This window comes from Ranitomeya imitator, chromosome 7, assembly GCF_032444005.1.
Source record: "Ranitomeya imitator isolate aRanImi1 chromosome 7, aRanImi1.pri, whole genome shotgun sequence".
Lineage (NCBI taxonomy): Eukaryota > Metazoa > Chordata > Amphibia > Anura > Dendrobatidae > Ranitomeya > Ranitomeya imitator.
The window spans coordinates 5,250,367-5,790,891 of NC_091288.1; the positions used below are offsets into that span (position 1 = coordinate 5,250,367).

General features: G+C 50.4%; 2 protein-coding genes and 1 long non-coding RNA gene across 10 annotated transcripts; all 3 read right to left on the reverse strand.

Moving 5' to 3' along the window:
* Window positions 1–723: 723 nt before the first annotated feature.
* Window positions 724–8,510, reverse strand: UMPS (uridine monophosphate synthetase). The gene is made up of 6 exons (XM_069732595.1): window positions 8,295–8,510; window positions 3,991–4,144; window positions 3,256–3,903; window positions 3,005–3,180; window positions 2,186–2,300; window positions 724–1,990 (listed from the first exon to the last, which is right to left on the reverse strand). The coding sequence occupies exons 1-6, from the start codon at window positions 8,493–8,495 to the stop codon at window positions 1,785–1,787; spliced, it is 1,500 nt and encodes a 499-aa protein (XP_069588696.1). The 5' UTR covers window positions 8,496–8,510; the 3' UTR covers window positions 724–1,784.
* A 4,634-nt stretch (window positions 8,511–13,144) lies between these two features.
* On the reverse strand, window positions 13,145–437,358 carry KALRN (kalirin RhoGEF kinase). Of its 8 annotated transcripts, XM_069732606.1 has the most exons (60): window positions 437,117–437,358; window positions 349,820–349,894; window positions 340,226–340,340; window positions 338,962–339,154; window positions 338,074–338,586; window positions 305,014–305,136; window positions 291,984–292,175; window positions 290,364–290,495; window positions 289,971–290,201; window positions 285,644–285,766; window positions 283,160–283,351; window positions 268,975–269,144; window positions 266,962–267,136; window positions 260,745–260,940; window positions 260,353–260,519; window positions 246,453–246,572; window positions 244,200–244,418; window positions 243,964–244,116; window positions 243,480–243,594; window positions 242,104–242,219; window positions 240,942–241,064; window positions 240,324–240,506; window positions 239,406–239,524; window positions 236,384–236,450; window positions 232,830–232,939; window positions 223,856–223,925; window positions 222,840–222,929; window positions 222,668–222,760; window positions 222,076–222,187; window positions 221,791–221,981; window positions 214,675–214,776; window positions 213,840–213,982; window positions 213,224–213,326; window positions 190,985–191,231; window positions 156,091–156,359; window positions 151,385–151,486; window positions 135,623–135,715; window positions 134,355–134,491; window positions 128,904–128,970; window positions 128,695–128,798; window positions 124,219–124,288; window positions 117,787–117,873; window positions 116,925–117,017; window positions 116,801–116,851; window positions 116,403–116,480; window positions 113,426–113,611; window positions 111,445–111,616; window positions 108,127–108,365; window positions 106,468–106,715; window positions 102,096–102,195; window positions 90,795–90,854; window positions 43,738–43,765; window positions 42,041–42,206; window positions 41,077–41,198; window positions 35,013–35,144; window positions 34,247–34,411; window positions 33,487–33,565; window positions 33,155–33,355; window positions 15,322–15,460; window positions 13,145–13,690 (listed from the first exon to the last, which is right to left on the reverse strand). In XM_069732606.1, the coding sequence occupies exons 1-60, from the start codon at window positions 437,190–437,192 to the stop codon at window positions 13,145–13,147; spliced, it is 8,883 nt and encodes a 2,960-aa protein (XP_069588707.1). In that variant the 5' UTR covers window positions 437,193–437,358. The 8 variants fall into 8 exon arrangements, with proteins under 8 accessions (XP_069588707.1, XP_069588708.1, XP_069588709.1 ...); XM_069732607.1 differs by lacking the exon at window positions 135,623–135,715 and having other exon boundaries at window positions 437,117–437,357; XM_069732608.1 differs by lacking the exons at window positions 213,224–213,326; window positions 213,840–213,982; window positions 214,675–214,776; ... (28 more) ...; window positions 349,820–349,894; window positions 437,117–437,358 and adding an exon at window positions 200,406–200,589.
* A 10,974-nt stretch (window positions 437,359–448,332) lies between these two features.
* LOC138644336 (uncharacterized) lies at window positions 448,333–455,194 on the reverse strand. The gene is made up of 2 exons (XR_011314605.1): window positions 453,965–455,194; window positions 448,333–453,934 (listed from the first exon to the last, which is right to left on the reverse strand). It is a non-coding gene; the product is annotated as an uncharacterized lncRNA (long non-coding RNA).
* Window positions 455,195–540,525: the final 85,331 nt, after the last annotated feature.

The following is a 540,525-nucleotide window of genomic DNA, read 5'->3' on the forward strand; positions in this document are numbered from 1 at the left end:
CTAGTTTAGCCCACCACTCACAGGACATTTCTAGATTCGCCCCTTTGATGGTTTTTGGGCCCTGCTCGGTGGTAGTTTTTTTTTTTTTTTTACACCTTCTCAGTAGGTTATTTTTGTATTTCCATCCTGGGGTGAAGCTTTAATCCTTTCCTGGATTTGTTGGGATTTTAGTACCAGATATTGTGTTACAATCATTGTAATAATAAATTAATAATGAAGCGACAGCAGAGGCTGTGACACCGGTGCGGGGGAGGGGGCATGACACCGCGGTGCGGGCGGGCTGTGACACCGGTGCTGGGGGGGGGGGGGGGCGGGGGCCGTGACACCGGTGCTGGGGGGGAGGGGATTGTCACCAGCTGAAATCCTTACTGCAGCTCCTGTGGCGGAGAGATGGCGGCTGCAGTTACTGTCAGGCGCTGGCACCATAAGAACAGCCTGGACTGTGCACCCGGCCGCTCTGCAGTTCTGGGGAGGAGTTTGTGAGTGTGGCCCACGCCCGGTCCGGAGTCGGCACTGACATTACATCACTCGCTGCGTCCGCTGCTCCCACCCAACACCCGCTCAGTGCGTCTACCCCACTGTGTATTTAAAGGGCTAGTGCCACCCAGCGCTCTTACTGCACAATCTCTGCTGAGACCTCGTCCTGCTCATGGATACAACTGATACATTGCACCAAACTCCACATCGGTCAGCAGTGGTAGAAATCCTCACACAGACACAATCACGGAGACGATCAGCCTCATTTATTCTCATCTCCAGCAATAGAAGTTGAACGGCGGCAGGAGACGCAACATCAGACATAAAGCCGGCGATGGCCGCAGTCTAGTGATGGGCGAGCAGGACGACGTCCGCTGCTCAGGTGTAAGCGAGGAGAGTCGTACCCAGATATTATGGTCGCGCTCAGATATTATGGTCGTGCCACTGCAGCATTTCCTTCTGTCAGACGTAACAAGAAGGACATGACCATAATATCCGAGCGCGACCAGACACTGACACCCGAGTGTCAGACGTTATCCAGCACACTCGGCCATCACTCCTGCAGTCCCATGTAAACGCAGCTGCCGCACTCTTCGTATTGCAGATTGTTCTGAACTCCACAGCTCTGCTTTCTTTCAGGGAATAAAAACATTCTAGTTTAAAGGGACTCTGTCACCTGAATTTGGCGGGACTGGTTTTGGGTCATATGGGCGGAGTTTTTGGGTGTTTGATTCACCCTTTCCTTACCCGCTGGCTGCATGCTGGCTGCAATATTGGATTGAAGTTCATTCTCTGTCCTCCATAGTACACGCCTGCGCAAAGCAATCTTGCCTTGTACAGGCGTGTACTATGGAGGACAGAGAATGAACTTCAATCCAATATTGCAGCCAGCATGCAGCCAGAGGGTAAGGAAAGGGTGAATCAAACACCCGAAAACTCCGCCCATATGACCCAAAACCAGTCCCGCCAAATTCAGGTGACAGGTTCCCTTTAAATCCAGACACAGAAAATCTGTCCTAAGCGAGCGCTTCTGCCGCTGAGGGTTTGTTACAATGTGTCATGTCCCCGTCCAGGAAGCTGAACATCTGGATTGACACACTGCAACAAAGTTCCAGCCGAGGAGCAGAGTTCTGCAGCGTCGCTCAGTTTTTGGCTGTAAATGATTAGTCTCGTTTTCAAGATCTCGGCTTGTTGTCAGTGAATGCAGACTCCATTACACGGCGGATTGAGGAATAACAGACGGGAAGGCGCCATCACGTATGGAGGCCGGCGGCTCTGACCGGACGGAGGTTGTAGAGGTGACGACGTCATCCAGAGTCCGGCGTCTCCAGCAGGACTGGTTCCTCTCCGCGGCTCCTGGTGATGTAAGCCTCCCAGCCGGCCCGCCGGTAATTCTCCGCAGCCGCTGCACGCCTGCTGGACGCCAAGATCCCGCGGCCCACGATGATGATGTCCGAGCCCCTGTTCACAATGACCTCGTGGGGGGTCCGGTACTGCTGCCCCAGAGAATCTCCTGTGAGGAGCAAAGCCAAGTCATGAGCGAGCGACCTGTGGGGATGGGGGGCACTATCCTCCCCCAGCGACATAAGTTTAGTGACGGACCCCATTATAGACAGCATATCTGATGGACTAGGGGGGTCCCGGCTGCCCCATGCTGAGCATCACCCTCACTGAACATCGCCATCTTAAACCCCATAATATCACCTACCTCCCGGCTGCATCTGGACCCCCGGAGTGAGGTGGAGAAAGTGCGGCCGCTCACTCACTTTACCCCCAGAGATAAAACCGAACACAAACGTGGGGCACTGCTCCGCCATCTTCACCTGCAGGGATAAGTCAGAGAAAAGTCATATAGCCGACGATAAGAGCCAGACCCTCATCACAACCCCACCGGCACAAGAACATACAGGCGCCAGAACCTCGTCACAACCCTGACAGGTGCCAGACCGACATCAGACCCTCATCCCAAACCCACCACGCACAGGCGCTAGACCCCCACTAGCACCAGACCCTCATCCCAAACCCACCAGAACACGCACAGGCGCTAGACCCCCACTAGCATCAGACCCTCATCCCAAACCCACCAGAACACGCACAGGCGCTAGACCCCCACTAGCATCAGACCCTCATCCCAAACCCACCAGAACACGCACAGGCGCTAGACCCCCACTAGCACCAGACCCTCGTCAGAACACCACCGGCATCAGAACCTCATCACAATTCCACTAGCACAAGAACGCACACAGGCGCCACAACCCTGACACGTGCTAGACCGACATCAAACCCCCACTGTCACCAGACCCTCATCAGAACCCCACCGGAAAAAAAACGCACAGGCGTCAGAACCTCGTGACAACCCCACTAGCACAAGAACACAGGCACCAGACCCTCCCCACAGGCGCAGGACCCTCATCAGTCCCCAGTCTCGTACAGCACCACAGCCGTCACTCCTATCACCTGGTCAGTGTCTGAGCTGCCATCGGACTGACCACTAGACCCCGACCGCCCACCGCTGCCTGCCACTTACAGCCGCCTTGGTGTATTCTCCGGTGGCCAGTGACCCCTGGGAGCTCATCTCGGCAATCACGAGGCAGCCTCTCCCCAGCGCTTCCCCCACCTCCTGCAGGCCCTGTATCACCCCCGGACCGGGCACCGCCTGGACATTCACCACATCGGCCCAAGACGAGATTCTGAAAATGCCACCTGGGGGAAAAAGCAAAAGTCAAATCACAGTGCCCCCCGGAGGCGAGAGGCTGCAGGGAGAAGAACAGACGCTACCTCCATACTGATGTTTCACCGTGTTCCCAATATCTGCAAATTTACGATCTTCGAAGATCAGGAAGTCGTGCTGATCAGCGATCGCCCGCAGGCGGGAGGAGACGTCGGGGGTGAAGTCGCTCAGAATGTCAACGTGGGTCTTCAGCATACAGATGGAGGAACCCAGCTCCGCGGCCACCTGGAGAAGCTCGGCAGAGTCCATCACGTCGGCCGACACACACAGGTTACTCTGCTTCTTCTCCATGAGGTGCAGCAGCCGCGAGGCCACGGGATGAGTGTCCGGGAGGGCGGCGCGGGAGGAGTAGCTGAGGACGACGCTCGGGGCCCGCACCGGAGCCGTCACCTTATTCTCAGCAATGAATCTCTGGACGTTTTCCACCATCTCTGCGTCCACCATGCCCAGCCGCTGCAGGATGGCCATGAGCTGGGGCAGGGAGCAGACGGAGTGCAGCCTGATGCCGCTCGCCGCCAGCTTGTCCCGCCCACCCTGATCGCGGTCCACCAGCACAATGGCGTCTGTCACCAGCAGCCCCTCGCTCCTCAGCACCTCCGCAGTCTCCAGGACGCTGGAGCCGCTCGTCACCACATCCTCGATGATCAGGCAGGTCTCCCCGGGGGTGATGGCGCCCTCCACCAGGCGCTTGGTACCTGCAAGAGAGGGATGAAATGTCTGCTCACCCTGCATCATGTGACGCAAGCAGAGCCGCGAGGTCACGTGATATAGCAAAATCTCACCGTAATCTTTGGCCTCCTTCCTGCGGATCAGCATCGGTATCAGGTGTGAGGTGCAAATCACGGTGGCGAGAGGGAGCGCGGTGTACGGCACACCACAGACCGAGTCATACCGCACAGCGGCATCCTGCGCCGTCTGATATAGGCGATCAGCGACCTGTGGAAAGTGGCACGTGAGAGGGCGGCACGTCAGAGGGCGGCAAAGCCGAGAGGGGGCGGCAAAGCCGAGAGGGGGCGGCAAAGCCGAGAGGGGGCGGCAAAGCCGAGAGGGGGCGGCAAAGCCGAGAGGGGGCGGCAAAGCCGAGAGGGGGCGGCAAAGCCGAGAGGGGGCGGCAAAGCCGAGAGGGGGCGGCAAAGCCGAGAGGGGGCGGCAAAGCCGAGAGGGGGCGGCGAAGCCGAGAGGGGGCGGCACGTCAGGGGGCGGCGAAGCCGAGAGGGGGCGGCACGTCAGGGGGCGGCGAAGCCGAGAGGGGGCGGCACGTCAGGGGGCGGCGAAGCCGAGAGGGGGCGGCACGTCAGAGGGCGGCGAAGCCGAGAGGGGGCGGCACGTCAGAGGGCGGCGAAGCCGAGAGGGGGCGGCACGTCAGAGGGCGGCGAAGCCGAGAGGGGGCGGCACGTCAGAGGGCGGCGAAGCCGAGAGGGGGCGGCACGTCAGAGGGCGGCGAAGCCGAGAGGGGGCGGCACGTCAGAGGGCGGCGAAGCCGAGAGGGGGCGGCACGTCAGAGGGCGGCGAAGCCGAGAGGGGGCGGCACGTCAGAGGGCGGCGAAGCCGAGAGGGGGCGGCACGTCAGAGGGCGGCGAAGCCGAGAGGGGGCGGCACGTCAGAGGGCGGCGAAGCCGAGAGGGGGCGGCACGTCAGAGGGCGGCGAAGCCGAGAGGGGGCGGCACGTCAGAGGGCGGCGAAGCCGAGAGGGGGCGGCACGTCAGAGGGCGGCGAAGCCGAGAGGGGGCGGCACGTCAGAGGGCGGCGAAGCCGAGAGGGGGCGGCACGTCAGAGGGCGGCGAAGCCGAGAGGGGGCGGCACGTCAGAGGGCGGCGAAGCCGAGAGGGGGCGGCACGTCAGAGGGCGGCGAAGCCGAGAGGGGGCGGCACGTCAGAGGGCGGCGAAGCCGAGAGGGGGCGGCACGTCAGAGGGCGGCGAAGCCGAGAGGGGGCGGCACGTCAGAGGGCGGCGAAGCCGAGAGGGGGCGGCACGTCAGAGGGCGGCGAAGCGGACAGGGGGCGGCACGTCAGAGGGCGGCGAAGCCGAGAGGGGGCGGCACGTCAGAGGGCGGCGAAGCGGACAGAGGGCGGCACGTCAGAGGGCGGCACGTCAGAGGGCGGCACGTCAGAGGGCGGCACGTCAGAGGGCGGCACGTCAGAGGGCGGCACGTCAGAGGGCGGCACGTCAGAGGGCGGCACGTCAGAGGGCGGCACGTCAGAGGGCGGCACGTCAGAGGGCGGCACGTCAGAGGGCGGCACGTCAGAGGGCGGCACGTCAGAGGGCGGCACGTCAGAGGGCGGCACGTCAGAGGGCGGCACGTCAGAGGGCGGCACGTCAGAGGGCGGCACGTCAGAGGGCGGCACGTCAGAGGGCGGCACGTCAGAGGGCGGCACGTCAGAGGGCGGCACGTCAGAGGGCGGCACGTCAGAGGGCGGCACGTCAGAGGGCGGCACGTCAGAGGGCGGCACGTCAGAGGGCGGCACGTCAGAGGGCGGCACGTCAGAGGGCGGCACGTCAGAGGGCGGCACGTCAGAGGGCGGCACGTCAGAGGGCGGCGAAGCGGACAGGGGGCGGCACGTCAGAGGGCGGCGAAGCGGACAGGGGGCGGCACGTCAGAGGGCGGCGAAGCGGACAGGGGGCGGCACGTCAGAGGGCGGCGAAGCGGACAGGGGGCGGCACGTCAGAGGGCGGCGAAGCGGACAGGGGGCGGCACGTCAGAGGGCGGCGAAGCGGACAGGGGGCGGCACGTCAGAGGGCGGCGAAGCGGACAGGGGGCGGCACGTCAGAGGGCGGCGAAGCGGACAGGGGGCGGCACGTCAGAGGGCGGCGAAGCGGACAGGGGGCGGCACGTCAGAGGGCGGCGAAGCCGAGAGGGGGCGGCACGTCAGAGGGCGGCGAAGCCGAGAGGGGGCGGCACGTCAGAGGGCGGCGAAGCCGAGAGGGGGCGGCACGTCAGAGGGCGGCGAAGCCGAGAGGGGGCGGCACGTCAGAGGGCGGCGAAGCCGAGAGGGGGCGGCACGTCAGAGGGCGGCGAAGCCGAGAGGGGGCGGCACGTCAGAGGGCGGCGAAGCCGAGAGGGGGCGGCACGTCAGAGGGCGGCGAAGCCGAGAGGGGGCGGCACGTCAGAGGGCGGCGAAGCCGAGAGGGGGCGGCACGTCAGAGGGCGGCGAAGCCGAGAGGGGGCGGCACGTCAGAGGGCGGCGAAGCCGAGAGGGGGCGGCACGTCAGAGGGCGGCGAAGCCGAGAGGGGGCGGCACGTCAGAGGGCGGCGAAGCCGAGAGGGGGCGGCACGTCAGAGGGCGGCGAAGCCGAGAGGGGGCGGCACGTCAGAGGGCGGCGAAGCCGAGAGGGGGCGGCACGTCAGAGGGCGGCGAAGCCGAGAGGGGGCGGCACGTCAGAGGGCGGCGAAGCGGACAGGGGGCGGCACGTCAGAGGGCGGCGAAGCGGACAGGGGGCGGCACGTCAGAGGGCGGCGAAGCGGACAGGGGGCGGCACGTCAGAGGGCGGCGAAGCGGACAGGGGGCGGCACGTCAGAGGGCTGCGAAGCGGACAGGGGGCGGCACGTCAAAGGGCGGCGAAGCGGACAGGGGGCGGCACGTCAGAGGGCGGCGAAGCGGACAGGGGGCGGCACGTCAGAGGGCGGCACGTCAGAGGGCGGCACGTCAGAGGGCGGCACGTCAGAGGGCGGCACGTCAGAGGGCGGCACGTCAGAGGGCGGCGAAGCGGACAGGGGGCGGCACGTCAGAGGGCGGCGAAGCGGACAGGGGGCGGCACGTCAGAGGGCGGCGAAGCGGACAGGGGGCGGCACGTCAGAGGGCGGCGAAGCGGACAGGGGGCGGCACGTCAGAGGGCGGCGAAGCGGACAGGGGGCGGCACGTCAGAGGGCGGCGAAGCGGACAGGGGGCGGCACGTCAGAGGGCGGCGAAGCGGACAGGGGGCGGCACGTCAGAGGGCGGCGAAGCGGACAGGGGGCGGCACGTCAGAGGGCGGCGAAGCGGACAGCACGTCAGAGGGCGGCGAAGCGGACAGCACGTCAGAGGGCGGCGAAGCGGACAGCACGTCAGAGGGCGGCGAAGCGGACAGCACGTCAGAGGGCGGCGAAGCGGACAGCACGTCAGAGGGCGGCGAAGCGGACAGCACGTCAGAGGGCGGCGAAGCGGACAGCACGTCAGAGGGCGGCGAAGCCGAGAGGGGGCGGCACGTCAAAGGGCGGCGAAGCGGACAGGGGGCGGCACGTCAGAGGGCGGCGAAGCGGACAGGGGGCGGCACGTCAGAGGGCGGCACGTCAGAGGGCGGCACGTCAGAGGGCGGCACGTCAGAGGGCGGCACGTCAGAGGGCGGCACGTCAGAGGGCGGCGAAGCGGACAGGGGGCGGCACGTCAGAGGGCGGCGAAGCGGACAGGGGGCGGCACGTCAGAGGGCGGCGAAGCGGACAGGGGGCGGCACGTCAGAGGGCGGCGAAGCGGACAGGGGGCGGCACGTCAGAGGGCGGCGAAGCGGACAGGGGGCGGCACGTCAGAGGGCGGCGAAGCGGACAGGGGGCGGCACGTCAGAGGGCGGCGAAGCGGACAGGGGGCGGCACGTCAGAGGGCGGCGAAGCGGACAGGGGGCGGCACGTCAGAGGGCGGCGAAGCGGACAGCACGTCAGAGGGCGGCGAAGCGGACAGCACGTCAGAGGGCGGCGAAGCGGACAGCACGTCAGAGGGCGGCGAAGCGGACAGCACGTCAAAGGGCGGCGAGGCGGACAGGGGGCGGCACGTCAGAGGGCGGCGAGGCGGACAGGGGGCGGCACGTCAGAGGGCGGCGAAGCGGACAGGGGGCGGCACGTCAGAGGGCGGCGAAGCGGACAGCACGTCAAAGGGCGGCGAGGCGGACAGGGGGCGGCACGTCAGAGGGCGGCGAGGCGGACAGGGGGCGGCACGTCAGAGGGCGGCGAGGCGGAGGGGGGGACACGGGGGGGGGGGGACGCGGGAGGAGGGGACGCGGGGGAGGGGGGGGGTGTTGCGCGGTAATTGCAGGGACACAAACGAGGAGACCTCTTTGTATGATGGGGGCTCCGCACTCCGCTACAGACCATTCTGCCGCCTCCATTCACTGACCGCACCTGGTTGAGCAGCGACGGGTGGGACACGATCACCCTCAGGTCAAAGTACACGGGGGACAGGACCCCACTCTTCAGGGTAAAGTGACCGAACTTCAGCGCCTGGACCCGGTGCAGCTCCGCAGCCAACAGCTCCATCTCACCACGTGTGCGGAACTTCCGGCCTCTGGCGCCAAAACACCAGAGGGCGACAAAGAACAACATCCGGCGACAAATCAGACTTTATTATTATATAATGGAGACAAACGTCAACAGCGCCACCTAAAGGTCAGAATAGTGACTGCAGCTGTGGAGGTGACTGGAGGATAAGACACGATGTAACAGCAGAATAGTGACTGCAGCTCTGGAGGTGATTGGAGGATAAGACAGGGCATAACAGCAGAATAGTGACTGCAGCTCTGGAGGTGACTGGATAGGAGAGGACAATGTTTGGAGTTGGTGTCACGATTCACACCGTGACCGTCACGGATCGGGGTGACTTTAGGCCAACAGACGGCTATCACATGTGCAGGGGGGCTTATCTTAGTTATCCCTCCACTCCACAAGGTGATGAAAACACACACAAGGCTATTGACCTCTTAGTTTACAGCAGGGGCTTATTCTAGGTATCCCACTGCTCTGCAATATAACACGAACTGCAGGGATTTATGTATATCCCGCTTACAGTTCCACTTAGAACTTGCAGCTCTCTGGCGCCCCCCTTACTCTCAGGTCAGATTAGGTACTGCACCCTGGGTAATTAGTCACCAGAAAGGCTGCCTGCTATGTACTGGCTATTGGGCACGCTGCAGCGAAGCGGTAAATTACTCCCACTCAGGCAGGAACAATAATTAGCAACGCCGCAGTCGCTACAACGACTCCCAACTACCCAGTACAACCGTATGCTGCCACCAGCTTCGATTAAACGGGTCCGAAGCTAACCCAAAACAGTAGCGTAATTCCCTTCAGAAGACTTAGGGTACGTTTTAGAACAGGAAGAACGAATCTAGTATTAAATAATATACCCCATCAGAGGTTTCAGGCAGTGTTTATAAAGTTATATAAAGATGTTACAATATGAGGCAATTAGTAACATAGTAACATAGTTAGTAAGGCCGAAAAAAGACATTTGTCCATCCAGTTCAGCCTATATTCCATCATAATAAATACCCAGATCTACGTCCTTCTACAGAACCTAATAATTGTATGATACAATATTGTTCTGCTCCAGGAAGACATCCAGGCCTCTCTTGAACCCCTCGACTTTGAAAATTGAAAATATGTACAAGATAATTATAAAATAACAGGGGTTAAATGAGAAATAACACTTACATGTGTTCAGAGCATTGCAGGCAACTAGGCTAGTTCCATATGTCCCAGTGCATTAGGACTCTGGTTAAGAACAGCTCTTCAAGTCAGACTCACATAGGCTCCAGCAGACAGACAGACAGCAGGCTGGGGTGCCTGGCAGATTTATAGCTCAGCCTGATGACATCATAAAAAGGGCTGGTTTTTCCAGACCCTCCTATCTCTTCAGTTTAACTAAATTTAACCTAAATTTGTCTAATGCCTGTAACTCCGCTACAGAACATGTCAGTCATAACAAACCCAGCATTCATCCCGTATTAACATTGGCATTCTAATGAGATCAAATATGTCCTATTTGTGATGCATCATTACAGAGAAATCCCTACTTTTTTACCTGATGGAGTTAGAAGCTCATGTTTAGAGTGGCGGATAGATCTGCCGATGGACTTTAACAATATGTATTCCTTATTTTCCTAGCCCAAGTCATTGGCCCGATATCATACAATAATGGAACAAAGGACTTCTTGCATTTACAGAAGGGAATCAGACCGGTTTTAGCTAGTACAACTTTCCACTGCAGCCATGCCAGTCGTAAATACCTTTCTTCAATAAAACTACCCCACATGCATTGACAAGACAAGCTCTTGCCTGAGTGAAAGGGAGGGTGGGGGGGGGTGGGGGGTTAGCCCACAGCCTGGGCTAACAAGAGAAACTAAACTTATATGATATTTCATACAATATCGTGACAGTTGGTTTTATAACATTCACTATTTTTCAGCGGTTGGTCGGTAACTTTAACGCTTCTTGATGGGATTTCGGTCAGATCTTCGTTCTCGGCTCCTTCGGCTTCCGGTCTTGGGCCGCGGGTGAGTTTCGCTGTTTCTTTGCGCAGTAACCAGTCTGCGCTCCGCGTCCCGTATTCTGCTCTGCGATTATTTTCCCGCGTCCTGTAATGTGGTCGTGCAGTTTGTGGCGCAGTGTGTGAGTGATGGCGCGACCTGTACAGCCAATATGGCGGCTAAGTGACGGATAAACTCTTTATTTCACACTGTACAAAGTAAATATTAACAGCAAGATACGGTGCCTTAGAACATCCCGCACGTGTCCGCCCTCCCAGCACCTCGGGGGTTACTAGTCTGTAATCATTTAGTATTCTGCTGTAAAGCAAAGCATTCTGGGAAGGGAATGGCGCCAATTGCAGCTTCGAATGACTCATGTAGTTTAATAAAATTGGCTTCTAAGTGAAATTGGCTTTACAGAGAGGTGATCACCTGCAAGACACCCCCCCAGGAGCACAGGACACGCCCCTCAGGAGCACAAGGCACACCCCCTGCCCACAAGCACGGACCCCTCCGACGGTGTGTACAGGCCCTTCCCAGCACTGTCTGTTTTTACATTGTGGCAGCTCCATGATAGAGGTGTCAATGTCCGCCTCTGCCAGACGCAGGTGACGGTGTGCGCCTCTGATAGACGAGGGCCTCAGTGTGCACCTCTACCTCCCGCAGGCCTCGGTGTGTGACTCTGCCAGACGTAGGTGACTGTGTGCGCCTATGATAGACGAGGGCCTCCGTGTGCGCCTCTGCCCGCCGCAGGCCTCGGTGTGTGACTCTGCCAGATGCAGGTGACGGTGTGCGCCTCTGATAGATGAGGGCCTCGGTGTGCGCCTCTGATAGACGAGGGCCTCGGTGTGTGACTCTGCCAGACGCAGGAGACGTTGTGCGCCTCTGATAGACGAGGGCATCGGTGTGCGCCTCTGATAGACGAGGGCCTTGGTGTGCGCCTCTGATAAACGAGGGCCTCGGTGTGCGCCTCTGATAGACGAGGGCCTCGGTGTGCGCCTCTGATAGACGAGGGCCTCGATGTGCGCCTCTGATAGACGAGGGCCTCGATGTGCGCCTCTGCCCGATGCAGGTGACTGTGTGGACCTGATAGACGAGGGCCTCGGTGTACGCCTGTGTGTGACTCTGCCAGATGCAGGTGACGGTGTGCGCCTCTGATAGATGAGGGCCTCGGTGTGCGCCTCTGATAGACGAGGGCCTCGGTGTGCGCCTCTGATAGACGAAGGCCTCGGTGTGCGCCTCTGCCCGACGCAGGAGACGGTGTGCGCCTCTGATAGATGAGGGCATCGGTGTGCGCCTCTGATAGACGAGGGCCTTGGTGTGCGCCTCTGATAAACGAGGGCCTCGGTGTGCGCCTCTGCCCGATGCAGGTGACTGTGTGGACCTCTGATAGACGAGGGCCTCGGTGTACGCCTCTGATAGACGAGGGCCTCGATGTGCGCCTCTGCCCGATGCAGGTGACTGTGTGGACCTCTGATAGACGAGGGCCTCGGTGGTGTACGCCTCTGATAGACGAGGGCCTCGGTGTGTGCCTCTGATAGACGAGGGCCTCGGTGGTGTGCGCCTCTGATAGACGAGGGCCTCGGTGTGTGCCTCTGATAGACGAGGGCCTCGGTGGTGTGCGCCTCTGATAGACGAGGGCCTCGGTGTGTGCCTCTGATAGACGAGGGCCTCGGTGGTGTGCGCCTCTGATAGACGAGGGCCTCGGTGTACGCCTCTGATAGACGAGGGCCACGGTGTGCGCCTCTGCCCGTCGCAGGCCTCGGTGTGTGACATTAGGGGTGTGCTTATTGCAGTGTTACCGTCTTGTGACGACTGTTGGCCTCAGGTATTCATCTTGTGTAATGGACGCCGGTGCCACCTGCAGCAGCCAATCCATGTGCAGCGTTTATTTCGTACATCGATCTTGTCATTTGAAAGCTGCGCTGAGATTGGTTGCTGAATGTCACAGGCGGTCACTGCACCATTATAGAAGCACCATGGCTGCAACGCAGCAGACGAAACATCACAGTGAGACAGAGGACCGAAACCCGTATCCATAGCAACCACCCAGCGTCCTGCTGAGAGTAATCATGGAATGATGGAGTGTTGTGGGTGAGCAGCGCGCGCGCCCTCCATCGCTCCCTGATGAGAGTCCTGACGAGAGCACCACCATCATCATCATTGGAGGATACGACCATCCCTCTATTTTGACAGCGTTGTTGCAGATAACATTAACCCTTCACTATTTCCCATTCAGATCAGAGATTGGGCAGACGACCTTCAGTGATGGCGTCTCCCCCTGTTGCAGTGGGATCTAAGGCTCCTCCGGTCGTGGTCTGATTCACACTGGGCCCTTAACCCCAGACTCACAAAGTTACCTAGAAATAAATATGTCTGCAGATAAGACGGCGCAGTGATAGCACAGTGAAGCCTTCGATCTCAGTTATGGACGGGGGATATTTACGGACATTATATACAGTGGCAATTGGGACCCAGTGTCTGAGGACCACCCGGGATCCAGTGTCCGAGGACCACCCAGGATCCAGTGTCCGAGGACCACCCACGTCACATGACCATAGCAGCACAAAGGGTTAAACTCCTCATCAGACAGCACCAGCCCAGTCCTAATCATAGAGAGTAATTCCCCCGGCCCCCAGCGGCGAGGGCACGGCCCCCATCCCTGGAGTTTACTGAGGCAGCGCAGCCTCCATCAGTTAACGGGCAGTGAATGCGGAGCTACGTCCATCATGTGACAGTCGTGCTGCGGCTGATGATGAAGCTCTTGGTATTGGGCAGCGGACGGGCGTCGTTCTGATGTTTGCGTCTTTCTATGAAGGTCGCCAGGCGGGTTGTGTCCAGGGAAACCTTGGAATAATTACTATAATAGGGCTGAAGCCACGGATGGAGGAGACACGTGGCCACCGTGGGCCTCCAGCGCGCATCCTCCTGCAGCGTTGCCCTGACAAAGTCCTGAGCCGCCTGACTGACGCAAGCGAAATACTCCAGCGGGAAGGAGTAATCCACGCGGCAGATGTTCACACACGTTTCCTCACTGCTCTCGTCCAGGAACGGGGAGACACCGCTCAGAGCCACGTATGACAGCACCCCCAGACTCCAGATGTCCGTGGCCAGCGACACTGGCGTCCCTTTAATGATCTCTGGTGCCGCAAATTCAGGATTCCCCAGCAGCTGGTGGATGTAATAATGTCCAGTGATTGGCATTGCGTCCTCCAGATCAATGATCTTCACCCGCGGCAACGGAATCCGGAGGTCGATCATCAGATTCTCCGGCTGTGGATAAACAATCAATATAATAAATCATCTAGAATTGGGAGAGAGAGAGGGTGGAGAGGAATATGGGGGGAGGGGAAACTGGTAGAAGCTTAGGAGCAAAGAGACGGGATGGTGGGGGTGAGGAACTCAGGAGCGGGGAAGATGGGGTGGTGGGGATGAACAGCTCAGGAGTAGGAAGGCAGGGGTGAGGAGCTCAGGAGTTAAGAAGACGGGGGTGGGGCTGAGGAGCACAGGAGCTGGCAGATGGGGTGGTGGGGGTGAGGAGCTCAGGAGCAGGCAGATGGGGTAGTGGGATTAGGAGCTCAGGAGTTGGGAAGACGGAATGGTTAGGGTTTAGAGCTCAGGAGCGGGAAGACGGGGTAGTGGGGCTGAAGAGGTCAGGAGCGAGCAGATGGGGTGGTGGGAGTGAGGAGCTCATGAGTTGGGAAGACGGGGTATTGAGGGTGAGGAGCGGGAAGATGGGGTGGTGGGGGTGAGGAGCTCAGGAGCAGGCAGATGGGGTGGTGGGGGTGAGGAGCTCAGAAGCGGGAAGACGGGGTGGTGGGGGTGAGGAGCTCAGGAGCAGGCAGATGGGGTGGTGGGGGTGAGGAGCTCAGGAGCGGGCAGATCGGGTGGTGGGGGTGAGGAGCTCAGGAGTTGGGAAGACGGGGTGAGGAATTCAGGAGCAGAGAGAGGGTGCTGGGGTGAAGAGCTCAGGAGCGGGCATATGGGGTGGTGGGAGTGAGGAGCTTAGGAGTTGGGAAGATGGGGTGGTGGGAGTGAGGAATTCAGGAGCGGGAAGACGGGGTGGTGGGGGTGAGGAGCTCAGGAGCAGGCAGATGGGGTGGTGGGAGTGAGGAGCTCATGAGTTGGGAAGACGGGGTATTGAGGGTGAGGAGCGGGCAGATGGGGTGGTGGGGGTGAGGAACTCAGGAGCGGGCAGATGGGGTGGTGGGGGTGAGGAGCTCAGGAGCAGGCAGATGGGGTGGTGGGGGTGAGGAGCTCAGGAGCGGGCAGATCGGGTGGTGGGGGTGAGGAGCTCAGGAGTTGGGAAGACGGGGTGAGGAATTCAGGAGCAGAGAGACAGGGTGCTGGGGTGAAGAGCTCAGGAGCGGGCATATGGGGTGGTGGGAGTGAGGAGCTTAGGAGTTGGGAAGATGGGGTGGTGGGAGTGAGGAATTCAGGAGCGGAGAGACAGTGGTGGGGGTAAGGAGCTCAAGAGCAGGCAGATGAGGTGGTGGTGAGGAGCTCAGGAGCGAGCAGATGGGGTGGTGGAGGTGAGGAGCTCAGGAGTTGGGAAGACGGGGTATTGAGGGGGAGGAGCTCAGGAGCGGGATGATGGGGTGGAGAGGGTGAAGACGGGGTGGTGGGGGTGAGGAATTCAGGAGCAGAGAGACGGGGTGGTGGGGGTAAGGAGCTCCGGAGCGGGCACATGGGGTGGTGGTAGTGAGGAGCTCAGGAGTTGGGAAGATGGGGTGGTGGGAGTGAGGAATTCAGGAGCAGAGAGACGGAGTGGTGGGTGTGAGGAGCTCAGGAGCGGGCAGATGGGGTGGTGGGTGTGAGGAGCTTAGGCAGATAGAGCAGGGGATTCTCCGCTCCAGTGGGATGATGGCTCAGGGGTGCGGGGTGACCTGGCCCTAATTTCTCACCTTCAGATCTAAATGGGCGACACGGCAGCTGTGCAGATACTGGAGGGCACTCATGATGTCCCGGATATAAAAAGCCACCTTCTCCTCCATTAACTCGTCATGGTTCATGAGGTAATCCAGCAGCCTCCCGTCTTCCATCCTGAAGGAGGCAAAAGTCGTAAAGACAAAGCTTCCCTGATCCCCCGAAACCCCACTGCCCCTCCACAAGAGCAAAATGATGAAGCAGCGCAGCCAAAGAAGACACAGAAAAAAAAACACAACCCTACAAAAGTAGTCTGAAGGATATAGCTCAGCTCCCTGTTTATTGACATCTTAATCAATGCCACTTCCCCATGCTTTACACTGCAGCTCTGTTTTATTAGAGCACAGGAAGATTAATGTCACTAGCTAAAATTCATGGTCTGTTGAAGTTGAGGTGTAAAAGCCTCTTGTCTCTTCATACACTTGAACTGCTGCCCTGCTTGACAAATCTGTCTGCATTCACCACTAGGGGGGCTCCCTGTATACAGAGATACATGATAAGATCCTGTCTGCAGTCACCACTAGGGGGAGCTCCCTGTATACAGAGATACATGATAAGATCCTGTCTGCAGTCACCACTAGGGGGAGCTCCCTGTATAGAGAGATACATGATAAGATCCTGTCTGCAGCCTCCACTAGGGGGAGCTCCCTGTATACAGAGATACATGATAAGATCCTGTCTGCAGCCTCCACTAGGGGGAGCTCCCTGTATACAGAGATACATGATAAGATCCTGTCTGCAGTCACCACTAGGGGGAGCTCCCTGTATACAGAGATACATGATAAGATCCTGTCTGCAGCCACCACTAGGGGGAGCTCCCTGTATACAGAGATGCATGATAAGATCCTGTCTGCAGCCACCACTAGGGGGAGCTCCTGTTGAGGGAGGATCTGGAGTGACCTGAACACGCCCTTGTTTCCCATTAAGAAAAAGACCCCACCCGGCCAACACCCTGGTACAAGATCTACGGGCAGTTAATGCAGCTACTGTTCTGGAAACTCCGGTGGTGCCTAATACTCTTTTGTCCCAGATACCTCAGGATGCTGCTTGGTTCACAGTCATCGACCTCGCCAATGCCTTCTTCAGCATTCCATTACACCCAGATTGCCAGTTTCTGTTTGCATTCACTTATCAGGGACGACAATTGACCTGGACAGTTATGCCACAAGGGGCCCAAAATAGTCCCAATCAGTTTGCAAAAAATATGGGCGAGTGTCTTTTACCCTGGCAGTTAGATCACCCCTATGTCACGCTGCTTCAGTATGTGGCTGATCTTTTGTTGTGTGCACGGACAGAGCGGGAAGCCATTGCTGCCACTGTTAGCCTCCTCAAGTATCTGGCAGATCTGAACTGTCGGGTTTCGGCCTCGAAACTTCAGTTCTGCTTTGGTCAAGTGACATTTTTGGGTCACTGTCTCCTTCAGGGTGCCAGACACCTCACAAAAGAAAGAATCATAGCCGTCAGCTCCCTTCCTTTTCCGAAAGATGAGCCTGAACTCCAGCGTTTTCTTGGACTATGTACTTATTGTCGTCAGTGGATACCGGACGCATCCCGCATAATGCAACCTCTCTACAATGCCCTGAAAGACGGTATAATGAACTATAAGGAAAGATCACCGGTTTGTATGGAAAGCCTTTATCGTGCCTTCTCTGAATTAAAGCGGCTTATTGTCTCCGCCCCTGCCTTGAGCATCCCGGACTATACTCGACCATTCCATTTGTATGTGTCTGAGAATGAAGGACACGCAGCAGGGGTCCTCACACAGTCGCATACCTCCCAACTTTTGAGGAAGGGAAAGAGGGACAAAGTAGGCGGCACACGAAGCGGCAAATTTTAAGCCACACCTCTGACCACACCCATTTCACAACTAGTCAGGCCCCAACCACACCCATTTAGCACTTCTGATCTCAATGTTTCGTAAACAATAATTATATAAAAAAAAACAAAATGGCCACACAGTGCTCCATACTGTATAATAGCCACACATGATGCGCCATACTGTATAATGGCCCCACATGATGCTCCATACTGTATAATAGCCCCAAATCGTCGTTCCCATCACTCAACTGAAACTGCCCTAACTAAAGTCACCAATGACCTACTAACTGCCAGGAGCAAGCGACACTACTCTGTCCTCCTTCTCCTGGACCTGTCTTCTGCCTTTGACACTGTAGACCACTCCCTTTTGCTACAAATCCTCTCATCCCTTGGCATCACAGACTTGGCCCTTTCCTGGATCTCGTCATATCTGACAGACCGAACATTCAGTGTCTCCCTCCACCACACTACCTCCTCACTTCGCCCCTTGTCAGTCGGTGTTCCTCAAGGCTCTGTTCTAGGACCCCTACTCTTCTCCATCTACACTTTTGGCCTGGGACAGCTCATAGAATCCCACGGTTTGCAGTACCATCTCTACGCTGATGACACGCAGATCTACCTCTCCGGACCTGACCTCTCCTCCTTGCTTACCAAAATCCCGCACTGTCTGTCTGCCATTTCAGCCTTCTTTTCTGCTCGCTTTCTACAACTGAACATGGACAAAACAGAATTCATCATCTTTCCCCCATCTCACTCTACCCCTCCACCAGACCTATCCATCAATGTCTGCTCACTATCCCCAGTCCCACATGCCCGGTGCCTCGGGGTGATCCTCGACTCTGCCCTCTCTTTTAGGCCACATATCCAAGCCCTTGCCTCCTCCTGTCGTCTCAAACTCAAAAATATTTCCCGGATCCGTGCTTTCCTTGACCGCAACACTGCAAAAACGCTAGTGCATGCCCTTATCATCTCCCGCCTCGACTACTGCAATCTCCTACTCTCTGGACTCCCCTCTAGCACTCTGGCACCACTCCAATCCATCCTACACTGTGCTGCCCGACTAATCCACCTGTCCCCCCGCTATTCCCCAGCCTCTCCCCTGTGTCAAGCCCTTCACTGGCTTCCTATCGCCCAGAGACTCCAGTTCAAAACCCTCACACTGACATACAAAGCCATCCACAACCTGTCTCCTCCATACATCTGTGACATGGTCTCTCGGTACCTACCTACACGCAACCTCCAATCCTCCCAAGACCTCCTTCTCTACTCCCCTCTCATCTCTTCTTCCCATAACCGCATCCAAGAATTCTCCCGTGCTTCCCCCATACTCTGGAACTCTCTACCCCAACACATCAGACTTGCGCCTACCATAGAAACCTTCAAAAAGAACCTGTAGACACATCTCTTCCGACAAGCCTACAGCATGCAGTGATCCTCAACCTACTGAACAGCCGCACAGCCAGCTCTTCCCTCTCCTAGTGTATCCTCACCCACCCCCTGCAGACTGTGAGCCCTCGCGGGCAGGGTCCTCCCTCCTTATGTACTCGTGTGCCTTGTTATCTGCTCATGTTTAATGTATTTGTCTATATTTGCCCCGTATTCACATGTAAAGCGCCATGGAATAAATGGCGCTATAAAAATGTATAATAATAATAACAAATGATGCTGCATACAGTGTACTGGCCCAACGTGATGCTCCATACTGTATAATGGCCCCACAGGATGCTCCATACTGTATAATGGCCCCAAATGATGCTGCATACAGTGTACTGGCCCCACATGATGCCCCATACTGTATAATGGCCACACATGACGCTCCATACTGTATAATGGCCCCAAATGATGCTGCATACAGTGTACTGGCCCCACGTGATGCTCCATACTGTATAATAGCCACACATGACACTACATACTGTATAATGGCCCCAAATGATGCTGCATACAGTGTACTGGCCCCACGTGATGCTCCATACTGTATAATGGCCACACATGACACTCCATACTGTATAATGGCTCCAAATGATGCTGCGTACAGTGTACTGGCCCCACGTGATGCTCCATACAGTATAATGGGCCCACATGATGTTGCATACTGTATAATGGCCACACATGATGCTCCATACTGTATAATGGCCCCAAACGATGATGCGTAGTGTACTGGCCCCACGTGATGCTCCATACAGTATAATGGGCTCACATGATGCTGCATACTGTATAATGGCCACACATGATGCTCCATACTGTATAATGGCCACAAATGATGCTGCGTACAGTGTACTGGCCCCACGTGATGCTCCATACTGTATAATGGCCGCACATGATGCTCCATATTGTATAATGTTCACACATGATGCTCCATACTGTATAATGGCCACATTGTGCTCCATACTGTATAATAGCCCCACATGATGCTTTGTACTGTATAATGGCCACACATGATGCTGCACATACTGTATAATGGCCACACAGTGCTCCATACTGTATAATGGCCACATATTATGCTCCTTACTGTATAATGGGCCCACATGATGCTCCATACTGTATAATGGCACTATAATGTATGCACTCCACCAAAAGTTATAAGTCAAACAAGCTTTATTGGTAACATATAAAAACAATTAAAACCATACATACAAAACTCCCTCCATATACGTGTGCCCAACACTGCCCAATACTTCCATATAGTAGTGGAGAACATGCATCAAATATGGCTCTCCCTCCATTGCCCTTCACTTGCTGGCTGCCCAGTTCTTGCTATATCGTCTCTATATTCTGTGAGCCTTCTGTCTGGATCACCTTCTAGCTGCCGCAGCATGTTCCCCTCTTATGCTCAGGACTGGTGACAGCCGTGCTCCTTCTTCCTATTTGGGGTAATTATTTGGCCGTATTTGCTTGTGCCCTACTTATTACATACCAGGAGGACTATTTGCTGTGGGTAAGCTGCAGCCTGACAGGGTTTTGCTATCGACAGGGCGGCTTTTGCCAGTAATTATTTATATGTGTATACTATTTGATCATCTGCCATATTTGATGCATGTTCTCCACTACTATATGGAAGTATTGTGTATTGGGCAGTGTTGGGCACACGTATATGGAGGGAGTTTTGTATGTATGGTTTTAATTGTTTTTATATGTTACCAATAAAGCTTGTTTGACTTATTATAACTTTTGGTGGTGTGCATACATTATAGTGGCTTTCCTTTTCTTGTTTATTATCTGCTCTGCGTATTAGCCATTGTTTTGCACCCCCAATATATATATTTGATATCATTGTAGTGCGCCAACTAATTTTTCTATGATGCATACTGAATAATGGCCACATTATGCTCCATACTGTATAATGGCCCCACATGATGCTGCGTACAGTACAACGGCCACACATGGTTACCCCCACGCCCATGATTGCCTTCTCCATCACTACACACACCTTTCACTGCGCCCCCTCGCAGCAGCCGAGAGCTTCTACTTTCACGGCGCTAAATGATGTCATCCAGCTGCGCCGCTGACTGCTCACGTCGCTGCAGCTGTGATATGCCACTGATAAAGACCTCCCGTGTCTCCTGTGCCAGTCAGTGTCAGAGCGAGGAGCAATATCTGCTCCAATCCGACTCAGCCAGTGTCTGCTCCGTGCACCTCGTACACACACGACTCCGCTCCATGCACCTCGTACACACACTACTCCGCTCCATACACCTCGTACACACGCGGCTGCGCTCCATACACCTCGTACACACACGGCTCCGCTCGGTACACCTCATACACACACGACTCCGCTCCATACACCTCGTACACACGCGGCTGCGCTCCATACACCTCGTACACACGCGGCTGCGCTCCATACACCTCGTACACACACGGCTCCGCTCGGTACACCTCATACACACACGACTCCGCTCCATACACCTCGTACACACGCGGCTGCGCTCCATACACCTCGTACACACACGACTCCGCTCGGTACACCTCATACACACACGACTCCGCTCCATGCACCTCGTACACACACGACTCCGCTCCATACACCTCGTACACACGCGGCTGCGCTCCATACACCTCGTACACACGCGGCTGCGCTCCATACACCTCGTACACACACGGCTCCGCTCGGTACACCTCATACACACACGACTCCGCTCCATACACCTCGTACACACGCGGCTGCGCTCCATACACCTCGTACACACACGGCTCCGCTCGGTACACCTCGTACACACACGACTCCGCTCCATACACCTCGTACACACGCGGCTGCGCTCCATACACCTCGTACACACACGGCTCCGCTCGGTACACCTCATACACACACGGCACCACTCCGTACACCCGGCTCCACTCCATACACATTGCACACGCTGCTCCACTCCCTATACCTTGCACACACACGGCTCCTCTCCATACATCTCGTACACACACACGACGCCGCTCCGTACACCTTGTACACACACGGCTCCGCTCCATACACCTTTAACATGCTGCTCCGCTCCGTACACCTTGTACACATGCGGCTGCGCTCCGTACACCTCTTACACGACTCTGCTCCGTACACCTTTCACACGCTGCTCCGCTCCGTACACCTCGTACACACGTGGCTCCGCTCCGTACACACACGACTCTGCTCCATACACCTTTAACATGCTGCTCCGCTCCGTACACCTTGTACACATGCGGCTGCGCTCCGTACACCTCTTACACGACTCTGCTCCGTACACCTTTCACACGCTGCTCCGCTCCGTACACCTCGTACACACGTGGCTCCGCTCCGTACACACACGACTCTGCTCCATACACCTTTAACATGCTGCTCCGCTCCGTACACCTTGTACACATGCGGCTGCGCTCCGTACACCTCTTACACGACTCTGCTCCGTACACCTTTCACACGCTGCTCCGCTCCGTACACCTCGTACACACGTGGCTCCGCTCCGTACACACACGACTCTGCTCCATACACCTTTAACATGCTGCTCCGCTCCGTACACCTTGTACACATGCGGCTGCGCTCCGTACACCTCTTACACGACTCTGCTCCGTACACCTTTCACACGCTGCTCCGCTCCGTACACCTCGTACACACGTGGCTCCGCTCCGTACACACACGACTCTGCTCCATACACCTTTAACATGCTGCTCCGCTCCGTATACCTTGTACACATGCGGCTGTGCTCCATACACCTTTCACACGCTGCTCCAATCCATACACCTCGTACACACATGGCTCTGCTACATCCACACTGTAAACACCTCCTGACCTCACACATACACTTACCCTCGTCCGGCGCCATGGCAACCAGCAGAGCCCTGTACACGGAGGTCCTCCCGATCATGTGACCCCCTGACTCCTCCCGATCACGTGACCCACTGACTCCTCCCATCCTGTGACCGCATCACAGGTTCTGTGCGCACAAAGCAGCCGATATGTGTTGTGCTGCTCTGCGGGTTCAGGGACTGAGGGAGCGGACCGGGAGTATCACACACCTCCCAACCAGTGTGGGAGAACTAATGTCCCGCCCGGGATCACGGGGCTGACTGTCAAAATCAGGACAGTCCCGCTGGATCTGGGACGGTTGGGAGGTATGCAGTCGCATGGCAATAGGCAACGGCCAGTGGGCTACTATTTGGCCCACCTCGACCCCGTGGCCCGAGCATCACCAAGTTGCATGAGGGCAGTTCCCACCACTCACTCGTTGCTTGACAAGACTGCAGACATAATTCTTGGCCATGAGACGCACATTTTTGCCCCGCATGATATTGCGGCAATACTGACTCTCCAACAGCCAAGACATCTGACTGTACAATGACTTTTGCGGCTGCAGTGTTCACTCCTTCTGCCTGACTACGTACAATCAACCCTGCTACTTTACTGCCGGTCCCCAAGAAGGATGGCAGTGATGAGGATTACCTCCAACATGACTGTTCCCAACTCCTGACTGAAGAGACAGCTACTCCATCAAATGTCAGCGAAAATCCACTTACAAATCCTGATCTGGTGTTATACACGGATGGTTCAAGGTATGCTGATGAGTTTGGCAGATTCCACACCGGATACGCTGTTACTACGGAAGACACTGTAGTGCACGCAGCTGCGCTCCCGCCCTCACAGTCAGGACAAGAAGCAGAACTTCAGGCTCTGTCTACTGCATGTGCTCTGGGGTGTAACAACTCTGCTGGCATCACAGCATGGCCTCACATCTCTCACACAATCTTACCCACTGCTCCAGGCCATGATGTGGTTTCTCTTTAATGCCAGCTCCATGTTCTGTGTCTCTGCTCTCTGCATGCCTCATGGCTATGTGTATAGGGGGCCGGCGCCTGAACTCTCTGGTTCTTATAGGAATCAGGTGCATCTGTCTAATCAGTTCCTGACCAATTACCAAGAGGCCTCCTGTATATAGTGCAGCTCCACCCTGTGCTCTGGGCCTGTGCAATGTGTTAGCTCAGTTTGTTTCTTGTTTCTGAGTTTGCCAGGTCGTGCTCTGAGTTACTCCCTCTCTGGAGGCATTTCTCTGTGCTATTGCCTTGATCTTGTAGTCTGCCCTCCAGGAGGCAGAATATCCTGGTCCCTGTGTCTTTGTCCCTGTGTCTTGTTCCATTGCCTTGTCTGTACTTTGTCTTTTCTCGGTCTCCTTGTCTGTGGCTTCCTTCCCTGCTTTGTCTTTCCTTGTGTTTTCAGTCTGCTTACACTCCGCACTCTTGCGGCTCTGCACTCAGATCTTGCTTCGCACTCTCTGGCTTTGCTCTGTGGCTCCGCTCTTTGCGGTTCTATCTGGTTCCGCCTCCTGTGTTTCTGCACTTGGCTCCGTCTCCAGCGTCTCCGCTCTTGGCGTTACCTCCAGCGTCTCCGCTTTTGGTTCCGCCTCCAGCGTCTCCGCTCTTGGCTCCGCCTCCAGCGTCTCCGCTCTTGGCTCCGCCTCCAGCATATCCGCTCTTGGCTCCGCCTCCAGCGTCTCCGCACTTGGCTCCGCCTCCAGCGTCTCCGCACTTGGCTCCGCCTTCAGCATCTCCGCTCTTGGCTCCGCCTCTTGCGGCTCCGCCCTTTGCTCTGTCTTCTCCTTCTCTTCTCTTAGTTCCACCTTCTACTCGTACTCAGCCTCCTGCATTTCTGTTCTTGGTTCTAGCTCTTGTGCTTTCGCTCTGCATCAGCTCTTGCGGTCTTTCTCTACTTTAAGTCCTCCTGTCTGAACAGGTTCCAACCTGTTTCACATACCTGCCTGCAGACCGGTCCCTACCGGTTTTTCCTATGTTCCAGCCGTACCCGCCTGCCTACCAGAGAGCCAACCGTGTCCGCCTGCCCGCCAGTGTCTCTGTTGTACCCGTCTGCCTGCCTGTGTCCCAGCCGTGCCCGCCTGTCAGCCAGAGTGCCAGCCGTGCCCGCTCCGTTCCTTAGTGGGATCAGCAGCCACAGCCAGACATCACCCTGGAGTGGCACCTGGTAGCTTCCTATTGTACAAGTCTGACCTCACCATCAGAGGCTCCAGCGAACACCTAGGAAACTACTTAGTTACGCCCCTTTCAGGGAAGTTTGGTCTGTGGTCCAGTGGGGCCACACCCCCGTATGCCCGCGCCAACCAGTCTGGGTGCGTGCGTGACATCTGGCCAAGGACCGGCGGGCTAATATATACACGGACTCACAGTATGCATTTGGTATTGCTCATGATTTCGGAGCCCTATGGGCTAATCGAGGATTTGTTACCACCGCCAGGACTCCAGTGGAGAATGCTGAAGCTGTTAAAACCCTCATGGACTCAATCAAATTACCTACCCAGGTGGTCATTATCAAAGTTAAGGAGCACGGTCCTAGGAACAGTCCACAGACTGTTGGTAACGCCTTTGCGGATATGCAAGCAAAAGTCACTGCTCTCCTACCCGTTGAACAGACCATACCAGCTATGGTGACCACAGGCTCTCAGTGTAAACAGTTACAAGAAACACTGACTCTACAGGAACCTGATGATTCACGACAGACTGAGGTCTTCTGTCGGACCCGGCGAGACCGCTTAATGACGATGCAGAGAATGTCTCCAAAGGAAGAAGTGAAGCAGTGGAAGGCTGATGGAGCACGTATGGACATGGTCGCTGGAAAAAGGACCAACTTGTGTCTTCCTAAGCGGATGTACCCTGCTATTACCACGTGGGCACATGGGCCCACACATTGAGGAAAAAACCAGGCCCAAAAAATCTACCGGGCTCCGGGTATTTCTACAGTCCTGACAGCACTCAACCGTGCATGTAACATCTGTCAGACCTGCAATCCCGGTCAACTTCAACGTGTACCCCCGAAGCACCTTGCTAAGCCCGACTATCCTCTCCAAAGGCTCCAGGTGGACCATATCACGATGCCGAAGTCTGGAAGGTATGAATATTGTCTGGTGGTTGTCAACTTGTTCTCCAGTTGGCCGGAAGCATTCCTCGTTACCAACATGACTGCAAAAACCACAGTGAAGAAACTGGTGATGGAAGTCATATGCAGAAATGGTGTTACAGAAGTCGTTGAAAGTGACCAAGGCACGGCCTTTTCTTCTCATGTGTATCAGGAGGTTCTGGCAATGCTTGTATCCACTGTAGCCCTCCATATTTCGTACTATCCACAATCTAGTGGGAAAGTTGAGAGGCTGAACGGCACGCTGAAGGGACAATGGACCAAAATGATGCAGGAGACTACGGCTCCATGGCCAGAGGTCCCACCCATTGTACTGTACCACATTTGTACTACCCCTAAGGCAAAACATGGCCTGTCCCCATATGAGATATTGTTTGGTTCTAGGTTCTTAGTTGCAAATTTCCAGCCTCTGTAGTTATCAGAGGAAACTGACTGTACTTTTCAATATGTTATTCAACTTAGTAAAAATCTTGCTAACACCCATGCTTTAGTTTCTTCTTCCCTTCCAGATTCAGCAGAAACCGACACTTGTCACAACTTGAAGCCTGGTGACTTTGTGGTCGTGAAAAGGCATGTCAGAAAACACGGACTAGAACCCTTGTATGACGGTCCCTATCAGATCCTCCTCTTTTTTTATTCAAATAAATTTTTATTAAGAATAACAAGGCAATTAACATGTTACATTTACATTTTCAATATAGAGTATTTCCCCCCCCTCCCCCTTCAAACAGCCCCCTTCGATCCCAAAGCCCCCCACCCCCACCCCACAAAGCAGCTCATCTTGTTAATTACTACCATCATTAAAACAATAGAGTATCTAATCCCTCAACCATTCGTATAAGCCACACTTCACATTACTATCCCATAGCAATCCATGGAGACCACATTTTATTGAACGTTTCAGTTTTCCCTTTCTTCTTATAAATCCCTTTTTCTAGTGTCAGGCCCTGTTTCACATACTGGAGGAACTCTCCTCTTGACGGCGGCTCTTCCCTAATCCAGTTTCTAGCTATCACCTTCCTAGCCATATACAACAATCTGGCTATAGCTATCTTTAGGTGTTTATCCACTCCAATCTCATCCACGCATCCCAACAAACAGACAACTGGATCCCTTGGCACCGTGCATCCATACGCACCTTCCATACGACTCAAAACTACCACCCAGAAGGCAGCCAACCTCGGACATGTCCACATCATATGGAAAATGTCTGCATCCGTAGACTTACACCTCGGACATTCAGAGTCATTACGCAATCCTGCCTTATATAACACCATCGGAGACCTATAAACTCTGTGTACCACATAAAGCTGTGACAATCTATACGGTTCACTCAGCGACAGTCTTGGGATCCATTCCAACACCGACTCCCAAGTCTCGTTATCTATTGGGCCCAAATCCCTTTCCCATTTAGCTCTTGCCATTATTGGAAACCCCAATAGAAAAGTGTGCAACAGATCCCTGTACAGAGTGGATATGACTCCTCCAGTCGTCCCATCATTACACACATACTCCACTACTATATCCCTTTGAATCCTAATACCTCCGTTCCTACTCTGAGCTCCAAAGGCATGCCTCATCCGCAAATATTGATACTCCCCTGCAGACCCAAGACCAAATTCCGCCTGCAATTGGGAAAATGATTTCAGTTCACCTTGTTCAATTATTTGATACACATACTGAATCCCTTTGCCCAACCACTCTATCAGTACCCCCAATGCCTCAAATTCTTTCAGATTGTTATTATGCCATAGCGGCGAGTATCTAGTCAAGTCCGTGATCCCACGTATGTGCCTCAATCTACTCCACAGCTTGCGCATCAACAGCAAAGTCGGATATAGCTTCCCCAAACTCTCCAAGGATCCATCCTCCAAACATTGTACCACTGGCCTTCTTTTTGTCACCACTTCCATCAGCCGCTGTACCGCCCCAGATGACCCTTCATGCGCCCAGCCCCTTAAATGCTGACTCTGGGCTGCAAGAAAGTACAACTCAGGGTTAGGCAATGCCAGACCCCCATCATCCTTGGGTCGCTGAAGTGTCTCCAGTTTGATACGCGGATGCTGCCTCCCCCAAATCAGATTCCTAAACAGAGAGTTGATCTGTCTAAATTTCCCACGTGGTATCCAAACCGGCGCATTGTGAACAATATACAATATTTTCGGCATCAGAATCATTTTGATAAGATTCACCCTGCCTACCACAGACAAATGTAGCTTAAGCCATGCATCCGCTTTTGCCTTGAGGGCACCCAAGATTGGAGTCAGATTCTCATGTATATAGTCAGTGACCGGCATAGATACCCATATTCCCAGGTACTTAAATTTACTCGTCACCTCCAGTCGCCCGTCCTCCAATGGCTCCCCATCCACATCGTCCACCTTAAACAAGATAGACTTACTCCAATTTATCCTAAGTCCCGACACTGATCCGAATCGTTCAATAATCCCAATGGCTCCCTCCAAGGATGCAACCGGGTCAGCCAGAAACAACAAAATATCATCCGCATACAACGCCACCCTTTCTTCAATCACCCCATATTTAAACCCCGTCATCTCATCAGACTGTCGAAGCGTAGCGGCCAGTGGTTCCACCGCCAGAGCAAACAAAAGGGGTGAAAGCGGACACCCCTGTCTCGTCCCTCTAGCCAATTGTATGGTCCGTGACAACTCCCCGTTTACCCTAACCCTGGCCATCGGCATCGAGTACATTAATTGAATCCATGATATGAACTGCGGTCCAAACCCCATTCTTCGCAACACCTGCCAGAGATACCCCCACTCCACACTATCGAACGCCTTGTGAGCGTCTAAAGATGCAATAACTCTCTGGCCACAGTTATCGGCTTTGAGTTGCAAGTTCATATACAGCCTTCGTAGATTAATCGCAGTTGACCTATCAGGCATAAAGCCAGACTGGTCTGAGTGTATCAGGCCAGAAATAACACTTGTCAACCTCATCGCCAACACCTTAGCCAGGAGTTTAACGTCGATAGTAAGCAAAGAAATTGGCCGATATGAATCCGGCTGTGTCGGGTCTTTCCCCTCCTTTGGAATCACCACTATTGTGGCCTCCCGCATAGATGCCGGTAGCCTTCCACCATTCGTAGCCTCTTCCAAGACCGCCTTCAATTTAGGGATCAACACTTCCCCCAAGCTTTTATAAATTTCGGCAGGAAATCCGTCTACGCCAGGCGCCTTCCCATTAGCCATCGACTGCAATGCCCGTCCCAGTTCCTCCTCCGTAATGGGAGCCTCCAAATCCTCCCTAGCTGTGTCACTCAGCCTCGGGAGCTCCAACTCCTCAAGGAACGCCACCATGTCCTCCATTGACCCATCTACCCGAGAGGAGTATAAGTCTGCGTAAAAATCTGCAAAAGTCTCCAAAATCTCTGAAGTCTCAGAAACAGCAACACCACTCCCAGTCACCAAAGAGTGAACAAAGGAAGTATTTCTCTGGGCAGATGCCACCAGCGACAGCAAATGACCCACTGATTCACCCTCCTGGTAATAGGCCAAATTCATGAATTCCCTTTTCCTTTCAGCCTTACTCAGCAAGACCGCCTCTAGCTGGCTTTGAGCTGCCTTTAACCTCCTCCCAGCCTCCAAAGTACCCATTATTACCATCTCATCTTCAGCCACCCTCAGCCCATCTATCGCCAGCCTCTCTGCATCTCTCGATTTCCGCTTACACCTGCTAATATCCCTAAACAACAGCCCTCTCAAGTACGCTTTCATGGTTTCCCACACAGTAAGCACATCTACGCTACCCTCATTTATCTCAAAAAATTCCACCAATTCCTTCTTAATCTTCTCCAAGTCTATACTGTGTAGCCAATTAGGGTGAATTTTCCACTCCCTTCTGCTCCCGTTCCGTGTCCCCACTGATCGAAATTCCACTTCAACTGGACTATGGTCTGAGAGAGCCCTAGGTAAATATCTCACGTCCCTTACCATCGTATCTAGTAATCGGTTACCCAGTGCCAGATCAATCCTAGACAAAGTACCATGAGCTGGCGAGTAGCATGAATACGCCCTTTCCCCGATATGCCTAACTCTCCATAAATCAACCATGCCCACTTCCCCGACATAAGTCCCAAACGTAGTGATATGTCCCGCCGTCCTACTCTGGGGGTTTTTGTTCTTATCCCAAAAGTCATCACATATATTATTAAGGTCGCCGATAATTAGTAATGGTAACGGTCCCCAGCGCTCTACCCTCTCCAGCACCTCTCTTATCTTCTTGCTTGAGTATGGGGGCGGAATATACATTGCCACTATACACATCAACACTCCATTTATTTTACATTTCACCACCACATACTGACCATCCACATCCTCTTTTACCATTACCTCCTCATACTGCACCCCCGCAGGTATTAACACAGACACACCCCTAGAATACGTCGAGAAAGTAGAGTGATACGCCCTCTGTATCCAGCGCCTATTCAATACATTCACCCTCTTCCGCACTAAATGTGTCTCCAGCAGACATATCATTGAGACCTTCTGTTCTCGGACATACTGCAGACTTGCCGCTCGCCGTGTTTTATCCGCCAGACCTCTCACATTCCAACTCAATATTTTAATACAATCTCCCATCATGTGGCTCATCATTTCTTAAAGTATCCAATTTCCCAAGTATGAGCTGCCCCAACCCTCCCACCCCCCTGCCCCCTCCCAACTTGCCCCCCTAACCCCCCCAATATAACGCATTCTTCCTCTCATCAAGAGTGGGGCCCCACTGCCCACTGCGAACACTCTCCCTCACTTAACCCTCTCCATTCGCGTCCCGCTGCCATAGCAATCACAATTTCCCCCCCAACTTTTACTTTATTGTATCTTAACATTTCAACTTATATTAACATATAGAAAAAGTACCAAACCAGTTCACAGTACCCAGCATAACCCTCCTCCCCCGTACTTAGTAGTTGGTACTGTCCCCTCCGGCCATTCCTTCAATATGGCCCAGCAAAACCCCCAACAGTTGCTCAACTCTTTAACCATTGCTAACGAGCGCAGAACTCTCCTCCATCGACAGAGAAAACAAATCCCAACTGGATCTTGCCGAAATGTCAGTCGCCCATTCCCTTAAGTTTTTTTCTCATGAGTATAAAGCCACTGGGTAGCGTCCTCCGGTGTCAGGAAGAAATGTGTCTTATTAAAAGCCACCAGTCTCAGCTTGGCGGGAAACATCACTGAGTACTGCACTCCCAGCTCCCTCAGTCGCCGCTTGACTCCAGTAAACTTCATCCGCTGTTTCTGAACCGCAGCGGAATAATCCGGATAAATGGCGATTTTCTGACCTCCAGCCGTCAGATCCTCCATCTCTCTAGCCTTTCTAAGGATAATGTCTCTGTCCCGGTAGTTCAGTATTTTAGCAAGCATGGTACGGGGATTTGCTCCTGGGGCAGGGGGCTGCGGCGGGACCCTATGAGCCCGTTCAACAGCAAAGATTTTTGTCAACACTGTGCTCCCAATGTTCTCCAGCAGCCAGTTCTCCACAAACTCAGTGGGATTTCTCCCCTCAGTCTTTTCAGGCAGCCCCACTATACGTATATTATTTCTTCTGGATCTATTTTCCAGATCCTCATTTTTGGCAGCGAGCTCGGCTATTGCTTGGGCGAACTTCTTTTCAGCTTTTTGTAGCTTAACTATGTGATCTTCTGCCGTGCTCACCCTCCCCTCCACCACTCCTATACGTTTGTCCATTTTCTACAGAGCCGCATTAATCTGTGCCGTGTCCCCTTTAACTTCCTGCATCTGCTGGGCCAAGGAGTTCAGGGATTGCTGACATGAAGAGATCAGTGTGATAACATCTCTAAGAGTCGGCTCCTCTCCCTGTGATATGGCTTCAGGTCCCCCACTAGCCCCAGCCATGCTGCCTCTCTCCTTCCCCCTCTGTACCTCATGCTGCTCGGCTGTGCTTGCTTCCTCCTCCTCCTGGTCAGCTCCAGCTCCAGATCCTGGTTCTGCCTCCTCAGCAGCCTCCACTCTGGCATACTGCTGCAGCTTTGCGGCCACCTCCATGCGTCGCTGACATGCGGCGTTCTCCTTCTCGGCGTCCTCCCTAGCATCGGCACCATCTTGGCCGGCTCCTGCATCGCTGGTGCCAGCGTCTTTCTGCCGCCTCCTGGTCATCGCTGCCGACTCCGGACCCGCCGCTCCGCACCGCTGCACTCTCCGGACCTTCAGCCAGCCGGATTTAGGTGAGGTTACCCGAAAATCGGGGTTAAAGCAGGATTTTTGTCCTTCTGGCAGCAGGAGCACTCTTCCCTGCTTCCACTCACATGGCCAGCTAGGACACGCCCCCATCAGATCCTCCTTATTACTCCTATGTCAGTAAAGCTGGAAGGAAGGCCGACATGGATCCACGCATCGCACTGCAAGCTGGTCAAACAGACTAGTGGCAGATAAAGGGGCATAATGTTTAATACTACTGCTGTTGTCCAAAACCAACTTTTCATAGTCACTAATCAACACACTGTACTACTGGATTACTTAACAGCAGCACAGGGTGGTATGTGTCAAGTTATTGGACCCGCTTGCTGTCATTATATAGATCCCAATAGCACTATGAAGTTAAAGTTAGAAGACATTCAAAGACTCAGAGATCAATATGATAAAGACAATGACCGTAATAAGGACAGTTGGTGGGCAGACACCTTCTCCTTTCTTAATCCAGCCAATTGGTTCAAAGGAATTGGGGGCTGGATAGCTGGAATCTTGCAAAGTGTTTTACACATCGCTGCCTTTATCCTTGTCATGTATGTAATACTAAAACTTGTTTTTTGGTGTATTTCTGTATGTATTAGGAAATTCTGCACTAAGACAGCTAATTATGATAACAAAAGCGTTGCCACCCCTGCTCTTCTCTACACCAATTTCACAGAGTTACCTGATGAAGATGTTGAAGCCAAGCGCATGGCTACCTTCAGAAGACCTCCTCCGCCGTCATCAATAATTGTTATCCGTAAATTTAGCATACAGGGGGGACGGGTGCGCCACAACAGCCATGGCTTGTAACATGGCACCAGTCTTGTAAAGACCGTACCCCTCGAGCTTATAGCTCGGGATAGTACCTCTGATGCTGCATATTAGTTAACAAAATTTATCTAGGGGGGAATGTGAAGGGTTAAACATTAACATTAGAAAAAATAAAGCAGGCTTAATTTTGTGCTTTTTGACTCCATCTTGCTGTTTTGAGATACATTCTGTTACTAGGTAAAAGTTCATAGCTTGAGACCTTGATTGTTCTAGTTTGTACAAGAGCATGAGACTGAAGGTGTATTGTTTTACGAGACCTTGACGTACAGGCTGTTCCTGCATTCTTATAGGTCAAGTGTTGCAAGTGTGATTTTATACTATTGGTTGAAGTGTAACTTGCTAAGATTATGAAAAGTGCGACACAATAAACGGGGCTTAGAGATCTGCTCGATCCTCCCAAACAGAGACACACGTCTCCGTCTGGTCATTTTCAGTTTCCGGTAATGCTCTGTGGATCAATTTGAAAATCACTGCGTCAACCGTGAAGGGTCACTCCAGATCCTCCCTCAACACTCCCTATATACAGAGCTAGAAGCACCATAACCCCTTTCAGCCTACGTAATAACGCACAGGTCCAGGACGAGGATGTAGGCGCCGGGGGATTCGTAGGTGTCGTGCACAGTGATATACTGTGGGTGCTGTAGGTGTTGGAGCAGGGCTGCCTCATGCGCCGCTTGTTCTCGTTTCTTCATTTTTTTGTTGACAAATTTCACAGCAAATTCCTTCCGAGAATTTTTCTGGATACATCTCTTTACCACAGAAAATCTTCCTCTGGATGGAGGCAAAAGAGGAAGATTATACAGGGAGTAGCCGCGTCTCTTTGTGACTGAGGAGAAGGAGCAGTGACATAGAGATTGGTGACAATGTGGTGGTCGGACACACAGGGGGCTTTACAGGTTTACCGTCCTATCTCCTGCTGCTCAAGGTACACTTGCTCGAAGTTCTCCTTCCAGTATATGGCAGATCCATCCGCGTTGGCATCTGTAAAGTAAAGTGTAAGCTCTAAGGAGAGTCATAGTGGTGAGCTCTGTGGAGGGTTCTACATTGGGGGAGATCTGAGGAGGGTCTAATATTGAGGGGTGAGTTCTGAGAAGGGTCATACATTGGTGGTGAGATCTGAGGAGGGCCCTACACTGGGCATGAGATCTAAGGAGGGTCCTATATTGAGGGGTGAGTTTTGAGAAGGGTAATACTTTGGATGGTGAGCTCTGAGGACGGTCATCCATTGGGGTGAGTTCTGAGGAGGGTCCTACATTGGCGGTGATATCTGAGGAGTGTCCTACACTGGGGATGAGATCTGAGGCGGGTCCTACATTGGGGTGAGTTCTGAGGATGGTCCTACATTAGGGGATGTGTTCTTTGGGGGGTGGCAGATTTGCAGGGATGGACATATCCTTTGATGCTGTGCAGTGGGTTTGGGGGGCTCACTGCCATCTTAAAGGCTGCTTCCTACTGTTATTTTGCATATGAGGACAATTTTAATATACATGACAGATCACGTTTTGGGGTTCGTTAAAGGGAGATAACTAGGTTGTTAATGAGGAGCTGTGGGATAAGAGGGGTCCTTAGACAATAGACGGTCCCTGAGCAAGAACTGCACAATGTCCACTCCTGGGGTTTTGTGTATCTTATTGGACCTGGATGATTGGGGTCACATCTCACCGATCTCAGGCAGCCGGAGGGGTTCGGAGGGGTCGCTGGGGAGGCTGAGGCCCCAGGGGTTGCTGGCGCTGACTTTGAACTGGTAAGTGCCCCCCGGTCTCAGGTCTTCCAGCACCAGGTAAGTGTCCAGGGTGCAGGCGACAGATTGCTGCCAAACTGAGGAACCTGTGGTGAGACAGCAGCTGATCATGACATCCACGATGGGAGAGAATGGAGTTCCTCTTACTACAGCCCCATCTCAGGACAGGAAGGCTTGCTGCCTGTCTTCACCCCCTTTGGCCTTATAGGGAGTACACCCCTCAGCCCACTTTCCTTCCCTGAACCTTTTGCTCACATTATAGGGCCATGACGAGCGAGTGCACTGTAGGACGTCAGATCTGTCCACCTCCCCCAATTGTAAGGCAACGTTCACATTAGCGTTTCCCGACGCTGCGTCGGGAAACGCTGCGGCAACGCATGCGTCATGCGCCCCTATATTTAACATGGGGGGCGCATGGACATGCGTTGTGCTGCGTTGTGCGACGCATGCGTTTTTTTTGCCGCAAGCGTCGGGCGCGGAAAATGCAACAAGTTGCATTTTTCTTGCGTCCAAACTTCGGCAAAAAAGGACGCATGCGTCGCAAAACGCAGCGTTTTTGCGTGCGTTTTGGTGCGTTTTTATTTGCGTTGTGCGTTGCGTCGCCGACGCAGCGGCGCACAACGCAAATCTGAACGTAGCCTAAGCGAGTACAATGTGCCCCTAATCCGCGGGCTCCGGCCCACTCACCTTCATCCTTATATTCCACTGTGTACCCCGATATGGTGCAGTATCCCGTGCTCGAGGGCGGCAGCCAGCGGAGGATGACGGAGGTGCTGCTTCGTTCCTGAGCGATGGGCTGGCTGGGAGCCCCGGGGACACCTGCAGGACACAAAACCAAGCAGGTGAACCCCAAATCCACGTGGACTGATGGCTCTGACATGTATGTATTGAGGTTCGGGGTTTGAGGGCCTCCATCTGTCCAATTTAATCTGAGCTGTTTATAAGGGACTATGGGGTCAGAGCCATTCCGTGCCCCTGGTGCTGACTTGTTTGGCACAGTACTGATATACAGTGGCTATAAAAAGTCTACACACCTCTGTGAAATCTAAGATTTTTGTCATGTAAATAGTCCTACAGGAAAAAATAATTTCAGAAATTTTCCTTAAAATGTCACCAATAATCTGTGCAAATTCAGTGAGGAACAAACGGAAATCAGTTAGAGTGTAAAAATAAAAATTAAGTGAAACAATTGCAATTGCATAAATCTGCACACCCTTCCAGTAATACTTTGTTGCAGTCCCTGTGAATTTCTGGCAGCAGTCTTTTTGGGTCGCGATCTATCAGTGCGGCACATCTAGGATTGATGATCTTTCCTGGCTCCTCCCTGCAGCAGCTCCACATCAGTCAGATTGCGGGGACATCTCCTGTGTACGGCGTCCTCTTCAGGTCACCACAGATTGCGGGGACATCTCCTGTGTACAGCGTCCTCTTCAGACACCACAGATTGCTGGGGCATCTCCTGTGTACAGCGCCCTCTTCAGGTCAACACAGATTGCGGGGACATCTCCTGTATACAGCCTCCTCTTCAGGTCACCACAGATTGCGGGGACATCTCCTGTGTACAGCGTCCTCTTCAGGTCACCACAGATTGCGGGGACATCTCCTGTGTACTGCGCCCTCTTCAGGTCACCACAGATTGCGGGGACATCTCCTGTGTACAGCGTCCTCTTCAGACACCACAGATTGCTGGGGCATCTCCTGTGTACAGCGCCCTCTTCAGGTCACCACAGATTGCGGGGACATCTCCTGTGTACAGCGCCCTCTTCAGGACACCACAGATTGCGGGGTCATCTCCTGTGTACAGCGCCCTCTTCAGGTCACCACAGATTGCGGGGACATCTCCTGTGTACAGCGCCCTCTTCAGGTCACCACAGATTGCGGGGGCATCTCCTGTGTACAGCGCCCTCTTCAGGTCACCACAGATTGCGGGGGCATCTCCTGTGTACAGCGCCCTCTTCAGGTCACCACAGATTGCGGGGACATCTCCTGTGTACAGCGTCCTCTTCAGGACACCACAGATTGCGGGGTCATCTCCTGTGTACAGCGTCCTCTTCAGGTCACCACAGATTGCGGGGACATCTCCTGTGTACAGCGCCCTCTTCAGGACACCACAGATTGCGGGGACATCTCCTGTGTACAGCGCCCTCTTCAGGACACCACAGATTGCGGGGACATCTCCTGTGTACAGGGTCCTCTTCAGGTCACCACAGATTGCGGGGGCATCTCCTGTGTACAGCGTCCTCTTCAGGTCACCACAGATTGCGGGACATCTCCTGTGTACAGCCTCCTCTTCAGGTCACCACAGATTGCGGGGACATCTCCTGTGTACAGCACCCTCTTCAGGTCACCACAGATTGCGGGGACATCTCCTGTGTACAGCGTCCTCTTCAGGTCACCACAGATTGCGGGGACATCTCCTGTGTACAGCGCCCTCTTCAGGTCACCACAGATTGCGGGGACATCTCCTGTGTACAGCGTCCTCTTCAGACACCACAGATTGCGGGGTCATCTCCTGTGTACAGCGTCCTCTTCAGGTCACCACAGATTGCGGGGACATCTCCTGTGTACAGCGCCCTCTTCAGGACACCACAGATTGCGGGGACATCTCCTGTGTACAGCGCCCTCTTCAGGACACCACAGATTGCGGGGACATCTCCTGTGTACAGGGTCCTCTTCAGGTCACCACAGATTGCGGGGGCATCTCCTGTGTACAGCGTCCTCTTCAGGTCACCACAGATTGCGGGACATCTCCTGTGTACAGCGTCCTCTTCAGGACACCACAGATTGCGGGGTCATCTCCTGTGTACAGCGTCCTCTTCAGGTCACCACAGATTGCGGGGACATCTCCTGTGTACAGCGCCCTCTTCAGGACACCACAGATTGCGGGGACATCTCCTGTGTACAGGGTCCTCTTCAGGTCACCACAGATTGCGGGGGCATCTCCTGTGTACAGCGTCCTCTTCAGGTCACCACAGATTGCGGGGGCATCTCCAGTGTACAGAGTCCTCTTCAGGTCACCACAGATTGCGGGACATCTCCTGTGTGCAGCGTCCTCTTCAGGTCACCACAGATTGCAAAGACATCTCCTGTGTACAGCGTCCTCTTCAGACATCACAGATTGCGGGGACATCTCCTGTGTACAGCGCCCTCTTCAGGTCACCACAGATTGCGGGGACATCTCCTGTGTACAGCGTCGTCTTCAGGTCACCACAGATTGCGGGGACATCTCCTGTGTACAGCGTCCTCTTCAGGTCACCACAGATTGCGGGGACATCTCCTGTGTACAGCGCCCTCTTCAGGTCACCACAGATTGCGGGGACATCTCCTGTGTACAGCGTCCTCTTCAGACACCACAGATTGCGGGGACATCTCCTGTGTACAGCGCCCTGTTCAGACACCACAGATTGCGGGGACATCTCCTGTGTACAGCGTCCTCTTCAGGTCACCACAGATTGCGGGACATCTCCTGTGTACAGCACCCTCTTCAGGTCACCACAGATTGCGGGGACATCTCCTGTGTACAGTGCCCTCTTCAGGTCACCACAGATTGCGGGGACATCTCCTGTGTACAGCGTCCTCTTCAGGTCAGCACAGATTGCGGGGACATCTCCTGTGTACAGCGTCCTCTTCAGGTCAGCACAGATTGCGGGGACATCTCCTGTGTACAGCGTCCTCTTCAGGTCAGCACAGATTGCGGGGACATCCCTGTGTACAGCACCCTCTTCAGGTCACCACAGATTGTCCCTTGGGTTTAGGTCTGGGATCAGCCATTCCCCAATCTCCATCTTCTGGAGAAGCTGTTCTTTCGGTGATTTGGACGTCTGTTAGGGTTGTTGTCGCTGAAAGGTGAAATTCCTCCTCATCTTCAGCTTTTTAGCAGCGGCCCAAAGGTTCTGATGTAAAATTGTCTCATATTTGGAACTGTCCATAGTCCCCCTCCCGCTTGACAAAATCTCAGCCCCAGAGGACAATGCTGTCTCCACCATGCCTCACTAAGGATAATGATCATCTGGTGATGACCGATGTAGGCTTTCTGCCTTGTGCAATTATGGCTACAATTCTCCCTCTCGGTCTCATCAGACTGTACACACGTGGTCAAAATTGTTGGCGCCCCTCATTTAATGACAGAAAACCCCACAATGGTCACAGAAATAACTTGAATCTGACAAAAGTAATAATAAATAAAAGATCTATGAAAATTAACAGATGAAAGTCAGACATTGCTTTTCAGCCATGCTTCCACAGAATTAAAAAAATAAATAAAACTCATGAAATCGGCCTGAACAGAAATGATGGCATTCTTACCTTAATATTTTGTTGCACAACATTTTGAGGCAATCACTGCAATCAGACGATTCCTGTACCTGTCAATGAGACTTCTGCACCTCTCGACAGGTATTTTGGCCGACTCCTCAAGAGCAAACTGCTCCAGGTGTCTCGTGTTTGAAGGTTGCCTTCTCCAGATAGCAGGTTTCGGCTCTTTCCAAAGATGCTCAATAGGATTTCGGTCAGGGCTCCTAGATGCCACTTCAGAATAGTCCAATGGTTCCTCTTAGCCATTCATGGGTGTTTTTAGCTTTGTGTTTTGGGTCATTATCCTGTTACAAGACCCATGACTTGTGCCTGAGACCAAGCTTTCTGACACTGGGCAGCACATTTCTCTCTAGAATCCCTTGATAGTCTTGAGATTTCATTGTACCCTGCACAGATTCTAGACACCCTGTGCTAGATGCAGCAAAGCAGCCCAGAACATAACAGAGCCTCCTCCATGTTTTTCAGTAGGGACAGTGTTCTTTTCTTGATAGGCTTCATTTTTCCATCTGTGAACATAGAGCTCATGTGCCTTGCCAAAAAGTTCCATTTTTGTCTCATTTGTCCATAGGATATTCTCCCAGAAGCTTTGTGGCTTGTCAACATGTAGTTTGGCAAATACCAGTCTGGCTTTTTTATGATTTTTTTCAACAGTGGTGTCCTCCTTGGTCGTCTCCCATGAAGTCCACTTTGGCTCAGACAACGACGGATAGTGCAATCTGACATTGATGTTGCTTTAGCTTGAAGTTCACCTTTCATCTGTTTAGAAGTTTTTCTGGCTCTTTTGTTACCATTCGTATTATCCGTCTCTTTGATTTGTCATCAATGTTCCTCCTGTGGCCACGTCCAGGGAGGTCGGCTACAGTCCATGGATCTTACATTTCTGAATAATATGTGCAGCTGTAGTCACAGGAACATCAAGCTGTTTGGAGATGTCTTATAACGTTTACCTTTAACATGTTTGTCTATAATTTTCCTTCTAATCTCCTGAGACAACTCTTTCCTTCGGCTTCCTCTGGTCCATGTTGAGTGTGATACTCACCATGTCACCACACAGCACCATGAGGATCTGTAGCCCTATATACAGGCCACTCACTGATTCCAGGATTGTAGACCCCTGTGATAATAGTTAGTGGACACACCGTGATTTAACATGTCCCTTTTGTCACATTATTTTCAGGGGTATCATCATTTCTGTCCAGGACTATTTCATGAGTTTTATTTTTTTGATTCTGTGCAAGCATGGTGGAAAAGCAATGTCTGACTTTTATTCATTATTACTTTTGGCAGATTCAAGTTATTTCTGTGACCATTGTGGGATTTTCTGTAATTGAACGAGGAGGACCAACAATTTTGACCACGTGTGTACATGTTTCCTGCTTCTGGCTGACTTGATGGAGGGTTTGGTAACACATTGCTGAACTGGATGTTTTTCTCTGTAAGAAAAGGCTTCTGTCCTCCCCACCCTCTGAAGCCAGAGTCCAGACATATGACGAATATGCGACATTGTTGTCACATGGAGGACACAGTCAGGACTGGCCAGAAATTCCTGCAGCTCCTTTAATGTTGCGGTCGGCCTCTTGGAGCCTTCAGGGACAATTTTCTTCCTGTCTTTTAATCAATGTTAGTGGGACGTCCAGTTCTCGGTGAGGTCATCATTGTTCCAGATTTCAGCCCCTTCTTACTGACGTCTTCACAGTGTCCATGATGGATCTGATGCCTGGAAAATGGTTCTGAACCATCTCCAGACTGACAACTTTCCACAGTGAGATCCTTTGCTGTGTTGTCAGCTGTTTACGGACCAGAAAATGTTAAGAAAATCCTCCCAGAGCAGCAACACTTTCTCTGGGACTAATCAGAATTGCTGTAAGTGACGGCGGCCGAGCGCTGACTACTATGTAATATGAGGGGAAATGTGATCGGCTGATTCTGAGCAAAACCACAGTCCTGATTATAGGAGGCTGTGCACACTTATGCAATCACATTATTTTACATTTTATTTCCCCCCTTACAATGATTTTACTTTGTTTCTCAATGGATTTGTACAGATTATAGGCAACATTTAAAGGGGAAAATGGTTCTTCCATGTAGGATTCTTTACGTGACAACTGACATTTTATCTGGGCGTGTAGACTTTTTTTTTTATATCCACTGAAGAATAACGACACTTTAGAACTTCCATTTTTCCCCTTCTCATGGTAACAAAGATAATTGATATGTTAGATGTATGGAAAAAGTCAGGACAGGACATAAGTGTCGAGTTTGCCGATTAATGTTATGTCAATGATCCCACAGCAAGAAGAAATAACCCCAAATATATTCAGGATCCACTGAATGAAACGCGGAACTAGCAACGACCAAACTGCGCACATTGCGGGGTCCATGCAGTGATGTCACTGAGCCCCCGCTGCCTCTTCTCTGGCCCCCGGCTCCTCTGTACCTTGCACTTTGATGGTGGCAGACGTGGAGGCAGAGCCGTGCTCATTAGTGGCCACGCAGGTGTAGATGCCACTGTCCTGGGGCATCAGGTTACAGATCCGCAGTCTGATGTCTCCAGACTCACTGCAAGAACAAGAAAAGATGGTCAGAAGTACGCAGGACACCTGCAGAGCCAGTGCAGGGGACCAAACCGAATAATAATGGAGATGACAAATCAGAAATGACAGCGATTGCTATGCTGTTCTGTGGAAACTGTCTTGCTGAGTTGTCTGTGCCTTGATTGACAGCTCAGCTGTCCAATCTGAGACTGGGAGGTGCGGGACTTTCTCCAGGTGTTCTGGTGATTGCCCGGCTGCTTAGCTGAGCTGTCTGCCTCTGATCCCTGCCAGACGTAGTCTGTGCGTCTTGGTGAGTGGTAGCCTGAGTCTGTTGCTCCGAGTCCTGATCTTCCACTGCCTGACCCTTTGGACCGTGTTCTGACCGTTGTCTTGTTATTGACCCTGGACTGTGACCTGACTTACACCTTCGCCTTTTCCCTTGGCGATCTATGTACTCTCTTGGTATTGACCACGGAATATCTGACTCTTCTGCCTGTCCGTGAGTAGTGACTAGCGTCATAGACAGAAGCGCAGACAAGCGGTGGCCAATAACCTGGTAAACACAGGCCGAAAACCTGTCCTGACCCAGTGCTGCTCACAGTGCCGAGCTTGTCACACTGTATCAGTGCAGGTAAGAGGAACAGCCCCCCGACTGGACAGAGATGTATGCTGCTGTGGTCTGCACTGATACATTGTAACGAGCCCTCAGTATTAGATTTCTACAGATATCCAACCTAACCTATTACCCTTCACTGACAGCAAGCAGAGATATTAAAATGTTACATTCCTGAAACACTTAGATTTTATATTACATAGGACTGCAGCCATGTGTTGCTGATCAGTCCGAAGATATGAGGACGCACTCACCTGGACGTCATGGTGTAGGCGCTGCAGTCTCCATCCAGGACGCTCTGGTCTGGACCTCTCCATGTGATATTCGGCTTTGGTCGTCCGCACACTTTACAGCGCAGGGTCACAGTGTCCCCCACCACACAGATAATGTCAGCCAGGTTTAGGAGGAACTCCGGAGCCACTGTCCCAATCAAACATAGGCACAAAGGTGATCGAGAATCCAGGTGTCACCTACAGCAGCCAATCACACTGCAGCATTCAACTCACCAGGAAATAAATACAGCAAGCCGATTGGATGATGCAAAAAGCTCCCAGAGTCAAACAATATATACCAGGAGCTGGATCAAGAGTATCTTTAACCCTCCAAAATGTCTCAGAACAGATACAGACTTTGGGTGCAGTCTCTGGTATCACCCCTACATCCATTCTCGAGTTCAAAATGTTCCTACTAATATCCCTCTTTTATCAGCAGGTCATTTTTAGGTCCGAATTCTGTATCTTGTTTACAGAGCTTCAAACCTTCTGCATAGTGTTTAATAGAAAAAGGTTACCTATTTCCACCACTAGGGGGAGCTCCCTATATACAGATACATGATAAGATCCTGTCTGCAGCCACCACTAGGGGGAGCTCCCTGTATACAGAGATACATGATAAGATCCTGTCTGCAGTCACCACTAGGGGGAGCTCCCTGTATACAAAGATACATGATAAGATCTTGTCTGCAGCCACCACTAGGGGGAGCTCCCTGTATACAGAGATACATGATAAGATCCTGTCTGCAGCCTCCACTAGGGGGAGCTCCCTGTATACAGAGATACATGATAAGATCTTGTCTGCAGCCACCACTAGGGGGAGCTCCCTGTATACAGAGATACATGATAAGATCCTGTCTGCAGCCTCCACTAGGGGGAGCTCCCTGTATACAGAGATACATGATAAGATCCTGTCTGCAGACACCACTAGGGGAGCTCCCTGTATACAGAGATACATGATAAGATCCTGTCTGCAGTCACCACTAGGGGAGCTCCCTGTATACAGAGATACATGATAAGATCCTGTCTGCAGACACCACAAAGGGAGCTCCCTGTATACAGAGATACATGATAAGATCCTGTCTGCAGCCTCCACTAGGGGGAGCTCCCTGTATACAGAGATACGTGATAAGATCCTGTCTGCAGCCACCACTAGGGGAAGCTCCCTGTATACAGAGATACGTGATAAGATCCTGTCTGCAGCCACCACTAGGGGGAGCTCCCTGTATACAGAGATACATGATAAGATCCTGTCTGCAGCCACCACTAGGGGAAGCTCCCTGTATACAGAGATACGTGATAAGATCCTGTCTGCAGCCACCACTAGGGGGAGCTCCCTGTATACAGAGATACATGATAAGATCCTGTCTGCAGCCACCACTAGGGGAAGCTCCCTGTATACAGAGATATATGATAAGATCCTGTCTGCAGTCACCACTAGGGGGAGCTCCCTGTATACAGAGATACATGATAAGATCTTGTCTGCAGCCACCACTAGGGGGAGCTCCCTGTATACAGAGATAATGTATAAAACTGCAGCCACTTTAAGGGGGAGCTCTGTGTTGAGGGCTCTGTGCCACTGAGTGACCTAGTGGTTGATCATTCCCTGAGATTTATGTAATATGTGCCAGGGGGAGTCAGATGGACAAAGCAGTTAAATCTTCATTGTTGTCACTCACCTTCCTGTATGAAGTTTGGATTCATGATCTGAAAAAAAAAGGGAATTTCACTTGATAATGATGAGCTAACTGCCCCTCCGAGTGTCTGTGCCAACAACAACCATAGGACACTAACCATTTGACATGAGCCCTACATACAGTCTTGCTCCTCGTTATTGGCCCCTACATACAGTCCTGCTCCTCGGTATTGGCCTCCACATACAGTCCTGCTCATCGTTATTGGCCCCCACATACAGTCCTGCTCCTCGGTATTGGCCCCCACATACAGTCCTGCTCCTCGGTATTGGCCCCCACATACAGTCCTGCTCATCGTTATTGGCCCCCACATACAGTCCTGCTCCTCGGTATTGGCCCCCACATATAGTCCTGCTCATCGTTATTGGCCCCCACATACAGTCCTGCTCCTCGGTATTGGCCTCCACATACAGTCCTGCTCATCGTTATTGGCCCCCACATACAGTCCTGCTCATCGTTATTGGCCCCCACATACAGTCCTGCTCCTCGTTATTTGCCCCCACATACAGTCCTGCTCCTCGTTATTGGCCCTCTCATAGTCCTGCTCATCATTATTGGCCCCCACATACAGTCCTGCTCATCGTTATTGGCCCCCACATACAGTCCTGCTCCTCGTTATTGGCCCCCACATACAGTCCTGCTCCTCGTTATTGGCCCTCTCATAGTCCTACTCATCATTATTGGCCCCCACATACAATCCTGCTCGTTATTGGCCCCCACATACAGTCCTGCTCATCGTTATTGGCCCCCACATACAGTCCTGCTCATCGTTATTGGCCCCCACATACAGTCCTGCTCATCGTTATTGGCCCCCACATGCAGTCTTGCTCATTATTGGCCCCCACATACAGTCCAGCTCATTGTTACTGGCCCCCACATACAGTCCTGCTCCTCGTTATTGGCCCCCACATACATTCCTGCTCGTTATTGGCCCCCACATACAGTCCTGCTCATCGTTACTGGCCCCTACATACAGTCCTGCTCATCGTTATTGGCCCCCTTATACAGTCCAGCTCCTCATTATTGACCCCCACATACAGTCCTGCTCCTCGTTATTGGCCCCCACATACATTCCTGCTCGTTATTGGCCCCCACATACAGTCCTGCTCATCGTTATTGGCCCCCACATACAGTCCTGCTCATCGTTATTGGCCCCCACATGCAGTCCTGCTCATTATTGGCCCCCACATACAGTCCAGCTCATTGTTATTGGCCCCCACATACAGTCCTGCTCCTCGTTATTGGCCCCCACATACATTCCTGCTCGTTATTGGCCCCCACATACAGTCCTGCTCATCGTTACTGGCCCCTACATACAGTCCTGCTCATCGTTATTGGCCCCCTTATACAGTCCAGCTCCTCATTATTGACCCCCACATACAGTCCTGCTCCTCGTTATTGGCCCCCACATACAGTCCTGCTCCTCGTTATTGGCCCCCACATACAGTCCTGCTCCTCGTTATTGGCCCCCACATACAGTCCTGCTCCTCGTTATTGGCCCCCACATACAGTCCTGCTCCTTGTTATTGGCCCCCACATACAGTCCTGCTCATCGTTATTGACCCCCACATACAGTCCTGCTCCTCGTTATTGGCCCCCACATACAGTTCTGCTCATCGTTATTGGCCCCCATGAAGTGTAAGTACATAATGTGGATTATCTAGAGAATTTGTTGATTGATTGTTTTTTAACCATAAACTTTTTATTAATTTTAAATAAAATCACATTTAACAACCATTTAGCTTCCAGTCATTGTACAATGTTACGTAAATTTCCTCAATCATTTATCAGCTAAATATAGTATTTTAACATGACCGAATATTATGGGAAAAAGAAGGTGTAGTGAAATATGTATAGGTATGATTGTGTGACTTGCAGTGGTTTAGCATCTGCCCTGAAGGCTGCAGGTCTCACCAAGGTGTTAATATGTATTATCCTGAGAAAGCAGACTTCTGCCTCCAATCTCGCCAGGGTGCGTAGCTAAGGACCAGGAAGGAGAGGAAGTGCTTCACACCTTCGGTTCTTTTGAAGAGAGATGTCAATTACAGCCTAACACTATCTATCTGTGAGAAACTTTAACACAGGGAATCCCAGAAGAAAATAATATATTCATTGGTGGAGTGGCCATGGTCGAATCAGAGAAAAGCAATTAGAATATCAACATGAGGGGCTGATCTAGAAATCTGACCTCCGTGGGGACTATAAATTAGACCTACACCCAAAGGGGGGTGTTAACAGATTGAGGGGCAGCTTAGCTGATGTGATCCAGTCCGTATTCAGCCCCCCTTCAGGGATCAGATGCAGACTACAAATTAGCTATTTCTATAAGTTTTCTCCAGTTTATTTTATACTGTTTTGCATATCTGTATGTCTTTTTATTACCATATTTTTATACCTTTTTTTCTTTACTGTAAGCACTGTACCTTTTTTAAAGCATAAAACTACAAGTTGAACCTTGTATGTTCTAAAGAATCCATAACCTTTAACTGTTTGATCCTTATGAGTGGTAGACCGTAATAGCAATACTTCCGGGACTCATCGCCCGTATATTCGGTGAGTGGTGGCAGCGTGTATGAGCGGGTGTGTGGCCTGGGTCGGTGTGTGGTTTATGCTCCCATTACAGCATAGGACAGAGGTTGAATGCTGGACTGAGAAGGGAGATAGATTAACCCTTGCAGGCACAACCCCAAGTCGCGTGCTTAGAGCGGGTATGTGACAAATTAGTGGCAGCACAGAGGGATCCGTGACAGAAGGGAAAAGGGAAGGGGTGATGACAACAGATTACTATACCCGTATTTTACCATGAATAGCTCTATTACATCTCTATGACCACAGTGTGTAGTGTGAATGATGGCCAGCTGTCCCATCTCCTGATATTATTGGAGGATGAAACCATTATCTTCTCTGATAGACAGCTGTCATTCACCAAAGCCACGATCTGAGTCAATGATGAACACTTGGGGTTTTTCCAATATCTTGCGATTTTAATTCTAGTAGCTATGAGGATGAGCGCAATCACCGTCCTGAACTCGCAAGGAATCAAATCCCAGGTCAATGGCCAGAAGCGCCTGCTCCCTCCCAATTTTCATTGGGATGCCAGTATTTTGAGACACTAAATGATAGATTGCCCCCAGAGCCGCTCCACCTTATGGCAATCCCACCAGACATGTAACACATCTGCGATGGCGTCTCTGCACCTCCAGCACACATCTGGGGAGCTTCGGAAGGTCTTAGACAATCTGGTGTGAATACCACCTGTACAGCAGCTTTCTCGCGTTCTCCAGGTTATTGGTGCACAGAGTGTGTACCTATCATTGAGAATGACGTCCACCACTGCCCCGGGGTGTTGTCCAATTGATCCCGAGTACGCTGATGCCCCATATGTGGGGTAAACCACTGTTTGGGCGCACAGCAGAGCTCAGAAGGGAGAGAGCACAATTTGACTTTTTGAGCGCAAAATTGGCTGTCATGTTTGGAGACCCCCTGATGTACCTAAACAGTGGAAACCCCCCAATACTAACTCCAACCCTAACCCCAACACACCCCTAACCCTAATCCCAACCCGATCCATAATCCTAATCACAACCCTAACGATAATCACAACCCTAACCCCAAAACAGTCCTAATCTCAACCCTAGCCATAACCCTAATCAAAACCCTAAATCCAACACACCCCTAATCCTAATCTCAACCCTAACCTCAAACCTAACTCTAATTCCAATACACCCCTAACCCTAATCCCAACCCTAACCTTAACCATAATCCCAAACGTAACTCTAATGCCAACCCTAACTCTAATACCAACCCTAATCCCAACTCTAACCCTAACTTTAGCCGCAACCATAGCCCTAACTTTAGCCCCAACCCTAGCCCTAACTTTAGCACCAACCCTAACCCTAGCCCTAACCCTAACTTTAGCCCCAACCCTAACCCTAACTTTAGCGCCAACCCTAACCCTAACTTTAGCCCCAACCCTAACCCTAGCCCTAACTTTAGCCCCAACCCTAACCCTAGCCCTAACTTTAGCCCCAACCTTAACCCTAGCCCTAACTTTACCCCCAACCCTAACCTTACCCCTAACTTTAGCCCCAACCCTAAGGCTACTTTCACACTTGCGTCGTGTGGCATCCGTCGCAATTCGTCGTTTTGGACAAAAAACGGATCCTGCAAATATGCCTGCAGGACGCCTTTTTTGCCCATAGACTTGTATTGTTGACAGATGGCCACACGTCGCATCCGTCGTGCACTGGATCCGTTGTGTTTTGGCAGACCGTCATCACAAAAAAAACCTTCAATGTAACCTTTTTTTTGTATGTCGTGTCCGCCATTTCCAACCGTGCATGCGTGGCCGTAACTCTGCCCCTCCTCCCCAGCACATAGACTGGGCAGCGGATGCATTGAAAAACTGCATCCGCTGCCCACGTTGTGCACAATTTTCACAACGTGCGTTGGTACGTCGGGCCGACGTATTGCGACTGCCCCGTACTGACGCAAGTGTGAAAGAAGCCTAACCCTAGCCCTAAATTCAGCCCCAACCCTAACCCTAAATTTAGCCCCAACCCTAACCCTCATTTTAGCCCCAACTCCTCTAGCTGCTGGCCGCACTGCGCATGCGCCCATTTTCTTTCCCGATAAAGAAGCCGGCGGGCAGAAGGGGGTGCAGGAGGATCCAGGGACACCGGTAAGTATAACAGGGTCCCCGAATCCCCCTATTTCTCTGTCCTCTGATGTGCGATCACATCAGAGGACAGAGAATGACAGATCGCTTTTTTTTGCGACCGACGGTAAACAGTTAATCACCGGCGATCGCAAAACAGGGGTCGGTAAAAACCGACCCCGATCATGTTCTTTGGGGTCTCGGCTACACCTGGCAGCCAAGACCCCAAAGATCTTCCGGGTGCCATTATTTTGCCGGAAAAAGATGGCGGCACCCATCGGGAGCCACGATGAGCACTGGGGGAGACAGGTGAGTATCGGGGGGCTATCGGGGACCCAATTTCTCTGTCCTCTGATGTGCGATCGCATCGGAGGACAGAGAAATTAAATGGGAAATCGTGTTTTTTTTGTGACCTTCGGTAAACGGTTAATTACCGGCGATCGCAACCCGGGGGTAGGTAAAAAAACACCGAATCATGTTCGATGGGGTCTCTGCTACCCCCGGCAACCAAGACCCCAGAGAAAATCCGACTCTGGGGGGCGCTATTCACTTTTTCCACAGCGCCATTAATTAACAGCGCTGTGGTTTAAGTACCCTTAACTGCCGCCGTTAAAAGGCGTATCGGCGGTCGTTAAGGGGTTAAATAAGTGATATACACAACTATGCTTGATGCAATAAAGCAATCGTAATAATACCGTCTTGCCTATTTTATGCACTCTCCACATCGTGCATATAGTCACAGATACACGTGAAATCCACTTTTCTCATACATGTATATATCATGCTGCTGGAAAAATTGTGTCCATACTACTAATTGTGACTATTGTTTTTTTGCGGGACCTTGAAATATTAGTCCGTCAACTTGCCACAAATAAGACCCTTTACTACATACAACAAATAGCAGAGTCACAATGTCAGCAGTAACAAACCCTGGGTGGTGTCGCTTATTGATGCATCACATCCTTTTATCATTGCATCCTCTTGAGCCTGACTCTCCCACCTCTCCCCTAACCTCAGAGGGGGCTGCTACATCATATTATTATTATTAATTTATATAGCACCATTGATTCCATGGTGCTGTACATGATGATATGTAATTAATCGGCAAACTAAATAAACCAGAAAGATCTAATCCACATCAGTTACGGTCAGAAGAGCGACCTTTATAGGGGGTATATATATATATATATATATATATATATATGCAACTGGTGCCATCATCCTATATTTATGGTGGGAACTGGGGCCATTGCACTACATATACTATATATGCGGGGCAGTGGGATACCTTCATACTATATATATCATCATACATCATATGGGGGCTGTGGGGCCACCATATTCCATATAGGGGGCTGTAGGGACATGACACTATATATAGAGGGGATACAGGATCATCATACTATATATACAAATTGTCTCTTCAGAGAGGAAGAGGACTAGAACTCTAGAGCCACCTATTGGAAGTAGCCATCCTAACAGTCAATGTCGACCCTTTAACGAGCCTTGTCACATGACTTCGGATAATAGCCAAACCAGAATCTCAATTTGCAGACACTGTGTCTCGGGGTCCTGCCCCTCGTCAGTGCAACGTGGAGATCTGGTTTGGCTGATTGAGAGGCGTCCAAGAAGTATTGTTTCTCCTTGCGGAGAGTGACATGTTAAGCGTGCCGAGGTGAGGAGACTTAAAGCCGCAATGTTCCTCTGGAAAATATGCAAATGATACTTCATAGATCCCCGTCAGACACCTCTCAATCAGCCAAACCAGATCTCCACGTTGCACTGACGAGGGGCAGGACCCCGAAACACAGTGTCTGCAAATTGAGATTCTGGATTGGCTATTATCCTAAGTCATGTGACAAGGCTCGTTAAAGGGTCACATTGACTGTTAGGATCGCTACTTCCAATAGGTGGCACTAGAGTTCTAGTCCTCTCTGAACAGATGATTTGCATATTTCCCAGAGGAGCATTGCGGCTTTAAGTCTCCTCACCTCGAATGCTTATCATGTCACTCTCCACAAGGAGAAACGAACCTTCTTGGATCCCATACTATATATAGGAAGCTGTGAGGTGCATATTATCGCAATTAGAGAGCTGTAGGGGACCATCATACTATATATAGGGTGATTTGGAGACATACTATTTGTGGGGAGCTATAGTATATATAGAAAACTGTAAAGCCACATACTATATATAGGATGCAGTGCGGACATCACATTGTATATAGGGGGCTATGTAGCCATTTTACTAAATATAGGGATTTTTGGGGTCCTCAATGTATAATAAAGGGGTATGGGGGGGCTGTAGGACCATCATTCTGTATATACAGAGCTGTGTGGGTGCTCAGAGAACATTATTTGTTATGAATGGGGACATTATTAGTTTTGATAGGGGGGGGGACAGTGTTACTTTAAGTGAGCACTCAAGGGTATTTGTTGCTGCAAGGGGGCAATTGGGATATTTTATCCTTCAAAGGACCATACTGTACATGTCGTTGCACAGTAGGGGCATTACTACTTTCCGTGGGATACTTTAATTTTGGGGGGGGGGGAGTAATCCTAGTAATGACAGAATTGATTAAATATTGGGGTCAGTGGTCCACACTGCAGGTGCACACAGAGTGGGGAGTTTTTGTAGATTGGGAATAGATGGGGACGGTGCTAAAAATGTGAGAAGTCAAATGTACCTTTGTTGTAATCTGTGCAGATGAGTCCTGGCTGGAGAAGTTGTCGTGTCGTTCTGGGCCAGATAGAAATGTGAACGATCCGAATCAGAAAGAACGTCATGTGTAAGTTACTATATATAACTGTACTGTAATCACTTGTTCTGCAGAACTGGTATCTACCAATATACGGTTACCGTTAGGCTGTAATATTGCTCTTTTTAGGTAGCCTTTATTTTTTAATTTAGTTGCAGCTAAATGTAATTCAGTCATAGTAAAGGGTGTATGGTGGCATCATTGGTCTTTGCATAGAATGTAGTTTCATGTAGAGGTAATGGTGATATTATAATATTATGCATTCGCTGTGTAGTGGTGACAGTAGTAGGCACTGTGTAGCCGTATTGTATGTATGTTTGTAAGCAAGCTCCGTTATGGCACCATATCTAAGAAGTAAACTTGGTTCTAGTACTGTATCAATGTAGTAATCTAGATTATTGTACCGTATGTATGCCGTAATCTGGGTTCTGCTCCAGTTTCTATGTAGCAGGCTTGGTTCCATGTAGTAGACTTATTAAGCTCGGTTCTGCTCCCATATCTCTGGAGTAAGCTCTGTTCTGCTCCCATATCTCTGTAGTAAGCTCTGTTCTGCTCCCATATCTCTGAAGTAAGCTTGGTTCTGCTCCCTTATCTCTGTAGTAAGCTTGGTTCTGCTCCCATATCTCTGGAGTAAGCTCTGTTCTGCTCCCATATCTCTGTAGTAAGCTCTGTTCTGCTCCCATATCTCTGTAGTAAGCTTGGTTCTGCTCCCATATCTCTGCAGTAAGCTCTGTTCTGCTCCCATATCTCTGTAGTAAGGTTGGTTCTGCTCCCATATCTCTGTAGTAAGCTCGGTTCTGCTCCCATATCTCTGCAGTAAGCTCGGTTCTGCTCCCATATCTCTGCAGTAAGCTCCGTTCTGCTCCCACATCTCTGTAGCAAGCTCCATTCTGCACCCATTTCCCTGGACTAATCTTGATTCTTCTCCCATATCTCTGCAGTAAGCTCGGTTCTGCTCCAATATCTCTGTAGTAAGCTCTGTTCTGCTCTCATATCTCCGTAGTAAGCTCTGTTCTGCTCTCATATCTCTGGAGTAAGCTTGGTTCTGCTCCCATATCTCCAGAGTAAGCTCCGTTCTGCTCCCATATCTCTGGAGTAAGCTTGATTCCGCTCCCATATCTCTGAAGTAAGCTTGGTTCTGCTCCCATATCTCTGTAGTAAGCTCGGTTCTGCTCCCATATCTCTGTAGTAAGCTTGGTTCTGCTCCCATATCTCTGCAGTAAGCTCTGTTCTGCTCCCATATCTCTGTAGTAAGGTTGGTTCTGCTCCCATATCTCTGTAGTAAGATCTGTTCTGCTCCCATATCTCTGTAGTAAGCTCGGTTCTGCTCCAATATCCCTGCAGTAAGCTCGGTTCTGCTCCCATATCTCTGCAGTAAGCTCCGTTCTGCTCCCACATCTCTGTAGCAAGCTCCATTCTGTACCCATTTCCCTGGACTAATCTTGATTCTTCTCCCATATCTCTGCAGTAAGCTCGGTTCTGCTCCAATATCTCTGTAGTAAGCTCTGTTCTGCTCTCATATCTCCGTAGTAAGCTCTGTTCTGCTCTCATATCTCTGGAGTAAGCTTGGTTCTGCTCCCATATCTCCAGAGTAAGCTCCGTTCTGCTCCCATATCTCTGGAGTAAGCTTGATTCCGCTCCCATATCTCTGAAGTAAGCTTGGTTCTGCTCCCATATCTCTGTAGTAAGCTCGGTTCTGCTCCCATATCTCTGTAGTAAGCTTGGTTCTGCTCCCATATCTCTGCAGTAAGCTCTGTTCTGCTCCCATATCTCTGTAGTAAGGTTGGTTCTGCTCCCATATCTCTGTAGTAAGATCTGTTCTGCTCCCATATCTCTGTAGTAAGCTCGGTTCTGCTCCAATATCCCTGCAGTAAGCTCGGTTCTGCTCCCATATCTCTGCAGTAAGCTCCGTTCTGCTCCCACATCTCTGTAGCAAGCTCCATTCTGTACCCATTTCCCTGGACTAATCTTGATTCTTCTCCCATATCTCTGCAGTAAGCTCGGTTCTGCTCCAATATCTCTGTAGTAAGCTCTGTTCTGCTCTCATATCTCCGTAGTAAGCTCGGTTCTGCTCCCATATCTCTGGAGTAAGCTTGATTATGCTCCCATATCTCCAGAGTAAGCTCAGTTCTGCTCCCATATCTCTGGAGTAAGCTTGATTCCGCTCCCATATCTCTGTAGTAAGCTCTGTTCTGCTCTCATATCTCCGTAGTAAGCTCGGTTCTGCTCCCATATCTCTGGAGTAAGCTTGATTATGCTCCCATATCTCCAGAGTAAGCTCAGTTCTGCTCCCATATCTCTGGAGTAAGCTCGGTTCTGCTCCCATATCTCCAGAGTAAGCTAGGTTCTGCTCCCAAATCTATGTAGTAGGCTCTGTTCTGTTCCCATATCTCTGTAGTAAGCTCTGTTCTGCTCCCATATCTCTGGAGTAAGCTCGGTTCTGCTCCCATATCTCCAGAGTAAGCTTGATTCCGCTCCCATATCTCTGAAGTAAGCTTGGTTCTGCTTCCATATCTATGCAGCAAGCTCCGTTCTGTTCCCATATCTATGAACCAGCCTGTTTTTAAAGCCTGTTATCTCTGCTACTTTTATGCAGTGGCCAGAGATTATTAGGGAAAAGGAGGGCCACCGCAACTCAAGGGCCACTGCCTTGTGATTGCCCCCCAGGCTGAAAAATGCCAGCCAGCCCCTGATTACAGAATGCTGTAGATAAGCCCCTAATGGCAGTGGCCGCAGGTTATAGGCGAAAAAGTAGGTGACAGATTCCCTTTAACAAATCCCATTTGCTCTTTACGTACTAAGGCCGGGATTATTTCTGAGATCCTATTCGCTAGGATATTGGAATAAATTTTAAGGTTTATGTTTAATAATGAAAATCGGCCTAAAATTGACAGTTCGATCAGGGATTTTCCCTGGTTTGGGGATGGGTATAATTGTTACCTGTATCATCTCTTTTGGAAATTTCCCGGTTTGCATAAAATTTAGGAATATTGAGGTCATATGAGGGATTAGTATGTTTTGAAATGTTTTGAAGTATTCGCTCGTTAGTCCGTCAGGGCCAGGGGGATTGTTGTTTTTCATTTCTCTAATTGTTTGTTGTATTTCTGTTTGGGATATTGGTTGGTTTAATACCGTATATACTGGAGTATAAGCCGAGATTTTCAGCCCATTTTTTGGGGCTGAAAGTCCCCCTCCCGGCTTATACTTGAGTCATTCCCGGGGGTCGGCAGGTGAGGGGGGGCGGGGGCTGTGTAATTATACTTACCTACTCCTGGCGCGGTCCCTGGACGTCCCTGCTTCTCCCGGCGCTGCAGATTCTTCCTGTACTGAGCGGTCACAGTTACCGCTCATTACAGAAATGAATATGTGGCTCCACCTCCCATAGAGGTGAAGCCGCATATTCATTACTGTAATGAGCGGTAACTGTGACCGCTCAATACAGGAAGAAGATGTAGCGCCGGGAGAAGCAGGGACGTCCAGGGACCGCGCCAGGAGTAGGTAAGTATGCGGGGAGCGCAGTGCTGTGCGATATTTACCTCTCCTCGTTCCGGTGCGGCTCAGTCTTCAGCGTCCTCAGGCAGTGACGCTCAGGTCTGAGGGCGCGGTGATGTGGTCAGTGCGCGCCCTCTGCTGAACGACAGTGCTGAAGACGGAGCCGCACGAGGAGCAGGTAAATATTGAAAGTGCCGGAGTCCTGAGCGAAGAGAAGTGAGTATGTGATTTTTTTTTATTTTTATCGCAGCAAAAGCATATGGGGCAAGTGGCTGTACGGAGCATCTTATGGGGCAATAACGATTGTGCAGCATTATAAGGGGCAAGTGACTGTATGGAGCATCTCATGGGGCCATAACACTTGTGCAGCACTATAAGGGGCAAGTGACTGTACGGAGCATCTTATGGGGCCATAACACTTGTGCAGCACTATATGGGGCAAGTGGCTGTACGGAGCATCTTATGGGGCCATAACACTTGTGCAGCACTATATGGGGCAAGTGGCTGTACGGAGCATCTTATGGGGCCATAACACTTGTGCAGCACTATATGGGGCAAGTGGCTGTACGAAGCATCTTATGGGGCCATAACATATGTGCAGCACTATAATGGGGCAAGTGACTGTACGGAGCATCTTATGGGGCCATAACACTTGTGCAGCACTATAATGGGGCAAGTGACTGTACGGAGCATCTTATGGGGCCATAACGTTTGTGCAGCACTATAAGGGGCAAGTGACTGTACGGAGCATCTTATGGGGCCATAACGTTTGTGCAGCACTATATGGGGCAAGTGACTGTACGGAGCATCTCATGGGGCCATAACACTTGTGCAGCACTATAAGAGGCAGTGTCTGTATGGAGCATCTTATGGGGCCATAACACTTGTGCAGCACTATAAGAGGCAGTGTCTGTATGGAGCATCTTATGGGGCCATAACACTTGTGCAGCACTATAAGAGGCAGTGTCTGTATGGAGCATCTTATGGGGCCATAACACTTGTGCAGCACTATAAGAGGCAGTGTCTGTATGGAGCATCTTATGGGGCCATAACACTTGTGCAGCACTATAAGAGGCAGTGTCTGTATGGAGCATCTTATGGGGCCATAACACTTGTGCAGCACTATATGGGGCAAGTGACTGTATGGAGCATCTTATTGGGCCATAACGTTTGTGCAGCACTATAAGAGGCAGTGTCTGTATGGAGCATCTTATGGGGCCATAACACTTGTGCAGCACTATAAGAGGCAGTGTCTGTATGGAGCATCTTATGGGGCCATAACACTTGTGCAGCACTATAAGGGGCAAGTGACTGTACGGAGCATCTTATGGGGCCATAACACTTGTGCAGCACTATATGGGGCAAGTGACTGTACGGAGCATCTTATGGGGCCATAACACTTGTGCAGCACTATATGGGGCAAGTGACTGTATGGATCATCTTATGGGGCCATAACACTTGTGCAGCACTATAATGGGGCAAGTGGCCGTATGGATCATCTCATGGGGCCATAACGCTTGTGCAGCACTATATGGGGCAAGTGACTGTACGGAGCATCTTATGGGGCCATAACACTTGTGCAGCACTATATGGGGCAAGTGACTGTACGGAGCATCTTATGGGGCCATAACGCTTGTGCAGCACTATATGGGGCAAGTGACTGTATGGATCATCTTATGGGGCCATAACACTTGTGCAGCACTATAATGGGGCAAGTGACTGTATGGATCATCTTATGGGGCCATAACGCTTGTGCAGCACTATATGGGGCAAGTGACTGTACGGAGCATCTTATGGGGCCATAACACTTGTGCAGCACTATATGGGGCAAGTGACTGTACGGAGCATCTTATGGGGCCATAACACTTGTGCAGCACTATATGGGGCAAGTGACTGTACGGAGCATCTTATGGGGCCATAACACTTGTGCAGCACTATATGGGGCAAGTGACTGTATGGATCATCTTATGGGGCCATAACGCTTGTGCAGCACTATATATGGCAAATATCTCTATGGAGCATCTTATGGGGCCCTTATTACCCTTTATGCAGGATTATATGGGGCATATTTTAATATGGAGCATCTTATGGGGCCCATCAAACTTTATGGAGCATTATATGGGGCTCCTGATTCAATATGGATATTCAAAAACACGTAACCTACCGATGTCTCAATTAATTTTACGTTTATTGGTATCTATTTTTACTTTTGAAATTTACCGGTAGCTGCTCCATTTTCCACCCTAGGCTTATACTCGAGTCATTAAGTTTTCCCAGTTTTTTGAGGCAAAATTAGGGGGGTCGGCTTATACTCGGGTATATACGGGTATATGTACTGTGTCTTCAGGGAAGTTTTACGCTCTCTAAGAACTGATTTATTAGTTGGGGGTGGGCTGTGGTATTGCGGTATATTCCTGTAGATTATAGATAGAGGGAGGAATTATTGGCGATTTCCTTAGGGTTATATATTATGTTTTTTTGGTCGTCTTGTATCTGGGATAATCTTTGTTTGGTCATTTTGGCTTTACTTTTCCTTAAATTATGCTGGTATTTGTGTTGGGAGTAATTGGTAATAATAATAATAATTTTATTTATATAGCGCCAACATATTACGCAGCGCTTTACAAATGTAGAGATTTGTACAGACAATAGACATTACAGCATAACAATAATCACAGAGATCAAAATAGATTCAAGAGGAGTGAGGGCCCTGCTGCTCGCAAGCTACAATCTATGAGGAAAAAGGGGAGACACGAGAGGTGGATGGTAACAAATGCTTTCATTATTCGGATCAGCCATAGTGTAAGGCTCGGGTGTTCATGTAAAGCTGCATGAGCCAGTTATCAGCCTAAGTATGTAACAGTACACACACAGAGGGCTATTAACTGCATAAAGTGTATGAGAACATGATGTGAGGAACCTGGTTGTGGTTTAAGTTTTTTGAATGTGCCACATAGGGATAGCTAGGTTAATGCATTGAGGCGGTAGGCCAGTCTGAACAAATGTGTTTTTAGGGCACGCTTAAAACTGTTGGGATTGGGGATTAATTGTATTAACCTGGGTAGTGCATTCCAAAGAATTGGCGCAGCATGTGAGAAGTCTTGGAGACGGGAATGGGAGGTTCTGATTATTGAGGATGCTAACCTGAGGTCATTAGCGGAGCGGAGATCACGGGTAGGGTGGTAGACTGAGACCAGGGAGGAGATGTAGGGTGGTGCTGAGCCATGGAGGGCACGGGTAGGGTGGTAGACTGAGACCAGAGAGGAGATGTAGGGTGGTGCTGAGCCATGGAGTGCTTTGTGGGTGAGTGTAATAGTTTGTACTGTATTCTGGAGTGGATGGGTAACCAGTGTAATGACTGGCACAGGGTAGAGGCATCGGGGTAACGGTTGGTGAGGAATATGATACTGGCTGCAGCATTCAGGACAGATTGGAGTGGGGAGAGTTTGGTAAGAGGGAGGCCGGTTAGTAGAGATATACAATAGTCCAGACGAGAATGAATACGTGAAACAGTAAGAGGTACTGCAGAGTCGAAAGTAAGAAAAGGGCGAATTCTGGAAATGTTTTTGAGGTGCAGATAACAAGAGCGAGACAGTGATCGGAAGTGGGGGGTGAATGAAAGCTCGGATTCAAGTATGACCCCAAGACAGTGGGCATGTTTGCTTGGGAGTAATGGTGGAACCGCACACGGAGATGGCAATGTCAGGCAAAGGTAGGTTAGTAGAGGGAGAGAACACGAGGAGTTCAGTTTTTCACAGGTTCAGTTTCCGATAGAGGGAGGACATGATGTTAGAGACAGCGGTAAGACAATCACGTGTTTACTAAAAAGGTCGGCGTGACAACAGGAGAAGAGGTGTATAATTGGGTGTCGTCAGCATAAAGATGGTACTGGAACCCAAATCTACTGTTGATTGTCCAATAGGGGCAATATACAACGAGAAGAGTAGGGGGCCTAGGACTGATCCTTGAGGAACCCCAACAGTAAGGGGAAGGTGAGAGGAGGAGGAACCAGCAAAAGATACAGTGAAGGATCGGTCAGAGAGATAGGAGGAGAACCAGGAGAGAACGGTGTCCTTGAGGCTGATGGAGCGGAGCATAGCGCGGAGGAGCTGGTGATCCACAGTGTTGCGGAGAGATCCAAGAGAATTAGCATGGAGTAGTGACCATTAGATTTAGCTGTTAGTAGGTCATTAGAGACTTTAGTGAGGGCAGTTTCAGTAGAGTGTAAAGAGCGGAAACCAGATTGTAGAGGGTCGAGAAGAGAGTTATCTGAGAGATAGCGGGTAAGACGGGAGTGGACCAGGCGTTCGAGGAGTTTAGAGATGAAGGGAAGATTAGAGACAGGTCTATAATTAGCGGCACAGTTTTGGTCGAGGGATAGTTTTTTAAGTAATGGATGTATAATGGCATGCTTAAATGAGGAGGGAAAGATACCGGAAGTGAGGGAAAGGTTGAATATTTTTGTTAGGTGAGAGGTGACAGCCTGGGAAAGGGACTGGAGATGTGACGGAATGGGGTCACTGGTGCAAGTGGTCGGGCGAGAAGATGCAAGGAGCCCGATTCCTTCTTCTTCTGTATCTGGTTCAAAGTCAGAGAGTGAGCGAGATGCAGTGGGGGAGGGAGGACAGTGCATGGTATGAAGGGATTGGGAAATAATTTCCTGTCGGATGTGGTCAATTTTTTCCTTGAAGTAATTGTCCAGATCGTCAGCATGGAGATCCGTGGTTGGGGCCTGCACTCTTAGGTTGAGTAGGGTCTGGAAAGTGTCAAAGAGACATAGTAACATAGTTAGTAAGGCCGAAAAAAGACATTTGTCCATCCAGTTCAGCCTATATTCCATCATAATAAATCCCCAGATCTACGTCCTTCTACAGAACCTAATAATTGTATGATACAATATTGTTCTGCTCCAGGAAGACATCCAGGCCTCTCTTGAACCCCTCGACTGAGTTCGCCATCACCACCTCCTCAGGCAAGCAATTCCAGATTCTCACTGCCCTAACAGTAAAGAATCCTCTTCTATGTTGGTGGAAAAACCTTCTCTCCTCCAGACGCAAAGAATGCCCCCTTGTGCCCGTCACCTTCCTTGGTATAAACAGATCCTCAGCGAGATATTTGTATTGTCCCCTTATATACTTATACATGGTTATTAGATCGCCCCTCAGTCGTCTTTTTTCTAGACTAAATAATCCTAATTTCGCTAATCTATCTGGGTATTGTAGTTCTCCCATCCCCTTTATTAATTTTGTTGCCCTCCTTTGTACTCTCTCTAGTTCCATTATATCCTTCCTGAGCACCGGTGCCCAAAACTGGACACAGTACTCCATGTGCGGTCTAACTAGGGATTTGTACAGAGGCAGTATAATGCTCTCATCATGTGTATCCAGACCTCTTTTAATGCACCCCATGATCCTGTTTGCCTTGGCAGCTGCTGCCTGGCACTGGCTGCTCCAGGTAAGTTTATCATTAACTAGGATCCCCAAGTCCTTCTCTCTGTCAGATTTACCCAGTGGTTTCCCGTTCAGTGTGTAATGGTGATATTGATTCCTTCTTCCCATGTGTATAACCTTACATTTATCATTGTTAAACCTCATCTGCCACCTTTCAGCCCAAGTTTCCAACTTATCCAGATCCATCTGTAGCAGAATACTATCTTCTCTTGTATTAACTGCTTTACATAGTTTTGTATCATCTGCAAATATCGATATTTTACTGTGTAAACCTTCTACCAGATCATTAATGAATATGTTGAAGAGAACAGGTCCCAATACTGACCCCTGCGGTACCCCATTGGTCACAGCGACCCAGTTAGAGACTATACCATTTATAACCACCCTCTGCTTTCTATCACTAAGCCAGTTACTAACCCATTTACACACATTTTCCCCCAGACCAAGCATTCTCATTTTGTGTACCAACCTCTTGTGCGGCACGGTATCAAACGCTTTGGAAAAATCGAGATATACCACGTCCAATGACTCACCGTGGTCCAGCCTATAGCTTACCTCTTCATAAAAACTGATTAGATTGGTTTGACAGGAGCGATTTCTCATAAACCCATGCTGATATGGAGTTAAACAGTTATTCTCATTGAGATAATCCAGAATAACATCCCTCAGAAACCCTTCAAATATTTTACCAACAATAGAGGTTAGACTTACTGACCTATAATTTCCAGGTTCACTGTTAGAGCCCTTTTTGAATATTGGCACCACATTTGCTATGCGCCAATCCTGCGGAACAGACCCTGTCGCTATAGAGTCCCTAAAAATAAGAAATAATGGTTTATCTATTACATTACTTAGTTTAGGGTTATTGGACAGTGAGGTCGCTGCAGCTTTACTGATGGCTACTTTGAAGTGGTAAAAATAAAGCCGGGCGATAACATCTCTGCGTGCAGAGGCACTTTGGGTTGGGGAATTCTGTGCGCTCTGTTTATTATGGGGTCTCGCTGTTCCGCCTCGGGGGCCAATGCAGTAAAAAAATCTGTTAGGAACTCCTTCAATGCGTTCGCAGCAACACTGTCTGGTATCGCCCTGAAGTGCAGATTGTTGCGTCTGGAGTGGTCCTCCAGCTTCAGTTTTAGGGCGGTGGTCTCCTCATCTGCCTCATTATGAGCGTCCACTAAGTGGTTGTGGGCTGTGGTGAATTCCTCCAGCTTCTCAATGTGGCTGTTCTGTCCCGTGTGCACAATGTCTTTCTGCAGTGAAAGCTGAGGTGATATCACGGTGTATGGCGGCTTTACATCACCCAGCAGGGACGTTAGTGTGGCCTCTGTGATGGGGGCAGAGCTGTGTCAGGTGTATATACTTGTAGTGAAGGCTGAGGTGATATCACTGTGTATGGCGGCTTTACATCACCCAGCAGGGACGTTAGTGTGGCCTCTGTGATGGGGGCAGAGCTGTGTCAGGTGTATATACTTGTAGTGAAGGCTGAGGTGATATCACTGTATATGGCGGCTTTACATCACCCAGCAGGGACGTTAGTGTGGCCTCTGTGATGGGGCAGAGCTGTGTCAGGTGTATATACTTGTAGTGAAGGCTGAGGTGATATCACTGTGTATGGCGGCTTTACATCACCCAGCAGGGACGTTAGTGTGGCGTCTGTGATGGGGCAGAGCTGTGTCAGGTGTATATACTTGTAGTGAAGGCTGAGGTGATATCACTGTATATGGCGGCTTTACATCACCCAGCAGGGACGTTAGTGTGGCCTCTGTGATGGGGGCAGAGCTGTGTCAGGTGTATATACTTGTAGTGAAGGCTGAGGTGATATCACTGTATATGGCGGCTTTACATCACCCAGCAGGGACGTTAGTGTGGCCTCTGTGATGGGGCAGAGCTGTGTCCTGTGTCAGGTGTATATACTTGTAGTGAAGGCTGAGGTGATATCACTGTATATGGCGGCTTTACATCACCCAGCAGGGGCTTTAGTGTGGTCTCTGTGATGGGGCAGAGCTGTGTCCTGTGTATATACTTGTAGTGAAGGCTGAGGTGATATCACTGTATATGGCGGCTTTACATCACCCAGCAGGGACGTTAGTGTGGCCTCTGTGATGGGGCAGAGCTGTGTCAGGTGTATATACTTGTAGTGAAGGCTGAGGTGATATCACGGTGTATGGTGGCTTTACATCACCCAGCAGGGGCTTTAGTGTGGCCTCTGTGATGGGGCAGAGCTGTGTCAGGTGTATATACTTGTAGTGAAGGCTGAGGTGATATCACGGTGTATGGCGGCTTTACATCACCCAGCAGGGACGTTAGTGTGGCCTCTGTGATGGGGCAGAGCTGTGTCAGGTGTATATACTTGTAGTGAAGGCTGAGGTGATATCACGGTGTATGGCGGCTTTACATCACCCAGCAGGGACGTTAGTGTGGCCTCTGTGATGGGGCAGAGCTGTGTCAGGTGTATATACTTGTAGTGAAGGCTGAGGAGATATCACTGTGTATGGCGGCTTTACATCACCCAGCAGGGACGTTAGTGTGGCCTCTGTGATGGAGGCAGAGCTGTGTCCTGTGTATATACTTGTAGTGAAGGCTGAGGTGATATCACTGTATATGGCGGCTTTACATCACCCAGCAGGGACGTTAGTGTGGCCTCTGTGATGGGGGCAGAGCTGTGTCCTGTGTATATACTTGTAGTGAAGGCTGAGGAGATATCACTGTGTATGGCGGCTTTACATCACCCAGCAGGGACGTTAGTGTGGCCTCTGTGATGGAGGCAGAGCTGTGTCCTGTGTATATACTTGTAGTGAAGGCTGAGGTGATATCACGGTGTATGGCGGCTTTACATCACCCAGCAGGGACGTTAGTGTGGCCTCTGTGATGGGGCAGAGCTGTGTCAGGTGTATATACTTGTAGTGAAGGCTGAGGTGATATCACTGTGTATGGCGGCTTTACATCACCCAGCAGGGACGTTAGTGTGGCCTCTGTGATGGGGGCAGAGCTGTGTCCTGTGTATATACTTGTAGTGAAGGCTGAGGAGATATCACTGTGTATGGCGGCTTTACATCACCCAGCAGGGATGTTAGTGTGGCCTCTGTGATGGAGGCAGAGCTGTGTCCTGTGTATATACTTGTAGTGAAAGCTGAGGTGATATCACTGTGTATGGCGGCTTTACATCACCCAGCAGGGACGTTAGTGTGGCCTCTGTGATGAGGCAGAGCTGTGTCCTGTGTATATACTTGTAGTGAAAGCTGAGGTGATATCACTGTGTATGGCGGCTTTACATCACCCAGCAGGGACGTTAGTGTGGTCTCTGTGATGGAGGCAGAGCTGTGTCAGGTGTATATACTTGTAGTGAAGGCTGAGGTGATATCACGGTATATGGCGGCTTTACATCACCCAGCAGGGACGTTAGTGTGGCCTCTGTGATGGGGCAGAGCTGTGTCCTGTGTATATACTTGTAGTGAAGGCTGAGGAGATATCACTGTGTATGGCGGCTTTACATCACCCAGCAGGGACGTTAGTGTGGCCTCTGTGATGGGGCAGAGCTGTGTCCTGTGTATATACTTGTAGTGAAAGCTGAGGTGATATCACTGTGTATGGCGGCTTTACATCACCCAGCAGGGACGTTAGTGTGGCCTCTGTGATGGAGGCAGAGCTGTGTCCTGTGTATATACTTGTAGTGAAGGCTGAGGAGATATCACTGTGTATGGCGGCTTTACATCACCCAGCAGGGACGTTAGTGTGGTCTCTGTGATGGGGCAGAGCTGTGTCCTGTGTATATACTTGTAGTGAAGGCTGAGGTGATATCACTGTATATGGCGGCTTTACATCACCCAGCAGGGACGTTAGTGTGGTCTCTGTGATGGGGCAGAGCTGTGTCCTGTGTATATACTTGTAGTGAAGGCTGAGGTGATATCACTGTGTATGGCGGCTTTACATCACCCAGCAGGGACGTTAGTGTGGTCTCTGTGATGGGGCAGAGCTGTGTCCTGTGTATATACTTGTAGTGAAGGCTGAGGTGATATCACTGTGTATGGCGGCTTTACATCACCCAGCAGGGACGTTAGTGTGGTCTCTGTGATGGGGCAGAGCTGTGTCAGGTGTATATACTTGTAGTGAAGGCTGAGGAGATATCACTGTGTATGGCGGCTTTACATCACCCAGCAGGGACGTTAGTGTGGCCTCTGTGATGGGGCAGAGCTGTGTCCTGTGTATATACTTGTAGTGAAGGCTGAGGTGATATCACTGTATATGGCGGCTTTACATCACCCAGCAGGGACGTTAGTGTGGCCTCTGTGATGGGGGCAGAGCTGTGTCCTGTGTATATACTTGTAGTGAAGGCTGAGGAGATATCACGGTGTATGGCGGCTTTACATTACCCAGCAGGGACGTTAGTGTGGCCTCTGTGATGGGGCAGAGCGGTGTCAGGTGTATATACTTGTAGTGAAAGCTGAGGTGATATCACTGTGTATGGCGGCTTTACATCACCCAGCAGGGACTTTAGTGTGGCGTCTGTGATGGGGCAGAGCTGTGTCAGGTGTATATACTTGTAGTGAAGGCTGAGGTGATATCACTGTGTATGGCGGCTTTACATCACCCAGCAGGGACGTTAGTGTGGCCTCTGTGATGGGGGCAGAGCTGTGTCCTGTGTATATACTTGTAGTGAAGGCTGAGGTGATATCACTGTGTATGGCGGCTTTACATCACCCAGCAGGGACGTTAGTGTGGTCTCTGTGATGGAGGCAGAGCTGTGTCCTGTGTATATACTTGTAGTGAAAGCTGAGGTGATATCACGGTGTATGGCGGCTTTACATCACCCAGCAGGGGCGTTAGTGTGGCCTCTGTGATGGGGGCAGAGCTGTGTCCTGTGTATATACTTGTAGTGAAGGCTGAGGTGATATCACGGTGTATGGCGGCTTTACATCACCCAGCAGGGGCTTTAGTGTGGCGTCTGTGATGGGGGCAGAGCTGTGTTCTGTGTATATACTTGTAGTGAAGGCTGAGGTGATATCACTGTATATGGCGGCTTTACATCACCCAGCAGGGGCTTTAGTGTGGTCTCTGTGATGGGGCAGAGCGGTGTCAGGTGTATATACTTGTAGTGAAAGCTGAGGTGATATCACTGTGTATGGCGGCTTTACATCACCCAGCAGGGACGTTAGTGTGGCCTCTGTGATGGGGCAGAGCTGTGTCCTGTGTCAGGTGTATATACTTGTAGTGAAGGCTGAGGAGATATCACTGTGTATGGCGGCTTTACATAACCCAGCAGGGACTTTAGTGTGGCCTCTGTGATGGGGCAGAGCTGTGTCCTGTGTATATACTTGTAGTGAAAGCTGAGGTGATATCACTGTGTATGGCGGCTTTACATCACCCAGGAGGGACGTTAGTGTGGCCTCTGTGATGGGGCAGAGCTGTGTCCTGTGTATATACTTGTAGTGAAGGCTGAGGTGATATCACGGTGTATGGCGGCTTTACATTACCCAGCAGGGACGTTAGTGTGGTCTCTGTGATGGGGGCAGAGCTGTGTCCTGTGTATATACTTGTAGTGAAAGCTGAGGTGATATCACTGTGTATGGCGGCTTTACATCACCCAGCAGGGACGTTAGTGTGGCGTCTGTGATGGGGCAGAGCTGTGTCCTGTGTATATACTTGTAGTGAAGGCTGAGGTGATATCACTGTATATGGCGGCTTTACATCACCCAGCAGGGACGTTAGTGTGGCCTCTGTGATGGGGCAGAGCTGTGTCAGGTGTATATACTTGTAGTGAAGGCTGAGGTGATATCACTGTGTATGGCGGCTTTACATCACCCAGCAGGGGCTTTAGTGTGGCCTCTGTGATGGGGCAGAGCTGTGTCCTGTTTATATACTTGTAGTGAAGGCTGAGGTGATATCACGGTGTATGGCGGCTTTACATTACCCAGCAGGGACGTTAGTGTGGTCTCTGTGATGGGGCAGAGCTGTGTCCTGTGTATATACTTGTAGTGAAGGCTGAGGTGATATCACTGTATATGGCGGCTTTACATCACCCAGCAGGGACGTTAGTGTGGCCTCTGTGATGGGGCAGAGCTGTGTCAGGTGTATATACTTGTAGTGAAGGCTGAGGAGATATCACGGTATATGGCGGCTTTACATCACCCAGCAGGGACGTTAGTGTGGCCTCTGTGATGGGGCAGAGCTGTGTCAGGTGTATATACTTGTAGTGAAGGCTGAGGAGATATCACTGTATATGGCGGCTTTACATCACCCAGCAGGGACGTTAGTGTGGTCTCTGTGATGGGGCAGAGCTGTGTCCTGTGTATATACTTGTAGTGAAGGCTGAGGTGATATCACTGTATATGGCGGCTTTACATCACCCAGCAGGGGCTTTAGTGTGGCCTCTGTGATGGGGGCAGAGCTGTGTCCTGTGTATATACTTGTAGTGAAGGCTGAGGTGATATCACTGTATATGGCGGCTTTACATCACCCAGCAGGGACGTTAGTGTGGTCTCTGTGATGGGGCAGAGCTGTGTCCTGTGTATATACTTGTAGTGAAGGCTGAGGTGATATCACTGTATATGGCGGCTTTACATCACCCAGCAGGGGCTTTAGTGTGGCCTCTGTGATGGGGGCAGAGCTGTGTCCTGTGTATATACTTGTAGTGAAGGCTGAGGTGATATCACTGTATATGGCGGCTTTACATCACCCAGCAGGGACGTTAGTGTGGTCTCTGTGATGGGGCAGAGCTGTGTCCTGTGTATATACTTGTAGTGAAGGCTGAGGTGATATCACTGTATATGGCGGCTTTACATCACCCAGCAGGGACTTTAGTGTGGCGTCTGTGATGGGGCAGAGCTGTGTCCTGTGTATATACTTGTAGTGAAAGCTGAGGTGATATCACTGTGTATGGCGGCTTTACATCACCCAGCAGGGACGTTAGTGTGGCCTCTGTGATGGGGGCAGAGCTGTGTTCTGTGTATATACTTGTAGTGAAGGCTGAGGTGATATCACTGTATATGGCGGCTTTACATCACCCAGCAGGGTCTTTAGTGTGGCCTCTGTGATGGGGGCAGAGCTGTGTCCTGTGTATATACTTGTAGTGAAAGCTGAGGTGATATCACGGTGTATGGCGGCTTTACATTACCCAGCAGGGACGTTAGTGTGGCCTCTGTGATGGGGCAGAGCTGTGACCTGTGTATATACTTGTAGTGAAGGCTGAGGTGATATCACTGTATATGGCGGCTTTACATCACCCAGCAGGGACGTTAGTGTGGCCTCTGTGATGGGGCAGAGCTGTGTCAGGTGTATATACTTGTAGTGAAGGCTGAGGTGATATCACGGTATATGGCGGCTTTACATCACCCAGCAGGGACGTTAGTGTGGCCTCTGTGATGGGGCAGAGCTGTGTCCTGTGTATATACTTGTAGTGAAGGCTGAGGTGATATCACTGTATATGGCGGTTTTACATCACCCAGCAGGGACGTTAGTGTGGCCTCTGTGATGGGGCAGAGCTGTGTCAGGTGTATATACTTGTAGTGAAGGCTGAGGTGATATCACTGTATATGGCGGTTTTACATCACCCAGCAGGGACGTTAGTGTGGCCTCTGTGATGGGGCAGAGCTGTGTCCTGTGTCAGGTGTATATACTTGTAGTGAAGGCTGAGGAGATATCACGGTGTATGGCGGCTTTACATCACCCAGCAGGGACGTTAGTGTGGCCTCTGTGATGGGGCAGAGCTGTGTCAGGTGTATATACTTGTAGTGAAGGCTGAGGAGATATCACTGTATATGGCGGCTTTACATCACCCAGCAGGGACGTTAGTGTGGCCTCTGATGGGGCAGAGCTGTGTCCTGTGTATATACTTGTAGTGAAGGCTGAGGTGATATCACTGTATATGGCGGCTTTACATCTACCAGCAGGGACGTTAGTGTGGCCTCTGTGATGGGGCAGAGCTGTGTCCTGTGTATATACTTGTAGTGAAGGCTGAGGTGATATCACGGTGTATGGCGGCTTTACATTACCCAGCAGGGACGTTAGTGTGGTCTCTGTGATGGGGGCAGAGCTGTGTCCTGTGTATATACTTGTAGTGAAGGCTGAGGTGATATCACTGTATATGGCGGCTTTACATCACCCAGCAGGGACGTTAGTGTGGCCTCTGTGATGGGGCAGAGCTGTGTCCTGTGTATATACTTGTAGTGAAGGCTGAGGTGATATCACGGTGTATGGCGGCTTTACATCACCCAGCAGGGACGTTAGTGTGGCCTCTGTGATGGGGCAGAGCGGTGTCAGGTGTATATACTTGTAGTGAAGGCTGAGGTGATATCACTGTATATGGCGGCTTTACATCACCCAGCAGGGACGTTAGTGTGGCCTCTGTGATGGGGCAGAGCTGTGTCAGGTGTATATACTTGTAGTGAAGGCTGAGGTGATATCACGGTATATGGCGGCTTTACATCACCCAGCAGGGACGTTAGTGTGGCCTCTGTGATGGGGGCAGAGCTGTGTCAGGTGTATATACTTGTAGTGAAGGCTGAGGTGATATCACTATATATGGCGGCTTTACATTACCCAGCAGGGACGTTAGTGTGGCCTCTGTGATGGGGCAGAGCTGTGTCCTGTGTATATACTTGTAGTGAAGGCTGAGGTGATATCACTGTGTATGGCGGCTTTACATCACCCAGCAGGGACGTTAGTGTGGCCTCTGTGATGGGGCAGAGCTGTGTCCTGTGTCAGGTGTATATACTTGTAGTGAAGGCTGAGGAGATATCACGGTGTATGGCGGCTTTACATCACCCAGCAGGGACGTTAGTGTGGCCTCTGTGATGGGGCAGAGCTGTGTCAGGTGTATATACTTGTAGTGAAGGCTGAGGAGATATCACTGTATATGGCGGCTTTACATCACCCAGCAGGGACGTTAGTGTGGCCTCTGTGATGGGGCAGAGCTGTGTCCTGTGTCAGGTGTATATACTTGTAGTGAAGGCTGAGGAGATATCACGGTGTATGGCGGCTTTACATCACCCAGCAGGGACGTTAGTGTGGCCTCTGTGATGGGGCAGAGCTGTGTCAGGTGTATATACTTGTAGTGAAGGCTGAGGTGATATCACTGTATATGGCGGCTTTACATCACCCAGCAGGGACGTTAGTGTGGCCTCTGTGATGGGGCAGAGCTGTGTCCTGTGTATATACTTGTAGTGAAGGCTGAGGTGATATCACTGTATATGGCGGCTTTACATCTACCAGCAGGGACGTTAGTGTGGCCTCTGTGATGGGGCAGAGCTGTGTCCTGTGTATATACTTGTAGTGAAGGCTGAGGTGATATCACGGTGTATGGCGGCTTTACATTACCCAGCAGGGACGTTAGTGTGGTCTCTGTGATGGGGGCAGAGCTGTGTCCTGTGTATATACTTGTAGTGAAGGCTGAGGTGATATCACTGTATATGGCGGCTTTACATCACCCAGCAGGGACGTTAGTGTGGCCTCTGTGATGGGGCAGAGCTGTGTCCTGTGTATATACTTGTAGTGAAGGCTGAGGTGATATCACGGTGTATGGCGGCTTTACATCACCCAGCAGGGACGTTAGTGTGGCCTCTGTGATGGGGCAGAGCGGTGTCAGGTGTATATACTTGTAGTGAAGGCTGAGGTGATATCACTGTATATGGCGGCTTTACATCACCCAGCAGGGACGTTAGTGTGGCCTCTGTGATGGGGCAGAGCTGTGTCAGGTGTATATACTTGTAGTGACGGCTGAGGTGATATCACGGTATATGGCGGCTTTACATCACCCAGCAGGGACGTTAGTGTGGCCTCTGTGATGGGGGCAGAGCTGTGTCAGGTGTATATACTTGTAGTGAAGGCTGAGGTGATATCACTATATATGGCGGCTTTACATTACCCAGCAGGGACGTTAGTGTGGCCTCTGTGATGGGGCAGAGCTGTGTCAGGTGTATATACTTGTAGTGAAGGCTGAGGTGATATCACTGTGTATGGCGGCTTTACATCACCCAGCAGGGACGTTAGTGTGGCCTCTGTGATGGGGCAGAGCTGTGTCCTGTGTATATACTTGTAGTGAAGGCTGAGGAGATATCACGGTGTATGGCGGCTTTACATCACTCAGCAGGGACGTTAGTGTGGCCTCTGTGATGGGGGCAGAGCTGTGTCCTGTGTATATACTTGTAGTGAAGGCTGAGGTGATATCACTGTGTATGGCGGCTTTACATCACCCAGCAGGGACGTTAGTGTGGCCTCTGTGATGGGGCAGAGCTGTGTCCTGTGTATATACTTGTAGTGAAGGCTGAGGAGATATCACTGTGTATGGCGGCTTTACATCACCCAGCAGGGACGTTAGTGTGGCCTCTGTGATGGGGGCAGAGCTGTGTCCTGTGTATATACTTGTAGTGAAGGCTGAGGAGATATCACGGTGTATGGCGGCTTTACATCACCCAGCAGGGACGTTAGTGTGGCGTCTGTGATGGGGGCAGAGCTGTGTCCTGTGTATATACTTGTAGTGAAGGCTGAGGAGATATCACTGTATATGGCGGCTTTACATCTACCAGCAGGGACGTTAGTGTGGCCTCTTTGATGGGGCAGAGCTGTGTCCTGTGTATATACTTGTAGTGAAGGCTGAGGTGATATCACTGTGTATGGCGGCTTTACATTGCCCAGCAGGGACGTTAGTGTGGCCTCTGTGATGGGGGCAGAGCTGTGTCCTGTGTATATACTTGTAGTGAAGGCTGAGGTGATATCACTGTGTATGGCGGCTTTACATCACCCAGCAGGGACGTTAGTGTGGCCTCTGTGATGGGGCAGAGCTGTGTCCTGTGTATATACTTGTAGTGAAGGCTGAGGAGATATCACGGTGTATGGCGGCTTTACATTACCCAGCAGGGACGTTAGTGTGGTCTCTGTGATGGGGCAGAGCTGTGTCAGGTGTATATACTTGTAGTGAAGGCTGAGGTGATATCACTGTGTATGGCGGCTTTACATCACCCAGCAGGGGCTTTAGTGTGGCCTCTGTGATGGGGGCAGAGCTGTGTCAGGTGTATATACTTGTAGTGAAGGCTGAGGAGATATCACTGTGTATGGCGGCTTTACATCACCCAGCAGGGACGTTAGTGTGGCCTCTGTGATGGGGGCAGAGCTGTGTCAGGTGTATATACTTGTAGTGAAGGCTGAGGTGATATCACTGTGTATGGCGGCTTTACATCTACCAGCAGGGACGTTAGTGTGGCCTCTGTGATGGGGCAGAGCTGTGTCAGGTGTATATACTTGTAGTGAAGGCTGAGGTGATATCACGGTGTATGGCGGCTTTACATCACCCAGCAGGGACGTTAGTGTGGCCTCTGTGATGGGGCAGAGCTGTGTCCTGTGTATATACTTGTAGTGAAGGCTGAGGTGATATCACGGTGTATGGCGGCTTTACATCTACCAGCAGGGACGTTAGTGTGGCCTCTGTGATGGGGCAGAGCTGTGTCCTGTGTATATACTTGTAGTGAAGGCTGAGGAGATATCACTGTGTATGGCGGCTTTACATCACCCAGCAGGGGCTTTAGTGTGGCCTCTGTGATGGGGCAGAGCTGTGTCCTGTGTATATACTTGTAGTGAAGGCTGAGGTGATATCACGGTGTATGGCGGCTTTACATCACCCAGCAGGGACGTTAGTGTGGTCTCTGTGATGGGGCAGAGCTGTGTCAGGTGTATATACTTGTAGTGAAGGCTGAGGTGATATCACTGTATATGGCGGCTTTACATCACCCAGCAGGGACGTTCGTGTGGCCTCTGTGATGGGGCAGAGCTGTGTCCTGTGTATATACTTGTAGTGAAGGCTGAGGTGATATCACTGTGTATGGCGGCTTTACATCACCCAGCAGGGGCTTTAGTGTGGCCTCTGTGATGGGGCAGAGCTGTGTCAGGTGTATATACTTGTAGTGAAGGCTGAGGTGATATCACTGTGTATGGCGGCTTTACATCACCCAGCAGGGACGTTAGTGTGGCCTCTGTGATGGGGCAGAGCTGTGTCCTGTGTATATACTTGTAGTGAAGGCTGAGGAGATATCACGGTGTATGGTGGCTTTACATCACCCAGCAGGGACGTTAGTGTGGCCTCTGTGATGGGGCAGAGCTGTGTCAGGTGTATATACTTGTAGTGAAGGCTGAGGTGATATCACGGTGTATGGCGGCTTTACATCACCCAGCAGGGACGTTAGTGTGGTCTCTGTGATGGGGCAGAGCTGTGTCAGGTGTATATACTTGTAGTGAAGGCTGAGGTGATATCACTGTATATGGCGGCTTTACATCACCCAGCAGGGACGTTCGTGTGGCCTCTGTGATGGGGCAGAGCTGTGTCCTGTGTATATACTTGTAGTGAAGGCTGAGGTGATATCACTGTGTATGGCGGCTTTACATCACCCAGCAGGGGCTTTAGTGTGGCCTCTGTGATGGGGCAGAGCTGTGTCAGGTGTATATACTTGTAGTGAAGGCTGAGGTGATATCACTGTGTATGGCGGCTTTACATCACCCAGCAGGGACGTTAGTGTGGCCTCTGTGATGGGGCAGAGCTGTGTCCTGTGTATATACTTGTAGTGAAGGCTGAGGAGATATCACGGTGTATGGTGGCTTTACATCACCCAGCAGGGACGTTAGTGTGGCCTCTGTGATGGGGCAGAGCTGTGTCCTGTGTATATACTTGTAGTGAAGGCTGAGGTGATATCACGGTGTATGGCGGCTTTACATCACCCAGCAGGGACGTTAGTGTGGTCTCTGTGATGGGGCAGAGCTGTGTCAGGTGTATATACTTGTAGTGAAGGCTGAGGTGATATCACTGTATATGGCGGCTTTACATCACCCAGCAGGGACGTTCGTGTGGCCTCTGTGATGGGGCAGAGCTGTGTCCTGTGTATATACTTGTAGTGAAGGCTGAGGTGATATCACTGTGTATGGCGGCTTTACATCACCCAGCAGGGGCTTTAGTGTGGCCTCTGTGATGGGGCAGAGCTGTGTCAGGTGTATATACTTGTAGTGAAGGCTGAGGTGATATCACTGTGTATGGCGGCTTTACATCACCCAGCAGGGACGTTAGTGTGGCCTCTGTGATGGGGCAGAGCTGTGTCCTGTGTATATACTTGTAGTGAAGGCTGAGGAGATATCACGGTGTATGGTGGCTTTACATCACCCAGCAGGGACGTTAGTGTGGCCTCTGTGATGGGGCAGAGCTGTGTCAGGTGTATATACTTGTAGTGAAGGCTGAGGTGATATCACGGTGTATGGCGGCTTTACATCGCCCAGCAGGGACCATGATGGGGGTGGAGGGGAGCCCTGTGTCAGATGCATAGACTTGCGGTTTGGTGCCTGATTTCTCCAGGCTCCTTGGTGAAGATCTGCCCAGCTCCTTCTGTGCCTGCTCCATTACGCTGAGGTCGGTGAGGTGCGACCCTGGGTCAGGAGATCAGACCACCCCCCCCCCCCCCCCTACCGGCCGTATGGTGAGTGCCATCTTGGATTTTTCCGGGCGCCAGCATAAAGACCGGCATCCTGCCCGACACTGCTCCTTGTGACGTGCCCCATCGGTGCCCGGACCCTGCCTGAGGCCGTGGTGAGTGATAGTGCGGGTTTCCCCCACCGTTGTCTGCAGATTTGAGCCACAGAAGGTCAGCAGGACACGGAGCTGACGCTTCCCGAGTCCGCTCAGCTCCTCATCCGGACACACCCCAGAAAATGTGTGATAAATACCAAAGAACAAATGAGAAACAATAAAACAAGAAACAATGGGAGGGAAAAATAGAAAACCCTAAATCTGCGGTGACACTGATATTGGCCTCTTTACGTTACATTATTATGGAAATACATTGTGACTGGCCTGTGGTAAATCACAAATGAAAATCACCTGTGAATAATGGGCGGTGCCCATGTGACATTAATTGGCCAATGAATGATGACTTCAGTGTTTTAAAAAGTCACATGGTCGGCTGTCAGGAATCCCACCGTGCTGCCACAAATGTCACAGATCGGGGGTGACCTACGGCTATCACATGTGCAGGGGGGCTTATCTTCGTTATCCCTCCACTGCTACAATGTGGTGAAAACAAAAACAAGGCTATCGACGTATTAATTTACCGTAGGGGCTTATTTTAGTTATCCCACTGCTGCTACAATATCACGAACTGCAGGGAGTTATGTATATCCCACTTTCCAGTTCCGCTTCGGAACTTGCAGCTCTCCGGCGCCCCCCTTACCCTCAGGTCAGTCAGGGAACTACACCTGGGATAATTAGTCGCTGGACGGGCCGCTTCACTGTGGACTGGCTAGCAGGCACGCTGCAGGGAGGGAATTATAAATGCTCAGGCCGCAGCCAGACAGTAGCTTATAAAACCCTGCTCCGTCGCTGCCAGCAGTCTTCACCTAGCCCAGAACACACTTCGCTGCCACCAGCTCAGATTTCTTCACAGAGGGGTTCAGAGCCAACCCAATTTAGTAGTGTAATTAACTTTAGAAGACTTAGGGTACGTTTTAGAGCAAGGGAACGAAACTAGTAAATATTATAACTTTTACTCCATAAAAAGATTAGGCAGTGTTTATAAAGAGTATATCAAGATTTTACAATATGAGACAATTTAAAGTATGTACAGCAATTATAAAAAAAACATGGATTAACCCCTTCAAGACCCAGCCTATTTTGACCTTAAAGACCTTGCCGTTTTTTGCAATTCTGACCAGTGTCCCTTTATGAGGTAATAACTCAGGAACGCTTCAACGGATCCTAGCGGTTCTGAGATTGTTTTTTCGTGACATATTGGGCTTCATGTTAGTGGTAAATTTAGGTCAATAAATTCTGCATTTATTTGTGATAAACACGGAAATTTGGCGAAAATTTTGAAAATTTCGCAATTTTCACATTTTGAATTTTTATTCTGTTAAACCAGAGAGATATGTGACACAAAATAGTTAATAAATAACATTTCCCACATGTTTACTTTACATCAGCACAATTTTGGAAACAAAATTTTTTTTTGTTAGGAAGTTATAAGGGTTAAAATTCGACCAGCGATTTGTCATTTTTACAACGAAATTTACAAAACCATTTTTTTTAGGGACCACCTCACATTTGAAGTCAGTTTGAGGGGTCTATATGGCTGAAAATACCCAAAAGTGACACCATTCTAAAAACTGCACCCCTCAAGGTACTCAAAACCACATTCAAGAAGTTTATTAACCCTTCAGGTGCTTCACAGCAGCAGAAGCAACATGGAAGGAAAAAATGAACATTTAACTTTTTAGTCACAAAAATTATCTTTTAGCAACAATTTTTTTATTTTCCCAATGGTAAAAGGAGAAACTGAACCACGAAAGTTGTTGTCCAATTTGTCCTGAGTACGCTGATACCTCATATGTGGGGGTAAACCACTGTTTTGGCGCACGGCAGGGCTTGGAAGGGAAGGAGCGCCATTTGACTTTTTGAATCAAAAATTGGCTCCACTCTTTAGCGGACACCATGTCACGTTTGGAGAGCCCCCGTGTGCCTAAAAATTGGAGCTCCCCCACAAGTGACCCCATTTTGGAAACTAGACGCCCCAAGGAACTTATCTAGATGCATAGTGAGCACTTTGAACCCCCAGGTGCTTCACAAATTGATCCGTAAAAATGAAAAAGTACTTTTTTTTCACAAAAAAATTCTTTTAGCCTCAATTTTTTCATTTTCACATGGGCAACAGGATAAAATGGATCCTATAATGTGTTGGGCAATTTCTCCTGAGTACACCAATACCTCACATGTGGAGGTAAACCACTGTTTGGGCACATGGTAAGGCTCGGAAGGGAAGGAGCGCCATTTGACTTTTTGAATGAAAAATTATTTCCATCGTTAGCGGACACCATGTCGCGTTTGGATAGCTCCTGTGTGCCTAAACATTGGCGCTCCCCCACAAGTGACCCCATTTTGGAAACTAGACCCCCCAAGGAACTAATTTAGGTGCCTAGTGAGCACTTTAAACCCTCAGGTGCTTCACAAATTGATCTGTAAAAATGAAAAAGTAATTTTTTTTCACAAAAAAATTCTTTTCGCCTCAATTTTTTCATTTTCACATGGGCAGTAGGATAAAATGGATCATAAAATTTGTTGGGCAATTTCTCCCGAGTACGCCGATACCTCATATGTGGGGGTAAACCACTGTTTGGGCACTCGGCAGGGCTCGGAAGAGAAGGCGCGCCATTTGACTTTTTGAATGGAAAATTAGCTCCAATTGTTAGCGGACACCATGTCGCGTTTGGAGAGCCCCTGTGTGCCTAAACATTGGAGCTCCCGCACAAGTGACCCCATTTTGGAAACTAGACCCCCCAAGGAACTTATCTAGATGCATATTGAGCACTTTAAACCCCCAGGTGCTTCACAGAAGTTTATAACGCAGAGCCATGAAAATAAAAAATAATTTTTCTTTCCTCAAAAATGATTTTTTAGCCTGGAATTTCCTATTTTGCCAAGGATAATAGGAGAAATTGGACCCCAAATATTGTTGTCCAGTTTGTCCTGAGTACGCTGATACCCCATATGTGGGGGTAAACCACTGTTTGGGCGCACGGCAGGGCTCGGAAGGGATGGCACGCCATTTGGCTTTTTAAATGGAAAATTAGCTCCAATCATTAGCGGACACCATGTCACGTTTGGAGAGCCCCTGTGTGCCTAAACATTGGAGATCCCCAGAAATGACACCATTTTAGAAACTAGACCCCCAAAGGAACTAATCTAGATGTGTGGTGAGGACTTTGAACCCCCAAGTGCTTCACAGAAGTTTATAACGCAGAGCCATGAAAATAAAAAAAAAAATTATTTTCTCAAAAATGATCTTTTAGCCTGCAATTTTTTATTTTCCCAAGGGTAACAGGAGAAATTTGACCCCAAAAGTTGTTGTCCAGTTTCTCCTGAGTACGCTGATACCCCATATGTGGGGGTAAATCACTGTTTGGGCACATGCCGGGGCTCGGAAGTGAAGTAGTGACGTTTTGAAATGCAGACTTTGATGGAATGCTCTGTGGGCGTCACGTTGCGTTTGCAGAGCCCCTGATGTGGCTTAACAGTAGAAACCCCCCACAAGTGACCCCATTTTGGAAACTAGACCCCCAAAGGAACTTATCTAGATGTGTGGTGAGCACTTTGAACCCCCAAGTGCTTCATAGAAGTTTATAATGCAGAGCCGTGAAAATAATAAATACGTTTTCTTTCCTCAAAAATAATTATTTAGCCCAGAATTTTTTAATTTTCCCAAGGGTAACAGGAGAAATTTGACCCCAATATTTGTTGTCCAGTTTCTCCTGAGTACGGTGATACCCCATATGTGGGGGTAAACTACTGTTTGGGCACATGCCGGGGCTTGGAATTGAAGTAGTGACGTTTTGAAATGCAGACTTTGATGGAATGCTCTGCGGGCGTCACGTTGCGTTTGCAGAGCCCCTGATGTGCCTAAACAGTAGAAACCCCCCACAAGTGACCCCATTTTGGAAACTAGACCCTGAAAGGAACTTATCTAGATGTGTGGTGAGCACTTTGAACCCCCAAGTGCTTCATAGAAGTTTATAATGCAGAGCCGTGAAAATAATAAATACGTTTTCTTTCCTCAAAAATAATTATTTAGCCCAGAATTTTTTATTTTCCCAAGGGTTACAGGAGAAATTGGACCCCAAAAGTTGTTGTCCAGTTTCTCCTGAGTACGCTGATACCCCATATGTGGGGGTAAACCACTGTTTGGGCACACGTCGGGGCTCAGAAGGGAAGTAGTGACTTTTGAAATGCAGACTTTGATGGAATGGTCTGCGGGTGTCACGTTGCGTTTGCAGAGCCCCTGGTGTGCCTAAACAGTAGAAACCCCCCACAAGTGACCCCATTTTAGAAACTAGACCCCCCAAGGAACTTATCTAGATATGTGGTGAGCACTTTGAACCCCCAAGTGCTTCACAGACGTTTACAACGCAGAGCCGTGAAAATAAAAAATCATTTTTCTTTCCTCAAAAATTATGTTTTAGCAAGCATTTTTTTAGATTCACAAGGGTAACAGGAGAAATTGGACCCCAGTAATTGTTGCGCAGTTTGTCCTGAGTATGCTGGTACCCCATATGTGGGGGTAAACCACTGTTTGGGCACACGTCAGGGCTCGGAAGTGAGGGAGCACCATTTGACTTTTTGAATACGAGATTGGCTGGAATCAATGGTGGCGCCATGTTGCGTTTGGAGACCCCTGATGTGCCTAAACAGTGGTAACCCCTCAATTCTAACTCCAACACTAACCCCAACACACCCCTAACCTTAATCCCAACTGTAGCCATAATCCTAATCACAACCCTAACCCCAACACACCCCTAACCACAACACTAACCCCAACACACCCCTAACCCTAACCACAACCCTAATTCCAACCCTAAGGCTATGTGCCCACGTTGCGGATTCGTGTGAGATATTTCCGCACCATTTTTGAAAAATCCGCGGGTAAAAGGCACTGTGTTTTACCTGCGGATTTTCCGCGGATTTCCAGTGTTTTTTGTGCGGATTTCACCTGCGGATTCCTATTGAGGAACAGGTGTAAAACGCTGCGGAATCCGCACAAAGAATTGACATTCTGCGGAAAATACAACGCAGCGTTCCCGCGCGGTATTTTCCGCACCATGGGCACAGCGGATTTGGTTTTTCATATGTTTACATGGTACTGTACACCTGATGGAACACTGCTGCGAATCCGCAGCCAAATCCGCACCGTGTGCACATAGCCTAATTCTAAAGGTATGTGCACACGCTGCGGATCCGCAGCAGTTTCCCATGAGTGTACAGTTCAATGTAAACCTATGGGAAACAAAAATCGCTGTGCCCATGCTGCGGAAAAACTGCACGGAAACGCAGCGGTTTACATTCCGCAGCATGTCACTTCTTTGTGCGGATTCCGCAGCGGTTTTACAACTGCTCCAATAGAAAATCGCAATTGTAAAACCGCAGTGAAATGCGCAGAAAAAAACGCGGTAAATCCGCCATAAATCCGGAGCGGTTTAGCACTGCGGATTTATCAAATCCGCAGCGGAAAAATCCGCAGAGGACCAGAATACGTGTGCACATTCCTAACCCTAACCCTAGCCCTAACCCTACCCCTAACCCTAACCCTAGCCCTACCCCTACCCCTACCCCTAACCCTAACCTAACATTAGTGGGAAAAAAAAAATTTCTTTATTTTTTTATTGTCCCTACCTATGGGGGTGACAAAGAGGGGGGGGGGGGGGGGGGGGTCATTTATTATTTTTTTTATTTTGATCACTGAGATAGATTATATCTCAGTGATCAAAATGCACTTTGGAACGAATCTGCCGGCCGGCAGATTCGGCGGGCGCACTGCGCATGCGCCCACCATTTTGGAAGATGGCGGCGCCCGGGAGAAGACGGACGGGACCACGGCTGGATCGGTAAGTATGATAGGGTGGGGGGGGACCACGGGGGGGGGGGGGGATCGGAGCACGGGGGGGGGGAATCGGAGCGCGGGAGGGGTGGAACGGAGCCTGGGGGCGTGGAACGGAGCACGGGGGGGCTGGAATGGAGCACGGGGGGGTGGAACGGAGCACGGGGGGGGTGGATCGGAGTGCAGGGGGGGTGATTGGAGCACGGGGGGGTGATTGGAGCACGGGGGGAGCGGACACGAGCACGGGGGGGAGCGGAGCACTGGACGGAGGGGAGCCGGAGCAGTGTACCGGCCAGATCGGGGGGGTGGGGGGGCGATCGGAGGGGTGGGGTGGGGGCACATTAGTATTTCCAGCCATGGCCGATGATATTTCAGCATCGGCCATGGCTGGATTGTAATATTTCACCCGTTATAATGGGTGAAATATTACAAATCGCTCTGATTGGCAGTTTCACTTTCAACAGCCAATCAGAGCGATCGTAGCCACGAGGGGGTGAAGCCACCCCCCCTGGGCTAAACAACCACTCCCCCTGTCCCTGCAGATCGGGTGAAATGGGAGTTAACCCTTTCACCCGGTCTGCAGGGACGCGATCTTTCCATGACGCCGCATAGGCGTCATGGGTCGGATTGGCACCGACTTTCATGACGCCTACGTGGCGTCAAAGGTCGGGAAGGTGTTAAAGAAAGATAAAACTCACATTTGCTTAGATCATTTCAGCTAACCATGCTGGTAGAAGGAGCCAAATATCCAGTGCATCAGGAGGTCTTTCTGTAGGGAAATCCCAGGCAAGAATGAAGGCTGGGTTGAGTGCAGCGACTTATACCTGCAGGCTTGTGACACCACTAAAGGGGCTGGTTTACCTGCACCCTCCCCTCTCCTCAAAGTTACAGATTTTACCAGCAATACTTATAATTCTCATAGCTTGGCTCGCAAATCTAGCAGAGTCACAACACATGCAGCGCCCACTGCCCCTCTTAGCTGCTCAACCCTGCTCCTCCAAAACCAGCTTCTCCACCATGACAGAAGATCAGCTCTCCACCCTCCTGTCAAGATCACACCTCACCACCTGCACGCTTGACCCGCTCCCATCCCACCTCATCCCTAACCTTTCCACGGTCTTCATCCCAACCCTAACGCACCTCTTCAACCTCTCACTCACAACAGGTGTCTTTCCCTCATCCTTCAAGCATGCCAAGATCACACCCATCCTCAAAAAGCCCTCCCTCGACCCATCCTCTGTGTCTAGCTATCGCCCAATATCTCTTCTCCCTTATGCCTCCAAATTGCTGGAGCAACACGTCCATCTTGAACTGTCCTCCCACTTCTCCTCCTGCTCCCTCTTTGATCGGTTACAATCAGGCTTCCGTTCCCATCACTCAACTGAAACTGCCCTAACTAAAGTCACCAATGACCTACTAACTGCCAGGAGCAAGCGACACTACTCTGTCCTCCTTCTCCTGGACTTGTCTTCTGCCTTTGACACTGTAGACCACTCCCTTTTGCTACAAATCCTCTCATCCCTTGGCATCACAGACTTGGCCCTTTCCTGGATCTCGTCATATCTGACAGACCGAACATTCAGTGTCTCCCTCCCCCACACCACCTCCTCACTTCGCCCCTTGTCAGTCGGTGTTCCTCAAGGCTCTGTTCTAGGACCCCTACTCTTCTCCATCTACACTTTCGGCCTGGGACAGCTCATAGAATCCCACGGTATGCAGTACCATTTCTACGCTGACGACACGCAGATCTACCTCTCCGGACCTGACCTCTCCTCCTTGCTTACCAAAATCCCGCACTGTCTGTCTGCCATTTCAGCCTTCTTTTCTGCTCGCTTTCTACAACTGAACATGGACAAAACAGAATTCATCATCTTTCCCCCATCTCACTCTACCCCTCCACCAGACCTATCCATCAATGTCAATGGCTGCTCACTATCCCCAGTCCCACACGCCCGGTGCCTCGGGGTGATCCTCGACTCTGCCCTCTCTTTCAAGCCACATATCCAAGCCCTTGCCTCCTCCTGTCGTCTCAAACTCAAAAATATTTCCCGGATCCGTGCTTTCCTTGACCGCAACACTGCAAAAACGCTAGTGCATGCCCTTATCATCTCCCGCCTCGACTACTGCAACCTCCTACTCTCTGGACTCCCCTCTAGCACTCTGGCACCACTCCAATCCATCCTACACTCTGCTGCCCGACTAATCCACCTGTCCCCCCGCTATTCCCCAGCCTCTCCCCTGTGTCAAGCCCTTCACTGGCTTCCTATCGCCCAGAGACTCCAGTTCAAAACCCTCACACTGACATACAAAGCCATCCACAACCTGTCTCCTCCATACATCTGTGACATGGTCTCCCGGTACCTACCTACACGCGACCTCCGATCCTCTCAAGACCTCCTTCTCTACTCCCCTCTCATCTCTTCTTCCCATAACCGCATCCAAGACTTCTCCCGTGCTTCCCCCATACTCTGGAACTCTCTACCCCAACACATCAGACTTGCGCCTACCATAGAAACCTTCAAAAAGAACCTGAAGACTCATCTCTTCCGACAAGCCTACAGCCTGCAGTGATCCTCAACCTACTGAACAGCCGTACAGCCAGCTCTTCCCTCTCCTAGTGTATCCTCACCCACCCCCTGCAGACTGTGAGCCCTCGCGGGCAGGGTCCTCCCTCCTTATGTACTCGTGTGCCTTGTTATCTGCTCATGTTTAATGTATTTGTCTATATTTGCCCCGTATTCACATGTAAAGCGCCATGGAATAAATGGCGCTATAAAAATGTATAATAATAATAATAATAATAATCATTCATTTTATAATGAAATTAGCTATTCACAGAGTCTAGACTCTGGCTAGCTATTCAACACGGTTCAGGAGAAATCCGCACTTTGTACTCGTTGTGTTTAGCTGCTAGTGCTTATAGTGGTCAACAGATCTACCGATGGCAATTCGCAATTTGTACTCCTTATTTTTCTAGCCCAAATCGATGGCCCAATATCTCCCTATAATAGAATAAAGAACCTCATGTCTTTTGAGAGAGACTATGCCAGTTTTAGCTGGTACTAGATGGGAAGAGGGAGAAATGAGCAATGTAGGGAGATCGGCTTGCAGCTAGAAGCCATAAACATTCTTGAGGTGGGAGAGAATGAGAGGTTAAGGATTCACACACACATACAGCAGAAGCAAAGAGAGAAGGATGGGGGGGGGGGGTCAGAGCCCACAGCATGTGTGATAGGGGGAAAATGAAAAATCCTACTCCATTTTATACATTATCGTGACATAGGCCCTGTTCCTTTATCACAATGGTAAAGACAAAGCAGCTGTCTGTGGACATCAGCACTGCTATTATTAGGAAGCACAAGACATCCAAAGGATATAAGGCCATCTCCAAAGACATTGATATCCAAATTTCAACAGTGCGCAATGTTATTAAGAAGTTTACGAAGCATGGAACAGTAAAGAATCTCCTTGGATGTTGGGGAAAGAGACAAATTGACAAAAGATGTATTCGAAGGTTGGTGCGAATGGTGGAAAAAACACCACGTTAAACATCCAAAGACCCGAAGGCAAATCTGGAACAGTCTGGGGTCATGGTTTCAACAAGTACCATACGGCAAACACTAAACCAAGCAGGGCTTTGTGAGCGAAGGCCAAGGAAGAAACCATTGCTGAAGAAAAGACATAAAAAGGAACGCTTGATCTTTGCCAAAGAGAACCTTGAGAAACCACAATCCTTTAAAGTAAATGTTCTGTGGACAGATGAAACAAAAATAGAGCTTTTTGAGAATGCAAAGCAAGAGTTTGTTTACAGACGGAGCAATGAAGATTACAAGGAAAAGAATCCCCTACCAACAGTTAAGCATGGTGGAGTATCCAAAATGCTGTGGTGTTGCTCCGCTCAGTCTGGTAATGCTATGCACTGAACTAAGTTACAATAGTGATATTGCAACCACCAGGGGCAGCACAGACACGTAGCATAGTCAGGATATAGCAAGAGGTCGGTTAAAGGGAACCTATCACCCCCCCAGGCGTTTGTAACTAAAAGAGCCATCTTATGCAACACTAATGCTGCATTCTGACAAGGTGGCTCTTTTAGTTATTGTTCGTTGCACTGCAGAATTAATCGCTTTTGAATTTGGTCCCTCATACCTTCAAATCGTCCCGGGGGCAGGTCTTTCCGCGCGGTATCTTGGACCGTGTGTGCACGCAGGCGCAGTAAACAAGACATCAAGTGATGTCAGTTGTCGGGCAGCGCGAACTGCGCATGCCCAAGGCAGAATATGACCGCGCAGGCGCCTAGACAACTGAATAACGCCGAGGAGGTGGCGCCCTTCTCGCAGAGTGATGGCTGTGTTGTGTCTGGATGAGGGGGGAAAGACCTGCCCCCCCCAACGATTTGAAGGTATGAGGGACCAAATTCAAAAGCGATTATTTCTGCAGTGCAACTAAAAATAACAAAAAGAGCCACCTTGTTAGACAGAATGCAGCATTAGTGCTGCACAAGATGGCTCTATTAGTTACAAACGCCTGGGGGGGGGGTGACGGGTTCCCTTTAACGGAGCAACAGTAGTAACTTGATGGTAAGCGGGAATCGTAATTAGAATATAGCCAGAAGTCGGTACATGGAGCAGTAGTAGGATCTTGAGGATAAGAAGGAATCATAGTCTGCATATAGCCAGAGGTCGGGACACGGAGCAGCAGTGTAGTTGGGAGGATAAGCAGGAATTGTAGTCAGTATATATCCCGAGGTCGGTACAGGGAGCAGCAGTATAGTGTGGAGGCTAAGCAGGTAACATAGTCAGGATATAACAGGTAACGTTGTTAGGATATAGCCAGAGTTCGGTACAAGGAGCAACAGTGCAGTTGGGAGGATAAGCAGGTAACGTAGTCAGGATATAGCCAGAGGTCATTACACAGAGCAGTAGTGTAGTTGGGCAGAAAAGCAGGTAATGCAGACAGGATATAGTCAGAGGTCGGTACATGGAGCAGCAGTATAGTTGGGAGGATAAGCCGGAATCATAGTCAGGATATACCCAGAGGTCAGTACACTGAGCAGCCGTGTAGTTGGGAGGATAAGCCAGAATCGTGGTCAGGATATAGCCAGAGGTCGATACACAGAGCTGCAGTATAGTTGGGAGGATAAGCAGTAATCCGTAGTCAGGATTTACCCAGAGAACGGTACACAGAGCAGCAGAATAGTTGGGAGAAGAAGGTATCGTAGTCAGGATATAGCCAGAGGTCGGTACACGGAGCTGCAGTGTAGTTGGTAGAAGGTATCGTAGTCAGGATAAAGCCAGAGGTCGGTACACGGAGCAGCAGTGTAGTTGGGAGAAGAAGGTATCATAGTCAGGATATAGCCAGAGGTCGGTACACAGAGCAGCAGTATAGTTGGGAGAAGAAGGTATCGTAGTCAGGATAAAGCCAGAGGTCGGTACACAGAGCAGCAGTATAGTTGGGAGAAGAAGGTATCGTAGTCAGGATAAAGCCAGAGGTCGGTACACAGAGCAGCAGTATAGTTGGGAGAAGGTATCGTAGTCAGGATAAAGCCAGAGGTCGGTACACAGAGCAGCAGTGTAGTTGGGAGAAGGTATCGTAGTCAGGATATAGCCAGAGGTCGGTACACAGAGCAGCAGTGTAGTTGGGAGAAGGTATCGTAGTCAGGATAAAGCCAGAGGTCGGTACACAGAGCAGCAGTGTAGTTGGGAGAAGGTATCGTAGTCAGGATATAGCCAGAGGTCGGTACACAGAGCAGCAGTGTAGTTGGGAGAAGGTATCGTAGTCAGGATATAGCCAGAGGTCGATACACAGAGCAGCAGTGTAGTTGGGAGAAGAAGGTATCGTAGTCAGGATATAGCCAGAGGTCGGTACACAGAGCAGCAGTATAGTTGGGAGAAGGTATCGTAGTCAGGATATAGCCAGAGGTCGGTACACAGAGCAGCAGTGTAGTTGGGAGAAGGTATCGGAGTCAGGATATAGCCAGAGGTCGGTACACAGCGCAGCAGTATAGTTGGGAGAAGAAGGTATCGTAGTCAGGATAAAGCCAGAGGTCGGTACACAGAGCAGCAGTATAGCTGGGAGAAGGTATCGTAGTCAGGATAAAGCCAGAGGTCGGTACACAGAGCAGCAGTGTAGTTGGGAGAAGGTATCGTAGTCAGGATAAAGCCAGAGGTCGGTACACAGAGCAGCAGTATAGTTGGGAGGATAAGCCAGAATCGTGGTCAGGATATAGCCAGAGGTCGGTACACGGAGCTGCAGTATAGTTGGGAGGATAAGCAGTAATCCGTAGTCAGTATTTACCCAGAGAACGGTACACAGAGCAGCAGTATAGTTGGGAGAAGGTATCGTAGTCAGGATATAGCCAGAGGTCAGCACACAGAGCAGCAGTAGGATCTTGAGGATAAGCATCAGCTGGGAAGAAGCTAGACTAAAGGTAGTCACACTCAGCGACGCTGCAGCGATATAGACAACGAGCCGATCGCTGTTTAGGTCGCTGTAGAGACGTCAAACACAGCAACACCAGAACGATGCAGGAGCGATCCAGTGACGTTAACGGCGACTCACTTATCGTTCTCGCTGGTTGTTAGCTCCAGGTAAAAACATTGCTGGCATCGTTGCTTTTGCTGTCAAACATGACGATACACGCCGACCTGACGACAAAATAAAGTTCTGGACTTCTAGATCTGACCAGCGATGGCACAGCGGGATCCAGATCGCTGCTGCGTGTCAAACACAACGAGATCGCTATCCAGGACGCTGCAACGTCACAGATTGTTGTCGTTCTCGTTGTAAAGTTGCTGAGTGTGAAGGTACCTTTAAGGCTGGAGCACAATAATCTCGCAATGAAGGAAGTGCAGAGCCAGGTTTCAGTAGGGTGATCAATCAGGAGATCACAGGTTGAGCCAATCGGGAACTTGGGGTGGAGACATCGGGCATGACACAGGTACTAGTATCTGATTTAGCAAGGAACTGTCCAGCGAGTTTAATAGCTCAGAAGGAAGACCTGCCACCTGGTGCACAGGAGGCCTTTACCGTATCACAGGAATCATGAAATCAGAGAATTACCAAGAGATTTAAGAGTGAAATGTGCTACCCAGTATTAGGCCAGCGTCACACACAGCGTAAAACAATACGGTCCGTATATTACGGCCGTAATACGCTGAAAAGTCCCCAAAATAGTGGTCCGTAGCTCCTCCGTAGGCAGGGTGTGTCAAGAGTATTTTGCGCATGGCATCCTCCGTATGGCATCCGTACTGCGTGGTTTTCTCGCAGGCTTGCAAATCTGACATACGGCAATACAAGGGATCCATGTGTTAAAAAAAATATATATATCTATATAATATATATATATATATATAATATATATATATATATATATATATATATATATATATATATATATAATGTCATTAGACACATATATGTATATATATTTTAACTTCAAACAGCGCTAGATAGGTTTAAAGCCGGTAATTCAATTACCGGCTTTTTCTTTCTCCTTCCTAAACCCGACATGATTTGAGACATGGTTTACATACAGTAAACCATGTCTTCTCTCCATTTTTTTTGCATATTCCACACTACTGTTAGTAGTGTGTATATGCAAAATTTGGCCGTTCTATCTACTAAATTAAAGGGTTAAATGGCAGAAAAAATTGGCGTGGGCTCCCGCACAATTTTCTCTGCCAGAGTAGTAAAGCCAGTGACTGAGGGCAGATATTAATAGCCTGGAGAGGGTCCATGGTTATTGCCCCCCCCCCCCCGGCTAAAAGCATCTGCCCCCAGCCACCCCAGAAAAGGCACATCTGGAAGATGCGCCTATTCTGGCACTTGGCCACTCTCTTCCCATTCCCGTGTAGCGGTGGGATATGGGGTAATGAAGGGTTAATGCCACCTTGCTATTGTAAGGTGACATTAAGCCAAATTAATAATGGAGAGGCGTCAATTATGACACCTATCCATTATTAATCCAATAGTAGTAAAGGGTTAAAAAAAAACACAAACACATTATTAAAAATTATTTTAATGAAATAAAAACAAAGGTTGTTGTAATATTTTATTGAACGCCCAATCCAATGACTGAAGACCCTCGTTCTGTAACCAAAAAAACATAATAAACCAACAATATCCTTACCTTCCCCAGATCTGTAAAGTCCAACGATGTAAATCCATCTGAAGGGGTTAAAATATTTTGCAGCCACGAGCTTTGCTAGAAAGCTCCCAGGCTCGAGTTCATATGAGGACAACCAGCAGAGGGCGCCTCTTATGATCTCGAGCCTGGGAGCTTTCTAGGAAAGTTCCCACGATCTATGAACAACCAGCAGAGGGCGCCTCACCGCAAATGAAGGTAAATATAGGTCATTGACCTACTTTACCTTCATTCCCCGGGGTTTTGCAGGCAGGAGCAGCGCTGCATTAGCAGAACTCCTTGCTGCAAAATATTTTAACCCCTTCAGATGGATTTACATGGTTGGACTTTACAGATCTGCGGAAGGTAAGGATATTGTTGTTTTTTTTTTTTTTTGGTACAGAACGAGGGTCTTCAGTGATTGGAATGGGCGTTCAATAAAATATTACAACAACCTTTGTTTTTATTTCATTAAAATAATTTTCAATAATATGTGTGTGTATTTTTTAACCCTTTACTACTATTGGATTAATAATGGATAGGTGTCATAATTGACGCCTCTCCATTATTAATTTGGCTTAATGTCACCTTACAATAGCAAGGTGGCATTAACCCTTCATTACCCCATATCCCACCGCTACATGGGAATGAGAAGGGAGTGGCCAAGTGCCAGAATAGGCGCATCTTCCAGATGCCTTTTCTGGGGTGGCTGGGGGCAGATGTTTTTAGCCGGGGGGGGGGGGGGGCAATAACCGTGGACCCTCTCCAGGCTATTAATATCTGCCCTCAGTCACTGGCTTTACTACTCTGGCGGAGAAAATTGTGCGGGAGCCCACACCAATTTTTTCCGCCATTTAACCCTTTAATTTAGTAGATAGAACGGCCAAATTTTGCATATACACACTACTAACATTATTAGTGTGGATTATGCAAAAAAAAAGGGGGAGAAGACATGGTTTACTGTATGTAATCATGTCTCATATCATGTCGAGTTTAGGAAGGAGAAAGCAAAAGCCGGTAATTGAATTACCGGCTTTAAAGCTATCTCGCGCTGGATGAAATATTAATATATATACATGTGTGTGTTTCACTGACATATATATATATATATATACATATATATACCTATTCTATGTGTACACATTTATTCTACCTATTCTACTGGAAGCTGTCAGTGTGATTTTACTGTACACCGTAATGAATTACCGGCTTTTCTCGCTAACACCGCTGCGTATTTCTCGCAAGTCACACTGCTTGTCCGTGTGTAATCCGTATTTTTCAGGCTGCCATAGACTTTCATTGGCGTATTTCTTGCGCAGTACGGTGACAAACGCGGCATGCTGCGATTTTCTACGGCCGTAAAAAGCCGTATAATACGGATCCGTAAAATACGGCAGATAGGAGCAGGGGCATAGAGAATAATTGGGACGTATGTTTTGCGAGTTTTACGGACGTAGTTTCTGCGCTCTTACGTCTGTAAAACTCGCAAGTGTGACGCCGGCCTTAGAAAACTTGGTTTGTGTTGAAGATCATGGGTCTTCCATCAAGACAATGATCCAAAAATACACAATAATGGTTGAAAAAGAAAAAATGGACGGTTTTAAAATGTCCAGCAATGAGTTCTGACCTGGTGAGAACTCACTGAGTGCTGGTGAGCTGAAATCTGCCATTGGGAAAAAGAAGCCTGCAAACATGCAAGAGCCTGAACAAAATACCAGCCGAGAAGTGCAAGAACCTTCTAGAAGGCTACAAGAAACGTCTGGAGGCCGTCATGAATACCAAACGGTGTGCAGCCAAGAATTAATTAGGGGTCTTTATTGATGAACATGCTGTTTATTCTGTTTCTTTGAAATTACAACATGTAAGTCAATGTGAATATTTTTCTGCCCAATGATGTCAGAAGTATTCTAGGAGTGATACCTTTATTGGCGAACCAGAAAATAAAATTTGTTATTGTACATCAACATGTAAGTCAAAAACACTCCGGACCACTAATTACAAAATCCTGAGAATAGAACTTTGGTACATTTCCATTTATTTGTGAACATATTGTACAGTCTATGAAAAAAATGAATGGGTGCCAATAAAGATGAGCGGGACTGTACGGAGTGTCAGCAGCATTTCACCCCCACACTATCTGCACAGGTAGCTCTTTTAAAATCAATTCCAGCAATCCCTTTACATGGCCGGTTTGAGAAATCAGTCTGAATTGATATACAAATGAGGCTAAAGGGCTTTTGGCATATGAAAGCTCTTCCCATGCCTTCCCTCTCCTCAGCTGGCCTCCATGCCCAGCTTTGCTTTTCTCTAGGCTTGAGCCTCCGTGCTGTGAAGGAACTGTCAGTCAAGCTCAAGAAGGCAGCTCTTGGCAGAGATTAGATCTGGAGTGACAGAGGTTTGGGAGGGGCTTCCAGAAACAAATGATTTATGCCTCAATTGCATAAAGATTCAATTGACACGTTCTCAGTAATGGAGGATCTGAACAGCGATGTAAAGGTATGCCTTGGCTTCTCTGTGAAAGAGCTACATGTGCGTATAGTTTGGGGAGTGAAAGTTAGTTACGATTCCCTTTAACATACCTGTTACAAAATGGAGGATATCCAATGTAGAATGGTAGAAAAACCAGTGGAATAATAACTAGAGATCAGGGGAGGACTCCTGCAGAGGCAACAGCTTCTCAGCCAGAGGCCGATACAAGGGAGATTCTGGGATAGTTTTGTATACGTTCTTTATTTCTGAGCTTATCAGATTCCTGTGGTTCCTCTCTGCTACAATAACCTGAGCTCACAGAATGGAAACCATGGACCTGACAAGTTTATACCTAGTATGGAGTCTCCCCCAGATTGGACGGCCCCATCATAGGTTCCTCTACAGGGCTTCTCCCTTGCTGACACTGTATTGGGCTTGGTCATTAGAGGACCCCCAATGTCCTACAATGGACAACCCCAATTCAGCGGCCAGGTTATAACCCACATGATCTTTGGCTCATTTCATCTGCGGATGTTTGAAGCTAGAAATATAGCATTAACCAGTTCTGTGAAGCTCGTGGGTCCACGATAACCTCTCCTACCCCTGATGTGGAGTCTCCTGGTTTCCCTGCGCTAACGGTCACTCAGCGTCTTCCACATCCGCACCAATAATCCACATTATGGTGAATGTCGTCCAGTTTCCCTACCTCCATACTAGCGCTGGGGTCAAAGTCATCGCACTCAGACTCTTCGGAGCTGTTGTGATCCTGTTCAGCCGGTAGAGGTGAGAAAAAGAGAATAATGAATGTAAATACAAACATTTTCTATTAGAGGAAGATGTGTGAATGTGTCGTTCTCGCATCAGAGTGGCTGGAGGAAGTCGCAGCCACCAACAAACATTGACACTTAAACCAAAAAAAGAGGTAGAAAAGACGCAATAGCACTCACCGATCTGTAGCAGTTCAAACGTCCTTTATTAGAACATACAGCAAGAAATCTTCACGGCTTAAGGGAGGGAGTGAGAACAGGAGTGCGACAGGCAAGACGACGTTCTCACTCCCTCCCTTAAGCCGTGAAGATTTCTTGCTGTATGTTCTAATAAAGGACGTTTGAACTGCTACAGATCGGTGAGTGCTATTGCGTCTTTTCTACCTCTTTTTTTGGTTTACATGGACACTTCGTTTCACGCAAGCACCTCCTTTCACCTGATCGGACTACCTATTGTTCTGAAACTTGCCACATCGAGCAGATAATCTCTTGAGAGTTGAGCTGTGCCGCTTACTTTTTTTCTTTTTTGGTTTAAACATTGACACTTAGTTACCAGTGATGAGCGGATATACTCCTTGCTCGGGTTTTCCTAAACACGCTCGGGTGGTCTCCGAGTATTTGTGACTGCTCAGACATTACGTTTTCATCACCTCAGCTGAATGATTTGTAGCTACAAGACAGCTTGAACACATGTGGGGATTCCCTAGCAACCAGGCAACCCCCACATGTACTTATGCTGGCTAGTAGCTGTAAATCATTCAGCTGCCGCGATGAAAACTAAATCTCCGAACACTAACAAATACTCGGAGGACACCCGAGCGTGCTCAGGAAAACCCGAGCAACGAGTACACTCGCTTATCACTGTAAGTTACCAGATTGCTGTTCATATTGCCCAAAATAACAAGCAATCTGATTAGCTGCACCAATGTCACCACTAGCACCTTATATATAGACCCAAAACCTGCAAAAAAAATAAGATAGAAACTTAGTAACATAGTAACATAGTTAGTAAGGCCGAAAAAAGACATTTGTCCATCCAGTTCAGCCTATATTCCATCATAATAAATCCCCAGATCTACGTCCTTCTACAGAACCTAATAATTGTGGTCGGACCTCCAATAATATGATCGCTATCCCGTGCTTGGACCTCCCTATGTCTGACCACTTCCCCCTGTGGTCGGACCTTCCATAATGTGACTGCTCCCTTCTGTGGTTGGACCTCCAATAAAGTGTTGGCTCCCTCCTGTGGTGAGACCTACCATAGTGTGACCGCTCTCTCCTGTGGTCGGACCCCTCATAGTGTGACCGCACCCTCCTGTGACTGCTCCTTCCTGTGGTAGGACATCCCATAGTGTGACAGCTCCCTCCTGTGGTTGGACCTCCAATAAAGTGACTGCTACCCCTTCCCTTGGTTGAACATCCCATAATGTGAAAGCTTTTCCATGTGGTCAGACCTCCCATAGTTTGATCATTACCTTCTGTGGTTGGACCTCCAATAAAGTGTTGGCTCCCTCCTGTGCTCGGACCTCCCTATGTCTGACCTCCCAATGTCTGACCACTTCCCCCTGTGGTTGGACCTCCAAAAAAGTGTTGGCTCCCTCCTGTGCTCGGACCTCCCTATGTCTGACCACTTTCCCCTGTGGTCGGACCTCCCAATGTCTGACCACTTCCTCCTGTGGTCAGACCTCCAATAAAGTGTTGGCTCCCTCCTGTGCTCGGACCTCCCTATGTCTGACCGCTACCCCGTGCTTGGACCTCCCAATATCTGACCACTTACCCCTGTGGTCGGACCTCCAAAAAAAGTGTTGGCTCCCTCCTGTGGTGAGACCTACCATAGTGTGACCACTCTCTCCTGTGGTTGGACCTCTCATACCATGACCGCACCCTCCTCTGACTGCTCCCTCCTGTGATAGGACATCCCATAGTGTGATGGCTCCCTCCTGTGGTTGGATCTCCAATAATGTGACTGCTACCCCTTCCTGTGGTTTGACCTCCCATAATGTGAAAGATTTTCCATGTGGTCTGACCTCCCATAGTGTGACCACTTCCCCCTGTGGTCGAACCTCCAATAAAAGTGTTGGCTCCCTCCTGTGCTAGGACCTCCCTATGTCTGACCACTTTCTCCTGTGGTCGGACCTCCCAATGTCTGACCACTTCCCCCTGTGGTTGGACCTCCAATAAAGTGTTGGCTCCCTCCTGTGGTGAGACCTACCATAGGGTGACCGCTCTCTCCTGTGGTTGGATCTCTCATAGCGTGACCGCACCCTCCTGTGGCTGCTCCCTCTTGTGGTAGGACATCCCATAGTGTGATGGCTCCCTCCTGTGGTTGGATATCCAATAATGTGACTGCTACCCCTCCCCATGGTTGGACCTCCAACCATGCAAGCAGCTTGAATGGTAAACAGATCATTCATTCTCTGAGCTGAACTATCCTGCATGTCTATTGCTCCAGTCCCTGACAGCAAGCAGCTTGAATGGTAAACAGATCATTCATTCTCTGAGCTGAACTATCCTGCATGTCTATTGCTCCAGTCCCTGACAGCAAGCAGCTTGAATGGTATCTGAGTCATTCCATCTTCGGCATTGAATCCTGCATATATCTATATATGTTAGTCATCCTATTATGCATTTTTTGTGTTTATAGATATTTAATCTGACTTTGCATGTCCTTACTCAGCGAGATCACATAACTGTTTCAAAGTGGTCTATGATCCATGTAGACCTGGACATTTGTTTATCTGATCACTACATTTATTGTGTCCTGTTGTCTCAACTGAGTTTGATTGATTGCTAACGAGCTTTAACACAAAAAAAAAAAAAAAAATAGGAAGATCTAAGGGCTAGCCTTCTATAAATGTAGACTTAGCTTGGGGAAGCATTCATGCAGGGGTGCATTCGTGCACTTGTATTCGTGTATTTTTATTCAAAGTACTTTTTTTTCTAAGTACTCGGCAGTTATAACATGGCAGTTAGACAGTGCAGGAGACAGGTAAGACAATCTAAATCTATTCCCTATTCACTTGAAACAACACAAATACTCACCATATTTATTTGCATATTCTATATCCTGGCTGCTGCATTCACTCACATTCACCGCCCTTGCATTAACTCTCTACACTCCATCCATATCGGCCCCTCTGTCCTTGCCTCTCCTATGTATAGCACTCATGCTCTGTTCACATTGCTTAGCAGCGCAGATCCATTCAGTCCCACCATCCAACACAAGAGACGCTCTCACAAATCACTTAACCATCTGCTCACTCTTTCGATCCTCCTCCTCCTAGTTGCTGGAGACATCTCTCCAAACCCCGGCCCCCCATGTTATAGCCAGTCAAACCTCCCAATTGCTACACCCAGAAACCCCTCTAACCTTATTAATATTCCCTGCATGCCTTCTGTCTCTTTGAATTGTGCCCTTTGGAATTCTCGCTCTGTGTGTAATAAACTCTCCTTCATCCATGACTTCTTCCTTTCTAATTCTCTTAATCTCCTGGCTCTTACTGAAACCTGGATCCAGCAGTCAGACACCACCGCTGCTGCTGCTCTTTCATATGGTGCACTACACTTTTCTCATACCCCAAGATCGGACAACAGAGCAGGTGGAGGCGTTGGTCTGCTCCTTTCACCAAAATGTACTTTCCAAGTTATCCCCCAAGTACCCTCACTTGTCTTCCCTTCCTTTGAGGTCCATGTGGTCAGACTCTACGTCCCCTTCTCCATGCGAGTGGTGGTGGTGTATCGTCCTCCCGGCCCCTCTCATCAGTTCCTGGATCACTTTGCCACCTGGCTTCCACACTTTCTTTCCTGTGACACCCCCACCCTTATCATGGGTGATTTCAACATCCCTATTGCCTCTCCCCTCTCCCCATCTGCTTCTCACCTTTTGGCTCTAACCTCCTCTTTCGGCCTCTCGCAGCATACTAACTCGCCAACACATGAAGATGGAAACTCCCTTGACTTGGTCTTCTCCCGGCTTTGCTCAGTGGATGATTTCACAAACTCCCCTCTCCCACTCTCTGACCACCACCTTCTTTCATTCTCTATCAAGAACTGCCATCCCGCTCAGGTCACCCCCACTTTCCACACTTATAGAAACATACAGGCCATTAACACCCAGGAACTTATGAAGAACTTGCAGTCCTCATTGGCCCCAATCTCCTCCATCTCATGTCCTGATTCTGCTCTGAAGCATTACAATGAAACCCTGCAAAGTGCCCTGGATGAAGCTGCTCCTCCTATACATAAAACAACTCGGCACAGACGGCAACAACCGTGGCACACGCTGCAAACACGTTTCCTGCAGCGGTGCTCCAGGTGCGCAGAACGTCTGTGGAGAAAATCTAATCTACCCGAAGATTTCATCCATTATAAGTTCATGCTAAAGACATACAATTCTGCCCTTCACCTCTCCAAACAAACCTACTTCAACACCCTCATCACCTCCCTGTCCAATAACCCTAAACGTCTCTTTGACACGTTCCAGTCCCTACTCAACCCAAGAGCGCAGGCCCCAACCACGGATCTCCGTGCTGACAATCTGGCCAATTACTTCAAAGAAAAAATTGACCATATTCGACAGGAAATCATCTCCCAATCTCTTCATACCATGCACTGTCCTCCCTCCCCCACTGCATCTAGTTCACTCTCTGACTTTGAACCAGTTACAGAAGAAGAAGTAAGCAGGCTCCTTGCATCTTCTCGCCCGACCACTTGCACCAGTGACCCCATTCCGTCACATTTCCTCCAGTCCCTTTCCCCGGCTGTCACCTCTCACCTAACAAAAATATTCAACCTTTCCCTCACTTCCGGTATTTTTCCCTCCTCATTTAAGCATGCCATCATACATCCATTACTTAAAAAACCATCCCTCGACCAAAACTGTGCCGCTAATTATAGACCTGTCTCTAATCTTCCCTTCATCTCTAAACTCCTCGAACGCCTGGTCCACTCCCGTCTTACCCGCTATCTCTCAGATAACTCTCTTCTCGACCCTCTTCAATCTGGTTTCCGCTCTTTACACTCTACTGAAACTGCCCTCACTAAAGTCTCTAATGACCTACTAACAGCTAAATCTAATGGTCACTACTCCATGCTAATTCTCTTGGATCTCTCTGCAGCATTTGATACTGTGGATCATCAGCTCCTCCTCACTATGCTCCGCTCCATCGGCCTCAAGGACACCGTTCTCTCCTGGTTCTCCTCCTATCTCTCTGACCGATCCTTCACTGTATGTTTCGCTGGTTCCTCCTCCTCTCACCTTCCCCTTACTGTTGGGGTTCCTCAAGGATCAGTCCTAGGCCCCCTCCTCTTCTCTTTGTATACTGCCCCTATTGGACAAACAATCAGTAGATTTGGCTTCCAGTACCATCTCTATGCTGACGACACCCAACTATACACTTCTTCTCCTGATCTCACGCCTGCCTTATTAGAAAACACCAGTGATTGTCTTACCGCTGTCTCTAGCATCATGTCCTCCCTCTATCTGAAACTAAACCTGTCAAAAACTGAACTCCTCGTGTTTTCTCCCTCTACTAACCTACCTTTGCCTGACATTGCCATCTCCGTTTGCGGTTCCACCATTACTCCAAAGCAACATGCCCGCTGCCTTGGGGTCATCCTTGATTCTGACCTTTCATTCACCCCCCACATCCGATCACTGGCTCGCTCTTCTTACCTGCATCTCAAAAACATTTCTAGAATTCGCCCTTTTCTTACTTTCGACTCTGCAAAAACTCTTACTGTTTCACTTATTCATTCTCGTCTGGACTATTGTAACTCTCTACTAATCGGCCTCCCTCTTACCAAACTCTCCCCGCTCCAATCTGTCCTGAATGCTGCTGCCAGGATCATATTCCTCACCAACCGTTACACCGATGCCTCTACCTTGTGCCAGTCATTACACTGGTTACCCATCCACTCAAGAATCCAGTACAAAACTACTACCCTCATCCACAAAGCACTCCATGGCTCAGCACCACCCTACATCTCCTCTCTGGTCTCAGTCTACCACCCTACCCGTGCCCTCCGCTCCACTGATGACCTCAGGTTAGCATCCTCAATAATCAGAACCTCCCACTCCCGTCTCCAAGACTTTACACGTGCTGCGCCGATTCTTTGGAATGCACTACCTAGGATAATACGATTAATCCCCAATCCCCACAGTTTTAAGCGTGCCCTAAAAACTCATTTGTTCAGACTGGCCTACCGCCTCAATGCATTAACCTAACGATCCCTGTGTGGCCTATATTAAAAAAAAAAAAAAAATTAATTAACTGGTTCTTGCAGCTTTACATGAACACCCAAGCCTTACACTATGGCTGGTCCGAATAACTATAGCAATTGTTACCATCCACCTCTCGTGTCTCCCCTTTTCCTCATAGTTTGTAAGCTTACGAGCAGGGCCCTCACTCCTCTTGGTATCTGTTTTGAACTGTATTTCTGTTATGCTGTAATGTCTATTGTATGTACAAGTCCCCTCTATAATTTGTAAAGCGCTGCGGAATATGTTGGCGCTATATAAATAAAAATTATTATTATTATTATAATGTGACTGCTAGCCCTCCCCGTGGTTGGACCTCCAATAATGTGACTGCTACCCCTCCCTGTGGTTGGACCTTCCATAACGTGAAAGCTTTTCCATGTGGTTGGACCTCCCATAGTGTGACCATTCCCTTCTGTGGTCAGACCTCCCATAGTGTAACTGTGCTTCTTCTGGGGTTGAGTCTCCCATAGTGTAACTGCTAACCCCTGTGGCCGGACCTCACATAAAGTTCCTCCTGTGGGCAGATCTTCCATAGCATGACCGCACCATCCTGTGGCCAGACCTCTCCATAACAAGACCATTCCCTCCTGTGGTCAGCCCTCCCATAGTGTGACCGCTCCCTCCTGTAGTTGGACCTCCCATAGTGTGCCATGGTCGGACCTCCCATAATGTGATGACTCCTTTTTGTGGATGGACCTTGCATAGTGTGACTACTCCCACTTTGGTCAGACCTCTCATAGCGTGACCGCACCCTACTGTGACGGCTCCCTTCTGTGGTTGGACCTCCCATAATCTGTTGGCCCCCTTCTGGGGTCATACCTCCCATAATATGACAGCTCCCTTTGTGGTCGGACCTTTCCAAAGTGCGGCCAATACCTCCTGTGATCAGACCTCCCATAGTGTGACGGCTCCCTCCAGTAGTTGGACCTCCCATAATGTGAAGGCTTCTTCTAGTGGTCAGACCTCCCATAGCATGACCGCTCCCTCCAGTGGTCAGCCCTACCATAATGTGTCGGCTCCCTTTTGTGGTGGGACTTCTTATAGAGTGATCGCTCCCCCTGTGGTCGGACCTTCCGTAATGTGATGGCTTCCTTCTCTGGTCAGACCTCCCATAATGTGTTGCCTCCCTTCTGTGGTCGGACCTCCAATAATGTGATGGCTTCCTCCTGTTACCAGACCTCCCATAATGTGTCGCCTCCCTTCTGTAGTCAGACCTCCCATATTGTGATGGCTATCTTTTGTGGTAGGACCTCGCATTGCGTGACCACTCCTCCGGTGGTTGGAACTCTCATAGTCTGTACGCTACCTCCCCCTGTGGTTGCACCTCCAGTAGAGTGACTGCTCCCATTTGTGATCAGACCTCCCATATGTAACGGCTCCCATTTGTCGCTAGACGTCTTTCGTCGTGACTGCTCCCACTTGTGGTTGGACCACCCATAATGTGACGGCTCCCTCCTGTACTTAGATCTCCCATAGCGTGATCACTCCCTCCTGTGGTCGGACTTCCCACAGCATAACAGATCCCTCCTGTGGTCAGACCTCCCATAGCGTGACTGCTCTCTCCTGTGGTCGGACCTCCCATAGAGTGACTGATTTCATTTGTGGTTGGCCCTCTCATAATCTGCCAGCTCCCTCCTGCAGTTGGACCTCCTATAGTGTGACCGATCTCATTTGTGGTCGGACCTCCCATAATGTGATGGCTCACTCCTGTGGTTGAAGTTCCCATAGTGTGACCGCTTCCATTTGTGGTTGGACCTCTCGTAATGTGACTGCTCCCTCATGCAGTTGGACCTCCCATAGTGTGACAGCTCTCACTTGTGCTCGGACCTCCCACAACATGAGGGTTCCCTCCTGTGGATGGAGTTCCCAGAGTGTGACAGCTCCAACTTGTGGCTGGATGTCCTTTAGCGTGACCGCTCCATTCTGTGGTTGGACCTTCTATAGCGTGACAGAGACCTACCGTGGAGCATAAAGTCAGAGGCTGCTGAGAGGACAGAGGTCTCTGCCGCTGTGCCCATCATGAAATCATTGACAGGGTAGTGAGAGAACAAAATGGCCGGGGGTTATTAGCTAAGGATGACACTAGTTTTTGGGGTACACATAGGACGTTAATACATTTGAGTGGGAACAAGAGCCACGATTATTGTATGGTACTACAAAGTCCACTTTTAGCACAGGCACAAAATGTGGCATTACTTTTATTTGGTGGATATATATATATGTATATATATACACACACACATATATATATGTATACACATATATACACACATATATATATTGCACTAACACACATACACATACATATATATACACACACATAAACATACATTTACACACACACACACTCCAGAGCTGCACTCAATATCCTGCTCTGCTGGTGCAGTCACTGTGTACATACATTACATTACTGATCCTGAGTTACATCCTGTATTATACTCCAGAGCTGCACTCACTATTCTGCTGGTGCAGTCACTGTGTACATACATTACATTACTGATCCTGAGTTACATCCTGTATTATACTCCAGAGCTGCACTCACTATTCTGCTGGTGCAGTCACTGTGTACATACATTACATTACTGATCCTGAGTTACCTCCTGTATTATACTGCAGAGCTGCACTCACTATTCTGCTGGTGCAGTCACTGTGTACATACATTACTGATCCTGAGTTACCTCCTGTATTATACTCCAGAGCTGCACTCACTATTCTGCTGGTGCAGTCACTGTGTACATACATTACTGATCTTGAGTTACATCCTGTATTAAACTCCAGAGCTATACTCACTATTCTGCTGGTGCAGTCACTGTGTACATACATTACATTACTGATCGTGAGTTACATCCTGTATTATACCCCAGAGCTGCACTCACTATTCTGCTGGTGCAGTCACTGTGTACATACATTACATTACTGATCCTGAGTTACATCCTGTATTATACCCCAGAGCTGCACTCACTATTCTGCTGGTGCAGTCACTGTGTACATACATTACATTACTGATCCTGAGTTACCTCCTGTATTACACTCCAGAGGTGCACTCACTATTCTGCTGGTGCAGTCACTGTGTACATACATTACATTACTGATCCTGAGTTACCTCCTGTATTATACTGCAGAGCTGCACTCACTATTCTGCTGGTGCAGTCACTGTGTACATACATTACATTACTGATCCGGAGTTACCTCCTGTATTATACCCCAGAGCTGCACTCACTATTCTGCTGGTGCAGTCACTGTGCACATACATTACATTACTGATCCTGAGATACATCCTGTATTATACTCCAGAGCTGCACTCACTATTCTGCTGGTGCAGTCACTGTGTACATACATTACATTACTGATCCTGAGTTACATTCTGTATTATACCTCAGAGCTGCACTCACTATTCTGCTGGTGCAGTCACTGTGTACATACATTACTGATCCTGAGTTTCCTCCTGTATTACACTCCAGAGCTGCACTCACTATTCTGCTGGTGCAGCCACTGTATACATACATTACTGATCCTGAGATACATCCTGTATTATACTCCAGAGCTGCACTCACTATTCTGCTGGTGCAGTCACTGTGTACACACATTACATTACTGATCCTGAGTTACATCCTGTATTATACTCCAGAGCTGCACTCACTATTCTGCTGGTGCAGTCACTGTGCACATACATTACATTACTGATCCTGAGATACATCCTGTATTATACTCCAGAGCTGCACTCACTATTCTGCTGGTGCAGTCACTGTGTACATACATTACATTACTGATCCTGAGTTACATCCTGTATTATACTCCAGAGCTGCACTCACTATTCTGCTGGTGCAGTCACTGTGTACATACATTACATTACTGATCCTGAGTTACCTCCTGAATTATACCCCAGAGCTGCACTCACTATTCTGCTGGTGCAGTCACTGTGTACATACATTACATTACTGATCCTGAGTTACATCCTGTATTATACCCCAGAGCTGCACTCACTATTCTGCTGGTGCAGTCACTGTGTACATACATTACATTACTGATCCTGAGATACATCCTGTGTTACACACCAGCAGAATAGTGAGTGCAGCTCTGGAGGAGAATATATGAGATGTGCAGTTAGTGATGTAATGTATATATCCAGGGACTCGGCCATTTATTCCCTATAGGACATGCACTTTTGGTGCAGACCCTTTACATTTACGTTGGGGGGCACCGATTTTGGACATGCATGGTCCATGGATGCAGCCGGGGAGATGACGAGAATAAGGACAGGACACAATGGGTGCGGGGTGACAGAAGCCAGAACATGTAGGGGCAGCGTCCATGCATCCGGTCCACTCACACTGAAGCACATGCCGGGCGACTGACAGATTTCTGGGAAATGGTAACAATGGACACAACGTTTACTGGAGACGACGTAACGACCACCTGGACACGGGGGGGAGGACAGGACACATGTGACAATGTAACGTCAGGAAGGTCAGTTGTCCACGGGGGCCGGATCCGCTCACATGGTCACCTCGTCATCATTAACCCCTCACATGCCAGGGGCAGCACATCTTAGTCTGTTAGAATCTTATTTATCTCCGAGTTCACGTTTCCGCCGCCGACCGGTGGTACATCGCAGCTCTACTCTCCCCATCATTACGATGGACACCATGACTGTGTCAGACCCGGCTCGCAGCCTCCTTCTGGTTTTCTGTTGCTATGACGATTCAGTAAACCAGAGATGACAGCGGAGACGTGAACTCAGCCCAAGTGTCCGCGGGACATCTGTTAACCCCCCGATGCCCGGAGGCCTCACACCCTCTGCATGCAGTGACCGCTCGTGTCATATGCAGGGTAAATAATAGAACCGCACCGAGTGCCATGTACATGAGCGCCATGCAAAATCCTGCAGAAATTAAAAACAGAAATGGCATAAAACCTGCGTCCTGCAGGAGGAGCGGGATGTGGTGACGGGACCTGCGGGGTCCAGCTCCTTACTCACTTTCACCTTGCTGCCCAGACCCTCCATGGTTTTACACTGGCCGTTTGCCTCCTTGCCGTCCCGTTTTCTCATGCGGAGCGTGTGCCAAGAACATGACTTCCTGTTGTACCAAAAAACGCACCAATCAAATGGCAGAACTGAAATGAGCGCGAAGGCAGGGCGCCGTCCACACAGGGCAGGATCCTGAGGAGAAGCTCAGAGAACAGATCAAGCACTCGTCACGCAGGTTAGATGGTGGCGCTCTGGACCGACGCCGAGCGGACCTGGTATATAGATACATACTTACACACACCAGCAGATACAAAATATCAGCGCCCAGCAGCCAATCACACAGCAGCACCCAGTGGTGCCCAGCACAAGTGTCTGGCTGCCGCTGTCAGTCCTGTCCGTTATATCAAGCTACTGAATTGGGGGGCACCAGTCAGCTCCAGAGCACATTCACACCAATCGTACTGTGTCATGTGAACATTGTCCAAAGGGTGAAGTTCGGACAACACCCCAATGACCGGAGAATGTGAAATCACCGGACACAATATCACATGTAATAACATCAGGGCCTGGAATTAGAATAATATGGCAGCGGTCACCTGACCGGGGAGTAAAGGAAGGCTACCTACCCGCCGGACTCCAGTCTCATCCCATAAGTCTCCTGCTTTATCTGGACTGATCACATAGACCCATGTGATGGAAGCTCATCCTGCAGCGGGTTTCCTGTGACCAGCACCTCACCACATCCTGGTCATGGTGGGCATCTACTATGTCACCTGATGTCTTCTAAAATCTCAGAATATCCATTGAGCCCTGCTACTTAGTCACTTCATAATGTCTTCTAGGAACTACATTTTCTAGAACAATCTTACATCAATCTGTCCTAGCACCTCCTCATTTCACCACATGTCTCCTAGGATGTCATTATCTTATGGCTAGAACCTCCTCAGCTAACATCAATTACTTCATCATTGAGGCACCATCTTCTACAGCCTTCATGATCTCAGCCAAAGTCTACATTGCGGCTCCCAATAGGTCATCTCCCAGCCTAAGCTGCCCCCACATCCTAGACCCTCCTTATGCATCTCCATATGTCCTAGATCCTGACCACGTATCATCATATATCCTAGACCCTAACCATGTATCTCCATATGTCCTAGATCCTCATCATGTATCTCCATACATCCTAGAGCCTGACCATGTATCTCCATATGTCGTAGATCCTGACCATGTATCTCCATATATCCTAGATCCTGACCATGTATCTCCATATATCCTAGATCCTGACCATGTATCTCCATATATCCTAGATCCTGACCATGTATCTCCATATGTCCTAGATCCTCATCATGTATCTCCATATATACTAGATCCTGACCATGTATCTCCATATGTCCTAGATCCTGGCCATGTTTCTCCATATGCCCTAGATCCTGACCATGTATCTCCATATGTCCTAGATCCTCATCATGTATCTCCATACATCCTAGAGCCTGACCATGTATCTCCATATGTCATAGATCCTGACCATGTATCTCCATATGTCCTAGATCCTGGCTATGGCTATGTATCTCCATACATCCTAGATCCTGACCATGTATCTCCATATGTCGTAGATCCTGACCATGTATCTACACATGTCGTAGATCCTGACCATGTATCTCCATATATCCTAGATCCTGACCATGTATCTCCATATGTCCTAGATCCTCATCATGTATCTCCATACATCCTAGAGCCTGACCATGTATCTCCATATGTCCTAGATCCTGACCATGTATCTCCATATGTCCTAGATCCTGACCATGTATCTCCATATGTCCTAGATCCTGACCATGTATCTCCATATGTCCTAGATCCTTGCCAGGTTTCTCCATATATCCTAGATCCTGACCATGTATCTCCATATATCCTAGATCCTGACTATGTATCTCCATATGTCCTAGATCCTCATCATGTATCTCCATACATCCTAGAGCCTGACCATGTATCTCCATATGTCCTAGATCCTGATTATGTATCTCCATATGTCCTAGATCCTGACCATGTATCTCCATATGTCCTAGATCCTGACCATGTATCTCCATATGTCCTAGATCCTTGCCAGGTTTCTCCATATGCCCTAGATCCTGACCATGTATCTCCATATGTCCTAGATCCTGACCATGTATCTCCATATGTCCTAGATCCTGACCATGTATCTCCATATGTCGTAGATCCTGACCATGTATCTCCATATGTCGTAGATCCTGACCATGTATCTCCATATGTCGTAGATCCTGACCATGTATCTCCATATATCCTAGATCCTGACCATGTATCTCCATATGTCGTAGATCCTGACCATGTATCTCCATATGACGTAGATCCTGACCATGTATCTCCATATATCCTAGATCCTGACCATGTATCTCCATATGTCCTAGATCCTCATCATGTATCTCCATACATCCTAGAGCCTGACCATGTATCTCCATATGTCCTAGATCCTGACCATGTATCTCCATATGTCCTAGATCCTTGCCAGGTTTCTCCATATGCCCTAGATCCTGACCATGTATCTCCATATGTCGTAGATCCTGACCATGTATCTCCATATATCCTAGATCCTGACCATGTATCTCCATATGTCCTAGATCCTGACCATGTATCTCCATATGTCCTAGATCCTGACCATATATCTCCATATGTCCTAGATCCTTGCCATGTTTCTCCATATGCCCTAGATCCTCACCATGTATCTCCATTTCCGAGAGCCTCATCATGCATCTCTTAGATCCTGACCATGTATATCTCCATATTTCCTAGATCCTCACCCTCTTGCCTTTCACTGATTAGCCCTACATCTCAGCCTCACCATCTTGCTCTTCTAGGTCGGCTCTACAATGTGCCTCATCCCCCCCACCGCCTTCCTTTCTAGAGGCTCCACGTTCTGGATATCAGCCACGTGATGTTCAGCAGCGTGGACAGATCTGGATGCGGAGTCTTGGTGCAAACACCACGAATGGCGCATCATGAGCCGATCAGAGACTTGAATGTTATATCTTCACAGTAAATCACAACTGTGCAAGCAGAGGATCGGTGGTGACAAGAGGAGGTGACGCTTCCCTGTTATCATGTCCGGCACACGTAGCATTAACACTTCATGCACAGATATAATGTCAGAATCCCCCCGCTGTACATGGCGCCCTGCATCACCTAGGACAGGGATTGGCAAACTTCAACTCCCAACATAATGCAAATCATTAACAAGCTGTTGCTATTAGGAAATGCCGGTGGGGGGGTTTCAATAGTTTTAACACAGAAAAAATGTCAAAGGATGTAGACCCCTAATCTAGGATTTCCAGAGTTAAAGGGGTCCTCCAGGATGATGCAAGGAAGGCAAGATTATCAGAGAGGACGGGCTATGTTTTATAAGAAGGCATCGTCACATGTTGATCCTGGAGGGGGGGTTGCAGGGGTTCTGTTACACCCCTGCACTAAATTGGGGGGGGGGAGGTGTACTTTACATAATCCTGGATGAGCCCTTTAAGAGCACAATACAATATGTAGTGTATTTGGGGCCCTGGTCCAGATAGAGTATCAGGAGCTTCAGGTTTCCTTTTGCTGCAGAATTCTTGCATGTTAATAAATTGACATTATAATTGCCGAAAATTCACAAATTCCAAAGAAATAAAATTAAAAAAAAAAAAATACGAAAATAAATAAAAATCCCCAAAAGATAAAACGCTGTTGCCTGGTGACACATGTTGATCCTGGTGAAAATTTATTTTACATATTTAAAATAGTACATTTAAAATTATTAGTTACAATACAGGTACAATGATGACCATTGTGACTAGCATCATATTGCACGATCTGACGGCATCGATAGGACTGAGGTTTATTTTTTTCTCTCTTTTTTTCGCTTTTTTTTTTTTCTTTAAATAGTGCAAAATACTTTATACAGGAATGTACTGGGGGGCGCGGCGCAAAACAAGATATCTTACAGGTTTACCGTGAACATATATTAAAATAATCAGAAAATAAAGTCCAAAGAAAAAGCGAAGATAACGACAGCTGTACATAGAAATTGCCACAGACAACAGAATAAATCTCCTCGTCGAGGAGCCTGGCTCAGTCCCACACAGTCCTATCAGCACTTTACAGTATGGCAACATGGCACGTAGTCCGCTCCGGGCCGTCTGCACCGGCGTCATCTATACAGAACTCGTCTTTACCGTTTCTGTACAATTATTAACAAAAAAAATAAAAAGAAATAAAAATAAGGAGCGACCCGCGTGGCGCCGGCCGCAGGCTCCGCATTCATCTCTTCTTCCAAACGCTGTGAAATAAACCAGCAGAATTTCCCCATAATCCACACACGGCGCCGGGCAGCACTTACTTGATGCTTCTGTCGTTACTGTCAGCAGAAGGTTTAGTCATTTGTCCCAGAATTGAACCAGGGATCCAGCCTTCGGCCGCCGGCGACTGCTCGTTGGACGGCCGGTAGACCAGGAACATGTTCTGCTGGTTGACGGCCAGGACTTGGACAACCTCCCCTTGGTAGACACAAATCTCGTTCTCCTTCAGTGCATAGTAGTCTTGGATAACAGCCATGGAGGTGGTCCCGTTACACCCGGCCAGCTCGTTCTGCGGGGGGTGGAGCAGGAGGGAAGGGTTAATCAGGAGCGCTCAGGGGGGAAACGCTCACCATCCCCCCAAAGATACTTTATATCACAGATATGAGGGTCTCATCATGTACAGCGCCCGGCCTGGGGTGAGCAGCGGCGCCCGGGACTGGTGGCCGCTTATCTCCAGTAGTCACATGAAACACATGCCGCCGCACAGACGGGCTCATTACCTGGCTGGAGTCGTACTTCTCTGCCGCCTGGTACAGGTCGTACCCCGGGCTGCCGTTTATATACTTTATATCACAGATATGAGGGTCTCATCATGTACAGCGCCCGGGACTGGGGTGAGCAGCGGCGCCCGGGACTGGTGGCCGCTTATCTCCAGTAGTCACATAAAACACATGCCGCTGCACAGACGGGCTCATTACCTGGCTAGAGTCGTACTTCTCTGCCGCCTGGTACAGGTCGTACCCCGGGCTGCCGTTTATATACTTTATATCACAGATATGAGGGTCTCATCATGTACAGCGGCGCCCGGGACTGGGGTGAGCAGCGGCGCCCGGGACTGGTGGCCGCTTATCTCCAGTAGTCACATAAAACACATGACGCTGCACAGACGGGCTCATTACCTGGCTGGAGTCGTACTTCTCTGCCGCCTGGTACAGGTCGTACCCCGGGCTGCCGTTTATATACTTTATATCACAGATATGAGGGTCTCATCATGTACAGCGGCGCCCGGGACTGGGGTGAGCAGCGGCGCCCGGGACTGGTGGCCGCTTATCTCCAGTAGTCACATAAAACACATGCCGCCGCACAGACGGGCTCATTACCTGGCTGGAGTCGTACTTCTCTGCCGCCTGGTACAGGTCGTACCCCGGGCTGCCGTTTATATACTTTATATCACAGATATGAGGGTCTCATCATGTACAGCGCCCGGGACTGGGGTGAGCAGCGGCGCCCGGGACTGGTGGCCGCTTATCTCCAGTAGTCACATAAAACACATGCCGCTGCACAGACGGGCTCATTACCTGGCTAGAGTCGTACTTCTCTGCCGCCTGGTACAGGTCGTACCCCGGGCTGCCGTTTATATACTTTATATCACAGATATGAGGGTCTCATCATGTACAGCGGCGCCCGGGACTGGGGTGAGCAGCGGCGCCCGGGACTGGTGGCCGCTTATCTCCAGTAGTCACATAAAACACATGACGCTGCACAGACGGGCTCATTACCTGGCTGGAGTCGTACTTCTCTGCCGCCTGGTACAGGTCGTACCCCGGGCTGCCGTTTATATACTTTATATCACAGATATGAGGGTCTCATCATGTACAGCAGCGCCCGGGACTGGGGTGAGCAGCGGCGCCCGGGACTGGTGGCCGCTTATCTCCAGTAGTCACATAAAACACATGCCGCCGCACAGACGGGCTCATTACCTGGCTGGAGTCGTACTTCTCTGCCGCCTGGTACAGGTCGTACCCCGGGCTGCCGTTGGAGGTAGGTATTTTCCTTTGCGGCAATGACTGATTCCGGGTGGGGAGGTTGACGCATTTTTCGGAGCCCATGGGTGTGGTGGACAGGGGTCTGCTGCTGGGGGTGGGCGCCCGGCTCATCTGCGGCTTATTCATGGCGGCGTTACTCTCCTTGCGCTGGTACTCTATCGGTGATTGCAGCGCTGCACGCGGTAGAGAAGAGCAGTGTCACGGCACATCCAAATGCAGACATTTCACTTTAACTTAAAGGGGTTTTCTAGTTAAAGGCTATGTGCACATGTCAGGATTTCTTGCAGAAATTTCCTGACAAAAACCGGACATTTCTGCCAGAAATCCGCATGCGTTTTTTTATCTCCGCTCTGCAGCACAAATCCACGCCCTGCCCTGCTGATCTGTTACAATGTATCACCTCAGGATTACACGCTGACACAAGTGTAACGACCTCTCAGCTGTGTGACAGTACTGGATCAGGAGGAGTTCGGGTCTGGTATCGGCCGGTCACTGACTAGAAACACACAATACTTTACTTTAAGGCTGAGACTTGGCCCCGACCTAAAGGCCTGTCACACAGCTGAGGGGATGTTACATTGTATGAGGATCAGACACGGCTCTCTGTTGATAGCTCTTACCTACACTGATACATTGTAACAACACCTAAGCTGTGAGAGCAGGGCTTTTTTTTTTTCCAACACTGACAGCAAGCAGAGATGTATTTTAACGCTATGGCTGCACATTAAAGCTCTGGGCCCAATGGGCGGCACAGATATGCAGGTCAGAGTATTAATAGGGTGAGGATGCAGCGAGTGAGCGGGCGGTACACAGCGGGCGCTACACGGCGGGCACAGTCACACACACTAATACGTCAGTATGAAGAGAACGACTTACTGGGAGGAGGGGACGGGCGCAGCCATGAAGGAAGAGAAGCGCAAGAGTTAACAGGACGGAGACAAGACAGAGGAGAAGCAGCAAATCACAGAATACAGATTAACCCTTCACAACAAATATGGCGGCCGCACAGGACGGCGGCCCGCACTGCAGCACGTGGCCGCCTGGTGGCAGCGTTCCCAGAGTAGGATTGAACCTTGTATAACGAGACCCGGGTGTGGTTCCGATCGGCCGATCCACATTGCAGCCCAAATTACTCCATATATCGGGTGTAAGCATTGGAGCGAGGAGCTATGATAGATCCCAGCAGCAGTATCCCCAATCCCAGAAATAGTCCCCACAAGAATCCAAGGAGATCCACTGACCGCACAGAACCTCAGCAGGACCAGGAGCGTCGAGATCCAATACCGCCCCGTCAGCGGGTTGTAAGGGGTTAAAGGGAACCAGTCACATCGGATAACACTATTAACCTGCAGATACGTTATTAAAGGTTCACAGAAAAGTGTCCGGCAGCGGTACAGGGTGGGTGGTACAGGGTGGGCGGCACAGGGTGGGCGGTGCAGAGTGTGCGGTGCAGAGTGGGTGGCACAGGGTTGGCGGCACAGGGTGGGCGGTGCAGAGTGTGCGGTGCAGAGTGGGTGGCACAGGGTGGGCGGCACAGGGTGGGCGACGCAGAGTGGGTGGCACAGGGTGGGTGGTACAGGGTGGGCGGTGCAGAGTGGGCCGTACAGGGTGGGCGGTGCAGAGTGGGCCGTACAGGGTGGGCGGTGCAGAGTGGGCCGTACAGCGTGGACCGTACAGGGTGGGCGGCACAGGGTGCGCGGTGCAGAGTGGGCCGTACAGGGAGTGCTGTACAGCGTGGGTGGTACAGAATGGGCAGTACAAGATGAAGATATGTTGTTAAAAATTTAAAAAAAAGTGTTCGGCGGCCATACAAGGTGGACAGTACATGATGGGCTGTACAGGGTGGGCCGTACATAGTGGGCCCTGCACAGTGGTCCGCTCCAGGGAGAAAGTGAACTTTATTCCTTCCAGGAGCTGTCAGCTGTCATTCGATACAGTGTCCTGAGCAGGGTCTGAGGCCGCTGCTTTCACTGTACGGAGAGGGGACTGAGGCCGTTGCTCACTGATTAATGAGCGGTGACTGTAGCAGTGTCGGCACTGTGTAATGAGCGGTGACTGTAGCAGTGTCGGCACTGTGTAATGAGCGGTGACTGTAGCAGTGTCGGCACTGTGTAATGAGCGGTGACTGTAGCAGTGTCCACACTGTGTAATGAGCGGTGACTGTAGCAGTGTCGGCACTGTGTAATGAGCGGTGACTGTAGCAGTGTCGGCACTGTGTAATGAGCGGTGACTTTAGCAGTGTCCGCACTGTGTAATGAGCGGTGACTGTAGCAGTGTCGGCACTGTGTAATGAGCGGTGACTGTAGCAGTGTCGGCACTGTGTAATGAGCGGTGACTGTAGCAGTGTCGGCACTGTGTAATGAGCGGTGACTGTAGCAGTGTCCGCACCGTGTAATGAGCGGTGACTGTAGCAGTGTCGGCACTGTGTAATGAGCGGTGACTGTAGCAGTGTCCGCACTGTGTAATGAGCGGTGACTGTAGCAGCGTTGGCACTGTGTAATGAGCGGTGACTGTAGCAGCGTCCGCACTGTGTAATGAGCGGTGACTGTAGCAGTGTCGGCACTGTGTAATGAGCGGTGACTGTAGGAGTGTCCGCACTGTGTAATGAGCGGTGACTGTAGCAGCGTCGGCAGTGTGTAATGAGCGGTGACTGTAGCAATGTCCGCACTGTGTAATGAGCGGTGACTGTAGCAGTGTCGGCACTGTGTAATGAGCGGTGACTGTAGCAGTGTCCGCACTGTGTAATGAGCGGTGACTGTAGCAGTGCCCGCACTGTGTAATGAGTGGTGACTGTAGCAGTGTCGGCACTGTGTAATGTGCGGTGACTGTAGTAGCGTCGGCACTGTGTAACGAGCGGTGACTGTAGCAGTGCTGGTACCGTGTAATGAGCGGTGACTGTAGCAGTGTCCGCACTGTGTAATGAGCGGTGACTGTAGCAGTGTCCGCACTCTGTAATGAGCGGTGACTGTAGCAGTGTCCGCACTCTGTAATTAACCCCATATCTACAGGATAATAATATTACCCAAAGTGACCCCATCCCTTCACTGTCATTTGTAAAAAAACAAAACCAAAAAACATGAAACCCCCCCCAAAAAACGAACCACCATCCCATAATTCATCATGCAGACCACCCAAGAATGAGTGAATATATGTATATATAAATATATATATATATATATATATATATATATATATATATATATATATATATTCCACGTTGCAGTCCCCCCCACTACCATGCATCCCACTCACCATTGAGGAAGTCTCGCTGGGTTTCCAACACCTGGCTGATGTCCTGCACCCAGGCCTGCTTGATTTCAGAGTTGGCCGCCTGGAGAATGACCCTCTCAGAGGTGTCTCTACTCATCAAAGCAAACTTACAGGGATCGTTGTCAACATTTTCTTCCAAGACAAGATAATTTATCTGTGAAAGGAGAAATAATATGACCCCCAAAGCTATGAGATCAGGAGAAGAGATGCAGAGTGTAAAACGAGTTGCAAAATGTGAGAGAAAAGGTGCGGAGATTGAAATCCTAATAAGTTGTACAGAGAATGAGAACAGGAGAGGAGGTGCGGAGATTGGATTTGCAGAGAGCGAAATCTGATGACGAGAAGGTGCAGAGAGCAAGAGCAGACGAGGAGGTGCAGAGAGCAAGAGCGAGCGAGGAGGTGCAGAGAGCGAGAGCGGGCGAGGAGGTGCAGAGAGCAAGAGCAGACGAGGAGGTGCAGAGAGCAAGAGCGAGCGAGGAGGTGCAGAGAGCAAGAGCGAGGAGGTGCAGAGAGCAAGAGCGGGCGAGGAGGTGCAGAGAGAAAGAGCGGGCGAGGAGGTGCAGAGAGCGAGAGCGGGCGAGGAGGTGCAAAGAGCGAGAGCACACGAGGAGGTGCAGAGAGCGAGAGCGAAGGGGGAGGAGAGCGACAATGGAGGTGCGGAGAGGAGATTGAGGTTGGAGGTTCAGAGAGTGAGAGCAGAGATGTGGCGAGTGGGGAGAGGAGAAGAGGAGACAGAGAATAAGAGAGTGTGCAGAGAACGAGAATGGGAGAGGAGGTGCGGAGAAGAGGTGCGGAGAACCTAAGAAGGTCTGCGGAGAGTGAGTTAGGGAGTGGAGGTGCAGAGAGCAAGAGAGGAAGTGCATAGAGCGATAGCGGGAGAAGAGGAGCGAAGGTGCGGAGAGCGAGAGCGAAGGTGCAGAGAGCGAGAGCGAAGGTGCAGAGAGCGAGAGCGAAGGTGCAGAGAGCGAGAGCGAAGGTGCAGAGAGCGAGAGCGAAGGTGCAGAGAGCGAGAGCGAAGGTGCAGAGAGCGAGAGCGAAGGTGCAGAGAGCGAGAGCGAAGGTGCAGAGAGCGAGAGCGAAGGTGCAGAGAGCGAGAGCGAAGGTGCAGAGAGCGAGAGTGCAGAGAGCGAGAGCGAAGGTGCAGAGAGCGAGAGCGAAGGTGCAGAGAGCGAGAGCGAAGGTGCAGAGAGCGAGAGCGAAGGTGCAGAGAGCGAGAGCGAAGGTGCAGAGAGCGAGAGCGAAGGTGCAGAGAGCGAGAGCGAAGGTGCAGAGAGCGAGAGCGAAGGTGCAGAGAGCGAGAGCGAAGGTGCAGAGAGCGAGAGAGAAGGTGCAGAGAGCGAGAGCGAAGGTGCAGAGAGCGAGAGCGAAGGTGCAGAGAGCGAGAGCGAAGGTGCAGAGAGCGAGAGCGAAGGTGCAGAGAGCGAGAGCGAAGGTGCAGAGCGAGAGCGAAGGTGCAGAGCGAGAGCGAAGGTGCAGAGAGCGAGAGCGAAAATTCAGAGAGCGAGAGCGAAGGTGCAGAGAGCGAGAGCGAAGGTGCAGAGAGCGAGAGCGAAGGTGCAGAGAGCGAGAGCGAAGGTGCAGAGAGCGAGAGCGAAGGTGCAGAGAGCGAGAGCGAAGGTGCAGAGCGAGAGCGAAGGTGCAGAGAGCGAGAGCGAAGGTGCAGAGAGCGAGAGCGAAGGTGCAGAGAGCGAGAGCGAAGGTGCAGAGAGCGAGAGCGAAGGTGCAGAGAGCGAGAGCGAAGGTGCAGAGAGCGAGAGCGAAGGTGCAGAGAGCGAGAGCGAAGGTGCAGAGAGCGAGAGCGAAGGTGCAGAGAGCGAGAGCGAAGGTGCAGAGAGCGAGAGCGATGGTGCGGGGAGCGAGAGCGAAGATGCGGGGAGCGAGAGTGTGGAGAGCATGGAGTGTGAGAGCAGGAGACGAGGTGTAGGGAGTGAAATCTGATGGGAGTAGGAGCCAAATCTCTCACCTTGATACCTCTTTTAAACATGTATCCCGGGGTGGAGGACCCTTTCCGAAGGAGTTCGCTAAAGATGACGATTTGCTCAAACAGGAAAACTCTTCTCTCCTTGGGTCGAGACTGTAGACCAGATTCCTGCTCAATGACGAAGAACGTATCCTGCTGGAGGAGTTTACCCTGGGCTGTCAGCTTACCCTGGAGGAGAGGGTGGCACAGTTATGCCATGATAAGTATACGTACAGTTGTATGAAAAAGTGTTTTCCCCTTTCGGATTTCCTATTATTTTGAATGTTTGTCACACTTAAATTTTTCATTTTTTTTTTTTTTTTTAAAATAAATAAAGGTCTTTATTATTAAAGGGAAAAAGAAATCCAAACCTACAGCGCCCTGTGTGAAAACGTGATTGCCCCCCTTTAAAACATAAATTAACTGTTGTTTATCATATATTTGTAAAGCTGAGTTCACATTCCCTAGCCACCCAGGCCTGAATACTGCCACACTTCTTCTCAATCAAGAAATCACTGAAATAGGACCTGACTGACAAAAAAGAAGAAGTAGTACAAGTAGCTCCTCAAAAACTAAAATTGTCGAGATTCAAAGAAATTCGAGAAGAAAGTAATTGAGATTTATCAATGAAAAAATTGGCAGATTTTGGGCCAAGATCCTGATTTGAAAGAGATGGTAGAAATAGGTCCCCTGTCTGCTTGTCGCCGAAGTAAAAATATTAGGGACTGTTTGGTACGAAACCGGTTTGTGTCTAATCAGGTGAGTTGGTTGAGAGCGGGTGTCCCAAAAGGCAATTTTAAGTGTGGCCATTGTAATTGTTGTATGTATCATCTGACAGGCAGCACGGTAAAAGTTGGCTCAATTTTCCATGTGGTACGTGATTTTATTTCCTGCAGGACAACACATGTTGTATATCTGATCTTTTGCCCATGTGGGTTTTTCTACACTGGCAAAACGATCCGTCCGTTGTTCGTACGAGTAAGGGAACATTATAATTCTGTACGCACAGGGAAGGGGGTTCCCCGGGTGATTAATCATGTAAGGCAACACCATGATGGTAATACCCAAGTATTACGTTTTGCTGGTTTAGAGAAAGTCTCCTTACCGCAACAAGGAGGACACTTGCATCGCCTGTTGTTGAGAAATGAAGCAAGGTGGATTCTGCGCGCAGGCGCATTAGCATGTCCGTCTTCCTGTAAAAGGTCACATTAATAATTTTTGTTATCTAAAGTATTTGCTCAGGTTTTTGTGATATGTAATTGTTTTTAATCTTTTTATCTATTGTGTGTTATTTCACTTGTATTCCGATGAGCGGTTACGTATCCGCTATGACGTTCTAAGAAGTGGGAGGTTCCAGAAGATCGCACAGGTAAAAAGGCCCACCCCACTTCCTTCCGTCATCAGGACCTGTTGAAGTGCTTTGTGCACGAAACGGCCGTCGTCCGTGTGTGTTCACATCCCTCCCTGCTGTATCACGTTATGTCCGAATAAAAGTTTGACAGTCCAACACCGGTGAGTGCGCTCCACTTTTTTGCTTTTTTGAACATTCAAAGAACTGCAGGCCTCACTTGGCTCAGCTAAGGTCGGCCATCACAACTCCACCGTAAGAAAGAGACTGGGCAAAAATGGTCTGCATGGCAGAGTCCCTAGACGAAAACCACTGCTGAGCAATAAGAACATAAAGGCTTGTCTCAGTTTTGCCAGAAAACATCTTGATGATGCCAAGACTTTTGGGAGAATACTGTGTGGACTGACGAGACAAAAGTTTAACATTTTGAAAGGTGTGTGTCCCAAAATATCTGGCTTAGAAGTAGCTCAGCATTTAGAAAAGGAACATCCTACCAACAGTAAAATATGGTGGTGGTAGTGTGATGGTCTGGGGCTGTTTAGCTCCTTCAGGACCTGGAAAACTTGGTGTGGTAAATGTAACCATGAATTCTGCTGTCAACCAGAAAATCCTGAAGGAGAATGTCCGGCCGTCTGTTCATGACCTGAAGCTGAAGCACACTTGGATTATGCAGCAGAACAATGATCCAAAACACACCAGCAAGTCCACCTCCGAATGGCTTAAAAAATAAGAAATTGAGACTTTGGAGTGGCCTAGTCAAATTCCCGTCCTTAATCTGATTGAGATGCTGAAATAACCTTAGAAAGGCGGTTCATGCTCGGAAACCTTCAATGTGGCTGAATTAGAACAATTCTGCAAAGATGAGTGACCCAAATTCCTCCAGAGAGTTGGAAAAGACTCATTGCCAGTAATCACAAACGCTTGACTGCAGTTGTTGTTGCTAAGGGCGGTCCAACCAGTTATTAGGTTTAGGGGCAATCAGTGTTCACGCAGGGCCCTGTAGGTTTGGACTTCTTTTTCCCGTCATAATAAAGACCTTAATTTATAAACTGCATTGTGTGATTTCTTGTGTTATCATTGTATAATATTTACATTTGTTTGGTGATCGGAAACATTTAAGTGTGAAAAACATGCAAAAGAATAGGAAATCAGGAAGGGGCAAACACTTTCACACAATTGTACATAACAAAACTGATTTACAGGTCGGTATTATACAAGACCCTGTGCACCTCCACTGCTGTAGATTTCCCCTCTAAGAGCAGGGGGGCCCCGACATAATTAACGCTCTCTTTTTTGTTAACATTTTGGGAAATCACAGAAGTTCACATTTTACATAATTTGACGCTGCTGTGAGCGACGCTTCAGGCACACGGATCATAAGAGGCTAATAGGATGGAATAACATTACACAATGTGAGCACACCCAGCCTGACTAACCATGTGCAGAGCGGCTGCTTCCCGAACAAACCCGTCCTGCTGGTTCTAAGCCTGATCTCACAAGGCTGCTACTGGCCCCAAAACAGCAGGGACCCCTCAGTGGCAGAAACGACCTCACAGCCGAGACTAGGTGATCCAGAAAGGCCATAAAGGGGGTGCTAATACTTATACAAACTAGCAGAGTTTTACTTTTCACCTCGAATCCCTGAAGCCTCCCCAGGTTCATCATGTCGTTGCAGCGTTTCGGTACAAGGCACATTAACTCCACGGCTTTCTGCGCAGGAGGAGATAAAATGGAGAGTGTTACGTCCCCTTCCCTCCGTCTTCACTGTAGTACTCTAATTCATGTAAAGCACAGAGAATGATGAGAGTTGTAGACTGTTCCCAGGGAATGGGATTCCGGGAGGAGAAAGTGCATTGGGGGTCCCTTAAGGATCAAGGACCTTCCGCCAAGACCCCAAAAATCACTCATGTCTAAGGCTGACATCACAGCAGCTGACGACTCGTCATGTCCCGCGGGATGCAGCGGAGTAACACTCCCAGTTTCCAGAGCCCCGGACATCATACTCCTCTTCCTCCAAAGACGAGACCCACCTCAGTCTCCGTGCACTCCAGGCCGGCCTTCTGGCTGTATTTCAGAAAGTCCTGAAAAGAGAAGGCGGTTGTGAGTGTGGCCTCCGGTCAGCGGTGATCACTCTGCGGCACGGGCCGCTCTCACCTTCAGAAGCAGCTGGTACTTGGTGATGCGCTGGATCGGTTTAATCAGGAAGTCGCTGATGTTAAATCGCTGGTTAATTTCCTGCTTCACTTCCTGTAAAGAGAGAAATCGGACACAATAGTCATCCACGTACTGGACACGGATCCTGCGGACAGACTCCCGTCCTGCGCACCAGATGTACGAGATCAGGAGGCGCCCGCGCAGAACATTTACCCACAAGTCTCCAGATTCAGAGGAGCAGCCAGGACTCCGCTCAGGTGACTCCGCTCTTTAGGACCCAGTGGTGGTGACAGCTTGTGAAAATGCAGAATATGAGGGACTGTAATGATACATTGTATCCGGACCTTGTACCAGAGTGTGTAAGGTTGGGTGCCCAGGATCCGGAACTAGCAGAGCTTTGGATGCAGCGTACGGTCGCTACATGCAAAGCGCTGCCGTCTACTGAACGCAGGTGAATCCTCTGATCACTGAATCGTGCGGATTCACGGCGCCCAATACACTTTATTGATGTAATTTCTGTTGCGGAGACTAGCGCCTCTGTGAGAGAAATCAACATACTGCAGTCTGGACGGACGCGCCACATGTCCGTCTCTGCGGGTGAGCCACAGGCGTCTGTGGACACATGGTGGACATGGGATTTCTTGAAATGCCACCAATATGCTGTAACATCTGAACGCAGTGTAAAAACCCACAGCAACTCTGGATCATGGGCACGTACACTTATACTTCACAGCTTCACTCCCAATTCTGCAGATTCAGACAGAAAACGTCGCAGCGGGCTACATCTGTATATTATACGAGACGGGGATCAGTGGTGAATCCGCCTCTGGAGAATGTCTTCAGTAATGATCGAGGGTCTTACCTCAAAGAAGGCGTCGTACTCCGCAACCACATATTCCGAGCGTGGTTTATTCTGGCAGTAGACCACATACATGTGCAGCTTCCGCTCCTGGATACAGAGAAACAGTGACTATTACACACACAGAACTGATGGCGTCAGGCTGATGCCTATGGCGGGGTCCGACCACAGTGTGACACCCCGCTCCTAACTGCTGCCGCTCACTGACCCGGCCACCCTGTGGTGGAACCAGTGACCAGGCCACATTTATCACATCTCACACGTACTTGTCCAGTAAGCTGCACACACACACTGCACTAATTGTATTTGTCACAGACGTCTATATATCTACCTATTCTATGTGTATTTAGTGTGTGTACTCCACCTCTTCTGTCCTGTCGGCTCCTGCAGTGATTTTACAGAACACAGGAGATGAATTGCCGGCTTTTCTTCTATCTATCTATGTAATATATCTATTCTATCCTAACCTGTCAGTGTGAATATACTGTAAGCGGCAAATTAATGATGCGGGATTTCTACGTCGATGCTGTGCCGGTCTCTGATTGGTCGAGGCCGCGACTAATCAGAGAGCCGGGATTTCCAGGACAGACAGACGGAAAAACCCTTAGGCAATTATATATATATATGTCTGTCCTGGAAATCCCGGCTCTCTGATTAGTCGAGGCCTGGCGGCCTCGACCAATCAGCAACGGGCACAGCGACGATGATGTCATAAAGGACGTAGACATCCCACGTCTCTGGCGGCCTCGACCAATCAGTGACGGGCACAGCGATGATGATGTCAAAAAGGACGTAGAAATCCCACGTTTCTGATTCAGTGACGGGCACAGTATCGACGTAGATGTCATAACGGTTGCCATGGCGACGATGATGTCATAAAGGTTGCCTCGACCAATCAGCGACGGGCACAATCTGCCACGAATTCTGGAATCATCATTGTCCATATACTACGGGGACATGCATATTCTAGAATACCCGATGCGTTAGAATCGGGCCACAATCTAGTATGTATATATATATATATATATATATATATATATATGCATGTATATGTATGTATGTATGTATGTATGTATGTGTGTGTATATATATATATATATATATATATATATATATATATATATATATATATATATATATATATATATATATATATATATATATACACACACATATACATAGTACAGACCAAAAGTTTGGACACCTTCTCATTTAAAGATTTTTCTATATTTTCATACTTTAATAGCAAAAAGTTCAATGCTTACAATAAGGAAAAGGTATAAGAAGACATACAACTTATGCAAAACAGTGTCAAAATAAACAGGAGAAAACTTACAGAAATTATCTAACTGGTAGTTGCTTTCTGCTTCCTGAGGGAAGGAATAATGTAGATTGGATCACATCAGCTTCTCAGGCTGCCCCACCATGTGAACACAATTCTCTGTCTGCAGCCTAAATTTATAACTTTGGTCTGAGGTCAGGTTTCTAGACCGGCCTCCCAGGTTAATATCATAATTGCGGTCTGTTTGTTTGGGCACGGCAGCTCTACTAATGAATATATTATTTTCTCTTGTGACCAGATTCCCAGGAATACATCACCTCAGGCCGCAATTTAGCATCTCCCCTCCAAGACCTTAGAGGTGCCAAATGTTGCTTTTCTTCTCGGCCCTAGCTAGACCCCTTGGTGGGATATGGAGACAGAATTTCTACTAGTCCCAAGGAAGTACCTATTAACACCTAGGTGCGACTTGCCTTCAGGACAGATGTTACATTATCACTAGTCACACATATAACCCTAGACATATGTCCCTACACACACACACATATATATATATATATATACACTAGATGGTGGCCCGATTCTAACGCATCGAGTATTCTAGAATATGCATGTCCACGTAGTATATTGCCCAGCCACGTAGTATATTGCCCAGTCTAGTAGTATATTGCCCAGCCACGTAGTATATTGCCCAGCCACGTAGTATATTGCCCAGCCACGTAGTATATTGCCCAGCCACATAGTATATTGCCCAGCCACATAGTATATTGCCCAGTCACGTAGTATATTGCCCAGCACAGAGCCACGTAGTATATTGCCCAGTCTCGTAGTATATTGCCCAGCCACGTAGTATATTGCCCAGTCTCGTAGTATATTGCCCAGCCACGTAGTATATTGCCCAGCCACGTAGTATATTGCCCAGTCACGTAGTATATTGCCCAGTCACGTAGTACAGGTCCTTCTCAAAAAATTAGCATATAGTGTTAAATTTCATTATTTACCATAATGTAATGATTACAATTAAACTTTCATATATTATAGATTCATTATCCACCAACTGAAATTTGTCAGGTCTTTTATTGTTTTAATACTGATGATTTTGGCATACAACTCCTGATAACCCAAAAAACCTGTCTCAATAAATTAGCATATTTCACCCATCCAATCAAATAAAAGTGTTTTTTAATAACAAACAAAAAGACCATCAAATAATAATGTTCAGTTATGCACTCAATACTTGGTGGGGAATCCTTTGGCAGAAATGACTGCTTCAATGCGGCGTGGCATGGAGGCAATCAGCCTGTGACACTGCTGAGATGTTATGGAGGCCCAGGATGCTTCAATAGCGGCCTTAAGCTCATCCAGAGTGTTGGGTCTTGCGTCTCTCAACTTTCTCTTCACAATATCCCACAGATTCTCTATGGGGTTCAGGTCAGGAGAGTTGGCAGGCCAATTGAGCACAGTAATACCATGGTCAGTAAACCATTTACCAGTGGTTTTGGCACTGTGAGCAGGTGCCAGGTCGTGCTGAAAAATGAAATCTTCATCTCCATAAAGCATTTCAGCCGATGGAAGCATGAAGTGCTCCAAAATCTCCTGATAGCTAGCTGCATTGACCCTGCCCTTGATGAAACACAGTGGACCAACACCAGCAGCTGACATGGCACCCCACACCATCACTGACTGTGGGTACGTGACACTGGACTTCAGGCATTTTGGCATTTCCTTCTCCCCAGTCTTCCTCCAGACTCTGGCACCTTGATTTCCGAATGACATGCAAAATTTGCTTTCATCAGAAAAAAGTACTTGGGACCACTTAGCAACAGTCCAGTGCTGCTTCTCTGTAGCCCAGGTCAGGCGCCTCTGCCGCTGTTTATGGTTCAAAAGTGGCTTTACCTGGGGAATGCGGCACCTGTAGCCCATTTCCTGCACACGCCTGTGCACGGTGGCTCTGGATGTTTCCACACCAGACTCAGTCCACTGCTTCCTCAGGTTCCCCAAGGTCTGGAATCGGTCCTTCTCCACAATCTTCCTCAGGGTCCGGTCTCCTCTTCTCGTTGTACAGCGTTTTCTGCCACATTGTTTCCTTCCAACAGACTTACCATTGAGGTGCCTTGATACAGCACTCTGGGAACAGCCTATTTGTTGAGAAATTTCTTTCTGGGTCTTACCCTCTTGCTTGAGGGTGTCAATGATGGCCTTCTTGACATCTGTCAGGTCGCTAGTCTTACCCATGATGGGGGTTTTGAGTAATGAACCAGGCAGGGAGTTTATAAAAGCCTCAGGTATCTTTTGCATGTGTTTAGAGTTAATTAGTTGATTCAGAAGATTAGGGTAATAGGTCGTTTAGAGAACCTTTTCTTGATATGCTAATTTATTGAGACAGGTTTTTTGGGTTATCAGGAGTTGTATGCCAAAATCATCAGTATTAAAACAATAAAAGACCTGACAAATTTCAGTTGGTGGATAATGAATCTATAATATATGAAAGTTTAATTGTAATCATTACATTATGGTAAATAATGAAATTTAACACTATATGCTAATTTTTTGAGAAGGACCTGTATATTGCCCAGCACAGAGCCACGTAGTATATAGCAGAGCCACGTAGTATATTGCCCAGCACAGAGGCACGTAGTATATAGCAGAGCCACGTAGTATATTGCCCAGCACAGAGGCACGTAGTATATAGCAGAGCCACGTAGTATATTGCCCAGCACAGAGGCACGTAGTATATAGCAGAGCCACGTAGTATATTGCCCAGCACAGAGGCACGTAGTATATAGCAGAGCCACGTAGTATATTGCCCAGCACAGAGGCACGTAGTATAGAGACTTAAAAAAAAAAAAAAACATATACTCACCTATAGCCCGTTGTAGTCCTGCTATACTTACCATCCGCCGCCTTTCTCGCTCCTCTCCACGGACCCGGGTTCGCTCCATTGCAAGCGGCAGCTTGCGGTCCCGTAGCAGGGCTGGTGTGAGCAGGACCTATGATGACTTCGCGGTCACATGACCGACCGTGACGTCACGGTAGGCTCTTGTCCCACAACAGCCCTGGGACGGGAGCGGAACCTGCCGCTTGCAATGGAGCGGTCCCGGGAGCGTGGAGAGGAGCGAGAAAGGCGGCGGAGGGCGAGTATAGCAGGTTTTTTTTTAAATAATTTTTAACATGACATATTTTTACTATTGATGCCGCATAGGCAGCATCAATAGTAAAAGGTTGGGGACACAGGGTTAATAGCGGCGGTAACGGAGTGCTCTACACCGCGGGCCGCTACCGCTGGAGTATGGAGCGTGCAGGGAGCGGAGCGCCGGGGACACAGACTGCGGGGAGCGGAGCGCCGGGGACACAGACTGCGGGGAGCGGGGACACAGACTACGGGGAGCGGAGCGGAGCGGCGGGGACACAGACTACGGGGAGCGGAGCGCCAGGGACACAGTGCGGGGAGCGGAGCGGCAGGGACACAGACTGCGGGGAGCGGAGCGGCGGGGACACAGACTACGGGGAGCGGAGCGCCGGGGACACAGACTGCGGGGAGCCGGGGACACAGTGCGGGGAGCGGCAGGGACACAGACTACGGGGAGCGGAGCGCCGGGGACACAGTGCGGGGAGCGGAGCGCCGGGGACACAGACTACGGGGAGCGGAGCGGCGGGGACACAGACTACGGGGAGCGGAGCGGCGGGGATACAGACTATGGGGAGCGGAGCGCCAGGGACACAGTGCGGGGATCGGAGCGGCAGGGACACAGACTGCGGGGAGCGGAGCGGCGGGGACACAGACTACGGGGAGCGGAGCAGCGGGGACACAGACTACGGGGAGCGGAGCGCCGGGGACACAGACTACGGGGAGCGGAGCGCCGGGGACACAGACTACGGGGAGCGGAGCAGCGGGGACACAGACTACGGGGAGCGGAGCGGCGGGGATACAGACTATGGGGAGCGGAGCGCCAGGGACACAGTGCGGGGATCGGAGCGGCAGGGACACAGACTGCGGGGAGCGGAGCGGCGGGGACACAGACTACGGGGAGCGGAGCGCCGGGGACACAGTGCGGGGAGCGGAGCGCCGGGGACACAGACTACGGGGAGCGGAGCGGCGGGGACACAGACTACGGGGAGCGGAGCGGCGGGGATACAGACTATGGGGAGCGGAGCGCCAGGGACACAGTGCGGGGATCGGAGCGGCAGGGACACAGACTGCGGGGAGCGGAGCGGCGGGGACACAGACTACGGGGAGCGGAGCGCCGGGGACACAGACTACGGGGAGCGGAGCGCCGGGGACACAGACTACGGGGAGCGGAGCGCCGGGGACAGTGAGTGCGGGGAGCAGGCGCCGGCCACTGACTGCGGGGAGTATGGAGCGGCCATTTTCTTCCGGACTGTGCCCGTCGCTGATTGGTCGTGGCTGTTTTGCGGCGACCAATCAGCGCCTTGGATTTCCATGATAGACAGAGGCCAGGACCAATGAATATCCGTGACAGAAGGACAGACAGACGGAAGTGACCCTTAGACAATTATGTATATAGATACGATATATATATATATATATATATATATATATATATATACACATACACACACACACACATACATACACACACGTGTGTCGCTGACATCTATATATCTATGTATTCTATGTGTATATATCTATTCTATCCTAAACTGTCATTCTACGATTTTACTGCACGCGGTACATGAATTTCCGGCTTTTCCAAGGAGATCGGTGTGTAAAAGTTGGACAGCACTCGCATGGTCCGAGTGCTGTGCAATTTTATTCTCGCACCCATTGACTTCTATTGCGGGATGCTATCCAATTTCCGATTACAATCACAGCATGCTGAGACTTTTTCCAATCATGATCCGATCCAAGCTGGGAAAAAAACGCAGATGAATACACGATCATAGAATTATATTGGCCCGAATGCAATCTGATTTCCAATTGGTTTGCATTCGTCCGATTTCCTTGCAAGTGGGAATGAGCCCTTACAGAGAGACTTATGACACTCTTATACTGTGCCCAATGACAGAATATCCCTCCTGGTCTCCAATCTCACCACAAGCCGACAGTAGACAGTCGAAGCCCTGGTCGCTTCTGAATCTCATTACTCGTGGATGACACGGACAGAACAGAACATTCAGGGGAAGAATCCACTCACGTGCTTGATGAAAAGCTGGGCCAGCCGCTCCGGCTCCGGGAGACATTTCTGCAGCTCCCCAAGGAAAAAGCTGAGAAAGAAAAAAACCCTAACATTTAGAGACACGCCTGTGGGGTTCAGGGGGTTAAAATATTAGGTATTCAGAGATCATAAAGAGTTAGAGACCGGAGCGCCCCTCTGGAGTCTCCATACAGGGCTGTGCAAAAGTAACAGGCAGGTGAGGAAAAATGCTGCAGGGAAGAAAGTGATCAAACCTGGAAGGGTTAATAGATTAGCTGTCAATTAGCAAAATGCAAAGTGACTGAAGAAAAGAGAAATGTAATTCCCTCAGTGTATGGTGACCACCCATCGAGTCCGTCATAAGTATCTGGTGACCGCCCATCATCTGCATTACTTGTGTCTTATTGTGCTCAGGCTTGCCATGGTGTGTGACCTGTAACATGAAACTCTTCCGTCCCCATCCTTTGCTTCCGTTCCCGCCTCTATTCCCGTCCCTCACCTCCATCCCTCCGCCTCCATCCCTGTCCCTTGCCTCCATCCCCATCTCTCGCATCCTTCCCTGTGCTTTGACTCCTTGTCCATCCCTCGACTCTTTCCCCAACCCTTTCCTTAGTCACCTCGCCTCCATTCCTCCCTTTCTTTTGCCTCTTTCCCAAACCCTCGAGTCAGTCCCTTGACTCCATCCCTCGCTCCCGTTTCTATCATTTGCCCCTTTCCCCATCCATTGACTCCGTTCCTCGCCTCCATCCCCATCTCATGCCTCATCCCCACCTCTCAAATCCTTCCCCGTGGGTCGACTCCTTGCCCATCCCTCACTTCCTTCCCCATCCCTTTCCTTAGTTAGCCGACTCCATCCCTCGCCTCTGTCCCTGTTCTTCATCCTCATTCCTCGCTTCTATCCTGATCCCTTGCTCCTGTTCCTATCCCTCGACTACGTCCCTCGCCTCCATCCCCATCCCTCGCATCCTTCCCGTGCTTCGACTCCTTGCCCGTCCCTTGACTCAATCCCCAGCCTTTCCCCGTCCTTCGCCTCCATCCCTTGACTCCTTCACTATCCCTTTCCTTAGTCACCTGCCTCCATCCTTTGTCCCTCGCCTCCTTACCTGTCCCTCAACTCCTCCCCATCCCTCCATCCTTCACCCCGTCCTGATCCCTTGCTCCCGTTCCTATCCCTCATCTCCGTCCCTCGCCCCCTTCCCCATCTCTCGCATCCTTCCCTGTCCCTCACCTCCTTCCCCATCCCTTTCCTTAGTCATGCACCTCCATCCTCCGCCCCTAGCCTCCTTCTGTCCCTCGCCCCCGTCTTCTTCTCTGTCCCTTGCCCCCGTCCCTCACCCCCATCCCTCGACTTCTTCTCCGTCCCTCGCCCCGTCCCTCGACTTCTTCTCCGTCCTTCGCCTCCATCCCTCGACTTCTTCTCCGTCCTTCACCTCCATCCCTCGACTTCTTCTCTGTCCTTCACCTCCATCCCTCGACTTCTCAGTTCTTTGCCCTGTCCCTCGACTTCTTCTCTGTCCCTCGCCTCCGTCCCTCAACTTCTTCTACGTCCCTTGGCCCCATCCCTCGACTTAATCTCCGTCCCCGTCCCTCGACGACTTCTCCGTCCTTCGCCTCCATCCCTCGCCTCCTTCCCCATCCCTTTCCATATAGTCACCCACCTCCGTCCTCCATCCCTCGACTTCGTCTATTGACTCCTTACCTGTCCCTTTCCTTAGTCACCTGCCTCCGTCCACGTCTTCTGTCCCTCGCCTGCGTCCCATCAATTTCCTTAATCACCCGCCTCCGTCTCCATCCCTCGCCTCCTTCCCTATCCTTTTCCTTAGTCACCCGCCAACGGCCTCCATCCCCTTCCCTCGCCTCCATCTCTCGACTCCTTCCCCGTCCCTTTCCTTAGTTACCCACCTCCGTCCCTCGACTTCTTCTCCATCCCTCAACTCCATCCCCGGGCCCTGTTCCTCGCCTTTCCCCCATCCCTCACCCACGACTTCGTCCCTCGATTCTGTCCCTGTCCTTAGTCACCCACCTGCGTCCCTCGACTTCTTCTCCGTCCTTTGCCTCCATCCCTATTCTTTTCCGTCCCTCACCTCCATCTCTTGACTCCTTCCATGTCCTTTTCTTCAGTCACACATTTCTGGCCTTGTCCCTCGACTCAGTCCCCATCCTTTTCCGTAGTCACCCGCCTCCGTCCTCCATACCCATCTCTTGACTTCTTTTCCGTCCCTCGCATTCATCTCTCAACTCCTTCCTTGTCCCTTTCCTTAGACACCCGCCTCCTTCCTCGACTTCTTCTCCGTTCCCATTCCTTTCCTTAATCACCCACCTCTGTCCTCCTTCCCCGTCCCTCGACTTCTTCATCCCTTGACTCCATCCCCGGGCCCTGTTCCTCGTCCGTCCCCATCCCTCACCCACGACTCTGTCCCTTTCCTTAGCCACCCGCCTCCGTCTTTTGACTTCTTCTCCGTCCCTCGACGACTTCTCCATCCTTCCCCTCCTTCTCCGTCCCTCAACTTTTTTCCCGTCCCTTTCCCTAGTCACCTGCCTACGTCCTGGTCACTTGACTTCTTCTCTGTCCCTCGCCTCCATCCCCAACTCTTTCCTTAATCACCCGTCTCCGTCCTTCGCCTTCTTCTCCGTCCCTCGCCTTCTTCTGTTTTTTTCCTTAGTCACCCGCCTCCGTCCTCATCCATGGACTCCTTCCCCATCACTTTCCTTAGTCACCCGCCTCCGTCCTCCATCCCCGTCCCTCGACTTCTTCTCCGTCCCTTGCCTCCGTTTCCATCCCATTCCTTAATCACCCGCCTCTGTCCTTTGCCTTTTTCTCCGTCCCTCACGTTCTTCCCGTTTTTTTTCCTAAGTCACCCGCCTCAGTCATTGTCCCTCGACTCCTTCCCCATCCCTTTCCTTAGTCACCCACCTCCGTCCACCATCCCCGTCCCTCGACTTCTTCTCCGTCCCTCGCCTCCGTCTCTTGACTCCTTCCATGTCCTTTTCTTCAGTCACCCGCTTCTGGCCTCGTCCCTCGACTCCGTCCCCATCCCTTTCCGTAGTCACCCGCCTCCGTCCTCCATCCCTATCTCTTGACTTCTTTTCCGTCCCTCGCATTCATCTCTCAACTCCTTCCTCGTCCCTTTCCTTAGACACCCGCCTCCTTCCTCGACGACTTCTCCTTTCCCATTCCTTTCCTTAATCACCCACCTCTGTCCTTCTTCCCCGTCCCTCGACTTCTTCTTCATCCCTTGACTCCATCCCCGGGCCCTGTTCCTCGCCCGTCCCCATCCCTCACCCACGACTTCGTCCCCCGACTCCGTCCCTTTCCTTAGTCACCCGCCTCCGTCTTTTGACTTTTTCTTCGTCCCTCGATGACTTCTCCATCCTTCGCCTCCTTCTCGGTCCCTCACCTCAGTCTCTCTACTTTTTTCCCGTCCCTTTCCCTAGTCACCTGCCTACGTCCCGGTCTCTTGACTTCTTCTCCGTCCCTCGCCTCCATCCCCAACCCTTTCCTTAATCACCCGTCTCCTTCCTTTGCTTTCTTCTCCGTCCCTCGCCTTCTTCTGTTTTTTTCCTTAGTCACCCGCCTCCGTCCTCATCCATGGACTCCTTCCCCATCACTTTCCTTAGTCACCCACCTCCGTCCTCCATCCCCGTCCCTCGACTTCTTCTCTGTCCCTTGCCTCCGTTTCCATCCCTTTCCTTAATCACCCGCCTCTATCCTTTGCCTTCTTCTCCGTCCCTCACCTTCTCCGTCTCGATTCCTTCCCCCATCCCTTTTTCTTTGTCACCTGCCTCTGTCCCTTGCCTTCTTCTCTGTCTCTCACCTCCGTCTCTTGACTCCTTCCCTGTCCTTTTCCTTAGTCACCCGCCTCCGGCTCTCGTCTCAGTCCCCATCCCTTTCCTTAGTCACCTGCCTCCGGCTCTCGTCTCAGTCCCCATCCCTTTCCTTAGTCACCTGCCTCCGGCTCTAGTCTCAGTCCCCATCCCTTTCCTTAGTCACCTGCCTCCGGCTCTCGTCTCAGTCCCCATCCTTTTCCTTAGTCACCTGCCTCCGTCCCCGCCCTGTTCCTCGCCTCCATCCCTCGCCCCCCATCTCTCACTCCCATCCCCATCAGAATTATCTGAATTGTTACTCTGCTCACAGATAATCTCTGGCACATGTCGCTCGCTGTGGGGCGGTTGCTGCTGCTTTATTGCAGAATGTCATCTTAATGAGGAGTTGTGAAAACATGAATATTGCGGACCGCAAGTGCCCAGTGACAATTACAAAAAAATGGAAGGCATCTTGGCCAAGGCGGCAAATGCCATTAACTTCTTTATTCTCCAACAAGGCTATTTTGTGGAGGGAGCAGGATAAAAGTCACCATTCCATAATAATAAAAATACAGCAAACAACCAGCATGGAGAGGTTTATTACGTAGAACAGATTATTACTGCCTCCATAAGACTATTATGTGGATGAGCAGAGCTGAACGGGCCACTTACTCCTTGTGCCAGTCGTAGATCTGGTGAATGTTACCAAACACGATCTTATCCTTCCCATTCATATCCTCTGATGACCCTTTCTCCTGTATCCTGGGGATGAAGCCCTGTGCAGTGAAGAAAAGCAATGAGCGCAGCCAACAGTCCATATAACCCGGAGGTCACTCCCATGTCAGTGAATAGAACAGAGAGCGGGAGACCCCGACACTCACCTCCACCACCACGCCCAGGTCCTTCACGTAATCCCTCTCCGTCTGAACCAACTCGTTTAACACAAACCTATACAATAAAGCAGAATTAACGTAAAGGAGGTGAATGAGGACATGGACAAGATGTATCAGAGGAGGCGATCAGGACGGGGACACGATGTATCAAAAGAGGTGGATCAGGACATGGACAAGATGTATCAGAGGAGGCGATCAGGACGGGGGACAGGATGTATCAAAAGAGGTGGATCAGGACATGGACAAGATGTATCAGAGGAGGCGATCAGGACGAGGACACGATGTATCAAAAGAGGTGGATCAGGACATGGACAGGATGTATCAGAGGAGGCGGATCAGGACGGGGACACGATGTATCAAAAGAAGTGGATCAGGACATGGACAGGATGTATCAGAGGAGGCGATCAGGACGGGGACAGGATGTATCCGATGAGATGTATCAGGATGATGGCAGGGTGTATCAGGAGAGGTTGATCACAACATTTATAGGATGTGTCAGAGGAGGCAGATCAGGACATGGACAAGATGTATCAAAAGAAGTGGATCAGGACATGGACAAGATGTATCAGAGGAGGCGATCAGGACGGGGGACAGGATGTATCAAAAGAGGTGGATCAGGACATGGACAAGATGTATCAGAGGAGGCGATCAGGACGGGGACAAAATGTATCAAAAGAGGTGGATCAGGACATGGACAGGATGTATCAGAGGAGGCGGATCAGGACGGGGACACGATGTATCAAAAGAAGTGGATCAGGACATGGACAGGATGTATCAGAAGTGGCAGATCCGGATAAGGAAAGGATGTATCAGAGGAGGCTATCAGGATGTGGACAGGATATATTAGTGGATCAGGACGAGGACAGGATGTATTAGTGGATCAGGACGTGGACAGGATGTATTAGTGGATCAGGACGTGGACAGGATGTATTAGTGGATCAGGACGTGGACAGGATGTATTAGTGGATCCGGATTTATTAGTGGATCAGGACGTGGACAGGATATATTAGTGGATCAGGACGTGGACAGGATATATTAGTGGATCAGGACGAGGACAGGATGTATTAGTGGATCAGGACGTGGACAGGATGTATTAGTGGATCAGGACGTGGACAGGATGTATTAGTGGATCCGGATTTATTAGTGGATCAGGACGTGGACAGGATATATTAGTGGATCAGGACGAGGACAGGATGTATTAGTGGATCAGGACGTGGACAGGATGTATTAGTGGATCAGGACGTGGACAGGATGTATTAGTGGATCCGGATTTATTAGTGGATCAGGACGTGGACAGGATATATTAGTGGATCAGGATTTATTTGTGGATCAGGATTTATTTGTGGATCAGGACGTGGACAGGATAAATGAGTGGATCAGGATTTTATTGGTGGACAGGACGTGGGCAGTATGTATTTGTGGATCAGGACGTGGATCAGGATGTATTAGTGGATCAGGATGAGGACAGGATATATCAGTGGATCAGGATTTATTGGTGGACAGGACGTGGACAGTATGTATTTGTGGATCAGGACCTGGACAGGATGCATTAGTCGATCAGGCTGTAATGGTGGATCAGGATGTATTGGTGGATCAGGATGTGGACAGAATGTATTAGTGGATCAGGATGCATTAGAGAATCAGGAAGTGGACAGGATGTATTAGTGGATTATCACGTGTAGAGGATGTATTAGTGGATCAGGATGTGGGCAGGATGTATTAGTGGATCAGGATGTGGATAGGATGTATTAGTGGATCATCACGTGTAGAGGATGTATTAGTGGATCAGGATGTGGACAGGATGTATTAGTGGATCAGGATGTGGACAGGATGTATAAGTGGATCAGGATGTGGACAGGATGTATTAGTGGATCAGGACGTGGACAGGGTGTATAAGTGGATCAGGATGTGGACAGAATGTATAAGTGGATCAGGATGTGGACAGGATGTATTAGTGGATCAGGATGTGGACAGGATGTATAAGTGAATCAGGATGTGGACAGGATGTATAAGTGGATCAGGATGTGGACAGGATGTATAAGTGAATCAGGATGTGGACAGGATGTATTAGTGGATCAGGATGTGGACAGGATGTATTAGTGGATCAGGACGTGGACAAGGTGTATAAGTGGATCAGGATGTGGACAGAATGTATAAGTGGATCAGGATGTGGACAGGATGTATTAGTGGATCAGGATGTGGACAGGATGTATTAGTGGATCAGGATGTGGACAGGATGTATTAGTGGATCAGGATGTGGACAGGATGTATAAGTGGATCAGGATGTGGACAGGATGTATAAGTGAATCAGGATGTGGACAGGATGTATTAGTGGATCAGGATGTGGACAGGATGTATTAGTGGATCAGGACGTGGACAGGATGTATTAGTGGGAAAAGAAAAAAAAAAAAGAGAACCACTTGAGGAATGCACACCACTACTCAATCTATATATAAATATAAAAGGTAAACTTATTTGCACTATCAATTCAAAATAGCTAAAAACAAAGAACAATCACACCCATGGTGATCCCGCCAATCAACAGGTAAAGAGGCACATATTCCACATGGGTTCAATACAAAGTATAAATATTATGGAATGTGCGGAATATCCCCGTCCCTTTGCGCACAATGCACACTAGAACCACCCCGGCTGAAGAGTAATAAATATATATACCAAGAGCGAACATGGAGCAATGCACACTACGGGGTATCCAATAACACAAAATTACCAAACATGTGCCCACGGTGGAAATTGTGCACAAAATGCCAAAGAATGACTGATGTGCCGCCAATGTATGGACACCAGCACGTGTGACCCTGAATTTGCGCTATGCCAAGGTGGGCTGAACCAACCAATGGAAAGCAAGATCAATAATAATCCACATGTCAAGCCCAATAAATAACACAAAATCCAAATGCTAAAGTCGGGGGAGAAACAAAAGCAGGATTCAGCGTGGGGAAAGCCCAACGTGTGTCGCCGTTGCACAGACTGCTTCGTCAGGGGAAGTATCAAATCAGGACGTGGACAGGATATATTAGTGGATCAGGACGTGGACAGGATGTATTAGTGGATCAGGACGTGGACAGGATATATTAGTGGATCAGGACCTGGACAGGATATATTAGTGGATCAGGACCTGGACAGGATATATTAGTGGATCAGGACCTGGACAGGATATATTAGTGGATCAGGACCTGGACAGGATATATTAGTGGATCAGGACCTGGACAGGATGTATTAGTGGATCAGGACCTGGACAGGATGTATTAGTGGATCAGGACGTGGACAGGATGTATTAGTGGATCAGGACCTGGACAGGATATATTAGTGGATCAGGACCTGGACAGGATGTATTAGTGGATCAGGACCTGGACAGGATATATTAGTGGATCAGGACCTGGACAAGATGTATTATTGGATCAGGATGTATTGGTGGATCAGGATGTATTAATGGATCAGGACCTGGACAAGATGTATTAGTGAATCAGGATGTATTGGTGGATCAGGATATATTAGTGGATCAGGACCTGGACAGGATATATTAGTGGATCAGGACCTGGACAGGATGTATTAGTGGATCAGGACCTGGACAGGATGTATTAGTGGATCAGGACGTGGACAGGATGTATTAGTGGATCAGGACCTGGACAGCATGTATTAGTGGATCAGGACCTGGACAGGATATATTAGTGGATCAGGACCTGGACAGGATATATTAGTGGATCAGGACCTGGACAGGATGTATTAGTGGATCAGGACCTGGACAGGATATATTAGTGGATCAGGACCTGGACAAGATGTATTATTGGATCAGGATGTATTGGTGGATCAGGATGTATTAATGGATCAGGACCTGGACAAGATGTATTAGTGAATCAGGATGTATTGGTGGATCAGGATATATTAGTGGATCAAGACCTGGACAGGATGCATTAGTGGATCAGGATGCATTAGTGGATCAGGATTGTCACGGATCCCTTCTCCGTGGTGTCACTTATTCGTCACGTGCCTGGTCTCACACGTGACTTGGGGTTGTGCCTGCAAGGGTTAATCTATCTCCCCACTCTCAGTCCCAGCATTCAACCTCTGTCCTATGCTGTAATGGGAGCATAAATCACACACCGACCCAGGCCACACACCCGCTCATACGCGCTGCCACCACTCATCGAATACACGGGCGGTGAGTCCCGGACTAATAATAATACTAATAAAAATATGTCTATCACTCATAAGGCTCACACACCTTTAGGCTATGGATTCTTTTAGAACATTCAAGGTTCAACTTGTTAAAGTTTTATACTTTAATAACAAAAGTTCAATGCTTACAATATGAAAAAGGTATAAAAATATGATAATAAAAAGACATACAACTTGCAAAGCAATGTCAAAATAAACAGGAGGAAAACTTACAGATATCATCTAACTGGTTGTTTGCTTTCTGCTCCCTTGGGGAGGGGGGGGGGGGTGAAGGGGAGTTTGGGGGCGGGGGGTAGTGAATGGAGTTGGTGGAACACATCAGCACCTCAGGCTGCCCTCACATGTGAACACAATTCTCTGTCTGCAGCCTAAATTTATAACTTTGGTCTGAGGTCAGGTTTCTAGACCGGCCCCTCAGGCCAATATCATAACTGCTGCCTGTTTGATTGGGCCACGGCCACGCCCCCAATAAATATATTATTTTCTCTTGTGGAAAGGTTCTCAGGGATAGATTCCCTCAGGCCGCAATTAGCGTCTCCCCTCTAAGACCTCAGAGGTGCCAAATGTTGCTTTTCTTCTCGGCCCTAGCTAGACCCCTTGTTGAGATCTGGAGACAGAATTTCTACTAGTCCCAAGGAAGTACCTATTAACACCTAGGTGCGACTTGCCTTCAGGACAGATGTTACATTATCACTAGTCACACATATAACCCTAGACATATGTCCCTACACACATATACATACATACATACACACTTATTTCACCACTAGGATGTATTAGTGGATCAGGATGTATTAGTGGATCAGGATGTATTAGTGGATCAGGATGTATTAGTGGATCAGGGCGTGGACAGGATCGGATATATTAGTGGATCAGGACGTGGACAGGATCGGATATATTAGTGGATCAGGACGTGGACAGGATCGGATATATTAGTGGGTCAGGACATGGACAAAATGTATTAGTGTATGTGAACAGCATGCATGACTCAGGAGTGGAGCAGGATATACGGGTAGCAGTATTCATGCAGTTCTGTACACGGCGGCCGTGGCTCGTCGCCCGCTCCGCACACAATGGCTCTAGTGTCTCAGCAGAGATGTTATTTTTCCCTTCATAGAATCTGCTTTGTTTCAGTGCAGAAGAATCACAACGAGACCAGATGCAGCTGACAAGTCCACGCCGCCTCCATGGGACGTCTATGTGCACATGTACAGGGGGGCAGGGGAGCAAAGCACTCACATTCGACCCCTCAGAGCTTTTGCTTTCTGCTCCTCCTCGTGGTTCCGTGGCATCGGCGGTGTGGACATCCCTTCATTACAATAACCATCAGTCACAGAACTGATCTGAGGAGCCCTATAAGATCCGCCATCGATAGTCTGCGGAGAGAAGGGGAGTGAGGTCAGACCAGATCACAGACATGGCGGACATCACACCGGGGGATCTGCGAAAGATGGGAGGAGAAGAGGGGGGCAACAAGCGAGAGCAGCTCGGCGGAAAGGGGGACATCAGCAACGCACAACCTGACATCACAGGGGACTAGAAGTCCCAGCACACAAATATCACACAGGTGTAGTGTAGGGGATAGAGCAGAGCGGTGTCTGTATACAGGTGTAGTGTAGAGGATATAGCAGAGCGGTGTCTGTATACAGGTGTAGTGTAGAGGATATAGCAGAGCGGTGTCTGTATACAGGTGTAGTGTAGAGGATATAGCAGAGCGGTGTCTGTATACAGGTGTAGTGTAGAGGATATAGCAGAGCGGTGTCTGTATACAGGTGTAGTGCAGAGGATATAGCAGAGCGGTGTCTGTATACAGGTGTAGTGTAGAGGATATAGCAGAGCGGTGTCTGTATACAGGTGTAGTGTAGAGGATATAGCAGAGCGGTGTCTGTATACAGGTGTAGTGCAGAGGATATAGCAGAGCGGTGTCTGTATACAGGTGTAGTGTAGAAGATATAGCAGAGCGGTGTCTGTATACAGGTGTAGTGTAGAGGATATAGCAGAGCGGTGTCTGTATACAGGTGTAGTGTAGGGGATACAGCAGAGCGGTGTCTGTATACAGGTGTAGTGTAGGGGATACAGCAGAGCGGTGTCTGTATACAGGTGTAGTGTAGAGGATACAGCAGAGCGGTGTCTGTATACAGGTGTAGTGTAGGGGATACAGCAGAGCGGTGTCTGTATACAGGTGTAGTGTAGAGGATACAGCAGAGCGGTGTCGGTATACAGGTGTAATGTAGAGGATACAGCAGAGCGGTGTCTGTATACAGGTGTAGTGTAGAGGATATAGCAGAGTGGTGTCTGTATACAGGTGTAGTGTAGAGGATATAGCAGAGTGGTGTCGGTATACAGGTGTAGTGTAGAGGATATAGCAGAGTGGTGTCGGTATACAGGTGTAGTGTAGAGGATACAGCAGAGCGGTGTCTGTATACAGGTGTAGTGTAGAGGATACAGCAGAGCGGTGTCGGTATACAGGTGTAGTGTAGGGGATACAGCAGAGCGGTGGCACTCACCATCTTGTTCCTGACCAGGTTCTCTATGGCACTGACCAGCTCGGCGGCACTGGGGACCTCAGCAGAGCTCTGACGGGCCACAAGTAAAGAAGGCTGAAGCCGCAACGTGCATGAGGAAAGCGGGTTAGCAGCAGGCGGGAGCCGCGGGGATTACAGGAAGAGAAAGCAGGAATCATGTTAGTGAGAAGAGGAGCAGATATCCCCAAAACTGAGACAGCCGCGCCAAGACGACTAGTGAACAACAAGTCCCAGTATGCCCCGCGCCGCTCCTGGCCCCAAACTCTAATCCATCAGGGTGACATGCAGGGTAAGCGGGTACTGCTGCTTCACACACACAGGGGCGCAGGGATCAGATGGGAGGAGGATTAGAGAATGATGAGGGTTATGATCCACAGAGCAAGTAACATCAGAGGAGTTATACTCCGATAACAGACATTACACCATATGTGACTGATATCAGCCCCTCTTATAACGCTCCAGTACTGATATAACCTCCAGACATTACATCATATGTGACTGATATCAGCCCCTCTTATAACGCTCCAGCACTGATATAACCCCCAGACATTACACCATATGTGACTGATATCAGCCCCTTATAACGCTCCAGTACTGATATAACCCCCAGACATTACACCATATGTGACTGATATCAGCCCCTTATAACGCTCCAGTACTGATATAACCTCCAGACATTACATCATATGTGACTGATATCAGCCCCTCTTATAACGCTCCAGTACTGATATAACCCCAGACATTACACCATATGTGACTGATATCAGCCCCTTATAACGCTCCAGTACTGATATAACCCCCAGACATTACACCATATGTGACTGATATCAGCCCCTCTTATAACGCTCCAGTACTGATATAACCCCCAGACATTACATCATATGTGACTGATATCAGCCCCTCTTATAACGCTCCAGTACTGATATAACCTCCAGACATTACACCATATGTGACTGATATCAGCCCCTCTTATAACGCTCCAGTACTGATATAACCCCCAGACATTACACCATATGTGACTGATATCAGCCCCTCTTATAACGCTCCAGTACTGATATAACCTCCAGACATTACACCATATGTGACTGATATCAGCCCCTCTTATAACGCTCCAGTACTGATATAACCCCCAGACATTACACCATATGTGACTGATATCAGCCCCTCTTATAACGCTCCAGTACTGATATAACCTCCAGACATTACACCATATGTGACTGATATCAGCCCCTCTTATAACGCTCCAGTACTGATATAACCCCCAGACATTACATCATATGTGACTGATATCAGCCCCTCTTATAACGCTCCAGTACTGATATAACCTCCAGACATTACACCATATGTGACTGATATCAGCCCCTCTTATAACGCTCCAGTACTGATATAACCCCCAGACATTACACCATATGTGACTGATATCAGCCCCTCTTATAACGCTCCAGTACTGATATAACCTCCAGACATTACACCATATGTGACTGATATCAGCCCCTCTTATAACGCTCCAGTACTGATATAACCCCCAGACATTACACCATATGTGACTGATATCAGCCCCTCTTATAACGCTCCAGTACTGATATAACCCCCAGACATTACACCATATGTGACTGATATCAGCCTCTTATAACGCTCCAGTGCTGATATAACCCCAGACATTACATCATATGTGACTGATATCAGCCCCTCTTATAACGCTCCAGTGCTGATATAACCCCAGACATTACACCATATGTGACTGATATCAGCCTCTCTTATAACGCTCTAGTACTGATATAACCTCCAGACATTACACCATATGTGACTGATATCAGCCTCTTATAACGCTCCAGTACTGATATAACCCCCAGACATTACACCATATGTGACTGATATCAGCCTCTCTTATAACGCTCTAGTACTGATATAACCTCCAGACATTACACCATATGTGACTGATATCAGCCTCTTATAACGCTCCAGTACTGATATAACCCCCAGACATTACACCATATGTGACTGATATCGGCCTCTTATAACGCTCCAGTACTGATATAACCCCCAGACATTACACCATATGTGACTGATATCAGCCCCTCTTATAACGCTCCAGTACTGATATAACCCCCAGACATTACACCATATGTGACTGATATCAGCCTCTCTTATAACGCTCTAGTACTGATATAACCTCCAGACATTACACCATATGTGACTGATATCAGCCTCTTATAACGCTCCAGTACTGATATAACCCCCAGACATTACACCATATGTGACTGATATCAGCCTCTCTTATAACGCTCTAGTACTGATATAACCTCCAGACATTACACCATATGTGACTGATATCAGCCTCTTATAACGCTCCAGTACTGATATAACCCCCAGACATTACACCATATGTGACTGATATCGGCCTCTTATAACGCTCCAGTACTGATATAACCCCCAGACATTACACCATATGTGACTGATATCAGCCTCTCTTATAACGCTCTAGTACTGATATAACCTCCAGACATTACACCATATGTGACTGATATCAGCCTCTTATAACGCTCCAGTACTGATATAACCTCCAGACATTACACCATATGTGACTGATATCAGCCTCTTATAACGCTCCAGTACTGATATAACCCCCAGACATTACACCATATGTGACTGATATCAGCCTCTTATAACGCTCCAGTACTGATATAACCCCCAGACATTACACCATATGTGACTGATATCAGCCTCTTATAACGCTCCAGTGCTGATATAACCCCAGACATTACATCATATGTGACTGATATCAGCCTCTTATAACGCTCCAGTACTGATATAACCTCCAGACATTACATCATATGTGACTGATATCAGCCTCTTATAACGCTCCAGTACTGATATAACCCCCAGACATTACACCATATGTGACTGATATCAGCCTCTTATAACGCTCCAGTACTGATATAACCCCCAGACATTACATCATATGTGACTGATATCAGCCTCTTATAACGCTCCAGTGCTGATATAACCCCAGACATTACATCATATGTGACTGATATCAGCCTCTTATAACGCTCCAGTACTGATATAACCTCCAGACATTACACCATGTGACTGATATCAGCCCCTCTTATAACGCTCCAGTACTGATATAACCTCCAGACATTACACCATATGTGACTGATATCAGCCCCTCTTATAACGCTCCAGTACTGATATAACCCCAGACATTACATCATATGTGACTGATATCAGCCCCTCTTATAACGCTCCAGCACTGATATAACCCCAGACATTACACCATATGTGACTGATATCAGCCTCTTATAACGCTCCAGTACTGATATAACCTCCAGATATTACACCATATGTGACTGATATCAGCCCCTCTTATAACGCTCCAGTACTGATATAACCTCCAGACATTACACCATATGTGACTGATATCAGCCCCTCTTATAACGCTCCAGTACTGATATAACCCCAGACATTACATCATATGTGACTGATATCAGCCCCTCTTATAACGCTCCAGCACTGATATAACCCCAGACATTACACCATATGTGACTGATATCAGCCTCTTATAACGCTCCAGTACTGATATAACCTCCAGATATTACACCATATGTGACAATATCAGCCCCTCTTATAACGCTCCAGTACTGATATAACCCCCAGATATTACACCATATGTGACTGATATCAGCCTCTTATAACGCTCCAGTACTGATATAACCCCCAGATATTACACCATATGTGACTGATATCAGCCCTCTTATAACGCTCCAGTACTGATATAACCACCAGACATTACACCATATGTGACAATATCAGCCCCTCTTATAACGCTCCAGTACTGATATAACCCCCAGACATTACACCATATGTGACGGATATCAGCCCCTCTTATAATGCTCCAGTACTGATATAACCTCCAGACATTACACCATATGTGACAATATCAGCCCCTCTTATAACGCTCCAGTACTGATATAACCCCAGACATTACACCATATGTGACTGATATCAGCCCCTCTTATAACGCTCCAGTACTGATATAACCTCCAGACATTACACCATATGTGACAATATCAGCCCCTCTTATAACGCTCCAGTACTGATATAACCCCCAGATATTACACCATATGTGACTGATATCAGCCTCTTATAACGCTCCAGTACTGATATAACCCCCAGACATTACACCATATGTGACTGATATCAGCCCCTCTTATAACGCTCCAGTACTGATATAACCTCCAGACATTACACCATATGTGACAATATCAGCCCCTCTTATAACGCTCCAGTACTGATATAACCCCCAGATATTACACCATATGTGACTGATATCAGCCCCTCTTATAACGCTCCAGTACTGATATAACCCCCAGACATTACACCATATGTGACTGATATCAGCCCTCTTATAATGCTCCAGCACTGATATAACCACCAGACATTACACCATATGTGACAATATCAGCCCCTCTTATAACGCTCCAGTACTGATATAACCTCCAGACATGACACCATATGTGACTGATATCAGCTCCTCTTATAACGCTCCAGTACTGATATAACCCCCAGACATTACACCATATGTGACTGATATCAGCCCCTCTTATAACGCTCCAGCACTGATATAACCCCCAGACATTACACCATATGTGACTGATATCAGCCCCTTATAACGCTCCAGTACTGATATAACCCCCAGACATTACACCATATGTGACTGATATCAGCCCCTTATAACGCTCCAGTACTGATATAACCTCCAGACATTACATCATATGTGACTGATATCAGCCCCTCTTATAACGCTCCAGTACTGATATAACCCCAGACATTACACCATATGTGACTGATATCAGCCCCTTATAACGCTCCAGTACTGATATAACCCCCAGACATTACACCATATGTGACTGATATCAGCCCCTCTTATAACGCTCCAGTACTGATATAACCCCCAGACATTACACCATATGTGACTGATATCAGCCTCTTATAACGCTCCAGTGCTGATATAACCCCAGACATTACATCATATGTGACTGATATCAGCCCCTCTTATAACGCTCCAGTGCTGATATAACCCCAGACATTACACCATATGTGACTGATATCAGCCTCTCTTATAACGCTCTAGTACTGATATAACCTCCAGACATTACACCATATGTGACTGATATCAGCCTCTTATAACGCTCCAGTACTGATATAACCCCCAGACATTACACCATATGTGACTGATATCAGCCTCTCTTATAACGCTCTAGTACTGATATAACCTCCAGACATTACACCATATGTGACTGATATCAGCCTCTTATAACGCTCCAGTACTGATATAACCCCCAGACATTACACCATATGTGACTGATATCGGCCTCTTATAACGCTCCAGTACTGATATAACCCCCAGACATTACACCATATGTGACTGATATCAGCCCCTCTTATAACGCTCCAGTACTGATATAACCCCCAGACATTACACCATATGTGACTGATATCAGCCTCTCTTATAACGCTCTAGTACTGATATAACCTCCAGACATTACACCATATGTGACTGATATCAGCCTCTTATAACGCTCCAGTACTGATATAACCCCCAGACATTACACCATATGTGACTGATATCAGCCTCTCTTATAACGCTCTAGTACTGATATAACCTCCAGACATTACACCATATGTGACTGATATCAGCCTCTTATAACGCTCCAGTACTGATATAACCCCCAGACATTACACCATATGTGACTGATATCGGCCTCTTATAACGCTCCAGTACTGATATAACCCCCAGACATTACACCATATGTGACTGATATCAGCCTCTCTTATAACGCTCTAGTACTGATATAACCTCCAGACATTACACCATATGTGACTGATATCAGCCTCTTATAACGCTCCAGTACTGATATAACCTCCAGACATTACACCATATGTGACTGATATCAGCCTCTTATAACGCTCCAGTACTGATATAACCCCCAGACATTACACCATATGTGACTGATATCAGCCTCTTATAACGCTCCAGTACTGATATAACCCCCAGACATTACACCATATGTGACTGATATCAGCCTCTTATAACGCTCCAGTGCTGATATAACCCCAGACATTACATCATATGTGACTGATATCAGCCTCTTATAACGCTCCAGTACTGATATAACCTCCAGACATTACATCATATGTGACTGATATCAGCCTCTTATAACGCTCCAGTACTGATATAACCCCCAGACATTACACCATATGTGACTGATATCAGCCTCTTATAACGCTCCAGTACTGATATAACCCCCAGACATTACATCATATGTGACTGATATCAGCCTCTTATAACGCTCCAGTGCTGATATAACCCCAGACATTACATCATATGTGACTGATATCAGCCTCTTATAACGCTCCAGTACTGATATAACCTCCAGACATTACACCATGTGACTGATATCAGCCCCTCTTATAACGCTCCAGTACTGATATAACCTCCAGACATTACACCATATGTGACTGATATCAGCCCCTCTTATAACGCTCCAGTACTGATATAACCCCAGACATTACATCATATGTGACTGATATCAGCCCCTCTTATAACGCTCCAGCACTGATATAACCCCAGACATTACACCATATGTGACTGATATCAGCCTCTTATAACGCTCCAGTACTGATATAACCTCCAGATATTACACCATATGTGACTGATATCAGCCCCTCTTATAACGCTCCAGTACTGATATAACCTCCAGACATTACACCATATGTGACTGATATCAGCCCCTCTTATAACGCTCCAGTACTGATATAACCCCAGACATTACATCATATGTGACTGATATCAGCCTCTTATAACGCTCCAGCACTGATATAACCCCAGACATTACACCATATGTGACTGATATCAGCCTCTTATAACGCTCCAGTACTGATATAACCTCCAGATATTACACCATATGTGACAATATCAGCCCCTCTTATAACGCTCCAGTACTGATATAACCCCCAGATATTACACCATATGTGACTGATATCAGCCTCTTATAACGCTCCAGTACTGATATAACCCCCAGATATTACACCATATGTGACTGATATCAGCCCTCTTATAACGCTCCAGTACTGATATAACCACCAGACATTACACCATATGTGACAATATCAGCCCCTCTTATAACGCTCCAGTACTGATATAACCCCCAGACATTACACCATATGTGACGGATATCAGCCCCTCTTATAATGCTCCAGTACTGATATAACCTCCAGACATTACACCATATGTGACAATATCAGCCCCTCTTATAACGCTCCAGTACTGATATAACCCCAGACATTACACCATATGTGACTGATATCAGCCCCTCTTATAACGCTCCAGTACTGATATAACCCCCAGATATTACACCATATGTGACTGATATCAGCCTCTTATAACGCTCCAGTACTGATATAACCCCCAGACATTACACCATATGTGACTGATATCAGCCCCTCTTATAACGCTCCAGTACTGATATAACCTCCAGACATTACACCATATGTGACAATATCAGCCCCTCTTATAACGCTCCAGTACTGATATAACCCCCAGATATTACACCATATGTGACTGATATCAGCCCCTCTTATAACGCTCCAGTACTGATATAACCCCCAGACATTACACCATATGTGACTGATATCAGCCCTCTTATAATGCTCCAGCACTGATATAACCACCAGACATTACACCATATGTGACAATATCAGCCCCTCTTATAACGCTCCAGTACTGATATAACCTCCAGACATGACACCATATGTGACTGATATCAGCTCCTCTTATAACGCTCCAGTACTGATATAACCCCCAGACATTACACCATATGTGACTGATATCAGCCCCTCTTATAACGCTCCAGTACTGATATAACCCCCAGACATTACACCATATGTGACTGATATCAGCCCCTCTTATAACGCTCCAGTACTGATATAACCTCCAGACATTACACCATATGTGACTGATATCAGCCCCTCTTATAACGCTCCAGTACTGATATAACCCCAGACATTACACCATATGTGACTGATATCAGCCCCTCTTATAACGCTCCAGCACTGATATAACCCCCAGACATTACACCATATGTGACTGATATCAGCCTCTTATAACGCTCCAGTACTGATATAACCCCCAGACATTACACCATATGTGACTGATATCTGCCCCTCTTATAACGCTCCAGTACTGATATAACCCCCAGACATTACACCATATGTGACTGATGTCAGCCCCTCTTATAACGCTCCAGTACTGATATAACCTCCAGACATTACACCATATGTGACTGATATCAGCCTCTTATAACGCTCCAGTACTGATATAACCTCCAGACATTACACCATGTGACTGATATCAGCCCCTCTTATAACGCTCCAGTACTGATATAACCCCAGACATTACACCATATGTGACTGATATCAGCCCCTCTTATAACGCTCCAGTACTGATATAACCCCCAGACATTACACCATATGTGACTGATATCAGCCCCTCTTATAACACTCCAGCACTGATATAACCCCCAGATATTACACCATATGTGACTGATATCAGCCCCTCTTATAACGCTCCAGTACTGATATAACCCCAGACATTACACCATATGTGACTGATATCAGCCCCTCTTATAACGCTCCAGTACTGATATAACCCCAGACATTACACCATATGTGACTGATATCAGCCCCTCTTATAACGCTCCAGTACTGATATAACCCCCAGACATTACACCATATGTGACTGATATCAGCCCCTCTTATAACGCTCCAGTACTGATATAACCCCCAGACATTACACCATATGTGACTGATATCAGCCCCTCTTATAACGCTCGAGTACTGATATAACCTCCAGACATTACATCATATGTGACTGATATCGGCCCCTTATAACGCTCCAGTACTGATATAACCTCCAGACATTACACCATATGTGACTGATATCAGCCCCTCTTATAACGCGCCACTACTGATATAACCTCCAGACATTACACCATATGTGACTGATATCAGCCCCTCTTATAACGCTCCAGTACTGATATAACCTCCAGACATTACACCATATGTGACTGATATCAGCCTCTTATAACGCTCCAGTACTGATATAACCTCCAGACATTACATCATATGTGACTGATATCAGCCCCTCTTATAACGCTCCAGTACTGATGTAACCTCCAGACATTACATCATATGTGACTGATATCAGCCCCTCTTATAACGCTCCAGTACTGATGTAACCTCCAGACATTACACCATATGTGACTGATATCAGCCCCTCTTATAACGCTCCAGTACTGATATAACCCCCAGACATTACACCATATGTGACTGATATCAGCCCCTCTTATAACGCTCCAGTACTGATATAACCCCCAGACATTACATCATATGTGACTGATATCAGCCCCTCTTATAACGCTCCAGTACTGATATAACCCCAGACATTACACCATATGTGACTGATATCGGCCCCTCTTATAACTCTCCAGTACTGATATAACCCCCAGAGATTACACCATATGTGACTGATATCAGCCCCTCTTATAACGCTCCAGTACTGATATAACCCCCAGACATTACATCATATGTGACTGATATCAGCCCCTCTTATAACGCTCCAGTACTGATATAACCCCAGACATTACACCATATGTGACTGATATCGGCCCCTCTTATAACGCTCCAGTACTGATATAACCCCCAGACATTACATCATATGTGACTGATATCAGCCCCTCTTATAACGCTCCAGTACTGATATAACCCCAGACATTACACCATATGTGACTGATATCGGCCCCTCTTATAACTCTCCAGTACTGATATAACCCCCAGAGATTACACCATATGTGACTGATATCAGCCCCTCTTATAACGCTCCAGTACTGATATAACCCCCAGACATTACATCATATGTGACTGATATCAGCCCCTCTTATAACGCTCCAGTACTGATATAACCCCAGACATTACACCATATGTGACTGATATCGGCCCCTCTTATAACGCTCCAGTACTGATATAACCCCCAGACATTACACCATATGTGACTGATATCAGCCCCTCTTATAACGCTCCAGTACTGATATAACCTCCAGACATTACACCATATGTGACTGATATTAGCCCCTCTTATAACGCTCCAGTACTGATATAACCCCCAGACATTACACCATATGTGACTGATATCACCTCTCTTATAACGCTCCAGTACTGATATAACCCCAGACATTACACCATATGTGACTGATATCAGCCCTCTTATAATGCTCCAGTACTGATATAACCTCCAGACATTACACCATATGTGACTGATATCAGCCCCTCTTATAACGCTCCAGTACTGATATAACCCCAGACATTACACCATATGTGACTGATATCAGCCCCTCTTATAACGCTCCAGTACTGATATAACCCCAGACATTACACCATATGTGACTGATATCAGCCCCTCTTATAACACTCCAGTACTGATATAATCCCCAGACATTACACCGTATGTGACTGATATCAGCCTCTTATAACGCTCCAGTACTGATATAACCTCCAGACATTACACCATATGACTGATATCAGCCCCTCTTATAACGCTCCAGTACTGATATAACCTCCAGACATTACACCATATGTGACTGATATCAGCCCCTCTTATAACGCTCCAGTACTGATATAACCTCCAGACATTACACCATATGTGACTGATATCAGCCTCTCTTATAACGCTCCAGCACTGATATAACCTCCAGACATTACATCATATGTGACTGATATCAGCCTCTTATAACGCTCCAGTACTGATATAACCTCCAGACATTACACCATATGTGACTGATATCAGCCTCTCTTATAACGCTCCAGTGCTGATATAACCTCCAGACATTACATCATATGTGACTGATATCAGCCTCTTATAACGCTCCAGTACTGATATAACCACCAGACATTACACCATATGTGACTGATATCAGCCTCTTATAACGCTCCAGTACTGATATAACCCCCAGACATTACATCATGTGTGACTGATATCAGCCCCTTATAAAGCTCCAGTACTGATATAACCCCAGACATTACACCATATGTGACTGATATCAGCCCCTCTTATAACGCTCCAGTACTGATATAACCCCAGACATTACACCATATGTGACTGATATCAGCCCCTCTTATAACGCTCCAGTACTGATATAATCCCCAGACATTACACCGTATGTGACTGATATCAGCCTCTTATAACGCTCCAGCACTGATATAACCACCAGACATTACACCATATGTGACTGATATCAGCCTCTTATAACGCTCCAGTACTGATATAACCCCAGACATTACACCATATGTGACTGATATCAGCCCCTCTTATAACGCTCCAGTACTGATATAATCCCCAGACATTACACCGTATGTGACTGATATCAGCCTCTTATAACGCTCCAGCACTGATATAACCCCCAGACATTACACCATATGTGACTGATATCAGCCCCTTATAAAGCTCCAGTACTGATATAACCCCAGACATTACACCATATGTGACTGATATCAGCCCCTCTTATAACGCTCCAGTACTTATATAACCCCAGACATTACACCATATGTGACTGATATCAGCCCCTTATAAAGCTCCAGTACTGATATAACCCCAGACATTACACCATATGTGACTGATATCAGCCCCTCTTATAACGCTCCAGTACTGATATAACCCCCAGACATTACACCATATGTGACTGATATCTGCCCCTCTTATAACGCTCCAGTACTGATATAACCCCCAGACATTACACCATATGTGACTGATGTCAGCCCCTCTTATAACGCTCCAGTACTGATATAACCTCCAGACATTACACCATATGTGACTGATATCAGCCTCTTATAACGCTCCAGTACTGATATAACCTCCAGACATTACACCATGTGACTGATATCAGCCCCTCTTATAACGCTCCAGTACTGATATAACCCCCAGACATTACACCATATGTGACTGATATCAGCCTCTTATAACGCTCCAGTACTGATATAACCTCCAGACATTACACCATGTGACTGATATCAGCCCCTCTTATAACGCTCCAGTACTGATATAACCCCCAGACATTACATCATATGTGACTGATATCAGCCCCTCTTATAACGCTCCAGCACTGATATAACCCCCAGATATTACACCATATGTGACTGATATCAGCCCCTCTTATAACGCTCCAGTACTGATATAACCCCAGACATTACACCATATGTGACTGATATCAGCCCCTCTTATAACGCTCCAGTACTGATATAACCCCAGACATTACACCATATGTGACTGATATCAGCCCCTCTTATAACGCTCCAGTACTGATATAACCCCCAGACATTACACCATATGTGACTGATATCAGCCCCTCTTATAACGCTCCAGTACTGATATAACCCCCAGACATTACACCATATGTGACTGATATCAGCCCCTCTTATAACGCTCGAGTACTGATATAACCTCCAGACATTACATCATATGTGACTGATATCGGCCCCTTATAACGCTCCAGTACTGATATAACCTCCAGACATTACACCATATGTGACTGATATCAGCCCCTCTTATAACGCGCCACTACTGATATAACCTCCAGACATTACACCATATGTGACTGATATCAGCCCCTCTTATAACGCTCCAGTACTGATATAACCTCCAGACATTACACCATATGTGACTGATATCAGCCTCTTATAACGCTCCAGTACTGATATATCCTCCAGACATTACACCATATGTGACTGATATCAGCCCCTCTTATAACGCTCCAGTACTGATGTAACCTCCAGACATTACATCATATGTGACTGATATCAGCCCCTCTTATAACGCTCCAGTACTGATATAACCCCAGACATTACACCATATGTGACTGATATCAGCCTCTTATAACGCTCCAGTACGGATATAACCCCAGACATTACACCATATGTGACTGATATCAGCCTCTTATAACGCTCCAGTACTGATATAACCCCCAGACATTACACCATATGTGACTGATATCAGCCCCTCTTATAACGCTCCAGTACTGATATAACCTCCAGACATTACACCATATGTGACTGATATCAGCCCCTCTTATAACGCTCCAGTACTGATGTAACCTCCAGACATTACACCATATGTGACTGATATCAGCCCCTCTTATAACGCTCCAGTACTGATATAACCCCCAGACATTACATCATATGTGACTGATATCAGCCCCTCTTATAACGCTCCAGTACTGATATAACCCCAGACATTACACCATATGTGACTGATATCGGCCCCTCTTATAACTCTCCAGTACTGATATAACCCCCAGAGATTACACCATATGTGACTGATATCAGCCCCTCTTATAACGCTCCAGTACTGATATAACCTCCAGACATTACACCATATGTGACTGATATCAGCCCTCTTATAATGCTCCAGTACTGATATAACCTCCAGACATTACACCATATGTGACTGATATCAGCCCCTCTTATAACGCTCCAGTACTGATATAACCCCAGACATTACACCATATGTGACTGATATCAGCCCCTCTTATAACGCTCCAGTACTGATATAACCCCAGACATTACACCATATGTGACTGATATCAGCCCCTCTTATAACACTCCAGTACTGATATAATCCCCAGACATTACACCGTATGTGACTGATATCAGCCTCTTATAACGCTCCAGTACTGATATAACCTCCAGACATTACACCATATGTGACTGATATCAGCCCCTCTTATAACGCTCCAGTACTGATATAACCTCCAGACATTACACCATATGTGACTGATATCAGCCCCTCTTATAACGCTCCAGTACTGATATAACCCCAGACATTACACCATATGTGACTGATATCAGCCCCTCTTATAACGCTCCAGTACTGATATAACCACCAGACATTACACCATATGTGACTGATATCAGCCCCTCTTATAATGCTCCAGTACTGATATAACCCCCAGACATTACACCATATGTGACTGATATCAGCCTCTCTTATAACGCTCCAGCACTGATATAACCTCCAGACATTACACCATATGTGACTGATATCAGCCTCTTATAACGCTCCAGTACTGATATAACCTCCAGACATTACATCATATGTGACTGATATCAGCCCCTCTTATAACGCTCCAGTACTGATATAACCTCCAGACATTACACCATATGTGACTGATATCAGCCTCTCTTATAACGCTCCAGCACTGATATAACCTCCAGACATTACATCATATGTGACTGATATCAGCCTCTCTTATAACGCTCCAGTGCTGATATAACCCCAGACATTACACCATATGTGACTGATATCAGCCTCTTATAACGCTCCAGTACTGATATAACCTCCAGACATTACATCATATGTGACTGATATCAGCCTCTTATAACGCTCCAGTACTGATATAACCACCAGACATTACACCATATGTGACTGATATCAGCCTCTTATAACGCTCCAGTACTGATATAACCCCCAGACATTACATCATGTGTGACTGATATCAGCCCCTTATAAAGCTCCAGTACTGATATAACCCCAGACATTACACCATATGTGACTGATATCAGCCCCTCTTATAACGCTCCAGTACTGATATAACCCCAGACATTACACCATATGTGACTGATATCAGCCCCTCTTATAACGCTCCAGTACTGATATAATCCCCAGACATTACACCGTATGTGACTGATATCAGCCTCTTATAACGCTCCAGCACTGATATAACCACCAGACATTACACCATATGTGACTGATATCAGCCTCTTATAACGCTCCAGTACTGATATAACCCCAGACATTACACCATATGTGACTGATATCAGCCCCTCTTATAACGCTCCAGTACTGATATAATCCCCAGACATTACACCGTATGTGACTGATATCAGCCTCTTATAACGCTCCAGCACTGATATAACCCCCAGACATTACACCATATGTGACTGATATCAGCCCCTCTTATAACGCTCCAGTACTTATATAACCCCAGACATTACACCATATGTGACTGATATCAGCCCCTTATAAAGCTCCAGTACTGATATAACCCCAGACATTACACCATATGTGACTGATATCAGCCCCTCTTATAACGCTCCAGTACTGATATAACCTCCAGACATTACACCATATGTGACTGATATCAGCCCCTCTTATAACGCTCCAGTACTTATATAACCCCAGACATTACACCATATGTGACTGATATCAGCCCCTCTTATAACGCTCCAGTACTGATATAACCTCCAGACATTACACCATATGTATATCTGGCAGAATAGTGAGCGCAGCTCTGGAGGTGGCTGGAGAATAAGACATGATGTAACAGTAGAATAGCGACTGCAGCTCTGGAGGTGACTGGAGGATAACACAATGTAACAGTAAACTAGTGAATGCAGCTCTGGAGGTGACTGGAGTATAAGACATGATGTAACAACAATAGTGAGTGCAGCTCTGGAGGTGACTGGTGGATTAGACATGATGTAATAGCAGAATAGTGAGTGCAGCTCTGGAGGTGACTGGAGGAGTAGATGAGTGAAGCAGGGGATGGATTCGCAGTGCAGCACATCGGCCCCTCGTTACTTCGCAGACATGTTCGGACGCGCCCTCGCCTCCCAGCACAGGAGTTTTGGTACCTTGTCATCAGGCACTGGTTCATTATCGAAGATCTTCATTGGTGGAGGGAGCGGAGTGTGGGAATCGTCGTCGGCCTCCTCGTCCCATCCTCTCTTACTCTTCTGGAAAACAGAAAAATACATTGACACAGAGCGGAGGCCGCGTACTACGGGGACTAAAGAGGCCGCCATCAGCTGGAGCCTCCATCTCCTACTGAAGGGCATCAGCAACGAAACTGCATTATAAAGCTGCAGTCCCCGAGCTACAGAGCGCTCCGGATCTAGGGTGGAGTCCCCTTTAATCAGATCTCATGGGCTGAGGTCCGACAACCTCATACAACCACATTGTGCAGGACTCCGACAACCTCATATAACCACATTGTGCAGGACTCCGACAACCTCATATAACCACATTGTGCAGGACTCCGACAACCTCATATAACCACATTGTGCAGGACTCCGACAACCTCATACAACCACATTGTGCAGGACTCGGACAACCTCATATAACCACATTGTGCAGGACTCCGACAACCTCATATACCCACATTGTGCAGGACTCCGACAACCTCATACAACCACATTGTGCAGGACTCCGACAACCTCATATAACCACATTGTGCAGGACTCCGACAACCTCATACAACCACATTGTGCAGGACTCGGACAACCTCATATAACCACATTGTGCAGGACTCCGACAACCTCATACAACCACATTGTGCAGGACTCCGACAACCTCATATAACCACATTGTGCAGGACTCCGACAACCTCATACAACCACATTGTGCAGGACTCGGACAACCTCATATAACCACATTGTGCAGGACTCCGACAACCTCATACAACCACATTGTGCAGGACTCCGACAACCTCATATAACCACATTGTGCAGGACTCCGACAACCTCATATAACCACATTGTGCAGGACTCCGACAACCTCATACAACCACATTGTGCAGGACTCGGACAACCTCATATAACCACATTGTGCAGGACTCCGACAACCTCATACAACCACATTGTGCAGGACTCCGACAACCTCATATAACCACATTGTGCAGGACTCCGACAACCTCATATAACCACATTGTGCAGGACTCCGACAACCTCATACAACCACATTGTGCAGGACTCCGACAACCTCATACAACCACATTGTGCAGGACACCGACAACCTCATATAACCACATTATGCAGGACTCCGACAACCTCATATAACCACATTGTGCAGGGCTCCGACAACCTTATATAACCACATTGTGCAGGACTCCGACAACCTCATACAACCACATTGTGCAGGGCTCCGACAACCTCATACAACCACATTGTGCAGGACTCCGACAACCTCATACAACCACATTATGCAGGACTCCGACAACCTCATATAACCACATTGTGCAGGGCTCCGACAACCTTATATAACCACATTGTGCAGGACTCCGACAACCTCATACAACCACATTGTGCAGGGCTCCGACAACCTCATACAACCACATTGTGCAGGACTCCGACAACCTCATATACCCACATTGTGCAGGACTCCGACAACCTCATATAACCACATTGTGCAGGACTCCGACAACCTCATATAACCACATTGTGCAGGACTCCGACAACCTCATACAACCACATTGTGCAGGACTCCGACAACCTCATATACCCACATTGTGCAGGACTCCGACAACCTCATATAACCACATTGTGCAGGACTCCGACAACCTCATATAACCACATTGTGCAGGGCTCCGACAATCTCATACAACCACATTGTGCAGGACTCCGACAACCTCATACAACCACATTGTGCAGGGCTCCGACAACCTCATACAACCACATTGTGCAGGGCTCCGACAACCTCATACAACCACATTGTGCAGGGCTCCGACAACCTCATACAACCACATTGTGCAGGACTCCGACAACCTCATATAACCACATTGTGCAGGGCTCCGACAACCTCATACAACCACATTGTGCAGGGCTCCGACAACCTCATATAACCACATTGTGCAGGGCTCCGACAACCTCATACAACCACATTGTGCAGGACTCCGACAACCTCATATAACCACACAGGGTGGATTTGATTTAAATCTAACTGATTTAAATCACGATTTACATCACTAGTCAGTAAGTAACTGAATTTGACTCAGCAGAGGTCCCAGCCTCTTCTTCACGGCAAAAATGTTACAACATGAACAGAGTTGAGAAAAAGACCTTAATCCTATTGTTCTACATACCTATGAATACAGAATCAACCCCTTCAGTGCCAAGTCCAAGACGTTAGAGAATATGTTTCTGATTGTTTGGAGTGGAATAGATCTGCACAACACAAGAAGAATGTGAATCTAAGTGTGAGGAGGAGGAAGGGCAAGCAGACAAGAAAATGAAAGTGAAACTTTGAGCACAATACTGCAGCATAGCCACAGACAGACAAGTCTGGATCTGTGTGTGTACGATCTGAGGTTTATTACATTCTTTCCTTATAATGGCAGCAGGCCGTAAAAGAGACCCAGTTTGGGAATATTTTAATGAAGCTCCTTCGCCTATCGGTAAGGCAGGCATGCGTGCAAAATGCAACAAAGAGATGCAAGGCCTGGTGGCACGAATGAGGCAACATCATGAGAAGTGCGGTGATGAAGATGACTCATCTTCATCACCGCACTTCTCATGATCCATGCCACTCATCTTCATCACTGCACTTCTCATGATGTTGCCTCATTCGCGCCACCAGGCCTTGCATCTCTTTGTTGCATCGTTTGCATTTTGCACGCATGCCTGCCTTACCGATAGGCGAAGGAGCTTCATTAAAATATTCCCAAACTGGGTCTCTTTTACGGCCTGCTGCCATTATAAGGAAAGAATGTAATAAACCTCAGATCGTACACACAAACAGATCCAGACTTGTCTGTCTGTGGCTATGCTGCAGTATTGTGCTCAAAGTTTCACTTTCATTTTCTTGTCTGCTTGCCCTTCCTCCTCCTCACACTTAGATTCACATTCTTCTTGTGTTGTGCAGATCTATTCCACTCCAAACAATCAGAAACATATTGTCTAACTTCTTGGACTTGGCACTGAAGGGGTTGATTCTGTATTCATAGGTTTGTAGAACAATAGGATTAAGGTCTTTTTCTCAACTCTGTTCATGTTGTAACATTTTTGCCGTGAAGAAGAGGCTGGGACCTCTGCGGAGTCAAATTCGGTTTTGAGAACTGCGTAAGTAAAGCGAGCGTCTGTGATAATATAGGAGAGAAACTGCCCACTAATCCTACAGAAACCTCTGGAAGAGCATGGCATTGTGAATGTTACACATATACAGCCTTTATTCTACTGAGTTAAACAACTCAGCTTTATCTCATGATGGAAGAACCTTTGGATGGTAAAATATTTTCCTCAAAAAGCAGTTTATTGAAAAAAATCCGATTTAAATAAAAAAAATCCGATTTAAATAAAAAAAATCCGATTTTTTTGATTTTTAAAAAAAAAAAACCTCATATAACCACATTGTGCAGGACTCCGACAACCTCATATACCCACATTGTGCAGGACACCGACAACCTCATATAACCACATTGTGCAGGACTCCGACAACCTCATATAACCACATTGTACAGGACTCCGACAACCTCATATACCCACATTGTGCAGGACTCCGACAACCTCATACAACCACATTGTGCAGGACTCCGACAACCTCATATAACCACATTGTGCAGGACTCCGACAACCTCATATACCCACATTGTGCAGGACTCCGACAACCTCATACAACCACATTGTGCAGGACACCGACAACCTCATACAACCACATTGTGCAGGACACCGACAACCTCATATAACCACATTGTGCAGTACTCCGACAACCTCATACAACCACATTGTGCAGGACACCGACAACCTCATATAACCACAATGTGCAGGACTCCGACAACCTCATACAACCACATTGTGCAGGACACCGACAACCTCATATAACCACATTGTGCAGGACACCGACAACCTCATATAACCACATTGTGCAGGACTCCGACAACCTCATATAACCACAATGTGCTGAGGTCTGACAACCTGATGGATTTTAGGGCAGAGAATGGTTGTCACATCTTAGTGGATGTTGAAGGCGGGGAATGGAATGTTTGGAGGGCTCAGGGATGCTAATATCTGGGCTCATTCCCCTCTGGGAGGCCGATCACGGCTCGCGCCCCTCTCTGGGAGGCCGATCACGGCTCGTGCCCCTCTCTGGGAGGCCGATCACGGCTCGCTCCCCTCTCTGGGAGGCCGATCACGGCTCGCGCCTCTCTGGGAGGCCGATCATGGCTCGCGCCCCTCTCTGGGAGGCCGATCACGGCTCGTGCCCCTCTGGGAGGCCGATCACGGCTCGCTCCCCTCTCTGGGAGGCCGATCACGGCTCGCTCCCCCCTCTGGGAGGCCGATCACGGCTCGCGCCTCTCTGGGAGGCCGATCATGGCTCGCGCCCCTCTCTGGGAGGCCGATCACGGCTCGCGCCCCTCTGGGAGGCCGATCACGGCTCGCGCCCCTCTCTGGGAGGCCGATCACGGCTCGCGCCCCTCTGGGAGGCCGATCACGGCTCGCGGGGCCATCTCTGGGAGGCCGATCACGGCTCGCGCTTCTGTGGGAGGACAATCACCGCTCGCGCCCCTCTGGGAGGCCGATCACGGCTCGCGCCCCTCTCTGGGAGGCCGATCACAGCGGTGTCCCACCTCGTCGGCGCTGTCGCCCTGCAGCGTGGTGTCGTCGTTGGCTCGGGGGGAGCCCAGGTTCCCGGCTCGTTTCTTCTGCTTCTTGATGTTGCTCTCGGCTTTGCCACTGTTCAGACGCCGCACCGGACTCGTCAGCCACTTCTTCAGCGTGTTCGTGGAGCGCTTAGGGCCCGGCGAGCTCTGGATTGAATTCAGTGATGTCTGTGGTTGTAAATTGGCCACGGAGTCGGTTTTGCCGCCATTTTCTCCCCCGGTGACAGAAAAAGCTTCTGCAAAAAAAGCCAAAAAAAACCCATGGAGGTCAAGTGAGGGGATGAACGAGAGACGCGCCCCCCGTAAAATACAAGGAATGCTATACTCATTACAGTGCCGAGGCTCCTGACAACTATTATCCAGGTGTCAGACTGCACCTCGAGGTGGAGGGAGCGATGCATCATGGGAGAGCATGATACAGGGGTGACCCCGCCTCTGTGTACACGGCGCCCTGATAAGATGCTCAACGATTGGCGCAGCCCAGGGGGCAAAGAGTGAGGTCACCGCAAATCAACGACCTCCGCAAGCATTAACCCTTCACTAGCCGAGCTCTGGCCTACTGCCTGGTTATTAGGACACGACTCCTCCACGGACCACAGCAAACAGCAGTATACAGGGGGATCCGTGCAGCAGACGGCGGTATACAGGGGGATATGTTTGGCAGACGGCGGTATACAGGGGGATCCGTGCAGCAGATGGGGGTATACAGGGGCATCCGTACAGCAGACGGGGGTATACAGGGGGATATGTTTGGCAGACGGCGGTATACAGGGGGATCCGTGCAGCAGACGGCGGTATACAGAGGGATCCGTGCAGCAGACAGCAGTATACAGGGGGATCCGTGCAGCAGACGGCGGTACACAGGGGGATATGTTTGGCAGACGGCGGTATACAGGGGGATCCGTGCAGAAGTTTATGGTGTGGGTATAGAGGGTACTGGGACAGGTATATTGGGGGAATGACACGTACTGGTGAGCAGTGTATATACCTATAGGCGACATATAGGGGGTATATACGTACCTATAGGACACTCATGTGTGGCTCCTCGTGAAGCCCCATATACATTACACTACACTGGCTGCACCCACTGATATTGACCGGAGAATCCACAGTCTAATATGTATGGCATCATAGAGGAGAAAGGCGCACACCGCTGGGAAAAAAAGAAACTCCCCCCCTTCCATTCTCCATTTCACGTTACACTGTCTCCAACAGTATTTTTTCACTTTTATGTTTTTTTGCGTATGCTTTATTTATGCATTTCCTGTTTGTAGTTTGGTTGCCAATTTTTTTTAAAGGGGACCTGTCACCCCCAAAATCGAAGGTGAGCTAAGCCCACCAGCATCAGGGGCTTATGTCCAGCATTGTGTAATGCATTCTGGAATGCTGTAGATAAAACCCCGATGTATCCTGAAAGATAAGAAAGACAGGTTACATTATACTCACCCAGGGGCGGGCGGTCTGATCCGATGGGTGTTGCGGTCCGGGGCCTCCCATTTTCATACGATGACGTCCTCTTCCTTGCTTCTGTCACGGCTCCGGCGCAGGCGTACTGATCTGTCCTGTTGAGGGCAGAGTAATGTACTGCAGTGCGCATGCGCTCGGCCTCCCTGACCTTTCCCTGCGCACTGCAGTACATTACTCTCCCCTCTACAGGACAGATCAGTACGCCTGCGCCGGAGCCGCGACAGGAAGCAAAGAGAACAACATCATATGAAGATGGGAGGCGCCGGACCGGACCGCCCCTGGGTGAGTATAATCTAACCTTTATTTCTCATCTTTCAGGATATATTGGGGGCTTATCTACAGCGTTACAGAATGCATTACACAATGCTGTATATATACACGGTGGCTCAGTGGTTAGCACAGCAGCCTTGCACCGCTGGAGTCCTGGGTTCTAATCCTACCCAGGACAACATCTGGAAAGAGTTTGTATGTTCTCCCCGTGTTTGCGTGGGTTTCCTCCGGGTTCTCCAGTTTCCTCCCACATTCCAAAGACATACTGATAGGGAATTTAGATTGTGAGCCCCAACGGGGACAGTGATGATAATGTGTGCAAGCTGTAAAGCGCTGCGGAATATGTTAGCGCTATATAAAAATAAAGATTATTATAATTATTATATACCCCTGATGTCGGGGGCTTCGCTCACCTTCCATTTTGGGGGTGACAGGTTCCCTTTAATATGTCTTTTCATTTTGTAACATGTTCTTTCATTTTATTTCATTGTATTGTTCTATGTATGTCATTATATGCAAAATCACCATTTCTCATGGCCTCATTTATTTATATTTTTTAGCGATGTTTGAAAAAGACCCGGACGAGGTCGCAACGTTACTCGCTACTTCATGGATTTTTCGCTCACCAATCCTACATTATTTTGATTGAGGTGTAATTTCTTGGCAGAGAAGCCAAGAAGAGAGGCCGGGAAGAGAGGCCGGGCAGAGAGGCCAAGAAGAGAGGCCAAGAAGAGAGGCCAAGAAGAGAGGCCAAAAAGAGAGGCCGGGCAGAGAGGCCGGGCAGAGAGGCCAAGAAGAGAGGCCGGGCAGAGAGGCCAAGAAGAGAGGCCGGGCAGAGAGGCCAAGAAGGGAGGCCGTGGAAAAGGCGCCGTGGCAGAAAGGCCAGGCAGAGAAGCTGGGCAGAGAGGCCGGGCAGAGAGGCCAAGAAGAGAGGCTGTGCAGAGGCGCCGTGGCAGAAAGGCCATGGAAGAGAGGCTGGGGCAGAGAGGCCGGGGCAACCGCAGACCAAAAGGATTTACTGGGCTTCCGTATATGAATGTAAATTAACAGTCTCCAATCTTCTAGAAAACTCTGGGCTTCAATTCTGCATCAATGTCTAAGATCTCTGCTTGCCCTCAGAGAATGGGAACAATGCAGCCCCATTAGAGCAGTGAACAGGTTAATTGCTACTCTCAGCTGACAAGTGGATACAATGTATCAGTGCAGACCTGCAACCCACACTGATACACTGTAACAGAGCAGCAGAGGGATTTGTGAGAAGCTGGCGCCCACCGTCCGTTAGAAAGCTCTAGGACCCCGACGGTCCCGTCTGCCTCGCCCTCGTTCAAGGCTACTAGGAAACCTGTGTGACTACTAACGAGGCACCGCGGCTCCGCAGCCGGCTCCGCAGGACGGGGAGATGCGTCACAGAGGAGGAAGCATGAGGTGACGGCAGCGGAGATCGCACTGACATTAACAGGGGATTACTGCAACTTTATAGCAGGAAGGAGACATTCATCATCCATTACTGCTCACAGCCACTCACCACAGGCTTAGATACAGCAGCTCAGCGCACTCACCATAGGCTTAGATACAGCAGCTCAGCTCACAGCCACTCACCACAGGCTCAGATACAGCAGCTCAGCTCACAGCGCACTCACCATAGGCTCAGATACAGCAGCTCAGCTCACAGCCACTCACCACAGGCTTAGATACAGCAGCTCAGCTCACAGCGCACTCACCATAGGCTTAGATACAGCAGCTCAGCTCACAGCGCACTCACCACAGGCTCAGATACAGCAGCTCAGCTCACAGATACTCACCATAGGCTTAGATACAGCAGCTCAGCTCACAGCCACTCACCATAGGCTCAGATACAGCAGCTCAGCTCACAGCCACTCACCATAGGCTCAGATACAGCAGCTCAGCTCACAGCCACTCACCATAGGCTCAGATACAGCAGCTCAGCTCACAGCCACTCACCATAGGCTTAGATACATCAGCTCAGCTCACAGCGCACTCACCACAGGCTTAGATACAGCAGCTCAGCGCACTCACCATAGGCTTAGATACAGCAGCTCAGCTCACAGCCACTCACCACAGGCTCAGATACAGCAGCTCAGCTCACAGCGCACTCACCATAGGCTCAGATACAGCAGCTCAGCTCACAGCCACTCACCACAGGCTTAGATACAGCAGCTCAGCTCACAGCGCACTCACCATAGGCTTAGATACAGCAGCTCAGCTCACAGCGCACTCACCACAGGCTCAGATACAGCAGCTCAGCTCACAGATACTCACCATAGGCTTAGATACAGCAGCTCAGCTCACAGCCACTCACCATAGGCTCAGATACAGCAGCTCAGCTCACAGCCACTCACCATAGGCTCAGATACAGCAGCTCAGCTCACAGCCACTCACCATAGGCTCAGATACAGCAGCTCAGCTCACAGCCACTCACCATAGGCTTAGATACATCAGCTCAGCTCACAGCGCACTCACCACAGGCTCAGATACAGCAGCTCAGCTCACAGCCACTCACCACAGGCTCAGATACAGCAGCTCAGCTCACAGCGCACTCACCATAGGCTCAGATACAGCAGCTCAGCTCACAGCCACTCACCACAGGCTTAGATACAGCAGCTCAGCTCACAGCGCACTCACCATAGGCTTAGATACAGCAGCTCAGCTCACAGCGCACTCACCACAGGCTCAGATACAGCAGCTCAGCTCACAGATACTCACCATAGGCTTAGATACAGCAGCTCAGCTCACAGCCACTCACCATAGGCTCAGATACAGCAGCTCAGCTCACAGCCACTCACCATAGGCTCAGATACAGCAGCTCAGCTCACAGCCACTCACCATAGGCTTAGATACATCAGCTCAGCTCACAGCGCACTCACCACAGGCTCAGATACAGCAGCTCAGCTCACAGCCACTCACCATAGGCTCAGATACAGCAGCTCAGCTCACAGCGCACTCACCACAGGCTCAGATACAGCAGCTCAGCTCACAGCGCACTCACCACAGGCTCAGATACAGCAGCTCAGCTCACAGCCACTCACCACAGGCTCAGATACAGCAGCTCAGCTCACAGCCACTCACCACAGGCTCAGATACAGCAGCTCAGCTCACAGCGCACTCACCATAGGCTCAGATACAGCAGCTCACAGCGCACTCACCATAGGCTCAGATACAGCAGCTCAGCTCACAGCGCACTCACCACAGGCTCAGATACAGCAGCTCAGCTCACAGCCACTCATCATAGGCTCAGATACAGCAGCTCAGCTCACAGCCACTCACCATAGGCTCAGATACAGCAGCTCACAGCGCACTCACCATAGGCTCAGATACAGCAGCTCACAGCGCACTCACCATAGGCTCAGATACAGCAGCTCACAGCGCACTCACCATAGGCTCAGATACAGCAGCTCACAGCGCACTCACCACAGGCTCAGATACAGCAGCTCAGCTCACAGCCACTCACCATAGGCTCAGATACAGCAGCTCAGCTCACAGCGCACTCATCAAAGGCTCAGATACAGCAGCTCAGCTCACAGCGCACTCATCATAGGCTTAGATACAGCAGCTCAGCTCACAGCGCACTCACCACAGGCTCAGATACAGCAGCTCAGCTCACAGCCACTCACCACAGGCTTAGATACAGCAGCTCAGCTCACAGCGCACTCACCATAGGCTCAGATACAGCAGCTCAGCTCACAGCGCACTCATCATAGGCTCAGATACAGCAGCTCAGCTCACAGCCACTCACCATAGGCTCAGATACAGCAGCTCAGCTCACAGCCACTCATCATAGGCTCAGATACAGCAGCTCAGCTCACAGCCACTCACCATAGGCTCAGATACAGCAGCTCAGCTCACAGCCACTCATCATAGGCTCAGATACAGCAGCTCAGCTCACAGCCACTCACCATAGGCTCAGATACAGCAGCTCAGCTCACAGCGCACTCATCATAGGCTCAGATACAGCAGCTCAGCTCACAGCCACTCACCATAGGCTTAGATACAGCAGCTCAGCTCACAGCGCACTCACCATAGGCTCAGATACAGCAGCTCAGCTCACAGCGCACTCACCATAGGCTCAGATACAGCAGCTCACAGCGCACTCATCATAGGCTCAGATACAGCAGCTCAGCGCACTCACCACAGGCTTAGATACAGCAGCTCAGCTCACTCACCATAGGCTCAGATACAGCAGCTCAGCTCACAGCGCACTCATGACAGGCTCAGATACAGCAGCTCAGCTCACAGCGCACTCACCATAGGCTCAGATACAGCAGCTCAGCTCACAGCGCACTCATCATAGGCTCAGATACAGCAGCTCAGCTCACAGCGCACTCATCATAGGCTTAGATACAGCAGCTCAGCTCACAGCGCACTCACCACAGGCTTAGATACAGCAGCTCAGCTCACAGCGCACTCACCATAGGCTCAGATACAGCAGCTCAGCTCACAGCCACTCACCATAGGCTCAGATACAGCAGCTCAGCTCACAGCCACTCACCATAGGCTCAGATACAGCAGCTCAGCTCACAGCGCACTCACCATAGGCTTAGATACAGCAGCTCAGCTCACAGCGCACTCACCATAGGCTTAGATACAGCAGCTCAGCTCACAGCGCACTCATCATAGGCTCAGATACAGCAGCTCAGCTCACAGCCACTCACCATAGGCTTAGATACAGCAGCTCAGCTCACAGCGCACTCACCATAGGCTCAGATACAGCAGCTCAGCTCACAGCGCACTCACCATAGGCTCAGATACAGCAGCTCAGCTCACAGCGCACTCATCATAGGCTCAGATACAGCAGCTCAGCTCACAGCCACTCACCATAGGCTTAGATACAGCAGCTCAGCTCACAGCGCACTCACCATAGGCTCAGATACAGCAGCTCAGCTCACAGCGCACTCACCATAGGCTCAGATACAGCAGCTCAGCTCACAGCCACTCACCATAGGCTCAGATACAGCAGCTCAGCTCACAGCCACTCACCATAGGCTCAGATACATCAGCTCAGCTCACAGCCACTCACCATAGGCTTAGATACAGCAGCTCAGCTCACTCACCATAGGCTCAGATACAGCAGCTCAGCTCACAGCGCACTCATGACAGGCTCAGATACAGCAGCTCAGCTCACAGCGCACTCACCATAGGCTCAGATACAGCAGCTCAGCTCACAGCGCACTCACCATAGGCTCAGATACAGCAGCTCAGCTCACAGCGCACTCACCATAGGCTCAGATACAGCAGCTCACAGCGCACTCATCATAGGCTCAGATACAGCAGCTCAGCGCACTCACCACAGGCTTAGATACAGCAGCTCAGCTCACAGCGCACTCATCATAGGCTCAGATACAGCAGCTCAGCTCACAGCGCACTCACCATAGGCTCAGATACAGCAGCTCAGCTCACAGCCACTCACCATAGGCTCAGATACATCAGCTCAGCTCACAGCGCACTCACCATAGGCTTAGATACAGCAGCTCAGCTCACAGCGCACTCACCATAGGCTCAGATACAGCAGCTCAGCTCACAGCGCACTCACCATAGGCTTAGATACAGCAGCTCAGCTCACAGCGCACTCACCATAGGCTCAGATACAGCAGCTCAGCTCACAGCGCACTCACCATAGGCTCAGATACAGCAGCTCAGCTCACAGCGCACTCATCATAGGCTTAGATACAGCAGCTCAGCTCACTCACCATAGGCTCAGATACATCAGCTCAGCTCACAGCGCACTCATCATAGGCTTAGATACAGCAGCTCAGCTCACAGCGCACTCACCATAGGCTCAGATACAGCAGCTCAGCGCGCACTCATCATAGGCTCAGATACAGCAGCTCAGCTCACAGCGCACTCACCATAGGCTCAGATACATCAGCTCAGCTCACAGCGCACTCACCATAGGCTTAGATAAAGCAGCTCAGCTCACAGCGCACTCACCATAGGCTCAGATACAGCAGCTCAGCTCACAGCGCACTCATGACAGGCTCAGATACAGCAGCTCAGCTCACAGCCACTCACCATAGGCTCAGATACAGCAGCTCAGCTCACAGCGCACTCATCATAGGCTCAGATACAGCAGCTCAGCTCACAGCGCACTCACCATAGGCTCAGATAGAGCAGCTCAGCTCACAGCGCACTCATCATAGGCTTAGATACAGCAGCTCAGCTCACAGCGCACTCACCACAGGCTTAGATACAGCAGCTCAGCTCACAGCCACTCACCATAGGCTCAGATACAGCAGCTCAGCTCACAGCGCACTCACCATAGGCTCAGATACAGCAGCTCACAGCGCACTCATCATAGGCTCAGATACAGCAGCTCAGCTCACAGCCACTCACCATAGGCTCAGATACAGCAGCTCAGCTCACAGCGCACTCACCATAGGCTCAGATACAGCAGCTCACAGCGCACTCATCATAGGCTCAGATACAGCAGCTCAGCGCACTCACCACAGGCTTAGATACAGCAGCTCAGCTCACAGCGCACTCACCATAGGCTCAGATACAGCAGCTCAGCGCGCACTCATCATAGGCTCAGATACAGCAGCTCAGCTCACAGCGCACTCACCATAGGCTCAGATACATCAGCTCAGCTCACAGCGCACTCACCATAGGCTTAGATACAGCAGCTCAGCTCACAGCGCACTCACCATAGGCTCAGATACAGCAGCTCAGCTCACAGCGCACTCACCATAGGCTCAGATACAGCAGCTCAGCTCACAGCGCACTCACCATAGGCTTAGATACAGCAGCTCAGCTCACAGCGCACTCACCATAGGCTCAGATACAGCAGCTCAGCTCACAGCGCACTCACCATAGGCTCAGATACATCAGCTCAGCTCACAGCGCACTCATCATAGGCTTAGATACAGCAGCTCAGCTCACTCACCATAGGCTCAGATACAGCAGCTCAGCTCACAGCGCACTCACCATAGGCTTGGATACAGCAGCTCAGCTCACAGCGCACTCACCATAGGCTCAGATACAGCAGCTCAGCTCACAGCGCACTCACCATAGGCTTAGATACAGCAGCTCAGCTCACAGCCACTCACCATAGGCTCAGATACATCAGCTCAGCTCACAGCGCACTCACCATAGGCTTAGATACAGCAGCTCAGCTCACAGCGCACTCACCATAGGCTCAGATACAGCAGCTCAGCTCACAGCGCACTCACCATAGGCTCAGATACAACAGCTCAGCTCACAGCGCACTCACCATAGGCTCAGATACAGCAGCTCAGCTCACAGCCACTCAGGCTTAGATACAGCAGCTCAGCTCACAGCGCACTCACCATAGGCTCAGATACAGCAGCTCACAGCGCACTCATCATAGGCTCAGATACAGCAGCTCAGCGCACTCACCACAGGCTTAGATACAGCAGCTCAGCTCACAGCGCACTCATCATAGGCTCAGATACAGCAGCTCAGCTCACAGCGCACTCACCATAGGCTCAGATACATCAGCTCAGCTCACAGCGCACTCACCATAGGCTTAGATACAGCAGCTCAGCTCACAGCGCACTCACCATAGGCTCAGATACATCAGCTCAGCTCACAGCGCACTCACCATAGGCTTAGATAAAGCAGCTCAGCTCACAGCGCACTCACCATAGGCTCAGATACAGCAGCTCAGCTCACAGCGCACTCATGACAGGCTCAGATACAGCAGCTCAGCTCACAGCCACTCACCATAGGCTCAGATACAGCAGCTCAGCTCACAGCGCACTCATCATAGGCTCAGATACAGCAGCTCAGCTCACAGCGCACTCACCATAGGCTCAGATACAGCAGCTCAGCTCACAGCGCACTCATCATAGGCTTAGATACAGCAGCTCAGCTCACAGCCACTCACCATAGGCTCAGATACAGCAGCTCAGCTCACAGCGCACTCACCATAGGCTCAGATACAGCAGCTCACAGCGCACTCATCATAGGCTCAGATACAGCAGCTCAGCTCACAGCCACTCACCATAGGCTCAGATACAGCAGCTCAGCTCACAGCGCACTCACCATAGGCTCAGATACAGCAGCTCACAGCGCACTCATCATAGGCTCAGATACAGCAGCTCAGCGCACTCACCACAGGCTTAGATACAGCAGCTCAGCTCACAGCGCACTCACCATAGGCTCAGATACAGCAGCTCAGCGCGCACTCATCATAGGCTCAGATACAGCAGCTCAGCTCACAGCGCACTCACCATAGGCTCAGATACATCAGCTCAGCTCACAGCGCACTCACCATAGGCTTAGATACAGCAGCTCAGCTCACAGCGCACTCACCATAGGCTCAGATACAGCAGCTCAGCTCACAGCGCACTCACCATAGGCTTAGATACAGCAGCTCAGCTCACAGCGCACTCACCATAGGCTCAGATACAGCAGCTCAGCTCACAGCGCACTCACCATAGGCTCAGATACAGCAGCTCAGCTCACAGCGCACTCACCATAGGCTTAGATACAGCAGCTCAGCTCACAGCGCACTCACCATAGGCTCAGATACAGCAGCTCAGCTCACAGCGCACTCACCATAGGCTCAGATACATCAGCTCAGCTCACAGCGCACTCATCATAGGCTTAGATACAGCAGCTCAGCTCACTCACCATAGGCTCAGATACAGCAGCTCAGCTCACAGCGCACTCACCATAGGCTTGGATACAGCAGCTCAGCTCACAGCGCACTCACCATAGGCTCAGATACAGCAGCTCAGCTCACAGCGCACTCACCATAGGCTTAGATACAGCAGCTCAGCTCACAGCGCACTCACCATAGGCTCAGATACAGCAGCTCAGCTCACAGCGCACTCACCATAGGCTCAGATACATCAGCTCAGCTCACAGCGCACTCATCATAGGCTTAGATACAGCAGCTCAGCTCACTCACCATAGGCTCAGATACAGCAGCTCAGCTCACAGCGCACTCACCATAGGCTTAGATACAGCAGCTCAGCTCACAGCCACTCACCATAGGCTCAGATACATCAGCTCAGCTCACAGCGCACTCACCATAGGCTTAGATACAGCAGCTCAGCTCACAGCGCACTCACCATAGGCTCAGATACATCAGCTCAGCTCACAGCGCACTCACCATAGGCTTAGATAAAGCAGCTCAGCTCACAGCGCACTCACCATAGGCTCAGATACAGCAGCTCAGCTCACAGCGCACTCATGACAGGCTCAGATACAGCAGCTCAGCTCACAGCCACTCACCATAGGCTCAGATACAGCAGCTCAGCTCACAGCGCACTCATCATAGGCTCAGATACAGCAGCTCAGCTCACAGCGCACTCACCATAGGCTCAGATACAGCAGCTCAGCTCACAGCGCACTCACCATAGGCTCAGATACAGCAGCTCAGCTCACAGCGCACTCACCATAGGCTCAGATACAGCAGCTCAGCTCACAGCCACTCACCATAGGCTCAGATACAGCAGCTCAGCTCACAGCGCACTCATCATAGGCTCAGATACAGCAGCTCAGCTCACAGCCACTCACCATAGGCTCAGATACAGCAGCTCAGCTCACAGCGCACTCACCATAGGCTCAGATACAGCAGCTCACAGCGCACTCATCATAGGCTCAGATACAGCAGCTCAGCGCACTCACCACAGGCTTAGATACAGCAGCTCAGCTCACAGCGCACTCACCATAGGCTCAGATACAGCAGCTCAGCGCGCACTCATCATAGGCTCAGATACAGCAGCTCAGCTCACAGCGCACTCACCATAGGCTTAGATACAGCAGCTCAGCTCACAGCGCACTCACCATAGGCTCAGATACAGCAGCTCAGCTCACAGCGCACTCACCATAGGCTTAGATACAGCAGCTCAGCTCACAGCGCACTCACCATAGGCTCAGATACAGCAGCTCAGCTCACAGCGCACTCACCATAGGCTCAGATACAGCAGCTCAGCTCACAGCGCACTCACCATAGGCTTAGATACAGCAGCTCAGCTCACTCACCATAGGCTCAGATACAGCAGCTCAGCTCACAGCGCACTCACCATAGGCTCAGATACATCAGCTCAGCTCACAGCGCACTCATCATAGGCTTAGATACAGCAGCTCAGCTCACTCACCATAGGCTCAGATACAGCAGCTCAGCTCACAGCGCACTCACCATAGGCTTGGATACAGCAGCTCAGCTCACAGCGCACTCACCATAGGCTCAGATACAGCAGCTCAGCTCACAGCGCACTCACCATAGGCTTAGATACAGCAGCTCAGCTCACAGCCACTCACCATAGGCTCAGATACATCAGCTCAGCTCACAGCGCACTCACCATAGGCTTAGATGCAGCAGCTCAGCTCACAGCGCACTCACCATAGGCTCAGATACAGCAGCTCAGCTCACAGCGCACTCACCATAGGCTCAGATACAACAGCTCAGCTCACAGCGCACTCACCATAGGCTCAGATACAGCAGCTCAGCTCACAGCGCACTCATCATAGGCTTAGATACAGCAGCTCAGCTCACAGCGCACTCATCATAGGCTCAGATACAGCAGCTCAGCTCACAGCCACTCACCATAGGCTTAGATACAGCAGCTCAGCTCACAGCCACTCACCATAGGCTTAGATACAGCAGCTCAGCTCACAGCGCACTCATCATAGGCTTAGATACAGCAGCTCAGCTCACAGCCACTCACCATAGGCTCAGATACAGCAGCTCAGCTCACAGCGCACTCATCATAGGCTCAGATACAACAGCTCAGCTCACAGCGCACTCATCATAGGCTCAGATACAGCAGCTCAGCTCACAGCCACTCACCATAGGCTCAGATACAGCAGCTCAGCTCACAGCGCACTCATCATAGGCTTAGATACAGCAGCTCAGCTCACAGCCACTCACCATAGGCTCAGATACAGCAGCTCAGCTCACAGCGCACTCACCACAGGCTTAGATACAGCAGCTCAGCTCACAGCGCACTCACCATAGGCTCAGATACAGCAGCTCAGCTCACAGCGCACTCACCATAGGCTCAGATACAGCAGCTCAGCTCACAGCGCACTCACCATAGGCTTAGATACAGCAGCTCAGCTCACAGCGCACTCACCATAGGCTCAGATACAGCAGCTCAGCGCACTCACCATAGGCTTAGATACAGCAGCTCAGCGCACTCACCATAGGCTTAGATACAGCAGCTCAGCACACTCACCATAGGCTCAGATACAGCAGCTCAGCGCACTCACCATAGGCTTAGATACAGCAGCTCAGCTCACAGCGCACTCACCATAGGCTCAGATACAGCAGCTCACAGCGCACTCACCATAGGCTCAGATACAGCAGCTCACAGCGCACTCACCATAGGCTTAGATACAGCAGCTCAGCTCACAGCGCACTCACCACAGGCTTAGATACAGCAGCTCAGCTCACAGCCACTCATCAAAGGCTCAGATACAGCAGCTCAGCTCACAGCGCACTCATCATAGGCTTAGATACAGCAGCTCAGCTCACAGCGCACTCACCACAGGCTTAGATACAGCAGCTCAGCTCACAGCGCACTCATCATAGGCTTAGATACAGCAGCTCAGCTCACAGCGCACTCACCACAGGCTCAGATACAGCAGCTCAGCTCACAGCGCACTCACCATAGGCTCAGATACAGCAGCTCAGCTCACAGCGCACTCATCATAGGCTCAGATACAGCAGCTCAGCTCACAGCCACTCACCATAGGCTTAGATACAGCAGCTCAGCTCACAGCGCACTCACCATAGGCTCAGATACAGCAGCTCAGCTCACAGCGCACTCACCATAGGCTCAGATACAGCAGCTCAGCTCACAGCCACTCACCATAGGCTCAGATACAGCAGCTCAGCTCACAGCCACTCATCATAGGCTCAGATACAGCAGCTCAGCTCACAGCGCACTCATCATAGGCTTAGATACAGCAGCTCAGCTCACAGCGCACTCACCATAGGCTCAGATACAGCAGCTCAGCTCACAGCGCACTCATCACAGGCTCAGATACAGCAGCTCAGCTCACAGCCACTCACCATAGGCTCAGATACAGCAGCTCAGCTCACAGCGCACTCATCATAGGCTCAGATACAGCAGCTCAGCTCACAGCGCACTCATCATAGGCTCAGATACAGCAGCTCAGCTCACAGCGCACTCACCATAGGCTCAGATACAGCAGCTCAGCTCACAGCGCACTCACCACAGGCTTAGATACAGCAGCTCAGCTCACTCACCATAGGCTCAGATACAGCAGCTCAGCTCACAGCCACTCACCATAGGCTCAGATACAGCAGCTCAGCTCACAGCGCACTCACCATAGGCTCAGATACAGCAGCTCAGCTCACAGCCACTCACCATAGGCTCAGATACAGCAGCTCAGCTCACAGCGCACTCATCATAGGCTCAGATACAGCAGCTCAGCGCACTCACCACAGGCTTAGATACAGCAGCTCAGCGCGCACTCATCATAGGCTCAGATACAGCAGCTCAGCTCACAGCGCACTCACCATAGGCTCAGATACATCAGCTCAGCTCACAGCGCACTCACCATAGGCTTAGATACAGCAGCTCAGCTCACAGCGCACTCACCATAGGCTCAGATACAGCAGCTCAGCTCACAGCGCACTCACCATAGGCTTAGATACAGCAGCTCAGCTCACAGCGCACTCACCATAGGCTCAGATACAGCAGCTCAGCTCACAGCGCACTCATCATAGGCTCAGATACAGCAGCTCAGCGCACTCACCACAGGCTTAGATACAGCAGCTCAGCTCACAGCGCACTCACCATAGGCTCAGATACAGCAGCTCAGCTCACAGCGCACTCACCATAGGCTCAGATACAGCAGCTCAGCTCACAGCGCACTCACCATAGGCTTAGATACAGCAGCTCAGCTCACAGCGCACTCACCATAGGCTCAGATACAGCAGCTCAGCGCACTCACCATAGGCTTAGATACAGCAGCTCAGCGCACTCACCATAGGCTTAGATACAGCAGCTCAGCACACTCACCATAGGCTTAGATACAGCAGCTCAGCTCACAGCGCACTCACCATAGGCTCAGATACAGCAGCTCAGCTCACAGCGCACTCACCATAGGCTCAGATACAGCAGCTCACAGCCACTCACCATATGCTCAGATACAGCAGCTCAGCTCACAGCGCACTCACCACAGGCTTAGATACAGCAGCTGAGCGCACTCATCATAGGCTCAGATACAGCAGCTCAGCTCCCTCATCATAGGCTTAGATACAGCAGCTCAGCTCCCTCATCATAGGCTTAGATACAGCAGCTCAGCTCACTCATCATAGGCTTAGATACAGCAGCTCAGCGCACTCATCATAGGCTCAGATACAGCAGCTCAGCTCACAGCCACTCACCATAGGCTCAGATACAGCAGCTGAGCGCACTCATCATAGGCTCAGATACAGCAGCTCAGCGCACTCACCATAGGCTTAGATACAGCAGCTCAGCGCACTCACCATAGGCTTAGATACAGCAGCTCAGCGCACTCACCATAGGCTTAGATACAGCAGCTCAGCGCACTCACCATAGGCTCAGATACAGCAGCTCAGCTCACAGCCACTCACCATAGGCTCAGATACAGCAGCTCAGCTCACAGCGCACTCACCACAGGCTTAGATACAGCAGCTCAGCGCACTCACCATAGGCTTAGATACAGCAGCTCAGCGCACTCACCATAGGCTTAGATACAGCAGCTCAGCGCACTCACCATAGGCTTAGATACAGCAGCTCAGCGCACTCACCATAGGCTCAGATACAGCAGCTCAGCGCACTCATCATAGGCTCAGATACAGCAGCTCAGCTCACAGCGCACTCACCATGGGCTTAGATGCAGCAGCTCAGCGCACTCACCATAGGCTCAGATACAGCAGCTCAGCTCACTCACCATAGGCTTAGATACAGCAGCTCAGCACACTCACCATAGGCTCAGATACAGCAGCTCAGCGCACTCACCATAGGCTCAGATACAGCAGCTCAGCTCACAGCGCACTCACCATAGGCTTAGATACAGCAGCTCAGCGCACTCACCATAGGCTTAGATACAGCAGCTCAGCGCACTCACCATAGGCTTAGATACAGCAGCTCAGCTCACAGCCACTCACCATAGGCTTAGATACAGCAGCTCAGCGCACTCACCATAGGCTTAGATACAGCAGCTCAGCGCCCTCACCATAGGCTTAGATACAGCAGCTCAGCACACTCACCATAGGCTCAGATACAGCAGCTCAGCGCACTCACCATAGGCTCAGATACAGCAGCTCAGCTCACAGCGCACTCACCATAGGCTCAGATACAGCAGCTCAGCACACTCACCATAGGCTCAGATACAGCAGCTCAGCGCACTCACCATAGGCTCAGATACAGCAGCTCAGCGCACTCACCATAGGCTTAGATACAGCAGCTCAGCGCACTCACCATAGGCTCAGATACAGCAGCTCAGCGCACTCACCATAGGCTTAGATACAGCAGCTCAGCGCACTCACCATAGGCTTAGATACAGCAGCTCAGCGCAATCATCATAGGCTCAGATACAGCAGCTCAGCGCACTCACCATAGGCTTAGATACAGCAGCTCAGCGCACTCACCATAGGCTCAGATACAGCAGCTCAGCTCACAGCGCACTCACCATAGGCTCAGATACAGCAGCTCAGCACACTCACCATAGGCTCAGATACAGCAGCTCAGCGCACTCACCATAGGCTCAGATACAGCAGCTCAGCGCACTCACCATAGGCTTAGATACAGCAGCTCAGCGCACTCGCCATAGGCTCAGATACAGCAGCTCAGCGCACTCACCATAGGCTTAGATACAGCAGCTCAGCGCACTCACCATAGGCTTAGATACAGCAGCTCAGCGCAATCATCATAGGCTCAGATACAGCAGCTCAGCGCACTCACCATAGGCTTAGATACAGCAGCTCAGCTCACAGCCACTCACCATAGGCTTAGATACAGCAGCTCAGCGCACTCACCATAGGCTTAGATACAGCAGCTCAGCGCCCTCACCATAGGCTTAGATACAGCAGCTCAGCACACTCACCATAGGCTCAGATACAGCAGCTCAGCGCACTCACCATAGGCTCAGATACAGCAGCTCAGCTCACAGCGCACTCACCATAGGCTCAGATACAGCAGCTCAGCACACTCACCATAGGCTCAGAAAAAGCAGCTCAGCTCACAGCGCACTCACCATAGGCTCAGATACAGCAGCTCAGCACACTCACCATAGGCTTAGATACAGCAGCTCAGCGCACTCACCATAGGCTTAGATACAGCAGCTCAGCGCAATCATCATAGGCTCAGATACAGCAGCTCAGCGCACTCACCATAGGCTTAGATACAGCAGCTCAGCTCCCTCACCATAGGCTCAGATACAGCAGCTCAGCTCACTCAACATAGGCTTAGATACAGCAGCTCAGCGCACTCACCATAGGCTTAGATACAGCAGCTCAGCGCAATCATCATAGGCTCAGATACAGCAGCTCAGCGCACTCACCATAGGCTCAGATACAGCAGCTCAGCGCACTCACCATAGGCTTAGATACAGCAGCTCAGCTCACTCACCATAGGCTTAGATACAGCAGCTCAGCGCACTCACCATAGGCTTAGATACAGCAGCTCAGCGCAATCATCATAGGCTCAGATACAGCAGCTCAGCTCACAGCGCACTCACCATAGGCTTAGATACAGCAGCTCAGCTCACTCACCATAGGCTCAGATACAGCAACTCTGCTCACAGCGCACTCACCATAGGCTTAGATACAGCAGCTCAGCTCACTAACCATAGGCTTAGATACAGCAGCTCAGTGCACTCACCATAGGCTCAGATACAGCAGCTCAGCTCACTCACCATAGGCTTAGATACAGCAGCTCAGTGCACTCACCATAGGCTCAGATACAGCAGCTCAGCGCACTCACCATAGGCTCAGATACAGCAGCTCAGCGCACTCACCATAGGCTATATAATATAATGTACTGTAGTGTAATATAACGTAGTGTAATATAACACACTGTAATGTAATATAATGCACGGTAGTGTAATATAACGCACAGTAGTGTAATTAGTGTAGTGTAATATTCTGTAATGTAATATAACCTACTGTAGTGTAATATATAACGTTATCTGCTATAAGGAGCAGCAGTGTGACAATATCACGCAGCGTGGTTTATATGGGAGGATTATACAGTGTCACAATGTAGCGCTTGTACAATGACTGATATAATGTTGTGCAGTGTAATAATATAATGACCGGACACAGATATAACTGGCGGCACCGACCTCTGATGTTCAGCATACAGCAGCGAGCAGCCGCCATCCTCTCGTCTCTCTGTCCGCGCACAGACTGACAGCGATGGGCGAGCACGCCGCCGGGACTTGCCTGCACGGCCGTGACTCACCCGGGCTCAGGTACCTGCCGAGCGGCTTCCTCCTCACTGACTATTAATAACCGTCCTGGGATTAGTAATTATAGTCATTAATCTGCGGGAATGTGAGTGCGGGGCCCCATCCTGGGACCGCGGAGCCCGAGCCTGGGACCGCGGGGCCCAAGCCTGGGACCGCGGAGCTCGAGCCTGGGACCGCGGGGCACGAGCCTGGGAACGCGGGGCCCGAGCCTGGGAACGCGGGGCCCGAGCCTGGGAACGCGGGGCCCCATCCTGGGACCGCGGGGCCCCGAGCCTGGGATCGCGGGGCCCCAGCCTGGGACCGCGGGGCCCGAGCCTGGGACCGCGGGGCCCGAGCCTGGGACCGCGGGGCCCCGAGCCTGGGATCGCGGGGCCCCATCCTGGGACCGCGGGGCCCGAGCCTGGGACCGCAGAGCCCGAGCCTGGGACCGCGGAGCCCGAGCCTGGGACCGCGGAGCCCGAGCCTGGGACAGCGGGGCCCGAGCCTGGGACCGCGGAGCCCGAGCCTGGGATCGCGGGGCCCGAGCCTGGGACCGCGGGGCCCGAGCCTGGGACTCGATCCTGGGACCGTAGCGACAGACGCGCCACAGATCCACTCAGGACATCGCAAATCTGACAACAAGAAGATCGGGACCTCCGGAACCAGTGCAGCCCCCCGAGAATCAGCCCGGGCATGCTATAAACGCACCTCCCAATATCTAAGGGGAAACAATGGGATCCATCAGGACCACAGCAGGAGGTTGGCAATGATGGGGATGATACTCCCGGCTTGTGCCCCATCGTGGCCACATACAGTGCATGCGCCCGGTGTGAACAGAGCCAAGACGTCTCGGGTGCCCACCATGTGACCCGGGTGCGGGGCAGCGCCGACATTCGCAGCGTGCAGCACAATCCGGGCGTGGCCGCCATTACTATGATAACGAGGGCGTCTATCAGAATGTTATGTAATCGTGCTCTTATCGTCAGGATCACCGCGCTGCAGAACTACAACTCCCTGCAGCCAGCACAGGATGATGGGAGTAGTAACTGCACAGATGGAAGACCCGAGACTGTAATAACCCCGGGCCGCGGACTCATACACAGACACCAGAAATTCACCATTACAAGAAGAGCCATTCTGAGTGCTCGGAAAGCTGGGTGACGGCCGTGCGGGCCCAGAATGTGCTTAACCCTAAGGACGACTCCTGACAGATGGTCGGAGATTCTCGCCTCCCTGAACGGCGGCCGGAGAACAGACAATAATTGCGTCTTACGGGATCTTCTGGCGCTGAGCGGAGTCCAATAAAGGGGTAATCCCGTCACCGCTCTGCGCCTGGCAGATAATTAACGAGGGCTAATTAACGCGACTGACAGCAGACGGCGGCCGTGTCCCCGGCATCAGTCCTCACTGCCGTCACACCGGCCCGTCCCCTCCATCACCGAGGAGCGGAATGTGGTGGAACTGGTCGGGCCGGCTCTCCGCCATTCTGGGTTGTGCCAGTTTCATCCTCGGGGGTCACTTCCAGGAGCTGACGGGCAGGGGGGTCTCTGACTGCTCTAGGAACAGGTAAAGTCTGGGCAGAAGCTGCTACACATACGGGGGTCACAACTCAGGCGTCCATCGCTGGAGCGTCCGCCCCTGGGGTCACGCCGGGACCACTGTCCTCCATCTCCGCAGATTCCTCTAAGCTTCCTTTCCAGAGCATTGATGTGAGAACCCGGCAGATGTTACGTTACACTCTCCACAGTGTCAGAGGACTACAAGTCCCAGAGAGCCCCAAACATGTATAAAAAAAAGGAGACAGCAGTGACGGCAGAGAGCGGCTCCGCAGTGACAGCAGAGCCCGGCGCACAAGCCTCCACGGTAACGGCAGAGAGCGGCGCACAAGGCTCCACAGTAACAGCAGAGTGCGGTGCACACGGCTCCACGGTAACAGCAGAGAGCGGTGCACAAGGCTCCACGGTAACAGTAGAGAGCGGTGCACAAGGCTCCACGGTAACAGAAGAGAGCGGCGCACAAGGCTCCACAGTAACAGCAGAGAGCGGTGCACAAGGCTCCACAGTAACAGCAGAGAGCGGTGCACACGGCTCCACGGTAACAGCAGAGAGCGGTGCACAAGGCTCCACGGTAACAGCAGAGAGCGGCGCACAAGGCTCCACGGTAACAGCAGAGAGCGGTGCACAAGGCTCCACAGTAACAGTAGAGAGCGGCGCACACGGCTCCACGGTAACAGCAGAGAGCGGTGCACACGGCTCCACGGTAACAGCAGAGAGAGGCGCACACGGCTCCACGGTAACAGCAGGGAGCGGTGCACACGGCTCCACGGTAACAGCAGAGAGCGGTGCACACGGCTCCACGGTAACAGCAGAGAGCAGCGCACAAGGCTCCACGGTAACAGCAGAGAGCAGCGCACAAGGCTCCAAGGTAACAGTAGAGAGCGGCGCACAAGTCTCCACGGTAATAGCAAAGAGGCGCACAAGGCTCCACAGTAACAGCAGAGAGTGATGAACACGGCTCCATGGTAACAGCAGAGAGCGGCGCACACGGCTCCACGGTAACAGCAGAGAGCGGTGCACAAGGCTCCACGGTAACAGCAGAGAGCGGTGCACAAGGCTCCACGGTAACAGCAGAGAGCGGTGCACAAGGCTCCACGGTAACAGCAGAGAGCGGTGCACACGGCTCCACGGTAACGGCAGAGAGCGGCGCACAAGGCTCCACAGTAACAGCAGAGAGCGGTGCACAAGGCTCCACGGTAACAGCATAGAGAGGCGCACACGGCTCCACGGTAACAGCAGAGAGCGGTGCACACGGCTCCACGGTAACAGCAGAGAGCGGTGCACACGGCTCCACGGTAACAGCAGAGAGCGGCGCACAAGGCTCCACGGTAACAGCAGAGAGAGGCACACAAGGCTCCACGGTAACAGTAGAAAGCGGCGCACAAGTCTCCACGGTAACAGCAAAGAGGCGCACAAGGCTCCACAGTAACAGCAGAGAGTGATGCACACGGCTCCACGGTAACAGCAGAGAGCGGCGCACAAGCCTCCACGGTAATAGCAGAGAGCGGCGCACAAGCCTCCACGGTAAAGGAGAGTGGTGCATACGGCTCCACGGTAACAGCAGACAGCAGTGCACACGGCTCCACGGTAACAGCAGAGAGCGGTGCACACGGCTCCACGGTAACAGCAGAGAGCGGTGCACACGGCTCCACGGTAACAGCAGAGAGGTGCGCACAAGGCTCCACGGTAACAGCAGAGAGCGGTGCACACGGCTCCACGGTAACAGCAGAGAGCGGTGCACACAGCTCCACAGTAACGGCAGAGCGCGGCGCACAAGGCTCCTCGGTAATGGCAGAGCGCAGCACACATGGCTCCATGGTGACAGCAGAGCGCAGCGCACAAGGCTCCTCGGTAACGGCAGAGCGCAGCACACAAGGCTCCACGGTAACGGCAGAGCGCAGCACACAAGGCTCCACGGTAACAACAGAGAGAGGTGCACAAAACCCTGCAATGACAGCAGATCGCAGCGCACATGGCTCCTCCGTGACAGCAGAGCGCTACACACATGGCTCTGCTAACCTTGAGAAGAGTGTAAACAGAGCGAAGGTTAGTGCCCTACTATGTGCAAACAGCCACCACCATCATCTGCGACCAAAAGCATAACAACTTCCACCAGCAAGACTCCTCCCGCGCTGCACCTCAAACCCCGAAATCTGCAACCGCCCACAGTCAGCGACTCCATCCCCGCCGCCCCGATGGGTAATATCTACAGGAATAACAACCAACACGACGGCCCTGTGTGAAAGTAATCATATAATATGCAGGTTATATCAGTGCTGGAGCGTTATAAGAGGGGCTGATATCAGTCACATATGGTGTAATGTCTGGAGGTTATATCAGTACTGGAGCATTATAAGAGGGGCTGATATCAGTCACATATGGTGTAATGTCTGGGGGTTATATCAGTACTGGAGCGTTATAAGAGGGGCTGATATCAGTCACATATGGTGTAATGTCTGGGGGTTATATCAGTACTGGAGCGTTATAAGAGGGGCTGATATCAGTCACATATGGTGTAATGTCTGGGGGTTATATCAGTACTGGAGCGTTATAAGAGGGGCTGATATCAGTCACATATGGTGTAATGTCTGGAGGTTATATCAGTACTGGAGCGTTATAAGAGGCTGATATCAGTCACATATGGTGTAATGTCTGGGGGTTATATCAGTACTGGAGCGTTATAAGAGGGGCTGATATCAGTCACATATGGTGTAATGTCTGGAGGTTATATCAGTACTGGAGCGTTATAAGAGGCTGATATCAGTCACATATGGTGTAATGTCTGGAGGTTATATCAGTACTGGAACGTTATAAGAGGGGCTGATATCAGTCACATATGGTGTAATGTCTGGGGGTTATATCAGTACTGGAGCGTTATAAGAGGGGCTGATATCAGTCACATATGGTGTAATGTCTGGAGGTTATATCAGTACTGGAGCGTTATAAGAGGCTGATATCAGTCACATATGGTGTAATGTCTGGAGATTATATCAGTACTGGAGCGTTATAAGAGGGGCTGATATCAGTCACATATGGTGTAATGTCTGCGGTGATATCAGTACTGGAGCGTTATAAGAGGGGCTGATATCAGTCACATATGGTGTAATGTCTGGAGGATATATCAGTACTGGAGCGTTATAAGAGGGGCTGATATCAGTCACATATGGTGTAATATCTGGGGGTTATATCAGTACTGGAGCGTTATAAGAGGGGCAGATATCAGTCACATATGGTGTAATGTCTGGGGGTTATATCAGTACTGGAGCGTTATAAGAGGGGCTGATATCAGTCACATATGATGTAATGTCTAGAGGTTATATCAGTACTGGAGCGTTATAAGAGAGGCCGATATCAGTCACATGTGGTGTAATGTCTGGGGTTATATCAGTACTGGAGCGTTATAAGAGGGGCTGATATCAGTCACATATGGTGTAATGTCTGGGGGTTATATCAGTACTGGAGCATTATAAGAGGGGCTGATATCAGTCACATATGGTGTAATGTCTGGGGGTTATATCAGTACTGGAGCGTTATAAGAGGGGCTGATATCAGTCACATATGATGTAATGTCTGGAGGTTATATCAGTACTGGAGCGTTATAAGAGGGGCTGATATCAGTCACATATGATGTAATGTCTGGAGGTTATATCAGTACTGGAGCGTTATAAGAGGGGCTGATATCAGTCACATATGGTGTAATGTCTGGGGTTATATCGGTACTGGAGCGTTATAAGAGGGGCTGATATCAGTCACATATGGTGTAATGTCTGGGGGTTATATCAGTACTGGAGCATTATAAGAGGCTGATATCAGTCACATATGATGTAATGTCTGGGGGTTATATCAGTACTGGAGCGTTATAAGAGGGGCTGATATCAGTCACATATGGTGTAATGTCTGGGGTTATATCAGTACTGGAGCGTTATAAGAGGGGCTGATATCAGTCACATATGGTGTAATGTCTGGAGGTTATATCAGTACTGGAGCGTTATAAGAGGGGCTGATATCAGTCACATATGGTGTAATGTCTGGGGGTTATATCAGTACTGGAGCGTTATAAGAGGGGCTGATATCAGTCACATATGGTGTAATGTCTGGGGGTTATATCAGTACTGGAGCGTTATAAGAGGGGCTGATATCAGTCACATATGGTGTAATGTCTGGAGGTTATATCAGTACTGGAGCGTTATAAGAGGGGCTGATATCAGTCACATATGGTGTAATAACAGGGGGATATATCAGTACTGGAGCGTTATAAGAGGGGCTGATATCAGTCACATATGGTGTAATGTCTGGGGGTTATATCAGTACTGGAGCGTTATAAGAGGGGCTGATATCAGTCACATATGGTGTAATGTCTGGGGGTTATATCAGTACTGGAGTGTTATAAGAGGGGCTGATATCAGTCACATATGGTGTAATGTCTGGAGGTTATATCAGTACTGGAGCATTATAAGAGGGGCTGATATCAGTCACATATGGTGTAATGTCTGGGGGTTATATCAGTACTGGAGCGTTATAAGAGGGGCTGATATCAGTCACATATGGTGTAATGTCTGGGGGTTATATCAGTACTGGAGCGTTATAAGAGGCTGATATCAGTCACATATGGTGTAATGTCTGGTGGTTATATCAGTACTGGAGCGTTATAAGAGGCTGATATCAGTCACATATGGTGTAATGTCTGGGGGTTATATCAGTACTGTAGCGTTATAAGAGGCTGATATCAGTCACATATGGTGTAATGTCTGGGGGTTATATCAGTACTGGAGCGTTATAAGAGGGGCTGATATCAGTCACATATGGTGTAATGTCTGGAGGTTATATCAGTACTGGAGCGTTATAAGAGGGGCTGATATCAGTCACATATGGTGTAATGTCTGGAGGTTATATCAGTACTGGAGCGTTATAAGAGGCTGATATCAGTCACATATGGTGTAATGTCTGGAGGTTATATCAGTACTGGAGCGTTATAAGAGGCTGATATCAGTCACATATGGTGTAATGTCTGGGGGTTATATCAGTACTGTAGCGTTATAATATATTATTGATATCTATCAGTCACATATGTGGATGTTGGGGGCAGGGAGCTCTATCCGTCACTTATGAAGGGCAGCAGTGTCAACCATGGATGATACCAGGGAACAATCGCTGTCTCCACCTGTCCATCACCTGCAGTTGCTGCAGACTGTAGTGTATTCCTGTAGACGGCGGATATAGTATGGTGGACAATGGGAGGAGGGCACATTCTTGGGCAAGTTACAACTGATGCCAACATGCGATTGATTCAAGCCAGCGATGCCCGAATCAGACCCCTGGGGGAACTAGTGGTGCCAAGCAGCCATAAAGCCACAGGAAGTCGGCTCAAAATCGTGGCGGGTGGCCAGTGAAGGGTTAAAAGCAGAAGTTCAGGATCCTGATAAACCAGAGAGGATCCCTGGAGAGGATGGCAGCGGTGCGGGCGCAGGTCTGTGAGGGCGAGGTGCAGACCCTGGTGATGTAGGGGGGTGGAATTGCTACAGATACGATGGGAAGCCTCTAGGTGCGCCGGCGGCCATTGTGCGGCGCCTCAGCGGCAGTGCGCGCGCCATGTATATGATGACACTGGTACAGACCCGACAGCTCCAGGTTACCGAAAACGATCAGAAGAAGGTAATGGAAAACATCCGACCGCTCAGCGGACGACAGCGGCCATAATGAAAACCTTTCCTGAGGAGTCGCTTAGCAGTCCAGGGAGCGCAGCACCCGACACCAAAGCCGAGGAGGAACGCTCTGCAGACGGGGCCCTGCCGGGAGTGGAACCAGGATGAAGCCGCTTCATGGCCCCAGAGACCAGTGCAAAACCTGCGGGCAGATACCAGGAGACGGCGGGCAGATCCCGAGAGACGGCGGGCAGATCCCGAGAGACGTGGGGCAGATCCCGAGAGACGGCGGGCAGATCCCGAGAGACGGCGGGCAGATACCGAGAGACGGCGGGCAGATCCCGAGAGACGGCGGGCAGATCCCGAGAGACGGCGGGCACATCCCGAGAGACGTGGGGCAGATCCCGAGAGACGGCGGGCAGATCCCGAGAGACGGCGGGCAGATCCCGAGAGACGGCGGGCAGATCCCGAGAGACGGCGGGCAGATCCCGAGAGACGGCGGGCAGATACCTGGAGGGGGAGGTGGCAGGCAGATATGGGTTGTTAGGGGCAGATACAGGGAGGTGGCGGCAGCAGGCAGATAAGGGGAGGTGGCAGGCAGATATGGAGTGTCAGGGGCAGATACGGGGAGATGGTGGCAGCGGGCAGAATGCAGATATGGGAAGGTGGAGGCAACGGGCAGATACGGGGAGCTGGCAAGCAGATATGCGGTGTCAGGGGCAGCGGGCAGATATGGGGGGCAGCAGCGGGCAGGTGAAGGCACATGGTAAGTTATTTGCACCAATGGTAGACACCACATTAGACTGCAGTCACAGAACGTCTCATTAGACCGCTTCCCTCTGGTCTCGTACTTGACATTTGGCAAATCCAGGGAACAGTTTCAGCTCCCCTCCCCCGTCCATTCATAAAAGAACAATCCCGGCACTAAGTACCAAGAGAAGAGCGAGTATCACTCATGAGGGGGCAGATACTGACCGACCCCATAACATCTCAGCAGCTGGAGTCTCCCAATATCACAAGAACCATAGACCCCCTCCCACCACATCCACAGATATTGACCCCCAATATCAAGGACAGTGCAGCCCCCACACTGCCCCTATGTCATTACTAAATGTGCCGATACTGACCACAAAGTCACAAGCCCCCACTTCACCACCACAGATACCGACCCCCTTCTGCCCCTCCAGCTCCGTCCTACGTCTTATAGGAGACGATACAACATCTGGATCTACTGGAAACCAAAATCCCGAATAATCACAACGTGTGGGGGCAGGAGTTCCCCCGCAGGGTCACATCTGCCCTCAGGGCACCATTAGAGGACATGGGGAGGCCCCTAATATCGGAGCCTGGTCTCCGGGGAGAACTCACCGCCCAGCAGACAGCAGCACCTGCAGCAGAACCAGGACGCGGAGCAGAGAGCCGGCGCGCGGGGGCTTCCACTCTTCATCCTCTCACCACCAGCAATAAGCCCCAAGCACCAGGGACAGAGAGCGGCTCACCTCGCAGGGCAGGAGGAGCCACCGCCGGGGAGGGAGGAGCGGCTCCATGTGTACAGCTCCCAACACAGGGCTCTGCACACGGGATCGTACCCACCACTACGCAGGGAGATCGTACCCACTGCACGCACCACTGCGCGGGGAGATCGTACCCACCGCACGCACCACTACGCGGGGAGATCGTACCCACCACTACGCAGGGAGATCGTACCCACTGCACCCACCACTACGCGGGGAGATCGTACCCACCGCACGCACCACTACGCGGGGAGATCGTACCCACCGCACGCACCACTGCGCGGGGAGATCGTACCCACCGCACGCACCACTACGCGGGGAGATCGTACCCACTGCACGCACCACTACGCGGGGAGATCGTACCCACTGCACGCACCACTACGCGGGGAGATCGTACCCACCGCACGCACCACTACGCGGGGAGATCGTACCCACTGCACGCACCACTGCGCGGGGAGATCGTACCCACCGCACGCACCACTACGCGGGGAGATCGTACCCACTGCACGCACCACTACGCGGGGAGATCGTACCCACCGCACGCACCACTACGCGGGGAGATCGTACCCACTGCACGCACCACTACGCGGGGAGATCGTACCCACCGCACGCACCACTACGCGGGGAGATCGTACCCACTGCACGCACCACTACGCGGGGAGATCGTACCCACCGCACGCACCACTACGCGGGGAGATCGTACCCACTGCACGCACCACTACGCGGGGAGATCGTACCCACCGCACGCACCACTGCGCGGGGAGATCGTACCCACCGCACGCACCACTGCGCGGGGAGATCGTACCCACTGTACACACCACTACGCGGGGAGATCGTACCCACTGCACGCACCACTGCGCGGGGAGATCGTACCCACTGCACGCACCACTACGCAGGGAGATCGTACCCACCGCACGCACCACTACGCGGGGAGATCGTACCCACTGCACGCACCACTGCGCGGGGAGATCGTACCCACTGCACGCACCACTACGCGGGGAGATCGTACCCACCGCACGCACCACTGCGCGGGGAGATCGTACCCACCGCACGCACCACTGCGCGGGGAGATCGTACCCACTGTACACACCACTACGCGGGGAGATCGTACCCACTGCACGCACCACTGCGCGGGGAGATCGTACCCACTGCACGCACCACTACGCAGGGAGATCGTACCCACCGCACGCACCACTACGCGGGGAGATCGTACCCACCGCACGCACCACTACGCGGGGAGATCGTACCCACTGCACGCACCACTACGCGGGGAGATCGTACCCACTGCACGCACCACTGCGCGGAGAGATCGTACCCACCGCACGCACCACTACGCGGGGAGATCGTACCCACCGCACGCACCACTGCGCGGGGAGATTGTACCCACTGCACGCACCACTACGCGGGGAGATCGTACCCACTGCACGGGAGATCGTACCCACCGCACGCACCACTGCGCGGGGAGATCGTACCCACTGCACGCACCACTACGCGGGGAGATCGTACCCACTGCACGCACCACTACGCGGGGAGATCGTACCCACTGCACGCACCACTGCGCGGGGAGATCGTACCCACTGCACGCACCACTACGCAGGGAGATCGTACCCACCGCACGCACCACTACGCGGGGAGATCGTACCCACCGCACGCACCACTACGCGGGGAGATCGTACCCACTGCACGCACCACTACGCGGGGAGATCGTACCCACTGCACGCACCACTGCGCGGGGAGATCGTACCCACCGCACGCACCACTACGCGGGGAGATCGTACCCACCGCACGCACCACTGCGCGGGGAGATTGTACCCACTGCACGCACCACTACGCGGGGAGATCGTACCCACTGCACGGGAGATCGTACCCACCGCACGCACCACTGCGCGGGGAGATCGTACCCACCGCACGCACCACTGCGCGGGGAGATCGTACCCACTGTACACACCACTACGCGGGGAGATCGTACCCACTGCACGCACCACTGCGCGGGGAGATCGTACCCACTGCACGCACCACTACGCAGGGAGATCGTACCCACCGCACGCACCACTACGCGGGGAGATCGTACCCACCGCACGCACCACTACGCGGGGAGATCGTACCCACTGCACGCACCACTACGCGGGGAGATCGTACCCACTGCACGCACCACTGCGCGGGGAGATCGTACCCACCGCACGCACCACTACGCGGGGAGATCGTACCCACCGCACGCACCACTGCGCGGGGAGATTGTACCCACTGCACGCACCACTACGCGGGGAGATCGTACCCACTGCACGGGAGATCGTACCCACCGCACGCACCACTGCGCGGGGAGATCGTACCCACTGCACGCACCACTACGCGGGGAGATCGTACCCACTGCACGCACCACTACGTGGGGAGATCGTACCCACCGCACGCACCACTACGCGGGGAGATCGTACCCACTGCACGCACCACTACGTGGGGAGATCGTACCCACTGCACGCACCACTACGCGGGGAGATCGTACCCACTGCACGCACCACTACGTGGGGAGATCGTACCCACCGCACGCACCACTGCACACGGGATCGTACCCACTGCACGCACCACTGCACACGGGATCGTACCCACCGCACGCACCACTGCGCGGGGAGATCGTACCCACCGCACGCACCACTACGCGGGGAGATCGTACCCACCGCACGCACCACTGCGCGGGGAGATCGTACCCACTGCACGCACCACTACGCGGGGAGATCGTACCCACCGCACGCACCACTGCACACAGGATCGTACCCACTGCACGCACCACTACGCGGGGAGATCGTACCCACCGCACGCACCACTACGCGGGGAGATCATACCCACTGCACGCACCACTACGCAGACGCAGGGAGATCGTACCCACCGCACGCACCACTGCACACGGGATCGTACCCACTGCACGCACCACTACGCGGGGAGATCGTACCCACCGCACGCACCACTACGCGGGGAGATCGTACCCACCGCACGCACCACTACACGGGGAGATCGTACCCACTACGCGGGAGATCGTACCCACTGCACGCACCACTACGCGGGGAGATCGTACCCACCGCACGCACCACTACGCGGAGAGATCGTACCCACTGCACGCACCACTACGCGGGGAGATCATACTCGAGGTCCCAGCGCAGAGGCTGACGAGGTCATTACTATATGATGGCGCATTACCAGAATGGCTTCTCCCGTGTTATAATCTGATAATTTATGTAACTTTCTTCCTCTCACACGTGGGAGTTGGAGTTACGGGAACGATGGAAACTCTACATTCGAGAAGACGGCGAAGCAGAGAAACAAAGTATCGGCGTCTGTGGAAACAACGATGCCGAACACGAAGAATAACAAACTTTGCACGGCTGCAGCCCAGACGGCGCAGGTTCTGCGGAGCCCACAGTCTGAGCCCAGGAGCTTCATGGTGCCGTCCTGCTCCAGCCAGCGCTTGGCCGGGGGGCTGCAGGAGGATGCGTCTGTCCTCGTCAGCCCAGGTGCGGCATTTCCAGGGCACAGGTCATCCGGCATCTGTTTCCCGAGTCCACCATTAGAGGCGTATGATGGGGAGACAGGATACCAGCTGGATGGATGGAGCACCCTGAAGGAACAGGTGAATCCCAGCTCCCCCGCATTGTCAGCAATGATTGGGGGGCCGGCAGAGAACCATGGACTCCTTCTATCCTAAGAGCCCTGCCTTTCCCAAGTGTCACTCCAGGGCCAGTGTCTGTGAGTGACGAGCCCCACTGTCTGCATCCCGAGGGATGGACGACTCTGCCCGACTGATCAATCAGATCTGACGATATAAAGCCCCTCGTGAATGTGAAGTATGTGAGAGGACAGGACGGCAGAGGGCAGGACGGCAGGACGGCAGAGGGCAGGACGGCAGAGGGCAGGACGGCAGAGGGCAGGACGGCAGAGGGCAGGACGGCAGAGGGCAGGACGGCAGAGGGCAGGACGGCAGAGGGCAGGACGGCAGAGGGCAGGACGGCAGAGGGCAGGACGGCAGAGGGCAGGACGGCAGAGGACAGGACGGCAGAGGACAGGACGGCAGAGGGCCGGACGGCAGAGGGCCGGACGGCAGAGGGCCGGACGGCAGAGGGCCGGACGGCAGAGGGCCGGACGGCAGAGGACCGGACGGCAGAGGACCGGACGGCAGAACGGCAGAGGACAGGACGGCAGAGGACCGGACGGCAGAGGGCAGGACGGCAGAGGGCAGGACGGCAGAGGGCAGGACGGCAGAGGGCAGGACGGCAGAGGGCAGGACGGCAGAGGACAGGACGGCAGAGGACCGGACGGCAGAGGACCGGACGGCAGAGGACCGGACGGCAGAGGACAGGACGGCAGAGGACAGGACGGCAGAGGACAGGACGGCAGAGGACAGGACGGCAGAGGACAGGACGGCAGAGGACAGGACGGCAGAGGACCAGACGGCAGAGGACAGGCGGGCAGAGGGCAGGACGGCAGAGGACCGGACGGCAGAGGACCGGCCGGCAGAGGGCAGGACGGCAGAGGGCAGGACGGCAGAGGGCAGGACGGCAGAGGGCAGGACGGCAGGACGGCAGAGGGCAGGACGGCAGAGGGCCGGACGGCAGAGGGCCGGACGGCAGAGGGCCGGCCGGCAGAGGGCCGGCCGGCAGAGGGCCGGACGGCAGAGGACCGGACGGCAGAGGACCGGCCGGCAGAGGGCAGGACGGCAGAGGGCAGGACGGCAGAGGGCAGGACGGCAGAGGGCAGGACGGCAGGACGGCAGAGGGCCGGACGGCAGAGGGCCGGCCGGCAGAGGGCCGGCCGGCAGAGGGCCGGCCGGCAGAGGGCCGGCCGGCAGAGGGCCGGACGGCAGAGGGCCGGACGGCAGAGGGCAGGACGGCAGAGGGCAGGACGGCAGAGGGCAGAGGACAGGACGGCAGAGGGCAGGACGGCAGAGGGCAGAGGACAGGACGGCAGAGGGCAGGACGGCAGAGGGCAGAGGACAGGACGGCAGAGGACAGGACGGCAGAGGACAGGACGGCAGAGGACCGGACGGCAGAGGGCAGGACGGCAGAGGACAGGACGGCAGAGGACAGGACGGCAGAGGACAGGACGGCAGAGGGCAGGACGGCAGAGGACAGGACGGCAGAGGACCGGCCGGCAGAGGACAGGACGGCAGAGGGCAGGACGGCAGAGGGCAGAGGACAGGACGGCAGAGGGCAGGACGGCAGAGGGCAGAGGACAGGACGGCAGAGGACCGGACGGCAGAGGGCAGGACGGCAGAGGGCAGGACGGCAGAGGACCGGACGGCAGAGGGCAGGACGGCAGAGGGCAGGACGGCAGAGGGCAGGACGGCAGAGGGCAGGACGGCAGAGGACAGGACGGCAGAGGACCGGACGGCAGAGGACCGGACGGCAGAGGACCGGACGGCAGAGGACAGGACGGCAGAGGACAGGACGGCAGAGGACAGGACGGCAGAGGACAGGACGGCAGAGGACAGGACGGCAGAGGACAGGACGGCAGAGGACAGGACGGCAGAGGACCGGACGGCAGAGGACAGGCGGGCAGAGGACAGGCCGCCGGGTTGCTGACTACCAAGGCACTGAACATGCACTCCCCGTATTCAGAGCCCTGGCAGCACAGGGCCACAATGAGTCTATGGGATTGGGGCGTCTGGCAGTCCAGAGTTTTCGGCAATGCACACGATCCTGGCCTGGAGAAGGAGAGGGGAGCACCCCACAAACCGCAGGCAATCTCCATACACCAACCCTGGTTATCCTCCTATCACACCCAGAGCTGCGCTCACAGTTCTGCTGCTTCCCCCTTAACTGCCAGGTCTAAATTCATCACCTTCTTAAAGATGTCTTCTTGCTGTCAGTGAAAGGCTGAAAGGACAGTTTATAGTCTGCACATAAAAAAAAAAAAACAATGTTTCTATTCATTGACAGCAAGTAGACAAAAGTCAGTGAGGAAGGGAAAAGAATAAAAGCACGGCAGGAGAAGAGGAAGGAAGGCTCGTCTGTAATGGAGGAGGCTCCTAATCCCCGAGGTGGAGAACCTCCCGAAACAAGTCTATTACCACCCGGCCCATGGGCCTGGAAGGGTAAGGGGCCATTTAATTGGGACGCTACAGCACATTATAGGAAGAGATCGCCATCTATCAGCTCTCCACCCTCCTGTCAAGATCACACCTCACCACCTGCACGCTTGACCCGCTCCCATCCCACCTCATCCCTAACCTTTCCACGGTCTTCATCCCAACCCTAACGCACCTCTTCAACCTCTCACTCACAACAGGTGTCTTTCCCTCATCCTTCAAGCATGCCAAGATCACACCCATCCTCAAAAAGCCCTCCCTCGACCCATCCTCTGTGTCTAGCTATCGCCCAATATCTCTTCTCCCTTATGCCTCCAAATTGCTGGAGCAACACGTCCATCTTGAACTGTCCTCCCACTTCTCCTCCTGCTCCCTCTTTGATCGGTTACAATCAGGCTTCCGTTCCCATCACTCAACTGAAACTGCCCTAACTAAAGTCACCAATGACCTACTAACTGCCAGGAGCAAGCGACACTACTCTGTCCTCCTTCTCCTGGACTTGTCTTCTGCCTTTGACACTGTAGACCACTCCCTTTTGCTACAAATCCTCTCATCCCTTGGCATCACAGACTTGGCCCTTTCCTGGATCTCGTCATATCTGACAGACCGAACATTCAGTGTCTCCCTCCCCCACACCACCTCCTCACTTCGCCCCTTGTCAGTCGGTGTTCCTCAAGGCTCTGTTCTAGGACCCCTACTCTTCTCCATCTACACTTTCGGCCTGGGACAGCTCATAGAATCCCACGGTATGCAGTACCATCTCTACGCTGACGACACGCAGATCTACCTCTCCGGACCTGACCTCTCCTCCTTGCTTACCAAAATCCCGCACTGTCTGTCTGCCATTTCAGCCTTCTTTTCTGCTCGCTTTCTACAACTGAACATGGACAAAACAGAATTCATCATCTTTCCCCCATCTCACTCTACCCCTCCACCAGACCTATCCATCAATGTCAATGGCTGCTCACGATCCCCAGTCCCACACGCCCGGTGCCTCGGGGTGATCCTCGACTCTGCCCTCTCTTTCAAGCCACATATCCAAGCCCTTGCCTCCTCCTGTCGTCTCAAACTCAAAAATATTTCCCGGATCCGTGCTTTCCTTGACCGCAACACTGCAAAAACGCTAGTGCATGCCCTTATCATCTCCCGCCTCGACTACTGCAATCTCCTACTCTCTGGACTCCCCTCTAGCACTCTGGCACCCCTCCAATCCATTCTACACTCTGCTGCCCGACTAATCCACCTGTCCCCCCGCTATTCCCCAGCCTCTCCCCTGTGTCAAGCCCTTCACTGGCTTCCTATCGCCCAGAGACTCCAGTTCAAAACCCTCACACTGACATACAAAGCCATCCACAACCTGTCTCCTCCATACATCTGTGACATGGTCTCCCGGTACCTACCTACACGCGACCTCCGATCCTCCCAAGACCTCCTTCTCTACTCCCCTCTCATCTCTTCTTCCCATAACCGCATCCAAGACTTCTCCCGTGCTTCCCCCATACTCTGGAACTCTCTACCCCAACACATCAGACTTGCGCCTACCATAGAAACCTTCAAAAAGAACCTGAAGACTCATCTCTTCCGACAAGCCTACAGCCTGCAGTGATCCTCAACCTACTGAACAGCCGCACAGCCAGCTCTTCCCTCTCCTAGTGTATCCTCACCCACCCCCTGCAGACTGTGAGCCCTCGCGGGCAGGGTCCTCCCTCCTTATGTACTCGTGTGCCTTGTTATCTGCTCATGTTTAATGTATTTGTCTATATTTGCCCCGTATTCACATGTAAAGCGCCATGGAATAAATGGCGCTATAAAAATGTATAATAATAATAATAATCTACTGGACAACACACAGAAAACGTCCAACATCAGAAGACAATCCTAGGAACGCAAGGGGGGTCCCAGAGACCGTCCCCAGGCTGTGGACCCCAGCATTCAGATTACAGGTGAATGTCTCCATCTTACCTTTTCCTGGGGGGAAGAAACACTCCATCTCCACACTGCTGCGTGAATGTGAGACGCAGAGGGCGCTGCTGGGGACCAGTCCTTCCTGCGGGGGGCTCCTGTCTGTGGTGCGCACCAGGTACCATCCAGGCCGTTCACTCGGCTTCTCCAGCAGCTCCACCGTCTGCCCGACCTGGACACTCAGCTCATTGCTGTGAATGGCGATGAAGTCCTGCAGCACCGACGTCAGCTCACAGCCGCCCGACAACTGCAAGAGAGGAAAGCGGGTCACCCCGAGACATGGAATGTGTACAGGGGGCTACGGGGCCGAGTAACGGGGGTCTGCACCACAGCACACTGTATATGGCGAGCATGGAGGCTCAGTGGCTACCACTAATATATACGGCAGTATGGTGGCTCAGTGGTTAGTACTGTACTGTATATAGGGTGGCATGGTGGCTCAGTGGTTAGTACTGTACTGTATATAGGGTGGCATGGTGGCTCAGTGGTTAGTACTGTACTGTATATAGGGTGGCATGGTGACTCAGTGGTTAGCACTGTACTGTATATAGGGTGGCATGGTGGCTCAGTGGTCAGCACTGTACTGTATATAGGATGGCATGGTGGCTCAGTGGTCAGCACTGTACTGTATATAGGATGGCATGGTGGCTCAGTGGTTAGTACTGTACTGTATATAGGGTGGCATGGTGGCTCAGTGGTTAGTACTGTACTGTATATAGGGTGGCATGGTGACTCAGTGGTCAGCACTGTACTGTATATAGGGTGGCATGGTGGCTCAGAGGCTACCACTTAATATACATAGGGTAGCAGGCTGGCTCAGCAGTTACCATTAATATATATATATATTAATGGTGACCACTGAGTCACCATGCTGCCTTATATATAAGACAATGCCGACTACTGAGCCATCATTCCGTAGCAGGAGCAACAGCGCCCGTCCACCAGCAGCAGCAGCTAGGGCGCAGCCTGAGAGACAGTCATCGCCGGCCACCGTTCACATCACAGATACGAGGCCTCATGTAATGGCGGGACCCCCGCATGGCGAGACAGACACCCGAGCGCAGCAGCGCCATCTACAGAGCTGTAAACTTCCAGACAAAATGATCCGAGTGGGAGCAAAGCGGCCGGAAAGAAAAAAAAGTCACAAATCAGAGGCACAAAAAACAAAGCAGAACGAGAAAAACAAAAGAAAAAGATCCACAACACTAAAGAAACAATGTCGTCCCACCAGTTCCCCAACAAAAAAGAGATTTATTGCTTCTGCTACTGAGAGCACAAACCCAGAGAAGACGCCAAAAACGGGCAACAGCGGCGCTGCCAGAAAACACCGGTCTTGGGGCAACAACGGAGCGCGGCTGTGATCTATCGAGCGCTCAAACCCAGCGTAGACACCAAAAACTGGCAACAGCGGCCTTGCCAGAAAACACCGGCCTCGGGGCAACGGAGCGCGGCTGTGATCTATCGAGCACCAAAAACCAGCGAAGACACAGAAAACTGGCAACAGCAGCGCTGACAGAAAACACCGGCCTCGGAGCAAAAACGGAGCGCGGCTGTGATCTATCGAGCGCCCAAACCCAGAGAAGACACTGAAAACTGGCTGTCACGGATCCCTTCTCCGTGGTGTCACTTATTCGTCACGTGCCTGCTCTCACACGTGACTTGGGGTTGTGCCTGCAAGGGTTAATCTATCTCCCCACTCTCAGTCCAGCATTCAACCTCTGTCCTATGCTGTAATGGGAGCATAAATCACACACCGACCCAGGCCACACACCCGCTCATACACGCTGCCAGCGCTCATCAAATACACGGGCGATGAGTCCCAGAAATAATACTACTAATAAAAACATGTTTATCACTCATAAGGCTCACACACCTCTAGGTTATGGATTCTTTTAGAACATTCAAGGTTCAACTTGTTAAAGTTTTATACTTTAATAACAAAAGGTTCACTGCTTACAATGAGAAAAAGGTATAAAAATATGATAATAAAAAGACATACAACTTATGCAAAACAGTGTCAAAATAAACAGGAGAAAACTTACAGAAATCATCTAACTGGTAGTTGCTTTCTGCTCCCTGAGAGAAGGAAGAATGTAGATTGGATCACATCAGCTTCTCAGGCTGCCCCCATCATGTGAACACAATTCTGCAGCCTAAATTTATAATTTTGATCTGAGGTCAGGTTTCTAGACCGGCTTCCCAGCCACGGCCGCTCTACTAATGAATATATATTATTTTCCTCTGGAGACACTTGTGAGGTGGTTCCCAGGGATAGCTACCCTTAGGCCGCAATTAGCATCTCCCCTCCAAGCACTAGGGGGTGTCAAGCGTTCCTTTCTTCTCGGCCTTAGCCAGACCTCCTGCTGGGATATGGAGACAGAATTTCTACTAGTCCCAAGGAAGTACCTATTAACATCTAGGTGCAACTTGCATTCAGGACAGATGTTACATTATCACTAGTCACACATATAACCCTAGACATATGTCCCTACACACATATAGATATATATATGTACACATATTTCACCACACTGGCAACAGCGGCGCTGCCCGAATACGTCGACCTCGGGGCAACAACGGAGTGTGGCTGTGATTTATTGAGCACCCAAACCCAGAGAAGACACCGAAAACTGGCAACAGCGGCGCTGCCAGAAAACACCGGCCTCGGGGCAACAACAGAGCGCGGTTGTGATCTATCGAGTGCCCAAATCCAGAGAAGACACCAAACACTGGTAACCGCAGCGCTGCCCGAATACGCCGGCCTCGGGGCAACAACGGAGCGCGGCTGTGATCTATTGAGCGCCCAAACCCAGAGAAGACACCGAAAACTGGTAACCGCAGCGCTGCCCGAATACGCCGGCCTCGGAGCATGGCTGTGATCTATCGAGCGCCAGATCTCCAGGTTGTTCTGTAACTCGATCACTGGATCTGGGACATCGATGATCCACACATTAAATATCATCGTCCGTGTTTAGGATGAGGCACCGGCAGCCTGGCGGAGACCCAGAGAAGTCTGCAAGGGCCTCAAGAGAGGAGGCCGAAGAGAGACATCCACAGGGGCCACAAAAGAGGAGGCCGCAGAAACGTCCACAGGGGCCACAAGGGAGGAGGCCGCAGATTGGAGGCTGAAGAGAGATGTCCAGAGGGGCCACAAGAGAGAAGGCCGCAGAGAGACATCCAGAAGGGCCACAAGAGAGGCCACAGACAGGAGGCCGCAGAGAGATGTCCAGAGGGGCCACAAGAGAGTAGGCCGCAGAGAGACATCCACAGAGGCCACAAGAGAGGAGGCTGCAGAGAGACATCCAGATGGGCCACAAGGGAAGAGGCAACAGAGACACGTCCACAGGAGTTGCCGAGAGGACGCCGAAGAGAGATGTCCACAGGGGTCACAAGAGAGGACGCAGAGAGACGTTCACAGTGGCCACATGGGAGGAGGCCGCAGAGAGACGTCCACAGTGGCCACAAAAGGGTGCAGCCGATGATCTCCAGGGGAGGGGAAGGTGCAGCCGTTGATCTCCGGTGGGGGGAGGAATGGGGGGGGTTGCGGCGCAGCTGATGGATCGAATGATAGTGCAATCTCAGACTTTAACCCCTTATCAGCAGAGTCCTGACCCTTGGATGCCATATAAACATGTATACAGCACATGGCCTCCTGCTAGTGATGGTCCTGCCTGGAGGACACCGCAGTCTATTCTCTGTTATCAGCCACTTTACACAGCGTGATATGAAACGTTACACAGTTTTCTACACGATTTTATGTTCCATTTTTACCATTTTCAAAATTTCTGCTTTCTGTCAGTAACCAAATGGATTTTAGCAACTTCTGATAAAAGCCACAAGCTGGAAACCTGTGGTCATCCTTCTCACAGCTGAGGGTTTGTCACAGCCTGGGCTGCAGCTGAGGTTGTACAGCAGGAGCCGCACACGGTGAGAGATCAGGCGCCCTCGCCCCAGACTCTGCGAGGAAAGGCGTCACCCGATCCCCGATCCTGCATGGACTTTACCCTCACACTGAAGACACAATCCATTAACCCCTGCAGAGCCAGAACCTCACTGCAGGCGCCCGCTCTGTCCAGGGTTGGAGGGAATCTGTCCCCACATGTGGATCTGCTCCTGTGGGCGGAAGGTCATAGACGGCTGAGGACGGCTATCCCTGGAGGTCTCCGGTCAGACGCTGCGCGTGGAGAAGTCATCTATCACTTTATGTAAATGAGGTCAAACAGGCTATGGGCGGGGCACTGCCCGGAAGATAACCAGTGTTACCAGTGTGATGATTACCAGTGTGATGATTACCAGTGTTACCAGTGTGATGACTACCAGTGTTACCAGTGTGATGATTACCAGTGTTACTAGTGTGATGATTACCAGTGTTACCAGTGTGATGATTACAAGTGTTACCAGTGTGATGATTACCAGTGTGATGATTACCAGTGTGATGATTACCAGTGTTACCAGTGTGATGATTACCAGTGTTACCAGTGTGATGATTACCAGTGTTACCAGTGTGATGATTACCAGTGTTACCAGTGTGATGACTACCAGTGTTACCAGTGTGATGACTACCAGTGTTACCAGTGTGATGATTACCAGTGTTACCAGTGTGATGATTACCAGTGTTACCAGTGTGATGATTACCAGTGTGATGATTACCAGTGTGATGATTACCAGTGATACCAGTGTGATGATTACCAGTGTTACCAGTGTGATGATTACCAGTGTGATGATTACCAGTGTGATGATTACCAGTGTTACCAGTGTGATGATTACCAGTGTTACCAGTGTGATGACTACCAGTGTTACCAGTGTGATGACTACCAGTGTTACCAGTGTGATGACTACCAGTGTGATGATTACCAGTGTGATGATTACCAGTGTGATGATTACCAGTGTGATGATTACCAGTGTGATGATTACCAGTGTGATGATTACCAGTGTGATGATTACCAGTGTGATGATTACCAGTGTTATCAGTGTGATGATTACCAGTGTTACCAGTGTGATGATTACCAGTGTTACCAGTGTGATGATTACCAGTGTTACCAGTGTGATGATTACCAGCGAGACAAGTAACTAATAAAGCTTTAATCACACTAACTTACTAATGATCACGAGCAGCGATACGACCTGGCCGTGATCGTTGGTAAGTCGTTGTGTGGTCACACAGACAGATCTCTCCAGCGACCAACGATCAGGGGAAAGACTTCAGCATCGTTGAAATTGTCTTCAACGATGCCGAAGTTCCCGGGTAACCAGGGTAAACATAGGGTTACTAAGTGCAGGGCCGCGCTTAGTAACCCGATATTTACCCTGGTTACCAGTGTAAAAGTAAAAAAACAAAACACTACATACTCACATTCTGATGTCTGTCACGTCCCCCGCCGGCGTCCACAGGGTTAAAACTGCTGCTAATGCACGCGCTGCTGCCGAGAGCTTCCCTGCACTGACTGTCAGCGCCGGCAGTAACAGCGTGTGCAGCTGTGTCAGGTATCATCACACATCGCTCCACAGGGAGAGCAGAGAGCGGCCATCACACATCCCACTGGTAATCATCACACTGGTAATCATCACACTGGCAACACTGGTAATCATCACACTGGTAATCATCACACTGGTAATCATCACACTGGCAACACTGGTAATCATCACACTGGTAATCATCACACTGGCAACACTGGTAATCATCACGCTGGCAACACTGGTAATCATCACGCTGGTAACATTGGTAATCATCACACATCACACTGGTAATCAGAGTTATCTTCCAGGCAGTGCCCCGCCAATAGCCTGTTAGAGCTCATTTACATAAAGTGATGAGATTATTTGTCCACGCGCAGCGTCTGACAGGAGACCTCCGGGGAAAGCCGTCCTCAGCCGTCTATCACCTGTCCGCCCACAGGAGCAGATCCAGAGGTGACGTGGGGCGAGGACTTCACCGGACAACTGCATCCTTCATCTCTAACACCTGGGAGAGGCGGGAGAAGAACCGGGACCGGAGGATACGGCCATCCGCAGCAACTATAGGGGGAAGAGGACGGCAGAGGGACAGCAGACGGCAGAGGGGCAGCGGACGGCAGAGGGACAGCGGACGGCAGAGGGGCACAGGACGGCAGAGGGACAGCGGACGGCAGAGGGGCACAGGACGGCAGAGGGGCAGCAGACAGAGCAGGGCAGAGGGGCAGCCGACAGCTCGGGGCAGCGGACGGCAGAGGGGCAGCGGACGGCAGAGGGGCAGCGGACGGCAGAGGGACAGCGGACGGCAGAGGGACAGCGGACGGCAGAGGGACAGCAGACAGAGCAGGGCAGAGGGGCAGCGGACGGCAGAGGGGCAGCGGACGCCAGAGGGGCAGCGGACGGCAGAGGGGAAGCGGACGGCAGAGGGGAAGCGGACGGCAGAGGGGAAGCGGACGGCAGAGGGGCAGCGGACGGCAGAGGGGCAGCGGACGGCAGAGGGGCAGCGGACGGCAGAGGGACAGCGGACGGCAGAGGGGCAGCGGACGGCAGAGGGGCACAGGACAGCAGAGGGGCAGCAGACAGAGCAGGGCAGAGGGGCAGCCGACAGCTCGGGGCAGCGGACGGCAGAGGGGCAGCGGACGGCAGAGGACAGCAGAGGGGCAAAGGACGGCAGAGGGGCAGAGGACGGCAGCGGACGACAGAGGGGCAGCGGACAGAGCAGGGCAGAGGGGCAGCCGACAGCTCGGGGCAGCGGACGGCAGAGGGGCAGCGGACGGCAGAGGACAGCAGAGGGGCAGCGGACGGCAGAGGGGCACAGGACGGCAGAGGGGCACAGGACGGCAGAGGACGGCAGAGGGGCAGAGGACGGCAGAGGGGCAGCGGACGGCAGAGGGACAGCGGACGGCAGAGGGACGGCAGAGGGACAGCGGACGGCAGAGGACGGCAGAGGGGCAGAGGACGGCAGAGGGGCACAGGACGGCAGAGGGGCACAGGACGGCAGAGGGGCACAGGACGGCAGAGGGGCACAGGACGGCAGAGGGGCAGCGGACGGCAGAGGGGCAGCGGACGGCAGAGGGACAGCGGACGGCAGAGGGACAGCGGACGGCAGAGGGACAGCGGACGGCAGAGGGGCACAGGACGGCAGAGGGGCACAGGACGGCAGAGGGGCACAGGACGGCAGAGGACAGCAGAGGAGCAGAGGACGGCAGAGGGGCACAGGACGGCAGAGGACGGCAGAGGGGCAGCGGACGGCAGAGGGACAGCGGACGGCAGAGGGACAGCGGACGGCAGAGGGGCACAGGACGGCAGAGGGGCAGCAGACAGAGCAGGGCAGAGGGGCAGCCGACAGCTCGGGGCAGCGGACGGTAGAGGGGCAGCGGACGGCAGAGGGGCAGCGGACGGCAGAGGGGCAGCGGACGGCAGAGGGGCAGCGGACGGCAGAGGACGGCAGAGGGGCACAGGACGGCAGAGGGGCACAGGACGGCAGAGGGGCAGCCGACAGCTCAGGGCAGCGGACGGCAGAGGGGCAGCGGACGGCAGAGGGGCAGCGGACGGCAGAGGGGCAGCGGACGGCAGAGGGGCAGCGGACAGAGCAGGGCAGAAGGGCAGCGGACGTAAGAGAGGCAGCGGATGCCGCAGGGCAGAGGTGCAGTGGATGGGGCAGGGCAGAAGGGCAGCGGACGGCGCAGGGCAGAGTGGCAGCGGGCGGCAGAGGGGCAGCGGATGGCGCAAGGAAAATGGGCATTGGACCACATTGAAAACTGTACCTGTCATTTGTGCTTTAAGAGTGAATCCAGGGTCTCCACAGGAGGGCACATTGCTATGGCTGGACCCGAGACCCTCATTGGTAGTGTAAGCCTGAAGGAATTATACAAGCCCAGGTGTCATGTGTTACTCGCTTTAATTTCATGGTGTGGGGGAGGGGCGGATGAGCATTGTGCCCTGTAGTATGAACCAGCACCAGAAGAGGGGAAGGTAACTTGATTTTGCCCCCTGTGCAATGTGTGACCCAGCAGGAGACCCCTAGAGTCCAGGGACACAATGAAGGCATTGTGTATGGAGCCTGAAGGGGTTAATCAGTGGCCCGGATGGCAGCTCTTGGCTGGGTGTAGATGGCACCAGACTCCCAGGAAATAGGAGCAGAGTGATCACTTCTGGAGCCAGGGTTGCACTGCCATGTAAAACACAGGACCAGAGCACAGCCGGTGACCCCAACAGCCCCAGCACTGTGCCCCCCAGCACTGCAGCCCCCAGCACTGCCACCTGCAGCCCCCAGCACTGCAGCCCCCCGCACTGTCACCTGCTGCCCCCAGCACTGCCACCTGCGGCCCCCAGCACTGCAGCCCCCCGCACTGTCACCTGCAGCCCCCAGCACTGCAGCCCCCCGCACTGTCACCTGCTGCCCCCAGCACTGCCACCTGCGGCCCCCAGCACTGCAGCCCCCAGCACTGCAGCCCCCCGCACTGTCACCTGCTGCCCCCAGCACTGCCACCTGCGGCCCCCAGCACTGCCACCTGCGGCCCCCAGCACTGCAGCCCCGAGCACTGTCACCTGCAGCCCCCAGCACTGCAGCCCCGAGCACTGCAGCCCCGAGCACTGTCACCTGCAGCCCCCAGCACTGCAGCCCCCAGCACTGCAGCCCCCCGCACTGTCACCTGCTGCCCCCAGCACTGCCACCTGCGGCCTCCAGCACTGCAGCCCCGAGCACTGTCACCTGTAGCCCCCAGCACTGCAGCCCCCAGCACTGCAGCCCCCAGCACTGTCACCTGCAGCCCCCAGCACTGCAGCCCCCAGCACTGTCACCTGCAGCCCCCAGCACTGCAGCCCCCAGCACTGTCACCTGCAGCCCCCAGCACTGCAGCCCCCAGCACTGTCATCTGCAGCCCCCAGCACTGCAGCCCCCAGCACTGCAGCCCCCAGCACTGTCACCTGCGGCCCCCAGCACTGTCACCTGCGGCCCCCAGCACTGCAGCCCCCAGCACTGTCACCTGCGGCCCCCAGCACTGTCACCTGCGGCCCCCAGCACTGTCACCTGCGGCCCCCAGCACTGTCACCTGCGGCCCCCAGCACTGTCACCTGCGGCCCCCAGCACTGTCACCTGCGGCCCCCAGCACTGTCACCTGCGGCCCCCAGCACTGTAGCCCCCAGCACTGTAGCCCCCAGCACTGTCACCTGCGGCCCCCAGCACTGTCACCTGCAGCCCCCAGCACTGTCACCTGCAGCCCCCAGCACTGTCACCTGCGGCCCCCAGCACTGCAGCCCCCAGCACTGTCACCTGCAGCCCCCAGCACTGTCACCTGCGGCCCCCAGCACTGTCACCTGCGGCCCCCAGCACTGTCACCTGCGGCCCCCAGCACTGTCACCTACAGCACTCCGCGCACTCAGCCCAGTAACAACCTGCGCCCAGAACATCTCTACAACCCCCCAGACATGAACGTGCTGCAGAGCATTGCACCAGCCTTCTACTCACAGCTGACGCCCGCCTGGTCTGCTTCATGTTCAGCCACTTCTTCATGGTGACCCTCCGCCCGGAGACTGCAGGCACAGCAGGGCGGGTGTAGCAGTGTGAGGGTGCAGCTGCAGTGTCTGCACACTGTGACACCAGGGGGCGGCACGGCCCGCAGCACAATCACATGTGTGTCAGGAACGTCTTGTGATTAGCAGAGACTGCGGCGGAGGAAGAAGACGGCGGCGGCAAAGTACAGAGCTGCGGGCGGCAGAGGATACGGCATGGACTCCACACACAGACCGATGGGAGGACGCAACACACGGGAAGCGAGCAGACACTGAACACCAGCACAGAGACCGAGGGGCAGCACGGTGGCTCAGTGGTTAGCACTGTATGGTGGCTCAGTGGTTAGCACTGCATGGTGGCTCAGTAGTTAGCACTGTACGATGGCTCAGTGGTTAGCACTGTACGGTGGCTCAGTGGTTAGCACTGTATGGTGGCTCAGTGGTTAGCACTGTATGGTGGCTCAGTGGTTAGCACTGTATGGTGGCTCAGTGGTTAGCACTGCATGGTGGCTCAGTAGTTAGCACTGTACGGTGGCTCAGTGGTTAGCACTGTATGATGGCTCAGTGGTTAGCACTGTATGGTGGCTCAGTGGTTAGCACTGTACGGTGGCTCAGTGGTTAGCACTGTACGGTGGCTCAGTGGTTAGCACTGTACGGTGGCTCAGTGGTTAGCACTGTATGGTGGCTCAGTGGTTAGCACTGTATGGTGGCTCAGTGGTTAGCACTGTATGGTGGCTCAGTGGTTAGCACTGTATGGTGGCTCAGTGGTTAGCACTGTACGGTGGCTCAGTGGTTAGCACTGTACGGTGGCTCAGTGGTTAGCACTGTATGATGGCTCAGTGGTTAGCACTGTATGGTGGCTCAGTGGTTAGCACTGTACGGTGGCTCAGTGGTTAGCACTGTATGGTGGCTCAGTGGTTAGCACTGTATGGTGGCTCAGTGGTTAGCACTGTATGGTGGCTCAGTGGTTAGCACTGTATGATGGCTCAGTGGTTAGCACTGTATGGTGGCTCAGTGGTTAGCACTGTACGGTGGCTCAGTGGTTAGCACTGTATGGTGGCTCAGTGGTTAGCACTGTACGGTGGCTCAGTGGTTAGCACTGTATGATGGCTCAGTGGTTAGCACTGTATGGTGGCTCAGTGGTTAGCACTGTATGGTGGCTCAGTGGTTAGCACTGCAGTGCTGCAGTCCAGGGTTCTAATCCCAACAAGAACACATGTAAGGAGTTTGTATGTTCTCTCCGTGTTTGCGTGGGTTTCCTCCGGGTTCTCCGGTTTCCTCCCACATTCCAAAGACTGATAGGGAATGTAGATTGTGAGCCCCAATGGGGACAGCGATGATAATGTGTGCAAAAACTGTAAAGCGCTGCGGAATATGTTAGCGATATATATAAAAATAAAGATTATTATTATTATCTACACTTTGCTGCACCCCCTGAACTCATGAACCAGGAAGCCCTGGATAAGCAGAGCTGAAACACCCCCCCAGATAGAGAGGGGGGATTGTGGGGCGCAGTTGCGTCATCGGGTCCCCAGACTCCAGTGCTGGCGATGGACCACAATGTCCGTACTCCGCCCTCCAGCACTACAGATGCCACCCAGTAGGACACATTCAAAACCATTTTCAATATTTTTCCTCGTTCCCCCTTGAAGAAAATATTTGTTTTCATTTAGAGGCTGAAAACCTGATAATTAGCCCAGCTGTGCGGGCGTTACAATGTATCAGTGCAGGCAAGAGAGACCTTAAAGGGGACTTGTCCCTAATTTACTAGTGTGTGAACCAATGTCACCATTAATGCGCAGTCGCCAGGAAACGTCATTCCGGATCCTTTTTTCTGGAACCTATTAGCCAGAATGATGTTTCCCGGGCGCAGTAATGTTTTGTGCTCTGCCCGCAGTGAGACAGAGCAAGGTGCGCGAGTCCATGATGCCAAGTGCAGGCGCCTCATCCACATCAAGGACAGAGGACGGGGGGACGGTGGGGGCAGGCGGCACAGATGTTGCGGAAATGACGCCCAACGGATCAGACGAAAAGCGATAAAATGCAGCAGAGGGAAAATAAAACGGTATTATTTGTAGTTTACAGAAGTCAGAAGACAACGGACACATTTGTATAATACCGTACAGGCGCTCACAAAGGCGGGGGCATTGGTTCACACACTAAAAACAGGTGACAGGTTCCCTTTAAAAGGGAATCCATCAGTGATCGTCCCCCGAAACGTCTATATGACCGCAGGCCATATGCCACCTTTTTCTTAAGCTAGACGGTGAAACGCGCGTCGGGGCGCGGAGGGTCACCCGCCGGCATAGGTTTTCATTACGGCCATTACGGAGGTAAGGTGATGCGGATACTTTGACTATAATTCTTGGGAATAAGTTCAGCTGCACTTTCACCTTAGTGCACTTTCACTTTAGTGATCTAGGACTTGGGCATTTTTTGGTCTATTATGTGCAATGATTTTGTATAAATATGTAGCAATGAGTGATTAATATGTATATTACTTGGTAAATAATGTACAAGTTATGTGCAATCATGTTGTACAAATATGCAGTAATGAGTTAATAAGGCGATGCTATTTAGCACCTGAATTATTTATTTAGACTTTTATGCATTTAAGTCTAACAAGAGAGGGAGACAGGGGCGCCCCAGGCCCCAGGAAGGAGAGCCCAGGAACATCCTGGGGGGAGACGAGCTCCGGCGAGTCCACGAGTACCTTCTCCTCCCGAGTGGTCGCCATGCTACGTGAGTACGAGGACGCCAGCAAAGCACTGACCGGGCTGAAGGAGAAGCTGCGGGAGGCTCGGGTCCTGAACACCCGAGCCTCTAACAAAGAGAAACCCGCGACCTCCCAGAGGTTCAGAGCCCTCAGAGATGAGATGGTCCGGTTAGTGCTCCTCCGGGAGGGGATTGAGAAAAGCGCAGGTCCCTTCCTGGAGAGGTTTAAGAACCAGCGGCGGTTCTCAGAAATGAAGGGGTTAAATACCTCAGGAGAGTCGCCAGCCGGCGTCCTAAGCGACGAGGAGGAGGACGACGTGGCTGTGACTGGAGTCCTACAAGCTGGAACCAGCCGGGAGAGTGAGTCGCAGATCCGACAACAGGGGAGCGGCCTCCCGGCACGGCAGAGGACTCCGACAGCACAGGCTGGAGTGTCAGCGGAGGAAGAGGAGGAGGGCGGTCTGCTAGAGGAGGAAGAGGAGGAGGGCGGTCTGCTACAGGAGGAAGATGAGGAGGGTGGTCTGCTAGAGGAGGAAGAGGAGGAGGGTGGTCTGCTAGAGGAGGAAGAGGAGGAGGGCGGTCTGCTAGAGGAGGAAGAGGAGGAGGGCGGTCTGCTAGAGGAGGAAGAGGAGGAGGGCGGTCTGCTAGTGGAGGAAGAGGAGGAGGGTGGTATGCTAGAGGAGGAAGAGGAGGAGGGCGGTCTGCTAGAGGAGGAAGATGAGGAGGGTGGTATGCTAGAGGAGGAAGATGAGGAGGGCGGTCTGCTACAGGAGGAAGATGAGGAGGGTGGTCTGCTAGAGGAGGAAGATGAGGAGGGCGGTCTGCTAGAGGAGGAAGAGGAGGAGGGTGGTCTGCTAGGGGAGGAAGAGGAGGAGGGTGGTCTGCTAGAGGAGATCCGACAGCTGGAGTCTCCAGTGAACCTGGACCGCTTTTCCTTTGGTGAGGACGAGCCAGCAGAGGAATCCAAGAAGAGGAAGAAGACGACGAAGGAGACCGCACGGGAGGTGGTGGGTTACAAATATGTACTGATGGATGATGTTACACCTACCGCCTCCTGTGTAAACCCCACCAAACCTAAAGGCACGGGCTCTGCAGTGGGTCCGGGGCATAGGCAAGGTGGGGAGAGGAGGAGGACGTCCGGCGGTGCTGCCGTCAGTGCGGGGAACAGTGCAGGGGGCGAGGCTGTGGAGGTACTCATGGCGCCGGACATAGGGGACCCCGAGGAGTTTCCCTCCCTGCCCTCTGCGGCTAAGCCGGTTCTCACCGGGGCTGAGGGGGATGTCCACGCCGTTGCGATAGGGGGACGGTGTGGGCAGACTCCATCCCTGCTCACTACGGCTGAGCCGGCCGACGCCGGGACTGTGGGGGGCAGGTCTGAGAAACATGGTGCGGCGAAAGGGGGGCGCACTGTTGTGACAGGGGCGCAGTGCGCCTCAGTAGAGAAGAGGCATGCGGCTGCGACAGGGGAGCAGCGAGTCCAAAAAGCACAGAAAAGGCAGGAAAAATCATCTGCAGGGAACACTGGGCGCCCTGCAGTGACGGGAGGACAGAGTGCTCCAGCGCCCAAACGTGACACCAGAACCCCGAAGTCTGTGGGTGCGGAGCAGGCGGCGCCCCCCAACAAGCAGCAGGCCCAGAATAATAAAGTACAAACTGCTGCAGTAGGGGGGCAAGGTGCTCCAGAGACACAACACAGCACCAATCAAGGGAAAACGGGTGTGGTGCTGCACCCCTCCCCCGGTCCAGCAGGTGTGAGTGCAGAGAAGCCAGACACAAGTGAGGAAGGAATGGATGTGACTGTGGAAGGTGCAGAGAACACTGGGACAAATGGTGGTGACAATACTGGTATAAAAGTGACGGGAAGTGGTGGCAATGGTAAGGGGAATGGTGGGAGTAGTAGTGGAGTGAATGGTGGGAGTAGTGGTGGAGTGAATGGTGGGAGTAGTGGTGGAGTGAATGGTGGGAGTAGTGGTGGAGTAAATGATGGGAGTAGTGGTGGAGTGAATGATGGGAGTAGGGGTGGAGTAAATGATGGGAGTAGTGGTAGAGAGAATGATGGGAGTAGTAGTGGAGTGAATGATGGGAGTAGTGGTGGAGTGAATGATGGGAGTAGTGGTGGAGTGAATGATGGGAGTAGTGGTGGAGAGAATGATGGGAGTAGTAGTGGAGTGAATGGTGGGAGTAGTGGTGGAGTGAATGATGGGAGTAGTGGTGGAGTGAATGATGGGAGTAGTGATGTTGCAAATGATGGGAGTAGTGGTGGAGTGAATGGTGGGAGTAGTGGTGGAGTGAATGATGGGAGTAGTGATGTTGCAAATGATGGGAGTAGTGGTGGAGTGAATGATGGGAGTAGTGGTGGAGTGAATGGTGGGAGTAGTGGTGGAGTGAATGGTGGGAGTAGTGGTGGAGTGAATGATGGGAGTAGTGATGTTGCAAATGATGGGAGTAGTGGTGGAGTGAATGATGGGAGTAGTGGTGGAGTGAATGGTGGGAGTAGTGGTGGAGTGAATGGTGGGAGTAGTGGTGGAGTGAATGGTGGGAGTAGTGGTGGAGTGAATGATGGGAGTAGTGATGTTGCAAATGATGGGAGTAGTGGTGGAGTGAATGAGAAGAGCATTACTGGTGTTGGTGTAGGGGAAGCAGGTAGTGGTCCCGCTGCCCCCCCAGCGGTGGCGGGGGCTTCAGCCCCAAGCTATTCTGGAGCTGTCACTGCTGGGGGTAGTAGTGCGCCCTTGTCTGGTGACCCTGAGGATGGTGACTTGCAGCAGCGCTTCCCGGACGCCCTGAGGAGAGGGGAGAGTTCCATCAATGTAGAGGGGAGGGAGGTTGATCTGTCTTTCTGGATAGAGAGACACGGTCTTTCCGCCTTCCGAGATAGAGGGGCAGAGACTGTCTGGTCTCTGCCGACACCGGGGCAGAGGAGTAACCGTAGGAATGTGGCCCGTCTCCAGTGGGTAAACAAGGATGCCTGTCCTGATCGGTGGAAGGTTTCTGAGCTCCTGCTGGGGATGGGCTTCGCGGCATAGGACATCTTTGCCTTGATCCATCCCTATGGGACCTCCTACTTCGATGTCAGCTTCGTGAGACCGGAGGGCCTTGAGCTTTTCTGGTCTCGCCATGAGCTGGCTCGGGGTTGCCCCGAATGGCGGGGTTTCCTCGCTGTAGCAATATCCCGCCAGAACTCGGTCAGGAGGGTGACCGTTTTGACCAGTAACGAGTCACTTTCCTGTGTCGACATCTCCACCTGGGTTGGACGATACGGCGACATCGTCGGTATTCCCGAGAAGACCCTCGATGAGCATGGTATCTGGTCAGGAGCCTGGACCTTCATGGTGAAATTGAAGGTTTCAGGAAACACCGTTACCCATATCCCTTCCTCAACATTTTTGGGGAGGGACAGGATCTTGATTTTCTACCGGGGACAGCCTAAGGTCTGTCACAGGTGCGGCAGCCCCACACACTTCAGTGCGCAGTGTACCACCCAGAAATGCGCACTGTGTGGGGACCTCGGCCATCTCGCTGCGACCTGTGGCAGGATTAGGTGTAACCTGTGTGGTGACCTCTGTCACCCGTTCAGTCGCTGTCTGCGTTTTTTGCCAATGCGGTTCTGAAAGCGGCGAATATGGGACAGGCGAAAGCCGGGACTAATCTCGCCAGTGAAGGGACCAGCAGAGGAGGCAGGGAACCGGTGAGGAGCAGGCTGCCGCCATCCAATATCAGGCGGCAGGAGCAACGCCATGGGAACAGGGGGCAGGGAGTAATGACCCTAAACTCTGACCCGGGTGCTTCACTTGCAGCTGAGGATCCTAAAGACAGCGAATTGAGCGAGGAAGTCAAGAGACTTGAAAGGGAGGAGCAAAAGGACGCCATGTCTGCCCAGGAACCTTCATCCGGTGACAGTCTGGATGAGGGAGAGTGGGAGTGGTCACAGCAAAAGAAAAAGGGTAACAAGAAAACAACCAAGGATAAGAGGGGGTCCGGGCCTCGAGCCTCCTCCTTGGAGTGCGACCCCTCTGACTCCATAGCCCTGATCCAGGTGCCATTGGAAGGTCCAGCCGCCCCCCCTCTGGTGGATCTCTCTAACCGGTTCCGGCCCTCCAGGACTCCCCTCCAGATGGGGGCGATGGGGACCCGGGGCCGGAGGTTGCGGACAAGGATGTTGGGGCTCAGGATGTCGCTGGGTCTTCTTCTCAGGGGGCAAAAAAAAGCCTTCTGGGGGGAGGGGGAACTACCGACCTATCAACCATGCATAAAGCAAGGCGGGAGTGGAGGCACGGGCCCTCCTACTGGTCTTTTGCGGCCAAGCCGTATAGCGGGGTGGCGGTCCGTTTTAAGACCGCAGCGGTTGAATGTAGACGATTGATCGAGTTAGAAATGGGGAGATGCTTGATCCTAGATGTCTCCATGGGGGGGGACAGGAGCTTCGGCTCATTAACATCTACGGTCCCCAGTCCAAGTAGGACCGCAAGTGTCTCTTCATGAAGATCAAACCTTTCTTATTTTCGAGCCGGCAGGTGGTCTTTGGAGGGGATTTCAACAACGTCACGAGACCCTGTGATAGAGGAGGTTCCGGAGACCGGCTGGCTTACGATTGCGTCGCGCTAAATAGGATAGTAAGTGAGGCACGCCTGGTGGATGTCCACATCCGGCACAACACAGACCACGCGGGGTTCACCTTTTTTAGAGGTAGTCAGTGCAGGTCTAGGATAGACAGGTTTTATTTGAAGGAGGAGGCCATCTCCTCGCAGTTGTCGGTTGTGGAGGTGGAATTCTCCGATCACTGTTTGATTATGTTTTCTCTGAGCGTTACAGAGACTCCTCGGATGGGAAGAGGTTATTGGAAGCTGAATTAGTCACTCCTTGAGTAAGAAGCTGTAAGACGGTCCTTTGAGGAATTTCTTCAGAGCCAGGTACCGCTGCTGGGTCTAAGTAACACTAAGTCACAGTGGTGGGAGATGTTCAAGCATCGGGTGGCGAGATTCTTTCGGCAACTCTCGAACCTCAGAAGCCTGAACAGGGATCACCTGTTACAGAGCCTGCGGTGAAATATGTGCATATATATCTATATGTGTGTAGTGACATATGTCCAGGGTTATATGGTGACTAGTGATAATGTAACATCTGTCCTGAAGGCAAGTCGCACCTAGGTGTTAATAAGTACTTCCTTGGAACTAGTAGAATTTCTGTCTCCAGATCTCACCAGGAGGTCTGGCTAAGACCAAGAACAAAGGAACACTTGACACCTCTGAGGCGTTGGGAGGGAAGATGCTAAACTGCAGCCTGAGGTAATCTATCCCTGAGAACCTCTCCACAAGAGAAATTATATAGTCATTGGGGGCGCGGCCGTGGCCCAATCAAACAGGCAGCAGTTATGATATTGGCCTGAGGGGCCGGTCTAGAAACCTGACCTCAGACCAAAGTTATAAATTTCTGCAGACAGAGAATTGTGTTCACATGTGAGGGCAGCCTGAGAAGCTGATGTGTTCCACCTCCATTGACCCCCCTCAGGGAGCAGAAAGCAAACTATCAGTTAGATGATTTCTGTAAGTTTTCTCCGGTTTATTTTGACATTGTTTGCATAAGTTGTATGTCTTTTTATTATCGTATTTTTATACCTTTTTCTTAATGTAAGCATTGAACTTTTTGCTATTAAAGTATAAAACTTTAACAAGTTGAACCTTGAATGTTCTAAAGAATCCATAGCCAAAAGGTGTGTGAGCCTTATGAGTGATAGCCATATTTTTATTAGTATTATTAGTTCCAGGACTCATCGCCCGTGCATTCGGTGAGTGGTGGCAGCATGTATGAGCGGGTGTGTGGCCTGGGTCGGTGTGTGATTTATGCTCCCATCACAGCATAGGACAGAGGTTGAATGCTGGACTGATAGTGGGGGGATAGATTAACCCTTGCAGGCACAACCCCAAGTCACGTGTGAGAGCAGGCACGTGACGAATAAGTGACACCACGGAGAAGGGATCCGCAACAGAGCTTGAGGAAACTCAAGCATCTTGTCTCGACTGGGGGTAGCCGCGAGGAGATCTCCAGTGTGAAATCCTTGCTGAAGAGGTGTCAGTACGATAGGCAAGCATCTTTGGTTTTTGAGCGGGACTACGGAACGTACTACTCGCCCGACCCTTACAGAAGCTGCAAGATGTCAGTGAATAGTAAAATAGAAACCTAAGCAGCATCTATAGTAAAAGATAGAATGTTTAAAAATAATTAAAAAAAAAAAAAAATGGTTATACTCACCTGCAGACAGCCGATCTCCTCAGCGGCGTCCGTTCCTATAGATGGTGTGTGTGCAGGACCTTCGATGACGTCGCGATCACGCGACTAGTCACAAGACGGCGACGTCATCGCAGGTCCTTCACACAGAGCATCTATAGGAACGGAAGCGGCAGCGTGCACCGCTGAGAGGCGGGAAGACTCTGGGGCCATCAGTGGGTGAGTATATCACTATTTTTTATCTTAATTCTTTTTTTTTTTACCAATTATATGGTGCCCAGTCCGTGGAGGAGAGTCTCCTCTCCTCCACCCTGGGTACCAACCGCACATAATCTGCTTACTTCCCGCATTGTGTGCACAGCCCCATGCGTCACAGCCAGAGGACTCTGATGACGGAGCCACACCGGAACGAGGAGAGGTAAATATAGCACAGCGCTGCGCTCCCCCTCCCCGTATACTTACCTGCTCCTGGCGCGGTGCAGTCCCTGCTTCTCCCGGCGCTGCATATTCTTCCTGTACTGAGCGGTCACGGGTATCGCTCATTACAGTAATGAACATGAGGCTCCACCCCTATGGGAGGTGGAGCCGCATATTCATTACTGTAATGAGCGGTACCATGTGACCGCTCAGTACAGGAAGAATCTGCAGCGCTGGAAGAAGCAGGGACGTGCAGGGACTGCGCCAGGAGTAGGTAGGTATAATTACACAGCCCCCGCCCCCCCTCACCTGCCGACCCCCCAGGTATGACTCGAGTATAAGCCGAGAGGGGGACTTTCAGCCCCCAAAAATGGGCTGAAAATCTCGGCTTATACTCGAGTATATACGATAGATAAAAATGCTCCTACCAGAGCTTCTAATCTAAAGAGACATTTACAGCGCTTTCATCCAGAAGTACTGAAAGCAGTGGATGAGAAAGACTGTATCCAAACCAATGAACCAGTGCCCAGCTCTTCCAGCCAAACAAAGGAGCAGAGAACTTTGCAGCCATCAGTTGCAAGATATTTTGTCAGTGACAAAGTTACTGTGACAAAGACAGTAGATACATTTAAAAAACAGATCATAGAGCTTGTTGTAAAGGATAGTGTGCCGATTTCATTATGTGTCTGAATGGGGAAATGGCCCGCAAGCTTGGTGTTTCTCTGGAGAGAGAGAGTATTAGAAAATTAGTAATCGAAGAAGCTTTCAAACAAAAGGAAGAACTTAAAAACTCTCAAGGGACGCTTTCTGTTTCTTAAAATGGACGCCTGCACACGTCACAGAGGGAACTATTTTGCCATCAATGTCCGATTTGTTTGTGACAAAAATGAAATAGTTACCAAGACATTGGCAGTAAAAGACACCAAAGCTCATCACACCAGTGAGTTTCTCCAGGTCTTGGTGGAAAAGGTTCTGCAAGACTATGAACTTAAAAAAGAGCAAGTTCTTTCTGTCGTAACGGGACAATGCTTCAAATATGATAAGTTCTATTAAGCTAATGAATAAGAGTAATGATGGTGACCAGCAGCAAGAAGAACATTCTGGGTCCACAGACATAGAAATGTTAGAAATAGAGGAACACAGTATTGTAACTGAGGAGCAAACTGACGCTGCTTCAGATGAACAGCAACATGATAGTTTAGATGATCGTGTTGGAACTGTGTCAATACGTTCTTTCATTCATCACATGCGCTGTGTTGTGCATACGCTACAGCGGCTGTAAGAGACAGTCTGCAAGAAGGACATGCTGCTGCCCTGATTGGCAAGGTGAGGACATTGTCTACTGTTGCCAGAACCCCTAAAGTTGACTCCATTTTGAAGAGACGTGCTGGAAAAGGGGCAATTATTGATCAAGCCACACGATGGGGCAGAACTTACTTACTGATTCAGCGCTTGGTTGAACTGAAAACCTTTCTTGTAGACATGGCTAACCCTCAACTGACGCTAAATGAAAGTCAGTGGAATCAGGCGACTGAGCTGGAAAAATTGCTAGAGCACCCATTTACAGTGACTAAAAAATGACAAGCAGAGGACTTAACTCCAGGTATTTTCTTAAAGGAGTGGAAGAACCTGATGTTTCGCCTGTCCCAAAGAGGAGGGTTAATTGCAAGTGGCATTGCTACATCAATGAAACGGAGAGAGGAGCTACTATTACAAAATAACATTCACTGGCCGCTGTTTATGTAGACCCAATGCATCGGATTCTTCTAGATGATCAACAGCTAACTAAAGGAAAAGAATAGCAGTAAGGATGAAAGGGTTGCAGAACAGTCAGGAGGAACAAGAAGAATTTGGTCGTCCTGCCACATCTTCACCCTCATCAACTGATGAAGAATTTAATTTAGACAAATATTTGGATCACAAGGACCGTGCAAAGCGTTCCCGCATAGAAGAGTCATCCCCGTAAAGAACACAGCCAGGACATTTCAGCAGGATTGTTCATGTGCACTAAAAGAAATTCAGAAATTTGACCGTTCATCAAAAATAACAGCGCAACAAGCGATTCCTCTGAATCCGGACATTGTCAGATATGTTGCCGAGTGGTCACTGCTTTGCCACCAACACAAGTTACTGTAGAGAGGACGCTCTCTGCTCTCAGAATAATTACATCAGATTCGAGGGCATCCATGAAGGAGGATCTGACAGAGGCAATACTTTTCTGAGGACAAATTTATAGATTTCTTCTTATTAACTGCATAACAGTGTTTATTGCATATTTACTTACAAGAGGTTAGAAAAGTATATAAAAGTTATTTGCTATATTCTAATTGTATTCTAATAAATATAGTTTTTGCTCTAAGTGGTCTGATTACTAATATGATGGTGAGAAACTGAATAAGCACGATGTTAATATTTGACAACAGTAAATTTATTGTTACGAATTGGCCATTTATGGAGGAGTCAGAGTCAGAACCTGATAAAATCCAGGAGTCCCAACTGTGGCTTACCGACTCCACAGCCCTGCATTTGACACCTCCTAGCTCTTGGAAGACAGATGTTAATTACGACCTGATAGTATCTCTGTGAGAACTTTTACACAAAGGATCTCAAGAGAACATAATATATTCATTGGGGGGAGCGACCGTGGACCAATAAAAAAACAAGCAATTATATTAACCTGAGAGGCTGGTCTAGAAACCTGTCCTCCAGATCAAACCTATAAATTAGGGCTGTATACAGAGAATGGTGTTCACATGTGAGGACAGCCTGAGACGCTGATGTGTTCCACCAACTCCATTCACCCCCCTCAGGGAGCAGAAAACAAACTACCAGTTAGATGATTTCTGTAAGTTTATCCTGTTTATTTTTATACTGTTTTGCATAAGTTTTATGTCTTTATTATCATATTCTTATACCTTTTCTTACTGTAAGCACTGAACCTTTTTGTATTAAAGTATAAAACGTTAACGAGTAGAACCTTGAATGTCCTAAAAGAATTCATAGCCTAAGGTGTGTGAGCCTTATGACTTGTAGACATTATTAGTATTAATATTTCCGAGACTCATCATGACATGTCATAACAATGACATAACAAAGGGATTGCCCACACCTGTCCATGAAATAGCCTTGGAGTCAATTGTCCAATTACTTTTGGTCCATTTAAAAACAGGGTGGCACATGTTAAGGAGCTGAAACTCCTAAACCCTTCATCCAATTTTAATGTGGAAACCCTCAAATGAAAGCTGAAAGTCTGAACTTCAACTGCATCTGAATTGTTTTGTTTAAAATTCATTGTGGTAATGTCTATAACCAAAATCAGAAAAATGTTGTCTCTGTCCAAATAAATATGGACCTAACTATCTATTATCTATCTATCCATATATACATACACACATATTTAACCACAAGGGGTCTTACTTTGTCGCTGTCCACGGTGTTCTGTGACGTCCGAGAGGCGATGGAGATGGTGTCCGGCTGACTGCTGCCGTCCCCCTGACTGTCCAGATCCTCAAGTCCATCCCTATAAGGAACATGCATAAATATTAACTGTTCAATAAGACATGCAGCCACCCCCAAAGACCCTGCACATCTAGACACTGCACCCTCCAGACCCTGCCTCCATGGATCCTGCACATGTCTGCAGTCTCTGCGCTCCCTCCAGCCATGTGAGAGAGATGGAGGACAAGCTAATATCACCGAAGTGCAGGGAGTCCGAAGCTTCATATCCTTATAGGAAGGGAAGAGACTGACCCCGAGGGTGACACGAAGCCCCCTCAACCACGACCCACTGTAGAGGCATCTTCCAAGCTATGGCCGTCCTTATAAAGTCACTGAACCTAGTCTGCAGCTAGCACCAACCCAGTGTCCTGCCCACTCCAAATATCATGGGCCGACCAGAAGTCCCGATACATCTGGCCGGTCTGAGGACTGCCTTGCAGGAGGAACCAATCACTTCAGCTGTAGCAACATTTGCTGGGACTTTTAGTGCCACAACCTCAGGACATTCACTTCTCATATCTATGGCATCTCTCACCTCTTGCTGTTGTTCCTCTGTTTGGCTGGCGTCTTTGGGGGCTGGATCGGCTCCTTTAAGGCTCCTTTCAAGTGGATCATCCTCTCCTGGATCACCTCTCGGATATTCTTAATCCACTCCTGCTTTACTTCTAGGCTTGATGCCTACAGACACCGAAGACGTGAGGCCAAAAGAGGAGCAGCGGAATAAATGACAATAGAAAACCGCATGCACATCTGATCAGTAACTGCATCCAAATAACCGGAGCAGACTTATCCACCAGTCACCTCCAGAGCTGCACTCACTATTCTGCTGTTACATCGTGTCTTATTCTCCAGTCACCTCCAGAGCTGCAGTCACTATTCTGCTGTTACATTGTGTCTTATCCTCTAGTCACCTCCAGAGCTGCAGTCACTATTCTGCTGTTACATTGTGTCTTATCCTCCCGCCACCTCCAGAGCTGCAGTCACTATTCTGCTGTTACATTATGTCTTATCCTCCAGTCACTATTCTGCTGTTACATTATGTCTTATCCTCCAGTCACCTCCAGAGCTGCAGTCACTATTCTGCTGTTACATTGTGTCTTATCCTCCAGTCACCTCCAGAGCTGCAGTCACTATTCTGCTGTTACATCGTGTCTTATCCTCCAGTCACCTCCAGAGCTGCAGTCACTATTCTGCTGTTACATCGTGTCTTATCCTCCAGTCACCTCCAGAGCTGTAGTCACTATTCTCTTGTTACATCAGTTTTTTTTCCCTTTTTCCTCCAGTCTCAGTAACATGGCAGCTTTAGGTGCGACTGGAGGATGTAAATCAGATTTAATGCAAAGTAGAGAAAAAATCAAAGTGGCTCAAACCTTCAACACTGTTTTATTATCGGAGGACGGCGTACGACCGGACCACAAGGCGAACTTACAGGAGTCCCCTTCAACATGCTCCGTCACCCCCAGCTCTGAGGTCTGAAAGAAATACAATTTGTAATGAGAAAAGTCCCCGGTCCCCTTACAAGTGCGGACCGGATGTCTGCCATCACCACAGCGTCAGACTGCTCCAACAGCAGCCTCCATAACGGCTGACGAGAGGCTTCGGCCATAGTTACCTGGTGCTTTATGCATCTTATTCAGAGTTACAATGGCACAAGGAGACGCTCTTCGGCTTCAAACTATACCATGATCTCTGCTTGCTGTCAGTGGAAGGAAACATTCGTGTTTAGATCTTGAGCTATTTCAGCTCACGGGGTCCTCACACCTGCCTCAGCTAAACATGTAAAGATTGTTATAATATATCAGGAATCATCTGTCACTGACAGCAAGCAGAGATACAAATATATTGTAAAGCTGCAGAATGTCTCATGATACAACGCTCTGCCAATGGTGCACAATGGGGGGCACCACAGGGGCAGTTGCATCCGATGACCGAGGCCAGGGTGTGAGCGAGGACCAAGGCCAGGGCATGAGTGAGGACGAGGAACAAGGCAAGGGCATGAGTGAGCACGAGGACCAAGGCAAGGGCATGAGTGAGGACGAGGACCAAGGCAAGGGCATGAGTGAGCACGAGGACCAAGGCAAGGGCATGAGTAAGCACGAGGACCAAGGCAAGGGCATGAGTGAGCACGAGGACCAAGGCAAGGGCATGAGTGAGCACGAGGACCAAGGCAAGGGCATGAGTGAGGACGAGGACCAAGGCAAGGGCATGAGTGAGCACGAGGACCAAGGCCAGGGCATGAGTGAGGACGAGGACCAAGGCAAGGGCATGAGTGAGGACGAGGACCAAGGCAAGGGCATGAGTGAGGACGAGGACCAAGGCAAGGGCATGAGTGAGCACGAGGACCAAGGCAAGGGCATGAGTGAGCACGAGGACCAAGGCAAGGGCATGAGTGAGGACGAGGACCAAGGCAAGGGCATGAGTGAGGACGAGGACCAAGGCCAGGGCGTGAGCACGAGGACCAAGGCCAGGGCGTGAGCACGAGGACCAAGGCTCAGGCGTGAGCGAGGACCAAGGCCCGGGGTGGAGCAAGGACCAAGATAAATGGGGGTGAGGACCAAGACACGGGTGGGGGTAGGGAGAAAACAAAGGCGAGAGCAAGGACCAAGGCAAGGGAGGAAGCAAGGACCAAGACAAGGGCGGGGGAAGGGGGGGGGGAGGACCAAGGCAAGGGCGAGGACCAAGACAAAGGCGGGGGGCAGGGAGCGATTACCAAGGTAAGGGAGGGAGCATGGACCAAGGCAAGGGAGGGAGCATGGACCAAGGCAAGGGAAGGAGCATGGACAAAGGCAAGGGCGGGGGGCGAGGACCAAGGCAAAGGTGGGGTAGCGAGGACCAAGACAAGAGTGGGTGGGGCGAGGACAAAGGCAAGCGTGAGGGGTGAGAACCAATGTGGGATGTGAGGACTAGGGCAATAAAATAGTTGCACAAATAATAAAACAATTCCTGCATTGCTCCAGCTACTTGCTCTACACACTGTCCCCATTGTGAATAGTTAAAGGGAACCTGTCACCCCCAAAATCGAAGGTGAGCTAAGCCCACCGGCATCAGGGGCTTATCTCCAGCATTGTGTAATGCATTTGGTAACGCTGTAGATAAGCCTCCGATGTATCCTGAAAGATAAGAAAGACAGGTTATATTATACTCACCCAGGGGCGGTCCGGTCCGATGGGCGTCGCGGGCCGGGGCCTCCCATCTTCATAGGATGACCTCCTTCTTGTCTTCAGGCTACAGCTCCGGCGTACTTTGTCTGCCCTGTTGAGGGAAGAGCAAAGTACAGCAGTGAGCAGGTGCCGGGAAAGGTCAGAGAGGCCGTGCGCCTGCGCACTGCAGTACTTTCTCAACAGGGCAGACAAAGTACGCCTGCGCCGGAGCCGTAGCGTGAAGACAAGAAGAGGACGCCATCGTAAGAAGATGGGAGGCCCCGGACCGTGACACCCATCGGACCAGTACAGAACCGGGATCGCCCCTGGGTGAGTATTATATAACCTCTTTTTCTCCTCTTTCAGGATACATCGGGGGCTTATCTACAGCATTACAGAATGCATTACAGAATGCTGGACACAAGCCCCTGACGCCGGTGGGCTTAGCTCACCTTCGATTTTGGGGGTGACAGGTCACCTTTAATAATTCACCTACTCTATAAGCCAAAACTCCGCCCCCCAATGGTAAATATCCAACACTCCGCCCCCCAATGGTAAATATCCAACACTCCGCCCGCCAATGTTAAATATCCAACACTCCGCCCCGCATGGTAAATAACCAACACTGCTCCCCCCATGATAAAAAGACAACAACCCGCCCCGATGGTAAATGGCTAACACTCTCCAGCCTTGTCTGTCTATGAAGTGCACATAATACATCACCCAACTTTCCACACAGACTTTCCTCTGCTCCTAGCATTCTCATGGTATGCCTTTCAGCTAACCCCTGCATTACCCCAGTGTTATTTATGACCTTGTTTACTTTGGCTTGATTGTCTGCATCTGGTCCACCCTTAATTCTCTGAGCAAGATGAGCAGAGACCACTCCGCTCTGCTTCACACCTGAATGCACTTAGTTGTACATATATTGCATAGCACAAGTCTGCAATGACTTTAGTCTGCAGTGATTCCTATAAGTGTGTCCTAGAAGTGTGAAGATTAATGTAGAATTAAAACCAGAAATGAACCAGAAGGGAACTGAAGGTAACTGGCCACAGTCACTGTAAACAATGTTTCTGTTTGTTTTCACTTTCACCCCTATAATCCTTCACTTTCTGCAAACTCCCCTAATCCCTACTCCTAGTAAAGAACTGTTCATCTCCTCTTCAATCCTCCCCATCCATCTCACCTCCTCCTCTGAACTGTTCCTCAACATACAATCTTCTGTCTCCAAGCAGACAGCCTCCTCATGCCCTCTCCTGCTCCCACCTGCTAACACTTTCTCGGCTCCTTCTCACTGCTGGTGATATCTCTCCAAATCCTGGTCCTCCACCACATTCCCACAGTCATTTCTACCTCCCATTCACACTCTATCACAACCTTCTGTAACCTCTCTAACCTTATACCCATTCGCCCAGCCCCCGCCTCCCCAGTCCCACTAACAGGAGCTCTGTGGAACGCTCGCTCTGTCTGCAACAAGCTTTCCTACATCCACGATCTTTTTATTACTCACAAACTTTCCTTCCTCGCCATCACCGAAACCTGGCTCACCCCTTCTGACACAGCCTCTCCTGCAGCACTTTCGTATGGTGGCTTCCATCTTTCTCACACACCCCGCCCCAACAGCAAGCATGGCGGAGGAGTTGGTTTTCTCCTGTCAGATAACTGCTCCTTCACTCACATCCCACTGCCACCCTCTGTTACCCTCTCTTCCTTTGAGGAGCACTCTGTGCGCATCTACTCCCCCTCCAACTGGCTGTCATCTACCGCCCCCCTCAGGGCCAGCCACCACCTTCTTTGACCACTTCCCCACCTGGCTACTTCATTTCCTTTCTGCGGACATTCCCTCTATCATCATGGGCGACTTCAACATCCCCAATGACACTTCCCTCTCAGCTGCCACTAAACTTCTCTCACTTCCTCCTTCAGCCTCACTCAATGGTATTCTGCAGACACTCACAAAGATGGTCACACACTGGACCTTATCTTCACCCGTCTCTGCTCCCTATCTAACCTCTCTAACTTGCCACTCCCTCTTTAGGACCACAATGTACTCACATTCTCTTCCCTCTCCACTCCTTTTATACAATACCCACCCCACAAACTTGCACACCGTCGCAGAAATCTTAAACACCTCGATCTACACTGTCTCTGAATCCTTCCTCCCTCTCACAGACATAAGTTCCCTATACAATGTGGATGACGCTGCCGCTCTATATAACACCACAATAGCTGCAGCTTTGGAATCTGCTGCCTCACTTACACATGCCAAAGCTCGCAAAATCAACAGACAGCCCTGGCACACCAGCCTGACCAAAGAACTGAGGCGAGCTTCCAGGGCTGCAGAGCGGAGATGGAAAAGATCAAACTCCGACGAGCACTTCATCGCATTCAAACAGTCCCTCACTACTTTCAAGACCACACTCACCACAGCTAAACAAACCTACTTCTCGTCTCTCATATCCTCCCTGTCTCACAACCCTAAACAGTTATTCAACACCTTCAATTCTCTCCTCCGTCCCCCAGCACCTCCTCCCTCCCCACGTATCTCAGCTGAAGACTTTGCCTCATTTTTCAAGCAGAAGATTTAGAACAGCAGAGATAGTTTTAGTCGACCACCCCCAGAGCCCTTCCTCCCAACTACCAGCCCTCTACCTCCAAAACCAACTTCTCCACCATTACAGAGGATCGACTCTCCACTCTACTCTCAAGATCACATCTCACCACCTGTGCACTTGACCCGCTCCCATCCCACCTCATCCCAAACCTCACCACAGTCTTCATCCCAAGCCTAACCCATCTCTTCAACCTATCACTAACAACTGGTGTTTTCCCCTCAAGCACACCTATCCTCAAAAAAGCGCTCTCTTGACCCATCCTCTGTATCTAGCTATCGTCCTATATCACTTCTTCCCTATGCCTCAAAACTACTGGAACACCACGTCCATCTTGAACTGTCCTCTCATCTCTCCTTGCTCCCGCTTCAACCGCTTACAATCAGGCTTCCGATCACACCACTCCACTGAAACTGCCCTAACTAAGGTCACCAATGACCTATTAACCGCCAAGAGCAAGCAACACTACTCTGTCCTCCTCCTCCTGGACATGTCCTCTGCCTTCTACACTACTCTGTCCTCCTCCTCCTGGACCTGTCGGCTGCCTTTGACACAGTGGACCATTCCCTATTATTACAGACCCTCTCATCTCTTGGCATCACAGACTTGGCCCTATCCTGGATCTCATCATACCTAACAGACCGGACATTCAGCGTCCCCCACTCACCACCTCCTCACCTCGCCCCCTATCTGTCGGAGTCCCACAAGGTTCAGTCCTAGGGCCCCTGCTCTTCTCCATTTACACCTTTGGCCTGGGACAGCTCATAGAATCTCATGGCTTTCAGTATCACCTCTATGCTGATGACACACAGATCTACATCTCTGGACCAGATATCACCACCCTACAAACCAGGATCCCTCTATGTCTGTCCGCTATTTCATCCTTCTTCTTCGCTAGATTTCTGAAACTTAACATGGACAAAACAGAATTCATTGTCTTTCCCCCATCTCACGCGACCCCCCCAACGAACCTATCCATTACAGTAAATGGCTGCCCACTCTCCCCAGTCCCACAAGCTCGCTGCCTTGGGGTAATCCTTGACGCTGATCTCTCCTTCATACTGCATATCCAAGCCCTTTCCACTTCCTGCCAACTTCAACTCAAAATTATTTCACTCACGGATCCGTACATTCCTAAACCAAGAATCTGCAAAAACCCTAGTCCATGCCCTCATCATCTCCCGCCTTGGCTACTGCAACTTCCTGTTCTGTGGCCTCCCCTCTAACACTCTCGCACCCCTCCAATCTATTCTAAACTCTGCTGCCCGACTAATCCCCCTGTCCCCCCGCTATTCCCCGGCTTCTCCCCTCTGTCAATCCCTTTACTGGCTCCCCATTACCCAGAGACTCCAGTACAAAACCCTAACCATGACGTACAAAGCCATCCACAACCTGTCCCCTCCGTACATCGGTGACCTCATCTCCCGGTACTTTCCTGCACGCAACCTCCGATCCTCACAAGATCTCCTTCTCTACTCCCCTCTTATCTCCTCTTCCCACAATCGCATACAAGATTTCTCCCGTGCTTCCCCCCTACTCTGGAACCCTCTACCACAACACATCAGATTCTCACCTACCATCGAAACCTTCAAAAAGAACCTGAAGACCCACCTCTTCCGACAAGCCTACAACCTGCAGTAACCACCGATTGACCAAACCGCTGCACGGCCAGCTCTACCCTCACCTACTGTATCCTCACCCATCCCTTGTAGACTGTGAGCCCTCGCGGGCAGGGTCCTCTCTCCTCCTGTATCCTCACCCATCCCTTGTAGATTGTGAGCCCTCGCGGGCAGGGTCCTCTCTCCTCCTGTACCAGTTGTGACCGATTATTGTACTTGTTTTTATTATGTATACCCCTGCTCATATGTAAAGCGCCATGGAATAAATGGCACTATATTGATAAATAATAATAAAACCCGCCCTCATGATAAATAGCCAATACACTCCCCCCATGGTAAATATCCAACACATAGCCAATATAGCGAACGTTCCTCTGCTGCCCTATAGGATTAATGCCCAGCGCCCAATAGTAAAAGGGGCAATACTGTGGTCTATGGCTATTCTCCTGCCTCATGGTGGGATGTGTTTAATCCGTCGCCCCACTGCACATAGTTACTGCCCAGTCCTCAGGAAACATGGCTAATGCTCAGCTCCCGAGGGACATGGACGGTTAATGCCCCCGTGGGACATGGACGGTTAATGCCCCCGTGGGACATGGACGGTTAATGCCCCCGTGGGACATGGACGGTTAATGCCCCCGTGGGACATGGGACAGTTAATGCTCCCATGGTAGATGGATGGTAAAGGCCCCCGTGGTACACGGACGGTAAAGGCCACCGTAGTACACGGACGGTAAAGGCCACCGTGGTACACGGACGGTAAAGGCCACCGTGGTACACGGACGGTAAAGGCCACCGTGGTACACGGACAGTTAATGCCTTAGTGGTACATGGATGGTGAACTCCCCCGTGGTATATGTACAGTTCATGTCTCCGTGGTACATGGACGATGAATGCCCCCGTGGTACATGGACGATGAATGCCCCCGTGGTACATGGACGGTGAATGCCCCCGTGGTACATGGACGGTGAATGCCCCCGTGGTACATGGACGGTTGAATGCCCCCGTGGTACATGGACGGTTGAATGCCCCCGTGGTACATGGACAGTGAACATCCTGATGCCGTGGTGCTTCTATAGCCCCTGTCCCCGGGCAGACATGGCGGTCCTCACCAGCAACTTGTTCTTGTACACATACTTCGTGTGCCCCGTGGAGTCTTTGATCTCTTTGCTGAACACCAGAGAGATCTCGAACAGGAAGAGGTGGCGGTCGCGCCCCTTTCTAATCAGAGATTTGGGGTCCCAAACTTGGAAGGAATCCTGGAGAATGAGTTCGCCCTGAACATCCAGGTTCTCATCAAACCCTAGAGATAAAAAAAAATATTGTTAGTGATGGGGGTTTTGCGATCAGGCTGTGGCCATGCTGAGACTTCTAGTGCCCCCGGCAGTGCAGTTCACCTTCCAGCATGCTGACATGCATGGCGTCATTGGCTCTCTTCGGCACGCTGAGCATCACCTCCAGACCGTCCTTGATCTCGCCTTTACCCTCCTCGCAGCAGGTCAGCAGCTCCTGATGGAGAGACACCAAGACGTAGAGAGAATCTCGTACCCCAGGACGCCCCGTGGAGTCTACACCGAGTGCACAGTAAATATTTATCACAGCCATCCAGGACGGAGCAGCCCGTTCTATGTGAGGCCAGACTCCGCCATCCTGTACCCATAGATGCGCCAACGCGGAGTAACCTGGCTTTACTAATGTCAGATACTCCAGCCACATCCAGAGCTGCAATCACAATTCTGCTGCGTGGTGACAGGCACAGAGCTAACTGCTGCACTCCCATCATGCACTGTATCTGCAGCGCTGCATTATGGGAGAGTCAGATTATTTGCAGCGCCTTCTATAACACTGCAATACATAATGTGTACAGAATCAGCAGGAATAGTATGCGAGGCTGCAATCGTGAACGTCGGATTCTGAGTGCAGCTGTGGATGTAAGTGCAGGCCAGGAACGGTACGAGGCGGGTGTCACGAGTCGGGCAGCATGCGAACCTTGAGCAGCAGCTGATACTTTGTGATCCTCTGCACGGGTTTGATGAGATACGAGGAGATGGAGTTGGCCAGTCCGTGTCTTTGCTGGATCTCCTGTAATGTAGAGGTAAGATGATCAGCGGATGACGGGGCCGGCAGATGTGTACCCAGAAACCAAGGCGGCCATACTTACATCAAAGAAGGTGGCGGCGTGCTCCAGGATCAGCTGGCTGGAGTCCGGCTTGTTCTTACAGTAAGTCACGTACATCTGAAACTTGTCAGCCTGAGAGAGGAAGAGCCAAAGAAGAACCATCACATCTGACCTTACGCGGGTCCTCCATGCTGCCCACACCGAACCTACACTGGTCACATTTACTGCCCTCGCCGACCCTACACGGGTCCTCTGTGCTGCCCTCGCCAACCCTATGCGGGTCCTGTATACTGCCCTCGCCGACCCTACGCAGGACCTCCGTGCTGCCCTCGCCGACCATACACTGGTCACATGTACTGCCCTCACGAACCCTACGCGGGTCCTGCATATTGCCCTCGCCGACCCTACGCTGGTTCTGTGTACTGCCCTTACCGACCCTACGGGGGCCTCCGTGCTGCCTTCGCCAACCCTACAGGGGTCCTCCGTGCTGCCCTTGCTCACACTACGCGGGTCCTGTGTACTGCCCTTGCTCACGCTACGTGGGTCCACTGAGCTGCCCTCGTCTACCCTACGCGGGACCTGTGTACTGCCCTTGCTGACGCTACGTGGGTCCTCTGTGCTGCCCTTGTCGACCCTACCCTGGTCCTGTGTACTGCCCTTACCGACCCTACGGGGGCCTCCATGCTGCCCTTGCCGACCCAACGCGGGTGCTGTATACTGCCCTCGACGACCCTACGCGAGTCCTGTGTACTGCCCTTGCTGACGCTACGTGGGTCCACTGTGCTGCCTTCGCTCACGCTACGTGGGTCCACTGAGCTGCCCTCGTCTACCCTACCCTGGTCCTGTGTACTGCCCTTACCGACCCTACCCTGGTCCTGTGTACTGCCCTTGCCGACCCAACGCGGGTCCTGTGTACTGCCATCACTGATCCTCCAAACCTTACATCGCATTATCATTACTGACCCCATACAGATCCTAGGTACAATCATCATAAATCCTTTATACCAACACGGACCCTTCCGATCTGAGCCCTCAATGATTAGAGACATTTTAATCACCCATGTGACGAAGCAATGACCGACGTCCTCTGGAAGTTGTTCATATTTCTCCAATTCCTTTAAAAAGATGCTGAGGAAAAACAAAGGATTGTGGGTGAGAATGTTACCGTCCCAGAGCAAAGAAATAAAATCAATTAACAAAACACAAAGTGACTAAAGAAGGGACAAATGTAAAATTCAGTATCTGGTGACCGCTCATCTCCTCCATCATCAGTATCTAGTGACCGCCCGTATCCTCCATCATCAGTATCTGGTGACCGCCCGTCTCCTCCATCATTAGTATCTGGTGACCGCCCGTCCCCTCCATCATCAGTATCCGGTAGCCATCTGTGTCTCCCCCATCATCAGTATCTGGTGACCGCCCGTCTCCATCATCAGTATCTGGTGACCGCCCGTCTCCATCATCAGTATCTGGTGACCGCCCGTCACCTCCATCATCAGTATCTGGTGACCGCCCGTCTCCTCCATCATCAGTATCTGGTGACCGCCCATCACCTCCATCATCAGTATCTGGTGACCGCCCGTCTCCTCCATCATCAGTATCTGGTGACCGCCCGTCTCCTCCATCATCAGTATCTGGTGACCGCCCGTCTCCTCCATCATCAGTATCTGGTGACCGCCCGTCTCCTCCATCATCAGTATCTGGTGACCGCCCGTCTCCTCCATCATCAGTATCTGGTGACCGCCCGTCTCCTCCATCATCAGTATCTGGTGACCGCCCGTCTCCTCCATCATCAGTATCTGGTGACCGCCCGTCTCCTCCATCATCAGTATCTGGTGACCGCCCGTCTCCTCCATCATCAGTATCTGGTGACCGCCCGTCTCCTCCATCATCAGTATCTGGTGACCGCCCGTATCCTCCATCATCAGTATCTGGTGACCGCCCGTCTCCTCCATCATCAGTATCTGGTCACCGCCCGTCTCCTCCATCATCAGTATCTGGTGACCGCCCGTCTCCTCCATCATCAGTATCTGGTGACCGCCCGTCTCCTCCATCATCAGTATCTGGTGACCGCCCGTCTCCTCCATCATCAGTATCTGGTGACCGCCCGTCTCCTCCATCATCAGTATCTGGTGACCGCCCGTCTCCTCCATCATCAGTATCTGGTGACCGCCCGTCTCCTCCATCATCAGTATCTGATGACCGCCCATCACCTCCATCATCAGTATCTGGTGACCGCCCGTCCCCTCCATCATCAGTATCTGGTGACCGCACGTCACCTCCATCATCAGTATCTGGTGACCGCCCGTCTCCTCCATCATCAGTATCTGGTGACCGCCCGTCTCCTCCATCATCAGTATCTGGTGACCGCCCGTCTCCTCCATCATCAGTATCTGGTGACCGCCCGTCTCCTCCATCATCAGTATCTGGTGACCGCCCGTCTCCTCCATCATCAGTATCTGATGACCGCCCATCACCTCCATCATCAGTATCTGGTGACCGCCCGTCCCCTCCATCATCAGTATCTGGTGACCGCACGTCACCTCCATCATCAGTATCTAGTGATCGCCCGTCTCCTCCATCATCAGTATCTGGTGACCGCCCGTCTCCTCCATCATCAGTATCTGGTGACCGCCCGTCTCCTCCATCATCAGTATCTGGTGACCGCACGTCACCTCCATCATCAGTATCTGGTGACCGCACGTCACCTCCATCATCAGTATCTAGTGATCGCCCGTCTCCTCCATCATCAGTATCTGGTGATCACCCGTCTCCTCCATCATCAGTATCTGGTGACCTCCCGTCTCCTCCATCATCAGTATCTGGTGACCGCCCATCTCCTCCATCATCAGTATCTGGTGACCGCCCGTCTCCTCCATCATCAGTATCTGGTGACCTCCCGTCCCCTCCATCATCAGTATCTGGTGACCGCCCGTCTCCTCCATCATCAGTATCTGGTGACCGCCCGTATCCTCCATCATCAGTATCTGGTGACCGCTCGTCTCCTCCATCATCAGTATCTGGTGACCGCCCGTCTCCTCCATCATCAGTATCTGGTGACCGCCCGTCTCCTCCATCATCAGTATCTGGTGACCTCCCGTCTCCTCCATCATCAGTATCTGATGACCGCCCGTCTCCTCCATCATCAGTATCTGATGACCGCCCGTCTCCTCCATCATCAGTATCTGGTGACCGCCCGTCTCCTCCATCATCAGTATCTGATGACCGCCCGTCTCCTCCATCATCAGTATCTGGTGACCGCCCGTCTCCTCCATCATCAGTATCTGGTGACCTCCCGTCTCCTCCATCATCAGTATCTGATGACCGCCCGTCTCCTCCATCATCAGTATCTGGTGACCGCCCGTCACCTCCATCATCAGTATCTGGTGACCGCCCGTCTCCTCCATCATCAGTATCTGGTGACCGCCCGTCTCCTCCATCATCAGTATCTGGTGACCTCCCTTCTCCTCCATCATCAGTATCTGGTGACCGCCCGTCTCCTCCATCATCAGTATCTGGTGATCGCCCGTGTCCTCCATCATCAGTATCTGGTGACCGCCCGTCTCCTCCATCATCAGTATCTGGTGACCGCCCGTCTTCTCCATCATCAGTATCTGGTGACCGCCCGTCACCTCCATCATCAGTATCTGATGACCGCCCGTCTCCTCCATCATCAGTATCTGGTGACTGCGCGTCTTCTCCATCATCAGTATCTGGTGAACGCACATCGCCTCCATCATCAGTATCTGGTGACCGCCCGTCTCCTCCATCATCAGTATCTGGTGACCGCCCATCTCCTCCATCATCAGTATCTGGTGAACGCACATCGCCTCCATCATCAGTATCTGGTGACCGCCCGTCTCCTCCATCATCAGTATCTGGTGAACGCACATCGCCTCCATCATCAGTATCTGGTGACCGTCCGTCTCCTCCATCATCAGTATCTGGTGACCGCCCATCTCCTCCATCATCAGTATCTGGTGACCGCCCGTCTCCATCATCAGTATCTGGTGACCGCCCGTCTCCATCATCAGTATCTGGTGACCGCCTGTCACCTCCATCATCAGTATCTGGTGACCGCCCGTCACCTCCATCATCAGTATCTGGTGACCGCCCGTCTCCTCCATCATCAGTATCTGGTGACCGCCCGTCTCCATCATCAGTATCTGGTGACCGCCCGTCTCCATCATCAGTATCTGGTGACCGCCCGTCACCTCCATCATTAGTATCTGGTGACCGCCTGTCCCCTCCATCATCAGTATCCGATAGCCATCTGTGTCTCCTCCATCATCAGTATCTGGTGACCGCCCGTCTCCATCATCAGTATCTGGTGACCGCCCGTCTCCATCATCAGTATCTGGTGACCGCCCGTCACCTCCATCATTAGTATCTGATGACCGCCCGTCGCCTCCATCATTAGTATCTGGTGACCGCCCGTCGCCTCTATCATCAGTATCTGGTGACCGCCCGTCCCCTCCATCATCAGTATCTGATGACCGCCCGTCTCCTCCATCATCAGTATCTGGTGACCGCCCGTCTCCTCCATCATCAGTATCTGGTGACCGCCCGTCTCCTCCATCATCAGTATCTGGTGACCGCCCGTCTCCTCCATCATCAGTATCTGGTGACCGCCCGTCTCCTCCATCATCAGTATCTGGTGACTGTGCGTCTTCTCCATCCTCAGTATCCGGTGACCATCTGTGTCTCCTCCATCATCAGTATCTGGTGACCGCCCGTCTCCTCCATCATCAGTATCTGGTGACCGCCCATCGCCTCCATCTTCTGTATCTGGTGACCGCCCGTCACCTCCATCATCAGTATCTGGTGACCGCCCGTCTCCTCCATCATCAGTATCTGGTGACCGCCCGTCTCCTCCATCATCAGTATCTGGTGACCGCCCGTCTCCTCCATCATCAGTATCTGGTGACCGCCCGTCTCCTCCATCATCAGTATCTGGTGACCGCCCGTCTCCTCCATCATCAGTATCTGGTGACCGCCCGTCTCCTCCATCATCAGTATCCGGTGACCGCCCGTCTCCTCCATCATCAGTATCTGGTACCGGCCGTCTCCTCCATCATCAGTATCTGGTGACCGCCCGTCCCCTCCATCATCAGTATCTGGTGACCGCCCATCGCCTCCATCTTCTGTATCTGGTGACTGCCCGTCTCCTCCATCATCAGTATCTGGTGACTGTGCGTCTTCTCCATCATCCATCATCCATCCATCATCAGTATCCGGTAGCCATCTGTCTCCTCCATCATCAGTATCTGGTGACCGCCCATCGCCTCCATCTTCTGTATCTGGTGGCTGCCCGTCGCCTCCATCACTTTTTCTCGGTCACTGGTCAGGGGAACAGTCCAGGATCTTGCAGGATTACAGTCACAAGTACAGGGTGGTGAATACTCCTCTCTTTGCTATTGCATTGTGCACTATGAAGATTCAGGCCGATGGCAGCAAAACCATGAAGGACACATGGAAACAAGGAGTAAAGATACATGAGACATAACCCAGATGGTGTCACCCCTCAGACTCCTCATGAGCCCCCGTTAAACTGATGATGGCTTTACACCCTGATGGCTTCTCTAAGCAGCTTTATCGGGTCGTCACCAGCAAGTGATCGAATGATCAGGTCACCTCATCCAGGATCATTGTGAATTCTCTGGCCGTCTGGTGTAGTGCAGCGGCAGTGTCAGTGCACAACTCCATACAGCGATGAGCCAAATCCACAACTGCTTTAACCCGGAATATGGCAAGGAGCGATCAACTAAGATGAAGGTCAGTCAACCTGGAAAATTGCTAGAAATGTGGGGGAAAACTACTGTTTTGGATCACGGCAAGGCTCGGAAGGGAAGGAGTGCCATTTGACTTTTGAACGTATAATTTGCTGGAATAATTAGTGGATGCCATGTCAAGTTTGGAGAGCCCCTGATGTGCCTAAACATTGGAAACCCCTCACAAGTGACACAATTTGGAAACTTGGCACCTAAGGGAATTGATCTGTGTATTGAGCACCTTGAATCCCCAGGTGTTTCTCAGAAGTTTATAACATTGAGTCGTAAAAAATAAAAAATTCCCACAAAAATGTTTTTACCCAAAATGTTCTACTTTCACAAGGGTAACAGGAGAAAATGGAACACAAAATTTGTTGTGCAATTTCTCCTGAGTTCACCGATACCCCATGTGTCGTCAAAATCTACTTTTGAGGCACAGTGCAAAGCTCTGAAGGGAAGTAGCGCCATATAACAGTGCAGATTTGGCTATACTGGTTTGAGGGTGCCATGTTACATTGGCAGGCAGAACCATCCCCCATAAATGACTCCATTTTACAAACTACACCTCTCAATGAATTCATATAGGGGTGCAGTGATCATATTGACACCACAGGTGTGGCACAGAATTGTATACCATTGGGCAGTGAAGATTAAAAATAATTACATTTTTACCAGCAAGATTTTGTTAGCCCCAAATTTTACATTTTTATACTGTTAATGCGCAAAAATGGCACCAAAATTTGTCCCACAATTTCTGCTGAATGTAGAAGTACGCAATATGTGGCTGTACAATACTGCTTAGCCACACGGAGAGATTCTGGAGGGACGGAGCACTATTTGCCTACCGGAGCACAGATTTTACTAGAATAGTTTGGGGACTCCATATACAGATCCCCTAATTGCTAGAAGAGCGGAATACCCCCTCAAGTGACCCCATTTTGGAAATTACACCTCTTTGGGAATTTATCTACAGGTGTAGTGATGATTTTGACTCCATGACACAGAAGGGCTCAGAAGGGAGGGGGACATTTGGATTTGGGAATTTGCTGATTTTTTTTTTTTTTTTTAGGGACGAGAAGGCATTTTGCTCTTCCAGAGACTTTGTGCTACCAGTAATGTGGAAGCCCCCTATATTTCCGTTAGCAGATGACAGACCAGAGTGTGGATTTGTTTTTTTTTGTGGATTGAATTGAAACATTTATTGTGAACATTTTACATAACGTTTGGGATCACATTTATCCTGTGCTCTACACTGAGCACTTACTTTGTGGTGTCCATCTAAATCTCCGAGTGATGTGATTCAGAAGAAACCCGAGGGATCCACTATAATGAGGCAGCAGAGTTACTCTGGACTCAGTCTGGCCTCTGTTCAGCGATCTCCTTTTAAGAAGTGAACAAAACTGTGGCTGACTGCACTTTTATGCTTGCCTAAAAAGACAAACCACGCCGGATCACAAATCAGACGGCGTCCACGGTGCCTCCATCTGCCTCATTATAGGGGATCTTATGCCAGAAGTTCCGATTGAATCACGTATTTCAGAGATGTGCACGGAAACCATGATGCAAGCGCTCAGCGCAGAGCACAGGATAAATGTGCGCCGAGCCTTACTGCGATCTTTGGGAGGCAGAATGTAGAAAAATCAACAGCAGGTGAAGAATTGGTTTTATTTATTTTTTACACCGTTCCTCGTACAGTATAATTGATTTGACAACTTTATTCTTCGGGTCGGTGCGATTACAGCGATATCAGATTTATATTGGGTTTTTATGTATGGCTGCTGTCACACGCTAAAAGACGCGTTTTATTGCAAAAATATAGTTTTTGCATCACCTTATTTTGAGAGCTATACATTTTCCATATTTTAGCCGACAGTCATGTGACGTCTTGTTTTTTGCGGGATGAGCTGACTTTGTTTTTGAAACATAAATTTTTATTTATTTACAAATTGTGTCGAGCATTACATCTTATTGACAGTAAATTCGTAATGATTAACACAATGTTATGGGGATTAGAGAAGGGAAGAAGACAGGGGAAATGGTGACATTACAATATCTATCCAATCACATTCTCTATATGCGAATCTGCAAAGTTATTTGTGGTGAAGTGTGTGTGTGTGTGTGTGTGTGTGTGTGTGTGTGTGTGTGTGTGTGTGTGTGTGTGTGTGTGTATATATATATATATATATATATATATATATACACACATATACATACACACACTCACATTCGACTCTGCAAAAACTCTTACTGTTTCACTTATTCATTCTCGTCTGGACTATTGTATATCTCTACTAATCGGCCTCCCTCTTACAAAACTTTCCCCGCTCCAATCTGTCCTGAATGCTGCAGCCAGGATCATATTCCTCACCAACCGTTACACCGATGCCTCTACCTTGTGCCAGTCATTACACTGGTTACCCATCCACTCCAGAATCCAGTACAAAACTACTACCCTCATCCACAAAGCACTCCATAGCTCAGCACCACCCTACATCTCCTCCCTGGTATCAGTCTACCACCCTACCCGTGCCCTCCATGGCTCAGCACCACCCTACATCTCCTCCCTGGTCTCAGTCTACCACCCTACCCGTGCACTCCATGGCTCAGCACCACCCTACATCTCCTCCCTGGTCTCAGTCTACCACCCTACCCGTGCCCTCCGCTCCGCTAATGACCTCAGGTTAGCATCCTCAATAATCAGAACCTCCCACTCCCGTCTCCAAGACTTTACACGTGCTGCGCCGATTCTTTGGAATGCACTACCTAGGTTAATACGATTAATCCCCAATCCCCACAGTTTTAAGCGTGCCCTAAAAACTCACTTGTTCAGACTTGCCTACCGCCTCAATGCATTAACCTAACGATCCGTGTGGCCTATTTATATAAAAAAACAAAACAAAACAAAAAACCAGGTTCCTCGCATCATGTTCTCATTCACTTTATGCAGATATTAGCCCTCTGTGTCTGTACTGCTACATACTTAGGCAGTTAACTGGTTCATGCAGCTTTACATGAACACCTGAGCCTTACACTATGGCCGGTCCGAATAACTAAAGCAATTGTTACCATCCACCTCTCGTGTCTCCCCTTTTCCTCATAGTCTGTAAGCTTGCGAGCAGCAGGGCCCTCATTCCTCCTGGTATCTGTTTTGAACTGTATTTCTGTTATGCTGTAATGTCTATTGTCTGTGCAAGTCCCCTCTATAATTTGTAAAGCGCTGCGGAATATGATGTCGCTATATAAATAAAAATTATATATATGTGTGTGTGTGTGTCTGTGTGTGTAGGGACATAAGTCTACGGTTATATGTGTGACTAGTGATAATGTAACATCTGTCCTGAAGGCAAGTCGCACCTAGGTGTTAATAGGTACTTCCTTGGGACTAGTAGAAATTCTGTCTCCATATCTCACCAGGAGGTCTAGCTAGGGCCAAGAAGAAGCTAACATTTGGCACCTACTAGGTCTTGGAGGGGAGGTGATAATTGCGGCCTGAGGGAATCTATTCCGGAAAACCTTTTCACAAGAGAAAATAATATATTCATTGGGGGCGCGGCCATGGCCCAATCAAAAAGGCAGCAATTATGATATTAACCTGGGAGGCCGGTCTAGAAACCTGACCTCAGACCAAAGTTATAAATTTAGGCTGCAGACAGAGAATTGTGTTCACATGTGAGGGCAGCCTGAGAACCTGATGTGATCCAATCTACATTCTTCCTTCCCTCAGGGAGCAGAAAGCAACTACCAGTTAGGTAATTTCTGTAAATTTTCTCCTGTTTATTTTGACACTGTTTTGCATAAGTTGTATGTCTTTTTATTATCATATTTTTCATGCCTTTTCTTAATGTAAGCATTGAACTTTTTATTACTAAAGTATAAAACTTTAACAAGTTGAACCTTGAATGTTCTAAAAGAATCCATAGCCTAGAGGTGTGTGAGCCTTATGAGTGATAGACATATTTTTATTAGTATTATTATTAGTCCGGGACTCATCGCCCGTGTATTCGGTGAGTGGTGGCAGTGCTTATGAGCGGGTGTGTGGCCTGGGTCGGTGTGATTTATGCTCCCATTACAGCATAGGACAGAGGTTGAATGCTGGACTGAGAGTGAGGAGATAGATTAACCCCTGCAGGCACAAACCCAAGTCACGTGTGAGAACAGGCACCTGACGAATAAGTGACACCACGGATAAGGGATCCATGACAATCTGCAAGGAGTTTGTATGCTCTCCCCGTGTTTGCGTAGGTTTCCTCCTGGTACTCACTTGTTGTGAAAATCATAAATTTCCTGAATATTCCCGAAAATAATGTGTTCCTTATTAACAATCCCAGGGGGAATTTCCTCCACTCCACTGGTCATCTCCCATAGGTACGTCTAAAAGAGAGGGGACAGGTGAAAAAGATAGATATTTATTTATAGATAAGATAGATAGATAGATAGATAGATAGATAGATAGATAGATAGATATAGATGGGCGGTAACCAAACCCGGCCCCCATTCACTTACACGGGGGGCCCGAACATCCGGTATTTACCATAGTGTCATGTGCTTGAGAGCACGGCAAACATCGTTCTGATCGGCAGTAAAATCATCACCGCCGGTCAGACAACCGCATAAAGTTTACCTCCGGTCACTGGTGTCAGTTAATGGGGCTACTGGTCCCATCAGCCGACGCATGCTGCCGCTAACAGCAAGAGCAGGCGCAGCTGATGGGAGTATTTATCAGCCGGCTTCTGCGCTATAAATAATGTTAAAAAAACGGCATGGATTCCCCTGTATATCTGATAACCAGCTAGGCAAAACTCACAGCTGCGGGCTACAACCCTCAGTTGTCAGATTCAGCAAGGCTGGTTATGAGGAAGAGAGGGGCCCCCACACCGTATTTCCGTGTTTTTTAATTATTTAAATAAATGAATTTAAAAAAATGTTGTGGGGTGCCCCCCATTTTTGACAACCAGCCTTGCTAAAGCAGACAGCTGGGGGCTGGTATTCTCAGGCTGGTAAGGGACAATATATATTGGCCCCCCTGCCTAAAAATAGCAGCCCTCAGCTGCCCAGAAAAGGCTCATCTATTAGGTGCGCCAATTCTGGCACTTTGCCAGGCTCTTCCCGCTTGCCCTGTAGCGGTGGTAAGTGGGGTTGATGTCACCTTTGTATTGTCAGGCGACAGTAAGCCAACAGCTTAGTAATGGAGAAGCATCTGTAAGACACCTATCCTTTACTAATCCTATCGTTATATGGTGAATAAAGACACAGCCAGAATATTTTTTTTTTTTTTTTTAGAAAACACCAGTGATTGTCTTACCGCTGTCTCTAACATCATTTCCTCCCTCTATCTGAAACTGAACCTGTCAAACACTGAACTCCTCGTGTTCTCTCCCTCTATTAACCTACCTTTGCCTGACATTGCCATCTCCGTGTGCGGTTCCACCATTACTCCAAAGCAACATGCCCGCTGCCTTGGGGTCATACTTGATTCCTAGCTTTCATTCACCCCCCACATCCGATCACTGGCTCGCTCTTCTTATCTGCATCTCAAAAACATTTCTAGAATTCGCCCTTTTCTTACTTTTGACTCTGCAAAAACTCTTACTGTTTCACTTATTCATTCTCGTCTGGACTGATGTAATTCTCTACTAACCGGCCTCCCTCTTACCAAACTTTCCCCGCACCAATCTGTCCTGAATGCTGCAGCCAGGATCATATTCCTCACCAACCGTTACACCGATGCCTCTACCCTGTGCCAGTCATTACACTGGTTACCCATCCACTCAAGAATGCAGTACAAAACTATTACCCTCATCCACAAAGCACTCCATGGCTCAGCACCACCCTACATCTCCTCCCTGGTATCAGTCTACCACCCTACCCGTGCCCTCCGCTCCGCTAATGACCTCAGGTTAGCATCCTCAATAATCAGAACCTCCAAATCCCGTCTCCAAGACTTTACACGTGCTGCGCCGATTCTTTGGAATGCACTACCTAGGTTAATACGATTAATCTCCAATCCCCACAGTTTTAAGCGTGCCCTAAAAACTCATTTGTTCAGATTGGCCTACCACATCAACGCATTAACCTAGCTATCCCTGTGTGGCCCATTCAAAAAAAAAACATAATCAGGCTCCTCGCATTATGTTCTCATACACTTTACGCAGTTAATAGCCCTCTGTGTCTGTACTGCTACATACTTAGGCAGTTAACTGGTTCATGCAGCTTTACATGAACACCCGAGCCTTACACTATGGCCGGTCCGAATAACTATAGCAATTGTCACCATCCACCTCTCGTGTCTCCCCTTTTCCTCATAGTTTGTAGCTTGCGAGCAGCAGGGCCCTCATTCCTCCTGGTATCTATTTTGAACTGTGATTTCTGTTATGCTGTAATGTCTATAGTCCGTACAAGTCCCCTCTATAATTTGTAAAGCGCTGCGGAATATGTTGGCGCTATATAAATAAAATTATTCTTATTATTAATATAAAGTACCTTGTTTGAAATAAAGCAAAACACTTCCTTTTATATTTAAAAATAAGAAACAGTTATACTCACCTAACGCCTAATTCCACCGAAGCCATTGTATCCTGTAATAAAACAAAGAAAAATAAACAACAATATCCCTGACCAGTCCCACGTTCTGTCCCACGCAGTAATCCATGTCTAGGAGATTAACAGTTTTCAACCTTGACAGTGCCAAGATGCAACCGTTCAGGCTGAGAACCATTGGTGAATGAGCTGCTGCGAGGGCAAACTCAGTGACTAGCAGTGACGTCATCGAGGTTACCTCCGGTCACTGAGATTGCAGTCCCAGCCAGGCTGAACTGCGGTGAGCTCTGTGAGATTCCCGCTAGCACCGTAAGAAAGTCTCATGGTGCAGAGGTGAGTTCACTGCAGTTCACGGGAGAATTTCACTGCGTTCAATTTGAACTGCGGTGACCTCAGTGAGATTCCCGCTAGCACTGTGAGAAAGTCTCACGGTGCTAGCGGGAATCTCACTGAGGTCACCGCAGTTCAGTCTGGCTGGGAACGCAACCTGAGTGACCGGCGGTAACCTCAATTATGTCACCGCTAGTCACTGATGTTAATCTCGCAGCAGCTCATTCACGAGTGGTTCTCAGCCTCGCATCTTGGAACAGTCTAGGTTGAAAAATGTTTATACCCAGACATGGATTATGGCGTGGGAAAGAATCACAGACAGGTCAGGGTTATTGTTGTTTTTTATTTTTGTTTTATTACAGGAGACTAGGGATTCAGTGGAATTACGTGTTAGTTGAGTATAAATAAAGGACTATATTCTGGCTGTGTCTTTATTTACCATATAACTATAGGATTAGTAATGGATAGGTGTCTTATAGATGCCTCTCAACCCCACAAATTTGAACCCCACTTGCCACTGCTACAAGGCAAGTGGGAAGAGCCGGGTAATGTGCCAGAAATGGCGCGTCTAATAAATATGCCTTTTCTTGGCAGCTGCGGACTGCTATTTTTAGGCTGGGGGTGCCAATATCAATGGCCGCTTACCAGCCTAAGAATACCAGCCCCCGGCTGTCTGCATTAGCAAGGTTGGTTGTCAACAATAGGGGAAACTCCATGCTGGTTTTTAATGATTTTGGCCACAGCTGATTTTGGGGGTGACAGATTCCCTTTAAACCCAGGCAGTAACACGGACTTCCTAGTGAAGTCCGTTTTCAGTGTCCGTGCCCAAACAGTAGGTGTTCAGTACTGAAACCAAACTTTACTGTTTAGGTTCGCCCACCTCTTATAATACATAAATAGATAAATAATAAATAGATGGATATAAATTAGATAGCTAGACAGACAGACCTCCATGCACTCGTGCAGATCTCGGACATAGGCTTTTTCAGTCTGGAGAAGCTCAGCCATTATAAACCTAAAAAGAAAGAATTATCAAAATCATATGGTGTTATAGTGTACAATGGTTCCATACTGGATTTATACTGGCATTATATTGGATGTCAAAGTTATATACTGGATGCTAGTGTTATATACTGCTATTATACTGGATGCTGGTGTTATATAATGGACACTAGTGTTAAATGCTGGTGTTATACTGGAGGCTGGTGTTATATACTGGATGCTAGTATTATAAATACTGGTGTTATATACTGGATACTAGTGTTAAACATACTGGTGTTATATACTGGACGCTGGTGTTATATAATGGATGCTAGTGTTATATACTGGATGCTGGTGCTATATACTGGTGTAATACTGGAGGCTGCTGTTAAATACTGGATGCTGGCATTATAAATACTGGTGTTATATGCTGGAGGCTGGTGTTATACATATTGGTGTTATATACTGGACACTGGTGTTATATAATGGATGCTAGTGTTATATACTGGTGTTATATACTGGATGCTGGTGTTATATACTGGTATTATACTGGATGCCGGTGTTATATACTGGTGTTATACTGGAGGCTGGTTGTGGTGGAATATGTGTATATATATATGTGTGTAGTGACATATGTCTAGGGTTATATGTGTGACTAGTGATAATGTAACACCTGTCCTGAAGGCAAGTCACACTTAGGTGTTAATAGATACTTCCTTGGGACTAGTAGAAATTGTGTCTCCATATCTCACCAGGAGGTCTAGCTAGGGCCAAGAAGAAAGGGAACATTTGGCACCTCCTAGGTCTTGGAGGGGAGATGTTAATTGCGGTCTGAGGTTATCTATTCCTGAGAACCTTTTCACAAGTGTCTCAAGAGAAAAATAATATATTCATTAGTAGAGCGGCCGTGGCCAATCAGAAAGCCAGCAATTATGATATTAACATTAGGGGCCGGTCTAGAAACCTGACCTCCAGACCAAAGTTATAAATTTAGGCTGCAGACAGAATTGTGTTCGCATGCTGGGGGCAGCCTGAGAAGCTGGGGTGATCCAATCTACATTCCTCCTACCCTCAGGGAGCAGAAGCAACTACCAGTTAATTTCTGTAAGTTCTCCTCTTTATTTTATACTGTTTTGCATAAGTTGTATGTCTTTTTATTATCATATTTTTATACCTTTTCTTATTGTAAGCATTGAACCTTTTGTTATTAAAGTATAAAACTTTAACAAGTTAAACCTTGAATGTTCTAAAAGAATCCATAGCCTAAGGTGTGTGAGCCTTATGAGTGATAGACATTATTAGTATTATTAGTTCCGGGACTCATCGCCCGTATATATCGGTGAGTGGTGGCAGCGTGTATCAGCGGGTGTGTGGCCTGGGTCGGTGTGTGATTTATGCTCCCATTACAGCATAGGACAGAGGTTGAATGCTGGACTGAGAGTGAGGAGATAGATTAACCCTTGCAGGCACAACCCCAAGTCACGTGTGAGAGCAGGCACGTGACGAATAAGTGACACCACGGAGAAGGGATCCGTGACACTGGTATTATAAATACTGGTGTTATATGCTGGAGGCTGGTGTTCTACATATTGGTGTTATAATCTGAACGCTGGTGTTATATAATGGTTGCTAGTGTAATATACTGGTGTTATATACTGGATGCTGGTGTTATACATATTGGTGTTATATGCTGGAGGCTGGTGTTATATAATGGATGCTAGTGTTATATACTGGTGTTATATACTGGTATTTTACTGGATGGCAGTGTTACATACTGGTGTTATACTGGAGGCTGGTGTTATATACTGGATGCTGGTGTTATATACTGGATGCTGGTGTTATATACTGGTATTATACTGGATGCCGGTGTTATATACTTGTGTTATATACTTTATGCTGGTGTTATATACTGGATGCTAGTATTATAAATACTGGTGTTATACTGGAGGCTGATGTTATATACTGGTGTTATATACTGGATGCTAGTATTATAAATACTGGTGTTATACTGGAGGCTGGTGTTATATACTGGTGTTATATACTTTATGCTGGTGTTATATACTGGTGTTATATACTGGTGTTATACTGGAGGCTGGTGTTATATACTGGTGTTATATACTTTATGCTGGTGTTATATACTGGTGTTATATACTGGTGTTATACTGGAGGCTGGTGTTATATACTGGTGTTATATACTTTATGCTGGTGTTATATACTGGTGTTATACTGGAGGCTGGTGTTATATACTTTATGCTGGTGTCACATACTGGAGGCTGGTGTTATATACTTTATGCTCGTGTTATATACTGGAAGCTAGTATTATAAATACTGGTGTTATATACTGGACGATGGTGCTATATACTGGAGGCTGGTGTTATATACTGGTTGCTGGTGTTATATATACTGGTGTTATATATTGGATACTAGTGTTATACATACTGGTGTTATATACTGGACGCTGGTGTTATATATTGGTGTTATATACTGGAGGCTGGTGTTATATATACTGGTGTTATATATTGGATACTAGTGTAATATATTGGTGTTATATACTGGAGGCTGGGGTTATATACTAGTCACTTGTGTTATATACTGGATGATGGTGTTATATATTCTGGCATTATAAATAGTGCTGTTATATACTGGTGTCATATATTGGACGCTGGTCTTATATACTGGTGACTGGTGTCATATACTGGACCCTGGTGTTAATAAACTGGTGTTATACATTGGATGCTGGCGTTATATATTCTGGCGTTATATACTGGACGCTGGTGTTCTATACTCTGGTACTATATATAGTGGTGTTATATACTGATGATATATACTTAAAGCTGGTGTTATATATTCTGGTATCATAAATAGTGGTGTTATAAACTGGTGTCATATACTGGACGCTGGTGTTATATAATATATGTTATACTACTATTAAATCTTTATGGCGGCCCCTGGCGCGGGGCTCGTGGTGGTGCCCACGGTTGGCTCTTACTCTTTTTTCCTGGCGGATTTCCTCTTCTCCTCATTGACCTCGTGGCCGGCATCTCGAAGCTTCACCTCTGGATCAGTCAGGATGGCAGGAATGATGTCAAGTTCTAGATCTTTATTATCCTGAAGATGAAAATGTGGGAATGTGAATGATGGTGCCGGCCAAAGATTAGCAACAATCATTGACTCCTTAAACAGCGGCCGCCCGACTCCCTGGCGGTTTATTTTACCTTTCCTGTAATCATATGCACTGTAATAAATTGCCACCTTAGATCTCATCATATCAGATCCAATAGCATCTCGCGGTCCCCAGGATGGCGCGTCCGGACCACACACTGGACCCCTGATGAGATGACCGGATGTGACGTGAACACTCATTTATGAGCAGCGCACGTATAATCCGGCCATCACATGATGCAGCAGAAGCGGAGCAGAGGATTTACTGCGAGACGTGTAGCAGGAGCCAGGTCTGGTGCGATGTCGGACACACGCTGCCCACATGCTGTATCCACTGATTTGACACAGGGTGCAGGATCCTACGACACTTGGCACGCCGTGACGTCTGACCGTGCAGGATTACAGCTCGGAGTGACATGTTCAACCAGCAGATACATCTCACTTCCTCACATGGACGGGTCCCTTCAAATTTGGAAGTCTGCCACTTGCCCCAATAAAGCTAATCTGATGAGCGCAGCCATTACGTGGCCCCTAGAGTAAAGATCCAAGAAGAGTCATCCCTGTGCACGCTGTCCGCTCTGCTGATAGTCCCCATCTCCTCTCCTGCACTCGGTCACACACACTGTGCAGCGCTCATTCACGATCTGTAGTCCAGACCCGTTACGAGCACAGACAATCAGGCTGGCGGGTGGAGGAGAGCAGCGCTGTGATCAGCGGCTTCTCGCGGTGTGCTGTGTGCGGGTACCTCAGTGCTGATGCCTAGCGCCCGCTGCAGGGAGCACTGGTATTTCCCCATCCGCAGGGAGAACTCGCGGTAATGCTTGTTCACAGTGGTCACCCATTTCTTCAGCTCGGTGGCGTGGACGTGGCCTTTCTCTACAAAGCTGTCCGCCAGCTGGATCAGGAGCCGCACCTTCTCCTTCGTTTGCTGCCAGTAGAGAGAAGAGGAGGGACATATTATTGGCAGCGGTTCACGCCGCGGATCTCTGCGTCCATCTATACCATCATTCATAATAAAACCATAAGTCAGAGATGCTTAGACGTCAGGAGAGGTCCACGCACTCACATGAGATCACTGCTGCCTTGACATTAAGAAATACCGATACTGAACACTAGGGAGCGATGGCGCAACAAGCGCAGGAAACTATGGGGGTCTATGGCCCCCTGAGAGTGGAGTATCATAACCCAGGGCTCAGTCACAAAACCTCGACATTATGGTGTTCACTAGGAGCCAGGACACAAATACTGGAGAGCGCTGCCGAGCCATGGCCTGACCCCGAAACAGTCTACACCATATACCTGCATACCACTATATACAATTACATGGGCCCTCCACCACCCAGGACATCAGAGGGGCCCTCACCTTAGCAGGGATGCGGAAGTCCTCATATTCCTTCAGTAGACCCTGAGTGTCCTCCAGACTGTCTCCCGTTCTCGTGTGGGTGGACAGAAAATGTTCTCCAGTCTCCTGAATCCAATCTAAAGCCTGAAAGAGCAAAAAATGAGAGGAAAGAAGAGGAAATGAGTGACACGTTTGCAGAGATGGGGCAGGGATACAATGATGCAGGATGGTTCAATGTATCAGTAGATAACATTGTCCTGCCTTCAGTCACCACTAGAGGGAGCTCCCTGCACAAAGAATCAATATGGAGACGAGTGAGTGGTAAACATCTGTATGACAGAGCTCCCCCTAGTGGCAGCGTCGGTGAACAACGTCCTCTGAGGATCCAGAACTCTGCATAAAAATACCAAGATCAAACTCCTCCAGGGATCACAAAAAAGGGAAATTGTAAAAGTTATTACTACACAATTAATTAAAAAATAAAATCATTACTAATTATTTGTCTGACATCTGCTAGTCACAGCTAGTATTTTGTAAATCTATATCTCCGTGAAATAAAGCTACATTTTTTTTAATTAGAATTAATACCTAAATATTATGTAGAAGATTTGGAAAACTAGGAAAAACAGAGGTGCAACAGGGTCTTAACTGACAACACATTAAGGTGCAGAGAAGAAAGGAATCTGCTTCCCAGACGAAGTTGCACCTAAGCAACATGTTTAGCGCATATCCGCCGCTGCGAGACCCGGGTCCACAAGGAAAGAGTGGCCGAGGATCCGGGTGAGGGGTCAGCGGATGCTGAGGGATATAGTCAGATAGTCGATAAGATTTACTAAAGCTTCATTGGACAGGCTTCAGGCAGTCATACACAGGACCTCTTCATCAGGACAAACACTATCTAGTGTATGACTTCGAACAGCGTTACCCTGAACCCTGACATCCGCAGCAAACCCACTGACCCGTCACCCCGATCCTGGGCCGCTCTTTATATATTATGGAGACCTAGAAATATAAAGTACTGGCTGTGACCAGCAGATGGCAGAGAAGATGACCAACATCCTTCATGGGCAAAGTTCGCACCTGTCCAGGACAACCGATCCCTTTAAAGACGACTGTGACGTGCAGTCTCATAGACTGATAGATGATCGTCGGGAGACGACCGGACCTACAGGTGACCGCTTACCTGCTTGGCGCTCCTCTCGAACACCACGTACTGCTGGCACTGGTCCAGACGCCTCTTCTTCAGGGTCCAGAAGTGCAGCACCCGGTTCTCCCTCTGGAGCAGCTCGCTGAGGATGGCTGCAAAATTAGCACAGCGTCACCGGACACAGAAGCCACAGCTCCACAATCCATACACCCCACTGCCGCGGCAAGGACGATACTGGTGACCTCCGCACCCGGTGGCTTCGTGTCTGTCCCACACAGGCCGATATACGAGGCGGGAGCAGCGACCATCCTGCCAGCGATCCGCAGCGTTTCTGGGTGTAGTGAAATATGTATAAATATATATGTGTGCAGTGAACTATGTATAGGTTTATTGTGTGACTAGTAATAATGTAACATCTGTCCTGAATGCTGCAGGTCGCACCCATGTGTTAATATGTATTTTTCTGAGACAGCAGACTTCTGTCTCCAATCTCACCAGGGGGTTGTGCTGGGAACCAAGAAGAAAGGGAAAATTTGACACCTCCTAGCTCTTTGAAGAGAGATGTCAATTACAGCCTGACAGTATCTGTGAGAAGCTTTACACAAAGAATCTCAGAGGTCCAATCAAAAACAAGAAATCAGAATATCAACTTGAGGGGCTGGTCTAGAAATCTGACCTCCAGGGTGACTCTATAAATTTGGCTTGTATACATTCAAAATTGTTCACATGTGAGGGCAGCCTGGGAAGCTGATCCAGTCTATATTCATCCTACCCTCAGGGAGCAGAAGCAGACTACAAGTTAGCTATTTCTGTAAGTTTTCTCCTGTTTATTTTATACTGTTTGGCATATTAGTATGTCTTTATATTACCATATTTTTTATACCCTTTTCTTTACTGTAAGCACTGAACCTTTTTGTATTAAAGCATAAAACTTTAACAGTTGAACCTTGCATGTTCTAAAGAATCCATAGCCTAAGGTGTGTGAGCCTTATGAGTCGTAGACAGTATTAGCATTAATATTTCCGGGACTCATCACCCATGTATTCGATGAGTGGTGGCAGCGTGTATGAGCGGGTGTGTGGACTGGGTCAGTGTGTGATTTATGCTCCCATTACAGCATAGGACAGAGGTTGAATGCTGGACAGAGCGGGGAGATAAATTAATCATTGCAGGCAGCACCCCCAGTCACGTGAAAGCGGATACGTGACGAATTAGTGACAGCATAGAGAGGAATCCGTGATGCTGGGCATTGCCAGTAATCTCCAATAAGGGCCATCACTCCGGCCCCCACAGGAGAGGCTAGGGAGACTCTATAGGGTGCGGCCACTGGCCACGACCAACCGTAGATGGCGCCCAGAGCAGCAGCAATCCCAGAGAAGAGACCACCCTAATCAATGTGTGGCAGGACTCACCTTTTACCTGTTGCTCGGGCCCTCGTGTATGTGGGGCCACTCCTGGCATGCTGACGTTGTTACGGTGAATGTATTTTAAGAAAACTTCAGCATTTCTCCGCGCCAACGTGCAGGCCTGTGGAAGAAAAGACATGGGGGTGGAATAACATGGGGGGGAGACGAAACTATAGAGGGGTCGCAGCTCATGGTCAGGGGCTGCACCTGACACTGTATTATACGACCCCAGAGGAGCAGACATTATAGAGGGGCTGCGGCTGAGGGTTGGGGGCTGCACCAGACACTGTATTATATCACCTCGGAGGAGCAGACATTATAGATGGGCCGCGGCTGAGGGTTGGGGGCTGCACCTGACACTGTATTATACGGCCCCGGAGGAGCAGACATTATAGATGGGCCGCAGCTCAGGGTGCACTTTACAATGTAAAATACATGAAACTCCCCTGCTTAGCACAGGTCCCACCCCTGAAGATGCTCCGCCCATCACCTTGAGGAAGGCTTCCTTCTGTTCCAAGTGTTTGCTTATCAGCGGCATCACATGGTCCATGTCGGACTGAGATGGTCCCAGTTTATCGTGTCCCCGGCACCAGTCCTCGTCCCTCCGATATTCCTGCTCCAGGCTTTCTAAGACACTGCAAACCTAGACCAGGACAAGGAGGAGACGTGATGGCGGATCATGTGTAAGATTTCCCCTCTCTTGTCCTGCTGCACGCAGTCACCCACCTGCTCTGAGGTTTTGTAGAAAGCCACCGAGGCATTCACCAGCTTCAATCGGTCCTCCATCTTCAACATGAGCTGCTGCCAGTTCATAGCGACCTTCTCTGCGCACTCCCGGATGGCGTCTGCATCGTAATGGCCAGCCTGGAGCAGCGCCTCCGCCTTCTGCTGCACCTGCAGAGCGCTCTGGTGAGTCTTCTGTAAGGAGCTGGCGTGAAACAGGGACTGTGTAAACAAGAGGAGACCATGTGATCAGAGAGCCACGAAAACAGGGAGCCACGAAACAAGAGAGCCACGAAACAAGAGATCCGAGAAACCAGGGAGCAACGAGTCCAGGCAAACTAAGGAGAGCACAAAAATTCACCACCGTCGCAAGGGCAATCACCACGGAGAGTCACACGTCACAGCGAGGGCGATCACCACGGAGAGTCACACGTCACAGCGAGGGCGATCACCACGGAGAGTCACACGTCACAGCGACGGCAATAACCCGGGAGAGTCACACGGCACAGCGAGGGCGATCACCACGGAGAGTCACATGTCACAGCGAGGGTGATCACCTGGGAGAGTCACACGGCACAGCGAGGCCGATCACCAGGGAGAGTCACACGGCACAAGGAGAGCAATCACCGCGGAGAGTCACACGTCACAGCGAGAGCTTTCACCAGGGAGAGTCACACGACACAGCGAGAGCGATCACCCGGGAGAGTCACACGTCACAGCGAGGGCGATCACCAGGGAGAGTCACACAGCACAGCGAGAGCGATCACCGCGGAGAATCACAAGTCACAGTGAGGGCGATTACCACAGAGAGTCAGACAACACAGCGAGGGCGATCACCCGGGAGAGTCACAAGGCACAGTGAGTGATTACCCGGGAGAGTCACACGGCACACTGAGGGCGATCACCAGGGAGAATCACACATCACAGCGAGGGCGATCACCCAGCAGAGTCACACGTCTAAGCGAGGGCGATCACCCAGCAGAGTCACAGGTCACAGCGAGGGCGATCACCCGCGAGAGTCACACATCACAGCGAGGGCTTTCACCAGGGACAGTCACACATCACAGCGAGGGCTTTCACCAGGGAGAGTCACACATCACAGCGAAAGATATCACCCGGGAGAGTCACACGTCACAGCAAAGCGAGGGCGATCACCCGGGAGAGTCACAAGTCACAGCGAGGGCGATCACCCAGGAAAGTCACACGTCACAGCGAGAGGAATCACCCGGGAGAGTCACACGTCACAGAGAAAGCGATTACTCGGGAGAGTCACACGTCACAGTGAGAGCGATCACCAGGGAGAATCACACATCACAGCGAGGGCGATCACCCAGCAGAGTCACACGTCTAAGCGAGGGCGATCACCCAGCAGAGTCACAGGTCACAGCGAGGGCGATCACCCGCGAGAGTCACACATCACAGCGAGGGCTTTCACCCGCGAGAGTCACACATCACAGCGAGGGCTTTCACCAGGGAGAGTCACACATCACAGCGAGGGCTTTCACCAGGGAGAGTCACACATCACAGCGAGAGATATCACCCGGGAGAGTCACACGTCACAGCAAAGCGAGGGCGATCACCCGGGAGAGTCACATGTCACAGCGAGGGCGATCACCCAGGAAAGTCACATGTCACAGCGAGAGGAATCACCCGGGAGAGTCACACGTCACAGAGAAAGCGATTACTCGGGAGAGTCACACGTCACAGTGAGAGCGATCACCACAAAGTCACATGTCACAGCGAGAGGGATCACCCGGGAGAGTCACACGGCACAGCGAGGGCGATCACCACAGAGAGTCAGACAACACAGCGAGGGTGATCACCCGGGAGAATTACAAGTCACAGCGAGGGCGATCACCACAAAGAGTCACACGGCACAGCGAGGGCAATCACTCGAGAGAGTCACACGTCACAGCGACGGCGATCACCAGAGAGAGTCACACGTCACAGTGAGAGCGATCACCACAAAAGAGTCAGACAACACAGCGAGGGCGATCACCCGGGAGTGTCACATGTCACAGCGAGAGTGATCACCTGGGAGAGTCACGATACAGCAAGGGTGATCACCCAGGACAGGGATGCACAAGGGTTGGCCAGGAAAAGTGCAAAAGCATCAATACACCTGTAAGTCAGTTGCGAATGCTCCCCTGTTGTAAACCATTTCAAGGTGCAGACTGCACAAAGTCATCAGACTTTGGGGTCACTGTCCCTTTAAGTTTGCAGATTATAGGAGCATAATTGTCTGCATTCAATTACCTCGATCGCCATCTGGAATTGCTCGTGTTCCCTCTGGAGCTGCTCGGCCTCAGACAAGGAGCTGGCGTTCACCAGGCTGGCGTTCAACATGGACTCCCCATTACGAATCCATCCCAACACCTGGAAGAGAGAGAGGACATGTCATCCATCACTGCCCCGACCACCACTGGGCAAAAAAGAAAGCAAAGTTTATGTTCGTAAGAGACTAATTGCTCCAGAGAGGCCACGGAAGTATGACCCAATCACGCGTCTCACGGGTCCTGGAGTCAGGTGACAGCCACTAATATAGTGACACAAAAAGTGTCAACTGTCCGAGCAGAACCCCCCAAGAGTGGAGGCCCAGACCACCGACATCCCACGTAGTGTGACTGTGCTCCTACATAGGTCACATTGTGTGCTCAGTGTGATATCGTAATACATAGTAATATGTCTGCCCTTCTCAGTGCGATATAGTAATATATATAGTAATATGGCTGCCCTTCTCCTCAGTGTGATATAGTAATATATATAGTAATATGTCTGCCCTTCTCAGTGTGATATAGTAATATATATAGTAATATGTCTGCCCTTCTCAGTGTGATATAGTAATATATATATAGTAATATGGCCGCCCTTCTCAGTGTGATATAGTAATATATATAGTAATATGTCTGCCCTTCTCAGTGTGATATAGTAATATATATAGTAATATGTCTGCCCTTCTCAGTGTGATATAGTAATATATATAGTAATATGGCCGCCCTTCTCCTCAGTGTGATATAGTAATATATATAGTAATATGTCTGCCCTTCTCAGTGTGATATAGTAATATATATAGTAATATGGCCGCCCTTCTCAGTGTGATATAGTAATATATATATAGTAATATGGCCGCCCTTCTCAGTGTGATATAGTAATATATATAGTAATATGGCCGCCCTTCTCCTCAGTGTGATATAGTAATATATATATATATAGTAATATGGCCGCCCTTCTCCTCAGTGTGATATAGTAATGTATATAGTAATATGGCCGCCCTTCTCCTCAGTGTGATAAAGTAATATATATAGTAATATGGCCACAATTCTCCTCAGTGTGATGTAGTAATATATATAGTAATATGGCCACCCTTCTCCTCAGTGTGATATAGTAATATATATAGTAATATGGCCGTCCTTCTCCTCAGTGATCATATAGTAATATATATAGTAATATGGCCGCCATTCTCCTCAGTGTGATATAGTAATATATATAGTAATATGGCCGCCCTTCTCAGTGTGATATAGTAATATATATAGTAATATGGCCGCCCTTCTCCTCAGTGTGATATAGTAATATATATAGTAATATGTCTGCCCTTCTCAGTGTGATATAGTAATATATATAGTAATATGGCCGCCCTTCTCCTCAGTGTGATATAGTAATATATATAGTAATATGTCTGCCCTTCTCAGTGTGATATAGTAATATATATAGTAATATGGCCGCCCTTCTCAGTGTGATATAGTAATATATATATATAGTAATATGGCCGCCCTTCTCCTCAGTGTGATATAGTAATATATATAGTAATATGTCTGCCCTTCTCAGTGTGATATAGTAATATATATAGTAATATGGCCGCCCTTCTCAGTGTGATATAGTAATATATATATATAGTAATATGGCCGCCCTTCTCCTCAGTGTGATATAGTAATATATATATATATAGTAATATGGCCGCCCTTCTCCTCAGTGTGATATAGTAATATATATAGTAATATGGCCGCCCTTCTCCTCAGTGTGATTTAGTAATATATATATAGTAATATGGCCGCCCTTCTCCTCAGTGTGATACAGTAATATATATATAGTAATATGGCCGCCCTTCTCCTCAGTGTGATATAGTAATATATATAGTAATATGGCCGCCCTTCTCCTCAGTGTGATATAGTAATATATATAGTAATATGGCCGCCCTTCTCCTCAGTGTGAAATAGTAATATATTCAGTAATATGGCCGCCCTTCTCCTCAGTGTGATATAGTAATATATATAGTAATATGGCCGCCCTTCTCCTCAGTGTGATATAGTAATATATATAGTAATATGGCCGCCCTTCTCAGTGTGATATAGTAATATATATAGTAATATGGCCGCCCTTCTCCTCAGTGTGATATAGTAATATATATAGTAATATGGCCGCCCTTCTCCTCAGTGTGATATAGTAATATATATAGTAATATGGCCGCCCTTCTCCTCAGTGTGATATAGTAATATATTCAGTAATATGGCCGCCCTTCTCCTCAGTGTGATATAGTAATATATATAGTAATATGGCCGCTCTTCTCCTCAGTGTGATATAGTAATATATATAGTAATATGGCCGCCCGTCTCCTCAGTGTGATATAGTAATATATATAGTAATACGGCCGCCCTTCTCCTCAGTGTGATATAGTAATATATATAGTAATATGGCCACCATTCTCCTCAGTGTGATATAGTAATATATATATATATATATATATATATATATATATATATATATATAGTAATATGGCCGCCCTTCTCCTCAGTGATGATATAGTAATATATATAGTAATATGGCCGCCCTTCTCCTCAGTGTGATATAGTAATATATATATATATATATATAGTAATATGGCCGTCCTTCTCCTCAGTGTGATATAGTAATATATATAGTAATATGGCCGCCCTTCTCCTCAGTGTGATATAGTAATATATATAGTAATATGGCCGCCCTTCTCCTCAGTGTGATATAGTAATATATATAGTAATATGGACGCTCTTCTCCTCAGTGTGATATAGTAATATATATAGTAATATGGCCGCCCTTCTCCTCAGTGTGATATAGTAATATATATAGTAATATGGCCGCCCTTCTCCTCAGTGTGATATAGTAATATATATAGTAATATGGCCGCCCTTCTCCTCAGTGTGATATAGTAATATATATAGTAATATGGACGCCCTTCTCCTCAGTGTGATATAGTAATATATATAGTAATATGGACGCTCTTCTCCTCAGTGTGATATAGTAATATATATAGTAATATGGCCGCCCTTCTCCTCAGTGTGATATAGTAATATATATAGTAATATGGCCGCCCTTCTCCTCAGTGTGATATAGTAATATATATAGTAATATGGACGCCCTTCTCCTCAGTGTGATATAGTAATATATATAGTAATATGGCCACCATTCTCCTTATTGATGATATAGTAATATATAGAGAGTATATAGTAATTGGGCCTTCACACATTGAAAGCTGTTCACAGATTGATGGGCAGGCAAGCTGATTAACCCATTTCTATATTCATACCCCCCTCAGGGAGCAGAATGCCGGACTGCAAAGTTTAGATATTTCTGTAAGTTTTCTCCCTTTATTTTTATAATGGTTTTGCATGTCACTTTTTATTCCCATATTTTTTATATCCGGATATTGTAAGCACTGTACCTTTCTATTAAAGATTAAAATTTATTAAGTTTGAACTTTGTATGCTCTAAAGTAATGCATAGCCTTATAGTGTGTGACCCCGGTGATTGGCAAACAGTATTAGTAATATTTCCAGGACTCATCACCCGTGTGTTCAGTGAGTGGTGGCAGCGTGTATGAGCGGGGTCCTCCCATTGCAGTATAGGACAGAGGCTGAATGCTGGACTGAGTGAGAGGATAGATTAACCCTTGCAGGTGCAACTCCCAGTCACGTGCGGAGAACCGGGTATGTGACACACACTAATACATCTGGTGTGGGACTGCCATCTCCCCAGCGAACCACAGTGGAGCCCAAGGTGGCATTACCAGACAGGTTCTCCAGGGGGGAAAGTTTGCCGGCTTCCGAGGCCTGTAAACTGTACTTCACGTTACGTCCGGTATCATCAGGCATAGAGGATCTACGTGTGGGGATAACCATCTTGCTCTTTCAGGGGGACCTCAGTCCATGGGCGTTTTTCTTCCTGTCTGACTCAGTCGCTTTAGACGGTGGAGGGATTTTTTTCGGGCTCTGGGTCTTCGCTACGGAGACGCTATTGGGGTCATCATATATGAGTCCACACTGCGCCAGCTTCTGCAAGGAGACTGGCCGGCGGAGGAGTATTGCTCTGAGGTCCAGAGGTGGACCACAGACACCAGGTGGAATGACCCCGCACTCTGCAGTCAGTTGTGTAAGGGCCTCTCAGCGAGAGTAATATGTGCCTTAGCTCTGTATGAGACTCCTGACTCCCTTGAGGAGGCCGTGTCTCTGGCGATTCGGGTTGATCACGGTCATCGCCAGAGACATAGGGAGTCACCTCTGGCTGCGGGAGGTCCGGGGTCGAGGGCGGTCAGTACGGAGCCTGCTGTGGAACCCATGAAGGTGGGAGCGGCGTCTCAGGCTGGTAAATTGTCTGCAGTCCAGCATAAGGGGGAGTGTGTTTCCTTTGTGGTAAAAAGGGCCATTTTGTGAGGACTTATCCTTCCCGACCTCTATATAAACAAACACCTGAAAAACTAGAGGGCCCGGATTGCAGCGACGTTGGCAATCCGGGACCTCGGTGGGTAGGACACAGTTTTTCTTACTAGCTACTATATACATGGATGGAAATAAAGGTGGACGTTTCCGCCTTCCTGGACAGTGGAGCAGGGTTTAATTTGGTTGACGCTAGGTTTGTCTACGACCAGGGCCTCATTCCACATACTCTGTCCAGACCCATACCTATTATTGCTATTCAATCCACCCCTTGAGACTGGGGCACTTTACGCAGGTGGTCTGAGACTTGCATCTTCAGATGGAGGACATGCACACTGCGGTAATTGACTCATGTGCTAGAGCAGGGGTCCCCAACTCCAGGCCTCGAGGGCCGCCAACAGTGCAGGTTTTCAGGATTTCTTTAGTATTGCATCAGTGGTAATGTGATCATCTGCACAGGTGATGATTCCAACCCCTGTGCAATACTAAGGAAATCCTGAAAACCTGCACTGTTGGCGGCCCTCGAGGCCTGGAGTTGGGGACCACTGTGCTAGAGAGTCTGCCCTCTCCTGTGGTACTAGGACTTCCTTGGCTCGCTCTGCCCTCTCCTGTGGTACTAGGACTTCCATGACTCGCTCTGCCCTCTCCTGTGGTACTGGGACTTCCTTGGCTGGCTCTGCCCTCTCCTGTGGTACTGGGACCTCCTTGGCTGGCTCTGCCCTCAACTGTGGTACTGGGACTTCCATGACTCGCTCTGCCCTCTCCTGTGGTACTGGGACTTCCTTGGCTCGCTTTGCCCTCTCCTGTGGTACTAGGACTTCCATCACTCGCTCCGCCCTCTCCTGTGGTACTGGGACTTCCTTGGCTCGCTCTGCCCTCAACTATGGTACTGGGACTTCCTTGGCTCGCTCTGCCCTCAACTGTGGTACTGGGACTTCCTTGGCTCGCTCCGCCCTCTCCTGTGGTACTGGGACTTCCTTGGCTCGCTCCGCCCTCTCCTGTGGTACTGGGACTTCATTGGCTCGCTCTCCACAATCCTGTAGTATTGGCTGACACAGGAAGTAGTAAATTGGAGGACATATTGTCAAGGACACTGCTTGGGTAACCGGTTGGCTGGGGTGGATACCCAGTCTGTGTTGAGTTACCTGTCTGATTTTGGGGACGTGTTCTCAGAGCAGGGGAGCCAATTACTCTCACCCCATCGTCCTTATGATTGCCCAATTAATCTGGTTCCAGGTGCCAAGCTGCCCAAGAGCAGACTGTATAATATCTCTGGTCCAGAGAGACAGGCCATGAAGGACTACATCACGGACAGCCTGGCTGAGGGTCTTATCGGACCATCCTCCTCGTGGAGTTCTTTTTTGTAAAGAAAAAAGATGGGGGTTACGTCCTTGCCTGGATTTCTGGGAACTCAATGTGATCACTGCCAGTATCTGCTTCCCTGATCCATCACCTCTTTAATCAAATTGTAGGGGCAAAATGGTTCTCCAAGAAGGACCTCAGGGAGGGGAACGTATAACCTCATCAGCATTAAAGAGCGGGATGAATGGAAAACCGTGTTCAATACTCCTGAGGGTCACTATAAGAACCTGGTGATGCCTTTTGGGTTGACGAACGCGCCCGCCGTCTTTCAACACTTTATTAATGACAACTTTAGTCACCTGGAAGGCAAATTCGTGATGTATCTGGATGACATTAATTTATTCACCGGACCTTGAGTCACGTCAGGTACATGTCAGGCAGGTCTTACAGATTCTCCGAGACAATAAATTATATGACAAACCTAAGAAGTGTATGTTCTCAGTTGAGGAGATCCCTTTCCCAGGATATGAGATGTCTGCCATCGGTTTCAGCATGGATCCGCGGTATTCGATTGGGATCGTTCAGAGATTTTTGGGTTTCGCCTACTACTACCATAAATTCATAAAGAATTTTTCGGTAGTAGCCAAACCTATTATGCAAATGACCAGGAAGGGGACGGACTTCTCCAGGTGGTCCAGTCCTGCCAGGGAAACATTCGATACGCTGAAGAGGTGTTTTTCTTCTGCGCCAATCCTTATCCAGCCTGACGTCTCTCAGCCTTTTATCGTTGAGGTCGATATGTCTGAGGTGGGAGTGGGGGCTGTATTGTCACAGGGTGAGACTCCTGGTAAATGGCGTCCATGTGCTTCTTTTTCAAAGAAACTGTCACCGGCTGAGAAAAATTATGACATTGGTAACAGGTAACTAAGGCAGGGTTCACATTGCGTCAATGGCAATGCGCTGACGGCATCCGTTACACAGCGGCACTAACGCTATGTAACGGATGCGTTAGCGGATCCATTGATTGCCGTTATGTAACGCATGTCATAATCGGCATGCGTCAGCGATGTGCCGTCATTCTGTGACGGACCCTCGGACGCGGTCTGCAGCATTTCCGGGTCCGTCACCAATAGCGTAGGTGGAGCATCTGCGCTATCGCGATCGCATAAAACGATCTTTAAAAGGCACTGGCGTTGGTGAAGTCCGTTGAACGCATGCGTAGCACGGACTGCACCAACGCAATGTGAACCCAGCATTAGCAATCAAATGGGCTTTTGAGAGTGGCGTCATTTTATGGAGGGAGCAGTTCACCCAGTGATAGTAATCACAAATCGTAAGAATCTGGTATATATGGAATCAGCGCAAGTGATGATTCCAACCCCTGTGCAATACTAAGGAAATCCTGAAAACCTGCACTGTTGGCGGCCCTCGAGGCCTGGAGTTGGGGACCACTGTGCTAGAGAGTCTGCCCTCTCCTGTGGTACTAGGACTTCCATGACTCGCTCTGCCCTCTCCTGTGGTACTGGGACTTCCTTGGCTGGCTCTGCCCTCTCCTGTGGTACTGGGACTTCCTTGGCTGGCTCTGCCCTCAACTGTGGTACTGGGACTTCCATGACTCGCTCTGCCCTCTCCTGTGGTACTGGGACTTCCTTGGCTCGCTTTGCCCTCTCCTGTGGTACTAGGACTTCCATCACTCGCTCCGCCCTCTCCTGTGGTACTGGGACTTCCTTGGCTCGCTCCGCCCTCTCCTGTGGTACTGGGACTTCCTTGGCTCGCTCTGCCCTCAACTATGGTACTGGGACTTCCTTGGCTCGCTCTGCCCTCAACTGTGGTACTGGGACTTCCTTGGCTCGCTCCGCCCTCTCCTGTGGTACTGGGACTTCCTTGGCTCGCTCCGCCCTCTCCTGTGGTACTGGGACTTCCTTGACTCGCTCTGCCCTCAACTGTGGTACTGGGACTTCCTTGGCTCGCTCTGCCCTCAACTGTGGTACTGGGACTTCCTTGGCTCGCTCTGCCCTCTCCTGTGGTACTGGGACTTCCATGGCTCGCTCTGCCCTCTCCTGTGGTACTGGGACTTCCATGGCTCGCTCTGCCCTCACCTGTGGTACTGGGACTTCCTGGCTCGCTCTGCCCTCAACTGTGGTACTAGGACTTCCTTGGCTCGCTCTGCCCTCTCCTGTGATACTGGGACCTCCTTAGCTCGCTCTACCCTCTCCTGTGGTACTGGGACTCCCTGCGCTCGCTCTGCCTTCTCCTGTGGTACTAGGACTCCCTTCGCTCGCTCTACCCTCTCCTGTGGTACTGGGACTCCCTGCGCTCGCTCTGCCTTCTCCTGTGGTACTGGGACTTCCTTGGCTCGCTCTGCCCTCTCCTGTGATACTGGGACCTCCTTAGCTCGCTCTACCCTCTCCTGTGGTACTAGGACTCCCTTCGCTCGTTCTGCCTTCTCCTGTGGTACTAGCACTCCCTTCGCTCGCTCTGCCTTCTCCTGTGGTACTAGGACTCCCTTCGCTCGCTCTGCCCTCACCTGTGGTACTGGGACTTCCTTAGCTCGCTCTGCCCTCTCCTGTGGTACTGGGACTTCCTTGGCTCGCTCTGCCCTCTCCTGTGATACTGGGACTTCCTTGGCTCGCTCTACCCTCTCCTGTGGTACTAGGACTTCCTTGGCTCGCTCTGCCCTCTCCTGTGGTACTGGGACTTCCTTGGCTCGCTCTGCCCTCTCCTGTGGTACTAGGACTTCCTTGGCTCGCTCTGCCCTCTCCTGTGGTACTGGGACTTCCTTGGCTCGCTCTGCCCTCTCCTGTGGTACTGGGACTCCCTGCGCTCGCTCTGCCTTCTCCTGTGGTACTGGGACTTCCTTGGCTCGCTCTGCCCTCTCCTGTGGTACTAGGACTTCCATGACACGCTCCGCCCTCTCCTGTGGTACAGAGACTTCCTTGGCTCGCTCCGCCCTCTCCTGTGGTACTGGGACTTCCTTGGCTCGCTCCGCCCTCTCCTGTGGTACTAGGACTTCCTTGGCTCGCTCTGCCCTCTCCTGTGGTACTAGGACTTCCTTGGCTCGCTCTGCCCTCAACTGTGGTACTGGGACTTCCTTAGCTCGCTCTGCCCTCTCCTGTGGTACTGGGACTTCCTTGGCTCGCTCTGCCCTCTCCTGTGGTACTGGGACTTCCTTGGCTCGCTCTGCCCTCTCCTGTGGTACTGGGACTTCCTTGGCTCGCTCTGCTCTCACCTGTGGTACTGGGACTTCCTTGGCTCGCTCTGCCCTCAACTGTGGTACTGGGACTCCCTGCGCTCGCTCTGCCCTCTCCTGTGGTACTGGGACTTCCATGGCTCGCTCTGCCCTCACCTGTGGTACTGGGACTTCCTTGACTCGCTCTGCCCTCTCCTGTGATACTGGGACCTCCTTAACTCGCTCTATCCTCTCCTGTGGTACTGGGACTCCCTGCGCTCGCTCTGCCTTCTCCTGTGGTACTAGGACTCCCTTCGCTCGCTCTACCCTCTCCTGTGGTACTGGGACTCCCTGCGCTCGCTCTGCCTTCTCCTGTGGTACTGGGACTTCCTTGGCTCGCTCTGCCCTCTCCTGTGATACTGGGACCTCCTTAGCTCGCTCTACCCTCTCCTGTGGTACTAGGACTCCGTTCGCTCGCTCTACCTTCTCCTGTGGTACTAGGACTCCCTTCGCTCGCTCTGCCCTCTCCTGTGGTACTGGGACTTCCTTGGCTCGCTCTGCCCTCTCCTGTCGTACTGGGACTTCCTTGGCTCGCTCTGCCCTCTCCTGTGATACTGGGACTTCCTTGGCTCGCTCTGCCCTCACCTGTGGTACTGGGACCTCCTTAGCTCGCTCTGCCCTCTCCTGTGGTACTAGGACTTCCTTGGCTCGCTCTGCCCTCTCCTGTGATACTGGGACCTCCTTCGCTCGCTCTGCCCTCTCCTGTGGTACTAGGACATCCTTGGCTCGCTCTGCCCTCTCCTGTGGTACTAGGACTTCCTTGGCTCGCTCTACCCTCTCCTGTGGTACTGGGACTTCCTTGGCTCGCTCTGCCCTCTCCTGTGGTACTGGGACTTCCTTGGCTCGCTCCGCCCTCTCCTGTGGTACTGGGACTTCCTTGGCTCGCTCCGCCCTCTCCTGTGGTACTGGGACTTCATTGGCTCGCTCTCCACAATCCTGTAGTATTGGCTGACACAGGAAGTAGTAAATTGGAGGACATATTGTCAAGGACACTGCTTGGGTAACTGGTTGGCTGGGGTGGATACCCAGTCTGTGTTGAGTTACCTGTCTGATTTTGGGGACGTGTTCTCAGAGCAGGGGAGCCAATTACTCTCAACCCATCGTCCTTATGATTGCCCAATTAATCTGGTTCCAGGTGCCAAGCTGCCCAAGAGCAGACTGTATAATATCTCTGGTCCAGAGAGACAGGCCATGAAGGACTACATCACGGACAGCCTGGCTGAGGGTCTTATCGGACCATCCTCCTCGTGGAGTTCTTTTTTGTAAAGAAAAAAGATGGGGGTTACGTCCTTGCCTGGATTTCTGGGAACTCAATGTGATCACTGCCAGTATCTGCTTCCCTGATCCATCACCTCTTTAATCAAATTGTAGGGGCAAAATGGTTCTCCAAGAAGGACCTCAGGGAGGGGAACGTATAACCTCATCAGCATTAAAGAGCGGGATGAATGGAAAACCGTGTTCAATACTCCTGAGGGTCACTATAAGAACCTGGTGATGCCTTTTGGGTTGACGAACGCGCCCGCCGTCTTTCAACACTTTATTAATGACAACTTTAGTCACCTGGAAGGCAAATTCGTGATGTATCTGGATGACATTAATTTATTCACCGGACCTTGAGTCACGTCAGGTACATGTCAGGCAGGTCTTACAGATTCTCCGAGACAATAAATTATATGACAAACCTAAGAAGTGTATGTTCTCAGTTGAGGAGATCCCTTTCCCAGGATATGAGTTGTCTGCCATCGGTTTCAGCATGGATCCGCGGTATTCGATTGGGATCGTTCAGAGATTTTTGGGTTTCGCCTACTACTACCATAAATTCATAAAGAATTTTTCGGTAGTAGCCAAACCTATTATGCAAATGACCAGGAAGGGGACGGACTTCTCCAGGTGGTCCAGTCCTGCCAGGGAAACATTCGATACGCTGAAGAGGTGTTTTTCTTCTGCGCCAATCCTTATCCAGCCTGACGTCTCTCAGCCTTTTATCGTTGAGGTCGATATGTCTGAGGTGGGAGTGGGGGCTGTATTGTCACAGGGTGAGACTCCTGGTAAATGGCGTCCATGTGCTTCTTTTTCAAAGAAACTGTCACCGGCTGAGAAAAATTATGACATTGGTAACAGGTAACTAAGGCAGGGTTCACATTGCGTCAATGGCAATGCGCTGACGGCATCCGTTACACAGCGGCACTAACGCTATGTAACGGATGCGTTAGCGGATCCATTGATTGCCGTTATGTAACGCATGTCATAATCGGCATGCGTCAGCGATGTGCCGTCATTCTGTGACGGACCCTCGGACGCGGTCTGCAGCATTTCCGGGTCCGTCACCAATAGCGTAGGTGGAGCATCTGCGCTATCGCGATCGCATAAAACGATCTTTAAAAGGCACTGGCGTTGGTGAAGTCAGTTGAACGCATGCGTAGCACGGACTGCACCAACGCAATGTGAACCCAGCATTAGCAATCAAATGGGCTTTTGAGAGTGGCGTCATTTTATGGAGGGAGCAGTTCACCCAGTGATAGTAATCACAAATCGTAAGAATCTGGTATATATGGAATCAGCACAACATTTTACACCATGACAGGTGGGCATTGTTCTTCACCACGTTTAACTTTTTTGGTACTTATAGGCCGGGGAACAAAAACGTTAAAGGCGGATGCTTTTCTCGCTGCTTTCCTGGAGGAGGAGATAAGTGTGAACCGGTAACTATTCTTCAAAAAGGGGTAGTGATGGCGTCTATATGCTCCGATCTGGAAAGAGGTTGTTGACGCTCAGGGGGACGCCTCTGCTGCCTGTCCACTTGGAAAACGGTTTGTTGCTGTTAATCTTCGTCTAACAGTTCTCAGTGAACATCATGATTCAGTGTTGACCGGACACCCTGGTAATAAGGCCACCGCTGATCTACTTACTTAACATTTTTGGTGGCCAGGTGGTCATCAGCATGTCCGGGAGTATGTAGCCGCCTGTAGTGTCTGTGCGCGTTCCAACACCTCTCATACTTGTCTGTCGTGGTCTCTCCAACCCTTGGAGATTCCCAGTAGATTTTGGACTCATTTGTTGGTTGAATTTATCATGGATTTTCCGGTGTCGGGGGGAATACTGTAATCCTGGTGGTGGTGGATAGATTCAGTGAAATGCCTCATTTTATCGTCTTGCCTAACACCAAATCCTTAGCGCAAACTTTTGACAGGGAAACAATTAAACTACATGGGATCCAGACAGATATTTTTTCTGATCGGGGTGCAGTTTGTCTCCACGTTTTGGAAGGCATTTTGCACCCATGTGGGGATCCATTTGTTATTGTCTTCCACTTTTCATCTGAAATCTAACAGGCAGGCTGAACGGCCTTACCAGAGACGTACCTCAGATGTTTTGTATCTGAAAATCAGGAGGATTGGGTTACCTATTTATCGTTGGCTGAATTCCATCCTCAGTTTACTTCTTTCAATGGTTATCACCTTTCCACAATTATCTGAGGAGGAAAGGTTTTATCTTCCATTTCTACCATATGGCAAGGGGTGACTAATAAATTGAGGAAGATGGGATCCAGATAGAAGAGTGGCTAATTGGAGACATTTGGTGGTGACTTGGTGTGGCTTTTCTCGAGGAATATTAAGCTGAAGAAATTGGTTCCATATAAGATCTTAGCCATCATCAACCCCGTAGCATAGAGCCTTGCTTTACCACCTACCTTTAGAATCCATAATATTTGTCATTGTTCGCTTCTCAAAATATACGTGGCATCTGCAGTACCATCGCCTCTACCACTTTCTCCTGTCGTTGTCGATGGTAATCTGGAGCTCCAGATAGAAAAGGTCTTGGACTCTCGTCTTGTCAGTCGCTTCAGTATCTGGTACATTGGACGGGGGTCCGGTCCTGAGGAGAGGATGTGGGTACCAGCATCTGACATTCATGCGGCCAGACTGGTTTGGGCTTTTCACGTGGCTCACTGTGATGAGCCTGGTCCTGAGATTTCGGAGGTACCTCGTTAAAGAGGGGGTATTGTGACAGGGTTAGCGTGACGGAGCTGAGCCAGAAGACCGCAGCGTCTGGTTGATCCTACTCCGGTGCTGAGAAGATGCACTGCTCCGTCTTATTAAATGTGTTTATTTCTTCTAGCAGAACAGGGGTTAATCGGCCATGTTGGAAATCCCTGTTCTGAGCTGTGCTCGCTTAGCAGCTCCTTATTCGAATATCACCTGGGCTCTGTTACTAATCCTTGTCAGAGTTGGCTCTTGCTGCATGGCAATAAACCGAAGTTGGTATAAGAAGGAGTGCTGGAGGAGTTATTAGTGACTATTGCTTGGTTCGTACGCTTGATAACTCCTTTTCCTTGACTATTTCAGTTTCTTCCCCTTCCTACACACCCCAGATTCCTCTGATACATGTGAGGGAATATTTTGTTTGCCTGGAGTTTTCAGTTATCCCCCATCTGTGTTGCCTTGTTTGTCGGGTTGGTGTACTACGATGTATAGTAGCGCCCCCTCTTCCCTGGGTGGGGGAAGAGAACAGATGGAGGGCTGACTCAGAAGATAAGGCAAGGGAGGAGGCCCTGGTGTCTTCACCTTCAGAAGTATCCCGGGGAACAGGGCATGTTAGGTCACCCCAAAAGTTAGGGCCAGGAAAGGAGTACCTGGTCCCGGGTTACAAGACAGCTGTGTCATGACACTCTCTCTCTCATTCTGGCATTTGATAAAAATGAATAATTGTGGGAATAATTGACCTAAAATGGGAAAGGTTTATTCTGATTTCATGTCAGACATTGCAAAAAGCATGCAAATGTGTCTTTCTATATAGTGGATGGAGATATATATATATATACACACATACACATACACACACGCAGACACTTCACGTTCCTTCTTTCCACTCCTATAGATACAGTGGTACAGTGGTACTTGGTATTAGGCACACCTTATAGTCTGACACTAGGAGCATGTACCTGCTTGACTTCAGCCTGCAGGTGGCGCAGTTGCAGACACTGCTCCAGGCGCTTGTGGGTCTGATCCGCGTTCAGGTCCAGCTCGTGCTGCTTCTCATGGAAGAACTCCAGCAATTCCTGCACCTGCGTGGCCAGGTCTATGTCCTTCTCACAGATCAGCTCAATGCCTGGAGGAGGGGAACAAGCAGCACATCATCCGCTGATCAGCACTGACCACACTCGTCCGCCTCGGCTGCCCACCATACACAGTCACATACCACCCAATCCATAATCCTCATGTTGAGCTACGTGCCCACATCTACCGGTCACATTCACAGTAAAGTGTCATGTCTGGCTCCAGCGGCACCTACCAACCATCTCCTGCATGGTGCCACAGATGATGGAGGACTTACCGGACGCCTGCACCTCCATGATGTACTGGTGCAGTTCCTGGCCCTGCTGGATCACCTCGAAGGTCAAGTTGTTCATGACTTGTTTCCGCTCCTTGTGCCGCTGCAGGCGTTGCTCGGCAAGGGTCAAGTCTTCAGTATTGAAGTCATTCATCTGACGGACAAGATCCTCGTTCCAGGCGTCCAGTTCAGCCGTCACCTGCATGAAGAGCCATTATAGGGGCGGTATGCACACAATATAGATAATTGTAATAATTGTCTGGGAGAAATACTTCATTTTCTGGAACAATTTCAAGGGTTCCAACACTTTTGTCCTTGACTGTATGTATATTTGTATGTGTAAATTTGTTTGTGTGTATAATATACATACATATAAATATATACAAATATACAGTCAAGGACAAAAGTGTTAGCACCCTTGAAATTGTTCCAGAAAATGAAGTATTTCTCCCAGACTATTATTGCAATTCCCCATGTTTTGCTATACACAGTTTTATTTCCTTTGTGTGAATTGGAACAGCACAAAAAAAGGGAAAAAAAACAAGGAAAACTGGAGATAATTTCACACAAAAACCCCCAAAATGGGTCTGAAAATTGTTGGCACCTTTTGAACAAAAACAACAATCTCAAGGTTACAAGTCCATCTCCAGAGAACTTGATGTTCCTTTGTCCAAGATGCAGAACATAATCAAGAAGTTTATGACCCATGACACTGCAGCTAATCTCCCTGGGCGTGTAGAGAATGGATAAAAGGTTGTAACACAGGACAGTCCAGAGAGTCGAAAAGCCCCAATCAAGGTCCAAAGAAATTCAAGCTGTCCTGTCGGCCCATGGGGCATCAGTGTCAGCACAAACTATCAGTCCATGTGTGAATGACATAAAACGCTATGGCCGGATACCAAGAAGGACCTCACTGATGACACACACGTAAAAAGCTAGATTGTAGTTTACCAAAATGTACGAGAGTAATCCAAAATCCTTCTGGGAAAGTGTCTTGTGGACAGATATGACAAATCTAGAGTTTTTGGTAAAGCACATCATTCTACTGTTTAAGGAAAGCGGAATGGGGCCAACAAAAGAGAAGTACAGACTACCTACTGTCAGATATGGTGGAAGGTCACAGAGGTTTTGGGGTGGTTTTGCTGCATCTGGCACCAGGTGCCCAGACTGTGTGCACATGACATCGGAAGGTTACCAAAGGATTTTGCACTACAATGTAGTGCCCAGTGTCAGAAAGCTGGGTTTCAGTCCTAGGTCACGGGTCTTCCACCAGGACAATGACCCCAAACATACTTCAAAAAGACCCCAGAAATGGATAGAAAAAGAGCTGAAAATTTCTGAAGTGGCAGCAATGAGTCCAGATCTAAATTCCATTGATACCCTGTGGAGAGATCTTACAATCGAAAGCGAAATATGAGACCGGGAGCAGATTGTAAGAAGAGGCCAAGATCCCGACTGAGAGGAGCAAGAAGCTTGTGGATGGTTATAGAAGAGTCCAAGATCCCGACTGAGAGGAGTAAGAAGCTTGTGGATGGTTATAGAAGAGGCCAATATCCCGACTGAGAGGAGTAAGAAGCTTGTGGATGGTCATAGAAAAGTCCAAGATCCCAAATGAGAGGAGTAAGAAGCTTGTGGATGGCTATAGAAGAGGCCAAGATCCCGACTGAGAAGAGTAAAAATCTTGTGGATGATTATATAAAAGAGTCCAAGATGACAACTGAGAGGAGTAAGAAGCTTGTGGATGGTTATAGAAGAGACCAAGATCCCGACTGAGAGGAGTAAGAAGCTTGTGAATGGTTATAGGAGAGTCCAAGATCCCGGCTGAGAGGAGTAAGAAGCTTGTGAATGGTTATAGAAGAGTCCAAGATCCCGGCTGAGAGGAGTAAGAAGCTTGTGGATGGTTATAGGAGAGTCCAAGATCCCGGCTGAGAGGAGTAAGAAGCTTGTGAATGGTTATAGAAGAGTCCAAGATCCCGGCTGAGAGGAGTAAGAAGCTTGTGAATGGTTATAGAAGAGTCAAAGATCCCAGCTGAGAGGAGTAAGAAGCTTGTGGATGGTTATAGAAGAGTCCAAGATCCCAGCTGAGAGGAGTAAGAAGCTTGTGGATGGTTATAGAAGAGTCCAAGATACCAACTGAGAGGAGTAAGATGCTTGTGGATGGTTATAGAAGAGTCCAAGATCCCGACAGAGAGGAGTAAGAAGCTTGTGGATGGTTATAGAAGAGTCAAAGATCCCGGCTGAGAGGAGTAAGAAGTTTGTGGATGGTTATAGAAGAGTCCAAGATCCCAGCTGAGAGGAGTAAGAAGCTTGTGGATGGTTATAGAAGGGTCAAAGATCCCAGCTGAGAGGAGTAAGAAGCTTGTGGATGGTTATAGAAGAGTCAAAGATCCCGTCTGAGAGGAGTAAGAAGCTTGTGGATGGTTATAGAAGAGTCCAAGATCCCGGCTGAGAGGAGTAAGAAGCTTGTGGATGGTTATAGAAGAGTCCAAGATCCCAGCTGAGAGGAGTAAGAAGCTTGTGGATGGTTATAGAAGGGTCAAAGATCCCAGCTGAGAGGAGTAAGAAGCTTGTGGATGGTTATAGAAGAGTCAAAGATCCCGTCTGAGAGGAGTAAGAAGCTTGTGGATGGTTATAGAAGAGGCCAAGATGCTAACTGAGAGCAGTAAGAAGCTTGTGGATGGTTATAGAAGGGTCAAAGATCCCAAAAGAGGAGTAAGAAACTTGTGGATGGTTATAGAAGAGGCCAATATCCCGACTGAGAGGAGTAAGAAGCTTGTGGATGGTCATAGAAAAGTCCAAGATCCCAAATGAGAGGAGTAAGAAGCTTGTGGATGGCTATAGAAGACGCCAAGATCCCGACTGAGAAGAGTAAGAATCTTGTGGATGATTATATAAAAGAGTCCAAGATGACAACTGAGAGGAGTAAGAAGCTTGTGGATGGTTATAGAAGAGACCAAGATCCCGACTGAGAGGAGTACGAATCTTGTGGATGGTTATAGAAGAGACCAAGATCTTGACAGAGGAGTAAGAAGCTTGTGGATGGTTATAGGAGAGTCCAAGATCCCGACTGAGAGGAGCAAGAAGCTTGTGAATGGTTATAGAAGATTCCAAGATCCCGACTGAGAGGACCAAGAAGCTTGTGGATGGTTATAGAAGAGTCCAAGATCCTGACTGAGAGGAGTAAGAAGCTTGTGGATGGTTATAGAAGAGACCAAGATCTTAACAGAGGAGTAAGAAGCTTGTGGATGGTTATAGAAGAGTCCAAGATCCCAACTGAGAGGAGTAAGAAGCTTGTGGATGGTTATAGAAGAGACCAAGATCTTGACAGAGGAGTAAGAAGCTTGTGGATGGTTATAGAAGAGTCCAAGATCCCAATTGAGAGGAGTAAGAAGCTTGTGGATGGTTATAGAAGAGACCAAGATCTTGACAGAGGAGTAAGAAGCTTGTGGATGGTTATAGAAGAGTCCAAGATCCCAACTGAGAGGAGTAAGAAGCTTGTGGATGGTTATAGAAGAGTCCAAGATCCCGACAGAGGAGCAAAAAGCTTGTGGGTGGTTATAGAAGAGACCAAGATCTTGACAGAGGAGTAAGAAGCTTGTGGATGGTTATAGAAGAGTCCAAGATCTTGACAGAGGAGTAAGAAGCTTGTGGATGTTATAGAAGAGACCAAGATTTTGACAGAGGAGTAAGAAGCTTGTGGATGGTTATAGAAGAGTCCAAGATCTTGACAGAGGAGTAAGAAGCTTGTGGATGGTTATAGAAGAGACCAAGATCTTGACAGAGGAGTAAGAAGCTTGTGGATGGTTATAGAAGAGACCAAGATCTTGCCAGAGGAGTAAGAAGCTTGTGGATGGTTATAGAAGAGACCAAGATCTTGACAGAGGAGTAAGAAGCTTGTGGATGGTTATAGAAGAGACCAAGATCTTGACAGAGGAGTAAGAAGCTTGTGGATGGTTATAGAAGAGACCAAGATCTTGACAGAGGAGTAAGAAGCTTGTGGATGGTTATAGAAGAGACCAAGATCCCAACTGAGAGGAGTACGAATCTTGTGGGTGGTTATAGAAGAGTCCAAGATCCTGACTGAGAGGAGTAAGACGCTTGTGGATGGTTATAGAAGAGTCCAAGATCCCAGCTGAGAGGAGTAAGAAGCTTGTGGATGGTTATAGAAGAGTCCAAGATCCCAACTGAGAGGAGTACGAATCTTGTGGATGGTTATAGAAGAGTCCAAGATCCTGACTGAGAGGAGTAAGACGCTTGTGGATGGTTATAGAAGAGTCCAAGATCCCAGCTGAGAGGAGTAAGAAGCTTATGGATGGTTATAGAAGAGACCAAGATCTTGACAGATGAGTTAGAAGCTTGTGGATGGTTATAGAAGAGTCCAAGATCCCAACTGAGAGGAGTAAGAAGCTTGTGGATGGTTATAGAAGAGACCAAGATCTTGACAGAGGAGTAAGAAGCTTGTGGATGGTTATAGAAGAGTCCGAGATCCCAACTAAGAGGAGTAAGAAGCTTGTGGATGGTTATAGAAGAGTCCAAGATCCTAACTGAGAAGAGTAAGAAGCTTGTGGATAGTTATAGAAGAGTCCAAGATCCCGACTGAGAGGAGCAAGAAGCTTGTGGATGGTTATAGAAGAGTCCAAGATCCCGGCTGAGAGGAGTAAGAAGCTTGTGGATGGTTATAGAAGAGTCCAAGATCCTGACTGAGAGGAGTAAGACGCTTGTGGATGGTTATAGAAGAGTCCAAGATCCCAGCTGAGAGGAGTAAGAAGCTTGTGGATGGTTATAGAAGAGACCAAGATCTTGACAGAGGAGTAAGAAGCTTGTGGATCGTTATAGAAGAGTCCAAGATCCCAACTGAGAGGAGTAAGAAGCTTGTGGATGGTTATAGAAGAGTCGAAGATCCCAACTGAGAGGAGTAAGAAGCTTGTGGATGGTTATAGAAGAGTCCAAGATCCCGACTGAGAGGAGTAAGAAGCTTGTGGATGGTTATAGAAGAGACCAAGATCTTGACAGAGGAGTAAGAAGTTTGTGGATGGTTATAGAAGAGTCCAAGATCCCGGCTGAGAAGAGTAAGAAGCTTGTGGATGGTTATAGAAGAGACCAAGATCTTGACAGAGGAGTAAGAAGCTTGTGGATGGTTATAGAAGAGACCAAGATCCCAACTGAGAGGAGTAAGAAGATGTGGATAGTTATAGGAGAGTCCAAGATCCCGACAGAGGAGTAAGAAGATGTGGATAGTTATAGGAAGTGATTGATTGCAGGTATTCCAAAGGCGGTGACCAAACATTAAGGTGAGGGCCCCAACAATTCTGTGCGGACCATTACTGAGGTTTTGAGTGAAATGATAACCAACTAGCCTTGTAAATCATGTGTGATTGTAGTAATTTTCTGAAGAGAAATACTTCATTTTCTGGTACTATTTTAAGGGTGCCAACTAGTGATGAGCGAGTGTACTCGTTACTCGAGATTTCCCAGCACGCTCGGGGGTCCTCCGAGTATTTTTTAGTGCTCAGAGATTTAGTTTTCATTGCAGCAGCTGAATGATTTACAGCTATTAGCCAGCATAAGTACATGTGGGGATTCCCTAGCAACCAGGCAACCCCCACATGTACTTATGCTGGCTATCAGATGCTGCGATGAAAACTAAATATCTGAACACTAACAAATACTCGGAGGACCCCAGAGTCTGCTCGGTAAATCTCGAGTAACGAGTCTATCCGCTCATCACTAGTGCCAACACTTTTGGCCATGACTATACATATATACACATGACTGTGTAAGGCTACGTTCACATTAGCGTTTTGCGGGGCTGCGTCATGCGCCCCTATATTTAACATGGGGGCGCATGGACATGCGTTGTCTTGCGTTTTGTGACGCATGTGTCTTTTTTGGCGCAAGCGTCAGGGCACAGAGGACGCAGCAAGTTGCATTTTTTTTGCGTCCAAAATCATGCCAAAAAAGGACGCATGCGTCACAAAACGATGCGTTTTGCATGCGTTTTTGTTTGTGCTGTGCATTGCGTCGCCGACGCAGCACCGCACAACGCAAATGTGAACGTAGCCTAAGTTATTTTTTAGTCTTTTTGTTGCAGCTTTTGATAAGAATTTATTGCATTTTTCAGCTAAAATGGTGCAGTGACATTGAGCTCTGCTACATCTGCGGGAGATGAATCCATTCCACCGTTCATATGCCCATAAGCATGGCGGCCGTCACGACTCACCTCGATCGTGTACTGCTCGAAGATGCGCAGCTGCAGGAAGATGTCCAGCTTGATCTTCCGCTCATGAAACAATTCCTCCATCTGAACCTGAGCCTCGTCCAACTGCTGCAGAACCGACTCGATGTGACTGATGGAGCTGTTGTGCGGAGTTTTATTGCTGGAGACCGCAGAGTCCCTGAGGAGCAGAGAACCAACTCAGCTCTGCCATCGCGTCTCACCACATGGAACACACTCTGCTCTGCCCCCGCATCTCACCACGCGGAACACACTCGGCTCTGCACCGCGTCTCACCATACGAAACCATCTCGGCTCTGCCACGTCTCACCACATGGAACACACTCGGCTCTGCACCGCGTCTCACCACGCGGAACACACTCGGCTCTGCCACCGCATCTCACCACATGGAACACACTCTACTCTGCCCCCGCATCTCACCACGCGGAGCACACTCGGCTCTGCACCGCGTCTCACCATACGAAACACGCTTGGCTCTGCCACGTCTCACCACATGGAACACACTCGGCTCTGCACCGCGTCTCACCACGCGGAACACACTCGGCTCTGCCCCCGCATCTCACCACATGGAACACACTCTGCTCTGCCCCCGCATCTCACCACGCGGAGCACACTCGGCTCTGCACCGCGTCTCACCATACGAAACACGCTTGGCTCTGCCACGTCTCACCACATGGAACACACTCGGCTCTGCACCGCGTCTCACCACGCGGAACACACTCGGCTCTGCCCCCGCATCTCACCACATGGAACACACTCTACTCTGCCCCCACGTCTCACCACGCGGAACACACTCTGCTCTGCCCCCACGTCTCACCACGCGGAACACACTCTGCTCTGCCCCCGCATCTCACCACGCGGAACACACTCTGCTCTGCCCCCGCATCTCACCACGCGGAACACACTCTGCTCTGCCCCCGCATCTCACCACATGGAACACACTCTACTCTGCCCCCGCGTCTCACCACATGGAACACACTCTGCTCTGCCCCCGCATCTCACCACATGGAACACACTCTACTCTGCCCCCGCATCTCACCACATGGAACACACACTGCTCTGCCCCCGCATCTCACCACATGGAACACACTCTACTCTGCCCCCGCATCTCACCACATGGAACACACTCTGCTCTGCCCCCACGTCTCACCACGCGGAACACACTCGGCTCTGCCCCCACATCTCACCACATGGAACACACACTGCTCTGCCCCCACGTCTCACCACATGGGACACACTCTACTCTGCCCCCGCATCTCACCACATGGAACACACTCTACTCTGCCCCCGCATCTCACCACATGGAACACACTCTGCTCTGCCCCCGCATCTCACCACATGGAACACACTCTGCTCTGCCCCCACGTCTCACCACGCGGAACACACTCGGCTCTGCCCCCGCATCTCACCACATGGAACACACACTGCTCTGCCCCCACGTCTCACCACATGGGACACACTCTGCTCTGCACCCGCGTCTTACTACGCGGAACATGCTCGCTCGGCTCTGCCACCGCATGTCACCACGTGTAAAACACTCGGCTCTGCCACCACGTCTCACCACACGGAACACGCTCGGCTCTGCCACGGCGTCTCACCACATGGAACACACTGGGCTCTGCCTCAAAGTCTCACACAACAGAATAAACTCAGCTCCGCCCCCTCGTCTCACCACTGGAAACACCCTCAGCTCCGCCCCCTCGTCTCACCACTGGAAACACCCTCAGCTCCGCCCCCTCATCTCACCACTGGAAACACCCTCAGCTCCGCCCCCTCGTCTCACCACTGGAAACACTCTCAGCTCCGCCCCCTCGTCTCACCACTGGAAACACCCTCAGCTCCGCCCCCTCGTCTCACCACTGTGAACACCCTCAGCTCTGCCCCCGCGTCTCACCACTCGGTTCTGCCCCTGCAACTCACTACACAGAACACACTTGGCTCTGCCACCGCATGTCTCTTACTCAGGATCCGCGCATGATCTCGCCGTTCCTCGCTCACCTGAGCTGCTGGATGAGATCCTCTCCCTCCTTGATGACGTTGAGGGTCCCATCCAGCGTTGCCGTCTGCTGCTGCTGGAACTGCTTGATCAGCTCCTGGACGGCGTCTACAGAGTCCGCACAGACGTCCTCCAGCAGCTCCTTCTGCAGATCCTCCATCCAGGTCCAGAGCTGAGAAGAAAAAGCATTAAACGCAAAAGACATCAGGGACATCGCAGAGAAGGGAGAGACACGAGGAGCCACCGAGGGGGCAGAGAAGAAAGGAGGAGCCGCCGAGGGAGGCAGAGGAGAAAGGAGGAGCCGCCATGAGAGGCAGAGGAGAAAGGAGGAGCCGCCGAGGGAGGCAGAGGAGAAAGGAGGAGCCGCCATGAGAGGCAGAGGAAAAAGGAGGAGCCGCCGAGGGAGGCAGAGGAGAAAGGAGGAGCCGCCATGAGAGGCAGAGAAGAAAGGAGGAGCCGCCGAGGGAGGCAGAGGAGAAAGGAGGAGCCGCCATGAGAGGCAGAGAAGAAAGGAGGAGCCGCCGAGGGAGGCAGAGGAGAAAGGAGGAGCCGCCGAGGGAGGCAGAGGAGAAAGGAGGAGCCGCCGAGGGAGGCAGAGGAGAAAGGAGGAGCCGCCATGAGAGGCAGAGGAAAAAGGAGGAGCCACCATGAGAGGCAGAGAAGAAAGGAGGAGCCGCCGAGGGAGGCAGAGGAGAAAGGACGAGCCACCATGAGAGGCAGAAGAAAAAGGAGGAGCCACCGAGGGAGGCAGAGGAGAAAGGAGGAGCCGCCATGAGAGGCAGAGGAAAAAGGAGGAGCCACCGAGGGAGGCAGAGGAGAAAGGAGGAGCCACCATGAGAGGCAGAAGAAAAAGGAGGAGCCACCGAGGGAGGCAGAGGAGAAAGGAGGAGCCGCCGAGGGAGGCAGAGGAGAAAGGGGGAGCCGCCGAGGGAGGCAGAGGAGAAGGGAGGAGCCACAAAGGGAGGCAGAGGAAAAAGGAGGAGCCACCGAGGGAGGCAGAGGAGAAAGGAGGAGCCGCCGAGGGAGGCAGAGAAGAAGGGAGGAGCCACCGAGGGAGGCAGAGAAGGAGGAGCCACCGAGAGAGGCAGAGGAGAAAGGAGGAACCGCCGAGGGAGGCAGATGAGAAAGGAGGAACCGCCGAGGGAGGCAGAGGAGAAAGGAGGAGCCACCATGAGAGGCAGAGGAAAAAGGAGGAGCCACCGAAAGAGGCAGAGGAGAAAGGAGGAGCCCCCGAGGGAGGCAGAGGAAAAAGGAGGAGCCACAAAGGGAGGCAGAGGAGAAAGGAGGAACCGCCGAGGGAGGCAGAGGAGAAAGGAGGAGCCGCCGAGTGAGGCAGAGGAGAAAGGAGGAACCGCCGAGGGAGGCAGATGAGAAAGGAGGAGCCACAAAGGGAGGCAGAGGAGAAAGGAGGAGCCGCCGAGGGAGGCAGAGGAAAAAGGAGGAGCCGCAGAGTGAGGACGAGGAGAAAGGAGGAGCCCCCGAGGGAGGCAGAGGAGAAAGGAGGAGCCGCCGAGGGAGGCAGAGGAGAAAGGAGGAGCCGCCGAGGGAGGCAGAGGAGAAAGGAGGAGCCGAAGAGTGAAGCAGAGGAGAAAGGAGGAGCCGCCGAGGGAGGCAGAGGAGAAAGGAGGAGCCGCCGAGGGAGGCAGAGGAGAAAGGAGGAGCCGCCGAGGGAGGCAGAGGAGAAAGGAGGAGCCGAAGAGTGAAGCAGAGGAGAAAGGAGGAGCCGCAGAGTGAGGCAGAAGAGAAAGGAGGAACCGCCGAGGGAGGACGAGGAGAAAGGAGGAGCCGCCAAGAGAGGCGGAGGAGAAAGGAGGAGTTGCCGAGGGAGGCAGAGGAAACAGGAGGAGCCGCCAAGCAAGGCAGAGGAGAAAGGAGGAGCCGCAGTGAGAGGCAGAGGAAATAGGAGGAGCCGCTGAGGGAGGCAGAGGAGAAAGGAGGAGCCACCATGAGAGGCAGAGGAAAAAGGAGGAGCCACCGAAAGAGGCAGAGGAGAAAGGAGGAGCCCCCGAGGGAGGCAGAGGAAAAAGGAGGAGCCACAAAGGGAGGCAGAGGAGAAAGGAGGAACCGCCGAGGGAGGCAGAGGAGAAAGGAGGAGCCGCCGAGTGAGGCAGAGGAGAAAGGAGGAACCGCCGAGGGAGGCAGATGAGAAAGGAGGAGCCACAAAGGGAGGCAGAGGAGAAAGGAGGAGCCGCCGAGGGAGGCAGAGGAAAAAGGAGGAGCCGCAGAGTGAGGACGAGGAGAAAGGAGGAGCCCCCGAGGGAGGCAGAGGAGAAAGGAGGAGCCGCCGAGGGAGGCAGAGGAGAAAGGAGGAGCCGCCGAGGGAGGCAGAGGAGAAAGGAGGAGCCGAAGAGTGAAGCAGAGGAGAAAGGAGGAGCCGCCGAGGGAGGCAGAGGAGAAAGGAGGAGCCGCCGAGGGAGGCAGAGGAGAAAGGAGGAGCCGCCGAGGGAGGCAGAGGAGAAAGGAGGAGCCGCCGAGGGAGGCAGAGGAGAAAGGAGGAGCCGAAGAGTGAAGCAGAGGAGAAAGGAGGAGCCGCAGAGTGAGGCAGAGGAGAAAGGAGGAACCGCCGAGGGAGGACGAGGAGAAAGGAGGAGCCGCCAAGAGAGGCGGAGGAGAAAGGAGGAGTTGCCGAGGGAGGCAGAGGAAACAGGAGGAGCCGCCAAGCAAGGCAGAGGAGAAAGGAGGAGCCGCAGTGAGAGGCAGAGGAAATAGGAGGAGCCGCTGAGGGAGGCAGAGGAGGAAGGAGGAGCAGCCAAAGGAGGCAAAGAAAAAAGGAGGAGTTGCCGAGGGAGGCAGAGGAAACAGGAGGAGCCGTCAAGTGAGGCAGAGGAGAAAGGAGGAGCCGCAGTGAGAGGCAGATGAAACAGGAGGAGCCGGCAAAGGAGGCAGAGGAGACTGGAGGAGCCGACAACAGAGGCAGAGGAAAAAGGAGGAGCCGACGAGAGACTCAGAGGAAATAGGAGGAGCCACCAAGAGAGGCAGAGGAGAAAGGACGAACCGCCGAGGGAGGCAGAGGAGAAAGGAGGAGCCCCCATGTGTGGTAGAGGAAAAATAAGGAGCCGCCGAGGGAGGCAGAGGAGAAAGGAGGAGCCGCCGAGGGAGGCAGAGGAAAAAGGAGGAGCCACAAGGGGAGACAGATGAAAAAGGAGGAACCTCCAAGAGAGGCAGAGGAGAAAGGAGGAGTCGCTGAGGGAGGCAAAGAAAAAAGGAGGAATAGCCGAGGGAGGCAGAGGAGAAAGAAGGAGCCGCCAACAGAGGCAGAGGAAAAAGGAGGAGCCGATGAGAGAGGCAGAGGCGAAAGGAGGAGCTGCCGAGAGAGGCAGAGGAGAAAGGAGGAGCCGCTGAGAGACTCAGAGGAAACAGGAGGAGCCACCGAGGGAGGCAGATAAGAAAGGGGGAGCCGCCGAGGGAGGCAGAGGAGAAGGGAGGAGCCACAAAGGGAGGCAGAGGAAAAAGGAGGAGCCACCGAGGGAGGCAGAGGAGAAAGGAGGAGCCGCCGAGGGAGGCAGAGAAGAAGGGAGGAGCCACCGAGGGAGGCAGAGAAGGAGGAGCCACCGAGAGAGGCAGAGGAGAAAGGAGGAGCCGCCGAGGGAGGCAGAGGAGAAAGGAGGAACCGCCGAGGGAGGCAGATGAGAAAGGAGGAACCGCCGAGGGAGGCAGAGGAGAAAGGAGGAGCCACCATGAGAGGCAGAGGAAAAAGGAGGAGCCACCGAAAGAGGCAGAGGAGAAAGGAGGAGCCCCCGAGGGAGGCAGAGGAAAAAGGAGGAGCCACAAAGGGAGGCAGAGGAGAAAGGAGGAACCGCCGAGGGAGGCAGAGGAGAAAGGAGGAGCCGCCGAGGGAGGCAGAGGAGAAAGGAGGAACCGCCGAGGGAGGCAGATGAGAAAGGAGGAGCCACAAAGGGAGGCAGAGGAGAAAGGAGGAGCCGCCGAGGGAGGCAGAGGAAAAAGGAGGAGCCGCAGAGTGAGGACGAGGAGAAAGGAGGAGCCCCCGAGGGAGGCAGAGGAGAAAGGAGGAGCCGCCGAGGGAGGCAGAGGAGAAAGGAGGAGCCGCCGAGGGAGGCAGAGGAGAAAGGAGGAGCCGAAGAGTGAAGCAGAGGAGAAAGGAGGAGCCGCCGAGGGAGGCAGAGGAGAAAGGAGGAGCCGCCGAGGGAGGCAGAGGAGAAAGGAGGAGCCGCCGAGGGAGGCAGAAGAGAAAGGAGGAGCCGAAGAGTGAAGCAGAGGAGAAAGGAGGAGCCGCAGAGTGAGGCAGAGGAGAAAGGAGGAACCGCCGAGGGAGGACGAGGAGAAAGGAGGAGCCGCCAAGAGAGGCGGAGGAGAAAGGAGGAGTTGCCGAGGGAGGCAGAGGAAACAGGAGGAGCCGCCAAGCAAGGCAGAGGAGAAAGGAGGAGCCGCAGTGAGAGGCAGAGGAAATAGGAGGAGCCGCTGAGGGAGGCAGAGGAGAAAGGAGGAGCAGCCAAAGGAGGCAAAGAAAAAAGGAGGAGTTGCCGAGGGAGGCAGAGGAAACAGGAGGAGCCGCCAAAGGAGGCAGAGGAGACTGGAGGAGCCGACAACAGAGGCAGAGGAAAAAGGAGGAGCCGACGAGAGACTCAGAGGAAATAGGAGGAGCCACGAAGAGAGGCAGAGGAGAAAGGAGGAGCCGCAGTGAGAGGCAGAGGAAACAGGAGGAGCCGCCAAAGGAGGCAGAGGAGACTGGAGGAGCCGACAACAGAGGCAGAGGAAAAAGGAGGAGCCGACGAGAGACTCAGAGGAAATAGGAGGAGCCACGAAGAGAGGCAGAGGAGAAAGGATGAACCGCCGAGGGAGGCAGAGGAGAAAGGAGGAGCCGCCGAGGGAGGCAGAGGAAAAAGGAGGAGCCACAAGGGGAGACAGATGAAAAAGGAGGAACCTCCAAGAGAGGCAGAGGAGAAAGGAGGAGTCGCTGAGGGAGGCAAAGAAAAAAGGAGGAACAGCCGAGGGAGGCAGAGGAGAAAGAAGGAGCCGCCAACAGAGGCAGAGGAAAAAGCAGGAGCCGATGAGAGAGGCACAGGCGAAAGGAGGAGCTTCCGAGAGAGGCAGAGGAGAAAGGAGGAGCCGCTGAGAGACTCAGAGGAAACAGGAGGAGCCACCGAGGGAGGCAGATAAGAAAGGAGGAGCCGCCGAGGGAGGCAGGGGAGACAGGAGGAGCCGCCGAGGGAGGCAGAGGAGACAGGAAGGGGCGCCAAAAGAGGCAGAGGAGAAAGGAGTGGAAGCCAAGGGAGGCAGAGGAGACAGGAGGGGTCGCCGCCAAGGGAGGCAGAGGAGAAAGGAGGGGACGCCAAGGGAGGCAGAGGAGACAGGAAGGGGACGCCAAAAGAGGCAGAGGAGAAAGGAGTGGAAGCCAAGGGAGGCAGAGGAGACAGGAGGGGTCGCCGCCAAGGGAGGCAGAGGAGAAAGGAGGGGACGCCAAGGGAGGCAGAGGAGACAGGAAGGGGCGCCAAAAGAGGCAGAGGAGAAAGGAGTGGACGCCAAGGGAGGCAGAGGAGACAGGAGGGGTCTCCGAGGGAGGCAGAAGAGACCCGAGGGGCCGCAGTGAGAGGCAGAAGAGACACGAGGGGCCGCAGTGAGAGGCAGAAGAGAAACGAGGGGCCGCAGTGAGAGGCAGAAGAGACGCGAGGTGACACTGAGGGAGGCAGGAGACACAAGGGACCGCAGAAAAAAAGGATAGGAGACACGGAGGGAGAATTTGAGACACTAGGGACTGCAGAGGGAGGAAGAGGAGAAAAGAAAGAACGTGAAGGGAGACGAGACACGACATATCAAAGACACAGAAGAGACGAGAGAGCGTAGGGAAAGAAGAGACCGTAGAGACAGAAATGACACGAGAGAGACCACCTGAAGGAGAGGGAGGAGACACCTGCAGTTGGGGAGGTAGATGTCGCCCCTCTTCACGATGATAATTTCCCACAATTCCTCTGCACAGAGCGCAGTGTGTGACAGACTCTTGGGGGGTAGAGGATGACACTGTGTGGCTCCTATTACACACAGCTCAGACCCCTGTACCCGCAGGTAGGAGACCGTACACATCAGACGACCAAACAAATTCCCACTGCCCGATCCTTTGTCCCCAACCTCTGTTGACCAGGAGCTGGTGGCCGTGGTCCTCGGCTGATGTTAGTCTGATGCACATGGCGGCTCCACACTCATAAATCTAAGGTTTTGTGACTTTGTAACGTCCTCCAGCCCCAAGTGATATCAAATCCTCATTAAAGTCCAAGAAGCACAATGTCCCAATTACAGGGCTTTAATTAGGTCTAATGACAATTATCTCCCAGGATCCGGGCAGTAAAAAATAGATAAATGGAAAAAGTGAGAGACACAGAGTAATATTAATATCTGACATAGATCATGTCCTGAAGAAACACAAACTACTGACAGCAGGAAAAGCTGTGGCCCCAAAACAGCACGGGTCCTGAGAAATAACTGGCTCCGAGGACCAGCACATCCTGTATTATACCCCAGAGCTGCACTCACTATTCTGCTGGTGCAGTCACTGTGTACATACATTACTGATCCTGAGTTACATCCTGTATTATACTCCAGAGCTGCACTCACTATTCTGCTGGTGCAGTCACTGTGTACATACATTACATTACTGATCCTGAGTTACATCCTGTATTATACCCCAGAGCTGCACTCACTATTCTGCTGGTGCAGTCACTGTGTACATACATTACATTACTGATCCTGAGTTACATCCTGTATTATACCCCAGAGCTGCACTCACTATTCTGCTGGTGCAGTCACTGTGTACATACATTACATTACTGATCCCGAGTTACCTCCTGTATTATACTCCAGAGCTGCACTCACTATTCTGCTGGTGCAGTCACTGTGTACATACATTACATTATTGATCCTGAGTTACATCCTGTATTATACCCCAGAGCTGTACTCACTATTCTGCTGGTGCAGTCACTGTGTACATACATTACTGATCCTGAGTTACATTCTGTATTATACTCCAGAGCTGCACTCACTATTCTGCTGGTGCAGTCACTGTGTACATACATTACATTACTGATCCTGAGTTACATCCTGTATTATACTCCAGAGCTGCACTCACTATTCTGCTGGTGCAGTCACTGTGTACATACATTACATTACTGATCCTGAGTTACATCCTGTATTATACTCCAGAGCTGCACTCACTATTCTGCTTGTGCAGTCACTGTGCACATACATTACATTACTGATCCTGAATTACATCCTGTATTATACTCCAGAGCTGCACTCACTATTCTGCTGGTGCAGTCACTGTTTAACATATTAAACACCTTCTTCTCCACGGTATTCACGGTGGAAAATGAAATGCTAGGTGAAATCCCAAGAAACAATGAAAACCCTATATTAAGGGTCACCAATCTAACCCAAGAAGAGGTGCGAAACCGGCTAAATAAGATTAAAATAGATAAATCTCCGGGTCCGGATGGCATACACCCACGAGTACTAAGAGAACTAAGTAATGTAATAGATAAACCATTATTTCTTATTTTTAGGGACTCTATAGCGACAGGGTCTGTTCCGCAGGACTGGCGCATAGCAAATGTGGTGCCAATATTCAAAAAGGGCTCTAAAAGTGAACCTGGAAATTATAGGCCAGTAAGTCTAACCTCTATTGTTGGTAAAATATTTGAAGGGTTTCTGAGGGATGTTATTCTGGATTATCTCAATGAGAATAACTGTTTAACTCCATATCAGCATGGGTTTATGAGAAATCGCTCCTGTCAAACCAATCTAATCAGTTTTTATGAAGAGGTAAGCTATAGGCTGGACCACGGTGAGTCATTGGACGTGGTATATCTCGATTTTTCCAAAGCGTTTGATACCGTGCCGCACAAGAGGTTGGTACACAAAATGAGAATGCTTGGTCTGGGGGAAAATGTGTGTAAATGGGTTAGTAACTGGCTTAGTGATAGAAAGCAGAGGGTGGTTATAAATGGTATAGTCTCTAACTGGGTCGCTGTGACCAGTGGGGTACCGCAGGGGTCAGTATTGGGACCTGTTCTCTTCAACATATTCATTAATGATCTGGTAGAAGGTTTACACAGTAAAATATCGATATTTGCAGATGATACAAAACTATGTAAAGCAGTTAATACAAGAGAAGATAGTATTCTGCTACAGATGGATCTGGATAAGTTGGAAACTTGGGCTGAAAGGTGGCAGATGAGGTTTAACAATGATAAATGTAAGGTTATACACATGGGAAGAGGGAATCAATATCACCATTACACACTGAACGGGAAACCACTGGGTAAATCTGACAGGGAGAAGGACTTGGGGATCCTAGTTAATGATAAACTTACCTGGAGCAGCCAGTGCCAGGCAGCAGCTGCCAAGGCAAACAGGATCATGGGGTGCATTAAAAGAGGTCTGGATACACATGATGAGAGCATTATACTGCCTCTGTACAAATCCCTAGTTACACCGCACATGGAGTACTGTGTCCAGTTTTGGGCACCGGTGCTCAGGAAGGATATAATGGAACTAGAGAGAGTACAAAGGAGGGCAACAAAATTAATAAAGGGGATGGGAGAACTACAATACCCAGATAGATTAGCGAAATTAGGATTATTTAGTCTAGAAAAAAGACGACTGAGGGGCGATCTAATAACCATGTATAAGTATATAAGGGGACAATACAAATATCTCGCTGAGGATCTGTTTATACCAAGGAAGGTGACGGGCACAAGGGGGCATTCTTTGCGTCTGGAGGAGAGAAGGTTTTTCCACCAACATAGAAGAGGATTCTTTACTGTTAGGGCAGAGAGAATCTGGAATTGCTTGCCTGAGGAGGTGGTGATGGCGAACTCAGTCGAGGGGTTCAAGAGAGGCCTGGATGTCTTCCTGGAGCAGAACAATATTGTATCATACAATTATTAGGTTCTGTAGAAGGACGTAGATCTGGGTATTTATTATGATGGAATATAGGCTGAACTGGATGGACAAATGTCTTTTTTCGGCCTTACTAACTATGTTACTATGTTACTATGTTACTGTGTACATACATTACATTACTGATCCTGAGTTACATCCTGTATTATCCTCCAGAGCTGTACTCACTATTCTGCTGGTGCAGTCACTATGTACATACATTACATTACTGATCCTGAGTTACCTCCTGTATTATACCCCAGAGCTGCACTCACTATTCTGCTGGTGCAGTCACTGTGTACATACATTACATTACTGATCCTGAGTTACATCCTGTATTATACTCCAGAGCTGCACTCACTATTCTGCTGGTGCAGTCACTGTGTACATACATTACATTACTGATCCTGAGTTACCTCCTTTATTATACCCCAAAGCTGCACTCACTATTCTGCTGGTGCAGTCACTGTGCACATACATTATATTACTGATCCTGAGTTACCTCCAGTATTATACCCCAGAGCTGCACTCACTATTCTGCTGGTGCAGTCACTGTGTACATACATTACATTACTGATCCTGAGTTACATCCTGTATTATACTCCAGAGCTGCACTCACTATTCTGCTGGTGCAGTCACTGTGTACATACATTACTGATCCTGAGTTACATCCTGTATTATACTCCAGAGCTGCACTCACTATTCTGCTTGTGCAGTCACTGTGCACATACATTACATTACTGATCCTGAATTACATCCTGTATTATACTCCAGAGCTGCACTCACTATTCTGCTGGTGCAGTCACTGTGTACATACATTACATTACTGATCCTGAGTTACATCCTGTATTATCCTCCAGAGCTGTACTCACTATTCTGCTGGTGCAGTCACTATGTACATACATTACATTATTGATCCTGAGTTACCTCCTGTATTATACCCCAGAGCTGCACTCACTATTCTGCTGGTGCAGTCACTGTGAACATACATTACATTACTGATCCTGAGTTACCTCCTGTATTATACCCCAGAGCTGTACTCACTATTCTGCTGGTTCAGTCACTGTGTACATACATTACATTACTGATCCTGAGTTACCTCATGTATTATACCCCACAGCTGCACTCACTATTCTGCTGGTGCAGTCACTGTGTACATACATTACATTACTGATCCTGAGTTACCTCCTGTATTATACCCCAGAGCTGCACTCACTATTCTGCTGGTGCAGTCACTGTGTACATACATTACATTACTGATCCTGAGTTACCTCCTGTATTATACCCCAGAGCTGCACTCACTATTCTGCTGGTGCAGTCACTGTGTACATACATTACATTACTGATCCCGAGTTACATCCTGTATTATACTCCAGAGCTCAACTCACTATTCTGCTGGTGCAGTCACTGTGTACATACATTACATTACTGATCCTGAGTTACATCTTGTATTATACTCCAGAGCTGCACTCACTATTTTGCTGGTGCAGTCACTGTGTACATACATTACATAACTGATCCTGAGTTACATCCTGTATTATACTCCAGAGCTGCACTCACTATTCTGCTGGTGCAGTCACTGTGTACATACATTACATTACTGATCCTGAGTTACCTCCTTTATTATACCCCAGAGCTGCACTCACTATTCTGCTGGTGCAGTCACTGTGTACCTACATTACATTACTGATCCTGAGTTACATCCTGTATTATACCCCAGAGCTGCACTCACTATTCTGCTGGTGCAGTCACTGTATACATACATTACATTACTGATCCTGACTTACATCCTGTATTATACCCCAGAGCTGCACTCACTATTCTGCTGGTGCAGTCACTGTGTACATACATTTACATTACTGATCCTGAGTTACGTCCTGTATTATACTCCAGAGCTGCACTCACTATTCTGCTGGTGCAGTCACTGTGTACATACATTTACATTACTGATCCTGAGTTACATCCTGTATTATACCCCAGAGCTGCACTCACTATTCTGCTGGTGCAGTCACTGTGTACATACATTACATTAATAATCCTGGGTTACGTCCTGTATTATACCCCAGAGCTGCACTCACTATTCTGATGGTGCAGTCACTGTGTACATACATTACATTACTGATCCTGAGTTACCTCCTGTATTATACCCCAGAGCTGCACTCACTATTCTGCTGGTGCAGTCACTGTGTACATACATTACATTACTGATCCTGAGTTACCTCCTGTATTATACCCCAGAGCTGCACTCACTATTCTGCTGGTGCAGTCACTGTGTACATACATTACATTACTGATCCCGAGTTACATCCTGTATTATACTCCAGAGCTCAACTCACTATTCTGCTGGTGCAGTCACTGTGTACATACATTACATTACTGATCCTGAGTTACATCTTGTATTATACTCCAGAGCTGCACTCACTATTTTGCTGGTGCAGTCACTGTGTACATACATTACATAACTGATCCTGAGTTACATCCTGTATTATACTCCAGAGCTGCACTCACTATTCTGCTGGTGCAGTCACTGTGTACATACATTACATTACTGATCCTGAGTTACCTCCTTTATTATACCCCAGAGCTGCACTCACTATTCTGCTGGTGCAGTCACTGTGTACCTACATTACATTACTGATCCTGAGTTACATCCTGTATTATACCCCAGAGCTGCACTCACTATTCTGCTGGTGCAGTCACTGTGTACATACATTACATTACTGATCCTGACTTACATCCTGTATTATACCCCAGAGCTGCACTCACTATTCTGCTGGTGCAGTCACTGTGCACATACATTATATTACTGATCCTGAGTTACCTCCTGTATTATACCCCAGAGCTGCACTCACTATTCTGCTGGTGCAGTCACTGTGTACATACATTTACATTACTGATCCTGAGTTACGTCCTGTATTATACTCCAGAGCTGCACTCACTATTCTGCTGGTGCAGTCACTGTGTACATACATTTACATTACTGATCCTGAGTTACATCCTGTATTATACCCCAGAGCTGCACTCACTATTCTGCTGGTGCAGTCACTGTGTACATACATTACATTAATAATCCTGGGTTACGTCCTGTATTATACCCCAGAGCTGCACTCACTATTCTGATGGTGCAGTCACTGTGTACATACATTACATTACTGATCCTGAGTTACATCTTGTATTATACTCCAGAGCTGCACTCACTATTTTGCTGGTGCAGTCACTGTGTACATACATTACATAGCTGATCCTGAGTTACATCCTGTATTATACTCCAGAGCTGCACTCACTATTCTGCTGGTGCAGTCACTGTGTACATACATTACATTACTGATCCTGAGTTACCTCCTTTATTATACCCCAGAGCTGCACTCACTATTCTGCTGGTGCAGTCACTGTGTACCTACATTACATTACTGATCCTGAGTTACATCCTGTATTATACCCCAGAGCTGCACTCACTATTCTGCTGGTGCAGTCACTGTGTACATACATTACATTACTGATCCTGAGTTACCTCCTGTATTATACCCCAGAGCTGCACTCACTATTCTGCTGGTGCAGTCACTGTGTACATACATTACATTACTGATCCTGAGTTACCTCCTGTATTATACCCCAGAGCTGCACTCACTATTCTGCTGGTGCAGTCACTGTGTACATACATTACATTACTGATCCCGAGTTACATCCTGTATTATACTCCAGAGCTCAACTCACTATTCTGCTGGTGCAGTCACTGTGTACATACATTACATTACTGATCCTGAGTTACATCTTGTATTATACTCCAGAGCTGCACTCACTATTTTGCTGGTGCAGTCACTGTGTACATACATTACATAACTGATCCTGAGTTACATCCTGTATTATACTCCAGAGCTGCACTCACTATTCTGCTGGTGCAGTCACTGTGTACATACATTACATTACTGATCCTGAGTTACCTCCTTTATTATACCCCAGAGCTGCACTCACTATTCTGCTGGTGCAGTCACTGTGTACATACATTACATTACTGATCCTGAGTTACATCCTGTATTATACCCCAGAGCTGCACTCACTATTCTGCTGGTGCAGTCACTGTGTACATACATTACATTACTGATCCTGACTTACATCCTGTATTATACCCCAGAGCTGCACTCACTATTCTGCTGGTGCAGTCACTGTGCACATACATTATATTACTGATCCTGAGTTACCTCCTGTATTATACCCCAGAGCTGCACTCACTATTCTGCTGGTGCAGTCACTGTGTACATACATTTACATTACTGATCCTGAGTTACGTCCTGTATTATACTCCAGAGCTGCACTCACTATTCTGCTGGTGCAGTCACTGTGTACATACATTTACATTACTGATCCTGAGTTACATCCTGTATTATACCCCAGAGCTGCACTCACTATTCTGCTGGTGCAGTCACTGTGTACATACATTACATTAATAATCCTGGGTTACGTCCTGTATTATACCCCAGAGCTGCACTCACTATTCTGATGGTGCAGTCACTGTGTACATACATTACATTACTGATCCTGAGTTACCTCCTGTATTATACCCCAGAGCTGCACTCACTATTCTGCTGGTGCAGTCACTGTGTACATACATTACATTACTGATCCTGAGTTACCTCCTGTATTATACCCCAGAGCTGCACTCACTATTCTGCTGGTGCAGTCACTGTGTACATACATTACATTACTGATCCCGAGTTACATCCTGTATTATACTCCAGAGCTCAACTCACTATTCTGCTGGTGCAGTCACTGTGTACATACATTACATTACTGATCCTGAGTTACATCTTGTATTATACTCCAGAGCTGCACTCACTATTTTGCTGGTGCAGTCACTGTGTACATACATTACATAACTGATCCTGAGTTACATCCTGTATTATACTCCAGAGCTGCACTCACTATTCTGCTGGTGCAGTCACTGTGTACATACATTACATTACTGATCCTGAGTTACCTCCTGTATTATACTCCAGAGCTGCACTCACTATTCTGGTGGTGCAGTCACGTGTACATACATTACATTACTGATCCTGAGTTACATCCTGTATTATACTCCAGAGCTGCACTCACTATTCTGCTGGTGCAGTCACTGTGTACATACATTACATTACTGATCCTGAGTTACATCCTGTATTATACTCCAGAGCTGCACTCACTATTCTGCTGGTGCAGTCACTGTGTACATACATTTACATTACTGATCCTGGGTTACGTCCTGTATTATACCCCAGAGCTGCACTCACTGTGAGATTTTTAGCCATGGAGGGTGGATCTTACCTCCTTAGTGTGACTGTGGAAGGAGACGGACATGTCCAGCAGCAGCTTCCTCTGTTCCACCCTGCGCACAAAGTCCTGGATCCGGACTTCCAGATGCCTGGCCGCCTTGTAGATCTCCTCGGGATCACATTCGCCGGTCTGAGCGAGCTGCCCCGCGGCCTCCAGTAATTTGTCAGCATTGGTGTACGTGTTCTGTCAGGGAAAGAGTGAGTGTAATATAAAACAAAGGCAGGGAAACCTTCACTTTGGCGTTCCATGGTCATCGTGCCACCGGGGGCGCTGCTCCACCACGAGCAGAGAGCAGGGCCGCTCTTGGCTTCCTGCGGATAATTCCACCTGCAGATAGTCCTCCCCGGACAGATGACGCCGCCGCTCCCCACACGTCGGGGCAAGATCTGCCCGGACTTCACTAACCGCATCAAATAGCAGATTCAATGTAAAAAGACAAAGGGGCAGGAGATTTAGGGGAGGAGGCGTCCTAGAAGGCGTCACTGGACTGCAGAGGAATCTCATATCTGACGTTTCCCAGGGGCGACATGTGGAATCCATCATGTGTGAGTGGATGTCGTGGCGGAGCCCAGCCGTGCCTAGTCACTGTGACATGGCACCTGTGGGGACAGAGACCCCCAAGGTCATAAACCAGCAACGACACCATCATCCAAGAAGTGAACGATCAATGGGGCAGAGATGGGCGACACCGGGGACACGAGCGCCCCAAATAATGGAGAGGAGGAGACACTAAGCCAGTGCGAGGTCTGACCGTACAGCAGCGACATCCGGACACAGCCTACAAGTGAACCGTCAATGGGCCGAAGAGGCTGATACACGGAGACAGACGCGCAGACCATCCGGCCACACGCAGACCCCCTCTGGCCACGACACACGGACCCCCTCCGGCCACACGCAGACCCCCTCTGGCCACGACACACGGACCCCCTCCGGCCACACGCAGACCCCCTCTGGCCACGACACACGCGGACCCCCTCCGGCCACGCCACTCATGGACCCCCTCCGGCCACGACACACGAGGACCCTCCGGCCACACGCAGACCCCCTCTGGCCACGACACACGTGGATCCCCTCTGGCCACAACACACGAGGACCCCCTCCGGCCACGCCACTCATGGACCCCCTCTGGCCACGACACACAAGGACCCTCTGGCCACGCCACACGCGGACCCCCTCCGGCCACGCCACTCACGGACCCTCCGGCCACGCCACTCGCGGACCCCCTCCGGCAGATCAGGGAATGCTTTGCATACTGCAGGGGCCGCTGCGACATTCGGCCCCTGGTCACACGTCCGGTGAGTGCCGCAGCTTCTAAACACCTAAAATCACATTTAGACGGCACAAAAAGGGGGGGGGGTTAATGTAAGGTGGGCACATGGCACTTAGTTGCTAGGAATAGTTGCTATGGTTACTGTACCCGCCCACATGACTCGCTGCTTGCTGTAAAGCACAGCCGCCCAGCCTGACGGCGTCCACACAGCACAGAGTTAATAACATTCTGGGGTACGCACAGCGTCAGCACCGTTCACACCTAAAAATCCGCCATCATTCCTCCAACTGCACAAATCCTCTGCCGAATCCCCCGCAATAAACCTCCAGGAAACGTGGCCCCCGTGTACGGAGATCCGGCTGTACGCTCCTTCAAGTTCAGTGAATGGAAACCTTCTAGATCACAGGCAGCAGAGCCCGACCTCGCTGAGGGTCCGTGACAATTGTATCTCATCTACACAACGCTAAGGACTAAATATCTGAGCAGCAAAAAAAAAAAAAAACTGTCTGGAAGCTTTGTTACAATGTATCAGGAATCACAACACTCCATGTCACAGAACACGGAGGACCACAACTCCCAGCGGAAACCGTCCCCATCACATCCAGGACTTGGCTCCTTTGGCATTTATCGCCAAAACCAAAAGAAATGGAGCCGGACACAATCAGTGGCGAGAACACGAGCGCAGCGTCTCCTGCAAACGGTTAATCCCATTTCTTTCTCTTTTCATGTTTTCTGTTCTGCAGGATGATGAATTTGCCCCCCCCACACGTCCGTCACATCGAGTCCCCGCACTCCATCATCATCATCCTCCATCATCTCAGGATTAGGGGGCATGCAGAATTCTACACAGAGGCAACACCCCCCATCATCATCATCCTCCCCTCATCATCCACATCGTAATAATGAGCAGTCGCACATCACACACAGGACACAATGTGACCAGGAGCCGCACATCACACACAGGACACAATGTGACCGGGAGCCGCACATCACATTACTGCAGGAAGTTCAGCCCATTGATTACAGGTGGAGCAGATCTCGGTGTCTCCTTTAATTACTGACTGCAATTAGTCTCTACTTGTCAAATTGACTACAGAACTTCCCTCATCATCATTGATCACACATCCCACACTAATCACACATGTGCATGGAGGAGGGGATGGAGGGGGTAGGATAGGAACTGTACGATAAGGTGAATATAATACCTGTGCGACCTCCTCAAAGTCGTCATGCCTCTTCTGCAGCGCTCGTGCCCGGTGGAGGGATTTGCCCACTCCGGTGTGTTTACTGAGGAAAGCTTCTCCGTGATTCTCAATCCAGTCCAGAACCTGCAGGGACGAGAGAGTAGACGGTCAGAGGCGGCAGCCCTCGAGAAGCCAGAGAGAAGACGGTCAGAGGTGGCAGCCCTCGAGAAGCCAGAGAGAAGACGGTCAGAGGCGGCAGCCCTCGAGAAGCCAGAGAGAAGACGGTCAGAGGCGGCAGCCCTCGAGAAGCCAGAGAGAAGACGGTCAGAGGCGGCAGCCCTCGAAAAGCCAGAGAGAAGACGGTCAGAGGCGGCAGCCCTCGAGAAGCCAGAGAGAAGACGGTCAGAGGTGGCAGCCCTCGAGAAGCCAGAGAGAAGACGGTCAGAGGCGGCAGCCCTCGAGAAGCCAGAGAGAAGACGGTCAGAGGCGGCAGCCCTCGAGAAGCCAGAGAGAAGACGGTCAGAGGCGGCAGCCCTCGAAAAGCCAGAGAGAAGACGGTCAGAGGCGGCAGCCCTCGAGAAGCCAGAGAGAAGACGGTCAGAGGCGGCAGCCCTCGAGAAGCCAGAGAGAAGACGGTCAGAGGCGGCAGCCCTCGAGAAGCCAGAGAGTAGACGGTCAGAGGCGGCAGCCCTCGAGAAGGCAGAGAGAAGACGGTTAGAGGCGGCAGCCCTCGAGAAGCCAGAGAGAAGACGGTCAGAGCCGGCAGCCCTCGAGAAGCCAGAGAGAAGACTGTCAAGGGCCAGCAGCCCTTGAATAGACAGAGAGAAGACAGTCAGGACTGGCTGCCCTTGAGAAGCCAGAGAGAAGACGGTCATGGGTGTCAGTCTTCGAGAAGCCAGAGAGAAGACAGTCAGGACTGGCTGCCCTTGAGAAGCCAGAGAGAAGACGGTCATGGGTGTCAGTCTTCGAGAACCCAGAGAGAAGACACCCAGAGAGAAGACGGCCAGAGGCGACAGCCCTCGAAAAGCCAGGGAGAAGACGGTCAGAGCCGGCAGCCCTCGAGAAGCCAGAGAGAAGACGGTCAGAGCCGGCAGCCCTCGAGAAGCCAGAGAGAAGACTGTCAAGGGCCAGCAGCCCTTGAGAAGCCAGAGAGAAGACAGTCAGGGCTGGCAGCCTTTGAAAAGTCAGAGAGAAGACAGTCAGGGCCAGCAGCCCTTGAGAAGCCAGAGAGAAGACATTCAGGGCCAGCAGCCTTTGAGAAGCCAGAGAAAAGAGGGTCAGGGGTGGCAGCCCTTGAGAAGCCGGAGAGAAGAAAGTCAGGGCCTGCAGCCCTTCAGAAGCCATAGAGAAGACGGTCAGAGCCGGCAGCCTTCGATGGCGAGAGAGAAGACTGTCAGGGCCGGCAGCCCTCGGGGGTGAGAGGAGACGGTCAGAGCCAGCAGCCCTCAGGGGGTGAGAGGAGACGGTCAGAGCCGGCAGCCCTCGGGGGTGAGAGGAGACGGTCAGAGCCGGCAGCCTTCGGGGGTGAGAGGAGACGGTCAGAGCCGGCAGCCCTCGGGGGGTGAGAGGAGACGGTCAGAGCCGGCAGCCCTCAGGGGTGAGAGGAGACGGTCAGAGCCGGCAGCCCTCAGGGGTGAGAGGAGACGGTCAGAGCCGGCAGCCCTCGGGGGTGAGAGGAGACTATCAGGGCCGGCAGCCCTCGGGGGTGAGAGGAGACGTCAGAGGCGGCAGCCCTCGAAAAGCCAGGGAGAAGACGGTCAGAGGCGGCAGCCCTCGAGAAGCCAGAGAGAAGACGGCCAGAGGCGACAGCCCTCGAAAAGCCAGGGAGAAGACGGTCAGAGCCGGCAGCCCTCGAGAAGCCAGAGAGAAGACGGTCAGAGCCGGCAGCCCTCGAGAAGCCAGAGAGAAGACTGTCAGAGCCGGAAGCCCTCGAGAAGCCAGAGAGAAGACTGTCAAGGGCCAGCAGCCCTTGAATAGACAGAAAGAAGACAGTCAGGACTGGCTGCCCTTGAGAAGCCAGAGAGAAGACGGTCATGGGTGTCAGTCTTCGAGAAGCCAGAGAGAAGACAGTCAGGGCTGGCAGCCTTTGAAAAGTCAGAGAGAAGACAGTCAGGGCCAGCAGCCTTTGAGAAGCCAGAGAAAAGAGGGTCAGGGGTGGCAGCCCTTGAGAAGCCGGAGAGAAGAAAGTCAGGGCCTGCAGCCCTTCAGAAGCCATAGAGAAGACGGTCAGATCCGGCAGCCCTCGGGGGTGAGAGAGCAGACAGTAAGGGCTCGGAGCCTTCGGTGGCGAGAGAGAAGACTGTCAGGGCCGGCAGCCCTCGGGGGTGAGAGGAGACGGTCAGAGCCAGCAGCCCTCAGGGGGTGAGAGGAGACGGTCAGGGCCAGCAGCCCTCAGGGGGTGAGAGAAGACGGTCAGAGCCAGCAGCCCTCGGGGGTGAGAGGAGACGGTCAGAGCCGGCAGCCCTCGGGGGGTGAGAGGAGACGGTCAGAGCCGGCAGCCCTCGGGGGTGAGAGGAGACTGTCAGAGCCAGCAGCCCTCGGGGGTGAGAGGAGACGGTCAGAGCCAGCAGCCCTCGGGGGTGAGGAGACGGTCAGAGCCAGCAGCCCTCAGGGGGTGAGAGGAGACGGTCAGAGCCAGCAGCCCTCGGGGGTGAGAGGAGACTGTCAGAGCCAGCAGCCCTCGGGGGTGAGAGGAGACGGTCAGAGCCGACAGCCCTCGGGGGTGAGAGGAGACGGTCAGAGCCGGCAGCCCTCGGGGGTGAGAGGAGACGGTCAGAGCCAGCAGCCCTCGGGGGTGAGGAGACGGTCAGAGTCGGCAGCCCTCGGGGGGGTGAGAGGAGACGGTCAGGGCCGGCAGCCCTCGGGGGTGAGAGGAGACGGTCAGGGCCGGCAGCCCTCGGGGGTGAGAGGAGACGGTCAGGGCCGGCAGCCCTCGGGGGTGAGAGGAGACGGTCAGGGCCGGCAGCCCTCGGCGGTGAGAGGAGACGGTCAGGGCCGGCAGCCCTCGGGGGTGAGAGGAGACGGTCAGAGCCGGCAGCCCTCGGGGGTGAGAGGAGACGGTCAGGGCCAGCGGCTGCTGTGGCACAACGTAAGACAAGGACTTACAATGCATTGTGGCACGGCACATACTGCCAACACTGGGCTGCAAACTCTGCCATCGCCAACACAGATGGACAGGACAGGACAGGCCCGGTGGATGGAGGAGGGCGTCCTCGTGTCCGGTCACAGTCACCAGCTCCTTAGCCTCCTCTACATGACACAGATCTACAGCTGTGTTCAGCCTGCGCCTCCTGTTTCCTAACTAGAATACTAGTGCTGCATTGTACAGCCGGAAATCCCAGGGGTGGGGGTGACAGGTCCGGCCACGTGTACCAGGGTGGGTGAGAGGACAATCCAGCAATGCGAATTCCTGATTTAACCGTTCAATGCCCATTTTATAACGTAACACTTATCCTGACGCTGCGGACATGGCCGGCGCTCCGACCGCTGCGAAGTCCTGACGGTATTTCTGCAGTTCGCTGTGGTCACACTCTTACTCCTCACAATTACTCGTGCGCTTGGGACAGACGACACGTGAAGGGTTGGCGCACACAATGGCCGGGGCAGCGCTATTCTGCACGGCTTTGTCTTATCGCACTCGTCCTACTGAGGAACAGTTGTGGTTTACTGCAGAGCCTGATAATGGCCCCAAAAGACGAAACGTCGTCATTTGTCACCATGACAACAATTCCCATAAGTGGGAGGAGCCAGGGATCGAGGGGACGGTTCTAGCTGACGGGAAGAGGTGGGTATCTGGACCGCCAATACTGACCATCCTCCCAAACTACAACTCCCACCGCACACAGAAAGGTACAAAACAGGCAGCAAAAAGAACAACACAAAAAAGAAAAGTGACCAAAAGTAAACCGAGAAATGCTGGGTCTGGGAGCTTGTGCTTCACTGCTCATCATTTGCCCATTGTCACTGAATGGAGTTTGCCAATACTTCTCCCCGCTGGGGGTTTGTTCCAAGTGCGTCCAGACTGCACAGTCTCCTGGGGAGAGCAGCCTGGAGTCAGACTGATGCACTGTAACAACATCTGTGCCGACTGATGCCAGAGCAGCGGCGCCATCACCAGGGCATCATCGGAGCGTCCACACTCTACTGTGTTCAGTCTGAATCCTGGCGCTTCATCTCACAGAGGATTGTCTAAGCTGGATACAAAGTGACAAACCTTCAGCTGTGAGAAGTCAGAATACTGGAGCAGGTGGGCTCGTGTCCACGACAAACTACACAGAGGTCGAGCAGGTATGATCCCAGCCGAGCCTCCGGCCCTCTGGGGGCCGCTTCCTTCTATGCAGGGCTTTACCTGTTGGACGTCCTGCTGAAAGACGCAGAGCTGGAGCCGCTGGTGTAGACGCACTTTACGGTGCTGCCAGATACTTTCCAAGCGCTGCTGAGGATAGAGAATCTCGTGGAAAACATCCAGGACCTGATCAACGGCCTTGGAGTAGTTGGCGGTGGCGGTGAGAGATTCAGAGTTCCCCGGGCTGAGGGGACGCTGCAAAACATCCAGCAAAGCCCTCCCGTCCTGACTGACCTACGGGAGGAAGATGGAAATCAGATGGTTCTGCAGCGACACCTGCACAAGGAAGAGGAGTGTGACAACGAGGAGAGGAGGGTGACAACAAGAGGGGTAAAGGGGGCCCCCGCCGCAGGGACTGACGAGAAGGCAACCATGACTGGAGCAAGCTGTCCTCACCTCCGCATACGCCTGCGTCACCTCCTCGTACAGCGTCTGGTGATGATGGATCGCCATCTCCAGCCCCTGCATCTCAGAGGGGAGACCCCCATCATTGCACAGCTTACACCACGTGTCCACCCCGGAAAGGAACTGCACAACAAGTAACAGGCCTCATTATCAGGATGGGGACCGCAAATACACAAACACACCAGCCCCATCAGTGCAAATACACTGCCCCCCACACTGCAAACACACCAGCCCCATCAGTGCAAACACACTGACCCCCACACTGCAAACACACCAGCCCCATCAGTGCAAATACATGAAAAATGTGCAGCAAATGTACCAACCCCATCAGTGCAAATACATAAAGAACGTGCAGCAAACACACCAGCCCCATCAGTGCAAATACATGAAAAATGTGCAGCAAACGTACCAACCCCATCAGTGCAAACACATAAAGAACGTGCAGCAAACACACCAGCCCCATCAGTGCTAATACACCACCCCACAATGCAAACACACAGGCACCATCAGTGAAACCACACAAAGAATGTGCAGCAAACACACCAGCCCCATCAGTGCTAATAAACTGACCCCCACACTGCAAACACATCGATACCATCAGTGCAGCCACAGAAAGAATGTGCAGCAAACACACCGATCCTAAAGGTACCGTTACACTAAACGACTTACCAACGATCACAACCAGCGATACGACCCGGCAGTGATCGTTGGTAAGTCGTTGTGTGGTCGCTGGAGAGCTGTCACACAGACATCTCTCTCCAGTGACCAACGATCAGGGGAACAACTTCAGCATCGTTGAAACTGTCTTCAATGATGCCAAAGTCGCCGGGTAACCAGAGTAAACATAGGGTTACTAAGTGCAGGGCCGCGCTTAGTAACCCGATATTTACCCTGGTTACCATTGTAAAAGTAAAAAAAAAACAGTACATACTTACATTCCGATGTCTGTCACGTCCCCCGCTGTCAGCTTCCCGCAGTCAGCGCCAGCCGTAAAGCAGAGCGGTGACATCACCGCTGTGCTCTGCTTTACGGCCTGCACTGACAGTCAGTGCAGGGAAGCTGACGCCGGGGGATGTGATAGACATCAGAATGTGAGTATGTACTGTTTTTTTTGTTTGTTTTTTTTTACTTTTACAATGGTAACCAGGGTAAATATCGGGTTACTAAGCGCGGCCCTGCACTTAGTAATCCGATATTTACCCTGGTTACAAGTGAACACATCGCTGGATCGGCGTCACACACGCCGACCCAGCGATGACAGCGGGTGATCAGCGACCAAAAAAAGGTCCTGATCATTCCCCAGCGACCTCCCAGCAGGGGCCTGATCGTTGGTCGTTGTCACACATAACGAGATCGTTAGCAGGATCGTTGCTACGTCACAAAAAAGCACGATGTTGCAACGATATCGTTATGTGTGAAGGTACCTTAACAGAGCAGACACATCAGGCCCATCACTGCAACACACCAGCCCCCATCAGTGAAAATATACAAAACACATGTAGCAAACACACCAGCCCCAATCAGTCCAAACACACAAAGAACGTGCAGCAAACACACCGATCCTAACAGAGCAGACACAAATAGGAATGGCCGCCATAGTCATCAGCTCACCTGCTCGGCCTTCTGATGGAACACGGCAGACATGGCGAGGATTGTGCTCCTCTCGTCCAGCGCTGCCGCAAAGCTCTTCCACTCCTGATCCAGCTGTGTGGAGATCTGCTTGATCTGCTGCGAGGCGTAATGTCCGGCTTCTATCAGCCGGGAGGCCACGGACATGATGCGGTTGATGTTGACGTAGGCATTCTGCAACAACAAGAAGGAAGAGGTCATCACCGAGGGAAAGAGTCAGAGCAGGCTGATAACAGTGAGCAATAGCCTTTTACCCATACTGGGAGCAGTCAGATGAGCCGGTGAAGCCCCTACTTGTGTTTCGCGTAGGCTTCTTCGGGGGGCTATATCCAACTATATGCCAAACCACCTAACATAGCCGTGGTTCCAGGTGAAGTCCATAACGTGACCTTATCCATTGCGCATGTCTGTTGAGGCAGAGGGTGATCTCGGCGTTTCTTCCGGCAAACCATGTGACGCCGCAGGTAGGAGGAAATCCCCGTGACGTCAGTGACCTGCAAACGTCACATCCTGGGCGCCGCTGGCAACACAGCGATTCTCACGACATCACAGACATGCGCAGATCACTTTGTATCACCATGGAAATAATGAGAACACGCTGGTAACTACCGCGGGAGACCAGGAAGCTGGACGGCAAAACCCGATGGCAAATGCCACGATTCAGAACATTAGGACAGAACCCAAAAGCTACATCTAGGGAAGAACAATCTCTCATCCATAATGGTGCCAGTCTACACACAAGGTCTCAGCAGTGCCCCCAATTATATGGCTGTGTGATCATGGGATCTGCTCTAGTATTATTGTTCTGGTATGGTACTGCAAGCAGAGTAAATCTGTGATTGCAGCTCTGGAGGTGACTGGAGGAGAAGACATGATGTAAGAGCAGAATAGTGAGTGCAGCTCTGGAGGTGTATGGAGGGTAAGACACGATGTAAGAGCAGAATAGTGAGTACAGCTCTGGAGGTGACCGGAGGATAAGGCACGATGTAAGAGCAGAATAGTGAGTGCAGCTCTGGAGGTGTATGGAGGGTAAGACACGATGTAAGAGCAGAATAGTGAGTACAGCTCTGGAGGTGACCGGAGGATAAGGCACGATGTAAGAGCAGAATAGTGAATGCAGCTCTGGAGGTGTATGGAGGGTAAGACACGATGTAAGAGCAGAATAGTGAGTACAGCTCTGGAGGTGTATAGAGGGTAAGACACGATGTAAGAACAAAATAGTGACTGCAGCTCTGGAGGTGACCGGAGGATAAGGCACGATGTAAGAGCAGAATAGTGAGTGCAGCTCTGGAGGTGTATGGAGGGTAAGACACGATGTAAGAGCAGAATAGCGAGTGCAGCTCTGGAGGTGACCGGAGGATAAGGCACGATGTAAGAGCAGAATAGTGAGTGCAGCTCTGGAGGTGTATGGAGGGTAAGACACGATGTAAGAGCAGAATAGTGAGTACAGCTCTGGAGGTGACCGGAGGATAAGGCACGATGTAAGAACAAAATAGTGACTGCAGCTCTGGAGGTGACCGGAGGATAAGGCACGATGTAAGAGCAGAATAGTGAGTGCAGCTCTGGAGGTGTATAGAGGGTAAGACACGATGTAAGAGCAGAATAGTGAGTACAGCTCTTGAGGTGACCGGAGGATAAGGCACGATGTAAGAACAAAACAGTGACTGCAGCTCTGGAGGTGACCGGAGGATAAGGCACGATGTAAGAGCAGAATAGTGAGTGCAGCTCTGGAGGTGACCGCAGGATAAGGCACGATGTAAGAACAAAACAGTGACTGCAGCTCTGGAGGTGACCGGAGGATAAGGCACGATGTAAGAGCAGAATAGTGACTGCAGCTCTGGAGGTGTATGAAGGGTAAGACACGATGTAAGAGCAGAATAGTGAGTGCAGCTCTGGAGGTGACCGGAGGATAAGGCACGATGTAAGAGCGGAATAGTGACTGCAGCTCTGGAGGTGTATGGAGGGTAAGACACGATGTAAGAGCAGAATAGTGAGTACAGCTCTGGAGGTGACCGGAGGATAAGGCACGATGTAAGAACAAAATAGTGAGTGCAGCTCTGGAGGTGACCGGAGGATAAGGCACGATGTAAGAGCAGAATAGTGAGTGCAGCTCTGGAGGTGTATGGAGGGTAAGACAACTGCATGTAAAATGATACAAAACGGTGCACTTAGCAATCACACAGCCTGTAGGACTACAAGTGACAGGCTGTCATTAATTATGCTGCTGTAATTATGTTCACATCAGTGATTGCACACAGTTGTCTGCAATAACACAGACCAGAGGGAGCGCTGCACCGCAAGCCTATAAAGGAGGAGGACTATAACTCCCAGCAGCTCTACTCATGTCATGATCTCCCTGTGCTGTTCTTCTCCTGTCTCTCTTATGAGCCATGCAATTGAAAAAGCAAAGCAGTCAATGGCTGGTGTTTTGTTACAATGAGTCAGTGTAGATAATCGTCTTGGATACAACTGTAGTAAATTAGATCAAATGGGTTTTTAGTCTCTGAAGACGACCGGCCCTTTCCCAATTCACTGACAGCAAGCGGAAATCTCGGAAACAGAAGCATAATAATAATAATAATAATAATTTTTATTTATATAGCGCCAACATATTCCGCAGCGCTTTACAAATTATAGAGGGGACTTGTACATACAATAGACATTACAGCATAACAGAAATACAGTTCAAAACAGATACCAAGAGGAGTGAGGGCCCTGCTCGTAAGCTTACAAACTATGAGGAAAAGGGGAGACACGAGAGGTGGATGGTAACAATTGCTATAGTTATTCGGACCAGCCATAGTGTAAGGCTTGGGTGTTCATGTAAAGCTGCATGAACCAGTTAATTAATTTTTTTTTTTTTTTTTAATATAGGCCACACAGGGATCGTTAGGTTAATGCATTGAGGCGGTAGGCCAGTCTGAACAAATGAGTTTTTAGGGCACGCTTAAAACTGTGGGGATTGGGGATTAATCGTATTATCCTAGGTAGTGCATTCCAAAGAATCGGCGCAGCACGTGTAAAGTCTTGGAGACGGGAGTGGGAGGTTCTGATTATTGAGGATGCTAACCTGAGGTCATCAGCGGAGCGGAGGGCACGGGTAGGGTGGTAGACTGAGACCAGAGAGGAGATGTAGGGTGGTGCTGAGCCATGGAGTGCTTTGTGGATGAGGGTAGTAGTTTTGTACTGGATTCTTGAGTGGATGGGTAACCAGTGTAATGACTGGCACAAGGTAGAGGCATCGGTGTAACGGTTGGTGAGGAATATGATCCTGGCAGCAGCATTCAGGACAGATTGGAGCGGGGAGAGTTTGGTAAGAGGGAGGCCGATTAGTAGAGAGTTACAATAGTCCAGACGAGAATGAATAAGTGAAACAGTAAGAGTTTTTGCAGAGTCGAAAGTAAGAAAAGGGCGAATTCTAGAAATGTTTTTGAGATGCAGGTAAGAAGAGCGAGCCAGTGATCGGATGTGGGGGGTGAATGAAAGGTCAGAATCAAGGATGACCCCAAGGCAGCGGGCATGTTGCTTTGGAGTAATGGTGGAACCGCAAACGGAGATGGCAATGTCAGGCAAAGGTAGGTTAGTAGAGGGAGAAAACACGAGGAGTTCAGTTTTTGACAGGTTTAGTTTCAGATAGAGGGAGGACATGATGCTAGAGACAGCGGTAAGACAATCACTGGTGTTTTCTAATAAGGCAGGCGTGAGATCAGGAGAAGAAGTGTATAGTTGGGTGTCGTCAGCATAGAGATGGTACTGGAAGCCAAATCTACTGATTGTTTGTCCAATAGGGGCAGTATACATAGAGAAGAGGAGGGGGCCTAGGACTGATCCTTGAGGAACCCCAACAGTAAGGGGAAGGTGAGAGGAGGAGGAACCAGCGAAACATACAGTGAAGGATCGGTCAGAGAGATAGGAGGAGAACCAGGAGAGAACGGTGTCCTTGAGGCCGATGGAGCGGAGCATAGTGAGGAGGAGCTGATGATCCACAGCATGAAACATTGCTGCAGAGAATAGAGAAGCCCAGGTCTGACCGTCCGTCCGTCCGCCTCTCCTGCGCGCTCGTCATGCTGCGCCCCAGGAGCTGACGCTCATTGATGCCAGAAGTCCTCAGACACTGACCCTGCAGGGGTTAATACAAGGATCACTATGAATCAACTGGCAAATGAGCATCGTCTGGGCCCCTGGGGCCGCAACACTGTCCCCAAAAGTGTGCGGCAGCAAAACGTGCGGCCACGTGCAGGAGACGTTCCTGAAATCGACGCCTCTCGCTGGGACTCTCCGGGCACCGGAATAGTAAAGCTCAGGATGGAGGGCAGAGCGGGGACGGATCCTGGCTCCGCGCATTAATCTGCGCGCTCCGCTCCCCGACGTCTTGTGAAGAATTGGGAAAAGGTGCGCGCTGAATCAGGGACGGCAGATGGGACAGAATCGTCGCCTCCCGCCAGGACGGGATGGGAAGAAGCGCAGGCTGGAAAGCGACATATACAGCGGGCAGATCCGCAGCCGACAGCCACAACTACTGCTTCCAACAGCTCAGGGTTTGTTACAATGTGTCAATGAAGATGAACAGAATTGTCTCCGCCATTCTGATCGTTTGTTACAATGTATCAGGTAAAATGTTGGGGTCCAGGCTCTTTTGCTCACAGAGCATTGTCTAAACTGGATACAATTGTAACAAACTCTCAGCGAGAGCAGCACTAGCATTGGACACATTTCAGCCTCATGTATGTCTTATGGGGTCTCCCACCGCACATCCTGCTCCGAATCCCCCATTTCTTCTCTCAGCCTCCACTCATGGCTCTAATTACTCATAAACTCGTGTAGCTGCCCCATAGAGCGGAGGTGGCAGTAACAGCAGGCAGCTATTGCTCTCAGGTATCATCTGCTGCATCTGGTACGGTCACCGCATGCTGGGAGATGTAGTGCATGCTTATCACAGGAAGGAAGTAGCAGAGACGAGCATCAATGTAGAATCAAACAGGCGGCTGCGTCACCCGGCACCGAGGGCTACAAGCGACCCCAACCTCCTGTGCACACGTCATTGCCAGACTCAGGACACGCGGAGGTCGGGGCTCGCAGAAACTCCAGAAACAGTTAATATTTGGCAGGAATGAATGTTAGGGCGGCAGAGTTATTACACATGGAAATTACTTCACTGCATGTAAAGCAATCTGCGGGTGACCGCCAACACGGCTCGCTCCACGCAGACCGCCAACACGGCTCGCTCCACGCGCAGACCGCCAACACGGCTCGCTCCACGCAGACCGCCAACACTGCTCGCTCCACGCAGACCGCCAACACGGCTCGCTCCACGCAGACCGCCAACACGGCTCGCTCCACGCAGACCGCCAACACGGCTCGCTCCACGCAGACCACCAACACGGCTCGCTCCACGCAGTCCGCCAACACGGCTCGCTCCACGCAGACCGCCAACACTGCTCGCTCCACGCAGACCGCCAACACGGCTCGCTCCACGCAGACCGCCAACACGGCTCGCTCCACGCAGACCGCCAACACGGCTCGCTCCACGCGCAGACCCCCAACACGGCTCGCTCCACGCAGACCGCCAACACGGCTCGCTCCACGCAGACCGCCAACACGGCTCGCTCCACGCAGTCCGCCAACACGGCTCTCTCCACGCAGACCGCCAACACGGCTCGCTCCACGCAGACCGCCAACACGGCTCGCTCCACGCAGACCGCCAACACGGCTCGCTCCACGCAGTCCGCCAACACGGCTCGCTCCACGCAGTCCGCCAACACGGCTCGCTCCACGCAGACCGCCAACACGGCTCGCTTCACGCAGACCGCCAACACGGCTCGCTCCACGCAGACCGCCAACACTGCTCGCTCCACGCAGTCCGCCAACACGGCTCTCTCCACGCAGACCGCCAACACGGCTCGCTCCACGCGCAGACCCCCAACACGGCTCGCTCCACGCAGACCGCCAACACGGCTCGCTCCACGCAGACCGCAAACACGGCTCGCTCCACGCAGACCGCCAACACGGCTCGCTCCACGCAGTCCGCCAACACGGCTCTCTCCACGCAGACCGCCAACACGGCTCGCTCCACGCGCAGACCCCCAACACGGCTCGCTCCACGCAGACCGCCAACACGGCTCGCTCCACGCAGTCCGCCAACACGGCTCTCTCCACGCAGACCGCCAACACGGCTCGCTCCACGCAGACCTCCAACACGGCTCGCTCCACGCGCAGACCCCCAACACGGCTCGCTCCACGCAGACCGCCAACACGGCTCGCTCCACGCAGACCGCCAACACGGCTCGCTCCACGCAGACCGCCAACACGGCTCGCTCCACGCAGACCGCCAACACGGCTCGCTCCACGCAGACCGCCAACACGGCTCGCTCCACGCAGACCGCCAACACGGCTCGCTCCACGCAGACCGCCAACACGGCTCGCTCCACGCAGACCGCCAACACGGCTCGCTCCACGCAGACCGCCAACACGGCTCGCTCCACGCAGACCGCCAACACGGCTCGCTCCACGCAGACCGCCAACACGGCTCGCTCCACGCAGACCTCCAACACGGCTCGCTCCACGCGCAGACCCCCAACACGGGTCCCTCTACACGCAAACCCCCAACACAGGTCGCTCCACACACAGACCGCCACATGAGTCCCTCCACACCTAAAGCTCCGTGAAGCGGTCTTAGACAGGGTCTGCCCTCTCACTACCCGCACCACGGCCTCCCCCGCCTTCTCTCACTGTCCGCACCGCGGCCTCCCGCATTCTCTCACTGTCCGCACCACGGCCTCCCGCCTTCTCTCACTGTCCGCACCGCGGCCTCACGCATTCTCTCACTGTCCGCACTGCAGCCTCACACATTCTCTCACTGTCCGCACCGCGGCCTCACGCATTCTCTCACTGTCCATACCGCGGCCTCACGCATTCTCTCACTGTCGGCACCGCGGCCTCCCGCCCTCTTATTGTCCGCGTTCGCCCGCCATCTTACACCCTCCCATTCTCTTGCTGTCCTCATTCCACTCTCCTGCTCTCTTCGGGTTTTTGCTAATTTCTAAATTCTCATGCACATGTTGGTTATTTCTTCCTTGAAGATTTGAACCATCAAAGTGTTTTTCAAATCTGCAGCTGGTCAATTCCTTAGCTATATTCACACGTTGCTTTTTTGCGGCATCGTTTGTTGCCCTCTTCGCAGGAATAAGGTACGTACAAAAAGGTTTTGCAAATTATACAGCTCTGGCAAAAATGAAGAGCCCACTGCACAGTTTTATAAAAATCACCATCTCTCCATGTCTGCCAGCCATTCCATTTCAGTGTCAGTTAAAGTCCAACCAGAGGAAGCCTCACTCTACGTAAAGGGAACCCGACCCCTCAAATTGGCGGGATATGTAAATGCCTTTTTTCCGGTCCGATGGGTGGCGTTTCGTCTTCATTTCTCCACCCATTTCTCCGTCCTTGATGTCCGCAATATGTTCGAGAATTAGAGTACTTGTCCTCCATAGTTTGCGTGTGCGCAATGCAATCTTCGTTTGCGCACACGCAGTATGCTTTTCCCAACTGCGGGCAAAGTCGCACATGCGCCCGCACACTATGTCCCAGAAGTATTTCGCTGTGTTCTGTAACAACTCTACCCAGCCTCCTGGGATGCACACACCTGTCAGTATCACTGAGAGTTCACCCGAGTTTATTAGCTGATCAGCTCCGGGACTGTCACTTGCGGCATCGCTGCGTGAGAAGGTTCTGTAAGTGAGAGCACCAGAGCGGATAAACTCCAGAGAACTCTCAGTGATACAGTGCGGGAGCGATTACCACCTGTCAGTGTATCGCCGGAGGCCGGGTAGAGCGGTCACATCTCCCGATGTGACTGTTCTACACGTGAGATCGTCGTGGGACAGTCGGTAATGGACTACCACGGGCAGGGAGTATTATATGTTGGTTTTTTATTTTATTTTTGCTGGAGGAGACGAGGGCGTCGGGGACTAGGCGTTCAGTAAATATGGTAAATTAAGATTCAATAAAGGAGTCTGTGATTATTTCAAATAAAGGACTTTATTCTGGCCGTGTCTTTATTTACCATGTAACTATGGGGTTAGTAATGGAGAGGTGTCTTATAGACGCTTTTCCATTACTAACCTGTGGGCTTGATGTCACCTGACAATACAAAGGTGACATCAATCCCACAAATATGAACCCCACTTGCCACCGTTACAGGACAAGAGGGAAGAGCGAGGTTAAGTGCCAAAACTGGCGCATCTATAGGATGCGCAATTTCTGGGGCAGCTGAGCGCTGATGTTTTTAGCCTGGGGGTGCCAATATCCATGGCCCCTTCCCAGGTTATTAATATCAGCCCGCGGCTGTCTGCCTAGCATTTGCTGGTTCGATCTTATAGGGGGACCCCTTGTCAATTATTTACGGAGTTCTCATGTAAACTAGCCAGTAAAGGCTAAGCAAACAGCTGTGAGCCGATATTAATAACCTGGGAACCTTTACGGCTATTGGCTCATTCCTAGAATATTAACATCTGCCCTCAGCTTTCCCGCTGCTGGTTAATAATATTATGCAGGAGCCCACGCAATTTTTTTAAAAAAATTTGAAAAATAAATAGATATTGCATTTCACGCAGATTTCTGACAGTTGCTTTTTTGTTACAGGATACGTAGGCCAATTATGTTAATGCTCCTACATAGGCTGGTGTGTGTCTTTATTTAATATTAATGAGGGTATCTGGCTAAAGAAGGAAATTACATCACAATTGTTTTATTTTTTTTATAATATATCTGTATTTAGCTCTATGGATTTACAAAAACGCAAGAAAATCCTCATGGAAAAACGTGCTGATTTTCAACTGCCTTTTCTGCCAAGAGTGGCAGAAACCGCGCAGAATTTTACACAAGCAAATCCACAATGTGCGTACATAGCTTTAGCAAAGGTTCACATACGGCGATTTTGAAGCTTTATTTTTTATTTACAGCAAAAACGAGAATGGTGGCAAAGAAAAAAATGCATACAATATGCTTGTTAGTCTGTTTTTACTTACGTCTTCAACCGTTCATCTTAAGAGGTGAAAACAAATGCAAATACACCGAAATCTGACATCCCGCATCTTGGCAAAAACGCAAAAGGGCTCAAAATACGCCTGGAATAAAAATCTCATAGATTATTCTGGTACTCTAAAAATGAAGGAAAAAATGCAAAAACTCAACGAGTGAGCATAGTCTTACTGTCCATACTGCGGTCTCTGCTACTCTTGGGGCTTGTTCACATGCTGCGTTATTGTTATTTTCCATGTGTATTTCAAGAGTAACACTATTTTTCAGTACCAAAGTGAATGCGAGTCCTGAAATCTTTTACACTTGCAGCCTTTTTTCCCCAGATTTCAACCATCAAAGCCTTTTTTCATATCTGCAGCGAGTCAACTCTCTCTCCGTTTTTACAGCATCTCTCATCCAATCAAATCAATGGGAAAAAATGCAACGAAAAAAGCATGCAAAAAAAGTGCACATTTTCCACAGAACTTTTCCAGCCAATCATCCTGATTTTGGTGCAAAAAATAAAAAATCTACCGTAAATACTCAACCTGTGCATGTACGCTTAGTGTCTCCAATACACCCTCCTGCTCGCTTAGTGTCTCTAATACACCCTCCTGCTCACTTACTGTCTCCAATACACCATCCTGCTCGCTTACTGTCTGCATTACACCTTCCTGCTCACTTACTGTCTCTAATACACCCTCCTGCTCACTTACTGTCTCTAATACACCCTCCTGCTCACTTACTGTCTCTAATACACCCTCCTGCTCGCTTACTGTCTGCATTACACCTTCCTGCTCACTTACTGTCTCTAATACACCCTCCTGCTCACTTACTGTCTCTAATACACCTTCCTGCTCACTTACTGTCTCCAATACACCCTCCTGCTCACTTACTGTCTCTAATACACCCTCCTGCTCACTTACTGTCTCCAATACACCCTTCCTGCTCGCTTAATGTCTCCAATACACCCTCCTGCTCACTTACTGTCTCCAATACACCCTCCTGCTCACTTACTGTCTCCAATACACCCTCCTGCTCACTTACTGTCTCCAATACACCCTTCCTGCTCGCTTAATGTCTCCAATACACCCTCCTGCTCACTTACTGTCTCCAATACACCCTTCCTGCTCGCTTAATGTCTGCATTACACCTTCCTGCTCGCTTAATGTCTCCAATACACCCTCCTGCTCACTTACTGTCTCTAATACACCCTCCTGATCACTTACTGTCTCCAATACACCCTTCCTGCTCGCTTACTGTCTGCATTACACCTTCCTGCTCGCTTAATGTCTCCAATACACCCTCCTGCTCGCTTACTGTCTCTAATACACCCTCCTGATCACTTACTGTCTCCAATACACCCTTCCTGCTCGCTTACTGTCTGCATTACACCCTCCTGCTCGCTTACTGTCTCTAATACACCCTCCTGATCACTTACTGTCTCCAATACACCCTCCTTCTCGCTTACTTTCTCTAATACACCATCCTGCTCACTTACTGTCTCCAATACACCCTCCTGCTCGCTTACTTTCTCTAATACACCCTCCTGCTCACTTACTGTCTCCAATACACCCTCCTGCTCGCTTACTGTCTCCAATACACCCTCCTGCTCACTTACTGTCTCCAATACACCCTCCTTCTCGCTTACTTTCTCTAATACACCCTCCTGCTCACTTACTGTCTCCAATACACCCTCCTGCTCGCTTACTTTCTCTAATACACCCTCCTGCTCACTTACTGTCTCCAATACACCCTCCTGCTCGCTTACTTTCTCTAATACACCCTCCTGCTCGCTTACTGTCTCCAATACACCCTCCTACTCGCTTACTTTCTCTAATACACCCTCCTGCTCACTTACTGTCTCCAATACACCTTCCTGCTCACTTACTGTCTCCAATACAACCTCCTGCTCGCTTACTGTCTCTCTAATACACCCTCCTGCTCGCTTACTGTCTCTCTAATACACCCTCCTGCTCACTTACTGTCTCCAATACACCCTCCTGCTCACTTACTGTCTCCAATACACCCTCCTGCTCGCTTACTGTCTGCATTACACCTTCCTGCTCGCTTAATGTCTCCAATACACCCTCCTGCTCACTTACTGTCTCCAATACACCCACCTACTCGCTTACTGTCTCCATTACACCCTTCTGGTAGCTTAGGTTGTGTGCACACATTGCAGATTTGGTACGTTGTCACTTTTTTTTCTGCGTGGAATTATGACAAAACCTGGATCAAATCCTGATGCCAGCAAAGTGAATGTGAAACCTGACGTGTCATGCACACATTGAGTATTTATGACTTGCAGATTTGGTGCAGAAAATAATCATCAGCGTCAATTCTCTACGCGTTTTTCATCAATTGAATGCACTGAAAAAAATGCAGGCAAAAACGCACAAAAGGACGCAACGTTTTTGAGGCTTCGTTTTACTGCCAAGAGATGCAGAAATTTCTGCAAACACTCAACATGTGCACATAGCCTTACTGTCTACATTACACCCTTCTGCTCACTTTCTGTCTACAGTACACCCTCCTGCTCGCTTAATATCCAAATTATGACCTCCTGCTCACTTAATGTCCACATTAAATCTTGCTTTCCCACAGTGAACATTATGAGCTCCTGCTCGCTTACTGTCAACATTATGACATCCTGTTCGCTTGCTGTTCACAATACGTCCTCCTGCTCGCTTACTGTCCACATTACAACATCCTGCTCGCTCACTGTCCACATTACAACATCCTGCTCGCTCACTATCCACATTACAACATCCTGCTCGCTCACTATCCACATTACAACATCCTGCTCGCTCACTGTCCACATTACAACATCCTGCTCGCTCACTGTCCACATTACAACATCCTGCTCGCTCACTATCCACATTACAACATCCTGCTCGCTCACTATCCACATTACAACATCCTGCTCGCTCACTGTTCACATTACAACTTCCTGCTCGCTCACTGTCCACATTAAAACATCCTGCTCGCTCACTGTCCACATTACCCCTTCCTGCTCACTTATTGTTCACATTACGCCCTCCTGCTCAGCTACTGTCCACATTAAGAAATCCTGCTCGCTTACTGTCCACATTACGCCGCCATCCTCGCTCTCCACATTACGCCCTCCTGCTCAGGTACTGCCCACATTACGCCGTCCAGCTCGCTTACTGCCAACATTACACCATCCTGTTCGCTTACTGTCCATATTATGCCGTTCTGCTCGCTTACTGTCCACATTACACCGTCCTGCCCAGCTTCTGTCCACAGTATGCCGTCCTGCTCGCTTACTGTCTACATTAAGCCCTCCTGCTCAGTTACTGTCCACATTGCGCCGTCCTTTTTGCTTACTGTCCACATTAAGCCATCCTGCTCGCTTACTGTCTACACTACGCCGTCCTGCTCGCTTACTGTCCACATTACGCCGTCCTGCTCCCTTCATGTCCACATTACGCTGTCCTACTCGCTTACTGTTCACATTACGAAATCCTGCTCGCTTACTATCCACATTACGCTGTCCTGCTCGCTCACTGTCCACATTATGCTGTCTTGCTCGCTTACTGTCCACATTACGCTGTCCTGCTCGCTTTCTGTTCACATTAGGCCGTCCTGCTTTTTTACTGTCCACATTACGCCGTCCTACTCACTTTATCCACAATATGCCCTCCTGCTCAGTTAATGTCCACATTATGCTGCCCTGCTCGCTTACTATCCACATTACGCCGTCCTGCTCGCTTACTGTCCACATTAGGCCGTCCTGCTCGCTTACTGTCCACATTACACTGTCCTGCTAAACTACTGTCCACATTACGCCATCCTGCTCAGCTACTGTACACATTATGCTGCCCTGCTCGCTTACTGTCCACATTACGCCATCCTGCTCGCTTACTGTCCATGCGATGCTTTCATACTCTTACTATCCATGTAACAGTTGTTCACCCCCATTTATGCGGCTTGTTTAGGGCTAGCTTATATCATCTTCACATTGGGGACTTACCATGGAATTCATGGCGAAGTGGTTGTGCTGGGTCTGCAGGTCGAGCGCGTGCTGGTAGCTCATTCCGATCTCTGTGTGACCCTGCAGGAAAACCTCCTTGTTGTGTGTGATCCAATCAAACATCTGCAAAGAGACAGAAAGAGGATGAGCAGGCGAAACCCCACAGGCAGGCAACATGGCGGCCCCCAGTCCCCATACAAGCTCAGCCGAGACCCTCGCTAACACATAATCTCCTGGTGACTGCTCCCCTCTGACGTGACTGGACACGGTCGCTCCGTCCGCTGTGTAACGGCTCATATATAGGTCACTAAATGCTCAGAGTTTCATCAGCTTTTCATTCCTTTCAGTTTTTTCAGTGTCGAGTATTAACCAGCAATTTTATCAGTTTTTCTCATATGCTAAAGTATTGAAGGAGGCTTCTGCTATGCAACAGTCCACGGAAACAGAAGTGCACGGGATGGCATCCGAGTGCAGCCCAATCCTACACAGAACCGTAGACCATCAGTGACGCCGCCAATCAGTATCAGACGCATCTCTGGGGTTTTCACTCGGTCTGGGGAACAAATACAAGGACATGTGAACATGTCACAGTGCACTCGTCCCATTCATAGTTACAGTGCACTCGTCGTCACAGTGCACTCGCCCCATTCATCGTCACAGTGCACTCGCCCCATTCATCGTCACAGTGCACGCCCCATTCATCGTCACAGTGCACTCGCCCCATTCATCGTCACAGTGCACTCGCCCCATTCATCGTCACAGTGCACTCGCCCCATTCATCGTCACAGTGCACTCGCCCCATTCATCGTCACAGTGCACTCGCCCCATTCATCGTCACAGTGCACTCGCCCCATTCATCGTCACAGTGCACTCGTCCCATTCATTGTCACAGTGCACTCGTCCCATTCATCGTCACAGTGCACTTGTACCATTCATTGTCACAGTGCACTCGTCCCATTCATTGTCACAGTGCACTCGCCCCATTCATTGTCACAGTGCACTCGTCCCATTCATCGTCACATCACACTCGTCCCATTCATCGTCACAGTGCACTTGTACCATTCAGTCAGAGTGCACTTGTACCATTCATTGTCACAGTGCACTCGTCCCATTCATCATCACAGTGCACTTGTACCATTCATTGTCACAGTGCACTCGTCCCATTAATCGTCACAGTGCACTCGTCCCATTCATTGTCACAGTGCACTCGCCCCATTCATCGTCACAGTGCACTCGTCCCATTCATCGTCACAGTGCACTCGTCCCATTTAATCGCAGATCAGTATGAGCCATTAAACAAAACTTCAGCTTCAAATCAAAACCAGAAACGGCCAAAAAGCTTTTTAAAAACCAAATGAAACAGCAACAACAGAAGAGATTGCTATTGCAAAGCTTCATGCAGACACCAGCAGAAAAAACGCAGTGGAAAAAAGCAGCATTTACGCAACATGGAAACATGGCAGGACATGTGGAATTCACAACAAAAAATTGCAATGATGATTTTCTAATATATTTTTAACAAAACAAGAGCAAAAATAGTGCGACGTGGGCACAACTTTTTTTTACATTCACGTGAATAAGACGCTTGTAAGCAGATGTCAACACTTAGAATCCGCTCCAACAATGAATCCTAAAAACTGCGTGTGACCACCAGAGGAATCAGGGAAAATACAAGAAACTAACATGATTGGCAGTGAAATGTCAGGTGGGTGATGGTGGGCAGCGAGCGCTCCCTCGCCCTTTGGCCTCCATGTCTCACAGTCGGCGTGGTTCTGATACACAGACAGTTGTGCACACGTCAGCACCTGACGGCGTCTCCACGCAGCGGCGCTCACTTTTGCAGTGTTTTCCTGGCCCGTATTTGCTTGTACTATTCATGCGACCATCGGTCTATATGGTGAGAAGTGGCGGCCATTCCAGACTGGAGAATCTTTTCAACCACCTGGATCCCTCCTAGGAAAAGCAATTCGCAGGCGGCAGATCCTGGCGCTGATTAAGCAACTAACACGGACGCTATTAAACATACAGAGGGCTTTCTCATTCTCTGGACGGCTGATTTGAGCTCAAGGTTCTGAAAAGATCTGATTGTGGAGCGTTTATTCTGCAGAATCAATTTACATAATGACACACAGGAAATGCGCAAAAGGCGAAAAGCAGGAGACGGAACAAGCAGCAAATCACACGAAGAAACCGAGAGCAGGTCTGTCAGATCCACCCAGAAAGCCGAGCATTGCAGTCCACAAGCAGGAGAGAAAAAGGGGGCGAGCGTGCGTGCAGTGTATATATGAGGGCGAGCGTGCGTGCAGTGTATATATGAGGGCGAGCGTGCGTGCAGTGTATACATGAGGGCGAGCGTGCGTGCAGTGTATACATGAGGGCGAGCGTGCGTGCAGTGTATACATGAGGGCAAGCGTGCGTGCAGTGTATACATGAGGGCGAGCGTGCGTGCAGTGTATACATGAGGGCGAGCGTGCGTGCAGTGTATACATGAGGGCGAGCGTGCGTGCAGTGTATATATATGAGGGCGAGCGTGCGTGCAGTGTATACAGGAGGCCGAGCGTGCGTGCAGTGTATACAGGAGGCCGAGCGTGCGTGCAGTGTATACAGGAGGCCGAGCGTGCGTGCAGTGTATACAGGAGGCCGAGCGTGCGTGCAGTGTATATATGAGGCCGAGCGTGCGTGCAGTGTATATAGGAGGCCGAGCGTGCGTGCAGTGTATATAGGAGGCCGAGCGTGCGTGCAGTGTATATAGGAGGCCGAGCATGCGTGCAGTGTATATATGAGGGCGAGCGTGCGTGCAGTGTATATATGAGGGCGAGCGTGCGTGCAGTGTATATATGAGGGCGAGCGTGCGTGCAGTGTATATATGAGGGCGAGCGTGCGTGCGTGCAGTGTATATATATGAGGGCGAGCATGCGTGCAGTGTATATATATGAGGGCGAGCGTGCATGCAGTGTATATATATGAGGGCGAGCGTGCATGCAGTGTATATATATGAGGGCGAGCGTGCATGCAGTGTATATATATGAGGGCGAGCGTGCATGCAGTGTATATATATATGAGGGCGAGCGTGCATGCAGTGTATATATATGAGGGCGAGCGTGCGCGCAGTGTATATATATGAGGGCGACCGTGCGTGCAGTATATATATGAGATCGAGATATAGATAGATATATATGTGTGTGTGTGTAGGGACATATGTCTAGAGTTATATGTGTGACTAGTGATAATGTAACATCTGTACTGAAGGCAAGTCGCACCTAGGTGTTAATAGGTACTTCCTTGGAAATAGTAGAAATTCTGTCTCCAGATCTCACCAGGGGGTCTAGCTAGGGCCGAAAAGAAAAGCAACATTTGGCACCATCTAGGTCTTGGAGGGGAGATGCTAAATTGCGGCCTGGGGAAAGCTATCCCTGGGAACCATCTCACACGTGCCTCAAGAGGAAAATAATATATATTCATTAGTAGAGTGGCCATGCCCAATCAAACAGACCGCAATTATGATATTAACCTGGGAGGCCGGTCTAGAAACCTGACCTCAGACCAAAGTTATAAATTTAGGCTGCAGACAGAGAATTGTGTTCACATGGTGGGGCAGCCTGAGAAGCTGATGTGATCCAATCTACCTTCTTCCTTCCCTCAGGGAGCAGAAAGCAACTACCAGTTAGATAATTTCTGTAAGTTTTCTCCTGTTTATTTTGACATTGTTTGCATAAGTTGTATGTCTTTTTATTATCATATTTTTATACCTTTTTCTTATTGTAAGCACTGAACTTTTGCCATTAAAGTATAAAACTTTAACAAGTTGAACCTTGAATGCTCTAAAAGAATCCATAGCCTAAGGTGTGTGAGCCTTATGAGTGGTAGACATTTTTATTAGTATTATTAGTTCCAGGACTCGCCTGTGTATTCGATGAGTGGTGGCAGCGCGTATGAGCGGGTGTGTGGCCTGGGTCGGTGTGTGATTTATGCTCCCATCACAGCATAGGACAGAGGCTGAATGCTGGACTGAGAGTGGGGAGATAATTAACCCTTGCAGGCACAACCCCAAGTCACGTGTGAGAGCAGGCACGTGACGAATAAGTGACACCAGCGGAGAAGGGATCCGTGACAGTGAGCGTGCATATAGGGTACAGTGTATATGTGAGGGCGAGCGTGTTAGCAGTGTACATATGAGAGCGAGCGTGTGTGCAGTGTATATATGAGGGCGAGCGTGTGTGCAGTGCATATGAGGGCGAGCGTGTGTGCAGTGTATATATATGAGGGCGAACGTGCAGTGTACATATGAGGGTGAGCGTGCGTGCACTAAATATATGAGGGCGAGCGTGTGTATAGTGTATATATGAGGGCGAGCGTGTGTGCAGTGTATATGAGGGCGAACGTGCGTGCAGTGTACATATGAGGGCAAGTGTGCATATAGGGTACAGTGTATATATGAGGGTGAGTGTGTGTGCAGTGTATATATGAGGGTGAGCGTGAATAGTGTATATATGAGGGCGAGCGTGCGTGCACTGTATATATATGAGGGCGAGCGTGTGTGCAGTGTATATATGAGGGCGAGCGTGCGTGCAGTGTATATATGAGGGCAAGCGTGCGTGCAGTGTATATATGAGGGCGAGCGTGTGTGCAGTGTATATATGAGGACGAGCTAGCATGCAGTGTATATACAGTTAGGTCCATATATATTTGGACAGAGACAACATTTTTCTAATTTTGGCTATAGACATTACCACAATGAATTTTAAGCAAAACAATTCAGATGCAGTTGAAGTTCAGGCTTTCAGCTTTCATTTGAGGGGATCCACATTAAAATTGGATGAAGGGTTTAGGAGTTTCAGTTCCTTAACATGTGCCACCCTGTTTTTAAAGGGACCAAAAGTAATTGGACAGATTCAATAATTTTAAATAATATGTTCATTTTTAGTACTTGGTTGAAAACCCTTTGTGGGCAATGACTGCCTGAAGCCTTGGACTCATGGACATCACCAGACGCTGTTTCCTCCTTTTTGATGCTCTGCCTTCACTGCGGGGGTTTTCAGTTGCTGTTTGTTTGTGGCCTTTCTGTCTGAAGTTTAGTCTTTAACAAGTGAAATGCTGCTCAGTTGGGTTGAGATCAGGGGACTGACTTGGCCATTCAAGAATATTCCACTTCTTTGCTTTAATAAACTCCTGGGTTGCTTTGGCTTTATGTTTTGGGTCATTGTCCATCTGTAGTATGAAATGATGAATCAGTTTGGCTGCGTTTGGCTGGATGTGAGCGCACAGTATGGCGGCTCTGAAGACCTCAGAATTCATTCCTGTGTCACATCATCAATAAACACTAGTGACCCAGTGCCACTGGCAGCCATGCATGCCCGCGCCATCACACTGCCTCCGCCGTGTTTATGCATGCCCGCGCCATCACACTGCCTCCGCCGGGTTTATGCATGCCCGCGCCATCACACTGCCTCCACCGGGTTTATGCATGCCCGCGCCATCACACTGCCTCCGCCGGGTTTATGCATGCCCGCGCCATCACACTGCCTCCGCCGGGTGTTACAGATGATGTGGTATGCTTTGGATCCTGAGCTGGACCGCGCCTTCGCCATACTTTTCTCTTTCTATCATTCTGGCAGAGGTTGATCTTGGTTTCATCTGTCCATAGAATGTTCTTCCAGAACTGTGCGGCGTTTTTAGATGTTTTTTAGCCTTTTTATTCTTGATGCTTATGAGTGGCTGCACCGTGCAGTGAACCCTCTGTAGTTACTTTCATGCAGTCTTCTCTTTATGGTAGATTTGGATATTGATCCGCCGACCTCCTGGAGAGTGTTGGTCACTTGGTCGGCTGTTGTGAAGGGGTTTCTCTTCACCATGGAGATTATTCTGCGATCATCCACCACTGTTGTCTTCCGTGGGCGCCCAGGTCTTTTTGCAGTGATGAGTTCACCAGTGCTTTCTTACTTTCTTTCTTTCTCAGGATGTAACAAACTGTAGATTTTGCCACTCCTAATATTGTAGCAATTTCTCGGAAGGGTTTTTTCTGTTTTCGCAGCTTAAGGATGGCTTGTTTCACCTGCATGGAGAGCTCCTTTACCGCATGTTTACTTCACAGCAAAACCTTCTAAATGCAGCACCGCACCTCAAATCAACTCCAGGCCTTTTATCTGCTTAATTGAGAATGACATAACGAAGGGATTGCCCACACCTGTCCATGAAATAGCCTTGGAGTCAATTGTCCAATTACTTTTGGTCCCTTTAAAAACAGGGTGGCACATGTTAAGGAGCTGAAACTCCTAAACCCTTCATCCAATTTTAATGTGGATACCCTCAAATGAAAGCTGAATGTCTGAACCTCAACTGCATCTGAATTGTTTTGTTTAAAATTCATTGTGGTAATGTCTATACCCAAAATTAGAAAAATGTTGTCTCTGTCCAAAGATATATGGACCTAACTGTATGAGGGCGAGCATGTGTGCAGTGTACATATGAGGGCAAGTGTGCATATAGGATACAGTGTATATATGAGGGTGAGTGTGAATGCAGTGTATATATATGAGGGTGAGCGTGTATAGTGTATATATGAGGGCGAGCGTGCGCGCACTGTGTATATATATATATATATATATATATATATATATATATATATATATATATATATATATATATATATATATATATATACACAGTGGGGCAAAAAAGTATTTAGTCAGTCAGCAATAGTGCAAGTTCCACCACTTAAAAAGATGAGAGGCGTCTGTAATTTACATCATAGGTAGACCTCAACTATGGGAGACAAACTGAGAAAAAAAAATCCAGAAAATCACATTGTCTGTTTTTTTAACATTTTTTTTGCATATTATGGTGGAAAATAAGTATTTGGTCAGAAACAAACAATCAAGATTTCTGGCTCTCACAGACCTGTAACTTCTTCTTTAAGAGTCTCCTCTTTCCTCCACTCATTACCTGTAGTAATGACACCTGTTTAAACTTGTTATCAGTATAAAAAGACACCTGTGCACACCCTCAAACAGTCTGACTCCAAACTCCACTATGGTGAAGACCAAAGAGCTGTCAAAGGACACCAGAAACAAAATTGTAGCCCTGCACCAGGCTGGGAAGACTGAATCTGCAATAGCCAACCAGCTTGGAGTGAAGAAATCAACAGTGGGAGCAATAATTAGAAAATGGAAGACATACAAGACCACTGATAATCTCCCTCGATCTGGGGCTCCACGCAAAATCCCACCTCGTGGGGTCAGAATGATCACAAGAACGGTGAGCAAAAATCCCAGAACCACGCGGGGGGACCTAGTGAATGAACTGCAGAGAGCTGGGACCAATGTAACAAGGCCTACCATAAGTAACACACTACGCCACCATGGACTCAGATCCTGCAGTGCCAGACGTGTCCCACTGCTTAAGCCAGTACATGTCAGGGCCCGTCTGAAGTTTGCTAGAGAGCATTTGGATGATCCAGAGGAGTTTTGGGAGAATGTCCTATGGTCTGATGAAACCAAACTGGAACTGTTTGGTAGAAACACAACTTGTCGTGTTTGGAGGAAAAAGAATACTGAGTTGCATCCATCAAACACCATACCTACTGTAAAGCATGGTGGTGGAAACATCATGCTCTGGGGCTGTTTCTCTGCAAAGGGGCCAGGACGACTGATCCGGGTACATGAAAGAATGAATGGGGCCATGTATCGTGAGATTTTGAGTGCAAACCTCCTTCCATCAGCAAGGGTATTGAAGATGAAACGTGGCTGGGTCTTTCAACATGACAATGATCCAAAGCACACCGCCAGGGCAACGAAGGAGTGGCTTCGTAAGAAGCATTTCAAGGTCCTGGAGTGGCCTAGCCAGTCTCCAGATCTCAACCCTATAGAAAACCTTTGGAGGGAGTTGAAAGTCCGTGTTGCCAAGCGAAAAGCCAAAAACATCACTGCTCTAGAGGAGATCTGCATGGAGGAATGGGCCAACATACCAACAACAGTGTGTGGCAACCTTGTGAAGACCTACAGAAAACGTTTGACCTCTGTCATTGCCAACAAAGGATATATTACAAAGTATTGAGATGAATTTTTGTTTCTGACCAAATACTTATTTTCCATCATAATATGCAAATAAAATGTTAAAAAAACAGACAATGTGATTTTCTGGATTTTTTTTTCTCAGTTTGTCTCCCATAGTTGAGGTCTACCTATGATGTAAATTACAGACGCCTCTCATCTTTTTAAGTGGTGGAACTTGCACTATTGCTGACTGACTAAATACTTTTTTGCCCCACTGTATATATATATATATATATATATATATATATATATATATATATGGGCAAGCGTGCGTGCAGTGTATATATGAGGGCGAGCGTGTGTGCGGTGTATATATGAGGGCGAGCGTGTGTGCAGTGTATATATGAGGGCGAGCGTGTGTGCAGTGTATATATGAGGGCGAGCGTGTGTGCAGTGTATATATGAGGGCGAGCGTGTGCAGTGTACATATGAGGGCGAGCGTGTGTGCAGTGTATATATGAGGGTGAGCGTGTGTGCAGTGTACATATGAGGGCGAGCGTGTGCAGTGCATATATGAGGGCGAGCGTGTGTGCAGTGTATATATGAGGGTGAGCGTGTGTGCAGTGTACATATGAGGGCGAGCGTGTGCAGTGTACATATGAGGGTGAGCGTGTGTGCAGTGTACATATGAGGGCGTGCGTGTGTGCAGTGTATATATGAGGGCGAGCGTGTGTGCAGTGTATATATGAGGGCGAGCGTGTGTGCAGTGTACATATGAGGGCGTGCGTGTGTGCAGTGTATATATGAGGGCGAGCGTGTGTGCAGTGTACATATGAGGGCGAGCGTGTGTGCAGTGCATATATGAGGGTGAGCATGTGTGCAGTGCATATATGAGGGTGAGCGTGTGTGCAGTGTACATATGAGGGCGAGCGTGTGCAGTGTACATATGAGGGCGTGCGTGTGTGCAGTGTATATATGAGGGCGAGCGTGTGTGCAGTGTATATATGAGGGCGAGCGTGTGTGCAGTGTACATATGAGGGCGTGCGTGTGTGCAGTGTATATATGAGGGCGAGCGTGTGCAGTGTATATATGAGGGCGAGCGTGTGCAGTGTATATATGAGGGCGAGCGTGTGTGCAGTGTATATATGAGCAAGAAGAAAAAAAGAAAACAAACCGAACTCAAGCCCAAATCAAGTTAATAGATGTTTATTAAAGGGTAGAGTACACCATATAGTAGGGGGGGGAAAGAGACCAAAAGAAAAGCACTAAAACCAGGAGACGAAAAAATGTATTCAAATGGCAGCACAAAATGAGCATGGCCAAAAAATAAAGAAAAAATAAAGAAAAAAAGAAAAAAATAGTGGAATATTGCTACATGTGTGTAAAAATAAATAAATAACTATACATACAACGAATGTGTACACGCAGTATGAAAATTATATGTATATAAATCATATATGTACAAGTTGTCTCATAAATAAAAGTGCATGTGCATGAGTAATGTATACTATATTGAGAGATATTTAGGAGACCACTTTATACAATAAAGTGCATATAGTGCATGCGTGTTTTAAACATGTGCATATGCGTGGTACAAAAGAGAGATGGGCGGCCACTAGAGCAAAAAGTAACCAGATCCAGGTGAATGCGCTAAGGTATCGGTAAGTATAGGAAGAAAATACATTCAAAAATATTCCAGTAATATGAATACTAATACAATGACCAGAGCTGCAAATACCTGAATGAGTGAGAAATCGTCTCCTGGATGTGCCTATCCCCGACGCGCGTTTCGGCGTCAGCCTTCGTCAGGGGGTCCTGACGAAGGCTGACGCCGAAACGCGCGTCGGGGATAGGCACATCCAGGAGACGATTTCTCACTCATTCAGGTATTTGCAGCTCTGGTCATTGTATTAGTATTCATATTACTGGAATATTTTTGAATGTATTTTCTTCCTATACTTACCGATACCTTAGCGCATTCACCTGGATCTGGTTACTTTTTGCTCTAGTGGCCGCCCATCTCTCTTTTGTACCACGCATATGCACATGTTTAAAACACGCATGCACTATATGCACTTTATTGTATAAAGTGGTCTCCTAAATATCTCTCAATATAGTATACATTACTCATGCACATGCACTTTTATTTATGAGACAACTTGTACATATATGATTTATATACATATAATTTTCATGCTGCGTGTACACATTCGTCCCTTTTCCCCATAGTTTGTAGCTTGCGAGCAGGGCCCTCACTCCTCCTGGTATCTGTTTTGAACTGTATTTCTGTTATGCTGTAATGTCTATTGTCTGTACAAGTCCCCTCTATAATTTGTAAAGCGCTGCGGAATATGTTGGCGCTATATAAATAAAATTATTATTATTATTATTATGTATAGTTATTTATTTATTTTTACACACATGTAGCAATATTCCACTATTTTTTCTTTTTTTCTTTATTTTTTGGCCATGCTCATTTTGTGCTGCCATTTGAATACATTTTTTCGTCTCCTGGTTTTAGTGCTTTTCTTTTGGTCTCTTTCCCCCCCCTACTATATGGTGTACTCTACCCTTTAATAAACATCTATTAACTTGATTTGGGCTTGAGTTCGGTTTGTTTTCTTTTTTTTCTTCTTGCTTATATATCTCCGAATTGTCCACAATTCTTGTCCATATGGGTTACAGATCAGGCACAAGTAGATAATGCATACAGTTGGATATTTTGATTTATTCTGATCTATGTTGTGATGTATACCCTGCCTTGAGATCTATATATAGTGTACATATGAGGGCGAGCGTGTGCAGTGTACATATGAGGGTGAGCGTGTGTGCAGTGTACATATGAGGGCGAGCGTGCGTGCGTGCGTGCAGTGTATATACAGGTCCTTCTCAAAAAATTAGCATATAGTGTTAAATGTCATTATTTACCATAATGTAATGATTACAATTAAACTTTCATATATTATAGATTCATTATCCACCAACTGAAATTTGTCAGGTCTTTTATTGTTTTAATACTGATGATTTTGGCATACAACTCCTGATAACCCAAAAAACCTGTCTCAATAAATTAGCATATTTCACCCATCCAATCAAATAAAAGTGTTTTTTAATAACAAACAAAAAAACCATCAAATAATAATGTTCAGTTATGCACTCAATACTTGGTGGGGAATCCTTTGGCAGAAATGACTGCTTCAATGCGGCGTGGCATGGAGGCAATCAGCCTGTGACACTGCTGAGATGTTATGGAGGCCCAGGATGCTTCAATAGCGGCCTTAAGCTCATCCAGAGTGTTGGGTCTTGCGTCTCTCAACTTTCTCTTCACAATATCCCACAGATTCTCTATGGGGTTCAGGTCAGGAGAGTTGGCAGGCCAATTGAGCACAGTAATACCATGGTCAGTAAACCATTTACCAGTGGTTTTGGCACTGTGAGCAGGTGCCAGGTCGTGCTGAAAAATGAAATCTTCATCTCCATAAAGCATTTCAGCCGATGGAAGCATGAAGTGCTCCAAAATCTCCTGATAGCTAGCTGCATTGACCCTGCCCTTGATGAAACACAGTGGACCAACACCAGCAGCTGACTTGGCACCCCACACCATCACTGACTGTGGGTACTTGACACTGGACTTCAGGCATTTTGGCATTTCCTTCTCCCCAGTCTTCCTCCAGACTCTGGCACCTTGATTTCCGAATGACATGCAAAATTTGCTTTCATCAGAAAAAAGTACTTGGGACCACTTAGCAACAGTCCAGTGCTGCTTCTCTGTAGCCCAGGTCAGGCGCCTCTGCCGCTGTTTATGGTTCAAAAGTGGCTTTACCTGGGGAATGCGGCACCTGTAGCCCATTTCCTGCACACGCCTGTGAACGGTGGCTCTGGATGTTTCCACACCAGACTCAGTCCACTGCTTCCTCAGGTTCCCCAAGGTCTGGAATCGGTCCTTCTCCACAATCTTCCTCAGGGTCCGGTCTCCTCTTCTCGTTGTACAGCGTTTTCTGCCACATTGTTTCCTTCCAACAGACTTACCATTGAGGTGCCTTGATACAGCACTCTGGGAACAGCCTATTTGTTGAGAAATTTCTTTCTGGGTCTTACCCTCTTGCTTGAGGGTGTCAATGATGGCCTTCTTGACATCTGTCAGGTCGCTAGTCTTACCCATGATGGGGGTTTTGAGTAATGAACCAGGCAGGGAGTTTATAAAAGCCTCAGGTATCTTTTGCATGTGTTTAGAGTTAATTAGTTGATTCAGAAGATTAGGGTAATAGGTCGTTTAGAGAACCTTTTCTTGATATGCTAATTTATTGAGACAGGTTTTTTGGGTTATCAGGAGTTGTATGCCAAAATCATCAGTATTAAAACAATAAAAGACCTGACAAATTTCAGTTGGTGGATAATGAATCTATAATATATGAAAGTTTAATTGTAATCATTACATTATGATAAATAATGAAATTTAACACTATATGCTAATTTTTTGAGAAGGACCTGTATGAGGGCGTGCGTGCGTGCAGTGTACATATGAGGACGAGCGTGTGCAGTGTATATATGAGAGCGAGCGTGTGTGCAGTATATATATGAGGGCGAGCGTGTGTGCAGTGTATATATGAGGGCGAGCGTGTGTGCAGTGTATATGAGGGCGAGCGTGTGTGCAGTGTATATGAGGGCGAGCGTGTGTGCAGTGTATATGAGGGCGAGCGTGTGTGCAGTGTATATATGAGAGCGAGCGTGTGTGCAGTGTATATATGAGAGCGAGCGTGTGTGCAGTGTATATGAGGGCGAGCGTGTGTGCAGTGTATATATGAGGGCGAGCGTGTGTGCAGTGTATATATGAGAGCGAGCGTGCATATAGGGTACAGTCTATATATGAGGGCGAGCGTGTGTGCAGTGTATATATGAGAGCGAGCGTGCATATAGGGTACAGTCTATATATGAGGGCGAGCGTGTGCAGTGTATATATGAGAGCGAGCGTGCGTGCAGTGTATATATGAGGGCGAGCGTGTGTGCAGTGTATATATGAGAGTGAGCGTGCGTGCAGTGTATATATGAGGGCGAGCGTGTGTGCAGTGTATATGAGGGCGAGCGTGTGTGCAGTGTATATGAGGGCGAGCGTGTGTGCAGTGTATATATGAGAGTGAGCGTGCGTGCAGTGTATATATGAGGGCGAGCGTGTGTGCAGTGTATATGAGGGCGAGCGTGTGTGCAGTGTATATATGAGAGCGAGCGAGCGTGCGTGCAGTGTATATATGAGGGCGAGCGTGTGTGCAGTGTATATGAGGGCGAGCGTGTGTGCAGTGTATATATGAGAGCGAGCGTGCATATAGGGTACAGTCTATATATGAGGGCGAGCGTGTGTGCAGTGTATATATGAGAGCGAGCGTGCATATAGGGTACAGTCTATATATGAGGGCGAGCGTGTGCAGTGTATATATGAGAGCGAGCGTGCGTGCAGTGTATATATGAGGGCGAGCGTGCGTGCAGTGTATATATGAGGGCGAGCGTGTGTGCAGTGTATATGAGGGCGAGCGTGTGTGCAGTGTATATATGAGAGCGAGCGAGCGTGCGTGCAGTGTATATATGAGGGCGAGCGTGTGTGCAGTGTATATGAGGGCGAGCGTGTGTGCAGTGTATATATGAGAGCGAGCGTGCATATAGGGTACAGTCTATATATGAGGGCGAGCGTGTGTGCAGTGTATATATGAGAGCGAGCGTGCATATAGGGTACAGTCTATATATGAGGGCGAGCGTGTGCAGTGTATATATGAGAGCGAGCGTGCGTGCAGTGTATATATGAGGGCGAGCGTGCGTGCAGTGTATATATGAGGGCGAGCGTGTGTGCAGTGTATATGAGGGCGAGCGTGTGTGCAGTGTATATATGAGAGCGAGCGTGCGTGCAGTGTATATATGAGGGCGAGCGTGTGTGCAGTGTATATATGAGGGTGAGCGTGCGTGCAGTGTATATATGAGGGCGAGCGTGTGTGCAGTGTATATGAGGGCGAGCGTGTGTGCAGTGTATATATGAGAGCGAGCGTGCATATAGGGTACAGTCTATATATGAGGGCGAGCGTGTGTGCAGTGTATATATGAGAGCGAGCGTGCGTGCAGTGTATATATGAGGGCGAGCGTGTGTGCAGTGTATATGAGGGCGAGCGTGTGTGCAGTGTATATATGAGAGCGAGCGTGCATATAGGGTACAGTCTATATATGAGGGCGAGCGTGTGTGCAGTGTACATATGAGGGCGAGCGTGCATATAGGGTACAGTGTATATATGAGGGCGAGTGTGCATATAGGGTACAGTGTATATATGAGGGCGAGCGTGCATATATTATATAGTGTGAACATGACAGCCAGCGTGCATGTACTATACTAGATGGTGGTCCAATTCTAACGCATCAGGTATTCTAGAATATGTATGTATGTACATAACACAGCCCACATTGTACATAACACAGCCCACGCAGTACATAACACAGCCCACGCAGTACATAACACAGCCCACGCAGTACATGGCACAGCCCACGTAGTATATAGTAGCCACGTAGTATATAACACAGCCCACGCAGTATATAACACAGCCCACGCAGTATATAACACAGCCCACTGTTATGATCTGGTGGCCTAGGAGCAGCATGAGACGGACTCTGGAGAAGGTGGTCCCTGTACTGACCGCAAACCCTGAACCTAGCAGCGCAACTAGAAGTAGCCGTAGGATGTACCCAACACTCCCTAGACCCCTCGGCACAGCCTAAGATCTGACTACCCCTAAACACAGAAACAGGAAACCTATCTTGCCTCAGAGAAAATCCCCAAAGGATAGATAGCCCCCCACAAATATTGACTGTGAGAGGAGAGGGAAATAACATACGCAGATATGAAATCAGATTTTAGCATAGGAGGCCATACTAGCTAAAAAGAAAGAATAGAACAGAGTACTATGCGGTCAGTATAAAAACACTAGAAAATATCCACCGCAGAAAATACGGATCACCACATCTGACTAAAGACATGGGGGGTATATCTGCATCTCCAGAGAAATAGCTAGGCTGCAAAAAATCCTTCACAGACAAAACTGGACAAGACAAAAACATGAATATGCACAGAACTATAAGGTCCACAGCATGTGGACAGCAAAAACAAAGCCAGGACTTATCTTTGTAGAAAAGCACAGCAAACTGGAGAGACCAGCAGGGAAGTGAATCCTTCAAGAACAATGAACAACTGGCACTGACTAAAGAGTCCTGCAAAGCTATATACCCCAGTCAGTTTTGCAATTAGTAGATACACATGTCCACTCCTGCAGTCCAGGCACAACTGCATTATCCTCTACAACCACCGGAGGGAGCCCAAAAGCTGAATTCACAACAGCCCACGCAGTATATAACACAGCCCACGCAGTATATAACACAGCCCACGCAGTATATAGCAGTGTGGGCACATATCCCTGTTAAATAAATAAATGAATAAAAAATAGTTATATACTCACCCTCTGGCGTCGACCGAAGCTGTCCCGATGCACACGATGCTGCCGCCAGCTTACGTTCCCAGTGATGCAAGACCGCCAAGTCATCTGGGTAATTTCGCAATGCATCGTGCGCATCGGTGGACGAAAGGTGAGAATAGCAACAAAAAAAATTTTTAAATTATTTTTAACATTATATCATTTTACTATTGATGCTGAATAGGCAGCATCAATAGTAAAAAGTTGGTCGGGGATGGGGCGACACACTGGCACTGACTGGAGGGGAGTAAGGAAGGGCGAATTGTGCTCATCGCTGATTGGTCGCGGCCGGCCGCGACCAATCAGCGTCGCGGGATTTCCGTGACAGACAAAGACGGAAGTGACCCTTAGACAATTATATAGATAGACTAGCTGAAGAGCCCGGCGTTGCCTGGGCATAGTAAATATCTGTGGTTAGTTATAGCACCTCACTTCTCTTATTTTCCCATCACGCCTCTCATTTTCCCAATCACATCTCTCATTTTCTCCCTCACATCTCTCATTTTCTCCCTCACTCCTCTCATTCCCCCCTAACACTTGTCATTTCGACCTCACATCTGTCCTTTTCCGATCACGCCACTATTTTCCCTCACTCCTCTCATTTTGCACTCACATCTTTTCATTTTCACCTCACACCTCTCATTTTCATCTCAGTATATACATGTTTGTCATCTCCCTTATATATAGTATACACCTGTATGTCATCTCCTGTAATATAGTATATACCTGCTGCGTGTCATCTCCCCTGTATATAGTATATACCTGTATGTAATCTCCTCCTATATATAGTATATACCTGTATGTCATCTCCTCCTGTATATAGTATATACCTGTGTGTTATCTCCCCTGTATATAGTATATATCTGTGTGTCATCTCCTCCTGTATATAGTATATAACTGTATGTCATCTTCTATATATAGCATATACCTGTGTGTCATCTCCTCCTGTATATAGTATATACCTAAAGGTCATCTGCTCCTTTATATAGTATATACCTGTGTGTCATCTCCTCCTGTATATAGTATATACCGGTATGTCATCTCATCCTGTATATAGTATATACCTGTATGTCATCTCCTCCTCTATATAGTATATACCTGTGTGTCATCTGTCCTGTATATAGTATATATCTGTGTGTCATCTCCCCTGTATATAGTATATACCTGTGTGTCATCTCCTCCTGTATTAGACCTCGTTCACATGTTATTTGCTCAGTATTTTTACCTCAGTATTTGTAAGATAAATTGGCAGCCTGATAAATCCCCAGCCAACAGGAAGCCCTCCCCCCTGGCAGTATATATTAGCTCACACATACACATAATAGACAGGTCATGTGACTGACAGCTGCCGTATTTCCTATATGGTACATTTGTTGCTCTTGTAGTTTGTCTGCTTATTAATCAGATTTTTATTTTTGAAGGATAATACCAGACTTGTGTGTGTTTTAGGGCGAGTTTCGTTTGTCAAGTTGTGTGTGTTGAGTTGTGTGTGGCGACATGCATGTAGCGACTTTTGAGAGATGAGTTTTGTGTGGCAACATGCGTGTAGCAACTTTTTGTGTGTCGAGTTGCATGTGACAGGTTAGTGTAGCAAGTTGTGTGCAGCAAGTTTTGCGCATGGCGAGTTTTGCGCGTGGCAAGTTTTGTGTGGTGCATTTTGAGTTTGTGCAAATTTTGTGTGAGGCAACTTTTGCATGTGTTGCAACTTTTGTGCATGTGGCAATTTTTCCGCGTGTGCAAGTTTTGCGTGTGGCGAGTTTTCCATGAGGTGAGTTTTGCACTTGTGGCGAGTTTTGCGTGAGCCTAGTTTTTGCATGTGGCGAGTTTTGCTCATGGTGAGTTTTGAGCGACGACTTTTGTGTTTCGACTTTTATGTGGCGAGGTTGGTGTATTTGTGGTGAAATGTGTGCTGAGGGTAATATGTGTTCAAGCACGTGGTAGTGTGTGGCGCATTTTGTGTGTGTGTTCATATCCCCGTGTGTGGTGAGTATCCCATGTCGGGGCCCCACCTTAGCAACTGTACGGTATATACTCTTTGGCGCCATCGCTCTCATTCTTTAAGTCTCCCTTGTTCACATCTGGCAGCTGTCAATTTGCCTCCTACACTTTTCCTTTCACTTTTCCCCATTATGTAGATAGGGGCAAAATTGTTTGGTGAATTGGAAAGCGCGGGGTTAAAATTTCACCTCACAACATAGCCTATGATGCTCTCTGGGTCCAGACGTGTGACTGTGCAAAATTTTGTGGCTGTAGCTGCGACGCCTCCAACACTTTTCCTTTCACTTTTTCCCCATTATGTAGATAGGGGCAAAATTGTTTGGTGAATTGGAACGCGCGGGGTTAAAATTTCGCCTCACAATATAGCCTATGACGCTCTCGGGGTCCAGACGTGTGACTGTGCAAAATTTTGTGGCTGTAGCTGCGACGGTGCAGATGCCAATCCCGGACATACACACATTCAGCTTTATATAGTAGATAGTGTGTACATGACAGTGAGGGGGCATATACTATATAGTGTGTACATGACGGTGAGGGTGTCATATATATATATATATATATATATATATATATATATATATATATATATATATATATATATATATATATATATATATATATATATATATATATACACACATATATACACAGTATATAGATAGATAGAGAATATAAGTCCACAAGGACAGGGTCCTCTCCCCTCTGTACCAGTCTGTCACTGTAATCGTTATCTATAACCCTGTATGTAACCCCTTCTCATGTACAGACCATGGAATTAATGGTGCTATATAAATAAATAATAATAATAATAATAATAATAATATAGTGCGTACATAACGGCTGGGTTCCCATTGCGTTATGGGATCGCGTTTAACGGACAGCGTTGCACGGCGAAATTAACGCCGTGCAACGCGTCCGTTAGCGCGCCCATTCAAGGCAATGGGAACGCGCATCGCTAGCGCGTGCCATTTTCGGCACGCGCTAGCGATGTGCCGGTGTTTTGTAGCGCGCCGCGGACGCTGCTTGCAGCGTCCGCGGCGCGCCCGAGGTCTGTTCCCCGCTCTCGCAGATCAGGGATCTGCGAGAGCGGGGACGTTAAACGCGACCCCGAAAATCACATTGCGTTAGCGCAACCCGCTAGCGCTTAGCGTAATATACCGTATAGTGTGTACATGACGGTGAGCGTGCATATACTATATAGTGTGTACTGGACACTGAGGGTGCATATACTATATAGTGTGTACATGACGGTGAGCGTGCATATACTATATAGTGTGTACTGGACAGTGAGGGTGCATATACTATATAGTGTGTACTGGACACTGAGGGTGCATATACTATATAGTGTGTACATGACGGTGAGCGTGCATATACTATATAGTGTGTACTGGACACTGAGGGTGCATATACTATATAGTGTGTACATGACGGTGAGCGTGCATATACTATATAGTGTGTACTGGACAGTGAGGGTGCATATACTATATAGTGTGTACTGGACACTGAGGGTGCATATACTATATAGTGTGTACATGACGGTGAGCGTGCATATACTATATAGTGTGTACTGGACAGTGAGGGTGCATATACTATATAGTGTGTACTGGACAGTGAGGGTGCATATACCATATAGTGTGTACTGGACAGTGAGCGTGCATATACTATATAGTGTGTACATGACGGTGAGCGTGCATATACCATATAGTGTGTACATGACAGTGAGCGTGCATATACTATAGTGTGTACATGACGGTGAGGGTGCATATACTATATAGTGTGTACATGACAGTGAGCGTGCATATACTATATTGTGTACATGACGGTGAGGGTGCATATACTATATAGTGTGTACTGGACAGTGAGGGTGCATATACCATATAGTGTGTACATGACAGAGAGCGTGCATATACTATAGTGTGTACATGACGGTGAGGGTGCATATACTATATAGTGTGTACATGATAGTGAGCGTGCATATACTATAGTGTGTACATGACGGTGAGGGTGCATATACTATATAGTGTGTACTGGACAGTGAGGGTGCATATACCATATAGTGTGTACTGGACAGTGAGGGTGCATATACCATATAGTGTGTACTGGACAGTGAGGGTGCACATACTATATAGTGTGTACATGACGGTGAGCGTGCATATACCATATAGTGTGTACTGGACAGTGAGCGTGCACATACTATATACTGTGTACATGACGGTGAGCGTGCATATACTATATAGTGTGTACATGACGGTGAGCGTGCATATACCGTATAGTGTGTGCATGACAGTGAGCGTGCATATACTATATAGTGTGTACATGACGGTGAGCGTGCATATACTATATAGTGTGTACATGACGGTGAGGGTGCATATACCGTATAGTGTGTACATGACGGTGAGCGTGCATATACTATATAGTGTGTACATGACATTGAGCGTGCATATACTATATAGTGTGTACATGACGGTGAGGGTGCATATACTATATAGTGTGTACATGACAGTGAGCGTGCATATACTATAGTGTGTACATGACGGTGAGGGTGCATATACTATATAGTGTGTACATGACAGTGAGCGTGCATATACTATATTGTGTACATGACGGTGAGGGTGCATATACTATATAGTGTGTACATGACGGTGAGCGTGCATATACCGTATAGTGTGTACATGACAGTGAGCGTGCATATACTATATAGTGTGTACATGACGGTGAGCGTGCATATACCGTATAGTGTGTACATGACGGTGAGCGTGCATATACTATATAGTGTGTACATGACATTGAGCGTGCATATACTATATAGTGTGTACATGACGGTGAGGGTGCATATACTATATAGTGTGTACATGACAGTGAGCGTGCATATACTATAGTGTGTACATGACGGTGAGGGTGCATATACTATATAGTGTGTACATGACAGTGAGCGTGCATATACTATATTGTGTACATGACGGTGAGGGTGCATATACTATATAGTGTGTACTGGACAGTGAGGGTGCATATACCATATAGTGTGTACATGACAGTGAGCGTGCATATACTATAGTGTGTACATGACGGTGAGGGTGCATATACTATATAGTGTGTACATGATAGTGAGCGTGCATATACTATAGTGTGTACATGACGGTGAGGGTGCATATACTATATAGTGTGTACTGGACAGTGAGGGTGCATATACCATATAGTGTGTACTGGACAGTGAGGGTGCATATACCATATAGTGTGTACTGGACAGTGAGGGTGCACATACTATATACTGTGTACATGACGGTGAGCGTGCATATACTATATAGTGTGTACATGACGGTGAGCGTGCATATACCATATAGTGTGTACTGGACAGTGAGCATGCACATACTATATACTGTGTACATGACGGTGAGCGTGCATATACTATATAGTGTGTACATGACGGTGAGCGTGCATATACCGTATAGTGTGTGCATGACAGTGAGCGTGCATATACTATATAGTGTGTACATGACGGTGAGCGTGCATATACTATATAGTGTGTACATGACGGTGAGCGTGCATATACCGTATAGTGTGTACATGACAGTGAGCGTGCATATACTATATAGTGTGTACATGACGGTGAGCGTGCATATACCGTATAGTGTGTACATGACGGTGAGCGTGCATATACTATATAGTGTGTACATGACATTGAGCGTGCATATACTATATAGTGTGTACATGACGGTGAGCGTGCATATACTATATAGTGTGTACATGACGGTGAGCGTGCATATACCGTATAGTGTGTACATGACAGTGAGCGTGCATATACTATATAGTGTGTACATGACGGTGAGCGTGCATATACCGTATAGTGTGTACATGACATTGAGCGTGCATATACCGTATAGTGTGTACATGACGGTGAGCATGCATATACTATATAGTGTGTACATGACAGTGAGTGTGCATATACTATATAGTGTGTACATGACAGTGAGGGTGCATATACTATATAGTGTGTACATGACAGTGAGTGTGCATATACTATATAGTGTGTACATGACAGTGAGGGTGCATATACTATATAGTGTGTACATGACAGTGAGTGTGCATATACTATATAGTGTGTACATGACGGTGAGCGTGCATATACCGTATAGTGTGTACATGACAGTGAGCGTGCATATACTATATAGTGTGTACATGACAGTGAGCGTGCATATACTATATAGTGTGTACATGACAGTGAGCGTGCATATACTATATAGTGTGTACATGACATTGAGCGTGCATATACTATATAGTGTGTACTGGACAGTGAGGGTGCATATACCATATAGTGTGTACTGGACAGTGAGCGTGCATATACTATATAGTGTGTACATGACGGTGAGCGTGCATATACCATATAGTGTGTACATGACAGTGAGCGTGCATATACTATAGTGTGTACATGACGGTGAGGGTGCATATACTATATAGTGTGTACATGACAGTGAGCGTGCATATACTATATTGTGTACATGACGGTGAGGGTGCATATACTATATAGTGTGTACTGGACAGTGAGGGTGCATATACCATATAGTGTGTACATGACAGAGAGCGTGCATATACTATAGTGTGTACATGACGGTGAGGGTGCATATACTATATAGTGTGTACATGATAGTGAGCGTGCATATACTATAGTGTGTACATGACGGTGAGGGTGCATATACTATATAGTGTGTACTGGACAGTGAGGGTGCATATACCATAAAGTGTGTACTGGACAGTGAGGGTGCATATACCATATAGTGTGTACTGGACAGTGAGGGTGCACATACTATATAGTGTGTACATGACGGTGAGCGTGCATATACCATATAGTGTGTACTGGACAGTGAGCGTGCACATACTATATACTGTGTACATGACGGTGAGCGTGCATATACTATATAGTGTGTACATGACGGTGAGCGTGCATATACCGTATAGTGTGTGCATGACAGTGAGCGTGCATATACTATATAGTGTGTACATGACGGTGAGCGTGCATATACTATATAGTGTGTACATGACGGTGAGGGTGCATATACCGTATAGTGTGTACATGACGGTGAGCGTGCATATACTATATAGTGTGTACATGACATTGAGCGTGCATATACTATATAGTGTGTACATGACGGTGAGGGTGCATATACTATATAGTGTGTACATGACAGTGAGCGTGCATATACTATAGTGTGTACATGACGGTGAGGGTGCATATACTATATAGTGTGTACATGACAGTGAGCGTGCATATACTATATTGTGTACATGACGGTGAGGGTGCATATACTATATAGTGTGTACATGACGGTGAGCGTGCATATACCGTATAGTGTGTACATGACAGTGAGCGTGCATATACTATATAGTGTGTACATGACGGTGAGCGTGCATATACCGTATAGTGTGTACATGACGGTGAGCGTGCATATACTATATAGTGTGTACATGACATTGAGCGTGCATATACTATATAGTGTGTACATGACGGTGAGGGTGCATATACTATATAGTGTGTACATGACAGTGAGCGTGCATATACTATAGTGTGTACATGACGGTGAGGGTGCATATACTATATAGTGTGTACATGACAGTGAGCGTGCATATACTGTATTGTGTACATGACGGTGAGGGTGCATATACTATATAGTGTGTACTGGACAGTGAGGGTGCATATACCATATAGTGTGTACATGACAGTGAGCGTGCATATACTATAGTGTGTACATGACGGTGAGGGTGCATATACTATATAGTGTGTACATGATAGTGAGCGTGCATATACTATAGTGTGTACATGACGGTGAGGGTGCATATACTATATAGTGTGTACTGGACAGTGAGGGTGCATATACCATATAGTGTGTACTGGACAGTGAGGGTGCATATACCATATAGTGTGTACTGGACAGTGAGGGTGCACATACTATATAGTGTGTACATGACGGTGAGCGTGCATATACCATATAGTGTGTACTGGACAGTGAGCGTGCACATACTATATACTGTGTACATGACGGTGAGCGTGCATATACTATATAGTGTGTACATGACGGTGAGCGTGCATATACCGTATAGTGTGTGCATGACAGTGAGCGTGCATATACTATATAGTGTGTACATGACGGTGAGCGTGCATATACTATATAGTGTGTACATGACGGTGAGCGTGCATATACCGTATAGTGTGTACATGACAGTGAGCGTGCATATACTATATAGTGTGTACATGACGGTGAGCGTGCATATACCGTATAGTGTGTACATGACGGTGAGCGTGCATATACTATATAGTGTGTACATGACATTGAGCGTGCATATACTATATAGTGTGTACATGACGGTGAGCGTGCATATACTATATAGTGTGTACATGACGGTGAGCGTGCATATACCGTATAGTGTGTACATGACAGTGAGCGTGCATATACTATATAGTGTGTACATGACGGTGAGCGTGCATATACCGTATAGTGTGTACATGACATTGAGCGTGCATATACCGTATAGTGTGTACATGACGGTGAGCATGCATATACTATATAGTGTGTACATGACAGTGAGTGTGCATATACTATATAGTGTGTACATGACAGTGAGGGTGCATATACTATATAGTGTGTACATGACAGTGAGTGTGCATATACTATATAGTGTGTACATGACAGTGAGGGTGCATATACTATATAGTGTGTACATGACAGTGAGTGTGCATATACTATATAGTGTGTACATGACGGTGAGCGTGCATATACCGTATAGTGTGTACATGACAGTGAGCGTGCATATACTATATAGTGTGTACATGACATTGAGCGTGCATATACTATATAGTGTGTACATGACGGTGAGCGTGCATATACCGTATAGTGTGTACATGACAGTGAGCGTGCATATACTATATAGTGTGTACATGACATTGAGCGTGCATATACTATATAGTGTGTACATGACGGTGAGCGTGCATATACTATATAGTGTGTACATGACAGTGAGGGTGCATATACTATATAGTGTGTACATGACAGTGAGTGTGCATATACTATATAGTGTGCACACGAGACCTTTCCTTATCCTGCTGGCGTTATCCCATGATGCACCCCCGTTATTCCCATGGGGGGACGCGCCAGCATTGCTCAGGGATGTCGGTTTTGGCAGAGTCTGACCAGTGACGGGGGTCTCGGCTTATATTATGACAGCTCAGATGAGTATACGGCTAATACATAGATCAGAGCCCAGCACAAGTCACGGGGTGCGCACTGCTGATATCCACAGCCCCATTATGGATGTGTCCTGAAGAGGACGCCGTTCTCCCGCTGAGCCCAGTCTTGTTTTTGCCATCATGCAGTAGGACAGTGAGATTAATGCATCATCATTATTGCCTCCTTTTTGCCCATACCTTATATTGACCTGTATAAGAACATTTGTCCGTAAAAGGGATATTCTAATATTTATGGAGGCTTGACATTTATTACAGCCCCTAATATCAAAAAGAAAAATATCCATTGTATACTGTTATTTTGTTTTTGTGGTGACATGTGTATGTATGTATGTATGTATGTATACGTATGTATGTATGTATGCATGTTATATATATATATATGTGTGTGTGTAGGGACATATGTCTAGGGTTATATGTGTGACTAGTGATAATGTAACACCTGTCCTGAGGGCAAGTCGCACCTAGGTGTTAATAGGTACTTCCTTGGGACTAGTAGAAATTCTGTCTCCATATCTCACCAGGAGGTCTGGCTAGGAACAAGAAGAAGGTAACATTTGGCACCTCTGAGGTCTTGGAGGAAAGATGCTAAATTGCGGCCTGAGGTGACCTATTCCTGGGAACCTGGTCACAAGTCTCTCAAGAGGAAATAATATATATTCATCAGTACAGCAGCCGTGACCAATCAACAAGCCAGGAATTATGATATTAACCTGAGGGGCCAGTCTAGAAACCTGACCTCAGACCAAAGTTATAAATTTAGGCTGCAGACAGAGAATTGTGTTCACATGGTGGGGCAGCCTGGGAAGCTGATGTGATCCAATCTATCTTCTTCCTTCCCTCAGGGAGCAGAAAGCAACTACCGGTTAGATAATTTCTTTAAGTTTTCTCCTGTTTATTTTGATACTGTTTCGCATAAGTTGTATGTCTTTTTATTATCATATTTTTATACCTTTTCTTATTGTAAGCATTGAACCTTTTGTTACTAAAGTATAAAACTTTAACAAGTTGAACCTTGAATGTTCTAAAAGAATCCATAGCCTAAGGTGTGTGAGCCTTATGAGTGATAGACATATTTTTATTAGTATTATTATTATTTATGGGACGCATCGCCCGTTCGGTGAGTGGTGGCAGTGCGTATGAACGGGTGTGTGGCCTGGGTCGGTGTGTGATTTATGCTCCCATTACAGCATAGGATAGAGGTTGAATGCTGGACTGAGAGTGGGGAGATAGATTAACCCTTGCAGGCACAACCCCAAGTCACGTGTGAGAGCGGACACGTGACACCACGGAGTAGGGATCCGTGACAGTTTTTTTTTTTTTTTTTTTTTCATTTTTTCTATTTTTTGTTCTTCAATTTATTGGTGTTTTTTCACATGGGCTTAGGGTGTTTTGGGACATATTGATTCTAGGGATTTCTAGGGATACCAGGGTGAGCCACCGTGGACTCGGAGTGGGGGCACCTACCGCTGAAACTTCGGGTGCCAACCTCCGCTGCCAGGCAGGTACCAGAGCAGTGGACCTGAGGGCCTATCAGAATACACTATTGATATTTCTAAATTCCCTATGGTAATCCTGTTTTTGCTGGTGTTTGTCTCCGAACTTGGAATTTTGTAACTTCATTCATTAAAGGTTAATTTTTTAGGGGATCTTGTTTTTCTTTAGCAGTGTTTTTAGCCCATTAAAGGGACACTGTCACCTGAATTTAGAGGGAACAATCTTCAGCCATAAGGGCGGGGTTTTGGGGTGTTTGATTCACCCTTTCCTTACCCGCTGGCTGCAATATTGGATTGAAGTTCATTTTCTGTCCTCCGTAGTACATAGTACGTGTACTATGCAGGACAGAGAATGAACTTCAATCCAATATTGCAGCCAGCATGCAGCCAGCGGGTAAGGAAAGGGTGAATCAAACACCCGAAAACCCCGCCCCTATGGCTGAAGATTGTTCCCTCCAAATTCAGGTGACAGTGTCCCTTTAAGGAGCGCTCTGGTCAGCAGCAACTCCTACAAAAATGGAAAACTGGACCTTCAGCAAGAGAACTCCATGACGTCACATTGTTGCATGAACTGCAGCGCGCGCAAAACGTCCATCCTACATGTCACAAAAGAGAATACCGTCTTCCTCAGGAGGGGATTATTAACGAGCAGCATCATCAGGGGGCGTCAATCACTGTATAGCAGATACTAACCCCTGCACAGCATCGCCACCTGCAAATGGCGGAAAGTCTGCTAAAACAGCAGAGAGAATCTGCAGAGGAAAAGTGGAGAAAGGAGAGAATCTGCAGAGGAAAAGTGGAGAAAGGAGAAATATGCAGAGGAAAAGTGGAGAAAAGAGAGAAATCTGCAGAGGAAAAGTAGAGAAAGGAGAGAATCAGCAGAGGAAAAGTGGAGAAAGGAGAGAATCTGCAGAGGAAAAGTAGAGAAAGGAGAGAATCTGCAGAGGAAAAGTGGAGAAAGGAGAGAATCTGCAGAGGAAAAGTGGAGAAAGGAGAGAATCTGCAGAGGAAAAGTGGAGAAAGGAGAGAATCTGCAGAGGAAAAGTGGAGAAAGGAGAGAATCTGCAGAGGAAAAGTGGAGAAAGGAGAGAATCTGCAGAGGAAAAGTGGAGAAAGGAGAGAATCTGCAGAGGAAAAGTGGAGAAAGGAGAGAATCAGCAGAGGAAAAGTGGAGAAAAGAGAAATCTGCAGAGGATAAGTGGAGACCAAAGAGAATCTGTAGAGGAAAAGTGGAGAAAAGAGAATCTGCAGAGGAAAAGTGGAGACAAGAGAATCTGCAGAGGAAAAGTGGAGAAAAGAGAATCTGCAGAGGAAAAGTGGAGAAAGGAGAGAATCATCAGAGGAAAAGTGGAGAAAGGAGAAATATGCAGAGGAAAAGTGGAGAAAAGAGAGAAATCTGCAGAGGAAAAGTAGAGAAAACAAATATGCAGAGGAAAAGTGGAGAAAGGAGAAATCTGCAGAGGAAAAGTGGAGACCAAAGAGAATCTGTAGAGGAAAAGTGGAGAAAAGGGAGAATCTGCATAGGAAAAGTGGAGACAAGAGAGAAATATGCAGAGGAAAAGTGGAGAAAAGGGAGAAATATGCAGAGGAAAAGTGGAGAAAAATGAATCTGCAGAGGAAAAGTGGAGAAAGCACAGAAGTCACATAAAGGCCAGAGATGGAGTCAGCCCTTGTGTACACAGCACGACTGATTCTGAACAGTCCCCTGAAATTAGAGGTGCGCAGATCCAAGACAAAGAGGCACATGAGAAACCCAACATATCCTGTGCACCTGCAGTCCCATGTAATAACACAAAGTAAAAGTGTAAGATTCACAATGATATCTGAGTACAGATAATGTAGTAGATGTTACCTGCAGTCCTATGTAACACCACAGATACCACAGTGATAACTCTGAGTACAGATAAGTGATACCTCTCTGAGTACAGATAATGCAGCGGATATCACCGGCAGTCCTATGTAACACCATAGCACTCTCACCCCTATAATCCTTCACTTTCTGCTAACTCCCCTGATCCCTACTCCTAGTAAAAAACTGTTCATCTCCTCTTCAATCCTCCCCATCCATCTCACCTCCTCCTCTGAACTGTTCCTCAACATACAATCCTCTGTCTCCAAGCATAGACAGCCCCTCATGCACTCTCCTGCTCCCACCTGCTAACACTTTCTCTGCTCCTTCTCACTGCTGGTGATATCTCTCCAAATCCGGGTCCTCCTCACCACATTCCCACAGTCATTTCTACCTCCCATTCACACTCACAACCTTCCATAACCTCTCTAACCTTATACCCATTCGCCCAGCCCCCACTTCCCCAGTCCCACTAACAGGAGCTCCGTGGAACGCTCGCTCTGTCTGCAACAAGCTTTCCTATATCCACGATCTTTTTGTTACTACCAAACTTTCCTTCCTCGCCATCACCGAAACCTGGCTCACCCCTTCTGACACAGCCTCTCCTGCTGCACTCTCTTACGGTGGCTTCCACCATTCTCACACACCCCGCCCCAGCAGCAAGCATGGTGGAGGAGTTGGTTTTCTCCTGTCAGATAACTGCTCCTTCACCCCAATCCCACTGCCACCCTCAGTTACCCTCCCTTCCTTGGAGGTGCACACTGTGCGCATCTATGCCCCCACCAACCTCATGGCTGTCATTTACCGCCCCCCAGGGCCAGCCACCACCTTCTTTGACCACTTCATTTCCTTTCTGCGGACATCCCCACTATCATCATGGGCGACTTCAACATCCCCATTGACACTTCCCTCTCAGCTGCCACTAAACTTCTGTCTCTGACTTCCTCCTTCAGCCTCACTCAATGGTCTTCTGCACACACTCACAAAGATGGTCACACACTGGACCTTATCTTCACCCGCCTCTGCTCCCTATCTAACCTCTCTAACTCACCTCTTCCTCTCTCTGACCACAACCTTCTCACATTCTCATCTCTCTCCACTCCATGTCTACAATCCTCACCCCACAAACTTTCACACCCTCGCAGAAATCTTAAACATCTTGACCCACATTCATTTTCTGAATCCCTTCTCCCTCTCACAGACATAAGTTCCTTGCACAATGCGGATGACGCTGCCGCTCTATATAACACCACAATAGCTGCAGCTTTGGAATCTGCTGTCCCACTTACACATACCAAAGCTCGCAAAATCAACAGACAGCCCTGGCACACCAGCCTGACCAAAGAACTGAGGCGAGCTTCCAGGGCTGCTGATGGAAAAGATCCCACTCTAACGAGCACTTCATCACATTCAAACAGTCCCTCACTACTTTCAAGACCACACTCACCACAGCTAAACAAACCTACTTCTCGTCTCTCATAGCCTCCCTGTCTCACAACCCTAAACAGTTATTCAACACCTTCAACTCTCTCCTCCGTCCCCCAGCACCTCCTCCCTCCCCACTCACCTCAACTGAACACTTTGATGTTATCAATCTTCTGCTTGAAAAATGAGGCAGAGACAGTTTTGGTCAACAACCCCCAGAGCCCTTCCTCCCGATTTCCCAGCCCTCCGCCTCAAAAACCAACTTCTCCACCATTACAGAAGATCAACTCTCCACTCTACTCTCAAGATCACATCTGACCACCTGTGCACTTGACCCGCTCATATCCCACCTCATCCCAAACCTCACCACAGTCTTCATCCCAACCCTAACCCATCTCTTCAACCTATCACTAACAACTGGTGTTTTCCCCTCAAGCTTTAAACATGCCTCCATCACACCTATCCTCAAAAAGCCCTCTCTTGACCCATCCTCTGTATCTAGCTATCGCCCTATATCACTTCTCCCCTATGCCTCAAAACTACTGGAACAACACGTCTACCTTGAACTGTCCTCCCATCTCTCTTCCTGCTCCCGCTTCAACCGCTTACAATCAGGCTTCTGGTCACACCATTCCACTGAAACTGCCCTAACTAAGGTCAGCAATGACCTATTAACCGCCAAGAGCAAGCGACACTACTCTGTCCTCCTCCTCCTGGACCTGTCCTCTGCCTTCTACACTACTCTGTCCTCCTCCTCAATCTGTCGGCTGCCTTTGACACAGTGGACCATTCCCTATTATTACAGACCCTCTCATCCCTTGGCATCACAGACTTGGCCCTATCCTGGATCTCATCATACCTAACAGACCGGACATTCAGCATCTCCCACTCACTCACCACCTCCTCACCTCGCCATCTATCTGTCGGAGTCCCGCAAGGTTCAGTCCTTGGGCCCCTGCTCTTCTCCATTTACACCTTTGGCCTGGGACAGCTCATAGAATCTCATGGCTTTCAGTATCACCTCTATGCTGATGACAGATCTACATCTCTGGACCAGATATCACCTCCCTTCTAACCAGAATCCCACAATGTCTGTCCGCTATTTCATCCTTCTTCTCCGCTAGATTTCTGAAACTTAACATGGACAAAACAGAATTCATCATCTTTCCCCCATCTCACGCGACCCCCCCCAACGAACCTATCCATTACAGTAAACGGCTGCCCACTCTCCCCAGTCCCACAAGCTCGCTGCCTCGGGGTAATCCTTGACGCTGATCTCTCCTTCAAACCACATATCCAAGCCCTTTCCACTTCCTGCCGCCTTCAATTCAAAAATATTTCACGAATCCGTTCATTCCTCAACCAAGAATCTGCAAAAACCCTAGTCCATGCCCTCATCATCTCTCACCTTGACTACCGCAACCTCCTGCTCTGTGGCCTCCCCTCTAACACTCTCGCACCCCTCCAATCTATTCTAAACTCTGCTGCCCGACTAATCCACCTGTCTCCCCGCTATTCCCCGACCTCTTCCCTCTGTCAATCCCTGCACTGGCTCCCCATTACCCAGAGACTCCAGTACAAAACCCTGACCATGACATACATAGCCATCCACAACCTGTCTCCTCCATACATCTGTGACCTCGTCTCCCGGTACTTTCCTGCACGCAACCTCCGATCCTCACAAGATCTCCTTCTCTACTCCCCTCTTATCTCCTCTTCCCACAATCGTATACAAGATTTCTCCCGTGCTTCCCCCCTACTCTGGAACCCTCTACCACAACACATCAGACTCTCACCTACCATCGAAACCTTCAAAAAGAACCTGAAGACCCACCTCTTCCGACAAGCCTACAACCTGCAGTAACCACCGATCGACCAAACTGCTGCATGACCAGCTCTACCATCACCTACTGTATCCTTGCCCATCCCTTGTAGATTGTGAGCCCTCGCGGGCAGGGTCCCCTCCCCTCCTGTATCCTCACCCATCCCTTGTAGATTGTGAGCCCTCGCGGGCAGGGTCCTCTCTCCTCCTGTATCCTCACCCATCCCTTGTAGATTGTGAGCCCTCGCGGGCAGGGTCCTCACTCCTCCTGTATCCTCACCCATCCCTTGTAGATTGTGAGCCCTCGCGGGCAGGGTCCTCACTCCTCCTGTATCCTCACCCATCCCTTGTAGATTGTGAGCCCTCGCGGGCAGGGTCCTCTCTCCTCCTGTATCCTCACCCATCCCTTGTAGATTGTGAGCCCTCGCGGGCAGGGTCCTCACTCCTCCTGTATCCTCACCCATCCCTTGTAGATTGTGAGCCCTCGCGGGCAGGGTCCTCACTCCTCCTGTATCCTCACCCATCCCTTGTAGATTGTGAGCCCTCGCGGGCAGGGTCCTCACTCCTCCTGTATCCTCACCCATCCCTTGTAGATTGTGAGCCCTCGCGGGCAGGGTCCTCACTCCTCCTGTATCCTCACCCATCCCTTGTAGATTGTGAGCCCTTGCGGGCAGGGTCTTCTCTCCTCCTTTATCCTCACCCATCCCTTGTAGATTGTGAGCCCTCGCAGGCAGGGTCCTCTCTCCTCCTGTATCCTCACCCATCCCTTGTAGACTGTGAGCCCTCGCGGGCAGGGTCCTCTCTCCTCCTGTATCCTCACCCATCCCTTGTAGATTGTGAGCCCTCGCGGGCAGGGTCATCTCTCCTCCTGTATCCTCACCCATCCCTTGTAGATTGTGAGCCCTCGCGGGCAGGGTCCTCTCTCCTCCTGTGTCCTCACCCATCCCTTGTAGATTGTGAGCCCTCGCGGGCAGGGTCCTCTCTCCTCCTGTATCCTCACCCATCCCTTGTAGATTGTGAGCCCTCGCGGGCAGGGTCCTCACTCCTCCTGTATCCTCACCCATCCCTTGTAGATTGTGAGCCCTTGCGGGCAGGGTCTTCTCTCCTCCTTTATCCTCACCCATCCCTTGTAGATTGTGAGCCCTCGCGGGCAGGGTCCTCACTCCTCCTATATCCTCACCCATCCCATGTAGATTGTGAGCCCTCGCGGGCAGGGTCCTCACTCCTCCTGTATCCTCACCCATCCCTTGTAGATTGTGAGCCCTCGCGGGCAGGGTCCTCACTCCTCCTGTATCCTCACCCATCCCTTGTAGATTGTGAGCCCTCGCGGGCAGGGTCCTCACTCCTCCTGTATCCTCACCCATCCCTTGTAGATTGTGAGCCCTTGCGGGCAGGGTCTTCTCTCCTCCTTTATCCTCACCCATCCCTTGTAGATTGTGAGCCCTCGCGGGCAGGGTCCTCTCTCCTCCTGTACCAGTTATGACTTGTATTGTTCAAGATTATTGTACCTTTTTTATTATGTATACCCCTCATTACACGTAAAGCACCATGGAATAAATGTCGCTATAACAATAAATAATAATAAATAATAATAATAATAATAGCACAGATAACAGTGCTAACTCTCTGGGTACAGCAGCGGATATCACCTGCAGTCCTATGTAACACCACAGATAACAGTGATAACTCTCTGGGTACAGATAATGCAGCGGCTGTCACCTGCAGTCCCATGCACCCACGTCTTACCTTCTCGGCGTCCTGCTCGAACAGCCTCAGCTGGAAGCACTGGTCCAGCTTCAGTTTGCGCACGTGCCACATCTGGTGCAGGTGCTGGCGGGTGGAATGCAGCTTGTCCAGGAGGCTGGTAATCTTTGGCACCAGACTTTGGAAGTCCGCGCCTCCTGGGACGCAGTTCCTGCCGGAGAAGCCGTCCCCACAGCGGATGCACTGCAGCAGTCTCTGTCCGTCCCGGTCCAGCTCCTCCACCGGAGCCTTCATCACCTTCTTCTTCAGCATCGTGTGCTCATCGATCAGCCGCCGCGATCCCTCCACGTCCACAGGGAACTCCTTCCTGGCCAGCATCTCCTGCAGGTCCTCCAGGCGGGACAGAAGGTGCACCGCGCTGTTGAAGAATTCCTCCAGGGACACTCGCAGCTCGATCCACTCGTCATGATTGTAATCCAAGGAGCCTTCAAACTCCTCCGTGAGCTGCGAGGGGTCCACCAGCTTCGTCAGACCCTCCACCGACACCATGCTGGTCTGGGCAAAGAAGACAGAGACGTCTATTAATCGTCACGTCTGCCTCCAGCACCCTGGTGAGCGGCACACTGTGTCCACCGACAGAGGAGACCACCCACCACATTCTAATCTGGAAGGTCGGATCTGCTCCAGTCACATCTCGAGCGGCACTCACAGCTCTGCAGATTTGGGGTCCCACAAGGTGGGGTGATGAGGGGACACATCAGGGCACATATTAGCCTGAAGTATTGTGAACGCAGCTCTGGATGTGGCTGGAGGATCAGACATGGAGATTTCAGGTAGCTTGCTGCTGGTGGTGACGCCACAAAGCCTGTGAGCCACTCGCCAGCCGGCAGACAAGCCCCTCACACCGGTGCACGGATCCAGGACACGAACCTCAAAGATGAACTTGGAGCTGCCGAAGTTGGTTTTCTGCTTCTGCCAGAAGTTCTCGGGTTTGATGATCAGCGCCACGTGGATCTCGGCGGGGAACGCTTCCTGCAGGGTCTTCAGAAGAGGTTTGATCAGGTCCCACTTGGATCCACGCATGTCGATGATGACTGTGAAGCCGCGCTTACAGACGTCCTCACTGCGGGGGAGGGGAGAACTGACAACGATCAGTACAGAATACACACAGCACATAGGTGTCACACGGCCCCAGCCGCACCTGCCGGAATAAGGCGCCATGCACGCTCATCTGAGCCGAGAGTGCATGTGTGCGGGCGAGGGAGAGTGCATGTGTGCGGGCGAGGGAGAGTGCATGTGTGCGGGCGAGGGAGAGTGCATGTGTGCGGGCGAGGGAGAGTGCATGTGTGCGGGCGAGGGAGAGTGCATGTGTGCGGGCGAGGGAGAGTGCATGTGTGCGGGCGAGGGAGAGTGCATGTGTGCGGGCGAGGGAGAGTGCATGTGTGCGGGCGAGGGAGAGTGCATGTGTGCGGGCGAGGGAGAGTGCATGTGTGCGGGCGAGGGAGAGTGCATGTGTGCGGGCGAGGGAGAGTGCATGTGTGCGGGCGAGGGAGAGTGCATGTGTGCGGGCGAGGGAGAGTGCATGTGTGCGGGCGAGGGAGCGCAGCCAGCACGCATCTACTACATGAGTATGGCCAGATCTGAAGGAGGCAACCACGATCTATTACTCCCTGTTATCAGCCATTACTAGGAGGAGACTACAATCTATTACTCCCTGTTATCAGCCATTACTGGGGAGGAGACTACAGTCTATTACTCCCTGTTATCAGCCATTACCGGGAGAGGAGACCACGTTCTATTACTCCCTGTTATCAGCCATTACTGGGGAGGAGACTACAATCTATTACTCCCTGTTATCAGCCATTACTGGGGGAGGAGACTACAATCTATTACTCCCTGTTATCAGTCATTACCGGGAGAGGAGACCACGTTCTATTACTCCCTGTTATCAGCCATTACTGGGGAGGAGACTACAATCTATTACTCCCTGTTATCAGCCATTACTGGGGGAGGAGACTACAATCTATTACTCCCTGTTATCAGCCATTACTGGGGAGGAGACTACAGTCTATTACTCCCTGTTATCAGTCATTACCGGGAGAGGAGACCACGTTCTATTACTCCCTGTTATCAGCCATTTCTGGATGGGGACCGCCTATAAGGTTACCGGCCCTTTAAGCAGCAGGGATCTCACCTTGGCACACTGGCGAGGTACGTCACCAGCCGGCGCAGGTCTTCTTGTCGTATCCTGTCGTGGTTACTACGTGCTGGAAAGGTCAGGATTGGGCCTCCTCTCTTATCACGGCCTCCTGGACAAAAAAGGAAGGGGTTAATAGATCCAAGTGTTCCCTAAATAACAATATTAGTCACCAGTAAGAACATGGTTTCTCTGCTATTTTCAGACCTCCCTGGCTCAGCGCCAAGTCTATAGACCTTCTGCCCCTCGATCCCTCCTCTATAGCCGGGATTTAGCAGAGACCGCGCCGCTCCGCAGCTCCCGACATCTCCCTGCGCCCATATTATCTGGTGGAAACCGGGCCTTCATCATGGTACCGCGGTACTTAAACTCGTACCTTGTACAGTGGCTTGCGAAAGTATTCACCCCCTTGGCATTTTCCGTATTTTTACACCAGAGCCCCCCAATCCTGGTGCCAGCCGACCCCCCGGGATCATCACCCACTTTCCCAGGTTCCAACTGGGACATGGCAGCAAGTGCAGAACGGGGATTTCAGCTCTGCAACATCTCACTGCTGCAGCGACATTTATTTCCTCATTATTAATAATGATTTTATTTTTCTGGAGGAAACAGAAGGGTCTGATGTTTCAGAGCGGGGACTATGTGATCTGTGACACAAGGACAGGAGTCTACACCGCCCCAAAAGACCCAGATACAAAGAGACGAAATCTCAGCTGTGACCTGCCTCTATAGTGTATAGTTCTCATGTACAGCACCATGGAATCAATGGTGCTATATAAATAAATAATAATAATAATAAATAGTGACGCCAAACTCCCCGTGATTTACAGACATCGCTGTCCTCATACAGGGTCCCCTGCAGACACGGGAGGCTCCCAGCACGCAGGGTTAATGCCCCTTACACTGGCGGATGGTAATCCCTATAAAAGCCTCTGAAGTGCACAGCCTGCTGCGGATTAGCAGATCATCCCAGATTACAGCAGGTTCCTTACCCGTTACATCTGGCGGAAAATCACCCCGATAACAGCGGCGCGAGGAGCGGGACACTACCTGTGACGGACGCCAGGGATACCGAGCCATCGGACACTGCCATGCTACAGAATGCTGGAATAACATCAGGACGCTAAACGCCGAGCCCAGAGGACACCAGAGATACCGAGCCATCAGACACTGCCATGCTACAGAATGCTGGAATAACCTCAGGACGCTACACACCGAGCCCCAGAGGACGCCAGGGATACCGAGCCATCGGACACTGCCATGCTACAGAATGCTGGAATAACCTCAGGACGCTACACACCGAGCCCCAGAGGACGCCAGAGATACCGAGCCATCAGACACTGCCATGCTACAGAATGCTGGAATAACCTCAGGACGCTACACACCGAGCCCAGAGGACGCCAGAGATACCAAGCCATCGGACACTGCCGTGCTACAGAATGCTGGAATAACCTCAGGACGCTACACGCCGAGCCCCAGAGGACGCCAGAGATACCGAGCCATCAGACACTGCCATGCTACAGAATGCTGGAATAACCTCAGGACGCTACACGCCGAGCCCCAGAGGACGCCAGGGATACCGAGCCATCGGACACTGCCGTGCTACAGAATGCTGGAATAACCTCAGGACGCTACACGCCGAGCCCCAGAGGACGCCAGAGATACCGAGCCATCAGACACTGCCATGCTACAGAATGCTGGAATAACCTCAGGACGCTACACGCCGAGCCCCAGAGGACACCAGAGATACCAAGCCATCAGACACTGCCATGCTACAGAATGCTGGAATAACCTCAGGACGCTACACACCGAGCCCAGAGGACGCCAGAGATACCGAGCCATCAGACACTGCCATGCTACAGAATGCTGGAATAACCTCAGGACGCTACACACCGAGCCCAGAGGACGCCAGAGATACCAAGCCATCGGACACTGCCGTGCTACAGAATGCTGGAATAACCTCAGGACGCTACACGCCGAGCCCCAGAGGACGCCAGAGATACCGAGCCATCAGACACTGCCATGCTACAGAATGCTGGAATAACCTCAGGACGCTACACGCCGAGCCCCAGAGGACGCCAGGGATACCGAGCCATCGGACACTGCCGTGCTACAGAATGCTGGAATAACCTCAGGACGCTACACGCCGAGCCCCAGAGGACGCCAGAGATACCGAGCCATCAGACACTGCCATGCTACAGAATGCTGGAATAACCTCAGGACGCTACACGCCGAGCCCCAGAGGACGCCAGGGATACCGAGCCATCGGACACTGCCATGCTACAGAATGCTGGAATAACCTCAGGACGCTACACACCGAGCCCCAGAGGACACCAGGGATACCGAGCCATCGGACACTGCCATGCTACAGAATGCTGGAATAACCTCAGGACGCTACACACCGAGCCCAGAGGACGCCAGGGATACTGAGCCATCGGACACTGCCGTGCTACAGAATGCTGGAATAACATCAGGACGCTACACACCGAGCCCCAGAGGACGCCAGGGATACTGAGCCATCAGACACTGCCGTGCTACAGAATGCTGGAATAACCTCAGGACGCTACACGCCGAGCCCCAGAGGACGCCAGAGATACCGAACCATCGGACACTACCATGCTACAGAATGCTGGAATAACCTCAGGACGCTACACACCGAGCCCAGAGGACGCCAGAGATACCAAGCCATCGGACACTGCCATGCTACAGAATGCTGGAATAACCTCAGGACGCTACACACCGAGCCCCAGAGGACGCCAGAGATACCGATCCATCGGACACTGCCATGCCACAGAATGCTGGAATAACCTCAGGACGCTACACGCCGAGCCCCAGAGGACGCCAGGGATACCGAGCCATCAGACACTGCCATGCTACAGAATGCTGGAATAACCTCAGGACGGTACACACCGAGCCCCAGAGGATGCCAGGGATACCGAGCCATCGGACACTGCCATGCTACAGAATGCTGGAATAACCTCAGGACGCTACACGCCGAGCCCCAGAGGACGCCAGGGATACCAAGCCATAGGACACTGCCGTGCTACAGAATGCTGGAATTACCTCAGGACGCTACATGCCGAGCCCCAGAGGACGCCAGGGAATGGGGATACTGAGCCATCGGACACTGCCATGCTACAGAATGCTGGAATAACCTCAGGACGCTAAACGCCGAGCCCCAGAGGACGCCAGGGATACCGAGCCATCGGACACTGCCATGCTACAGAATGCTGGAATAACCTCAGGACGCTACACGCCGAGCCCAGAGGACGCCAGAGATACCGAGCCATCGGACACTGCCATGCTACAGAATGCTGGAATAACCTCAGGAAGCTACACGCCGAGCCCAAAGGACGCCAGAGATACCGAGCCATCGGACACTGCCATGCTACAGAATGCTGGAATAACCTCAGGACGCTAAACGCCGAGCCCCAGAGGACGCCAGGGATACCGAGCCATCGGACACTGCCATGCTACAGAATGCTGGAATAACCTCAGGACGCTAAACGCCGAGCCCAGAGGACGCCAGGGATACCGAGCCATCGGACACTGCCATGCTACAGAATGCTGGAATAACCTCAGAACGCTACACACCGAGCCCCAGAGGACGCCAGGGATACCGAGCCATCAGACACTGCCATGCTACAGAATGCTGGAATAACCTCAGGACGCTAAACGCCGAGCCCAGAGGACGCCAGAGATACCGAGCCATCGGACACTGCCATGCTACAGAATGCTGGAATAACCTCAGGACGCTACACGCCGAGCCCAGAGGACGCCAGAGATACCGAGCCATCGGACACTGCCATGCTACAGAATGCTGGAATAACCTCAGGACGCTACACGCCGAGCCCAGAGGACGCCAGAGATACCGAGCCATCGGACACTGCCATGCTACAGAATGCTGGAATAACCTCAGGACGCTACACGCCGAGCCCAGAGGACGCCAGAGATACCGAGCCATCGGACACTGCCATGCTACAGAATGCTGGAATAACCTCAGGACGCTAAACGCCGAGCCCCAGAGGACGCCAGGGATACCGAGCCATCGGACACTGCCATGCTACAGAATGCTGGAATAACCTCAGGACGCTACACACCGAGCCCAGAGGACACCAGGGATACCGAGCCATCGGACACTGCCATGCTACAGAATGCTGGAATAACCTGAGGACGCTACACGCCGAGCCCCAGAGGACGCCAGGGATACCGAGCCATCGGACACTGCCATGCTACAGAATGCTGGAATAACCTCAGGACGCTACACACCGAGCCCAGAGGACGCCAGGGATACCGAGCCATCGGACACTGCCATGCTACAGAATGCTGGAATAACCTCAGGACGCTACATACCGAGCCCCAGAGGACGCCAGAGATACCGAGCCATCGGACACTGCCATGCTACAGAATGCTGGAATAACCTCAGGACGCTACACACCGAGCCCCAGAGGACACCAGAGATACCGAGCCATCGGACACTGCCATGCTACAGAATGCTGGAATAACCTCAGGACGCTACATACCGAGCCCCAGAGGACGCCAGGGATACCGAGCCATCGGACACTGCCATGCTACAGAATGCTGGAATAACATCAGGACGCTACACACCAAGCCCAGAGGACACCAGAGATACCGAGCCATCGGACACTGCCATGCTACAGAATGCTGGAATAACCTCAGGACGCTACACGCCGAGCCCAGAGGACGCCAGGGATACCGAGCCATCGGACACTGCCATGCTACAGAATGCTGGAATAACCTCAGGACGCTACACGCCGAGCCCAGAGGACGCCAGAGATACCGAGCCATCGGACACTGCCATGCTACAGAATGCTGGAATAACCTCAGGACGCTACACGCCCAGCCCCAGAGGACGCCAGGGATACCGAGCCATCGGACACTGCCATGCTACAGAATGCTGGAATAACCTCAGGACGCTACACGCCGAGCCCCAGAGGACGCCAGGGATACCGAGCCATCGGACACTGCCATGCTACAGAATGCTGGAATAACCTCAGGATGCTACACGCCGAGCCCAGAGGACGCCAGGGATACCGAGCCATCGGACACTGCCATGCTACAGAATGCTGGAATAACCTCAGGATGCTACACGCCGAGCCCCAGAGGACGCCAGAGAAACCGATCCATCGGACACTGCCATGCTACAGAATGCTGGAATAACCTCAGGATGCTACACACCGAGCCCCAGAGGACGCCAGAGATACCGAGCCATCGGACACTGCCATGCTACAGAATGCTGGAATAACCTCAGGACGCTACACGCCGAACCCCAGAGGACGCCAGGGATACCGAGCAATCGGACACTACCATGCTACAGAATGCTGGAATAACCTCAGGACGCAACACACCGAGCCCCAGAGGACGCCAGGGATACCAAGCCATCGGACACTGCCATGCTACAGAATGCTGGAATAACCTCAGGACGCTACATGCCGAGCCCCAGAGGACGCCAGAGATACCGAGCCATCGGACACTACCATGCTACAGAATGCTGGAATAACCTCAGGACGCTACACGCCGAGCCCCAGAGGACGCCAGAGATACCGAGCCATCGGACACTACCATGCTACAGAATGCTGGAATAACCTCAGGACGCTACACACCGAGCCCCAGAGGACGCCAGGGATACCGAGCCATCGGACACTGCCATGCTACAGAATGCTGGAATAACCTCAGGACGCTACACGCCGAGCCCAGATGACACCAGGGATACCGAGCCATCGGACACTGCCATGCTACAAAATGCTGGAATAACCTCAGGACGCTACACGCCGAGCCCCAGAGGATGCCAGAGATACCGAGCCATCGGACACTGCCATGCTACAGAATGCTGGAATAACCTCAGGACGCTACACGCCGAGCCCCAGAGGACGCCAGAGATACCGAGCCATCGGACACTGCCATGCTACAGAATGCTGGAATAACCTCAGGACGCTAAACGCCGAGCCCAGAGGACGCCAGAGATACCGAGCCATCGGACACTGCCATGCTACAGAATGCTGGAATAACCTCAGGACGCTACACACCGAGCCCCAGAGGACGCCAGAGATACCGAGCCATCGGACACTGCCATGCTAAAGAATGCTGGAATAACCTCAGGACGCTACACACCGAGCCCCAGAGGACGCCAGAGATACCGAGCCATCGGACACTGCCATGCTAAAGAATGCTGGAATAACCTCAGGACGCTACACGCCGAGCCCCAGAGGACGCCAAGCGGAAAAGTACAAAAGTATCAAGAAACTGCTCCACCGTCTGAGATCCGCCACACTGACTGCTCGGGGCACCGGCGGAGCACAGGTGTCATCAGGGGAGGAGGCGCACGATGGTTTTGCTGCATTTCAGGCGGCTGCACGCTCTCTACTTAGTGCGTTTTTGCCATGAAAATTGTCTACAAAAACCTGAAGCAATCCTGAGGCCAGCAAAGTGCCATGGACAGGTTGCTTATTTTTGACTTGCAGATTTGGTGCAGAAAATAATCTTGCTGACGGTTTTTCCCATTGACTTCCCTCAAATCAATCAAAAAAAGTGGCAAAAATGCACTAAAATGCCCTTTGTGTGCACATAGCCCAAAGAGTGGACAGATTTCAAACCCCCCTAAAATTGACTATGTGACTGCAATCCACCACGTCTCGGCCCCGGAATCATAAAGAGACGGAAAGTGAGCAGAGCATTTATATACTGCGGTCATACGGGCAACTGGCTGCAGCAGGAGCCTCCCCCACTGCTCACCAACGATGCTAAACTCCGCCTCTTCCGCAATCCATCAGCAGTCCACGCTAAGCTCCGCCTCCTCCGTAATCTGCCAGGATTAGTGATGAGCGCGTATTCTCGCTACTCGAGATTTCCTGAGCACGCTCGGGTGTCCTCTGAGTATTTGTAAGTACTCACAGATTTAGTTTTCATCGCAGCAGCTGAATGATTTACAGCTATTAGCCAGCTTAAGTACATGTGGGGGTTGCCTGGTTGTTAGGGAATCCCCACATGTAATCAAGCTGGCTAATAGCTGTAAATCATTCAGCTGCTGCAATGAAAACTAAAAAATACTCAGATGACCCCCAAGCGTGCTCAGGAAATCTCGAGTAACGAGTACACTCGCTCATCACTAGTCAGGATCCATGCTAAGCTCCGCCTCCTCCATAATCAGCCTGCAGTCCATGCTAAACTCCGCCTCCTTCGCAATCTGCCTGAAGTCCATGCTAAACTCCGCCTACTCTAATCTGCCTGCAGTCCATGCTAAGCTCCGCCTCCTCCATAATCAGCCTGCAGTCCATGCTAAACTCCGCCTCCTCCATAATCAGCCTGCAGTCCATGCTAAACTCCGCCTCCTCCATAATCAGCCTGCAGTCCATGCTAAACTCCGCCTCCTTCGCAATCTCACAGAAGTCCATGCTAAACTCCGCCTACTCTGTAATCTGCCAGCTGTCCATGCAAATTTATGCTCCCCGACCACCAATGATCAAGACACAGATGTACAAGGTGTCCAGTGCTCAGAGACACACACTCCTCACAGTGTATAATGGACAGGCTTTTCTACACTCCTCACAGTATATAATGGACAGGCTTTTCTACACTCCTCACAGTGTATAATGGACAGGCTTTTCTACACTCCTCACAGTGTATAATGGACAGGCTTTTCTACACTCCTCACAGTGTATAATGGACAGGCTTTTCTACACTCCTCAGTGTATAATGGACAGGCTTTTCTACACTCCTCACAGTATATAATGGACAGGCTTTTCTACACTCCTCACAGTGTATAATGGACAGGCTTTTCTACACTCCTCACAGTGTATAATGGACGGGCTTTTCTACACTCCTCACAGTGTATAATGGACAGGCTTTTCTACACTCCTCACAGTGTATAATGGACAGGCTTTTCTACACTCCTCACAGTGTATAATGGACAGGCTTTTCTACACTCCTCACAGTGTATAATGGACAGGCTTTTCTACACTCCTCATAGTATATAATGGACAGGCTTTTCTACACTCCTCACAGTATATAATGGACAGGCTTTTCTACACTCCTCACAGTGTATAATGGACAGGCTTTTCTACACTCCTCACAGTGTATAATGGACGGGCTTTTCTACACTCCTCACAGTGTATAATGGACGGGCTTTTCTACACTCCTCACAGTGTATAATGGACAGGCTTTTCTACACTCCTCACAGTGTATAATGGACAGGCTTTTCTACACTCCTCACAGTGTATAATGGACAGGCTTTTCTACACTCCTCATAGTATATAATGGACAGGCTTTTCTACACTCCTCACAGTGTATAATGGACAGGCTTTTCTACACTCCTCACAGTGTATAATGGACAGGCTTTTCTACACTCCTCACAGTGTATAATGGACAGGCTTTTCTACACTCCTCACAGTACATAATGGACGGGCTTTTCTACACTCCTCATAGTATATAATGGACAGGATTTTCTACACTCCTCACAGTGTATAATGGACAGGCTTTTCTACACTCACAGTATATAATGGACGGGCTTTTCTACACTCCTCACAGTATATAATGGACGGGCTTTTCTACACTCCTCATAGTATATAATGGACAGGCTTTTCTACACTCCTCAAACTGTATAATGGACAGGCTTTTCTACACTCCTCACAGTGTATAATGGACGGGCTTTTCTACACTCCTCATAGTAAATAATGGACAGGCTTTTCTACACTCCTCACAGTGTATAATGGACAGGCTTTTCTACACTCCTCACAGTGTATAATGGACAGGCTTTTCTACACTTCTCACAGTGTATAATGGACAGGCTTTTCCACACTCCTCACAGTGTATAATGGACAGGCTTTTCTACACTTCTCACAGTGTATAATGGACAGGCTTTTCTACACTACTCACAGTGTATAATGGACGGGCTTTTCTACACTTCTCACGGTGTATAATGGACAGGCTTTTCTACACTTCTCACAGTGTATAATGGACAGGCTTTTCTACACTCCTCACAGTATATAATGGACAGGCTTTTCTACACTTCTCACAGTGTATAATGGACGGGCTTTTCTACACTCCTCATAGTATATAATGGACAGGCTTTTCTACACTCCTCACAGTGTATAATGGACGGGCTTTTCTACATGTTCAGTGTATAATGGACGGGCTTTTCTACACTCCTCACAGTGTATAATGGACAGGCTTTTCTACATGCTCAGTGTATAATGGACGGTCTTTTCTACACTCCTCACAGTGTATAATGGACAGGCTTTTCTACACTCCTCACAGTGTATAATGGATGGGCTTTTCTACACTCCTCATAGTATATAATGGACGGGCTTTTCTACACTTCTCACAGTGTATGATGGACAGGCTTTTCTACATGCTCAGTGTATAATGGACGGGCTTTTCTACACTCCTCACAGTGTATAATGGATGGGCTTTTCTACACTCCTCATAGTATATAATGGACGGGCTTTTCTACACTTCTCACAGTGTATAATGGACGGGCTTTTCTACATGCTCAGTGTATACTGAACGGGCTTTTCTACGCTCCTCATGGTATATAATGCACGGGCGTTTTTACACTTATAAGACGAGCTGCACCTGAGACAAAGGCCACTTTCTCCTTTAGGATGGACAGGACATCAGTAGCTTTTAAACCGTCATTCCGTAAAGAACCTGAAAAAAATAGAAAAAGAAGAAAAACTTCATTATGCAGAACTAGCGCACAGTATAAAGAAATGAGGCCACGATGTCGATCACACAGACAAAGCTTCAGGAACAAACATTGTCAACCTGAGACATCGCCAACAAACGACTAACGAATCATCAAGAATCATCACCGGAAACAATCAACAGATACTAAGTAGCAAGTCAAAGAAAATCAACTCCAGAGGATACAGGAAATCAGGATGAGGGATATGAAGATTACAGATGATCACAAGATTTATATACAGTCTAGATGGGACCAAGTCAATGGTCTATCTGCATCTCCAATGGGCGACGAGACCGAAAAGGAGATTCCATCAGAACAAGGAGAAAACAGAGGACGAGCTGAGAGTGACAGCTGTGTATGTGCAAAAATCAGGGGAATACTGCCCCTATGTACAAGAATATAACTATAATACTGCCCCTATGTACAAGAATATAACTACTATAATACTGCCCCCTATGTACAGGAATATAACTGATAATACTGCTCCCTATGTACAAGAATATAACTATAATACTGCCCCTATGTACAAGAATATAACTATAATACTGCCCCTATGTACAAGAATATAACTACTATAATACTGCCCCCTATGTACAAGAATATAACTGATAATACTGCTCCCTATGTACAAGAATATAACTATAATACTGCCCCTATGTACAAGAATATAACTATAATACTGCCCCTATGTACAAGAATATAACTAATATAATACTGCCCCCTATGTACAGGAATATAACTGATAATACTGCTCCCTATGTACAAGAATATAACTACTATAATACTGCTCCCTATGTACAAGAATATAACTACTATAATACTGCCCCTATGTACAAGAATATAACTACTATAATACTGCCCCTATATACAAGAATATAACTACTATAATACTGCCCCTATGTACAAGAATATAACTACTATAATACTGCCCCTATGTACAAGAATAAAACTACTATAATACAGCTCCTATGTACAAGAATATAACTACTATAATACTGCTCCTATGTACAAGAATATAACTACTATAATACTGCTCCTATGTACAAGAATATAACTACTATAATACTGCCCCTATGTAAAGGAATATAACTGCTATAATACTGCTCCTATGTACAAGAATATAACTACTATAATACTGCCCCTATGTACAAGAATATAACTACTATAATATTGCCCCTATGTACAAGAATATAACTACTATAATACTGCTCCTATGTACAAGAATATAACTACTATAATACTGCCCCTATGTACAAGAATATAACTACTATAATACTGCCCCTATATACAAGAATATAACTACTATAATACTGTTGCTATATACAAGAATATAACTACTATAATACTGCCCCTATGTACAAGAATATAACTACTATAATACTGCACCTATGTACAAGAATATAACTACTATAATACTGCTCCTATGTACGAGAATATAACTACTATAATACTGCTCCTATATACAAGAATATAACTACTATAATACTGTTCCTATATACAAGAATATAACTACTATAATACTGCCCCTATGTACAAGAATATAACTACTATAATACTGCTCCTATGTACAAGAATATAACTACTATAATACTGCTCATATGTACAAGAATATAACTACTATAATACTGCTCCTATATACAAGAATATAACTACTATAATACTGCTCCTATATACAAGAATATAACTACTATAATACTGCCCCTATGTACAAGAATATAACTACTATAATACTGCCCCTATGTACAAGAATATAACTACTATAATACTGCCCTTATGTACAAGAATATAACTACTATAATACTGCCCCTATGTACAAGAATATAACTACTATAATACTGCCCCTATGTACAAGAATAAAACTACTATAATACAGCTCCTATGTACAAGAATATAACTACTATAATACTGCGCCTATGTACAAGAATACAACTACTATAATACTGCCCCTATGTACAAGAATACAACTACTATAATACTGCTCCTATGTACAAGAATATAACTACTATAATACTGCGCCTATGTACAAGAATACAACTACTATAATACTGCCCCTATGTACAAGAATACAACTACTATAATACAGCTCCTATGTACAAGAATACAACTACTATAATACTGCGCCTATGTACAAGAATACAACTACTATAATACTGCCCCTATGTACAAGAATACAACTACTATAATACTGCTCCTATGTACAAGAATATAACTACTATAATACTGCTCCCTATGTACAAGAATATAACTGCTATAATACTGCCCCTATGTACAAGAATAAAACTACTATAATACTGCTCCTATGTACAAGAATATAACTACTATAATACTGCTCCTATGTACAAGAATATAACTACTATAATACTGCCCCTATATACAAGAATATAACTACTATAATACTGCCCCTATGTACAAGAATATAACTACTACAATACTGCTCCTATGTACAAGAATATAACTACTATAATACTGCTCCCTATGTACAAGAATATAACTGCTATAATACTGCTCCTATGTACAAGAATATAACTGCTATAATACTGCCCCTATGTACAAGAATATAACTACTATAATACTGCCCCTATGTACAAGAATATAAATACTATAATACTGCCCCTATATACAAGAATATAACTACTATAATACTGTTCCTATATACAAGAATATAACTACTATAATACTGCCCCTATGTACAAGAATATAACTACTATAATACTGCCCCTATGTACAAGAATACAACTACTATAATACTGCTCCCTATGTACAAGAATATAACTGCTATAATACTGCCCCTATGTACAAGAATAAAACTACTATAATACTGCTCCTATGTACAAGAATATAACTACTATAATACTGCTCCTATGTACAAGAATATAACCACTATAATACTGCCCCTATGTACAAGAATATAACTACTATAATACTGCCCCTATGTACAAGAATATAACTACTATAATACTGCCCCCTATGTACAGGAATATAACTGCTATAATACTACTCCTATATACAAGAATATAACGACTATAATACTGCTCCTATGTGCAGGAATATAACTACTATAATACTGCCCCTATATATAAGAATATAACTACTATAATACTGCCCCTATGTACAAGAATATAACTACTATAATACTGCTCCCTATGTACAAGAATACAACTGCTATAATACTGCTCCTGTGTACAAGAATATAACTGCTATAATACTGCCCCTATGTACAAGAATATAACTACTATAATACTGCCCCTATGTACAAGAATATAAATACTATAATACTGCCCCTATATACAAGAATATAACTACTATAATACTGTTCCTATATACAAGAATATAACTACTATAATACTGCCCCTATGTACAAGAATAAAACTACTATAATACTGCTCCTATGTACAAGAATATAACTACTATAATACTGCTCCTATGTACAAGAATATAACCACTATAATACTGCCCCTATGTACAAGAATATAACTACTATAATACTGCCCCTATGTACAAGAATATAACTACTATAATACTGCCCCCTATGTACAGGAATATAACTGCTATAATACTGCTCCTATATACAAGAATATAACTACTATAATACTGTTCCTATATACAAGAATATAACTACTATAATACTGCCCCTATGTACAGGAATATAACTGCTATAATACTACTCCTATATACAAGAATATAACGACTATAATACTGCTCCTATGTGCAGGAATATAACTACTATAATACTGCCCCTATATATAAGAATATAACTACTATAATACTGCCCCTATGTACAAGAATATAACTACTATAATACTGCTCCCTATGTACAAGAATATAACTGCTATAATACTGCTCCTATGTACAAGAATATAACTGCTATAATACTGCCCACTATGTACAAGAATATAACTACTATAATACTGCCCCTATGTACAAGAATATAACTGCTATAATACTGCTCCTATGTACAAGAATATAACTACTATAATACTGCTCCTATGTACAAGAATATAACCACTATAATACTGCCCCTATGTACAAGAATATAACTACTATAATACTGCCCCTATGTACAAGAATATAACTACTATAATACTGCCCCTATGTACAAGAATATAACTACTATAATACTGCTACCTACGTGCAAGAATATAACTACTATAATACTGCTCCTATATACAAGAATATAACTACTATAATACTGCCCCTATGTACAAGAATATAACTACTATAATACTGCCCCCTATGTACAGGAATATAACTGCTATAATACTGCTCCTATATACAAGAATATAACTACTATAATACTGTTCCTATATACAAGAATATAACTACTATAATACTGCCCCTATGTACAGGAATATAACTGCTATAATACTATTCCTATATACAAGAATATAACGACTATAATACTGCTCCTATGTGCAGGAATATAACTACTATAATACTGCCCCTATATATAAGAATATAACTACTATAATACTGCCCCTATGTACAAGAATATAACTACTATAATACTGCTCCTATGTACAAGAATATAACTACTATAATACTGCCCCTATGTACAGGAATATAACTGCTATAATACTACTCCTATATACAAGAATATAACTACTATAATACTGCCCCCTATGTACAGGAATATAACTGATAATACTGCTTCCTATGTACAAGAATATAACTGCTATAATACTGCTCCTATGTACAAGAATATAACTACTATAATACTGCCCCTATATACAAGAATATAACTACTATAATACTGCCCCTATATACAAGAATATAACTACTATAATACTGCCCCATGTACAAGAATATAACTACTATAATACTGTTCCTATATACAAGAATATAACTACTATAATACTGCTCCCTATGTACAAGAATATAACTACTATAATACTGCTCCTATGTACAAGAATATAACTACTATAATACTGCCCCTATGTACAAGAATATAACTACTATAATACTGTTCCTATATACAAGAATATAACTACTATAATACTGCCCCTATGTACAAGAATATAACTACTATAATACTGCCCCTATGTACAAGAATACAACTACTATAATACTGCTCCCTATTTACAAGAATATAACTGCTATAATACTGCCCCTATGTACAAGAATATAACTACTATAATACTGCCCCCTATTTACAAGAATATAACTGCTATAATACTGCCCCTATGTACAAGAATACAACTACTATAATACTGCCCCTATGTACAGGAATATAACTGCTATAATACTACTCCTATATACAAGAATATAACTGCTATAATACTACTCCTATATACAAGAATATAACTACTATAATACTGCCCCCTATTTACAAGAATATAACTGCTATAATACTGCCCCTATGTACAAGAATACAACTACTATAATACTGCCCCTATGTACAGGAATATAACTGCTATAATACTACTCCTATTTACAAGAATATAACTGCTATAATACTGCTCCCTATTTACAAGAATATAACTACTATAATACTGCTCCTATGTACAAGAATATAACTACTATAATACTGCCCCTATATACAAGAATATAACTACTATAATACTGCCCCTATATACAAGAATATAACTACTATAATACTGCCCCTATGTACAAGAATATAACTACTATAATACTGTTCCTATATACAAGAATATAACTACTATAATACTGCCCCTATGTACAAGAATATAACTACTATAATACTGCCCCTATGTACAAGAATACAACTACTATAATACTGCTCCCTATTTACAAGAATATAACTACTACAATACTGCCCCTATGTACAAGAATATAACTACTATAATACTGCCCCTATGTACAGGAATATAACTGCTATAATACTACTCCTATATACAAGAATATAACTACTATAATACTGCCCCTATGTACAAGAATAATAATAATAATCTTTATTTTTATATAGCGCTAACATGTTCCGCAGCGCTTTACAGTTTGCACACATTATCATCGCTGTCCCCGATGGGGCTCACAATCTAAATTCCCTATCAGTCTTTGGAATGTGGGAGGAAACCGGAGAACCCGGAGGAAACCCACGCAAACACGGGGAGAACATACAAACTCTTTGCAGATGTTGTCCTTGGTGGGGTTTGAACCCAGGACTCTAGCGCTGCTGTGCTATCCACTGAGCCACCGTGCCGCCCCAAGAATATAACTACTATTCGGCTATTTCTTTTTTTTCTGGTTTTTTTCAGGTTCAAAAACAAAAATAATAATAAAATACACTGCAGCGAGGCCCTGATGTGAATACATCTATAAGCAGCTGCAAAAATTATAGAACTGGCACAAAAATGGTGATTAAAGTGGCACTGAGGAGCGTTGTGGAAAAGGTTAAATGACTTTGGGCCACTGATGTGACACCGCAGACGCATAGATCAGGAGCCCTACATCAAACCCAGGTCTCCGCAGCCTGGACCAGACGGTTCTGGGCAGCAGAAGATTGGCGGATTGCCCACTTTGATGCCAGTTTTCATGGAGGGACCCTGGAGACGGGAGGGCCGACCACTTCACAGGCAATGGCACAGCAGCAGCGGACCCCAAGTCTTAGCATTGGTATCTGCATTCCAGCAACACTGCAGGCGATCGTTTGGCCACCAGGGGCAGCAAAGCAATCCACAGACAAGCAAAGGAAGCCACCTCACTTTACAGCCTGCTGTGCGACCATTACTGTGGAGGGAATGGTAAATTCCTTGTCTGTATCAGACGCTGAGCGCCCCTCTAATATCCCCGCCACCGTCACACCGGCTCAGCAGGACAAGACCTAAAATAAACCATATAAACTAGAAATAGGGGCAGGCGGCGTTCTCCAGAGATCGAGTCTACCTAGAACGCACGGATCTGGATTCTTCTCTCACCATTAATCAGACAGGACTTCGCTCCACAACTGTCCGACGTCACATTATACCGCGGTACAGTGTATTCACCACAGACAGGAAAAACGACAAAGTGTGAAATCGCACAAAGAATATCATGTACTATCCAATATGGAACGGTTCTAGAGGTATCTACAATTAGGGCGCTGCACCCAAAACCCGCAATACAATCGCCCCCATTAATAGGAGTCAGGCGGCAGCATTCATACGGCATCCGCAGATGTACCGCAGAGAGGACAGAGGATAAATATGGAGAACAGGTGGCAGCAAAAGAGCAAACTGGAAAACTAAATAATGGAGATATTGCTGCCGCCACCGCAGGGACTCGTTACACGACACACCGATGAATATCCATTACAAAAATAAACTCAAGTGGCCAAAGCCGTCCAGAAGCTGCGGCCGCTGCTCCACCATCAGCCTCCTCATCCCAGAGCCGCGCCATAGACTACAATCCAAGGCGAAAAATCGAAAACGTCCCCTCCCCCGCTCACCACGATAAAGTCATCACAAGAGGTTTCAGCTATTCACAATTTAGTCGTCATTAGTCTGCGAGAAATTGATAATGAACAGCATCTAAAAATGACGCCAGAATCTGATACATTGTGTCATAGTGAGCAGAAAAACCCTAAAAAAAAAAGGAGCGAGAACGACCACAGAATGGGCACATTACAGGCACCAAGCAATCACACTGCGCAGTGTAAGGAGTGAATGCGGAGCTATGATTGGCTGCAAGAACATAACCGCAATGGTGACATCACCAGAGATCAGCGGTGACCTCACTGAGAATGTCTCCTATCCATCACCAGAGATCAGCGGTGACCTCACTGAGAATGTCTCCTATCCATCACCAGAGATCAGAGGTGACCTCACTGAGAATGCCTCCTATCCATCACCAGAGATCAGAGGTGACCTCACTGAGAATGTCTCCTATCCATCACCAGAGATCAGCGGTGACCTCACTGAGAATGTCTCCTATCCATCACCAGAGATCAGCGGTGACCTCACTGAGAATGTCTCCTATCCATCACCAGAGATCAGAGGTGACCTCACTGAGAATGTCTCCTATCCATCACCAGAGATCAGCGGTGACCTCACTGAGAATGCCTCCTATCCATCACCAGAGATCAGAGGTGACCTCACTGAGAATGTCTCCTATCCATCACCAGAGATCAGCGGTGACATCACTGAGAATGTCTCCTATCCATCACCAGAGATCAGCGGTGACCTCACTGAGAATGTCTCCTATCCATCACCAGAGATCAGCGGTGACATCACTGAGAATGTCTCCTATCCATCACTAGAGATCAGCGGTGACCTCACTGAGAATGTCTCCTATCCATCACCAGAGATCACAGATGACATCACTGAGAATGTCTCCTATCCATCACCAGAGATCACAGATGACATCACTGAGAATGTCTCCTATCCATCACCAGAGATCACAGATGACATCACTGAGAATGTCTCCTATCCATCACCAGAGATCACAGATGACATCACTGAGAATGTCTCCTATCCATCACCAGAGATCACAGATGACATCACTGAGAATGTCTCCTATCCATCACCAGAGATCACAGATGACATCACTGAGAATGTCTCCTATCCATCACCAGAGATCAGCGGTGACCTCACTGAGAATGCCTCCTATCCATCACAGAGATCAGCGGTGACCTCACTGAGAATGCCTCCTATCCATCACAGAGATCAGCGGTGACCTCACTGAGAATGCCTCCTATCCATCACAGAGATCAGCGGTGACCTCACTGAGAATGCCTCCTATCCATCACCAGAGATCACAGATGACATCACTGAGAATGTCTCCTATCCATCACCAGAGATCACAGATGACATCACTGAGAATGTCTCCTATCCATCACCAGAGATCAGCGGTGACCTCACTGAGAATGCCTCCTATCCATCACCAGAGATCACAGATGACATCACTGAGAATGTCTCCTATCCATCACCAGAGATCAGCGGTGACCTCACTGAGAATGCCTCCTATCCATCACAGAGATCAGCGGTGACCTCACTGAGAATGCCTCCTATCCATCACAGAGATCAGCGGTGACCTCACTGAGAATGCCTCCTATCCATCACAGAGATCAGCGGTGACCTCACTGAGAATGCCTCCTATCCATCATCAGAGATCACAGATGACATCACTGAGAATGTCTCCTATCCATCACCAGAGATCACAGATGACATCACTGAGAATGTCTCCTATCCATCACCAGAGATCAGCGGTGACCTCACTGAGAATGCCTCCTATCCATCACAGAGATCAGCGGTGACCTCACTGAGAATGCCTCCTATCCATCACCAGAGATCACAGATGACATCACTGAGAATGTCTCCTATCCATCACCAGAGATCACAGATGACATCACTGAGAATGTCTCCTATCCATCACCAGAGATCAGCGGTGACCTCACTGAGAATGCCTCCTATCCATCACAGAGATCAGCGGTGACCTCACTGAGAATGCCTCCTATCCATCACCAGAGATCAGAGGTGACATCACTGAGAATGCCTCCTATCCATCACCAGAGATCAGAGGTGACATCACTGAGAATGTCTCCTATCCATCACCAGAGATCAGAGGTTACATCACTGAGAATGCCTCCTACCCATCAACAGAGATCAGAGGTGACATCACTGAGAATGCCTCCTGTCCATCACCAGAGATCAGCGGTGACCTCACTGAGAATGCCTCCTATCCATCACCAGAGATCAGAGGTGACATCACTGAGAATGCCTCCTATCCATCACCAGAGATCAGAGGTGACATCACTGAGAATGTCTCCTATCCATCACCAGAGATCAGAGGTGACATTACTGAGAATGTCTCCTATCCATCACTAGTGATCAGCGGTGACATCACTGAGAATGTCTCCTATCCATCACCAGAGATCAGAGGTGACATCACTGAGAATGTCTCCTATCCATCACCAGAGATCAGAGGTGACATCACTGAGAATGTCTCCTATCCATCACCAGAGATCAGAGGTGACATTACTGAGAATGTCTCCTATCCATCACTAGTGATCAGCGGTGACATCACTGAGAATGTCTCCTATCCATCACTAGAGATCAGGGGTGACATCACTGAGAATGTCTCCTATCCATCACTAGAGATCAGGGGTGACATCACTGAGAATGTCTCCTATCCATCACCAGAGATCAGAGGTGACATCACTGAGAATGTCTCCTATCCATCACCAGAGATCAGAGGTGACATTACTGAGAATGTCTCCTATCCATCACTAGTGATCAGCGGTGACATCACTGAGAATGTCTCCTATCCATCACTAGAGATCAGCGGTGACATCACTGAGAATGTCTCCTATCCATCACCAGAGATCAGCTGTGACCTCACTGAGAATGTCTCCTATCCATCACCAGAGATCAGCTGTGACCTCACTGAGAATGTCTCCTATCCATCACCAGAGATCAGCGGTGACATCACTGAGAATGCCTCCTATCCATCACCAGAGATCAGCGGTGACATCACTGAGAATGTCTCCTATCCATCACCAGAGATCAGCGGTGACATCACTGAGAATGCCTCCTATCCATCACTAGAGATCAGCGGTGACATCACTGAGAATGTCTCCTATCCATCACCAGAGATCAGCGGTGACATCACTGAGAATGTCTCCTATCCATCACCAGAGATCAGCGGTGACATCACTGAGAATGCCTGCTATCCATCACTAGAGATCAGCGGTGACATCACTGAGAATGCCTCCTATCCATCACCAGAGATCAGAGGTGACATCACTGAGAATGTCTCCTATCCATCACCAGAGATCAGCGGTGACATCACTGAGATCACCAGAGATCAGCGGTGACATCACTGAGAATGCCTCCATCCATCACCAGAGATCAGCGGTGACATCACTGAGATCACCAGAGATCAGCGGTGACATCACTGAGAATGTCTCCTATCCATCACCAGAGATCAGCGGTGACATCAGACCGGAGAACCCTCATCACATCGCTCACTCGCGGCCATGACAGCACATCGTTTACGCCACAACCCTGACATCAGAGCGCAGAGACGCTGCTCCTGTAGCTGGAATATCTGATGTTTCTCCCGCTGCTGATGGTATAACCGGCTCGGTGTGCACGAAGCAATGGATTGCAGGTTCCCGGCGGTTTTTCCAGAGGGAGGGACAGCATTCAGAGCACGAAAATAGGAAATTTACATTCTGTACATTGGGTTCATATTACACTATCTGGAACATGGAACACAAAATATTCAGCAACTCGTCCGATGATTTGCTACAATGTATCAGTGAAGACAATCCTCTGAGATTATCAGCACGAGTCATTACCTGCACTGAGACATTGTGGCAATCCAGCAGATAATGATGGCATTTGTAGTACCTCCAAGCCTGGCATCACAGACTGCTGGAGGGATGAAGGTGCCACTCACCACCCAATATCTGGACACGGCGCCCTCCATCACTGAACATGAAGGCAGATGGCGGCGTTAATATTTAATGCTCCACTGCGCTCGTTATGTATCACGTCCCCTGCTCAGCGCTGACATGAAATAAAATCACAGGTCTCCATGTCCCTGTGAAGTGGAAATCATGCGGCCCCATTAACCCTTTCCTCTGCTGGGGATGGTCATTAATAAGTAACTTGGGCTATCCTCAGGGCGGAGTAACCGCCAATAACAGACAATTGTCATCTCGTCCATGTAGATCTATTGCTGTAGACCGGCTCCGCTTAGCAACAACCTCCGGCAGCCATCTGCCCAACAGAGGGCAGCACTGCGCCCGTGCTGCAGGCCGCGTGGGGAGGGTGTGTGAAATAGCGCCATCTACTGTGCAAATAACAGGCAAAAGTGAATATTCTCCCCCTGCTGTACACAAGTAATAAATCTCAGGCATACAAAATGGCGTCACACAAGAGTAATCCGCCGGCCGCTGCCATTATTCCATAAGTCCTTCATGGGACCAGATGAATTCATCCCCACGGCCGCTCCAGGCCACAATGAGGCGACAAGGGGCGGATTAAACACGTAAAACAGCGCGGAGACCCCGGAAAATCTCATCACATCTGTGCACAAAGGAATCATTACAGAAAAATCTTCATTTGTGAACGGCGCCTCGAAGGATTTACATAACTTCCAGGATTAAGATTTCCAGCAGGAAAGTTACATTGCGCATGTTCACACAGCACGCTGGAAAAAAGCCGCCAAACCAGCAACCGTGTCAGCGGGAGAAGCCGAAAGTGGAACCAGTGCCCATCATCTGGTGCACAAACCGGGAGCGCCCAGTGGGAAGAGGCTCCGCCGTACAGAGGGATAGACAGAAGGCTCTGCCGTACAGAGAGCAAGAGGCTCCGCCGTACAGAGAGCAAGAGGCTCCGCCGTACAGAGGGATAGACAGAAGGCTCCGCCGTACAGAGAGCAAGAGGCTCCGCCGTACAGAGGGATAGACAGAAGGCTCCGCCGTACAGAGGGATAGACAGAAGGCTCCGCCGTACAGAGAGCAAGAGGCTCCGCCGTACAGAGAGCAAGAGGCTCCGCCGTACAGAGAGCAAGAGGCTCCGCCGTACAGAGGGATAGACAGAAGGCTCCGCCGTACAGACGGATAGACAGAAGGCTCCGCCGTACAGAGAGCAAGAGGCTCCGCCGTACAGAGGGATAGACAGAAGGCTCCGCCGGACAGAGAGCAAGAGGCTCCGCCGGACAGAGAGCAAGAGGCTCCGCCGGACAGAGAGCAAGAGGCTCCGCCGGACAGAGAGCAAGAGGCTCCGCCGGACAGAGAGCAAGAGGCTCCGCCGGACAGAGAGCAAGAGGCTCCGCCGGACAGGGAGCAAGAGGCTCCGCCGGACAGAGAGCAAGAGGCTCCGACGTACAGAGAGCAAGAGGCTCCGCCGTACAGAGAGCAAGAGGCTCCGCCGTACAGAGAGCAAGAGGCTCCGCCGTACAGAGGGATAGACAGAAGGCTCCGCCGTACAGAGGGATAGACAGAAGGCTCCGCCGTACAGAGAGCAAGAGGCTCCGCCGTACAGAGAGCAAGAGGCTCCGCCGTACAGAGGGATAGACAGAAGGCTCCGCCGTACAGAGAGCAAGAGGCTCCGCCGTACAGAGAGCAAGAGGCTCCGCCGGACAGAGCAAGAGGCTCCGCCGGACAGAGAGCAAGAGGCTCCGCCGTACAGAGAGCAAGAGGCTCCGCCGTACAGGGAGCAAGAGGCTCCGCCGTACAGAGAGCAAGAGGCTCCGCCGTACAGAGAGCAAGAGGCTCCGCCGTACAGAGAGCAAGAGGCTCCGCCGTACAGAGAGCAAGAGGCTCCGCCGTACAGAGAGCAAGAGGCTCCGCCGTACAGAGGGATAGACAGAAGGCTCCGCCGTACAGAGAGCAAGAGGCTCCGCCGTACAGAGAGCAAGAGGCTCCGCCGTACAGAGAGCAAGAGGCTCCGCCGTACAGAGAGCAAGAGGCTCCGCCGTACAGAGAGCAAGAGGCTCCGCCGTACAGAGAGCAAGAGGCTCCGCCGGACAGAGGGATAGACAGAAGGCTCCGCCGTACAGAGAGCAAGAGGCTCCGCCGGACAGAGGGATAGACAGAAGGCTCCGCCGTACAGAGAGCAAGAGGCTCCGCCGTACAGAGAGCAAGAGGCTCCGCCGGACAGAGAGCAAGAGGCTCCGCCGGACAGAGAGCAAGAGGCTCCGCCGGACAGAGAGCAAGAGGCTCCGCCGGACAGAGAGCAAGAGGCTCCGCCGGACAGAGAGCAAGAGGCTCCGCCGGACAGGGAGCAAGAGGCTCCGCCGGACAGAGAGCAAGAGGCTCCGCCGTACAGAGAGCAAGAGGCTCCGCCGGACAGAGGGATAGACAGAAGGCTCCGCCGTACAGAGAGCAAGAGGCTCCGCCGTACAGAGAGCAAGAGGCTCCGCCGGACAGAGAGCAAGAGGCTCCGCCGGACAGAGAGCAAGAGGCTCCGCCGGACAGAGAGCAAGAGGCTCCGCCGTACAGAGAGCAAGAGGCTCCGCCGTACAGAGAGCAAGAGGCTCCGCCGGACAGAGAGCAAGAGGCTCCGCCGGACAGAGAGCAAGAGGCTCCGCCGGACAGAGAGCAAGAGGCTCCGCCGGACAGAGAGCAAGAGGCTCCGCCGGACAGAGAGCAAGAGGCTCCGCCGGACAGAGAGCAAGAGGCTCCGCCGTACAGAGGGATAGACAGAAGGCTCCGCCGTACAGAGGGATAGACAGAAGGCTCCGCCGTACAGAGAGCAAGAGGCTCCGCCGTACAGAGAGCAAGAGGCTCCGCCGTACAGAGAGCAAGAGGCTCCGCCGTACAGAGAGCAAGAGGCTCCGCCGTACAGAGAGCAAGAGGCTCCGCCGTACAGAGAGCAAGAGGCTCCGCCGTACAGAGAGCAAGAGGCTCCGCCGTACAGAGAGCAAGAGGCTCCGCCGTACAGAGGGATAGACAGAAGGCTCCGCCGTACAGAGGGATAGACAGAAGGCTCCGCCGTACAGAGGGATAGACAGAAGGCTCCGCCGTACAGAGAGCAAGAGGCTCCGCCGTACAGAGAGCAAGAGGCTCCGCCGTACAGAGGGAGAGCAAGAGGCTCCGCCGTACAGAGAGCAAGAGGCTCCGCCGTACAGAGAGCAAGAGGCTCCGCCGTACAGAGAGCAAGAGGCTCCGCCGTACAGAGAGCAAGAGGCTCCGCCGTACAGAGGGATAGACAGAAGGCTCTGCCGTACAGAGAGCAAGAGGCTCCGCCGTACAGAGAGCAAGAGGCTCCGCCGTACAGAGAGCAAGAGGCTCCGCCGTACAGAGGGATAGACAGAAGGCTCCGCCGTACAGAGGGATAGACAGAAGGCTCCGCCGTACAGAGGGATAGACAGAAGGCTCCGCCGTACAGAGAGCAAGAGGCTCCGCCGTACAGAGAGCAAGAGGCTCCGCCGTACAGAGGGATAGACAGAAGGCTCCGCCGTACAGAGAGCAAGAGGCTCCGCCGTACAGAGAGCAAGAGGCTCCGCCGTACAGAGAGCAAGAGGCTCCGCCGTACAGAGAGCAAGAGGCTCCGCCGTACAGAGAGCAAGAGGCTCCGCCGTACAGAGGGATAGACAGAAGGCTCCGCCGTACAGAGGGATAGACAGAAGGCTCCGCCGTACAGAGGGATAGACAGAAGGCTCCGCCGTACAGAGAGCAAGAGGCTCCGCCGTACAGAGAGCAAGAGGCTCCGCCGGACAGAGAGCAAGAGGCTCCGCCGGACAGAGAGCAAGAGGCTCCGCCGGACAGAGAGCAAGAGGCTCCGCCGGACAGAGAGCAAGAGGCTCCGCCGGACAGAGAGCAAGAGGCTCCGCCGTACAGAGGGATAGACAGAAGGCTCCGCCGTACAGAGAGCAAGAGGCTCCGCCGTACAGAGAGCAAGAGGCTCCGCCGTACAGAGGGATAGACAGAAGGCTCCGCCGTACAGAGAGCAAGAGGCTCCGCCGTACAGAGAGCAAGAGGCTCCGCCGTACAGAGGGATAGACAGAAGGCTCCGCCGGACAGAGAGCAAGAGGCTCCGCCGGACAGAGAGCAAGAGGCTCCGCCGGACAGAGAGCAAGAGGCTCCGCCGGACAGAGAGCAAGAGGCTCCGCCGGACAGAGAGCAAGAGGCTCCGCCGTACAGAGAGCAAGAGGCTCCGCCGTACAGAGGGATAGACAGAAGGCTCCGCCGTACAGAGGGATAGACAGAAGGCTCCGCCGTACAGAGAGCAAGAGGCTCCGCCGTACAGAGAGCAAGAGGCTCCGCCGTACAGAGGGATAGACAGAAGGCTCCGCCGTACAGAGAGCAAGAGGCTCCGCCGTACAGAGAGCAAGAGGCTCCGCCGTACAGAGAGCAAGAGGCTCCGCCGTACAGAGAGCAAGAGGCTCCGCCGTACAGAGAGCAAGAGGCTCCGCCGTACAGAGGGATAGACAGAAGGCTCCGCCGTACAGAGGGATAGACAGAAGGCTCCGCCGTACAGAGGGATAGACAGAAGGCTCCGCCGTACAGAGAGCAAGAGGCTCCGCCGTACAGAGAGCAAGAGGCTCCGCCGTACAGAGAGCAAGAGGCTCCGCCGGACAGAGAGCAAGAGGCTCCGCCGGACAGAGAGCAAGAGGCTCCGCCGGACAGAGAGCAAGAGGCTCCGCCGTACAGAGAGCAAGAGGCTCCGCCGTACAGAGAGCAAGAGGCTCCGCCGTACAGAGGGATAGATAGAAGGCTCCGCCGTACAGAGAGCAAGAGGCTCCGCCGTACAGAGAGCAAGAGGCTCCGCCGTACAGAGGGATAGACAGAAGGCTCCGCCGTACAGAGAGCAAGAGGCTCCGCCGTACAGAGAGCAAGAGGCTCCGCCGGACAGAGAGCAAGAGGCTCCGCCGGACAGAGAGCAAGAGGCTCCGCCGGACAGAGAGCAAGAGGCTCCGCCGGACAGAGAGCAAGAGGCTCCGCCGGACAGAGAGCAAGAGGCTCCGCCGGACAGAGAGCAAGAGGCTCCGCCGTACAGAGAGCAAGAGGCTCCGCCGTACAGAGGGATAGACAGAAGGCTCCGCCGTACAGAGAGCAAGAGGCTCCGCCGTACAGAGAGCAAGAGGCTCCGCCGTACAGAGGGATAGACAGAAGGCTCCGCCGTACAGAGGGATAGACAGAAGGCTCCGCCGTACAGAGGGCAAGAGGCTCCGCCGTACAGAGAGCAAGAGGCTCCGCCGTACAGAGGGATAGACAGAAGGCTCCGCCGTACAGAGAGCAAGAGGCTCCGCCGGACAGAGAGCAAGAGGCTCCGCCGTACAGAGGGATAGACAGAAGGCTCCGCCGTACAGAGAGCAAGAGGCTCCGCCGGACAGAGAGCAAGAGGCTCCGCCGGACAGAGAGCAAGAGGCTCCGCCGGACAGAGAGCAAGAGGCTCCGCCGGACAGAGAGCAAGAGGCTCCGCCGGACAGAGAGCAAGAGGCTCCGCCGGACAGAGAGCAAGAGGCTCCGCCGTACAGAGAGCAAGAGGCTCCGCCGTACAGAGGGATAGACAGAAGGCTCCGCCGTACAGAGAGCAAGAGGCTCCGCCGTACAGAAAGCAAGAGGCTCCGCCGTACAGAGGGATAGACAGAAGGCTCCGCCGTACAGAGAGCAAGAGGCTCCGCCGTACAGAGAGCAAGAGGCTCCGCCGTACAGAGGGATAGACAGAAGGCTCCGCCGTACAGAGGGATAGACAGAAGGCTCCGCCGTACAGAGGGATAGACAGAAGGCTCCGCCGTACAGAGGGATAGACAGAAGGCTCCGCCGTACAGAGAGCAAGAGGCTCCGCCGTACAGAGAGCAAGAGGCTCCGCCGTACAGAGAGCAAGAGGCTCCGCCGTACAGAGGGATAGACAGAAGGCTCCGCCGTACAGAGAGCAAGAGGCTCCGCCGGACAGAGAGCAAGAGGCTCCGCCGGACAGAGAGCAAGAGGCTCCGCCGGACAGAGAGCAAGAGGCTCCGCCGGACAGAGAGCAAGAGGCTCCGCCGGACAGAGAGCAAGAGGCTCCGCCGTACAGAGGGATAGACAGAAGGCTCCGCCGTACAGAGAGCAAGAGGCTCCGCCGTACAGAGAGCAAGAGGCTCCGCCGTACAGAGGGATAGACAGAAGGCTCCGCCGTACAGAGAGCAAGAGGCTCCGCCGTACAGAGAGCAAGAGGCTCCGCCGTACAGAGGGATAGACAGAAGGCTCCGCCGTACAGAGGGATAGACAGAAGGCTCCGCCGTACAGAGGGATAGACAGAAGGCTCCGCCGTACAGAGGGATAGACAGAAGGCTCCGCCGTACAGAGAGCAAGAGGCTCCGCCGTACAGAGGGATAGACAGAAGGCTCCGCCGTACAGAGAGCAAGAGGCTCCGCCGTACAGAGGGATAGACAGAAGGCTCCGCCATACAGAGAGCAAGAGGCTCCGCCGTACAGAGAGCAAGAGGGTCCGCCGTACAGAGAGCAAGAGGCTCCGCCGTACAGAGAGCAAGAGGCTCCGCCGTACAGAGGGATAGACAGAAGGCTCTGCCGTACAGAGAGCAAGAGGCTCCGCCGTACAGAGAGCAAGAGGCTCCGCCGTACAGAGGGATAGACAGAAGGCTCCGCCGTACAGAGGGATAGACAGAAGGCTCCGCCGTACAGAGGGATAGACAGAAGGCTCCGCCGTACAGAGGGATAGACAGAAGGCTCCGCCGGACAGAGAGCAAGAGGCTCCGCCGTACAGAGAGCAAGAGGGTCCGCCGTACAGAGAGCAAGAGGCTCCGCCGTACAGAGAGCAAGAGGCTCCGCCGTACAGAGAGCAAGAGGCTGTGCCGTACAGAGAGCAAGAGGCTCCGCCGTACAGAGGGATAGACAGAAGGCTCCGCCGTACAGAGGGATAGACAGAAGGCTCCGCCGTACAGAGAGCAAGAGGCTCCGCCGGACAGAGAGCAAGAGGCTCCGCCGTACAGGGAGCAAGAGGCTCCGCCGTACAGGGAGCAAGAGGCTCCGCCGTACAGGGAGCAAGAGGCTCCGCCGTACAGGGAGCAAGAGGCTCCGCCGTACAGAGAGCAAGAGGCTCCGCCGTACAGAGAGCAAGAGGCTCCGCCGTACAGAGAGCAAGAGGCTCCGCCGTACAGAGAGCAAGAGGCTCCGCCGTACAGAGGGATAGACAGAAGGCTCCGCCGTACAGAGGGATAGACAGAAGGCTCCGCCGTACAGAGAGCAAGAGGCTCCGCCGTACAGAGAGCAAGAGGCTCCGCCGTACAGAGAGCAAGAGGCTCCGCCGTACAGAGGGATAGACAGAAGGCTCCGCCGTACAGAGGGATAGACAGAAGGCTCCGCCGTACAGAGAGCAAGAGGCTCCGCCGTACAGAGAGCAAGAGGCTCCGCCGTACAGAGAGCAAGAGGCTCCGCCGTACAGAGGGATAGACAGAAGGCTCCGCCGTACAGAGGGATAGACAGAAGGCTCCGCCGTACAGAGAGCAAGAGGCTCCGCCGTACAGAGAGCAAGAGGCTCCGCCGTACAGAGAGCAAGAGGCTCCGCCGTACAGAGGGATAGACAGAAGGCTCCGCCGTACAGAGGGATAGACAGAAGGCTCCGCCGTACAGAGGGATAGACAGAAGGCTCCGCCGTACAGAGGGATAGACAGAAGGCTCCGCCGTACAGAGAGCAAGAGGCTCCGCCGTACAGAGAGCAAGAGGCTCCGCCGTACAGAGAGCAAGAGGCTCCGCCGTACAGAGAGCAAGAGGCTCCGCCGTACAGAGGGATAGACAGAAGGCTCCGCCGTACAGAGGGATAGACAGAAGGCTCCGCCGTACAGAGGGATAGACAGAAGGCTCCGCCGTACAGAGGGATAGACAGAAGGCTCCGCCGTACAGAGGGATAGACAGAAGGCTCCGCCGTACAGAGAGCAAGAGGCTCCGCCGTACAGAGGGATAGACAGAAGGCTCCGCCGTACAGAGAGCAAGAGGCTCCGCCGTACAGGGAGCAAGAGGCTCCGCCGTACAGGGAGCAAGAGGCTCCGCCGTACAGAGAGCAAGAGGCTCCGCCGTACAGAGAGCAAGAGGCTCCGCCGTACAGAGAGCAAGAGGCTCCGCCGTACAGAGAGCAAGAGGCTCCGCCGTACAGAGAGCAAGAGGCTCCGCCGTACAGAGGGATAGACAGAAGGCTCCGCCGTACAGAGGGATAGACAGAAGGCTCCGCCGTACAGAGAGCAAGAGGCTCCGCCGTACAGAGAGCAAGAGGCTCCGCCGTACAGAGAGCAAGAGGCTCCGCCGTACAGAGGGATAGACAGAAGGCTCCGCCGTACAGAGGGATAGACAGAAGGCTCCGCCGTACAGAGAGCAAGAGGCTCCGCCGTACAGAGAGCAAGAGGCTCCGCCGTACAGAGGGATAGACAGAAGGCTCCGCCGTACAGAGGGATAGACAGAAGGCTCCGCCGTACAGAGAGCAAGAGGCTCCGCCGTACAGAGAGCAAGAGGCTCCGCCGTACAGAGAGCAAGAGGCTCCGCCGTACAGAGGGATAGACAGAAGGCTCCGCCGTACAGAGGGATAGACAGAAGGCTCCGCCGTACAGAGGGATAGACAGAAGGCTCCGCCGTACAGAGGGATAGACAGAAGGCTCCGCCGTACAGAGAGCAAGAGGCTCCGCCGTACAGAGAGCAAGAGGCTCCGCCGTACAGAGAGCAAGAGGCTCCGCCGTACAGAGAGCAAGAGGCTCCGCCGTACAGAGGGATAGACAGAAGGCTCCGCCGTACAGAGGGATAGACAGAAGGCTCCGCCGTACAGAGGGATAGACAGAAGGCTCCGCCGTACAGAGAGCAAGAGGCTCCGCCGTACAGAGGGATAGACAGAAGGCTCCGCCGTACAGAGAGCAAGAGGCTCCGCCGTACAGAGAGCAAGAGGCTCCGCCGTACAACATTATAGACAGAAGGCTCCAACCTACAGCGGATTATACAGAAGGCTCCAATGTGTAGTGCAGGACGACACCGTGGTGTGTGTGTAGCAGGGTGACACCGTGGTGTGTGTGTAGCAGGGTGACACCGTGGTGTGTGTGTAGCATGGTGACACCGTGGTGTGTGTGTAGCATGGTGACACCGTGGTGTGTGTGTAACAGGGTGACACCGTGGTGTGTGTGTAGCAGGGTGACACCGTGGTGTGTGTGTAGCAGGGTGACACCGTGGTGTGTGTAGCAGGGTGACACCGTGGTGTGTGTAGCAGGGTGACACCGTGGTGTGTGTAGCAGGGTGACACCGTGGTGTGTGTAGCAGGGTGACACCGTGGTGTGTGTAGCAGGGTGACACCGTGGTGTGTGTAGCAGGGTGACACCGTGGTGTGTGTAGCAGGGTGACACCGTGGTGTGTGTGTAGCAGGGTGACACCGTGGTGTGTGTGTAGCATGGTGACACCGTGGTGTGTGTGTAGCATGGTGACACCGTGGTGTGTGTGTAACAGGGTGACACCGTGGTGTGTGTGTAGCAGGGTGACACCGTGGTGTGTGTGTAGCAGGGTGACACCGTGGTGTGTGTAGCAGGGTGACACCGTGGTGTGTGTAGCAGGGTGACACCGTGGTGTGTGTAGCAGGGTGACACCGTGGTGTGTGTAGCAGGGTGACACCGTGGTGTGTGTAGCAGGGTGACACCGTGGTGTGTGTAGCAGGGTGACACCGTGGTATGTGTGTAGCAGGGTGACACCGTGGTGTGTGTAGCAGGGTGACACCGTGGTGTGTGTGTAGCAGGGTGACACCGTGGTGTGTGCGTAGCAGGGTGACACCGTGGTGTGTGTAGCAGGGTGACACCGTGGTGTGTGCGTAGCAGGGTGACACCGTGGTGTGTGTAGCAGGGTGACACCGTGGTGTGTGTAGCAGGGTGACACCGTGGTGTGTGTAGCAGGGTGACACCGTGGTGTGTGTAGCAGGGTGACACCGTGGTGTGTGTAGCAGGGTGACACCGTGGTGTGTGTAGCAGGGTGACACCGTGGTGTGTGTAGCAGGGTGACACCGTGGTGTGTGTAGCAGGGTGACACCGTGGTGTGTGTAGCAGGGTGACACCGTGGTGTGTGAAGCAGGGTGACACCGTGGTGTGTGTAGCAGGGTGACACCGTGGTGTGTGTAGCAGGGTGACACCGTGGTGTGTGTAGCAGGGTGACACCGTGGTGTGTGTAGCAGGGTGACACCGTGGTGTGTGTAGCAGGGTGACACCGTGGTGTGTGTGTAGCAGGGTGACACCGTGGTGTGTGTAGCAGGGTGACACCGTGGTGTGTGTAGCAGGGTGACACCGTGGTGTGTAGTCTCTGGCTTTCTTCCGCCTCCATCTTTCCTTTCATTCCCTGTTTTGTTCGGTGTCATTTTCCCATTTCTCTCGGTTTCCACGGCAACCCCTCCGAGCGGAGCGGTCCACGGCACACGGTGCTGATAAATGATGAAGGGGCTTCCTCATTTGTGGTCTCCTGTAACCCTCGCCTGCCCGGCCGGTCCTAGCAGTCTGAGTCTGTGCTGCATCCACGGTCAGTCACCCTCCTCCACATCCCGAGGAACGGACAACTCACGGACAGCAGCCCGGGGCCGGGCACACGGACAACTCATGGACAGCAGCCCGGGGCCAGGCACACGGACAGCAGCCGGGGCCGGGCACACGGACAACTCACGGACAGCAGCCCGGGTCGGGCACACGGACAACTCATGGACAGCAGCCCGGGTCGGGCACACGGACAACTCATGGACAGCAGCCCGGGTCGGGCACACGGACAACTCACGGGCAGCAGCCCGGGCCGGGCACACGGACAACTCACGGACAGCAGCCCGGGTCGGGCACACGGACAACTCATGGACAGCAGCCCGGGGCCAGGCACACGGACAGCAGCCCGGGGCCGGGCACACGGACAACTCACGGACAGCAGCCCGGGGCCGGGCACACGGACAACTCACGGGCAGCAGCCCGGGGCCGGGCACACGGACAACTCACGGACAGCAGCCCGGGTCGGGCACACGGACAACTCACGGACAGCAGCCCGGGGCCGGGCACACGGACAACTCACGGACAGCAGCCCGGGGCCGGGCACACGGACAACTCACGGGCAGCAGCCCGGGGCCGGGCACACGGACAACTCACGGGCAGCCGCCCGGGGCCGGGCACACGGACAACTCACGGACAGCAGCCCGGGGCCGGGCACACGGACAACTCACGGGCAGCCGCCCGGGGCCGGGCACACGGACAACTCACGGGCAGCCGCCCGGGGCCGGGCACACGGACAACTCACGGGCAGCCGCCCGGGGCCGGGCACACGGACAACTCACGGACAGCAGCCCGGGGCCGGGCACACGGACAACTCACGGACAGCAGCCCGGGGCCGGGCACACGGACAACTCACGGACAGCAGCCCGGGGCCGGGCACACGGACAACTCACGGGCAGCCGCCCGGGGCCGGGCACACGGACAACTCACGGACAGCAGCCCGGGGCCGGGCACACGGACAACTCACGGGCAGCCGCCCGGGGCCGGGCACACGGACAACTCACGGGCAGCCGCCCGGGGCCGGGCACACGGACAACTCACGGGCAGCCGCCCGGGGCCGGGCACACGGACAACTCACGGACAGCAGCCCGGGGCCGGGCACACGGACAACTCACGGACAGCAGCCCGGGGCCGGGCACACGGACAACTCACGGACAGCAGCCCGGGGCCGGGCACACGGACAACTCACGGGCAGCCGCCCGGGGCCGGGCACACGGACAACTAACGGGCAGCAGCCCGGGGCCGGGCACACGGACAACTCACGGGCAGCAGCCCGGGGCCGGGCACACGGACAACTCACGGGCAGCAGCCCGGGGCCGGGCACACGGACAACTCACGGGCAGCCGCCCGGGGCCGGGCACACGGACAACTCACGGACAGCAGCCCGGGGCCGGGCACACGGACAACTCACGGGCAGCAGCCCGGGGCCGGGCAGACGGACGTCATTCACATGGACTCAACCGGTGCGTGACAATAAAGGCAGCGAACGCCAGATTCCGCCATGACTCCAGCATTCATGTGTATGAGTAAGCAAAATAGGAAAAAGTGGATCAACTGTGAAACATCTAGGGGATCTATAAAAGCAGATCCTGTACAGAGGACGAGGCGACAACCACCGTCTGATCTGGGGAAAAAGTGTGCATACGACGGTGTGAACTTATCCCCAGACATAGCACATGCCGCCATCATCATCGCACAGTACACGCAGGGTTAATGAACAGGTACCATAGTCCCCACACAGGGTTAAGGGGCATACCCGCCCCAGCATACGCAGGGTTAACAAGCAGGCCCCACAGCACACACAGGGTTAATGAGCAGACATTACAACACACAGCACATGTAGTGTTAATAAGCAGACGCTCCACAGCACTTCCAGGGTTAATGAGCAGACCCTCCCCAACACAGGGTTAATGAGCAGACCCTCCCCGGCCCATGCAGGGTTAACGAGCAGACCTTCCCCGGCCCACATAGGGTTAACGAGCAGACCCTCCCCGGCCCACATAGGGTTAACGAGCAGACCCTCCCCGGCCCACATAGGGTTAACGAGCAGACCTTCCCCGGCCCACATAGGGTTAACGAGCAGACCCTCCCCGGCCCACATAGGGTTAACGAGCAGACCCTCCCCGGCCCACATAGGGTTAACGAGCAGACCCTCCCCGGCCCACATAGGGTTAACGAGCAGACCCTCCCCGGCCCACATAGGGTTAACGAGCAGACCCTCCCCGGCCCACATAGGGTTAACGAGCAGACCCTCCCCGGCCCACATAGGGTTAACGAGCAGACCCTCCCCGGCCCACATAGGGTTAACGAGCAGACCCTCCCCGGCCCACATAGGGTTAACGAGCAGACCCTCCCCGGCCCACATAGGGTTAACGAGCAGACCCTCCCCGGCCCACATAGGGTTAATGAGCAGACCCTCCCCGGCCCACATAGGGTTAATGAGCAGACCCTCCCCGGCACACATAGGGTTAATGAGCAGACCCTCCCCGGCCCACATAGGGTTAATGAGCAGACCCTCCCCGGCCCACGCAGGGTTAACGAGCAGACCCCCTGCACTCACCTTTCCCCTGACTCCACATCCCCATCATCTCCTCCAGCCCCAGCAGCAGAGCCGAGCAGAGCGCAGCTGCAGAGCTCCGGATGTGTGTGCTGCAGAACAGACTGCCTCTTCTGAGCGGGGTCCACACACAGACCCCCAGCCAGGTGCACTAATAACGGGAACATCCCCACCAGCAGCGGTGGAGGAGACCCCGAATATTACACAAACTATCGCAGAGCTCAGCGACTACCATGGAGCGGTCGGGAGGTCTCCTGCACGTCCGATATCGAACAGTGATCACTTTACTGTACAGCTGCAAGAGTATCCGTATCGCACCGTGCACACCGTATCACACACTGTATCGCACACCGTATCAGAAAGCACACGTGTCTGTCGTATCGCACCTCATATCACACACTGTATCGCACACCGTATCAGAAAGCACACGTGTCCGTCGTATCGCGCCTCGCATCGCACACCCCGTATTACACAGCACACGTCCCCGTATCGCACCGCGCACCCCGTATCGCACCGCACCCATGTCCCCGTATCGCACCGCGCACCCCATATAGCATCGAACTCCCCGTATCGCACCTCGCACCCCATATAGCATCGAACTCCCCGTATCGCACCTCGCACCCCATATAGCATCGAACTCCCCGTATCGCACCTCGCACCCCATATAGCATCGAACTCCCCGTATCGCACCTCGCACCCCATATAGCATCGAACTCCCCGTATCGCACCGCGTACCCCATATAGCATCGAACTCCCCGTATCGCACCGCACCCCATATAGCATCGAACTCCCCGTATCGCACCGCGCACCCCATATAGCATCGAACTCCCCGTATCGCACCTCGCACCCCATATAGCATCGAACTCCCCGTATCGCACCGCGCACCCCATATAGCATCGAACTCCCCGTATCTCACCGCACACCCCATATAGCATCGAACTCCCCGTATCGCACCTCGCACCCCATATAGCATCGAACTCCCCGTATCGCACCGCGTACCCCATATAGCATCGAACTCCCCGTATCGCACCGCGTACCCCATATAGCATCGAACTCCCCGTATCGCACCGCGCACCCCATATAGCATCGAACTCCCCGTATCTCACCGCACACCCCATATAGCATCGAACTCCCCGTATCGCACCTCGCACCCCATATAGCATCGAACTCCCCGTATCGCACCGCGTACCCCATATAGCATCGAACTCCCCGTATCGCACCGCGTACCCCATATAGCATCGAACTCCCCGTATCGCACCGCGCACCCCATATAGCATCGAACTCCCCGTATCGCACCTCGCACCCCATATAGCATCGAACTCCCCGTATCGCACCGCGTACCCCATATAGCATCGAACTCCCCGTATCGCACCGCGTACCCCATATAGCATCGAACTCCCCGTATCTCACCGCGCACCCCATATAGCATCGAACTCCCCGTATCTCACCTCGCACCCCATGTAGCATCAAACTCCCCGTATCGCACCGCGCACCCCATATAGCATCGAACTCCCCGTATCGCACCGCGCACCCCATATAGCATCGAACTCCTCGTATCTCACCGCGCACCCCATATAGCATCGAACTCCCCGTATCTCACCGCGCACCCCATATAGCATCGAACTCCCCGTATCGCACCTCACACCCCATATAGCATCGAACTCCCCGTATCGCACCTCACACCCCATATAGCATCGAACTCCCCGTATCGCACCTCGCACCCCATATAGCATCGAACTCCCCGTATCTCACCTCGCACCCCATATAGCATCGAACTCCCCGTATCTCACCTCGCACCCCATATAGCATCAAACTCCCCGTATCGCACCTCGCACCCCATATAGCATCGAACTCCCCGTATCGTACCTCACACCCCATATAGCATCGAACTCCCCGTATCGCACCTCACACCCCATATAGCATCGAACTCCCCGTATCTCACCGCACACCCCATATAGCATCGAACTCCCCGTATCGTACCTCACACCCCATATAGCATCGAACTCCCCGTATCGCACCTCGCACCCCATATAGCATCGAACTCCCCGTATCTCACCTCGCACCCCATATAGCATCGAACTCCCCGTATCTCACCTCGCACCCCATATAGCATCGAACTCCCCGTATCGCACCGCACCCCATATAGCATCGAACTCCCCGTATCGCACCTCGCACCCCATATAGCATCGAACTCCCCGTATCGCACCGCACCCCATATAGCATCGAACTCCCCGTATCGCACCTCGCACCCCATATAGCATCGAACTCCCCGTATCGCACCGCATATAGCATCGAACTCCCCGTATCTCACCGCACACGCCATATAGCATCGAACTCCCCGTATCGCACCCCATATAGCATCGAACTCCCCGTATCGCACCGCACCCCATATAGCATCGAACTCCCCGTATCGCACCCCATATAGCATCGAACTCCCCGTATCGCACCTCGCACCCCATATAGCATCGAACTCCCCGTATCGCACCCCATATAGCATCGAACTCCCCGTATCGCACCGCACCCCATATAGCATCGAACTCCCCGTATCGCACCTCGCACCCCATATAGCATCGAACTCCCCGTATCGCACCGCGCACCCCATATAGCATCGAACTCCCCGTATCGCACCGCACACCCCATATAGCATCGAACTCCCCGTATCGCACCTCGCACCCCATATAGCATCGAACTCCCCGTATCGCACCGCACCGCACCCCATATAGCATCGAACTCCCCGTATCGCACCGCGCACCCCATATAGCATCGAACTCCCCGTATCTCACCGCACCGCACCCCATATAGCATCGAACTCCCCGTATCGCACCTCGCACCCCATATAGCATCGAACTCCCCGTATCGCACCGCACACCCCATATAGCATCGAACTCCCCGTATCGCACCTCCCACCCCATATAGCATCGAACTCCCCGTATCGCACCTCGCACCCCATATAGCATCGAACTCCCCGTATCGCACCGCACCGCACCCCATATAGCATCGAACTCCCCGTATCGCACCGCGCACCCCATATAGCATCGAACTCCCCGTATCGCACCTCGCACCCCATATAGCATCGAACTCCCCGTATCGCACCGCACCGCACCCCATATAGCATCGAACTCCCCGTATCGCACCGCGCACCCCATATAGCATCGAACTCCCCGTATCTCACCGCACCGCACCCCATATAGCATCGAACTCCCCGTATCGCACCTCGCACCCCATATAGCATCGAACTCCCCGTATCGCACCGCACACCCCATATAGCATCGAACTCCCCGTATCGCACCTCCCACCCCATATAGCATCGAACTCCCCGTATCGCACCTCGCACCCCATATAGCATCGAACTCCCCGTATCGCACCGCACCGCACCCCATATAGCATCGAACTCCCCGTATCGCACCGCGCACCCCATATAGCATCGAACTCCCCGTATCTCACCGCACCGCACCCCATATAGCATCGAACTCCCCGTATCGCACCTCGCACCCCATATAGCATCGAACTCCCCGTATCGCACCGCGCACCCCATATAGCATCGAACTCCCCGTATCGCACCGCACACCCCATATAGCATCGAACTCCCCGTATCGCACCTCGCACCCCATATAGCATCGAACTCCCCGTATCGCACCGCACCGCACCCCATATAGCATCGAACTCCCCGTATCGCACCTCGCACCCCATATAGCATCGAACTCCCCGTATCGCACCGCACCGCACCCCATATAGCATCGAACTCCCCGTATCGCACCTCGCACCCCATATAGCATCGAACTCCCCGTATCGCACCGCACACCCCATATAGCATCGAACTCCCCGTATCGCACCTCCCACCCCATATAGCATCGAACTCCCCGTATCGCACCGCACATCCCATATAGCATCGAAATCCCCGTATCGCACCGCGCACCCCATATAGCATCGAACTCCCCGTATCGCACCGCACATCCCATATAGCATCGAAATCCCCGTATCGCACCGCGCACCCCATATAGCATCGAACTCCCCGTATCGCACCGCGCACCCCATATAGCATCGAACTCCCCGTATCGCACCGCGCACCCCATATAGCATCGAACACCCCGTATCGCACCGCGCACCCCATATAGCATCGAACTCCCCGTATCGCACCGCACACATGTCCCCATATCGCACCTCGCACCCCATATAGCATCGAACTCCCCATATCGCACCGCGCACCCCATATAGCATCGAACTCCCCGTATCGCACCGCACACCCCATATAGCATCGAACTCCCCGTATCGCACCGCGCACCCCATATAGCATCGAACTCCCCGTATCTCACCGCACACCCCATATAGCATCGAACTCCCCGTATCGCACCGCACCCCATATAGCATCGAACTCCCCGTATCGCACCGCGCACCCCATATAGCATCGAACTCCCCGTATCGCACCGCGCACCCCATATAGCATCGAACTCCCCATATCGCACCGCGCACCCCATATAGCATCGAACTCCCCTAATCGCACCGCACACCCCATATAGCATCGAACTCCCCGTATCTCACCGCGCACCCCATATAGCATCGAACGCCCCGTATCGCACCGCGCACCCCATATAGCATCGAACTCCCCGTATGTCACCTCGCACCCCATATAGCATCGAACTCCCCGTATCTCACCGCGCACCCCATATAGCATCGAACTCCCCGTATCTCACCGCGCACCCCATATAGCATCGAACTCCCCGTATCTCACCGCGCACCCCATATAGCATCGAACTCCCCGTATCGCACCGCGCACCCCATATAGCATCGAACTCCCCGTATCTCACCGCACACCCCATATAGCATCGAACTCCCCGTATCGCACCGCGCACCCCATATAGCATCGAACTCCCCGTATCTCACCGCGCACCCCATATAGCATCGAACTCCCCGTATCGCACCGCGTACCCCATATAGCATCGAACTCCCCGTATCGCACCGCGCACCCCATATAGCATCGAACTCCCCGTATCTCACCGCACACCCCATATAGCATCGAACTCCCCGTATCGCACCGCGCACCCCATATAGCATCGAACTCCCCAGATCGCACCCCATATAGCATCGAACTCCCCGTATCGCACCGCGTACCCCATATAGCATCGAACTCCCCGTATCTCACCGCGCACCCCATATAGCATCGAACTCCCCGTATCTCACCGCGCACCCCATATAGCATCGAACTCCCCGTATCTCACCGCGCACCCCATATAGCATCGAACTCCCCGTATCGCACCGCGCACCCCATATAGCATCGAACTCCCCGTATCTCACCGCGCACCCCATATAGCATCGAACTCCCCATATAGCATCGAACTCCCCGTATCACACCGCGCACCCCATATAGCATCGAACTCCCCAGATCGCACCCCATATAGCATCGAACTCCCCATATCGTACCGCGCACGTGTCCCCGTATTACTTTTTGATCAATTTGAATGAAAACTTTCCTCCCAGGCAGCATTTTGGTTACTTTGGATTCTCCTCTTTCCCGACTGACACAATCACTGGTTATATTTAAATTAGGTTAATGACTGTAATATGTAACATTGTATCTGCTGGTGAAAACAGCACTTTTTCTATAAGGGCGTTAATTAGAGGGGACGACAGAACAGAGCTAATTTCACCACTAATTCGCCCCTTGCCTGTATGCGAACAACGAGCGCAGGCTGAAAACGAGACATAAAGAGAAAAGGACTCCGGGCTGCAGGGTCCGATATGTTCTGTACAGAAATCATCATTATTGGATATGGAATCGGTTCCAGGGACACTCCTCTTTGGTTTTATTCAAAGGAAGTTAATTAACAAGAACGCAAGTGGGGGAGGGGCACCTGCTTTAAAACCGCCATTATGAAAAATTTATTACCCAAAATTTCTGTTCAACAGAAGACTAAAGGCGCTATACAGAACAATCATTAACACCACATAAAGCTCAGAAATGTAATCCGAATCATCAGCCGATCACAGAGATCATTACTGTCACCTGCACGAGCAAAACATCAAGAGGAAAGAAACCAAAACTCATGCCAGCACTCAAAGAGTTACATCCTGCATTATCCTCCAGAGCTGCACTCACTATTCTGCTGGTGCAGTCACTGTGTACATACATTACTGATCCTGAGTTACATCATGTATTATACTCCAGAGCTGCACTCACTATTCTGCTGGTGCAGTCACTGTGTACATACATTACATTACTGATCATGAGTTACATCATGTATTATACTCCAGAGCTGCACTCACTATTCTGCTGGTGCAGTCACTGTGTACATACATTACATTACTGATCCGGAGTTACACCCTGTATTATACTCCAGAGCTGCACTCACTATTCTGCTGGTGCAGTCACTATGTACATACATTACATTACTGATCATGAGTTACATCATGTATTATACTCCAGAGCTGCACTCACTATTCTGCTGGTGCAGTCACTGTGTACATACATTACATTACTGATCCGGAGTTACACCCTGTATTATACTCCAGAGCTGCACTCACTATTCTGCTGGAGCAGTCACTGTGTACATACATTACATTACTGATCCTGAGTTACATCCTGCATTATCCTCCAGAGCTGCACTCACTATTCTGCTGGTGCAGTCACTGTGTACATACATTACATTACTGATCCTGAGTTACATCGTGTATTATACTCCAGAGCTGCACTCACTATTCTGCTGGTGCAGTCACTGTGTACATACATTACTGATCCTGAGTTACATCCTGTATTATACTCCAGAGCTGCACTCACTATTCTGCTGGAGCAGTCACTGTGTACATACATTACATTACTGATCCTGAGTTACATCCTGTATTATACCCCAGAGCTGCACTCACTATTCTGCTGGTGCAGTCACTGTGTACATACATTACTGATCCTGAGTTACATCCTGTATTATATCCCAGAGCTGCACTCACTATTCTGCTGGTGCAGTCACTGTGTACATACATTGCATTACTGATCCTGAGTTACATCCTGTATTATACTCCAGAGCTGCACTCACTATTCTGCTGGAGCAGTCACTGTGTACATACATTACTGATCCTGAGTTACATCCTGTATTATACTCCAGAGCTGCACTCCCTATTCTGCTGGTGCAGTCACTGTGTACATACATTACATTACTGATCCTGAGTTACATCCTGTATTATACTCCAGAGCTGCACTCAGTATTCTGCTGGAGCAGTCACTGTGTACATACATTACATCACTGATCCTGAGTTACATCCTGTATTATCCTCCAGAGCTGCACTCACTATTCTGCTGGTGCAGTCACTGTGTACATACATTACATTACTGATCCTGAATTACATCCTGTATTATCCTCCAGAGCTGCACTCACTATTCTGCTGGTGCAGTCACTGTGTACATACATTACTGATCCTGAGTTACCTCCTGTATTATACTCCAGAGCTGCACTCACTATTCTGCTGGTGCAGTCACTGTGTACATACATTACTGATCCTGAGTTACCTCCTGTATTATACTCCAGAGCTGCACTCACTATTCTGCTGGTGCAGTCACTGTGTACATACATTACATTACTGACCCTGAGTTACATCCTGTAGTATACTCCAGAGCTGCACTCACTATTCTGCTGGTGCAGTCACTGTGTACATACATTACTGATCCTGAGTTACCTCCTGTATTATACTCCAGAGCTGCACTCACTATTCTGCTGGTGCAGTCACTGTGTACATACATTACTGATCCTGAGTTACCTCCTGTATTATACTCCAGAGCTGCACTAACTATTCTGCTGGTGCAGTCACTGTGTACATACATTACTGATCCTGAGTTACCTCCTGCATTATCCTCCAGAGCTGCACTCCCTCTTATGTAATACTAGTGAGGCTGGAGGCATCTCCGCCTGTATATTTGTATGGCGGACTGGCTACAGACAGGGCGGCGGGTGATAAATCTTCCTGGGAACGTGTGGCCCACGGTGCTGTCAGGGTCAGGACTCCTCACATGTCAGCACATCCCTGCGCCCGCCGGGTCACACACTCCTCATGTTCAGTCAGTGACTGTCTGTCAGGCCGTGACTTCAGCTCTCAGAGGGTCCAGAAGCTAAAACAATGGAGGAAATAAAAATAAACTCAAAGATTCAAGGAGAAAACAGGACGGAAATGGTAAAAATTGCTGTAAAGGGGACAGACAATGCGACAAACAAAAGTGGAGGTCCGTCCATGGGGGAGAACTCGCTGTCTGTGGATGTGATGTCCCCCTGGTACAGGCCTCGTTTGTGGTATGCAGCCCCCCCCCCCCCCAGATTTGACAAACTCACAATTCATAAGGCTCACATGGTGCCCATCACACGGGATGGCAATAAAGCCATAGGAGAGAGGCCGGTGGACGAGGCCGGTGGACGAGGCCGGGGGTGTTCTCTGGGCACAGTCTGGGGCATCTCCGGTCTTATCTTCCTGGCAGACAGATCCTGGCACAGCTGAGCCCTGACAGCCGCTTATCACACACAAATACTCCCCACTGCAGGCGCCAAAAAACGACAATCGCGCTGGAACGCGACCACAACCTGAGAGCCAAAATGGTCACCAAGTGATGGCACCTCGTTACTGAGAGGACGTGTAGGTCATGGCCGAAATAAAGGCTGTATATCCACCTCATAGCTCACATTTATGTAACATTCGGAGCATGTGGAAAGGTGGGTGACAACACGTACAGGCCCTGGGATGGGGCGACTAGGGGTTCAGAAAAACGAGGACAACTAATGGTTACAGATCAATGTTGTGAATAACGGATGGAGGCCAAAGGGAGGCCGGCGACACAGGCCAAAGGGAGGCCGGCACCACGGGCCAAAGGGAGGCCGGTGACACGGGCCATAGGGAGGCCGGGACACGGGCCAAAGGGAGGCCGGCGCCACGGGCCAAAGGGAGGCCGGCGCCACGGGCCAAAGGGAGGCCGGCGCCACGGGCCAAAGGGAGGCCGGTGACACGGGCCAAAGGGAGGCCGGCACCACGGGCCAAAGGGAGGCCGGTGACAGGCCAAAGGGAGGCCGGCACCACGGGCCAAAGGGAGGCTGACGACACGGGCCATAGGGAGGCCGGGACACGGGCCAAAGGGAGGCCGGCACCACGGGCCAAAGGGAGGCCGGCGCCACGGGCCAAAGAGAGTCCGGCGCCACGGGCCAAAGAGTCCGGCGCCACGGGCCAAAGAGAGTCCGGCGCCAAGGGCCAAAGAGTCCGACGCCACGGGCCAAAGAGTCCGACGCCACGGGCCAAAGGGAGGCCGGCGACACGGGCCAAAGGGAGGCCGGCGACACGAGCCAAAGGGAGGCCGGCACCTCGAGCCAAAGAGTCCGGCGCGACGGGCCAAAGAGAGTCCAGCAACACGGGCCAAAGAGTCCGGCAACACGGGCCAAAAGGAAATAGGGATACTATATTATTATTATAGCGCCATTTATTCCATGGCGCTTTACATGTACTATATGAATGCATATTGTACATGGTCACGCCTTGTATAACGCGGTGCACTGTATGCAGTCGTGCATTGTACTTTGCTCTGTATTGTACGTCCCAGTTGCAGTTTCCCCCGCACTCGGATCATGTTGTGCAGCTGCCATCCACTAACAAAGCTCCGGAGCTGATTGATTCCCTTTATTAATAGAATTGTGAGCAGCGGCGTCTCCGGGGACCCGGGCGCACTTTGTTCCCTGCCCCCACCAGCCTCCAACTCCAGTAGAACATAGTATGTAACCCAAAATGTAAACAGGTGTGATAAGGAGAGTAACTACCACCAATATCACCACTACCACCATCTCTATCACAGCTGCCACCTATCAAAGACTCCTGCCACCACCACCTCCATAGCAGTCGCTACTACCACCTTCTCCATCAGCCGCTACAGCCACCACCTCCATCACTATCACCATCATCACAGCCGCCACTGGCATCTCCTCCATCAGCCACCACCTCCATCGCAGTCGCTACTACCACCTTCTCCATCAGCCACCACCTCCATCATCATCACAGCCACCACTGCCATCTCCACCATCACAGCCACCACTGCCATCTCCTCTATCAGCCACCTCCATCATCATTACAGCCGCCACTGCCACCTGCTCCATCACAGACGCCACTGCCACCACCTCCATCCCAGCCTCCACCTCCATCCCAGCCTCCACTGCCACCTCCTCCATCCCAGCCGCCACTGCCATCCCCTCCATCCCAGCCGCCACCTCCATCAGAGCCTCCACCTCCATCCCAGACGGCACTGCCACCTCCTCCATCACAGCCGCCACTGCCACCTCCTCCATCCCAGCCGCCACTGCCACCTCCTCCTTCATAGCTGCGACTGCAACCACCTCCATCATCATTACAGCCGCCACTGGCATCTCCTCCATCATCCACCACACCTCCATCGCAGTCGCTACTACCACCTTCTCATCAGCCACTACTGCCATTTCCTCTATCAGCCACCTCCATCATCATCACAGCCGCCACTGCCACCTGCTCCATCACAGCCTCCACTGCCACCACCTCCATCCCAGCCACCACCTCCATCCCAGCCTCCACCTCCATCACAGCCACCACCTCCATCCCAGCCTCCACCTCCATCACAGCCTCCACTGCCACCTCCTCCATCCCAGCCGCCACTGCCACCACCTCCATCAGAGCCTCCACTGCCACCACCTCCATCCCAGACGGCACTGCCACCTCCTCCATCACAGCCGCGACTGCCACCTCCTCCATCCCAGCCGCCACTGCCACCTGCTCCATCACAGACGCCACTGCCACCACCTCCATCCCAGCCTCCACCTCCATCCCAGCCTCCACTGCCACCTCCATCCCCTCCATCCCAGCCGCCACCTCCATCAGAGCCTCCACCTCCATCCCAGCCGCCACTGCCACCTCCTCCTTCATAGCTGCGACTGCAACCACCTCCATCATCATTACAGCCGCCACTGGCATCTCCTCCATCATCCACCACACCTTCATCGCAGTCGCTACTACCACCTTCTCATCAGCCACTACTGCCATCTCCTCTATCAGCCACCTCCATCATCATCACAGCCGCCACTGCCACCTGCTCCATCACAGCCTCCACTGCCACCACCTCCATCCCAGCCACCACCTCCATCCCAGCCTCCACCTCCATCACAGCCACCACCTCCATCCCAGCCTCCACCTCCATCACAGCCTCCACTGCCACCTCCTCCATCCCAGCCGCCACTGCCATCCCCTCCATCCCAGCCGCCACTGCCACCACCTCCATCAGAGCCTCCACTGCCACCACCTCCATCTCAGACGGCACTGCCACCTCCTCCATCACAGCCGCGACTGCCACCTCCTCCATCCCAGCTGCCACTGCCACCTCCTCCATCACAGCTGCGACTGCAACCACCTCCATCATCATTACAGCCGCCACTGGCATCTCCTCCATCATCCACCACACCTCCATCGCAGTCACTACTACCACCTTCTCATCAGCCACTACTGCCGTCTCCTCCATCACCACCATCACAGCCACCACTGCCATCTCCTCTATCAGCCACCTCCATCATCATTACAGCCGCCACTGCCACCTGCTCCATCACAGACGCCACTGCCACCACCTCCATCCCAGCCTCCACTGCCACCACCTCCATCACAGCCTCCACTGCCACCTCCTCCATCTCAGCCGCCACTGCCATCCCCTCCATCCCAGCCGCCACTGCCACCACCTCCATCCCAGACGGCACTGCCACCTCCTCCATCACAGCCGTGACTGCCACCTCCTCCATCCCAGCCGCCACTGCCACCTCCTCCAGCACAGCTGCGACTGCAACCACCTCCATCATCATTACAGCCGCCACTGGCATCTCCTCCATCATCCACCACACCTCCATCGCAGTCGCTACTACCACCTTCTCATCAGCCACTACAGCCACCACTGCCATCTCCTCCATCACCACCATCACAGCCACCACTGCCATCTCCTCCATCAGCCACTACAGCCACTACAGCCACCTCCATCATCATTACAGCCGCCACTGCCACCTCCACTGCCACCTCCTCCATCCCAGCCGCCACTGCCACCTCCTCCATCACAGCCTCCACTGCCACCATCTCCATCCCAGCCTCCACTGCCACCTGCTCCATCACAGCCACCACTACCACCACCTCCATCCCAGCCGCCACTGCCACCACCTCCATCCCAGCCACCACCTCCATCACAGCCTCCACTGCCACCTCCTCCATCCCAGCTGCCACTGCCACCACCTCCATCAGAGCCTCCACTGCCACCACCTCCATCCCAGACGGCACTGCCACCTCCTCCATCACAGCCGCGACTGCCACCTCCTCCATCCCAGCCGCCACTGCCACCTCCTCCAGCAAAGCTGCGACTGCAACCAACTCCATCATCATTACAGCCGCCACTGGCATCTCCTCCATCATCCACCACACCTCCATCGCAGTCGCTACTACCACCTTCTCATCAGCCACTACTGCCATCTCCTCCATCACCACCATCACAGCCACCACTGCCATCTCCATCATCATTACAGCCGCCACTGCCACCTCCTCCATCCCAGCCGCCACTGCCACCTCCTCCATCCCAGCCGCCACTGCCACCACCTCCATCCCAGCCGCCACTGCCACCTTCTCCATCACAGCCACCACCTCCATCACAGCCGCCACCTCCATCACAGCCGCCACCTCCATCACAGCCGCCACAGCCACCTCCTCCATCCCAGCTGCCACTGCCACCACCTCCATCCCAGCCGCCACTGCCACCTTCTCCATCACAGCCACCACCTCCATCACAGCCGCCACCTCCATCCCAGCCGCCACCTCCTCCATCCCAGCCGCCACTGCCACCTCCTCCAGCACAGCTGCGACTGCAACCAACTCCATCATCATTACAGCCGCCACTGGCATCTCCTCCATCATCCACCACACCTCCATCGCAGTCGCTACTACCACCTTCTCATCAGCCACTACTGCCATCTCCTCCATCACCACCATCACAGCCACCACTGCCATCTCCATCATCATTACAGCCGCCACTGCCACCTCCTCCACTGCCACCTCCTCCATCCCAGCCGCCACTGCCACCTCCTCCATCCCAGCCGCCACTGCCACCACCTCCATCCCAGCCGCCACTGCCACCTTCTCCATCACAGCCACCACCTCCATCACAGCCGCCACCTCCATCACAGCCGCCACCTCCATCACAGCCGCCACAGCCACCTCCTCCATCCCAGCTGCCACTGCCACCACCTCCATCCCAGCCGCCACTGCCACCTTCTCCATCACAGCCACCACCTCCATCACAGCCGCCACCTCCATCCCAGCCGCCACTGCCTCCATTACAGCCGCCACCTCCATCCCAGCCGCCACTGCCACCTCCTCCATCCCAGCCGCCACTGCCACCTCCTCCATTACAGCCGCCACCTCCATCCCAGCCGCCACTGCCACCTCCTCCATTACAGCCGCCACCTCCATCCCAGCTGCCACTGCCACCTCCATCCCAGCCGCCACTGCCACCTCCTCCATCCCAGCCGCCACTGCCACCTCCTCCATCACAGCCGCCATCTCCATCCCAGCCACCACTGCCACCTCCTCCATCCCAGCCGCCATCTCCATCCCAGCCACCACTGCCACCTCCTCCATCCCAGCCGCCATCTCCATCCCAGCCACCACTGCCACCTCCTCCATCCCAGCCGCCACTGCCACCTCCTCCATCACAGCCGCCATCTCCATCCCAGCCGCCACTGCCACCTCCTCCATCACAGCCGCCATCTCCATCCCAGCCACCACTGCCACCTCCTCCATCCCAGCCACCACTGCCACCTCCTCCATCCCAGCCGCCACTGCCACCTCCTCCATCACAGCCGCCATCTCCATCCCAGCCGCCACTGCCACCTCCTCCATCACAGCCGCCATCTCCATCCCAGCCGCCACTGCCACCTCCTCCATCACAGCCGCCATCTCCATCCCAGCCACCACTGCCACCTCCTCCATCCCAGCCACCACTGCCACCTCCTCCATCCCAGCCGCCACTGCCACCTCCTCCATCACAGCCGCCATCTCCATCCCAGCCGCCACTGCCACCTCCTCCATTACAGCCGCCATCTCCATCCCAGCCGCCACTGCCACCTCCTCCATCCCAGCCACCACTGCCACCTCCTCCATCCCAGCCGCCACTGCCACCTCCTCCATCACAGCCGCCATCTCCATCTCAGCCGCCACTGACACCTCCTCCATCCCAGCCGCCATCTCCATCCCAGCCGCCACTGCCACCTCCTCCATCCCAGCCGCCACTGCCATCTCCATCCCAGCCACCACTGCCACCTCCTCCATCCCAGCCGCCACTGCCATCTTCTTCATTCCCAGCTCCTGCCACCTACATATTTCGGACCTGCTCCTCCTCTCCCGTCTTGCCGGGGAGGTGTCCCGTCAGTCCTCATCTTCTGGTTACGCAGTGACCCCTTTATATAATTACTGCGATTCTCACATGAGCCGATTTGGGAGACAAGGTGAAAGCACCTGCTCCTCTGCGCTCTCCATTATCCTGTACCTGATGCTCCACCGCAGACTGAAGGAGGAAACAGATCTGAGAAACAATTTTACCACAGCTGTTAAAAGGATAAAAGCTGTTTTCTGATTGGTTGCTATGGGTATCTAGGCAAGAATTACATGAGGCATTGATAACTAATCACAGCACAGCTTTCATTCTTTTGGCAGCTCTGGTAAAATGTAAGCTGCCCTGTGATTGGTTGTTATTAAACAGCCATTTTTCTTTTGTCAGTTTTGATAAAGTAAGCCCAATGTGTCATATGTGATCCGGGGCCGGAGGGGAGGAGAGCCCCCCAGTGTCACACGCGGCCCCTCACAGGTTGGACTTCTTGCTCATCAGCATCTGTCATTCATTGCAGCAATGTCTAATAATTCTCAGGCACAGGACGACGACCTTCGCTCACCCCCGGAGATGCGAGAGTTAATGATCCCCTCATGATCATCCTTATACCGACACACTGTGCCGAAACCTCAGCTGGGGGAGCACAACCAGTCAGGGTGACCCTCGCAGCCTGTGTCACATATTATGCATCCAATTATGTATTCCATTCACTGACAGCAAGCAGAGATCCTGAAAATGGCGAGAGACTCGGAAACACCAAGTCAATTAGACGGTAAAATAAAGGAATCCTGTGCGGAGTCTCCGAGGTGCGATCTCTCCGATCTCCGGCCGCCATTACGGCCCTGGTCACCACCACAGCGAGATCTGGGGCTTATGAGGAGTGAAGGGTTAATGAGGCAGGTCGTGCGAGGACAGCGAGCGTCCATCACGGAGGCGACGTGAGCGGTGACAGGACAAGTCCTCATTGTGCCGCTCCTGACTGGTGTCCAGTTCCCACAAATCGCCGACTTCTGGCTCCATCAGATAAAGGCGCCAACAGCCGGCGACATGTCCCCGCGTCCCGGAGTCGCCTCTTGTGTGCAGACTTAGTATTCTGCTCAACGGCTCCGGGCCTCTCACAGCAGTGACTGGGAGACGGGCCCTAATGGCCGCCACCGGGAATAAGTGCTCAGTCATGTCCCAGCATCGGTACTGACCGCCATGTGCCAGCATCGGTACTGACCGCCATGTCCCAGCATCGGTACTGACCGCCATGTCCCAGCATCGGTACTGACCGCCATCACCCAGCACCAGGTACAGCATCGGTACTGACCGCCATGTCCCAGCATCGGTACTGACCGCCATGTCCCAGCACCAGGTACAGCATCGGTACTGACCACCATGTCCCAGCATCGGTACTGACCGCCATCACCCAGCACCAGGTACAGCATCGGTACTGACCGCCATGTCCCAGCACCAGGTACAGCATCGGTACTGACCGCCATATCCCAGCATCGGTACTGACCACCATGTCCCAGCACCAGGTACAGCATCGGTACTGACCGCCATGTCCCAGCATCGGTACTGACCGCCATGTCCCAGCATCGGTACTGACCGCCATCACCCAGCACCAGGTACAGCATCGGTACTGACCGCCATGTCCCAGCACCAGGTACAGCATCGGTACTGACCGCCATGTCCCAGCATCGGTACTGACCGCCATCACCCAGCACCAGGTACAGCATCGGTACTGACCGCCATGTCCCAGCACCAGGTACAGCATCGGTACTGACCGCCATGTCCCAGCATCGGTACTGACCGCCATGTCCCAGCACCAGGTACAGCATCGGTACTGACCACCATGTCCCAGCATCGGTACTGACCGCCATCACCCAGCACCAGGTACAGCATCGGTACTGACCACCATGTCCCAGCATCGGTACTGACCACCATCACCCAGCACCAGGTACAGCATCGGTACTGACCGCCATGTCCCAGCACCAGGTACAGCATCGGTACTGACCGCCATGCCCCAGCATCGGTACTGACCGCCATGTCCCAGCATCGGTACTGACCGCCATCACCCAGCACCAGGTACAGCATCAGTACTGACCGCCATGTCCCAGCACCAGGTACAGCATCGGTACTGACCGCCATGTCCCAGCATCGGTACTGACCGCCATCACCCAGCACCAGGTACAGCATCGGTACTGACCGCCATGTCCCAGCACCAGGTACAGCATCGGTACTGACCGCCATGTCCCAGCATCGGTACTGACCGCCATGTCCCAGCACCAGGTACAGCATCGGTACTGACCACCATGTCCCAGCATCGGTACTGACCGCCATCACCCAGCACCAGGTACAGCATCGGTACTGACCACCATGTCCCAGCATCGGTACTGACCGCCATCACCCAGCACCAGGTACAGCATCGGTACTGACCGCCATGTCCCAGCATCGGTACTGACCGCCATGTCCCAGCACCAGGTACAGCATCGGTACTGACCACCATGTCCCAGCATCGGTACTGACCGCCATCACCCAGCACCAGGTACAGCATCGGTACTGACCGCCATGTCCCAGCATCGGTACTGACCGCCATGTCCCAGCACCAGGTACAGCATCGGTACTGACCGCCATGTCCCAGCACCAGGTACAGCATCGGTACTGACCGCCATGTGCCAGCACCCGGTACAGCATCGGTACTGACCGCCATCACCCAGCACCAGGTACATCATCGGTACTGACCGCCATGTCCCAGCATCGGTACTGACCGCCATGTGCCAGCACCAGGTACAGCATCGGTACTGACCGCCATGTGCCAGCACCAGGTACAGCATCGGTACTGACCGCCATGTCCCAGCACCAGGTACAGCATCGGTACTGATCGCCATGTCCCAGCACCAGGTACAACATCGGTACTGACCGCCATGTCCCAGCATCGGTACTGACCGCCATGTCCCAGCACCAGGTACAGCATCAGTACTGACCGCCATGTCCCAGCACCAGGTACAGCATCGGTACTGACCGCCATGTGCCAGCACCAGGTATAGCATCGGTACTGACCGCCATGTGCCAGCACCAGGTACAGCATCGGTACTGACCGCCATGTGCCAGCACCAGGTACAGCATCGGTACTGACCGCCATGTCCCAGCACCAGGTACAGCATCGGTACTGACCGCCATGTCCCAGCACCAGGTACAGCATCGGTACTGACCGCCATGTGCCAGCACCAGGTACAGCATCGGTACTGACCGCCATGTCCCAGCACCAGGTACAGCATCGGTACTGACCGCCATGTCACAGCACCAGGTACAGCATCGGTACTGACCGCCATGTCCCAGCACCAGGTACAGCATCGGTACTGACCGCCATCACCCAGCACCAGGTACAGCATCGGTACTGACCGCCATGTCCCAGCACCAGGTATAGCATCGGTACTGACCGCCATGTGCCAGCACCAGGTACAGCATCGGTACTGACCGCCATGTGCCAGCACCAGGTACAGCATCGGTACTGACCGCCATGTCCCAGCACCAGGTACAGCATCGGTACTGACCGCCATGTCCCAGCACCAGGTACAGCATCGGTACTGACCGCCATGTGCCAGCACCAGGTACAGCATAGGTACTGACCGCCATGTCCCAGCACCAGGTACAGCATCGGTACTGACCGCCATGTCCCAGCACCAGGTACAGCATCGGTACTGACCGCCATTTGCCAGCACCAGGTACAGCATCGGTACTGACCGCCATGTCCCAGCACCAGGTACAGCATCGGTACTGACCGCCATGTCCCAGCACCAGGTACAGCATCGGTACTGACCGCCATCACCCAGCACCAGGTACAGCATCGGTACTGACCGCCATGTCACAGCACCCGATACAGAGCTGGCACTGACCGCCATGTCCCAGCACCAGGTACAGCATCGGTACTGACCACCATGTCCCAGCACCAGGTACAGCATCGGTACTGACCGCCATCACCCAGCACCAGGTACAGCGCTGGTACTGACCGCCATCACCCAGCACCAGGTACAGCATCGGTACTGACCACCATGTCCCAGCACCAGGTACAGCATCGGTACTGACCACCATGTCCCAGCACCAGGTACAGCATCGGTACTGACCGCCATGTCCCAGCACCAGGTACAGATAGGTACTGACCGCCATGTCCCAGCACCCGGTACAGCATCGGTACTGACCGCCATGTCCCAGCACCAGGTACAGCATCGGTACTGACCACCATGTCCCAGCACCAGGTACAGCATCGGTACTGACCACCATGTCCCAGCACCAGGTACAGCATCGGTACTGACCGCCATCACCCAGCACCAGGTACAGCATCGGTACTGACCGCCATGTCCCAGCACCAGGTACAGCATCGGTACTTACCGCCATGTCCCAGCACCAGGTACAGCATCGGTACTGACCGCCATGTGCCAGCACCCGGTACAGCATCGGTACTGACCGCCATGTCCCAGCACCAGGTACAGCATCGGTACTGACCACCATGTCCCAGCACCAGGTACAGCATCGGTACTGACCGCCATGTGCCAGCACCAGGTACAGCATCGGTACTGACCGCCATGTCCCAGCACCAGGTACAGCATCGGTACTGACCGCCATGTCCCAGCACCAGGTACAGCATCGGTACTGACCGCCATGTCCCAGCACCAGGTACAGCATCGGTACTGACCGCCATGTCCCAGCACCAGGTACAGCATCGGTACTGACCGCCATGTCCCAGCACCAGGTACAGCATCGGTACTGACCGCCATCACCCAGCACCAGGTACAGCATCGGTACTGACCGCCATGTCACAGCACCCGATACAGCGCTGGTACTGACCGCCATGTCCCAGCACCAGGTACAGCATCGGTACTGACCGCCATGTCCCAGCACCAGGTACAGCATCGGTACTGACCGCCATGTCCCAGCACCAGGTACAGCATCGGTACTGACCGCCATGTCCCAGCACCAGGTACAGCATCGGTACTGACCGCCATCACCCAGCACCAGGTACAGCATCGGTACTGACCGCCATGTCACAGCACCAGGTACAGCATCGGTACTGACCACCATGTCCCAGCACCAGGTACAGCATCGGTACTGACCACCATGTCCCAGCACCAGGTACAGCATCGGTACTGACCACCATGTCCCAGCACCAGGTACAGCATCGGTACTGACCGCCATCACCCAGCACCAGGTACAGCGCTGGTACTGACCGCCATCACCCAGCACCAGGTACAGCATCGGTACTGACCACCATGTCCCAGCACCAGGTACAGCATCGGTACTGACCACCATGTCCCAGCACCAGGTACAGCATCGGTACTGACCGCCATGTCCCAGCACCAGGTACAGATAGGTACTGATCGCCATGTCCCAGCACCCGGTACAGCATCGGTACTGACCGCCATGTCCCAGCACCAGGTACAGCATCGGTACTGACCGCCATGTCCCAGCACCAGGTACAGCATCGGTACTGACCGCCATGTCCCAGCACCAGGTACAGCATCGGTACTGACCGCCATCACCCAGCACCAGGTACAGCATCGGTACTGACCGCCATGTCACAGCACCAGGTACAGCATCGGTACTGACCACCATGTCCCAGCACCAGGTACAGCATCGGTACTGACCGCCATGTCCCAGCACCAGGTACAGCATCGGTACTGACCACCATGTCCCAGCACCAGGTACAGCATCGGTACTGACCGCCATCACCCAGCACCAGGTACAGCGCTGGTACTGACCGCCATCACCCAGCACCAGGTACAGCATCGGTACTGACCACCATGTCCCAGCACCAGGTACAGCATCGGTACTGACCACCATGTCCCAGCACCAGGTACAGCATCGGTACTGACCGCCATGTCCCAGCACCAGGTACAGATAGGTACTGACCGCCATGTCCCAGCACCCGGTACAGCATCGGTACTGACCGCCATGTCCCAGCACCAGGTACAGCATCGGTACTGACCACCATGTCCCAGCACCAGGTACAGCATCGGTACTGACCACCATGTCCCAGCACCAGGTACAGCATCGGTACTGACCGCCATCACCCAGCACCAGGTACAGCATCGGTACTGACCGCCATGTCCCAGCACCAGGTACAGCATCGGTACTTACCGCCATGTCCCAGCACCAGGTACAGCATCGGTACTGACCGCCATGTGCCAGCACCCGGTACAGCATCGGTACTGACCGCCATGTCCCAGCACCAGGTACAGCATCGGTACTGACCACCATGTCCCAGCACCAGGTACAGCATCGGTACTGACCACCATGTCCCAGCACCAGGTACAGCATCGGTACTGACCGCCATGTCCCAGCACCAGGTACAGCATCGGTACTGACCACCATGTCCCATGCACAGGTAGTTTTTTCTTCTATCCTTCCAGTAGACGGGCATGGCACCAGGAGATGGAACAGGATCCTTGATGCAAACAACTGGCTAAGACGATGGTGCAGACAACAAGGATTTGGATTCCTGGACCACGGTGTGAATTATTGGTATGATGGACTCCTCGCCAGAGACGGACTACACCTCAACAAACCTGGGAAACACACATTCGCCAGAAGACTCGCTACACTCATCAGGAGGGCGTTAAACTAGAAGAAGAGGGGACGGGAAGAAAAACATTAGACTCGAACAAAGACGACCCAGGAAAACATACTCTGAAGGGAGGTAAGAACATTTCTAAAACAATCCACAGTGAGGAGATTGGAACAAAACAAAATCCTCTAAACTGCATGCTCGCAAACGCGAGAAGCCTGACAAACAAGATGGAAGAACTAGAAGCAGAAATATCTACAGGTAACTTTGACATAGTGGGAATAACCGAGACATGGTTAGATGAAAGCTATGACTGGGCAGTTAACTTACAGGGTTACAGTCTCTTTAGAAAGGATCGTAAAAATCGGAGAGGAGGAGGGGTTTGTCTCTATGTAAAGTCTTGTCTAAAGTCCACTTTAAGGGAGGATATTAGCGAAGGGAATGAGGATGTCGAGTCCATATGGGTTGAAATTCATGGAGGGAAAAATGGTAACAAAATTCTCATTGGGGTCTGTTACAAACCCCCAAATATAACAGAAAGCATGGAAAGTCTACTTCTAAAGCAGATAGATGAAGCTGCAACCCATAATGAGGTCCTGGTTATGGGGGACTTTAACTACCCGGATATTAACTGGGAAACAGAAACCTGTGAAACCCATAAAGGCAACAGGTTTCTGCTAATAACCAAGAAAAATTATCTTTCACAATTGGTGCAGAATCCAACCAGAGGAGCAGCACTTTTAGACCTAATACTATCTAATAGACCTGACAGAATAACAAATCTGCAGGTGGTCGGGCATTTAGGAAATAGCGACCACAATATTGTGCAGTTTCACCTGTCTTTCACTAGGGGGACTTGTCAGGGAGTCACAAAAACATTGAACTTTAGGAAGGCAAAGTTTGAACAGCTTAGAGATGCCCTTAATCTGGTAGACTGGGACAATATCCTCAGAAATAAGAATACAGATAATAAATGGGAAATGTTTAAGAACATCCTAAATAGGCAGTGTAAGCGGTTTATACCTTGTGGGAATAAAAGGACTAGAAATAGGAAAAACCCAATGTGGCTAAACAAAGAAGTAAGACAGGCAATTAACAGTAAAAAGAAAGCATTTGCACTACTAAAGCAGGATGGCACCATTGAAGCTCTAAAAAACTATAGGGAGAAAAATACTTTATCTAAAAAACTAATTAAAGCTGCCAAAAAGGAAACAGAGAAGCACATTGCTAAGGAGAGTAAAACTAATCCCAAACTGTTCTTCAACTATATCAATAGTAAAAGAATAAAAACTGAAAATGTAGGCCCCTTAAAAAATAGTGAGGAAAGAATGGTTGTAGATGACGAGGAAAAAGCTAACATATTAAACACCTTCTTCTCCACGGTATTCACGGTGGAAAATGAAATGCTAGGTGAAATCCCAAGAAACAATGAAAACCCTATATTAAGGGTCACCAATCTAACCCAAGAAGAGGTGCGAAACCGGCTAAATAAGATTAAAATAGATAAATCTCCGGGTCCGGATGGCATACACCCACGAGTACTAAGAGAACTAAGTAATGTAATAGATAAACCATTATTTCTTATTTTTAGTGACTCTATAGCGACAGGGTCTGTTCCGCAGGACTGGCGCATAGCAAATGTGGTGCCAATATTCAAAAAGGGCTCTAAAAGTGAACCTGGAAATTATAGGCCAGTAAGTCTAACCTCTATTGTTGGTAAAATATTTGAAGGGTTTCTGAGGGATGTTATTCTGGATTATCTCAATGAGAATAACTGTTTAACTCCATATCAGCATGGGTTTATGAGAAATCGCTCCTGTCAAACCAATCTAATCAGTTTTTATGAAGAGGTAAGCTATAGACTGGACCACGGAGAGTCATTGGACGTGGTATATCTCGATTTTTCCAAAGCGTTTGATACCGTGCCGCACAAGAGGTTGGTACACAAAATGAGAATGCTTGGTCTGGGGGAAATTGTGTGTAAATGGGTTAGTAACTGGCTTAGTGATAGAAAGCAGAGGGTGGTTATAAATGGTATAGTCTCTAACTGGGTCGCTGTGACCAGTGGGGTACCGCAGGGGTCAGTATTGGGACCTGTTCTCTTCAACATATTCATTAATGATCTGGTAGAAGGTTTACACAGTAAAATATCGATATTTGCAGATGATACAAAACTATGTAAAGCAGTTAATACAAGAGAAGATAGTATTCTGCTACAGATGGATCTGGATAAGTTGGAAACTTGGGCTGAAAGGTGGCAGATGAGGTTTAACAATGATAAATGTAAGGTTATACACATGGGAAGAGGGAATCAATGTCACCATTACACACTGAACGGGAAACCACTGGGTAAATCTGACAGGGAGAAGGACTTGGGGATCCTAGTTAATGATAAACTTACCTGGAGCAGCCAGTGCCAGGCAGCAGCTGCCAAGGCAAACAGGATCATGGGGTGCATTAAAAGAGGTCTGGATACACATGATGAGAGCATTATACTGCCTCTGTACAAATCCCTAGTTAGACCGCACATGGAGTACTGTGTCCAGTTTTGGGCACCGGTGCTCAGGAAGGATATAATGGAACTAGAGAGAGTACAAAGGAGGGCAACAAAATTAATAAAGGGGATGGGAGAACTACAATACCCAGATAGATTAGCGAAATTAGGATTATTTAGTCTAGAAAAAAGACGACTGAGGGGCGATCTAATAACCATGTATAAGTATATAAGGGGACAATACAAATATCTCGCTGAGGATCTGTTTATACCAAGGAAGGTGACGGGCACAAGGGGGCATTCTTTGCGTCTGGAGGAGAGAAGGTTTTTCCACCAACATAGAAGAGGATTCTTTACTGTTAGGGCAGTGAGAATCTGGAATTGCTTGTCTGAGGAGGTGGTGATGGCGAACTCAGTCGAGGGGTTCAAGAGAGGCCTGGATGTCTTCCTGGAGCAGAACAATATTGTATCATACAATTATTAGGTTCTGTAGAAGGACGTAGATCTGGGGATTTATTATGATGGAATATAGGCTGAACTGGATGGACAAATGTCTTTTTTCGGCCTTACTAACTATGTTACTATGTTACTATGTCCCAGCACCAGGTACAGCATCGGTACTGACCGCCATCACCCAGCACCAGGTACAGCATCGGTACTGACCGCCATGTCACAGCACCCGATACAGCGCTGGTACTGACCGCCATGTCCCAGCACCAGGTACAGCATCGGTACTGACCACCATGTCCCAGCACCAGGTACAGCATCGGTACTGACCGCCATCACCCAGCACCAGGTACAGCGCTGGTACTGACCGCCATCACCCAGCACCAGGTACAGCATCGGTACTGACCACCATGTCCCAGCACCAGGTACAGCATCGGTACTGACCGCCATGTCCCAGCACCAGGTACAGATAGGTACTGACCGCCATGTCCCAGCACCCGGTACAGCATCGGTACTGACCGCCATGTCCCAGCACCAGGTACAGCATCGGTACTGACCGCCATGTCCCAGCACCAGGTACAGCATCGGTACTGACCACCATGTCCCAGCACCAGGTACAGCATCGGTACTGACCGCCATCACCCAGCACCAGGTACAGCATCGGTACTGACCGCCATGTCCCAGCACCAGGTACAGCATCGGTACTGACCACCATGTCCCAGCACCAGGAACAGCATCGGTACTGACCGCCATGTCCCAGCACCAGGTACAGATAGGTACTGACCGCCATGTCCCAGCACCCGGTACAGCATCGGTACTGACCGCCATGTCCCAGCACCAGGTACAGCATCGGTACTGACCACCATGTCCCAGCACCAGGTACAGCATCGGTACTGACCACCATCACCCAGCACCAGGTACAGCATCGGTACTGACCGCCATGTCCCAGCACCCGGTACAGCATCGGTACTGACCGCCATGTCCCAGCACCAGGTACAGCATCGGTACTGACCACCATGTCCCAGCACCAGGTACAGCATCGGTACTGACCGCCATGTCCCAGCACCAGGTACAGCATCGGTACTGACCGCCATGTCCCAGCACCAGGTACAGCATCGGTACTGACCGCCATGTCCCAGCACCCGGTACAGCATCGGTAATGACCGCCATGTCCCAGCACCCGGTACAGCATCGGTACTGACCACCATGTCCCAGCACCAGGTACAGCATCAGTACTGACCACCATGTCCCAGCACCAGGTACAGCATCGGTACTTACCGCCATGTCCCAACACCAGGTACAGCATCGGTACTGACCGCCATGTCCCAGCACCAGGTACAGATATGTACTGACCGCCATGTCCCAGCACCCGGTACAGCATCGGTACTGACCGCCATGTCCCAGCACCAGGTACAGCATCGGTACTGACCGCCATGTCCCAGCACCAGGTACAGCGCTGGTACTGACCGCCATGTCCCAGCACCAGGTACAGCATCGGTACTGACCGCCATGTCCCATCACCAGGTACAGCATCGGTACTGACCGCCATGTCCCAGCACCAGGTACAGCATCGGTACTGACCATGTCCCAGCACCAGGTACAGCATCGGTACTGACCGCCATGTCCCAGCACCAGGTACAGATAGGTACTGACCGCCATGTCCCAGCACCCGGTACAGCATCGGTACTGACCGCCATGTGCCAGCACCCGGTACAGCATCGGTACTGACCGACATCACCCAGCACCAGGTACAGCATCGGTACTGACCGCCATGTCCCAGCACAGCATCGGTACTGACCGCCATGTCCCAGCACAGCATCGGTACTGACCGCCATCACCAAGCACCAGGTGCAGCATCGGTACTGACCGCCATGTCCCAGCACCAGGTGCAGCATCGGTACTGACCGCCATGTGCCAGCACCCGGTACAGCATCGGTACTGTCTGCCATGTGCCAGCACCCGGTACAGCGCTGGTACTGACCGCCATGTCCCAGCACCAGGTACAGCATCGGTACTGACCGCCATCACCCAGCACCAGGTAAAGCATCGGTACTGACCGCCATGTCCCAGCACAGCATCAGTACTGACCGCCATCACCAAGCACCAGGTGCAGCATCGGTACTGACCGCCATGTCCCAGCACCCGGTGCAGCATCGGTACTGACCGCCATGTGCCAGCACCCGGTACAGCGCTGGTACTGACCGCCATGTCCCAGCACCAGGTACAGCATCGGTACTGACCGCCATGTCCCAGCACCAGGTACAGTGCTAGTACTGACCGCCATGTCCCAGCAACATGTACACCGCCAGTAATGACAGCCATGACCCAGCACCCGGAACAGCATCGGTACTGCCCGCCATGTCCCAACACCCAGTACAGTGCTAATACTGACCGCCATGTCCCAGCACCAGGTACACCATCGGTACTGACCGCCATGTCCCAGCACAGCATCGGTACTGACCGCCATCACCCAGCACCAGGTACAGCATCGGTACTGACCGCCATGTTCCAGCACCAGGTACAGCATCGGTACTGCCCGCCATGTCCCAACACCCAGTACAGTGCTAGTACTGACCACCATGTCCCAGCAACATGTACACCGCCAGTAATGACAGCCATGACCCAGCACCCGGAACAGCATCGGTACTGACCGCCACGACCTAGCACCAGGTACAGCATCGGTACTGACCGCCATGTCCCAGCATCGGTACTGACCACCATGTCCCAGCACCAGGTACAGCATCAGTACTGACCACCATGTCCCAGCACCCAGTAAAGCATCGGTATTGACCGCCATGACCCAGCACCAGATACAGCATCAGTACTGACCGCCATGTCCCAGCACCAGGTACAGCATCAGTACTGACCGCCATGTCCCAGCACCCGGTACAGCATCAGTACTGACCACCATGACCCAGCACCAGGTACAGCATCACTGCTGACCACCATGTCCCAGCACCCGGTACAGCATCGGTACTGACCGCCATGTCACAGCACCCGGTACAGCATCAGTACTGACCACCATGTCCCAGCACCCGGTACACCACCAGTACTGACCACCATGTCCCAGCACCCGGTACACCACCAGTACTGACCGCAATGTCACAGCGCTAATACAGACCACCATGTCTTGAGCATCACAAAAGCCCTGTAATAACCTATAGGGGAGAGATGTATGTAATATTCTATAGTGGAAGTGACATGTATATAATGTTCTATAGGGGTGTTTCATATATAATCCATCAGGGAAGCAACGTGTATATTATTCTATAGGGGAGCGTCATAATATGCTATAGGGGATCTATGTATATACTCTTCTATAGGTGAGTGATGTAAATAATGTTATATAGGTGGCACACCATATGTAATATTCTATAGGGGAGTGTTGTAATTACACCATGTTACAAATTATTATGCAAATTATATTTTTCTCGGATTTTCCTAAATGGTCAGTGCAAATGACAGTCAGTCTAATAAAAGTCATCACCCGTTAGATTATACAATGATAACAGTATAATCTCTAAAATGAATAAAACCCCACAATGCACTGCTCCACATTATTAGGCACAGGAGAATTTCTAAACATTTGATATAAAGAACTGAAAAGTCTCATTTGTGGAATTTGCAGCATTAGGAGGTCACATCCACTGAGCAAAAAAGCTATTTAACTCCAAAACCTCCTAACAGGCCAAGCTACATGTAACATCGGAGCCTTCTTTAATAATCTTAATAATAATAATAATCTTTATTTTTATATAGCGCTAACATATTCCGCAGCACTTTACAGGTTGCACACATTATCGTTGCTGTCCCCCGTTGGGGCTCACAATCTAAATTCCCTATCAGTATGTCTTTGGAATGTGGGAGGAAACTGGAGAACCCGGAGGAAACCCACGCAAATACGGGGAGAACATACAAACTCCTTCTTTGATTTCACCTTCACAATTCTTGCCTCCATTGAACTTGTGGGTTTTCGGAGAGTTTCTGCTTGTATTTCTTCCCTCCCAGAGCCGCTGTTTTGATGTGAACGGCCTCCCACCCTCATAGATCTTGTGCTGGATGATTCTCTAAAGGTTCTCTATAGGGTTGAGGTCAGGGGAAGATGGCGGCCGCACCATGAGTTTATCTCCTTTTAGGCCCAGAGCAGCCAATGACTCGGAGGTTTCTTTGCAGCATGAGATGGGGCATTGTCAGCATGAAGAGGATTTTGCTCCTGGTTTCTGCTTTTAGACCATGGAATAAAGTTGTCAGTCAGAAACTCTAAATATTTTACAGAGGTCATTTTCACACCTTCAGGAACCTTAAAGGGCCCCACCAGCCGTTTTGGTCTCCTCTGACTTTTTACCATGTCTCCTTTGGATCCTCCAGATGGTCAGTGGTGAATTTCAGACGGGCCTGGACATGTGCTTGTGTGAGCAGGGAGACCTTGTCGGCCCTGCAGGATTTTAATCTATGACGGTGTAGTGTGTTACTAATGGTAAACTTTGAGACTGGTCCCAGCTCTCTTCCAGTCATTGACCAGGTCCGGTGTAGGTCTGGGCCGATTCCTGTCCTTTCAAGAATCATCCTCACCCCACGAGATGAGATCTTGCATGGTTGTATGGAGCCCCAGACTGAGGAAGATTGAGGAAGATGGAGTCATCTTGTGTTTCTTCCATTTCCTAATAATTGAGCCAAGAGTTGTTTTCTTCTCACCAGGCTACTTGCCTGCTGTCCTCTAGCCAATCCCAGCCTTGTGCAGATCTACAATTGTGTCCCTGATGTCCTTAGACAGCTCTTTGGTCTTGGCCATGGTGGAGAGGTTGGGGTGTGATTGAGTGTGTGGACCGGTGTGTTTTATACAGGACACAAGGTCAAACAGGAGCAATTAATCCAGGTAATGAGTTCAGAGTAGGAGGCTTCATACAGAAAAACTATCAGGTCTGTGAGAGCAGAATGATCACTGGTTGGTCGGTGATCAAATACTTATTTCATACAATAAATTGTAAATTAATTATGTAACGATCCTACAATGCGATTTTCTGGTTTATATTTTTAGATTCTGTCTCTCACAGGTGAAGTGTACCTACGATAAGAATGACAGCCCTCTCCATTCTCTGTAGGTCGGAAAAATCAGCAGTGTATCCAATACTTAATTTCCCCACTGTAAATAATATTCCATAGGACTAGAGGTATATCATTCTATATCGGTGAAACCCATTATACACGGCTCAAAAAATAAAGGGAACACTTAAACAACAGAATATAACTCCAAGTAAATCAAACTTCTGTGAAATCACTGCCCACTTAGGAAGCAACACTGATTGACAATCAATTTCACATTCTGTTGTGCAAATGGAATAGACAACAGATGGAAATTATTGGCAAATATCAAGACACCCTCAATAAATGAGTGACTCTGCAGGTGGGAACCACAGACCACATCTCAGTACCAATGCTTTCTGGCTGATGTTTTGGTTACTTTTGAATGTTGGTTGTGCTTTCACACTCGTGGTAGCATGAGACGGACTCTACAACCTACACAAGTGGCTCAGGTAGTGCAGCTCATCCAGGATGGCACATCAATGCGAGCTGTGGGAAGAAGGTTTGTTGTGTCTGTCAGAGTAGTGTCCAGAGGCTGGAGGCGCTACCAGGAGACAGGCCAGTACACCAGGAGACGTGGAGGGGGCTGTAGGAGAGCAACAACCCAGCAGCAGGACCGCTACCTCAGCCTTTGTGCAAGGAGGAACAGGAGGAGCCCTGCCGCAGCCCTGCAAAATGACCTCCAGCAGGCCACAAATGTGCATGTGTCTGCACAAACGGTTATAAACCAACTCCATGAGGAAGGTCTGAGTGCCCGACATACACAGATGGGGGTTGTGCTCACAGCCCAACACCGTGCAGGATGCTTGGCATCTGCCACAGAACACCAGGATTGGCAAATTCACCACTGGTGCCCTGTGCTCTTCACAGATGAAAGCAGGTTCACACTGAGCACATGTGACAGAGTCTGGAGACGCCGTGGAGAGCGATCTGCTGCCTGCCACATCCTTCAGCATGACCGGTTTGGCAGTGGGTCAGTAATGGTGTGGGGTGGCATTTCTTTGGAGGGCTGCACAGCCCTCCATGTGCTCTCCAGAGGTAGCCTGACTGACATTAGGTACCGAGATGAGATCCTCAGACCCCTTGTGAGACCATATGCTGGTGCGGTTGGCCCTCGGTTCCTCCTAATGCAGGACAATGCCAGACCTCATGTGGCTGGAGTGTGTCAGCAGTTCCTCAGTGATGAAGGCATTGAAGCTATGGACTGGCCCGCCCGTTCCCCAGACCTGAATCCGATTGAGCACATCTGGGACATCATGTCTCGCTACATCCACCAACGTCTCGCTGCACAACAGACTGTTCAGGAGTTGGCGGATACTTTAGTCCAGGTCTGGGAGGAGATCCCTCAGGAGACCATCCGCCGCCTCATCAGGAGCATGCCCAGGCGTTGTAGGGAAGTCATACAGGTACGTGGAGGCCACACACACTACTGAGCATCATTTCCTTGTCTTGAGGCATTTCCACTGAAGCTGGATCAGCCTGTAACTTCATTTTGCACTTTGATTTTGAGCATCATTCCAAATCCAGACCTCTGTGGGATACTAGTTGTGATTTACGTTGATAATTTTTAGGTTTTATTGTTCTCAACACATTCCACTATGTAATAATTAAAGATTTACAACTGGAATATTTCATTCAGTGATATCTAGGATGTGGGATTTTAGTGTTCCCTTTAAATTTTTGAGCAGTGTACTATAAGGGGAGCGATATGTATAATATTCTATAGGGGAGAAGTATATAATATATAGGGGTGAAATATTCTTCCATAGGGGAGCGATGTACCGTATAGATTGTATAGGGGGGGGCATAATATTCTATAGGGGAGAAACGTATATAATATTCTGCGGGGGAACAACATATATAATATTCTAGAAGGGGCACGATATGTAACAACCCTCAGCTCTAAGGACCACTGCAGACCCTTTACCACATTACGTGTTGCTCTAGACGAGGGGTCCCCAACCTGTCGCCCGTGAGCCCATAATTTGTGGCTTGCGGCTGTTTGCCAGCTTGGTGCAGTAGTATCTGGTCTAGCAAACCGCTATGAAGAGCAGGACTGCAGATAGAGACTCACATGAGCGGCCTGCAGAGAAGCGCAGATCTGGATTCACATACACCGGTCTTAGTGGTTTATGGTTCAGAGATATTTTATGTCTGGTGCACCAGATGATGCCACCTGTCAGAGGAGATGCTGGAGGCTGGGTGGACAGTGTGGTGGGAATGATTGATGGAGAACACTGAACGGGTTGATTGTGGGAACCTCTTATCTCAGTATTCCGCCTTGTGGCGATTTCTGTGGGAAAGCATTGGTTATCATTGTACTGGTAATGGGAGCAGGAGCTGGCTCTCAAGGTCAGAGAGGTTGGGGACCACTGCTCTAGATGGTTGCGAGGAGACAGAACATGGCAGACTTTGCTCATTCTGCAGCACATACTCCAGATTTGCTCGTCCTCCGTGACCTCCTGTGAATCTGCGCCACTTCACTGAGATCAAGGGCTGAAGCCTCACATGACTTTGTGCCCCGGGGGGCTTAAATGAACACAAGGTCACCAGAAGATGGCGAAATATCAATGTAAATATACGAGGAAACATTTCCAGAGTCCTGCGCAAAACATCCCCAGCCACAAGTGGTTAAATGCAAGGAGAAATCCATAATATGACACCTGGATCCAACTGCACAGAAGGCAGCTGAGCCATCAGGGCCGAGCCAGCCCATCCAGGCCAGACCTAAAAAAGCTCCTGGGGAACAACATCACCGCTCGCAGAGCACGTGGAGCGCATGGAACAATAGTGTCACAGGCTGCAAATGGCGCAAATCCATCACTGTCACAAGGGGCAGCGGACACAGGCTGAACATTTCACAGATCTCCAGGGTCTGCAGCGTCAGGGGTAACGTACAGTTCACACATGGAGGATCTGCAGCATCGCTGACCCTACAGGAATCCGACACCGCTCAGAGAGACATGGCGGACAGAGGACGATCGCGCCAATGTACTGTCCCTTTAATTTCATAAACAGCACAATGGTGATGTTCTGTCTGCACCGGAGGAGCCGATACTTCACTGTAAATCGAAAAAAAACACAACTATGAAGTTAGAAAACAGTAAATTGTTTGACTTTTGCAGTTGCCCATTGAGAGCACAGAGCAGCGCTTGTTACTGCAGAGAAAGGGCGCAAAGCGGGTCCAATCACCAGCACCGGAGCGGTCCTGACTGTCCCCGAGCATCTGCTCATTAACATGCAGAGCAAGAAGACCCCACACACGAGGAGACCCCCAGCGACACAGCAACAATGTTACCACTATAGAGGGCTCAATGTACAGCTATAAAACAAAGATGGCGGAGAAGTGACCCCCGACCACGCATCACAGCTCAGCACAGGGGCACCGGACGAATAGGACCTGGACCCCAGAGGTGACGGCTCCGGCAAACCAAGTCAGAAAAAAGGACAAAACCAAAGCTGCCACTCAGTTAATATTTATTAAGACCGCAAGAATTTCCAGATACGGAAAGAAGCCGCAAAAATGAGGGTGGTGGACATCCTGCTCATCGCACCATAACGTGAGCGCACGGAATAAGCTGCCCACCACCACCGCAAGAAAAGCCGAGTATCCATCACCAGAGATCAGCGGTGACCTCACTGAGAATGCCTCCTATCCATCACCAGAGATCAGAGGTGACATCACTGAGAATGCCTCCTATCCATCACCAGAGATCAGAGGTGACCTCACTGAGAATGCCTCCTATCCATCACCAGAGATCAGAGGTGACATCACTGAGAATGCCTCCTATCCATCACCAGAGATCAGCGGTGACCTCACTGAGAATGTCTCCTATCCATCACCAGAGATCAGCGGTGACCTCACTGAGAATGCCTCCTATCCATCACCAGAGATCAGAGGTGACCTCACTGAGAATGCCTCCTATCCATCACCAGAGATCAGCGGTGACATCACTGATAATGTCTCCTATCCATCACCAGAGATCAGAGGTGACATCACTGAGAATGCCTCCTACCCATCAACAGAGATCAGAGGTGACATCACTGATAATGTCTCCTATCCATCACCAGAGATCAGAGGTGACATCACTGAGAATGTCTCCTATCCATCACCAGAGATCAGAGGTGACATCACTGAGAATGCCTCCTATCCATCATTAGAGGTGACCTCACTGAGAATGTCTCCTATCCATCACCAGAGATCAGCGGTGACATCACTGAGAATGCCTCCTATCCATCACTAGAGATCAGCAGTGACATCACTGAGAATGCCTCCTATCCATCACCAGAGATCAGCGGTGACATCACTGAGAATGTCTCCTATCCATCACCAGAGATCAGCGGTGACATCACTGAGAATGTCTCCTATCACCAGAGATCAGCGGTGACATCACTGAGAATGTCTCCTATCCATCACCAGAGATCAGCGGTGACATCACCGAGAATGCCTCCTATCCATCACCAGAGATCAGCGGTGACATCACTGAGAATGCCTCCTATCCATCACCAGAGATCAGCGGTGACATCACTGAGAATGCCTCCTATCCATCACCAGAGATCAGCGGTGACATCACTGAGAATGCCTCCTATCCATCACCAGAGATCAGCGGTGACATCACTGAGAATGTCTCCTATCACCAGAGATCAGTGGTGACATCACTGAGAATGCCTCCATCCATCACCGGAGATCAGCGGTGACATCACTGAGATCACCAGAGATCAGCGGTGACCTCACTGAGAATGCCTCCTATCCATCACTAGAGATCAGCGGTGACCTCACTGGGAATGCCTCCTATCCATCACCAGAGATCAGCGGTGACATCACTGAGAATGCCTCCTATCCATCACCAGAGATCAGCGGTGACATCACTGAGAATGCCTCCTATCCATCACCAGAGATCAGCGGTGACATCACTGAGAATGCCTCCTATCCATCACTAGAGATCAGCGGTGACCTCACTGAGAATGCCTCCATCCATCACCGGAGATCAGCGGTGACCTCACTGGGAATGCCTCCTATCCATCACCAGAGATCAGCGGTGACATCACTGAGAATGCCTCCTATCCATCACCAGAGATCAGCGGTGACATCACTGAGAATGCCTCCTATCCATCACCAGAGATCAGAGGTGACATCACTGAGAATGCCTCCTATCCATCACCAGAGATCAGTGGTGACATCACTGAGAATGTCTCCTATCCATCACCAGAGATCAGAGGTGACATCACTGAGAATGCCTCCTATCCATCACCAGAGATCAGAGGTGACATCACTGAGAATGCCTCCTATCCATCACCAGAGATCAGCGGTGACATCACTGAGAATGCCTCCATCCATCACCGGAGATCAGCGGTGACATCACTGAGATCACCAGAGATCAGCGGTGACCTCACTGAGAATGCCTCCTATCCATCACTAGAGATCAGCGGTGACATCACTGAGAATGTCTCCTATCCATCACCAGAGATCAGCGGTGACATCACTGAGAATGCCTCCATCCATCACCGGAGATCAGCGGTGACATCACTGAGATCACCAGAGATCAGCGGTGACCTCACTGAGAATGCCTCCTATCCATCACTAGAGATCAGCGGTGACATCACTGAGAATGCCTCCTATCCATCACTAGAGATCAGCGGTGACATCACTGAGAATGCCTCCTATCCATCACTAGAGATCAGCGGTGACATCACTGAGAATGTCTCCTATCCATCACCAGAGATCAGCGGTGACATCACTGAGAATGTCTCCTATCCATCACCAGAGATCAGCGGTGACATCACTGAGAATGCCTCCATCCATCACCGGAGATCAGCGGTGACATCACTGAGATCACCAGAGATCAGCGGTGACATCACTGAGAATGCCTCCTATCCATCACCAGAGATCAGCGGTGACATCACTGAGAATGCCTCCTATCCATCACCAGAGATCAGCGGTGACATCACTGAGAATGCCTCCATCCATCACCAGAGATCAGAGGTGACATCACTGAGATTGTCTCCTATCCATCACTAGAGATCAGCGGTGACATCACTGAGATTGTCTCCTATCCATCACTAGAGATCAGCGGTGACATCACTGAGAATGTCTCCTATCCATCACCGGAGATCAGCGGTGACCTCACTGGGTGTACTGCACGGAGCTCACCACTCTCCATCCGGTCCCTGACGACTATACTGGCAGCCCAGTGATTCGATGTGACAGGTGGCGGTGCAGGATGCATGTTGTGGGTGCACAGGATGTAATCAGCTGTGGCCGCGTTGATGTGAACGGGGAAATGTGATCAGTCTAATGTGATTCTGCTGCGCCGGTTATTTATAGAGCCATGAAGACCAGAGGCTTCTAGTGCACATAAGTGGAGTCAGCGGCTGCACTGCTCAGTAATGCACAAGGCAACATGAGTTTCTACCGAGGGGAGAAAGCCCTGCGGCCACATGACCATCTACACCGCAACCTCCAGACAGAAGCACCAGGTTCTGCAGCTCCTCAGTTGTATGAGCAGGACCAGGGCAGGAGGAATTTTAGCCTCTGGATGTAATCAATGATTATTTACATTCACTTACAGCAAGCAGAGATATTGAGGATAATAACCGTGCATGTGATCATCGCACTTAGTGGTGACGTTACTTCCCATTGCTGCCATGTTGGGGTGACGTTCTGCGGGACAAGGATATGTGATCTGCAGATGGCACTGCTAAATATTAGGAGCCGCTTCATATAATAATGCGGGACCCCACGGTGAGCGGCAGGAGCAAGGGGAGCCCAGACTGATACACTGTGACAAACCATCAGCATAGGAGACAGAGCTCACAGAGCACTGTCTGCACCGATACACTGTGAGAAACTCTCAGCTGTGAGAAGGACCAGAAATCCAGAATAAGCAAATAATGCACCTCAGCAGGCCCAGCTCAGAACATCCACCTTCCTACAGAGGTATGTACATGTCACCCCACTACCGAGCATGTCACACCACTACCGAGGCATGTCACACCACTACCGAGGCATGTCACACCACTACCGAGCATGTCACACCCCTACCGAGCATGTCACACCGCTACCGAGCATGTCACACCCCTACCGAGCATGTCACACCCCTACCGAGCATGTCACACCGCTACCGAGCATGTCACACCGCTACCGGGCATGTCACACCCCTACCGAGCATGTCACACCCCTACCGAGCATGTCACACCCCTACCGAGCATGTCACACCGCTACCGAGCATGTCACACCGCTACCGAGCATGTCACACCGCTACCGGGCATGTCACACCGCTACCGGGCATGTCACACCCCTACCGAGCATGTCACACCCCTACCGAGCATGTCACACCGCTACCGAGCATGTCACACCGCTACCGGGCATGTCACACCCCTACCGAGCATGTCACACCCCTACCGAGCATGTCACACCGCTACCGAGCATGTCACACCGCTACCGGGCATGTCACACCCCTACCGAGCATGTCACACCCCTACCGAGCATGTCACACCCCTACCGAGCATGTCACACCGCTACCGAGCATGTCACACCGCTACCGAGCATGTCACACCGCTACCGGGCATGTCACACCGCTACCGGGCATGTCACACCCCTACCGAGCATGTCACACCCCTACCGAGCATGTCACACCCCTACCGAGCATGTCACACCCCTACCGAGCATGTCACACCGCTACCGGGCATGTCACACCGCTACCGGGCATGTCACACCCCTACCGGGCATGTCACACCCCTACCGAGCATGTCACACCCCTACCGAGCATGTCACACCCCTACCGAGCATGTCACACCGCTACCGAGCATGTCACACCGCTACCGAGCATGTCACACCGCTACCGAGCATGTCACACCGCTACCGAGCATGTCACACCGCTACCGGGCATGTCACACCCCTACCGAGCATGTCACACCCCTACCGAGCATGTCACACCCCTACCGAGCATGTCACACCGCTACCGAGCATGTCACACCGCTACCGGGCATGTCACACCCCTACCGGGCATGTCACACCACTACCGAGCATGTCACACCACTACCGAGCATGTCACACCACTACCGAGCATGTCACACCACTACCGAGCATGTCACACCACTACCGAGCATGTCACACCACTACCGAGCATGTCACACCACTACCGAGCATGTCACACCACTACCGAGCATGTCACACCCCTACCGAGCATGTCACACCCCTACCGAGCATGTCACACCCCTACCGAGCATGTCACACCGCTACCGAGCATGTCACACCGCTACCGAGCATGTCACACCGCTACCGAGCATGTCACACCGCTACCGAGCATGTCACACCGCTACCGAGCATGTCACACCGCTACCGAGCATGTCACACCGCTACCGAGCATGTCACACCGCTACCGGGCATGTCACACCACTACCGAGGATGTCACACCACTACCGAGGATGTCACACCACTACCGAGCATGTCACACCATTACCGAGCATGTCACACTGTCATCGAGACTGTTAAAGGACTACTGAGAACGTCACAGTCACTGAGAATGCTAGACCGTCACCGAGACTTAAATGACTATAGAGCATGTTACACGGTTACAGAGCATGTTACACGGTTACAGAGCATGTTACACGGCTACAGAGCATGTTACACAGTCAGAGACTAAAATAACTATGGAGAATGTCACACAGTCACTGAGAATGCTACACAGTCGCCGAGACTTAAAATTACTACTGAAGATGTTACAATGACACAAAGCATGTTACACGGTTATCGAGACTGTTAAATGACTACTGAGAATGTTACAGTCACTGAGAATGTTACACTGTCAGAGAATTAAATGACCACTGAGGATGTTACACTGTTACCCAGCATGTTACACAGTCATCGAGACTGCTGAAATGACACGGCGTCACAAGAATGACACGGCGTCACTGAGACAAATGACTACTGAGCATGCCACACTTGTCACCGAGACTTAAATGACTAGAGGATGCTACACTGTGACTGAGGATGGTCCATTGCTACAGACGCCTGTCCATCAGCCTCAGTCACTCAGGATCGGGCGGGTGAAGGCTCCGTCTCTATGTGCCCGCTTGGCGTCACACAGATCGCACGGCTGTGCCATGTGTTGGAACGTTCTCTGATCAGACACTTTGCCAAGATCTGCTGCTGAGGAGCCGGAAACAGTCCCTCGGCAACGGCAGATTTACATTCCGAACAAGCTCTCAGTGAATGACATAAGCGGCGCTCGCTGCGGCCTCCCAGAATAGCGCGGGGAGCGGCGATCGCTTCTCTCCGCATTACCCCGACCTCCTGCCAAATTATGCGATGACTCAAATACGCCAATAAATCATTTCTTATTCAGCTCTTGCCATACAGTCACACAGGAGCCCGGGGACGAGAAAGCGCAACCAACGCCAAGATCCACAAAGTCAACGCTCTACGAGCCCCAAGCCAAGTGCAGCCACTGACCAGGACACAGTGTGGACCTGCCGGACTCACAGGACGGCTCACCCAGCACACACACTGTTACCTCCTACTTGCTGGGCTTTATTGTCTGATTTTACAGTTTTTAATTTCATTTATTGTCCATGACTAAGAAGACGGCCATCTTGTCGGAGCTTCTGTTGGCAGCACGTAGTGATTTCCTCTATAGCAGAACCAGCAGTCTGGAAAAACCTCATTGAAGTCTATGGCAGAGAGTTTCAGACATGCTCTACGACCTGTGCAGAGGTCATTGTGCAGGGAGGAGGAGGAGGAGAGCTGTGAAATCACTGATTTGACTTCTATGGGACGGTGTTGTAGGTATGTTCTGCTGCAAATACTGATGCAGCATGAAATGTGTGTTTTCCACAAGCGTCTTCCCCATTAGTATGGGTTAAATCTGGCGCAAAATGCTGAAAGAACGGTAGATTAAAACATGCTGAAAATCTGCAAATATAAGGAAAATGCGCATGGGACTTCAGGAATACACTTCTCTGTCTGGTACTCGGAAATCTTCAGGATCTGCGACAAATCTGAGCAGAAAAGAACACGACAAAACAGTAATGTGTGCACAGACCCATAGGGGCCGTTTATCATGGACACATTTCTTAATCTGCCATATAATTGTCTAAGGGTCACTTTCGTCTTTCTGTCTGTCCTGGATATTCATTGGTCGCGGCCTCTGTCTGTCATGGAATCCAAGTCGCTGATTGGTCGTGGCAAAACGCCTACGACCAATCAGCAACGAGCGCAGTCCAATAGCAATATGGCCGCTCTTTCCTCCCCGCAGTCAGTGCCCGCTCCATACTCCCCCAGTCATCCCTCACACAGGGTTAATGCCAGCGATACCGGACCGCGGTGTAACGCACTCCGTTACCGCCGCTATTAACCCTGTGTGACCAACTTTTTACTATTGATGCTGCGTATGCAGCATCAATAGTAAAACGATCTAATGTTACAAATAATTAAAAAAAAACAATGTTATTCTCACCCTCCGACGTGGCGTCCGGTCCTCGGCAGTGCAAGCGGCAGGTTCCGGTGCTAAGGATGGTATGCAAGAAGGACCTTCCATGACGTCACTGTCATGTGACCGCGACATCACCACAGGTCCTGTGCTCATCCAACCCTGGGACAGGAAGCTGCCGCGTGCACCGCACACAGGCGACAGGACTACAAGGGGCCCTCGGAAGGGGAGTATATGTTTCATTTTTAATCTGTTACATACGTGACTGGGCAATATACTGCGCGGCTGGGCAATATACTACATAACGGCAATATACTACGCGGCTGGGCAATATACTACATAACGGCAATATACTGCGCGGCTGGGCAATATACTACGCGGCTGGGCAATATACTACATAACGGCAATATACTACGCTGGCTGGGCAATATACTACATAACGGCAATATACTACGCGGCTGGGCAATATACTGCGCGGCTGGGCAATATACTACATAACGGCAATATACTGCGCGGCTGGGCAATATACTACGCGGCTGGGCAATATACTACGCGGCTGGGCAATATACTACGCGGCTGGGCAATATACTACATAACGGCAATATACTACGCGGCTGGGCAATATACTACATAACGGCAATATACTGCGCGGCTGGGCAATATACTACATAACGGCAATATACTGCGCGGCTGGGCAATATACTACGCGGCTGGGCAATATACTACATAACGGCAATATACTACGCGGGCTGGGCAATATACTACGCGGGCTGGGCAATATACTACGCGGGCTGGGCAATACACTACGTGGCTGGGCAATACACTACGTGGCTGGGCAATACACTACGTGGCTGGGCAATACACTACGTGGCTGGGCAATACACTACGTGGCTGGGCAATACACTACGTGGCTGGGCAATACACTACGTGGCTGGGCAATATACTACGTGACTGGGCAATACACTACGTGACTGGGCAATACACTACGCGGCTGGGCAATATACTACGTGGCTGGGCAATATACTACGTGGCTGGGCAATACACTACGTGACTGGGCAATACACTACGTGACTGGGCAATATACTACGTGGCTGGGCAATACACTACGTGGCTGGGCATTATACTACGAGACTGGGCAATATACTACGTGACTGGGCAATATACTACGTGACTGGGCAATATACTACGTGACTGGGCAATATACTACGTGGCTGGGCAATACACTACGTGACTGGGCAATACACTACGTGACTGGGCAATATACTACGTGGCTGGGCAATACACTACGTGGCTGGGCATTATACTACGAGACTGGGCAATATACTACGCGGCTGGGCAATATACTACGTGACTGGGCAATATACTACGTGACTGGGCAATATACTACGTGACTGGGCAATATACTACGTGACTGGGCAATACACTACGTGATAGAACAAAGAACCCTATGTATGGAAATCAACAAATATGCACCTTACATATGGAAGGTAAAAAAATATTTATACATCTTAACCAAATTAAAAGAACAAGATAAAACCATAATAAAATATAAAAATGCCTTTACTAAAAGTATAATGGGCAAAATGGCACATACAAAAGTGTGCCTGTACCTGGAGGTAAGTATAGACTATATGCTAGAAAAGTATATATACATATGCATATCAGGATATACAAGTAAAAATACACTAGCAACAATAAAATGAACACAGAAAAGGCCAGGTATGTATATAGGAAAAATGACAAATTTATTTGCTCAAACCACGGGGCACACAGAAGTGCATCAGGAGGTAAATATAAAGTGCAACACACTATATAAAAATATAAGTGAAACTGCAAAAAAGTGCATATAGTAAAATAGTAAAAAATGGAAAATGAGAGAGTGCAAAGAGTGCAAATAAACTGCACTGGTGCGAAAACAACTACCGTATGTGTAAAGCAAATTAAAGACAAAAAAATATATAAACAATGTAAATAGCAGTATATGCGCCAGGAAAAAATAGTGTTGATATATGTGAACTATATGGAGGTAATATTTATACCCAGAACACATGTAATGAACGCCAGGTTCGATCAGCAAGAGTAAATGAGGTACTTACCTTATTCTTTAAGTGGTCCGATCCTCCAGGTACAGCGCACCCCGACGCGCGTTTCGGACTTAATCCTTCGTCAGGGGGTGGCTGGGCAATACACTGTGACTGGGCAATATACTACGTGGACATGCATATTCTAGAAAACCCGATGCGTTAGAATCGGGCCACCATCTAGTAATCTTATAAATAAGCTGCTGATAACCCAACAATCCACAGTATGTGCTGCCGAGAACAATGACAATATTATATTACCGTAATAATATAATTGTGTACATATCACAGTGAGCAGCGCGGCCTATAACACTACTGTAGCTAATCGGCCAGTGTAGACAAGCGCCTAATCACAGAGGAATCCGTGCTCATTGTGGACCCACAATCCTAACGAGGACACTGAAGAAGACCATGCCATCCTCCTAAAAGGAGGCCCATATTTAAAGGGAACCCGTCACCCCGAAAATCCCGGGTGAGGTAAGCCCACCGGCATCAGGGGCTTATCTGCAGCATTCTGTAATGCTGTAGATATGCCCCCGATGTAACCTGAAAAGGGAGAAAAAGACGTTATATTATACTCACCCAGGGACGGTCCCGCTGCTGGTCAGGTCGGATGGGCGTCTCTGGTCCGCTGCGGCGCCTCCCATCTTCTTTCCATAACGTCCTCTTCTGATCTTCAGCCACGGCTCCGGCGCAGGCGTACTTTGCTCTGCCCTGTTGAGGGCAGACAAAGTACTGCAGTGCGCAGGCGCCGGGCCTCTGACCTTTCCGGCGCCTGCGCACTGCAGTGCTATCCTCTATACAAACAGCTGTCTGTGGATGGATACCATGCTTGGCATAGGTGGTTTTCCTTTATTGGATGTTTTCCTTTATTGGATGCTGCCCTTCCCGTGGTTGTTCCTTCCCGGGGAAAGGCCTGGCTATTCACTGCCTGCGTTGAGGAACACGTGATGGTGTCACCGCAGCTCCTCTACATGCAATTACACCGTATGCGTCCCCCACATCGGCTCACGCTCCTCTGCGGACTCGTGCAGTCTGATAACACGATTCTGTCACCTTCTGACCATTGTTACTCGATGGGTCACCGCTCATCTGTGATTATTTTCCTTTGCTGGTTATTGGATTTTTGTTTTACTAACAATGACATGGACAGTACGATCCCCAGAAGGCGCTGAACCAGCTCCCTCACATATTTAGATCTATCTTCTCTCTCATCTCGGAAACCTGTGAATTACATAGAGAATCGCTCGGGGAGAAACCTCATCTTAAAGATCACTTTGCAATCGGATCACAATCGCTTGTATCGAATGCTCGGTGTTCAGAATCAGATTGCACTCGCATGATAACCGCCAGCACTTGTCACACTTTTTTGGACCAAAATCTGACTTTTTCCTCACAGTGATGAGTATGATCCTTATCAGGCAACTCTCGGCTGCGTCAGTCTTCACTTGATATTCATGTAACAGCAGGCGCAGGATGAGCAGAATGCTTCCACTGAAATAATGGACAGTGGATGGCACACTGATCATCAGCGACTGTCGGGGATGTGGGGGGACAACAGAATTATAGTAAAGGGTGCCTGAGACTCGAGAGGCCAGTGTCACCCCCAATCTTCCACAGGACCCTGCAGGGACGCCGTGGCTGCATCCGGAGTTCTGCTTTATATGAGCCAGCGCTAGAACAGTCTTGAATGTGGCAGATAACAGAGGACAACAGCATCACTTCCTGTACACACAGCTGTTCATCTGTGGAGTGATAACCGCAGCCCCCACTATGACATTCTGAGTGGACTGTGATTTACGAGTCCGTCCCCACCCCCATTACCTGGACACTTACAGCCCATTATGGGGTCATTAAATATTTAAGTATCTTTTAGTGGAAGGCGACCCTCACAGACGAGACCGACGCCGGCCGGAAACTGGAAGTGTTGTAACCCCTCATGCTGCTGCCCCTGTGCTGCCCGCAGGCTTCACCTCCACCATAGGGGATTGCTTCTCAGTAGGAAAACCAATATGGCCGCCGTAGTCCTCACACCTCCATACTGTATACTCTGCTCCGGGTCCTCCTCCACCGTAGTCCTCACACCTCCGTACTGTATACACAGCTCCGGGTCCTCCTCCACCATAGTCCTCACACCTCCATACTGTATACACAGCTCCGGGTCCTCCTCCGCCATAGTCCTCACACCTCCATACTGTATACACAGCTCCGAGTCCTCCTCCGCTATAGTCCTCACACCTCCATACTGTATACACAGCTCCGAGTCCTCCTCCACCATAGTCCTCACACCTCCATACTGTATACTCTGCTCCGGGTCCTCCTCCACCGTAGTCCTCACACCTCCGTACTGTATACACAGCTCCGGGTCCTCCTCCGCCATAGTCCTCACACCTCCATACTGTATACTCTGCTCCGGGTCCTCCTCCGCCGTAGTCCTCACACCTCCATACTGTATACACAGCTCCGGGTCCTCCTCCGCCATAGTCCTCACACCTCCGTACTGTATACACAGCTCCGGGTCCTCCTCCACCATAGTCCTCACACCTCCATACTGTATACACAGCTCCGGGTCCTCCTCCACCATAGTCCTCACACCTCCATACTGTATACACAGCTCCGGGTCCTCCTCCACCATAGTCCTCACACCTCCATACTGTATACACAGCTCCGGGTCCTCCTCCGCCGTAGTCCTCACACCTCCGTACTGTATACACAGCTCCGGGTCCTCCTCCGCCATAGTCCTCACACCTCCATACTGTATACACAGCTCCGGGTCCTCCTCCGCCATAGTCCTCACACCTCCATACTGTATACACAGCTCCGGGTCCTCCTCCGCCATAGTCCTCACACCTCCATACTGTATACTCTGCTCCGGGTCCTCCTCCGCCATAGTCCTCACACCTCCATACTGTATACACAGCTCCGGGTCCTCCTCCGCCATAGTCCTCACACCTCCATACTGTATACACAGCTCCGGGTCCTCCTCCGCCATAGTCCTCACACCTCCATACTGTATACTCTGCTCCGGGTCCTCCTCCGCCATAGTCCTCACACCTCCATACTGTATACACAGCTCCGGGTCCTCCTCCGCCATAGTCCTCACACCTCCATACTGTATACTCTGCTCCGGGTCCTCCTCCGCCATAGTCCTCACACCTCCATACTGTATACTCTGCTCCGGGTCCTCCTCCGCCATAGTCCTCACACCTCCATACTGTATACACAGCTCCGGGTCCTCCTCCGCCATAGTCCTCACACCTCCATACTGTATACACAGCTCCGGGTCCTCCTCCGCCATAGTCCTCACACCTCCATACTGTATACTCTGCTCCGGGTCCTCCTCCGCCATAGTCCTCACACCTCCATACTGTATACACAGCTCCGGGTCCTCCTCCGCCATAGTCCTCACACCTCCATACTGTATACTCTGCTCCGGGTCCTCCTCCGCCATAGTCCTCACACCTCCATACTGTATACACAGCTCCGGGTCCTCCTCCGCCATAGTCCTCACACCTCCATACTGTATACTCTGCTCCGGGTCCTCCTCCACCATAGTCCTCACACCTCCATACTGTATACACAGCTCCGGGTCCTCCTCCACCATAGTCCTCACACCTCCATACTGTATACACAGCTCCGGGTCCTCCTCCACCATAGTCCTCACACCTCCATACTGTATACTCTGCTCCGGGTCCTCCTCCACCATAGTCCTCACACCTCCATACTGTATACTCTGCTCCGGGTCCTCCTCCACCATAGTCCTCACACCTCCATACTGTATACTCTGCTCCGGGTCCTCCTCCGCCATAGTCCTCACACCTCCATACTGTATACACAGCTCCGGGTCCTCCTCCGCCATAGTCCTCACACCTCCATACTGTATACTCTGCTCCGGGTCCTCCTCCGCCATAGTCCTCACACCTCCATACTGTATACACAGCTCCGGGTCCTCCTCCACCATAGTCCTCACACCTCCATACTGTATACACAGCTCCGGGTCCTCCTCCACCATAGTCCTCACACCTCCATACTGTATACTCTGCTCCGGGTCCTCCTCCGCCATAGTCCTCACACCTCCATACTGTATACACAGCTCCGGGTCCTCCTCCGCCATAGTCCTCACACCTCCATACTGTATACACAGCTCCGGGTCCTCCTCCGCCATAGTCCTCACACCTCCATACTGTATACTCTGCTCCGGGTCCTCCTCCGCCATAGTCCTCACACCTCCATACTGTATACACAGCTCCGGGTCCTCCTCCACCATAGTCCTCACACCTCCATACTGTATACACAGCTCCGGGTCCTCCTCCACCATAGTCCTCACACCTCCATACTGTATACTCTGCTCCGGGTCCTCCTCCGCCATAGTCCTCACACCTCCATACTGTATACACAGCTCCGGGTCCTCCTCCGCCATAGTCCTCACACCTCCATACACAGCTCCGGTTCCTCCTCCGCCATAGTTCTCACACCTCCATACTGTATACACAGCTCCGGGTCCTCCTCCACCATAGTCCTCACACCTCCATACTGTATACACAGCTCCGGGTCCTCCTCCACCGTAGTCCTCACACCTCCATACACAGCTCCGGTTCCTCCTCCGCCGTAGTACTCACACCTCCATACTGTATACACTGCTCCGGTTCCTCCTCCGCCATAGTCCTCACACCTCCATACTGTATACACAGCTGCGGTTCCTCCTCCACCATAGTCCTCACACCTCCATACTGTACACTCTGCTCCGGTTCCTCCTCCGCCATAGTCCTCACACCTCCATACTGTATACACAGCTCCGGTTCCTCCTCCACCATAGTCCTCACACCTCTATACTGTATACTCTGCTCCGGTTCCTCCTCCACCGTAGTCCTCACACCTCCATACTGTATACACAGCTCCGGTTCCTCCTCCACCGTAGTCCTCACACCTCCATACTGTATACTCTGCTCCGGTTCCTCCTCCGCCATAGTCCTCACACCTCCATACTGTATACACAGCTGCGGTTCCTCCTCCACCATAGTCCTCACACCTCCATACTGTATACTCTGCTCCGGTTCCTCCTCCGCCATAGTCCTCACACCTCCATACTGTATACTCGGCTCCGGTTCCTCCTCCGCCATAGTACTCACACCTCCATACTGTATACTCGGCTCCGGTTCCTCCTCCGCCATAGTCCTCACACCTCCATACTGTATACACAGCTGCGGTTCCTCCTCCACCATAGTCCTCACACCTCCATACTGTATACTCTGCTCCGGTTCCTCCTCCGCCATAGTCCTCACACCTCCATACTGTATACTCGGCTCCGGTTCCTCCTCCGCCATAGTACTCACACCTCCATACTGTATACTCGGCTCCGGTTCCTCCTCCGCCGTAGTACTCACACCTCCGTACTGTATACTCGGCTCCGGTTCCTCCTCCGCCGTAGTACTCACACCTCCATACTGTATACTCTGCTCCGGTTCCTCCTCCGCCATAGTCCTCACACCTCCGTACTGTATACTCGGCTCCGGTTCCTCCTCCGCCATAGTCCTCACACCTCCGTACTGTATACTCTGCTCCGGTTCCTCCTCCGCCATAGTCCTCACACCTCCATACTGTATACACAGCTCCGGTTCCTCCTCCGCCATAGTCCTCACACCTCCGTACTGTATGCACAGCTCCGGTTCCTCCTCCGCCGTAGTACTCACACCTCCATACTCAGCTCCGGTTCCTCCTCCGCCATGGTACTCACACCTCCATACTGTATACTCTGCTCCGGTTCCTCCTCCGCCATGGTACTCACACCTCCGTACTGTATACTCGGCTCCGGTTCCTCCTCCGCTGTCTGCACGTTCCACCTTCTGTAGAATTAATGATCCTGATTCTTCCAGAATAATGAGATGCGAGTGATCTCCGGCGCCCGTGTGTTATTGACCGCTTGTCTCCGCTGTCACATTAGATCAATATATTATATCTACAGGAAATCTGTGATGGACGCTGCTGTCATGGAGTCAGGAATTACAGCCGTAAGCAAATGAGGACAGAAATTAACTCTACAAACAGCGAGATGCCGGACAGAAGATGTCAAGTACCAGATGTAAGCAAGAAACCGTTCTGTGTAAATAAGGACAGCAGTCAGCCCTATGCAAGAAAAAGCCCAGGACAGTCCTAAGTAAAATACCAAGTGTGATTTAAATATAGGTTCAGTCGTAAGTAAGCAAAGGCCCAGTCCCATGTAAGAACTTGGGCAGTCCTATGCACTATTTCCAATATCTCTGCTTGCTGACAGGGAATAGAACCCTTCTTGGGTGACATCTGCCAATACTTGTACAGCCCTGATCCTGCTAAAAGCTGAGGTTTAGCTACAGTGTATCAGTGCCATCATGTGACCCTCTACGTCCAACAATCGTGAGGACGGCGCTCCTTGCAGGGCACTTCACCTAGTGACGGGTGCGGTGGTTTATCACATCCAATTAGCCATCTGCCAGGTCCGTGTGTCCCCATTGTGGCAGCTGACCCTCCACGATCACGGCCATTGTCCTGACTGCAGGGGGTCGTAGCGATCAGATCTACGCAGCCCCGCTCCCTCTACTGGGGGATCATGTCCCTGCAGATGGGGGGGAAATTGTGGCCTGTATATAAATTAAGGAGTAGTGAGCGAGCTGCAGGGGAGCGGGCTGCGTTACACGGCTGAGCGCCCGCATTAAATGGCCGCCTTCTCTAGTTTGCGTTTTTGCGGCTGGAACCAGTCACTGAGAACGGAGCAGCCATTATGCCCATGTCCGTGGTTCAGGGCAATTTACAATAACGAAAGCACAAAGTGATCCCTCCGGGACCCGAGGAACAATAACCTCAAAATGCCACTCAGCTAGGCAAGGCCACATCCACCCATCAGAGTCCAGGAAAGCTGGGTGACATCCAGTATGGCCACCTCTCCACGTACCACTGAGAAGCAGCTGAGCAAATACATCGACGTCCATCATAGATGGCGCCATGCCACAACCGTCATCTGCACGCTGTCATTCAAGAAATCAGTCAGCAACGCACTCAATGACAGCTGCAGCGAGATACACGGCCACCCCAGGGTCACAGCTAATGAGCGACATTCCCAAAATAGACACCATCATGAAAAGCAAGGTAAACCGGGAGTAAACAGGCACACTGAGCGGTTACCAATAGGACCCTGCCAAAAGAAAAGCGTACAACTGGAGCCCACGTCCTACGCCTAGAGCCCCGAAGATCAATAAGCAATGATGAGTGCCAAGAACCAGGACTCTGACCCTTCACGCCTCCAGCCCCGCCCCCAAGACCCATCACGCCTCCAGCCCCGCCCCATCACGCCTCTAGCCCCGCCCCATCACGCCTCTAGCCCCATCACGCCTCTAGCCCCGCCCCATGACCCATTATGCCTCCAGCCCGCCCCATGACCCATCACGCCTCCAGCCCCGCCCCATGACCCATCACGCCTCCAGCCCCGCCCCAAGACCCATCACGCCTCCAGCCCCGCCCCATCACGCCTCTAGGCCCGCCCCATCACGCCTCTAGCCCCGCCCCATCACGCCTCTAGTCCCGCCCCATGACCCATTATGCCTCCAGCCCGCCCCATGACCCATCACGCCTCCAGCCCCGCCCCATGACCCATCACGTTTCCAGCCCCGCCCCATGACCCATCACGCCTCCAGCCCCGCCCCATGACCCATCACGCCTCCAGCCCCGCCCCATGACCCATCACGCCTCCAGCCCCGCCCCATCACGCCTCTAGCCCCGCCCCATCACGCCTCCAGTCCCGCCCCATCACGCCTCTAGCCCCGCCCCATCACACCTCTAGCCCCGCCCCATGACCCATCACGCCTCCAGCCCCGCCCCATGAAGCCTCCAGCCCGCCCCATCACGCCTCTAGCCCCGCCCCATCACGCCTCTAGCCCCGCCCCATCACGCCTCTAGCCCCGCCCCATCACGCCTCTAGCCCCGCCCCATCATGCCTCTAGCCCCGCCCCATCACACCTCCAGCCCCGCCCCATGACCCATCACGCCTCCAGCCCCGCCCCATGACCCATCACGCCTCCAGCCCCGCCCCATCACGCCTCCAGCCCCATGACCCATCATGCCTCCAGCCCCGCCCCATCACGCCTCCAGCCCCGCCCCATCACGCCTCCAGCCCCATCACCCTTTTTCTCCATCTTCGTCCCCCTCTCACCATCCCTTTGCCTCCATCTTCATCCCCCTCCCGCCATCCCTTTTCCTCCATCTTCGTCCCCACCCCCCATCCTTTTTCCTTTGATCTTCATCCCTCTCCTCCATCCTTTTTCCTCCATCTTCGTTCCCCTCTTCACCCCCTTTTCTTCCATCATCATCCCTCTCCTCCATCTTCGTTCCCCTCTCTCAGCCCCTTTTCTTCCATCTTCATCCCTCTCCTCCATCCCTTTTCCTCCATCTTCATTCCCCTCTCCATACCCTTTTCTTCCATCTTCATCCCTCTCTTCCATCCATCTTCATTCCCCTCCCCCATCCTTCGATCTTCATCCCTCTCTTCCATCCCTTTTCTTCAATCTTTGTTCCCCTCCCCTATCCCCTTTCCTTCGATCTTCATCCCCCTCTTCCATCCCTTTTGGTTCCCTTCCCTCATCCCCTTTTCTTCCATCTTCATCCCTCTCCTCCATCCTTTTCCTCCATCTTCATTCCCCTCTTCACCCCCTTTTCTTCCATCATCATCCCTCTCCTCCATCTTCGTTCCCCTCTCCATCCCCTTTTCCTCCATCTTCATTCCCCTCCCCCATCCTTCGATCATCCCTCTCCTCCTTCCCTTTTCCTCCATCTTCGTTCCCCTCCCTCATCCCCTTTTCTTCCATCATCATCCCTCTCCTCCATCTTCTTAATATACTCTTCCCAGTGGGTTGTGCCTGCCTGGCCATTATTGAACCCATTAACTGTTTGCTTCCAAGCCTCAGGGGTTTCTTCCAGCATTTTCATGCTATTCCACCACCATGCTGTATGACAGCTGGGTGAGAGGCCTGGAGCCGCGTCCTCTGAACAGACGTCTGCAGGTTAGGAGGCATCAGCCGCTCAATGTTACATGGAGCATCATCAGCCATGGAGCTCCACAGTCCGGGCACACTATGAAGATGCAGGTGCCGGCTGCACATTACAAAGCTGTGATTGGCACAGCAGGTACCTCTCGATGGCACAATACACCTCCGCATCCACTCCTCCATGCGAGTCCTCACCATGGACCTGATCACAGGTTCCCCTCCCCATTGCAGAAAACAGCTGGATCCAGATGAGCCTGTGACGGCCACATGAAGCCCACGTGCTTCGGGTGTAATAGGAAACTTCCTTACATATGGCGGGAGATTATGTTTATTGCACCAAATTCAGAAACTGTAAAAAAAACCATACACAGAACGAAGTGCGGTGTGAGGACTCCTCCGAGGGTGACCAGAGCGAGGAGCCCAATCCATCAGCAATCACTCCTATCGAACAAGTGGCGTTTAGCGGATAGGCTCGGGGCATTATATGTTGTCCCTGGTATATGGCAAGCATTGTGGGGTGCTCCCAGTGTACAGCCGTCTCCCCGCTATAAAGCGGCTTTCTTGTGGGGTGCCCCCATATACAGTGGTTAATGCTGGCCGAAATTGACCAAGCGAGAACAAATGGTGAACCAGCAGCAGGGCAATGGTCGTCCAAGGCTTACTGATGGGGTGGAGGGGCGTCTGGTCAGATCTCAGACTGTAACCCAACCTGATGGAGCGGTCCGGCTGGCTGTGACACGGAGATGATGGGAGTCATGATACATTGGGTCTAGTGTCGCACAAATAACAGATGAGCACTAATCTGGTAAATCCCATTGTCAGGCGGCAGCTGCTGCCGTGTTCCGCGTCCACCATTTGGCCGTGTGTGCTGTACGGTCCGCAGAAATGCCGGCAGATTGTCGCGGGTATTTCTGTCGCAGACATACAAGTCCTGCAGTGAGTGTGGGGGTCTCCCCATCATCTGCAGGGTCCTGAACATTTGTTAGAAGGTAACAGGATATCCTCCTAAAGCCCAGCTCTGCTGCATCTGTCATCTGCTCGGCTGGCCCTCTGAGAGCAGCACAGACCTGTAATTACCAGAGACCACAGAGCAGGGTCTGGACAGATGGACCCCCAGAAGACCCCACAGGATCAGCCGACACCACCAGTGCAGACTTCAAAAAAGTACAAAACTGACCATGTCTACGAGGAGCCGAGCGCGAGGCCCCCCCCGCACCAATTCATAGGGTCCTGGGGGCACGTAGATCATTCGGTATGGAGACGTTTCGCCAACAACTCTGCTTGTGGGCAGTAAATTACAAAATTGTAATTTGCTTTCCAAGAGTGGCAACTCGATCTGACTGGGTACTTCTCAGAGCTGAGGGTTCGTTATAATTCTGGATCCGTTATCAGATCTTTGTTTTGTCTGGACTGAGTAGATCTGTATGTAGTCGGTATGGGAATTAAATCATAAGCTCCTGGGCACAGGAACCTACACTAAGGCAGCATGGCAAGACAAGCGTCTGGCGCTCCACACGTGGTTTGTACCTGATCTGTCAGGATTAAGATCGGTATGATACAGGTGAATAATGGGCGGCACGGTGGCGCAGTGGTTAGCACAGCAGCGCTGGAGTCCTGGGTTCTAATCCCACCTTGGACAACATCTGCAAAGAGTTTGTATGTTCTCCCCGTGTTTGCGTGGGTTTCCTCCGGGTTCTCCGGTTTCCTCCCACATTCCAAAGATATACTGATAGGGAATTTAGATTGTGAGCCCCATCGGGGACAGCGATGATAATGTGTGCAAACTAAAGCGATGCGGAATATGTTAGCGCTATATAAAAAGATTATTATTATTATTAATAATAATGGAGTCTCGTCTCCAAGATCACACAAGGTCAAGAAAAGTGCAGTCCGAGGAGTGGAAGACAAGCGTTTCCCATCGACGCCGCAGGAAGGTTTTTACATGGAGTATTTGGGATTTTTGTAGCCCGAGCTCTCGGGCAAGGTCCTCTCCACCGGGACCAGTCGCCGACTCATACTGGTCAGGGTTATGGTCCTTGTCTTATTATGTACACCCCTCCTCACATGTAAGGCTATGTGCACACGTTCAGGATTTCTCGCAGAAAATTCCTGAGAAAAAACGGACATTTTCTGCAAGAAATCCGCATGCGGTTTTGCCACGTTTTTTTCCGGACACTTCCCAATGCATTTTGTAGTGGGAAATCCGCAAAAAAAACGCAAAATTAATGAACATGCTGCGGATTTTACCGCAATGCGTTTTTTTTCACGGAAAAAAACGCATCATGTGCACAAAACATGCGGAATTCATTCTAAATGATGGGATGCTTATTGTATGCGGGGTTTTTTTGCGGTTTTACAGCGTTTTTATCGGGATAAACCGCAAAAAAACCGCAACGCGTGCACACAGCCTAAAACACCATGGAATAAATGGCGCTATAATAATAATTCTGTGACCGAAGTATAAGGACAATTATCACCGTAATTCATGTGTTTCTCAGCGACTGTAACAATAATTCCACAATAGGAGTAAAAAAACAGCTCCACGATAAAATGGACATCAGATTGTTCCATGGATGATCGCTAATGAAGGACGATGACAGTCCCATGACACTATGGTGGTCACGTAGCTGCAGGATTTCCATGTAAATTTATGCTACAGAAGATTTCTGCCACATGTGGAGGACACAGAGCCGCTCCACTTGTTCACAGAACAACCCCCGAGTGGTGGCAGCCCACGAGATGCCCCCTCACTGCACGTCTCCCTCCAGCATCTCCATATTTCTTAAGTTATGTCGTCAGCATTGGAAAGTGGACAGAGCCGCAGCGTTCATCATATGAAGCGAGAACGTACCATGTAACCATGGCAACCACAGAAACCAATCACAGATCATCAGCAGAAGCAAAAGCAGAGTGAGCGATGATCGTCCACAGCCTGTCATACGTGTCACATACATGGAGGCCGGGAGAACGGCCATCGCTCGTATACACCCAGTCATGTCTGTCACATACATAGAGGCCGGGAGAACGGCCATCACTAGTATTCACCCGGTCATGTCTGTCACATACATGGAGGCCGGGAGAACGACCATCACTAGTATTCACCCGGTCATGTCTGTCACATACATGGAGGCCGGGAGAACGGCCATCACTAGTATTCACCCGGTCATGTCTGTCACATACATAGAGGCCGGGAGAACGGCCATCGCTCGTATTCACCCGGTCATGTCTGTCACATACATAGAGGCCGGGAGAACGGCCATCACTAGTATTCACCCGGTCATGTCTGTCACATACATGGAGGCCGGGAGAACGACCATCACTAGTATTCACCCGGTCATGTCTGTCACATACATGGAGGCCGGGAGAACGACCATCACTAGTATTCACCCGGTCATGTCTGTCACATACATAGAGGCCGGGAGAACGGCCATCACTAGTATTCACCCGGTCATGTCTGTCACATACATAGAGGCCGGGAGAACGGCCATCACTAGTATTCACCCGGTCATGTCTGTCACATACATGGAGGCCGGGAGAACGACCATCACTAGTATTCACCCGGTCATGTCTGTCACATACATGGAGGCCGGGAGAACGGCCATCACTAGTATTCACCCAGTCATGTCTGTCACATACATAGAGGCCGGGAGAACGGCCATCACTAGTATTCACCCAGTCATGTCTGTCACATACATAGAGGCTGGGAGAACGGCCATCACTAGTATTCACCCGGTCATGTCTGTCACATACATGGAGGCCGGGAGAACGACCATCACTCATATTCACCCGGTCATGTCTGTCACATACATAGAGGCCGGGAGAACGGCCATCACTAGTATTCACCCGGTCATGTCTGTCACATACATAGAGGCCGGGAGAACGACCATCACTAGTATTCACCCAGTCATGTCTGTCACATACATGGAGGCCGGGAGAACGGCCATCACTAGTATTCACCCGGTCATGTCTGTCACATACATAGAGGCCGGGAGAACGACCATCACTAGTATTCACCCAGTCATGTCTGTCACATACATGGAGGCCGGGAGAACGGCCATCACTAGTATTCACCCGGTCATGTCTGTCACATACATGGAGGCCGGGAGAACGGCCATCGCTCGTATTCACCCGGTCATGTCTGTCACATACATAGAGGCCGGGAGAACGACCATCACTCATATTCACCCGGTCATGTCTGTCACATACATAGAGGCCGGGAGAACGGCCATCACTAGTATTCACCCGGTCATGTCTGTCACATACATAGAGGCCGGGAGAACGGCCATCACTAGTATTCACCCGGTCATGTCTGTCACATACATAGAGGCCGGGAGAACGACCATCACTCATATTCACCCGGTCATGTCTGTCACATACATAGAGGCCGGGAGAACGGCCATCACTAGTATTCACCCGGTCATGTCTGTCACATACATGGAGGCCGGGAGAACGGCCATCCTCATATACACCCAGTCATGTCTGTCACATACATAGAGGCCGGGAGAACGGCCATCACTAGTATTCACCCGGTCATGTCTGTCACATACATGGAGGCCGGGAGAACGACCATCACTAGTATTCACCCGGTCATGTCTGTCACATACATAGAGGCTGGGAGAACGGCCATCGCTCGTATTCACCCGGTCATGTCTGTCACATACATGGAGGCCGGGAGAACGGCCATCACTAGTATTCACCCAGTCATGTCTGTCGCATACATAGAGGCTGGGAGAACGGCCATCACTAGTATACACCCGGTCATGTCTGTCACATACATAGAGGCCGGGAGAACGGCCATCACTAGTATTCACCCGGTCATGTCTGTCACATACATAGAGGCTGGGAGAACGACCATCACTAGTATTCACCCGGTCATGTCTGTCACATACATAGAGGCCGGGAGAACGGCCAGCACTCATATTCACCCAGTCATGTCTGTCACATACATGGAGGCCGGGAGAACGGCCATCACTAGTATTCACCCGGTCATGTCTGTCACATACATAGAGGCCGGGAGAACGACCATCACTAGTATTCACCCAGTCATGTCTGTCACATACATAGAGGCTGGGAGAACGACCATCACTCATATTCACCCAGTCATGTCTGTCACATACATGGAGGCCGGGAGAACGGCCATCACTCATATTCACCCAGTCATGTCTGTCACATACATAGAGGCCGGGAGAACGGCCATCACTCATATTCACCCAGTCATGTCTGTCACATACATAGAGGCCGGGAGAACGGCCATCACTCATATTCACCCAGTCATGTCTGTCACATACATAGAGGCCGGGAGAACGGCCATCACTCATATTCACCCAGTCATGTCTGTCACATACATAGAGGCCGGGAGAACGACCATCACTAGTATTCACCCAGTCATGTCTGTCACATACATAGAGGCCGGGAGAACGGCCATCACTCATATTCACCCAGTCATGTCTGTCACATACATAGAGGCCGGGAGAACGACCATCACTAGTATACACCCGGTCATGTCTGTCACATACATGGAGGCCGGGAGAACGACCATCGCTCGTATACACCCGGTCATGTCTGTCACATACATGGAGGCCGGGAGAACGACCATCACTAGTATACACCCGGTCATGTCTGTCACATACATGGAGGCTGGGAGAACGGCCATCGCTCGTATACACCCGGTCATGTCTGTCACATACATGGAGGCCGGGAGAACGACCATCACTAGTATACACCCGGTCATGTCTGTCACATACATGGAGGCCGGGAGAACGGCCATCACTAGTATACACCCGGTCATGTCTGTCACATACATGGAGGGCTGTTATTGTTCGTCTGCAGCCCTGTCACATACATGGAAGCCAGGAGAGCGGTTATTGATTGTATACCGTCATCGAATGAGCCCTGTCATATACGTCACATACATGGAGGCTGGGAGGGCGGCCATTGAATGAGCCCTGTCATATACGTCACATACATGGAGGCTGGGAGGGCAGCCATTGAATGAGCCCTGTCATACACCTCACATACATGGAGGCTGGGAGGGCAGCCATTGAATGAGCCCTGTCATATACGTCACATACATGGAGGCTGGGAGGGCAGCCATTGAATGAGCCCTGTCATATACGTCACATACATGGAGGCTGGGAGGGCAGCCATTGAATGAGCCCTGTCATACACCTCACATACATGGAGGCTGGGAGGGCGGCCATTGAATGAGCCCTGTCATACACCTCACATACATGGAGGCTGGGAGGGCGGCCATTGAATGAGCCCTGTCGTACACCTCACATACATGGAGGCTGGGAGGGCGGCCATTGAATGAGCCCTGTCATACACCTCACATACATGGAGGCTGGGAGGGCAGCCATTGAATGAGCCCTGTCATATACGTCACATACATGGAGGCTGGGAGGGCGGCCATTGAATGAGCCCTGTCATACACGTCACATACATGGAGGCTGGGAGGGCGGCCATTGAATGAGCCCTGTCATACACGTCACATACATGGAGGCTGGGAGGGCAGCCATTGAATGAGCCCTGTCATACACCTCACATACATGGAGGCTGGGAGGGCAGCCATTGAATGAGCCCTGTCATACACCTCACATACATGGAGGCTGGGAGGGCGGCCATTGAATGAGCCCTGTCATACACGTCACATACATGGAGGCTGGGAGGGCAGCCATTGAATGAGCCCTGTCATACACCTCACATACATGGAGGCTGGGAGGGCGGCCATTGAATGAGCCCTGTCATACACCTCACATACATGGAGGCTGGGAGGGCGGCCATTGAATGAGCCCTGTCATACACCTCACATACATGGAGGCTGGGAGGGCGGCCATTGAATGAGTCCTGTCATACACCTCACATACATGGAGGCTGGGAGGGCGGCCATAGTTAGACGCGGTTGTGGCAATTAACCCCGCACACATACTTTCTGCCAATTGAATCCCCTCAATTGGTGGTGTGAGCGCCGCTCTGTGCAGATGGATCACAATCAGCGCATCTATTGATCATTCGCTGCCCTTCACCCTCCACTTCATCAGCGGCCGGGCGGAGAGGACGCAGCCACTGCAAAACCAATCTATAGTCCGCGGCTCACAGCACCCGCCGCACCACATCTCTGCGACCATGTCACCAGCCAGCACATCACGGCCTCATCAGTTTCATGATCTCTGCTTCCTTTCTGTGAGAGGAAATACTCTTATTAAAATAGAGATGCTAAAAACTCACTGATCCTGCTTTAGAGCTGAAGGTTCGGTACAATGTACCAGTGTAGTAAATCCTAAGTTAAATTTATACTCATGATTTTCCTTCCTCACCTTTTCTCTATAATTATTGTTGCCCTGAAAAAAAACCCTCAGCTGTGAGGACGGGCACATTCTGCCAGGATGGGATTTCAGCCTCTTGTAAAGGAAAATGTTCTCAGTCACTGACAACAAGCAGAATCAAATCCCAACAAGGCCTCATTAATCACATGTCACCCATAGCAACCAATCAGAGTCCCGCTTACATCTCCTAACCTGCTCTGGTATCATGAAAGCTGCGCTGTGATTGGGCGCTAAGGGCAACAGGCAGTTTTACCATTAGACAGATGTGATAAATCTGCTCCGTAGCAAAACGTCTTATTATACGATGGAGGACGGGCGACGTCTGCACACCGGCGTCATCAGCGCCCGTGGCCTCCCGTACATCACAGGCCGCCACTGACAGGGCGCCACGAGTAAGCACTGGCGACAAACAGCATAAAACCATCCCAGGACGCCTCACATTCAGAGGACGCCACAACATAATCAAATCTGCAGAAAACTTATAAAATGCAACCTGGCTATATCAGTGCTCCAATGCCAGACGCCATATTATAGGGACCGACGCCGCGACCATGGCCGCAGAGCAGCAGGACGGCACCGCCACACGACCAAGCAGCAGAGGAATGGAACCATAACCCACGGGAAATAGGGGAAGACATGCAGAGCTGCACTCACTATTCTGCTGTTACATCATGTTTTATCCTCCAGTCACCTCCAGAGCTGCACTCACTATTCTGCTGTTACATCATGTTTTATCCTCCAGTCACCTCCAGAGCTGCACTCACTATTCTGCTGTTACATCATGTTTTATCCTCCAGTCACCTCCAGAGCTGCACTCACTATTCTGCTGTTTTATCCTCCAGTCACCTCCAGAGCTGCACTCACTATTCTGCTGTTACATCGGCTCCTATCCTCCAGAGCAGCACTCACTATTGGTGTCCCACACACAGGTGGTTCCTACACTGGTGGCCCACACACAGGTGGTTCCTACACTGGTGGCCCACACACAGGTGGTTCCTACACTGGTGGCCCACACACAGGTGGTTCCTACACTGGTGGCCCACACACAGGTGGTTCCTACACTGGTGGCCCACACACAGGTGGTTCCTACACTGGTGGCCCACACACAGGTGGTTCCTACACTGGTGGCCCACACACAGGTGGTTCCTACACTGGTGGCCCACACACAGGTGGTTCCTACACTGGTGGCCCACACACAGGTGGTTCCTACACTGGTGGCCCACACACAGGTGGTTCCTACACTGGTGGCCCACACACAGGTGGTTCCTACACTGGTGGCCCACACACAGGTGGTTCCTACACTGGTGGCCCACACACAGGTGGTTCCTAAACTGGTGGCCCACACACAGGTGGTTCCTACACTGGTGGCCCACACACAGGTGGTTCCTACACTGGTGGCCCACACACAGGTGGTTCCTACACTGGTGGCCCACACACAGGTGGTTCCTACACTGGTGGCCCACACACAGGTGGTTCCTACACTGGTGGTTCCTACACAGGTGGCCCCTACACTGGTGGCCCGCACACTGGTGGTTCCTACACAGGTGGCCTACACACTGGTGGCCCCTACACTGGTGGCCCACACACGACATTCAATTTTTTTTTCCACACCCGTCAGATTTTAGTGAAGTCGCAGCCGAATACAGCCGAGTGAAATCCGCACGGCCTCAGTGAATAGCACCGGCTCCAGTGCAAAACTTTTTTTTGTGTTTAATTGGATTGAACTCATCCGATTTCTACACTAGTGTGAGCGAGGCCTCAGTACGAGTGCACCCCAGGGGCGCAGACTCCCCAGAAACATCAGGAGATCTACCAAAGGGGGGGACGTGTCACTGCTGCCCCCATATGCAGAGATGACAGTGTCACATCCACACTGGCCCCTCCGGTGCCGCTCGTCACCAGTATTCAGGACCCATGCACGCTCACGTTTTGTTTGCAGGTCGGGCTCATCCAGTTATGGCCTTGATTTGCTTTTTACTATGGGTGGCCGCTCCTCAGTGGGCGTCTTGTGCCAGAGGCAACGGTCCCCAAATTAAGTCTACACACAGGATCCCGACAGGTGACACGCCATCACACCAAGGACGAAACAGAGACACACACCCCCCCCTCCCCGGGCCAACCACCACCGAGGACGAAACACAGCCCCCCACCCCCTGGGCCAAAAACACCACCGAGGACAAGACACAGCCAGCCCCCCCCCCACACACACACACACACCACCGGAGACGAAACACCACTATCCACCTATCCTGCTCGCACTCATGCGTCTGTGCTCGGATTCTCTCGCACAGGGAGGATCGGAGCGGCTGCGGAGGAGGTGGAGAAATGAATGTCTCCATCTCCTCCATTGCTGGGATCCGCTTATAGCGCACAGCGCTCGGATGACATCCCAGTGGTGTGCGCTGTCTCATAGGCTTATATGGGTGCGTGTGAGCCGAGAGTTTTCCTCGGTCTGAGACAATCGCAGCTGCTGGGAGCTGCCCCACAGCGTAACATTGGTCCGAGCGCAGTGCGATTTTATATCACATTGCACTCGGCCGTTTAAAACCCCAGTGTGACGCCGGCCTAAGACTAAACACAGCTGCCTGGGCCAAACAGGAGGGGGCGCCCTATCGATACCTCGTATAAGGGGGGGCGCCCTATCGATACCTCGTAAAAGGGGGGGCGCCCTATCGATACCTCGTACAAGGGGGGGCGCCCTATCGATACCTCGTACAAGGGGGGGCGCCCTATCGATACCTCGTACAAGGGGGGGCGCCCTATCGATACCTCGTATAAGGGGGGGCGCCCTATCGATACCTCGTATAAGGGGGGGCGCCCTATCGATACCTCGTATAAGGGGGGGCGCCCTATCGATACCTCGTATAAGGGGGGGCGCCCTATCGATACCTCGTATAAGGGGGGGCGCCCTATCGATACCTCGTATAAGGGGGGGCGCCCTATCGATACCTCGTACAAGGAGGGGGCGCCCTATCGATACCTCGTATAAGGGGGGGGGCGCCCTATCGATACCTCGTATAAGGGGGGGCGCCCTATCGATACCTCGTATAAGGGGGGGCGCCCTATCGATACCTCGTACAAGGAGGGGGCGCCCTATCGATACCTCGTACAAGGAGGGGGCGCCCTATCGATACCTCGTATAAGGGGGGGCGCCCTATCGATACCTCGTATAAGGGGGGGCGCCCTATCGATACCTCGTATAAGGGGGGGGCGCCCTATCGATACCTCGTATAAGGGGGGGGGCGCCCTATCGATACCTCGTATAAGGGGGGGCGCCCTATCGATACCTCGTATAAGGGGGGGCGCCCTATCGATACCTCGTATAAGGGGGGGCGCCCTATCGATACCTCGTATAAGGGGGGGCGCCCTATCGATACCTCGTATAAGGGGGGGCGCCCTATCGATACCTCGTATAAGGGGGGGCGCCCTATCGATACCTCGTATAAGGGGGGGCGCCCTATCGATACCTCGTATAAGGGGGGGGCGCCCTATCGATACCTCGTATAAGGGGGGGGCGCCCTATCGATACCTCGTATAAGGGGGGGCGCCCTATCGATACCTCGTATAAGGGGGGGCGCCCTATCGATACCTCGTATAAGGGGGGGCGCCCTATCGATACCTCGTATAAGGGGGGGCGCCCTATCGATACCTCGTATAAGGGGGGGCGCCCTATCGATACCTCGTATAAGGGGGGGCGCCCTATCGATACCTCGTATAAGGGGGGGCGCCCTATCGATACCTCGTATAAGGGGGGGCGCCCTATCGATACCTCGTATAACGGGGGGGCGCCCTATCGATACCTCGTATAACGGGGGGCGCCCTATCGATACCTCGTATAAGGGGGGGCGCCCTATCGATACCTCGTATAAGGGGGGGGGGGCGCCCTATCGATACCTCGTATAAGGGGGGGGGGCGCCCTATCGATACCTCGTATAAGGGGGGGCGCCCTATCGATACCTCGTATAAGGGGGGGGCGCCCTATCGATACCTCGTATAAGGGGGGGCGCCCTATCGATACCTCGTATAAGGGGGGGGGCGCCCTATCGATACCTCGTATAAGGGGGGGGGGCGCCCTATCGATACCTCGTATAAGGGGGGGGGCGCCCTATCGATACCTCGTATAAGGGGGGGGGGCGCCCTATCGATACCTCGTATAAGGGGGGGGGGCGCCCTATCGATACCTCGTATAAGGGGGGGGGGCGCCCTATCGATACCTCGTATAAGGGGGGGCGCCCTATCGATACCTCGTATAAGGGGGGGCGCCCTATCGATACCTCGTATAAGGGGGGGGCGCCCTATCGATACCTCGTATAAGGGGGGGGGGGGGCGCCCTATCGATACCTCGTATAAGGGGGGGGGGGGCGCCCTATCGATACCTCGTATAAGGAGGAGGCCTCCTATCGATACCTCGTACAAGGAGGGGGCGCCCTATCGATACACTGTACTGTGGGGGCTGGGATACACTGGGTGTTGGGGGCTGGGATACACTGTATGGTGGGGGCTGGGATACACTGTATGGTGGGGGCTGGGATACACTGTATGGTGGGGGCTGGGATACACTGGGTGACACTGTCTGGGCGGGGGGTGTCGCCCATTCATCCAGCCGGTGCAGCGCCCTCTCTCGGACACAGGGCCCCCAGCCTCCCTCCATGTCCCCCAGCCTCCCTCCATGTTCCACAGCCTCCCTCCATGTCCCCCAGCCTCCCTCCATGTCCCCCAGCCTCCCTCCATGTTCCACAGCCTCCCTCCATGTTCCACAGCCTCCCTCCATGTCCCCCAGCCTCCCTCCATGTCCCCCAGCCTCCCTCCATGTCCCCCAGCCTCCCTCCATGTCCCCCAGCCTCCCTCCATGTTCCACAGCCTCCCTCCATGTCCCCCAGCCTCCCTCCATGTTCCACAGCCTCCCTCCATGTTGCCCGGGGCCCTCACAGCTTTGTCCACTGCCCGGACTTCGGTTCCTACCTGTCCGGAAGAACGAGTCCACCTCTGAATCAGTTCCGCCGCCGCCGCCATCCTCCGTGCCCTCCGCCGCGTTCATGGCAGCAGTCGCCGGGGCCGGGGAGCAGGATCCTCCGGGGGGCTCCACGGTGTGTGCGGTCACTGAGCGGCGCTCCCCGGCTCCATCTCCGTGTACTGTGCCGCTGTAATAATAATAATGCCGCCCGGACCGAGCTCAGCCCCAGACTGCGCCGCCTCCTCCTCCTATTGTTCACATCCTGCGCCCCCTCCTCCTGCCACCATGTGACTGTCACATCCTGGGGGGCTCCTGCACTATTATACCCCTGTATCACCAGGAATGCCCCCTCCTCCTGCCACCATGTGACTGTCACATCCTGGGGGGCTCCTGCACTATTATACCCCTGTATCACCGGGAATGCCCCCTCCTCCTGCCACCATGTGACTGTCACATCCTGGGGGGCTCCTGCACTATTATACCCCTGTATCACCGGGAATGCCCCCTCCTCCTGCCACCATGTGACTGTCACATCCTGGGGGGCTCCTGCACTATTATACCCCTCTATCACCGGGAATGCCCCCTCCTCCTGCCACCATGTGACTGTCACATCCTGGGGGGCTCCTGCACTATTATACCCCTGTATCACCAGGAATGCCCCCTCCTCCTGCCACCATGTGACTGTCACATCCTGGGGGGCTCCTGCACTATTATACCCCTCTATCACCAGGAATGCCCCCTCCTCCTGCCACCATGTGACTGTCACATCCTGGGGGGCTCCTGCACTATTATACCCCTGTATCACCAGGAATGCCCCCTCCTCCTGCCACCATGTGACTGTCACATCCTGGGGGGCTCCTGCACTATTATACCCCTCTATCACCAGGAATGCCCCCTCCTCCTGCCACCATGTGACTGTCACATCCTGGGGGGCTCCTGCACTATTATACCCCTGTATCACCAGGAATGCCCCCTCCTCCTGCCACCATGTGACTGTCACATCCTGGGGGGCTCCTGCACTATTATACCCCTGTATCACCAGGAATGCCCCCTCCTCCTGCCACCATGTGACTGTCACATCCTGGGGGGCTCCTGCACTATTATACCCCTGTATCACCAGGAATGCCCCCTCCTCCTGCCACCATGTGACTGTCACATCCTGGGGGGCTCCTGCACTATTATACCCCTCTATCACCAGGAATGCCCCCTCCTCCTGCCACCATGTGACTGTCACATCCTGGGGGGCTCCTGCACTATTATACCCCTCTATCACCAGGAATGCCCCCTCCTCCTGCCACCATGTGACTGTCACATCCTGGGGGGCTCCTGCACTATTATACCCCTGTATCACCAGGAATGCCCCCTCCTCCTGCCACCATGTGACTGTCACATCCTGGGGGGCTCCTGCACTATTATACCCCTCTATCACCAGGAATGCCCCCTCCTCCTGCCACCATGTGACTGTCACATCCTGGGGGGCTCCTGCACTATTATACCCCTGTATCACCAGGAATGCCCCCTCCTCCTGCCACCATGTGACTGTCACATCCTGGGGGGCTCCTGCACTATTATACCCCTGTATCACCAGGAATGCCCCCTCCTCCTGCCACCATGTGACTGTCACATCCTGGGGGGCTCCTGCACTATTATACCCCTCTATCACCAGGAATGCCCCCTCCTCCTGCCACCATGTGACTGTCACATCCTGGGGGGCTCCTGCACTATTATACCCCTCTATCACCAGGAATGCCCCCTCCTCCTGCCACCATGTGACTGTCACATCCTGGGGGGCTCCTGCACTATTATACCCCTCTATCACCAGGAATGCCCCCTCCTCCTGCCACCATGTGACTGTCACATCCTGGGGGGCTCCTGCACTATTATACCCCTGTATCACCAGGAATGCCCCCTCCTCCTGCCACCATGTGACTGTCACATCCTGGGGGGCTCCTGCACTATTATACCCCTGTATCACCAGGAATGCCCCCTCCTCCTGCCACCATGTGACTGTCACATCCTGGGGGGCTCCTGCACTATTATACCCCTGTATCACCAGGAATGCCCCCTCCTCCTGCCACCATGTGACTGTCACATCCTGGGGGGCTCCTGCACTATTATACCCCTGTATCACCAGGAATGCCCCCTCCTCCTGCCACCATGTGACTGTCACATCCTGGGGGGCTCCTGCACTATTATACCCCTGTATCACCAGGAATGCCCCCTCCTCCTGCCACCATGTGACTGTCACATCCTGGGGGGCTCCTGCACTATTATACCCCTCTATCACCAGGAATGCCCCCTCCTCCTGCCACCATGTGACTGTCACATCCTGGGGGGCTCCTGCACTATTATACCCCTCTATCACCAGGAATGCCCCCTCCTCCTGCCACCATGTGACTGTCACATCCTGGGGGGCTCCTGCACTATTATACCCCTGTATCACCAGGAATGCCCCCTCCTCCTGCCACCATGTGACTGTCACATCCTGGGGGGCTCCTGCACTATTATACCCCTCTATCACCAGGAATGCCCCCTCCTCCTGCCACCATGTGACTGTCACATCCTGGGGGGCTCCTGCACTATTATACCCCTGTATCACCAGGAATGCCCCCTCCTCCTGCCACCATGTGACTGTCACATCCTGGGGGGCTCCTGCACTATTATACCCCTGTATCACCAGGAATGCCCCCTCCTCCTGCCACCATGTGACTGTCACATCCTGGGGGGCTCCTGCACTATTATACCCCTGTATCACCAGGAATGCCCCCTCCTCCTGCCACCATGTGACTGTCACATCCTGGGGGGCTCCTGCACTATTATACCCCTCTATCACCGGGAATGCCCCCTCCTCCTGCCACCATGTGACTGTCACATCCTGGGGGGCTCCTGCACTATTATACCCCTGTATCACCGGGAATGCCCCCTCCTCCTGCCACCATGTGACTGTCACATCCTGGGGGGCTCCTGCACTATTATACCCCTGTATCACCGGGAATGCCCCCTCCTCCTGCCACCATGTGACTGTCACATCCTGGGGGGCTCCTGCACTATTATACCCCTGTATCACCGGGAATGCCCCCTCCTCCTGCCACCATGTGACTGTCACATCCTGGGGGGCTCCTGCACTATTATACCCCTGTATCACCGGGAATGCCCCCTCCTCCTGCCACCATGTGACTGTCACATCCTGGGGGGCTCCTGCACTATTATACCCCTGTATCACCGGGAATGCCCCCTCCTCCTGCCACCATGTGACTGTCACATCCTGGGGGGCTCCTGCACTATTATACCCCTGTATCACCGGGAATGCCCCCTCCTCCTGCCACCATGTGACTGTCACATCCTGGGGGGCTCCTGCACTATTATACCCCTGTATCACCGGGAATGCCCCCTCCTCCTGCCACCATGTGACTGTCACATCCTGGGGGGCTCCTGCACTATTATACCCCTGTATCACCGGGAATGCCCCCTCCTCCTGCCACCATGTGACTGTCACATCCTGGGGGGCTCCTGCACTATTATACCCCTGTATCACCGGGAATGCCCCCTCCTCCTGCCACCATGTGACTGTCACATCCTGGGGGGCTCCTGCACTATTATACCCCTGTATCACCGGGAATGCCCCCTCCTCCTGCCACCATGTGACTGTCACATCCTGGGGGGCTCCTGCACTATTATACCCCTCTATCACCAGGAATGCCCCCTCCTCCTGCCACCATGTGACTGTCACATCCTGGGGGGCTCCTGCACTATTATACCCCTCTATCACCAGGAATGCCCCCTCCTCCTGCCACCATGTGACTGTCACATCCTGGGGGGCTCCTGCACTATTATACCCCTGTATCACCAGGAATGCCCCCTCCTCCTGCCACCATGTGACTGTCACATCCTGGGGGGCTCCTGCACTATTATACCCCTGTATCACCAGGAATGCCCCCTCCTCCTGCCACCATGTGACTGTCACATCCTGGGGGGCTCCTGCACTATTATACCCCTGTATCACCGGGAATGCCCCCTCCTCCTGCCACCATGTGACTGTCACATCCTGGGGGGCTCCTGCACTATTATACCCCTGTATCACCGGGAATGCCCCCTCCTCCTGCCACCATGTGACTGTCACATCCTGGGGGGCTCCTGCACTATTATACCCCTGTATCACCAGGAATGCCCCCTCCTCCTGCCACCATGTGACTGTCACATCCTGGGGGGCTCCTGCACTATTATACCCCTCTATCACCAGGAATGCCCCCTCCTCCTGCCACCATGTGACTGTCACATCCTGGGGGGCTCCTGCACTATTATACCCCTGTATCACCAGGAATGCCCCCTCCTCCTGCCACCATGTGACTGTCACATCCTGGGGGGCTCCTGCACTATTATACCCCTCTATCACCAGGAATGCCCCCTCCTCCTGCCACCATGTGACTGTCACATCCTGGGGGGCTCCTGCACTATTATACCCCTGTATCACCAGGAATGCCCCCTCCTCCTGCCACCATGTGACTGTCACATCCTGGGGGGCTCCTGCACTATTATACCCCTGTATCACCAGGAATGCCCCCTCCTCCTGCCACCATGTGACTGTCACATCCTGGGGGGCTCCTGCACTATTATACCCCTGTATCACCAGGAATGCCCCCTCCTCCTGCCACCATGTGACTGTCACATCCTGGGGGGCTCCTGCACTATTATACCCCTCTATCACCAGGAATGCCCCCTCCTCCTGCCACCATGTGACTGTCACATCCTGGGGGGCTCCTGCACTATTATACCCCTCTATCACCAGGAATGCCCCCTCCTCCTGCCACCATGTGACTGTCACATCCTGGGGGGCTCCTGCACTATTATACCCCTGTATCACCAGGAATGCCCCCTCCTCCTGCCACCATGTGACTGTCACATCCTGGGGGGCTCCTGCACTATTATACCCCTCTATCACCAGGAATGCCCCCTCCTCCTGCCACCATGTGACTGTCACATCCTGGGGGGCTCCTGCACTATTATACCCCTGTATCACCAGGAATGCCCCCTCCTCCTGCCACCATGTGACTGTCACATCCTGGGGGGCTCCTGCACTATTATACCCCTCTATCACCAGGAATGCCCCCTCCTCCTGCCACCATGTGACTGTCACATCCTGGGGGGCTCCTGCACTATTATACCCCTCTATCACCAGGAATGCCCCCTCCTCCTGCCACCATGTGACTGTCACATCCTGGGGGGCTCCTGCACTATTATACCCCTCTATCACCAGGAATGCCCCCTCCTCCTGCCACCATGTGACTGTCACATCCTGGGGGGCTCCTGCACTATTATACCCCTGTATCACCAGGAATGCCCCCTCCTCCTGCCACCATGTGACTGTCACATCCTGGGGGGCTCCTGCACTATTATACCCCTGTATCACCAGGAATGCCCCCTCCTCCTGCCACCATGTGACTGTCACATCCTGGGGGGCTCCTGCACTATTATACCCCTGTATCACCAGGAATGCCCCCTCCTCCTGCCACCATGTGACTGTCACATCCTGGGGGGCTCCTGCACTATTATACCCCTGTATCACCAGGAATGCCCCCTCCTCCTGCCACCATGTGACTGTCACATCCTGGGGGGCTCCTGCACTATTATACCCCTCTATCACCAGGAATGCCCCCTCCTCCTGCCACCATGTGACTGTCACATCCTGGGGGGCTCCTGCACTATTATACCCCTGTATCACCAGGAATGCCCCCTCCTCCTGCCACCATGTGACTGTCACATCCTGGGGGGCTCCTGCACTATTATACCCCTCTATCACCAGGAATGCCCCCTCCTCCTGCCACCATGTGACTGTCACATCCTGGGGGGCTCCTGCACTATTATACCCCTCTATCACCAGGAATGCCCCCTCCTCCTGCCACCATGTGACTGTCACATCCTGGGGGGCTCCTGCACTATTATACCCCTGTATCACCAGGAATGCCCCCTCCTCCTGCCACCATGTGACTGTCACATCCTGGGGGGCTCCTGCACTATTATACCCCTGTATCACCAGGAATGCCCCCTCCTCCTGCCACCATGTGACTGTCACATCCTGGGGGGCTCCTGCACTATTATACCCCTGTATCACCAGGAATGCCCCCTCCTCCTGCCACCATGTGACTGTCACATCCTGGGGGGCTCCTGCACTATTATACCCCTCTATCACCAGGAATGCCCCCTCCTCCTGCCACCATGTGACTGTCACATCCTGGGGGGCTCCTGCACTATTATACCCCTCTATCACCAGGAATGCCCCCTCCTCCTGCCACCATGTGACTGTCACATCCTGGGGGGCTCCTGCACTATTATACCCCTGTATCACCAGGAATGCCCCCTCCTCCTGCCACCATGTGACTGTCACATCCTGGGGGGCTCCTGCACTATTATACCCCTGTATCACCAGGAATGCCCCCTCCTCCTGCCACCATGTGACTGTCACATCCTGGGGGGCTCCTGCACTATTATACCCCTGTATCACCAGGAATGCCCCCTCCTCCTGCCACCATGTGACTGTCACATCCTGGGGGGCTCCTGCACTATTATACCCCTGTATCACCAGGAATGCCCCCTCCTCCTGCCACCATGTGACTGTCACATCCTGGGGGGCTCCTGCACTATTATACCCCTCTATCACCAGGAATGCCCCCTCCTCCTGCCACCATGTGACTGTCACATCCTGGGGGGCTCCTGCACTATTATACCCCTGTATCACCAGGAATGCCCCCTCCTCCTGCCACCATGTGACTGTCACATCCTGGGGGGCTCCTGCACTATTATACCCCTGTATCACCAGGAATGCCCCCTCCTCCTGCCACCATGTGACTGTCACATCCTGGGGGGCTCCTGCACTATTATACCCCTGTATCACCAGGAATGCCCCCTCCTCCTGCCACCATGTGACTGTCACATCCTGGGGGGCTCCTGCACTATTATACCCCTGTATCACCAGGAATGCCCCCTCCTCCTGCCACCATGTGACTGTCACATCCTGGGGGGCTCCTGCACTATTATACCCCTGTATCACCAGGAATGCCCCCTCCTCCTGCCACCATGTGACTGTCACATCCTGGGGGGCTCCTGCACTATTATACCCCTGTATCACCAGGAATGCCCCCTCCTCCTGCCACCATGTGACTGTCACATCCTGGGGGGCTCCTGCACTATTATACCCCTGTATCACCAGGAATGCCCCCTCCTCCTGCCACCATGTGACTGTCACATCCTGGGGGGCTCCTGCACTATTATACCCCTCTATCACCAGGAATGCCCCCTCCTCCTGCCACCATGTGACTGTCACATCCTGGGGGGCTCCTGCACTATTATACCCCTGTATCACCAGGAATGCCCCCTCCTCCTGCCACCATGTGACTGTCATATCCTGGGGGGCTCCTGCACTATTATACCCCTGTATCACCAAGAATGCCCCCTCCTCCTGCCACCATGTGACTGTCACATCCTGGGGGGCTCCTGCACTATTATACCCCTGTATCACCAGGAATGCCGCCTCCTCCTGCCACCATGTGACTGTCACATCCTGGGGGGCTCCTGCACTATTATACCCCTCTATCACCAGGAATGCCCCCTCCTCATGCCCCCTCCTCCTGCCACCATGTGACTGTCACATCCTGGGGGGCTCCTGCACTATTATACCCCTGTATCACCAGGAATGCCCCCTCCTCCTGCCACCATGTGACTGTCACATCCTGGGGGGCTCCTGCACTATTATACCCCTGTATCACCGGGAATGCCCCCTCCTCCTGCCACCATGTGACTGTCACATCCTGGGGGGCTCCTGCACTATTATACCCCTCTATCACCAGGAATGCCCCCTCCTCCTGCCACCATGTGACTGTCACATCCTGGGGGGCTCCTGCACTATTATACCCCTGTATCACCAGGAATGCCCCCTCCTCCTGCCACCATGTGACTGTCACATCCTGGGGGGCTCCTGCACTATTATACCCCTCTATCACCAGGAATGCCCCCTCCTCCTGCCACCATGTGACTGTCACATCCTGGGGGGCTCCTGCACTATTATACCCCTGTATCACCAGGAATGCCCCCTCCTCCTGCCACCATGTGACTGTCACATCCTGGGGGGCTCCTGCACTATTATACCCCTGTATCACCAGGAATGCCCCTCCTCCTGCCACCATGTGACTGTCACATCCTGGGGGGCTCCTGCACTATTATACCCCTGTATCACCAGGAATGCCCCCTCCTCCTGCCACCATGTGACTGTCACATCCTGTGGGGCTCCTGCACTATTATACCCCTGTATCACCAGGAATGCCCCCTCCTCCTGCCACCATGTGACTGTCACATCCTGGGGGGCTCCTGCACTATTATACCCCTGTATCACCAGGAATGCCCCCTCCTCCTGCCACCATGTGACTGTCACATCCTGGGGGGCTCCTGCACTATTATACCCCTGTATCACCAGGAATGCCCCCTCCTCCTGCCACCATGTGACTGTCACATCCTGGGGGGCTCCTGCACTATTATACCCCTGTATCACCAGGAATGCCCCCTCCTCCTGCCACCATGTGACTGTCACATCCTGGGGGGCTCCTGCACTATTATACCCCTGTATCACCAGGAATGCCCCCTCCTCCTGCCACCATGTGACTGTCACATCCTGGGGGGCTCCTGCACTATTATACCCCTCTATCACCAGGAATGCCCCCTCCTCCTGCCACCATGTGACTGTCACATCCTGGGGGGCTCCTGCACTATTATACCCCTGTATCACCAGGAATGCCCCCTCCTCCTGCCACCATGTGACTGTCACATCCTGGGGGGCTCCTGCACTATTATACCCCTGTATCACCAGGAATGCCCCCTCCTCCTGCCACCATGTGACTGTCACATCCTGGGGGGCTCCTGCACTATTATACCCCTCTATCACCAGGAATGCCCCCTCCTCCTGCCACCATGTGACTGTCACATCCTGGGGGGCTCCTGCACTATTATACCCCTCTATCACCAGGAATGCCCCCTCCTCCTGCCACCATGTGACTGTCACATCCTGGGGGGCTCCTGCACTATTATACCCCTCTATCACCAGGAATGCCCCCTCCTCCTGCCACCATGTGACTGTCACATCCTGGGGGGCTCCTGCACTATTATACCCCTCTATCACCAGGAATGCCCCCTCCTCCTGCCACCATGTGACTGTCACATCCTGGGGGGCTCCTGCACTATTATACCCCTGTATCACCAGGAATGCCCCCTCCTCCTGCCACCATGTGACTGTCACATCCTGGGGGGCTCCTGCACTATTATACCCCTCTATCACCAGGAATGCCCCCTCCTCCTGCCACCATGTGACTGTCACATCCTGGGGGGCTCCTGCACTATTATACCCCTCTATCACCAGGAATGCCCCCTCCTCCTGCCACCATGTGACTGTCACATCCTGGGGGGCTCCTGCACTATTATACCCCTGTATCACCAGGAATGCCCCCTCCTCCTGCCACCATGTGACTGTCACATCCTGGGGGGCTCCTGCACTATTATACCCCTGTATCACCAGGAATGCCCCCTCCTCCTGCCACCATGTGACTGTCACATCCTGGGGGGCTCCTGCACTATTATACCCCTGTATCACCAGGAATGCCCCCTCCTCCTGCCGCCATGTGACTCACATCCTGGGGGGCTCCTGCACTATTATACCCCTGTATCACCAGGAATGCCCCCTCCTCCTGCCACCATGTGACTGTCACGTCCTGGGGGGCTCCTGCACTATTATACCCCTGTATCACCAGGAATGCCCCCTCCTCCTGCCACCATGTGACTGTCACGTCCTGGGGGGCTCCTGCACTATTATACCCCTGTATCACCAGGAATGCCCCCTCCTCCTGCCACCATGTGACTGTCACATCCTGGGGGGCTCCTGCACTATTATACCCCTGTATCACCAGGAATGCCCCCTCCTCCTGACACCATGTGACTGTCACATCCTGGGGGGCTCCTGCACTATTATACCCCTGTATCACCAGGAATGCCCCCTCCTCCTGCCACCATGTGACAGCATATGGATCCAGCCAGCTGATGACAGAGGTCACAGGGATCCAGCTGATGACAGAGGTCACATTGCATCCAGCCGATGGCAGAGGTCACATGGATCCAGCCGATGACAGAGGTCACATGGATCCAGTCGATGACAGAGGTCACATGGATCCAGCCAATGACAGAGGTCACATGCATCCAGCCGATGACAGAGGGCACATGGATCCAGTCGAAGACAGAGGTCACATGGATTCAGCAGAGGGCACATGGATCCCGCCGATGGCAGAGGGCACATGCATCCAGCCGATGACAGAGGGCAAATGGATCCAGCTGACAGAGGTCACATGGATCCAGCCGATGACAGAGGTCACATGGATTCAGCCGATGGCAGAGGGCACATGGATCCAGCCGATGACAGAGGTCACATGGATCCAGCCGATGGCAGAGGGCACATGGATTCAGCCAATTACAGAGGTCACATGGATTCAGCCCATGGCACAAAGCACATGGATCCAGCCGATGACAGAGGTCACATGGATCCAGCCGATGACAGAGGGCACATGGATCCAGTCGATGACAGAGGTCACATGGATCCAGCCGATGACAGAGGGCACATGGATCCAGTCGCTGACAGAGGGCACATGGATCCAGTCGATGACAGAGGTCACATGGATCCAGTCGATGACAGGTCACATGGATTCAGCCGATGGCAGAGGGCACATGGATCCAGTCGATGACAGAGGTCACATGGATCCAGCCGATGACAGAGGTCACATGGATTCAGCCGATGGCAGAGGGCACATGGATTCAGCCAATTACAGAGGTCACATGGATTCAGTTGATGACAGAGGTCACATGGATTCAGCCCATGGCAGAGAGCACATGGATCCAGCCGATGACAGAGAGCACATGCATCCAGCCGATGACAGAGGGCACATGGATCCAGTCGAAGACAGAGGTCACATGGATTCAGCAGAGGGCACATGGATCCCGCCGATGGCAGAGGGCACATGGATCCAGTCGATGACAGAGGTCACATGGATCCAGCCGATGACAGAGGGCACATGGATCCAGCCAATGACAGAGGTCACATGGATTTGTCGGGGTCGTCACGACAATACCCTTCATCCACCAGTCATTCCAAATCAGATTTAAAGCAGTGGTACCGAAGTGAAGAATGAGTCAGACACAATGCTGGTTCAAACTCAGAGTCTGCTTATGCTTCCACACGTAGTGGTAACCTCACAGCAACTGAACTCTTTATTTCATATACATAACATTATATAGTCCATTGGGGGAAGGTGTGCAGAGGGCGGGGTTAGGCGGGGTTTAAGCAATGTATCTAGTATTCAGTCCCTCTGATTGGCTATGACATCATCTGTTGAATCTTCCTTTGTCCACATCTTGTTAAGTTTCCATTTCTCCAGAAACGATACTTTAGCTTCAGAAACGAAAGTAGATTCTTGGCAAGTACAAAAACTAAGGCAAAAGTGAATACTGGCAGCCATCTTAAATACAGTTAAATTTGCATTTAGCAAGCAAAGGGGAAAAACTTATTGTTTCACAGCATAAGAATATATAAAAGTACAAAAGAGTATAAAAACGTATATTTTTACCTTGACAATCCCCCCTAAACACTAAGTTTTTCCCTAAAAAGAAAAATCCTTCGAGACTGTCCATGTGATGGGGAAAGGGGAGGTGGATTTCTTCATCCAGACACCTCAGAAGCTCTCCCCTTGTGAGAGGCCTCCAGGCAGCTGAACCCTTCACTAGCTTCACATGGAGTTCTCCCGCTGTCCCTAAACTAAATCTCTTTGCATCATCTGAGAGTAAGGGGTTTTGTCTAACATCTTGAGGGGGCGTACTTAGAGATTTCCCCTGGATCAGTGCCATCGTACTCTAGTGGGTCTACTTCTTGGTTGAGGAAGGTGCTAGTCGGAGTTGTTTCAGCAATAACCTTTTTATACAGGGGAATAACATAACAGAGGGTTATCGATCCAACTACAAGGAGAGCAATCAGTACTAGACAAGCTTGTTGAAAGAATCCTTTGAGCCCACCCAACCAACCGGAAAAGAAAGATGTGTCTACTCCTGCATTAGTTTTTAATTCTGCTGCTAACCCATTTATCTTCTTAAGGGCTATCATGGTCTTTCCATTTACCCCAGAGTTCTGAGAGATATAGGTACAACATTCCTCTCCCACCATCCCACAGACTCCTCCTTTCTCAGCTAAGATCATATCAAGGGCTAGTCGGTTTTGGAGGGTCATTCTAGTGTTAGGGCGCAACTCCTCAACTATACCCTGCAAAGCATCACAGGTAAAATTGACAAACCTTTGTTCACTGTAATATGTGTAATTGATCCAATCAACATTCTTATTAATCTGCACCTGTGGATTAAAGAAGCAAAGCCAACATAGATCTGGTTCTCGGCTTTAAATTGGTCAGGCACCCCCCTTGGCACTCCAACGCCATCGACATATAACAATGGATCTTCTTCATAACTCATGTGGAGCTGATCGAGACTTCTCCTCATTCTGGTATATTCATCAGGTGTCTCCGGATCCCAAGGCAAAATCTTGAACTGCACAGCTAGTTTAACAAGGGTGCATTGACCTGTCCAGGCATTAGGCAACCTAGGACGGAGCTTACCATCTCCACATAACCAATAAATGTTGTACATGTACTGTGTATGTTTAGTTAGGAAATCAGTATCTAGGGAACTGTTCTCTTTACACAAACCTGTCTTGAAGACCCCTACTGATGTACCTGTAGTGTCATGGGAATTATAGCAGGTATAATTATCAGCTAACACAGTTATCCCTCCTGGGACCTTTAGTTTAGGTGCTTCATGAATTAGTGAGACATAATCTGAGCAATCAGTGGGCTTTAGACCCTTCAACAGATTCATAACACAGACAGTAGTATTGTCATCAGGAAAAGACAATGCATATGTGTATAGATGTGTATTCGCTGCAGCACAAGCAACACATCCTACAGAGATATTCTGGACTCGTACATTGTATCTTACCCATTCTAACCATAAATTTGTCCTTGGGACTGTTTGTGTTTCTATAGAGAAGACTTCTTGCCAACTAAGACCTGGAATGGGGATTACTTCGTTAACTATATTTTGCAAACGTTCACCTGGGCCTGTTTTAGCTGTACTGGTAACGGGGGCCTTGGTTGGTCTGAAGCTAATATCCTGGAGCTGTATATGGCCTAAATTCCCATAGTATCCACTATTAAACACATTATGAAAATACCTCCCCAGTACAATTGTTATCTCTGGTAACACATATATAATACTGGATAATTCCCTCTACCACCCGCTGAGTCTCGGGGCACTTGACTACATCGCAGAAATCAAATCTCCAGATATTTACCGGGGCCGTTAGGTTTACCCAAAGAATAGTGGCACCGGAATTCTTATTTACAATAGGGACCGAGGAGGTAGGGGCGAGGATGGCCCCCAGCCTCAGGACCAAAAACAACAGCAACATTTTCCTTCGATCACCATTGTGACTAAGCGCTGGTTCGGTCTCTTTTGCAGTGTGCAGCGTGGATCCAGGTGCTCTTTCCTTCAAGTTTTATTGACATAGCTTTTCACGACCATAAAACCACCAGGCTTCAAATTATGACAAATATCGGTTTCTGCTGAACCTGGAAGGGAAGAAAAAAACTAAAACATGGGTGTTAGCAACATTTCTTACTAAGCTGAATAACATATTGAACAGCACGGTCAGTTTCTTCTGACAACTACTGAGACTGAAAATTTACAACTGAAAACCTAGCACCAAACAATACCTCATATGGGGACAGGCCATGTTTTGCAATAGGGGTAGTACGAATGTGTAAGAGCCCTGGCCATGGAGCCGTAGTCTCCTGCATCATTTTGGTCAATTGTCCCTTCAGTGTGCCGTTCAGCCTCTTAACTTTCCCACTGGATTGTGGAGAGTATGGAGTATGGAGGGCTACAGTGGATCCAAGCATTGTCAGAACCTCCTGATACACATGAGAAGAAAAGTCTGGGCCTTGGTCACTTTCAGCAACTTCTGGAACACCATATCTGCATATAACTTCCATCACCAGTTTCTTTGCTGTGGTCTTTGCAGTCACGTTGGTAACGGGGAATGCTTCTGGCCAACTGGAGAACATGTCGACAACCACCAGACAATAGTCATACCTTCAGACTTAGGCAACGTGATGAGGTCCTGTCGTCCACCTGGAGCTTTTGGAAATGATAATCGGGCTTAGCAAGATGCTTCGGGGGTACACGTTGAAGTTGACCGGGATTGCAGGTCTGACAGATACCTCGATGTGTGGGCCCATGCGCCCACGTGGCAATAGCAGGGTACATCCGCTTAGGGAGACACACAAGTTGGTCCTTTTTCCAGCGACCATTGTCCATACGTGCTCCATCAGCTTTCCACTGCTTCACTTCTTCCTTTGGAGACATTGTCTGCATCGTCATTAAGCGGTCTTGCGGGGTCCGGCAGAAAACCTCAGACTGTCATAGATCATCAGGTTCCTGTAGAGTCAGTGTTTCTTGTAACTGTTTACGCAGAGAGCGTGTGGTCACCATAGCCTGTATGGTTTGTTCAACGGCAGGAGAGCAGCAGCATTTGCTTGCATATCCGCACAGGCGTTACCACCAGTCTGTGGACTGTTCCATAGTACCGTGCTCCTTAACTTTCATAATGGCCACCTGAGTAGGTAATTTGATTGAGTCCATGAGGGTTTTAACAGCTTCAGCATTCTTCACTGAGTCCCGGCGGTAGTAACAAATCCTTGATTGGTTCATAGGCTCCGAAATCATGAGCAATACCAAATGCTTACTATGAGTCTGTGTATTTATTAGCCCGCCTGTCCTTGGCCAAAGTACATGTAGTAGACAGAGCCTGACGTTCTGCTTCTTGCGCTGACAGGGTGGGAGGGAGTGAGTGCAGCTCCGTGCAATACAGTATCTTCCGTAGTAACAGCGTATCATGTGTGAAATCTGCCAAAATCATCACCATATCTTGAACAGTCTTTCAGGGCATTGTAGAGAAATTGCATTATGCGGGATGCGTCCGGTATCCACTGACAACAATAAGTACATAGTCCAAGAAAACGCTGGAGTTCAGTCTCATCTTTTGGGAATGGAAGGGAGCTGACGGCTATTTTTTTTCTTTCTTCTGTGAGGTGTCTGGCACCCTGAAGGAGACAGTGACCCAAAAATATCACTTGACCAAGGCAGAACCGAAGTTTCAAGGCCGAAGCCCGACAGTTCAGATCTGCCAGATACTTGCGAAAACTAACAGTGGCAACAATGGCTTCCTGCTCGGTCTGTGCACACAACAAAAAAACAAAAAAATTACCCACATACTGAAGTAACGTGACATAGGCATATTCTAACTGACAGGGTTAGAGACACTATCCCCCCTATTTTTTTTTTTTTTTTTTTCTACAGGCATTATTGAGGGTGGATCTGGGCCTATCAGGGCCATCATAACCGTGGAAAGGGCATGTAAGATATACATCTCATTATACTCATCTACATAGGGGTTATATAACATAAATACCATCTGACCATCATCTTGGCTCACCAACTCTCTAGGTCTGCTCAGGTGCACTTATACGTCCATCATATTATCTTTGTCTGTATATTGGGAAAGGTTTGTTCTCAGGGTCAGCCAATTATTTTAGCGTAGCTAGCTAGTCAGAGGGCTTCCAGGGATAATACTCCTGTATCTGTCTTACACTACCTGATGTGGTTGGTTCTCTGGTGGTGGGGGTGACTAGATGACCGGTTGGGGGTGACATGACATGCTGGTCTACAGCTCCTTCCCAAAAGGATTACTGTCAGCTTACTCCCAAAATTAATGTCCCCACTACCCACTATCCTGTGTCAGCTTTTTATATCACTACATGTGATCAGGAATCAGCGTAATTCACTTAGGTCAGGTTGCAGCACAGATTATACAAGTATTTCTTCAGTCTGGGTTTGTCTGACCGCAATATTTACAAATCCATCTGTCCTATCTTGGTCTGAGAATTAACATGGCGAGGGAGATTTCCAGACACAGGGTTAAAATGAATATTGGAGCGTAAGACTGGATTTGTGTAAGGGAGGGGGAGCTGGAGCTGAAGTCTTCTGCTTCTTGGGCCACTGATAAGGAAGCGAGCTGCGAGTTGTGTCCTTGAAGCTGCGAGGGGAGGGGGACTAGAGAGCGAGTGAGGATCGCTGCAGCTGCTGATACAGACTGGGTTAAGTTCTTCTGGAAACTTTGGCCCCCCTTTCTCTGGCCGGCAGCACAAAGAGGAAAAATCACAAACAATTCACGCACGGGTTCACCCCTCCCATTGGGTGTCTCGGAAAACCACACAGAGTGACAAAATACAGCAGTTCTCAGACTCAATTAATTTCTACAAAACCTTCCCACAACTCATTTGCCAGAACACCCTAGAAAAACTAATGATTGAGGTATTTTATAGCCAAACACGGGCTCTGCATCCTTTCATCTTTCCTCTCCATCAACCTTTTTGCTCGTTCTTTATGAGATTGTGCCATGTAGACAGCTGCAATCTCCCTGTCGAGGGCAATCCTACATGCTCGTACACCTTCTCGACATTCTTGACTGCCTTCTTGCCCTCCCGTGACTCTACTATTGTCTTGACTTCCACAGCATCCTCATCTAACTCGTGGGGCACGGACTTCTTCTTTAAGAGACGTAACATGACTCACAGAATACTACGCCCTTCTGCAGTAGGCCGCTGACAGCGACAGCAACACTTGTGTCCTTAGCACGGAGCCTCGCGCTCCACGTGCTATAAATAAAGAGCCTCGCGCTCAATATTTTTCCCTAACCTGAACACCAGTGATTACAGTCTGTCCTGTCACGATATTCTAAACGTTGGGAGGCTGTCTCCTAGTGAGACCCCTCCACTGTGTTTCTGGTGGTCCCCCTCTTGGGACGTCTTAATTACCGATATGTGCAAGTGTGTGCAAGTGTTTCTGGTGGTCCCCCTCTTGGGACGTCTTAATTACCGATATGTGCAAGTGTGTGCAAGTGTTTCTGGTGGTCCCCCTCTTGGGACGTCTTAATTACCGATGTATGTGCGTGCAATATCACAGAGGCTACGTCTCCTATCCCAATCCACAAACTTCTCAATCTTTCACTCTATCACTACTAGGCAACAGTCACGGGTAGGGTGGTTGAATGGAGTACAATGACCGGTGGAGGAGGTGTGGTGTACACGAGGACGCGCAGAGTGCGACGTCTCTCAGTTGCTGGTTCGAAGCGTGGCACGGGATCGCGCTCGGTCTCACCACTCGACCAGTCACTCCCCAGACCCAAGGAGACCACAGACTAACCAATAATGGCTGAAACACTAGCAAGTGTGACACATACATAGTATGCGATCTCCACTTACCGTGTTTGGAGGGTGATCAGTCCTCGAGGTCAGCCACTACGGGTGTCGTCCACGGACGTCCAGGCATGGGTCCAGGGGGTCTCGGATCGCGGGCCACGCCCCACGTTGGTTGCGCCAAATTGTCGGGGTCGTCACGACAATACCCTTCATCCACCAGTCATTCCAAATCAGATTTAAAGCAGTGGTACCGAAGTGAAGAATGAGTCAGACACAATGCTGGTTCAAACTCAGAGTCTGCTTATGCTTCCACACGTAGTGGTAACCTCACAGCAACTGAACTCTTTATTTCATATACATAACATTATATAGTCCATTGGGGGAAGGTGTGCAGAGGGTGGGGTTAGGCGGGGTTTAAGCAATGTATCTAGTATTCAGTCCCTCTGATTGGCTATGACATCATCTGTTGAATCTTCCTTTGTCCACATCTTGTTAAGTTTCCATTTCTCCAGAAACGATACTTTAGCTTCAGAAACGAAAGTAGATTCTTGGCAAGTACAAAAACTAAGGCAAAAGTGAATACTGGCAGCCATCTTAAATACAGTTAAATTTGCATTTAGCAAGCAAAGGGGAAAAACTTATTGTTTCACAGCATAAGAATATATAAAAGTACAAAAGAGTATAAAAACGTATATTTTTACCTTGACAGATTCAGTTGATGACAGAGGGCACATGGATCCAGTCGATGACAGAGGTCACATGGATCCAGCCGATGACAGAGGGCACATGGATTCAGCCGATGGCAGAGGGCACATGGATCCAGTCGATGACAGAGGTCACATGGATCCAGCCGATGACAGAGGGCACATGGATTCAGCCGATGGCAGAGGGCACATGGATCCAGTCGATGACAGAGGGCACATGGATCCAGTCGATGACAGAGGTCACATGGATTCAGCCGATAGCAGAGGGCACATGGATCCAGTCGATGACAGAGGTCACATGGATCCAGCCGATGACAGAGGGCACATGGATCCAGTCGATGACAGAGGGCACATGGATCCAGTCGATGACAGAGGTCACATGGATTCAGCCGATAGCAGAGGGCACATGGATCCAGCTGATGACAGAGGTCACATGGATCCAGCCGATGACAGAGGTCACATGAATTAAGCCGATAGCAGAGGGCACATGGATCCAGCTGATGACAGAGGTCATATGGATCCAGCCGATGACAGGGCACATGGATCCAGCTGATGACAGAGGTCACATGGATCCAGCCGATGACAGAGGGCACATGGATTCAGCCGATGACAGAGGTCACATGCATCCAACCGATGAGAGGGCACATGGATTCAGTTGATGACAGAGGTCTCATGGATCCAGTCGATAACAGAGGTCACATGGATCCAGCCGATGACAGAGGGCACATGGATCCAGTCGCTGACAGTGGTCACATGGATCCAGTCGATGACAGAGGTCACATGGATTCAGCCGATGGCAGAGGACAAATGGATCCAGCTGACAGAGGTCACATGGATCCAGCCGATGACAGAGGGCACATGGATTCAGCCGATGACAGAGGTCACATGCATCCAACCGATGACAGAGGGCACATGGATTCAGTTGATGACAGAGGTCACATGGATCCAGTCGATGACAGAGGTCACATGGATCCAGCCGATGACAGAGGGCACATGGATCCAGTCGATGACAGAGGTCACATGGATCCAGCCGATGACAGAGGGCACATGGATCCAGTCGCTGACAGTGGTCACATGGATCCAGTCGATGACAGAGGTCACATGGATTCAGCCGATGGCAGAGGGCAAATGGATCCAGCTGACAGAGGTCACATGGATCCAGCCGATGACAGAGGTCACATGGATTCAGCCGATGGCAGAGGGCACATGGATCCAGCCGATGACAGAGGGCACATGGATCCAGCCGATGGCAGAGGGCACATGGATCCAGCTGATGACAGAGGTCACATGGATTCAGCCCATGGCAGAAAGCACATGGATCCAGCCGATGACAGAGAGCACATGGATCCAACCGATGACAGAGGGCACATGGATTCAGTTGATGACAGAGGTCACATGGATCCAGTCGATGACAGAGGTCACATGGATCCAGCCGATGACAGAGGGCACATGGATCCAGTCGATGACAGAGGTCACATGGATCCAGCCGATGACAGAGGGCACATGGATCCAGTCGCTGACAGTGGTCACATGGATCCAGTCGATGACAGAGGTCACATGGATTCAGCCGATGGCAGAGGGCAAATGGATCCAGCTGACAGAGGTCACATGGATCCAGCCGATGACAGAGGTCACATGGATTCAGCCGATGGCACAGGGCACATGGATCCAGCCGATGACAGAGGGCACATGGATCCAGCCGATGGCAGTGGGCACATGGATCCAGCTGATGACAGAGTCCACATGGATCCAGTCGATGACAGAGGTCACATGGATTCAGCCGATGGCAGAGGGCACATGGATCCAGCTGATGACAGATATCACATGGATCCAGCCGATGACAGAGGTCACATGGATTCAGCCGATGGCAGAGGGCACATGGATTCAGCCAATTACAGAGGTCACATGGATTCAGCCCATGGCAGAAAGCACATGGATCCAGCCGATGACAGAGAGCACATGGATCCAGCCGATGACAGAGGGCACATGGATCCAGCCGATGACAGAGGGCACATGGATCCAGTCGATGACAGAGGTCACATGGATCCAGCCGATGACAGAGGGCACATGGATCCAGCCGATGACAGAGGGCACATGGATCCAGTCGCTGACAGAGGTCACATGGATCCAGTCGATGACAGAGGTCACATGGATCCAGTCGATGACAGAGGTCACATGGATTCAGCCGATGGCAGAGGGCACATGGATCCAGTCGATGACAGAGGTCACATGGATCCAGCCGATGACAGAGGTCACATGGATTCAGCCGATGGCAGAGAGCACATGGATCCAGGCGATGACAGAGGTCACATGGATCCAGCCGATGACAGAGGTCACATGGATCCAGCCGATGACAGAGGTCACATGGATTCAGCCGATGGCAGAGAGCACATGGATCCAGTCGATGACAGAGGTCACATGGATCCAGCCGATGACAGAGGTCACATGGATTCAGCCGATGGCAGAGAGCACATGGATCCAGTCGATGACAGAGGTCACATGGATCCAGTCGATGACAGAGGTCACATGGATTCAGCCGATGGCAGAGGGCACATGGATCCAGTCGATGACAGAGGTCACATGGATCCAGCCGATGACAGAGGGCACATGGATCCAGCCGATGGCAGAGGGCACATGGATCCAGCTGATGACAGAGGTCACATGGATTCAGCCCATGGCAGAAAGCACATGGATCCAGCCGATGACAGAGAGCACATGGATCCAACCGATGACAGAGGGCACATGGATTCAGTTGATGACAGAGGTCACATGGATCCAGTCGATGACAGAGGTCACATGGATCCAGCCGATGACAGAGGGCACATGGATCCAGTCGATGACAGAGGTCACATGGATCCAGCCGATGACAGAGGGCACATGGATCCAGTCGCTGACAGTGGTCACATGGATCCAGTCGATGACAGAGGTCACATGGATTCAGCCGATGGCAGAGGGCAAATGGATCCAGCTGACAGAGGTCACATGGATCCAGCCGATGACAGAGGTCACATGGATTCAGCCGATGGCACAGGGCACATGGATCCAGCCGATGACAGAGGGCACATGGATCCAGCCGATGGCAGAGGGCACATGGATCCAGCTGATGACAGAGGCCACATGGATCCAGTCGATGACAGAGGTCACATGGATTCAGCCGATGGCAGAGGGCACATGGATCCAGCTGATGACAGATATCACATGGATCCAGCCGATGACAGAGGTCACATGGATTCAGCCGATGGCAGAGGGCACATGGATTCAGCCAATTACAGAGGTCACATGGATTCAGCCCATGGCAGAAAGCACATGGATCCAGCCGATGACAGAGAGCACATGGATCCAGCCGATGACAGAGGGCACATGGATCCAGCCGATGACAGAGGGCACATGGATCCAGTCGATGACAGAGGTCACATGGATCCAGCCGATGACAGAGGGCACATGGATCCAGCCGATGACAGAGGGCACATGGATCCAGTCGCTGACAGAGGTCACATGGATCCAGTCGATGACAGAGGTCACATGGATCCAGTCGATGACAGAGGTCACATGGATTCAGCCGATGGCAGAGGGCACATGGATCCAGTCGATGACAGAGGTCACATGGATCCAGCCGATGACAGAGGTCACATGGATTCAGCCGATGGCAGAGGGCACATGGATTCAGCCAATTACAGAGGTCACATGGATTCAGTTGATGACAGAGGTCACATGGATTCAGCCCATGGCAGAGAGCACATGGATCCAGCCGATGACAGAGAGCACATGGATCCAGCCGATGACAGAGGTCACAGGGATCCAGCCGATGACAGAGGGCACATGGATCCAGTCGATGACAGAGGTCACATGGATCCAGCCGATGACAGAGGGCACATGGATCCAGTCGATGACAGAGGTCACATGGATCCAGCCGATGACAGAGGGCACATGGATCCAGTCGATGACAGAGGTCACATGGATCCAGCCAATGACAGAGGGCACATGGATCCAGTCGCTGACAGAGGTCACATGGATCCAGTAGATGACAGAGGTCACATGCATCCAGCCGATGACAGAGGGCACATGGATCCAGCCGATGACAGAGGTCACATGGATTCAGTTGATGACAGAGGTCACATGGATTCAGCCCATGGCAGAGAGCACATGGATCCAGCCGATGACAGAGGTCACATGGATCCAGTCGATGACAGAGGTCACATGGATCCAGCCGATGACAGAGGTCACATGGATTCAGCCGATGGCAGAGGGCACATGGATCCAGCCGATGACAGAGGGCACATGGATCCAGCCGATGGCAGAGGGCACATGGATCCAGCTGATGACAGAGGTCACATGGATTCAGCCCATGGCAGAAAGCACATGGATCCAGCCGATGACAGAGAGCACATGGATCCAACCGATGACAGAGGGCACATGGATTCAGTTGATGACAGAGGTCACATGGATCCAGTCGATGACAGAGGTCACATGGATCCAGCCGATGACAGAGGGCACATGGATCCAGTTGATGACAGAGGTCACATGGATCCAGCCGATGACAGAGGGCACATGGATTCAGTCGCTGACAGTGGTCACATGGATCCAGTCGATGACAGAGGTCACATGGATTCAGCCGATGGCAGAGGGCAAATGGATCCAGCTGACAGAGGTCACATGGATCCAGCCGATGACAGAGGTCACATGGATTCAGCCGATGGCACAGGGCACATGGATCCAGCCGATGACAGAGGGCACATGGATCCAGCCGATGGCAGAGGGCACATGGATCCAGCTGATGACAGAGGCCACATGGATCCAGTCGATGACAGAGGTCACATGGATTCAGCCGATGGCAGAGGGCACATGGATCCAGCTGATGACAGATATCACATGGATCCAGCCGATGACAGAGGTCACATGGATTCAGCCGATGGCAGAGGGCACATGGATTCAGCCAATTACAGAGGTCACATGGATTCAGCCCATGGCAGAAAGCACATGGATCCAGCCGATGACAGAGAGCACATGGATCCAGCCGATGACAGAGGGCACATGGATCCAGCCGATGACAGAGGGCACATGGATCCAGTCGATGACAGAGGTCACATGGATCCAGCCGATGACAGAGGGCACATGGATCCAGCCGATGACAGAGGGCACATGGATCCAGTCGCTGACAGAGGTCACATGGATCCAGTCGATGACAGAGGTCACATGGATCCAGTCGATGACAGAGGTCACATGGATTCAGCCGATGGCAGAGGGCACATGGATCCAGTCGATGACAGAGGTCACATGGATCCAGCCGATGACAGAGGTCACATGGATTCAGCCGATGGCAGAGGGCACATGGATCCAGCCGATGACAGAGGGCACATGGATCCAGCCGATGGCAGAGGGCACATGGATCCAGCTGATGACAGAGGTCACATGGATTCAGCCCATGGCAGAAAGCACATGGATCCAGCCGATGACAGAGAGCACATGGATCCAACCGATGACAGAGGGCACATGGATTCAGTTGATGACAGAGGTCACATGGATCCAGTCGATGACAGAGGTCACATGGATCCAGCCGATGACAGAGGGCACATGGATCCAGCCGATGACAGAGGGCACATGGATCCAGTCGATGACAGAGGTCACATGGATCCAGCCGATGACAGAGGGCACATGGATCCAGTCGCTGACAGTGGTCACATGGATCCAGTCGATGACAGAGGTCACATGGATTCAGCCGATGGCAGAGGGCAAATGGATCCAGCTGACAGAGGTCACATGGATCCAGCCGATGACAGAGGTCACATGGATTCAGCCGATGGCACAGGGCACATGGATCCAGCCGATGACAGAGGGCACATGGATCCAGCCGATGGCAGTGGGCACATGGATCCAGCTGATGACAGAGGCCACATGGATCCAGTCGATGACAGAGGTCACATGGATTCAGCCGATGGCAGAGGGCACATGGATCCAGCTGATGACAGATATCACATGGATCCAGCCGATGACAGAGGTCACATGGATTCAGCCGATGGCAGAGGGCACATGGATTCAGCCAATTACAGAGGTCACATGGATTCAGCCCATGGCAGAAAGCACATGGATCCAGCCGATGACAGAGAGCACATGGATCCAGCCGATGACAGAGGGCACATGGATCCAGCCGATGACAGAGGGCAGATGGATCCAGTCGATGACAGAGGTCACATGGATCCAGCCGATGACAGAGGGCACATGGATCCAGCCGATGACAGAGGGCACATGGATCCAGTCGCTGACAGAGGTCACATGGATCCAGTCGATGACAGAGGTCACATGGATCCAGTCGATGACAGAGGTCACATGGATTCAGCCGATGGCAGAGGGCACATGGATCCAGTCGATGACAGAGGTCACATGGATCCAGCCGATGACAGAGGTCACATGGATTCAGCCGATGGCAGAGGGCACATGGATTCAGCCAATTACAGAGGTCACATGGATTCAGTTGATGACAGAGGTCACATGGATTCAGCCCATGGCAGAGAGCACATGGATCCAGCCGATGACAGAGAGCACATGGATCCAGCCGATGACAGAGGTCACATGGATCCAGCCGATGACAGAGGGCACATGGATCCAGTCGATGACAGAGGTCACATGGATCCAGCCGATGACAGAGGGCACATGGATCCAGTCGATGACAGAGGTCACATGGATCCAGCCGATGACAGAGGGCACATGGATCCAGTCGATGACAGAGGTCACATGGATCCAGCCAATGACAGAGGGCACATGGATCCAGTCGCTGACAGAGGTCACATGGATCCAGTAGATGACAGAGGTCACATGCATCCAGCCGATGACAGAGGGCACATGGATCCAGCCGATGACAGAGGTCACATGGATTCAGTTGATGACAGAGGTCACATGGATTCAGCCCATGGCAGAGAGCACATGGATCCAGCCGATGACAGAGGTCACATGGATCCAGTCGATGACAGAGGTCACATGCATCCAGCCGATGACAGAGGTCACATGGATCCAGTCGATGACAGAGGTCACATGGATTCAGCCGATGGCAGAGGGCACATGGATCCAGCTGATGACAGAGGGCACATGGATCCAGTCGATGACAGGTCACATGGATTCAGCCAATGACGGAGGTCACATGGATTCAGTTGATGACAGAGGTCACAAGGATTCAGCCCATGGGGCAACTGGTGAATTGTAAAAGGGGGCATAGTATTTTAAGGGGCAATGAGGACAGTAGGCAGAGAGGCATTGTGAGGGAGATATAGAGGGGCAGTATGGGGGAGATATTTTGTGCAGGATGGGGCAATTATTTATTCAGGGGCGCGGCATATGATATACACCTCTCTAAAAAAATAAAGAGAAAATCTTTATTCATTACATAGTGGAATGTGTTGAGAACAATAAAAACCTAAAAATGATCAACGTAAATCACAACTAATATCCCACGGAGGTCTGCAGTTGGAATGATGCTCAAAATTAAGGTGGAAAATGAAGTTACAGTCTGATCCAACTTCAGTGGAAATGCCTCAAGACAAGGAAATGATGCTCAGTAGTGTGTGTGGCCTCCACGTGCCTGTAGGACCTCCTTACAACACTTTAGCATGCTCCTCATGAGGTGACGGATGGTCTCCTGAGGGATCTCCTCCCAAACCTGGACTAAAGCATCCGCCAACTCCTGGACAGTCTGTGGTGCAACGTGAAGTTGGTGGATGGTGCAAGACATGTTGTCCCAGATGTGTTCAGGATTCAGGTCTGGGGAACGGGCGGACCAGGCCATAGCTTCAATGCCTTAATCTTGCAGGAACTGCTGACACACTCCAGCCACGAGGTCTGGCATTGTCCTGCATTAGGAGGAACCCAGGGCCAACCACACCAGCATATGGTCTCACAAGGGGTCTGAGGATCTCATCTCAATACCTAATGGCAGTCAGGCTCCATCTGGTGAGCACCTGAGGGGCTGTGCGGCCCTCCAAAGAAATGCCACCCCACACCATTACTGACCCACTGCCAAACCGGTCATGCTGAAGGATGTTGCAGGCAGCAGATCGCTCTCCACGGCATCTCCAGACTGTCACGTCTGTCACATGTGCTCAGTGTGAACCTGCTTTTATCTGTGAAGAGCACAGGGCGCCAGTGGCGAATTTGCCAATCCTGGTGTTCTGTGGCAAATGCCAAGCGTCCTGCACGGTGTTGGGCTGTGAGCACAAACCCCATCTGTGGACGTCGGGCACTCAGACCATCCTCATGGAGTCGGTATCTAACCGTCTGTGCAGACACATGCACATGTGTGGCCTGCTGGAGGTCATTTTGCAGAGCTCTGGCAGTGCTCCTCCTGTTCTGCCTTGCACAAAGGCAGAGGTAGCGGTCCTGCTGCTGGGTTGTTGCCCTCCTACGGCCCCCTCCATGTCTCCTGGTGTACTGGCCTGTCTCCTGGTAGCGCCTCCAGCCTCTGGACACTACGCTGACAGACACAGCAAACCTTCTTGCCACAGCTCACATTGATGTGCCTTCCTGGATGAGCTGTACTACCTGAGCCACTTGTGTGGGTTGTAGAGTCCGTCTCATGCTACCACGAGTGTGAAAGCATAGCCAACATTCAAAAGTGACCAAAACATCAGCCAGAAAGCATTGGTACTGAGATGTGGTGTGTGGTCCCCACCTGCAGATCCGCTCCTTTATTGAGGGGGTCTTGATAATTGCCAATAATTTCCATCCATTGTCTATTCCATTTGCACAACAGCATGTGACATTGATTGTCAATCAGTGTTGCTTCCTAAGTGCACAGTTTGATTTCACAGAAGTTTGATTTACTTGGAGTTATATTCTGTTGTTTAAGTGTTCCCGTTATTTTTTTGAGCCGTGTATGTATTTTTATTTACAGAGCTGTATAATGATACTTTTATATTTATGGGCAATGTGTCAGGAAGTGGTGCTGAAGACATAGAAAAGGGAAGTCTGGAGAGAGAAGCTCCGAGCATGAAATCTCATCATAATGTCTGGACAAAATGGAGAAGAAAAGAAGAATGACTTCAATCAAAACAGATGTCACCCATAAGGTATCAGGATGTAAAAATGTGTGATCGTGCCTGCGTCTCATCAGAACTGTGCTTCCTGTATGGTCCGCAGTCTGATGATGACTGGTAACAGCATCTCATTACCATTGTTATGGACATACTGGGAGTTGTAGGTTCATGCCATACAGTTGTATATGGGTGCTGACCTGACATTGCAATTGCTTGCTGTACTAAGCTTTGTGCTGTATAGATGTACTGATGCTGATTCTGGCCCTGAGTTAATGTACAGATGGTTCTGGAATTGCATTCATGTACTAATGGTTCTGGAGCTCCATTCTTGTACTGACGGTAGCTATAGTGCTGCATTCATGTACTAACGGTGGTTCTCATGCTGCATTCATGTACTAATGGTTCTGGAGCTCCATTCTTGTACTGACGGTAGCTATAGTGCTGCATTCATGTACTAACGGTGGTTCTCATGTTGCATTCATGTACTAATGGTTCTGGAGCTCCATTCTTGTACTGACGGCAGCTATAGTGCTGCATTCATGTACTCACGGTGGTTCTCATGCTGCATTCATGTACTAATGGTTCTGGAGCTCAAATCTTGTACTGACGGTAGCTATAGTGTTGCATTCATGTACTAACGGTGGTTCTCATGCTGCATTCATGTACTAATGGTTCTGGTGCTCCATTCTTGTACTGACGGCAGCTATAGTGCTGCATTCATGTACTCACGGTGGTTCTCATGCTGCAATCATGTACTAATGGTTCTGGTGCTGCATGTATATACAAATGGTGGTTATGGTTCTGTAGTCATGTACTGACAGTGGTTCTGATGTTGTACACATGTAGCATTCCATAACATCTTTCATGGCTACGTTATAAACTTGAAAATCCTAAAAATTTAGATATTTCAGAATATGAAGAGGATTTCTTCAGTTTCGGCTCCAAAAACTCATTTTAAAGTGAACCTATCACCAGGTTTGGCCGATATGAGATAAGACAACCATCTTTCAGGCCTGATATACAGCATGCTATAATGCCGTATATCTGCCCCTAAGCCGACCTGAAAGAGAAGAAAATAGCTTGTATTATACTCGCCTGCGGACGATCCAGTCTGAGGTGTGTTGATTTTCTTGGTCCGGCGCCTCCCATCTTCTTATGATCGCCATCCTCCTTCTTGCTTCGTGGGGATAACGCGTTCCTATGTCATCCACACAGTCTGCTCTTGGCATCGCGCTCCTGTGCAGGCGTACTCCTCTGCCCTGTTGGGGGCAGAGTAAAGTACTGCAGTGCGCATGCGCTGGGACTTTCTGACCTTTGCTTACATAGGCGCACTGCAGTACTTTAATCTGCCCTCGACAGGGCAGAGAAGTACGCCTGCACAGGAGCGCGATGCCGGGGAGATGTAGGGACACGGCATCCACACGAAGCAAGAAGGAGGGTGGCGATCGTAAGATGGGAAGCGCTGGACCAAGACAAGCGACACTCCTCGGACCCGACCCCCTCCAGGTGAGTTTAATAAAAGCTATTTTTCTTCTCTTCCCGGTTGGGTTGGGGGCAGATATTCAGCATTATAGAATGCTGTATATCAGGCCTTAAACATGATGGCCGTACCTCATATTGGCCAAGCCTGGTGAAAAATTACTTTTAAGTTAGCATGTGTTCACACTGATTTTTTTTTTAAGCAGAATCTCTACAAATATTCCAAACTTGGTTCTGCTGATATATCAATATACTAACAGTGATATATTCATGTAATTACTCCCTTTACATTTTTTTAGCCCTTACAATTGGTTTATGTATGGAAATGTGGCCCTTGGACCAAAAAATGTTGTGCATTCCTGGTCTATAATCTGCAGATTTTTAGTGATTGAGGCTTGTGAATATTTACAGAGCAGCTGGGGAAATCTGGATTATAAGATGGGAGCAAAATGGGGATTGTGGAAAGGGCTGCAGGCGAAAAGAAGATGACAATGTCCCCTAATATTAAACACCACTGAGAGGATACAGGTGGGTCGCGTGATGTCCACAGACTGGCTGCGTGATGTCCCCTGTTGTGAATTCCGCTCTTGGGCTCCCTCCGGTGGTTGTAAGTGGCACTTTTGTGAGTTCTGCTCTTGGGCTCCCTCTTGTGGTTTCAAGTGGTATGGCTGCTCCTTGGAGTTAGCTGTCGTCAGCTGCCACCACTTATCGTCTCTTCTGCTCGGCTATTTAGGCCTGGCTGTTCCTTCAGCCAGTGCCACTTGTAAATGGTTCCTGGTTGGATTCACATCTCTTTGGATTTCCCTGTTATCCTGACCAGTTCAGCAAAGCTAAGTTTTTGCTTGCGCTTTTCTGTTCACAGATTGTGAACTTATCCGTTCAGTGCTTTCTGTTTGTCCAGCGTTATCAGTATGAATTAATTCTGTCTTGCTGGAAGCTCTGGGAAGCAGATTTACCCTCCACACCTTTAGTCAGGTGTGGAGATTTTTTTGTAAACTCTGCGTGGATTTTTGTAGTGTTTTATACTGACCGCACAGTATTCCATCCTGTCCTATCTATCAAGCTAGACTGGCCTCCTGTGCTCATCCTGGTTTCATTCTGTGTATGTGTTTTTCCTCTCCACTCACAGTCATTATTTGTGGGGGGCTAATCTATCCTTTGGGGATTTTCTCTGAGGCAAGATAGTTTTCCTGCTTCTGTCTTTAGGGGTAGTTAGCTCTTAGGCTGTGACGAGATGCCTAGGGAGAGTTAGGAGCATTCCACGGCTACTTCTAGTGTTGTGTTGAGCTTAGGGACTGTGGTCAGTACAGTTACCACTTCCTTCAGAGCTCGTTCCATGTTGCTCCTGGACCACCGCATCATAACAGTACAAGTGAATTAAATGCATCTCAAAAGAAGGAAAAGAAAGTTCTGAACCATTTTTTTTTTCTGTGCTCTGGTTTGTCTTTTTTTTTCTCTTGATATCTGGGTGGTTCAGGATATATGCTTTGGCATGGATGTTCAGGGTTTGTTTTCTCGTGTGGATCAACTTGCTGCAAGAGTACAGAGTATCCAGGACTATGTTGTCCAGACTCCGGCTTTAGAGCCTAGAATTCCTACTCCTGATTTGTTTTTTGGGGACAGATCCAAGTTTTTGAACTTTAAAAATAACTGCAGATTGTTTTTTGCTTTGAAACCCCGTTCTTCTAGTGATCCCATTCAGCAAGTAAAAATCATCATATCCTTGCTGCGTGGTGACCCTCAAGACTGGGCTTTTTCTCTTGAAACAGGGGATCCGGCATTATTGAATGTTGATGCATTTTTTCAAGCGCTCGGATTATTGTATGACGAACCTAATTCTGTGGATCATGCAGAAAAAAAACCCTGTTGGCCTTGTGTCAAGGTCAGGAAGCGGCAGAGTTATACTGCCAGAAATTTAGAAAATGGTCTGTGCTCACTAAATGGAATGAAGAGGCTCTGGCTGCTATTTTCAGAAAAGGTCTTTCTGAAGCCCTTAAAGATGTTATGGTGGGCTTTCCTACGCCTGCCGGTTTGAGCGAATCTATGTCTCTAGCCATTCAGATCGATCGGCGTCTGCGCGAGCGCAAAGCTGTGCACCATATGGCAGTATCCTCTGAGCATAGTCCTGAACCTATGCAATGCGATAGGATTTTGACTACAACAGAACGGCAGGAATTCAGACGTCAGAATAGGCTGTGTTTTTACTCTGGTGATTCGGCTCATGTTATCTCTGATTGCCCTAAGCGTACTAAGAGAGTCGCTAGGTTTGTTACCATTAGTACTGTACAGCCTAAATTTCTCTTATCTGTGACCCTGATTTGCTCATTGTCGTCCTTTTCTGTCATGGCATTTGTGGAGTCAGGGGCTGCCCTGAACTTAATGGACTTAGAATTCGCCAGGCGCTGTGGTTTTTCCTTGCAGCCTTTGCAGAGCCCTATTCCTTTGAGGGGCATTGATGCTACACCCTTGGCCAAGGATAAACCTCAGTACTGGACACAGATGACTATGTACATGGCTCCAGCACATCAGGAAGATTGCCGTTTTCTGGTGTTGCATAACCTGCATGATGTTGTTGTACTGGGTTTTCCATGGTTACAGGAACATAATCCGGTGCTGGATTGGAAAACTATGTCGGTGACTAGTTGGGGTTGTCAAGGGGTACATAGTGACGTTCCTTTGATGTCAATTTCCTCTTCCCCCCTCTTCTGACGTCCCTGAGTTTTTGTCGGATTTCCAGGATGTATTTGATGAGCCCAAGTCCAGTTCCCTTCCTCCGCACAGGGACTGTGATTGTGCTATTAACTTGATTCCTGGTTGCAAGTTCCCTAAGGGCCGACTTTTCAATCTGTCTGTGCCAGAGCATGCCGCCATGCGGAGTTATGTTAAGGAGTCTTTGGAGAAGGGGCATATTCGGCCCTCTTCGTCACCATTGGGAGCGGGTTTCTTTTTTGTTGCTAAGAAGGATGGCTCCTTGAGACCCTGTATTGATTATCGTCTTCTTAATAAGATCACGGTCAAATTCCAATACCCCTTGCATTTGCTTACTGATTTGTTTGCTCAGATTAAGGGGGCTAGTTGGCTTACTAAGATTGACCTCCGATGGGCATATAATCTTGTTCGTATTAAACAGGGTGACGAATGGAAAACTGCATTTAATACGCCCGAAGGCCATTTTGAATACCTTGTGATGCCATTTGGGCTCTCTAATGCTCCAACTGTGTTCCAGCCTTTCATGCATGATATTTTCCGCAATTATCTTGATAAATTCATGGTCGTATATTTGGATATTTTGATTTTTTCCGATGATTGGGAGTCTCATGTGAAGCAGGTCAGGATGGTGTTCCAGATCCTTCATGATAATGCTTTGTTTGTGAAGGGGTCTAAGTGCCTATTTGGAGTTCAGAAGGTCTCTTTTTTGGGTTTTATTTTTTCTCCCTCGTCTATGGAAATGGATCCTGTTAAGGTCCAAGCTATTCATGACTGGATCCAACCCACATCTGTGAAGGGCCTTCAAAAATTTTTGGGCTTTGCTAATTTCTATCGCCGTTTCATTGCCAACTTTTCCAGTGTGGTTAAGCCCCTTAATGATTTGACGAAGAAAGGCGCTGATGTGACGAATTGGTCCTCTGAGGCTGTTGAGGCCTTTCAGGAGCTTAAACGCCGATTTACTTCTGCCCCTGTGTTGCGTCAGCCGGATGTTTCTCTTCCTTTTCAGGTTGAGGTCGACGCTTCTGAGATTGGGGCAGGGGCCGTTTTGTCTCAGAGGGAGTCTGATGGTTCTTTGATGAAACCGTGTGCTTTTTTTTCCTGAAAGTTTTCGCCTGTGGAACGCAATTATGATGTCGGCAATCGGGAGTTGTTGGCTATGAAGTGGGCGTTTGAGGAGTGGCGACATTGACTTGAGGGAGCTAAACACCGCGTTGTGGTCCTGACCGATCATAAGAATCTGATTTACCTCGAGTCGGCCAAGCGGCTGAATCCTAGACAGGCTCGATGGTCCCTGTTTTTCTCCCGTTTTGATTTTGTGGTCTCGTATCTTCCGGGATCTGAGAATGTTAAGGCTGATGCCCTCTCTAGGAGTTTTTCGCCTGATTCTCCTGGAGTCCTTGAGCCGGTTGGCATTCTTAAGGAGGGGGTGACTCTTTCTGCTATCTCCCCTGATTTGCGGCGGGTGCTTCAGGAATTTCAGGCTGATAGGCCTGACCGCTGTCCAGTGGGGAAGCTGTTTGTTCCTGATAGATGGACAAGTAAAGGTACCGTCACACTAGACGATATCGCTAGCGATCCGTGACGTTGCAGCGTCCTCGCTAGCGATATCGTCCAGTGTGACAGGCAGCAGCGATCAGGCCCCTGCTGTGCTGTCGCTGGTCGGGGAAGAAAGTCCAGAACTTTATTTGGTCGCTGGACTCCCCGTAGACATCGCTGAATCGGCGTGTGTGACACCAATTCAGCGATGTCTTCACTGGTAACCAGGGTAAACATCGGGTAACTAAGTGCAGGGCCGCGCTTAGTAACCCGATGTTTACCCTGGTTACCATCCTAAAAGTAAAAAAAACAACCGCTACATACTTACCTACAGCCGTCTGTCCTCCAGCGCTGTGCTCTGCACTCCTCCTGTACTGGCTGTGAGCGTCGGTCAGCCGGAAAGCAGAGCGGTGACGTCACCGCTCTGCTTTCCGGCCGCTGTGCTCACACAGACAGTACAGGAGGAGTGCAGAGCACAGCGCTGGAGGACAGACGGCTGTAGGTAAGTATGTAGTGTTTGTTTTTTTTTACTTTTAGGATGGTAACCAGGGTAAACATCGGGTTACTAAGCGCGGCCCTGCGCTTAGTTACCCGATGTTTACCCTGGTTACCGGCATTGTTGGTCGCTGGAGAGCTGTCTGTGTGACAGCTCTCCAGCGACCAAACAGCGACGCTGCAGTGATCCGGATCGTTGTCGGTATCGCTGCAGCGTCGCTAAGTGTGACGGTACCTTTAGGTTATTTCTGAGGTTCATTGTTCAGTGTTGGCTGGTCATCCTGGGATTTTTGGTACCAGAGATTTGGTTGCTATGTCCTTTTGGTGGCCTTCCTTGTCGCGCGATGTGCGTGCTTTTGTGCAGTCCTGTGGGACTTGCGCCCGCGCCAAGCCTTGCTGTTCCCGCGCTAGTGGGTTGCTTTTGCCTTTGCCAGTACCTGAGAGGCCCTGGACGCATATTTCCATGGATTTTATTTCGGATCTTCCTGTTTCCCAGAAGATGTCTGTTATCTGGGTTGTTTGTGACCGGTTCTCTAAAATGGTCCATCTGGTACCTTTGCCTAAGTTGCCTTCCTCCTCAGATCTGGTTCCATTATTTTTTCAGTATGTGGTTCGTTTGCATGGCATTCCGGAGAATATTGTGTCTGACAGAGGTTCTCAGTTTGTCTCTAGATTTTGGCGGGCCTTTTGTGCTAGGATGGGCATTGATTTGTCTTTTTCTTCGGCGTTTCATCCTCAGACTAATGGCCAAACTGAGCGAACTAATCAGACCTTGGAGACCTATTTGAGATGCTTTGTGTCTGCTGATCAGGATGATTGGCTGTCTTTCTTGCCGTTGGCCGAGTTTGCCCTTAATAATCGGGCCAGTTCGGCTACTTTGGTTTCACCTTTCTTTTGTAATTTTGGTTTTCATCCTCGTTTTTCTTCTGGGCAGGTTGAGCCTTCTGATTGTCCTGGTGTGGATTCTGTGGTGGATAGGCTGCAGCAGATTTGGACTCATGTGGTGGACAATTTGACGTTGTCTCAGGAAAGGGCTCAATGTTTTGCTAACCGCCGTCAGTGTGTTGGTCCCCGGCTTCGTGTGGGGGATTTGGTTTGGTTGTCTTCTCGTCATGTTCCTATGAAGGTTTCTTCCCCTAAGTTTAAGCCTCGGATTATTGGTCCTTATAAAATTTCTGAAATTATTAATCCGGTGTCTTTTCGTTTGGCTCTTCCAGCCTCTTTTGCCATTCATAATGTTTTCCATAGATCTTTGTTGCGGAGATATGTGGTGCCCGTTATTCCCTCGGTTGACCCTCCTGCCCCGGTGTTGGTTGAGGGAGAGTTGGAATATGAGGTTGAGAAGATTTTGGATTCTCGTTTTTCGAGGCGGAGGCTTCAGTATCTTGTCAAGTGGAAGGGTTATGGCCAGGAGGATAATTCTTGGGTTGTTGCCTCCGATGTCCATGCCACCGATTTGGTTCGTGCTTTTCATTTGGCTCGTCCTGATCGGCCTGGGGGCTCTGGAGAGGGTTCGGTGACCCCTCCTCAAGGGGGGGGGGGTACTGTTGTGAATTCCGCTCTTGGGCTCCCTCCGGTGGTTGTAAGTGGCACTTTTGTGAGTTCTGCTCTTGGGCTCCCTCTTGTGGTTTCAAGTGGTATGGCTGCTCCTTGGAGTTAGCTGTCATCAGCTGCCTCCACTTATCGTCTCTTCTGCTCGGCTATTTAGGCCTGGCTGTTCCTTCAGCCAGTGCCACTTGTAAATGGTTCCTGGTTGGATTCACATCTCTTTGGATTTCCCTGTTATCCTGACCAGTTCAGCAAAGCTAAGTTTTTGCTTGCGCTTTTCTGTTCACAGATTGTGGACTTATCCGTTCAGTGCTTTCTATGTTTGTCCAGCATTATCAGTGTGAATTAATTCTGTCTTGCTGGAAGCTCTGGGAAGCAGATTTACCCTCCACACCTTTAGTCAGGTGTGGAGATTTTTTTGTAAACTCTGCGTGGATTTTTGTAGTGTTTTATACTGACCGCACAGTATTCCATCCTGTCCTAGCTATCAAGCTAGACTGGCATCCTGTGCTCATCCTGGTTTCATTCTGTGTATGTCTTTTTCCTCTCCACTCACAGTCATTATTTGTGGGGGGCTAATCTATCCTTTAGGGATTTTCTCTGAGGCAAGATAGTTTTCCTGCTTCTGTCTTTAGGGGTAGTTAGCTCTTAGGCTGTGACGAGATGCCTAGGGAGAGTTAGGAGCATTCCACGGCTACTTCTAGTGTTGTGTTGAGCTTAGGGACTGCGGTCAGTACAGTTACCACTTCCTTCAGAGCTCGTTCCATGTTGCTCCTGGACCACCGCATCATAACAGTCCCCAGACTGGTTGCATGACTGTCCACAGACTGATGACGTGATGTCCACAGACTGGTCGCGTAATGTCCCTAGACTGATCCTGTGATGTCCACAGACTGATCGCGTGATGTCCACAAACTGGTCGAGTGATGTCCACAGACTGATGGCGTGATGTCCACAGACCAATAGCATGATGTCCATAGACTGCTTGCGTGATGTCCACAGACTGGTCTGGTCATGTGCTGTCCACAGACTGGTGGCGTGATGTCCACAGACTGATGGCGTGATGTTCACAGACTGGTCAGGTGATGTCCACAGATAAATGGCGTGATGTCCACAGACTGGTTGCGTAATGTCCACAGACTGGTTGCGTGATGTCCACAGACTGGTCGCGTGATGTCCACAGACTACTTGTGTGATGTCCACAGACTACTGGTGTGATGTCCACAGACTGGTCGCGTGATGTCCACAGACTGGTCGCATGATGTCCACAGACTGGTCGAGTGATGTCCACAGACTGATGGTGTGATGTCAACAGAGTGGTCGCGTGATGTAAACAAACCAGACATCTCACTGCTATGCCTCATATAATCACCCTGGCCATCCTTATTACAGATTTCATAGCTTCTTTCTCCTCATGTTGCAAATTAATACCCATCCACTACAGCCGCTCCCATAACAAACTTAATGACCCCATTTATACCGCTGATGTCCCCAGACTGGTTGCGTGACTGTCCACAGACTGATGACGTGATGTCCACTGACTGGTCGCGTGATGTCCACAGACTGGTCGCGTGATGTCCACAGACTGATGGAGTGATGTCCACAGACTGGTCGCGTTTTGTCCACAGACTGGTTGCGTAATGTCCCTACACTTGTCACGTGATGTCCACAGACTGATGGCGTGATGTCCACAGACTGGTCACTTGATGTCCACAAACTGGTTGCGTGATGTCCACAAACTGGTTGCGTGATGTCCACAAACTGGTTGCGTGATGTCCACAGACTGGTCGCGTGATGTCCACAGACTACTTGTGTGATGTCCACAGACTACTGGTGTGATGTCCACAGAGTGGTCGCGTGATGTCCACAGACTGGTCGCATGATGTCCACAGACTGGTCGAGTGATGTCCACAGACTGATGGTGTGATGTCAACAGAGTGGTCGCGTGAAGTAAACAAACCAGACATCTCACTGCTATGCCTCATACAATCACCCTGGCCATCCTTATTACAGATTTCATAGCTTCTTTCTCCTCATGTTGCAAATTAATACCCATCCACTACAGCCGCTCCCATAACAAACTTAATGACCCCATTTATACCGCTGATGTCCCCAGACTGGTTGCGTGACTGTCCACAGACTGATGCGTGATGTCCACAGACTGGTCGCGTGATGTCCACAGACTGGTCGCGTGATGTCCACAGACTGGTCGCGTGATGTCCACAGACTGATCCTGTGATGTCCACAGACTGGTCGCGTGATGTCCACAGACTGGTCGCGTGATGTCCACAAACTGGTCGCGTGATGTCCACAGACTGATCGTGTGATGTCCACACAATGGTCGAGTAATGTCTACAGACTGATGGCATGATGTCCACAGACTAATGGCGTGATGTCCATAGACTGGTAGCGTGATGTCCACAGACTGGTCTGGTTGCTTGATGTCCACAAACTGGTCGTGTGATGTTCAGACTGGTGGCGTGATGTCCACAGACTTATGGCGTAATGTTCACAGACTGGTCGCATGATCTCCACAGACTTATAGCGTGATGTTCACAGACTGGTCGCATGATGTCCACAGACTTATGGAGTGATGTCCACAGACTGGTCGCGTGATGTCCACAGACTGATGACGTGATGTCCACTGACTGGTCGCGTGATGTCCACAGACTGGTCGCGTGATGTCCACAGACTAATGGAGTGATGTCCACAGACTGGTCGCGTTTTGTCCACAGACTGGTTGCGTAATGTCCCTACACTTGTCACGTGATGTCCACAGACTGATGGCGTGATGTCCACAGACTGGTCACTTGATGTCCACAAACTGGTTGCGTGATGTCCACAAACTGGTTGCGTGATGTCCACAAACTGGTTGCGTGATGTCCACAGACTGATCGTTTGATGTCCAGAGACTGGTCGAGTGATGTCCACAGACTGATGGCGTGATGTCCACAGACTAATGGCGTGATGTCCATAGACTTGTTGCGTGATGTCCACAGACTGGTAGCGTGATGTCCACAGACTTGTCTGGTCGTGTGATGTCCACAGACTGGTGGCGTGATGTCCACAGACTGATGGCGTGATGTCCACAGACTGATGGTGTGATGTTCACAGACTGGTCAGGTGATGTCCACAGACTGGTTGCGTGATGTCCACAGACTGGTTGGGTGATGTCCACAGACTGGTTGGGTGATGTCCACAGACTTGTCGCGTCATATCCACAGACTGGTCGCGTCATGTCCACAGACTGGTCGCGTCATGTCCACAGACTGGTCGCGTGATGTCCACAGACTGATGGCGTGATGTCAACAGAATGGTCGCGTGATGTAAACAAACCAGACATCTCACTGCTATGCCTCATACAATCACCCTGGCCATCCTTATTACAGATTTCAAAGCTAATTTCTCATGTTGCAAATTAATACCCATCCAGTACAGCGGCTCCCATGATAAACTTAGTGACCCCATTTATACCCCCGACTTCCCCCAAGCTTATTTCTGACCTGCAACCACAGCTCACACAGTAGAACTACGTGATGATCAGTGCCCCCTCCCCCGCTCATTTATAGATGAGTGAGAGCTAATTACACTAGCCACAACCAGAGCCATGATCATCATCCCCTCCCAGGTACATTAGTCAGTCTGGGACACTGTACACATAGGGTCTCCAGAGACCCCACGACTCACTGGGAAGAGTCTCTAAGGCTAAGTTCACATTAGCGTTGCGCCGCTGTTGCGTCGGCGACGCAGCGGCGACACGCCCCTATGTTTAACATAGGGGACGCGTGCGTCTTTTTGTTTGCGTTTTTCGCCGTGTGAGTCGTTTCCGACGCTGGCGTCGGACGCACGAAAACGCTACAAGTTGCATTTTCTGTGCGTCCGATTTTGGTCAAAAACGACGCACGCGTCGCAAAACGCGCGCGTTTGCGCGCGTTTTTCGATGCGTCGCGCGTTGCGTCGCCGACGCAGGGCGGCGCAACGCTAGTGTGAACGTACCCTAAAATCACTGCAGATTCCGGGATGGAAGGATAATGAGGAGACAGCACAAAGTATCAACAGAAGAGAAACCCCAAAATCCAGCAACAAGGTCATGTGACCTCACTCAGCAACACTGATGGCCACTCTGCAATCATATACATGTACAGAACACAGAGTAAGCACAGCTGTGGAGAATAATACAGGATCAGTCATGTAATGTATGTACACAGTGACTACACCAGCAGAATAGTGAGTGCAGCTGTGGGGTATAATACAGGAGGTAACTCAGGATCAGTAATGTAATGTATGTACACAGTGACTGCAGCAGCAGAATAGTGAGTGCAGCTCTGGAGTATAATACAGGATGTAACTCAGGATCAGTAATGTATGCACACAGTGACTGCACCAGCAGAATAGTGAGTGCAGCTCTGGAGTATAATACAGGATGTAACTCAGGATCAGTAATGTAATGTATGTACACAGTGACTGCAGCAGCAGAATAGTGAGTGCAGCTCTGGAGTATAATACAGGATGTAACTCAGGATCAGTAATGTAATGTATGTACACAGTGACTGCACCAGCAGAATAGCGAGTACAGCCCTGGAGTATAATACAGGATGTAACTCAGGATCAGTAATGTAATGTATGTACACAGTGACTGCACCAGCAGAATAGTGAGTGCAGCTCTGGGGTATAATACAGGATGTAACTCAGGATCAGTAATGTAATGTATGTACACAGTAACTGCACCAGCAGAATAACGAGTACAGCTCTGGAGTATAATACAGGATGTAACTCAGGATCAGTAATGTATGTGCACAGTGACTGCACCAGCAGAATAGTGAGTGCAGCTCTGGAGTATAATACAGGATGTAACTCAGGATCAGTAATGTAATGTATGTACACAGTGACTGCACCAGCAGAATAGCGAGTACAGCTCTGGAGTATAATACAGGATGTAACTCAGGATCAGTAATGTAATGTATGTACACAGTGACTGCACCAGCAGAATAGTGAGTGCAGCTCTGGGGTATAATACAGGATGTAACTCAGGATCAGTAATGTAATGTATGCACACAGTGACTGCACCAGCAGAATAGTGAGTGCAGCTCTGGAGTATAATACAGGAGGTAACTCAGGATCAGTAATGTAATGTATGTACACAGTGACTGCACCAGCAGAATAGTGAGTGCAGCTCTGGGGTATAATACAGGATGTAACTCAGGATCAGTAATGTAATGTATGCACACAGTGACTGCACCAGCAGAATAGTGAGTGCAGCTCTGGAGTATAATACAGGATGTAACTCAGGATCAGTAATGTAATGTTTGTACACAGTGATTGCACCAGCAGAATAGTGAGTACAGCTCTGGAGTATAATACAGGAGGTAACTCAGGATCAGTAATGTAATGTATGTACACAGTGACTGCACCAGCAGAATAGTGAGTGCAGCTCTGGAGTATAATACAGGAGGTAACTCAGGATCAGTAATGTAATGTATGTACACAGTGACTGCACCAGCAGAATAGTGAGTGCAGCTCTGGGGTATAATACAGGATGTAACTCAGGATCAGTAATGTAATCTATGTACACCGTGACTGCACCAGCAGAATAGTGAGTGCAGCTCTGGGGTATAATACAGGAGGTAACTCAGGATCAGTAATGTAATGTATGTACACAGTGACTGCACCTTCAGAGTAGTGAGTGGAGCTCAGCTGCTGCTCATTGTGTTGATTGTGGGTGCGGTCGCTGCTGAACCTGCAGTGTGCTCCTGAGCTCCAGAGAACCACCATCTCTCCACCCGGGGACCTGCTCTCTCTCTTACCCAGGGAGGGAGTGGGTTTCCTGGGATGAGTGAAGGAGCCAAGTCCCAGGCTTCTGTTTCCCGAACCAGGCTGGCGGGGGGCAGAAGGAACCAGCAACCAGCCTGCACATCAGAGGATTCGGGGGTGAGACGCTCCACCAGGAGTCGCAGCAATGTGGCTCCTACTCCCCCCAGGTCTGCAGAGACCCAGAGAAGCCGCAAGGCTTCCATGGAGGAGAAGCCTGCTAGCGTGCAAGATGGCAGCCCTTCCGGAGGAAAGCTGAGTGCTCACGGAGGTGAGGCCGACCTCACTGAGGAGGGTTGGGCGCTGCAGAGACCCCGGGAGTCTGTGTCCACCTATGCCTCCCGGGTCATGAGCCACCTTCGTGAGTATGAAGATGCTAGCAAGACCTTGAGAAGGCTCCGGGAGGAGCTGCGCTGCACAAGCGCTAAAGCTGCAGGCGCCTCCAGACCCAGGAAGACGCAATTCCAGGCGGAGATAAAGATTCTGAAGCTTGAAATTAATGACCTGGAGGTAAGAAAAGCATTTATTCGAGAAAAAAGTGGACCATTTAAAGAAAAGCTTATAAATGAAGACCAGAGGCGTAGCTAGAGCTTTTGCCGCCCGGGGCTGTTCCCGAGTTTGGCGCCCCCCCCCCCGGCTCAATACACACAAAGGTTACCAAAAACGGTTTTCCTGTTTTGTAGAACTTAAACTGGGCCTAATGGTGTCACCCCCACATGCCACACCTGTGACTTAATACCACCACACCATGACCAGGCCACATAGTGACCGAATAATACTACATACAAGGGACAAATACCACAACACCATTTCCAGACCACATATTACCACCACATAGTGACTGAATACTACAATACTGATCAGTAATAAAAAAAAAACCACAATACTATCACCATAAGTGCCAGTATTCACAGGAGATCTGTACTTAGTATGCAGTGTCTGTGTAGAGGTAATACAGAGATCACTGGTGACATTATACACAGGACCTCTATATAGTATACAGTGTATAGTGTCAGTGTATAGGTAACACTGACTCACCAGTGACGTCTCTAGGTGAAGTCCTTCATCTTTCATCCAGCACAGACCGCCATCATTCCTTCCAGCCAGGACTCGTTTCTGCAGGAAATAACACAGTTATCTCGAGCTCCGCTTGCAGAACACATTACTTAATTTTTCACAACTTCTACATTACATCACATGAAGAAAAAAAGGTGATATAGTGTCACTCTGCACAGTAACAGGACCGCCCCCCCATTTAAAACAGTATACTCAAAAAATAAAATAAATACATCACTGCAGTAATAATATCCCTTAATTAGCCCCTATGGTAATAATATTCCCCACCCTGGCCCCGTTTCTCATTCCTGGCTCCAGCCATATGTTCTCGCATCCTGCCCTCATGAGTATCCATTCTACCCCATATGATCTCCACATCCTGCCCCACCAGCCTCCATCGTATCCGTCCTGCCCCATGATCCAATCCTGCCCCGTGTCTCCAATCATGCCCCGTATCTACATTCTGCCCATGCCTCAAGTCCTGCCCCCAGTGTGTCCAGCATATTACCCCCATGTTGTCCAGCAATCTGCCCCAGTGTGTCCAGCATATTACCCCCATGTTGTCCAGCAATCTGCCCCAGTGTGTCCAGCATATTACCCCCAGTGTGTCCAGCAATCTGCCCCAGTATGTCCAGCACTGCCCCCAGTGTGTCCAGCAATCTGCCCCAGTGTCCAGCCTTTCCCCAGTGTGTCCAGCATATTACCCCCAGTGTCCAGCATTGCCCCAGTGTGTCCAGCATATTACCCCCAGTGTGTCCAGCAATCTGCCCCAGTGTCCAGCATTGCCCCAGTGTCCAGCATTGCCCCAGTGTGTCCAGAAGTCTGCCCCAGGGTCTCCAGCATTGCCTCAATGTGTCCAGAAATCTGCCCCAGGGTCTCCAGTATTGCCCCAGTGTGTCCAGCAATCTGCCCCATGGTCTCCTGTATTGCCCCAGTGTGTCCAGCATTCTGCCCCATGGTCTCCAGTATTGCCCCGGTGTATCCAGCAATCTGCCCCATGGTCTCCTGTATTGCCCCAGTGTGTCCAGCATTCTGCCCCATGGTCTCCAGTATTGCCCCGGTGTGTCCAGCAATCTGCCCCATGGTCTCCAGTATTGCCCCAGTATGTCCAGAAGTCTGCCCAGGGTCTCCAGCATTGCCTCAATGTGTCCTGAAATCTGCCCCATGGTCTCCAGTATTCAGTGTGTCCAGCAATCTGCCCCATAGTCTCCTGTATTGCCCCAGTGTGTCCAGCATTCTGCCCCATGGTCTCCAGTATTGCCCCAGTGTGTCCAGCAATCTGCCCCATGGTCTCCTGTATTGCCCCAGTGTGTCCAGCAATCTGCCCCATGGTCTCCTGTATTGCCCCAGTGTGTCCAGCATTCTGCCACATGGTCTCCTGTATTGCCCCAGTGTGTCCAGCAATCTGCCCCATGGTCTCCTGTATTGCCCCAGTGTGTCCAGCATTCTGCCACATGGTCTCCTGTATTGCCCCAGTGTGTCCAGCATTCTGCCCCATGGTCTCCAGTATTGCCCCAGTGTGTCCAGCAATCTGCCCCATGGTCTCCTGTATTGCCCCAGTGTGTCCAGCAATCTGCCCCATGGTCTCCTGTATTGCCCCAGTGTGTCCAGCATTCTGCCCCATGGTCTCCTGTATTGCCCCAGTGTGTCCAGCATTCTGCCCCATGGTCTCCAGTATTGCCCCAGTGTGTCCAGCAATCTGCCCCATAGTCTCCTGTATTGCCCCAGTGTGTCCAGCAATCTGCCCCATGGTCTCCTGTATTGCCCCAGTGTGTCCAGCATTCTGCCACATGGTCTCCTGTATTGCCCCAGTGTGTCCAGCAATCTGCCCCATGGTCTCCAGTATTGCCCCAGTGTGTCCAGCAATCTGCCCCATAGTCTCCTGTATTGCCCCAGTGTGTCCAGCAATCTGCCCCATGGTCTCATGTATTGCCCCAGTGTGTCCAGCAATCTGCCCCATGGTCTCCTGTATTGCCCCAGTGTGTCCAGCAATCTGCCCCATAGTCTCCTGTACTGCCCCAGTGTGTCCAGCATTCTGCCCCATGGTCTCCAGTACTGCCCCAGTGTGTCCAGCAATCTGCCCAATGGTCTCCAGTATTGCCCCAGTGTGTCCAGCATTGCCCCAGCCCCAGACAGTCAGACATAAAGAAAAAAAAAAAAAGTAAAATCCTCACCTCTCCCGTTCCTAGCGCAGGTCCGGTGCAGTCAGCGTCTCTCCGGCTCTGCGACGCTCAGGACAGAGAGGCAGAGCGGCGCGCACAGTAGTGACGTCATCGCGCCCTCTGCCCTGAGACGTCGCAGAGTCAGAGGACGCTGCAGCTGCCGGCGCCGCAGGAACCAGGAGAGGTGAGTATAGAGCGGGGGGCGGGGTCCGGTGGTGGGGGGAGCTGGCCCTGGTCGTGGCGGCGGACGGCGCCGCCCGAAGATTTAAAGGGGCGTCTTTTTTTTTTTTTTTTTTCTTCTCCTGCAGCGCCGGCCGCCCCCCGCATTGTGCCGCCCGGGGCGGACCGCCCCCCCCCCGCACCCCCCTTCCTACGCCACTGATGAAGACAGATTCAGAGAAATCGCTGATAACAGAGAGCAAAGGCAGATGGGGCTGCAGCCTGAGTGCCAGGTGGATGATGATGATGAGGAGGAGGATGACCAGCAGAAAGCTCCATCTGGCAGCCCTCTTAGCCACTCAGAGGCCACGTGCAGCGAGCTCCCTGCTGGACAGGCGACAATGACATCTCGTTGCAGTTCTGCTGGCTCTGGGGAGGACAGTGACATCGGCCAGGGAGGGGCGCTAATGGCAGAGATCAAGCTGCTGGAGTCCCCAGTGTGCCTTCAGAACTTCCATCTTGGTGATGATTTACCAGAGGAGGCACCTGGGGGCCAGAAGAAAAAGGCAAAGAAAACCACCAAGCCAAAGCTGCAGGAAGCGGTAAGCTATGTATATGCCCCCCTCCCTGTACCCCCTGAGTCGGCTGCAGGGTCAGCTCGCTGTATAAGCCCCGTTGCCCAGCCCAGCCCGGGTTCTGCTGTGGATCCGGTGCAAAGGCGCGGGGAGATTACAGAGCACGGTAATGAGGCGCAGAGCTCCGTCTCTGCTTGTAGTAGCGGGGACGTAGCAGCAGGTGCATTAGCCGAAAGGCTGGACAGTGAGGGCGGCCCGGCGGCGGGCATACGATCAGGCCACGATACTGTGGTCCGCTCCTCAGTGGGAGGGGGGAGCGGCCCGGTGTCGGGGGCAGCTCCGGTAGCCTCGGTGCCCCTGAATACTGTTGCCGCTGATCACTTAGTTGAGGGGCGGCGGCAGTGTGAGGGGGTTACCGGGGCTGGGAGTTCCGGTCTTCCCAAAGTCCTATTTTGTGTTGGTGCTGCTGGTCAACAAGATCCTGATGCTAAGGATCAGCGGTGCCCCACAGCAGCTAAAGATCAACGACGCCTGGTAGCAACCATGAAGCAGCGGAAAATATTAACTAATGATGCGGAGGGCACACAAAAAACCAGGGGTGAGGTCACCTCCAGTTCTGTGGAGGAGACTCAGCCCCTTGTGCCTGATGATGCGGAGGCCAAAGTGTCACCCCCTGTTATCACTGGTCCAGCAGGAGTGAATGTGGTGGTGGGTATGAATGCAGAAAACTCTTTGTCTAGTGGTGTGGTTGCTGGTTTGGTAGAGGGTGAGGGGGTTATGGAGGTGGGTAATGGTGATGCTGATGGTGTGGATGTGGTCACTGGTCCGGTTGCCCCCCCGGTGGTGGCAGCGCCTGTCAGGAGTTATGCCGCTGTCACCTCCGGGGGAAATAGGGCATCCTCCTCGTTTCCGGGCTCTGGGGACGGCATGTTGCAACGGCGTCTCCTGGAGGCTCTAAAGAGGGGGGAGAGATCACTAATAGTAGAGGGTCGAGAGGTTGATCTATCCTTCTGGATAGAGAGGCATGGCCTCGGGGCCTTCCGAGAGCAAAGAGGGGGGGATACAGTGTGGTCCCTCCCAACAGCCGGGCCGGGTAGTGTGAGTAGGAATGTGGTCCGTCTTCAGTGGAGGGGCAATGATGCGTGTCCTCCAAGGTCTAAAGTTGTGGAGCTCCTGCTGAGGATGGGCTTCAGTGCGATTGACATCTACGCCTTGATACATCCCTATTCCACACCTAATTTTGATGTCAGCTTTGTTCGGCCGGAGGGGCTTGAGCTCTTCTGGTCGAACTATGAGTTGACAAAAAATGAGCCCGGCTGGCGAGACTTTGCCGTTCAGGTGGTGTCTCGCCAAAACCAAGTCAAGAAAGTGACCGTGATGACTTGTAACGAGTCACTTTCTTGTTATGACATCATGACGTGGCTTGGCCGGTATGGAGAGGTGGTAGAAATGCCAAAGAAAAACCGTGACGAGTTTGGTATCTGGTCAGGGGCCTGGACGTTTATGGTAAAACTTAAGCGTTCAGGTGGTACGGTTGCCCACATACCATCATCTGCCTTCCTGGGTAGGGATCGTATCCTGGTCTTCTACCAGGGGCAACCGAAGCTCTGTCACAAGTGCGGCGACCCCACACACTTCAGCACAAACTGCACTGTGCAGAAGTGTGCATTGTGTGGGGATATCGGCCATCTTGCTGCATCTTGTGTGGAGATTAGGTGTCACCTGTGTGGTGAGTTAGGTCACCCATTCAGCCGTTGTCCTCGCTCCTTTGCTAACGCAGTCGTGACCCCGGTGGGAGAAAGCCGTGAGGCTGATTCTGCTGGGGAAGGGACTAGCAGGGGTGAGGGAGCTGAGGGGCCAAGGAAGAAAAGCAATAAAAAGACGCCTGCACAGCTAAGGCGTCTAGACAAGCGCAGACAGGATAGGGAGCTGGGCGAGCCTCGTACTACTGGGGCGGCCCCTGTCCTGGATGCCAGTCTTGCTGCTGAGGCCCCGAGGGATGATGAGTTGGATGAGGAGGTCAGGAGGATCCACAGGGAGGAAAGTGCCACTGCCTCAGAGTCCTCCCATTATGAAAGTATGGATGAGGATAATAGGCAGTGGCTAGAGGACAAGCGTAAGCTCGGCACCAAAAAGAAGAGAAAGAAGGGAGATAAAACATCTTCTCCCGCTCTGACCAAGGTACCTAAGGAAGGAAAAACCGACTCCCCTCTGGTTGGTCTTTCTAACCGGTTCCAAGCCCTTGAAAACATCTCTTCCTCTGAGGAGGAAGCTGAGGGTGAGGTTCTGGCTTCGGCAGGGCTCACAGGGGACGCCGAGTCTCCTCCTTCTGGGAATGTAAGATCCTTGGAAGGAGGGACTGGCCCAGAGTCTGGAGACGAGGACGAAAAAAATAAAAAACACGTGGGTATGGATACCTCATTGTCATTAAAGAGGGGGAAGGATTCCTCCTCTGAGGCAGAGGATAAGGGGAGTGGGAAAAAGAAAGCCATCTAACTCAATCACCAGTGATGGCGGTACCCACTCCGTTGACGCTGGCGTCCATTAATGTCGCCAGCATAAAGTCAAATACAGCTAGATTTGCGGCCTTTGATTTTCTCAGCCGGGTTGAAGCTGACATTTTCTTTTTGCAAGAGACCAGGCTGCCAAACATGGCAGATGTGTTTAAAGCTAAGAGGGAGTGGAGACTCGGGCCCTCCTATTGGTCTCTTGCGGCCGAGCCGTATAGCGGAGTGGCGGTCCTTTTTACCGCACCGGTGGAATGCCGACGGGTTATTGAGTTAGAAATGGGGAGGTGCCTGATCTTAGATGTCCTCATGAAGGGACAAGAGCTCCGGCTCATCAACATTTATGGTCCCCAATCTAAGTGGGACCGGAAGTGTCTCTTTATGAGGATCAAGCCCTACCTTTTTACAAGTCGGCAGGTTGTCTTTGGAGGGGACTTCAATGCTGTCACGAGGCCCCGAGATAGAGGAGGTTCTAGAGACAAGCTGACTTATGATAGTGTCGCCCTTAATAGTATAGCTAGTGAGGCTCGCCTGGTGGATGTCCACATTCGGCACACCCCAGGCCACGAGGGGTTCACCTATCATAGAGGTAACTGTAGGTCCAGAATAGATAGGTTTTATTTAAAGGAGGAAGCTGTCTCTTCAGCAGTGTCTGTTGTTGAGGTGGAGTTCTCCAACCACTGTTTAATTTTGTTTTCTCTGAATGTTACAGAGACCCTCCGGATGGGAAGAGGCTTTTGGAGGCTCAATTCGTCTCTCTTGGAAGAAGCGGAGATAAGACAGTCCTTTGAGGAATTTCTTCAGGGCCAGGTACCATTACTGGATCTTTGTAGTAGTAAGTCAGAGTGGTGGGAGATGTTTAAGGAAAGGGTGGCGAGATTCTTCCGCCAGCTCTCGAGCCTCAGGAGTCTGAACAGGTACCGTCTGTATCAGGGTCTGAGGAGGAAACTCGAGCATCTTGTCTCAACTGGAGGTAGCCGCGAGGAGATCTCCAGAGTGAAATCTTTGCTTATGAGGTGTCAGTACGATAGACACGCATCTTTGGTTTTTGAGAGGGATTACGGGAAGTACCGCTCGCCCGACCCTTACAGGAACTGCAGGATGTCAGTGAATAGTAAAGTGGTTACAGGACTGGTCGACACTACGGGGTCCCTGAGACGATCCAGATCAGGGATCCTGGAGGTTGTCAGATCCTTCTACTCGCACCTCTTGGGGAAGAGGGATCTTGATTGGGATGAGATGTCGGCTTTCCTGGCTGAAGCTGTCCCCGAACCAGGGGTAGACCCCTCTCTTGACGTTTTGACAGAAATGATCAGGGAAGAGGAAGTTCAGTTGGCGATTGAAGGGCTTGCCCCCAAAAAATCGCCTGGTCCAGATGGCTTAACATCTGAATTCTATAAGACCTTTAAGGACGTTTTGGTTCCCCTCTTGACTGAGGTATTCAATGAGTGTCTTTCCTCGGGCACTCTGCCGAAGTCAATGAGGAGGTCTGCTCTGATCATCTTGTCAAAGGGTAAGGACCCGTCTTGCATTGGGAACTGGCGTCCCATAGCGCTTCTCAATGCAGACAGGAAGGTTCTGGCAAAGGTGCTGTTTAATCGGCTGGTGAAATTTGCACCCCGACTCCTTTCGGGGGCCCAGCATTGCTCTGTTCCAGGCCGCAGCACATTTAGTGCTGTGCTCAGTGTCCGAGAGGCAGTGGAGCAGGGTAGGGCTGGTCACTGGAAGGGGTACATGCTGTCACTGGACCAGGCAAAAGCGTTTGATCGGGTTAATCATGAGTACCTCTGGTCCGTCCTTCTGAGATATGGCCTGCCCGGGGGGTTTGTTGATTGGCTTAAGACCTTGTACAGTGGGGCAGAGAGTTTCCCGCTTATGAATGGTTGGATTGGCAGCTCTTTTGAGGTTGGGTCCGGTGTTCGCCAGGGTTGTCCCTTGAGCCCGCTGCTGTACGTGTTTGCGATTGACCCTCTTCTTAGGAGGGTGGAGCGTGGACCGTTGGCCGGGATCGGGATGGACCGGGCAGCACCGGAAGCCACTCTGAGGGTGGTGGCGTATGCCGATGATGTCACTGTGTTTGTTTCCTCTCATGAGGAGGCAGGGTGGCTGATGTCAGAGGTAGATCGCTACTCGGAGGCATCCGGGTCCAAGATCAACCGGGATAAGTGTGAGAGTCTCTGGCTGGGAGGAGGAGATCCTAGTTTTGATCTCCCGGACACCCTTCCAGGACCCAAAGTCTCTGCAAAAGTCCTTGGCATCGAATTTGGCCAGGGGGATTACCCCAAACAAAATTGGGACAGCAGGCTAGAGATCGCCACTCAGAAGGTGAACCAATGGAAGGGTTGGTCTTTGACCCTAAGGGAAAGGGTAAACCTGATCAAAACTTACCTGCTCCCTTTACTGATTTATCTGGGCAGTGTATGCATCTTGCCGGAATCTCTCTGGACTCGGGTCTACAGTTTGTTCTTCCAACTGTTATGGGGGAATAGACTGAACCTGGTCAAGAGGGAGGTTACTTACCGTACGAGGAGACTAGGAGGGTTGGGTATGGTCAACCCTGTGGTATTCCTTGTGGATACCTTCATTAAGATCAATATCGCAAACCTCTGGAAAGAGAGGGCTCCTCCGTGGGTATTCTCCTGTAGGGGATGGTTTCAGCCTTTCTTCAAGGAATGGGAGACAGGAGGGCAAGTGAAGGATCTTCGCACACCGCATGGACATCTTCCGGCTTACGCTACCTTGGTTCTGAAGGTAATTCGTCGGTGGGGTCTGGGAATGTGGGAGATCAGGACTCTGCCAAGGAAACTCCTTGACAATAGGGTTCTGTTGACCCATTTCCAGAGGCCTCTGGCGCTCAGGGACTGCCCAAGTCGGGATCTTGGGGTGGGTTTGCATCTTTTGAATTCTATCAGGATCCCCTCGAAGTTTTGGGACTTAGCTTGGCGCTGCTTCCATGGGAAACTGTGTGTGAGGGACAATCTGAAGTGTAGGAGCTCTGAGGACAGGAATTGTCCTCGGGAGCATTGTGGTACCTTGCTGGAAAGCATGGACCACTTCCTGCTTCATTGTCCCTTCAACACAGAGGTGTACAACAGGGTGGGCGCCTTCATTGGCTGGTCTCGGCTGGCCGGTCTCTCCTATGCGGAATGGGCCTATGGAGCATTCGGAGACCTTGGTGGTCGGGACTGCTGCACCTTATTTCTAGTTAGCGCAGTGGTTAGGTATCACACGTGGAACGCACGGTGCTTAGTATCGACGCAACGAAAAATCCTCCCAGTGGAAGATGTGTTTAGGACCATACTCGGTGACCTGGTGAAGGTGCGCTCTCTGGAGTATGGAAGACTGGGCGCACGGAGGGCCGCTCTCCTCTGGAGGGGTTTTTCTTTTAGTGTGCCCTAGTCTGGTCATCTCCTTTCCTGGTGGTGGGCTGCTGCTGACACTGTAGATTTTTGTTTTGTTTGATCATTATACAGTGATGTAAGGCTGCAGGCGCCGAACTTGGGCTTCGTGATTTGTAATTATTGTGGTGTGTGCTGCTGTATATAATGTATATATTGTATATAGGGATATAGATTTGGGTGTAGGTGTTAGGTTGGGTGGTGGGAAAAGGGGGGAGGTGGGATTATCTTGTGGGACTATGGGACACTGGGTTGTTTGGGGGAAAACTGTCACTGCCTGATCTGGCCTATTGACGTTGGACATGGACTGAGGCATGAGACGCAGGACCAGCTCTCAGGTCAGTGCGGGGGGTTGGGAATGAAGGATAGCTTAGTATTGTATATATTTGTAGTTATTTTATTTAAAAAAAAAAAAGTTAATGTATATAGTTTTTGTTTGCCATTGTTTATTTTATTTGTTGTTATTATTTTTGTTTGGTGACCGGACCAGAAGGTCAAAGTAGTTATTCTGTATATACTGTATAATATGTGTGAGAGGAGAGAATGAGCGGCTGGACCAGTGTTCAGTATACTGATTATTTTCTGGCTAATATTTTTGTTATGTTTTCTGCTATTATTATTGTTATGTTTTTCATTTTTATAATAAAAGATCTACAGGAGGTAACTCAGGATCAGTAATGTAATCTATGTACACAGTGACTGCACCAGCAGAATAGTGAGTGCAGCTCTGGGGTATAATACAGGATGTAACTCAGGATCAGTAATGTAATCTATGTACACAGTGACTGCACCAGCAGAATAGTGAGTGCAGCTCTGGGGTATAATACAGGATGTAACTCAGGATCAGTAATGTAATCTATGTACACAGTGACTGCACCAGCAGAATAGTGAGTGCAGCTCTGGGGTATAATACAGGATGTAACTCAGGATCAGTAATGTAATCTATGTACACCGTGACTGCACCAGCAGAATAGTGAGTGCAGCTCTGAGTCTACTGTACACAACACAAAAGACATGGCTTACTAACTATCAATACAGGACAGTATTTCCAGGGGTTAACTTAGAGGCGGCTTTGTGTGAGTAACGTAGGAAAATTGTGTTGCTGCTTTTTTCTCCTAAAAGCAGTAATTAGTGTAACATGTTAATTGTTGCTTAATCCACACTGTTTCTGACGGCTGATATTGCTGTCTCTGTGATGGGCATCCAGTTGTCCGATCTCACGGGCTCCTCATCCTGCATCGCTCTTTTCCTGAGCTCAGTGTGTGCTTTGTTCCTGCTCCACAGATCAGGACTCTGATCATGAGAAACAATCAATCATGTATGGATAAAAAAGGATAAAACATATTCCAGTGGATCATACATTTATAATTTCACTGAGCAATTAATTCCATCTTGAAAAATGTCTGGAGATGGTGAGAAGAGTAGTAACACCAATACGTGGTGGTATAATATATGAACTAAACCAACCAAGCAGTCGGTTCACACACAGGTGGGACGGCAAAAATCCTCCGTGGGGAAAAACTTTGTTAAATAAAAAGAATTTGCTACAGATTTACAACAGGGTTAAATACACAAAAGAGAATTCACATACAGGCGATATAAAACTAACACCACATGTCAAATTATATAAGGACATATACAATAGCATGTGGAAGGCAGAAAGTTAGTTTTCACTGCATTTCCCATAAATATGAACATTCACCAATTAACCTGTATTTCACTCCAGAGCTGCACTCACTATTCTGCTGGTGCAGTCACTGTGTACATACATTACATTACTGATCCTGAGTTACCTCCTGTATTATACTCCAGAGCTGCACTCACTATTCTGCTGGTGCAGTCACTGTGTACATACATTACATTACTGATCCTGAGTTACCTCCTGTATTATACTCCAGAGCTGCACTCACTATTCTGCTGGTGCAGTCACTGTGTACATACATTACATCACTGATCCTGAGTTACCTCCTGTATTATACCCCAGAGCTGCACTCACTATTCTGCTGGTGCAGTCACTGTGTACATACATTACATTACTGATCCTGAGTTACCTCCTGTATTATACTCCAGAGCTGCACTCACTATTCTGCTGGTGCAGTCACTGTGTACATACATTACATTACTGATCCTGAGTTACCTCCTGTATTATACCCCACAGCTGCACTCACTATTCTGCTGGTGCAGTCACAGTGCACATACATTACTGATCCTGAGTTACATCCTGTATTATACCTCAGAGCTGCACTCACTATTCTGCTGGTGCAGTCACTGTGTACATACATTACTGATGCCGAGTTACATCCTGTATTATACCTCAGAGCTGCACTCACTATTCTGCTGGTGCAGTCACTGTGTACATACATTACATTACTGATCCTGAGTTACGTCCTGTATTATACCCCAGAGCTGCACTCACTATTCTGCTGGTGCAGTCACTGTGTACATACATTACATTACTGATCCTGAATTACATCCTGTATTGTACCCCAGAGCTGCACTCACTATTCTGCTGGTGCAGTCACTGTGTACATACATTACATTACTGATCCTGAGTTACCTCCTGTATTATACCCCAGAGCTGCACTCACTATTCTGCTGGTGCAGTCACTGTGTACATACATTACATTACTGATCCTAAGTTACCTCCTGTATTATACCCCAGAGCTGCACTCACTATTCTGCTGGTACAGTCACTGTGTACATACATTACATTACTGATCTTAAGTTACCTCCTCTATTATACTCCAGAGCTGCACTCACTATTCTGCTGGTGCAGTCACTGTGTACATACAATACAAAACAAAATTAAACAGTGGTCGGAGAACTCCACCTCAACAACAGACACTGCTGAAGAGACAGCTTCCTCCTTTAAATAAAACCTATCTATTCTGGACCTACAGTTACCTCTATGATAGGTGAACCCCTCGTGGCCTGGGGTGTGCCGAATGTGGACATCCACCAGGCGAGCCTCACTAGCTATACTATTAAGGGCGACGCTATCATAAGTCAGCTTGTCTCTGGAACCTCCTCTATCTCGGGGCCTCGTGACAGCATTGAAGTCCCCTCCAAAGACAACCTGCCGACTTGTAAAAAGGTAGGGCTTGATCCTCATAAAGAGACACTTCCGGTCCCACTTAGATTGGGGACCATAAATGTTGATGAGCCGGAGCTCTTGTCCCTTCATGAGGACATCTAAGATCAGGCACCTCCCCATTTCTAACTCAATAACCCGTCGGCATTCCACCGGTGCGGTAAAAAGGACCGCCACTCCGCTATACGGCTCGGCCGCAAGAGACCAATAGGAGGGCCCGAGTCTCCACTCCCTCTTAGCTTTAAACACATCTGCCATGTTTGGCAGCCTGGTCTCTTGCAAAAAGAAAATGTCAGCTTCAACCCGGCTGAGAAAATCAAAGGCCGCAAATCTAGCTGTATTTGACTTTATGCTGGCGACATTAATGGACGCCAGCGTCAACGGAGTGGGTACCGCCATCACTGGTGATTGAGTTAAATGGCTTTCTTTTTCCCACTCCCCTTATCTTCTGCCTCAGAGGAGGAATCCTTCCCCCTCTTTAATGACAATGAGGTATCTATACCCACGTGTTTTTTATTTTTTTCGTCCTCGTCTCCGGACTCTGGGCCAGTCCCTCCTTCCAAGGATCTTACATTCCCAGATGGAGGAGACTCGGCGTCCCCTGTGAGCCCTGCCGAAGCCAGAACCTCACCCTCAGCTTCCTCCTCAGAGGAAGAGATGTTTTCAAGGGCTTGGAACCGGTTAGAAAGACCAACCAGAGGGGAGTCGGTTTTTCCTTCCTTAGGTACCTTGGTCAGAGCGGGAGAAGATGTTTTATCTCCCTTCTTTCTCTTCTTTTTGGTGCCGAGCTTACGCTTGTCCTCTAGCCACTGCCTATTATCCTCATCCATACTTTCATAATGGGAGGACTCTGAGGCAGTGGCACTTTCCTCCCTGTGGATCCTCCTGACCTCCTCATCCAACTCATCATCCCTCGGGGCCTCAGCAGCAAGACTGGCATCCAGGACAGGGGCCGCCCCAGTAGCCCGAGGACAACGTCCAGGACAGGGGCCGCCCCAGTAACACGAGGACAATGGCTGAATGGGTGACCTAAGGCTACTTTCACACTAGCGTCGTACTCGGCCCGTCGCAGTGCATAGGGCCGACGTACCGACGCATACTGTGGAAGCGCCGCACAACGGGGGCAGCAGATGCATTTTTCCAACGCATCCGCTGCCCCATTGTGAGTTGCGAGGAGTTGGGGGCGGAGTTCCGACCGCGCATGCGCGGTCGGAAATGGCAGACATGCCGCTCAAAAAAACGTTGCAAGCAACGTTTTTTTGTTCGGACGGTCCGCCACAACCGTCGCACCACAACACGACAGGGAGTAGTGATACATTGTGTGATAGGAGATTAGATTGTGAGCTCCGGGGTCAGGGATGATGGGAGTAGTGATACATTGTGTGATAGGAGATTAGATTGTGAGCTCCGGGGTCAGGGATGATGGGAGTAGTGATACACTGTGTGATAGGAGATTAGATTGTGAGCTCTGGGGTCAGGGATGATGGGAGTAGTGATACATTGTGTGATAGGAGATTAGATTGTGAGCTCTGGGGTCAGGGATGATGGGAGTAGTGATACACTGTGTGATAGGAGATTAGATTGTGAGCTCTGGGGTCAGGGATGATGGGAGTAGTGATACATTGTGTGATAGGAGATTAGATTGTGAGCTCTGGGGTCAGGGATGATGGGAGTAGTGATACACTGTGTGATAGGAGATTAGATTGTGAGCTCTGGGGTCAGGGATGATGGGAGTAGTGATACACTGTGTGATAGGAGATTAGATTGTGAGCTCTGGGGTCAGAGATGATGGGAGTAGTGATACATTGTGTGATAGGAGATTAGATTGTGAGCTCTGGGGTCGGGGATGATGGGAGTAGTGATACATTGTGTGATAGGAGATTAGATTGTGAGCTCTGGGGTCGGGGATGATGGGAGTAGTGATACATTGTGTGATAGGAGATTAGATTGTGAGCTCTGGGGTCGGGGATGATGGGAGTAGTGATACATTGTGTGATAGGAGATTAGATTGTGAGCTCCGGGGTCAGGGATGATGGGAGTAGTGATACACTGTGTGATAGGAGATTAGATTGTGAGCTCTGGGGTCAGGGATGATGGGAGTAGTGATACACTGTGTGATAGGAGATTAGATTGTGAGCTCTGGGGTCAGAGATGATGGGAGTAGTGATACATTGTGTGATAGGAGATTAGATTGTGAGCTCTGGGGTCAGGGATGATGGGAGTAGTGATACACTGTGTGATAGGAGATTAGATTGTGAGCTCTGGGGTCAGAGATGATGGGAGTAGTGATACATTGTGTGATAGGAGATTAGATTGTGAGCTCTGGGGTCGGGGATGATGGGAGTAGTGATACATTGTGTGATAGGAGATTAGATTGTGAGCTCTGGGGTCAGGGATGATGGGAGTAGTGATACACTGTGTGATAGGAGATTAGATTGTGAGCTCTGTTGTCAGGGATGATGGGAGTAGTGATACATTGTGTGATAGGAGATTAGATTGTGAGCTCTGGGGTCGGGGATGATGGGAGTAGTGATACATTGTGTGATAGGAGATTAGATTGTGAGCTCTGGGGTCAGAGATGATGGGAGTAGTGATACACTGTGTGATAGGAGATTAGATTGTGAGCTCTGGGGTCGGGGATGATGGGAGTAGTGATACATTGTGTGATAGGAGATTAGATTGTGAGCTCTGGGGTCGGGGATGATGGGAGTAGTGATACATTGTGTGATAGGAGATTAGATTGTGAGCTCTGGGGTCGGGGATGATGGGAGTAGTGATACACTGTGTGATAGGAGATTAGATTGTGAGCTCTGGGGTCAGGGATGATGGGAGTAGTGATACATTGTGTGATAGGAGATTAGATTGTGAGCTCTGGGGTCGGGGATGATGGGAGTAGTGATACACTGTGTGATAGGAGATTGGATTGTGAGCTCTGGGGTCGGGGATGATGGGAGTAGTGATACACTGTGTGATAGGAGATTAGATTGTGAGCTCTGGGGTCAGGGATGATGGGAGTAGTGATACACTGTGTGATAGGAGATTAGATTGTGAGCTCCGGGGTCGGGGATGATGGGAGTAGTGATACATTGTGTGATAGGAGATTAGATTGTGAGCTCTGGGGTCAGGGATGATGGGAGTAGTGATACATTGTGTGATAGGAGATTAGATTGTGAGCTCTGGGGTCAGGGATGATGGGAGTAGTGATACATTGTGTGATAGGAGATTAGATTGTGAGCTCTGGGGTCGGGGATGATGGGAGTAGTGATACACTGTGTGATAGATTAGATTGTGAGCTCTGGGGTCAGGGATGATGGGAGTAGTGATACATTGTGTGATAGGAGATTAGATTGTGAGCTCCGGGATCAGGGATGATGGGAGTAGTGATACATTGTGTGATAGGAGATTAGATTGTGAGCTCTGGGGGTGGGGATGATGGGAGTAGTGATACATTGTGTGATAGGAGATTAGATTGTGAGCTCCGGGGTCGGGGATGATGGGAGTAGTGATACACTGTGTGATAGGAGATTAGATTGTGAGCTCTGGGGTCGGGGATGATGGGAGTAGTGATACACTGTGTGATAGGAGATTAGATTGTGAGCTCTGGGGTCAGGAATGATGGGAGTAGTGATACATTGTGTGATAGGAGATTAGATTGTGAGCTCCGGGATCAGGGATGATGGGAGTAGTGATACATTGTGTGATAGGTGATTAGATTGTGAGCTCTGGGGTCGGGGATGATGGGAGTAGTGATACACTGTGTGATAGGAGATTAGATTGTGAGCTCCGGGGTCAGGGATGATGGGAGTAGTGATACACTGTGTGATAGGAGATTAGATTGTGAGCTCCGGGGTCGGGGATGATGGGAGTAGTGATACACTGTGTGATAGGAGATTAGATTGTCAGCTCTGGGGTCGGGGATGATGGGAGTAGTGATACATTGTGTGATAGGAGATTAGATTGTGAGCTCCGGGGTCAGGGATGATGGGAGTAGTGATACATTGTGTGATAGGAGATTAGATTGTGAGCTCTGGGGGTGGGGATGATGGGAGTAGTGATACATTGTGTGATAGGAGATTAGATTGTGAGCTCCGGGGTCGGGGATGATGGGAGTAGTGATACACTGTGTGATAGGAGATTAGATTGTGAGCTCTGGGGTCGGGGATGATGGGAGTAGTGATACACTGTGTGATAGGAGATTAGATTGTGAGCTCTGGGGTCAGGAATGATGGGAGTAGTGATACATTGTGTGATAGGAGATTAGATTGTGAGCTCCGGGATCAGGGATGATGGGAGTAGTGATACACTGTGTGATAGGAGATTAGATTGTGAGCTCTGGGGTCGGGGATGATGGGAGTAGTGATACATTGTGTGATAGGAGATTAGATTGTGAGCTCTGGGGTCAGGGATGATGGGAGTAGTGATACATTGTGTGATAGGAGATTAGATTGTGAGCTCCGGGGTCGGGGATGATGGGAGTAGTGATACACTGTGTGATAGGAGATTAGATTGTGAGCTCTGGGGTCAGGGATGATGGGAGTAGTGATACACTGTGTGATAGGAGATTAGATTGTGAGCTCTGGGGTCGGGGATGATGGGAGTAGTGATACATTGTGTGATAGGAGATTAGATTGTGAGCTCTGGGGTGGGGATGATGGGAGTAGTGATACATTGTGTGATAGGAGATTAGATTGTGAGCTCTGGGGTCGGGGATGATGGGAGTAGTGATACATTGTGTGATAGGAGATTAGATTGTGAGCTCTGGGGTCAGAGATGATGGGAGTAGTGATACATTGTGTGATAGGAGATTAGATTGTGAGCTCTGGGGTCAGGGATGATGAGAGTAGTGATACACTGTGTGATAGGAGATTAGATTGTGAGCTCTGGGGTCGGGGATGATGGGAGTAGTGATACATTGTGTGATAGGAGATTAGATTGTGAGCTCTGGGGTCGGGGATGATGGGAGTAGTGATACATTGTGTGATAGGAGATTAGATTGTGAGCTCTGGGGTCGGGGATGATGTGAGTAGTGATACACTGTGTGATAGGAGATTAGATTGTGAGCTCTGGGGTCAGGGATGATGGGAGTAGTGATACATTGTGTGATAGGAGATTAGATTGTGAGCTCTGGGGTCAGGGATGATGAGAGTAGTGATACACTGTGTGATAGGAGATTAGATTGTGAGCTCTGGGGTCAGAGATGATGGGAGTAGTGATACATTGTGTGATAGGAGATTAGATTGTGAGCTCTGGGGTCAGGGATGATGAGAGTAGTGATACACTGTGTGATAGGAGATTAGATTGTGAGCTCTGGGGTCGGGGATGATGGGAGTAGTGATACATTGTGTGATAGGAGATTAGATTGTGAGCTCTGGGGTCGGGGATGATGGGAGTAGTGATACATTGTGTGATAGGAGATTAGATTGTGAGCTCTGGGGTCGGGGATGATGTGAGTAGTGATACATTGTGTGATAGGAGATTAGATTGTGAGCTCTGGGGTCGGGGATGATGGGAGTAGTGATACATTGTGTGATAGGAGATTAGATTGTGAGCTCTGGGGTCGGGGATGATGGGAGTAGTGATACACTGTGTGATAGGAGATTGGATTGTGAGCTCTGGGGTCAGGGATGATGGGAGTAGTGATACACTGTGTGATAGGAGATTAGATTGTGAGCTCTGGGGTGGGGATGATGGGAGTAGTGATACATTGTGTGATAGGAGATTAGATTGTGAGCTCTGGGGTCGGGGATGATGGGAGTAGTGATACATTGTGTGATAGGAGATTAGATTGTGAGCTCTGGGGTCAGAGATGATGGGAGTAGTGATACATTGTGTGATAGGAGATTAGATTGTGAGCTCTGGGGTCAGGGATGATGAGAGTAGTGATACACTGTGTGATAGTAGATTAGATTGTGAGCTCTGGGGTCGGGGATGATGGGAGTAGTGATACATTGTGTGATAGGAGATTAGATTGTGAGCTCTGGGGTCGGGGATGATGGGAGTAGTGATACATTGTGTGATAGGAGATTAGATTGTGAGCTCTGGGGTCGGGGATGATGTGAGTAGTGATACATTGTGTGATAGGAGATTAGATTGTGAGCTCTGGGGTCAGGGATGATGGGAGTAGTGATACACTGTGTGATAGGAGATTAGATTGTAAGCTCTGGGGTCGGGGATGATGGGAGTAGTGATACACTGTGTGATAGGAGATTAGATTGTGAGCTCTGGGGTCGGGGATGATGGGAGTAGTGATACACTGTGTGATAGATTAGATTGTGAGCTCCGGGTCGGGGATGATGGGAGTAGTGATACATTGTGTGATAGGAGATTAGATTGTGAGCTCTGGGGTCGGGGATGATGGGAGTAGTGATACATTGTGTGATAGGAGATTAGATTGTGAGCTCTGGGGTCGGGGATGATGGGAGTAGTGATACACTGTGTGATAGGAGATTGGATTGTGAGCTCTGGGGTTGGGGATGATGGGAGTAGTGATACGTTGTGTGATAGGAGATTAGATTGTGAGCTCTGGGGTCAGGGATGATGGGAGTAGTGATACATTGTGTGATAGGAGATTAGATTGTGAGCTCTGGGGGTGGGGATGATGGGAGTAGTGATACATTGTGTGATAGGAGATTAGATTGTGAGCTCTGGGGTCGGGGATGATGGGAGTAGTGATACACTGTGTGATAGGAGATTAGATTGTGAGCTCTGGGGTCAGGGATGATGGGAGTAGTGATACATTGTGTGATAGGAGATTAGATTGTGAGCTCCGGGGTGGGGATGATGGGAGTAGTGATACACGGTGTGATAGGAGATTGGATTGTGAGCTCTGGGGTCGGGGATGATGGGAGTAGTGATACATTGTGTGATAGATTAGATTGTGAGCTCCGGGGTCAGGGATGATGGGAGTAGTGATACACTGTGTGATAGGAGATTAGATTGTGAGCTCCGGGGTCAGGGATGATGGGAGTAGTGATACACTGTGTGATAGGAGATTAGATTGTGAGCTCCGGGGTCAGGGATGATGGGAGTAGTGATACACTGTGTGATAGGAGATTAGATTGTGAGCTCCGGGGTCGGGGATGATGGGAGTAGTGATACATTGTGTGATAGGAGATTAGATTGTGAGCTCTGGGGTCAGGGATGATGGGAGTAGTGATACATTGTGTGATAGGAGATTAGATTGTGAGCTCTGGGGTCAGGGATGATGGGAGTAGTGATACATTGTGTGATAGGAGATTAGATTGTGAGCTCTGGGGTCGGGGATGATGGGAGTAGTGATACACTGTGTGATAGATTAGATTGTGAGCTCTGGGGTCAGGGATGATGGGAGTAGTGATACATTGTGTGATAGGAGATTAGATTGTGAGCTCCGGGATCAGGGATGATGGGAGTAGTGATACATTGTGTGATAGGAGATTAGATTGTGAGCTCCGGGGTCGGGGATGATGGGAGTAGTGATACACTGTGTGATAGGAGATTAGATTGTGAGCTCCGGGATCAGGGATGATGGGAGTAGTGATACATTGTGTGATAGGAGATTAGATTGTGAGCTCCGGGTTCAGGAATGATGGGAGTAGTGATACACTGTGTGATAGGAGATTAGATTGTGAGCTCCGGGATCAGGGATGATGGGAGTAGTGATACATTGTGTGATAGGAGATTAGATTGTGAGCTCCGGGATCAGGGATGATGGGAGTAGTGATACATTGTGTGATAGGAGATTAGATTGTGAGCTCCGGGGTCAGGGATGATGGGAGTAGTGATACATTGTGTGATAGGAGATTAGATTGTGAGCTCTGGGGGTGGGGATGATGGGAGTAGTGATACATTGTGTGATAGGAGATTAGATTGTGAGCTCCGGGGTCGGGGATGATGGGAGTAGTGATACATTGTGTGATAGGAGATTAGATTGTGAGCTCTGGGGGTGGGGATGATGGGAGTAGTGATACATTGTGTGATAGGAGATTAGATTGTGAGCTCTGGGGGTGGGGATGATGGGAGTAGTGATACACTGTGTGATAGGAGATTAGATTGTGAGCTCTGGGGTCGGGGATGATGGGAGTAGTGATACATTGTGTGATAGGAGATTAGATTGTGAGCTCCGGGGTCGGGGATGATGGGAGTAGTGATACATTGTGTGATAGGAGATTATATTGTGAGCTCTGGGGTCGGGAATGATGGGAGTAGTGATACATTGTGTGATAGGAGATTAGATTGTGAGCTCCGGGGTCGGGGATGATGGGAGTAGTGATACATTGTGTGATAGGAGATTAGATTGTGAGCTCTGGGGTCGGGAATGATGGGAGTAGTGATACATTGTGTGATAGGAGATTAGATTGTGAGCTCCGGGGTCGGGGATGATGGGAGTAGTGATACATTGTGTGATAGGAGATTAGATTGTGAGCTCCGGGGTCGGGGATGATGGGAGTAGTGATACATTGTGTGATAGGAGATTAGATTGTGAGCTCTGGGGTCGGGGATGATGGGAGTAGTGATACATTGTGTGATAGGAGATTAGATTGTGAGCTCTGGGGTCGGGGATGATGGGAGTAGTGATACATTGTGTGATAGGAGATTAGATTGTGAGCTCCGGGATCAGGGATGATGGGAGTAGTGATACACTGTGTGATAGGAGATTAGATTGTGAGCTCTGGGGGTGGGGATGATGGGAGTAGTGATACATTGTGTGATAGGAGATTAGATTGTGAGCTCTGGGGTCGGGGATGATGGGAGTAGTGATACATTGTGTGATAGGAGATTAGATTGTGAGCTCTGGGGTCAGGGATGATGGGAGTAGTGATACATTGTGTGATAGGAGATTAGATTGTGAGCTCTGGGGGTGGGGATGATGGGAGTAGTGATACATTGTGTGATAGGAGATTAGATTGTGAGCTCCGGGGTCGGGGATGATGGGAGTAGTGATACACTGTGTGATAGGAGATTAGATTGTGAGCTTTGGGGGTGGGGATGATGGGAGTAGTGATACATTGTGTGATAGGAGATTAGATTGTGAGCTCCGGGGGTGGGGATGATGGGAGTAGTGATACATTGTGTGATAGGAGATTAGATTGTGAGCTCTGGGGTCAGGGATGATGGGAGTAGTGATACACTGTATGATGGGAGATTAGATTGTGAGCTCTGGGGTCAGAGATGATGGGAGTAGTGATACACGGTGTGATAGGAGATTAGATTGTGAGCTCTGGGGTCGGGGATGATGGGAGTAGTGATACATTGTGTGATAGGAGATTAGATTGTGAGGTCTGGGGTCAGGGATGATGGGAGTAGTGATACATTGTGTGATAGGAGATTAGATTGTGAGCTCTGGGGTCGGGGATGATGGGAGTAGTGATACATTGTGTGATAGGAGATTAGATTGTGAGCTCTGGGGTCAGGGATGATGGGAGTAGTGATACACGGTGTGATAGGAGATTAGATTGTGAGCTCTGGGATCAGGGATGATGGGAGTAGTGATACATTGTGTGATAGGAGATTAGATTGTGAGCTCCGGGGTCGGGGATGATGGGAGTAGTGATACATTGTGTGATAGGAGATTAGATTGTGAGCTCTGGGGTCAGGGATGATGGGAGTAGTGATACATTGTGTGATAGGAGATTAGATTGTGAGCTCCGGGGTCAGGGATGATGAGAGTAGTGATACACTGTATGATAGGAGATTAGATTGTGAGCTCTGGGGTCAGGGATGATGGGAGTAGTAGTGATACACTGTGTGATAGGAGATTAGATTGTGAGCTCTGGGGTCAGGGATGATGGGAGTAGTGATACACTGTGTGATAGGAGATTAGATTGTGAGCTCTGGGGTCAGAGATGATGGGAGTAGTGATACACGGTGTGATAGGAGATTAGATTGTGAGCTCTGGGGTCGGGGATGATGGGAGTAGTGATACACTGTGTGATAGGAGATTAGATTGTGAGCTCTGGGGTCAGAGATGATGGGAGTAGTGATACACGGTGTGATAGGAGATTAGATTGTGAGCTCTGGGGTCGGGGATGATGGGAGTAGTGATACACTGTGTGATAGGAGATTAGATTGTGAGCTCTGGGGTCAGAGATGATGGGAGTAGTGATACATTGTGTGATAGGAGATTAGATTGTGAGCTCTGGGGTCGGGGATGATGGGAGTAGTGATACACGGTGTGATAGGAGATTAGATTGTGAGCTCCGGGGTCGGGGATGATGTGAGTAGTGATACACTGTGTGATAGGAGATTAGATTGTGAGCTCCGGGGTCGGGGATGATGGGAGTAGTGATACACTGTGTGATAGGAGATTAGATTGTGAGCTCTGGGGTCAGAGATGATGAGAGTAGTGATACACTGTGTGATAGGAGATTAGATTGTGAGCTCTGGGGTCAGGGATGATGGGAGTAGTGATACATTGTGTGATAGGAGATTAGATTGTGAGCTCCGGGGTCAGAGATGATGGGAGTAGTGATACATTGTGTGATAGGAGATTAGATTGTAAGCTATGGGGTCGGGGATGATGGGAGTAGTGATACATTGTGTGATAGGAGATTAGATTGTGAGCTCCGGGGTCGGGGATGATGTGAGTAGTGATACATTGTGTGATAGGAGATTAGATTGTGAGCTCTGGGGTCGGGGATGATGGGAGTAGTGATACACTGTGTGATAGGAGATTAGATTGTGAGCTCTGGGGTCAGGGATGATGGGAGTAGTGATACATTGTGTGATAGGAGATTAGATTGTGAGCTCTGGGGTCGGGGATGATGGGAGTAGTGATACACTGTGTGATAGGAGATTAGATTGTGAGCTCCGGGGTCGAGGATGATGGGAGTAGTGATACATTGTGTGATAGGAGATTAGATTGTGAGCTCTGGGGGTGGGGATGATGGGAGTAGTGATACATTGTGTGATAGGAGATTAGATTGTGAGCTCTGGGGTCAGGGATGATGGGAGTAGTGATACATTGTGTGATAGGAGATTAGATTGTGAGCTCCGGGGTCAGAGATGATGGGAGTAGTGATACATTGTGTGATAGGAGATTAGATTGTGAGCTCTGGGGTCAGGGATGATGGGAGTAGTGATACATTGTGTGATAGGAGATTAGATTGTGAGCTCCGGGGTCAGAGATGATGGGAGTAGTGATACACTGTGTGATAGGAGATTAGATTGTGAGCTCTGGGGTCAGGGATGATGGGAGTAGTGATACATTGTGTGATAGGAGATTAGATTGTGAGCTCTGGGGTCGGGGATGATGGGAGTAGTGATACATTGTGTGATAGGAGATTAGATTGTGAGCTCTGGGGTCGGGGATGATGGGAGTAGTGATACATTGTGTGATAGGAGATTAGATTGTGAGCTCTGGGGGTGGGGATGATGGGAGTAGTGATACACTGTGTGATAGGAGATTAGATTGTGAGCTCTGGGGTCAGAGATGATGAGAGTAGTGATACATTGTGTGATAGGAGATTAGATTGTGAGCTCCGGGGTCGGGGATGATGGGAGTGATACACTGTGTGATAGGAGATTAGATTGTGAGCTCTGGGGTCAGGGATGATGGGAGTAGTGATACATTGTGTGATAGGAGATTAGATTGTGAGCTCCGGGGTCAGAGATGATGGGAGTAGTGATACATTGTGTGATAGGAGATTAGATTGTAAGCTATGGGGTCGGGGATGATGGGAGTAGTGATACATTGTGTGATAGGAGATTAGATTGTGAGCTCTGGGGTCAGAGATGATGGGAGTAGTGATACACTGTGTGATAGGAGATTAGATTGTGAGCTCTGGGGTCGGGGATGATGGGAGTAGTGATACACTGTGTGATAGGAGATTAGATTGTGAGCTCCGGGTCGGGGATGATGGGAGTAGTGATACATTGTGTGATAGGAGATTACATTGTGAGCTCTGGGGTCGGGGATGATGGGAGTAGTGATACACTGTGTGATAGGAGATTAGATTGTGAGCTCTGGGGTCAGGGATGATGGGAGTAGTGATACATTGTGTGATAGGAGATTAGATTGTGAGCTCCGGGGTCGGGGATGATGGGAGTAGTGATACATTGTGTGATAGGAGATTAGATTGTGAGCTCCGGGGTCGGGGATGATGGGAGTAGTGATACATTGTGTGATAGGAGATTACATTGTGAGCTCTGGGGTCGGGGATGATGGGAGTAGTGATACACTGTGTGATAGGAGATTAGATTGTGAGCTCTGGGGTCAGGGATGATGGGAGTAGTGATACATTGTGTGATAGGAGATTAGATTGTGAGCTCCGGGGTCAGGGATGATGGGAGTAGTGATACACTGTGTGATAGGAGATTAGATTGTGAGCTCTGGGGTCAGGGATGATGGGAGTAGTGATACATTGTGTGATAGGAGATTAGATTGTGAGCTCCGGGGTCGGGGATGATGGGAGTAGTGATACACTGTGTGATAGGAGATTAGATTGTGAGCTCTGGGGTCAGGAATGATGGGAGTAGTGATACATTGTGTGATAGAAGATTAGATTGTGAGCTCCGGGGTCAGGGATGATGGGAGTAGTGATACATTGTGTGATAGGAGATTAGATTGTGAGCTCTGGGGTCGGGGATGATGGGAGTAGTGATACATTGTGTGATAGGAGATTAGATTGTGAGCTCCGGGGTCAGGGATGATGGGAGTAGTGATACATTGTGTGATAGGAGATTAGATTGTGAGCTCCGGGGTCAGGGATGATGGGAGTAGTGATACATTGTGTGATAGGAGATTAGATTGTGAGCTCCGGGGTCAGAGATGATGGGAGTAGTGATACATTGTGTGATAGGAGATTAGATTGTGAGCTCTGGGGTCAGGGATGATGGGAGTAGTGATACATTGTGTGATAGGAGATTAGATTGTGAGCTCCGGGGTCGGGGATGATGGGAGTAGTGATACATTGTGTGATAGGAGATTAGATTGTGAGCTCTGGGGTCAGGGATGATGGGAGTAGTGATACACTGTGTGATAGGAGATTAGATTGTGAGCTCTGGGGTCGGGGATGATGGGAGTAGTGATACATTGTGTGATAGGAGATTAGATTGTGAGCTCCGGGGTCAGAGATGATGGGAGTAGTGATACATTGTGTGATAGGAGATTAGATTGTGAGCTCTGGGGTCAGGGATGATGGGAGTAGTGATACATTGTGTGATAGGAGATTAGATTGTGAGCTCCGGGGTCAGAGATGATGGGAGTAGTGATACACTGTGTGATAGGAGATTAGATTGTGAGCTCTGGGGTCAGGGATGATGGGAGTAGTGATACATTGTGTGATAGGAGATTAGATTGTGAGCTCTGGGGTCGGGGATGATGGGAGTAGTGATACATTGTGTGATAGGAGATTAGATTGTGAGCTCTGGGGTCGGGGATGATGGGAGTAGTGATACATTGTGTGATAGGAGATTAGATTGTGAGCTCTGGGGGTGGGGATGATGGGAGTAGTGATACACTGTGTGATAGGAGATTAGATTGTGAGCTCTGGGGTCAGGGATGATGGGAGTAGTGATACATTGTGTGATAGGAGATTAGATTGTGAGCTCTGGGGGTGGGGATGATGGGAGTAGTGATACATTGTGTGATAGGAGATTAGATTGTGAGCTCCGGGGTCGGGGATGATGGGAGTAGTGATACACTGTGTGATAGGAGATTAGATTGTGAGCTTTGGGGGTGGGGATGATGGGAGTAGTGATACATTGTGTGATAGGAGATTAGATTGTGAGCTCTGGGGTCAGGAATGATGGGAGTAGTGATACATTGTGTGATAGGAGATTAGATTGTGAGCTCCGGGATCAGGAATGATGGGAGTAGTGATACATTGTGTGATAGATTAGATTGTGAGCTCTGGGGTCAGGGATGATGGGAGTAGTGATACATTGTGTGATAGGAGAATAGATTGTGAGCTCTGGGGTCGGGGATGATGGGAGTAGTGATACATTGTGTGATAGGAGATTAGATTGTGAGCTCTGTGGTCGGGGATGATGGGAGTAGTGATACATTGTGTGATAGGAGATTAGATTGTGAGCTCTGGGGTCAGGGATGATGGGAGTAGTGATACACTGTGTGATAGGAGATTAGATTGTGAGCTCCGGGGTCGGGGATGATGGGAGTAGTGATACACTGTGTGATAGGAGATTAGATTGTGAGCTCCGGGGTCGGGGATGATGGGAGTAGTGATACACTGTGTGATAGGAGATTAGATTGTGAGCTCCGGGATCAGGAATGATGGGAGTAGTGATACATTGTGTGATAAGAGATTAGATTGTGAGCTCCGGGGGTGGGGATGATGGGAGTAGTGATACATTGTGTGATAGGAGATTAGATTGTGAGCTCTGGGGTCAGGGATGATGGGAGTAGTGATACACTGTGTGATAGGAGATTAGATTGTGAGCTCTGGGGTCAGGGATGATGGGAGTAGTGATACATTGTGTGATAGATTAGATTGTGAGCTCCGGGGTCAGAGATGATGGGAGTAGTGATACATTGTGTGATAGGAGATTAGATTGTGAGCTCTGGGGTCGGGGATGATGGGAGTAGTGATACACTGTGTGATAGGAGATTAGATTGTGAGCTCTGGGGTCGGGGATGATGGGAGTAGTGATACATTGTGTGATAGGAGATTAGATTGTGAGCTCCGGGGTCAGGGATGATGGGAGTAGTGATACATTGTGTGATAGGAGATTAGATTGTGAGCTCTGGGGTCAGGGATGATGGGAGTAGTGATACATTGTGTGATAGATTAGATTGTGAGCTCCGGGGTCAGAGATGATGGGAGTAGTGATACATTGTGTGATAGGAGATTAGATTGTGAGCTCTGGGGTCGGGGATGATGGGAGTAGTGATACACTGTGTGATAGGAGATTAGATTGTGAGCTCTGGGGTCGGGGATGATGGGAGTAGTGATACATTGTGTGATAGGAGATTAGATTGTGAGCTCTGGGGTCAGGGATGATGGGAGTAGTGATACATTGTGTGATAGGAGATTAGATTGTGAGCTCTGGTGTCGGGGATGATGGGAGTAGTGATACACTGTGTGATAGGAGATTAGATTGTGAGCTCTGGGGTCAGAGATGATGGGAGTAGTGATACATTGTGTGATAGGAGATTAGATTGTGAGCTCTGGTGTCGGGGATGATGGGAGTAGTGATACATTGTGTGATAGGAGATTAGATTGTTAGCTCCGGGATCAGGGATGATGGGAGTAGTGATACATTGTGTGATAGGAGATTAGATTGTGAGCTCTGGGGTCAGGGATGATGGGAGTAGTGATACACTGTGTGATAGGAGATTAGATTGTGAGCTCCGGGGTCGGGGATGATGGGAGTAGTGATACACTGTGTGATAGATTAGATTGTGAGCTCTGGGGTCGGGGATGATGGGAGTAGTGATACATTGTGTGATAGGAGATTAGATTGTGAGCTCTGGGGTCAGGGATGATGGGAGTAGTGATACATTGTGTGATAGGAGATTAGATTGTGAGCTCTGGGGTCGGGGATGATGGGAGTAGTGATACATTGTGTGATAGGAGATTAGATTGTGAGCTCTGGGGTCGGGGATGATGGGAGTAGTGATACACTGTGTGATAGGAGATTAGATTGTGAGCTCTGGGGTCAGAGATGATGGGAGTAGTGATACATTGTGTGATAGGAGATTAGATTGTGAGCTCTGGTGTCGGGGATGATGGGAGTAGTGATACATTGTGTGATAGGAGAATAGATTGTGAGCTCTGGGGTCAGAGATGATGGGAGTAGTGATACATTGTGTGATAGGAGATTAGATTGTAAGCTCTGGGGTCAGGGATGATGGGAGTAGTGATACACTGTGTGATAGGAGATTAGATTGTGAGCTCTGGGGTCAGGGATGATGGGAGTAGTGATACACTGTGTGATAGATTAGATTGTGAGCTCTGGGGTCAGGGATGATGGGAGTAGTGATACATTGTGTGATAGGAGATTAGATTGTGAGCTCTGGGGTCAGGGATGATGGGAGTAGTGATACACTGTGTGATAGGAGATTAGATTGTGAGCTCTGGGGTCAGGGATGATGGGAGTAGTGATACACTGTGTGATAGGAGATTAGATTGTGAGCTCTGGGGTCAGGGATGATGGGAGTAGTGATACACTGTGTGATAGGAGATTAGATTGTGAGCTTTGGGGTCAGGGATGATGGGAGTAGTGATACACTGTGTGATAGGAGATTAGATTGTGAGCTCTGGGGTCGGGGATGATGGGAGTAGTGATACACTGTGTGATAGATTAGATTGTGAGCTCTGGGGTCAGGGATGATGGGAGTAGTGATACACTGTGTGATAGGAGATTAGATTGTGAGCTCTGGGGGTGGGGATGATGGGAGTAGTGATACACTGTGTGATAGGAGATTAGATTGTGAGCTCTGGGATCAGGGATGATGGGAGTAGTGATACACTGTGTGATAGGAGATTAGATTGTGAGCTCCGGGGTCGGGGATGATGGGAGTAGTGATACACTGTGTGATAGATTAGATTGTAAGCTCCGGGGTCGGGGATGATGGGAGTAGTGATACACTGTGTGATAGATTAGATTGTGAGCTCCGGGGTCGGGGATGATGGGAGTAGTGATACACTGTGTGATAGATTAGATTGTAAGCTCTGGGGTCAGGGATGATGGGAGTAGTGATACACTGTGTGATAGGAGATTAGAGTGTGAGCTCCGGGGTCAGGGATGATGGGAGTAGTGATACACTGTGTGATAGGAGATTAGATTGTGAGCTCTGGGGTCAGGGATGATGGGAGTAGTGATACATTGTGTGATAGGAGATTAGATTGTGAGCTCTGGGGTCAGGGATGATGGGAGTAGTGATACATTGTGTGATAGGAGATTAGATTGTGAGCTCTGGGGTCAGGGATGATGGGAGTAGTGATACATTGTGTGATAGGAGATTAGATTGTGAGCTCTGGGGTCGGGGATGATGGGAGTAGTGATACACTGTGTGATAGGAGATTAGATTGTGAGCTCCGGGGTCGGGGATGATGGGAGTAGTGATACACTGTGTGATAGGAGATTAGATTGTGAGCTCTGGGGTCAGGGATGATGGGAGTAGTGATACATTGTGTGATAGGAGATTAGATTGTGAGCTCTGGGGTCAGGGATGATGGGAGTAGTGATACATTGTGTGATAGGAGATTAGATTGTGAGCTCTGGGGTCAGGGATGATGGGAGTAGTGATACACTGTGTGATAGGAGATTAGATTGTGAGCTCTGGGGTCGGGGATGATGGGAGTAGTGATACACTGTGTGATAGGAGATTAGATTGTGAGCTCTGGGGGTGGGGATGATGGGAGTAGTGATACACTGTGTGATAGGAGATTAGATTGTGAGCTCTGGGGGTGGGGATGATGGGAGTAGTGATACATTGGAGTTAAGGTACCGTCACACTAGACGATATCGCTAGCGATCTGTGACGTTGCAGCGTCCTGGCTAGCGATATCGTTCAGTTTGACACGCAGCAGCGATCAGGCCCCTGCTGTGATATCGTTGGTCGCTGCAGAAAGTCCAGAACTTTATTTCGTCGCTGGACTCTCTGCAGACATCGCTGAATCTGCGTGTGTGACGCCGATTCAGCGATGTCTTCACTGGTAACTAGGGTAAACATCGGGTTACTAAGCGCAGGGCTGCGCTTAGTAACCTGATGTTTACCCTGGTTACCAGCGTAAAAGTTTAAAAAAAAAAAACAATACATACTTACCTTCCGCTGTCTGTTCCCGGCGCTGTGCTTTCCTGCACTGACTGTGAGCGCCGGCCAGCCGGAAAGCAGAGCACAGCGATGACGTCACCGCTCTGCTTTCCGGCCGCTGCGCTCACAGTCAGTGCAGGAAAGCACAGCGCCGGGAACAGACAGCGGAAGGTAAGTATGTATTGTTTTTTTTTTAACTTTTACGATAGTAACCAGGGTAAACATCGGGTTACTAAGCGCGGCCCTGCGCTTAGTAACCCGATGTTTACCCTGGTTACCGGCATCGTTGATCGCTGGAGAGCGGTCTGTGTGACAGCTCTCCAGCGACCAAACAGCGACGCTGCAGCGATCGACATCGTTGTCGGTATCGCTGCAGCGTCGCTTAGTGTGAAGGGGCCTTTACTGTTGGGGTTCCTCAAGGATCAGTCCTAGGCCCCCTCCTCTTCTCGTTGTATACTGCCCCTATTGGACAAACAATCAGTAGATTTGGTTTCCAGTACCATCTCTATGCTGACGACACCCAATTATACACTTCTGCTCCTGATATCACACCGACCTTTTTAGAAAACACCAGTGATTGTCTTACCGCTGTCTCTAGCATCATGTCCTCCCTCTATCTGAAACTAAACCTGTCAAAAACTGAACTCCTCGTGTTCTCTCCCTCTACTAACCTACCTTTGCCTGACATTGCCATCTCCGTGTGCGGTTCCACCATTACTCCAAAGCAACATGCCCGCTGCCTTGGGGTCATCCTTGATTCCGAGCTTTCATTCACCCCCTACATCCGATCACTGGCTCGCTCTTCTTACCTGCATCTCAAAAACATTTCCAGAATTCGCCCTTTTCTTACTTTCAACTTTGCAAAAACTCTTACTGTTTCACTTATTCATTCTCGTCTGGACTATTGTAACTCTCTACTAATCGGTCTCCCTCTTACCAAACTCTCCCCGCTCCAATCTGTCCTGAATGCTGCAGCCAGGATCATATTCCTCACCAACCGTTACACCGATGCCTCTACCTTGTGCCAGTCATTACACTGGTTACCCATCCACTCCAGAATCCAGTACAAAACTACTACCCTCATCCACAAAGCACTCCATGGCTCAGCACCACCCTACATCTCCTCCCTGGTATCAGTCTACCACCCTACCCGTGCCCTCCGCTCCGCTAATGACCTCAGGTTAGCATCCTCAATAATCAGAACCTCCCACTCCCGTCTCCAAGACTTCTCACGTGCTGCGCCGATTCTTTGGAATGCACTACCTAGGTTAATACGATTAATCCCCAATCCCCACAGTTTTAAGCGTGCCCTAAAAACACATTTGTTCAGACTGGCCTACCGCCTCAATGCATTAACCTAACGATCCCTGTGTGGCCTATATTAAAAAAAAAAAAAACAATCAGGTTCCTCGCATCATGTTCTCATACACTTTATGCAGTAATAGCCCTCTGTGTCTGTACTGCTACATACTTAGGCTGATAACTGGTTCATGCAGCTTTACATGAACACCCGAGCCTTACACTATAGCCGGTCCGAATAACTAAAGCAATTGTTACCATCCACCTCTCGTGTCTCCCCTTTTCCTCATAGAATGTAGCTTGCGAGCAGCAGGGCCCTCATTCCTCTTGTATCTGTTTTTATCCGATTATTGTTATGCTGTAATGTCTATTGTCTGTACAAATTTACTCTAAAATGTAAAGTGCTGCGGAATATTGGCGCTGTTGGCGCTATAGAAATAACATTATTATTATACATTGTGTGATAGGTTAGATTGTGAGCTCTTGGAGTCAGAGATGATGGGGGTCAGGGAGGCGCCATGTTCTTGTATTTCTGGACAAGCCTTTTCATGAGTAACAATTAATAACCGGACCCCAATGTTACAGACCATGTGCTGCTTTAATAACCGGACCCCAATGTTACAGACCATGTGCTGCTTTAATAACCGGACCCCAATGTTACAGACCATGTGCTGCTTTAATAACCGGACCCCAATGTTACAGACCATGTGCTGCTTTAATAACCGGACCCCAATGTTACAGACCATGTGCTGCTTTAATAACCGGACCCCAATGTTACAGACCATGTGCTGCTTTAATAACTGGACCCCAATGTTACAGACCATGTGCTGCTTTAATAACCGGACCCCAATGTTACAGACCATGTGCTGCTTTAATAACCGGACCCCAATGTTACAGACCATGTGCTGCTTTAATAACCGGACCCCAATGTTACAGACCATGTGCTGCTTTAATAACCGGACCCCAATGTTACAGACCATGTGCTGCTTTAATAACCGGACCCCAATGTTACAGACCATGTGCTGCTTTAATAACCGGACCCCAATGTTACAGACCATGTGCTGCTTTAATAACCGGACCCCAATGTTACAGACCATGTGCTGCTTTAATAACCGGACCCCAATGTTACAGACCATGTGCTGCTTTAATAACCGGACCCCAATGTTACAGACCATGTGCTGCTTTAATAACCGGACCCCAATGTTACAGACCATGTGCTGCTTTAATAACCGGACCCCAATGTTACAGACCATGTGCTGCTTTAATAACCGGACCCCAATGTTACAGACCATGTGCTGCTTTAATAACCGGACCCCAATGTTACAGACCATGTGCTGCTTTAATAACCGGACCCCAATGTTACTGCTTGTCACCTGCACACAGACGCAGGGAGCAAGGAAACCCTCCTGCCACTTTAACCCAACTCGGGTCCCTGCAGCAAACAAGCGGCCTATTAGGCAGCACAAGGAAGGTAATAAAGAACTAATTACTTACAGTATGATTAGCTCTTGTAAAAAGATGCAGTCACCCTGCAAATCAGCACTTGGAGGAGCGATTGTGTTCTGCTTTCCAGTAGTCTCTGTACTCTGCACTGCCAATTACTGGTCTGGGCTAATGATAACAATCTAGTTATGCCTGGAAGAAAGAAATGGAGTGAAGACGGAGAATGGGGAGGAAACAAGGAGAGGAATAAGCAAAAAAGAAGCTGAAGTTGAGAAGATGGACAGGAAGAAAGTGAAACAGAATAAGGAGAAAACAAAAAGAAGAAAGCAGAAAATAGAGATAAACAAGAAGGATAAAAATAAGGGAAAGAAAAAGCTGAAGAAGAAGAAGAAGAAAGAGGAGGAGGAGGAGAGGTAAGGAAAGAAGACAAAGTAGTAGAGGATAGTGAAGAATACGATAAGGAGAAGTGAAGGAAGGGGAAGATTTTGAGCAAGAGAAAGGAGAAGGAGAGAAAGTATCAAAAGAAAAAAAAGAAGAATGGTGGAAGACGAGAAGGAAATGGAAGATGGTGAGAAAGAAGAACGGGAAGAATAAGGAAAAGTGAAAGAACAAAGAGGAGGATGAAGTGATGTAAAGAAGAAGCTGAAGACGTGTAGGAATGTGGATGAAAAAAGGGAGGGCAATAGGATAGAAGGAGAGAAAGAAGAAAGGGAATATGCAGAAAAGGAAGGTGGAAAGGTACATAATGAAGACGAAGTGGAGGAAGAAGGAATGAAAGAAAAAGAAGGAAGGGAATAATAAGGGAAAAAAGAAGCTGAAAAATAAGAGGGAGGAAGAAGATGGAGAGATAAAACAGAGAAAGAAGACAAAGAGGAGGTGAAAGACAGATGAAGATCAAGAAGAAAAGAAATGGGAGGAAAGTGTAAGAGAAAAAGGAGAAGTGTTAGAAGCTGAAGAAGTGGAAGGAGAAAAAGGTGACAAATAAAAAGGAGAAAGAGAAGAAAGGTGAGAAAGGGAAAAAGAAGAGGAAGAAGGAGAAGAACAAGAAAGAGAAATGAGGGAAGGAAAGCAGGAGAAACTGAATATAGGGAAGAAAAAAATAGAAGATGGAAGAGGAAGTGGAAAAGGTGAAGAAAGGGAGTAAGAGAAAAAGAATAAAAAAGAGAAAGAAGAATTAGAAGCTGAAGATATGTGAGAAGAATGGGAGAAAAAAAAGGAAAGAAGAATGGGAATGAGGAGGAGTGGGGGAATGTAAAAGGAGACATAGCAGAGGAGAGACGATTGTCCACAGGCTTCTCTGCTGCCGATCCACGGGCCGGCCGGTGCGGACAATCAACAGTAATCATTTCTCATGGAATCTGAACAGAATAAACATATACAACTGAGTGAAAAGAAGCACCAAATTTCCACCGACCGCTCTCCGTGTTGTATCTTTGGAGCGTCTTCCAGAAGTTAGGCTTTTTTTACTTACACTAACTTTTTATTGTTTACATTTGACCAATACTTTGCTCAAAATGCGAGTGCAAGCAGTTAATAAATCAAAACCATTCCCAATGTACTAGTCAGTTTTGTAAAGTGTCATAAAGCCACAAAGCTGAGGGTTTGTTACACTGTTACACCCCTCGCAGGCAGGGTCCTCTCTCCTCCTGTACCAGTCGATTACTCGTTTTGTATAAGATTACTGCACTTGTTTTCTTATGTACACCCCTTTTCACATGGAATCAATGGCGCTATAATAAATCTACTATATAATTGTCTAAGGGTCACTTCCGTCTTTCTGTCCTTCTTTCTGTCACGGATATTCATTGGTCACGGCCTCTGTATGTCATAGAAATCCAAGTCGCTGATTGGTCACGGCAAAACAGCCACAACCAATCAGCAACGGGCACAGTCCGGAAGAAAATGGCCGCTCCTTCCTCCCCGCAGTCAGTGCCCGGCGCCCGCATACTCCCCTCCAGTCACCGCTCACACAGGGTAAATGCCGGTGGTAACGGACCGTGTTATGCCGCGGGTAACACACTCCGTAACCGCCGCTATTAACCCTGTGTGACCAACTTTTTACTATTGATGCTGCCTATGCGGCATCAATAGTAAAAAAATGTAATGTTAAAAATAATTAAAAAAACAAAAAACCTGCTATACTCACCCTCCGTAGTCCGCCGGGCCGCACACGCCTGCCACCATCTTCCGTTCCCGGCGATGCATTGCGAAATTACCCAGAAGACTTAGCAGTCTTGTGAGACCGCTAAGTCATCTGGGTAATTTCGCAATGCATCCTGGGAACGGAAGATGGCGGCAGCCGCGCGCCTATCGCCGGAGCTTCGGTGGATCCCAGGGGTGAGTATATAACTATTTTTTATCTTAATTATTTTTTTAACAGGGATATAGTAACCACACTGCTGTATACTACATGGGCTGTGTTAGATACCGCGTGGCTGCAATATACTACATTGGCTGTGTGATATACTTTGTGGGCTGTGCTATATACTGTGTGGGCTGTGCTATATACTGCGTGGGCAATGTTATATACTATGTGGGCTGTGATATACTCCGTGGGCTGTGCTATATACTGTGTGGGCTGTGCTATATATTACGTGACCACTGTTATATATTGCGTGGGCAGTGTTATATAATACGTGGCTGCTACAGTTAGGTCCATATATATTTGGACAGAGACAACATTTTTCTAATTTTGGTTATAGACATTACCACAATGAATTTTAAACAAAACAATTCAGATGCAGTTGAAGTTGCGACATTCAGCTATCATTTGAGGGTATCCACGTTAAAATTGGATGAAGGGTTTAGGAGTTTCAGCTCCTTAACATGTGCCACCCTGTTTTTAAAGGGACCAAAAGAAATTGGACAATTGACTCCAAGGCTATTTCCTGGACAGGTGTGGGCAATCCCTTCGTTATGTCATTCTCAATTAAGCAGATTAAAGGCCTGGAGTTGATTTGAGGTGTGGTGCTGCATTTAGAAGGTTTTGCTGTGAAGTAAACATGCGGTAAAGCAGCTCTCCATGCAGGTGAAACAAGCCATCCTAAGCTGCGAAAACAGAAAAAACCCATCCAAGAAATTGCTACAATATTAGGAGTGGCAAAATCTACAGTTTGGTCCATCCTGAGACAGAAAGAAAGCACTGGTGAACTCATCACTGCAAAAAGACCTGGGCGCCCACGGAAGACAACAGTGGTGGATGATCGCAGAATAATCTCCATGGTGAAGAGAAACCCCTTCACAACAGCCAACCAAGTGACCAACACTCTCCAGGAGGTCGGCGGATCAATATCCAAATCTACCATAAAGAGAAGACTGCATGAAAGTAACTACAGAGGGTTCACTGCACGGTGCAGCCACTCATTAAGCATCAAGAAGAAAAAGGCTAAAAACATCTAAAAAAGCCGCACAGTTCTGGAAGAACGTTCTATGGACAGATGGAACCAAGATCAACGTCTACCAGAATGATGGAAAGAGAAAAGTATGGCGAAGGCGTGGTCCAGCTCATGATCCAAAGCATACCACATCATGTGTAACACCCGGCGGAGGCAGTGTGATGGCGCGGGCATGCATAAACCCGGCGGAGGCAGTGTGATGGCGCGGGCATGCATAAACCCGGCGGAGGCAGTGTGATGGCGCGGGCATGCATAAACCCGGCGGAGGCAGTGTGATGGCGCGGGCATGCATGGCTGCCAGTGGCACTGGGTCACTAGTGTTTATTGATGATGTGACACAGGAATGAATTCTGAGGTCTTCAGAGCCGCCATACTGTGCGCTCACATCCAGCCAAACGCAGCCAAACTGATTCATCATTTCATACTACAGATGGACAATGACCCAAAACATAAAGCCAAAGCAACCCAGGAGTTTATTAAAGCAAAGAAGTGGAATATTCTAGAATGGCCAAGTCAGTCACCTGATCTCAACCCAATTGAGCAGCATTTCACTTGTTAAAGACTAAACTTCAGACAGAAAGGCCACAAACAATCAGCAACTGAAAACCACAGCAGTGAAGGCCGAGCATCAAAAAGGAAGAAACAGCGTCTGGTGATGTCCATGAGTTCAAGACTTCAGGCAGTCATTGCCAACAAAGGGTTTTCAACCAAGTGCTAGAAATGAACATTTTATTTAAAATAATTGAATCTGTCCAATTACTTTTGGTCCCTTTAAAAACAGGGTGGCACATGTTAAGGAGCTGAAACTCCTAAACCCTTCATCCAATTTTAATGTGGATCCCCTCAAATGAAGCTGAAAGTCTGATCTTCAACTGCATCTGAATTGTTTTGTTTAAAATTCATTGTGGTAATGTCTATAACCAAAATTAGAAAAATGTTGTCTCTGTCCAAATATATATGGATCTAACTGTATATACTGCGTGGCCTGTGTTATATACTACATGGCTGCTATATACTGCGTGGGCTGTGCTATATATTACGTGGCCAGTGTTATATACTGCGTGGCCTGTGTTATATACTACGTCACCTGTGTTATATACTGCATGACTGCTATATACTGCGTGGGCTGTGTTATATAGTACGTGGCTGTGTTATATACTGCGTGGCCACTGTTATATATTGTGTGGCCTGTATTAACGCATTGGGTATTCTACAATATGTATGTATATAGCAGCCACATAGTATATACCACAGGCCACGTAGTATTTGTCTGCTATATACTACATGGCTCCTATATACTACGTGGCCTGTGCTATATACTATGTGGCTGCTATATACATACATATTCTAGAATACCCGATGCGTTAGAATCGGGCCACCATCTAGTGATAATAATAACACTATAACTGACTTTTAAAGACTCAGATCTTCTCATATACTTATATACTCATATGTATATACTCATATAGTATATGAGAATATACTTATATTCTCATATACTATAAAAATGTATAATAATAATAATAATAATATACTTGACTGGTCACATTTAAGCTTTGTTCACACATTGACCTTTCACTGTGGTGGTTTTTGCAGGGAAACCTGATCTCATGGCAGTAAAGAAGCTGCATCCATTACATTTGAGCTCCGTTTTTGTTGTCTCTTGTGCATGCTGATAAAATTTAGTGCTCCCCAAAAATCATGATTTAACTTCCTTAAGGTTTTTGCACCAAAAAGACAACAAAACCTCATACCTGTGATTTTTGCTACATTTTTCCACATACCCATTACTTTCTATGGGTGAAAAAATGCTGCAAAAAAGCTAAAAGAAGTGACATGCTGCAGTTTGCAAAAACAAATCAGTCAGGAAAAAACCCAATTTGTGTCCTACGTCACTGTGTGTCCATGAGATTTCTGAAATCTCATAGCTTTTGCTGGTACTGTAAAACACAGCTTAAAATTTTCATAAAAAAGCATCAGGGCTAAATTTTTTCTCATGTTGCCTCTAGTAGTTCCCATTCATGGTCGATCACGCACAGTGCGGTCTCTCTTTGTTGCCACCCTGCCAGCATAACTCTGTGCTTGTAATTAAGAGAAGCGATGTACTGCAGGTTGGGGCTGTATACAGGTGGCTGAGAGGAGCGATGTACTGCAGGATAGGGCTGTATACAGGAGGCTGAGAGGAGCGATGTACTGTAGGATAGGCCTGTATACAGGTGGCTGAGAGGAGCGATGTACTGCAGGATAGGGCTGTATACAGGAGGCTGAGAGGAGCGATGTACTGCAGGATAGGGCTGTATACAGGAGGCTGAGAGGAGCGATGTACTGCAGGATAGGGCTGTATACAGGAGGCTGAGAGAAGTGAGGTACTGCAGGATAGGCCTGTATACAGAAGGCTAAGAGAAGCGATGTACTGCAGGTTGGGGCTGTATACAGGAGGCTGAAAGGAGCGATGTACTGCAGGATAGGGCTGTATACAGGAGGCTGAGAGGAGCGATGCACTGCAGGATAGGGCTGTATACAGGAGGCTGAGAGGAGCAATGTACTGCAGGATGGGGCTGTATACAGGAGGCTGAGAGGAGCGAGGTACTGCAGGATGGGGCTGTATACAGGTGGCTGAGATGAGCGATGTACTGCAGGATAGGGCTGTATACAGGTGGCTGAGAAGAGCGATGTACTGCAGGATAGGGCTGTATACAGGAGGCTGAGAGGAGCGATGTACTGCAGGATGGGGCTTTATACAGGTGGCTGAGAGGAGCGTTGTACTGCAGGATAAGGCTGTATACAGGTGGCTGAGAGGAGCGATGTACTGCAGAATAGGGATGTATACAGGAGGCTGAGAGGAGCGATGTACTGCAGGATAGGGCTGTATACAGGTGGCTGAGAAGAGCGATGTACTGCAGGATAGGGCTGTATACAGGAGGCTGAGAGGAGCGATGTACTGCAGGATGGGGCTTTATACAGGTGGCTGAGAGGAGCGTTGTACTGCAGGATAAGGCTGTATACAGGTGGCTGAGAGGAGCGATGTACTGCAGAATAGGGATGTATACAGGAGGCTGAGAGGAGCGATGTACTGCAGAATAGGGCTGTATACAGGAGGCTGAGAGGAGCGATGTACTGCAGGATAGGGCTGTATACAGGTGGCTGAGAGGAGCGATGTACTGCAGGATGGGGGTGTGTACAGGAGGCTGAGAGGAGCGATGTACTGGAGGATAGGGCTATATACAGGAGGCTGAGAGGAATGATGTACTGCAGGATAGGGCTGTATACAGGAGGCTAAGAGGAGCGATGTACTGCAGAATAGGGCTGTATACAGGTGGCTGAGAGGAGTGATGTACTGCAGGATGGGGCTGCATACAGGAGGCTGAGAGAAGCGATGTACTGGAGAATGGGGCTGTATACAGGAGGCTGAGAGGAGCGATGTACTGCAGGATAGGGTGTATACAGGAGGCTGAGAGGAACGATATACTGCAGAATAGGGCTATATACACGAGGCTGAGAGGAGCAATGTACTGCAGAATAGGGCTGTATACAGGTGGCTGAGAGGAACGATGTACTGCAGAATAGGGCTGTATACAGGAGGCTAAGAGGAGTGATGTACTGCAGGATAGGGCTGTATACAGAAGGCTGAGAGTAGCGATGTGAAGAAACCAGATTGTATCTTAATTACCCAGACAGCTACCTTTTTGCAAACCAATAAGAACTGACTTTTCATTTGTATATTGGCTTGTGCATTTAAGTGTTTATGTCTGGTGGTTCAAGAAGACAGACTTGCAAACTGATACCATTTAACATACAGTGTAAAGGTACCGTCACATTTAGCGACGCTGCAGCGATCTAGACAACGATCCCGATCGCTGCAGCGTCGCTGTGTGGTCGCTGGAGAGCTGTCACACAGACAGCTCTCCAGCGACCAACTATGCGAAGTCCCCTGGTAACCAGGGTAAACATCGGGTTACTAAGCGCAGGGCCGCGCTTAGTAACCCGATGTTTACCCTGGTTACCAGCGTAAACGTAAAAAAAAAAAAACACTACATACTTACATTCCGGTGTCTGTCCCCCGGCGCTGTGCTTTCCTGCACTGACTGTGAGCGCCAGCCGGAAAGCACAGCGATGACGTCACCGCTGTGCTCTGCTTTCCGGCCGGCGCTTACACAGTGCAGAGAAGCAGAGCACCGGGGGACAGACACCGGAATGTAAGTATGTAGTGTTTGGTTTTTTTTACGATTACGCTGGTAACCAGGGTAAACATCGGGTTACTAAGCGCAGCCCTGCGCTTAGTAACCCGATGTTTACCCTGGTTACTAGTGAAGACATCGCTGAATCGGCGTCACACACGCCGATTCAGCGATGTCTGCGGGAGTCCAGCGACGAAATAAAGTTCTGGACTTTCTGCTCCGACCAACGATGGCACAGCAGGATCCTGATCGCTGCTGTCTGTCAAACTCAACGATATCGCTAGCCAGGACGCTGCAACGTCATGGATCACTAGCGATATCGTTCAGTGTGACGGTACCTTAAGTCTGTAAAAGTGACTTGTACATAGTGTGTGTTTATCTTTATTTATTGATGTGTACTGATATGCTAATTGTGCATTGAATTCCAGTACTAGCTTGGTGACTTCTAAAGCAGAGAAGGAGAGACTGTGCAAATAGATTGAATGGGCAAGTAGTACTACGTGATCTCATCACCATTGTTTGCCATATCTTGATGTTGAACTAAAGGACACTGGGTAATTCTAAAAATAGCTTACATGCCTTGGGTATAAAAAGACTCAGAGATCACATCCTGGGGGAGACTGAAGTAACACAGAGCTACCAGACATTCTGCAAACCACCCAACAGACAAGAGAACGGACTGCAGCCAATTCATCATGGCACCATCACGAGGGACACTGATCTATGATTCTATAGGAAACAACCTAGGGGTTTTCGGCTCCGGTTGGAAGGACACAGATCTGATCCAGTGACCATCTCTGAACCATGGATATGTTTGGAGAAAGCCAGGTCTGGGACCCGCTGGTCACCTGGTTCCATGGAGATGGTCAGATAAGCCAGGTGGTGACTCTCATGTCAATTGGCTTTGGACCTTGTATGGACTCTATGGACAGTTCTTGGTCATCTCCCTATGTTTGTCGTTACCTCTTCTCTGTGCGTGCATCCACAGATGGAGTAGCGACCCTGGGAGCTCTGACATCATGTCAACTGGCTTTGGACCTTGTATGGACTCTATGGACAGTTCTTGGTCATCTCCCTATGCTTGTCGTTACCCCTTCTCTGTGCGTGCATCCACAGATGGAGTAGCGACCCTGGGAGCTCTGACATCATGTCAACTGGCTTTGGACCTTGTATGGACTCTATGGACAGTTCTTGGTCATCTCCCTATGCTTGTCGTTACCCCTTCTCTGTGCGTGCATCCACAGATGGAGCAGTGACCCTGGAAGCTCTGGCATCATGTCATACTGGAAATACGTGGAGACGCAGTGATATTTTATATGCGCCCATGTAATCAAGCAATTGCAGCCATGTTGGGATTGTTCTGTTTGCTATTATGTGCTGTGGTTCAATAAAGTATTGTCACACTGTTTTACCTTAACCCTGAGTTGTCTGTGTAGTGTATTGCCCACTGGGAGATAGAGCAGGCGTTCAGTGGTATGAGGCGTGGTTCATGCAGTCTTGCTAAAGACAGCCGGGCCAGCAGACGAGAGCACCCACTTACTCCGTTTCCCCGTTACAAGCGATGTACTGCAGGATAGGGCTGTACACAGGTGGCTGAGAGGAGCGATGTACTGCAGGATAGGGCTGTACACAGGTGGCTGAGAGGAGCGATGTACTGCAGGATAGGGCTGTATACAGGAGGCTGAGAGGAGCGATATACTGCAGGATAGGGCTGTATACAGGTGGCTGAGAGGAGCGTTGTACTGCAGGATAGGGCTGTATACAGGAGGCTAAGAGGAACGATGTACTGCAGAATAGGGCTGTATACAGGTGGCTGAGAGGAGTGATGTACTGCAGGATGGGGCTGCATACAGGAGGCTGAGAGAAGCGATGTACTGGAGAATGGGGCTGTATACAGGAGGCTGAGAGGAGCGATGTACTGCAGGATAGGGCTGTATACAGGAGGCTGAGAGGAACGATATACTGCAGAATAGGGCTATATACACGAGGCTGAGAGGAGCGATGTACTGCAGAATAGGGCTGTATACAGGTGGCTGAGAGGAACGATGTACTGCAGAATAGGGCTGTATACAGGAGGCTAAGAGGAGTGATGTACTGCAGGATAGGGCACAGACCCCTTCTCTGTGCGTGCATCCACAGATGGAGCAGTGACCCTGGAAGCTCTGGCATCATGTCATACTGGAAATACGTGGAGACGCAGTGATATTTTATATGCGCCCATGTAATCAAGCAATTGCAGCCATGTTGGGATTGTTCTGTTTGCCATTATGTGCTGTGGTTCAATAAAGTATTGTCACACTGTTTTACCTTAACCCTGAGTTGTCTGTGTAGTGTATTGCCCATGTTGGGCTGAGAGGAGCATTGTACTGCAGGATAGGGCTGTATACAGGAGGCTAAGAGGAGCGATGTACTGCAGAATAGGGCTGTATACAGGTGGCTGAGAGGAGTGATGTACTGCAGGATAGGGCTGTATACAGGAGGCTGAGAGGAGCGATGTACTGCAGGATAGGGCTGAATACAGGAGGCTGAGAGGAGTGATGTACTGCAGAATAGGGCTGAATATAGGAGGCTGAGAGGAGTGATGTACTGTAGGATAGGGCTGTATACAGGAGGCTGAGAGGAGTGATGTACTGCATGATAGGGCTTTATACAGGAGGCTGAGAGGAGCGATGTACTGCAGAATAGGGCTGAATACAGGAGGCTGAGAGGAGTGATGTACTGCAGAATAGGGGTCAATACAGGAGGCTGAGAGGAGTGATGTACTGCAGGATAGGGCTGTATACAGGAGGCTGAGAGGAGCGATGTACTGGAGGAAGGAGCTGTATACAGGTGGCTGAGAGGAGCGATGTACTGCAGGATAGGGCTTTATACAGGAGGCTGAGAGGAGTGATGTACTGCAGAATAGGGCTGAATACAGGAGGCTGAGAGGAGTGATGTACTGCGGGATAGGGCTGTATACAGGAGGCTGAGAGGAGCGATTACTGCAGGATAGGGATATATTGCATATAGGTGGCTGAGAGAAGCGATGTACTGGAGGAAGGGCTGTATACAGGAGGCTGAGAGGAGTGATGTACTGCATGATAGGGCATTATACAGGAGGCTGAGAGGAGCGATGTACTGCAGAATAGGGCTGAATACAGGAGGCTGAGAGGAGTGATGTACTGCAGAATAGGGGTCAATACAGGAGGCTGAGAGGAGTGATGTACTGCAGGATAGGGCTGTATACAGGAGGCTGAGAGGAGCGATGTACTGCAGGATAGGGATGTATTGCATACAGGTGGCTGAGAGAAGCGATGTACTGGAGGAAGGAGCTGTATACAGGTGGCTGAGAGGAGCGATGTACTGCAGGATAGGGCTTTATACAGGAGGCTGAGAGGAGTGATGTACTGCAGAATAGGGCTGAATACAGGAGGCTGAGAGGAGTGATGTACTGCGGGATAGGGCTGTATACAGGAGGCTGAGAGGAGCGATTACTGCAGGATAGGGATGTATTGCATACAGGTGGCTGAGAGAAGCGATGTACTGGAGGAAGGAGCTGTATACAGGTGGCTGAGAGGAGCGATGTACTTCAGGATGGGGCTGTATACAGGAGGCTGAGAGGAGCGATGTACTGCAGGATAGCGCTATATACAGAAGGCTGCCAGGAGCGATGTACTGCAGGATAGGGCTGTATACAGGTGGCTGAGAGGAGCGATGTACTGCAGGATAGGGCTGTATACAGGAGGCTGAGAGGAGCGATGTACTGCAGGATAGGGCTGTATACAGGAGACTGAGAGAAGCGATGTACTGGAGGATAGGGCTGTATGCAGGTGGCTGACAGGAGCGATGTACTGCAGAATAGGGCTGTATACAGAAGGCTGAAAGGAGCGATGTACTGCAGGATAGGGCTGTATACAGGTGGCTGAGAGGAGCGATGTACTGCAGGATGGGGCTGTATACAGGAGGCTGAGAGGAGCGATGTACTGCAGGATAGGGCTGTATACAGAAGGCTGCCAGGAGCGATGTACTGCAGGATAGGGCTGTATACAGGTGGCTGAGAGGAGCGATGTACTGCAGGATAGGGCTGTATACAGGAGGCTGAGAGGAGCGATGTACTGCAGAATAGGGCTGTATACAGGAGACTGAGAGAAGCGATGTACTGCAGAATAGGGCTGTATACAGAAGGTTGAGGAGCGATGTACTGCAGGATAGGGCTGTATACAGGAGGCTGAGAGGAGCGATGTACTGCAGAATAGGGCTGTATACAGGAGACTGAGAGAAGCGATGTACTGCAGGATAGGGCTGTATACAGGAGGCTGAGGAGCGATGTACTGCAGGTTAGGAGTATATACAGGTGGCTGAGAGCTATGTACTGCAAGATAGGGCTGTATACAGGAGACTGAGAGAAGCGATGTACTGCAGAATAGGGCTGTATACAGGAGACACAGAGAAGCGATGTACTGCAGAATAGGGCTGTATACAGAAGGTTGAGAGGAGCGATGTACTGCAGGATAGGGCTGTATACAAGATACTGAGATGAGCGATATACTGGAGGAAGGGGCTGTATACAGGAGGCTGAGAGGAGAGGAGGGATGTACTGCAGGATAGGGCTGTATACAGAAGGCTGCCAGGAGCGATGTACTGCAGGATAGGGCTGTATACAGGAGGCTGAGAGGAGCGATGTACTGCAGAATAGGGCTGTATACAGGAGACTGAGAGGAGCGATGTACTGCAGGATAGGGCTGTATACAGGTGGCTGAGAGGAGCGATGTACTGCAGGATGGGGCTGTATACAGGAGGCTGAAAGGAGTGATGTACTGCAGAATAGGGCTGTATACAGGAGACTGAGAGAAGCGATGTACTGAAGGATAGGGCTGTATACAGGTGGCTGAGAGGAGCGATGTACTGCAGGATAGGGCTGTATACAGGTGGCTGAGAGGAGCGATGTACTGCAGGATAGGGCTGTATACAGAAGGCTACCAGGAGCGATGTACTGCAGGATAGGGCTGTATACAGGTGGCTGAGAGGAGCGATGCACTTCAGGATAGGGCTGTATACAGAAGGCTGCCAGGAGCGATGTACTGCAGGATAGGGCTGTATACAGGAGGCTGAGAGGAGCGATGTACTGAAGGATAGGGCTGTATACAGGTGGCTGAGAGGAGCGATGTACTTCAGGATAGGGCTGTATACAGGAGGCTGAGAGGAGCGATGTACTGCAGAATAGGGCTGTATACAGGAGACTGAGAGAAGCGATGTACTGAAGGATAGGGCTGCATACAGGTGGCTGAGAGGAGCGATGTACTGCAGAATAGGGCTGTATACAGGAGACTGAGAGAAGCGATGTACTGCAGGATAGGGCTGTATACACGAGGCTGAGGAGCGATGTACTGCAGGTTAGGAGTATATACAGGTGGCTGAGAGCTATGTACTGCAAGATAGGGCTGTATACAGAAGGCTAAGAGGAGAGATGTACTGCAGAATAGGGCTGTATACAAGATGCTGAGATGAGCGATATACTGGAGGAAGGGGCTGTATACAGGAGGCTGAGAGGAGCGATGTACTGCAGGATAGGGATGTATACAGGAAGCTGAGAGGAGCTATGTACTGCTGGATAGGGCTGTATACAGGAAGCTGAGAGGAGTGATGTACTGTAGGATGGGGCTGTATACAGCAGGCTGAGAGGAGCGATGTACTGGAGGAAGGGGCTGTATACAGGAGGCTGAGAGGAGCGATGTACTGCAGGATAGGGATGTATACAGGAGGCTGAGAGGAGCGATGTACTGTAGGATGGGGCTGAGAGGAGCAATGTTCTGCAGGATGGAAAAAAACAAAGACAGAAACATAGTGATTAAATATCCCGCATTAATTAAATAGCATAGTGAATGAAAATAAGATACAGTATTTAATTTACTTTTTTATCCAAAAAATGTGAAAGCCATCACGCCTCGTCAAGGCCACCGTACTGCAGGATGGGGCCGAGAGGAGCAATGTACTTCAAGATGGGGCTGTATACAGAGGGCTGAGAGAAGCGATATGCTGCAGGAAGGGGCTGATAGGAGCAATGTACTGCAGGATGGGGCTTGTGAGGCAGTGACCCCTGTTACAGCTAGGGGGCGCTGTATGTGTTCTCCAGAATGTGCATGGAAGCGTAGTGAGGCCATGAGGGCGTACTACAGACACAGGTGTGGCTGTAATTAGAATAGTGAAGCAGTGACTGATTAAAAAGCCCTGTAGTACTGGGGGAGGGTGTCAGTGTGTTCTTGGAAGCAGACAGGGCAATTGTCTGCAGAGCTCTCTCTGTGTGGAGTAACACAGAGGTTAAAGGAACCAGAGAGACTGACACCCTGCGAATTGGGCTGTCTTATGTGTACCCGGCTGCACTCCAGAGGATGAAGAGTGCAGTGCGCTTAGTGAGTAGGGACCTGTTACCGGCGTGCGGTCGCCCAGGGAAACTGGACAGAGGGAAGTTCGGCCTGTGTATTAACTGCGTCATATAGCCATGCATTAATGGACTGTATGAAGCAGCCGTATACTATATTGACTGTGTGAAGTAACACAATAAAAGGACGTTTTGTTTGAACTTGCTTGGGTCACTGCCGATTCACTGTATATGGTCCTACTGCTGCATCACAGGCTGTATACAGGGGGCTGAGAGTAGCGATATGCTGCAGGATGGGGCTGATAGGTGCAATGTAATGCAGGATGGGGCTGTATACAGGGGGCTGAGAGTAGCGATGCACTGCAGTTTGGGGCTGTATATAGGGGATGAGAGGAGAGATGTACTGCAGGATGGGGTTGTATACAGTGGGTTGAGAGGACCGATGTACTTCAGGATGGGGCTGTATACAAGGGGTGAGAGATGTACTGCAGGATGTTGTTGTATACTGAGGCTGAGAGGAAAGATGTACTTCAAGATGGGGTTGAATATATAGGAGATTGAAAAGAGTGATAAACTGGAGGATGGGCCTGTTTACAGCGACTGCAATTAGTAGTACTGTGTGTTGCCTGCTGCTGATAGACCAGTGATGTGAAATTGCAAATTACACGATATTGATGCATATGAGAGAAGATAATCATCTGCCATATGTATCATCATCAGAGCAGAATTTGCAGTTTTCTAAATAGTATCTGTCAGTAGCAAGCACCAAACACAGCTCTTCTATCTTGTATTGTGGAGAAGTGTATGAGATCTGAACACTGCTAGACTTAGATAAGTGACTTAACACCACAGTGCAGCTGTATTGGTGTAGGTGGCAGAAGATAAAATCAACTAGACAGGGGACTGTACAGGAGCAGAAAGTGCACAGAAGCACAAGGTGAATTATACACATAGATTGGCTTGATGATATCTCAGAGAGGTGGAACATTGCAGCAGCACAGTAGCGGTCTGCAGCACTGACGAGAAGCAAGTGCTTCTGGGAAATGTAGTTTTAGAAGATAAGAATAGCGCCGCCCATTCAGCTCTGTGAAGCTGGATAAACAGGGGCAGAGAGATGAAAAAAGATGCAAAGGTACAAGAAAGAAGCGTTACGTTGGCCTTAGACTTCTTTCACATGAGTCTTTCTGCTACTGTCGCAATACGTTGATTTTTGAAACTGCAGGATCCTGCATTTTCCCATAGACTTGAATTGCTGACGGATCACGACGTATGGCCACACGTTGCGTCCATCGTGCACTGGTTGCGTCAGGTTTTGGCGGACCATCGTCACAGAAAAAAGTTCAAGGGAACGTTTTTCTGTACGGCGCATCCAGTGTTTCAGACTGCGCATGCCCAACAGGAAATATCGCTCACGATCTTTCCTCACCCTGCAGTCTGACGGAAATGTGAAAGCACACATCGCGTGTGATGGCCCCGTACCGACGGAAATGCGAAAGAAGCCTTAGGCTACTTTCACACTTCCGTCTTTACAAAGACGTTGCAATGCGTAGTTCTGTGCAAAAAATGCATCCTGCAAAGTTTTTTGCACATAGACTTGTATTACCGACGCATCGCGACGTATGGACACACGTTCCTTACGTCGTGCACTGGATGCGTCGGTAATTGGTGGACCGTCGTCACAAAAAAAGTTCAATGTAGCGTTTTTTTGTGCAACACGTCTGCCATTTTCAACCGCGTATGCACGGCCGAAACTCTGCCCCCTCCTCCCCGGAACTCATAATGGGCAGCGGATGCGTCTGAAAACTGCATCCGCTGCCCACGTTGTGCATTATTTTGCACAATGTACGTCGGTACGACAGTTTGTGACGGCCCCGTACCGACGGAAGTGTGAAAGTAGCCTTAACAATCTTTATAATTATCTTAGTGCCTAAAGGCCCCGTCACACATAGCGAGATCGCTAGCGAGATCGCTGCTGAGTCACAAGTTTTGTGACGCAACAGCGATCTCATTAGCGATCTCGCTATGTGTGACACGTACCAGCGATCAGGCCCCTGCTGTGAGATCGCTGGTCGTGTCGGAATGGCCTGGGCCATTTTTTGATCGTTGAGGTCCCGCTGACATCGCTGAATCGGCGTGTGTGACGCCGATTCAGCGATGTCTTCGCTGGTAACCAGGGTAAACATCGGGTAACTAAGCGCAGGGCTGCGCTTAGTAACCCGATGTTTACCCTGGTTACCATCCTAAAAGTAAAAAAACAAACGCTACATACTTACCTATCGCTGTCTGTCCTCGGCGCTCAGCTTCTCTGGTCTGGCTGTGAGCGCCGGGCAGCCGGAAAGCAGAGCGGTGACGTCACCGCTCTGCTTTCCGGCCGCTGTGCTCACAGCCAGACCAGAGAAGCAGAGCACCGAGGACAGACAGCGATAGGTAAGTATGTAGCGTTTGTTTTTTTTTACTTTAACGATGGTAACCAGGGTAAACATCGGGTTACTAAGCGCGGCCCTGCGCTTAGTTACCCGATGTTTACCCTGGTTACCGGGGACCTCGGGATCGTTGGTCGCTGGAGAGCTGTCTGTGTGACAGCTCTCCAGCGACCAAACAGCGACGCTGCAGCGATCCGGATCGTTGTCGGTATCGCTGCAGCGTCGCTATGTGTGACGGGGCCTTTAGGCCTCTTTCACACTTCCGTCTTTGTAGTCCCGTCGAGATTCCTCGTTTCTTGAGAAAACAGGATCCTGCATTTTCTCCTAGACTTGTATTAGCGACGTATCGCGACGGATGGCCACACGTTTCGTCCGTCGTGCACTGGATCTTGCAGAATTTGACGGCACGTCTTTTCCAAAAAACGTTTTTTTGTCTGCAGTGGAAAAACGTCGTTCCACAGAGTGGGAGCCTATGGACACTGGATCCTGCGCACACTGTGAAACGCAGGAATCCAGTGACGGATGCAGGTTTTTTTTACTTCTGAGCATGCCTGGAAGCATATTCCAACTCGGGTCTCTCTCTCTCCCTCTGGAAATTTCTCCATTGAAATTCAAGCAACAACGTGTGTAACGCATTGTCCAAACACTGGATACAGTGGGGCAAAAAAGTATTTAGTCAGTCAGCAATAGTGCAAGTTCCACCACTTAAAAAGATGAGAGGCGTCTGTAATTTACATCATAGGTAGACCTCAACTATGGGAGACAAACTGAGAAAAAAAAAATCCAGAAAATCACATTGTCTGTTTTTTTAACAATTTATTTGCATATTATGGTGGAAAATAAGTATTTGGTCAGAAACAAAATTTCATCTCAATACTTTGTAATATATCATTTGTTGGCAATGACAGAGGTCAAACGTTTTCTGTAAGTCTTCACAAGGTTGCCACACACTGTTGTTGGTATGTTGGCCCATTCCTCCATGCAGATCTCCTCTAGAGCAGTGATGTTTTTGGCTTTTCGCTTGGCAACACGGACTTTCAACTCCCTCCAAAGGTTTTCTATAGGGTTGAGATCTGGAGACTGGCTAGGCCACTCCAGGACCTTGAAATGCTTCTTACGAAGCCACTCCTTCGTTGCCCTGGCGGTGTGCTTTGGATCATTGTCATGTTGAAAGACCCAGCCACGTTTCATCTTCAATGCCCTTGCTGATGGAAGGTTTGCACTCAAAATCTCACGATACATGGCCCCATTCGTTCTTTCATGTACCCGGATCAGTCGTCCTGGCCCCTTTGCAGAGAAACAGCCCCAAAGCATGATGTTTCCACCACCATGCTTTACAGTAGGTATGGTGTTTGATGGATGCAACTCAGTATTCTTTTTCCTCCAAACACGACAAGTTGTGTTTCTACCAAACAGTTCCAGTTTGGTTTCATCAGACCATAGGACATTCTCCCAAAACTCCTCTGGATCATCCAAATGCTCTCTAGCAAACTTCAGACGGGCCCGGACATGTACTGGCTTAAGCAGTGGGACATGTCTGGCACTGCAGGATCTGAGTCCATGGTGGCATAGTGTGTTACTTATGGTAGGCCTTGTTACATTGGTCCCAGCTCTCTGCAGTTCATTCACTAGGTTCCCCCGTGTGGTTCTGGGATTTTTGCTCACCGTTCTTGTGATCATTCTGACCCCACGGGGTGGGATTTTGCGTGGAGCCCCAGATCGAGGGAGATTATCAGTGGTCTTGTATGTCTTCCATTTTCTAATTATTGCTCCCACTGTTGATTTCTTCACTCCAAGCTGGTTGGCTATTGCACATTCAGTCTTCCCAGCCTGGTGCAGGGCTACAATTTTGTTTCTGGTGTCCTTTGACAGCTCTTTGGTCTTCACCATAGTGGAGTTTGGAGTCAGACTGTTTGAGGGTGTGCACAGGTGTCTTTTTATACTGATAACAAGTTTAAACAGGTGCCATTACTACAGGTAATGAGTGGAGGAAAGAGGAGACTCTTAAAGAAGAAGTTACAGGTCTGTGAGAGCCAGAAATCTTGATTTTTTGTTTCTGACCAAATACTTATTTTCCACCATAATATGCAAATAAATTGTTAAAAAAACAGACAATGTGATTTTCTGGTTTTTTTTTTCTCAGTTTGTCTCCCATAGTTGAGGTCTACCTATGATGTAAATTACAGACGCCTCTCATCTTTTTAAGTGGTGGAACTTGCACTATTGCTGACTGACTAAATACTTTTTTGCCCCACTGTACGTTACACACATTTTTCACTATTTGCACGATGTCCGTCGAAACAGGCCTTAGGGTATGTGTCCACCGGCCGTTTTACACCCAGACTAGCTGCGGATTGAACGCTGCGTGGAGCTGCAGCATTCAATCTGAAGCGTCCAGATTTTACAGCATAGTGGAGAGAATTTTATGAAATCCCGTCTCCACTATGCATGGTAACACGCATCCGGCGGCCCTGCGATTCCGGACATGCGGCGCGTCTTTTTAGATCGCAGCATGTCCGCTTACCTTGCGACTCCGCAAGGTAAAACACAGGGCCCTATGTGTGGGGTGCGATGATTCCGGATGTGTGCAATGAACACATCTGGCATCATCGCGTCTCCAGAAAGGGGCGGAGCTTTGGGCAGAGCGAGTTTTCCGCTCCGTCCAAAGCGCCGGCCATCCTGAACGTGGACACTTACCCTTAGGCATTGCATTAACAATAAGTATGTTCTGTCATTTGTGACACAATGCGATTATTGCAATTACTTTAAGCTTCTGTGTGAAACATTAACCAATTGGAACAGAACAGTGTCACGGATCCCTACTCCGTGGTGTCACTTATTCGTCACGTGTCTGCTCTCACACGTGACTTGGGGTTGTGCCTGCAAAGGTTAATCTATCTCCCCACTCTCAGTCCACCATTCAACCTCTGTCCTATGCTGTAATGGGAGCATAAATCACACACCGACCCAGGCCACACACCAGCTCATACACGCTGCCACCACTCACCGAATACACGGGCGGTTGAGTCCCGGACTAATAATAAGGATGCCGTCACACTAGCAGTATTCTGTCAGTATTTTACATCAGTATTTCTCAGCCAAAACCAGGAGTGGGTGATAAATACAGAAGTGGTGCATATGTTTCTATTATACTTTTCCTCTAATTGTTCCACTCCTGGTTTTGGCTTACAAATACTGAGGTAAAATACTGACCAAATACTGCTAGTGTGACGGCAGCCTAATACTAATAAAAATATGTCTATCACTATTAAGGCTCACACACCTTAGGCTATGGATTCTTTTAGAACATTCAAGGTTCAACTTGTTAAAGTTTTATACTTTAATAATAAAAGGTTCAATGCTTACAATAAGAAAAAGGTATAAAAATATAATAAAAAGACATAGAACTTATGCAAAACAGTGTCAAAATAAACAGGAGAAAAACTTACAGAAATCATCTAACTGGTAGCTGCTTTCTGCTCCCTGAGGGGGGGGGGGTTGAATGGAGTTGGTGGAACACATCAGCTTCTCAGGCTGCCCTCACATGTGAACACAATTCTCTGCAGCCTAAATTTATAACTTTGGTCTGAGGTCAGTTTTCTAGACCGGACCCTCAGGTTAATATCATAATTGCTGGCTTGTTGATTGGCCACGGCTGCTCTACTAATGAATATATATTAATTTCCTCTGGAGACACTTGTGAGATGGTTCCCAGGAATAGCTAACCTCAGGCCGCAATTAACATCTCCCCTCCAAGCACTAGGGGGTGTCAAGTGTTCCTTTCTTCTTGGCCTTAGCCAGACCTTCTGGTGAGATATGGAGACACAATTTCTACTAGTCCCAAGGAAGTACCTATTAACACCTAGGTGCGACTTGCCTTCAGGACAGGTGTTACGTTATCACTAGTCACACATATAACCCTAGACATATGTCACTACACACATATAGATATATATATATATACACATATTTCACCACAGTTTAATTTGCGCCATGCACAAACATCTGTACACATTTTTAGAGGTGCCACAAATTTATTAACCCCATGTGACATTTGATGAATTTGAAAATGGAGGATGATGTCAAAGTGCAGGATGGGAGGAAATATTGGAGGAGATGGATAGAAGATGATGGTGGATGTAGTAAAGCTCAGCTCTATACAGGGGGACGTCGTATAGGTTAGATGGATGGAGAGCAGCTGGTTGGAGGGAGAAGGAAGCTCCTCGTCCTACAGCTGCTGCTCATTGATCACACGTGCAGTCATGACGATCGTCATGGCTGCATGTTCTCCAATCCTTGCACCAGAAAACACTGGAGGATATCCGCACACCGCGGCTCGTCACAACATGCAGAACATTCCTCTGATCCCGCTGGACCCGGCAGATTACAAGCGATCACATCAGATTCACCTTGTCTCAGGCTGTGAAATATATTGCAGAGTACTCTGTCAGGTTGGAGATCTGGAACGTGTCAATTTATGCGGCAGATTTAGGTGCGAGCTTCACTCCTCGTCATACAAAGGTTGCACTGTGTCTTCCCCGCACCTTTTTCACAAGGATATAAATACTGTCGCAGGTATCAATGTCGGACGTCTGCTGCCGGCGGTCGCAGTAAATAAGCTCCAGGAGCACGTAACTAAAGACGATCAGGGAAAACTTATTACGATTTCTCCACTAATCATCTATGGGGGGCAATAATTTATTCCTACATCACATAAATATACAAAGTCCGGTGTAAAGACATTTCCCAGAAAGCCAACCACCAGTATAAATTCTAGGCAGATGCTGAACAAGTAGGGGATGCCGGGAGATTTCAGCTAAGAGGTGCCTGAATGCTGAGTGCAGCTCTGGAGTATAATGCAGGATATGGACAAGGGATGCAATATGTTTTCTTAGTCTTGAAGACCAGGCAGACACTGCAGCTCCATATTTCCAGTATCACAGACATTGCCACCGGGGTCTTGCAGGATTGTTATTTGTACCTTCACAGATTAATCTGTTTTTCAGAGTTGATTACCTCTTTCTGACAACAACCTGCTTACAGTCTCTTCCCTCTCCAGGTCCACAATCCCCACCCCACAAACTTGCACAACCTCGCAGAAATCTCGATCTACACTCACTCTCTGAATCCCTTCTCACTCTCACAGACATCAGTTTCCTACACAATGTGGATGATGCTGCCGCTTTGTATAACACCACAATAGCTGCAGCTCTTAAATCAGTGGCCCCGTCACACATCCCAAAACTCGAAAAATCAACAGACAGCCCTGGCACACCAGCCTGACCAAAGAACTGAGGCGGGCTTCCAGGGTTGCTGAACCAAGATGGAAAAGATCACACTCCAACGAGGACTTCCCTGCATTCAAACAGTCCCTCACTACTTTTAAGGCCTCACTCACTGCAGCAAAACAAAACAACTTCTCATCTCTCATATCCTCCCTGTCTCATAAACCTATACAGTTATTCAACACTTTCAATTCTCTCCTCTGTCCCCCAGCACCACCTCCCTCCCCACTTATCTCAGCTGAAGACTTTGCCTCATTCTTCAATAAGATTGAAAACATCAAAGAAAGCTTTGGCCTACAACCCCCAGAGTCCTTCCTTCTAACTACTCAGCCCTCCTCCTCCAAAACCAGCTTCTCCACCATTACAGGAGACCATCTTTCCGCCCTATTCTCCAAATCACATCTCACCACCTGTGCACTTGACCCGATCCCATCCCACTTCATCCCAACCCCAACCCATCTCTTCAACCTATCACTAACAACTTGTGTTTTCCCCTCATGCTTCAAACATGCCTCAATAACACCCATGCTTAAATACACTCGCTTGACCCATCCTCTGTTTCTAGCTATCACCCAATATCACTTCTCCCCTATGCCTCAAAACTACTGGAACAACATGTCCATCTTGAAATGTCCTCCCATCTCTCTCTCTCTTCCTGCTCCCTCTTTGACCGCTTACATTCAGGCTTCCGACCGCATCACTCCACTGAAACAGTTCTGACAAAAGTCACCAATGACCTGCTGACTGCCAAAGCCAAGCGACACTACTCTGTCCTCCTCCTCCTGGAGCTGTCGGCTGCCTTTGACACAGTGGACCATTCCCTATTATTACAGACCCTCTCATCTCTTGGCATGATACACTTGGCCCTATCCTGGATCTCATCATACCTAACAGACCGGACGTTCAGCGTCTCCCACTCACACACCACCTCCTCACCTCGCCCCCTATCTGTCGGAGTCCCACATCGTTCAGTGCTAGGGCCCCTGCTCTTCTCCATTTACACCTTTGGCCTGGGACAGCTCATAGAATCTCATGGCTTTCAATATCACCTCTATGCTGATGACACACAGATCTACATCTCTGGACCAGATATCACCACCCTACTAACCAGAATCCCTCAATGTCTGTCCGCTATTTCATCCTTCTTCTCCGCTAGATTTCTAAAACTCAACATGGACAAAACAGAATTCATCATCTTTCCCCCATCTCACGCGACCCCCCCAACGAACCTATCCATTAAAGTAAATGGCTGCCCACTCTCCCCAGTCCCACAAGCTCGCTGCCTCGGGGTAATCTTTGACGCTGATCTCTCCTTCAAACCACATATCCAAGGCCTTTCCACTTTCTAACGACTTCAACTCAAAAATATTTCCCGGATCCATACGTTCCTAAACCAAGAATCTGCAAAAACCCTAGTCCATGCCCTCATCATCTCTCGCCTTGACTACTGCAACCTCCTACTCTGTGGCCTCCCCTCTAACACTCTCGCACCCCTCCAATCTATTCTAAACTCTGCTGCCCGACTAATCCACCTGTCCCCCTGCTATTCCACGGCCTCTCCCCTCTCAATCCCTTCACTGGCTCCCCATTGCCCAGAGACTCCAGTGCAAAACCCTAACCATGACGTACAAAGCCATCCACAACCTGTCTCCTCCATACATCTGTGACCTTGTCTCCCGGTATTTTCCTGCACGCAACCTCCGATCCTCACAAGATCTCCTTCTCTACTCCCCTCTTATCTCCTCTTCCCACAATCGTATACAAGATTTCTCTCGCGTATCACCCATACTCTGGAACCCTCTAACACAACATATCAGACTCTCACCTACCATCGAAACCTTCAAAAAGAACCTGAAGACCCACCTCTTCCGACAAGCCTACAACCTGCAGTAACCACCGATCGACCAAACCGCTGCATGACCAGCTCTATCCTCACCTACTGTATCCTCACCCATCCCTTGTAGACTGTGAGCCTTCGCGGGCAGGGTTCTCACTCCTCCTGTACCAGTTATGACTTATATTAAGATTACTGTACTTGATTTTTCTTATGTATACCTCTTTTCACATGTAAAGTGCCATGGAATATATGGCGCTATAATAATAATTTGCGCCTACACCATGATTGCCCAAGTGACAAAATCTCGGTGTAAAATCATCATCCGTAGTTCAGCGCCACGATGGAGGAACTAATCCTTCTCTGTGGACTCTACATATATAGATATATATATTGACCCCCGGAAGAAGGCACTGCGCCGAAAAGCGCGTTGGGGCAAGTGGCAGCGTGGTTTCCACAGGCAACTTTACCAGGTAGTCCACATTAACTCCATGTACTAAGTTACTTTCTCTTATTTGCATGACATTGCCTCTTACTTTTATAGACCCTTTTGTTCGTATGGCTTACCTGCCACTATCGCTGTCATATTCATATAACACTTTTTGTACACTTTGGAGTTATGATTTTTTTGTATATAACGTTGTATTATTATATACCTGCTGGGCACTACGTTGCCACCCTCTTGGTGAATTGTTGTCATATATGCCATCTTTTTATAATTTGTAATTTTATTGGCTATTTAATAAAGACTTTAGTTTTTTACGTTGTTTCTTGTGGTGCTATTTTCTATAGGATTTCTTGCTGTTTCTTTGGGCACTGAACTAATGCTACACATCTCAGCACCCTTGGTACACTGGTTTGTGGTGCGTTTATGGTCAGATGTATATGCTTGATATATCTATATATAATATTTTCTAAGGGGTACTTCCGTCTGTCTGTCTTTCTGTCGGCAACTTCCGTCACGGAAATCCCGCGTCGCTGATTGGTCTCGCCAGCTGCCTGTCATGGCTGCCGCGACCAATCAGCGATGGGCACAGACCGATTAGTCCCTCCCTACTCCCATGCAGTCAGTGCCCGGCACCCGCTCCATACTCCCCGCAGTCACCGCCCACTCCGTACTCCCCTCCAGTCACCGCTCACACAGGGTTAATGCCAGCGGTAACAGACCACGTTATGCGGCGGGTGACTCACTCCATTACCGCTGCTATTAACCTTGGGTGACCAAGTTTTTACTATTGATGCTGCCTATGCAGAATCAATAGTAAAAAGATCTGTTTAAAATAATAAAAAAAATGGCTATTCTCACCTTCCGTAGTCCGACGATGCGCTCGCGCCTGCCACCAGCTTCCGTTCCCGGAGATGCATTCCGAAATTACCCAGAAGACTTAGCGGTCTCGTGAGACCGCTAAGTCATCTGGGTAATATCGCAATGCATCCTGGGAATGAAAGATGGCGGCAGCTGCGTGCACATCGCCAGAGCTTCGCTGGATCCCGCCGGCGGGTGAGTATATAACTATATTTTATTTTAATTATTTTTTTAACAGGGATATGGTGCCCACACTGCTATATACTGCGTGGGCTGTTAGATACCGCGTGGCTGCTATATACTACCTGGCCAGTGTTAAATACTGCGTGGGCTGCGTTATATACTACATGGCTGCTATATACTATGTGACGTGGGCTGTTATATATTACGTGGCCAGTGTTACATACTATGTGGGCTGTGTTATATACTGCGTGGCTGTTATGTACTGTGTGGGCTGTGTTATTTACTGTGTGGCCTATATTCACACATCGTGTATTCTACAATATGTATGTATGTATATAGCAGCCACATGGTATATACCACAGGCCACGTAGTACTCCTATATACTACGTGGCCTGTGCTATATACTATGTGGCTGCTATATACATACATATTCTAGAATACCCGATGCGTTAGAATCGGGCCACCATCTAGTATAGATATATTAGGAGTTATCCCCCACACCCCTGAGGTGACGCTGCAGCCCCCTCCCTGTACACTTCCCATGGCAGTCAGTGGAGCGCTACCAAGGGTCCATGTTTTTGTTTTCATTATTCTCTATGGGCAGACTGCAGATCTCACTTATTGTTTTACTGTGCAGTTTTATGTGCGGTGCTCTTTGGCCCCTCACACACTAGGACCCCAAATGTGACAGCAATCGTTCAGCTGGAGGTGTATCCAATCAGTGGTGATGCGGCGCCCTCTGGTGTTCACAGACAGAAGCTGCACCCGAACTGCTCATCCTTCTGATTCAGTCAAGGCCACCATTGTCGGACCATGGGGCCATTTGACTTCCCTGGCATCATGGCAACATATAAAGCAATGCAGAAAGAGCGGTGTCTCAACATAAAAGGAAAAAAGAGGGAGAGACAAGCGCAGATAGGGTGATGAAGGTACAGATAAAAAGGGAGTGACGGAGCTGCTCACCTGAAGGGTAGATTGTCACCATAACTGCCCATGGATACTACAGCTGCTGCAAGCACGAAACGTGTAAAAATAAAAACTATGAAAATGGCTGTTCCACTGTGGAGCTGCTTCCTTCATACACCAGCGCCGTCTACTCTGAAACATCAATTTCTTTTTTCTACAAATCGACATAAAAAATCAAATTCAGGAGTCTGGGAAATCTCTGGCGGAATCCCACACCATCATGGGGGACGTGGAGACCAGTTCATCAAGACTGCCTTTCCTTATGTCAGCCTTGAAAGAAAATTCACTGATGTAAAACACTCCCCACAAGACCCTGGAAACACCTCACAGGACCCGGCATATACTGGAAACAGCCCACAGGACCCGGCATATATTGGGAACAGCCCACAGAATCCGGCGTATACTGGGAACAGCCCACAGGATCCGGCGTATACTGGGAACACCTCACAGGACCCGGCATATATTGGGAACAGCCCACAGGATCCGGCATATACTGGGAACAGCCCACAGGATCCGGCGAATACTGGGAACAGCCCACAGGACCCGGCGTATACTGGGAACAGCCCACAGGACCCAAATGTACTTTCCAAGTTATCCCCCAAGTACCCTCACTTGTCTTCCCTTCCTTTGAGGTCCATGTGGTCAGACTCTACGTCCCCTTCTCCATGCGAGTGGCGGTGGTGTATCGTCCTCCCGGCCCCTCTCATCAGTTCCTGGATCACTTTGCCACCTGGCTTCCACACTTTCTCTCCTGTGACACCCCCACCCTTATCATGGGTGATTTCAACATCCCCATTGCCTCTCCCCCCATCTGCTTCTCACCTTTTATCTCTATCCTCCTCTTTTGGCCTCTCACAGCATACTAACTCTCCAACACATGAAGATGGAAACTCCCTTGACTTGGTCTTCTCCCGACTTTGCTCAGTGGATGACTTCACAAACTCCCCTCTCCCGCTCTCTGACCACAACCTTCTTTCATTCTCTATCAAGAACTGCCATCCTGCTCAGGTCACCCCCACTTTCCACACCTATAGAAACATACAGGCCATTAACACCCAGAAACTTATGATGAACTTGCAGTCCTCATTGGCCCCTATTTCCTCCATCTCATGTCCTGATTCTGCATTGAAGCATTACAATGAAACCCTGCAAAGTGCTCTGGATGAAGCTGCTCCTCCTATACATAAAACAACTCGGCACAGACGGCAACAACCGTGGCACACGCTGCAAACACGTTTCCTGCAGCGGTGCTCCAGGTGCGCAGAACGTCTGTGGAGAAAATCTAATCTACCCGAAGATTTCATCCATTATAAGTTCATGCTAAAGACATACAATTCTGCCCTTCACCTCTCCAAACAAACCTACTTCAACACCCTCATCACCTCCCTGTCCAATAACCCTAAACGTCTCTTTGACACGTTCCAGTCCCTACTCAACCCAAGAGAGCAGGCCCCAACCACGGATCTCCGTGCTGACGATCTGGCCAATTACTTCAAAGAAAAAATTGACCACATTCGACAGGAAATCATCTCCCAATCTCTTCATACCATGCACTGTCCTCCCTCCCCCACTGCATCTAGTTCACTCTCTGACTTTAAAGCAGTTACAGAAGAAGAAGTAAGCAGGCTCCTTGCATCTTCGCGCCCGACCACTTGCACCAGTGACCCCATTCCGTCACATCTCCTCCAGTCCCTTTCCCCGGCTATCACCTCTCACCTAACAAAAATATTCAACCTTTCCCTCACTTCCGGTATTTTTCCCTCCTCATTTAAGCATGCCATCATACATCCATTACTTAAAAAACCATCCCTCGATCAAAACTGTGCCTCTAATTATAGACCTGTCTCTAATCTTCCCTTCATCTCTAAACTCCTCGAACGCCTGGTCCACTCCCGTCTTACCCGCTATCTCTCAGATAACTCTCTTCTCGACCCTCTTCAATCTGGCTTCCGCTCTTTACACTCTACTGAAACTGCCCTCATTAAAGTCTCTAATGACCTACTAACAGCTAAATCTAATGGTCACTACTCCATGCTAATTCTCTTGGATCTCTCTGCAGCATTTGACACTGTGGATCATCAGCTCCTCCTCACTATGCTCCGCTCCATCGGCCTCAAGGACACCGTTCTCTCCTGGTTCTCCTCCTATCTCTCTGACCGATCCCTCACTGTATGTTTTGCTGGTTCCTCCTCCTCTCACCTTCCCCTTACTGTTGGGGTTCCTCAAGGATCAGTCCTAGGCCCCCTACTCTTCTCGTTGTATACTGCCCCTATTGGACAAACAATCAGTAGATTTGGTTTCCAGTACCATCTCTATGCTGACGACACCCAATTATACACTTCTGCTCCCGATATCACACCGACCTTTTTAGAAAACACCAGTGATTGTCTTACCGCTGTCTCTAACATCATGTCCTCCCTCTATCTGAAACTAAACCTGTCAAAAACTGAACTCCTCGTGTTCTCTCCCTCTACTAACCTACCTTTGCCTGACATTGCCATCTCCGTGTGCGGTTCCACCATTACTCCAAAGCAACATGCCCGCTGCCTTGGGGTCATCCTTGATTCTGACCTTTCATTCACCCCCTACATCCGATCACTGGCTCGCTCTTCTTACCTGCATCTCAAAAACATTTCTAGAATTCGCCCTTTTCTTAATTTCGACTCTGCAAAAACTCTGACTGTTTCACTTATTCATTCTCGTCTGGACTATTGTAACTCTCTACTAATCGGTCTCCCTCTTGCAAAACTCTCCCCGCTCCAATCTGTCCTGAATGCTGCAGCCAGGATCATATTCCTCACCAACCGTTACACCGATGCCTCTACCCTGTGCCAGTCATTACACTGGCTACCCATCCACTCCAGAATCCAGTACAAAACTACTACCCTCATCCACAAAGCACTCCATGGCTCAGCACCACCCTACATCTCCTCCCTGGTATCAGTCTACCACCCTACCCGTGCCCTCCGCTCCGCTAATGACCTCAGGTTAGCATCCTCAATAATCAGAACCTCCCACTCCCGTCTCCAAGACTTTACACGTGCTGCGCCGATTCTTTGGAATGCACTACCTAGGTTAATACGATTAATCCCCAATCCCCACAGTTTTAAGCGTGCCCTAAAAACTCATTTGTTCAGACTGGCCTACCGCCTCAATGCATTAACCTAACGATCCCTGTGTGGCCTATTTATAATAAAAAAAAAAAAAAAAAAAAAAAAGGTTCCTCGCATCATGTTCTCATACACTTTATGCAGTATTAGCCCTCTGTGTCTGTACTGCTACATACTGGTTCATGCAGCTTTACATGAACACCTGAGCCTTACACTATAGCTGGTCCGAATAACTAAAGCAATTGTTACCATCCACCTCTCGTGTCTCCCCTTTTCCCCATAGTTTGTAAGCTTGCGAGCAGGGCCCT

Excerpts from the sequence above, each read along its gene's own strand:
- UMPS (XM_069732595.1), bottom strand. The coding sequence starts at position 8,495 with ATGTTGTTCTTTGTCGCCCTCTGGTGTTTTGGCGCCAGAGGCCGGAAG. Across the intron at positions 3,904-3,990 it reads GAAGGAGGCCAAAGATTACG|GTACCAAGCGCCTGGTGGAG; the intron begins GTGAGATTTTGC and ends CCTCTCTTGCAG. Across the intron at positions 2,301-3,004 it reads GAGAATACACCAAGGCGGCT|GTGAAGATGGCGGAGCAGTG; the intron begins GTAAGTGGCAGG and ends TTATCCCTGCAG.
- KALRN (XM_069732606.1), bottom strand. The coding sequence starts at position 437,192 with ATGAACGCGGCGGAGGGCACGGAGGATGGCGGCGGCGGCGGAACTGAT. Across the intron at positions 269,145-283,159 it reads TCCACAGTCACACTAAGGAG|CTCTGGACCTGGATGGAGGA; the intron begins GTAAGATCCACC and ends TTTTCTTCTCAG. Across the intron at positions 15,461-33,154 it reads TACATCCTCGTCCTGGACCT|GATGGAAGACGGGAGGCTGC; the intron begins GTGCGTTATTAC and ends TGCCTCCTTCAG.